This window comes from Schistocerca serialis, chromosome 6 (assembly GCF_023864345.2).
Source record: "Schistocerca serialis cubense isolate TAMUIC-IGC-003099 chromosome 6, iqSchSeri2.2, whole genome shotgun sequence".
In the NCBI taxonomy this organism is placed as follows: Eukaryota; Metazoa; Arthropoda; class Insecta; order Orthoptera; family Acrididae; genus Schistocerca; species Schistocerca serialis.
In genome coordinates, this window is record NC_064643.1 from 32,740,389 (window position 1) to 33,317,104 (window position 576,716).

Consider the following 576,716-nt stretch of genomic DNA (forward strand, 5'->3'; position numbering starts at 1 on the left):
TTTGTATTTAATTCCGATGTGATTTCTGTGTTTCATCGTCAATGTGAAGGTCCAAGAAATACATTGAACCTGCAGTGGTGTATCGGAAACTAATACTGGTCTCACAGGGAATGCTCAAAGCACCGACGGTAAGACGAGTCTCTATTCTTGTACTTAAGGCGGCATTGTTCCTTTTGTATTTAATTCCGATGTAATTTCAGTGTTTCATCGTCAATGTGTATGTCCAAGGAATAGATTGAACCTGCAGTGGTGTATCGGATACTATTACTGGTCTCACAGGGAATGCTCAAAGCACCGACTGTAAGAAGAGTCTCTATTCTTGTACTTAAGGCCGCATTGTGCCTTTTGTATTTGATTCCGATGCGATTTCTGTGTTCCATCGTCAATGTGAAGGTCCAAGGAATACATTGAACCTGCAGTGGTGTATCGGAAACTAATACTGGTCTCACAGGGAATTCTCAAAGCACCGACTGTAAGTAGACTCTGTATTCTTGTACTTAAGGCGGCATTGCTCGTTTTGGATTTAATTCCGATGCGATTTCTGTGTTTCATCGTCAATGTGAAGGTCCAAGGAATACATTGATCCTGCAGTGGTGTATCGGAAACTAATACTGGTCTCACAGGGAATGCTCAAAGCACCGACTGTAAGAAGAGTCTCTATTCTTGTACTTAAGGCGGCATTGTGCCTTTTGTATTTACTTCCGATGCGATTTCTGTGTATCATCGTCAATGTGAAGGTCCAAGGAATACATTGAACCTGCAGTGGTGTATCGGAAACTAATACTGGTCTCACAGGTAATGCTCAAAGCACCGACTGTAAGAAGAGTCTCTATTCTTGTACTTAAGGCGGCATTGTGCCTTTTGTATTTACTTCCGATGCGATTTCTGTGTATCATCGTCAATTTGAAGGTCCAAGGATTACATTGAACCTGCAGTGTCGTATCGGAAACTAATATTGGTCTCACAGGGAATGCTCAAAGCACCGACTGTAAGAAGAGTCTCTATTCTTGTACTTAAGGCGGCATTATTCCTTTTGTATTTAGTTCCGATGCGATTTCAGCGTTTCATCGTCAATGTGAAGGTCCAAGGATAACATTGAACCTGCAGAGGTTTAGCGGAAACTAATACTGGTCTCACAGGAAATGCTCAAAGCACCGACTGTAAGAAGAGTCTCTATTCTTGTACTTAAGGCGGCATTGTGCGTTTTGGATTTAATTCCGTGCGATTTCTGTGTTTCGTCGTCAATGTGAAGGTCCAAGGAATACATTGAACCTGCAGTGGTGTATCGGAAACTAATACTGGTCTCACAGGGAATGCTCAAAGCACCGACTGTTAGAAGAGTATCTATTATTGTACTTATTTCGGCATTGTGCCTTTTGTATTTAATTCCGATGCCATTTCTGTGTTTCATCGTCAATGTGAAGGTCCAAGGAATAAACTGAACCTGCAGAGGTGTAGCGGAAACTAATACTGGTATCACAGTGAATGCTCAAAACACCGACTGTAAGAAGAGTCTCTATTCTTGTACTTAAGGCGGCATTGTGCCTTTTGTATTTGATTCCGATGCGATTTCTGTGTTTCATCGTCAATGTGAAGGACCAAGGAATACATTGAACCTGCAGTGGTGTATCGGAAACTAATACTGGTCTCACAGGGAATGCTCAAAGCACCGACTGTAAGAAGAGTCTCTATTCTTGTACTTAAGGCGGCGTTGTGCCTTTTGTATTTAATTCCGATGCGATTTCTGTGTATCATCGTCAATTTGAAGGTCCAAGGAATACATTGAACCTGCAGTGTCGTATCGGAAACTAATACTGGTCTCACAGGGGATGCTCAAAGCACCGACTGTAAGAAGAGTCTCTATTCTTGTACTTAAGGCGGCATTGTGCCTTTTGTATTTAATTCCGTTGCGATTTCTGCGTTTCATCGTCAATGTGAAGGTCCAAGGATAACATTGAACCTGCAGAGGTTTAGCAGAAACTAATACTGGTCTCACAGGGAATGCTCAAAGCACCGACTGTAAGAAGAGTCTCTATTCTTGTACTTAAGGAGGCATTGTTCCTTTTGTCGTTAATTCCGATGTAATTTCAATGTTTCATCGTCAATGTGTATGTCCAAGGAATAGATTGAACCTGCAGTGGCGTATCGGATACTATTACTGGTCTCACAGGGAATGCTCAAAGCACCGACTGTAAGAAGAGTCTCTATTCTTGTACTTAAGGCGGCATTGTGCCTTTTGTATTTAATTCCGATGCCATTTCCGTGTTTCATCGTCAATGTGAAGGTCCAAGGAATAAACTGAATCTGCAGAAGTGTAGCGGAAACTAATACTGGTCTCACAGTGAATGCTCAAAGCACCGACTGTAAGAAGAGTCTCTATTCTTGTACTTAGGGCGGCATTGTGCCTTTTGTATTTAATCCGATGCGATTTCTGTGTTTCATCGTCAATGTGAAGGTCCAAGGAATACATTGAACCTGCAGTGGTGTATCGGAAACTAATACTGGTCTCATAGGGAATGCTCAAATCACCGACTGTAAGAAGAGTCTCTATTCTTGTACTTTAGGCGGCATTGTGCCTTTTGTATTTACTTCCGATGCGATTTCTGTGTATCATCGTCAATTTGAGGGTCCAGGGATTGTATTGAACCTGCAGTGTCGTATCGGAAACTAATACTGGTCTCACAGGGAATGCTCAAAGCACCGACTGTAAGAAGAGTCTCTATTCTTGTACTTAAGGCGGCATTGTTCCTTTTGTATTTAGTTCCGATGCGATTTCTAAGTTTCATCGTCAATGTGAAGGACCAAGGATAACATTGAACCTGCAGAGGTGTAGCGGAAACTAATACTGGTCTCACAGGAAATGCTCAAAGCACAGACTGTAAGAAGAGTCTCTATTCTTGTACTTAAGGCAGCATTGTGCGTTTTATATTTAATTCCGATGCGATTTCTGTGTTTCATCGTCAATGTGAAGGTCCAAGAAATACATTGAACCTAGAGTGGTGTATCGGAAACTAATACTGGTCTCACAGGAAATGCTCAAAGCACCGACAGTAAGAAGAGTCACCATTCTTGTACTTAAGGCGGCATTGTTCCTTTTGTATTTAATTCCGATGTAATTTCAGAGTTTCATCGTCAATGTGTATGTCCAAGGAATAGATTGTACCTGCAGTGGTGTATCGGATACTATTACTGGTCTCACAGGGAATGCTCAAAGCACCGACTGTAAGAAGAGTCTCTATTCTTGTACTTAAGGCGGCATTGTGCCTTTTGTATTTAATTCCGATGCCATTTCTGTGTTTCATCGTCAATGTGAAGGTCCAAGGAATAAACTGAACCTGCAGAGGTGTAGCGGAAACTAATACTGGTATCACAGTGAATGCTCAAAGCACCGACTGTAAGAAGAGTCTCTATTCTTGTACTTAAGGCGGCATTGTGCCTTTTGTATTTAATTCCGATGCGATTTCTGTGTTTCATCGTCAATGTGAAGGACCAAGGAATACATTGAAACTGCAGTGGTGTATCGGAAACTAATACTGGTGTCACAGGGAATGCTCAAAGCACCGACTGTAAGAAGAGTCTCTATTCTTGTACTTAAGGCGGCGTTGTGCCGTTTGTATTTAATTCCGATGCGATTTCTGCGTTTCATCGTCAATGTGAAGGTCCAAGGATAACATTGAACCTGCAGAGGTTTAGCAGAAACTAATACTGGTCTCACAGGGAATGCTCAAAGCACCGACTGTAAGAAGAGTCTCTATTCTTGTACTTAAGGAGGCATTGTTCCTTTTGTATTTAATTCCGATGTAATTTCAGTGTTTCATCGTCAATGTGTATGTCCAAGGAATAGATTGAACCTGCAGTGGTGTATCGGATACTATTACTGGTCTCACAGGGAATGCTCAAAGCACCGACTGTAAGAAGAGTCTCTATTCTTGTACTTAAGGCGGCATTGTGCCTTTTGTATTTAATTCCGATGCCATTTCTGTGTTTCATCGTCAATGTGAAGGTCCAAGGAATAAACTGAATCTGCAGAGGTGTAGCGGAAACTAATACTGGTCTCACAGTGAATGCTCAAAGCACCGACTGTAAGAAGAGTCTCTATTCTTGTACTTAGGGCGGCATTGTGCCTTTTGTATTTAATCCGATGCGATTTCTGTGTTTCATCGTCAATGTGAAGGTCCAAGGAGTACATTGAACCTGCAGTGGTGTATCGGAAAGTAATACTGGTCTCACAGGGAATGCTCAAAGCACCGACTGAAAGAAGAGTCTCTATTCCTGTACTTAAGGCGGCATTGTGCCTTTTGTACTTACTTCCGATGCGATTTCTGTGTATCATCGTCAATTTGAGGGTCCAAGGATTACATTGAACCTGCAGTGTCGTATCGGAAACTAATACTGGTCTCACAGGGAATGCTCAAAGCACCGACTGTAAGAAGAGTCTCTATTTTTGTACTTAAGGCGGCATTGTTCCTTTTCTATTTAGTTCCGATGCGATTTCTGCGATTCATCGTCAATGTGAAGGACCAAGGATAACATTGAACCTGCAGAGGTGTAGCGGAGACTATTACTGGTCTCACAGGAAATGCTCAAAGCACCGACTGTACGAAGAGTCTCTATTCTTGTACTTAAGGCGGCATTGTGCGTTTTGTATTTAAATCCGATGCGATTTCTGTGTTTCATCGTCAATGTGAAGGTCCAAGAAATACATTGAACCTAGAGTGGTGTATCGGAAACTAATACTGGTCTCACAGGAAATGCTCAAAGCACCGACAGTAAGAAGAGTCTCTATTCTTGTACTTAAGGCGGCATTGTTCCTTTTGTATTTAATTCCGATGTAATTTCAGAGTTTCATCGTCAATGTGTATGTCCAAGGAATAGATTGTACCTGCAGTGGTGTATCGGATACTATTACTGGTCTCACAGGGAATGCTCAAAGCACCGACTGGAAGAAGAGTCTCTATTCTTGTACTTAAAGCGGCATTGTGCCTTTAGTATTTGATTCCGATGCGATTTCTGTGTTTCATCGTCAATGTGAAGGTTCAAGGAATACATTGAACCTGCAGTGGTGTATCGGAAACTAATACTGGTCTCACAGGGAATGCTCAAAGCACCGACTGGAAGTAGAGTCTGTATTCTTGTACTTAAGGCGGCATTGTGCCTTTTGTATTTAATACCGATGCCATTTCTGTGTTTCATCGTCAATGTGAAGGTACAAGGAATAAACTGAACCTGCAGAGGTGTAGCGGAAACTAATACTGGTCTCACAGGGAATGCTCAAAGCACCGACGGTAAGAAGAGTCTCTATTCTTGTACTTAAGGCGGCATTGTGCCTTTTGTATCTGATTCCGATGCGATTTCTGTGTATCATCGTCAAAATGAAGGTCCAAGGAATACATTGAACCTGCAGTGGTGTATTGAAAACTAATACTGGTCTCACAGCGAAGTATCAAAACACAGACTGTAAGAAGAGTCTCTATTCTTGTACTTAAGGCGGTATTGTGCATTTTGTATTTGTTTCCGATGCGATTTCTGTGTATCATCGTCAATTTGAAGGTCCAAGGAATACATTGAACCGGCAGTGGTGTATCTGAAAGTAATACAGGTATCACAGGGAATGCTCAAAGCTTCTACTGTTAGAAGAGTCTCTATTCTGGTACTTAAGGCGGCATTCTGCCTTTTGTATTTAATACCGATGCGATTTCTGTGATTCATCGTCAATGTGAAGGTCCAAGGAATACATTGAACCTGCAGTGGTGTATCGGAAACTAATACTGGTCTCACAGGGAATGCTCAAAGCACCGACTGTAAGAAGAGTCTCTATTCTTGTACTTAAGGCGGCATTGTGCCTTTTGTATTTAATTCCGATGCGATTTCAGCGTTTCATTGTCAATGTGAAGGTCCAAGGAATACATTGAACCTGCAGAGGTGTAGCGGAAACTAATACTGGTCTCACAGGGAATGCTCAAAGCACCGACTGTAAGATGAGTCTCTATTCTTGTACTTAAGGCGACATTGTGCCTTTTGTATTTGTTTCCGATGCGATTTCTGTGTTTCATCGTCAATGTGAAGGTCCAAGGAATACATTGAACCTGCAGTGGTGTATCGGAAACTGATACTGGTCTCACAGGGAATGCTCAAAGCACCGACTGTAAGAAGAGTCTCTTTTCTTGTACTTATGGCGGCATTGTGCCTTTTGTATTTAATTCCGATGTGATTTCTGTGTATCATCGTCAATTTGAAGGACCAAGGAATACATTGAACCTGCAGTGGCGTACCGAAAACTAATACAGGTCGCACAGGAAAGGATCAAAACACAGACTCTAAGAAGTCTCACTCTTCTTGCAGTTATGGCGGCATTGTGCCTTTTGTATTTAATTCCGATGTGATTTCAGTGTTTCATCGTCAATGTGTATGTCCGTGGAATACATTGAACCTGCAGAGGTGTATCGGAAACTAATACTGGTCTCACAGGCAATGCTCAAAGCACCGACTGTAAGAAGAGTCTCTATTCTTGTACTTAAGGCGGCATTGTGCCTTTTGTATTTAATTCCGTGCCATTTCTGTGTTTCATCGTCAATGTGAAGGTCCAAGGAATAAACTGAACCTGCAGAGGTATAGCGGAAACTATGACTGGTCTCACAGTGAATGCTCAAAGCACCGACTGTAAGAAGAGTCTCTATTCTTGTACTTAAGGCAGCATTGTGCCTTTTTTATTTAATTCCGATGCGATTTCTGTGTATCATCGTCAATTTGAAGGTCCAAGGGATACATTGAACCTGCAGTGGCGTATCGGAAACTAATACTGGTCTCACAGGGAATGCTCAAAGCACCGACTGTAAGAAGAGTCTCTATTCTTGTACTTAAGGCAGCATTGTGCCTTTTGTATTTAATTCCGATGCGATTTCTGCGTTTCATCGTCAATGTGAAGGTCCAAGGATAACATTGAACCTGCAGAGGTGTAGCGGAAACTAATACTGGTCTCACAGGGAATGCTCAAAGCACCGACTGTAAGCAGAGTCTCTATTCTTGTACTTAAGGCGGCATTGGGCCTTTTGTATTTAATTCCGATGCCATTTCTGTGTTTCATCGTCAATGTGAAGGTACAAGGAATAAACTGAACCTGCAGAGGTGTATCGGAAACTAATAGTGGTCTCACAGGGAATGCTCAAAGCACCGACTGTAGGAAGAGTCTCTATTCTTGTACTTAAGGCGGCATTGAGCCTTTTGTATTTGATTCCTATGCGATTTCTGTGTATCATCGTCAATGTGAAGGTCCAAGGAATACATTGAACCTGCAGTGGTGTATCGAAAACTAATACTGGTCTCACAGGAAAGGATCAAAACACAGACTGTAAGAAGAGTCTCTATTCTTGTACTTAAGGCGGCATTTTGCCTTTTGTATTTGATTCCGATGCGATTTCTGTATATCATCGTCAATTTGAAGGTCCAAGGAATACATTGAACCTGCAGTGGTGTATCGGAAACTAATACTGGTCTCACAGGGAATGCTCAAAGCACCTACTGTAAGAAGAGTTTCTATTCTGGTACTTAAGGCGGCATTGTGCGTTTTGTATTTAATTCCGATGCGATTTCTGTGTTTCATCGTCAATGTGAAGGTCCAAGGAATACATTGAACCTGCAGTGGTGTATCGAAAACTAATACAGGTCTCGCAGGGTATGCTCAAAGCACCGACTGTAAGAAGAGTCTCTATCCTTGTACTTAAGGCGGCATTGTGCCTTTTGTACTTGATTCCGATGCGATTTCTGTGTATCATCGTCAATGTGAAGGTCCAAGGAATACATTGAACCTGCAGTGGTGTATCGGAAACTAATACTGGTCTCACATGGAATGCTCAAAGCACCGACTGTAAGAAGAGTCTCTATTCTTGTACTTACAGCGGCATTGTGCGTTTTGTATTTAATTCCGATGCGATTTCTGTGTTTCATCGTCAATGTGAAGGTCCAAGGAATACATTGAACTTGCAGTGGTGTATCGGAAACTAATACTGGTCTCACAGGGAATGCTCAAAGCACCGACTGTAAGAAGAGTCTCTATTATTGTACTTAAGGCGTCATTGTGCCTTTTGTATTTAATTCCGATGCGATTTCAGCGTTTCATCGTCAATGTGAAGGTCCAAATAATACATTGAACCTGCAGAGGTGTAGCGGAAACTAATACTGGTCTCACAGGGAATGCTCAAAGCACCGACTGTAAGAAGAGACTCTATTCTTGTACTTACGGCATTGTGCCTTTTGTATTTGATTCCGATGCGATTTCTGTGTTTCATCGTCAATGTGTATGTCCGAGGAATACATTGAACCTGCAGTGGTGTATCGGAAACTAATACTGGTCCCACAGGCAATGCTCAAAGCACCGACTATAAGAAGAGTCTCTATTCTTGTACTTAAGGCGGCATTGTGCCTTTTGTATTTAATTCCGATGCCATTTCTGTGTTTCATCGTCAATGTGAAGGTCCAAGGAATAAACTGAACCTGCAGAAGTGTAACGGAAACTATGACTGGTCTCACAGTGAATGCTCAAAGCACCGACTGTAAGAAGAGTCTCTATTCTTGTACTTAATACGGCATTGTGCCATTTGTATTTAATTCCGATGCGATTTCTGTGTTTCATCGTCAATGTGAAGTTCCACGGAATACATTGAACCTGCAGTGGTGTATCGGAAACTATTACTGGTCTCACAGGGAATGCTCAAAACACCGACTGTAAGAAGAGTCTCTATTCTTGTACTAAAGGCGGCATTGTGCCTTTTGTATTTAATTCCGATGCGATTACTGTGTATCATCGTCAATTTGAAGGTCCAAGGGATACATTGAACCTGCAGTGGCGTATCGGAAACTAATACTGGTCTCACAGGGAATGCTCAAAGCACCGACTGTAAGAAGAGTCTCTATTCTTGTACTTAAGGCGGCATTGTGCCTTTTGTATTTAATCCGATGCGATTTCTGTGTTTCATCGTCAATGTGAAGGTCCAAGGAATACATTGAACCTGCAGTTGTGTATCGGAAACTAATACTGGTCTCACAGGGAATGCTCAAAGCACCGACTGTAAGAAGAGTCTCTTTTCTTGTACTTAAGGCGGCATTGTGCCTTTTGTATTTAATTCCGATGTGATTTCTGTGTATCATCGTCAATTTGAAGGACTAAGGAATACATTGAACCTGCAGTGGCGTATCGAAAACTAATACAGGTCGCACAGGAAAGGATCAAAACACAGACTCTAAGAAGTCTCACTCTCCTTGCAGTTATGGCGGCATTGTGCCTTTTGTATTAAATTCCATTGTGATTTCAGTGTTTCATCGTCAATGTGTATGTCCGTGGAATACATTGAACCTGCAGTGGTGTATCGGAAACTAATACTGGTCTCACAGGCAATGCTCAAAGCACCGACTGTAAGAAGAGTCTCTATTCTTGTACTTAAGGCGGCATTGTGCCTTTTGTATTTAATTCCGTGCCATTTCTGTGTTTCATCGTCAATGTAAAGGTCCAAGGAATAAACTGAACCTGCAGAGGTATAGCGGAAACTATGATTGGTCTCACAGTGAATGCTCAAAGCACCGACAGTAAGAAGAGTCTCAATTCTTGTACTTAAGGCAGCATTGTGCCTTTTTTATTTAATTCCGATGCGATTTCTGTGTATCATCGTCAATTTGAAGGTCCAAGGGATACATTGAACCTGCAGTGGCGTATCGGAAACTAATACTGGTCTCACAGGGAATGCTCAACGCACCGACTGTAAGAAGAGTCTCTATTCTTGTACTTAAGGCAGCATTGTGCCTTTTGTATTTAATTCCGATGCGATTTCTGCGTTTCACCGTCAATGTGAAGGTCCAAGGATAACATTGAACCTGCAGAGGTGTAGCGGAAACTAATACTGGTCTCACAGGGAATGCTCAAAGCACCGACTGTAAGAAGAGTCTCTATTCTTGTACTTAAGGCGGCATTGTGCCTTTTGTATTTGATCCGATGCGATTTCTGTGTATCAAAGTCAATTTGAAGGTCCAAGGAATAAACTGAACCTGCAGAGGTGTAGCGGAAACTAATACTGGTCTCACAGGGAATGCTCAAAGCACCGACTGTAAGCAGAGTCTCTACTCTTGTACTTAAGGCGGCATTGGGCCTTTTGTATTTAATTCCGATGCCATTTCTGTGTTTCATCGTCAATGTGAAGGTACAAGGAATAAACTGAACCTGCAGAGGTGTATCGGAAACTAATACTGGTCTCACAGGGAATGCTCAAAGCACCGACTGTAAGAAGAGTCTCTATTCTTGTACTTAAGGCAGCATTGAGCCTCTTGTATTTGATTCCGATGCGATTTCTGTGTATCATCGTCAATGTGAAGGTCCAAGGAATACATTGAACCTGCAGTGGTGTATCGAAAACTAATACAGGTCTCGCAGGGTATGCTCAAAGCACCGACTGTAAGAAGAGTCTCTATCCTTGTACTTAAGGCGGCATTGTGCCTTTTGTACTTGATTCCGATGCGATTTCTGTGTATCATCGTCAATGTGAAGGTCCAAGGAATACATTGAACCTGCAGTGGTGTATCGGAAACTAATACTGGTCTCACATGGAATGCTCAAAGCACCGACTGTAAGAAGAGTCTCTATTCTTGTACTTACAGCGGCATTGTGCGTTTTGTATTTAATTCCGATGCGATTTCTGTGTTTCATCGTCAATGTGAAGGTCCAAGGAATACATTGAACTTGCAGTGGTGTATCGGAAACTAATACTGGTCTCACAGGGAATGCTCAAAGCACCGACTGTAAGAAGAGTCTCTATTCTTGTACGTAAGGCGTCATTGTGCCTTTTGTATTTAATTCCGATGCGATTTCAGCGTTTCATCGTCAATGTGAAGGTCCAAATAATACATTGAACCTGCAGAGGTGTAGCGGAAACTAATACTGGTCTCACAGGGAATGCTCAAAGCACCGACTGTAAGAAGAGTCTCTATTCTTGTACTTACGGCATTGTGCCTTTTGTATTTGATTCCGATGCGATTTCTGTGTTTCATCGTCAATGTGTATGTCCGAGGAATACATTGAACCTGCAGTGGTGTATCGGAAACTAATACTGGTCCCACAGGCATTGCTCAAAGCACCGACTATAAGAAGAGTCTCTATTCTTGTACTTAAGGCGGCATTGTGCCTTTTGTATTTAATTCCGATGCCATTTCTGTGTTTCATCGTCAATGTGAAGGTCCAAGGAATAAACCGAACCTGCAGAAGTGTAACGGAAACTATGACTGGTCTCACAGTGAATGCTCAAAGCACCGACTGTAAGAAGAGTCTCTATTCTTGTACTTAATACGGCATTGTGCCTTTTGTATTTAATTCCGATGCGATTTCTGTGTTTCATCGTCAATGTGAAGTTCCACGGAATACATTGAACCTGCAGTGGTGTATCGGAAACTATTACTGGTCTCACAGGGAATGCTCAAAACACCGACTGTAAGAAGGGTCTCTATTCTTGTACTAAAGGCGGCATTGTGCCTTTTGTATTTAATTCCGATGCGATTTCTGTGTATCATCGTCAATTTGAAGGTCCAAGGGATACATTGAACCTGCAGTGGCGTATCGGAAACTAATACTGGTCTCACAGGGAATGCTCAAAGCACCGACTGTAAGAAGAGTCTCTATTCTTGTACTTAAGGCGGCATTGTGCCTTTTGTATTTAATCCGATGCGATTTCTGTGTTTCATCGTCAATGTGAAGGTCCAAGGAATACATTGAACCTGCAGTGGTGTATCGGAAACTAATACTGGTCTCACAGGGAATGCTCAAAGCACCGACTGTAAGAAGAGTCTCTTTTCCTGTACTTAAGGCGGCATTGTGCCTTTTGTATTTAATTCCGATGTGATTTCTGTGTATCATCGTCAATTTGAAGGACTAAGGAATACATTGAACCTGCAGTGGCGTATCGAAAACTAATACAGGTCGCACAGGAAAGGATCAAAACACAGACTCTAAGAAGTCTCACTCTCCTTGCAGTTATGGCGGCATTGTGCCTTTTGTATTAAATTCCGTTGTGATTTCAGTGTTTCATCGTCAATGTGTATGTCCGTGGAATACATTGAACCTGCAGTGGTGTATCGGAAACTAATACTGGTCTCACAGGCAATGCTCAAAGCACCGACTGTAAGAAGAGTCTCTATTCTTGTACTTAAGGCGGCATTGTGCCTTTTGTATTTAATTCCGTGCCATTTCTGTGTTTCATCGTCAATGTAAAGGTCCAAGGAATAAACTGAACCTGCAGAGGTATAGCGGAAACTATGATTGGTCTCACAGTGAATGCTCAAAGCACCGACAGTAAGAAGAGTCTCTATTCTTGTACTTAAGGCAGCATTGTGCCTTTTTTATTTAATTCCGATGCGATTTCTGTGTATCATCGTCAATTTGAAGGTCCAAGGGATACATTGAACCTGCAGTGGCGTATCGGAAACTAGTACTGGTCTCACAGGGAATGCTCAAAGCACCGACTGTAAGAAGAGTCTCTATTCTTGTACTTAAGGCAGCATTGTGCCTTTTGTATTTAATTCCGATGCGATTTCTGCGTTTCACCGTCAATGTGAAGGTCCAAGGATAACATTGAACCTGCAGAGGTGTAGCGGAAACTAATACTGGTCTCACAGGGAATGCTCAAAGCACCGACTGTAAGAAGAGTCTCTATTCTTGTACTTAAGGCGGCATTGTGCCTTTTGTATTTGATCCGATGCGATTTCTGTGTATCAAAGTCAATTTGAAGGTCCAAGGAATAAACTGAACCTGCAGAGGTGTAGCGGAAACTAATACTGGTCTCACAGGGAATGCTCAAAGCACCGACTGTAAGCAGAGTCTCTATTCTTGTACTTAAGGCGGCATTGGGCCTTTTGTATTTAATTCCGATGCCATTTCTGTGTTTCATCGTCAATGTGAAGGTACAAGGAATAAACTGAACCTGCAGAGGTGTATCGGAAACTAATACTGGTCTCACAGGGAATGCTCAAAGCACCGACTGTAAGAAGAGTCTCTATTCTTGTACTTAAGGCGGCATTGAGCCTCTTGTATTTGATTCCGATGCGATTTCTGTGTATCATCGTCAATGTGAAGGTCCAAGGAATACATTGAACCTGCAGTGGTGTATCGAAAACTAATACTGGTCTCACAGGAAAGGATCAAATCTCAGACTGTAAGAAGAGTCTCTATTCTTGTACTTACGGCATTGTGCCTTTTGTATTTGATTCCGATGCGATTTCTGTGTTTCATCGTCAATGTGAAGGTCCAAGGAATACTTTGAATCTGCAGTGGTGTATCGGAAACTAATACTGGTCTCACAGGGAATGCTCAAAGCACTGACTGTAAGAAGAGTCTCTTTTCTTGTACTTAAGGCGGCATTGTGCCTTTTGTATTTAATTCCGATGTGATTTCTGTGTATCATCGTCAATTTGAAGGACCAAGGAATACATTGAACCTGCAGTGGCGTATCTAAAACTAATACAGGTCGCACAGGAAAGGCTCAAAACACAGACTCTAAGAAGTCTCACTCTTCTTGCAGTTATGGCGGCATTGTGCCTTTTGTATTTAATTCCGATGTGATTTCAGTGTTTCATCGTCGACGTGTATGTCCGAGGAATACATTGAACCTGCAGTGGTGTATCGGAAACTAATACTGGTCACACAGGCAATGCTCAAAACACCGACTATAAGGAGAGTCTCTATTCTTGTACTTAATACGGCATTGTGCCTTTTGTATTTAATTCCGATGCGATTTCTGTGTATCATCGTCAATGTGAAGTTCCACGGAATACATTGAACCTGCAGTGGTGTATCGGAAACTATTACTGGTCTCACAGGGAATGCTCAAAACACCGACTGTAAGAAGAGTCTCTATTCTTGTACTAAAGCGGCATTGTGCCTTTTGTATTTAATTCCGATGCGATTTCTGTGTATCATCGTCAATTTGAAGGTCCAAGGGTTACATTGAACCTGCAGTGGCGTATCGGAAACTAATACTGGTCTCACAGGGAATGCTCAAAGCACCGATTGTAAGAAGAGTCTCTATTCTTGTACTTAAGGCGGCATTGTGCCTTTTGTATTTAATTCCGATGCCATTTCTGTGTTTCATCGTCAATGTGAAAGTCCAAGGAATAAACCGAACCTGCAGAGGTGTATCTGAAACTAATACTTTTTCTCACAGGGAATGCTCAAATCACCGACTGTAAGAAGAGTCTCTATTATTGTACTTAAGGCGGCATTGTATCTTTTGTATTTGATTCCGATGCGATTTCTGTGTTTCATCGTCAATGTAAAGGTCCAAGGAATACATGGAACCTGCAGTGGTGTATCGGAAACTAATACTGGTCTCACAGGGAATGCTCAATGCACCGACTGTAAGAAGAGTCTCTATTCTTGTACTTAAGGTGGCATTGTGCCTTTTGTATTTAATTCCGATGCCATTTCTGTGTTTCATCGTCAATGTAAAGGTCCAAGGAATAAACTAAAACTGCAGAGGTGTAGCGGAAACTAATACTGGTCTCACAGTTAATGCTCAAAGCACCGACTCTAAGAAGAGTCTCTATTCTTGTACTTAAGGCGGCATTGTGCCTTTTGTATTTAATTCCGATGCCATTTCTGTGTTTCATCGTCAATGTGAAGGTCCAAGGAATAAACTGAACCTGCAGAGGTGTAGCGGAAACTAATACTTATCTCACAGGGAATGCTCAAAGCACCGACTGTAAGAAGAGTCTCAATTCTTGTACTTAAGGCGGCATTGTGCCTTTTGTATTTAATTCCAGAGCCATTTCTGTGTTACATTGTCAATCTGAAGGTCCAAGGAATAAACTGAACCTGAAGAGGTGTAGCGGAAACTAATACTGGTCTCACAGGGAATGCTCAAAGCACCGACTGTAAGCAGAGTCTCTATCCTTGTACTTAAGACAGCATTGTGCCTTTTTGTATTTAATTCCGATGCCATTTCTGTGTTTCATCGTCAATGTGAAGGTCCAAGGAATACATTGAACCTGCAGTGGTGTATCGGAAGCTAATACTGGTCTCACAGGGAATGCTCAAAGCACCGACTGTAAGAAGAGTCCCTATTCTTGTACTTAAGGCGGCATTGTGCCTTTTGTATTTAATTCCGATGCGATTTCTGTGTTTCATCGTCAATGTGAAGATCCAAGGAATACATTGAACCTGCAGTGGTGTATCGGAAACTAATACTGGTCTCACAGGGAATGCTCAAAGCACCGACTCTAAGAAGAGTCTCTATTCTTGTACTTAAGGCGGCATTGTGCCTTTTGTATTTAATTCCGATGCGATTTCTGTGTATCATCGTCAATTTGAAGGTCCAAAGAAATACATTGAACCTGCAGTGGTGTATCGGAAGCTAATGCTGGTCTCACAGGGAATGCTCAAAGCACCGACTGTAAGAAGAGACTCTATTCTGATACTTAAGGCGGCATTGTGCCTTTTGTATTTAATTCCGATGCGATTTCTGTGTTTCATCGTCAATGTGAAGGTCCAAGGAATACATTGAACTTGCAGTGGTGTATCGGAAACTAATACTGGTCTCACCGGGAATGCTCAAAGCACCGACTGTAAGAAGAGTCTCTATTCTTGTACTTAAGGCGGCATTGTACCTTTTGTATTTAATTCCGATGCCATTTCTGTGTTTCATCGTCAATGTGAAGGTACAAGGTATAATCTGCACCTGCAGAGGTGTAGCGGAAACTATTACTGGTCTCACAGGGAATGCTAAAAGCACCGACTGTAAGAAGAGTCTCTATTCTTGTACTTAAGGCGGCATTGTGCCTTTTGTATTTGATTCCTATGCGATTTCTGTGTTTCATCCTCAATGTGAAGGTCCAAGGAATACATTGAACCTGCAGTGGTGTATCGGAAACTAATACTGGTCTCACAGGGAATGCTCAAAGCACCGGCTGTAAGAAGAGTCTCTATTCTTGTACTTAAGGCGGCATTGTGCCTTTTGTATTTAATTCCGATGCGATATCTGCGATTCATCGTCAATGTGAAGGTCCAAGGAATGCATTGAACCTGCAGAGGTGTAGCGGAAACTAATACTGGTCCCACAGGGAATGCTCAAAGCACCGACTGTAAGAAGAGTCTCTATTCTTGTACTTAAGGCGGCATTGTGCCTCTTGTATTTGATTCCGATGCTATTTCTGTGTTTTATCGTCAATGTGAAGGTCCAAGGAATACATTGAACTTGCAGTGGTTACTCGGATACTGATACTGTTCTCACCGGTAATGCTCAATGCACCAACTGTTAGAAGCGCCTCTTTTCTTGTACTTAAGGCGGCATTGTGCCTTTTGTATTTAATTCCGATGCGATTTCTGTGTATCATCGTCAATTTGAAGGTCCAAGTAATACATTGAACCTGCAGTGGCGTATCGAAAACTAATACAGGTCGCCCAGGAAAGGATCAAAACACAGACTCTAAGAAGTCTCAGTCTTCTTGCACTTATGGCGGCATTGTGCCTTTTGTATTTAATTCCGATGTGATTTCAGTGTTCCATCGTCAATGTGTATGTCCGAGGAATACATTGAACCTGCAGTGGTGTATCGGAAATTAATACTGGTCTCACAGTTAATGCTCAAAGCACCGACCGTAAGAAGAGTCTCTATTCTTGTACTTAAGGCGGCATTGTGTCTTTTGTATTTGATTCCGATGCGATTTCTGTGTTTCATCGTCAATGTAAAGGTCCAAGGAATACATTTAACCTGCAGTGGTGTATCGGAAACTAATACTGGTCTCACAGGGAATGCTCAATGCACCGACTGTAAGAAGAGTCTCTATTCTTGTACTTAAGGCGGCGTTGTGCGTTTTGTATTTAATTCCGATGCCATTTCTGTGTTTCATCGTCAATGTAAAGGTCCAAGGAATGAACAAAACCTGCAGAGGTGTAGCAGAAACTAATACTGGTCTCACAGGGAATGCTCAAAGCACCGACTGTAAGAAGAGTCTCTATTCTTGTACTTAAGGCGGCATTGTGCCTTTTGTACTTAATTCCGATGTAATTTCAGTGTTTCTTCGTCAATGTGAATGTCCAAGGAATTCATTGAACCCCCAGTGGTGTATCGGAAACTAATACTGGTCTCACAGGGAATGCTCAAAGCACCGACGGTAAGAAGAGTCTCTATTCTTGTACTTAAGGCGGCATTGTTCCTTTTGTATTTAATTCCGATGTAATTACAGTGTTTCATCGTCAATGTGTATGTCCAAGGAATAGATTGAAACTGCAGTGGTGTATCGGATACTATTACTGGTCTCACAGGGAATGCTCAAAGCACCGACTGTAAGAAGAGTCTCTATTCTTGTACTTAAGGCGGCATTGTGCCTTTTGTATTTAATTCCGATGCCATTTCTGTGTTTCATCGTCAATGTGAAGGTCCAAGGAATAAACTGAACCTGCAGAGGTGTAGCGGAAACTAATACTGGTCTCACAGGGAATGCTCAAAGCACCGACTGTAAGAAGAGTCTCTATTCTTGTACTTAAGGCGGCATTGTGCGTTTTGTATTTAATTCCGATGTAATTTCAGTGTTTTATCGTCAATGTGAATGTCCAAGGAATTCATTGAACCTCCTGTGGTGTATCGGAAATCAATACTGGTCTCACAGGGAATGCTCAAAGCACCGACTGTAAGAAGAGTCTCTATTCTTGTACTTAAGGCGGCATTGTGCCTTTTGCATTTGATTCCGATGCGACTTCTGTGTATCATCGTCAATTTGAAGGTCCAAGGAATACATTGAACCTGCAGTGGTGTATCGGAAACTAATACTGGTCTCACAGAGAATTCTTAAAGCACCGACTGTAAGAAGAGTCTCTATTCTAGTACTTAAGGCGGCAATGTGCGTTTTGTATTTCATTCCGATGCGATTTCTGTGTTTCATCGTCAATGTGAAGGTCCAAGGAATACATTGAACCTGCAGTGGTGTATCGGAAACTAATACTGGTCTCACAGGGAATGCTCAAAGCACCGACTGTAAGAAGAGTCTCTATTCTTGTACATAAGGCGATATTCTACCTTTTGTATTTAATTCCGATGCCATTTCTGTGTTTCATCGTCAATGTGAAGGTACAAGGAATAATCTGAACCTGCAGAGGTGTAGCGGAAACTAATACTGGTCTCACAGGGAATGCTGAAAGCACCGACTGTAAGAAGAGTCTCTATTCTTGTACATAAGGCGGCATTGTGCCTTTTGTATTTGATTCCGATGCGATTTCTGTGTTTCATCGTCAATGTGAAGGTCCAAGGAATACATTGAACCTGCAGTGGTGTATCGAAAACTAATACTGGTCTCACAGGAAAGGATCAAATCACAGACTGTAAGAAGAGTCTCTATTCTTGTACATAAGGCGGCATTGTGCCTTTTGTATTTGATTCCGATGCGATTTCTGTGTATCATCGTCAATTTGAAGGTCCAAGGAATACATTCAACCTGCAGTGGTGTATCGGATACTAATACTGGTCTCAGAGGGAATGCTCAAAGCACCGACTGTAAGAAGAGTCTCTATTCTTTTACTTAAGGCGGCATTGTGCGTTTTGTATTTAATTCCGATGCGATTTCTGTGTTTCATCGTCAATGTGAAGGTCCAAGGAATACATTGAAACTGCAGTGGTGTATCGGAAACTAATACTGGTCTCACAGGGAATGCTCAAAGCACCGACTGTAAGAAGAGTCTCTATTCTTGTACTTAAGGCGGCATTGTGCCTTTTGTATTTGATTCCGATGCGATTTCTGTGTATCATCGTCAATGTGAAGGTCCAAGGAATACATTGAACCTGCAGTGGTGTATCGGAAGCTAATACTGGTCTCACAGGGAATGCTCAAAGCACCGACTGTAAGAAGAGTCTCTATTCTTGTACTTAAGGCGGCATTTTGCGTTTTGTATTTAATTCCGATGCGATTTCTGTGTTTCATCGTCAATGTGAAGGTCCAAGGAATACATTGAACCTGCAGTGGTGTATCGGAAACTAATACTGGTCTCACAGGGAATGCTCAAAGCACCGACTGTAAGAAGTGTCTCTATTCTTGTACTTAAGGCGGCATTGTGCTTTTGTATTTAATTCCGATGCGATTTCTGCGATTCATCGTCAATGTGAAGGTCCAAGGAATACATTGAACCTGCAGAGGTGTAGCGGAAACTAATACTGGTCTCACAGGGAATGCTCAAAGCACCGACTGTAAGAAGAGTCTCTATTCTTGTACCATAGGCGGCATTGTGCCTTTTGTATTTGAATCCGATGCGATTTCTATGTTTCATCGTCAATGTGAAGGTCCAAGGAATACATTGAACCTGCAGTGGTGTATCGGATACTGATACTGGTCTCACAGGGAATGCTCAAAGCACCGACTGTAAGAAAGGTCTCTATTCTTGTACTTCAGGCGGCATTGTGGCTTTTGCATTTATTTCCGATGCCATTTCTGTGTTTCATGGTCAATTTGAAGGTCCAAGGAATACATTGACCCTGCAGAGGTGTAGCGGAAACTAATACTTAACTCACAGGGAATGCTCAAACCACCGACTGTAAGAAGAATCTCTATTCTTGTACTTAAGGCGGCATTGTGCTTTTGTATTTAATTCCGATTCCATTTCTGTGTTACATCGTCAATGTGAAGGTCCAAGGAATAAACTGAACCTGCAGAGGTGTAGCGGAAACTAATACTGGTCTCACAGGGAATGCTCAAAGCACCGACTGTAAGCAGAGTCTCTATTCCTGTACTTAAGGCGCCATTGTGCCTTTTGTATTTAATTCCGATGCCATTTCTGTGTTTCATCGTCAATGTGTATGTCCAAGGAATAGATTGAAACTGCAGTGGTGAATCGGATACTATTACTGGTCTCACAGGGAATGCTCAAAGCACCGACTGTAAGAAGAGTCTCTATTCTTGTACTTAAGGCGGCATTGTGCCTTTTGTATTTAATTCCGATGCCATTTCTGTGTTTCATCGTCAATGTGAAGGTCCAAGGAATAAACTGAACCTGCAGAGGTGTAGCGGAAACTAATACTGGCCTCACAGGGAATGCTCAAAGCACCGACTGTAAGAAGAGTCTCTATTATTGTACTTCAGGCGGCATTGTGCGTTTTGTATTTATTTCCGATGTAATTTCAGTGTTTCATCGTCAATGTGAATGTCCAAGGAATTCATTGAACCTCCTGTGGTGTATCGGAAATTAATGCTGGTCTCACAGGGATTGCTCAAAGCACCGACTGTAAGAAGAGTCTCTATTCTTGTACTTAAGGCGGCATTGTGCCTTTTGCATTTGATTCCGATGCGACTTCTGTGTATCATCGTCAATTTGAAGGTCCAAGGAATACATTGAACCTGCAGTGGTGTATCGGAAACTAATACTGGTCTCACAGAGAATTCTTAGAGCACCGACTGTAAGAAGAGTCTCTATTCTAGTACCTAAGGCGCCATTGTGCGTTTTGTATTTAATTTCGATGCGATTTCTGTGTTTCATCGTCAATGTCAAGGTCCAAGGAATACATTGAACCTGCAGTGGTGTATCGGAAACTAATACTGGTCTCACAGGGAATGCTCAAAGCACCGACTGTAAGAAGAGTCTCTATTCTTGTACTTAAGGCGGCATTGTGCCTTTTGTATTTGATTCCGATGCGGCTTCTGTGTATCATCGTCAATTTGAAGGTCCAAGGAATACATTGAACCTGCAGTGGTGTATCGGAAAATAACACTGGTCTCACAGAGAATGCTCAATGCACCGACTGTAAGAAGAGTCTCTATTCTAGTACTTAAGGCGGCATTGTGCGTTTTGTATTTAATTCCGATGCGATTTCTGTGTTTCATCGTCAATGTGAAGGTCCAAGGAATACATTGAACCAGCAGTGGTGTATCGGAAACTAATACTGGTTCCACAGGGAATGCTCAAAGCACCGACTGTAAGAAGAGTCTCTATTCTTGTACTTAAGGCGATATTGTACCATTTGTATTTAATTCCGATGCCATTTCTGTGTTTCATCGTCAATGTGAAGGTACAAGGAATAATCTGAACCTGCAGAGGTGTAGCGGAAACTAATACTGGTCTCACAGGGAATACTGAAAGCACCGACTGTAAGAAGAGTCTCTATTCTTGTACTTAAGGCGGCATTGTGCCTTTTGTATTTGATTCCGATGCGATTTCTGTGTTTCATCGTCAATGTGAAGGTCCAAGGAATACATTGAACCTGCAGTGGTGTATCGAAAACTAATACTGGCCTCACAGGAAAGGATCAAATCACAGACTGTAAGAAGAGTCTCTATTCTTGTACATAAGGCGGCATTGTGCCTTTTGTATTTGATTCCGATGCGATTTCTGTGTATCATCGTCAATTTGAAGGTCCAAGGAATACATTGAACCTGCAGTGGTGTATCGGAAACTAATACTGGTCTCACAGGGAATGCTCAAAGCACCGACTGTAAGAAGAGTCCCTATTCTTTTACTTAAGGCGGCATTGTGCGTTTTGTATTTAATTCCGATGCGATTTCTGTGTTTCATCGTCAATGTGAAGGTCCAAGGAATACATTGAACCTGCAGTGGTGTATTGGAAACTAATAGTGGTCTCACAGGGAATGCTCAAAGCACCGACTGTAAGAAAGGTCTCTATTCTTGTACTTCAGGCGGCATTGTGGCTTTTGTATTTATTTCCGATGCCATTTCTGTGTTTCATGGTCAATTTGAAGGTTCAAGGAATACATTGAACCTGCAGTGGTGTATCGGAAACTAATACTGGTCTCACAGGGAATGCTCAAAGCACCGACTGTAAGAAGAGTCTCTATTCTTGTACTTATGGCGGCATTGTGCCTTTTGTATTTAATTCCGATGCCATTTCTGTGTTTCATCGTCAATGTGAAGGTCCAAGGAATAAACTGAACCTGCAGAGGTGTAGCGGAAACTAATACTTAACTCACAGGGAATTCTCAAACCACCGACTGTAAGAAGAGTCTCTATTCTTGTACTTAAGGCGGCATTGTGCTTTTGTATTTAATTCCGATTCCATTTCTGTGTTACATCGTCAATGTGAAGGTCCAAGGAATAAACTGAACCTGCAGAGGTGTAGCGGAAACTAATACTGGTCTCACAGGGAATGCTCAAAGCACCGACTGTAAGCAGAGTCTCTATTCTTGTACTTAAGGCGGCATTGTGCCTTTTGTATTTAATTCCGATGCCATTTCTGTGTTTCATCGTCAATGTGAAGGTCCAAGGAATAAACTGAACCTGCAGTAGTGTATCGGAAACTAATACTGGTCTCACAGGGAATGCTCAAAGCACCGACTGTAAGAAGAGTCTCTATTCTTGTACTTAAGGCGGCATTGTGCCTTTTGTATTTAATTCCGATGCGATTTCTGTGTATCATCGTCAATTTGAAGGTCCAAGTAATACATTGAACCTGCAGTGGCGTATCGAAAACTAATACAGGTCGCCCAGGAAAGGATCAAAACACAGACTCTAAGAAGTCTCAGTCTTCTTGCACTTATGGCGGCATTGTGCCTTTTGTATTTAATTCCGATGTGATTTCAGTGTTCCATCGTCAATGTGTATGTCCGAGGAATACATTGAACCTGCAGTGGTGTATCGGAAACTAATACTGGTCTCACAGGGAATGCTAAAAGCACCGACTGTAAGAAAAGTCTCTATTCTTGTACTTCAGGCGGCATTGTGGCATTTGTATTTAATTCCGATGCCATTTCTGTGTTTCATCGTCAATTTGAAGGTCAAAGGAATACATTGAACCTGCAGTGGTGTATCGGAAATTAATACTGGTCTCACAGTTAATGCTCAAAGCACCGACCGTAAGAAGAGTCTCTATTCTTGTACTTAAGGCGGCATTGTGTCTTTTGTATTTGATTCCGATGCGATTTCTGTGTTTCATCGTCAATGTAAAGGTCCAAGGAATACATTTAACCTGCAGTGGTGTATCGGAAACTAATACTGGTCTCACAGGGAATGCTCAATGCACCGACTGTAAGAAGAGTCTCTATTCTTGTACTTAAGGCGGCATTGTGCGTTTTGTATTTAATTCCGATGCCATTTCTGTGTTTCATCGTCAATGTAAAGGTCCAAGGAATAAACAAAACCTGCAGAGGTGTAGCAGAAACTAATACTGGTCTCACAGGGAATGCTCAAAGCACCGACTGTAAGAAGAGTCTCTATTCTTGTACTTAAGGCGGCATTGTGCCTTTTGTATTTAATTCCGATGTAATTTCAGTGTTTCTTCGTCAATGTGAATGTCCAAGGAATTCATTGAACCCCCAGTGGTGTATCGGAAACTAATACTGGTCTCACAGGGAATGCTCAAAGCACCGACGGTAAGAAGAGTCTCTATTCTTGTACTTAAGGCGGCATTGTTCCTTTTGTATTTAATTCCGATGTAATTACAGTGTTTCATCGTCAATGTGTATGTCCAAGGAATAGATTGAAACTGCAGTGGTGTATCGGATACTATTACTGGTCTCACAGGGAATGCTCAAAGCACCGACTGTAAGAAGAGTCTCTATTCTTGTACTTAAGGCGGCATTGTGCCTTTTGTATTTAATTCCGATGCCATTTCTGTGTTTCATCGTCAATGTGAAGGTCCAAGGAATAAACTGAACCTGCAGAGGTGTAGCGGAAACTAATACTGGTCTCACAGGGAATGCTCAAAGCACCGACTGTAAGAAGAGTCTCTATTCTTGTACTTAAGGCGGCATTGTGCGTTTTGTATTTAATTCCGATGTAATTTCAGTGTTTTATCGTCAATGTGAATGTCCAAGGAATTCATTGAACCTCCTGTGGTGTATCGGAAATCAATACTGGTCTCACAGGGAATGCTCAAAGCACCGACTGTAAGAAGAGTCTCTATTCTTGTACTTAAGGCGGCATTGTGCCTTTTGCATTTGATTCCGATGCGACTTCTGTGTATCACCGTCAATTTGAAGGTCCAAGGAATACATTGAACCTGCAGTGGTGTATCGGAAACTAATACTGGTCTCACAGAGAATTCTTAAAGCACCGACTGTAAGAAGAGTCTCTATTCTAGTACTTAAGGCGGCAATGTGCGTTTTGTATTTCATTCCGATGCGATTTCTGTGTTTCATCGTCAATGTGAAGGTCCAAGGAATACATTGAACCTGCAGTGGTGTATCGGAAACTAATACTGGTCTCACAGGGAATGCTCAAAGCACCGACTGTAAGAAGAGTCTCTATTCTTGTACTTAAGGCGATATTCTACCTTTTGTATTTAATTCCGATGCCATTTCTGTGTTTCATCGTCAATGTGAAGGTACAAGGAATAATCTGAACCTGCAGAGGTGTAGCGGAAACTAATACTGGTCTCACAGGGAACGCTGAAAGCACCGACTGTAAGAAGAGTCTCTATTCTTGTACATAAGGCGGCATTGTGCCTTTTGTATTTGATTCCGATCGATTTCTGTGTTTCATCGTCAATGTGAAGGTCCAAGGAATACATTGAACCTGCAGTGGTGTATCGAAAACTAATACTGGTCTCACAGGAAAGGATCAAATCACAGACTGTAAGAAGAGTCTCTATTCTTATACATAAGGCGGCATTGTGCCTTTTGTATTTGATTCCGATGCGATTTCTGTGTATCATCGTCAATTTGAAGGTCCAAGGAATACATTCAACCTGCAGTGGTGTATCGGATACTAATACTGGTCTCAGAGGGAATGCTCAAAGCACCGACTGTAAGAAGAGTCTCTATTCTTTTACTTAAGGCGGCATTGTGCGTTTTGTATTTAATTCCGATGCGATTTCTGTGTTTCATCGTCAATGTGAAGGTCCAAGGAATACATTGAAACTGCAGTGGTGTATCGGAAACTAATACTGGTCTCACAGGGAATGCTCAAAGCACCGACTGTAAGAAGAGTCTCTATTCTTGTACTTAAGGCGGCATTGTGCCTTTTGTATTTGATTCCGATGCGATTTCTGTGTATCATCGTCAATGTGAAGGTCCAAGGAATACATTGAACCTGCAGTGGTGTATCGGAAGCTAATACTGGTCTCACAGGGAATGCTCAAAGCACCGACTGTAAGAAGAGTCTCTATTCTTGTACTTAAGGCGGCATTTTGCGTTTTGTATTTAATTCCGATGCGATTTCTGTGTTTCATCGTCAATGTGAAGGTCCAAGGAATACATTGAACCTGCAGTGGTGTATCGGAAACTAATACTGGTCTCACAGGGAATGCTCAAAGCACCGACTGTAAGAAGAGTCTCTATTCTTGTACTTAAGGCGGCATTGTGCTTTTGTATTTAATTCCGATGCGATTTCTGCGATTCATCGTCAATGTGAAGGTCCAAGGAATACATTGAACCTGCAGAGGTGTAGCGGAAACTAATACTGGTCTCACAGAGAATGCTCAAAGCACCGACTGTAAGAAGAGTCTCTATTCTTGTACCATAGGCGGCATTGTGCCTTTTGTATTTGAATCCGATGCGATTTCTATGTTTCATCGTCAATGTGAAGGTCCAAGGAATACATTGAACCTGCAGTGGTGTATCGGATACTGATACTGGTCTCACAGGGAATGCTGAAAGCACCAACTGTAAGAAGCGTCTCTTTTCTTGTACTTAAGGCGGCATTGTGCCTTTTGTATTTAATTCCGATGCGATTTCTGTGTATCATCGTCAATTTGAAGGTCCAAGTAATACATTGAACTTGCAGTGGCGTATCGAAAACTAATACAGGTCGCACAGGAAAGGATCAAAACACAGACTCTAAGAAGTCTCAGTCTTCTTGCACTTATGGCGGCATTGTGCCTTTTGTATTTAATTCCGATGTGATTTCAGTGTTTCGTCGTCAATGTGTATATCCGAGGAATACATTGAACCTGCAGTGGTGTATCGGAAACTAATACTGGTCTCACAGGGAATGCTCAAAGCACCGACTGTAAGAAAGGTCTCTATTCTTGTACTTCAGGCGGCATTGTGGCTTTTGTATTTATTTCCGATGCCATTTCTGTGTTTCATGGTCAATTTGAAGGTCCAAGGAATACATTGAACCTGCAGAGGTGTAGCGGAAACTAATACTTAACTCACAGGGAATGCTCAAACCACCGACTGTAAGAAGAATCTCTATTCTTGTACTTAAGGCGGCATTGTGCTTTTGTATTTAATTCCGATTCCATTTCAGTGTTACATCGTCAATGTGAAGGTCCAAGGAATAAACTGAACCTGCAGAGGTGTAGCGGAAACTAATACTGGTCTCACAGGGAATGCTCAAAGCACCGACTGTAAGCAGAGTCTCTATTCCTGTACTTAAGGCGCCATTGTGCCTTTTGTATTTAATTCCGATGCCATTTCTGTGTTTCATCGTCAATGTGTATGTCCAAGGAATAGATTGAAACTGCAGTGGTGAATCGGATACTATTACTGGTCTCACAGGGAATGCTCAAAGCACCGACTGTAAGAAGAGTCTCTATTCTTGTACTTAAGGCGGCATTGTGCCTTTTGTATTTAATTCCGATGCCATTTCTGTGTTTCATCGTCAATGTGAAGGTCCAAGGAATAAACTGAACCTGCAGAGGTGTAGCGGAAACTAATACTGGCCTCACAGGGAATGCTCAAAGCACCGACTGTAAGAAGAGTCTCTATTCCTGTACTTCAGGCGGCATTGTGCGTTTTGTATTTATTTCCGATGTAATTTCAGTGTTTCATCGTCAATGTGAATGTCCAAGGAATTCATTGAACCTCCTGTGGTGTATCGGAAATTAATGCTGGTCTCACAGGGAATGCTCAAAGCACCGACTGTAAGAAGAGTCTCTATTCTTGTACTTAAGGCGGCATTGTGCCTTTTGCATTTGATTCCGATGCGACTTCTGTGTATCATCGTCAATTTGAAGGTCCAAGGAATACATTGAACCTGCAGTGGTGTATCGGAAACTAATACTGGTCTCACAGAGAATTCTTAGAGCACCGACTGTAAGAAGAGTCTCTATTCTAGTACCTAAGGCGCCATTGTGCGTTTTGTATTTAATTTCGATGCGATTTCTGTGTTTCATCGTCAATGTCAAGGTCCAAGGAATACATTGAACCTGCAGTGGTGTATCGGAAACTAATACTGGTCTCACAGGGAATGCTCAAAGCACCGACTGTAAGAAGAGTCTCTATTCTTGTACTTATGGCGGCATTGTGCCTTTTGTATTTAATTCCGATGCCATTTCTGTGTTTCATCGTCAATGTGAAGGTCCAAGGAATAAACTGAACCTGCAGAGGTGTAGCGGAAACTAATACTTAACTCACAGGGAATTCTCAAACCACCGACTGTAAGAAGAGTCTCTATTCTTGTACTTAAGGCGGCATTGTGCTTTTGTATTTAATTCCGATTCCATTTCTGTGTTACATCGTCAATGTGAAGGTCCAAGGAATAAACTGAACCTGCAGAGGTGTAGCGGAAACTAATACTGGTCTCACAGGGAATGCTCAAAGCACCGACTGTAAGCAGAGTCTTTATTCTTGTACTTAAGGCGGCATTGTGCCTTTTGTATTTAATTCCGATGCCATTTCTGTGTTTCATCGTCAATGTGAAGGTCCAAGGAATAAACTGAACCTGCAGAGGTGTAGCGGAAACTAATACTGGTCTCACAGGGAATGCTCAAAGCACCGACTGTAAGAAGAGTCTTTATTCTTGTACTTAAGGCGGCATTGTGCCTTTTGTATTTAATTCCGATGCGATTTCTGTGTTTCAACGTCAATGTGAAGGTCCAAGGAATACATTGAACCTGCAGTGGTGTATCGGAAACTAATACTGGTCTCACAGGGAATGCCCAAGCACCGACTGTAAGAAGAGTCTCTATTCTTTTACTTAAGGCGGCATTGTGCCTTTTGTATTTAATTCCGATGCTATTTCTGTGTATCATCGTCAATTTGAAGGTCCAAAGAAATACATTGAACCTGCAGTGGTGTATCGGAAACTAATACTGGTCTCACAGGGAATGCTCAAAGCACCGACTGTAAGAAGAGTCTCTATTCTTGTACTTAAGGCGGCATTGTGCCCTTTGTATTTAATTCCGATGCCATTTCTGTGTTTCATCGTCAATGTGAAGGTCCAAGGAATAAACTGAACCTGCAGTAGTGTATCGGAAACTAATACTGGTCTCACAGGGAATGCTCAAAGCACCGACTGTAAGAAGAGTCTCTATTCTTGTACTTAAGGCGGCATTGTGCCTTTTGTACTTAATTCCGATGCGATTTCTGTGTATCATCGTCAATTTGAAGGTCCAAGTAATACATTGAACCTGCAGTGGCGTATCGAAAACTAATACAGGTCGCCCAGGAAAGGATCAAAACACAGACTCTAAGAAGTCTCAGTCTTCTTGCACATATGGCGGCATTGTGCCTTTTGTATTTAATTCCGATGTGATTTCAGTGTTCCATCGTCAATGTGTATGTCCGAGGAATACATTGAACCTGCAGTGGTGTATCGGAAACTAATACTGGTCTCACAGGGAATGCTAAAAGCACCGACTGTAAGAAAAGTCTCTATTCTTGTACTTCAGGCGGCATTGTGGCATTTGTATTTAATTCCGATGCCATTTCTGTGTTTCATCGTCAATTTGAAGGTCAAAGGAATACATTGAACCTGCAGTGGTGTATCGGAAATTAATACTGGTCTCACAGTTAATGCTCAAAGCACCGACCGTAAGAAGAGTCTCTATTCTTGTACTTAAGGCGGCATTGTGTCTTTTGTATTTGATTCCGATGCGATTTCTGTGTTTCATCGTCAATGTAAAGGTCCAAGGAATACATTTAACCTGCAGTGGTGTATCGGAAACTAATACTGGTCTCACAGGGAATGCTCAATGCGCCGACTGTAAGAAGAGTCTCTATTCTTGTACTTAAGGCGGCATTGTGCGTTTTGTATTTAATTCCGATGCCATTTCTGTGTTTCATCGTCAATGTAAAGGTCCAAGGAATAAACAAAACCTGCAGAGGTGTAGCAGAAACTAATACTGGTCTCACAGGGAATGCTCAAAGCACCGACTGTAAGAAGAGTCTCTATTCTTGTACTTAAGGCGGCATTGTGCCTTTTGTATTTAATTCCGATGTAATTTCAGTGTTTCTTCGTCAATGTGAATGTCCAAGGAATTCATTGAACCCCCAGTGGTGTATCGGAAACTAATACTGGTCTCACAGGGAATGCTCAAAGCACCGACGGTAAGAAGAGTCTCTATTCTTGTACTTAAGGCGGCATTGTTCCTTTTGTATTTAATTCCGATGTAATTACAGTGTTTCATCGTCAATGTGTATGTCCAAGGAATAGATTGAAACTGCAGTGGTGTATCGGATACTATTACTGGTCTCACAGGGAATGCTCAAAGCACCGACTGTAAGAAGAGTCTCTATTCTTGTACTTAAGGCGGCATTGTGCCTGTTGTATTTAATTCCGATGCCATTTCTGTGTTTCATCGTCAATGTGAAGGTCCAAGGAATAAACTGAACCTGCAGAGGTGTAGCGGAAACTAATACTGGTCTCACAGGGAATGCTCAAAGCACCGACTGTAAGAAGAGTCTCTATTCTTGTACTTAAGGCGGCATTGTGCGTTTTGTATTTAATTCCGATGTAATTTCAGTGTTTTATCGTCAATGTGAATGTCCAAGGAATTCATTGAACCTCCTGTGGTGTATCGGAAATCAATACTGGTCTCACAGGGAATGCTCAAAGCACCGACTGTAAGAAGAGTCTCTATTCTTGTACTTAAGGCGGCATTGTGCCTTTTGCATTTGATTCCGATGCGACTTCTGTGTATCATCGTCAATTTGAAGGTCCAAGGAATACATTGAACCTGCAGTGGTGTATCGGAAACTAATACTGGTCTCACAGAGAATTCTTAAAGCACCGACTGTAAGAAGAGTCTCTATTCTAGTACTTAAGGCGGCAATGTGCGTTTTGTATTTCATTCCGATGCGATTTCTGTGTTTCATCGTCAATGTGAAGGTCCAAGGAATACATTGAACCTGCAGTGGTGTATCGGAAACTAATACTGGTCTCACAGGGAATGCTCAAAGCACCGACTGTAAGAAGAGTCTCTATTCTTGTACTTAAGGCGATATTCTACCTTTTGTATTTAATTCCGATGCCATTTCTGTGTTTCATCGTCAATGTGAAGGTACAAGGAATAATCTGAACCTGCAGAGGTGTAGCGGAAACTAATACTGGTCTCACAGGGAATGCTGAAAGCACCGACTGTAAGAAGAGTCTCTATTCTTGTACATAAGGCGGCATTGTGCCTTTTGTATTTGATTCCGATCGATTTCTGTGTTTCATCGTCAATGTGAAGGTCCAAGGAATACATTGAACCTGCAGTGGTGTATCGAAAACTAATACTGGTCTCACAGGAAAGGATCAAATCACAGACTGTAAGAAGAGTCTCTATTCTTGTACATAAGGCGGCATTGTGCCTTTTGTATTTGATTCCGATGCGATTTCTGTGTATCATCGTCAATTTGAAGGTCCAAGGAATACATTCAACCTGCAGTGGTGTATCGGATACTAATACTGGTCTCAGAGGGAATGCTCAAAGCACCGACTGTAAGAAGAGTCTCTATTCTTTTACTTAAGGCGGCATTGTGCGTTTTGTATTTAATTCCGATGCGATTTCTGTGTTTCATCGTCAATGTGAAGGTCCAAGGAATACATTGAAACTGCAGTGGTGTATCGGAAACTAATACTGGTCTCACAGGGAATGCTCAAAGCACCGACTGTAAGAAGAGTCTCTATTCTTGTACTTAAGGCGGCATTGTGCCTTTTGTATTTGATTCCGATGCGATTTCTGTGTATCATCGTCAATGTGAAGGTCCAAGGAATACATTGAACCTGCAGTGGTGTATCGGAAGCTAATACTGGTCTCACAGGGAATGCTCAAAGCACCGACTGTAAGAAGAGTCTCTATTCTTGTACTTAAGGCGGCATTTTGCGTTTTGTATTTAATTCCGATGCGATTTCTGTGTTTCATCGTCAATGTGAAGGTCCAAGGAATACATTGAACCTGCAGTGGTGTATCGGAAACTAATACTGGTCTCACAGGGAATGCTCAAAGCACCGACTGTAAGAAGAGTCTCTATTCTTGTACTTAAGGCGGCATTGTGCTTTTGTATTTAATTCCGATGCGATTTCTGCGATTCATCGTCAATGTGAAGGTCCAAGGAATACATTGAACCTGCAGAGGTGTAGCGGAAACTAATACTGGTCTCACAGGGAATGCTCAAAGCACCGACTGTAAGAAGAGTCTCTATTCTTGTACCATAGGCGGCATTGTGCCTTTTGTATTTGAATCCGATGCGATTTCTATGTTTCATCGTCAATGTGAAGGTCCAAGGAATACATTGAACCTGCAGTGGTGTATCGGATACTGATACTGGTCTCACAGGGAATGCTGAAAGCACCAACTGTAAGAAGCGTCTCTTTTCTTGTACTTAAGGCGGCATTGTGCCTTTTGTATTTAATTCCGATGCGATTTCTGTGTATCATCGTCAATTTGAAGGTCCAAGTAATACATTGAACTTGCAGTGGCGTATCGAAAACTAATACAGGTCGCACAGGAAAGGATCAAAACACAGACTCTAAGAAGTCTCAGTCTTCTTGCACTTATGGCGGCATTGTGCCTTTTGTATTTAATTCCGATGTGATTTCAGTGTTTCGTCGTCAATGTGTATATCCGAGGAATACATTGAACCTGCAGTGGTGTATCGGAAACTAATACTGGTCTCACAGGGAATGCTCAAAGCACCGACTGTAAGAAAGGTCTCTATTCTTGTACTTCAGGCGGCATTGTGGCTTTTGTATTTATTTCCGATGCCATTTCTGTGTTTCATGGTCAATTTGAAGGTCCAAGGAATACATTGAACCTGCAGAGGTGTAGCGGAAACTAATACTTAACTCACAGGGAATGCTCAAACCACCGACTGTAAGAAGAATCTCTATTCTTGTACTTAAGGCGGCATTGTGCTTTTGTATTTAATTCCGATTCCATTTCTGTGTTACATCGTCAATGTGAAGGTCCAAGGAATAAACTGAACCTGCAGAGGTGTAGCGGAAACTAATACTGGTCTCACAGGGAATGCTCAAAGCACCGACTGTAAGCAGAGTCTCTATTCCTGTACTTAAGGCGCCATTGTGCCTTTTGTATTTAATTCCGATGCCATTTCTGTGTTTCATCGTCAATGTGTATGTCCAAGGAATAGATTGAAACTGCAGTGGTGAATCGGATACTATTACTGGTCTCACAGGGAATGCTCAAAGCACCGACTGTAAGAAGAGTCTCTATTCTTGTACTTAAGGCGGCATTGTGCCTTTTGTATTTAATTCCGATGCCATTTCTGTGTTTCATCGTCAATGTGAAGGTCCAAGGAATAAACTGAACCTGCAGAGGTGTAGCGGAAACTAATACTGGCCTCACAGGGAATGCTCAAAGCACCGACTGTAAGAAGAGTCTCTATTCCTGTACTTCAGGCGGCATTGTGCGTTTTGTATTTATTTCCGATGTAATTTCAGTGTTTCATCGTCAATGTGAATGTCCAAGGAATTCATTGAACCTCCTGTGGTGTATCGGAAATTAATGCTGGTCTCACAGGGAATGCTCAAAGCACCGACTGTAAGAAGAGTCTCTATTCTTGTACTTAAGGCGGCATTGTGCCTTTTGCATTTGATTCCGATGCGACTTCTGTGTATCATCGTCAATTTGAAGGTCCAAGGAATACATTGAACCTGCAGTGGTGTATCGGAAACTAATACTGCTCTCACAGAGAATTCTTAGAGCACCGACTGTAAGAAGAGTCTCTATTCTAGTACCTAAGGCGCCATTGTGCGTTTTGTATTTAATTTCGATGCGATTTCTGTGTTTCATCGTCAATGTCAAGGTCCAAGGAATACATTGAACCAGCAGTGGTGTATCGGAAACTAATACTGGTCTCACAGGGAATGCTCAAAGCACCGACTGTAAGAAGAGTCTCTATTCTTGTACTTAAGGCGGCATTGTGCCTTTTGTATTTGATTCCGATGCGGCTTCTGTGTATCATCGTCAATTTGAAGGTCCAAGGAATACATTGAACCTGCAGTGGTGTATCGGAAAATAACACTGGTCTCACAGAGAATGCTCAATGCACCGACTGTAAGAAGAGTCTCTATTCTAGTACTTAAGGCGGCATTGTGCGTTTTGTATTTAATTCCGATGCGATTTCTGTGTTTCATCGTCAATGTGAAGGTCCAAGGAATACATTGAACCAGCAGTGGTGTATCGGAAACTAATACTGGTTCCACAGGGAATGCTCAAAGCACCGACTGTAAGAAGAGTCTCTATTCTTGTACTTAAGGCGATATTGTACCATTTGTATTTAATTCCGATGCCATTTCTGTATTTCATCGTCAATGTGAAGGTACAAGGAATAATCTGAACCTGCAGAGGTGTAGCGGAAACTAATACTGGTCTCACAGGGAATGCTGAAAGCACCGACTGTAAGAAGAGTCTCTATTCTTGTACTTAAGGCGGCATTGTGCCTTTCGTATTTGATTCCGATGCGATTTCTGTGTTTCATCGGCAATGTGAAGGTCCAAGGAATACATTGAACCTGCAGTGGTGTATCGAAAACTAATACTGGCCTCACAGGAAAGGATCAAATCACAGACTGTAAGAAGAGTCTCTATTCTTGTACATAAGGCGGCATTGTGCCTTTTGTATTTGATTCCGATGCGATTTCTGTGTATCATCGTCAATTGGAAGGTCCAAGGAATACATTGAACCTGCAGTGGTGTATCGGAAACTAATACTGGTCTCACAGGGAATGCTCAAAGCACCGACTGTAAGAAGAGTCTCTATTCTTTTACTTAAGGCGGCATTGTGCGTTTTGTATTTAATTCCGATGCGATTTCTGTGTTTCATCGTCAATGTGAAGGTCCAAGGAATACATTGAACCTGCAGTGGTGTATCGGAAACTAATAGTGGTCTCACAGGGAATGCTCAAAGCACCGACTGTAAGAAAGGTCTCTATTCTTGTACTTCAGGCGGCATTGTGGCTTTTGTATTTATTTCCGATGCCATTTCTGTGTTTCATGGTCAATTTGAAGGTTCAAGGAATACATTGAACCTGCAGTGGTGTATCGGAAACTAATACTGGTCTCACAGGGAATGCTCAAAGCACCGACTGTAAGAAGAGTCTCTATTCTTGTACTTATGGCGGCATTGTGCCTTTTGTATTTAATTCAGATGCCATTTCTGTGTTTCATCGTCAATGTGAAGGTCCAAGGAATAAACTGAACCTGCAGAGGTGTAGCGGAAACTAATACTTAACTCACAGGGAATTCTCAAACCACCGACTGTAAGAAGAGTCTCTATTCTTGTACTTAAGGCGGCATTGTGCTTTTGTATTTAATTCCGATTCCATTTCTGTGTTACATCGTCAATGTGAAGGTCCAAGGAATAAACGGAACCTGCAGAGGTGTAGCGGAAACTAATACTGGTCTCACAGGGAATGCTCAAAGCACCGACTGTAAGCAGAGTCTCTATTCTTGTACTTAAGGCGGCATTGTGCCTTTTGTATTTAATTCCGATGCCATTTCTGTGCTTCATCCTCAATGTGAAGGTCCAAGGAATAAACTGAACCTGCAGAGGTGTAGCGGAAACTAATACTGGTCTCACAGGGAATGCTCAAAGCACCGACTGTAAGAAGAGTCTTTATTCTTGTACTTAAGGCGGCATTGTGCCTTTTGTATTTAATTCCGATGCGATTTCTGTGTTTCAACGTCAATGTGAAGGTCCAAGGAATACATTGAACCTGCAGTGGTGTATCGGAAACTAATACTGGTCTCACAGGGAATGCTCAAAGCACCGACTGTAAAAAGAGTCTCTATTCTTGTACTTAAGGCGGCATTGTGCCTTTTGTATTTAATTCCGATGCTATTTCTGTGTATCATCGTCAATTTGAAGGTCCAAAGAAATACATTGAACCTGCAGTGGTGTATCGGAAACTAATACTGGTCTCACAGGGAATGCTCAAAGCACCGACTGTAAGAAGAGTCTCTATTCTTGTACTTAAGGCGGCATTGTGCCCTTTGTATTTAATTCCGATGCCAATTCTGTGTTTCATCGTCAATGTGAAGGTCCAAGGAATAAACTGAACCTGCAGTAGTGTATCGGAAACTAATACTGGTCTCACAGGGAATGCTCAAAGCACCGACTGTAAGAAGAGTCTCTATTCTTGTACTTAAGGCGGCATTGTGCCTTCTGTATTTAATTCCGATGCCATTTCTGTGTTTCATCGTCAATGTGAAGGTCCAAGGAATAAACTGAACCTGCAGAGGTGTAGCCGAAACTAAAACCGGTCTCACAGGGAATGCTCAAAGCACCGACTGTAAGAAGAGTCTCTATTCTTGTACTTATGGGGGCATTGTGCCTTTTGTATTTAATTCCGATGTAATTTCAGTGTTTCTTCGTCAATGTGAATGTCCAAGGAATTCATTGAACCCCCAGTGGTGTATCGGAAACTAATAGTGCTCTCACAGGGAATGCTCAAAGCACCGACGGTAAGAAGTGTCTCTATTCTTGTACTTATGCGGCATTGTTCCTTTTGTATTTAAATCCGATGTAATTTCAGTGTTTCATCGTCAATGTGTATGTCCAAGAAATAGATTGAACCTGCAGTGGTGTATCGGATACTATTACTGGTCTCACAGGATATGCTCAAAGCACCGACTCTAAGAAGAGTCTCTATTCTTGTACTTAATGCGGCATTGTGCCTTTTGTATTTAATTCTGATGCGATTTCTGTGTTTCATTGTCAATGTGAAGGTCCAAGGAATACATTGAACCTGCAGTGGTGTATCGGAAACTAATACTGGTCTCACAGGGAATGCTCAAAGCACCGACTGTAAGTAGAGTCTCTATTCTTGTACTTAAGGCGGCATTGTGCCTTTTGTATTTAATTCCGATGTAATTTCAGTGTTTCATCGTCAATGTGAATGTCCAAGGAATTCATTGAACCTCCTGTGGTGTATCGGAAACTAATACTGGTCTCACAGGGAATGCTCAAAGCACCGACGGTAAGAGGAGTCTCAATTCTTGTACTTAAGGCGGCATTGTTCCTTTTGTATTTAATTCCATTGTAATTTCAGTGTTTCATCGTCAATGTGTATGTCCAAGGAATAGAATGAACCTGCAGTGGTGTATCGGATACTATTACTGGTCTCACAGGGAATGCTCAAAGCACCGACTGTAAGAAAAGTCTCTATTCTTGTAGTTAAGGCGGCATTGTGCATTTTGGATTTGATTCCGATGCGATTTCTGTGTTTCATCGTCAATGTGAAGGCCCAAGGAGAACATTGAACCTGCAGTGGTGTATCGGAAATTATTACTGGTCTCACAGGGAATGCTCAAAGCACCGACTGTAAGTAGAGTCTGTATTCTTGTACGTAAGGCGGCATTGCGCGTTTTGGATTTAATTCCGATGCGATTTCTGTGTTTCTTCGTCAATGTGAAATTCCAAGAAATACATTGAACCTGCAGTGGTGTATCGGAAACTAATAATGGTCTCACAGGGAATGCTCAAAGCACCGACGGTAAGAAGAGTCTCTATTCTTGTACTTAAGGCGGCATTGTTCCTTTTGTATTTAATTCCGATGTAATTTCAGTGTTTCATCGTCAATGTGTATGTCCAAGGAATAGATTGAACCTGCAGTGGTGTATCGGATACTATTACTGGTCTCACAGGGAATGCTCAAAGCACCGACTGTAAGAAGAGTCTCTATTCTTGTACTTAAGGCGGCATTGTGGCTTTTGTATTTAATTCCGATGCCATTTCTGTGTCTCATGGTCAATTTTAAGGTCCATGGAATACATTGAACCTGCAGTGGTGTATCGGAAACTAATACTGGTCTCACAGGGAATGCTCAAAGCACCGACTGTAAGAAGAGAATCTATTCTTGTACTGAAGGCAAAATTGTGCCTTTTGTATTTAATTCCGATGTAATTTCAGTGTTTCATCGTCAATGTGAATGTCCAAGGATTCCATTGAACCTCCAGTGGTGTATCGGAATCTAATACTGGTCTCACAGGGAAAGCTCAAAGCACCGACTGTAAGAACAGTCTCTATTCTTGTACTTAAAGCGGCATTGTGCCTTTTGTATTTTATTCCGATGCGATTTCTGCATTTCATCGTCAATGTGAAGGTCCAAGGAATACATTGTACCTGCAGTGGTGTATAGGAAACTAATACAGGTCTCACAGGCAATGCTCAAAGCACCGACTGTAAGAAGAGTCTCTATTCTTGTACTTAAGGCGGCATTGTGCCTTTTGTATTAAATTGCGATGCGATTTCAGTGTTTCTTCGTCAATGTGAAGGTGCAAGGAACACATTGAACCTACAGTGGTGTATCGGAAACTAATACAGGTCCCACAGGAAAGGATCAAAGCACAGACTCTTAGAAGTCTCACACTACTTGCACATAAGGCGGCATTGTGGCTTTTGTATTTAATTCCGATGTAATTTCAGGGTTTCATCGTCAATGTGTATGTCCACGGAATACATTGAACCTGCAGTGGTGTATCGGAAGCTAATACTGGTCTCACAGGGAATGCTCAAAGCAGCGACTTAAGAATAGTCTCTATTCTTGTACATAAGGCGGCATTGTGCCTTTTGTATTTAATCCCGATGCGATTTCTGTGTTCCATCGTCAATGTGAAATCCAAGGAATACAATGAACCTGCAATGATGTATCAGAAATTAATACTGGTCTCACAGGGAATGCTCAAAGCACCGACTGTAAGAAGAGTCTCTATTCTTGTACTTAAGGCGGCATTGTGCCTTCTGTATTTGATTCCGATGCGATTTCTGTGTATCATCGTCAATGTGAAGGTCCAAGGAATACATTGAACCTGCAGTGGTGTATCGGATACTGATACTGGTCTCACAAGGAATGCTCTAAGCACCAATTGTAAGAAGAGTCTCTTTTCTTGTACTTAAGGCGGCATTGTGCCTTTTGTATTTAATTCCGATGCGATTTCTGTGTATCATCGTCAATTTGAAGGTCCAAGTAATACATTGAACCTGCAGTGGCGTATCGAAAACTAATACTGGTCGCACAGGAAAGGATCAAAACACAGTCTCTAAGAAGTCTCACGCTTCTTGCACTTATGGCAGCATTGTGCCTTTTGTATTTAATTCCGATGTGATTTCAGTGTTTCATCGTCAATGTGTATGTCCGAGGAATACATTGAACCTGCAGTAGTGTATCGGAAACTAATACTGGTCTCACAGGGAATGCTCAAAGCACCGACTGTAAGAAAAGTCTCTAATCTTGTACTTCAGGCGGCATTGTGGCTTTTGTATTTAATTCCGATGCCATTTCTGTCTTTCATAGTCAATTTGAAGGTCCAAAGAATACATTGAACCTGCAGTGGTGTATCGGAAACTAATACTGGTCTCACAGGGAATGCTCAAATCACCGACTGTAAGAAGAGAATCTATTCTTGTACTGAAGGCGGAATTGTGCCTTTTGTATTTAATTCCGATGTAATTTCAGTGTTTCATCGTCAATGTGAATGTCCAAGGATTCCATTGAATCTCCAGTGGTGTATCGGAAACTAATACTGGTCTCTCAGGGAAAGCTCAAAGCACCGACTGTAAGAACACTCTCTATTCTTGTACTTAAGGCGGCATTGTGCCTTTTGTATTTAATTCCGATGTAATTTCAGGGTTTCATCGTCAATGTGTATGTCCAAGGAATACATTGAACCAGCAGTGGTGTATCGGAAGCTAATACTGGTCTCACAGGGAATGCTCAAAGCACCGACTTAAGAAGAGTCTCTATTCTTGTACATAAGGCGGCATTGTGCCTTTTGTATTTAATTCCGATGCGATTTCTGTGTTCCATCGTCAATGTGAAATCCAAGGAATACAATGAACCTGCAATGATGTATCGGAAATTAATACTGGTCTCACAGGGAATGCTCGAAGCACCGACTGTAAGAAGAGTCTCTATTCTTGTACTTAAGGCGGCATTGTTCCTTTTGTATTTCATTCCGATGCGATTTATGTGCTTCATCCTCAATGTGAAGGTCCAAGGAATACACTGAAATTGCAGTGGTGTATCGGAAACTAATACTGGTCTCACAGGGAATACTCAAAGCACCGACTGTAAGAAGGGTCTCTATTCTTGTACTTATGGCGGCATTGTGCCTTTTGTATTTAATTCCGATGCGATTTCTGTGTTTCATCGTCAATGCGAAGGTCCAAGGAATACACTGAACCTGCACTAACGTATTGGAAACTAATACTGGTCTCACAGGGAATGCTTAAAGCACCGACGGTAAGAAGAGTCTCTATTCTTGTACTTAAGGCGGCATTGTTCCTTTTGTATTTAATTCCGATGCCATTTCTGTGTTTCATCGTCAATGTGAAGGTCCAAGGAATAAACTGAACCTGCAGAGGTGTAGCGGAAACTAATACTGGTCTCACAGGGAATGCTCAAAGCACCGACTGTAAGAAGAGTCTCTATTCTTGTACTTAAGGCGGCATTGAGCGTTTTGTATTTATTTCCGATGTAATTTCAGTGTTTCATCGTCAATGTGAATGTCCAAGGAATTCATTGAACCTCCTGTGGTGTATCGGAAATTAATGCTGGTCTCACAGGGAATGCTCAAAGCACCGACTGTAAGAAGAGTCTCTATTCTTGTACGTAAGGCGGCATTGTGCCTTTTGTATTTAATTCCGATGCGATTTCTGTGTTTCATCGTCAATGGGTAAGTCCAAGAAATACATTGAACCTGCAGTGGTGTATCGGAAACTAATACTGGTCTCACAGAGAATTCTTAGGGCACCGACTGTAAGAAGAGTCTCTATTCTAGTACTTAAGGCTTCATTGTGCGTTTTGTATTTAATTCCGATGCGATTTCTGTGTTTCATCGTCAATGTCAAGGTCCAAGGAATACATTGAACCTGCAGTGGTGTATCGGAAACTAATACTGGTCTCACAGGGAATGCTCAAAGCACCGACTGTAAGAAGAGTCTCTATTCTTGTACTTAAGGCGGCATTGTGCCTTTTGTATTTGATTCCGATGCGACTTCTGTGTATCATCGTCAATTTGAAGGTCCAAGGAATACATTGAACCTGCAGTGGTGTATCGGAAAATAACACTGGTCTCACAGAGAATGCTCAATGCACCGACTGTAAGAAGAGTCTCTATTCTAGTACTTAAGGCGGCATTGTGCGTTTTGTATTTAATTCCGATGCGATTTCTGTGTTTCATCGTCAATGTGAAGGTCCAAGGAATACATTGAACCAGCAGTGGTGTATCGGAAACTAATACTGGTCCCACAGGGAATGCTCAAAGCACCGACTGTAAGAAGAGTCTCTATTCTTATACTTAAGGCGATATTGTACCTTTTGTATTTAATTCCGATGCCATTTCTGTGTTTCATCGTCAATGTGAAGGTACAAGGAATAATCTGAACCTGCAGAGGTGTAGCGGAAACTAATACTGGTCTCACAGGGAATGCTGAAAGCACCGACTGTAAGAAGAGTCTCTATTCTTGTACTTATGGCGGCATTGTGCCCTTTGTATTTAATTCCGATGCGATTTCTGTGTTTCATCGTCAATGTGAAGTTCCAAGGAATACATTGAACCTGCAGTGGTGTATCGAAAACTAATACTGGTCTCACAGAAAAGGATCAAATCACAGACTGTAAGAAGAGTCTCTATTCTTGTACATAAGGCGGCATTGTGCCTTTTGTATTTGATTCCGATGCGATTTCTGTGTATCATCGTCAATTTGAAGGTCCAAGGAATACATTGAACCTGCAGTGGTGTATCGGAAACTAATACTGGTCTCACAGGGAATGCTCAAAGCACCGACTGTAAGAAGAGTCTCTATTCTTTTACTTAAGGCGGCATTGTGCGTTTTGTATTTAATTCCGATGCGATTTCTGTGTTTCATCGTCAATGTGAAGGTCCAAGGAATACATTGAAACTGCAGTGGTGTATCGGAAACTAATACTGGTCTCACAGGGAATGCTCAAAGCACAAACTATAAGAAGAGTCTCTATTCTTGTACTTAAGGCGGCATTGTGCCATTTGTATTTGATTCCGATGCGATTTCTGTGTATCATCGTTAATGTGAAGGTCCAAGGAATACATTGAACCTGCAGTGGTGTATCGGAAGCTAATACAGGTCTCACAGGGAATGCTCAAAGCACCGACTGTAAGAAGAGTCTCTATTCTTGTACTTAAGGCGGCATTTTGCGTTTTGTATTTAATTCCGATGCGATTTCTGTGTTTCATCGTCAATGTGAAGGTCCAAGGAATACATTGAACTTGCAGTGGTGTATCGGAAACTAATACTGGTCTCACAGGGAATGCTCAAAGCACCGACTGTAAGAAGCGTCTCTTTTCTTGTACTTAAGGCGGCATTGTGCCTTTTGTATTTAATTCCGATGCGATTTCTGTGTATCATCGTCAATTTGAAGGTCCAAGTAATACATTGAACCTGCAGTGCCGTATCGAAAACTAATACAGGTCGCACAGGAAAGGGTCAAAACACAGACTCTAAGAAGTCTCAGTCTTCTTGCACTTATGGCGGCTTTGTGCCTTTTGTATTTAATTCCGATGTGATTTCAGTGTTTCGTCGTCAATGTGTATATCCGAGGAATACATTGAACCTGCAGTGGTGTATCGGAAACTAATACTGGTCTCACAGGGAATGCTCAAAGCACCGACTGTAAGAAGAGTCTCTATTCTTGTACTTAAGGCGGCATTGTGCCTTTTGTATTTAATTCCGATGCCATTTCTGTGTTTCATCGTCAATGTGAAGGTCCAAGGAATCAACTGAACCTGCAGAGGTGTAGCCGAAACCAAAACCGGTCTCACAGGGCATGCTCAAAGCACCGACTGTAAGAAGAGTCTCTATTCTTGTACTTATGGGGGCATTGTGCCTTTTGTATATAATTCCGATGTAATTTCAGTGTTTCTTCGTCAATGTGAATGTCCAAGGAATTCATTGAACCCCCAGTGGTGTATCGAAAACTAATAGTGGTCTCACAGGGAATGCTCAAAGCACCGACGGTAAGAAGAGTCTCTATTCTTGTACTTAAGGCGGCATTGTTCCTTTTGTATTTAATTCCATTGTAATTTCAGTGTTTCATCGTCAATGTGTATGTCCAAGGAATAGAATGAACCTGCAGTGGTGTATCGGATACTATTACTGGTCTCACAGGGAATGCTCAAAGCACCGACTGTAAGAAAAGTCTCTATTCTTGTAGTTAAGGCGGCATTGTGCATTTTGGATTTGATTCCGATGCGATTTCTGTGTTTCATCGTCAATGTGAAGGCCCAAGGAGAACATTGAACCTGCAGTGGTGTATCGGAAATTATTACTGGTCTCACAGGGAATGCTCAAAGCACCGACTGTAAGTAGAGTCTGTATTCTTGTACGTAAGGCGGCATTGCGCGTTTTGGATTTAATTCCGATGCGATTTCTGTGTTTCATCGTCAATGTGAAGGTCCAAGAAATACATTGAACCTGCAGTGGTGTATCGGAAACTAATAATGGTCTCACAGGGAATGCTCAAAGCACCGACGGTAAGAAGAGTCTCTATTCTTGTACTTAAGGCGGCATAGTTCCTTTTGTATTTAATTCCGATGTAATTTCAGTGTTTCATCGTCAATGTGTATGTCCAAGGAATAGATTGAACCTGCAGTGGTGTATCGGATACTAATACTGGTCTCACAGGGAAAGCTCAAAGCACCGACTGTAAGAACAGTCTCTATTCTTGTACTTAAGGCGGCATTGTGCCTTTTGTATTTTATTCCGATGCGATTTCTGCATTTCATCGTCAATGTGAAGGTCCAAGGAATACACTGTACCTGCAGTGGTGTATAGGAAACTAATACAGGTCTCACAGGCAATGCTCAAAGCACCGACTGTAAGAAGAGTCTCTATTCTTGTACTTAAGGCGGCATTGTGCCTTTTGTATTAAATTGCGATGCGATTTCAGTGTTTCTTCGTCAATGTGAAGGTGCAAGGAACACATTGAACCTACAGTGGTGTATCGGAAACTAATACAGGTCCCACAGGAAAGGATCAAAGCACAGACTCTTAGAAGTCTCACACTACTTGCACTTAAGGCGGCATTGTGCCTTTTGTATTTAATTCCGATGTAATTTCAGGGTTTCACCGTCAATGTGTATGTCCAAGGAATACATTGAACCTGCAGTGGTGTATCGGAAGCTAATACTGGTCTCACAGGGAATGCTCAAAGCAGCGACTTAAGAAGAGTCTCTATTCTTGTACATAAGGCGACATTGTGCCTTTTGTATTTAATTCCGATGCTATTTCTGTGTTCCATCGTCAATGTGAAATCCAAGGAATACAATGAACCTGCAATGATGTATCGGAAATTAATACTGGTCTCACAGGGAATGCTCGAAGCAACGACTGTAAGAAGAGTCTCTATTCTTGTACTTAAGGCGGCATTGTGCCTTTTGTATTTGATTCCGATGCGATTTCTGTGTATCATCGTCAATGTGAAGGTCCAAGGAATACATTGAACCTGCAGTGGTGTATCGGAAGCTAATACTGGTCTCACAGGGAATGTTCAAAGCACCGACTGTAAGAAGAGTCTCTATTCTTGTACTTCAGGCGCATTTTGCGTTTTGTATTTAATTCCGATCCGATTTCTGTGTTTCATCGTCAATGTGAAGGTCCAAGGATTACATTGAACCTGCAGTGGCGTATCGGAAACTAATACTGGTCTCACAGGGTATGCTCAAAGCACCGACTGTAAGAAGAGTCTCTATTCTTGTACTTAAGGCGGCATTGTGCCTTTTGTATTTAATTCCGATGCGATTTCTGCGATTCATCGTCAATGTGAAGGTCCAAGGAATACATTGAACCTGCAGTGGTGTATCGGATACTGATACTGGTCTCACAGGGAATGCTCAAAGCACCAATTGTAAGAAGAGTCTCTTTTCTTGTACTTAAGGCGGCATTGTGCCTTTTGTATTTAATTCCGATGCGATTTCTGTGTATCATCGTCAATTTGAAGGTCCAAGTAATACATTGAACCTGCAGTGGCGTATCGAAAACTAATACAGGTCGCACAGGAAAGGATCAAACACAGTCTCTAAGAAGTCTCACGCTTCTTGCACTTATGGCGGCATTGTGCTTTTGTATTTAATTCCGATGTGATTTCAGTGTTTCATCGTCAATGTGTATGTCCGAGGAATACATTGAACCTGCAGTAGTGTATCGGAAACTAATACTGGTCTCACAGGGAATGCTCAAAGCACCGACTGTAAGAAAAGTCTCTATTCTTGTACTTAAGGCGGCATTGTGCCTTTTGTATTTAATTCCGATGCGATTTCTGCGATTCATCGTCAATGTGAAGGTGCAAGGAACACATTGAACCTACAGTGGTGTATCGGAAACTAATACAGGTCCCACAGGAAAGGATCAAAGCACAGACTCTTAGAAGTCTCAGACTACTTGCACTTAAGGCCGCATTGTGCCTTTTGTATTTAATTCCGATTTAATTTCAGTGTTTCATCGTCAATGTGTATGTCCGAGGAATACATTGAACCTGCAGTGGTGTATCGGAAGCTAATACTGGTCTCACAGGGAATTCTCAAAGCACCGACTTAAGAAGAGTCTCTATTCTTGTACATAAGGCGGCATTGTGCCTTTTGTATTTAATTCCGATGCGATTTCTGTGTTCCATCGTCAATGTGAAATCCAAGGAATACAATGAACCTGCAATGACGTATCGGAAATTAATACTGGTCTCACAGGGAATGCTCGAAGCACCGACTGTAAGAAGAGTCTCTATTCTTGTACTTAAGGCGGCATTGTTCCTTTTGTATTTCATTCCGATGCGATTTATGTGCTTCATCCTCAATGTGAAGGTCCAAGGAATACACTGAAATTGCAGTGGTGTATCGGAAACTAATACTGGTCTCACAGGGAATGCTCAAAGCACCGACTGTAAGAAGGGTCTCTATTCTTGTACTTATGGCGGCATTGTGCCTTTTGTATTTAATTCCGATGCGATTTCTGTGTTTCATCGTCAATGCGAAGGTCCAAGGAATACACTGAACCTGCACTAACGTATTGGAAACTAATACTGGTCTCACAGGGAATGCTAAAAGCACCGACGGTAAGAAGAGTCTCTATTCTTGTACTTAAGGCGGCATTGTTCCTTTTGTATTTACTTCCATTGTAATTTCAGTGTTTCATCGTCAATGTGTATGTCCAAGGAATAGATTGAACCTGCAGTGGTGTATCGGATACTATTACTGGTCTCACAGGGAATGCTCAAAGCACCGACTGTAAGAAGAGTCTCTATTCTTGTACTTAAGGCGGCATTGTGCATTTTGGATTTGATTCCGATGCGATTTCTGTGTGTCATCGTCAATGTGAAGGTCCAAGGAATACATTAAACCTGCAGTGGTGTATCGGAAACTAATACTGGTCTCACAGGGAATGCTCAAAGCACCGACGGTAAGAAGAGTTTCTATTCTTGTACTTAAGGCGGCATTGTTCCTTTTGTATTTAATTCCGATGTAATTTCAGTGTTTCGTCGTCAATGTGTATGTCCAAGGAATAGATTGAACCTGCAGTGGTGTATCGGATACTATTACTGGTCTCACAGGGAATGCTCAAAGCACCGACTGTAAGAAGAGTCTCTATTCTTGTACTTAAGGCGGCATTGAGGCTTTTGTATTTAATTCCGATGCCATTTCTGTGTCTCATGGTCAATTTGAAGGTCCAAGGAATACATTGAACCTGCAGTGGTGTATCGGAAACTAATACTGGTCTCACAGGGAATGCTCAAAGCACCGACTGTAGGAAGAGAATCTATTCTTGTACTGAAGGCGGAATTGTGCCTTTTGTATTTAATTCCGATGAAATTTCAGTGTTTCATCGTCAATGTGAATGTCCAAGGATTCCATTGTACCTCCAGTAGTGTATCGGAAACTAATACTGGTCTCACAGGGAAAGCTCAAAGCACCGACTGTAAGAACAGTCTCTATTCTTGTACGTAAGGCGGCATTGTGCCTTTTGTATTTTATTCCGATGCGATTTCTGCATGTCATCGTCAATGTGAAGGTCCAAGGAATACATTGTACCAGCAGTGGTGTATAGGAAACTAATACAGGTCTCACAGGCAATGCTCAAAGCACCGACTGTAAGAAGTGTCTCTATTCTTGTACTTAAGGCGGCATTGTGCATTTTGTATTTAATTCCGATGCCATTGCTGTGTTTCTTCGTCAATGTGAAGGTGCATGGAACACATTGAACCTACAGTGGTGTATCGGAAACTAATACAGGTCCCACAGGAAAGGATCAAAGCACAGCCTCTTAGAAGTCTCACACTACTTGCACTTAAGGCGGCATTGTGCCTTTTGTATTTAATTCCGATATAATTTCTGTGTTCCATCGTCAATGTGTATGTCCAAGGAATACATTGAACCTGCAGTGGTGTATCGGAAGCTAATACTGGTCTCACAGGGAATGCTCAGAGCACCGACTTAAGAAGAGTCTCTATTCTTGTACATAAGGCGGCATTGTGCCTTTTGTATTTAATTCCGATGCGATTTCTGTGTTCCATCGTCAATGTGAAATCCAAGGAATACAATGAACCTGCAATGATGTATCGGAAATTAATACTGGTCTCACAGGGAATGCTCGAAGCACCGACTGTAAGAAGAGTCTCTATTCTTGTACTTAAGGCGGCATTGTGCCTTTTGTATTTGATTCCGATGCGATTTCTGTGTATCATCGTCAATGTGAAGTTCCAAGGAATACATTGAACCTGCAGTGGTGTATCGGAAGCTAATACTGGTCTCACACTGAATGCTCAAAGCACTGACTGTAAGAAGAGTCTCTATTCTTGTACTTAAGGCGGCATTTTGCGTTTTGTATTTAATTCCGATCCGATTTCTGTGTTTCATCGTCAATGTGAAGGTCCAAGGAATACACTGAACCTGCAGTGGTGTATCGGAAGCTAATACTGGTCTCACAGGGAATGCTCAAAGCACCGACTGTAAGAAGAGTCTCTTGTCTTGTACTTAAGGCGGCATTGTGCCTTTTGTATTTAATTCCGATACGATTTCTGCGATTCATCGTCAATGTGAAGGTCCAAGGAATACATTGAACCTGCAGTGGTGTATCGGATACTGATACTGGTCTCACAGGGAATGCTCAAAGCACCAACTGTAAGAAGAGTCTCTTTTCTTGTACTTAAGGCGGCATTGTGCCTTTTGTATTTAATTCCGATGCGATTTCTGTGTATCATCGTCAATTTGAAGGTCCAAGTAATACATTGAACCTGCAGTGGCGTATCGAAAACTAATACAGGTCGCACAGGAAAGGATCAAAACACAGACTCTAAGAAGTCTCACGCTTCTTGCACTTATGGCGGCACTGTGCCTTTTGTATTTAATTCCGATGTGATTTCAGTGTGTCATCCTCAATGTGTATCTCCGAGGAATACATTGAACCTGCAGTGGTGTATCGGAAACTAATACTGGTCTCACAGGGAATGCTCAAATCACCGACTGTAAGAAGAGAGTCTATTCTTGTACTGAAGGCGGAATTGTGCCTTTTGTATTTAATTCCGATGTAATTTCAGTGTTTCATCGTCAATGTGAATGTCCAAGGATTCCATTGAACCTCCAGTGGTGTATCGGAAACTAATACTGGTCTCACAGGGAAAGCTCAAAGCACCGACTGTAAGAACAGTCTCTATTCTTGTACTTAAGGCGGCATTGTGCCTTTTGTATTTTATTCCGATGCGATTTCTGCATTTCATCGTCAATGTGAAGGTCCAAGGAATACATTGTACCTGCCGTGGTGTATAGGAAACTAATACAGGTCTCACAGGCAATGCTCAAAGCACCGACTGTAAGAACAGTCTCTATTCTTGTACTTAAGGCGGCATTGTGCCTTTTGTATTTAATTCCGATGCGACTTCTGTGTTTCTTCGTCAATGTGAAGGTGCAAGGAACACATTGAACCTACAGTGGTGTATCGGAAACTAATACAGGTCCCACAGGAAAGGATCAAAGCACAGACTCTTAGAAGTCTCACACTACTTGCACTAAAGGTCGCATAGTGCCTTTTGTATTTAATTCCGATGTAATTTCAGTGTTTCATCGTCAATGTGTATGTCCAAGGAATACATTGAACCTGCAGTGGTGTATCGGAAGCTAATACTGGTCTCACAGGAAATGCTCAAAGCACCGACTTAAGAAGAGTCTCTATTCTTGTACATAAGGCGGCATTGTGCCTTTTGTATTTAATTCCGATGCGATTTCTGTGTTCCATCGTCAATGTGAAATCCAAGGAATACAATGAACCTGCAATGATGTATCGGAAATTAATACTGGTCTCACAGGGAATGCTCGAAGCACCGACTGTAAGGGGAGTCTCTATTCTTGTACTTAAGGCGGCATTGTTCCTTTTGTATTTCATTCCGATGCGATTTATGTACTTCATCCTCAATGTGAAGGTCCAAGGAATACACTGAAATTGCAGTGCAGTATCGGAAACTAATACTGGTCTCACAGGGAATGCTCAAATCACCGACTGTAAGAAGGGTCTCTATTCTTGTACTTATGGCGGCATTGTGCCTTTTGTATTTAATTCCGATGCGATTTCTGTGTTTCATCGTCAATGCGAAGGACCAAGGAATACACTGTACCTGCACTAACGTATTGGAAACTAATACTGGTCTCACAGGGAATGCTCAAACACCGACTGTAAGAAGAGTCCATATATTTGTACTTAAGGCGGCATTGTGGTTTTTGTATTTAATTCCGATGCGATTTCTGTGTTTAATCGTCAATGTGAAGGTCCAAGGAATACATTGAACCTGCAGTGGTGTATCGGAATCTAATACTGGTCTCACAGGAAAGGATCAAACCACAGAGTCTAAGAAGTCTCTCACTTCTTGCACTCAAGGCGGCATTGTGCCTTTTGTATTTAATGCTGATGTAATTTGAGTGTTTCATCGTCAATGTGTATGTCCAAGGAATACATTGGACCTGCAGTGGTGTATCGGAAACTAATACTGGTCTCACAGGGTATGCTCAAAGCACCGACTGTAAGAAGAGTCTCTATTCCTATACATAAGGCGGCATTGTGAAATTTGTATTTAATTCCGATGCGTTTTTGGTGTTTCATCGTCAATGTGAAGGTCCAAGGAATACACTGAAACTGCAGTGGTGTATCGGAAACTAATACTGGTCTCACAGGGAATGCTCAAAACACCGACTGTAAGAACAGTCTCTATTCTTGTACTTAAGTCGGCATTGTGCCTTTTGTATTTAATTCCGATTTGATTTCTGTGTTGCATCGTCAATGTGTATGTCTAAGGAATACATTGAACCTGCAGTGGTGTATCGGAAACTAATTCTGGTCTCACAGGAAAGGATCAAAGCACAGACTCTAAGAAGTCTCACTCATCTTGCAGTTAATGCGGCATTGTTCCTTTTGCATTTAATTCCGATGTAATTTCAGTGTTTCATCGTCAATGAGTATGTCCAAGGAATACATTGAACCTGGAGTGGTGTATCGGAAACTAATACCGGTCTCACAGTTAATGCTCAAAGCACCGACTGTAAGAAGAGTCTCTATTCTTGTACGTAAGGCGGCATTGTGCCTTTTGTATTTATTTCCGATGCGATTTCTGTGTATCATCGTCAATGTGTATGTCCAAGTAATACATTGAACCTGCAGTGGTGTATCGGAAACTAATACTAATCTCACAGGAAATGCTCAAATCACCGACTTTAAGAAGAGTCTCTATTCTTGTACTTAAGGCGGCATTGTGCCTTTTGTATTTAATTCCAATGCCATTTTAGTTTTTCATCGTCAATGTGAAGGTCCAAGGAATAAATTGAACCTGCAGTGGTGTATCGGAAGCTAATACTGGTCTCACAGGGAATGCTCAAAGCTCCGACTGTAAGAAGACTCTCTATTCTTGTACTTAAGGCGGCATTGTGCCATTTGTATTTAATTCTGATGCCATTTCTGTGCTTCATCGTCAATGTGAAGGTCCAAGGAATACACTGTACCTGCAGTGGAGTATCGGAATCTAATACTGGTCTCGCAGGGAATGCTCAAAGCACCGACTGTAAGAAGAGTCTCCATTCTTGCACTTATGGCGGCATTGTGCCTTTTGTATTTAATTTCGATGTAATTTCAGTGTTTCATCGTCAATGTGTATATCAATGGAATACATTGATCCTGCAGTGGTGTATCGGAAATTATTACTGGTCTCACAGGGAATGCTCAAAGCACCGACTGTAAGAAAAGTATCTATTCTTGTACGTAAGGCGGCATTGTGCCTTTTGTATTTAATTCGTATGCGATTTCTGTGTTTCATCGTCAATGTGTATGTCCAAGCAATACATTGAACCTGCAGTGGTGTATCGGAAACTAATACTGGTCTCACAGGAAATGCTCAAAGCACCGACTGTAATAAGAGTCTCTATTCTTGTACTGAAGCGGCATTGTGCCTTTTGTATTTAATTCCGATGCGATTTCTGTGTTTCATCGTCAATGTGAAGGTACATGGAATACATTGTACCTGCAGTGGTGTATCGGAAACTAATACTGGTCTCACAGGGAATGCTCAAAGCACCGACTGTAAAAGGAGTCTCTATTCTTGCACTTATGATGGCATTTTGCCTTTTGTATTTAATTCCAGTGTAATTTCAGTGTTTCTTCGTCAATGTGTATGTCTAAGGAATACATTGAACCTGCAGTGGTGTATCGGAAACTAATACTGGTCTCACAGGGAATGCTCAAAGCACCGACTGTAAGAAGAGTCTCTATTCTTGTACTTATTGCGGCATTGTGTCTTTTGTATTTAATTCCGATGCGATTTCTGTGTTTCTTCATCAATGAGAAAGTCCAAGGAATACATTGAACCCGCAGTGGTGTATCGGAAACTAATACTGGTCTCACAGGAGAGGATCAAAGCACAGACTCTAAGAAGTCTCACTCATCTTGCAGTTAAGGCGGCATTGTTCCTTTTGTATTTAATAGCGATGAAATTTCAGTGTGTCATCGTCAATGAGTATGTCCAAGGAATACATTGAACCTGGAGTGGTGTATCGGAAACTAATACTGGTCTCACAGGTAATGCTCAAAGCACCGACTGTAAGAAGAGTCTCTCTTCTTGTACGTAAGGCGGCATTGTGCCTTTTGTATTTAATTCCGATGTGATTTCTGTGGTTCATCGTCAATGTGTATGTTTAAGGAATACATGGGACCTGCAGTGGTGTATCGGAAACTAATACTGGTCTCACAGGGAACGCTCAAAGCACCGACTGTAAGAAGAGTCTCTATTCTTGTACTTATTGCGGCATTGTGTCTTTTGTATTTAATTCCGATGCGATTTCTGTGTTTCTTCATCAATGAGAATGTCCAAGGAATACATTGAACCCGCAGTGGTGTATCGGAAACTAATACTGGTCTCACAGGAGAGGATCAAAGCACAGACTCTAAGAAGTCTCACTCATCTTGCAGTTAAGGCGGCATTGTTCCTTTTGTATTTAATAGCGATGAAAATTCAGTGTGTCATCGTCAATGAGTATGTCCATGGAATACATTGAACCTGGAGTGGTGTATCGGAAACTAATACTGGTCCCAAAGGGAATGCTCAAAGCACCAACTGTAAGAAGAGTCTCTATTCTTGTACTTATTGCGGCTTTGTGCTTTTGTATTTAGTTCCGTTGCGATTTCTGTGTTTCATCGTCAATGCGAAGGTCCAAGGAATATATTGAACCTTCGGTGGTGTATCGGAAACTAATACTGGTCTCTCAGGATAGGATCAAAGCGCAGACTCTAAGAAGTCTCACTCATCTTGCAGTTAAGGCGGCATTGTTCCTTTTGTATTTATTTCCGATGTAATTTCTGTGTTTCATCGTCAATGAGTATGTCCAAGGAATACATTGAACCTGGAGTGGTGTATCGGAAACTAATACTGGTCTCACAGGTAATGCTCAAAGCACCGACTGTAAGAAGAGTCTCTCTTCTTGTACGTAAGGCGGCATTGTGCCTTTTGTATTTAATTCCGATGTGATTTCTGTGGTTCATCGTCAAAGTGTATGTTTAAGGAATACATTGAACCTGCAGTGGTGTATCGGAAACTACTAGTGGTCTCACAGCGAATGCTCAAACACCGACTGTGAGAAGAGTCTCTATTCTTGTACTTAAGTCGGCATTGTGCCTTTTGTATTTACATCCGAATTGATTTCTGTGTTGCATCGTCAATTTGTGTGTCTAAGGAATACATTGTACCTGCAGTGGTGTATCGGAAACTAATTCTGGTCTCACAGGAAAGGATCAAAGCACAGACTCTAAGAAGTCTCACTCATCTTGCAGTTAATGCGGCATTGTTCCCTTTGTATTTAATTCCGATGTAATTTCAGTGTTTCATCGTCAATGTGTATGTCCAAGGAATACATTGAACCTGGAGTGGTGTATCGGAAACTAATACCGGTCTCACAGTTAATGCTCAAAGCACCGACTGTAAGAAGAGTCTCTATTCTTGTACGTAAGGCGGCATTGTGCCTTTTGTATTTAATTCCGATGCGATTTCTGTTTTTCATCGTCAATGTGTATGTCCAAGCAATACATTGAACCTACAGTGGTGTATCGGAAACTAATACTAGTCTCACAGGGAATGCTCAAAGCACCGACTGTAAGAAGAGTCTCTATTCTTGTAGTTATGGCGTCATTGTGCCATTTGTATTAAATTCCGATGCAATTTCTGTGTTTCATCGTCAATGTGTATGTCTAAGGAATACATTGAACCTGCAGTGGTGTATCGGAAACAAATACTGGTCTCATAGGGAATGCTCAAATCACCGACTGTAAAAAGAGTCTCTATTCTTGTACTTAAGGCTGCATTGTGCATTTTGTATTTAATTCCAATGCGATTTCTGTTTTTCATCGTCAATGTGAAGGTCCAAGGAATACATTGAACCTGCAGTGGTGTATCGGAAGCTAATACTGGTCTCACAGGGAATGCTCAAAGCTCCGACTGTAAGATGACTCTCTATTTTTGTACTTAAGGCGGCATTGTGCCATTTGTATTTAATTCCGATGCCATTTCTGTGTTTCATCGTCAATGTGAAGGTCCAAGGAATACACTATACCTGCTGTGGTGTATCGGAATCTAATACTGGTCTCGCAGGGAATCCTCAAAGCACCGACTGTAAGAAGTGTCTCCATTCTTGCACTTATGGCGGCATTGTGCCTTTTGTATTTAATTTCGATGTAATTTCAGTGTTTCATCGTCAATGTGTATGTCTAAGGAATACATTGAACCTGCAGTGGTGTATCGGAAACTAATACTGGTCTCACAGGGAATGCTCAAAACACCGACTGTAAGAAGAATCTCTATTCTTGTACTTATTGCGGCATTGTGCCTTTTGTATTTAGTTACGATGCGATTTTTGTGTTTCTTCGCCAATGCGAATGTCCAAGGAATACGTTGGACCTGCAGTGGTGTATCGGAAACTAATACTGGTCTCACAGGAGAGGATCAAAGCACAGACTCTAAGAAGTCTCACTCATCTTGCAGTTAAGGCGGCATTGTCCCTTTTGTACTTAATAGCAATGTAATTTCAGTGTGTCATCGTCAATGAGTATGTCCAAGGAATACATTGAACCTGCAGTGGTGTATCGGAAACTAATACTGGTCCCAAAGGGAATGCTCAAAGCACGAACTGTAAGAAGAGTCTCTATTCTTGTACTTATTGCCGCATTGGGCTTTGTATTTAGTTCCGATGCGATTTCTGTGTTTCATCGTCAATGTGTATGTCCATTCAATACATTGGACCTGCAGTGGTGTATCGGAAACTAATACTGGTCTCACAGGGATTGCTCAAAGCACCGACTGTAAGAAGAGTCTCTATTCTTGTACATAAGGCAGCATTGTGCCATTTGTATTTAATTCCGATGCGTTTTTGGTGTTTCATCGTCAATGTGAAGGTCCAAGGAATACGCTGAACCTGCAGTGGTGTATCGGAAACTAATACTGGTCTCACAGGGAATTCTCAAAGCACCGACTGTAAGAACAGCCTCTATTCTTGTACTTAAGTCGGCATTGTGCCTATTGTATTTAATTCCGATTTGATTTCTGTGTTGCATCGTCAATGTGTATGTCTAAGGAATACATTGAACCTGCAGTGGTGTATCGGAAACTATTTCTGGTCTCACAGGAAAGGATCATAGCACAACCTCTAAGACGTCTCACTCATCTTGCAGTTAATGCGGCATTGTTCCTTTTGTATTTAATTCCGATGTAATTTCAGTGCTTCATCGTCAATGAGTATGTCCAAGGAATACATTGAACCTGGAGTGGTGTATCGGAAACTAATACCGGCCTCACAGGGAATGCTCAAAGCAAAGACTGTAAGAAGAGTCTCTATTCTTGTACGTAAGGCGGCATTGTGCCTTTTGTATTTAATTCCGATGCGATTTCTGTGTTTCATCGTCAATGTGTATGTCCAAGCAATACATTGAACCTGCAGTGGTGTATCGGAAACTAATACTGGTCTCACAGGGAATGCTCAAAGCACCGACTGTAAGAAGAGTCTCTATTCTTGTAGTTATGGCGTCATTGTGCCATTTGTATTAAATTCCGATGCAATTTCTGTGTTTCATCGTCAATGTGTATCTCTAAGGAATACATTGAACCTGCAGTGGTATATCGGAAACTAATACTGGTCTCACAGGGAATGCTCAAATCACCGACTGTAAAAAGAGTCTCTATTCTTGTACTTAAGGCGGCATTGTGCCTTTTGTATTTAATTCCAATGCGATTTCAGTTTTTCATCGTCAATGTGAAGGTCCAAGGAATACATTGGACCTGCAGTGGTGTATCGGAAGCTAATACTGCTCCCACAGGGAATGCTCAATGCTCCGACTGTAAGAAGACTCTCTATTCTTGTACTTAAGGCGGCATTGTGCCATTTGTATTTAATTCCGATGCCATTTCTGTGTATCATCGTCAATGTGAAGGTCCAAGGAATACACTGTACCTGCAGTGGTGTATCGGAATCTAATACTGGTCTCGCAGGGAATGCTCAAAGCACCGACTGTAAGAAGAGTCTCCATTCTTGCACTTATGGCGGCATTGTGCCTTTTGTATTTAATTTCGATGTAATTTCAGTGTTTCATCGTCAATGTGTATGTCTAAGGAATACATTGAACCTGCAGTGGTGTATCGGAAACTAATACTGGTATCACAGGGAATGCTCAAACCACCGACTGTAAGAAAAGTCTCTATTCTTGTACGTAAGGCGGCAATGTGCCTTTTGTATTTAATTCGGATGCGGTTTCTGTGTGTCATCGTCAATGTGTATGTCCAAGCAATACATTGAACCTGCAGTGGTGTATCGGAAACTAATACTGGTCTCACAGGAAATGCTCAAAGCACCGACTGTAATAAGAGTCTCTATTCTTGTACTGAAGCGGCATTGTGCCTTTTGTATTTAATTCCGATGCGATTTCTGTGTTTCATCGTCAATGTGAAGGTACATGGAATACATTGTACCTGCAGTGGTGTATCGGAAACTAAAACTGGTCTCACAGGGAATGCTCAAAGCACCGACTGTAAGAAGAGTCTCCATTCTTGCACTTATGGCGGCATTGTGCCTTTTGTATTTAATTCCGATGTGATTTCAGTGTTTCATCGTCAATGTGTATGTCCGAGGAATACATTGAACCAGCAGTAGTGTATCGGAAACTAATACTGGTCTCACAGGGAATGCTCAAAGCACCGACTGTAAGAAAAGTCTCTATTCTTGTACTTCAGGCGGCATTGTGGCTTTTGTATTTAATTCCGATGCCATTTCTGTCTTTCATAGTCAATTTGAAGGTCCAAGGAATACATCGAACCTGCAGTGGTGTATCGGAAACTAATACTGGTCTCACAGGGAATGCTCAAATCACCGACTGTAAGAAGAGAATCTATTCTTGTACTGAAGGCGGAATTGTGCCTTTTGTATTTAATTCCGATGTAATTTCAGTGTTTCATCGTCAATGTGAATGTCCAAGGATTCCATTGAACCTCCAGTGGTGTATCGGAAACTAATACTGGTCTCACAGGGAAAGCTCAAAGCACCGACTGTAAGAACAGTCTCTATTCTTGTACTTAAGGCGGCATTGTGCCTTTTGTATTTTATTCCGATGCGATTTCTGCATTTCATCGTCAATGTGAAGGTCCAAGGAATACATTGTACCTGCAGTGGTGTATAGGAAACTAATACAGGTCTCACAGGCAATGCTCAAAGCACCGACTGTAAGAACAGTCTCTATTCTTGTACTTAAGGCGGCATTGTGCCTTTTGTATTTAATTCCGATGCGATTTCTGTGTTTCTTCGTCAATGTGAAGGTGCAAGGAACACATTGAACCTACAGTGGTGTATCGGAAACTAATACAGGTCCCACAGGAAAGGATCAAATCACAGACTCTTAGAAGTCTCACACTACTTGCACTTAAGGCCGCATTTTGCCTTTTGTATTTAATTCCGATTTAATTTCAGTGTTTCATCGTCAATGTGTATGTCCAAGGAATACATTGAAACTGCAGTGGTGTATCGGAAGCTAATACTGGTCTCACAGGGAATGCTCAAAGCACCGACTTAAGAAGAGTCTCTATTCTTGTGCATAAGGCGGCATTGTGCCTTTTGTATTTAATTCCGATGCGATTTCTGTGTTCCATCGTCAATGTGAAATCCAAGGAATACAATGAACCTGCAAAGATGTATCGGAAATTAATACTGGTCTCACAGGGAATGCTCGAAGCACCGACTGTAAGAAGTGTCTCTATTCTTGTACTTAAGGCGGCATTGTTCCTTTTGTATTTCATTCCGATGCGATTTATGTGCTTCATCCTCAATGTGAAGGTCCAAGGAATACACTGAAATGGCAGTGGTGTATCGGAAACTAATACTGGTCTCACAGGGAATGCTCAAAGCACCGACTGTAAGAAGGGTCTCTATTCTTGTACTTATGGCGGCATTGTGCCTTTTGTATTTAATTCCGATGCGATTTCTGTGTTTCATCGTCAATGCGAAGGTCCAAGGAATACACTGAACCTGCACTAACGTATTGGAAACTAATACTGGTCTCACAGGGAATGCTAAAAGCACCGACGGTAAGAAGAGTCTCTATTCTTGTACTTAAGGCGGCATTGTTCCTTTTGTATTTAATTCCATTGTAATTTCAGTGTTTCATCGTCAATGTGTATGTCCAAGGAATAGATTGAACCTGCAGTGGTGTATCGGATACTAATACTGGTCTCACAGGGAATGCTCAAAGCACCGACTGTAAGAAGAGTCTCTATTCTTGTACTTAAGGCGGCATTGTGCATTTTGGATTAGATTCCGATGCGATTTCTGTGTGTCATCGTCAATGTGAAGGTCCAAGGAGAACATTGAACATGCAGTGGTGTATCGGAAATTAATACTGGTCTCATAGGGAATGCTCAAAGCACCGACTGTAAGTAGAGTCTGTATTCTTGTACTTAAAGCGGCATTGCGCGTTTTGGATTTAATTCCGATGCGATTTCTGTGTTTCATCGTCAATGTGAAGGTCCAAGAAATACATTAAACCTGCAGTGGTGTATCGGAAACTAATACTGGTCTCACAGGGAATGCTCAAATCACCGACGGTAAGAAGAGTCTTTATTCTTGTACTTAAGGCGGCATTGTTCCTTTTGTATTTAATTCCGATGTAATTTCAGTGTTTCATCGTCAATGTGTATGTCCAAGGAATAGATTGAACCTGCAGTGGTGTATCGGATACTATTACTGGTCTCACAGGGAATGCTCAAAGCACCGACTGTAAGAAGAGTCTCTATTCTTGTACTTAAGGCGGCATTGAGGTTTTTGTATTTAATTCCGATGCCATTTCTGTGTCTCATGGTCAATTTGAAGGTCCAAGGAATACATTGGACCTGCAGTGGTGTATCGGAAACTAATACTGGTCTCACAGGGAATACTCAAAGCACCGACTGTAAGAAGAGTCTCTAATCTTGTACTTTGGACGGTATTGTGCCTTTTGTATTTAATTCCGATACGATTTCTGTGTTTCATCGTCAATGTGAATGTACAAGGAATACATTGACTCTGCAGTGGTGTATCGGAAACTAATACTGGTCTCACAGAGAATACTCAAAACACTGACTGTAAGACGAGTCTCTATTCCTGTACTTACGCGGCAGTTTGCCTTATGTATTTCATTCCGATGCGATTTCTGTTTTTCATCGGCAATGTGTATGTCCAAGGAATACATTGAACCTGCAGTGGTGTATCGGAAACTAATACTGGTCTCACAGGGAATGCTCAAAGCACCGACTGTAAGAAGAGTCTATATTCTTGTACCTAAGGCGTCATTGTGCCTTTTGTATTTAATTCCGATTCGATTTCTGTATTTCATCGTCAATGTGAAGGACCAAGGAATACGTTGAACTTGCAGTGGTGTATCGGAAACTAATACTGGTCTCACAGGAAAGGGTAAAAACACAGACTCTAAGAAGTCTCACTCTTCTTGTACTTAAGGCGGCATTGAGTCTTTTGTATTTAATTCCGATGTAATTTCAGTGTTTCATCGTCAATGTTTATGTCCAAGGAATACATTGAACCTGCAGTGGTGTATCGTAAACTAATACTGGTCTCACAGGGAATACTCAAAATACCGACTGTAAGAAGAGTCTCTTTTCTTGGATTTAAGGCGGCATTGCGCGTTTTGTATTTAATTCCGATGCGATTTCTGTGTTTCATCGTCAATGTGAAGCTCCCAGGAATACATTGAACCTGCAGTGGTGTACCGGAAACTAATACTGGTCTCACAGGGAATGCTCAAAGCACCGACCGTAAGAAGAGTCTTTATTCTTGTACTTAAGGCGGCATTGTGCCTTTTGTATTTAATTCCGATGTGATTTCTGTGTTTCATCGTCAATGTGAAGGTCCAAGGAATACATTGAACCTGTAGTGCTGTATCGGAAACTAATACTGGTCACACAGGGAATGCTCAAAACACCGACTGTAAGAAAAGTTTCTAATCTTGTACTTGAGGCGGCTTTGTGCCTTTTGTATTTAATTCCGATGCGATTTCTGTGTTTCGTCGTCAATGTGAAGGTCCAAGGAATACATTAAACCTGCAGTGGTGTATCGGAAACTAATACGGGTCTCAATGGGAATGCGCAAGGCACCGACTGTAAGAAGAGTCTGTATTCTTGCACTTAAGGCGGCATTGTGCCTCTTGTAATTAATTCCTATATAATTTCTGTTTATCATCGGCAATGAGTATGTCCAAGGAATACATTGAACCTGCAGTGGTGTATTGGAAACTAAAACTGGTCTCACAGGGAATGCTCAAAGCACCGACTGTAAGAAGAGTCTCTATTCTTGTACGTAAGGCGGCATTGTGCCTTTTGTATTTAATTCCGATGTAAATTCAGTGTTTCATCGTCAATGTGTATGTCCAGTCAATACATTGAACCTGCAGTGGTGTATCGGAAACTAATACTGGTCTCACAGGGAATGCTCAAGGCACCGACTGTACGAAGAGTCACTATTCTTGTACTTGAGGCGACATTGTGCCTTTTGTATTTAATTCCGATGCAATTTCTGTGTTTCATCGTCAATGTGAAGATCCAAGGAATACATTGAACCTGCAGTGGTGTATCGGAAACTAATACTGGTCTCACAGGGAATGCTCAAAGCACCGACTGTAAGAAGAGTCTATATTCTTGTACCTCAGGCGGCATTGTGCTTTTGTATTTAATTCCGATTCGATTTGTGTATTTCATCGTCAATGTGAAGAACCAAGGAATACATTGAACTTGCAGTGGTGTATCGGAAACTAATACTGGTCTCACAGGAAAGGGTAAAAACACAGACTCTAAGTAGTCTCACTCTTCTTGTACTTAAGGCGGCATTGAGTCTTTTGTATTTAATTCAGATGTAATTTCAGTGTTTCATCGTCAATGTGTATGTCCAAGGAATACATTGGACCTGCAGTGGTGTATCGGAAACTAATACTGGTCTCACAGGGAATACTCCAAATACCGACTGTAAGAGGGGTCTATATTCTTGTACTTAAGGTGGCATTGTGCCTTTTGAATTTAATTCCGAAGCGATTTTTCTGTTTCATCGTCAATTTGAAGGTCCAAGGATTACATTGTGCCTGCAGTGGTGTATCGGAAACTAATACAGGTCTCACAGGGAATGCACAAACACCGACTGTAAGAAGAGTCTCTATTCTTGTACTTAAGGCGGCATCGTGCCTTTTGTATTTAATTCCGATGCGATTTCTGTGTTTCATCGTCAATCTGAAGGTCTAAGGAATACATTGACCCTTCAGTGGTGTATCGGAAACTAATACTGTTCTCAAAGGGAATGCTCAAAACACCGACTGCAAGACGAGTCTCTATCCTTGTAGTTACGCGGCAATTTGCTTTTGCATTTAATTCAGATGCGATTTCTGTGTTTCATCGTCAATGTGAAGGTCGAAAGAATACATTGAACCTGCAGTGGTGTATCGGAAACTAATACTGGTCTCACAGGGAATGCTCAAAGCACCGATAGTAAGAAGAGTCTCTATTCTTGTACTCAAGGCGGCATTGAGCATTATGTATTTAATTTCGAAGCGATTTCTGTGTTTCTTCGTCAATGTGAAGGTCATAGGAATACATTGAACCTGCAGTGGTCTATCGGAAACTAATACAGGTTTCACAGGGAATGCTCAAAGTACCGACTGTAAGAAGAGTCTCTATTCTTGCACTTAAGGCGGCATTTTGCCTCTTGTATTTAATTCCGATATAATTTCTTTCGTTCATCGGCAATGTGTATGTCCAAGGAATACACTGAACCTGCAGTGATGTATCGCAAACTATTACTGGTCTCACAGAGAATACTCAAAACACTGACTGTAATACGAGGCTCTATTCCTGTACTTACGCGGCAGTTTGCCTTTTGTATTTCATTCCGATGCGATTTCTGTTTTTCATCGTCAATGTGAATTTCCAAGGATTACATTGAACCTGGAGTGGTGTATCGGAAACTAATTCTAGTCTCACAGGGAATGCTCAAAGCACCGACTGTAAGAACAGTCCCTATTCTTGCACTTATGGTGGCATTGTGCATTTTGTATTTAATTTTTATGCGATTTCTGTGTTTCATCGTCAATGTGAATGTACGAGGAATACACTGAACCCTCACTGGTGTATCGGAAAGTAATTCTGGTCTCACAAGGAATGCTGAAAGCACCGACTGTAAGAAGAGTCTCTATTCTTGTACTGAAAGCGGCATTGAGCATTTTGTATTTAATTCCGATGCGATTTCTGTGTTTCATCGTCAATGTGAAGGTCCAAGGAATACATTGCACCTGCAGTGGTGTATCGGAAACTAATAGTGGTCTCACAGGAAAGGATTAAAGCACAGACTCTAAGAAGTCTCACTCTTCTTGCACTTATGGCGGAATTGTTCGTTTTGTATTTAATTCCGATGTAATTTCAGTGTTTCATCGTCAATGTGTATGTCCAAGGAATACACTAAACCTGCAGTGGTCTATCGGAAACTAATTCTGGTCTCACAGGGAATGCGCAAGGCACCGTCTGTAAGAAGAGTCTGAATTCTTGTACTTAAGGCGGCATTATGCATTTTGTATTTAATTCCGATGCGATTTCTGTGTTTCTTCGTCAATGTGACGGTCCTAGGAATACATTGAACCTGCAGTGGTCTATCGGATACTAATACTGGTCTCACAGGGAACGCTCAAAGCACCGATTGTACGAAGAGTCTCTATTCTTGTACTGAAGGCAGCATTGAGCAATATGTATTTAATTCCGATGCGATTTCTATGTCTCATCGTCAATGTGAAGGTCCAAGGAATACATTGCACCTGCAGTGGTGTATCGGAAACTAATTCTGGTCTCACACGGAATGCTGAAAGCACCAACTGTAAGAAGAGTCTCTATTCTTGTACTGAAGGCGGCATTGAGCATTTTGTATTTAATTCCGATGCGATTTCTGTGTTTCTTCGTCCATGTGAAGGTCATAGGAATACATTGAACCTGCAGTGGTCTATCAGAAACTAATACTGTTCTCACAGGGAATGCTCAAAGCACCGACTGTAAGAAGTGTCTCTATTCTTGTACTTATGGCGGCATTGTGCCTTTTGTATTTAATCCCGATGCGATATCTGTGTTTCATCGTCAATGTGAAGGTCCAAGGAATACATTGAACCTGCAGTGGTGTATCGGAAACTAATACTGGTCTCACAGAGAATACTCAAAACACTGACTGTAAGACGAGTCTCAATTCCTGTACTTACGCGGCAGTTTGCCTTTTGTATTTCATTCCGATGCGATTTCTGTTTTTCATCGTCAATGTGAATTTCCAAGGAATACATTGAACCTGGAGTGGTGTATCGGAAACTAATTCTGGTCTCACAGGGAATGCTCAAAGCACCGACTGTAAGAAGAGTCTCTATTCTTGCACTCAAGGCGGCATTGTGCCTTTTGTATTTAATTCCGATGTAATTTCAGTGTTCCATCGTCAATGTGTATGTCCAAGGAATACATTGAACCTGCAGTGGTGTATCGGAAACTAACACTGGTCTCACAGGGAATGGTCAAAGCACCGACTGTAAGAAGAGTCTCTATTCTTGTACTTAAGGCGGCATTGTGCCTTTTGTATTTAATTCCGATGCGATTTCTGTGTTTCATCGTCAATGTGAAGATCCAAGGAATACATTTAACCTCCAGTGGTGTATCGGAAACTAATACTGGTCTCAGAGGGAATGCTCAAAGCACCGACTGTAAGAAGAGTCTCTATTCTTGTACTTAGGGCGGCATTGTGCCTTCTGTATTTAATTCCGATGCGATTTCTGTGTTTCATTGTCAATGTGAAGGTCCAAGGAATACATTGAACCTGCAGTGGTGTATCGGAACTAATACTGGTCTCACAGAGAATACTCAAAACACTGACTGTAAGACGAGTCTCTATTCCTGTACTTACGCAGCAGTTTGCCTTTTGTATTTCATTCCGATGCGATTTCTGTTTTTCATCGTCAATGTGAATTTCCAAGGAATACATTGAATCTGGAGTGGTGTATCGGAAACAAATTCTGGTCTCACAGGGAATGCTCAAAGCACCGGCTCTAAGAAGAGTCTCTATTCTTGCACTCAAGGTGGCATTGTGCCTTTTGTATTTAATTCCGATGTAATTTCAGTGTTCCATCGTCAATGTGTATGTCCAAAGAATACATGGAACCTGCAGTGGTGTATCGGAACCTAATACTGGTCTCACAGGGAATGCTCAATGCACCGACTGTAAGAAGAGTCTCTATTCTTGTACTTAAGGCGGCATTGTGCCTTTTGTATTTAACTCCGATGCGATTTCTGTGTTTCATCGTCAATGTGAAGGACCAAGGAAGACATTGAACCTGCAGTGGTGTATCGGAAACTAATACTGGTCTCACAGGAAAGGATAAAAACACAGACTCTAAGAAGTCTCACTCTTCTTGTACTTAAGGCGGCATTGAGTCTTTTGTATTTAATTCCGATGTAATTCCAGTGTTTCATCGTCAACGTGTATGTCCAAGGAATACATTGAACCTGCAGTGGTGTATCGGAAACTAACACTGGTCTCACAGGGAATGCTCAAAGCACCGACTGTAAGAAAAGTTTCCAATATTGTACTTAAGGCGGCTTTGTGCCTTTTGTATTTAACTCCGATGCGATTTCTGTGTTTCATCGTCAATGTGAAGGTTCTAGGAATACATTGAACATGCAGTGGTCTATCAGAAACTAATACTGGTCTCACAGGGAATGCTCAAAGCACCGACTGTATGAAGGGTCTATATTCTTGCACTTAAGGCGGCATTGTGCCGTTTGTATTTGATTCCGATATAATTTCTGTTTTTCATCGGCAATTTGTTTGTCCAAGGAATACATTGAACCTGCAGTGGTGTATTGGAAATTAATACTGGATTCACAGGGAATGCTCAAAGCACCGACTGTAAGAAGAGTCTCTATTCTTGTACTTAAGGCGGCATTGTGCCTTTTGTATTTAATTCCGATGTAATTTCAGTGTTTCATCGTAAATGTGTATGTCCAGTCAATTCATTGATCCTGCTGTGATGTATCGGAAACTAATACTGGTCTCACAGGGAATGCTCAAACCACCGACTGTACGAAGAGTCACTATTCTTGTACTTGAAACGGCATTGTGCCTTTTGTATTTAATTCCGAAGCGATTTCTCTTTTTCATCGTCAATTTGAAGATCCAAGGAATACATTCAACGTGCAGTGGTGTATCGGAAACTATTACTGGTCTCACAGTGAATGCTCAAAGCACCGATTGTAAGAAGAGTCTTTATTCTTCTACCTAAGGCGGCATTTGCCTTTTGTATTTAATTCCGATTCGATTTCTGTATTTCATCGTCAATGTTAAGGACAAAGGAATACATTGAACTTGCAGTGGTGAATCGGAAACTAATACTGGTCTCACAGGAAAGGATAAAAACACAGACTCTAAGAAGTCTAACTCCTCTTGTACTTAAGGCGGCATTGAGTCTTTTGTATTTAAATCCGATGTAATTTCAGTGTTTCATCGTCAATGTGTATGTCCAAGGAATACATTGAACCTGCAGTGGTGTATCGGAAACTAATACTAGTCTAACAGGGAATACTCAAAATACCGACTGTAAGAAGTGTCTCTATTCTTGTATTTAAGGCGGCATTGTGCCTTTTGTATTTAATTCCGATGCGATTTCTGTGTATCATCGTCAATGTGAAGCTCCGAGGAATACATTGAATCTGCAGTGGTGTACCGGAAACTAATACTGGTCTCACAGGGAATGCTCAAAGCACCGAACGTAAGAAGAGTCTCTATTCTTGTACTTAAGGCGGCATTGTGCCTTTTGTATTTAATCCCGATGCGATTTCTGTGTTTCATCGTCAATGTGAAGGTCCAAGGAATACATTGAACCTGCAGTGGTGTATCGGAAACTAATATTGGTCTCACAGGGAATGCTCAAAGCACCGACTGTAAGAAGAGTCTCTATTCTAGTACTTAGGGCGGCATTGTGCCTTTTGTATTTAATTCCGATGCGATTTCTGTGTTTCATCGTCAATGTGAAGGTCCAAGGAATACATTGAACCTGCAGTGGTGTATCGGAAACTAATACTGGTCTCACAGAGAATACTCATAACACTGACTGTAAGACGAGTCTCTATTCCTGTACTTACGCGGCAGTTTGCCTTTTGTATTTCATTCCGATGCGATTTCTGTTTTTCATCGTCAATGTGAATTTCCAAGGAATACATTGAACCTGGAGAGGTGTATCGGAAACTAATTCTGGTCTCACAGGGAATGCTCAAAGCACCGACTGTAAGAAGAGTCTCTATTCTTGCACACAAGGCGGCATTGTGCCTTTTGTATTTAATTCCGATGTAATTTCAGTGTTCCATCGTCAATGTGTATGTCCAAGGAATACATTGAACATGCAGTGGTGTACCGGAAACTAATACTGGTCTCACAGGGAATGGTCAAAGCACCGACTGTAAGAAGAGTTTCTATTCTTGTACTTAAGGCGGCATTGTGCATTTTGTATTTAATTCCGATTCGATTTCTGTGTTTCATCGTCAATGTGAACATCCAAGGAATACATTTAACCTCCAGTGGTGTATCGGAAACTAATACTGGTCTCAGAGGGAATGCTCAAAGCACCGACTGTAAAAAGAGTCTATATTCTTGTACCTAAGGGGGCATTGTGCCTTTTGTATTTAATTCCGATTCGATTTCTGTATTTCATCTTCAATGTGAAGGACCAAGGAATACATAGAACTTGCAGTGGTGTATCGGAAACTAATACTGGTCTCACAGGAAAAGATAAAAACACAGACTCTAAGAAGTCTCACTCCTCTTGTACTTAAGGCGGCATTGAGTCTTTTGTATTTAAATCCGATGTAATTTCAGTGTTTCATCGTCAATGTGTATGTCCAAGGAATACATTGAACCTGCAGTGGTGTATCGGAAACTAATACTGGTCTAACAGGGAATACTCAAAATACCGACTGTAAGAAGTGTCTCTATTCTTGTATTTAAGGCGGCATTGTGCCTTTTGTATTTAATTTCGATGCGATTTCTGTGTATCATCGTCAATGTGAAGCTCCGAGGAATACATTGAATCTGCAGTGGGGTACCGGAAACTAATACTGGTCTCACAGGGAATGCTCAAAGCACCGAACGTAAGAAGAGTCTCTATTCCTGTACTTAAGGCGGCATTGTGCCTTTTGTATTTAATCCCGATGCGATTTCTGTGTTTCATCGTCAATGTGAAGGTCCAAGGGATACATTGATCCTGCAGTGGTGTATCGGAAACTAATACTGGTCTCACAGGGAATGCTCAAAGCACCGAACGTAAGAAGAGTCTCTATTCCTGTACTTAAGGCGGCATTGTGCCTTTTGTATTTAATCCCGATGCGATTTCTGTGTTTCATCGACAATGTGAAGGTGCAAGGAATACATTGAACCTGCAGTGGTCTATCGAAAACTAATACTGGTCTCACAGGGAATGCTCAAAGCACCGACTGTAAGAAGAGTCTCTATTCTTGTACTTAAGGCGGAATTGCACCATTAGTATTTAATTCCGATGCGATTTCTGTGTTTCATCGTCAATGTGAAGGTCCAAGGAATACATTGAACCTGCAGTGGTGTACCGGAAACTAATACTGGTCTCACAGGGACTGCTGAAAGCACCGACTATAAGAAGAGTCTCTATTCTCGTACTTACGCTGCAGTTTGCCTTTTGTATTTAATTCCGATGCGATTTCTGTGTTTCATCGTCAATGTGAATGTCTAAGGAATACATTGAACATGGAGTGGTGTATCGGAAACTAATTTTGGTCTCACAGGGAATGCTCAAAGCACCGACTGTAAGAAGAGTCTCTATTCTTGTACTTAAGGCGGCATTGCGCCTTTTGTATTTAATTCCGATGCGATTTCTGTGTTTCATCGTCAATGTGAAGGTCCTAGGAATACATTGAACCTGCTGAGGTGAATCGGAAACTAATACTGGTCTCACAGGGAATGCTGAAAGCACCGACTGTAAGAAGAGTCTCTATTCTTGTACTTACGCGGCAGTTGCCTTTTGTATTTCATTCCGATGCGATTTCTGTGTTTCATCGTCAAAGTGAAGGTCCAAGGAATACATTGAACCTGCAGTTTTGTATCGGAAACTAATACTGGTCTCACAGGGAATGCTCAAAGCACCGACTGTAAGAAGAGTCTCTAATCTTGTACTTAAGGCGACATTGTGCCATTTGTATTTCATTCCGATGCGATATCTGTGTTTCATCGTCAATGTGAAGGTCCTAGGAATACATTGAACCTGCAGAGGTGTATCGGAACTTAATACTGGTATCACAGGGAATGCTGAAAGCACCGACTGTAAGAAGAGTCTCTATTCTTGTACTTACGCGGCAGTTTGCCTTTTGTATTTCATTCCGATGCGATATCTGTGTTTCATCGTCAATGTGAATGTCCAAGGAATACATTGAACCTGTTGAGGTGTATCGGAGAGTAATTCTGGTCTCACAGGGAGTGCTCAAAGCACCGACTGTAAGAAGAGTCTCTATTCTTGTACTTAAGGCGGCATTGCGTCTTTTGTATTTAATTCCGATGCGATTTCTGTGTTTCATCGTCAATGTGAAGGTCCTAGGAATACATTGAACCTGCTGAGGTGTATCGGAAACTAATACTGGTCTCACAGGGAATGCTCAAAGCACCGACTGTAAGAAGAGTCTCTATTCTTGTACTTACGCGGCAGTTTGCCTTTTGTATTTCATTCCGATGCGATTTCCGTGTTTCATCGTCAATGTGAAGATCCAAGGAATACATTGAACCTGCAGTGGTGTATCGGAATCTAATACTGGTCTCACAGGGAATGCTCAAAGCACCGACTGTAAGAAGAGTCTCTATTCTTGTACTTAAGGCGACATTGTGCATTTTGTATTTAATTCCGATGCGATTTCTGTGTTTCATCGTCAATGTGAAGGTCCTAGGAATACATTAAACCTGCTGAGGTGCATCGGAAACTAATACTGGTCTCACAGGGAATGCTGAAAGCACCGACAGTAAGAAGAGTCTCTATTCTAGTACTTACGGGGCATTGTGCCTTTTGTATTTCATTCCGATGCGATTTCTGTGTTTCATCGTCAATGTGAAGGTCCAAGGAATACATTGAACCTGCTGAGGTGTATCGGAAACTAATACTGGTCTCACAGGGAATGCTGAAAGCAATACTGTAGGAAGAGTCTCTATTCTTGTACTTAAGACGGCATTGTGCCTTTTGTATTTAATTCCGATGCGATTTCTGTGTTTCATCGTCAATGTGAAGGTCCTAAGAATACATTGAACCTGCAGTGGTGTATCTGAAACTAATACTGGTCTCAAAGGGAAAGCTCAAAGCACCGACCGTAGGAAGGGTCTCTATTCTTGTACTTAAAGCGGCATTGCGCTTTTTGTATTTAATTCCGATGCGATTTCTGTGTTTCATCGTCAATGTGTAGGTGCAAGGAATACATTGAACCTGCAGTGGTATATCGGAAACTAATACTGGTTTCACAGGGAATGCTCAAAGCACCGACAGTAAGAGAAGTCTCTATTCTTGTACTTAAGGCGGCATTAAACTTTTTGTATTTAATTCCGATGTTATTTCAGTGATTCATCGTCAATGTGTATTTCCAAGGAATAGATTGAACCTGCAGTGGTGTATCGGAAACTAATACTGGTCTCACAGGGAATGCTGAAAGCGATACTGTAGGAAGAGTCTCTATTCTTGTACTTAAGACGGCATTGTGCCTTTTGTAATTAATTCCGATGCGATTTCTATGTTTCATCGTCAATGTGAAGGTCCAAGGAAAACATTGAATCTGCAGTGGTGTATCAGAAACTAATACTGGTCTCAAAGGGAATGCTCAAAGCACCGACTGTAAGAAGAGTCTCTATTCTTGTACTTAAGGCGGCATTGCGCCTTTTGTATTTAATTCCGATGCGATTTCTGTTTTTCATCGTCAATGTGAAGTTGCAAGGAATACATTTAACGTGCAGTGGTGTATCGGAAACTATTACTGGTCTCACAGGGAATGCTCAAAGCACCGATTGTAAGAAGAGTCTTTATTCTTGTACCTAAGGCGGCATTGTGCCTTTTGTATTTAATTCCGATTCGATTTATGTATTTCATCGTCAGTGTGAAGGACCAAGGAATACATTGAACTTGCAGTGATGTATCGGAAACTAATACTGGTCTCACAGGAAAGGATAAAAACACAGACTCTAAGTAGTCTCACTCCTCTTGTACTTAAGGCGGCATTGAGTCTTTTGTATTTAAATCCAATGTAATTTCAATGTTTCATCGTCAATGTGTATGTCCTAGGAATACATTGAACCTGCAGTGGTGTATCGGAAACTAATACTGGTCTAACAGGGAATACTCAAAATACCGACTGTAAGAAGTGTCTCTATTCTTGTATTTAAGGCGGCATTGTGCCTTTTGTATTTAATCCCGATGCGATTTCTGTGTTTCATCGTCAATGTGAATATCCAAGGAATACATTGAACCATGGAGTGGTGTATCGAAAACTTATTCTGGTCTCACAGGGAATGCTCAAAGCACCGACTGTAAGAAGAGTCTCTATTCTTGCACTCCAGGCGGCATTGTGCCTTTTGTATTTACTTCCGATGTAATTTCAGTGTCCCATCGTCAATGTGTATGTCCAAGGAATACATTGAACCTGCAGTGGTTTATCGGAAACTAATACCGGTCTCACAGGGAATGGTCAAAGCACCGACTGTAAGAAGAGTCTCTATTCTTGTTCTTAAGGCGACATTGTGCCTTTTGTATTTCATTCCGATGCGATTTCTGTGTTTCATCGTCAATGTGGAGATCCAAGGAATACATTTAACCTGCAGTGGTGCATCGGAAACTAATACTGGTCTCAGAGGGAATGCTCAAAGCACCGACTGTAAAAAGAGTCTCTATTCTTGTACCTAGAGCGGCATTGTGCCTTTTGTATTTAATTCCGATTCGATTTCTGTATTTCATCGTCAATGTGAAGGACCAAGGAATTCATTGAACTTGCAGTGGTGTATCGGAAACTAATACTGGCCTCACAGGAAAGGATAAAAACACAGACTCTAAGAAGTCTCACTCCTCTTGTACTTAAGGCGGCAATGAGTCCTTTGTATTTAAATCCGATGTAATTTCAGTGTTTCATCGTCAATGTGTATGTCCAAGGAATACATTGAACCTGCAGTGATGTATCGGAAACTAATACTGGTCTTACAGGGAATACTCAAAATACCGACTGTAAGAATGGTCTCTATTCTTGTCTTTAAGGCGGCATTGTGCCTTTTGTATTTAATTCCGATGCGATTTCTGCGTTTCAATGTCAATAAGAAGGTCAAAGGAATACATTGAACCTGCAGTGGTGTATCGGAAACTAATACTGGTCTCACAGGGAATGCCCAAAGCACCAACAGTAAGAAGAGTCTCTATTCTTGTACTTAGGGCGACATTGTGCCTTATGTATTTAATTCCGATGCTATTTCTGTGTTTCATCGTCAATGTGAAGGTCCAAGGAATACATTGAACCTGCAGTGGTGTATCGGAAACTAATACTGGTCTCACAGAGAATACTCAAAACACTGACTGTAATACGAGTCTCTATTCCTGTACTTACGCGGCAGTTTGCCTTTTGTATTTAATTCCGATGCGATTTCTTTGTTTCATCGTCAATGTGAAGGTCCAAGGAATATATTGTACCTGCAGTGGTGCATCGGAAACTAATACTGGTCTCACAGGGAATGCTCAAAGCACCGACCGTAAGAAGAGTCTCTATTCTTGTACATAATGCGGCATTGTGCCGTTTGTACTAAATTCCGATGCGATTTCTGTGTTTCATCCTCAATGTGAAGGTCCAAGGGATACATTTAACCTGCAGTGGTGTATCGGAAACTAATACTGGTCTTACAGGCAATGCTCATAGCACCGACTGCAAGAAGGGTCTCTATTCTTGTACTTAAGGCGGCATTGTGCCTTTTGAATTTAATTCCGATGCGATTTCTGTGTTTAATCGTCAATGTGAAGGTCCAAGGAATACATTGTGCCTGCAGAGGTGTATCGGAAACTAATACTGGTCTCACAGGGAATGCTCAAAGCACCGACTCTAAGAAGAGTCTCTATTCTTGTACTTAAGGCGGCATTGTGCCGTTTGTACTTAATTCCGATGCGATTTCTGTGATTCATCCTCAATGTGAAGGTCCAAGGGATACATTTAACCCGCAGTGGTGTATCGGAAACTAATACTGGTCTCACAGGCAATGCTCATAGCACCGACTGCAAGAAGGGTCTCTATTCTTGTACTTAAGGCGCCATTGTGCCTTTTGAATTTAATTCCGATGCGATTTCTGTGTTTAATCGTCAATGTGAAGGTCCAAGGAATACATTGAACCTGCAGTGGTGTATCGGAAACTAATACTGGTCTCACAGAGAATACTCAAAACACTGACTGTAATACGAGTCTCTATTCCTGTACTTACGCGGCCGTTTGCCTTTTGTCTTTCATTCCGATGCAATTTTTGTGTTTCATCGTCAATGTGAAGGTCCAAGGAAAATATTGTACCTGCAGTGGTGTATCGGAAACTAATACTGGTCTCACAGGGAATGCTCAAAGCACCGACCGTAAAAAGAGTCTCTATTCTTGTACATAAGGCGGCATTGTGCCGTTTGTACTTAATTCCGATGCGATTTCTGTGTTTCATCCTCAATGTGAAGGTCCAAGGGATACATTTAACCTGCAGTGGTGTATCGGAAACTAATACTGGTCTCACAGGCAATGCTAATAGCACCGACTGCAAGAAGGGTCTCTATTCTTGTACTTAAGGCGGCATTGTGCCTTTTGAATTTAATTCCGATGCGATTTCTGTGCTTAATAGTCAATGTGAAGGTCCAAGTAATACATTGTGCCTGCAGAAGTGTATCGGAAACTAATACTGGTCTCACAGGGAATGCTCAAAGCACCGACTCTAAGAAGAGTCTCTATTCTTGTACTTAAGGCGGCATCGCACCTTTAGTATTTAATTCCGATGCGATTTCTGTGTTTCATCGTCAATGTGAAGGTCCAAGGAATACATTGAACCTGCAGTGGTGTATCGGAAACTAATACTGGTCTCACAGGGACTGCTGAAAGCACCGACTATAAGAAGAGTCTCTATTCTCGTACTTACGCTGCAGTTTGCCTTTTGTATTTAATTCCGATGCGATTTCTGTGTCTCATCGTCAATGTGAATGTCTAAGGAATACATAGAAAATGGAGTGGTGTATCGGAAACTAATTTTGGTCTCACAGGGAATGCTCAAAGCACCGACTGTAAGAAGAGTCTCAATTCTCGTACTTAAGGCGGCATTGCGCCTTTTGTATTTAATTCCGATGCGATTTCTGTGTTTCATCGTCAATATGAAGGTCCTAGGAATACATTGAACCTGCTGAGGTGTACCGGAAACTAATACTGGTCTCACAGGGAATGCTGAAAGCACCGACTGTAAGAAGAGTCTCTATTCTTGTACTTACGCGGCAGTTTGCCTTTTGTATTTCATTCCGATGCGATTTCTGTGTTTCATCGTCAATGTGAAGGTCCAAGGAATACATTGAACCTGCAGTGGTGTATCGGAAACTAATACTGGTCTCACAGGGAATGCTCAAAGCACCGACTGTAAGAAGAGTCTCTATTCTTGTACTTAAGGCGACATTGTGCCTTTTGTATTTAATTCCGATGCGATATCTGTGTTTCATCGTCAATGTGAAGGTCCTACGAATACATTGAACCTTCAGAGGTGTATCGCCAGTTAATACTGGTCTCACAGGGAATGCTGAAAGCACCGACTGTAAGAAGAGTCTCTATTCTTGTACTTACGCGGCAGTTTGCCTTTTGTATTTCATTCCGATGCGATATCTGTGTTTCATCGTCAATGTGAATGTCCAAGGAATACATTGAACCTGGAGAGGTGTATCGGAAACTAATTCTGGTCTCACAGGGAGTGCTCAAAGCACCGACTGTAAGAAGAGTCTCTATTCTTGTACTTAAGGCGGCATTGCGCCTTTTGTTTTTAATTCCGTTGCGATTTCTGTGTTTCATCGTCAATGTGAAGGTCCTAGGAATACATTGAACCTGCTGAGGTGTATCGGAAACTAATACTGGTCTCACAGGGAATGCTGAAAGCACCGATTGTAAGAAGAGTCTCTATTCTTGTACTTACGCGGCAGTTTGCCTTTTGTGTTTCATTCCGATGCGATTTCCGTGTTTCATCGTCAATGTGAAGGGCCAAGGAATACATTGAACCTGTAGTGGTGTATCGGAAACTAATTCTGGTCTCACAGGGAATGCTCAAAGCACCGACAGTAAGAAGAGTCTCTATTCTTGTACTTACGGGGCAGTTTGCCTTTTGTATTTCATTCCGATGCGATTTCTGTGTTTCATCGTCAATGTGAAGGTCCAAGGAATACATTGAACCTGCTGAGGTGTATCGGAAACTAATACTGGTCTCACAGGGAATGCTGAAAGCAATACTGTAGGAAGAGTCTCTATTCTTGTACTTAAAGCGACATTGTGCCTTTTGTATTTAATTCCCATGCGATTTCTGTGTTTCATCGTCAATGTGAAGGTCCTAGGATTACATTGAACCTGCAGTCGTGTATCGGAAACTAATAATGGTCTCACAGGGAATGCTGAAAGCACCGACTGTAAGAAGAGTCTCTATTCTTGTACTTAAGGCGGCATTGCACCTTTAGTATTTAATTCCGATGCGATTTCTGTGTTTCATCGTCAATGTGAAGGTCCAAGGAATACATTGAACCTGCAGTGGTGTATCGGAAACTAATACTGGTCTCACAGGGACTGCTGAAACCACCGACTATAAGAAGAGTCTCTATTCTCGTACTTACGCTGCAGTTTGCCTTTTGTATCTAATTCCGATGCGATTTCTGTGTTTCATCGTCAATGTGAATGTCTAAGGAATACATTGAAAATGGAGTGGTGTATCGGAAACTAATTTTGGTCTCACAGGGAATGCTCAAAGCACCGACTGTAAGAGAGTCTCTATTCTTGTACTTAAGGCGGCATTGCGCCTTTTGTATTTAATTCCGATGCGATTTCTGTGTTTCATCGTCAATATGAAGGTCCTAGGAATACATTGAACCTGCTGAGGTGTATCGGAAACTAATACTGGTCTCACAGGGAATGCTGAAAGCACCGACTGTAAGAAGAGTCTCTATTCTTGTACTTACGCGGCAGTTTGCCTTTTGTATTTCATTCCGATGCGATTTCTGTGTTTCATCGTCAATGTGAAGGTCCAAGGAATACATTGAACCTGCAGTGGTGTATCGGAAACTAATACTGGTCTCACAGGGAATGCTCAAAGCACCGACTGTAAGAAGAGTCTCTATTCTTGTACTTAAGGCGACATTGTGCCATTTGTATTTAATTCCGATGCGATATCTGTGTTTCATCGTCAATGTGAAGGTCCTAGGAATACATTGAACCTGCAGAGGTGTATCGCCAGTTAATACTGGTCTCACAGGGAATGCTGAAAGCACCGACTGTAAGAAGAGTCTCTATTCTTGTACTTACGCGGCAGTTTGCCTTTTGTATTTCATTCCGATGCGATATCTGTGTTTCATCGTCAATGTGAATGTCCAAGGAATACATTGAACCTGGAGAGGTGTATCGGAAACTAATTCTGGTCTCACAGGGAGTGCTCAAAGCACCGACTGTAAGAAGAGTCTCTATTCTTGTACTTAAGGCGGCATTGCGCCTTTTGTATTTAATTCCGATGCGATTTCTGTGTTTCATCGTCAATGTGAAGGTCCTAGGAATACATTGAACCTGCTGAGGTGTATCGGAAACTAATACTGGTCTCACAGCGAATGCTGAAAGCACCGACTGTAAGAAGAGTCTCTATTCTTGTACTTACGCGGCAGTTTGCCTTTTGTATTTCATTCCGATGCGATTTCCGTGTTTCATCGTCAATGTGAAGGTCCAAGGAATACATTGAACCTGCAGTGGTGTATCGGAAACTAATACTGGTCTCACAGGGAATGCTCAAAGCACCGACTGTAAGAAGAGTCTCTATTCTTGTACTTAAGGCGACATTGTGCATTTTGTATTTAATTCCGATGCGATTTCTGTGTTTCATCGTCAATGTGAAGGTCCTAGGAATACATTAAACCTGCTGAGGTGCATCGGAAACTAATACTGGTCTCACAGGGAATGCTGAAAGCACCGACTGAAAGAAGAGTCTCTATTCTTGTACTTACGTGGCAGTTTGCCTTTTGTATTTCATTCCGATGCGATTTCTGTGTTTCATTGTCAATGTGAAGGGCCAAGGAATACATTGAACCTGTAGTGGTGTATCGGAAACTAATTCTGGTCTCACAGGGAATGCTCAAAGCACCGACAGTAAGGAGAGTCTCTATTCTTGTACTTACGGGGCAGTTTGCCTTTTGTATTTCATTCCGATGCGATTTCTGTGTTTGATCGTCAATGTGAAGGTCCAAGGAATACATTGAACCTGCTGAGGTGTATCGGAAACTGATACTGGTCTCAAAGGGAATGCTGAAAGCAATACTGTAGGAAGAGTCTCTATTCTTGTACTTAAGGCGACATTGTGCCTTTTGTATTTAATTCCCATGCTTTTCTGTGTTTCATCGTCAATGTGAAGGTACTAGGATTACATTGAACCTGCAGTCGTGTATCGGAAACTAATACTGGTCTCACAGGGAATGCTGAAAGCACCGACTGTAAGAAGAGTCTCTATTCTCGTACTTACGCGGCAGTTTGCCTGTTGTATTTTATTCCGATGCGATTTCTGTGTTTCATCGTCAATGTGGAGGTCCAAGGAATACATTGAAACTGCAGTGGTGTATCGGAAACTAATACTGGTCTCACCGGGAATGGTCAAAGCACCGAGTGTAAGAAGAGTCTCTATTCTTGTACTTAAGGCGACATAGTGCCTTTTGTATTTAATTCCGATGCGATTTCTGTGTTTCATCGTCAATGTGAAGGTGCAAGGAATACATTGAACCTGCAGTGGTATATCGGAAACTAATACTGGTCTCACAGGGAATGCTCAAAGCACCGACTGTAAGAAGAGTCTCTATTCTTGTACTTAAAGCGGCATTGCGCTTTTTGTATTTAATTCCGATGCGATTTCTGTGTTTCATCGTCAATGTGAAGGTGCAAGGAATACATTGAACCTGCAGTGGTATATCGGAAACTAATACTGGTCTCACAGGGAATGCTCAAAGCACCGACAGTAAGAAAAGTCTCTATTCTTGTACTTAAGGCGGCATTGCACTTTTTGTATTTAATTCCGATGCGATTTCTGTGTTTCATCGTCAATGTGAAGGTCCAAGGAATACATTGAACCTGCAGTGGTGTATCGGAGACTAATACTGGTCTCACAGGGAATGCTCAAAGCACCGACTGTAAGAAGAGTCTCTATTCTTGTACTTATGACAGCATTGTGCCTTTTGTATTTAATTCCGATGCGATTTCTATGTTTCATCGTCATTGTGAAGGTCCAAGGAATACATTGAATCTGCAGTGGTGTATCAGAAACTAATATTGGTCTCAAAGGGAATGCTCAAAGCACCGACTGTAAGAAGAGTCTCTATTCTTGTACTTAAGGCGGCATTGCGCCTTTTGTATTTAATTCCGATGCGATTTCTGTGTTTCATCGTCAATGTGAAGGTGCAAGGAATACATTGAACCTGCAGTGGTGTATCGGAAGCTAATACTGGTCGCACAGGGAATGCTCAAAGCACCGACTGTAAGAAGAGTGTCTATTCTTGTACTTAAGGCGACCTTGTGCTGTTTGTATTTAATTCAGATACGATTTCTGTGTTTCATCGTCAATGTGAACGACCTAGGAATACATTGAACCTGCTGAGGTGTATCGGAAACTAATACTGGTCTCACAGGGAATGCTGAAAGCACCGACTGTAAGAAGAGTCTCTATTCTTGTACTTATGCAGCAGTTTGCTTTTTGTAATTCATTCCGATGCGATATCTGTGTTTCATCGTCAGTGTGAATGTCCAAGGAATACATTGAACCTGGAGTGGTGTATCGGAAACTAATACTGGTCTCACAGGGAATGCTCAAAGCACCGACTGTAAGAAGAGTCTCTATTCTTGTACTTTAGGCGACATTGTGCCTTTTGTATTTAATTCCCATGCGATTTCTGTGTTTCATCGTCAATGTGAAGGTGCTAGGATTACATAAAACCTGCAGCCGTGTATCGGAAACTAATACTGGTCTCACAGGGAATGCTGAAAGCACCGACTGTAAGAAGAGTCTCTATTCTCGTACTTACGCGGCAGTTTGCCTGTTGTATTTCATTCCGATGCGATTTCTGTGTTTCATCGTCAATGTGAAGGTCCAAGGAATACATTGAAACTGCAGTGGTGTATCGGAAACTAATACTGGTCTCACCGGGAATGGTCAAAGCACCGAGTGTAAGAAGAGTCTCTATTCTTGTACTTAAGGCGACATTGTGCCTTTTGTATTTAATTCCGATTAGATTTCTGTGTTTCATCGTCAATGTGAAGGTCCCAGGAATACATTGAACCTGCTGAGGCGTATCGGAAACTAATACTGGTCTCACAGGGAATGCTGAAAGCACCGACTACCAAAAGAGTCTCTATTCTTGTACTTACGCGGCAGTTTGCCTTTTGTATTTCATTCCGATGCGATTTCTGTGTTTCATCGTCAATGTGAAGGTCCAAGGAATACATTGAACCTGCTGAGGTGTATCGGAAACATACTGGTCTCACAGGGAATGCTGAAAGCAATACTGTAGGAAGAGTCTCTATTCTTGTACTTAAGGCGACATTGTGCCTTTTGTATTTAATTCCCATGCGATTTCTGTGTTTCATCGTCAATGTGAAGGTCCTAGGATTACATTGAACCTGCAGTCGTGTATCGGAAACTAATAGTGGTCTCACAGGGAATGCTGAAAGCACCGACTGTAAGAAGAGTCTCTATTCTCGTACTTACGCGGCAGTTTGCCTGTTGTATTTCATTCCGATGCGATTTCTGTGTTTCATCGTCAATGTGAAGGTCCAAGGAATACATTGAAACTGCAGTGGTGTATCGGAAACTAATACTTGTCTCACCGGGAATGGTCAAAGCACCGAGTGTAAGAAGAGTCTCTATTCTTGTACTTAAGGCGACATAGTGCCTTTTGTATTTAATTCCGATGCGATTTCTGTGTTTCATCGTCAATGTGAAGGTGCAAGGCATACATTGAACCTGCAGTGGTATATCGGAAACTAATACTGGTCTCACAGGGAATGCTCAAAGCACCGACAGTAGGAAAAGTCTCTATTCTTGTACTTAAGGCGGCATTGCACTTTTTGTATTTAATTCCGATGCGATTTCTGTGTTTCATCGTCAATGTGAAGGTCCAAGGAATACATTGAACCTGCAGTGGTGTATCGGAAACTAATACTGGTCTCACAGGGAATGCTCAAAGCACCGACTGTAAGAAGAGTCTCTATTCTTGTACTTATGACAGCATTGTGCCTTTTCTATTTAATTCCGATGCGCATTCTATGTTTCATCGTCAATGTGAAGGTCCAAGGAATACATTGAATCTGCAGTGGTGTATCAGAAACTAATATTGGTCTCAAAGGGAATGCTCAAAGCACCGACTGTAAGAAGAGTCTCTATTCTTGTACTTAAGGCGGCATTGCGCCTTTTGTATTTAATTCCGATGCGATTTCTGTGTTTCATCGTCAATGTGAAGGTGCAAGGAATACATTGAACCTGCAGTGGTGTATCGGAAGCTAATACTGGTCTCACAGGGAATGCTCAAAGCACCGACTGTAAGAAGAGTGTCTATTCTTGTACTTAAGGCGACCTTGTGCTGTTTGTATTTAATTCAGATACGATTTCTGTGTTTCATCGTCAATGTGAACGACCTAGGAATACATTGAACCTGCTGAGGTGTATCGGAAACTAATACTGGTCTCACAGGGAATGCTGAAAGCACCGACTGTAAGAAGAGTCTCTATTCTTGTACTTATGCAGCAGTTTGCTTTTTGTAATTCATTCCGATGCGATATCTGTGTTTCATCGTCAGTGTGAATGTCCAAGGAATACATTGAACCTGGAGTGGTGTATCGGAAACTAATACTGGTCTCACAGGGAATGCTCAAAGCACCGACTGTAAGAAGAGTCTCTATTCTTGTACTTTAGGCGACATTGTGCCTTTTGTATTTAATTCCCATGCGATTTCTGTGTTTCATCGTCAATGTGAAGGTCCTAGGATTACATAAAACCTGCAGCCGTGTATCGGAAACTAATACTGGTCTCACAGGGAATGCTGAAAGCACCGACTGTAAGAAGAGTCTCTATTCTCGTACTTACGCGGCAGTTTGCCTGTTGTATTTCATTCCGATGCGATTTCTGTGTTTCATCGTCAATGTGAAGGTCCAAGGAATACATTGAAACTGCAGTGGTGTATCGGAAACTAATACTGGTCTCACCGGGAATGGTCAAAGCACCGAGTGTAAGAAGAGCCTCTATTCTTGTACTTAAGGCGACATTGTGCCTTTTGTATTTAATTCCGATTAGATTTCTGTGTTTCATCGTCAATGTGAAGGTCCCAGGAATACATTGAACCTGCTGAGGTGTATCGGAAACTAATACTGGTCTCACAGGGAATACTGAAAGCACCGACTACAAAAAGAGTCTCTATTCTTGTACTTACGCGGCAGTTTGCCTTTTGTATTTCATTCCGATGCGATTTCTGTGTTTCATCGTCAATGTGAAGGTCCAAGGAATACATTGAACCTGCTGAGGTGTATCGGAAACATACTGGTCTCACAGGGAATGCTGAAAGCAATACTGTAGGAAGAGTCTCTATTCTTGTACTTAAGGCGACATTGTGCCTTTTGTATTTAATTCCCATGCGATTTCTGTGTTTCATCGTCAATGTGAAGGTCCTAGGATTACATTGAACCTGCAGTCGTGTATCGGAAACTAATAGTGGTCTCACAGGGAATGCTGAAAGCACCGACTGTAAGAAGAGTCTCTATTCTCGTACTTACGCGGCAGTTTGCCTGTTGTATTTCATTCCGATGCGATTTCTGTGTTTCATCGTCAATGTGAAGGTCCAAGGAATACATTGAAACTGCAGTGGTGTATCGGAAACTAATACTTGTCTCACCGGGAATGGTCAAAGCACCGAGTGTAAGAAGAGTCTCTATTCTTGTACTTAAGGCGACATAGTGCCTTTTGTATTTAATTCCGATGCGATTTCTGTGTTTCATCGTCAATGTGAAGGTGCAAGGCATACATTGAACCTGCAGTGGTATATCGGAAACTAATACTGGTCTCACAGGGAATGCTCAAAGCACCGACAGTAGGAAAAGTCTCTATTCTTGTACTTAAGGCGGCATTGCACTTTTTGTATTTAATTCCGATGCGATTTCTGTGTTTCATCGTCAATGTGAAGGTCCAAGGAATACATTGAACCTGCAGTGGTGTATCGGAAACTAATACTGGTCTCACAGGGAATGCTCAAAGCACCGACTGTAAGAAGAGTCTCTATTCTTGTACTTATGACAGCATTGTGCCTTTTCTATTTAATTCCGATGCGCATTCTATGTTTCATCGTCAATGTGAAGGTCCAAGGAATACATTGAATCTGCAGTGGTGTATCAGAAACTAATACTGGTTTCAAAGGGAATGCTCAAAGCACCGACTGTAAGAAGAGTCTCTATTCTTGTACTTAAGGCGGCATTGCGCCTTTTGTATTTAATTCCGATGCGATTTCTGTGTTTCATCGTCAATGTGAAGGTGCAAGGAATACATTGACCCTGCAGTGGTGTATCGGAAGCTAATACTGGTCTCACAGGGAATGCTCAAAGCACCGACTGTAAGAAGAGTGTCTATTCTTGTACTTAAGGCGACATTGTGCCTTTTGTATTTAATTCCGATGCGATTTCTGTGTTTCATCGTCAATGTGAAGGTCCTAGGAATACATTGAACCTGCTGAGGTGTATCGGAAACTAATACTGGTCTCACAGGGAATGCTCAAAGCACCGACAGTAAGAAAAGTCTCTATTCTTGTACTTAAGGCGGCATTGCACTTTTTGTATTTAATTCCGATGCGATTTCTGTGTTTCATCGTCAATGTGAGGGTCCAAGGAATACATTGAACCTGCAGTGGTGTATCGGAAACTAATACTGGTCTCACAGGGAATGCTCAAAGCACCGACTGTAAGAAGAGTCTCTATTCTTGTACTTATGACAGCATTGTGCCTTTTGTATTTAATTCCGATGCGATTTCTATGTTTCATCGTCAATGTGAAGGTCTAAGAAATACATTGAATCTGCAGTGGTGTATCAGAAACTAATACTGGTCTCAAAGGGAATGCTCAAAGCACCGACTGTAAGAAGAGTCTCTATTCTTGTACTTAAGGCGGCATTGCGCCTTTTGTATTTAATTCCGATGCGATATCTGTGTTTCATCGTCAATGTGAAAGTGCAAGGAATACATTGAACCTGCAGTGGTGTATCGGAAGCTAATACTGGTCTCACAGGGAAAGCTGAAAGCACCGACTGTAAGAAGAGTCTCTATTCTCGTACTTACGCGGCAGTTTGCCTTTTGTATTACATTCCGATGCGATTTCAGTGATTCATCGTCAATGTGAAGGTCCAAGGAATACATTGAACCTGCAGTTGTGTATCGGAAACAAATATTGGTATCACAGGGAATGCTCAAAGCACTGAGTGTAAGAAGAGTCTCTATTCTTGTACTTTAGGCGACATTGTGCCTTTTGTATTAAATTCCGATGTGATTTCTGTGTTTCTACGTCAATGTGAAGGTCCCAGGAATACATTGAACCTGCTGAGGTGTATCGGAAACTAATACTGGTCTCACAGGGAATGCTGACTGCACCGACTGCGAGAAGAGTCACTATTCTTGTACTTACGCGGCAGTTTGCCATTTGTATTTCATTCTGATGCGATTTCTGAGTTTCATCGTCAATGTGAAGGTCCAAGGAATTCATTGAACCTGGAGTGGTGTATCGGAAACTAATACTGGTCCCACAGGGAATGCTCAAAGCACCGACTGTAAGAAGAGTCTCAATTCTTGTACTTAAGGCGACATTGTGCCTTTTGTATTTAATTCCGATGCGATTTCCGTGTTTCATCGTCAATGTGAAGGTCCTAGGAATACATTGAACCTGCTAAGGTGTATCGGAAACTAATACTGGTCTCACAGGGAATGCTGAAAGCACCGACTGTAAGAAGAGTCTCTATTCTTGTACTTACGCGGCATTTTGCCTTTTGTATTTCATTCCGATGCGATTTCTGTGTTTCATCGTCAATGTGAAGGTCCAAGGAATACATTGAACATGGAGTGGTGTATCGGAAACTAATTCTGGTCTCACACGGAATGCTCAAAGCACCGACAGTAAGAAGAGTCTCTATTCTTGTACTTAAGGCGACAATGTGCCTTTTGTATTTGATTCCGATGCGATTTCTGTGTTTTATCGTCCATGTGAGGGTCCTAGGATTACATTGAACCTGCTGAGGTGTATCGGAAACTATTACTAGTCTCACAGGGAATGCTGAAAGCACCGACTGTGAGAAGAGTCTCTATTCTTGTACTTACGCAGCAGTTCGCCGTTTGTATTTATTTCCGATGCGATTTCTGTGTTTCATCGGCAATGTGAATGTCCAAGGATTACATTGAACCTGGAGTGCTGTATCGGAAACTAATACTGGTCTCACAGGGAACGCTCAAAGCACCGACTGTAAGAAGAGTCTCTATTCTTGTACTTAAGGCGTCATTGTGCCTTTTGTGTTTAATTCCGATGCGATTTCTGTGTTTCATCGTCAATGTGAAGGTCCTAGGAAATCATTGAACCTGCTGAGGTGTATCGGAAACTAATACTGGTCTTACAGGGAATGCTGAAAGCACCGACTGTAAGAAGAGTCTCTTTTCTAATACTTACGCGGCAGTTTGCCTTTTGTATTTCATTCCGATGCGATTTCTGTGTTTCATATTCAATGTGAAGGTCCAAGGAATACATTGAACCTGCAGTGGTGTATCGGAAACTAATACTGGTCTCACAGTGAATGCTCAAAACATCGACTGTAAGAAGACTCTCTATTCTTGTACTTAAGGCGACATTGTGCCTTTTGTATTTAATTCCAATGCGATTTCTGTGTTTCATCGTCAATGTGGAGGTCGTAGGAAAACATTGAACCTGTAGTGGTGTATCGGAAACTAATTCTGGTCTCACAGGGAATGCTCAAAGGACCGACTGTAAGAAGAGTCTCTATTCTTGTACTTAAGGCGGCATTGCGATTTTTGTATTTAATTCCGATGCGATTTCTGTGTTTCATCGTCAATGTGAAGGTCCTAGGAATACATTGAATCTGCTGAGGTGTATTGGAAACTAATACTGGTCTCACAGGGAATGCTGAAAGCACCGACTGTAAGAAGAGTCTCTATTCTTGTACTTACGCGGCAGTTTGCCTTTTGTATTACATTCCGATGCGATTTCTGTGTTTCATCGTCAATGTGAAGGTCCAAGGAATACATTGAACATGGAGTGGTGTATCGGAAACTAATTCTGGTCTCACAGGGAATGCTCAAAGCACCGACTGTAAGAAGAGTCTCTATTCTTGTACTTAAGGCGACATTGTGCCTTTTGTATTTAATTCCGATGCGATTTCTGTGTTTTATCGTCAATGTGAAGGTCCTAGGATTACATTGAACCTGCTGAGGTGTATCGGAAACTAATACTAGTCTCACAGGGAATGCTGAAAGCACCGACTGTGAGAAGAGTCTCTATTCTTGTCTTACGCGGCAGTTCCCCTTTTGTATTTAATTCCGATGCGATTTCTGTGTTTCATCGTCAATGTGAATGTCCAAGGATTACATTGAACCTGGACTGCTGTATCGGAAACTAATACTGGTCTCACAGGGAACGCTCAAAGCACCGACTGTAAGAAGAGTCTCTATTCTTGTACTTAAGGCGTCATTGTGCCTTTTGTATTTAATTCCGATGCGATTTCTGTGTTTCATCGTCAATGTGAAGGTCCTAGGAAATCATTGAACCTGCTGAGGTGTATCGGAAACTAATACTGGTCTCACAGGGAATGCTGAAAGCACCGACTGTAAGAAGAGTCTCTATTCTAATACTTACGCGGCAGTTTGCCTTTTGTATTTCATTCCGATGCGATTTCTGTGTTTCATCGTCAATGTGAAGGTCCAAGGAATACATTGAAGCTGCAGTGGTGTATCGGAAACTAATACTAGTCTCACAGGGAATGCTCTAAGCACCGACTGTAAGAAGAGTCTCTATTCTTGTACTTAAGGCGACATTGTGCCTTTTGTAATTAATTCCGATGCGATTTCTGTGTTTCATCGTCAATGTGAATGTCGTAGGAAAACATTGAACCTGTAGTGGTGTATCGGAAACTAATTCTGGTCTCACAGGGAATGCTCAAAGCACCGACTGTAAGAAGAGTCGCTATTCTTGTACTTAAGGCGGCATTGCGATTTTTGTATTTAATTCCGATGCGATTTCTGTGTTTCATCGTCAATGTGAAGGTCCTAGGAATACATTGAACCTGCTGAGGTGTATCGGAAACTAATACTGGTCTCACAGGGAATGCTGAAAGCACCGACTGTAAGAAGAGTCTCTATTCCTGTACTTACGCGGCAGTTTGCCTTTTGTATTTCATTCTGATGCGATTTCTGTGTTTCGTCGACAATGTGAAGGTCCAAGGAATAAATTGAACATGCAGTGGTGTATCGGAAACTAATACTGGTCTCACAGGGAACGCTCAAAGCACCAACTGTAAGAAGAGTTTCTATTATTGTACTTAAGGCGACATCGTGCCTTTTGTATTTAATTCCGATGCGATTTCTGTGTTTCATCGTCAATGTGAAGGTCCTAGGAATACATTGAACCTGCTGAGGTGTATCGGAAACTAATACTGGTCTCACAGGGGAGCTGAATGCACCGACTGTAAGAAGAGTCTCTATTCTTGTTCTTACGCGGCAGTTTGCCTTTTGTATTTCTTTCCGATGCGATTTCTGTGTTTCATCGTCAATGTGAAGGTCCAAGGAATACATTGAACCTGGACTGGTGTATCATAAACTAATTCTGGTCTCACAGGGAATGCTCAAAGCACCGACAGTAAGAAGAGTCTCTATTCTTGAACTTAAGGCGACATTGTGCTTTTTGTATTTAATTCCGATGCGATTTCTGTGTTTTATCGTCAATGTGAAGGTCCTAGGATTACATTGAACCTGCTGAGGTGTATCGGTAACTAATACTAGTCTCACAGGGTATGCTGAAATCACCGACTGTAGAAAGAGTCTCTATTCTTGTACTTACGCGGATGTTCGCATTTTGTATTTCATTCCGATGAGATTTCTGTGTTTCATCGTCAATGTGAATGTCCAAGGATTACATTGAACCTGGAGTGGTGTATCGGAAACTAATACTGGTCTCACAGGGAATGCTCAAAGCACCGACTGTAAGAAGAGTCTCTACTCTTGTACTTAAGGCGTCATTGTGCCTTTTGTATTTAATTCCGATTCGATTTCGGTGTTTCATCGTCAATGTGAAGGACCTAGGATTACATTGATCCTGCTGAGGTGTATCGGAAACTAATACTGGTCTCACAGGGAATGCTGAAAGCACCGACTGTAAGAAGAGTCTCTACTCTTGTACTTACGCGGCAGTTTGCCTTTTGTATTACATTCCGATGAGATTTCTGTGTTTCATCGTCAATGTGAATGTCCAAGGAATACATTGAACTTGGAGTGGTGTATCGGAAACTAATTCTGGTCTCACAGGGAATGCTCAAATCACCGACTCTAAGAAGAGTCTCTATTCTTGTACTTAAGGCGGCATTGCGCCTTTTGTATTTAATTCCGATGCGATTTTTGTGTTTCATCGTCAATGGGAAGGTCCTAGGTATACATTGAACCTGCTGAGGTGTATCGGAAACTAATACTGGTCTCACAGGGAATGCTGATAGCACCGACTGTAAGAAGAGTCTCTATTCTTGTACTTACGCGGCAGTTTGCCTTTTGTAATTCATTCTGATGCGATTTCTGTGTTTCATCGTCAATGTGAAGTTCCAAGGAATACATTAAACCTGCAGTGGTGTATCGGAAACTAATACTGGTCTGACAGGGAATGCTCCAAGCACCGAGTATAAGAAGAGTCTCTATTCTTGTACTTAAGGCGTCATTGCGATTTTTGTATTTAATTCCGATGCGATTTCTGTGTTTCATCGTCAATGTGAAGGTCCTAGGAATACATTGAATCTGCTGAGGTGTATTGGAAACTAATACTGGTCTCACAGGGAATGCTGAAAACACCGACTGTAAGAAGAGTCTCTATTCTTGTACTTACGCGGCAGTTTGCCTTTTGTATTTCATTCCGATGCGATTTCTGTGTTTCATCGTCAATGTGAAGGTCCAAGGAATACATTGAACATGGAGTGGCGTATCGGAAACTAATTCTGGTCTCACAGGGAATGCTCAAAGCACCGACTGTAAGAAGAGTCTCTATTCTTGTACTTAAGGCGACATTGTGCCTTTTGTATTTAATTCCGATGCGATTTCTGTGTTTTATCGTCAATGTGATGGTCCTAGGATTACATTGAACCTGCTGAGGTGTATCGGAAACTAATACTAGTCTCACAGGGAATGCTGAAAGCACCGACTGTGAGAAGAGTCTCTATTCTTGTACTTACGCGGCAGTTCGCCTTTTGTATTTAATTCCGATGCGATTTCTGTGTTTCATCGTCAATGTGAATGTCCAAGGATTACATTGAACCTGGAGTGCTGTATCGGAAACTAATACTGGTCTCACAGGGAACGCTCAAAGCACCGACTGTAAGAAGAGTCTCTATTCTTGTACTTAAGGCGTCATTGTGCCTTTTGTATTTAATTCCGATGCGATTTCTGTGTTTCATCGTCAATGCGAAGGTCCTAGGAAATCATTGAACCTGCTGAGGTGTATCGGAAACTAATACTGGTCTCACAGGGAATGCTGAAAGCACCGACTGTAAGAAGAGTCTCTATTCTAATACTTACGCGGCAGTTTGCCTTTTGTATTTCATTCCGATGCGATTTCTGTGTTTCATCGTCAATGTGAAGGTCCAAGGCATACATTGAACCTGCAGTGGTGTATCGGAAACTAATACTGGTCTCACAAGGAATGCTCAAAGCACCGACTGTAAGAAGAGTCTCTATTCTTGTACTTAAGGCGACACTGTGCCTTTTGTATTTAATTCCGATGCGATTTCTGTGTTTCATCGTCAATGTGAAGGTCGTAGGAAAACATTGAACCTGTAGTGGTGTAACGGAAACTAATTCTGGTCTCACAGGGAATGCTCAAAGCACCGACTGTAAGAAGAGTCTCTATTCTTGTACTTAAGGCGGCATTGCGATTTTTGTATTTAATTCCGATGCGATTTCTGTGTTTCATCGTCAATGTGAAGGTCCTAGGAATACATTGAACCTGCTGAGGTGTATCGGAAACTAATACTGGTCTCACAGGGAAGCTGAAAGCACCGACTGTAAGAAGAGTCTCTATTCTTGTACTTACGTGGCAGTTTGCCTTTTGTATTTCATTCCGATGCGATTTCTGTGTTTCATCGTCAATGTGAAGGTCCAAGGAATACATTGAACCTGGAGTGGTGTATCATAAACTAATTCTGGTCTCACAGGGAATGCTCAAAGCACCGACAGTAAGAAGAGTCTCTATTCTTGAACTTAAGGCGACATTGTGCCTTTTGTATTTAATTCCGATGCGATTTCTGTGTTTTATCGTCAATGTGAAGGTCCTAGGATTATATTGAACCTGCTGAGGTGTATCGGAAACTAAAACTAGTCTCACAGGGTATGCTGAAAGCACCGACTGTAGAAAGAGTCTCTATTCTTGTACTTACGCGGATGTTCGCATTTTGTATTTCATTCCGATGAGATTTCTGTGTTTCATCGTCAATGTGAATGTCCAAGGATTACATTGAACCTGGAGTGGTGTATCGGAAACTAATACTGGTCTCACAGGGAATGCTCAAAGCACCGACAGTAAGAAGAGTCTCTACTCTTGTACTTAAGGCGTCATTGTGCCTTTTGTATTTAATTCCGATGCGATTTCGGTGTTTCATCGTCAATGTTAATAACCTAGGATTACATTGATCCTGCTGAGGTGTATCGGAAACTAATACTGGTCTCACAGGGAATGCTGAAAGCACCGACTGTAAGAAGAGTCTCTATTCTTGTACTTACGCGGCAGTTTGCCTTTTGTATTTCATTCCGATGAGATTTCTGTGTTTCATCGTCAATGTGAATGTCCAAGGAATACATTGAACCTGGAGTGGTGTATCGGAAACTAATTCTGGTCTCACAGGGAATGCTCAAAGCACCGACTGTAAGAAGAGTCTCTATTCTTGTACTTAAGGCGGCATTGCGCCTTTTGTATTTAATTCCGATGCCATTTTTGTGTTTCATCGTCAATGGGAAGGTCCTAGGTATACATTGAACCTGCTGAGGTGTATCGGAAACTAATACTGGTCTCACAGGGAATGCTGAAAGCACCGACTGTAAGAAGAGTCTCTATTCTTGTACTTACGCGGCAGTTTGCCTTTTGTAATTCATTCTGATGCGATATCTGTGTTTCATCGTCAATGTGAAGTTCCAAGGAATACATTAAACCTGCAGTGGTGTATCGGAAACTAATACTGGTCTGACAGGGAATGCTCCAAGCACCGAGTATAAGAAGAGTCTCTATTCTTGTACTTAAGGCGACATTGTGCCTTTTGTATTTAATTCCGATGCGATTTCTGTGTTTCATCGTCAATGTGAAGGTCCTAGGAATACATTTAACCTGCTGAGGTGTATCGGAAACTAATACTGGTCTCACAGGGAATGCTGAAAGCACCGACTGCTAGAAGAGTCTCTATTCTTCTACTTACGCGGCAGTTTGTCTTTTGTATTTCATTCCGATGCGATTTCTGTGTTTCATCTTTAATGTGAAGGTCCAAGGAATACATTGAATCTGCAGTTGTGCATCGGAAACTAATACTGTTCTCACAGGGAATGCTCAAAGCACCGAGTGTAAGAAGAGTCTCTATTCTTGTACTTAAGGCGACATTGTGCCTTTTGTATTTAATTCCGATGCGATTTCTGTGTTTCTTCGTCAATGTGAAGGTCCTAGGAATACATTGAATCTGCTGAGGTGTATCGGAAACTAATACTGGTCTCACAGGGAATGCTGAAAGCACCGACTGTAAGAAGAGTCTCTATTCTGGTACTTACGCGGCAGTTTGCCTTTTGTATTTCGTTCCGATGCGATTTCTGTATACAATCGTCAATGTGAAGGTCCAAGAAATACATTGAACCTGGAGTGGTGTATCGGAAACTAATTCTGGTCTCACAGGCAATGCTCAAACCACCGACTCTAAGAAGAATCTCTATTCTTGTACTTAAAGCGGCTTTCTGCCTTTTGTATTTAATTCCGATGCGATTTCTGTGTTTCATCGTCAATGTGAAGGTCCAAGGAATACATTGTACCTGCAGTGGTGTATCGGAAACTAATACTGGTCTCACAGGGAATGCTCAAAGCATCGACTGTAACAAGAGTCTCTATTCTTGGACTTAAGGCGGAATTGCGCTTTTTGTATTTAATTCCGATGCGATTTCTGTATTTCATCGTCAATGTGAAGGTCCAAGAAATACATTGAACCTGGAGTGGTGTATCGGAAACTAATTCAGGTCTCACAGGGAATGCTCAAAGCACCGACTGTAAGAAGAGTCTCTATTCTTGTACTTAAGGCGGCATTGCGCATTTTATATTTAACTCCGATGCGATTTCTGTGTTTCATCGTCAATGTGAAGGTCCTAGGAATACATTGAACCTCCTGAGGTGTATCGGAAACTAATACTGGTCTCACAGGGAATGCTGAAAGCACCGACTGTAAGAAGAGTCTCTATTCTTGTACTTACGCGGCAGTTTGCCTTTTGTATTTCATTCCGATGCGATTTATGTGTTTCATCGTCAATGTGAAGGTCCAAGGAATACACTGAACCTGCAGTTGTGTATCGGAAACTAATACTGGTCTCACAGGGAATGCTCAAAGCAACGAGTGTAAGAAGAGTCTCTATTCTTGTACTTAAGGCGACATTGTGATTTTTGTATTTAATTCCGATGCGATTTCTGTGTTTCTTCGTCAATGTGAAGGTCCAGGAATACATCGAACCTGCTGAGGTGTGTCTGAAACTAATACTGGTCTCACAGGGAATGCTGAAAGCACCGACTGCGAGAAGAGTCTCTACTCTTGTACTTACGCGGCAGTTTGCCTTTTGTATTTCAATCCGATGCGATTTCTGTGTTTCATCGTCAATGTGAAGGTCCAAGGAATACATTGAACCTGCAGTTTTGAATCGGAAACTAATTCTTGTCTCACAGGGAATGCTCAAAGCACCGACTGTAAGAAGGGTCTCTATTCTTGTACTTAAGGCGACATTGTGCCTTTTGTATTTAATTCATATGCGATTTCTGTGATTCATCGTCAGTGTGAAGGTCCAAGGAATACATTGAACCTGCTGAGGTGTATCGGAAACTAATACTGGTCTCACAGGGAATGCTGAAAGCTCCGACAGTAAGAAGAGTCTCTATTCTTGTAGTTACGCGGCTGTTCGCCTTTTGTATTTCATTCCGATGCGATTTCTGTGTTTCATCGTCAATGTGAATGTCCAAGGAATACATTGAACCTGGAGTGGTGTATCGGAAACTAATACTGGTCTCACAGGGAATGTTCAAAGCACCGACTGTAAGAAGAGTCTCTATTCTTGTACTTAAGGCGACATTGTGCCTTTTGTATTTAGTTCCGATGCGATTTCTGTGTTTCATCGTCAATGTGAAGGTCCTAGGATTACATTGAACCTGCAGTGGTGTACCGGAAACTAATACCGGGCTCACAGGGAATGCTCAAAGCACCGACTGTAAGAAGAGTCTCTATTCTTGTACTTAAGGCGACATTGTGCCTTTTGTATTTAATTCCGATGCGATTTCTGTGTTTCAACGTCTATGTGAAGGTCCTAGGAATACACTGAACCTGCTGAGGTGTATCGGAAACTAATACTGGTCTCAAAGGGAATGCTGAAAGCACCGACTGTAAGAAGAGTCTCTATTCTTGTACTTAAGACGGCATTTTGCCTTTTCTCTTTAATTCCGATGCGATTTCTGTGTTTCATCGTCAATGTGAAGGTCCTAGGAATACATTGAACCTGCTGAGGTGTATCGGAAACTAATACTGGTCTCACAGGGAATGCTGAAAACACCGACTGTAAGAAGAGTCTCTATTCTTGTACTTACGCGGCAGTTTGCCTTTTGTATTTCATTCCGATGCGATTTCTGTGTTTCATCGTCAATGTGAAGGTCCTTGGATTACATTGAACCAGCAGTTGTGTATCGGAAACTAATACCGGTCACACAGGGAATGCTCAGAGCACCGAGTGTAAGAAGAGTCTCTATTCTTGTACTTAAGGCGACATGTGCCTTTTGTATTTAATTCCGATGCGATTTCTGTGTTTCTTCGTCAATGTGTAGGTCCCAGGAATACATTGAACCTGCTGAGGTGTATCGGAAACTAATACTGGTCTCACAGGGAATGCTGAAAGCACCGACTGTAATAAGAGTCTCTATTCCTCTACTTGCTCGGCAGTTTGCCTTTTGTATTTCATTCCGATGCGATTTCTGTGTTTCATCGTCAATGTGAATGACCAAGGAATACATTGAACCTGGAGTGGTGTATCGGAAACTAATACTGGTCTCTCAGGGAATGCTCAAAGCACCGAGTGTAAGAAGAGCCTCTATTCTTGTACTTAAGGCGACATTGTGCTTTTTGTATTTAATCCGATGCGATTTCTGTGTTTCTTCGTCAATGTGAAGGTCCCAGGAATACATTGAACCTTCTGAGGTGTATCGGAAACTAATACTGGTCTCACAGGGAATGCTGAAAACACCGACTGCGAGAAGAGTCTCTATTCTTGTACTTACGTGGCAGTTTGCCTTTTGTATTTCATTCCGATGCAATTTCTGTGTTTCATCGTCAATGTGAAGGTCCAAGGAATACATTGAACCTGGAGTGGTGTATCGGAACCTAATTCTGGTCTCACAGGGAATGCTCAAAGCACCGACTGTAAGAAGAGTCTCTATTCTTGTACTTAAGGCGACATTGTGCCTTTTGTATTTAATTCCTATGCGATTTCTGTGTTTCAGCGTCAATGTGAAGGTCCTAGGATTACATTGAACCTGCTGAGGTGTATCGGATACTAATACTGATCTCACAGGGAATGCTGAAAGCACCGACTGTAAGAAGAGTCTCTATTCTTGTACTTACGCAGCAGTTTGCCTTTTGTATTTCATTCCGATCCGATTTCTGTGATTCATCGTCAATGTGAAGGTCCAAGGAATACATTCAACCTGCAGTGGTGTATCGGAAACTAATTCTGGTCTCACAGGGAATGCCCAAAGCACCGACTGAAAGGAGAGTCTCTATTCTTGTACTTAAGGTGAAATTGTGCCTTTTGTATTTAATTCCGATGCGATTTCTGTGTTTTATCGTCAATGTGAAGGTCCTAGGAATACATTGAACCTGCTGAGGTGTATCGGAAACTAATACTGGTCTCACAGGGAATGCTGAAAACACCGACTGTAAGAAGAGTCTCTATTCTTGTACTTACGCGGCAGTTTGCTTTTTTTATTTCATTCCGATGCGATTTCTGTGTTTCATCGTCAATGTGAATGTCCAAGGAATACATTGAACCTGGAATGGTGTATCGGAAAGTAATTCTGGTCTCACAGGGAATGCTCAAAGCACCGACTGTAAGAAGAGTCTCTATTCTTGTACTTAAGGCGACATTGTGCCTTTTGTTTTTAATTCCGATGCGATTTCTGTGTTTTATCGTCAATGTGAAGGTCCTAGGAATACATTGAACCTGCTGAGGTGTATCGGAAACTAATACTGGTCTCACAGGGAATGCTGAAAGCACCGACTGTAAGAAGAGTCTCTATTCTTGTACTTACGCGGCAGTTTGCCTTCTGTATTTCATTCCGATGCGATTTCTGTGTTTCATCATCAATGTGAATGTCCAAGGAATACACTGAAACTGGAGTGGTGTATCAGAAACTAATACTTGTCTCACAGGGAATGCTCAAAGCACCGACTGTAAGAAGAGTCTCTATTCTTGTACTTAAGGCGACATTGTGCCTTTTGTATTTAATTCCGATGCGATTTCTGTGTTACATCGTCAATGTGAAGGTCCTAGGATTACATTGAAACTGCAGTGGTGTATCGGAAACTATTACTGGTCTCACAGGGAATGCTCAAAGCACCGACTGTAAGAAGAGTCTCTATTCTTGTACTTAGGGCGACATTGCGCCTTTTGTATTTAATTCCGATGCGATTTCTGTGTTTCAACGTCAATGTGAAGGTCCTAGGAATACATTGAACCTGCTGAGGTGTATCGGAAACTAATACTGGTCTCACAGGGAATTCTGAAAGCACCGACTGTAAGAAGAGTCTCTATTCGTGTACTTAAGACGGCATTGTGCCTTTTGTATTTAATTCCGATCCGATTTCTGTGTTTCATCGTCAATGTGAAGGTCCTAGGATTACATTGAACCAGCAGTTATGTATCGGAAACTAATACCGGTCTCACAGGGAATGCTCAGAGCACCGAGTGTAAGAAGAGTCTCTATTGTTGTACTTAAGGCAACATGTGCCTTTTGTATTTAATTCCGATGCGATTTCTGTGTTTCTTCGTCAATGTGTAGGTCCCAGGAATACATTGAACCTGCTGAGGTGTATCGGAAACTAATACTGGTCTCACAGGGAATGCTGAAAGCACCGACTGTAAGAAGAGTCTCTATTCTTGTACTTACGCGGCAGTTTGCCTTCTGTATTTCATTCCGATGCGATTTCTGTGTTTCATCATCAATGTGAATGTCCAAGGAATACACTGAAACTGGAGTGGTGTATCGGAAACTAATACTTGTCTCACAGGGAATGCTCAAAGCACCGACTGTAAGAAGAGTCTCTATTCTTGTACTTAAGGCGACATTGTGCCGTTTGTATTTAATTACGATGCGATTTCTGTGTTTCATCGTCAATGTGAAGGTCCTAGAATTACAATGAACCTGCAGTGGTGTATCGGAATCTAATACTGGTCTCACAGGGAATGCTCAAAGCACCGTGTGTAAGAAGAGTCTCTATTCTTGTACTTAAGGCGACATTGTGCTTTTTGTATTTAATTCCGATGCTATTTCTGTGTTTCTTCGTCAATGTGAAGGTCCCAGGAATATATTGAACCTGCTGAGGTGTATCGGAAACTAATACTGGTCTCACAGGGAATGCTGAAAGCACCGACTGTAAGAAGAGTCTCTATTCTTGTACTTACGCGGCAGTTTGCCTTTTGTATTTCATTCCGATGCGATTTCTGTGTTTCATCGGCAATGTGAAGGTCCAAGGAATACATTGAACCTGCTGTTGTGTATCGGAGACTAATACTGGTCTCACAGGGAATGCTGAAAGCACCGACTGTAAGAAGAGTCTCTATTCTTGTACTTAAGGCGACATTGTGCCTTTTGTATTTAATTCCAATGCGATTTCTGTGCTTCTTCGTCAATGTGAAGGTCCCAGGAATACATTGAACCTGCTGAGGTGTATCGGAAACTAATACTGGTCTCACAGGGAATGCTGAAAACACCGACTGTAAGAAGAGTCTCTATTCTTGTACTTAAGGCGACATTGTGCCTTTTGTATTAAATTCCGATGCGATTTCTGTGTTTTATCGTCAATGTGAAAGTCCTAGGAATACATTGAACCTGCCGAGGTGTATCGGAAACTAATACTGGTCTCACAGGGAATGCTGAAAGCACCGACTGTAAGAAGAGTCTCTATTCTTGTACTTACGCGGCAGTTTGCCTTCTGTATTTCATTCCGATGCGATTTCTGTGTTTCATCGTCAATGTGAATGTCCAAGGAATACATTGAACCTGGAGCGGCGTATCGGAAACTAATATTGGTCTCACAGGGAGTGCTCAAAGCACCGACTGTAAGAAGAGTCTCTATTCTTGTACTTAAGGCGACATTGTGCCTTTTGTATTTAATTCCGATGCGATTTCTGTGTTTCATCGTCAATGTGAAGGTCCTAGGATTACATTGAAACTGCAGTGGTGTATCGGAAACTAATACTGGTCTCACAGGGAATGCTCAAAGCACCGACTGTAAGAAGAGTCCCTATTCTTGTACTTAGTTCGACATTGTGCCTTTTGCATTTAATTCCGATGCGATTTCTCTGTTTCAACGTCAATGTGAAGGTCCTAGGAATACATTGAACCTGCTGAGGTGTATCGGAAACTAATACTGGTCTCACAGGGAATGCTGAAAGCACCGACTGTAAGAAGAGTCTCTATTCATGTACTTACGCGGCAGTATGCCTTTTGTATTTTATTCCGATGCGAATTCTGTGTTTCATCGTCAATGTGAATGTCCAAGGAATACATTGAACCTGGAGTGGTGTATCGGAAACTAATTCTGGTCTCACAGGGAATGCTCAGAGCACCGACTGTAAGAAGAGTCTCTATTCTTTTACTTAAGACGGCATTGTGCCTTTTGTATTTAATTCCGATGCGATTTCTGTGTTTCATCGTCAATGTGAAGGTCCTAGGAATACATTGAAACTGCTGAGGTGTATCGGAAACTAATACTGGTCTCAAAGGGTATGCTGAAAGCACCGACTGTAAGAAGAGTCTCTATTCTTGTACTTAAGGCGACATTGTGCCTTTTGTATTTTATTCCGATGCGATTTCTGTGTTTCATCGTCAATGTGAAGGTCCTAGGAATACATTGAACCTGTTGAGGTGTATCGGAAACTAATACTGGTCTCACAGGGAATGCTGAAAACACCGACTGTAAGAAGTGTCTCTATTCTTGTACATACGCGGCAGTTTGCCTTTTGTATTTCATTCCGTTGCGATTTCTGTGTTTCATCGTCAATGTGAATGTCCAAGGAATACATTGAACCTCTAGTGGTGTATCGGAAACTAATTCTGGTCTCACAGGGAATGCTCAAAGCACCGACTGTAAGAAGAGTCTCTATTCTTGTACTTAAGGTGGCACTGCGCATATTGTATTTAATTCCGATGCGATTTCTGTGTTTCATCGTCAATGTGAAGGTCCTAGGAATACATTGAACCTGCTGATGTATCGGAAACTAATACTGGTCACAAAGGGAATGCTGAAAGCACCGACTGCGAGAAGAGACTCTATTCTTGTACTTACGCGGCAGTTTGCCTTTTGTATTTCATTCCGATGCGATATCTGTGTTTCATCGTCAATGTGAAGGTCCAAGGAATACATTGAACCTGGAGTGGTGTATCGGAAACAAGTTCTGGTCTCACAGGGAATGCTCAAAGCACCGACTGTAAGAAGAGTCTCTATTCTTGTACTTAAGGCGACATTGTGCCTTTTGTATTTAATTCAGATGCGATTTCTGTGTTTCATCGTCCATGTGAAGGTCCTAGGAATACATTGAACCTGCTGAGGTGTATCGGAAACTAATACTGGTCTCACAGGGAATGCTAAAAGCACCGACTGTAAGAAGAGTCTCTATTCTTGTACTTACGCGGCAGTTTGCATTTTGTATTTCACTCCGATGCGATTTCTGTGTTTCATCGTCAATTTGAATGTTTAAGGAATACATTGAACCTGGAGTGGGGTATCGGAAACTAATACTGGTCTCACAGGGAAAGCTCAAAGCACCGACTGTAAGAAGAGTCTCTATTCTTGTACTTAAGGCGACATTGTGCCTTTTGTATTTAATTCCGATGCGATTTCTGTGTTTCATCGTCAATGTGAAGGTCCTAGGATTACATTGAACCTGCAGTGGTGTATCGGAAACTAATACTGATCTCACAGTGAATGCTGAAAGCACCAACTGTAAGAAGAGTCTCTTATCTTGTACTTACGCGGCAGTTTGACTTTTGTATTTCATTCCGATGCGATTTCTGTGTTTCATCGTCAATGTGAAGGTCGAAGGAATACATTGAACCTGCAGTTGTGTATCGGAAACTAATACTGGTATCACAGGGAATGCTCAAAGCACCGAGTGTAAGAAGAGTCTCTATTCTTGTACTTAAGGCGACATTGTGCCTTTTGTATTTAATTCCGATGCGATTTCTTTGTTTCTTCGTCAATGTGAAGGTCCCAGGAATACATTGAAACCTGCTGAGGTGTATCGGAAACTAATACTGGTCTCACAGGGAATGCTGAAATCACCGACTGCGAGAAGAGTCTCTATTCTTGTACTTACGCGGCAGTTTGCATTTTGTATTTCATTCCGATGCGATTTCTGTGTTTCATCGTCAAGGTGAAGGTCCAAGGAATACATTGAACCTGGAGTGGTGTATCGGAAACTAATTCTGGTCTCACAGGGAATGCTCAAAGCACCGACTGTAAGAAGAGTCTCTATTCTTGTACTTAAGGCGACATTGTGCCTTTTGTATTTTATTCCGATGCGATTTCTGTGTTTCATCGTCAATGTGAAGGTCCTAGGAATACATTGAACCTGCTGAGGTGTATCGGAAACTAATACTGGTCTCACAGGGAATGCTGAAAACACCGACTGTAAGAAGAGTCTCTATTCTTGTACTTACGCGGCAGTTCGCCTTTTGTATTTCATTCCGATGCGATTTCTGTGTATCATCGTCAATGTGAATGTCCAAGGATTACATTGAACCTGGAGTGGTGTATCGGAAACTAATACTGGTCTCACAGGGAATGCTCAAAGCACCGACTGTAAGAAGAGTCTCTATTCTTGTACTTAAGGCGTCACTGTGCCTTTTGTATTTAATTCCGATGCGATTTCTATGTTTCATCGTCAATGTGAGGGTCCTAGGAATACATTTAACCGGTAGAGGTGTATCGGAAAGTAATTCTGGTCTCACAGGGAATGCTCAACGCACCGACTCTAAGAAGAGTCTCTATTTTTGTACTTAAGGCGGCATTGCGCTTTTTGTATTTAATTCCGATGCGATTTCTGTGTTTCATCGTCAATGTGAAGGTCCTAGGAATACATTGAACCTGCTGAGGTGTATCGGAAACTAATACTGGTCTCACAGGGAATGCTGAAAGCACCGACTGTAAGAGGAGACTCTATTCTTGTACTTACGCGGCAGTTTGCCGTTTGTATTTCATTCCGATGCGATTTCTGTGTTTCATCGTCAATGTGAATGTCCAAGGAATACATTGAACATGTAGTGGTGTATCGGAAACTAATTCTGGTCTCACAGGGAATGCTCAAAGCACCGACTGTAAGAAGAGTCTCTATTCTTGTACTTAAGGCGGCATTGCGCTTATTGTATTTAATTCCGATGCGATTTCTGTGTTTCATCGTCAATGTTAAGGTCCTAGGAATACATTGAACCTGCGGAGGTGTATCGGAAACTAATACTGGTTTCACAGGGAATGCTGAAAGCACAGACTGTAAGAAGAGTCTCTCTTTTAGTACTTACGCGGAAGTTTGCCTTTTGTATTTCATTCCGATGCGATTTCTGTGTTTCATCGTCAATGTGAAGGTCCGTGAAATACATTGAACCTGCAGTGGTGTATCGGAAACAAATACTGGTCTCACAGGGAATGCTCAAAGCACCAACTGTAAGAAGAGTCTCTATTCTTGTACTTAAGGCGACATTGTGCCTTTTGTATTTAATTCCGATGCGATTTCTGTGTTTCATTGTCAATGTGAAGGTCCCAGGAATACAATGAACCTGCTGAGGTGTATCGGAAACTAATACTGGTCTCACAGGGAATGCTGAAAGCACCGACTGCGAGAATAGACTCTATTCTTGTACTTACGCGGCAGTTTGCCTTTTGTATTTCATTCCGATGCGATTTCTGTGTTTCATCGTCAATGTGAAGGTCCAAGGAATACATTGAACCTGGAGTGGTGTATCGGAAACAAATTCTGATCTCACAGGGAATGCTCAAAGCACCGACTGTAAGAAGAGTCTCTATTCTTGTACTTAAGGCGACATTGTGCCTCTTGTATTTAATTCCGATACGATTTCTGTGTTTCATCGTCAATATGAAGGTCCTAGGAATACATTGAACCTGCTGAGGTGTATCGGAAACTAATACTGGCCTCACAGGGAATGCTGAAAGCACCGACTGTAAGAAGAGTCTCTATTCTGGTACTTACGCGGCAGTTTGCCTTTTGTATTTCATTCCGATACGATTTCTGTGTTTGATCGTCAATGTGAAGGTCCAAGGAATACATTGAACCTGGAGTTGTGTATCGGAAACTAATTCTGGTCTCACAGGGAATGCTCAAAGCACCATCTGTAAGAAGAGTCTCTATTCTTGTACTTAATGCGGCATTGCGCTTTTTGTATTTAATTCCGATGCGATTTCTGTGTTTCATCGTCAATGTGAAGGTCCTAGGAATACATTGAACCTGCTGAGGTGTATCGGAAACTAATACTGGTCACACAGGAAATGCTGAAAGCACCGATTGTAAGAAGAGTCACTATTCTTGTACTTACGCGGCAGTTTGCCTTTTGTATTTCATTCCGATGCGATTTCTGTGTTTCATCGTCAATGTGAAGGTCCAAGGAATACATTGAACCTGCAGTGGTGTATCGGAAACTAATACAGGTCTCACAGGGAATGCTCATAGCACCGACTGTAAGAGGAGTCTCTATTCTTGTACTTAAGACTGCATTGTGCTAATTGTATTTAATTCGGATGTGATTTCTGTGTTTCATCGTCAATGTGAAGGTCCAAGGAATACATTGAACCTACAGTGGTGTATCGGAAACTAATACAGGTCTCACAGGGAATGCTCATAGCAACGACTGTAAGAAGAGTCTCTATACTTGCACTTAAGACTGCATTGTGACAATTGTATTTAATTCGGATGCGATTTATGTGTTTCATCGTCAATGTGAAGGTCCAAGGAATACATTGAACCTACAGTGGTGTATCAGAAGCTAATACTGGCCTCACAGGGAATGCTCAAAGCACCGACTGTAAGAAGAGTCTCTATTCTTGTACTTAAGGCGGCATTGCGCCTTTTGTATTTAATTCCGATGCGATTTCTGGGTTTCATCGCCAATGTGAAGGTCCAAGGCATACATTGAACCTGCAGTGGTGTATCGGAAACTAATACTGGTCCCACAGGGAATGCTCAAAGCACCGACTGTAAGAAGAGTCTCTATTCTTGTACTTAAGGCGGCATTGCGCATTTTATATTTAATTCCGATGCGATTTTGTGTTTCATCGTCAAAGTGAAGGTCCTAGGAATACATTGAACCTGCTGAGGTGTATCGGAAACTAATACTGGTCTCACAGGGAATGCTGAAAGCAACGACTGTAAGAAGAGTCTCTATTCGTGTACTTACGCGGCAGTTTGCCATTTGTATTTCATTCCGATGCGATTTCTGTGTTTCATCGTCAACGTGAAGGTGCAAGGAATACATTGAACCTGCAGTAGTGTATCGGAAACTAATACTGGTCTGACAGGGAATGCTCAAAGCACCGAGTGTAAGAAGAGTCTCTATTCTTGTACTTAAGGCGACATTTTGCCTTTTGTATATAATTCCGATGCGATTTCTGTGTTTCATTGTCAATTTCAAGGTCCAAGGAATACATTGGACCTGCAGTGGTGTATCGGAAACTAATACTGGTCTCACAGGGAATGCTCAAAGCACCGACTGTAAGAAGAGTCTCTATTCTTGTACTTAAGGCGACATTGTGCCTTTTGTATTTAATTCCGATGCGATATCTGTGTTTCATCGTCAATGTGAAGGTCCAAGGAATACATTGAACCTGCTGAGGTGTATCGGAAACTAATACTGATCTCACAGGGAATGCTGAAAGCACCGACTGTAAGAAGAGTCTCTATTCTTGTACTTAAGACGGCATTGTGCCTTTTGTATTTAATTCCAATGCGATTTCTGTGTTTCATCGTCCATGTGAAGGTCCAAGGAATACATTGAACCAGCAGTGGTGTATCGGAATCTAATACTGGTTTCACTGGGAATGCTCATAGCACCGAATGTAAGAAGAGACTGTATTCTTGTACTTAAGACGGCTTTGTTCCTTTTGTATTTAATTCCGATGCGGTTTCTGTGTTTCAACGTCAATGTGAAGGTCCAAGGAATACATTGAACCTGCAGTGGTGTATCGGAAACCAATTCTGGTCTCACAGGGAATGCTCAAAGCACCGACAGTAAGAAGAGTCTCTATTCTTGTACTTAAGGCGGCATTGTGCCTTTTGTATTTAACTCCGACGCGATTTCTGTGTTTCATAGTCAATGTGAAGGTCCAAGCAATACATTGAACCTGCAGTGGTGTATCGGAAACTAATACAGGTCTCACAGGGAATGCTCATAGCACCGACTGTAATAAGAGTCTCTATACTTGTACTTAAGACTGCATTGTGCCAATTGTATTTAATTCGGATGCGATTTCTGTGTTTCATCGTCAATGTGAAGGTCCAAGGAATACATTGAACCTACAGTGGTGTATCAGAAGCTAATACTGGCCTCACAGGGAATGCTCAAAGCACCGACTCTAAGAAGAGTCACTATTCTTGTACTTAAGGCGGCATTGCGCCTTTTGTATTTAATTCCGATGCGATTTCTGTGTTTCAACGTCAATGTGAAGGTCCAAGGAATACTTTGAACCTGCAGTGGTGTATCAGAAAGTAATACTGGTCTTACAGGGAATGCTCAAAGCACCGACTGTAAGAAGAGTCTCTATTCTTGTGCTTAAGGCGCCATTGCGCCCTTTCAATTTAATTCAGATGCGATTTCTGTGTTTCATCGTCAATATGAAGGTCCAAGGAATACATTGAACCTGCAGTGGTGTATCGGAAACTAATACTGGTCCCACAGCGAATGCTCAAAGCACCGACTGTAAGAAGAGTCTCTATTCTTGTACTTAAGGCGGCATTGCGCATTTTGTATTTAATTCCGATGCGATTTCTGTGTTTCATCGTCAATGTGAAGGTCCAAGGAATACATTCAACCTGCAGTGGTGTATCGGAAACTAATACTGGTCTCATAGGGAATGCTCAAGGCACCGACAGTAAGAAGAGTCTCTATTCTTGTACTTAAAGCGGCATTGTGCATTCTATATTTAGCTCCGATGCGATTTCTGTGTTTCATCGTCAATGTAAAGGTCCAAGGAATACATTGAACCTGCAGTGGTGTATCAGAAACTAATACTGGTCTCACAGGGAATGTTCAAAACACCGACTGTAAGAAGAGTCTCTATTCTTGTACTTATGGCGGCATTGTGCCTTTTGTATTTCATTCCGGTATGATTTCTGTGTTTCATCGTCAATGCGAAGGTCCAAGGAATACATTCAACCTGCAGTGGTGTATCAGAAACTAATACTGGTCTCACAGGATGGATCAAAGCATAGACACTAAGAAATCTCATTCACCTTGCAGTTATATCGGCATTGTTACTTTTGTATTTAATTGAGATGTAATTTCAGTGTTTCATCGTCAATGAGTATGTCCAAGGAATACTATGAACCTGGAGTGGTGTATCGGAAACTAATACTGGTCTCACAGGGAGTGCTCAAAGCACCGACTGTAAGAAGAGTCTCTATTCTTGTACTTAAGGCGGCATTGTGCATTCTATATTTAACTCTGATGCGATTTCTGTGTTTCATCGTCAATGTAAAGATCCAAGGAATACATTCAACCTGCAGTGGTGTATCAGAAACTAATACTAGTCTCACGGGAAAGGATCAAAGCACAGACTCTAACAAGTCTCACTCATCTTGCAGTTAAGGCGGCATTGTTCTTTTTGTATTTAATTCCGATGTAATTTCAGTGTTTCATCGCCAAGGAGTATGTCCAAGGAATACATTGAACCTCGAGTGGTGTATCGGAAACTAATACTGGTCTTACAGGGAACGCTCAAAGCACCGACTGTGAGAGGAGTCTCTATTCTTGCACTTATGGCGGTATTGTGCCATTTGTATTTAATTCCGAAGTAATATCAGTGTTTCATCGTCAATGTGTATGTCTAAGGAATACATTGAACCTGCAGTGGTGTATCGGAAACTAATCCTGGTCTCACAGGAAAGGATCAAAGCACAGACACTAAGAAGCCTCATTCACCTTGCAGTTATATCGGCATTGTGACTTTTGTATTTAATTCAGATGTAATTTCAGTGTCTCATCGTCAATGAGTATGTCCAAGGAATACAATGAACCTGGAGTGGTGTATCGGAAACTAATACTGGTCTCACAGTGAATGCTCAAAGCACCGACTGTAAGAAGAGTCTCTATTCTTGTACGTAAGGCGGCATTGTGCCCTTTGTATTTAATTCCGATGCGATTTCTGTGTTTCATCGTCAATGTGAAGGTCCAAGGAATACATTGAACCTGCAGTGGTGTATCGGAAACTAATACTGGTCTCACAGGAAAGGATCAAAGCACAGACACTAAGAAGTCTCATTCACCTTGCAGTTATATCGGCATTGTTACTTTTGTATTTAATTCAGATGTAATTTCAGTGTCTCATCGTCAATGAGTATGTCCAAGGAATACAATGAACCTGGAGTGGTGTATCGGAAACTAATACTGGTCTCACAGTGAATGCTCAAAGCACCGACTGTAAGAAGAGTCTCTATTCTTGTACTTAAGGCGGCATTGCGCATTTTGTATTTAATTCCGATGCGATTTCTGTGTTTCATCGTCAATGTGAAGGTCCAAGGAATACATTCAACCTGCAGTGGTGTATCGGAAACTAATACTGGTCTCATAGGGAATGCTCAAGGCACCGACAGTAAGAAGAGTCTCTATTCTTGTACTTAAGGCGGCATTGTGCCTTCTATATTTAACTCCGATGCGATTTCTGTGTTTCATCGTCAATGTTAAGGTCCAAGGAATACATTGAGCCGGCAGTGGTGTATCAGAAACTAATACTGGTCTCACAGGGAATGTTCAAAGCACCGACTGTAAGAAGAGTCTCTATTCTTGTACTTAAGGCGGCATTGCGCCTTTTGTAATTAATTCCAATGCGATTTCTGCGTTTCATCGTTAATGTGAAGGTCCAAGGAATACATTGAACCTGCAGTGGTGTATCGGAAACTAATACTGGTCTCAAAGGGAATGCTCAAACACCGACTGTAAGAAGAGTCTCTATTCTTGTACTTAAGGCGGCATTGTGGCTTTTGTATTTCATTCCGATATGATTTCTGTGTTTCATCGTCAATGCGAAGGTCCAAGGAATACATTGAACCTGCAGTGGTGTATCAGAAACTAATACTGGTCTCACAGGAAAGGATCAAAGCACAGTCACTAAGAAGTCTCATTCACCTTGCAGTTATATCGGCATTGTTACTTTTGTATTTAATTCAGATGTAATTTCAGTGTTTCATCGTCAATGAGTATGTCCAAGGAATACAATGAACCTGGAGTGGTGTATCGGAAACTAATACTGGTCTCACAGGAAATGCTAAAAGCACCGACTGTAAGAAGAGTCTCTATTCTTGTACTTATTGCGGCATTGTGCCTTTTGTATTTAGTTCCGATTCGATTTCTGTGTTTCATCGTCAATGCGAAGATCCAAGGAATACATTGAACCTGCAGTGGTGTATCGGAAACTAATACTGGTCTCACAGGGAATGCTGAAAGCACCGACTGTAAGAAGAGTCTCTAATCCTGTACTTACGCGGCAGTTTGCCTTTTGTATTTCATTCCGATGCGATTTCTCTGTTTCATCGTCAACGTGAAGGTCCAAGGAATACATTGAACCTGCAGTGGTGTATCGGAAACTAATACTGGTCTGACAGGGAATGCACAAAGCACCGACTGTAAGAAGAGTCTCTATTCTTGTACTTAAAGCGGCATTGTGCCTTTTGTATTTAATTCCGATGCGATATCTGTGTTTCATCGTCAATGTGAAGGTCCAAGGAATACATTGAACCTGCTGAGGTGTATCGGAAACTAATACTGGTCTCACAGGGAATGCTGAAAGCACCGATTGTAAGAAGAGTCTCTATTCTTGTACTTAAGACGGCATTGTGCCTTTTGTATTTCATTCCGATGCGATTTCTGTGTTTCATCGTCAATGTGAAGGTTCAAGGAATACATTGAACCTGCAGTGGTGTATCGGAATCTAATACTGGTCTCACAGGGAATGCTCAAACCAACGACTGTAAGAAGCGTCTCTATTCTTGAAATAAAGGCAGCATTGCGCCTTTTGTATTTAATTCCGATGCGATTTCTGTGTTTCATCGTCAATGTGAAGGTCCAAGGAATACATTGAACCTGAAGTGGTGTATCGGAAACTAATACTGGTCTCACAGGGAATGCTCATAGCATCGACTGTAAGAAGAGTCTTGATACTTGTACTTAAGACTGCATTGTGCCAATTGTATTTAATTCGGATGCGATTTCTGTGTTTCATCGTCAATGTGAAGGTCCAAGGAATACATTGAAATTACAGTGGTGTATCAGAAGCTAATACTAGCCTCACAGGGAATGCTCAAAGCACCGACTGTAAGAAGAGTCTCTATTCTTGTACTTAAGGCGTCACTGTGCCTTTTGTACTTAATTCCGATGCGATTTCTGTGTTTCATCGTCAATGTGAAGGTCCAAGGAATACATTGAACCTGGAGTGGTGTATCGGAAACTAATACTGGTCTCACAGGGAATGCTCAACGCACCGACTGTAAGAAGAGTCTCTATTCTTGTACTTAAGGCGACATTGTCCCTTTTGTATTTAATTCCGATGCGATTACTGTGTTTTATCGTCAATGTGAAGGTCCTAGGATTCCATTGAACCTGCTGAGGTGTGTCGGAAACTAATACTAGTCTCACAGGGAATGCTGAATGCACCGACTGTAAGAAGAGTCTCTATTCTTGTACTTACGCGGCAGTTCGCCTTTTGTATTTCATTCCGATGCGATTTCTGTGTTTCATCGTCAATGTGAATGTCCAAGGATTACATTGAACCTGGAGTGGTGTATCGGAAACTAATACTGGTCTCACAGGGAATGCTCAAAGCACCGACTGCAAGAAGAGTCTCAATTCTCGTACTTAAGGCGGCATTGCGCTTATTGTATTTAATTCCGATGCGATTTCTGTGTTTCATCGTCAATGTGAAGGTCCTAGGAAGACATTGAACCTGCTGAGGTGTATCGGAAACTAATACTGGCCTCACAGGGAATGCTGAAAGCACCGACTGCGAGAATAGACTCTATTCTCGTACTTACGCGGCAGTTTGCCTTTTGTATTTCATTCCGATGCGATTTCTGTGTTTCATCGTCAATGTGAAGGTCCTAGGAATACATTGAACCTGCGGAGGTGTATCGGAAACTAATACTGGTTTCACAGGGAATGCTGAAAGCACCGACTGTAAGAAGAGTCTCTCTTTTAGTACTTACGCGGAAGTTTGCCTTTTGTATTTCATTCCGATGCGATTTCTGTGTTTCATCGTCAATGTGAAGGTCCGTGAAATACATTGAACCTGCAGTGGTGTATCGGAAACTAATACTGGTCTCACAGGGAATGCTCAAAGCACCGACTGTAAGAAGAGTCTCTATTCTTGTACGTAAGGCGACATTGTGCTTTTGTATTTAATTCCGATGCGATTTCTGTGTTTCATTGTCAATTTGAAGGTCCCAGGAATACAATGAACCTGCTGAGGTGTATCGGAAACTAATACTGGTCTCACAGGGAATGCTGAAAGCACCGACTGCGAGAATAGACTCTATTCTCGTACTTACGCATCAGTTTGCCTTTTGTATTTCATTCCGATGCGATTTCTGTGTTTCATCGTCAATGTGAAGGTCCAAGGAATACATTGAACCTGGAGTGGTGTATCGGAAACAAATTCTGGTCTCACAGGGAATGCTCAAAGCACCGACTGTAAGAAGAGTCTCTATTCTTGTACTTAAGGCGACATTGTGCCTTTTGTATTTAATTCCGATGAGATTTCTGTGTTTCATCGTCAATATGAAGGTCCTAGGAATACATTGACCCTGCTGAGGTGTATCGGAAACTAATACTGGCCTCACAGGGAATGCTGAAAGCACCGACTGTAAGAAGAGTCTCTATTCTAGTACCTACGCGGCAGTTTGCCTTTTGTATTTCATTCCGATGCGATTTCTGTGTTTCATCGTCAATGTGAAGGTCCAAGGAATTCATTGAACCTGGAGTGGTGTATCGGAAACTAATTCCGGTCTCACAGGGATTGCTCAAAGCACCGACAGTAAGAAGAGTCTCTATTCTTGTACTTAAGGCGACATTGTGCCTTTTGTATTTAATTCCGATACGATTTCTGTGTTTCATCGTCAATATGAAGGTCCTAGGAATACATTGAACCTGCTGAGGTGTATCGGAAACTAATACTGGTCACACAGGAAATGCTGAAAGCACCGATTGTAAGAAGAGTCTCTATTCTTGTACTTACGCGGCAGTTTGCCTTTTGTATTTCATTCCGATGCGATTTCTGTGTTTCATCGTCAATGTGAAGGTCCAAGGAATATATTGAACCTGCAGTGGTGTATCGGAAACTAATACAGGTCTCACAGGGAATGCTCATAGCACCGACTGTAAGAGGAGTCTCTATTCTTGTACTTAAGACTGCATTGTGCCAATTGTATTTAATTCGGATGTGATTTCTGTGTTTCATCGTCAATGTGAAGGTCCAAGGAATACATTGAACCTACAGTGGTGTATCGGAAACTAATACAGGTCTCACAGGGAATGCTCATAGCACCGACTGTAAGAAGAGTCTCTATACTTGCACTTAAGACTGCATTGTGACAATTGTATTTAATTCGGATGCGATTTCTGTGTTTCATCGTCAATGTGAAGGTCCAAGGAATACATTGAACCTACAGTGGTGTATCAGAAGCTAATACTGGCCTCACAGGGAATGCTCAAAGCACCGACTGTAAGAAGAGTCTCTATTCTTGTACTTAAGGCGGCATTGCGCCTTTTGTATTTAATTCCGATGCGATTTCTGGGTTTCATCGTCAATGTGAAGGTCCAAGGCATACATTGAACCTGCAGTGGTGTATCGGAAACTAATACTGGTCCCACAGGGAATGCTCAAAGCACCGACTGTAAGAAGAGTCTCTATTCTTGTACTTAAGGCGGCATTGCGCATTTTATATTTAATTCCGATGCGATTTTGTGTTTCATCGTCAAAGTGAAGGTCCTAGGAATACATTGAACCTGCTGAGGTGTATCGGAAACTAATACTGGTCTCACAGGGAATGCTGAAAGCACCGACTGTAAGAAGAGTCTCTATTCTTGTACTTACGCGGCAGTTTGCCATTTGTATTTCATTCCGATGCGATTTCTGTGTTTCATCGTCAACGTGAAGGTGCAAGGAATACATTGAACCTGCAGTAGTGTATCGGAAACTAATACTGGTCTGACAGGGAACGCTCAAAGCACCGAGTGTAAGAAGAGTCTCTATTCTTGTACTTAAGGCGACATTTTGCCTTTTGTATTTAATTCCGATGCGATTTCTGTGTTTCATCGTCAATGTGAAGGTCCATGGAATACATTGAACCTGGAGTGGTGTATCGGAAACTAATTCTGGTCTCACAGGGAATGCTCAAAGCACCGACTGAAAAAAGAGTCTCTATTCTTGTACTTAAGGCGGCATTGTGCCTTTTGTATATAATTCCGATGCGATTTCTGTGTTTCATTGTCAATGTCAAGGTCCAAGGAATACATTGAACCTGCAGTGGTGTATCGGAAACTAATACTGGTCTCACAGGGAATGCTCAAAGCACCGACTGTAAGAAGAGTCTCTATTCTTGTACTTAAGGCGACATTGTGCCTTTTGTATTTAATTCCGATGCGATATCTGTGTTTCATCGTCAATGTGAAGGTCCAAGGAATACATTGAACCTGCTGAGGTGTATCGGAAACTAATACTGGTCTCACAGGGAATGCTGAAAGCACCGACTGTAAGAAGAGTCTCTATTCTTGTACTTAAGACGGCATTGTGCCTTTTGTATTTAATTCCGATGCGGTTTCTGTGTTTCAACGTCAATGTGAAGGTCCAAGGAATACATTGAACCTGCAGTGGTGTATCGGAAACCAATTCTGGTCTCACAGGGAATGCTCAAAGCACCGACAGTAAGAAGAGTCTCTATTCTTGTACTTAAGGCGGCATTGTGCCTTTTGTATTTAACTCCGACGCGATTTCTGTGTTTCATAGTCAATGTGAAGGTCCAAGCAATACATTGAACCTGCAGTGGTGTATCGGAAACTAATACAGGTCTCACAGGGAATGCTCATATCACCGACTGTAGTAAGAGTCTCTATACTTGTACTTATGACTGCATTGTGCCAATTGTATTTAATTCGGATGCGATTTCTGAGTTTCATCGTCAATGTGAAGGTCCAAGGAATACATTGAACCTACAGTGGTGTATCGGAAAGTAATACAGGTCTCACAGGGAATGCTCATAGCACCGACAGTAATAAGAGTCTCTATACTTGTACTTAAGACTGCATTGTGCCAATTGTATTTAATTCGGATGCGATTTCTGTGTTTCATCGTCAATGTGAAGGTCCAAGGAATACATTGAACCTACAGTGGTGTATCAGAAGCTAATACTGGCCTCACAGGGAATGCTCAAAGCACCGACTCTAAGAAGAGTCTCTATTCTTGTACTTAAGGCGGCATTGCGCCTTTTGTATTTAATTCCGATGCGATTTCTGTGTTTCAACGTCAATGTGAAGGTCCAAGGAATACTTTGAACCTGCAGTGGTGTATCAGAAAGTAATACTGGTCTCACAGGGAATGCTCAAAGCACCGACTGTAAGAAGAGTCTCAATTCTTGTGCTTAAGGCGCCATTGCGCCTTTTCAATTTAATTCAGATGCGATTTCTGTGTTTCATCGTCAATATGAAGGTCCAAGGATTACATTGAACCTGCAGTGGTGTATCGGAAACTAATACTGGTCCCACAGGGAATGCTCAAAGCACCGACTGTAAGAAGAGTCTCTATTCTTGTACTTAAGGCGGCATTGTGCATTTTGTATTTAATTCCGATGCGATTTCTGTGTTTCATCGTCAATGTGAAGGTCCAAGGAATACATTCAACCTGCAGTGGTGTATCGGAAACTAATACTGGTCTCATAGGGAATGCTCAAGGCACCGCCTGTAAGAAGAGTCTCTATTCTTGTACTTAAGGCGGCATTGCGCCTTTTGTAATTAATTCCAATGCGATTTCTGCGCGTCATCGTCAATGTGAAGGTCCAAGGAATACATTGAACCTGCAGTGGTGTATCGGAAACTAATACTGGTCTCACAGGGAATACTCAAACACCGACTGTAAGAAGAGTCTCTATTCTTGTACTTAAGGCGGCATTGTGCCTTTTGTATTTCATTCCGGTATGATTTCTGTGTTTCATCGTCAATACGAAGGTCCAAGGAATACATTCAACCTGCAGTGGTGTATCAGAAACTAATACTGGTCTCACAGGATGGATCAAAGCTTGGACACTAAGAAATCTCATTCACCTTGCAGTTATATCGGCATTGTTACTTTTGTATTTAATTCAGATGTAATATCAGTGTTTCATCGTCAATGAGTATGTCCAAGGAATACTATGAACCTGGAGTGGTGTATCGGAAACTAATACTGGTCTCACAGGGAGTGCTCAAAGCACCGACTGTAAGAAGAGTCTCTATTCTTGTACTTAAGGCGGCATTGTGCATTCTATATTTAACTCTGATGCGATTTCTGTGTTTCATCGTCAATGTAAAGATCCAAGGAATACATTCAACCTGCAGTGGTGTATCAGAAACTAATACTAGTCTCACGGGAAAGGATCAAAGCACAGGCTCTAACAAGTCTCACTCATCTTGCAGTTGAGGCGGCATTGTTCCTTTTGTATTTAATTCCGATGTAATTTCAGTGTCTCATCGTCAATGAGTATGTCCAAGGAATACAATGAACCTGCAGTGGTGTATCGGAAACTAATACTGGTCTCACAGGAAAGGATCAAAGCACAGACACTAAGAAGTCTCATTCACCTTGCAGTTATATCGGCATTGTTACTTTTGTATTTAATTCAGATGTAATTTCAGTGTCTCATCGTCAATGAGTATGTCCAAGGAATACAATGAACCTGGAGTGGTGTATCGGAAACTAATACTGGTCTCACAGTGAATGCTCAAAGCACCGACTGTAAGAAGAGTCTCTATTCTTGTACGTAAGGCGGCATTGTGCCTTTTGTATTTAATTCCGATGCGATTTCTGTGTTTCATCGTCAATGTGAAGGTCCAAGGAATACATTCAACCTGCAGTGGTGTATCGGAAACTAATACTGGTCTCATAGGGAATGCTCAAGGCACCGACGGTAAGAAGAGTCTCTATTCTTGTACTTAAGGCGGCATTGTGCCTTCTATATTTAACTCCGATGCGATTTCTGTGTTTCATCGTCAATGTAAAGGTCCAAGGAATACATTGAGCCGGCAGTGGTGTATCAGAAACTAATACTGGTCTCACAGGGAATGTTCAAAGCACCGACTGTAAGAAGAGTCTCTATTCTTGTACTTAAGGCGGCATTGCGCCTTTTGTAATTAGTTCCAATGCGATTTCTGCGTTTCATCGTTAATGGGAAGGTCCAAGGAATACATTGAACCTGCAGTGGTGTATCGGAAACTAATACTGGTCTCAAAGGGAATGCTCAAACACCGACTGTAAGAAGAGTCTCTATTCGTGTACTTAAGGCGGCATTGTGGGTTGGGGGTTGGGTTGTTTGGTTGAAGAGACCAAACAGCGAGGTCATCGGTCTCATCGGATTAGGGAAGGACGGGGAAGGAAGTCGGCCGTGCCCTTTCAAAGGAACCATCCCGGCATTTGCCTGGAGCGATTTAGGGAAATCACGGAAAACCTAAATCAGGATGGCCGGTAGCGGGATTGAACCGTCGTCCTCCCGAATGCGAGTCCAGTGTGCTAACCACTGCGCCACCTCGCTCGGTCGGCATTGTGCCTTTTGTATTTCATTCCGATATGATTTCTGTGTTTCATCGTCAATGCGAAGGTCCAAGGAATACATTGAACCTGCAGTGGTGTATCAGAAACTAATACTGGTCTCACAGGAAAGGATCAAAGCACAGACACTAAGAAGTCTCATTCACCTTGCAGTTATATCGGAATTGTTACTTTTGTATTTAATTCAGATGTAATTTCAGTGTTTCATCGTCAATGAGTATGTCCAAGGAATACAATGAACCTGGAGTGGTGTATCGGAAACTAATACTGGTCTCACAGGAAATGCTAAAAGCACCGACTGTAAGAAGAGTCTCTATTCTTGTACTTATTGCGGCATTGTGCCTTTTGTATTTAGTTCCGATTCGATTTCTGTGTTTCATCGTCAATGCGAAGATCCAAGGAATACATTGAACCTGCAGTGGTGTATCGGAAACTAATACTGGTCTCACAGGGAATGCTGAAAGCACCGACTGTAAGAAGAGTCTCTAATCCTGTACTTACGCGGCAGTTTGATTTTTGTATTTCATTCCGATGCGATTTCTCTGTTTCATCGTCAACGTGAAGGTCCAAGGAATACATTGTACCTGCAGTGGTGTATCGGAAACTAATACTGGTCTGACAGGGAATGCACAAACCACCGACTGTAAGAAGAGTCTCTATTCTTGTACTTAAAGCGGCATTGTGCCTTTTGTATTTAATTCCGATGCGATATCTGTGTTTCATCGTCAATGTGAAGGTCCAAGGAATACATTGAACCTGCTCAGGTGTATCGGAAACTAATACTGGTCTCACAGGGAATGCTGAAAGCACCGACTGTAAGAAGAGTCTCTATTCTTGTACTTAAGACGGCATTGTGCCTTTTGTATTTCATTCCGATGCGATTTCTGTGTTTCATCGTCAATGTGAAGGTTCAAGGAATACATTGAACCTGCAGTGGTGTATCGGAATCTAATACTGGTCTCACAGGGAATGCTCAAAGCAACGACTGTAAGAAGCGTCTCTATTCTTGTACTTAAGGCAGCATTGCGCCTTTTGTATTTAATTCCGATGCGATTTCTGTGTTTCATCGTCAATGTGAAGGTCCAAGGAATACATTGAACCTGAAGTGGTGTATCGGAAACTAATACTGGTCTCACAGGGAATGCTCATAGCACCGACTGTAAGAAGAGTCTTGATACTTGTACTTAAGACTGCATTGTGCCAATTGTATTTAATTCGGATGCGATTTCTGTGTTTCATCGTCAATGTGAAGGTCCAAGGAATACATTGAACCTACAGTGGTGTATCAGAAGCTAATACTGGCCTCACAGGAAATGCTCAAAGCACCGACTGTAAGAAGAGTCTTTATTCTTGTACTTAAGGCGGCATTGCGCCTTTTGTATTTAATTCAGATGTAATTTCAGTGTTTCAACGTCAATGCGTATGTCTAAGGAATTCATTGAACCTGCAGTGGAGTATCGGAAACTAATACATGTCTCACAGGGAATGCTCATAGCACCGACTGTAAGAAGATCCTCTATACTTGTACTTAAGACTGCATTGTGCGAATTGTATTTAATTCGGATGCGATTTCTGTGTTTCATCGTCAATGTGAAAGTCCAAGGAATACATTGAACCTACAGTGGTGTATCAGAAGCTAATACTGGCCTCACAGGGAATGCTCAAAGCACCGACTGTAAGAAGAGTCTCTATTCTTGTACTTAAGGCGGCATTGCACTTTTTGTATTTAATTCCGATGCGATTTCTGTGTTTCATCGTCATTGTGAAGGTCCAAGGCATACATTGAACCTGCAGCGGTGTATCGGAAATTAATACTGGTCTCACAGGGAATGCTCACGGCACCGACTGTAAGAAGGGTCTCTATTCTTGTACTTAAGGCGGCATTGTGCAATTTGTTTTTAATTCCGATGCGATTTCTGTGTTTCATCGTCAATGTGAAGGTCCAAGGAATACATTGAACCTGCAGTGATGTATCGGAAACTAATACTGGTCTCACAGGGAATGCTCAAAGCACCGACTGTAAGAAGAGTCTCTATTCTTGTACTGATGACGGCATTGTGCCTTTTGTACTTAAATCCGATTCGATATCTGTGTTTCATCGTTAATGTGAAGGTCCAAGGAATACATTGAACCTGCAGAGGTGTATCAGAAAGTAATACTGGTCTCACAGGGAATGCTCAAAGCACCGACTGTAAGAAGAGTCTCTATTCTTGTGCTTAAGGCGGCATTCGCCTTTTCAATTTAATTCCGGTGCGATTTCTGTGTTTCATCGCGAAAGTGAAGGTCCCTGGAATACATTGAACCTGCTGAGGTGTATCGGAATCTAATACTGGTCTCACAGGGAATGCTGAAAGCACCGACTGTAAGAAGAGCCTCTATTCTTGTACTTACGCAGCAGTTTGCCTTTTGTATTTCATTCCGATGCGATTTCTGTGTTTCATCGTCAATGTGAAGGTCCAAGGAATGCATTGAACCTGCAGTGGTGTATCGGAATCTAATACTGGTCTCACAGGGAATGTTCAAAGCACCGACTCTAAGAAGAGTCTCTATTCTTGTACTTAAGGCGGCATTACGCCTTTTGTATTTAATTCAGAAGCGATTTCTGTGTTTCATCGTCAATGTGAATGTCCAAGGAATAAATTGAACACGCAGTGGTGTATCGGAAAATAATACTATTCTCACTGGGAATGCTCAAAGCACCGACTGTAAGAAGAGTCTCTATTCTTGTACTTAAGACGGAATTGCACCTTTTGTATGAAATTCCGATGCGATTTCTGTGTTTCATCGTCAATGTGATGGTCCAAGGAATACATTGAATCTGCAGTGGTGTATCAGAAACTAATACTGGTCTCACAGGTAATGCTCAAAGCACCGACTGTAAGAAGAGTCTCTATTCTTGTACTTATGACAGCATTGTGCCTTTTGTAATTAATTCCGATTCGATTTCTATGTTTCATCGTTAATGTGAAGGTCCAAGGAATACATTGAACCTACAGTTTTGTATCAGAAACTAATACTGGTCTCACAGGGAATGCTCAAAGCACCGACTGTGAGGAGAGTCTCTATTCTTGTACTTAAGGCGGCATTGTGCCTTTTGCATCTAACTCCGAGGCGATTTCTGTGTTTCATAGTCAATGTGAAGGTCCAAGCTATATATTGAACCTGCAGTGGTGTATCAGAAACTATTACTGGTCTCACAGGTAATGCTCAAATCACCGACTGTAAGAAGAGTCTCTATTCTTGTACTTAAGGCGGCATTACGCCTTCTGTATTTAATTCAGATGCGATTTCTGTGTTTCATCGTCAATGTGAATGTCCAAGGAATAAATTGAACACGCAGTGGTGTATCGGAAACTAATACTGGTCTCACAGGTAATGCTCAAAGCACCGACTGTAAGAAGAGTCTCTATTCTTGTGTTTATGACGGCATTGTGCCTTTTGTAATTAATTCCGATTCGATTTCTGTGTTTCATCGTTAATGTGAAGGTCCAAGGAATACATTAAACCTACAGTTTTGTATCAGAAACTAATACTGGTCTCACAGGGAATGCTCAAAGCACCGACTGTAAGGAGAGTCTCTATTCTTGTACTTAAGGCGGCATTGCGCCTTTTGTATTAAATTCCGATGCGATTTCTGTGTTTCATAGTCAATGTGAAGGTCCAAGCAATACATTGAACCTGCAGTGGTGTATCAGAAGCTATTACTGGTCTCACAGGGAATGCTCAAATCACCGACTGTAAGAAGAGTCTCTATACTTGTACTTAAGTCAGCATTGCGCCTTTTGTATTTAATTCCGATGCGATATCTGTGTTTCATCGTCAATGTGAAGGTCCAAGGAATACATTGAACATGCAGTGGTGTATTGGAAACTAATACAGGTCTCACAGGGAATGCTCATAGCACCGACTGTAAGAAGAGTCTCTATTCTTGTACTTAAGACTGCATTGTGCCAATTGTATTTAATTCGGATGTGATTTCTGTGTTTCATCGTCAATCTGAAGCCCCAAGGAATACATTGAACCTACAGTGGTGTATCGGAAAGTAATACAGGTCTCACAGGGAATGCTCATAGCACCGACTGTAAGAAGAGTCTCTATACTTGTACTTAAGACTGCATTGTGCCAATTGTATTTAATTCGGATGCGATTTCTGTGTTTCATCGTCAATGTGAAGGTCCAAGGAATACATTGAACCTACAGTGGTGTATCAGAAGCTAATACTGGCCTCACAGGGAATGCTAAAAGCACCGACTGTAAGAAGAGTCGATATTCTTGCACTTATGGCGGCATTGTGCCTTTTGAAATTAATTCCGATTCGATTTCTGTGTTTCATCGTTAATGTGAAGGTCCAAGGAATACATTGAACCTACAGTTTTGTATCAGAAACTAATACTGGTCTCACAGGGAATGCTCAAAGCACCGACTGTAAGGAGAGTCTCCATTCTTGTACTGATGACGGCATTGTGCCTTTTGTACTTAATTTCGATGCGATTTCTGTGCTTCATCGTCAATGTGAAGGTCCATGGAATACAATGAACCTGCAGTGGTGTATCAGAAACTAATACTGGTCTCACAGGAAAGGATCAAAGCATAGACACTAAGAAGTCTCATTCACCTTGCAGTTATATCGGCATTGTTACTTTTGTATTTAATTCAGATGTAATTTCAGTGTTTCATCGTCAATGAGTATGTCCGAGGAATACAATGAACCTGGAGTGGTGTATCGGAAACTAATACTGGTCTCACAGTGAATGCTCAAAGCACCGACTGTAAGAAGAGTCTCTATTCTTGTACGAAAGGCGGCATTGTGCCTTTTGTATTTAATTCCGATGCGATTTCTGTGTTTCATCGTCAATGTGTATGTTTAAGGAATGCATTGAACCTGCGGTGGTGTATCGGAAACTAATACTGGTCTCACAGGGAGTGCTCAAAGCACCGACTGTAAGAAGAGTCTCTATTCTTGCACTTATGGCGGCATTGTGACTTTTGTATTTAATTCCGATGTAATTTCAGTGTTTCTTCGGCAATGTGTATGTCTAAGGAATACATTGAACTTGCAGTGGTGTATCGGAAACTAATACTGTTCTCACAGGGAAAGCTCAAAGCACCGACTGTAAGAAGAGCCTCTATTCTTTCACTTATGGCGGCATTGTGCCTTTTGTATTTAATTCCGATGTAATTTCAGTGTTTCATCGTCAATGTGTATGTCTAAGGAATTCATTGAACCTGCAGTGGTGTATCGGAAACTAATTCTGGTCTCACAGGGAATGCTCAAAGGACCGACTGTAAGAAGAGTCTCTATTCTTGTACTTATTGTTGCATTGTGCATTTTGTATTGAGTTCTGATGCGATTTCTGTGTTTCATCGTCAATGCGAAGGTCCAAGGAATACATTGAACCTGCAGTGGTGTATCGGAAACTAATACTAGTCTCACAGGAAAGGATCAAAGCACAGACACTAAGAAGTCTCATTCACCTTGCAGTTATATCGGCATTGTTACTTTTGTATTTAATTCAGATGTAATTTCAGTGTTTCATCGTCAATGAGTATGTCCAAGGAATACAATGAACCTGGAGTGGTGTATCGGAAACTAATACTGGTCTCACAGGGAGTGCTCAAAGCACCGACTATAAGAAGAGTCTCTATTCTTGCACTTATGGCGGCCTTGTGACTTTTGTATTTAATTCCGATGTAATTTCAGTGTTTCTTCGGCAATGTGTATGTCTAAGGAATACATTGAACCTGCAGTGGTGTATCGGAAACTGATACTGTTCTCACAGGGAAAGCTCAAAGCACCGACTGTAAGAAGAGTCTCTATTCTTGCACTTATTGCGGCATTGTGCATTTTGTATTGATTTCTGATGCGATATCTGCGTTTCATCGTCAATGCGAAGGTCCAAGGAATACATTGAACCTGCAGTGGTGTATCGGAAACTAATACTAGTCTCACAGGAAAGGATCAAAGCACAGACTCTAACAAGTCTCACTCATCTTGCAGTTAAGGCGGCATTGTTCCTTTTGTATTTAATTCCGATGTAATTTCAGTGTTTCATCGTCAAGGAGTATGTCCAAGGAATACATTGAACCTGGAGAAGTGTATCGGAGACTAACACTGGTCTTACAGGGAATGCTCAAAGCACCGACTGTAAGAGGAGTCTCCATTCTTGCACTTATGGCGGCATTGTGCCATTTGTATTTAATTCCGATGTAATATCAGTGTTTCATCGTCAATGTGTATGTCTAAGGAATACATTGAACCTGCAGTGGTGTATCGGAAACTAATACTGGTCTCACAGGAAATGCTAAAAGCACCGACTGTAAGAAGAGTCTCTATTCTTGTACTTATTGCGGCATTGTGCTTTTGTATTTAGTTCCGATTCGATTTCTGTGTTTCATCGTCAATGCGAAGATCCAAGGAATACATTGAGCCTGCAGTGGTGTATCGGAAACTAATACTGGTCTCACAGGAAAGGATCAAAGGACAGACTCTAAGAAGTCTTACTCATCTTGCCGTTAAGGCGGCATTGTGCCTTTTGTATTAAATTCCGATGTAATTTCAGTGTTTCATCGTCATTGAGTATGTCCAAGGAATACATTGAACCTGGAGTGGTGTATCGGAAACTAATACTGGTCTCACAGGGAATGCTCAAAGCACCGACTGTAAGAAGAGTCTCCATTCTCGTACATAAGGCGGCATTGTGCCTTTTGTATTTAATTCCGATGCGATTTCTGTGTTTCATCGTCAATGCGTGTGTCCAAGGAATACATTGAACCTGCAGTGGTGTATCAGAAACTAATACTGGTCTCACAGGGAAAGCTCAAAGCACCGACTGTAAGAAGAGTCTCTATTCTTGTACTTAAGGCGGCATTGTGACTTTTGTATTTAATTCCGATGCGATTTCTGTGTTTCATCGTAAATGTGAAGGTACGAGGAATACATTGTACCTGCAGTGGTGTATCCGAAACTAATACTGGTCTCACAGGGAATGCTCAAAGCACCGACTGTAAGAGGAGTCTCTACTCTTGCACTTATGGCGGCGTTGTGCCATTTGTATTTAATTCCGATGTAATTTCAGTGTTTCATCGTCAATGTGTATGTCTAAGGAATACATTGAACCGGCAGTGGTGTATCGGAAACTAATACTGGCCTCACAGGGAATGCTCAAAGCACCGACTGTAAGAAGAGTCTCTATTCTTGTACTTATTGCGGCATTGTGCCTTTTGTATTTAGTTCCGATTCGATCTCTGTGTTTCATCGTCAATGCGAAGGTCCAAGGAATACATTGAACCTGCAGTGGTGTATCGGAAACTAATACTGGTCTCACAGGTAAGGATCAAAGCACAGACTCTAAGAAGTCTCACTCATCTTGCCGTTAAGGCGGCATTGTTCCTTTTGTATTTAATTCCGATGTAATTTCAGTGTTTCATCGTCAATGAGTATGTCCAAGGAATACATTGAAACTGGAGTGGTGTATCGGAAACTAATACTGGTCTCACAGGGAATGCTCAAAGCACCGACTGTAAGAAGAGTCTCTATTCCTGTACGTAAGGCGGCATTGTGCCTTTTGTATTTAATTCCGATGCGATTTCTGTGTTTCATCTTCAATGTGTATGTCCAAGCAATACATTGAACCTGCAGTGGTGTATCGGAAACTAATACGGGTCTCACAGGAAATGCTCAAATCACCGACTGTAAGAAGAGTCTCTATTCTTGTACTGACGGCGGCACTATGCCTTTAGTATTTAATTCCGATACGAATTCTGTGTTTCATCGTCAATGTGACGGTCCAAAGAATACATTGAACCTGCAGTGGTGTATCGGAAACTAATACTGGTCTCACAGGGAAAGCTCAAAGCACCGACTGTAAGAAGAGTCTCTATTCTTGTACTTAACGTGGCATTGTGCCTTTTGTATTTAATTCCAATACGATTTCTGTGTTTCATCGTCAATTCCAAGGAATACATTGCACCTGCAGTGGTGTATCGGAAACTAATACTGATCTCACAGGAAAGGATCAAAGCACAGACTCTAAGAAGTCTCATTCTTCTTGCACTTAAGGCGGCATTGTGCCTTTTGTATTTAATTGCAATGTAATTTCAGTGTTTCATCGTCAATGTGTATGTCCTAGGAATACATGGAATCTGCTGTGGTGTATCGGAAGCTGATACTGGTCTCACAGGGAATGCTCAAAGCACCGACTGTAAGAAGAGTCTCTATTCTTGTACTTAAGGCGGCATTGTGCCTTTTGTATTTAATTCCGATGCGATTTCTGTGTTTCATCGTCAATGTGAAGGTCCAAGGAATACATAGGCCCTGCAGTGGTGTATGGGAAACCAATACTGGTCTCACAGGAAATGCTCAAAGTACCGACTGTAAGAAGACTATCTATTCTCGTACTTAAGGCGGCATTGTGCCATTTGTATTTAATTCCGATGCCATTTCTGTGTTCCATCGTCAATGTGAAGGTCCAAGGAATACACTGTACCATCAGTGGTGTATCGGAAACTAATACTGGTCTCACAGGGAATGCTCAAAGCACCGACTGTAAGAAGAGTCTCTATTCTTGTACTTAAGGCGACATTGTGCCTTTTGCATTTAATTCCGAAACGATTTTTGTGTTTCATCGTCAATGTGAAGGTACAAGGAACACATTGTACCTGCAGTGGTGTATCCGAAACTAATACTGGTCTCACAGGGAATGCTCAAAGCACCGACTGTAAGAGGAGTCTCAATTCTTGCACTTATGGTGGCATTGTGCATTTTGTATTTAATTCCAATGTAATTTCAGGGTTTCATCGTCAATGTGTATGTCTAAGGAATACATTGAACCGGCAGTGGTGTATCGGAAACTAATACTGGGCACACAGGAAAGGGTCAAAGCACAGACTCTAAGAACTCTCACTCATCTTGCAGTTAAGGCGGCATTGTTCCATTTGTATTTAATACCGATGTAATTTCAGTGTTTCATCGTCAATGAATTTTTCCTAGGAATACATTGAACCTGGAGAGGTGTATCGGAAACTAATGCTGGTCTCACAGCGAATGCTCAAAGCACCGACTGTAAGAAGAGTCTCTATTCTTGTACGTAAGGCAGCATTGTGCCTTTTGTATTAATTCCGAGGCGACTTTTGTGTTTCTTCGTCAATGCGTATGTCCAAGGAATACATTGTACCTGCTGTGGTGTATCGGAAACTATTACTGGTCTCACAGGGAATGCTCAAAGCGCCGACTGTATAAAGGGTCTCTATTCTGGCACTTTTGGCGGCATTGTGCCATTTTTGTTTAATTCCGATGCGATTTCTGTGTTTCATTGTCAATGTGTATGTCCAAGGAATACATTGAAACTGCAGTGGTGTATCGGAATACAATACTGGTCTCAAAGAGAATGCTCAAAGCAACGACTGTAAGAAGAGTCTCTATTCTTGTACTTAAGTCGGCATTGTGCATTTTGTATTTAATTCCGATGCGATTTCTGTGTTTCATCGTCAATTTGAAGGTCCAAGGAATACATTGAACCTGCAGTGGTGTATCGGAAACTAATACTGGCCTCACAGGGAATGCTTAAAGCACCGACTGGAAGAAGAGTCTCTATTCATGCACTTACGGCGGCATCGTTCCTTTTGTATTTAATTCCGATCTAATTTCAGTGTTTCATCGTCAATGTGTATGTCTAAGGAATACATTGAACTTGCAGTGGTGTATCGGAAACTAATACTGGTCTCACAGGGAATGCTCAAACCACCGTCTGTAAGAAGAGTCTCTATTCTTGTACGAAAGGCGGCATTGTGCGTTTTGTATTTAATTCCGATGCGATTTCTGTGTTTCATTGTCAATGCGTATGTCCAAGGAATATATTGAACCTGCAATGGTATATCGGAAACTAATACAGGTCTCATAGGGAATGCTCAAAGCACCGACTGTAAAAAGAGTCTCTATTCTTTTACTTAAGGCGGCAATTTGCATTTTGTATTTAGTTACGATGCGATTTCTGTGTTTCATCGTCAATGCGAAGGTCCAAGGAATACATTAAAGCTGCAGTGGTGTATCGGAAACTAATACTGGTCTCACAGGGAATGCTCAAACCACCGTCTGTAAGAAGAGTCTCTATTCTTGTACGAAAGGCGGCATTGTGCCTTTTGTATTTAGTTCCGATTCGATTTCTGTGTTTCAACGTCAATGCGAAGGTCCAAGGAATACATTGAACCTGCAGTGGTGTATCGGAAACTAATACTGGTCTCACAGGAAAGGATCAAAGCACAGACTCTAAGAAGTCTCACTCATCTTGCCGTTAAGGCGGCATTGTTCCTTTTGTATTTAATTCCGATGTAATTTCAGTGTTTCATCGTCAATGAGTATGTCCAAGGAATACATTGAACCTGGATTGGTGTATCGGAAACTAATGCTGGTCTCACAGGGAATGCTTAAAGCACCGACTGTAAGAAGGGTCTCTATTCTTGTACGTAAGGCGGCTTTGTGCCTTTTGTATTTAATTCCGATACGATTTCTGTGTTACATCGTCAATGTGTATGTCCAAGCAATACATTGAACCTGCAGTGGTGTATCGGAAACTAATACTGGTCTCACAGGAAATGCTCAAAGCACCGACTGTAAGAAGAGTCTCTATTCTTGTACTGAAGGCGGCATTAGTCCTTTAGTATTTAATTCCGATGCGAATTCTGTGTTTCATCGTCAATGCGAAGGTCCAAGGAATACATTGCACCTGCAGTGGTGTTTCGGAAACTAATACTGGTCTCACAGGAAAGGATAAAGGCACAGACTATAAGAAGTCTCATTCTTCTTGCACTTAAGGCGGCATTGTGCCTTTTGTATTTAATTCCGATGTAATTTCAGTGTTTCATCGTCAATGTGAAGGTCCAAGGAATACATAGACCCTGCAGTGGTGTATGGGAAACTAATACTGGCCTCACAGGGAATGCTCAAAGTACCGACTGTAAGACGACTCTCTATTCTTGTACTTAAGGCGGCATTGTGACATTTGTATTTAATTCCGATGCCATTTCTGTGTTCCATCGTCATTGTGAAGGTCCAAGGAATACATTGTACCTGCAGTGGTGTATCGGAAACTAGTACTGGTCTCGCAGGGAATGCTCAAAGCACCAACAGTAAGAAGAGTCTATGTTCTTGCACTTAAGGTGGCATTGTGACTTTTGTATTGAATTCCGATGTAATATCAGTGTTTCATTGTCAATGTGTATGTCTAAGGAATACATTGAACCTGCAGTGGTGTATCAGAAACTAATACTGGTCTCACAGGGAATGCTCAAAGCACCGACTGTAAGAAGAGTCTCTATTCTTGTACGTAAGGCGGCATTGTGCCTTTTGTATTTAATTCCGATGCGATTTCTGTGTTTCATCGTCAATGTGTATGTCCAAGGAATACGCTGAACCTGCACTGGTGTATCGGAAACTAATACTGGTCTCACAGGGAATGCTCGAAGCACCGACTGTAAGAAGAGTCTCTATCCTTGTACTTAAGGCGGCATTGTGCCTTTTGTATTTTATTCCGATGTGATTTCTGTGTTTCATCGTCAATGTGAAGGTCCAAGGAATACATTGAACCTGCTGTGGTGTATCGGAATCTAATACTGGTCTCACAGGAAATGATCAAAGCACAGGCTCTAAGAAGTCTCACTCATCTTGCCGTTAAGGCGGCATTGTGCCTTTTGTATTTAATTCCGATGCGATTTCTGTGTTTCATCGTCATTGTGTATGTCCATGGAATACACTGAACCTGCAGTGGTGTATCGGAAACTAATACTGGTCTCACAGGGAATGCTGGAAGCACCGACTGTAAGAAGAGTCTCTATACTTGTACTTAAGGCGGCATTGTGCCTTTTGGATTTAATTCCGATGCGATTTCTGTGTTTCATCGTCAATGGGAAGTTCCATGGAATACACTGTACCTGCTGTGGTGTATCGGAAACTAATACTGGTCTCAAAGGGAATGCTCAAAGCACCGACAGTAAGAAGGGTCTCTATTCTCTCACTTATGGCGGCATTGTGCCTTTTGTGTTTAATTCCGATGCGATTTCTGTGTTTCATTGTCAATGTGTATGTCCAAGGAATACATTGAACCTGCAGTGGTGTAACGGAAACCAATACTGGTCTCAAAGGGAATCCCCAAAGCACCGACTGTAAGAAGAGTCTGTATTCTTGTACTTAAGGCGGCATTGTGCATTTTGTATTTAATTCCGATGCGATTTCTGTGTTTCATCGTCAATTTGAAGGTCCAAGGAATACATTGTGCCTGCAGTGGTGTATCGGAAACTAATACTGGCCACACAGGGAATGCTCAATGCACCGACTGTAAGAAGAGTCTCTTTTCATGCACTTTTGGCGGCATTGTGCCTTTTGTATTTAATTCCGATGTAATTTCAGTGTTTCATCGTCAATGTGTATGTCTAAATAATACATTGAACCTGCAGTGGTGTATCGGAAACTAATACTGGTCTCACAGGGAATGCTCAAACACCGACTGTAAGAAGAGTCTCTATTCTTGTACTTAAGGCGGCATTGTGCCTTTTGTATTTCATTCCGATGCGATTTCTGTGTTTCATCGTCAATGTGAAGGTCCAAGGAATACACTGAAACTGCTATGGTGTATCGGAAGCTAATACTGGTCTCAAAGGGAATGCTCAAAGAAGTGACTGTAAGAAGAGCCTCTATTCTTATTCTTAAGGCGGCATCGTGCCTTTTGTATTTAATTACGATGCGGTTTCTGTGTTTCATCGTCAGTGTTAAGGTCCAAGGAATACATTGAACCTGCAGTGGTGTATCGGAAACTAATACTGGTCTCTCAGGGAATGCTCAAAGCACCGACTGTAAGAAGAGTCTCTATTCATGTACTTAAGGCGGCATTGTGCCATTTGTATTTAATTCCGATGCGATTTCTGTGTTTCATCGTAAATGTGAAGGTCCAAGGAATACATTGAACCTGCAGTGCCGTATCGGATACTAATACTGGTCTCACAGCAAAGGATAAAAGCACAGACTCTAAGAAGTCTCACTCTTCTTGCACTTAAGGCGGCATTGTACCTTATGTATTTAATTACGATTTAATTTCAGTGTTTCATCGTCAATGTGTATGTCCAAGGAATACATTGAACCTGCAGTGGTGTATCGCAAACTAATACTGGTCTCACAGTTAATGCTCAAAGCACAGACTGTAAGAAGAGTCTCTATACTTGTACGTAAGGCGGCATTGTGCCTTTTGTATTTAGTTCCGATGCGATTTCTTTGTTTCACCGTCAATGGGTATGTCCAAGGAATACATTGAACCTGCAGTGGTGTATCGGAAACTTATACTGGTCTCACAGGGAAAGCTCAAAGCACCGACTGTAAGAAGAGTCTCTATTCTTGTACGTAAGGCGGCATTGTGCCTTTTGTATTTAATTCCGATGCGATTTCTGTGTTTCATCGTCAATGTGTATGTCCAAGGAATACATTGAACCTGCAGTGGTGTATCTCGAACTAATACTGGTCTCATAGGGAATGCTCAAAACACCGACTGTAAGAAGAGTCTCTATTCTTGTACTTAAGGTGGCATATTGCCTTTTGTATTTAATTCCAATGCGATTTCTGTGTATCATCGTCAATTTGAAGGTCCGAGGAACACATTGAACCTGCAGTAATGTATCGGAAACTAATACTGGTCTCACAGGAAAGGATCAAAGCACGGACTCTAAGAAGTCTCACACATCTTACACTTAAGGCGGCATTGTCCCTTTTGTATTTAATTCCGATGTAATTTCAGTGTTTCATCGTCAATGTGTATGTCCAAGGAATACACTGAACCTGGAGTGGTGTGTCGGAAACTAATACTGGTCTCACAGGGAATGCTCAACGCACCGACTGTAAGAAGAGTCTCTATTCTTGTACGTAAGGCGGCATCGTGCCTTTTGTATTTAATTCCGATGCGATTTCTGTGTTTCGCGTCAATGTGAAGGTCCAAGGAATATATTGAACCAGCAGTGGTCTATCGGGAACTTATACTGGTCTCACAGGGAATGCCCAAATCACCGACTGTAAGAAGAGTCTCTAATCTTGTACTTGAGGCCGCATTGTGCCTTTTGTATTTAATTCCGATGCGATTTCTGTATTTCATCTTCAATGTGAAGGTCCAAGGAATATATTGAACCTGGAGTTGTCTATCAGAAACTAACACTGGTCTCACAGGGAATGCTCAAAGCACCGACTGTAAGATGAGACATTATTCTTGCACTGAAGGCGGAATTGTGCCTTTGGTATTTAATTCAGATGCGTTTCTGTGTTTCATCTTCAATGTGAAGGTCCAAGGAATACATCGAACCTGCTGTGGTGTTACGGAAACTAATACTGGTCTCACAGGGAATGCTCAAACACCGACTGTAAGAAGAGTCTCTATTCTTGTACTTAAGGCGGCATTGTGCCTTTTGTATTTCATTCCGATGCGATTTCTGTGTTTCATCGTCAATGTGAAGGTCCAAGGAATACACTGAAACTGCTATGGTGTATCGGAAGCTAATACTGGTCTCAAAGGGAATGCTCAAAGAACTGACTGTAAGAAGAGTCTCCATTCTTATACTTAAGGCGGCATTGTGCCTTTTGTATTTAATTACGATGCGGTTTCTGTGTTTCATCGTCAGTGTTAAGGTCCAAGGAATACATTGAACCTGCAGTGGTGTATCGGAAACTAATACTGGTCTCTCAGGGAATGCTCAAAGCACCGACTGTAAGAAGAGTCTCTATTCATGTACGTAAGGCGGCATTGTGCCATTTGTATTTAATTCCGATGCGATTTCTGTGTTTCATCGTAAATGTGAAGGTCCAAGGAATACATTGAACCTGCAGTAGCGTATCGGATACTAATACTGGTCTCACAGCAAAGGATAAAAGCACAGACTCTAAGAAGTCTCACTCTTCTTGCACTTAAGGCGGCATTGTACCTTTTGTATTTAATTACGATGTAATTTCAGTGTTTCATCGTCAATGTGTATGTCCAAGGAATACATTGAACCTGCAGTGGTGTATCGCAAACTAATACTGGTCTCACAGGGAATGCTCAAAGCACAGACTGTAAGAAGAGTTTTTATTCTTGTACGTAAGGCGGCATTGTGCCTTTTGTATTTAGTTCCGATGTGATTTCTGTGTTTCACCGTCAATGGGTATGTCCAAGGAATACATTGAACCTGCAGTGGTGTATCGGAAACTAATACTGGTCTCACAGGGAAAGCTCAAAGCACCGACTGTAAGTAGAGTCTCTATTCTTGTACGTAAGGCGGCATTGTGCCTTTTGTATTTAATTCCGATGCGATTTCTGTGTTTCATCGTCAATGTGAAGGTCCGAGGAACACATTGAACCTGCAGTGATGTATCGGAAACTAATACTGGTCTCACAGGAAAGGATCAAAGCACGGACTCTAAGAAGTCTCACACATCTTACACTTAAGGCGGCATTGTCCCTTTTGTATTTAATTCCGATGTAATTTCAGTGTTTCATCGTCAATGTGTATGTCCAAGGAATACACTGAACCTGGAGTGGTGTGTCGGAAACTAATACTGGTCTCACAGGGAATGCTCAACGCACCGACTGTAAGAAGAGTCTCCATACTTGTACTAAGTTCATGGTCTTACAGGGAATCCTCAAAACACCGACTGTAAGACTGTAAGAAGAGTCTGTATTCTTGTACTTAAGGCGGCATTGTGCCTTTTGTATTTCATTCCGACGCGATTTCTGTGTTTCATCGTCAATGTGTATGTCTAAGGAATACATTGAACCTGCAGTGGTGTATCGGAAACTAATACTGGTCTCACAGGGAATGCTCAAAGCACCGACTGTAAGAGGAATCTCTATTCTTGTACATAAGGCGGCATTGTGCCTTTTGTATTTAATTCCGATGCGATTTCTGTGTTTCATCGTCAATGGGTATGTCCAAGGAATACATTGAACCTGTAGTGGTGTATCGCAAACTAATACTGGTCTCACAGGGAATGCTCAAAGCACTGACTGTAAGAAGAGTCTCTATTCTTGTACGTAAGGGGGCATTGTGAATTTTGTATTTAATTCCGATGCCATTTCGGTGTTTCATCGTCAATGTGTATGTCAAAGGAATACATTGAAACAGCAGTGGAATGCTCAAAGCACCGACTGTAAGAAGAGTCTCTATTCTTGCACTTAAGGCGGCATTGTGCCATTTGTATTTAACTCCGATGCCATTTCTGTGTTCCATCGTCGATGTGAAGGTCCAAGGAATACATTGAACCTGCAGTGGTGTATCGGAAACTAATACTGGTCTCACTGGGAATGCTCAAAGCACCGACAGTAAGAAGTGCCTCTACTCTTGCACTTAAGGCGGCTTTGTGCCTTTTGTATTTAATTCTGATGTAATTTCAATGTTTCATCGTCAACGTGTACGTCCAAGGAATACATTGAACCTGCAGTGGTGTATCAGGAACTAATACTGGTCTCACAGGGAATTGCCAAAACACCGACTGTAAGAAGAGTCTATATTCTTGTACTTAAGGCGGCATTGTGCCTCTTGTATTTAAATCCAATGCTATTTCTGTTTATCATCGTCAATGTGAAGGTCCGAGGAACACATTGAACCTGCAGTGATGTATCGGAAACTAATACTGGTCTCACAGGAAACGATCAAAGCACGGACTCTAAGAAGTCTCACACATCTTACACTTAAGGCGGCATTGTCCCTTTTGTATTTACTTCCGATGTAATTTCAGTGTTTCATCGTCAATGTGTATGTCCAAGGAATACATTGAACCTGCAGTGGTGTATCGCAAACTATTACTGGTCTCACAGGGAATGCTCAAAGCACAGACTGTAAGAAGAGTCTCTATTCTTGTACGTAAGGCGGCATTGTGCCTTTAGTATTTAGTTCCGATGCGATTTCTGTGTTTCACCGTCAATGGGTATGTCCAAGGAATACATTGAACCTGCAGTGGTGTATCGGAAACTAATACTGGTCTCACAGGGAAAGCTCAAAGCACCGACTGTAAGAAGAGTCTCTATTCTTGTACGTAAGGCGGCATTGTGCCTTTTGTATTTAATTCCGATGCGATTTCTGTGTTTCATCGTCAATGTGTATGTCCAAGGAATACATTGAACCTGCAGTGGTGTATCTCGAACTAATACTGGTCTTACAGGCAATGCTCAAAACACCGACTGTAAGAAGAGTCTGTATTCTTGTACTTAAGGCGGCATATTGCCTTTTGTATTTAATTCCAATGCGATTTCTGTGTATCATCGTCAATGTGAAGGTCCGAGGAACACATTGAACCTGCAGTGATGTATCGGAAACTAATACTGGTCTCACAGGAAAGGATCAAAGCACGGACTCTAAGAAGTCTCACACATCTTACACTTAAGGCGGCATTGTCCCTTTTGTATTTAATTCCGATGTAATTTCAGTGTTTCATCGTCAATGTGTATGTCCAAGGAATACACTGAACCTGGAGTGGTGTGTCGGAAACTAATACTGGTCTCACAGGGATTGCTCAACGCACCGACTGTAAGAAGAGTCTCCATACTTGTACTAAGTTCATGGTCTTACAGGGAATGCTCAAAACACCGACTGTAAGACTGTAAGAAGAGTCTGTATTCTTGTACTTAAGGCGGCATTGTGCCTTTTGTATTTCATTCCGATGCGATTTCTGTGTTTCATCGTCAATGTGTATGTCCAAGGAATACATTGAACCCGCAGTGGAATGCTCAAAGCACCGACTGTAACAAGAGTCGCTATTCATGCACTTATGGCGGCATTGTGCCTTTTGTATTTAATTCCGATATAATTTCAATGTTTCATCGTCAATGTGTGTGTCTAAGGAATACATTGAAGCTGCAGTGGTGTATCGGGAACTAATACTGGTCTCACAGGGAATGCTCAAAGCACCGACTGTAAGAAGCGTCTCTATTCTTGTACATTAAGCGGCATTGTGCCTTTTGTATTTCATTCCGATGCGATTTCTGTGTTTCATCGTCAATGGGTATGTCCAAGGAATACATTGAACCCGCAGTGGTGTATCGCAAACTAATACTGGTCTCACAGGGAATGCTCAAAGCACCGACTGTAAGAATAGTCTCTATTCTTGTACGTAAGGGGGCATTGTGCCTTTTGTATTTAATTCCGATGCGATTTCTGTGTTTCATCGTCAATATGTATGTCAAAGGAATACATTGAACCTGCAGTGGAATGCTCAAAGCACCGACTGTAAGAAGAGTCTCTATTCTTGCACTTAAGGCGGCATTGTGCCATTTGTATTTAATTCCGATGCCATTTCTTTGTTCCATCGTCAATGTGAATGTCCAAGGAATACATTGTACCTGCAGTGGTATACCGGAAACTAGTACTGGTCTCGCAGCGAATGCTCAAAGCACCGACTGCAAGAAGAGTCTATGTTCTTGCACTTATGGCGGCATTGTGACTTTTGTATTTAATTCCGATGTAATTTCAGTGTTACATTGTCAATGTGTATGTCTAAGGAATACATTGAACCTGCAGTGGTGTATCAGAAACTAATACTGGTCTCACAGGGAATGCTCAAAGCACCGACTGTAAGAAGAGTCTCTATTCTTGTACGTAAGGCGGCATTGTGCCTTTTGTATTTAATTCCGAAGCGATTTCTGTGCTTCATCGACAATGTGTATGTCCAAGGAATACACTGAACCTGCAGTGGTGTATCGGAAACTAATACTGGTCTCACAGGGAATGCTCGAAGCACCGACTGTAAGAAGGGTCACTATCCTTGTACTTAAGGCGGCATAGTGCCTTTTGTATTTAATTCCGATGCGATTTCTGTGTTTCAACGCGAATGGGAAGTTCCAAGGAATACATTGTACCGGCTGTGGTGTATCGGAAACTAATACTGGTTTCAAAGCGAATGCTCAAAGCACCGACAGTAAGAAAGGTCTCTATTCTCTCACTTATGGCGGCATTGTGCCTTTTGTGTTTAATTCCGATGTGATTTCTGTGTTTTATTGTCAATATGTATGTCCAAGGAATACATTAAACCTGCAGTGGTGCATCGGAAACCAATACCGGTCTCAAAGGGAATGCACAAAGCAACGACTGTAAGAAGAGTCTCTATTCTTGTACTTAAGGCGGCATTGTGCATTTTGTATTTAATTCCGATGCGATTTCTGTGTTTCATCGTCAATTTGAAGGTCCAAGGAATACATTGTACCTGCAGTGGTGTATCGGAAACTAATACTGGCCTCACAGGGAATGCTCAAAGCACCGACTGCAAGAAGAGTCTCTATTCATGCATTTTTGGCGGCATTGTGCCTTTTGTATTTAATTCCGATGTAATTTCAGTGTTTCATCGTCAATGTGTATGTCTAAATAATACATTGAACCTGCAGTGGTGCATCGGAAACTAGTACTGGTCTCACATGGAATGCTCAAAGCACCGACTGTAAGAAGAGTCTCTGTTCTTGTACTTAAGGCGTCATTGTGCCTTTTGTATTTAATTCCGATGCGATTTCTGTGTTTGATCGTAATGTTAAGGTCCAAGGAATACCTTGAACCTGCAGTGGTGTATCGGAAACTAATACTGGTCTCACAGGGAATGCTCAAAGCACTGACTGTAAGAAGAGTCTCTATTCATGTACTTAAGGCGGCATTGTGCCATTTGTATTTAATTCCGATGCGATTTCTGTGTTTCATCGTAAATGTGAAGGTCCAAGGAATACATTGAACCTGCAGTGGCGTATCGGATACTAATACTGGTCGCACAGCAAAGGATAAAAGCACAGACTCTAAGAAGTCTCACTCTTCTTGCCCTTAAGGCGGCATTGTACCTTTTGTATTTAATTACGATGTAATTTCAGTGTTTCATCGTCAATGTGTATGTCCAAGGAATACATTGAACTTGCAGTGGTGTATCAGAAACTAATACTGGTCTCGCAGGGAATGCTCAAAGCACCGACAGTAAGAAGAGCCTCTACTTTTGCACTTAAGGCGGCATTGTGCCTTTTGTATTTAATTCTGATGTATTTTCAATGATTCATCGTCAACGTGTATGTCCAAGGAATACATTGAACCTGCAGTGGTGTATCAGGAACTAATACTGGTCTCACAGGGAATTGCCAAAACACCGACTGTAAGAAGAGTCTATATTCTTGTACTTAAGGCGGCATTGTGCCTTCTGTATTTAATTCCAATGCTATTTCTGTGTATCATCGTCAATGTGAAGGTCCGAGGAACACATTGAACCTGCAGTGATGTATCGGAAACTAATAGTGGTCTCACAGGAAAGGATCAAAGCACGGACTCTAAGAAGTCTCACACATCTTACACTTAAGGCGGCATTGTCCCTTTTGTATTTACTTCCGATGTAATTTCAGTGTTTCATCGTCAATGTGTATGTCCAAGGAATACATTGAACCTGCAGTGGTGTATCACAAACTAATACTGGTCTCACAGGGAATGCTCAAAGCACAGACTGTAAGAAGAGTCTCTATTCTTGTACGTAAGGCGGCATTGTGCCTTTTGTATTTAGTTGCGATGCGATTTCTGTGTTTCATCATCAATGGGTATGTCCAAGGAATACATTGAACCAGCAGTGGTGTATCGGAAACTAATACTGGACTCACAGGGAAAGCTCAAAGCACCGACTGTAGGAAGAGTCTCTATTCTTGTACGTAAGGCGGCATTGTGCCTTTTGTATTTAATTCCGATGCGATTTCTGTGTTTCATCGTCAATGTGTATGTCCAAGGAATACATTGAACCTGCAGTGGTGTATCACGAACTAATAATGGTGTCACAGGGAATGCTCAAAACACCGACTGTAAGAAGAGTCTCTATTCTTGTACTTAAGGTGGCATTGAGCCTTTTGTATTTCATTACGATGCGATTTCTGTGTTTCATCGTCAATGTGTATGTCCAAGGAATACATTGAACCTGCAGTGGAATGCTCAAAGCACCGACTGTAACAAGAGTCGCTATTCTTGCACTTATGGCGGCATTGTGCCTTTTGTATTTAATTCCGATATAATTTCAGTGTTTCATCGTCAATGTGTATGTCTAAGGAATACATTGAACCTGCAGTGGTGTATCGGAAACTAATACTGGTCTCACAGCGAATGCTCAAAGCACCGACTGTAAGAAGAGTCTCTATTCTTGTACATAAGGCGGCATTGTGCCTTTTGTATTTCATTCCGATGCGATTTCTGTGTTTCATCGTCAATGGGTATGTCCAAGGAATACAATGAACCTGCAGTGGTGTATCGCAAACTAATACTGGTCTCACAGGGAATGCTCAAAGCACCGACTGTAAGAAGAGTCTCTATTCTTGTACATAAGGGGGCAATGTGCCTTTTGTATTCAATTCCGATGCGATTTCTGTGTTTCATCGTCAATGTGTATGTCAAAGGAATACATTGAACCTGCAGTGGATTGCTCAAAGCACCGACTGTAAGAAGAGTCTCTATTCTTGCACTTAAGGCGGCATTGTGCCTTTTGTATTTCATTCCGATGCGATTTCTGTGTTTCATCGTCAATGTGAAGGTCCAAGGAATACACTGAAACTACTATGGTGTATCGGAAGCTAATACTGGTCTCAAAGGGAATGCTCAAAGAACCGACTGTAAGAAGAGTCTCTATTCTTATACTTAAGGCGGCATTGTGCCTTTTGTATTTAATTCCGATGCGATTGCTGTGTTTCATCGACAATGCTAAGGTCCAAGGAATACATTGAACCTGCAGTGGTGTATCGGAAACTAATACTGGTCTCACAGGGAATGCTCAAAGCACCGACTGTAAGAAGAGTCTCTATTCTTGTACTTAAGGCGGCATTGTGCCATTTGTATTTAATTCCGATGCGATTTCTGTGTTTCATCGACAACGTGTATGTCCAAGGAATACACTGAACCTGCAGTGGTGTTTCGGAAACTAATACTGGTCTCACAGGGAATGCTCGAAGCACCGACTGTAAGAAGGAACTCTATCCTTGTACTTAAGGCGGCATAGTGCCTTTTGTATTTAATTCGGATGCGATTTCTGTGTTTCATCGTCAATGGGAAATTCCAAGGAATACATTGTACCGGCTGTGGTGTATCGGAAACTAATACTGGTTTCAAAGGGAATGCTTAAAGCACCGACAGTAAGAAGGGTCTCTATTCTCTCACTTATGGCGGCATTGTGCCTTCTGTGTTTCATTCCGATGCGATTTCTGTGTTTCATTGTCAATATGTATGTCCAAGGAATACATTGAACCTGCAGTGGTGTATCGGAAACCAATCCTGGTCTCAAAGGGAATGCTCAAAGCAACGACTGTAAGAAGAGTCTCTATTCTTGTACTTAAGGCGGCATTGTGCATTTTGTATTTAATTCCGATGCGATTTCTGTGTTTCATCGTCAATTTGAAGGTCCAAGGAATACATTGTACCTGCAGTGGTGTATCGGAAACTAATACTGGCCTCACAGTTAATGCTCAAAGCACCGACTGGAAAAAGAGTCTCTATTCATGCATTTATGGCGGCATTGTGCCTTTTGTATTTAATTCCGATGTAATTTCAGTGTTTCATCGTCAATGTGTATGTCTAAATAATACATTGAACCTGCAGTGGTGTATCGGAAACAAGTACTGGTCTCACATGGAATGCTCAAAGCACCGACTGTAAGAAGAGGCTCTATTCTTGTACGTAAGGCGGCATCGTGCCTTTTGTATTTAATTCCGATGCGTTTACTGTGTTTCATCGTCAATGCGTAAGTCCAAGGAATACATTGAACCTGCAGTGGTATATCGGAAACTAATACTGGTCTCACAGGGAATGCTCAAAGCACCGACTGTAAGAAGAGTCTCTGTTCTTGTACTTAGGGCGGCATTGTGCCTTTTGTATTTAATTCCGATGTGATTTCTGTGTTTCATCGTCAATGTGAAGGTCCAAGGAATACATTGAACCTGCAGTGGTGTATCGGAAACTAATACTAGTCTCACAGGAAAGGATCAAAGCACAGACTCTAAGAAGTCTCACTCTTCTTGCACTTATGGCGGCATTGTGTCTTTTGTATTTAATTCCGATGTAATTTCGGTGTTTCGTCTTCAATGTGTATGTCGAAGGAATACATTGAACCTGCAGTGGTGTATCGGAAACTAATACTGGCCTCACAGGGAATGCTCAAAGCACCGACTGCAAGAAGAGTCTCTATTCATGCAGTTATGGCGGCATTGTGCCTTTTGTATTTAATTCCGATGTAATTTCAGTGTTTCATCGTCAATGTGTATGTCTAAATAATACATTGAACCTGCAGTGGTGTATCGGAAACAAGTACTGGTCTCACATGGAATGCTCAAAGCACCGACTGTAAGAAGAGTCTCTAATCTTGTACTTAAGGCGGCATTGTGCCTTTTGTATTTAATTCCGATGCGATTTCTGTGTTTATAGTCAATGTGAAGGTCGAAGGAATACATTGAACCTGCAGTGGTGAATCGGAACCTAATACTGGTCTCACAGGAAAGGATCTAAGCACAGACTCAAAGAAGTCTCACTTTTCTTGTACTTAAGGCGGCATTGTGCCTTTTGCATTTCATTCCGATGTAATTTCAGCTTTTCATCGTCAATTTGAAGGTCCAAGGAATACATTGTACCTGCAGTGGTGTATCGGAAACTAATACTGGCCTCACAGGGAATGCTCAAAACACCGACTGTAAGAAGAGTATCTATTCATGCACTTATGGCGGCATTGTGCCTTTTGTATTTAATTCCGACGCTATTTCTGTGTTTGATAAACTAACACTGGTCTCACAGGGAATGCTCAAAGCACCGACTGTAAGAAGAGTCTCTATTCTTGTACTTAAGGCGGCACTGTGCCTTTTGTATTTAATTCCGATGTGATTTCTGTGTTCATCGTCAATGTGAAGGTCCAAGGAATACATTGAACCTGCAGTGGTGTATCGGAAACTAATACTGGTCTCACAGGAAAGGATGAAAGCACAGACTCTAAGAAGTCTGATTCTTCTTGCACTTAAGGCGGGATTGTGCCTTTTGTATTTAATTCCGATGCGATTCTGTGTTTGATAGTCAATGTGAAGGTCGCAGGAATACATTGAACCTGCAGTGGTGAATCGGAAACTAATACTGGTCTCACAGGGAATGCTCAAAGCACCGACTGTAAGGAGAGTCTCAATTCTTGTACTTAAGGCGGCATTGTGCCTTTTGTATTTAATTCCGATGCGATTTCTGTATTTCATCTTCAATGTGAAGGTCCAAGGAATATATTGAACCTGCAGTTTTCTATCGGAAAATAATACTGGTCTCACAGGGAATGCTCAAATCACCGACTGTAAGAAGAGTCTCTAATCTTGTACTTAAGGCGGCATTGCGCCTTTTGTGTTTAATTCCGATGCGATTCTGTGTTTGATAGTCAATGTGAAGGTCGAAGGAATACATTGTACCTGCAGTGGTGAATCGGAAACTAATACTGGTCTCACAGGAAAGGATCAAAGCACAGACTCAAGGAAGTCTCACTTTTCTTGTACTTATGGTGGCATTGTGCCTTTTTATTTCATTCCGATGTAATTTCAGCTTTTCATCGTCAATTTGAAGGTCCAAGGTATACATTGAACCTGCAGTGATGTATCGGAAACTAATAGTGGTCTCACAGGAAAGGATCAAAGCACGGACTCTAAGAAGTCTCACACTTCTTACACTTAAGGCGGCTTTGTGCCTTTTGTATTTAATTCCCATGTAATGTCACTGTTTCATCGTCAATGTGCATGTCCAAGGAATGCATTGAACCTGCAGTGGTGTATCGCAAACTAATACTGGTCTCACAGGGAATGCTCATAGCACAGACTGTAAGAAGAGTCTCTATTCTTGTACGTAAGGCGGCATTGTGCCTTTTGAATTTAGTTGCGATGCGATTTCTGTGTTTCATCGTCAATGGGTATGTCCAAGGAATACATTGAACCTGCAGTGGTGTATCGGAAACTAATACTGGTCTCACAGGGAAAGCTCAAAGCACCGACTGTAAGAAGAGTCTCTATACTTGTACGTAAGGCGGCATTGTGCCTTTTGTATTTAATTCCGATGCGATTTCTGTGTTTCATCGTCAATGTGTATGTCCAAGGAATACATTGAACCTGCAGTGGTGTATCACTAACTAATACTGGTCTCACAGGGAATGCTCAAAACACCGACTGTAAGAAGAGTCTCTATTCTTGTACTTAAGGCGGCATTGTGCCTTTTGTATTTAATTCCAATGCGATTTCTGTGTATCATCGTCAATGTGGAGGTCCGAGGAACACATTGAACCTGCAGTGATGTATCGGAAACTAATACTGGTCTCACAGGAAAGGAACAAAGCACGGACTCTAAGAAGTCACACACATCTTACACTTAAGGCGGCATTGTCCCTTTTGTATTTAATTCCGATGTAATTTCAGTGTCTCATCGTCAATGTGTATGTCCAAGGAATACATTGAACCTGGAGTGGTGTGTCGGAAACTAATACTGGTCTCACAGGCAATGCCCAAAGCACTGACTGTAAGAAGAGTCTCCATACTTGTACTAATTTCATGGTCACACAGGGAATGCTCAAAACACCGACTGTAAGACTGTAAGAAGAGTCTCTATTCTTGTACTTAAGGCGGCATTGTGCCTTTTGTATTTCATTCCGATGCGATTTCTCTGTTTCATCGTCAATGTGTATGTTCAAGGAATACATTGAACCAGCGGTGGTGTATCGGAAACTAATACTGGTCTCACAGGGAATGCTCAAAGCACCGACTGTAAGAAGAGTCTCTATTCTTGTACATAAGGCGGCATTGTGCCTTTTGTATTTCATTCCGACGCGATTTCTATGTTTCATCGTCAATGGGTATGTCCAAGGAATACATTGAACCTGCAGTGGTGTATCGCAAACTAATACTGGTCTCACAGGGAATGCTCAAAGCACCCACTGTAAGAAGAGTCTCTATTCTTGTACGTAAGGGGGCATTGTGCCTTTTGTATTTAATTCCGATGCGATTTCTGTGTTTCATCGTCAATGTGTATGTCAAAGGAATACATTGAACCTGCAGTGGAATGCTCAACGCACCGACTGTAAGAAGAGTCTCTATTCTTGCACTTAAGGTGGCATTTTGCCATTTGTATTTAATTCCGATGCCATTTCTGTGTTCCATCGTCAATGTGAAGGTCCAAGGAATACATTGTACCTGCAGTGGTGTATCGGAAACTAGTACTGGTCTCGCAGCGAGTGCTCAAAGCACCGACTGTAAGAAGAGTCTATGTTCTTGCACTTATGGCGGCATTGTGACTTTTGTATTTAATTCCGATATAATTTCAGTGTTTCATTGTCAATGTGTATGTCTAACGAATACATTGAACCTGCAGTGGTGTATCAGAAACTAATACTGGTCTCACAGGGAATGCTCAAAGCACCGACTGTAGGAAGAGTCTCTATTCTTGTACGTAAGGCGGTATTGTGCCTTTTGTATTTAATTCCGATGCTATTTCAGTGTTTCATCGACAATGTGTATGTCCAAGGAATACACTGAACCTGCAGTGGTGTATCGGAAACTAATACTGGTCTCACAGGGGATGCTCGAAGGCACCGACTGTAAGAAGGGTCTCTATCCTTGTACTTAATGCGGCATAGTGCCTTTTGTATTTAATTCCGATGCGATTTCTGTGTTTCATCGTCAATGGGAAGTTCCAAGGAATACATTGTACCTGCTGTGGTGTATCGGAAACTAATACTGGTTTCAATGGGAATGCTCAAAGCACCGACAGTAAGAAGGGTCTCTATTCTCTCACTTATGGCGGCATTGTGCCTTTTGTGTTCAATTCCGATGCGATTTCTATGTTTCATTGTCAATGTGTATGTCCAAGGAATACATTGACCCTGCAGTGGACTGCTCAAAGCACCGACTGTAAGAAGAGTCGCTATTCTTGCACTTATGGCGGCATTGTGCCTTTTGCATTTAATTCCGATATAATTTCAGTGTTTCATCGTCAATGTGTATGTCTAAGGAATACATTGAACCTGCAGTGGTGTATCGGAAACTAATACTGGTCTCACAGGGAATGCTCAAAGCGCCGACTGTAAGAAGAGTCTCTATTCTTGTACGTAAGGCGGCATTGTGCCTTTTGTATTTAATTCCGATGCGATTTCTGTGTTTCATCGTCAATGGGTATGTCCAAGGAATACATTGAACCTGCAGTGGTGTATCGCAAACTAATACTGGTCTCACAGGGAATGCTCAAAGCACCGACTGTAAGAAGAGTCTCTATTCTTGTACGTAAGGCAGCATTGTGCCTTTTGTATTTAATTCCGATGCGATTTCTGTGTTTCGTCGTCAATGTGTATGTCCAAGGAATAAATTGAATCTGCAGTGGAATACTCCAAGCACCAACTGTATGGAGAGGCTCTATTCCGGCACTTATGGCGGCATTGTGCCTATTGTATTTAATTCCGATGCGATTTCTGTGTTTCATCGTCAATGTGTATGTCCAAGGAATTCATTGAACCTGCAGTGGTGTATCGCAAACTAATACTGGTCTCACAGGGAATGCTCAAAGCACAGACTGTAAGAAGAGTCTCTATTCTTGTACGTAAGGCGGCATTGTGCCTTTTGTATTTAATTCCGATGCGATTTCTGTGTTTCATCGTCAATGTGTATGTCGAAGGAATACATTGTACCTGCAGTGGTGTATCGCAAAGTAATACTGGTCTCACAGGGAATGCTCAAAGCACAGACTGTAAGAAGAGTCTCTATTCTTGTACGTAGGGCGGCATTGTGCATTTTGTATTTAATTCCGATGGGATTTCTGTGTTTCATCGTCAATGGGTATGTCCAAGGAATACATTGAACCTGCAGTGGTGTATCGCAATTTAATACTGGTCTCACAGGGATTGCCCAAAGCACCGACTGTAAGAAGAGTCTCTATTCTTGTACGTAAGGCGGCATTGTGCCTTTTGTATTTAATTCCGATGCGATATCTGTGTTTCATCGTCAATGTGTATGTCCAAGGAATACATTGGACCTGCAGTGGTGTATCGCAAACTAATGCTGGTCTCACAGGGAATGCTCAAAGCACAGACTGTAAGAAGAGTCTCTATTCTTGTACGTAAGGCGGCATTGTGCCTTTTGTATTTAATTCCGATGCGATATCTGTGTTTCATCGTCAATGGGTATGTCCAAGGAATACATTGAACCTGCAGTGGTGTATCGCAAACTAATACTGGTCTCACAGGGAATGCTCAAAGCACAGACTGTAAGAAGAGTCTCTATTCTTGTACATAAGGCGGCATTGTGCTTTTTGTATTTAATTCCGATTCGATTTCTGTGTTTCATCGTCAATGTGTATGTCCAAGGAATACATTGAACCTGCAGTGGTGTATCGCAAACTAATACTGGTCTCACAGGGAATGCTTAATGCACAGACTGTAAGAAGAGTCTCTATTCATGTACGTAAGGCGGCGTTTTGAATTTTGTATTTAATTCCGATGCGATTTCTGTGTTTCATCGTCAATGTGTATGTCTAAGGAATACATTGAACCTGCAGTGGTGTATCGCAAACTAATACTGGTCTCACAGGGAACGCTCAAAGCACAGACTGTAAGAAGAGTCTCTATTCTTGTACGTAAGGCGGCATTGTGCCTTTTGTGTTTAATTCCGATGCGATTACTGTGTTTCATCGTCAATGCGTATGTCTAAGGAATACATTGAACCTGCAGTGGTGTATCGCAAACTAATACTGGTCTCACAGGGAATGCTCAAAGCACGGACTGTAAGAAGAGTCTCTATTCATGTACGTAAGGCGGCATTGTGCCTTTTGTATTTAATTCCGATGCGATTTCTGTGTTTCATCATCAATGTGTATGTCTAAGGAATACGTTGAACCTGCAGTGGTGTATCGCAAACTAATACTGGCCTCACAGGGAATGCTCAAAGCACAGACTGTAAGAAGAGTCTCTACTCTTGTACGTAAGGCGTCATTGTGCCTTTTGTATTTAATTCCGATGCGATTTCTGTGTTTCATCGTCAATGTGTATGTCCAAGGAATACATTGAATATGCAGTGGTGTATCGCAAGCCGGCCGAAGTGGCCGTGCGGTTAAAGGCGCTGCAGTCTGGAACCGCAAGACCGCTACGGTCGCAGGTTCGAATCCTGCCTCGGGCATGGATGTTTGTGATGTCCTTAGGTTAGTTAGGTTTAACTAGTTCTAAGTTCTAGGGGACTAATAACCTCAGCAGTTGAGTCCCATAGTGCTCAGAGCCATTTGAACCATTTTTTGTATCGCAAACTAATACTGGTCTCACAGGGAATGCTCAAAGCACAGACTGTAAGAGGGTCTCTATTCTTGTACGTAAAGCGGCATTGTGCCTTTTGTATTTAATTCCGATGCGTTTTCTGTGATTCATCGTCAATGTGTATGTCTAAGGAATACATTGAACCCGCAGTGGTGTATCGCAAACTAATACTGGTCTCACAGGGATTGCTCAAAGCACAGACTGTAAGAAGAGTCTCTATTCTTGTACGTAAGGCGGCATTGTGCCTTTTGTATTTAAGTCCGATGCGATTTCTGTGTTTCATCGTCAATGGTATGTCCAAGGAATACATTGAACCTGCAGTGGTGTATCGCAAACTAATACTGGTCTCAAAGGGAATGCTTAAAGCACAGACTGTAAGAAGAGTCTCTATTCTTGTATGTAAGGCTGCATTGTGCCTTTTGTATTTAATTCCGATGCGATTTCTGTGTTTCATCGTCAATAGGTATGTCCAAGGAATACATTGAACCTGCAGTGGTGTATCGCAAACTAATACTGGTCTCATAGGGAATGCTCAAAGCACAGACTGTGAGAAGAGTCTCCATTCTTGTACGTAAGGCGGAATTGTGCTATTTGTATTTAATTCCGATGCGATTTCTGTGTCTCATCGTCAATGTGTAAGTCCAAGGAATACATTGAACCTGCAGTAATGTATCGCAAACTAATACTGGTCTCACAGGGAATGCTCAAAGCACAGACTGTAAGAAGAGTCTCTATTCTTGTACGTAAGGCGGCATTGTGCCATTTGTATTAAATTCTGATGCGATTTCTGTGTTTCATCGTCAATGTGTATGTCCAAGGAATACATTGAACCTGCAGTGGTGTATCGCAAACTAATACTGGTCTCACAGGGAATGCTCAAAGCACAGACTGTAAGAAGAGTCTCTATTCTTGCACTTATGGCGGCATTGTGCCTTTTTTATTTAATGCCGATGTAATTTCAGTGTTTCATCGTCAATGTGTATGTCTATGGTATACATTGAACCTGCAGTGGTGTATCGGAAACTAATACTGGTCTCACAGGGAATGCTCAAATCACCGACTGTAAGAAGAGTCTCTATTCTTGTACGTAGGGCGGCATTGTGCATTTTGTATTTAATTCCGATGCGATTTCTCTGTTTCATCGTCAATGTGTATGTCCAAGGAATACATTGACCCTGCAGTGGAATGCCCAAAGCACCGACTGTCAGAAGAGTCTCTATTCTTGCACTTATGGCGGCATTGTGCCTCTTGTATTTAATTCCGATGTAATTTCAGTGTTTCATCGTCAATGTGTATGTCTAAAGAATACATTGAACCTGCAGTGGTGTATCGCAAACTAATACTGGTCTCACAGGGAATGCTCAAAGCACAGACTGCAAGAAGAGTCTCTATTCTTGTACGTAAGGCGGCATTGTGCCTTTTGTATTTAATTCCGATGCGATTTCTGTGTTTCATCGTCAATGGGTATGTCCAAGGAATACATTGAACCTGCAGTGGTGTATCGCAAACTAATACTGGTCTCACAGGGAATGCTCAAAGCACCGACTGTAAGAAGAGTCTCTATTCTTGTACGTAAGGCAGCATTGTGCCTTTTGTATTTAATTCCGATGCGATTTCTGTGTTTCGTCGTCAATGTGTATGTCCAAGGAATAAATTGAATCTGCAGTGGAATACTCCAAGCACCAACTGTAAGGAGAGGCTCTATTCCGGCACTTATGGCGGCATTGTGCCTTTTGTATTTAATTCCGATGCGATTTCTGTGTTTCATCGTCAATGTGTATGTCCAAGGAATTCATTGAACCTGCAGTGGTGTATCGCAAACTAATACTGGTCTCACAGGGAATGCTCAAAGCACAGACTGTAAGAAGAGTCTCTATTCTTGTACGTAAGGCGGCATTGTGCCTTTTGTATTTAATTCCGATGCGATTTCTGTGTTTCATCGTCAATGTGTATGTCGAAGGAATACATTGTACCTGCAGTGGCGTATCGCAAAGTAATACTGGTCTCACAGGGAATGCTCAAAGCACAGACTGTAAGAAGAGTCTCTATTCTTGTACGTAGGGCGGCATTGTGCATTTTGTATTTAATTCCGATGCGATTTCTGTGTTTCATCGTCAATGGGTATGTCCAAGGAATACATTGAACCTGCAGTGGTGTATCGCAAACTAATACTGGTCTCACAGGGAATGCTCAAAGCACAGACTGTAAGAAGAGTCTTTATTCTTGTACATAAGGCGGCATTGTGCTTTTTGTATTTAATTCCGATTCGATTTCTGTGTTTCATCGTCAATGTGTATGTCCAAGGAATACATTGAACCTGCAGTGGTGTATCGCAAACTAATACTGGTCTCACAGGGAATGCCTAATGCACAGACTGTATGAAGAATCTCTATTCATGTACGTAAGGCGGCGTTTTGAATTTTGTATTTAATTCCGATGCGATTTCTGTGTTTCATCGTCAATGTGTATGTCTAAGGAATACATTGAACCTGCAGTGGTGTATCGCAAACTAATACTGGTCTCACAGGGAGTGCTCAAAGCACAGACTGTAAGAAGAGTCTCTATTCTTGTACGTAAGGCGGCATTGTGCCTTTTGTGTTTAATTCCGATGCGATTACTGTGTTTCATCGTCAATGCGTATGTCTAAGGAATACATTGAACCTGCAGTGGTGTATCGCAAACTAATACTGGTCTCACAGGGAATGCTCAAAGCACGGACTGTAAGAAGAGTCTCTATTCTTGTACGTAAGGCGGCATTGTGCCTTTTGTATTTAATTCCGATGCGATTTCTGTGTTTCATCATCAATGTGTATGTCTAAGGAATACATTGAACCCGCAGTGGTGTATCGCAAACTAATACTGGTCTCACAGGGAATGCTCAAAGCACAGACTGTAAGAAGAGTCTCTACTCTTGTACGTAAGGCGTCATTGTGCCTTTTGTATTTAATTCCGATGCGATTTCTGTGTTTCATCGTCAATGTGTATGTCCAAGGAATACATTGAACCTGCAGTGGTGTATCGCAAACTAATACTGGTCTCACAGGGATTGCTCAAAGCACAGACTGTAAGAAGAGTCTCTATTCTTGTACGTAAGGCGGCATTGTGCCTTTTGTATTTAATTCTGATGCGATTTCTGTGATTCATCGTCAATGTGTATGTCTAAGGAATACATTGAACCCGCAGTGGTGTATCGCAAACTAATACTGGTCTCAAAGGGAATGCTTAAAGCACAGACTGTAAGAAGAGTCTCTATTCTTGTATGTAAGGCGGCATTGTGCCTTTTGTATTTAATTCCGATGCGATTTCTGTGTTTCATCGTCAATAGGTATGTCCAAGGAATACATTGAACCTCCAGTGGTGTATCGCAAACTAATACTGGTCTCATAGGGAATGCTCAAAGCACAGACTGTGAGAAGAGTCTCCATTCTTGTACGTAAGGCGCAATTGTGCTTTTTGTATTTAACTCCGATGCGATTTCTGTGTCTCATCGTCAATGTGTATGTCCAAGGAATACATTGAACCTGCAGTGGTGTATCGCAAACTAATACTGGTCTCACAGGGAATGCTCAAAGCACAGACTGTAAGAAGAGTCTCTATTCTTGTACGTAAGGCGGCATTGTGCCATTTGTATTTAATTCTGATGCGATTTCTGTGTTTCATCGTCAATGTGTATGTCTAAGGTATACATTGAACCTGCAGTGGTGTATCGCAAAGTAATACTGGTCTCACAGGGAATGCTGAAAGCACAGAGTGTAAGAAGAGTCTCTATTCTTGCACTTATGGCGGCATTGTGCCTTTTGTATTTAATGCCGATGTAATTTCAGTGTTTCATCGTCAATGTGTATGTCTAAGGTATACATTGAACCTGCAGTGGTGTATCGCAAAGTAATACTGGTCTCACAGGGAATGCTCAAATCACCGACTGTAAGAAGAGTCTCTATTCTTGCACGTAGGGCGGCATTGTGCATTTTGTATTTAATTCCGATGCGATTTCTGTGTTTCATCGTCAATGGGTAAGTCTAAGGAATACATTGAACCTGCAGTGGTGTATCGCAAACTAATACTGGTCTCACAGGGAATGCTCAAAGCACCGACTGTAAGAAGAGTTTCTATTCTTGTACGTAAGGCGGCATTGTGCCTTTTGTATTTCATTCCGATGCGATTTCTGTGTTTCATCGTCAATGTGTATGTCCAAGGAATACATTGACCCTGCAGTGGAATGCTCAAAGCACCGACTGTCAGAAGAGTCTCTATTCTTGCACTTATGGCGGCATTGTGCCTCTTGTATTTAATTCCGATGTAATTTCAGTGGTTCATCGTCAATGTGTATGTCTAAAGAATACATTGAACCTGCAGGGGTGTATCGCAAACTAATACTGGTCTCACAGGGAATGCTCAAAGCACAGACTGTAAGAAGAGTCTCTATTCTTGTACGTAAGGCGGCATTGTGCCTTTTGTATTTAATTCCGATGCGATTTCTGTGTTTCATCATCAATGTGTATGTCTAAGGAATAAATTGAACCTGCAGTGGTGTATCGCAAACTAATACTGGTCTCACAGGGAATGCGCAAAGCACAGACTGTAAGAAGTGTCTCTATTCTTGTACGTAAGGCGTCATTGTGCCTTTTGTATTTAATTCCAATGCGATTTCTGTGTTTCATCGTCAATGTGTATGTCCAAGGAATACATTGAACCTGCAGTGGTGTATCGCAAACTAATACTGGTCTCACAGGGAATGCTCAAAGCACGGACTGTAAGAAGAGTCTCTATTCATGTACGTAAGGCGGCATTGTGCCTTTTGTATTTAATTCCGATGCGATTTCTGTGTTTCATCATCAATGTGTATGTCTAAGGAATACGTTGAACCTGCAGTGGTGTATCGCAAACTAATACTGGCCTCACAGGGAATGCTCAAAGCACAGACTGTAAGAAGAGTCTCTACTCTTGTACGTAAGGCGTCATTGTGCCTTTTGTATTTAATTCCGATGCGATTTCTGTGTTTCATCGTCAATGTGTATGTGTAAGGAATACATTGAATATGCAGTGGTGTATCGCAAGCCGGCCGAAGTGGCCGTGCGGTTAAAGGCGCTGCAGTCTGGAACGGCAAGACCGCTACGGTCGCAGGTTCGAATCCTGCCTCAGGCATGGATGTTTGTGATGTCATTAGGTTAGTTAGGTATGACTAGTTCTAAGTTCTAGGGGACTAATAACCTCAGCAGTTGAGTCCCATAGTGCTCAGAGCCATTTGAACCATTTTTTGTATCGCAAACTAATACTGGTCTCACAGGGAATGCTCAAAGCACAGACTGTAAGAAGAGTCTCTATTCTTGTACGTAAAGCGGCATTGTGCCTTTTGTATTTAATTCCGATGCGTATTCTGTGATTCATCGTCAATGTGTATGTCTAAGGAATACATTGAACCCGCAGTGGTGTATCGCAAACTAATACTGGTCTCACAGGGATTGCTCAAAGCACAGACTGTAAGAAGAGTCTCTATTCTTGTACGTAAGGCGGCATTGTGCCTTTTGTATTTAAGTCCGATGCGATTTCTGTGTTTCATCGTCAATGGTATGTCCAAGGAATACATTGAACCTGCAGTGGTGTATCGCAAACTAATACTGGTCTCAAAGGGAATGCTTAAAGCACAGACTGTAAGAAGAGTCTCTATTCTTGTATGTAAGGCTGCATTGTGCCTTTTGTATTTAATTCCGATGCGATTTCTGTGTTTCATCGTCAATAGGTATGACCAAGGAATACATTGAACCTGCAGTGGTGTATCGCAAACTAATACTGGTCTCATAGGGAATGCTCAAAGCACAGACTGTGAGAAGAGTCTCCATTCTTGTACGTAAGGCGGAATTGTGCATTTTGTATTTAATTCCGATGCGATTTCTGTGTCTCATCGTCAATGTGTATGTCCAAGGAATACATTGAACCTGCAGTGGTGTATCGCAAACTAATACTGGTCTCACAGGGAATGCTCAAAGCACAGACTGTAAGAAGAGTCTCTATTCTTGTACGTAAGGCGGCATTGTGCCATTTGTATTTAATTCTGATGCGATTTCTGTGTTTCATCGTCAATGTGTATGTCCAAGGAATACATTGAACCCCTCAGTGGTGTATCGCAAACTAATACTGGTCTCACAGGGAATGCTCAAAGCACAGACTGTAAGAAGAGTCTCTATTCTTGCACTTATGGCGGCATTGTGCCTTTTGTGTTTAATGCCGATGTAATTTCAGTGTTTCATCGTCAATGTGTATGTCTAAGGTATACATTGAACCTGCAGTGGTGTATCGGAAACTAATACTGGTCTCACAGGGAATGCTCAAATCACCGACTGTAAGAAGAGTCTCTATTCTTGTACGTAGGGCGGCATTGTGCATTTTGTATTTAATTCCGATGCGATTTCTGTGTTTCATCGTCAATGGGTATGTCTAAGAAATACATTGAACCTGCAGTGGTGTATCGCAAACTAATACTGGTCTCACAGGGAATGCTCAAAGCACCGACTGTAAGAAGAGTTTCTATTCTTGTACGTAAGGCGGCATTGTGCCTTTTGTATTTAATTCCGATGCGATTTCTGTGTTTCATCGTCAATGTGTATGTCCAAGGAATACATTGACCCTGCAGTGGAATGCTCAAAGCACCGACTGTCAGAAGAGTCTCTATTCTTGCACTTATGGCGGCATTGTGCCTCTTGTATTTAATTCCGATGTAATTTCAGTGTTTCATCGTCAATGTGTATGTCTAAAGAATACATTGAACCTGCAGTGGTGTATCGCAAACTAATACTGGTCTCACAGGGAATGCTCAAAGCACAGACTGTAAGAAGAGTCTCTATTCTTGTACGTAAGGCGGCATTGTGCCTTTTGTATTTAATTCCGATGCGATTTCTGTGTTTCATCGTCAATGGGTATGTCCAAGGAATACATTGAACCGGCAGTGGTGTATCGCAAACTAATACTGGTCTCACAGGGAATGCTCAAAGCACCGACTGTAAGAAGAGTCTCTATTCTTGTACGTAAGGCAGCATTGTGCCTTTTGTATTTAATTCCGATGCGATTTCTGTGTTTCGTCGTCAATGTGTATGTCCAAGGAATAAATTGAATCTGCAGTGGAATACTCCAAGCACCAACTGTAAGGAGAGGCTCTATTCCGGCACTTATGGCGGCATTGTGCCTTTTGTATTTAATTCCGATGCGATTTCTGTGTTTCATCGTCAATGTGTATGTCCAAGGAATTCATTGAACCTGCAGTGGTGTATCGCAAACTAATACTGGTCTCACAGGGAATGCTCAAAGCACAGACTGTAAGAAGAGTCTCTATTCTTGAACGTAAGGCGGCATTGTGCCTTTTGTATTTAATTCCGATGCGATTTCTGTGTTTCATCGTCAATGTGTATGTCGAAGGAATACATTGTACCTGCAGTGGCGTATCGCAAAGTAATACTGGTCTCACAGGGAATGCTCAAAGCACAGACTGTAAGAAGAGTCTCTATTCTTGTACGTAGGGCGGCATTGTGCATTTTGTATTTAATTCCGATGCGATTTCTGTGTTTCATCGTCAATGGGTATGTCCAAGGAATACATTGAACCTGCAGTGGTGTATCGCAAACTAATACTGGTCTCACAGGGAATGCTCAAAGCACAGACTGTAAGAAGAGTCTTTATTCTTGTACATAAGGCGGCATTGTGCTTTTTGTATTTAATTCCGATTCGATTTCTGTGTTTCATCGTCAATGTGTATGTCCAAGGAATACATTGAACCTGCAGTGGTGTATCGCAAACTAATACTGGTCTCACAGGGAATGCCTAATGCACAGACTGTAAGAAGAGTCTCTATTCATGTACGTAAGGCGGCGTTTTGAATTTTGTATTTAATTCCGATGCGATTTCTGTGTTTCATCGTCAATGTGTATGTCTAAGGAATACATTGAACCTGCAGTGGTGTATCGCAAACTAATACTGGTGTCACAGGGAATGCTCAAAGCACAGACTGTAAGAAGAGTCTCTACTCTTGTACGTAAGGCGTCATTGTGCCTTTTGTATTTAATTCCCATGCGATTTCTGTGTTTCATCGTCAATGTGTATGTCCAAGGAATACATTGAACCTGCAGTGGTGTATCGCAAACTAATACTGGTCTCACAGGGAATGCTCAAAGCACAGACTGTAAGAAGAGTCTCTATTCTTGTACGTAAGGCGGCATTGTGCCTTTTGTATTTAATTCTGATGCGATTTCTGTGATTCATCGTCAATGTGTATGTCTAAGGAATACATTGAACCCGCAGTGGTGTATCGCAAACTAATACTGGTCTCACAGGGATTGCCCAAAGCACAGACTGTAAGAAGAGTCTCTATTCTTGTATGTAAGGCGGCATTGTGCCTTTTGTATTTAAGTCCGATGCGATTTCTGTGTTTCATCGTCAATGGTATGTCCAAGGAATACATTGAACCTGCAGTGGTGTATCGCAAACTAATACTGGTCTCAAAGGGAATGCTTAAAGCACAGACTGTAAGAAGAGTCTCTATTCTTGTATGTAAGGCGGCATTGTGCCTTTTGTGTTTAATTCCGATGCGATTTCTGTGTTTCATCGTCAATAGGTATGTCCAAGGAATACATTGAACCTGCAGTGGTGTATCGCAAACTAATACTGGTCTCATAGGGAATGCTCAAAGCACAGACTGTGAGAAGAGTCTCCATTCTTGTACGTAAGGCGGAATTGTGCTTTTTGTATTTAATTCCGATGCGATTTCTGTGTCTCATCGTCAATGTGTATGTCCAAGGAATACATTGAACCTGCAGTGGTGTATCGCAAACTAATACTGGTCTCACAGGGAATGCTCAAAGCACAGACTGTAAGAAGAGTCTCTATTCTTGTACGTAAGGCGGCATTGTGCCATTTGTATTTAATTCTGATGCGATTTCTGTGTTTCATCGTCAATGTGTATGTCCAAGGAATACATTGAACCTGCAGTGGTGTATCGCAAACTAATACTGGTCTCACAGGGAATGCTGAAAGCACAGAGTGTAAAAAGAGTCTCTATTCTTGCACTTATGGCGGCATTGTGCCTTTTGTATTTAATGCCGATGTAATTTCAGTGTTTCATCGTCAATGTGTATGTCTAAGGTATACATTGAACCTGCAGTGGTGTATCGGAAACTAATACTGGTCTCACAGGGAATGCTCAAATCACCGACTGTAAGAAGAGTCTCTATTCTTGTACGTAGGGCGGCATTGTGCATTTTGTATTTAATTCCGATGCGATTTCTGTGTTTCATCGTCAATGGGTATGTCTAAGGAATACATTGAACCTGCAGTGGTGTATCGCAAACTAATACTGGTCTCACAGGGAATGCTCAAAGCACAGACTGTAAGAAGAGTTTCTATTCTTGTACGTAAGGCGGCATTGTGCCTTTTGTACTTAATTCCGATGCGATTTCTGTGTTTCATCGTCAATGTGTATGTCCAAGGAATACATTGACCCTGCAGTGGAATGCTCAAAGCACCGACTGTCAGAAGAGTCTCTATTCTTGCACTTATGGCGGCATTGTGCCTCTTGTATTTAATTCCGATGTAATTTCAGTGTTTCATCGTCAATGTGTATGTCTAAAGAATACATTGAACCTGCAGGGGTGTATCGCAAACTAATACTGGTCTCACAGGGAATGCTCAAAGCACAGACTGTAAGAAGAGTCTCTATTCTTGTACGTAAGGCGGCATTGTGCCTTTTGTATTTAATTCCGATGCGATTTCTGTGTTTCATCATCAATGTGTATGTCTAAGGAATAAATTGAACCTGCAGTGGTGTATCGCAAACTAATACTGGTCTCACAGGGAATGCGCAAAGCACAGACTGTAAGAAGTGTCTCTATTCTTGTACGTAAGGCGTCATTGTGCCTTTTGTATTTAATTCCAATGCGATTTCTGTGTTTCATCGTCAATGTGTATGTCCAAGGAATACATTGAACCTGCAGTGGTGTATCGCAAACTAATACTGGTCTCACAGGGAATGCTCAAAGCACAGATTGTAAATGAGGCTCTATTCTTGTACGTAAGGCGGCATTGTGCCTTTTGTATTTAATTCCGATGCGATTTCTGTGTTTCATCGTCAATGTGTATGTCTAAGGAATACAATGAACCTGCAGTGGTTAATCGCAAACTAATACAGGTCTCACAGGGATTGCTCAAAGCACAGACTGTAAGATGAGTTTCTATTCTTGTACGTAAGGCGGCATTGTGCCTTTTGTATTTAATTCCGATGCGATTTCTGTGTTTCATCGCCAATGGGTATGTCCAAGGAATACATTGAACCTGCAGTGGTGTATCGCAAACTAATACTGGTCTCACAGGGAATGCTCAAAGCACAGACTGTAAGAAGAGTCTCTATTCGTGTACGTAAGGCGGCATTGTGCCTTTTGTATTTAATTCCGATGCGATTTCTGTGTTTCATCGTCAATGGTATGTCAAAGGAATACATTGAACCTGCAGTGGTGTATCGCAAACTAATACTGGTCTCACAGGAAATGCTTAAAGCACAGACTGTAAGAAGAGTCTCTATTCTTGTACGAAAGGCGGCATTGTGCCTTTTGTATTTAATTCCGATGCGATTTCTGTGTTTCATCGCCAATGAGTATGTCCAAGGAATACATTGAACCTGCAGTGGTGTATCGCAAACTAATACTGGTCTCACAGGTAATGCTCAAAGCACAGACTGTAAGAAGAGTCTCTATTCGTGTACGTAAGGCGGCATTGTGCCTTTTGTATTTAATTCCGATTCGATTTCTGTGTTTCATCGTCAATGGGTATGTCCAAGGAATACATTGAACCTGCAGTGGTGTATCGCAAACTAACACTGGTCTCACAGGGAATGCTCAAAGCAAAGACTGTAAGAAGAGTCTCTATTCTTGTACGTAAGGCGGCAATGTGCCTTTTGTATTTAATTCCGATGCGATTTCTGTGTTTCATCGCCAATGGGTATGTCCAAGGAATATATTGAACCAGCAGTGGTGTATCGCAAACTAATACTGGTCTCACAGGGAATGCTCAAAGCACAGACTGTAAGAAGAGTCTCTATTCGTGTACGTAAGGCGGCATTGTGCCTTTTGTATTTAATTCCGATGCGATTTCTGTGTTTCATCGTCAATGGTATGTCAAAGGAATACATTGAACCTGCAGTGGTGTATCGCAAACTAATACTGGTCTCACAGGGAATGCTTAAAGCACAGACTGTAAGAAGAGTCTCTATTCTTGTACGAAAGGCGGCATTGTGCCTTTTGTATTTAATTCCGATGCGATTTCTGTGTTTCATCGCCAATGGGTATGTCCAAGTAATACATTGAACCTGCAGTGGTGTATCGCAAACTAATACTGGTCTCACAGGGAATGCTCAAAGCACAGACTGTAAGAAGAGTCTCTATTCGTGTACGTAAGGCGGCATTGTGCCTTTTGTATTTAATTCCGATGCGATTTGTGTGTTTCATCGTCAATGGGTATGTCCAAGGAATACATTGAACCTGCAGTGGTGTATCGCAAACTAATACTGGTCTCACAGGGAATGCTCAAAGCACCGACTGTAAGAAGAGTCTCTATTCTTGTACGTAAGGCGGGAATGTGCATTTTGTATTTAATTCCGATGCGATTTCTGTGTTTCATCGTCAATGTGTATGTCTAAGGAATACATTGAACCTGCAGTGGTGTATCGCAAACTAATACTGGTCTCACAGGGATTGCTCAAAGCACAGACTGTAAGAAGAGTCTCTATTCTTGTACGTAAGGCGGCATTGTGCCTTTTGTATTTAATTCCGATGCGATTTCTGTGTTTCATCGTCAATGGTATGTCCAAGGAATACATTGAACCTGCAGTGGTGTATCGCAAACTAATACTGGTCTCACATGGAATGCTTAAAGCACAGACTGTAAGAAGAGTCTCTATTCTTGTACGAAAGGCGTCATTGTGCCTTTTGTATTTAATTCCGATGCGATTTCTGTGTTTCATCGTCAATGGGTATGTCGAAGGAATACATTGAACCTGCAGTGGTGTATCGCAAACTAATACTGGACTCATAGGGAATGCTCAAAGCACAGACTGTAAGAAAAGTCTCTATTCTTGTACGTAGGGCGGCATTGTGCTTTTTGTATTTAATTCCGATGCGATTTCTGTGTTTCATCGTCAATGGTATGTCCAAGGAATACATTGAACCTGCAGTGGTGTATCGCAAACTAATACTGGTCTCACAGGGAATGCTTGAAGCATAGACTGTAAGAAGAGTCTCTATTCTTGTACGTAAGGCGGCATTGTGCCTTTTGTATTTAATTCCGATGCGATTTCTGTGTTTCTTCGTCAATGTGTATGGCTAAGGAATACATTGAACCTGCAGTGGTGTATCGCAAACTAATACTGGTCTCACAGGGAATGCTCAAAGCACAGACTGTAAGAAGAGTCCCTATTGTTGTACGTAAGGCGGCATTGTGCCTTTTGTATTTAATTCCGATGCGATTTCTGTGTATCATCGTCAATGTGTATGTCTAAGGAATACATTGAACCTGCAGTGGCGTATCGCAAACTAATACTGGTCTCACAGGGAATGCTCAAGGCACAGACTGTAAGAAGAGTCTCTATTCTTGTACGTAAGGCGGCATTGTGCCTTTTCTATTTAATTCCGATGCGATTTCTGTGTTTCATCGCCAATGGGTATGTCCATGGAATACATTGAACCTGCAGTGGTGTATCGCAAACTAATACTGGTCTCACAGGGAATGCTCAAAGCACAATCAGTAAGAACAGTCTCTATTCTTGTACGTAAGGCGGCATTGTGCCTTTTGTATTTAATTCCGATGCGATTTCTGTGTTTCATCGTCAATGGGTAAGTCTAAGAAATACATTTAACCTGCAGTGGTGTATCGCAAACTAATACTGGTCTCACAGGGAATGCTCAAAGCACCGACTGTAAGAAGAGTCTCTATTCTTGTACGTAAGGCGGCATTGTGCCTTTTGTATTTAATTCCGATGCGATTTCTGTGTTTCATCGCCAATGGGTATGTCCAAGGAATACATTGAACCTGCAGTGGTGTATCGCAAACTAATACTGGTCTCACAGGGAATGCTCAAAGCACAGACTGTAAGAAGAGTCTCTATTCGTGTACGTAAGGCGGCATTGTGCCTTTTGTATTTAATTCCGATTCGATTTCTGTGTTTCATCGTCAATGGGTATGTCCAAGGAATACATTGAACCTGCAGTGGTGTATCGCAAACTAATACTGGTCTCACAGGGAATGCTCAAAGCACCGACTGTAAGAAGAGTCTCTATTCTTGTACGTAAGGCGGCATTGTGCCTTTTGTATTTAATTCCGATGCGATTTCTGTGTTTCATCGTCAATGTGTATGTCTAAGGAATACATTGAACCTGCAGTGGTGTATCGCAAACTAATACTGGTCTCACAGGGATTGCTCAAAGCACAGACTGTAAGAAGAGTCTCTATTCTTGTACGTAAGGCGGCATTGTGCCTTTTGTATTTAATTCCGATGCGATTTCTGTGTTTCATCGTCAATGGTATGTCCAAGGAATACATTGAACCTGCAGTGGTGTATCGCAAACTAATACTGGTCTCACAGGGAATGCTTAAAGCACAGACTGTAAGAAGAGTCTCTATTCTTGTACGAAAGGCGGCATTGTGCCTTTTGTATTTAATTCCGATGCGATTTCTGTGTTTCATCGCCAATGGGTATGTCCAAGGAATACATTGAACCTGCAGTGGTGTATCGCAAACTAATACTGGTCTCACAGGGAATGCTCAAAGCACCGACTGTAAGAAGAGTCTCTATTCTTGTACGTAAGGCGGCATTGTGCCTTTTGTATTTAATTCCGATGCGATTTCTGTGTTTCATCGCCTATGGGTATGTCCAAGGAATATATTGAACCTGCAGTGGTGTATCGCAAACTAATACTGGTCTCACAGGGAATGCTCAATGCACAGACTGTAAGAAGAGTCTCTATTCGTGTACGTAAGGCGGCATTGTGCCTTTTGTATTTAATTCCGATGCGATTTCTGTTTTTCATCGTCAATGGGTATGTCCTAGGAATACATTGAACCTGCAGTGGTGTATCGCAAACTAATACTGGTCTCACAGGGAATGCTCAAAGCAGCGACTGTAAGAAGAGTCTCTATTCTTGTACGTAAGGCGGCATTGTGCCTTTTGTATTTAATTCCGATGCGATTTCTGTGTTTCATCGTCAATGTGTATGTCTAAGGAATACATTGAACCTGCAGTGGTGTATCGCAAACTAATACTGGTCTCACAGGGATTGCTCAAAGCACAGACTGCAAGAAGAGTCTCCGTTCTTGTACGTAAGGCGGCAATGTGCCTTTTGTATTTAATTCCGATGCGATTTCTGTGTTTCATCGTCAATGGTATGTCCAGGGAATACATTGAACCTGCAGTGGTGTATCGCAAACTAATACTGGTCTCACAGGGAATGCTTAAAGCACAGACTGTAAGAAGAGTCTCTATTCTTGTACGAAAGGGCGGCATTGTGCCTTTTGTATTTAATTCCGATGCGATTTCTGTGTTTCATCGCCAATGGGTATGTCCAAGGAATACATTGAACCTGCAGTGGTTTATCGCAAACTAATACTGGTCTCACAGGGAATGCTCAAAGCACAGACTGTAAGAAGAGTCTCTATTCGTGTACGTAAGGCTGCATTGTGCCTTTTGTATTTAATACCGATGCGATTTCTGTGTTTCATCGTCAATGGGTATGTCCAAGGAATACATTGAACCTGCAGTGGTGTATCGCAAACTAATACTGGTCTCACAGGGAATGCTCAAAGCACCGATTGTAAGAAGAGTCTCTACTCTTGTACGTAAGGCGGCATTGCGCCTTTTTTATTTAATTCCGATGCGATTTCTGTGTTTCATCGGCAATGTGTATGTCTAAGGAATACATTGAACCTGCAGTGGTGTATCGCAAACTAATACTGGTCTCACAGGGATTGCTCAAAGCACAGACTGTAAGAAGAGTCTCTATTCTTGTACGTAAGGCGGCATTGTGCCTTTTGTATTTAATTCCGATGCGATTTCTGTGTTTCATCGTCAATGGGTATGTCGAAGGAATACATTGAACCTGCAGTAGTGTATCGCAAACTAATACTGGACTCATAGGGAATGCTCAAAGCACAGACTGTAAGAAAAGTCTCTATTCTTGTACGTAAGGCGGCATTGTGCTTTTTGTATTCAATTCCGATGCGATTTCTGTGTTTCATCGTCAATGTGTATGTCCAAGGAATACATTGAACGTGCAGTGGTGTATCGCAAAGTAATACTGGTCTCACAGGGAATGCTTAAGGCATAGACTGTAAGCAGAGTCTCTATTCTTGTACGTAAGGCGGTATTGTGCCTTTTGTATTTAATTCCGATGCGATTTCTGTGTTACATCGTCAATGTGTATGGCTAAGGAATACATTGAACCTGCAGTGGTGTATCGCAAACTAATACTGGTCTCACTGGGAATGCTCAAGGCACAGACTGTAAGAAGAGTCTCTATTCTTGTACGTAAGGCGGCATTGTGCCTTTTGTATTTAATTCCGACGCGATTTCTGTGTTTCATCATCAATGTGTATGTCTAAGGAATACATTGAACCTGCAGTGGTGTATCGCAAACTAATACTGGTCTCACAGGGAATGCTCAAAGCACAGAGTGTACGAAGAGTCTCTATTCTTGTACGTAAGGCGTCATTGTGCCTTTTGTATTTCATTCCGATGCGATTTCTGTGTTTCATCGTCAATGTGTATGTCCAAGGAATACATTGAACCTGCAGTGGTGTATCGCAAACTAATACTGGTCTCACAGGGAATGCTCAAAGCACAGACTGTAAGAAGAGTCTCTATTCTTGTACGTAAGGCGGCATTGTGCCGTTTGTATTTAATTCCGATGCGATTTCTGTGTTTCATCGTCAATGTGTATTTCTAAGGAATACATTGAACCTGCAGTGGAGTATCGCAAACTAATACTGGTCTCACAGGGAATGCTCAAAGCACAGACTGTAAGAAGAGTCTCTATTCTTGTACGTAAGGCGGCATTGTGCCTTTTGTATTTAATTCCGATGCGATTTCTGTGTTTCATCGTCAATGGGTGTGTCCAAGGAATACATTGAACCTGCTGTGGTGTATCGCAAACTAATACTGGTCTCACAGGGAATGCTCAAAGCACAGACTGTAAGAAGAGTCTCTATTCTTGTACGTAAGGCGGCATTGTGCCTTTTGTATTTAATTCCGATGCGATTTCTGTGTTTCATCGTCAATGTGTATGTCTAATTAATACATTGAACCTGCAGTGATGTATCAGAAACTAATACTGGTCTCACAGGGAATGCTCAAAGCACCGACTGTAAGAAGAGTCTCTATTCTTGTACTTAAGTCGGCATTGTGCCTTTTGTATTTAATTCCGATGCGATTTCTGTGTTTCATCGTCAATGGGTATGTCCAAGGAATACATTGAACCTGCAGTGGTGTATCGCAATGTCATACTGGTCTCACAGGGAATGCTCAAAGCACAGACTGTAGGAAGAGTCTCTATTCTTGTACGTAAGGCGGCATTGTGCCTTATGTATTTAATCTCGATGCGATTCCTGTGATTCATCGTCAATGAGTATGTCCAAGGAATATATTGAACCTGCAGTGGTGTATAGCAAACTAATACTGGTCTCACAGGGAATGCTCAAACCATAGACTGTAAGAAGAGTCTCTATTCTTGTACGTAAGGCGGCATTGTGCATTTTGTATTTAATTCCGATGCGATTTCTGTGTTTCATCGTCAATGTGTATGTCCAAGGAATAAATTGAACCTGCAGTGGAATGTTCAAAGCACCGACTGTAAGAAGAGTCTCTATTCTTGCACTTATAGCGGCATTGTGCCTGTTGTATTTAATTCCGATGTAATTTCAATGTTTCATCGTCAATGTGTATGTCTAAGGAATACATTGAACCTGCAGTGGTGTATCGGAAACTAATACTGGTCTCACAGGGAATGCTGAAAGCACCGACTGTAAAATGAGTCTCTATTCTTGTACGTAAGGAGACATTGTGCCTTTTGTATTTAATTCCGATGCGATTTCTGCGTTTCATCGACAATGGGTATGTCCAAGGAATACATTGAACCTGCAGTGGTGTATCGCAAACTAATACAGGTCTCATAGGGAATGCTCAAAGCACCGACTGTAAGATGAGTCTCTATTCTTGTACGTAAGGCGGCATTGTGCCTTTTGTATTTAATTCCGATGCGATTTCTGTGTTTCATCGTCAATGTATATGTCCAAGGAATACACTGAACTTGCAGTGGAATGCTCAAAGCACCGACTGTAAGAAGAGTCTCTATTCTTGCATTTATTGCGGCATTGTGCCTTTTGTATTTAATTCCGATGTAATTTCAGTGTTTCATCGTCAATGTGTATGTCTAAGGAATACATTGAACCTGCAGTGGTGTATCGGAAGCTAATACTGGCCTCACAGGGAATGCTGAAAGCACCGACTGTAAGAAGAGTCTTTATTCTTGTACGTAAGGCGGCATTGTGCCTTTTGTATTTAATTCCGATGCGATTTCTGTGTTTCATCGTCAATGGGTATGTCCAAGGAATACATTGAACCTGCAGTGGTGTATCGCAAACTAATACTGGTCTCACAGGGAATGCTCAAAGCACCGACTGTAAGAAGAGTTTCTAATCTTGTATGTAAGGCGGCATTGTGCCTTTTGTATTTAATTCCGATGCGATTTCTATGTTTCATCGTCAATGGGTATGCCCAAGGAATACATTGAACCTGCAGTGGTGTATCGGAAACTAATACTGGTCTCACAGGGAATGCTCAAAGCACCGACTTTAAGAAGAGTCTCTATTCTTGTACGTAAGGCGGCATTGTGCCTTTTTATTTAATTCCGATGTAATTTCTGTGTTTCATCGTCAATGTGTATGTCTGAGGACTACATTGAACCGGCAGTTTTGTATCGGGAACTAATACTGGTCTCAAAGGGAATGCAGAAAGCACCGACTGTAAGAAGAGTCTCTATTCTTGTACGTAAGGCGGCATTGTGCCTTTTGTATTTAATTCCGATGCGTTTTCTGTGTTTCATCGTCAATGGATATGTCCAAGGAATACATTGAACCTGCAGTGGTGTATCGCATACTAATACTGGTCTCACAGGGAATGCTCAAAGCACCGATTGTAAGAAGGGTCTTTATTCTTGTACGTAAGGCGGCATTGTGCCTTTTGTATTTAATTCCGATGCGATTTCTGTGTGTCATCGTCAATGTGGATGTCCAAGGAATACATTGAAACTGCAGTGGAATGCTCAAAGCATCGACTGTAAGAAGAATCTCTATTCTTGCACTTCTGGCGGCATTGTGCCTTTTGTATTTAATTCCGATGTAATTTCAGTGTTTCATCGTCAATGTGTATGTCTAAGGAATACATTGAACCTGCAGTGGTGTATCGGAAACTAATACTGATCTCACAGTGAATGCTGAAAGCATCGACTGTAAGAAGAGTCTCTATTCTTGTACGTGAGGCGGCATTGTGCCTTTTGTATTTAATTCCGATGCGATTTCTATGTTTCATTGTCAATGGGTATGTCCAAGGAATACATTGAACCTACAGTGGTGTATCGCAAACTAATACTGGTCTCACAGGGAATGCTCAAAGCACCGACTGTAAGAGGAGGCTCTATTCTTGTACGTAAGGCGGCATTGTGCCTTTTGTATTTAATTCCGATGCGATTTCTGTGTTTCATCGTCAATGGGTATGTCCAAGGAATACATTGAACCTGCAGTGGGGTATCGGAAACTAATACTGGTCTCACAGGGAATGCTCAAAGCACCGACTGTAAGAAGAGTCTCTATTCTTGTACGTAAGGCGGCATTGTGCCTTTTGTATTTAATTCCGATGCGATTTCTGTGTTTCATCGTCAATGGGTATGTCCAAGGAATACATTGAAATTGCAGTGGTGTATCGCAAACTAATACTGGTCTCACAGGGGATGCTCATAGCACCGACTGTAAGAAGAATCTCTACTCTTGTACGTAAGGCAGCATTGTGCATTTTGTATTTAATTCCGATGTAATTTCTGTGTTTCATCGTCAATGTGTATGTCTAAGGAATACATTAAACCTGCAGTGGTGTATCGGAAACTAATACTGGTCTCACAGGGAATGCTCAAAGCACCGACTGTATTAAGAGTCTCTATTCTTGTACGTAAGGCGGCATTGTGCCTTTTGTATTTAATTCTGATGCGATTTCTGTGTTTCATCGTCAATGTGTATGTCCAAGGAATACATTGAACCTGCAGTGGAATGCTCAAAGCACCGACTGTAAGAAGAGTCTCTATTCCTGCACTTATGGCGGCATTGTGACTTTTGTATTTAATTCCGATGTAATTTCAGTGTTTCATCGTCAATGTGTATGTCTAAGGAATACATTGAACCTGCAGTGGTGTATCGGAAACTAATTCTGGTCTCACAGGGAATGCTGAAAGCACCGACTCTAAGCAGAGTCTCTATTCTTGTACTTAAGGCGGCATTGTGCCTTTTGTATTTAATTCCGATGCGATTTCTGTGTTTCATCGTCAATGGGTATGTCCAAGGAATACAATGAACATGCAGTGGTGTATCGCAAACTAATACTGGTCTCACAGGGAATGCTCAAAACACCGACTGTAAGAAGAGTCTCTATTCTTGTACGTAAGGCGGCATTGTGCCTTTTGTTGTTAATTCCGATGCGATTACTGTGTTTCATCGTCAATGGGTATGTCCAAGGAATACATTGAACCTGCAGTGGTGTACCGCAAACTAATAGTTGTCTCACAGGGAATGCTCAAAGCACAGACTGTAAGAAGAGTATCTATTCTTGTACGTAAGGTGGCATTGTGCCTTTTGTATTTAATTCCGATGCGATTTCTGTGTTTCATCGTCAATGTGTATGTCCAAGGAATACATTGAAGCTGCAGTGGTGTATCGCAAACTAATACTGGTCTCACAGGGAATGCTCAAAGCACAGACTGTAAGAAGAGTCTCAATTCTTGTTCGTAAGGCGGCTTTGTGCCTTTCGTATTTAATTCCGATGCGATTTCTGTGTTTCATCGTCAATGTGTATTTCCAAGGAATACATTGAGCCTGCAGTGGTGTATCGCAAACTAATACTGGTCTCACAGGGAATGCTCAAAGCACCGACTGTAAGAAGAGTTTCTAATCTTGTATGTAAGGCGGCATTGTGCCTTTTGTATTTAATTCCGATGCGATTTCTATGTTTCATCGTCAATGGGTATGCCCAAGGAATACATTGAACCTGCAGTGGTGTATCGGAAACTAATACTGGTCTCACAGGGAATGCTCAAAGCACCGACTTTAAGAAGAGTCTCTATTCTTGTACGTAAGGCGGCATTGTGCTTTTTTATTTAATTCCGATGTAATCTCTGTGTTTCATTGTCAATGTGTATGTCTAAAGACTACATTGAAACGGCAGTTTTGTATCGGGAACTAATACTGGTCTCAAAGGGAATGCAGAAAACACCGACTGTAAGAAGAGTCTCTATTCTTGTACGTAAGGCGGCATTGTGCCTTTTGTATTTAATTCCGATGCGTTTTCTGTGTTTCATCGTCAATGGATATGTCCAAGGAATACATTGAACCTGCAGTGGTGTATCGCATACTAATACTGGTCTCACAGGGAATGCTCAAAGCACCGATTGTAAGAAGGGTCTTTATTCTTGTACGAAAGGCGGCATTGTGCCTTTTGTATTTAATTCCGATGCGATTTCTGTGTGTCATCGTCAATGTGGATGTCCAAGGAATACATTGAAACTGCAGTGGAATGCTCAAAGCATCGACTGTAAGAAGAATCTCTATTCTTGCACTTCTGGCGGCATTGTGCCTTTTGTATTTAATTCCGATGTAATTTCAGTGTTTCATCGTCAATGTGTATGTCTAAGGAATACATTGAACCTGCAGTGGTGTATCGGAAACTAATACTGATCTCACAGTGAATGCTGAAAGCATCGACTGTAAGAAGAGTCTCTATTCTTGTACGTGAGGCGGCATTGTGCCTTTTGTATTTAATTCCGATGCGATTTCTATGTTTCATTGTCAATGGGTATGTCCAAGGAATACATTGAACCTACAGTGGTGTATCGCAAACTAATACTGGTCTCACAGGGAATGCTCAAAGCACCGACTGTAAGAGGAGGCTCTATTCTTGTACGTAAGGCGGCATTGTGCCTTTTGTATTTAATTCCGATGCGATTTCTGTGTTTCATCGTCAATGGGTATGTCCAAGGAATACATTGAACCTGCAGTGGGGTATCGGAAACTAATACTGGTCTCACAGGGAATGCTCAAAGCACCGACTGTAAGAAGAGTCTCTATTCTTGTACGTAAGGCGGCATTGTGCCTTTTGTATTTAATTCCGATGCGATTTCTGTGTTTCATCGTCAATGGGTATGTCCAAGGAATACATTGAAATTGCAGTGGTGTATCGCAAACTAATACTGGTCTCACAGGGGATGCTCATAGCACCGACTGTAAGAAGAATCTCTACTCTTGTACGTAAGGCAGCATTGTGCCTTTTGTATTTAATTTCGATGTAATTTCTGTGTTTCATCGTCAATGTGTATGTCTAAGGAATACATTAAACCTGCAGTGGTGTATCGGAAACTAATACTGGTCTCACAGGGAATGCTCAAAGCACCGACTGTGTTAAGAGTCTCTATTCTTGTACGTAAGGCGGCATTGTGCCTTTTGTATTTAATTCTGATGCGATTTCTGTGTTTCATCGTCAATGTGTATGTCCAAGGAATACATTGAACCTGCAGTGGAATGCTCAAAGCACCGACTGTAACAAGAGTCTCTATTCCTGCACTTATGGCGGCATTGTGACTTTTGTATTTAATTCCGATGTAATTTCAGTGTTTCATCGTCAATGTGTATGTCTAAGGAATACATTGAACCTGCAGTGGTGTATCGGAAACTAATTCTGGTCTCACAGGGAATGCTGAAAGCACCGACTCTAAGCAGAGTCTCTATTCTTGTACTTAAGGCGGCATTGTGCCTTTTGTATTTAATTCCGATGCGATTTCTGTGTTTCATCGTCAATGGGTATGTCCAAGGAATACAATGAACATGCAGTGGTGTATCGCAAACTAATACTGGTCTCACAGGGAATGCTCAAAACACCGACTGTAAGAAGAGTCTCTATTCTTGTACGTAAGGCGGCATTGTGCCTTTTGTTGTTAATTCCGATGCGATTACTGTGTTTCATCGTCAATGGGTATGTCCAAGGAATACATTGAACCTGCAGTGGTGTACCGCAAACTAATAGTTGTCTCACAGGGAATGCTCAAAGCACAGACTGTAAGAAGAGTCTCTATTCTTGTACGTAAGGTGGCATTGTGCCTTTTGTATTTAATTCCGATGCGATTTCTGTGTTTCATCGTCAATGTGTATGTCCAAGGAATACATTGAAGCTGCAGTGGTGTATCGCAAACTAATACTGGTCTCACAGGGAATGCTCAAAGCACAGACTGTAAGAAGAGTCTCAATTCTTGTTCGTAAGGCGGCTTTGTGCCTTTCGTATTTAATTCCGATGCGATTTCTGTGTTTCATCGTCAATGTGTATTTCCAAGGAATACATTGAGCCTGCAGTGGTGTATCGCAAACTAATACTGGTCTCACAGGGAATGCTCAAAGCACCGACTGTAAGAAGAGTTTCTAATCTTGTATGTAAGGCGGCATTGTGCCTTTTGTATTTAATTCCGATGCGATTTCTATGTTTCATCGTCAATGGGTATGCCCAAGGAATACATTGAACCTGCAGTGGTGTATCGGAAACTAATACTGGTCTCACAGGGAATGCTCAAAGCACCGACTTTAAGAAGAGTCTCTATTCTTGTACGTAAGGCGGCATTGTGCTTTTTTATTTAATTCCGATGTAATCTCTGTGTTTCATTGTCAATGTGTATGTCTAAAGACTACATTGAAACGGCAGTTTTGTATCGGGAACTAATACTGGTCTCAAAGGGAATGCAGAAAACACCGACTGTAAGAAGAGTCTCTATTCTTGTACGTAAGGCGGCATTGTGCCTTTTGTATTTAATTCCGATGCGTTTTCTGTGTTTCATCGTCAATGGATATGTCCAAGGAATACATTGAACCTGCAGTGGTGTATCGCATACTAATACTGGTCTCACAGGGAATGCTCAAAGCACCGATTGTAAGAAGGGTCTTTATTCTTGTACGAAAGGCGGCATTGTGCCTTTTGTATTTAATTCCGATGCGATTTCTGTGTGTCATCGTCAATGTGGATGTCCAAGGAATACATTGAAACTGCAGTGGAATGCTCAAAGCATCGACTGTAAGAAGAATCTCTATTCTTGCACTTCTGGCGGCATTGTGCCTTTTGTATTTAATTCCGATGTAATTTCAGTGTTTCATCGTCAATGTGTATGTCTAAGGAATACATTGAACCTGCAGTGGTGTATCGGAAACTAATACTGATCTCACAGTGAATGCTGAAAGCATCGACTGTAAGAAGAGTCTCTATTCTTGTACGTGAGGCGGCATTGTGCCTTTTGTATTTAATTCCGATGCGATTTCTATGTTTCATTGTCAATGGGTATGTCCAAGGAATACATTGAACCTACAGTGGTGTATCGCAAACTAATACTGGTCTCACAGGGAATGCTCAAAGCACCGACTGTAAGAGGAGGCTCTATTCTTGTACGTAAGGCGGCATTGTGCCTTTTGTATTTAATTCCGATGCGATTTCTGTGTTTCATCGTCAATGGGTATGTCCAAGGAATACATTGAACCTGCAGTGGGGTATCGGAAACTAATACTGGTCTCACAGGGAATGCTCAAAGCACCGACTGTAAGAAGAGTCTCTATTCTTGTACGTAAGGCGGCATTGTGCCTTTTGTATTTAATTCCGATGCGATTTCTGTGTTTCATCGTCAATGGGTATGTCCAAGGAATACATTGAAATTGCAGTGGTGTATCGCAAACTAATACTGGTCTCACAGGGGATGCTCATAGCACCGACTGTAAGAAGAATCTCTACTCTTGTACGTAAGGCAGCATTGTGCCTTTTGTATTTAATTTCGATGTAATTTCTGTGTTTCATCGTCAATGTGTATGTCTAAGGAATACATTAAACCTGCAGTGGTGTATCGGAAACTAATACTGGTCTCACAGGGAATGCTCAAAGCACCGACTGTATTAAGAGTCTCTATTCTTGTACGTAAGGCGGCATTGTGCCTTTTGTATTTAATTCTGATGCGATTTCTGTGTTTCATCGTCAATGTGTATGTCCAAGGAATACATTGAACCTGCAGTGGAATGCTCAAAGCACCGACTGTAAGAAGAGTCTCTATTCCTGCACTTATGGCGGCATTGTGACTTTTGTATTTAATTCCGATGTAATTTCAGTGTTTCATCGTCAATGTGTATGTCTAAGGAATACATTGAACCTGCAGTGGTGTATCGGAAACTAATTCTGGTCTCACAGGGAATGCTGAAAGCACCGACTCTAAGCAGAGTCTCTATTCTTGTACTTAAGGCGGCATTGTGCCTTTTGTATTTAATTCCGATGCGATTTCTGTGTTTCATCGTCAATGGGTATGTCCAAGGAATACAATGAACATGCAGTGGTGTATCGCAAACTAATACTGGTCTCACAGGGAATGCTCAAAACACCGACTGTAAGAAGAGTCTCTATTCTTGTACGTAAGGCGGCATTGTGCCTTTTGTTGTTAATTCCGATGCGATTACTGTATTTCATCGTCAATGGGTATGTCCAAGGAATACATTGAACCTGCAGTGGTGTACCGCAAACTAATAGTTGTCTCACAGGGAATGCTCAAAGCACAGACTGTAAGAAGAGTCTCTATTCTTGTACGTAAGGTGGCATTGTGCCTTTTGTATTTAATTCCGATGCGATTTCTGTGTTTCATCGTCAATGTGTATGTCCAAGGAATACATTGAAGCTGCAGTGGTGTATCGCAAACTAATACTGGTCTCACAGGGAATGCTCAAAGCACAGACTGTAAGAAGAGTCTCAATTCTTGGTCGTAAGGCGGCTTTGTGCCTTTCGTATTTAATTCCGATGCGATTTCTGTGTTTCATCGTCAATGTGTATTTCCAAGGAATACATTGAGCCTGCAGTGGTGTATCGCAAACTAATACTGGTCTCACAGGGAATGCTCAAAGCACAGACTGTAAGAAGAGTCTCTATTCTTGTACGTATGGCGGCATTGTGCCTTTTGTATTTAATTCCGATGCGATTTCTGTGTTTCATCGTCAATGGGTATGTCCAAGGAATACATTGAACCTGCAGTGGTGTATCGCAAACTAATACTGGTCTCACAGGGAATTCTCAAAGCACAGGCTGTAAGAAGAGTCTCTATTCTTGTACGTAAGGCGGCATTGTGGCTATTGTATTTAATTCCGATGCGATTTCTGTGTTTCATCGTCAATGGTTATGTCCAAGGAATTCATTGAACCTGCAGTGGTGTATCGCAAACTAATACTGGTCTCACAGGGAATGCTCAAAGCACAGACTGTAAGAAGAGTCTCTATTCTTGTACGTAAGGCGGCTTTGTGCCTTTTGTATATATTTCCGATGCGATTTCTGCGTTTCATCGTCAATGTGTATGTCCAAGGAATACATTGAAACAGCAGTGGTGTATCGCAAACTAATACTGGTCTCACAGGGAATGCTCAAAGCACAGACTGTAAGAAGAGTCTCTATTCTTGTACGTAAGGCGGCATTGTGCCTTTTGTATTTAATTCCAATGTGATTTCTGTGTTTCATCGTCAATGTGTATGTCTAAGGAATACATTGAACCTGCAGTGGTGTATCAGAAACTAATACTGGTCTCACAGGGAATGCTCAAAGCACCGACTGTAAGAAGAGTCTCTATTCTTGTACGTAAGGCGGCATTGTGCCTTTTGTATTTAATTCCGATGCGATTTCTGTGTTTCATCGTCAATGTGTATGTCCAAGGAATAAATTGAACCTGCAGTGGAATTCTCAAAGCACCGACTGTAAGAAGGGTCGCTATTCTTGCACTTATGGCGGCATTGTGCCTGTTGTATTTAATTCCGATGTAATTTCAGTGTTTCATCGTCAATGTGTATGTCTAAGGAATTCATTGAACCTGCAGTGGTGTATCGGAAACTAATACTGGTATCACAGGGAATGCTGAAATTACCGACTGTAAGATGAGTCTCTATTCTTGTACGTAAGGAGGCATTGTGCCTTTTGTATTTAATTCCGATGCGATTTCTGTGTTTCATCGACAATGGGTATGTCCAAGGAATACATTGAACCTGCAGTGGTGTATCGCAAACTAATACAGGTCTCACAGGGAATGCTCAAAGCACCGACTGTAAGAAGAGTCTCTATTCTTGTACGTAAGGCGGCGTTGTGTCTTTGTATTTAATTCCGATGCGATTTCTGTGTTTCAACGTCAAAGTATATGTCCAAGGAATACATTGAACCTGCAGTGGAATTCTCAAAGCACCGACTGTAAGAAGAGTCTATATTCTTGCATTTATGGCGGCATTGTGCCTTTTGTATTTAATTCCGATGTAATTTCAGTGTTTCATCGTCAATGTGTATGTCTAAGGAATACATTGAACCTGCAGTGGTGTATCGGAAGCTAATACTGGTCTCACAGGGAATGCTGAAAGCACCGACTGTAAGAAGAGTCTTTATTCTTGTACGTAAGGCGGCATTGTGCCTTTTGTATTTAATTCCGATGCGATTTCTGTCTTTCATCGTCAATGGGTATGTCCAAGGAATACATTGAACCTGCAGTGGTGTATCGCAAACTAATACTGGTCTCACAGGGAATGCTCAAAGCACCGACTGTAAGAAGAGTTTCTAATCTTGTACGTAAGGCGGCATTGTGCCTTTTGTATTTAATTCCGATGCGATTTCTGTCTTTCATCGTCAATGGGTATGTCCAAGGAATACATTGAACCTGCAGTGGTGTATCGCAAACTAATACTGGTCTCACAGGGAATGCTCAAAGCACCGACTTTAAGAAGAGTCTCTATTCTTGTACGTAAGGCGGCATTGTGCCTTTTGTATTTAATTCCGATGTAATTTTTGTGTTTCATCGTCAATGTGTATGTCTAAAGACTACATTGAACGAACAGTTTTGTATCGGGAACTAATACTGGTCTCAAAGGGAATGCTGAAAGCACCGACTGTAAGAAGAGTCTCTATTCTTGTACGTAAGGCGGCATTGTGCCTTTTGTATTTAATTCCGATGCGATTTCTGTGTTTCATCGTCAATGGATATGTCCAAGGAATACATTGAACCTGCAGTGGTGTATCGCATACTAATACTGGTCTCACGGGGAATGCTCAAAGCACCGACTGTAAGAAGAGTTTCTAATCTTGTACGTAAGGCGGCATTGTGCCTTTTGTATTTAATTCCGATGCGATTTCTGTGTTTCATCGTCAATGGGTATGTCCAAGGAATACATTGATCCTGCAGTGGTGTATCGCAAACTAATACTGGTCTCACAGGGAATGCTCAAAGCACCGACTTTTAGAAGAGTCTCTATTCTTGTACGTAAGGCGGCATTGTGCCTTTTGTATTTAATTCCGATGTAATTTCTGTGTTTCATCGTCAATGTGTATGTCTAAAGACTACATTGAACCGGCAGTTTTGTATCGGGAACTAATACTGGTCTCAAAGGGAATGCTCAAAGCACCGACTTTAAGAAGAGTCTCTATTCTTGTACGTAAGTCAGCATTGTGCCTTTTGTATTTAATTCCGATGCGATTTCTGTGTTTCATCGTCAATGGGTATGTCTAAGGAATACATTAAACCTGCAGTGGTGTGTCGGAAACTAACACTGGTCTCACAGGGAATGCTCAAAACACCGACTGAATTAAGAGTCTCTATTCTTGTACGTAAGGCGGCATTGTGCCTCTTGTATTTAATTCTGTTGCGATATCTGTGTTTCATCGTCAATGTGTATCTCCAAGGAATACATTGAACCTGCAGTGGAATGCTCAAAGCACCGACTGTAAGAAGAGTCTCTATTCTTGCACTTATAGCGGCATTGTGACTTTTGTATTTAATTCCGATGTAATTTCGGTGTTTCATCGTCAATGTGTATGTCTAAGGAATACATTAAACCTGCAGTGGTGTGTCGGAAACTAACACTGGTCTCACAGGGAATGCTCAAAACACCGACTGAATTAAGAGTCTCTATTCTTGTACGTAAGGCGGCATTGTGCCTCTTGTATTTAATTCTGTTGCGATATCTGTGTTTCATCGTCAATGTGTATCTCCAAGGAATACATTGAACCTGCAGTGGAATGCTCAAAGCACCGACTGTAAGAAGAGTCTCTATTCTTGCACTTATAGCGGCATTGTGACTTTTGTATTTAATTCCGATGTAATTTCAGTGTTTCATCGTCAATGTGTATGTCTAAGGAATACATTGAACCTGCAGTGGTGTATCGGAACCTAATTCTGGTCTCACAGGGAATGCTTAAAGCACCGACGGTAAGCAGAGTCTCTATTCTTGTACTTAAGGCGGCATTGTGCCTTTTGTATTTAATTCCGATGCGATTTCTGTGTTTCGTCGTCAATGGGTATGTCCAAGGAATACAATGAACATGCAGTGGTGTATCGCAAACTAATACTGGTCTCACAGGGGATGCTCAAAGCACCGACTGTAAGAAGAGTCTCTATTCTTGTACGTAAGGCGGCATTGTGCATTTTTGTATTTAATTATGATGCGATTTCTGTGTTTCATCGTCAATGGGTATGTCCAAGGAATACATTGAACCTGCAGTGGTGTATCGCAAACTAATACGGGTCTGACAGGGAATGCTCAAAGCACCGACTGTAAGTGAAGTCTCTATTCTTATACTTAAGGCGGAATTGTGCCTTTTGTATTTAATTCCGATGCGATTTCTGTGTTTCATCGTCAATGTGTATGTCCAAGGAATACATTGAACCTGCAGTGGAATGCTCAAAGTACAGAGTGTAAGAAGAGGCTCTATTCTTGCACTTATGGCGGCATTGTGCCTTTGGAATTTAATTCCGATGTAATTTCAGTGTTTCATCGTCAATGTGTATGTCTAAGGAATACATTGAACCTGCAGTGGTGTATCGGAAACTAATACTGGTCTCACAGGGAATGCCCAAAGCACGGACTGTAAGAAGAGTCTCTATTTTTGTACGTATGGCGCTATTGTGCCTTTTGTATTTAATTCCGATGCGATCTCTGTGTTTCATCGTCAATGTGTATGTCTAAGGAAATCATTGAACCTGCAGTGGTGTATCGGAAACTAATACTGGTCTCACAGGGAATGCTCAAAGCACCGTCTGTAAGAAGAGTCTCTGTTCTTGTACGTATGGCGGCATTGTGCCTTTTGTATTTAACTCCGATGCGATTTCTGTGTTTCATCGTCAATGTGTATGTCCAAGGAATACATTGAACCTGCAGTGGAATGCTCAAAGCACCGACTGTAAGAAGAGTCTCTATTCTTGCACTTGTGGCGGCATAGTGCCTTTTGTATTTTATTCCGATGTAATTTCAGTGTTTCATCGTCAATGTGTATGTCTACGGAATACATTGAACCTGCAGTGGTGTATCGGAAACTAATACTGGTCTCACAGGAAAGTATCAAAGCACAGACTCTAAGAAGTCTCATTCTTCTTGCACTTAAGGCGGCATTGTGCCTTTTGTATATAATTCCGATGTAATTTCGGTGTTTCATCGTCAATGTGTATGTCGAAGGAATACATTGAACCTGCAGTGGTATATCGGAAACTAATAAAGGTCTCACAGGGAATGCTCAAAACACCGACTGTAAGAAGAGCCTCTATTCTTGTACTTAAGGGGGCATTGTGCCTTTTGTATTTAATTCCAATGTAATTTCAGTGTTTCATCGTCAATGTGTGTGTCCAAGTAATACATTGAACCTGCAGTGGTGTATCGGAAACTAATACTGGTATCACAGGAAAGGATCAAAGCACAGACTCTAAGAAGTCTCACTCCTCCTGCACGTAAGGCGGCATTTTGCCTTTTGTATTTAATTCCGATGTAATTTCAGTGTTTCATCGTCAATGTGAATGTGTAAGGAATACATTGAACCTGCAGTGGTGTATCGGAAACAAATACTGGTCTCACAGGGAATGCTCAAAGCACCGACTGTAAGAAGAGTCTCTATTCTTGTACTTAAGGCGGCAGTGTGCCTTTTGTCTTTAATTGCGATGCAATTTCTGTGTTTCATCGTCAATGTGAAGGTCCGAGTTATGCATTAAAAATTCAGTGGTGCATCGGATTCTAGTACTGGTCTCACAGAGAACGGTCAAAGTATAGACTCATAGAAGAGTCTCTCTTCTTGTACATAAGGCTGCATTGTGGCTTTTGAATTTAATTCCGATGCAATTTCTGTGTTTCATCGTCAATGTGAAGGTCCAATTAATACATTGAACCTGCAGTGGATATCGGAAACTAATACTGGTCTCACACGGAATGCTCATTGCACAGACTGTAAGAAGAGTCACTATTTGTGTACTCACGGCGGCATTTTGCCTTTTGCATTTAAATCCAATGCAATCTCTGTGTTTCATCGTCAATGTGTGGGTCCAAGTATTACATTAATCCTGCATTGGTGCATCGGTATCTAAAACTGGTCTCACAGGGAGTGCTCAAATCACAGACTGTAAGAAGAGTCACTATTCTTGTACTTAAGGCGGTTTTGTGCTTTTGTATTTAATTCCGATGAAATTTCTGTGTTTCATCGTCAATGTGTAGGTCCAAGGAATACATTAAGCCAGCAGTGGTGTATCGGAAACTAAAACTGGTCTCACAGAGAGTGTTCAAGGCACAGACTGTTGAAGAGTCTCTGATCTTCAACTTTACGCGGCATTGTGCTTCATGTATTTAATTCCGATGTGATTTCTGTGTTTCATCGTCAATGTGAAGGTCCAAGGAATTCATTGAACCTGCAGTGGTGTATCGGAAACTAATACTGGTCTCACTGGGAAAGCTCAAAGCACCGACTGTAAGAAGTGCACTATTTTTGTACTTACGGCAGCATTGTGCCATTTGTATTTAATTCCAAAGCAATTTCTGTGTTTCATCGTCAATGTGTATGTCCAAGGAATACATTGAACCTGCAGTCGTGAATCGGAAACTAATACTGGTCTCACAGGAAAGGATCAAAGCACAGACTCTAAGAAGGCTCACTCTTCTTGCACTTAAGGCGGCATTGTGCCTTTTGTATTTAATTCCGATGTATTTTCAGTGTTTCATCGTCAATGTGTATGTCCAAGGAATACATTGAACCTGCAGTGGGAAATCGGAAACTAATACTGGTCTCACAGGAAAGGATCAAAGCACAGACTCTAAGAAGTCTCACTCTTCTTGCACTTAAGGCGGCATTGTGCCTTTTGTATTTACTCGTAATTTCGATGTAATTTCAGTGTTTCATCGTCAATGTGTATGTCCAAGGAATACATTGAACCTGCATTGGTGCATCGGAAACTAATAATGCTCTCAGAGGGAATGCTCAAAGCACCGACTGTAAGAAGTGTCTCTAGTCTTGTACTAAAGACGGCATTGTGCCTTTTGTATTTAATTCCGATGTGATTTCTGTGTTTCATAGTCATTGTGAAGGTCCAAGGAATACTTTGAACCTGCAGTGGTGTATCGGAAACTAATACTGCTCTCGGAGGGAATGCTCAGAGCACCGCTTGTAAGAAGTGTCTCTATTCTTGTACTTATGGCGGCATTGTGTCTTTTGTATTTAATTCCGATGCGATTTCTGTGTTTCATAGTCAATGTGAATGTGCAGGGAGTACTTTGAACCTGCAGTGGTGTATCGGAAACTAATACTGGTCTCACAGGGAATGCTCAAAGCACCAACTGTAAGAAGAGTCTCTATTCTTGTACTTGAGGCGGCCTTGTGCCTTTCGTATTTAATTCCGATGCGATTTCTGTGTTTCATCGTCAATGTGTATGTCCAAGGAATACATTGGACCCACAGTGGGAAATCGGAAACTAATACTGGTCTCACAGGAAAGGATCAAAGCACAGACTCTAAGAATTCTCACCCTTCTTGCACTTAAGGCGGCATTGTGCCTTTTGTATTTAATTTCGATGTAATTTCAGTGTTTCATCGTCAATGTGTATGTCCAATTAATACATTGAACCTGCTGTGGTTTATCGGAAACTAATACTGGTCTAACAGGGAATGCTCAAAGCACCGACTGTAAGAAGAGTCTCTGTTCTTGTACTTACGGCGGCATTGTGAATTTTGTATTTAATTCCGATGCGATTTCTGTGTTTCATCGTCAATGTGTATGTCCAAGGAATACATTGAACAGACAGTGGGGAATCGGAAACTAATACTGTTCTCACGGGAAAGGATCAAAGCACAGACTCTAAGAAGTCTCACTCTTCTTGCACTTAAGGCGGCATTGTGCCTTTTGTATTTAATTTCGATGTAATTTCAGTGTTTCATCGTCAATGTGTATGTCCAAGGAATACATTGAACCTGCAGTGGTGCATCGGAAACTAATACTGCTCTCAGAGGGAATGCTCAAAGCACCGACTGTAAGAAGTGTCTCTATTCTTGTACTTAAGACAGCATTGTGCCTTTTGTATTTAATTCCGATGTGATTTCTGTGTTTTATAGTCATTGTGAAGGTCCAAGGAAGACTTTGAACCTGCAGTGGTGTATCGGAAACTAATACTGCTCTCGGAGGGAATGCTCAAAGCACCGCTTGTAAGAAGTGTCTCTCTTCTTGTTCTTATGGCGGCATTGTGTCTTTTGTATTTAATTCCAATGCGATTTCTGTGTTTCATAGTCAATGTGAAGGTGCAGGGAATACTTTGAACCTGCAGTGGTGTATCGGAAACTAATACTGGTCTCACAAGGAAAGCTCAAAGCACCGACTATAAGAAGAGTCTCAATTCCTGTACTTAAGGCGGCATTGTGCTTTTGTATTTAATTCCGATGCGATTTCTGTGTTTCATAGTCAATGTGAAGGTCCAAGGAATATTTTGAACCTGCAGTGGTGTATCGGAAACTAATACTGGTCTCACAGGAAAGGATCAAAGAACGGACTCTAAGAAGTCTCACTCTTCTTGCATTAAGGCGGCATTGTGTCTTTTGTATTTAATTCCGATGTAATTTCAGTGTTTCATCGTCACTGTGTATGTCCAAGGAATACATTGAACCTGCAGTGGTGTATCGGAAACTAATACTGGTCTCACAGGGAGTGTTCAAGGCACAGACCGTAGAAGAGTGTCTGATGTTGTACTTTACGCGGCATTGTGCTTCTTGTATTTAATTCCGAGGCGATTTCTGTGCTTCATCGTCAATGTGAAAGTCCAAGGAATACATTGAACCTGTAGTGGTGTATCGGAAAGTAATACTGGTCTCACATGGAATGCTCAAAGCACTAACTGTAAGAAGAGTCTCTATTCTTGTAATTAAGAAGGCATTGTGCCTTTTGTATTTAATTCCGATGCGATTTCTGTGTTTCATAGTCAATGTGAAGGTCCAAGGAATACTTTGAACCTGCAGTGTTGTATCGAAAACTAATACTGGACTCACAGGGAATGCTCAAACTACCAACTGTAAGAAGTGTCTCTATTCTTGTACTTAAGACGGCATTGTGCCTTTTGTATTTAATTCCGATGTGATTTCTGTGTTTCATAGTCATTGTGAAGGTCCAAGGAATACTTTGAACCTGCAGTGGTGTATCGGAAACTAATACTGCTCTCGGAGGGAATGCTCAGAGCAACGCTTGTAAGAAGTGTCTCTTTTCTTGTACTTATGGCGGCATTGTGTCTTTTGTATTTAATTCCGATGCGATTTCTGTGTTTCATAGTCAATGTGAATGTGCAGGGAATACTTTGAACCTCCAGTGGTGTATCGGAAACTAATACTGGTCTCACAGGGAATGCTCAATGCACCAACTGTAAGAAGAGTCTCTATTCTTGTACTTAAGGCGGCATTGTGCCTTTTGTATTTAATTCCGATGCGATTTCTGTGTTTCATAGTCAATGTGAAGGTCCAAGGAATACTTTGAACCTTCAGTGTTGTATCGAAAACTAATACTAGACTCACAGGGAATGCTCAAACTACCAACTGTAAGAAGTGTCTCTATTCCTGTACTTAAGACGGCATTGTGCCTTTTGTATTTAATTCCGATGTGATTTCTGTGTTTCATAGTCATTGTGAAGATCCAAGGAAGACTTTGAACCTGCAGTGGTGTATCGGAAGCTAATACTGCTCTCGGAGGGAATGCTCAAAGCACCGCTTGTAAGAAGTGTCTCTCTTCTTGTCCTTATGGCGGCTTTGTGTCTTTTGTATTTAATTCCGATGCGATTTCTGTGTTTCACAGTCAATGTGAAGGTGCAGGGAATACTTTGAACCTGCAGTGGTGTATCGGAAACTAATACTGGTCTCACAAGGAAAGCTCAAAGCACCGACTATAAGAAGAGTCTCTATTCTTGTACTTAAGGCGGCCTTGTGCCTTTTGTATTTAATTCCGATGTGATTTCTGTGTGTCATAGTCAATGTGAAGGTCCAAGGAATACCTTGAACCTGCAGTGGTGTATCGGAAACTAATACTGGTCGCACAGGGAATGCTCAATGCACCAACTGTAAGAAGAGTCTCTACTCCAGTACTTAAGGCGGTCTTATGCCTTTTGTACTTAATTCCGATGCGATTTTTGTGTTTCATCGTCAATGTGTATGTCCAAGGAATACATTGAACCCACAGTGGGGAATCGGAAACTAATACTGGTCTCACAGGAAAGGATCAAAGCACAGACTCTAAGAAGTCTCACTCTTCTTGCACTTAAGGCGGCATTGTGCCTTTTGTATTTAATTTCGATGTAATTTCAGTGTTTCATCGTCAATGTGTATGTCCAAGGAATACATTGAACCTGCAGTGGTGTATTGGAAACTAATACTGGTCTCACAGGGAGTGTTCAAGGCACAGACTGTAGAAGAGTCTCTGATCTTGTACTTTACGCGGCATTGTGCTTCTTGTATTTAATTCTGATGCGATTTCTGTGCTTCATCGTCAGTGTGAAAGTCTAAGGAATACATTGAACCTGCAGTGGTGTATCGGAAAGTAATGCTGGTCTCACAGGGAATGCTCAAAGCACTAACTGTATGAAGAGTCTCTATTCTTGTACTTAATCCGGCATTGTGCCTTTTGTATTTAATTCCGATGCGATTTCTGTGTTTCATAGTCAATGTGAAGGTCCAAGGAATACTTTGAACCTGCAGTGTTGTATCGAAAACTAATACTGGACTCACAGGGAATGCTCAATGTACCAACTGTAAGAAGAGTCTCTATTCTTTTACTTAAGGCGGCCTTGTGCCTTTCGTATTTAATTCCGATGCGATTTCTGTGTTTCATAGTCAATGTGAAAGTCAAAGGAGACATTGACTCTGCAGCGGTGTATCGGAAACTAATACTGCTCTCGGGGGGAATGCTCAAAGCACCGACTGTAAGAAGTGTTTCTATTCCTGTACTTAAGGCGGCATTGTGCCTTTTGTATTTAATTCCGATGCGATTTCTGTGTTTCATCGTCAATGTGAATGTCCAAGGAATACATTGAACCTGCAGTGAGGTATCGGAAACTAATACTGGTCTCACAGGGAATGCTCATAGCACCAACTGTAAGAAGAGCCTCTATTCTTGGACTTAAGTCGGCATTGTGCCTTTTGTATTTAATTCCGATGCTATTTCTGTGTATCATAGTCAATGTGAAGGTCCAAGGAATACTTTGAACCTGCAGTGGTGTATTGGAAACCAATACTGGTCTCACAGGGAATGCTCAATGCACCGACTGTAAGAAGAGTCTCTATTCTTGTACCTAAGGCGGCCTTGGGCTTTTTGTATTTAATTCCGATGCGATTTTTGTGTCTCATAGTCAATGTCAAGGTCCAAGGAATACCTTGAACCTGCAGTGGTGTACTGAAACTAATACTGCTCTCAGAGGCAATGCTCAAAGCACCGACTGTAAGAAGTGTCTCTATTCTTGTACTTAAGGCGGCATTGTGCCTTTTGTAATTAATTCCGATGCGATTTCCATGTTTCATCATCAATGTGAAGGTCCAAGAAATACTTTGAACCTGCAGTTGTGTATCGGAAACTAATACTGGTCTCACAGGGAATGCTCAAAGCACCAACTGTAAGAAGAGTCTCTATTCTTGTACTTAAGGCGGCCTTTTGCCTTTTGTACTTAATTCCGATGCGATTTCTGTGTTTCATCGTCAATGTGTATGTCCAAGGAATACATTGAACCCACAGTGGGGAATCGGAAACTAATACTGGTCTCACAGGAAAGGATCAAAGCACAGACTCTAAGAAGTCTCACTCTTCTTGCACTTAAGGCGGCATTGTGCCTTTTGTATTTAATTTCGATGTAATTTCAGTGTTTCATCGTCAATGTGTATGTCCAATTAATACATTGAACCTTCAGTGGTTTATCGGAAACTAATACTGGTCTAACAGGGACTGCTCAATGCACCGACTGTAAGAAGAGTCTCTATTCTCTTACTTGCGGCCGCATTGTGACTTTTGTATTCAATTCCGATGCAATTTCTGTGTTTCATCGTCAATGTGTATGTCCAAGGAATACATTGAACCCACAGTGGGGAATCGGAAACTAATACTGGTCTCACAGGAAAGGATCAAAGCACAGACTCTAAGAAGTCTCACTCTTCTTGCACTTAAGGCGGCATTGTGCCTTTTGTATTTAATTTCGATGTAATTTCAGTGTTTCATCGTCAATGTGAAGGTCCAAGGAATAACTTGAACCTGCAGTGGTGTATCGGAAACTAATACTGGTCTCACAGGGAGTGTTCAAGGCACAGACTGTAGATGAGTCTTTGATCTTGTACTTTAAGCGGCATTGTGCTTCATGTATTTAATTCCGATGTGATTTCTGTGTTTCATCGTCAATGTGAAGGTCCAAGGAATACATTGAACCTGCAGTGGATATCGGAAACTAATACTGGTCTCACACGGAATGCTCATTGCACAGAATGTAAAAAGAGTCACTATTTGTGTACTCACGGCTTCATTTTGCCTTTTGCATTTAAATCCAATGCAATCTCTGTGTTTCATCGTCAATGTGTGGGTCCAAGTAATACATTAATCCTGCATTGGTGCATCGGTATCTAAAACTGGTCTCACAGGGAGTGCTCAAATCACAGACTGTAAGAAGAGTCACTATTCTTGTACTTAAGGCGGTTTTGTGCTTTTGTATTTAATTCCGATGAAATTTCTGTGTTTCATCGTCAATGTGTAGGTCCAAGGAATACATTAAGCCTGCAGTGGTGTATCGGAAACTAAAACTGGTCTCACAGAGAGTGTTCAAGGCACAGACTGTTGAAGAGTCTCTGATCTTCTACTTTACGCGGCATTGTGCTTCATGTATTTAATTCCGATGTGATTTCTGTGTTTCATCGTCAATGTGAAGGTCCAAGGAATTCATTGAACCTGCAGTGGTGTATCGGAAACTAATACTGGTCTCACTGGGAAAGCTCAAAGCAAAGACTGGAAGAAGTGCACTATTTTTGTACTTACGGCAGCATTGTGCCATTTGTATTTAATTCCAAAGCAATTTCTGTGTTTCATCGTCAATGTGTATGTCCAAGGAATACATTGAACCTGCAGACGTGAATCGGAAACTAATACTGGTCTCACAGGAAAGGATCAAAGCACAGGCTCTAAGAGGGCTCACTCTTCTTGCACTTAAGGCGGCATTGTGCCTTTTGTATTTAATTCCGATGTATTTTCAGTGTTTCATCGTCAATGTGTATGTCCAAGGAATACATTGAACCTGCAGTGGGAAATCGGAAACTAATACTGGTCTCACAGGAAAGGATCAAAGGACAGACTCTAAGAAGTCTCACTCTTCTTGCACTTAAGGCGGCATTGTGCCTTTTGTATTTACTCGTAATTTCGATGTAATTTCAGTGTTTCATCGTCAATGTGTATGTCCAAGGAATACATTGAACCTGCATTGGTGCATCGGAAACTAATACTGCTCTCAGAGGGAATGCTCAAAGCACCGACTGTAAGAAGTGTCTCTATTCTTGTACTAAAGACGGCATTGTGCCTTTTGTATTTAATTCCGATGTGATTTCTGTGTTTCATAGTCATTGTGAAGGTCCAAGGAATACTTTGAACCTGCAGTGGTGTATCGGAAACTAATACTGCTCTCGGAGGGAATGCTCAGAGCACCGCTTGTAAGAAGTGTCTCTATTCTTGTACTTATGGCGGCATTGTGTCTTTTGTATTTAATTCCGATGCGATTTCTGTGTTTCATAGTCAATGTGAATGTGCAGGGAATACTTTGAACCTGCAGTGGTGCATCGGAAACTAATACTGGTCTCACAGGGAATGCTCAAAGCACCAACTGTAAGAAGAGTCTCTATTCTTGTACTTGAGGCGGCCTTGTGCCTTTCGTATTTAATTCCGATGCGATTTCTGTGTTTCATCGTCAATGTGTATGTCCAAGGAATACATTGGACCCACAGTGGGGAATCGGAAACTAATACTGGTCTCACAGGAAAGGATCAAAGCACAGACTCTAAGAATTCTCACTCTTCTTGCACTTAAGGAGGCATTGTGCCTTTTGTATTTAATTTCGATGTAATTTCAGTGTTTCATCGTCAATGTGTATGTCCAATTAATACATTGAAGCTGCTGTGGTTTATCGGAAACTAATACTGGTCTAACAGGGAATGCTCAAAGCACCGACTGTAAGAAGAGTCTCTATTCTTGTACTTACGGCGGCATTGTGAATTTTGTATTTAATTCCGATGCGATTTCTGTGTTTCATCGTCAATGTGTATGTCCAAGGAATACATTGAACAGACAGTGGGGAATCGGAAACTTATACTGTTCTCACGGGAAAGGATCAAAGCACAGACTCTAAGAAGTCTCACTCTTCTTGCACTTAAGGCGGCATTGTGCCTTTTGTATTTAATTTCGATGTAATTTCAGTGTTTCATCGTCAATGTGTATGTCCAAGGAATACATTGAACCTGCAGTGGTGCATCGGAAACTAATACTGCTCTCAGAGGGAATGCTAAAAGCACCGACTGTAAGAACTGTCTCTATTCTTGTACTTAAGACGGCATTGTGCCTTTTGTATTTAATTCCGATGTGATTTCTGTGTTTCATAGTCATTGTGAAGGTCCAAGGAAGACTTTGAACCTGCAGTGGTGTATCGGAAACTAATACTGCTCTCGGAGGGGATGCTCAAAGCACCGCTTGTAAGAAGTGTCTCTCTTCTTGTTCTTATGGCGGCATTGTGTCTTTTGTATTTAATTCCAATGCGATTTCTGTGTTTCATAGTCAATGTGAAGGTGCAGGGAATACTTTGAACCTGCAGTGGTGTATCGGAAACTAATACTGGTCTCACAAGGAAAGCTCAAAGCACCGACTATAAGAAGAGTCTCTATTCCTGTACTTAAGGCGGCATTGTGCTTTTGTATTTAATTCCGATGCCATTTCTGTGTTTCATAGTCAATGTGAAGGTCCAAGGAATATTTTGAACCTGCAGTGGTGTATCGGAAACTAATACTGGTCTCACAGGAAAGGATCAAAGAATGGACTCTAAGAAGTCTCACTCTTCTTGCATTAAGGCGGCATTGTGTCTTTTGTATTTAATTCCGATGTAATTTCAGTGTTTCATCGTCATTGTGTATGTCCAAGGAATACATTGAACCTGCAGTGGTGTATCGGAAACTAATACTGGTCTCACAGGGAGTGTTCAAGGCACAGACCGTAGAAGAGTGTCTGATCTTGTACTTTACGCGGCATTGTGCTTCTTGTATTTAATTCCGAGGCGATTTCTGTGTTTCATAGTCAATGTGAAGGTCCAAGGAATACTTTGAACCTGCAGTGTTGTATCGAAAACTAATACTAGACTCACAGGGAATGCTCAAACTACCAACTGTAAGAAGTGTCTCTATTCTTGTACTTAAGACGGCATTGTGCCTTTTGTATTTAATTCCGATGTGATTTCTGTGTTTCATAGTCATTGTGAAGGTCCAAGGAAGACTTTGAACCTGCAGTGGTGTATCGGAAGCTAATACTGCTCTCGGAGGGAATTCTCAAAGCACCGCTTGTAAGAAGTGTCTCTCTTCTTGTCCTAATAACGGCTTTGTGTCTTTTGTATTTAATTCCGATGCGATTTCTGTGTTTCACAGTCAATGTGAAGGTGCAGGGAATACTTTGAACCTGCAGTGGTGTATCGGAAACTAATACTGGTCTCACAAGGAAAGCTCAAAGCACCGACTATAAGAAGAGTCTCTATTCCTGTACTTAAGGCGGCATTGTGCTTTTGTATTTAATTCCGATGCGATTTCTGTGTTTCATAGTCAATGTGAAGGTCCAAGGAATACTTTGAACCTGCAGTGGTGTATCGGAAACTAATACTGGTCTCACAGGAAAGGATCAAAGAATGGACTCTAAGAAGTCTCACTCTTCTTGCATTAAGGCGGCATTGTGTCTTTTGTATTTAATTCCGATGTAATTTCAGTGTTTCATCGTCATTGTGTATGTCCAAGGAATACATTGAACCTGCAGTGGTGTATCGGAAACTAATACTGGTCTCACAGGGAGTGTTCAAGGCACAGACCGTAGAAGAGTGTCTGATCTTGTACTTTACGCGGCATTGTGCTTCTTGTATTTAATTCCGAGGCGATTTCTGTGCTTCATCGTCAATGTGAAAGTACAAGGAATACATTGAACCTGTAGTGGTGTATCGGAAAGTAATACTGGTCTCACATGGAATGCTCAAAGCACTAACTGTAAGAAGAGTCTCTATTCTTGTAATTAAGAAGGCATTGTGCCTTTTGTATTTAATTCCGATGCGATTTCTGTGTTTCATAGTCAATGTGAAGGTCCAAGGAATACTTTGAACCTGCAGTGTTGTATCGAAAACTAATACTGGACTCACAGGGAATGCTCAAACTACCAACTGTAAGAAGAGGCTCTATTCTTGTACTTAAGGCGGCCTTGTGCCTTTTGTATTTAATTCCGATGTGATTTCTGTGTGTCATAGTCAATGTGAAGGTCCAAGGAATACCTTGAACCTGCAGTGGTGTATCGGAAACTAATACTGGTCTCACAGGGAATGCTCAAAGCACCAACTGTAAGAAGAGTCTCTATTCCAGTACTTAAGGCGGTCTTATGCCTTTTGTACTTAATTCCGATGCGATTTTTGTGTTTCATCGTCAATGTGCATGTCCAAGGAATACATTGAACCCACAGTGGGGAATCGGAAACTAATACTGGTCTCACAGGAAAGGATCAAAGCACAGACTCTAAGAAGTCTCACTCTTCTTGCACTTAAGGCGGCATTGTGCCTTTTGTATTTAATTTCGATGTAATTTCAGTGTTTCATCGTCAATGTGTATGTCCAAGGAATACATTGAACCTGCAGTGGTGTATCGGAAACTAATACTGGTCTCACAGGGAGTGTTCAAGGCACAGACTGTAGAAGAGTCTCTGATCTTGTACTTTACGCGGCATTGTGCTTCTTGTATTTAATTCTGATGCGATTTCTGTGCTTCATCGTCAATGTGAAAGTCTAAGGAATACATTGAACCTGCAGTGGTGTATCGGAAAGTAATGCTGGTCTCACAGGGAATGCTCAAAGCACTAACTGTATGAAGAGTCTCTATTCTTGTACTTAAGCCGGCATTGTGCCTTTTGTATTTAATTCCGATGCGATTTCTGTGTTTCATAGTCAATGTGAAGGTCCAAGGAATACTTTGAACCTGCAGTGTTGTATCGAAAACTAATACTGGACTCACAGGGAATGCTCAAAGTACCAACTGTAAGAAGAGTCTCTATTCTTTTACTTAAGGCGGCCTTGTGCCTTTTGTATTTAATTCCGATGCGATTTCTGTGTTTCATAGTCAATGTGAAAGTCAAAGGAGACATTGAACCTGCAGCGGTGTATCGGAAGCTAATACTGCTCTCAGAGGGAATGCTCAAAGCACCGACTGTAAGAAGTGTTTCTATTCCTGTACTTAAGGCGGCATTGTGCCTTTTGTATTTAATTCCGATGCGATTTCTGTGTTTCATCGTCAATGTGAATGTCCAAGGAATACATTGAACCTGCAGTGATGTATCGGAAACTAATACTGGTCTCACAGGGAAAGCTCAATGCACCGACTGTAAGAAGAGTCTCTGTTCCTGTACTTAAGGCGGCCTTTTGCCTTTTGTATTTAATTCCGATGCGATTTCCGTATTTCATAGTCAATGTGAAAGTCCATGGAATACCTTGAACCTGCAGTGGTGTATCGGAAACTAATACTGGTCTCACAGGGAATGCTCAAAGCAGCGACTGTAAGAAGAATCTCTATTCTTGTACTTAAGGCAGCTTTGTGCTTTTTGTATTTAATTCCGATGCGATTTCTGTGTTTCATAGTCAATGTGAAGGTCCAAGGAATACATTGAACCTGCAGTGGTGTATCGGAAACTAATACTGATCTCACAGGAGAGGATCAAAGCAGAGACTCTAAGAAGTCTCACTCTTCTTGCACTTAAGGCGGCATTGTGCCTTTTGTATTTAATTTCGATGTTATTTCAGTGTTTCATCGTCAATGTGTATGTCCAAGGAATACATTGAACCTGCAGTTGTGTATCGGAAATTAATACTGGTCTCGCAGGGAGTGTTCAAGGCACAGACTGTAGAAGAGTCTCTGATCTTGTACTTTACGCGGCATTGTGCTTCTTGTATTTAACTCTGATGCGATTTCTGTGCTTCATCCTCAATGTGAAAGTCTAAGGAATACTTTAAACCTGCAGTGGTGTATCGGAAAGTAATGCTGGTCTCACAGGGAATGCTCAAAGCACTAACTGTATGAAGAGTCTCTATTCTTGTACTTAAACCGGCATTGTGCCTTTGGTATTTAATTCCGATGCGATTTCTGTGTTTCATAGTCAATGTGAAGGTCCAAGGAATACTTTGAACCTGCAGTGTTGTATCGGAAACTAATACTGGTCTCACAGGGAATGCTCAAAGCACCGACTGTAAGAAGAGTCTCTATTCTTGTAATTAAGGCGGCATTGTGCCTTTTATATTTAATTCCGATGCGATTTCTGGGTTTCATCGTCAATGTGGAGGTCCAAGGAATACATTGAATCTGCAGTGGTGTATCGGAAACTAATACTGGTCTCACTGGAAAGGATCAAAGAATGGACTCTAAGAAGTCTCACTCTTCTTGCATTAAGGCATCATTGTGTCTTTTGTATTTAATTCCGATGTAATTTCAGTGTTTCATCGTCATTGTGTATGTACAAGGAATACATTGAACCTGCAGCGGTGTATCGGAAACTAATACTGGTCTCACAGGGAATGCTCAAAGCACCCACTGGAAGAAGAGTCTCTATTCTTGTACTTAAGGCGGCATTGTGCCTTTTGTATTTAATTCCGATGCGATTTCTGTGTTTCACAGTCAATGTGAAGGTCCAAGGAATACTTAGAAACTGCAGTGGTGTATCGGAAACTAATACTGCTCTCAGAGGGAATGCTCAAAGCACCGACTGTAAGAAGTTTCTCTTTTCTTGTACTTAAGGCGGCATTGTGCCTTTTGTATTTAATTCCGATGCGATTTCTGTGTTTCATTGTCAATGTGAAAGTCAAAGGAGACATTGAACCTGCAGCGGTGTATCGGAAACTAATACTGGTCTCACAGGGAATGCTCAAAGCACGAACTGTAAGAGGAGTCTCTATGTTTGTACTTAAGCCGGCATTGTGCCTTTTGTATGTAATTCCGATGCGATTTCTGTGTTTCATAGTCAATGTGAAGGTCCAAGGAATACTTTGAACCTGCAGTGGTATATCGGAAACTAATACTGCTCTCAGAGGGAATGCTCAAAGCACCGACTGTAAGAAGTGTTTCTATTCTTGTACTTAAGGCGGCATTGTGCCCTTTGTATTTAATTGCGATGTAATTTCAGTGTTTCATCGTCATTGTGTATGTCCAAGGAATACATTGAACCTGCAGTGGTGTATCGGAAACTAATACTGGTCTCACAGGGATTGCTCAAAGCACCGACTATAAGAGGAGTCTCTATTCCTGTACTTAAGGCGGCATTGTGCCTTTTGTATTTAATTCCGATGCGATTTCTGTGTTTCATCGTCAATGTGAATGTCCAGGGAATACATTGAACCTGCAGTGATGTATCGGAAACTAATACTGGTCCCACAGGGAATGCTCATAGCACCAACTGTAAGAAGAGCCTCTATTCTTGGACTTAAGTCGGCATTGTTCCTTTTGTATTTAATTCCGATGCTATTTCTGTGTTTCATAGTCAATGTGAAGGTCCAACGAATACTTTGAACATGCAGTGGTGTATTGGAAACTAATACTGGTCTCACAGGGAATGCTCAAAGCACCGACTGTAAGAAGAGTCTCTATTCTTGTACTTAAGGCGGCCTTGGGCTTTTGTATTTAATTGCGATGCGATTTTTGTGTTTCATAGTCAATGTGAAGGTCCAAGGAATACCTTGAACCTGCAGTGGTGTATCGGAAACTAATACTGCTCTCAGAGGCAATGCTCAAAGCACCGACTGTAAGAAGAGTCTCTATTCTTGTAATTAAGGCGGCATTGTGCCTTTTATATTTAATTCCGATGCGATTTCTGGGTTTCATCGTCAATGTGGAGGTCCAAGGAATACATTGAATCTGCAGTGGTGTATCGGAAACTAATACTGGTCTCACTGGAAAGGATCAAAGAATGGACTCTAAGAAGTCTCACTCTTCTTGCATTAAGGCATCATTGTGTCTTTTGTATTTAATTCCGATGTAATTTCAGTGTTTCATCGTCATTGTGTATGTACAAGGAATACATTGAACCTGCAGCGGTGTATCGGAAACTAATACTGGTCTCACAGGGAATGCTCAAAGCACCCACTGTAAGAAGAGTCTCTATTCTTGTACTTAAGGCGGCATTGTGCCTTTTGTATTTAATTCCGATGCGATTTCTGTGTTTCATAGTCAATGTGAAGGTTCAAGGAATACTTAGAAACTGCAGTGGTGTATCGGAAACTAATACTGCTCTCAGAGGGAATGCTCAAAGCACCGACTGTAAGAAGTTTCTCTTTTCTTGTACTTAAGGCGGCATTGTGCCCTTTGTATTTAATTCCGATGCGATTTCTGTGTTTCATCGTCAATGTGAAAGTCAAAGGAGACATTGAACCTGCAGCGGTGTATCGGAAACTAATACTGGTCTCACAGGGAATGCTCAAAGCACGAACTGTAAGAGGAGTCTCTATTTTTGTACTTAAGCCGGCATTGTGCCTTTTGTATGTAATTCCGATGCGATTTCTGTGTTTCATAGTCAATGTGAATGTCCAAGGAATACATTGAACCTGCAGTGATGTTTCGGAAACTAATACTGGTCTCACAGGGAAAGCTCAAAGCACCGACTGTAAGAAGAGTCTCTGTTCTTGTACTTAAGGCGGCCTTGTGCCTTTTGTATTTAATTCCGATGCGATTTCTGTGTTTCATAGTCAATGTGAAAGTCCAAGGTTTACCTTGAACGTGCAGTGGTGTATCGGAAACTAATACTGGTCTCACAGGGAATGCTCAAAGCAGCGACTGAAAGAAGAGTCTCTATTCTTGTACTGATGGTGGCATTGAGCCATTTGTATTTAATTCCGATGCGATTTCTGTGTTTCATCTTCAATGTGAAGGTCCAAGGAATACATTGAAACTGCTGTGGTGTATCGGAAACTAATACTGGTCTCACAGGAAAGGATCAAAGAATGGACTCAAAGAAGTCTCACTCTTCTTGCACTTAAGGCGGCATTGTGCCTTTTGTATTTAATTTCGATGTAATTTCAGTGTTTCATCGTCAATGTGTATGTCCAAGGAATACATTGAACCTGCAGTGGTGTATCGGAAACTAATACTGGTCTCACAGGGAGTGTTCAAGGCACAGACTGTAGAAGAGTCTCTGATCTTGTACTTTACGCGGCATTGTGCTTCTTGTATTTAATTCTGATGCGATTTCTGTGCTTCATCGTCAATGTGAGAGTCTAAGGAATACATTGAACCTGCAGTGGTGTATCGGAAAGTAATGCTGGTCTCACAGGGAATGCTCAAAGCACTAACTGTATGAAGAGTCTCTATTCTTGTACTTAAGCCGGCATTGTGCCTTTTGTATTTAATTCCGATGCGATTTCTGTGTTTCATAGTCAATGTGAAGGTCCAAGGAATACTTTGAACCTGCAGTGTTGTATCGAAAACTAATTCTGGACTCACAGGGAATGCTCAAAGTACCAACTGTAAGAAGAGTCTCTATTCTTTTACTTAAGGCGGCCTTGTGCCTTTTGTATTTAATTCCGATGCGATTTCTGTGTTTCATAGTCAATGTGAAAGTCAAAGGAGACATTGAACCTGCAGCGGTGTATCGGAAACTAATACTGCTCTCAGAGGGAATGCTCAAAGCACCGACTGTAAGAAGTGTTTCTATTCCTGTACTTAAGGCGGCATTGTGCCTTTTGTATTTAATTCCGATGCGATTTCCATGTTTCATCGTCAATGTGAAGGTCCAAGAAATACTTTGAACCTGCAGTGGTGTATCGGAAACTAACACTGGTCTCACAGGGAATGCTCAAAGCACCAACTGTAAGAAGAGTCTCTATTCTTGTACTTAAGGCGGCCTTTTGCCTTTTGTACTTAATTCCGATGCGATTTCTGTGTTTCATCGTCAATGTGAAGGTCCAAGGAATACTTTGAACCTGCAGTGGTGTATTGGAAACTAATACTGGTCTCACAGGGAATGCTCAATGCACCGACTGTAAGAAGAGTCTCTATTCTTGTACCTAAGGCGGCCTTGGGCCTTTTGTATTTAATTCCGATGCGATTTTTGTGTCTCATAGTCAATGTCAAGGTCCAAGGAATACCTTGAACCTGCAGTGGTGTACTGAAACTAATACTGCTCTCAGAGGCAATGCTCAAAGCACCGACTGTAAGAAGTGTCTCTATTCTTGTACTTAAGGCGGCATTGTGCCTTTTGTAATTAATTCCGATGCGATTTCCATGTTTCATCATCAATGTGAAGGTCCAAGAAATACTTGGAACCTGCAGTTGTGTATCGGAAACAAATACTGGTCTCACAGGGAATGCTCAAAGCACCAACTGTAAGAAGAGTCTCTATTCTTGTACTTAAGGCGGCCTTTTGCCTTTTGTACTTAATTCCGATGCGATTTCTGTGTTTCATCGTCAATGTGTATGTCCAAGGAATACATTGAACCCACAGTGGGGAATCGGAAACTAATACTGGTCTCACAGGAAAGGATCAAAGCGCAGACTCTAAGAAGTCTCACTCTTCTTGCACTTAAGGCGGCATTGTGCCTTTTGTATTTAATTTCGATGTAATTTCAGTGTTTCATCGTCAATGTGTATGTCCAATTAATACATTGAACCTTCAGTGGTTTATCGGAAACTAATACTGGTCTAACAGGGACTGCTCAATGCACCGACTGTAAGAAGAGTCTCTATTCTCTTACTTGCGGCGGCATTGTGCCTTTTGTATTCAATTCCGATGCGATTTCTGTGTTTCATAGTCAATGTGAAGGTCCAGGGAATACATTGAACCTGCAGTGGTGTATCGCAAACTAATACTGGCCTCACAAGGAATGCTCAAAGCACTAACTGTAAGAAGAGTCTCTATTCTTGTACTTAAGGCGGCATTGTGCCTTTTGTATTTAATTCCGATGCGATTTCTGTGTTTCATCGTCAATGTGAATGTCCAAGGAATACATTGAACCTGCAGTGATGTATCGGTAACTAATACTGGTCTCACAGGGAATGCTGAAAGCACCGACTATAAGAAGAGTCTCTATTCCTGTACTTAAGGCGGCATTGTGCCTTTTGTATTTAATTCCGATGCGATTTCTGTGTTTCATCGTCAATGTGAATGTCCAAGGAATACATTGAACCTGCAGTGATGTATCGGAAACTAATACTGGTCTCACAGGGAAAGCTCAATGCACCGACTGTAAGAAGAGTCTCTGTTCTTGTACTTAAGGCGGCCTTTTGCCTTTTGTATTTAATTCCGATGCGATTTCCGTGTTTCATAGTCAATGTGAAAGTCCATGGAATACCTTGAACCTGCAGTGGTGTATCGGAAACTAATACTGGTCTCACAGGGAATGCTCAAACCAGCGACTGTAAGAAGAATCTCTATTCTTGTACTTAAGGCAGCTTTGTGCTTTTTGTATTTAATTCCGATGCGATTTCTGTCTTTCATAGTCAATGTGAAGGTCCAGGGAATACATTGAACCTGCAGTGGTGTATCGGAAACTAATACTGATCTCACAGGAGAGGATCAAAGCACAGACTCTAAGAAGTCTCACTCTTCTTGCACTTAAGGCGGCATTGTGCCTTTTGTATTTAATTTCGATGTAATTTCAGTGTTTCATCGTCAATGTGTATGTCCAAGGAATACATTGAACCTGCAGTTGTGTATCGGAAACTAATACTGGTCTCGCAGGGAGTGTTCAAGGCACAGACTTTAGAAGAGTCTCTGATCTTGTACTTTACGCGGCATTGTGCTTCTTGTATTTAATTCTGGTGCGATTTCTGTGCTTCATCCTCAATGTGAAAGTCTAAGGAATACTTTAAACCAGCAGTGGTGTATCGGAAAGTAATGCTGGTCTCACAGGGAATGCTCAAAGCACTAACTGTATGAAGAGTCTCTATTCTTGTACTTAAACCGGCATTGTGCCTTTGGTATTTAATTCCGATGCGATTTCTGTGTTTCATAGTCAATGTGAAGGTCCAAGGAATACATTGAATCTGCAGTGGTGTATCGGAAACTAATACTGGTCTCACTGGAAAGGATCAAAGAATGGACTCTAAGAAGTCTCATTCTTCTTGCATTAAGGCATCATTGTTTCTTTTGTATTTAATTCCGATGTAATTTCAGTGTTTCATCGTCATTGTGTATGTACAAGGAATACATTGAACCTGCAGCGGTGTATCGGAAACTAATACTGGTCTCACAGGGAATGCTCAAAGCACCGACTATAAGAGGAGTCTCTATTCCTGTACTTAAGGCGGCATTGTGCCTTTTGTATTTAATTCCGATGCGATTTCTGTGTTTCATCGTCAATGTGAATGTCCAGGGAATACATTGAACCTGCAGTGATGTATCGGAAACTAATACTGGTCCCACAGGGAATGCTCATAGCACCAACTGTAAGAAGAGCCTCTATTCTTGGACTTAAGTCGGCATTGTGCCTTTTGTATTTAATTCCGATGCTATTTCTGTGTTTCATAGTCAATGTGAAGGTCCAAGGAATACTTTGAACATGCAGTGGTGTATTGGAAACTAATACTGGTCTCACAGGGAATGCTCAAAGCACCGACTGTAAGAAGAGTCTCTATTCTTGTACTTAAGGCGGCCTTGGGCCTTTTGTATTTAATTCCGATGCGATTTTTGTGTTTCATAGTCAATGTGAAGGTCAAAGGAATACCTTGAACCTGCAGTGGTCTATCGGAAACTAATACTGCTCTCAGAGGCAATGCTCAAAGCACCGACTGTAAGAAGTGTCTCTATTCTTGTACTTAAGGCGGCATTGTGCCTTTTGTATTTAATTCCGATTCGATTTCCATGTTTCATCGTCAATGTGAAGGTCCAAGGAATACACTGAAAATGCAGTGGTGTATCGGAAACTAATACTGGTCTCACAGGGAATGCTCAAAACACCGACTGTAAGAAGAGTCTCTATTCTTGTACTTATGGCGGCATTGTGCCTTTTGCATTTAATTCCTATGCGATTTCTGTGTTTCATAGTCGATGTGAATGTCCAAGAAATACTTTGAACCTGCAGTGGTGTATCGGAAACTAATACTGGCCTCACAGGGAAAGCTCAAAGCACCGACTGTAAGAACAGTGTCTGTTCTTGTACTTAAGGCGGCCTTGTGCCCTTTGTATTTAATTCCGATGCGATTTCTCTGTTTCATAGTCAATGTGAAGTTGCAAGGAATACTTTGAACCTGCAGTGGTATATCGGAAACTAATACTGCTCTCAGAGGGAATGCTCAAAGCACCGACTGTAAGAAGTGTCTCTATTCTTGTACTTAAACCGGCATTGTGCCTTTGGTATTTAATTCCGATGCGATTTCTGTGCTTCATCGTCAATGTGAAAGTCCAAGGAATACATTGAATCTGCAGTGGTGTATCGGAAACTAATACTTGTCTCACTGGAAAGGATCAAAGAATGGACTCTAAGAATTCTCACTCTTCTTGCATTAAGGCATCATTGTGTCTTTTGTATTTAATTCCGATGCGATTTCTGTGTTTCATAGTCAATGTGAAGGTCCAAGGAATACTTTGAACCTGCAGTGGTGTATCGGAAACTAATACTGCTCTCAGAGGGAATGCTCAAAGCACCGACTGTAAGAAGTGTCTCTATTCTTGTACTTAAGGCGGCATTGTGCCCTTTGTATTTAATTCCGATGCGATTTCTGCGTTTCATCGTCAATGTGAAAGTCAAAGGGGACATTAAACCTGCAGCGGTGTATCGGAAACTAATACTGGTCTCTCAGGGAATGCTCAAAGCACGAACTGTAAGAAAAGTCTCTATTCTTGTACTTAAGCCGGCATTGTGCATTTTGTATTTGATTCCGATGCGATTTCTGTGTTTCATCTTCAATGTGAAGGTCCAAGGAATACATTGAACCTGCAGTGGTGTATCGGAAACTAATACTGGTCTCACAGGAATGGATCAAAGAATGGACTCTAAGAAGCCTTACTCTTCTTGCATTAAGGCGGCATTCTGTCTTTTGTATTTAATACCGATGTAATGTCAGTGTTTCATCGACATTGTGTATGTCCAAGGAATACATTGAACCTGCAGCGGTGTATCGGAAACTAATACTGGTCTCACAGGGAATGCTCAAAGCACCGACTGTAAGAAGAGACTCTATTCTTGTACTTAAGGCGGCATTGTGCCCTTTGTATTTAATTCCGATGCGATTTCTGTGTTTCATAGTCACAGTGAAGGTCCAAGGAATACTTTGATCCTGCAGTGGTGTTTCGGGATCTAATACTGGTCTCACAGGGAATGCTCAAAGCAACGAATGTAAGAAGAGTCTCTATTCTTGTACTTAAGGCGGCCTTGTGCCTTTTGTATTTAATTCCGATGCGATTTCTGTGTTTCATAGTCAATGTGAAGGTCCAAGGAATACCTTGAACCTGCAGTGGAGTATCGGCAACTAATACTGCTCTCAGAGGCAATGCTTAAAGAACCGACTGTAAGAGGGGTCTCCATTCTTGTACTTAAGGCGGCATTGTGCCTTTTGCATTTAATTCCGCGTCGATTTCTGTGTTTCATAGTCAATGCGAAGATCCAAGGAATGCTTTGAACCTGCAGTGGTGTATCGGAAACTAATACTGGTCTCACAGGGAATGCTTAAAGCACCGACTGTAAGAAGAGTCTCTATTCTTGTACTTAAGGCGGCCTTGTGCCCTTTGTATTTAATTCCGATGCGATTTCTGTGTTTCATCGTCAACTTGATGTTCCAAGGAATACATTGAACCTGCAGTGGTGTATCGGAAATTAATACTGGTCTCACAGGAGAGGATCAATGAATGGACTCTAAGAAGTCTTACTCTGCTTGCATTAAGGAGGCATTCTGTCTTTTGTATTTAATTCCGATGTAATTTCAGTGTTTCATCGTCATTGTGTACGTCCAAGGAATACATTAAACCTGCAGTGGTGTATCGGAAACTAATACTGGTCTCACATGGAATGCTCAAAGCACTGACTGTAAGAAGAGTCTGTATTCTTGTACTAAAGAAGGCATTGTGCCTTTTGTATTTAATTCCGATGCGATTTCTGTGTTTCATCGTCAATTTGAAGCTCCATGCAATACATTGAACCTGCAGTGGTGTATCGGAAACTAATACAGGTCTCACAGGGAACGCTCATAGCACCGACAGTAAGAAGAGTCTCTATTCATGTACTTAAGTCGGCATTGTGCATTTTGTATTTTATTCCGATGCGATTTCTGTGTTTCATCGTCAATGTGAAGGTCCAAGGAATACATTGAACCTGCAGTGGTGTATCGGAAACAAATACTGGTCTCAGGGGGAATGCTCTAAGCACCGACTGTAACAAGAATCTCTATTCTTGTACTTAAGGCGGCATTGTGTTTTTGTATTTAATTCCGATGCGATTTCTGTGTTTCAATGTGAATATGAAGGTGCAAGGAATACACTGAACCTGCAGTTGTGTATCGGATACTAATTCTGGTCTCACAGGGAATGCTCAAAACACCGACTGTAAGAAGAGTCTCTATTCTTGCACTTAAGGCGGCATTGAGCCTTTTGTATTTAATTCCGATGTAATTTCAGTGTTTCATCGTCAATGTGTATGACAAGGAATACATTGAAGCGGCAGTGGTTTATCGGAAATTAATACTGGTCTCACAGGGAATATTCAAAGCACCGACTGTAAGAAGGGTCTCTACTGCTGGACTTAAGGCGGCATTGTGCCTTTTGTATTTAATTCCGATGCGATTTCTGTGTTTCATCGTCAATGTGAAGATCCAAGAAATTCATTGAACCTGCAGTGGTGTATCGGAAACTAATACTGGTCTCACAGGGAACGTTCTAAGCACCGGCTGTAAGAAGAGTCTCTATTCTTTTACTTAAGACGGCATTGTGCCTTTTGTATTTAATTCCGATGCGATTTCTGTGTTTCATCGTCAATGTGAAGGTCCTAGGATTACATTGAGCCAGCAGTTGTGTATCGGAAACTAATACCGGTCTCACAGGGAATGCTCAGAGCACCGAGTGTAAGAAGAGTCTCTATTCTTGTACTTAAGGCAACATGTGCCTTTTGTATTTAATTCCGATGCGATTTCTGTGTTTCTTCGCCAATGTGTAGGTCCCAGGAGTACATTGAACCTGCTGAGGTGTATCGGAAACTAATACTGGTCTCACAGGGAATGCTGAAAGCACCGACTGTAAGAAGAGTCTCTATTCCTGTACTTGCTCGGCAGTTTGCCTTTTGTATTTCATTCCGATGCGATTTCTGTGTTTCATCGTCAATGTGAATGACCAAGAAATACATTGAACCTGGAGTGGTGTATCGGAAACTAATACTGGTCTCACAGTGAATGCTCAAAGCACCGACTGTAAGAAGAGTCTCTATTTTTGTACTTACGCGGCAGTTTGCCTTTTGTATTTCATTCCGATGCGATTTCTGTGTTTCATCGTCAATGTAAAGGTCCAAGGAATACATTGAACCTGCAGCTGAATATCGGAAACTAATACTGGTCTCACAGGGAATGCTCAAAGCACCGAGTGTAAGAAGAGTCTCTATTCTTGTACTTAAGGCGACATTGTGCTTTTTGTATTTAATTCCGATGCTATTTCCGTGTTTCTTCGTCAATGTGAAGGTTCCAGGAATATATTGAACCTGCTGAGGTGTATCGGAAACTAATACTGGTCTCACAGGGAATGCTGAAAACACCGGCTGCGAGAGGAGTCTCTATTCTTGTACTTACGCGGCAGTTTGCCTTTTGTATTTCATTCCGATGCAATTTCTGTGTTTCATCGTCAATGTGAAGGTCCAAGGAATACATTGAACCTGGAGTGGTGTATCGGAACCTAATTCTGGTCTCATAGGGTATGCTCAAAGCACCGTCTGTAAGAAGAGTCTCTATTCTTGTACTTAAGGCGACATTGTGCCTTTTGTATTTAATTCCGATGCGATTTCTGTGTTTCAGCGTCAATGTGAAGGTCCTAGGAATACATTGAACCTGCTGAGGTGTATCGGAAACTAATACTGGTCTCACAGGGAATGCTGAAAGCACCGACTGTAAGAAGAGTCTCTATTCTTGTACTTACGCGGCAGTTTGCCTTTTGTATTTCATTCCGATGCGATTTCTGTGTTTCATCGGCAATGAGAAGGTCCAAGGAATACATTGAACCTGCAGTTGTGTATCGGAGACTAATACTGGTCTCGCAGGGAATGCTGAAAGCACCGACTGTAAGAAGAGTCTCTATTCTTGTACTTAAGGCGATATTGTGCCTTTTGTATTTAATTCCAATGCGATTTCTGTGCTTCTTCGTCAATGTGAAGGTCCCAGGAATACATTGAACCTGCTGAGGTGTATCGGAAACTAATACTGGTCTCACAGGGAATGCTGAAAACACCGACTGTAAGAAGAGTCTCTATTCTTGTACGTACGCGGCAGTTTGCTTTTTTTATTTCATTCCGATGCGATTTCTGTGTTTCATCGTCAATGTGAAGGTCCAAGGAATACATTGAACCTAGAATGGTGTATCGGAAACTAATTCAGGTCTCACAGGGAATGCTCAAAGCACCGACTGTAAGAAGAGTCTCTATTCTTGTACTTAAGGCGACATTGTGCCTTTTGTATTAAATTCCGATGCGATTTCTGTGTTTTATCGTCAATGTGAAAGTCCTAGGAATACATTGAACCTGCCGAGGTGTATCGGAATATAATACTGGTCTCACAGGGAATGCTGAAAGCACCGACTGTAAGAAGAGTCTTTATTCTTGCACTTACGCGGCAGGTTGCCTTCTGTATTTCATTCCGATGCGATTTCTGTGTTTCATCGTCAATGTGAATGTCCAAGGAATACATTGAACCTGGAGTGGCGTATCGGAAACTAATACTGGTCTCACAGGGAATGCTCAAAGCACCGACTGTAAGAAGAGTCTCTATTCTTGTACTTACGCGGCAGTTTGCCTTTTGTATTTCATTCCGTTGCGATTTCTGTGTTTCATCGTCAATGTGAATGTCCAAGGAATACATTGAACCTCTAGTGGTGTATCGGAAACTAATTCTGGTCTCACAGGGAATGCTCAAAGCACCGACTGTAAGAAGAGTCTCTATTCTTGTACTTAAGGTGGCACTGCGCATATTGTATTTAATTCCGATGCGATTTCTGTGTTTCATCGTCAATGTGAAGGTCTTAGGAATACATTGAACCTGCTGATGTATCGGAAACTAATACTGGTCACAAAGGGAATGCTGAAAGCACCGACTGTAAGAAGAGTCTCTATTTTTGTACTTACGCGGAAGTTTGCCTTTTGTATTTCATTCCGATGCGATTTCTGTGTTTCATCTTCAATTTGAAGGTCCAAGAAATACATTGAACCTGCAGTGGTGTATCTGAAACTAATACTGGTCTCACAGGGAATGCTCAAAGCACCGACTGTAAGAAGAGTCTCTATTCTTGTACTTACGCGGCAGTTTGCCTTTTGTATTTCATTCCGTTGCGATTTCTGTGTTTCATCGTCAATGTGAATGTCCAAGGAATACATTGAACCTCTAGTGGTGTATCGGAAACTAATTCTGGTCTCACAGGGAATGCTCAAAGCACCGACTGTAAGAAGAGTCTCTATTCTTGTACTTAAGGTGGCACTGCGCATATTGTATTTAATTCCGATGCGATTTCTGTGTTTCATCGTCAATGTGAAGGTCTTAGGAATACATTGAACCTGCTGATGTATCGGAAACTAATACTGGTCACAAAGGGAATGCTGAAAGCACCGACTGTAAGAAGAGTCTCTATTTTTGAACTTACGCGGAAGTTTGCCTTTTGTATTTCATTCCGATGCGATTTCTGTGTTTCATCTTTAATTTGAAGGTCCAAGAAATACATTGAACCTGCAGTGGTGTATCTGAAACTAATACTGGTCTCACAGGGAATGCTCAAAGCACCGACTGTAAGAAGAGTCTCTATTCTTGTACTTAAGGCGACATTGTGCCTTTTGTATTTAATTCCGATGCGATTTCTGTTTTTCATCGTCAATGTGAAGGTCCCAGGAATACATTGAACCTGCTGAGGTGTATCGGAAACAAGTTCTGGTCTCACAGGGAATGCTCAAAGCACCGACTGTAAGAAGAGTCTCTATTCTTGTACTTAAGGCGACATTGTGCCTTTTGTATTTAATTCAGATGCGATTTCTGTGTTTCATCGTCCATGTGAAGGTCCTAGGAATACATTGAACCTGCTGAGGTGTATCGGAAACTAATACTGGTCTCACAGGGAATGCTAAAAGCACCGACTGTAAGAAGAGTCTCTATTCTTGTACTTACGCGGGAGTTTGCATTTTGTATTTCACTCCGATGCGATTTCTGTGTTTCATCGTCATTTTGAATGTTTAAGGAATACATTGAACCTGGAGTGGGGTATCGGAAACTAATTCTGGTCTCAGAGGGAAAGCTCAAAGCACCGACTGTAAGAAGAGTCTCTATTCTTGTACTTAAGGCGACATTGTGCCTTTTGTATTTAATTCCGATGCGATTTCTGTGTTTCATCGTCAATGTGAAAGTCCTAGGATTACATTGAACCTGCAGTGGTGTATCGGAAACTAATACTGATCTCACAGGGAATGCCGAAAGCACCAACTGTAAGAAGAGTCTCTATTCTTGTACTTACGCGGCAGTTTGACTTTTGTATTTCATTCCGATGCGATTTCTGTGTTTCATCGTCAATGTGAAGGACGAAGGAATACATTGAACCTGCAGTTGTGTATCGGAAACTAATACTGGTATCACAGGGAATGCTCAAAGCACCGAGTGTAAGAAGAGTCTCTATTCTTGTACTTAAGGCGACATTGTGCCTTTTGTATTTAATTCCGATGCAATTTCTGTGTTTCTTCGTCAATGTGAAGGTCCCAGGAATACATTGAAACCTGCTGAGGTGTATCGGAAACTAATACTAGTCTCACAGGGAATGCTGAAATCACCGACTGCGAGAAGAGTCTCTATTCTTGTACTTACGCGGCAGTTTGAATTTTGTATTTCATTCCGATGCGATTTCTGTGTTTCATCGTCAATGTGAAGGTCCAAGGAATACATTGAATCTGAAGTGGTGTATCGGAAACTAATTCTGTTCACACAGGGAATGCTCAAAGCACCGACTGTAAGAAGAGTCTCTATTCTTGTACTTAAGGCGACATTGTGCCTTTTGTATTTTATTCCGATGCGATTTCTGTGTTTCATCGTCAATGTGAAGGTCCTAGGAATACATTGAACCTGCTGAGGTGTATCGGAAGCTAATACTGGTCTCACAGGGAATGCTGAAAACACCGACTGTAAGAAGAGTCTCTATTCTTGTACTTACGCGGCAGTTTGCCTTTTGTATTTCATTCCGATGCGATTTCTGTGTTTCATCGTCAATTTGAAGGTCCCAGGAATACATTGAACCTGCTGAGGTGTATCGGAAACTAATACTGGTCTCACAGGGAATGCTGAAAGCACCGACTGCGAGAAGAGTCCCTATTCTTGTACTTACGCGGCAGTTTGCCTTTTGTATTTCATTCCGATGCGATTTCTGTGTTTCATCGTCAATGTGAAGGTCCAAGGAATACATTGAACCTGGAGTGGTGTATCGGAAACTAATACTGGTCTCACAGGGAATGCTCAACGCACCGACTGTAAGAAGAGTCTCTATTCTTGTACTTAAGGCGACATTGTGCCTTTTGTATTTAATTCCGATGCGATTTCTGTGTTTTATCGTCAATGTGAAGGTCCTAGGATTACATTGAACCTGCTGAGGTGTGTCGGAAACTAATACTAGTCTCACAGGGAATGCTGAATGCACCGACTGTAAGAAGAGTCTCTATTCTTGTACTTACGCGGCAGTTCGCCTTTTGTATTTCATTCCGATGCGATTTCTGTGTTTCATCGTCAATGTGAATGTCCAAGGATTACATTGTACCTGTAGTGGTGTATCGGAAACTAATACTGGTCTCACAGGGAATGCTCAAAGCACCGACTGTAAGAAGAGTCTCTATTCTTGTACTTAAGGCGTCACTGTGCCTTTTGTACTTAATTCCGATGCGATTTCTGTGTTTCATCGTCAATGTGAAGGTCCTAGGAATACATTGAAACTGCTGAGGTGTATCGGAAACTAATACTGGTCTCAAAGGGTATGCTGAAAGCACCGACTGTAAGAAGAGTCTCTATTCTTGTACTTAAGACGGCATTGTGCCTTTTGTATTTAATTCCGATGCGATTTCTGTGTTTCATCGTCAATGTGAAAGTCCTAGGAATACATTGAACCTGCTGAGGTGTATCGGAAACTAATACTGGTCTCACAGGGAATGCTGAAAGCACCGACTGTAAGAAGAGTCTCTATTCTTGTACTTACGCGGCAGTTTGCCTTTCGTATTTCATTCCGTTGCGATTTCTGTGTTTCATCGTCAATGTGAATGTCCAAGGAATACATTGAACCTCTAGTGGTGTATCGGAAACTAATTCTGGTCTCACAGGGAATGCTCAAAGCACCGACTCTAAGAAGAGTCTCTATTCTTGTACTTAAGGTGGCACTGCGCATATTGTATTTAATTCCGATGCGATTTCTGTGTTTCATCGTCAATGTGAAGGTCCTAGGAATACATTGAACCTGCTGATGTATCGGAAACTAATACTGGTCACAAAGGGAATGCTGAAAGCACCGACTGTAAGAAGAGTCTCTATTTTTGTACTTACGCGGAAGTTTGGCTTTTGTATTTCATTCCGATGCGATTTCTGTGTTTCATCTTCAATTTGAAGGTCCAAGAAATACATTGAACCTGCAGTGGTGTATCTGAAACTAATACTGGTCTCACAGGGAATGCTCAAAGCACCGACTGTAAGAAGAGACTCTATTCTTGTACTTAAGGCGACATTGTGCCTTTTGTATTTAATTCCGATGCGATTTCTGTTTTTCATCGTCAATGTGAAGGTCCCAGGAATACATTGAACCTGCTGAGGTGTATCGGAAACTAATACTGGTCTCACAGGGAATGCTGAAAGCACCGACTGCGAGAAGAGACTCTATTCTTGTACTTAAGCGGCAGTTTGCCTTTTGTATTTCATTCCGATGCGATATCTGTGTTTCATCGTCAATGTGAAGGTCCAAGGAATACATTGAACCTGGAGTGGTGTATCGGAAACAAGTTCTGGTCTCACAGGGAATGCTCAAAGCACCGACTGTAAGAAGAGTCTCTATTCTTGTACTTAAGGCGAGATTGTGCCTTTTGTATTTAATTCAGATGCGATTTCTGTGTTTCATCGTCCATGTGAAGGTCCTAGGAATACATTGAACCTGCTGAGGTGTATCGGAAACTAATACTGGTCTCACAGGGAATGCTAAAAGCACCGACTGTAAGAAGAGTCTCTATTCTTGTACTTACGCGGCAGTTTGCATTTTGTATTTCACTCCGATGCGATTTCTCTGTTTCATCGTCAATTTGAATGTTTAAGGAATACATTGAACCTGGAGTGGGGTATCGGAAACTAATACTGATCTCACAGGGAAAGCTCAAAGCACCGACTGTAAGAAGAGTCTCTATTCTTGTACTTAAGGCGACATTGTGCCTTTTGTATTTAATTCCGATGCGATTTCTGTGTTTCATCGTCAATGTGAAGGTCCTAGGATTACATTGAACCTGCAGTGGTGTATCGGAAACTAATACTGATCTCACAGGGAATGCTGAAAGCACCAACTGTAAGAAGAGTCTCTGTTCTTGTACTTACGCGGCAGTTTGACTTTTGTATTTCATTCCGATGCGATTTCTGTGTTTCATCGTCAATGTGAAGGACGAAGGAATACATTGAACCTGCAGTTGTGTATCGGAAACTAATACTGGTATCACAGGGAATGCTCAAAGCACCGAGTGTAAGAAGAGTCTCTATTCTTGTACTTAAGGCGACATTGTGCCTTTTGTATTTAATTCCGATGCGATTTCTGTGTTTCTTCGTCAATGTGAAGGTCCCAGGAGTACATTGAAACCTGCTGAGGTGTATCGGAAACTAATACTGGTCTCACAGGGAATGCTGATATCACCGACTGCGAGAAGAGTCTCTATTCTTGTACTTACGCGGCAGTTTGCATTTTGTATTTCATTCCGATGCGATTTCTGTGTTTCATCGTCAATGTGAAGGTCCAAGGAATACATTGAACCTGGAGTGGTGTATCGGAAACTAATTCTGGTCTCACAGGGAATGCTCAAAGCACCGACTGTAAGAAGAGTCTCTATTCTTGTACTTAAGGCGACATTGTGCCTTTTGTATTTTATTCCGATGCGATTTCTGTGTTTCATCGTCAATGTGAAGGTCCTAGGAATACATTGAACCTGCTGAGGTGTATCGGAAGCTACTACTGGTTCACAGGGAATGCTGAAAACACCGACTGTAAGAAGAGTCTCTATTCTTGTACTTACGCGGCAGTTTGCCTTTTGTATTTCATTCCGATGCGATTTCTGTGTTTCATCGTCAATTTGAAGGTCCAAGGAATACATTGACCCTGCAGTTGTGTATCGGAAACTAATACTGGTCCCACAGGGAATGCTCAAAGCACCGAGTGTAAGAAGAGTCCCTATTCTTGTACTTAAGGCGACATTGTGCCTTTTGTATTTAATTCCGATGGGATTTCTGTGTTTCTTCGTCAATGTGAAGGTCCCAGAAATACATTGAACCCGCTGAGGTGTATCGGAAACAAATACTGGTCTCACAGGGAATGCTGAAAGCACCGACTGCGAGAAGAGTCTCTATTCTTGTACTTACGCGGCAGTTTGCCTTTTGTATTTCATTCCGATGCGATTTCTGTGTTTCATCGTCAATGTGAAGGTCCAAGGAATACATTGAACCTGGAGTGGTGTATCGGAAACTAATACTGGTCTCACAGGGAATGCTCAACGCACCGACTGTAAGAAGAGTCTCTATTCTTGTACTTAAGGCGACATTGTGCCTTTTGTATTTAATTCCGATGCGATTTCTGTGTTTTATCGTCAATGTGAAGGTCCTAGGATTACATTGAACCTGCTGAGGTGTGTCGGAAACTAATACTAGTCTCACAGGGAATGCTGAATGCACCGACTGTAAGAAGAGTCTCTATTCTTGTACTTACGCGGCAGTTCGCCTTTTGTATTTCATTCCGATGCGATTTCTGTGTTTCATCGTCAATGTGAATGTCCAAGGATTACATTGAACCTGGAGTGGTGTATCGGAAACTAATACTGGTCTCACAGGGAATGCTCAAAGCACCGACTGTAAGAAGAGTCTCTATTCTTGTACTTAAGGCGTCACTGTGCCTTTTGTACTTAATTCCGATGCGATTTCTGTGTTTCATCGTCAATGTGAAGGTCCAAGGAATACATTGAACCTGGAGTGGTGTATCGGAAACTAATACTGGTCTCACAGGGAATGCTCAACGCACCGACTGTAAGAAGAGTCTCTATTCTTGTACTTAAGGCGACATTGTCCCTTTTGTATTTAATTCCGATGCGATTTCTGTGTTTTATCGTCAATGTGAAGGTCCTAGGATTACATTGAACCTGCTGAGGTATGTCGGAAACTAATACTAGTCTCACAGGGAATACTGAATGCACCGACTGTAAGAAGAGTCTCTATTCTTGTACTTACGCGGCAGTTCGCCTTTTGTATTTCATTCCGATGCGATTTCGTTGTTTCATCGTCAATGTGAATGTCCAAGGATTACATTGAACCTGGAGTGGTGTATCGGAAACTAATACTGGTCTCACAGGGAATGCTCAAAGCACCGACTGTAAGAAGAGTCTCTATTCTTGTACTTAAGGCGTCACTGTGCCCTTTGTATTTAATTCCGATGCGATTTCTATGTTTCATCGTCAATGTGAGGGTCCTAGGAATACATTGAACCGGTAGAGGTGTATCGGAAAGTAATTCTGGTCTCACAGGGAATGCTCAACGCACCGACTGTAAGAAGAGTCTCTATTTTTGTACTTAAGGCGGCATTGCGCTTTTTGTATTTAATTCCGATGCGATTTCTGTGTTTCATCGTCAATGTGAAGGGCCTAGGAATACATTGAACCTGCTGAGGTGTATCGGAAACTAATACTGGTCTCACAGGGAATGCTGAAAGCACCGACTGTAAGAGGAGTCTCTATTCTTGTACTTACGCGGCAGTTTGCCTTTTGTATTTCATTCCGATGCGATTTCTGTGTTTCATCGTCAATGTGAATGTCCAAGGAATACATTGAACATGTAGTGGTGTATCGGAAACTAATTCTGGTCTCACAGGGAATGCTCAAACCACCGACTGTAAGAAGAGTCTCTATTCTTGTACTTAAGGCGGCATTGCGCTTATTGTATTTAATTCCGATGCGATTTCTGTGTTTCATCGTCAATGTGAAGGTCCTAGGAATACATTGAACCTGCGGAGGTGTATCGGAAACTAATACTGGTTTCACAGGGAATGCCGAAAGCACCGACTGTAAGAAAAGTCTCTCTTTTAGTACTTACGCGGAAGTTTGCCTTTTGTATTTCATTCCGATGCGATTTCTGTGTTTCATCGTCAATGTGAAGGTCCGTGAAATACATTGAACCTGCAGTGGTGTATCGGAAACTAATACTGGTCTCACAGGGAATGCTCAAAGCACCGACTGTAAGAAGAGTCTCTATTCTTGTACTTAAGGCGACGTTGTGCCTTTTGTATTTAATTCCGATGCGATTTCTGTGTTTCATTGTCAATGTGAAGGTCCCAGGAATACAATGAACCTGCTGAGGTGTATCGGAAACTAATACTGGTCTCACAGGGAATGCTGAAAGCACCGACTGCGAGAATAGACTCTATTCTTGTACTTACGCGGCAGCTTGCCTTTTGTATTTCTTTCCGATGCGATTTCTGTGTTTCATCGTCAATGTGAAGGTCCAAGGAATACATTGAACCTGGAGTGGTGTATCGGAAACAAATTCTTGTCTCACAGGGAATGCTCAAAGCACCGACTGTAAGAAGAGTCTCTATTCTTGTACTTAAGGCGACATTGTGCCTTTTGTATTTAATTCCGAAGAGATTTCTGTGTTTCATCGTCAATATGAAGGTCCTAGGAATACATTGACCCTGCTGAGGTGTATCGGAAACTAATACTGGCCTCACAGGGAATGCTGAAAGCACCGACTGTAAGAAGAGTCTCTATTCTAGTACTTACGCGGCAGTTTGCCTTTTGTATTTCATTCCGATGCGATTTCTGTGTTTCATCGTCAATGTGAAGGTCCAAGGAATACATTGAACCTGGAGTGGTGTATCGGAAACTAATTCTGGTCTCACAGGGAATGCTCAAAGCACCGACAGTAAGAAGAGTCTCTATTCTTGTACTTAAGGCGACATTGTGCCTTTTGTATTTAATTCCGATACGATTTCTGTGTTTCATCGTCAATATGAAGGTCCTAGGAATACATTGAACCTGCTGAGGTGTATCGGAAACTAATACTGGCCTCACAGGGAATGCTGAAAGCACCGACTGTAAGAAGAGTCTCTATTCTAGTACTTACGCGGCAGTTTGCCTTTTGTATTTCATTCCGATGCGATTTCTGTGTTTCATCGTCAATGTGAAGGTCCAAGGAATACATTGAACCTGGAGTTGTGTATCGGAAACTAATTCTGGTCTCACAGGGAATGCTCAAAGCACCATCTGTAAGAAGAGTCTCTATTCTTGTACTTAATGCGGCATTTCGCTTTTTGTATTTAATTCCGATGCGATTTCTGTGTTTCATCGTCAATGTGAAGGTCCTAGTAATACATTGAACCTGCTGAGGTGTATCGGAAACTAATACTGGTCACACAGGAAATGCTGAAAGCACCGATTGTAAGAAGAGTCACTATTCTTGTACTTACGCGGCAGTTTGCCTTTTGTATTTCATTCCGATGCGATTTCTGTGTTTCATCGTCAATGTGAAGGTCCAAGGAATACATTGAACCTGCAGTGGTGTATCGGTAACTATTACAGGTCTCACAGGGAATGCTCATAGCACCGACTGTAAGAGGAGTCTCTATTCTTGTACTTAAGACTGCATTGTGCCAATTGTATTTAATTCGGATGTGATTTCTGTGTTTCATCGTCAATGTGAAGGTCCAAGGAATCATTGAACCTACAGTGGTGTATCGGAAACTAATACAGGTCTCACAGGGAATGCTCATAGCACGGACTGTAAGAAGAGTCTCTATACTTTCACTTAAGACTGCATTGTGACAATTGTATTTAATTCGGATGCGATTTATGTGTTTCATCGTCAATGTGAAGGTCCAAGGAATACATTGAACCTACAGTGGTGTATCAGAAGCTAATACTGGCCTCACAGGGAATGCTCAAAGCACCGACTGTAAGAAGAGTCTTTATTCTTGTACTTAAGGCGGCATTGCGCCTTTTGTATTTAATTCCGATGCGATTTCTGGGTTTCATCGTCAATTTTAAGGTCCAAGGCATACATTGAACCTGCAGTGGTGTATCGGAAACTAATACTGGTCCCACAGGGAATGCTCAAAGCACCGACTGTAAGAAGAGTCTCTATTCTTGTACTTAAGGCGGCATTGCGCATTTTATATTTAATTCCGATGCGATTTTGTGTTTCATCGTCAAAGTGAAGGTCCTAGGAATACATTGAACCTGCTGAGGTGTATCGGAAACTAATACTGGTCTCACAGGGAATGCTGAAAGCAACGACTGTAAGAAGAGTCTTTATTCTTGTACTTACGCGGCAGTTTGCCATTTGTATTTCATTCCGATGCGATTTCTGTGTTTCATCGTCAACGTGAAGGTGCAAGGAATACATTGAACCTGCAGTAGTGTATCGGAAACTACTACTGGTCTGACAGGGAATGCTCAAAGCACCGAGTGTAAGAAGAGTCTCTATTCTTGTACTTAAGGCGACATTTTGCCTTTTGTATTTAATTCCGATGCGATTTCTGTGTTTCATCGTCAATGTGAAGGTCCATGGAATACATTGAACTTGGAGTGGTGTATCGGAAACTAATTCAGGTCTCACAGCGAATGCTCAAAGCACCGACTGTAAGAAGAGTCTCTATTCTTGTACTTAAGGCGGCATTGTGCCTTTTGTATATAATCCGATGCGATTTCTGTGATTCATTGTCAATGTCAAGGTCCAAGGAATACATTGGACCTGCAGTGGTGTATCAGAAACTAATACTGGTCTCACAGGGAATGCTCAAAGCACCGACTGTAAGAAGAGTCTCTATTCTTGTACTTAAGGCGACATTGTGCCTTTTGTATTTAATTCCGATGCGATATCTGTGTTTCATCGTCAATGTGAAGGTCCAAGGAATACATTGAACCTGCTGAGGTGTATCGGAAACTAATACTGGTCTCACAGGGAATGCTGAAAGCACCGACTGTAAGAAGAGTCTCTATACTTGTACTTTAGACGGCATTGTGCCTTTTGTATTTAATTCCAATGCGATTTCTGTGTTTCATCGTCAATGTGAAGGTCCAAGGAATACATTGAACCTGCTGAGGTGTATCGGAAACTAATACTGGTCGCACAGGGAATGGTGAAAGCACCGACTGTAAGAAGAGTCTCTATACTTGTACTTTAGACGGCATTGTGCCTTTTGTATTTAATTCCGATGCGGTTTCTGTGTTTCAACGTCAATGTGAAGGTCCAAGGAATACATTGAACATGCAGTGGTGTATCGGAAACCAATTCTGGTCTCACAGGGAATGCTCAAAGCACCGACAGTAAGAAGAGTCTCTATTCTTGTACTTAAGGCGGCATTGTGTCTTTTGTATTTAACTCCGACGCGATTTCTGTGTTTCATAGTCAATGTGAAGGTCCAAGCAATACATTGAACCTGCAGTGGTGTATCGGAAACTAATACAGGTCTCACAGGGAATGCTCATAGCACCGACTGTAGTAAGAGTCTCTATACTTGTACTTAAGACTGCATTGTGCCAATTGTATTTAATTCGGATGCGATTTCTGTGTTTCATCGTCAATGTGAAGGTCCAAGGAATACATTGAACCTACAGTGGTGTATCGGAAAGTAATACAGGTCTCACAGGGAATGCTCATAGCACCGACTGTAATAAGAGTCTCTATACTTGTACTTAAGACTGCATTGTGCCAATTGTATTTAATTTTGATGCGATTTCTGTGTTTCATCGTCAATGTGAAGGCCCAAGGAATACATTGAACCTACAGTGGTGTATCAGAAGCTAATACTGGCCTCACAGGGAATGCTCAAAGCACCGACTCTAAGAAGAGTCTCTATTCTTGTACTTAAGGCGGCATTGCGCCTTTTGTATTTAATTCCGATGCGATTTCTGTGTTTCAACGTCAATGTGAAGGTCCAAGGAATACTTTGAACCTGCAGTGGTGTATCAGAAAGTAATACTGGTCTCACAGGGAATGCTCAAAGCACCGACTGTAAGAAGAGTCTCTATTCTTGTGCTTAAGGCGCCATTGCGCCTTTTCAATTTAATTCCGATGCGATTTCTGTGTTTCATCGTCAATGTGAAGGTTAAAGGAATACATTCAACCTGGAGTGGTGTATCGGACACTAATACTGGTCTCATAGGGAATGCTCAAGGCACCGACAGTAAGAAGAGTCTCTATTCTTGTACTTAAAGCGGCATTGTGCATTCTATATTTAGCTCCGATGCGATTTCTGTGTTTCATCGTCAATGTAAAGGTCCAAGGAATACATTGAACCTGCAGTGGTGTATCTGAAACTAATACTGGTCTCACAGGGAATGTTCAAAGCACCGACTGTAAGAAGAGTCTCTATTCTTGTACTTAAGGCGGCATTGCGCCTTTTGTAATTAATTCCAATGCGATTTCTGCGCGTCATCGTCAATGTGAAGGTCCAAGGAATACATTGAACCTGCAGTGGTGTATCGGAAACTAATACTGGTCTCACAGGGAATACTCAAACACCGACTGTAAGAAGAGTCTCTATTCTTGTACTTAAGGCGGCATTGTGCCTTTTGTATTTCATTCCGGTATGATTTCTGTGTTTCATCGTCAATGCGAAGGTCCAAGGAATACATTCATCCTGCAGTGGTGTATCAGAAACCAATACTGGTCTCACAGGATGGATCTAAGCATAGACACTAAGAAATCTCATTCACCTTGCAGTTATATCGGCATTGTTACTTTTGTATTTAATTCAGATGTAATTTCAGTGTTTCACCGTCAATGAGTATGTCCAAGGAATACTATGAACCTGGAGTGGTGTATCGGAAACTAATACTGGTCTCACAGGGAGTGCTCAAAGCACCGACTGTAAGAAGAGTCTCTATTCTTGTACTTAAGGCGGTATTGTGCCATTTGTATTTAATTCCGAAGTAATATCAGTGTTTCATCGTCAATGTGTATGTCTAAGGAATACATTGAACCTGCAGTGGTGTATCGGAAACTAATACTGGTCTCACAGGAAAGGATCAAAGCACAGACACTAAGAAGTCTCATTCACCTTGCAGTTATATCGGCATTGTTACTTTTGTATTTAATTCAGATGTAATTTCAGTGTCTCATCGTCAATGAGTATGTCCAAGGAATACAATGAACCTGGAGTGGTGTATCGGAAACTAATACTGGTCTCACAGTGAATGCTCAAAGCACCGACTGTAAGAAGAGTCTCTATTCTTGTACGTAAGGCGGCATTGTGCCTTTTGTATTTAATTCCGATGCGATTTCTGTGTTTCATCGTCAATGTGAAGGTCCAAGGAATACATTCAACCTGCAGTGGTGTATCGGAAACTAATACTGGTCTCATAGGGAATGCTCAAGGCACCGACAGTAAGAAGAGTCTCTATTCTTGTACTTAAGGCGGCATTGTGCCTTCTATATTTAACTCCGATGCGATTTCTGTGTTTCATCGTCAATGTAAAGGTCCAAGGAATACATTGAGCCGGCAGTGGTGTATCAGAAACTAATACTGGTCTCACAGGAAAGGATCAAAGCACAGACACTAAGAAGTCTCATTCACCTTGCAGTTATATCGGAATTGTTACTTTTGTATTTAATTCAGATGTAATTTCAGTGTTTCATCGTCAATGAGTATGTCCAAGGAATACAATGAACCTGGAGTGGTGTATCGGAAACTAATACTGGTATCACAGGGAATGCTCAAAGCACCGAGTGTAAGAAGAGTCTCTATTCTTGTACTTAAGGTGACATTGTGCCTTTTGTATTTAATTCCGATGCGAGTTCTGTGTTTCTTCGTCAATGTGAAGGTCCCAGGAATACATTGAAACCTGCTGAGGTGTATCGGAAACTAATACTGGTCTCACAGGGAATGCTGAAATCACCGACTGCGAGAAGAGTCTCTATTCTTGTACTTACGCGGCAGTTTGCATTTTGTATTTCATTCCGATGCGATTTCTGTGTTTCATCGTCAATGTGAAGGTCCAAGGAATACATTGAACCTGGAGTGGTGTATCGGAAACTAATTCTGGTCTCACAGGGAATGCTCAAAGCTCCGACTGTAAGAAGAGTCTCTATTCTTGTACTTAAGGCGACATTGTGCCTTTTGTATTTTATTCCGATGCGATTTCTGTGTTTCATCGTCAATGTGAAGGTCCTAGGAATACATTGAACCTGCTGAGGTGTATCGGAAGCTAATACTGGTTCACAGGGAATGCTGAAAACACCGACTGTAAGAAGAGTCTCTATTCTTGTACTTACGCGGCAGTTTGCCTTTTGTATTTCATTCCGATGCGATTTCTGTGTTTCATCGTCAATTTGAAGGTCCAAGGAATACATTGACCCTGCAGTTGTGTATCGGAAACTAATACTGGTCCCACAGGGAATGCTCAAAGCACCGAGTGTAAGAAGAGTCCCTATTCTTGTACTTAAGGCGACATTGTGCCTTTTGTATTTAATTCCGATGGGATTTCTGTGTTTCTTCGTCAATGTGAAGGTCCCAGGAATACATTGAACCCGCTGAGGTGTGTCGGAAACTAATACTAGTCTCACAGGGAATGCTGAATGCACCGACTGTAAGAAGAGTCTCTATTCTTGTACTTACGGAATATCGGACCAGGTTTGTGATTGGATTCAGGATTTCCTAGAAGAAAGAACACAACATGTCATTCTTAACGGTTCAAAATCTGCAGATGTAGAGGTAATTTCGGGAGTACCGCAGGGAAGCGTGATAGGACCTTTATTGTTTACAATATACATAAATGACTTAGTTGACAACATCGGTAGCTCCGTGAGGCTATTTGCAGATGACACGGTTGTCTACAAGAAAGTAGCAACATCAGAAGACTCGTACGTACTTCAGGAGGACCTGCAGAGGATTAATGCATGGTGCGACAGCTGGCAGCTTTCCCTAAACGTAGATAAATGTAATATAATGCGCATACATAGGGGCAGAAATCCATTCCAGTACGATTATGCCATAGGTGGTAAATCATTGGAAGCGGTAACGACCGTAAAATACCTAGGAGTTACTATCCGGAGCGATCTGAAGTGGAATGATCACATAAAACAAATAGTGGGAAAAGCAGGCGCCAGGTTGAGATTCATAGGAAGAATTCTAAGAAAATGTGACTCATCGACGAAAGAAGTAGCTTACAAAACGCTTGTTCGTCCGATTCTTGAGTATTGCTCATCAGTATGGGACCCTTACCAGGTTGGATTAATAGAAGAGATAGACATGATCCAGCGAAAAGCAGCGCGATTCGTCATGGGGACATTTAGTCAGCGCGAGAGCGTTACGGAGATGCTGAACAAGCTCCAGTGGCGGACACTTCAAGAAAGGCGTTACGCAATACGGAGAGGTTTATTATCGAAATTACGAGAGAGCACATTCCGGGAAGAGATGGGCAACATATTACTACCGCCCACATATATCTCGCGTAATGATCACAACGAAAAGATCCGAGAAATTAGAGCAAATACGGAGACTTACAAGCAGTCGTTCTTTCCACGCACAATTCGTGAATGGAACAGGGAAGGGGGGGATCAGATAGTGGTACAATAAGTACCCTCCGCCACACACCGTAAGGTGGCTCGCGGAGTATAGATGTAGATGTAGATGTAGATGAGGTGTATCGGAAACTAATACTGGTCTCACAGGGAATGCTGAAAGCACCGACTGCGAGAAGAGTCTCTATTCTTGTACTTACGCGGCAGTTTGACTTTTGTATTTCATTCCGATGCGATTTCTGTGTTTCATCGTCAATGTGAAGGTCCAAGGAATACATTGAACCTGGAGTGGTGTATCGGAAACTAATACTGGTCTCACAGGGAATGCTCAACGCACCGACTCTAAGAAGAGTCTCTATTCTTGTACTTAAGGCGACATTGTGCCTTTTGTATTTAATTCCGATGCGATTTCTGTGTTTTATCGTCAATGTGAAGGTCCTAGGATTACATTGAACCTGCTGAGGTGTGTCGGAAACTAATACTAGTCTCACAGGGAATGCTGAATGCACCGACTGTAAGAAGAGTCTCTATTCTTGTACTTACGCGGCAGTTCGCCTTTTGTATTTCATTCCGATGCGATTTCTGTGTTTCATCGTCAATGTGAATGTCCAAGGAATACATTGAACATGTAGTGGTGTATCGGAAACTAATTCTGGTCTCACAGGGAATGCTCAAAGCACCGACTGTAAGAAGAGTCTCTATTCTTGTACTTAAGGCGGCATTGCGCTTATTGTATTTAATTCCGATGCGATTTCTGTGTTTCATCGTCAATGTGAAGGTCCTAGGAATACATTGAACCTGCGGAGGTGTATCGGAAACTAATACTGGTTTCACAGGGAATGCTGAAAGCACCGACTGTAAGAAGAGTCTCTCTTTTAGTACTTACGCGGAAGTTTGCCCTTTGTATTTCATTCCGATGCGATTTCTGTGTTTCATCGTCAATGTGATGGTCCGTGAAATACATTGAACCTGCAGTGGTGTATCGGAAACTAATACTGGTCTCACAGGGAATGCTCAAAGCACCGACTGTAAGAAGAGTCTCTATTCTTGTACTTAAGGCGACGTTGTGCCTTTTGTATTTAATTCCGATGCGATATCTGTGTTTCATTGTCAATGTGAAGGTCCCAGGAATACAATGAACCTGCTGAGGTGTATCGGAAACTAATACTGGTCTCACAGGGAATGCTGAAAGCACCGACTGCGAGAATAGACTCTATTCTTGTACTTACGCGGCAGCTTGCCTTTTGTATTTCTTTCCGATGCGATTTCTGTGTTTCATCGTCAATGTGAAGGTCCAAGGAATACATTGAACCTGGAGTGGTGTATCGGAAACAAATTCTGGTCTCACAGGGAATGCTCAAAGCACCGACTGTAAGAAGAGTCTCTATTCTTGTACTTAAGGCGACATTGTGCCTTTTGTATTTAATTCCGAAGAGATTTCTGTGTTTCATCGTCAATATGAAGGTCCTAGGAATACATTGACCCTGCCGAGGTGTATCGGAAACTAATACTGGCCTCACAGGGAATGCTGAAAGCACCGACTGTAAGAAGAGTCTCTATTCTAGTACTTACGCGGCAGTTTGCCTTTTGTATTTCATTCCGATGCGATTTCTGTGTTTCATCGTCAATGTGAAGGTCCAAGGAATACATTGAACCTGGAGTGGTGTATCGGAAACTAATTCTGGTCTCACAGGGAATGCTCAAAGCACCGACAGTAAGAAGAGTCTCTATTCTTGTACTTAAGGCGACATTGGGCCTTTTGTATTTAATTCCGATACGATTTCTGTGTTTCATCGTCAATATGAAGGTCCTATTAATACATTGAACCTGCTGAGGTATATCGGAAACTAATACTGGCCTCACAGGGAATGCTGAAAGCACCGACTGTAAGAAGAGTCTCTATTCTAGTACTTACGCGGCAGTTTGCCTTTTGTATTTCATTCCGATGCGATTTCTGTGTTTCATCGTCAATGTGAAGGTCCAAGGAATACATTGAACCTGGAGTTGTGTATCGGAAACTAATTCTGGTCTCACAGGGAATGCTCAAAGCTCCATCTGTAAGAAGAGTCTCTATTCTTGTACTTAATGCGGCATTGCGATTTTTGTATTTAATTCCGATGCGATTTCTGTGTTTCATCGTCAATGTGAAGGTCCTAGGAATACATTGAACCTGCTGAGGTGTATCGGAAACTAATACTGGTCACACAGGAAATGCTGAAAGCACCGATTGTAAGAAGAGTCACTATTCTTCTACTTACGCGGCAGTTTGCCTTTTGTATTTCATTCCGATGCGATTTCTGTGTTTCATCGTCAATGTGAAGGTCCAAGGAATACATTGAACCTGCAGTGGTGTATCGGAAACTAATACAGGTCTCACAGGGAATGCTCATAGCATCGACTGTAAGAGGAGTCTCTATTCTTGTACTTAAGACTGCATTGTGCCAATTGTATTTAATTCGGATGTGATTTCTGTGTTTCATCGTCAATGTGAAGGTCCAAGGAATACATTGAACCTACAGTGGTGTATCGGAAACTAATACAGGTCTCACAGGGAATGCTGATAGCACCGACTGTAAGAAGAGTCTCTATACTTGCACTTAAGACTGCATTGTGACAATTGTATTTAATTCGGATGCGATTTATGTGTTTCATCGTCAATGTGAAGGTCCAAGGAATACATTGAACCTACAGTGGTGTATCAGAAGCTAATACTGGCCTCACAGGGAATGCTCAAAGCACCGACTGTAAGAAGAGTCTCAATTCTTGTACTTAAGGCGGCATTGCGCCTTTTGTATTTAATTCCGATGCGATTTCTGGGTTTCATCGTCAATTTGAAGGTCCAAGGCATACATTGAACCTGCAGTGGTGTATCGGAAACTAATACTGGTCCCACAGGGAATGCTCAAAGCACCGACTGTAAGAAGAGTCTCTATTCTTGTACTTAAGGCGGCATTGCGCATTTTATATTTAATTCCGATGCGATTTTGTGTTTCATCGTCAAAGTGAAGGTCCTAGGAATACATTGAACCTGCTGAGGTGTATCGGAAACTAATACTGGTCTCACAGGGAATGCTGAAAGCAACGACTGTAAGAAGAGTCTCTATTCTTGTACTTACGCGGCAGTTTGCCATTTGTATTTCATTCCGATGCGATTTCTGTGTTTCATCGTCAACGTGAAGGTGCAAGGAATACATTGAACCTGCAGTAGTGTATCGGAAACTAATACTGGTCTGACAGGGAATGCTCAAAGCACCGAGTGTAAGAAGAGTCTCTATTCTTGTACTTAAGGCGACATTTTGCCTTTTGTATTTAATTCCGATGCGATTTCTGTGTTTCATCGTCAATGTGAAGGTCCATGGAATACATTGAACCTGGAGTGGTGTATCGGAAACTAATTCTGGTCTCACAGGGAATGCTCAAAGCACCGACTGTAAGAAGAGTCTCTATTCTTGTACTTAAGGCGGCATTGTGCCTTTTGTATATACTTCCGATGCGATTTCTGTGTTTCATTGTCAATGTCAAGGTCCAAGGAATACATTGGACCTGCAGTGGTGTATCGAAAACTAATACTGGTCTCACAGGGAATGCTCAAAGCACCGACTGTAAGAAGAGTCTCTATTCTTGTACTTAAGGCGACATTGTGCCTTTTGTATTTAATTCCGATGCGATATCTGTGTTTCATCGTCAATGTGAAGGGCCAAGGAATACATTGAACCTGCTGAGGTGTATCGGAAACTAATACTGGTCTCACAGGGAATGCTGAAAGCACCGACTGTAAGAAGAGTCTCTATTCTTGTACTTTAGACGGCATTGTGCCTTTTGTATTTAATTCCAATGCGATTTCTGTGTTTCATCGTCCATGTGAAGGTCCAAGGAATACATTGAACCTGCAGTGGTGTATCGGAATCTAATACTGGTTTCACAGGGAATGCTCAAAGCACCGACTGTAAGAAGAGACTCTATTCTTGTACTTAAGACGGCATTGTGCCTTTTGTATTTAATTCCGATGCGGTTTCTGTGTTTCAACGTCAATGTGAAGGTCCAAGGAATACATTGAACCTGCAGTGGTGTATCGGAAACCAATTCTGGTCTCACAGGGAATGCTCAAAGCACCGACAGTAAGAAGAGTCTCTATTCTTGTACTTAAGGCGGCATTGTGCCTTTTGTATTTAACTCCGACGCGATTTCTGTGTTTCATAGTCAATGTGAAGGTCCAAGCGATACATTGAACCTGCAGTGGTGTATCGGAAACTAATACAGGTCTCACAGGGAATGCTCATAGCACCGACTGTAGTAAGAGTCTCTGTACTTGTACTTAAGACTGCATTGTGCCAATTGTATTTAATTCGGATGCGATTTCTGTGTTTCATCGTCAATGTGAAGGTCCAAGGAATACATTGAACCTACAGTGGTGTATCGGAAAGTAATACAGGTCCCACAGGGAATGCTCATAGCACCGACTGTAATAAGAGTCTCTATACTTGTACTTAAGACTGCATTGTGCCAATTGTATTTAATTCGGATGCGATTTCTGTGTTTCATCGTCAATGTGAAGGTCCAAGGAATACATTGAACCTACAGTGGTGTATCAGAAGCTAATACTGGCCTCACAGGGAATGCTCAAAGCACCGACTCTAAGAAGAGTCTCTATTCTTGTACTTAAGGCGGCATTGCGCCTTTTGTATTTAATTCCGATGCGATTTCTGTGTTTCAACGTCAATGTGAAGGTCCAAGGAATACTTTGAACCTGCAGTGGTGTATCAGAAAGTAATACTGGTCTCACAGGGAATGCTCAAAGCACCGACTGTAAGAAGAGTCTCTATTCTTGTACTTAAAGCGGCATTGTGCATTCTATATTTAGCTCCGATGCGATTTCTGTGTTTCATCGTCAATGTAAAGATCCAAGGAATACATTCAACCTGCAGTGGTGTATCAGAAACTAATACTAGTCTCACGGGAAGGGATCAAAGCACAGACTCTAACAAGTCTCACTCATCTTGCAGTTAAGGCGGCATTGTTCCTTTTGTATTTAATTCCGATGTAATTTCAGTGTTTCATCGTCAAGGAGTATGTCCAAGGAATACATTGAACCTGGAGTGGTGTATCGGAAACTAATACTGGTCTTACAGGGAATGCTCAAAGCACCGACTGTGAGAGGAGTCTCTATTCTTGCACTTATGGCGGTATTGTGCCATTTGTATTTAATTCCGAAGTAATATCAGTGTTTCATCGTCAATGTGTATGTCTAAGGAATACATTGAACCTGCAGTGGTGTATCGGAAACTAATACTGGTCTCACAGGAAAGGATCAAAGCACAGACACTAAGAAGTCTCATTCACCTTGCAGTTATATCGGCATTGTTACTTTTGTATTTAATTCAGATGTAATTTCAGTGTCTCATCGTTAATGAGTATGTCCAAGGAATACAATGAACCTGGAGTGGTGTATCGGAAACTAATACTGGTCTCACAGTGAATGCTCAAAGCACCGACTGTAAGAAGAGTCTCTATTCATGTACGTAAGGCGGCATTGTGCCTCTTGTATTTAATTCCGATGCGATTTCTGTGTTTCATCGTCAATGTGAAGGTCCAAGGAATACATTCAACATGCAGTGGTGTATCGGAAACTAATACTGGTCTCATAGGGAATGCTCAAGGCACCGACAGTAAGAAGAGTCTCTATTCTTGTACTTAAGGCGGCATTGTGCCTTCTATATTTAACTCCGATGCGATTTCTGTGTTTCATCGTCAATGTAAAGGTCCAAGGAATACATTGAGCCGGCAGTGGTGTATCAGAAACTAATACTGGTCTCACAGGGAATGTTCAAAGCACCGACTGTAAGAAGAGTCTCTATTCTTGTACTTAAGGCGGCATTGCGCCTTTTGTAATTAATTCCAATGCGATTTCTGCGTTTCATCGTTAATGTGAAGGTCCAAGGAATACATTGAACCTGCAGTGGTGTATCGGAAACTAATACTGGTCTCACAGGGAATGCTCAAAGCACCGACTGTAAGAAGAGTCTCTATTCTTGTACTTAAGGCGGCATTGTGCCTTTTGTATATAATTCCGATGCGATTTCTGTGTTTCATTGTCAATGTCAAGGTCCAAGGAATACATTGGACCTGCAGTGGTGTATCGGAAACTAATACTGGTCTCACAGGGAATGCTCAAAGCACCGACTGTAAGAAGAGTCTCTATTCTTGTACTTAAGACGAAATTGTGCCTTTTGTATTTAATTCCGATGCGATATCTGTGTTTCATCGTCAATGTGAAGGTCCAAGGAATACATTGAACCTGCTGAGGTGTATCGGAAACTAATACTGGTCTCACAGGGAATGCTGAAAGCACCGACTGTAAGAAGTGTCTCTATTCTTGTACTTTAGACGGCATTGTGCCTTTTGTATTTAATTCCAATGCGATTTCTGTGTTTCATCGTCCATGTGAAGGTCCAAGGAATACATTGAACCTGCAGTGGTGTATCGGAATCTAATACTGGTTTCACAGGGAATGCTCAAAGCACCGACTGTAAGAAGAGACTCTATTCTTGTACTTAAGACGGCATTGTGCCTTTTGTATTTAATTCCGATGCGGTTTCTGTGTTTCAACGTCAATGTGAAGGTCCAAGGAATACATTGAACCTGCAGTGTTGTATCGGAAACCAATTCTGGTCTCACAGGGAATGCTCAAAGCACCGACAGTAAGAAGAGTCTCTATTCTTGTACTTAAGGCGGCATTGTGCCTTTTGTATTTAACTCCGACGCGATTTCTGTGTTTCATAGTCAATGTGAAGGTCCAAGCAATACATTGAACCTGCAGTGGTGTATCGGAAACTAATACAGGTCTCACAGGGAATGCTCATAGCACCGACTGTAGTAAGAATCTCTTTACTTGTACTTAAGACTGCATTGTGCCAATTGTATTTAATTCGGATGCGATTTCTGTGTTTCATCGTCAATGTGAAGGTCCAAGGAATACATTGAACCTACAGTGGTGTATCGGAAAGTAATACAGGTCCCACAGGGAATGCTCATAGCACCGACTGTAATAAGAGTCTCTATACTTGTACTTAAGACTGCATTGTGCCAATTGTATTTAATTCGGATGCGATTTCTGTGTTTCATCGTCAATGTGAAGGTCCAAGGAATACATTGAACCTACAGTGGTGTATCAGAAGGTAACACTGGCCTCACAGGGAATGCTCAAAGCACCGACTCTGAGAAGAGTCTCTATTCTAGTACTTAAGGCGGCATTGCGCCTTTTGTATTTAATTCCGATGCGATTTCTGTGTTTCAACGTCAATGTGAAGGTCCAAGGAATACTTTGAACCTGCAGTGGTGTATCAGAAAGTAATACTGGTCTCACAGGGAATGCTCAAAGCACCGACTGTAAGAAGAGTCTCTATTCGTGTGCTTAAGGCGCCATTGCGCCTTTTCAATTTAATTCAGATGCGATTTCTGTGTTTCATCGTCAATATGAAGGTCCAAGGAATACATTGAACCTGCAGTGGTGTATCGGAAACTAATACTGGTCCCACAGGGAATGCTCAAAGCACCGACTGTAAGAAGAGTCTCTATTCTTGTACTTAAAGCGGCATTGTGCATTCTATATTTAGCTCCGATGCGATTTCTGTGTTTCATCGTCAATGTAAAGATCCAAGGAATACATTCAACCTGCAGTGGTGTATCAGAAACTAATACTAGTCTCACGGGAATGGATCAAAGCACAGACTCTAACAAGTCTCACTCATCTTGCAGTTAAGGCGGCATTGTTCCTTTTGTGTTTAATTCCGATGTAATTTCAGTGTTTCATCGTCAAGGAGTATGTCCAAGGAATACATTGAACCTGGAGTGGTGTATCGGAAACTAATACTGGTCTTACAGGGAATGCTCAAAGCACCGACTGTGAGAGGAGTCTCTATTCTTGCACTTATGGCGGCATTGTGCCTTTTGTATTTCATTCCGATATGATTTCTGTGTTTCATCGTCAATGCGAAGGTCCAAGGAATACATTGAACCTGCAGTGGTGTATCAGAAACTAATACTGGTCTCACAGGAAAGGATCAAAGCACAGACACTAAGAAGTCTCATTCACCTTGCAGTTATATCGGAATTGTTACTTTTGTATTTAATTCAGATGTAATTTCAGTGTTTCATCGTCAATGAGTATGTCCAAGGAATACAATGAACCTGGAGTGGTGTATCGGAAACTAATACTGGTCTCACAGGAAATGCTAAAAGCACCGACTGTAAGAAGAGTCTCTATTCTTGTACTTATTGCGGCATTGTGCCTTTTGTATTTAGTTCCGATTCGATTTCTGTGTTTCATCGTCAATGCGAAGATCCAAGGAATACATTGAACCTGCAGTGGTGTATCGGAAACTAATACTGGTCTCACAGGGAATGCTGAAAGCACCGACTGTAAGAAGAGTCTCTAATCCTGTACTTACGCGGCAGTTTGCCTTTTGTATTTCATTCCGATGCGATTTCTCTGTTTCATCGTCAACGTGAAGGTCCAAGGAATACATTGAACCTGCAGTGGTGTATCGGAAACTAATACTGGTCTGACAGGGAATGCACAAAGCACCGACTGTAAGAAGAGTCTCTATTCTTGTACTTAAAGCGGCATTGTGCCTTTTGTATTTAATTCCGATGCGATATCTGTGTTTCATCGTCAATGTGAAGGTCCAAGGAATACATTGAACCAGCTGAGGTGTATCGGAAACTAATACTGGTCTCACAGGGAATGCTGAAAGCACCGACTGTAAGAAGAGTCTCTATTCTTGTACTTAAGACGGCATTGTGCCTTTTGTATTTCATTCCGATGCGATTTCTGTGTTTCATCGTCAATGTGAAGGTTCAAGGAATACATTGAACCTGCAGTGGTGTATCGGAATCTAATACTGGTCTCACAGGGAATGCTCAAAGCAACGACTGTAAGAAGCGTCTCTATTCTTGTACTTAAGGCAGCATTGCGCCTTTTGTATTTAATTCCGATGCGATTTCTGTGTTTCATCGTCAATGTGAAGGTCCAAGGAATACATTGAACCTGAAGTGGTGTATCGGAAACTAATACTGGTCTCACAGGGAATGCTCATAGCACCGACTGTAAGAAGAGTCTTGATACTTGTACGTAAGACTGCATTGTGCCAATTGTATTTAATTCGGATGCGATTTCTGTGTTTCATCGTCAATGTGAAGGTCCAAGGAATACATTGAACCTACAGTGGTGTATCAGAAGCTAATACTGGCCTCACAGGGAATGCTCAAAGCACCGACTGTAAGAAGAGTCTCTAGTCTTGTACTTAAGGCGTCACTGTGCCTTTTGTACTTAATTCCGATGCGATTTCTGTGTTTCATCGTCAATGTGAAGGTCCAAGGAATACATTGAACCTGGAGTGGTGTATCGGAAACTAATACTGGTCTCACAGGGAATGCTCAACGCACCGACTGTAAGAAGAGTCTCTATTCTTGTACTTAAGGCGACATTGTCCCTTTTGTATTTAATTCCGATGCGATTTCTGTGTTTTATCGAAAATGTGAAGGTCCTAGGATTACATTGAACCTGCTGAGGTGTGTCGGAAACTAATACTAGTCTCACAGGGAATGCTGAATGCATCGATTGTAAGAAGAGTCTCTATTCTTGTACTTACGCGGCAGTTCGCCTTTTGTATTTCATTCCGATGCGATTTCTGTGTTTCATCGTCAATGTGATGTCCAAGGATTACTTTGAACATGTAGTGGTGTATCGGAAACTAATTCTGGTCTCACAGGGAATGCTCAAAGCACCGACTGTAAGAAGAGTCTCTATTCTTGTACTTAAGGCGGCATTGCGCTTATTGTATTTAATTCCGATGCGATTTCTTTGTTTCATCGTCAATGTGAAGGTCCTAGGAATACATTGAACCTGCGAAGGTGTATCGGAAACTAATACTGGTTTCACAGGGAATGCTGAAAGCACCGACTGTAAGAAGAGTCTCTCTTTTAGTACTTACGCGGAAGTTTGCATTTTGTATTTCATTCCGATGCGATTTCTGTGTTTCATCGTCAATGTGAAGGTCCGTGAAATACATTGAACCTGCAGTGGTGTATCGGAAACTAATACTGGTCTCACAGGGAATGCTCAAAGCACCGACTGTAAGAAGAGTCTCTATTCTTGTACTTAAGGCGACATTGTGCCTTTTGTATTTAATTCCGATGCGATTTCTGTGTTTCATTGTCAATGTGAAGGTCCCAGGAATACAATGAACCTGCTGAGGTGTATCGGAAACTAATACTGGTCTCACAGGGAATGCTGAAAGCACCGACTGCGAGAATAGACACTATTCTCGTACTTACGCGGCAGTTTGCCTTTTGTATTTCATTCCGATGCGATTTCTGTGTTTCATCGTCAATGTGAAGGTCCAAGGAATACATTGAACCTGGAGTGGTGTATCGGAAACAAATTCTGGTCTCACAGGGAATGCTCAAAGCACCGACTGTAAGAAGAGTCTCTATTCTTGTACTTAAGGCGACATTGTGCCTTTTGTATTTAATTCCGATGAGATTTCTGTGTTTCATCGTCAATATGAAGGTCCTAGGAATAGATTGACCCTGCTGAGGTGTATTGGAAACTAATACTGGCCTCACAGGGAATGCTGAAAGCACCGAATGTAAGAAGAGTCTCTATTCTAGTACTTACGCGGCAGTTTCCCTTTTGTATTTCATTCCGATGCGATTTCTGTGTTTCATCGTCAATGTGAAGGTCCAAGGAATACATTGAACCTGGAGTGGTGTATCGGAAACTAATTCTGGTCTCACAGGGAATGCTCAAAGCACCGACAGTAAGAAGAGTCTCTATTCTTGTACTTAAGGCGACATTGTGCCTTTTGTATTTAATTCCGATACGATTTCTGTGTTTCATCGTCAATATGAAGGTCCTAGGAATACATTGAACCTGCTGAGGTGTATCGGAAACTAATACTGGCCTCACAGGGAATGCTGAAAGCACCGACTGTAAGAAGAGTCTCTATTCTAGTACTTACGCGGCAGTTTGCCTTTTGTATTTCATTCCGATGCGATTTCTGTGTTTCATCGTCAATGTGAAGGTCCAAGGAATACATTGAACCTGGGGTTGTGTATCGGAAACTAATTCTGGTCTCAGAGGGAATGCTCAAAGCACCATCTGTAAGAAGAGTCTCTATTCTTGTACTTAATGCGGCATTGCGCTTTTTGTATTTAATTCCGATGCGATTTCTGTGTTTCATCGTCAATGTGAAGGTCCTAGGAATACATTGAACCTGCTGAGGTGTATCGGAAACTAATACTGGTCACACAGGAAATGCTGAAAGCACCGATTGTAAGAAGAGTCTCTATTCTTGTACTTACGCGGCAGTTTGCCTTTTGTATTTCATTCCGATGCGATTTCTGTGTTTCATCGTCAATGTGAAGGTCCAAGGAATACATTGAACCTGCAGTGGTGTATCGGAAACTAATACAGGTCTCACAGGGAATGCTCATAGCACCGACTGTAAGAGGAGTCTCTATTCTTGTACTTAAGACTGCATTGTGCCAATTGTATTTAATTCGGATGTGATTTCTGTGTTTCATTGTCAATGTGAAGGTCCAAGGAATACATTGAACCTACAGTGGTGTATCGGAAACTAATACAGGTCTCACAGGGAATGCTCATAGCACCGACTGTAAGAAGAGTCTCTATACTTGCACTTAAGACTGCATTGTGACAATTGTATTTAATTCGGATGCGATTTCTGTGTTTCATCGTCAATGTGAAGGTCCAAGGAATACATTGAACCTACAGTGGTGTATCAGAAGCTAATACTGGCCTCACAGGGAATGCTCAAAGCACCGACTGTAAGAAGAGTCTCTATTCTTGTACTTAAGGCGGCATTGCGCCTTTTGTATTTAATTCCGATGCGATTTCTGGGTTTCATCGTCAATGTGAAGGTCCAAGGCATACATTGAACCTGCAGTGGTGTATCGGAAACTAATGCTGGTCCCACAGGAAATGCTCAAAGCACCGACTGTAAGAAGAGTCCCTATTCTTGTACTTAAGGCGGCATTGCGCATTTTATATTTAATTCCGATGCGATTTTGTGTTTCATCGTAAAGTGAAGGTCCTAGGAATACATTGAACCTGCTGAGGTGTATCGGAAACTAATACTGGTCTCACAGGGAATGCTGAAAGCAACGACTGTAAGAAGAGTCTCTATTCTTGTACTTACGCGGCAGTTTGCCATTTGTATTTCATTCCGATGCGATTTCTGTGTTTCATCGTCAACGTGAAGGTGCAAGGAATACATTGAACCTGCAGTAGTGTATCGGAAACTAATACTGGTCTGACAGGGAATGCTCAAAGCACCGAGTGTAAGAAGAGTTTCTATTCTTGTACTTAAGGCGACATTTTGCATTTTGTATGTAATTCCGATGCGATTTCTGTGTTTCATCGTCAATGTGAAGGTCCATGGAATACATTGAACCTGGAGTGGTGTATCGGAAACTAATTCTGGTCTCACAGGGAATGCTCAAAGCACCGACTGTAAGAAGAGTCTCTATTCTTGTACTTAAGGCGGTAATGTGCCTTTTGTATATAATTCCGATGCGATTTCTGTGTTTCATTGTCAATGTCAAGGTCCAAGGAATACATTGGACCTGCAGTGGTGTATCGGAAACTAATACTGGTCTCACAGGGAATGCTCAAAGCACCGACTGTAAGAAGAGTCTCTATTCTTGTACTTAAGGCGACATTGTGCCTTTTGTATTTAATTCCGATGCGATATCTGTGTTTCATCGTCAATGTGAAGGTCCAAGGAATACATTGAACCTGCTGAGGTGTATCGGAAACCAATTCTGGTCTCACAGGGAATGCTCAAAGCACCGACAGTAAGAAGAGTCTCTATTCTTGTACTTAAGGCGGCATTGTGCCTTTTGTATTTAACTCCGACGCGATTTCTGTGTTTCATAGTCAATGTGAAGGTCCAAGCAATACATTGAACCTGCAGTGGTGTATCGGAAACTAATACAGGTCTCACAGGGAATGCTCATAGCACCGACTGTAGTAAGAGTCTCTATACTTGTACTTAAGACTGCATTGTGCCAATTGCATTTAATTCGGATGCGATTTCTGTGTTTCATCGTCAATGTGAAGGTCCAAGGAATACATTGAACCTACAGTGGTGTATCGGGAAGTAATACAGGTCTCACAGGGAATGCTCATAGCACCGACTGTAATAAGAGTCTCTATACTTGTACTTAAGACTGCATTGTGCCAATTGTATTTAATTCGGATGCGATTTCTGTGTTTCATCGTCAATGTGAAGGTCCAAGGAATACATTGAACCTACAGTGGTGTATCAGAAGCTAATACTGGCCTCACAGGGAATGCTCAAAGCACCGACTGTAAGAAGAGTCTCTATTCTTGTGCTTAAGGCGCCATTGCGCCTTTTCAATTTAATTCAGATGCGATTTCTGTGTTTCATCGTCAATATGAAGGTCCAAGGAATACATTGAACCTGCAGTGGTGTATCGGAAACTAATACTGGTCCCACAGGGAATGCTCAAAGCACCGACTGTAAGAAGAGTCTCTATTCTTGTACTTATGGCGGCATTGCGCATTTTGTATTTAATTCCGATGCGATTTCTGTGTTTCATCGTCAATGTGAAGGTCCAAGGAATACATTCAACCTGCAGTTTTGTATCGGAAACTAATACTGGTCTCATAGGGAATGCTCAAGGCACCGACTGTAAGAAGAGTCTCTATTCTTGTACTTAAGGCGGCATTGTGCCTTTTGTATTTCATTCCGGTATGATTTCTGTGTTTCATCGTCAATGCGAAGGTCCAAGGAATACATTCAACCTGCAGTGGTGTATCAGAAACTAATACTGGTCTCACAGGATGGATCAAAGCATGGACACTAAGAAATCTCATTCACCTTGCAGTTATATCGGCATTGTTACTTTTGTATTTAATTCCGATGTAATTTCAGTGTTTCATCGTCAATGTGTATGTCTAAATAATACATTGAACTTGCAGTGGTGTATCGGAAACTAATACTGGTCTCACAGGGAATGCTCAAAGCACCGACTGTAAGAAGAGTCTCTATTCTTGTACGTAAGGCGGCATCGTGCCTTATGTATTTCATTCCGATGCGATTTCTGTGTTTCGCGTCAATGTGAAGGTCCAAGGAATATATTGAACCTGCAGTGGTCTATCGGAAACTTATACTGGTCTCACAGGGAATGCCCAAATCATCGACTGTAAGAAGAGTCTCTAATCTTGTACTTGAGGCCGCATTGTGCCTTTTGTATTTGATTCCGATGCGATTTCTGTATTTCATCTTCAATGTGAAGGTCCAAGGAATATATTGAACCTGCAGTTGTCTATCAGAAACTAATACTGGTCTCACAGGGAATGCTCAAACACCGACTGTAAGAAGAGTCTCTATTCTTGTACTTAAGGCGGCATTGTGCCTTTTGTATTTCATTCCGATGCGATTTCTGTGTTTCATCGTCAATGTGAAGGTCCAAGGAATACACTGAAACTGCTATGGTGTATCGGAAGCTAATACTGGTCTCAAAGGGAATGCTCAAAGAAGTGACTGTAAGAAGAGTCTCTATTCTTATTCTTAAGGCGGCATTGTGCCTTTTGTATTTAATTACGATGCGGTTTCTGTGTTTCATCGTCAGTGTTAAGGTCCAAGGAATACATTGAACCTGCAGTGGTGTATCTGAAACTAATACTGGTCTCTCAGGGAATGCTCAAAGCACCGACTGTAAGAAGAGTCTCTATTCATGTACTTAAGGCGGCATTGTGCCATTTGTATTTAATTCCGATGCGATTTCTGTGTTTCATCGTAAATGTGAAGGTCCAAGGAATACATTGAACCTGCAGTGCCGTATCGGATACTAATACTGGTCTCACAGCAAAGGATAAAAGCACAGACTCTAAGAAGTCTCACTCTTCTTGCACTTAAGGCGGCATTGTACCTTTTGTATTTAATTACGATGTAATTTCAGTGTTTCATCGTCAATGTGTATGTCCAAGGAATACATTGAACCTGCAGTGGTGTATCGGAAACTAATACTGGTCTCACAGGGAAAGCTCAAAGCACCGACTGTAAGAAGAGTCTCTATTCTTGTACGTAAGGCGGCATTGTGCCTTTTGTATTTAATTCCGAAGCGATTTCTGTGTTTCATCGTCAATGTGTACGTCCAAGGAATACATTGAACCTGCAGTGGTGTATCTCGAACTAATACTGGTCTCACAGGGAATGCTCAAAACACCGACCGTAAGAAGAGTCCCTATTCTTGTACTTAAGGCGGCATATTGCCTTTTGTATTTAATTCCAATGCGATTTCTGTGTATCATCGTCAATGTGAAGGTCCGAGGAACACATTGAACCTGCAGTAATGTATCGGAAACTAATACTGGTCTCACAGGAAAGGATCAAAGCACGGACTCTAAGAAGTCTCACACATCTTACACTTAAGGCGGCATTGTCCCTTTTGTATTTAATTCCGATGTAAATTCAGTGTTTCATCGTCAATGTGCATGTCCAAGGAATACACTGAACCTGGAGTGGTGTGTCGGAAACTAATACTGGTCTCACAGGGAATGCTCAACGCACCGACTGTAAGGAGAGTCTCTATTCTTGTACGTAAGGCGGCATCGTGCCTTTTGTATTTAATTCCGATGCGATATCTGTGTTTCGCGTCAATGTGAAGGTCCAAGGAATATATTGAACCTGCAGTGGTCTATCGGAAACTTATACTGGTCTCACAGGGAATGCCCAAATCACCGACTGTAAGAAGAGTCTCTAATCTTGTACTTGAGGCCGCATTGTGCCTTTTGTATTTAATTCCGATGCGATTTCTGTATTTCATCTTCAATGTGAAGGTCCAAGGAATATATTGAACCTGGAGTTGTCTATCAGAAACAAATACTGGTCTCACAGGGAATGCTGAAATCACCGAGTGTAAGAAGAGTCTCTAATCTTGTACTTAAGGCGGCATTGTGCCTTTTGTATTTAATTCCGATGCGATTTCTGTGTTTGACAGTCAATGTGAAGGTCGAAGGAATACATTGAACCTGCAGTGGTGAATCGGAAACTAATACTGGTCTCATAGGAAAGGATCAAAGCAAAGCCTCTAAGAAGACTCACTTTTCTTGTACTTAAGGTGGCATTGTGCCTTCTGTATTTCATTCCGATGTAATTTCAGCGTTTCATCGTCAATGTGTATGTCTAAGGAATACATTGAACCTGCAGTGGTGCAACGGAAACTAATACTGGTCTCACAGGGAATGCTCAAAGCACCGACTGTAAGAGGAGACATTATTCTTCACTGAAGGCGGAATTGTGCCTTTTGTATTTAATTCAGATGCGTTTCTGTGTTTCATCTTCAATGTGAAGGTCCAAGGAATACATCGAACCTGCTGTGGTGTTACGGAAACTAATACTGGTCTCACAGGGAATGCCCAAACACCGACTGGAAGAAGAGTCTCTATTCTTGTACTTAAGGCGGCATTGTGCCTTTTGTATGTCATTCCGATGCGACTTCTGTGTTTCATCGTCAATGTGAAGGTCCAAGGAATACACTGAAACTGCTATGGTGTATCGGAAGCTAATACTGGTCTCAAAGGGAATGCTCAAAGAACTGACTGTAAGAAGAGTCTCTATTCTTATACTTAAGGCGGCATTGTGCCTTTTGTATTTAATTACGATGCGGTTTCTGTGTTTCATCGTCAGTGTTAAGGTCCAAGGAATACATTGAACCTGCAGTGGTGTATCGGAAACTAATACTGGTCTCACAGGGAATGCTCAAAACACCGACTGTAAGACTGTAAGAAGTGTCTCTATTCTTGTACTTAAGGCGGCATTGTGCCTTTTGTATTTCATTCCGATGCGATTTCTGTGTTTCATCGTCAATGTGTATGTCCAAGGAATACATTGAACCTGCAGTGGAATGCTCAAAGCACCGACTGTAACAAGAGTCGCTATTCATGCACTTATGGCGGCATTGTGCCTTTTGTATTTAATTCCGATATAATTTCAATGTTTCATCGTCAATGTGTATGTCTAAGGAATACATTGAACCTGCAGTGGTGTATCGGGAACTAATACTGGTCTCACAGGGAATGCTCAAAGCACCGACTGTAAGAAGAGTCTCTATTCTTGTACGTAAGGCGGCATTGTGCCTTTTGTATTTAATTCCGATGCGATTTCTGTGCTTCATCGACAATGTGTATGTCCAAGGAATACACTGAACCTGCAGTGGTGTATCGGAAACTAATACTGGTCTCACAGGGAATGCTCGAAGCACCGACTGTAAGAAGGGTCTCTATCCTTGTACTTAAGGCGGCATAGTGCCTTTTGTATTTAATTCCGATGCGATTTCTGTGTTTCATCGTGAATGGGAAGTTCCAATTAATACATTGTACCGGCTGTGGTGTATCGGAAACTAATACTGGTTTCAAAGGGAATGCTCAAAGCACCGACAGTAAGAAGGGTCTCTATTCTCTCACTTATGGCGGCATTGTGCCTTTTGTGTTTAATTCCGATGCGATTTCTGTGTTTTATTGTCAATATGTATGTCCAAGGAATACATTAAACCTGCAGTGGTGTATCGGAAACCAATACTGGTCTTAAAGATAATGCACAAAGCAACGACTGTAAGAAGAGTCTCTATTCTTATACTTAAGGCGGCATTGTGCATTTTGTATTTAATTCCGATGCGATTTCTGTGTTTCATCGTCAATTTGAAGGTCCAAGGAATACATTGTACCTGCAGTGGTGTATCGGAAACTAATACTGGCCTCACAGGGAATGCTCAAAGCACCGACTGCAAGAAGAGTCTCTATTCATGCATTTTTGGCGGCATTGTGCCTTTTGTATTTAATTCCGATGTAATTTCAGTGTTTCATCGTCAATGTGTATGTCTAAATAATACATTGAACCTGCAGTGGTGCATCGGAAACTAGTACTGGTCTCACATGGAATGCTCAAAGCACCGACTGTAAGAAGAGTCTCTGTTCTTGTACTTAAGGCGTCATTGTGCCATTTGTATTTAATTCCGATGCGATTTCTGTGTTTGATCGTAATGTTAAGGTCCAAGGAATACATTGAACCTGCAGTGGTGTATCGGAAACTAATACTGGTCTCACAGGGAATGCTCAAAGCACCGACTGTAAGAAGAGTCTCTATTCATGTACTTAAGGCGGCATTGTGCCATTTGTATTTAATTCCGATGCGATTTCTGTGTTTCATCGTAAATGTGAAGGTCCAAGGAATACATTGAACCTGCAGTGGCGTATCGGATACTAATGCTGGTCGCACAGCAAAGGATAAAATCACAGACTCTAAGAAGTCTCACTCTTCTTGCCCTTAAGGCGGCATTGTACCTTTTGTATTTAATTACGATGTAATTTCAGTGTTTCATCGTCAATGTGTATGTCCAAGGAATACATTGAACCTGCAGTGGTGTATCGCAAACTAATACTGGTATCACAGGGAATGCTCTGAGCACAGACTGTAAGAAGAGTCTCTATTCTTGTACGTAAGGCGGCATTGTGCCTTTTGTATTTAGTTGCGATGCGATTTCTGTGTTTCATCATCAATGGGTATGTCCAAGGAATACATTGAACCTGCAGTGGTGTATCGGAAACTAATACTGGACTCACAGGGAAAGCTCAAAGCACCGACTGTAGGAAGAGTCTCTATTCTTGTACTTAAGGCGGCATTGTGCCTTTTGTATTTAATTCCGATGCGATTTCTGTGTTTCATCTTAAATGTGTATGTCCAAGGAATACATTGAACCTGCAGTGGTGTATCACGAACTAATACTTGTGTCACAGGGAATGCTCAAAACACCGACTGTAAGAAGAGTCTCTATTCTTGTACTTAAGGCGGCATTGTGCCTTTTGTATTTAATTCCAATGCGATTTCTGTGTATCATCGTCAATGTGAAGGTCCGAGGAACACATTGAACCTGCAGTGATGTGTCGGAAACTAATACTGGTCTCACAGGAAAGGATCAAAGCACGGACTCTAAGAAGTCTCACACACCTTACACTTAAGGCGGCATTGTCCCTTTTGTATTTAATTCCGATGTAATTTCAGTGTCTCATCGTCAATGTGTATGTCCAAGGAATACATTGAACCTGGAGTGGTGTGTCGGAAAGTAATACTGGTGTCACAGGGAATGCTCAAAGCACCGACTGTAAGGAGAGTCTCCATACTTGTACTAATTTCATGGTCTCACAGGGAATGCTCAAAACACTTACTGTAAGACTGTAAGAAGAGTCTCTATTCTTGTACTTAAGGCGGCATTGTGCCTTTTGTATTTCATTACGATGCGATTTCTGTGTTTCATCGTCAATGTGTATGTCCAAGGAATACATTGAACCTGCAGTGGAATGCTCAAAGCACCGACTGTAACAAGAGACGCTATTCTTGCACTTATGGCGGCATTGTGCCTTTTGTATTTAATTCCGATATAATTTCAGTGTTTTATCGTCAATGTGTATGTCTAAGGAATACATTGAACCTGCAGTGGTGTATCGGAAACTAATACTGGTCTCACAGCGAATGCTAAAAGCACCGACTGTAAGAAGAGTCTCTATTCTTGTACATAAGGCGGCATTGTGCCTTTTGTATTTCATTCCGATGCGATTTCTGTGTTTCATCGTCAATGGGTATGTCCAAGGAATACAATGAACCTGCAGTGGTGTATCGCAAACTAATACTGGTCTCACAGGGAATGCTCAAAGCACCGACTGTAAGAAGAGTCTCTATTCTTGTACGTAAGGGGGCAATGTGCCTTTTGTATTCAATTCCGATGCGATTTCTGTGTTTCATCGTCAATGTGTATGTCAAAGGAATACATTGAACCTGCAGTGGATTGCTCAAAGCACCGACTGTAAGAAGAGTCTCTATTCTTGCACTTAAGGCGGCATTGTGCCTTTTGTATTTCATTCCGATGCGATTTCTGTGTTTCATCGTCAATGTGAAGGTCCAAGGAATACACTGAAACTACTATGGTGTATCGGAAGCTAATACTGGTCTCAAAGGGAATGCTCAAAGAACCGACTGTGAGAAGAGTCTCTATTCTTATACTTAAGGCGGCATTGTGCCTTTTGTATTTAATTCCGATGCGATTTCTGTGTTTCATCGACAATGCTAAGGTCCAAGGAATACATTGAACCTGCAGTTTTGTATCGGAAACTAATACTGGTCTCACAAGGAATGCTCAAAGCACCGACTGTAAGAAGAGTCTCTATTCTTGTACTTAAGGCGGCATTGTGCCATTTGTATTTAATTCCGAAGCGATTTCTGTGTTTCATCGACAATGTGTATGTCCAAGGAATACACTGAACCTGCAGTGGTGTTTCGGAAACTAATACTGGTCTCACAGGGAATGCTCGAAGCACCGACTGTAAGAAGGGTCTCTATCCTTGTACTTAAGGCGGCATAGTGCCTTTTGTATTTAATTCCGATGCGATTTCTGTGTTTCATCGTCAATGGGAAATTCCAAGGAATACATTGTACCGGCTGTGGTGTATCGGAAACTAATACTGGTTTCAAAGGGAATGCTCAAAGCACCGACAGTAAGAAGGGTCTCTATTCTCTCACTTATGGCGGCATTGTGCCTTCTGTGTTTCATTCCGATGCGATTTCTGTGTTTCATAGTCAATATGTATGTCCAAGGAATACATTGAACCTGCAGTGGTGTATCGGAAACCAATACTGGTCTCAAAGGGAATGCTCAAAGCAACGACTGTATGAAGAGTCTCTATTCTTGTACTTAAGGCGGCATTGTGCATTTTGTATTTAATTCCGATGCGATTTCTGTGTTTAATCGTCAATTTGAAGGTCCAAGGAGTACATTGTACCTGCAGTGGTGTATCGGAAACTAATACTGGCCTCACAGGGAATGCTCAAAGCACCGACTGCAAGAAGAGTCTCTATTCATGCATTTATGGCGGCATTGTGCCTTTTGTATTTAATTCCGATGTAATTTCAGTGTTTCATCGTCAATGTGTATGTCTAAATAATACATTGAACCTGCAGTGGTGTATCGGAAACAAGTACTGGTCTCACATGGAATGCTCAAAGCACCGACTGTAAGAAGAGGCTCTATTCTTGTACGTAAGGCGGCATCGTGCCTTTTGTATTTAATTCCGATGCGTTTACTGTGTTTCATCGTCAATGCGTAAGTCCAAGGAATACATTGAACCTGCAGTGGTATATCGGAAACTAATACTGGTCTCACAGGGAATGCTCAAAGCACCGACTGTAAGAAGAGTCTCTGTTCTTGTACTTAGGGCGGCATTGTGCCTTTTGTATTTAATTCCGATGTGATTTCTGTGTTTCATCGTCAATGTGAAGGTCCAAGGAATACATTGAACCTGCACTGGTGTATCGGAAACTAATACTAGTCTCACAGGAAAGGATCAAAGCACAGACTCTAAGAAGTCTCACTCTTCTTGCACTTATGGCGGCATTGTGCCTTTTGTATTTAATTCCGATGTAATTTCGGTGTTTCGTCTTCAATGTGTATGTCGAAGGAATACATTGAACCTGCAGTGGTGTATCGGAAACTAATACTGGCCTCACAGGGAATGCTCAAAGCACCGACTGCAAGAAGAGTCTCTATTCATGCATTTATGGCGGCTTGTGCCTTTTGTATTTAATTCCGATGTAATTTCAGTGTTTCATCGTCAATGTGTATGTCTAAATAATACATTGAACCTGCAGTGGTGTATCGGAAACAAGTACTGGTCTCACATGGAATGCTCAAAGCACCGACTGTAAGAAGAGTCTCTAATCTTGTACTTAAGGCGGCATTGTGCCTTTTGTATTTAATTCCGATGCGATTTCTGTGTTTATAGTCAATGTGAAGGTCGAAGGAATACATTGAACCTGCAGTGGTGAATCGGAAACTAATACTGGTCTCACAGGAAAGGATCAAAGCACAGACTCAAAGAAGTCTCACTTTTCTTGTACTTAAGGCGGCATTGTACCTTTTATATTTCATTCCGATGTAATTTCAGCTTTTCATCGTCAATTTGAAGGTCCAAGGAATACATTGTACCTGCAGTGGTGTATCGGAAACTAATACTGGCCTCACAGGGAATGCTCAAAACACCGACTGTAAGAAGAGTCTCTATTCATGAACTTATGGCGGCATTGGGCCTTTTGTATTTAATTCCGATGCTATTTCTGTGTTTGATAGTCAATTTGAAGGTCCAAGGAATACATTGAACCTGCAGTGGTATATCGGAAACTAACACTGGTCTCACAGGGAATGCTCAAAGCACCGACTGTAAGAAGAGTCTCTATTCTTGTACTTAAGGCAGCATTGTGCCTTTTGTATTTAATTCCGATGTGATTTCTGTGTTTCATCGTCAATGTGAAGGTCCAAGGAATACATTGAACCTGCAGTGGTGTATTGGAAACTAATACTGGTCTCACAGGAAAGGATGAAAACACAGACTCTAAGAAGTCTCACTCTTCTTACACTTAAGGCTGCATTGAGCCTTTTGTATTTAATTTCGATGCGATTCTCTGTTTGATAGTCAATGTGAAGGTCGAAGGAATACATTGAACCTGCAGTGGTGTATCGGAAACTAATACTGATCTCACAGGGAATGCTCAAAGCACCGACTGTAAGGAGAGTCTCAATTCTTGTACTTAAGGCGGCATTGTGCCTTTTGTATTTACTTCCGATGCGATTTCTGTATTTCATCTTCAATGTGAAGGTCCAAGGAATATATCAAACCTCCAGTTGTCTATCGGAAACTAATACTGGTCACACTGGGAATGCTCAAATCACCGACTGTAAGAAGAGTCTCTAATCCTGTACTTAAGGCGGCATTGTGCCTTTTGTATTTAATTCCGATGCGATTCTGTGTTTAATAGTCAATGTGAAGGTCGAAGGAATACATTGAACCTGGAGTGGTGAATCGGAAACTAATACTGGTCTCACGGGAAAGGATCAAAGCACAGACTCAAAGAAGTCTCACTTTTCTTGTACTTAAGGCGGCATTGTGCCTTTTGTATTTCATTCCGATGTAATTTCAGCTTTTCAACGTCAATTTGAAGGTCGAAGGAATACATTGAACCTGCAGTGGTGAATCGGAAACTAATACTAGTCTCACAAGGAATGCTCAAAGCACCGACTGTAAGGAGAGTCTCAATTCTTGTACTTAAGGCGGCATTGTGCCTTTTGTATTTAATTCCGATGCGATTTCTGTATTTCATCTTCAATGTGAAGGTCCAAGGAATATATTGAGCCTGCAGTTGTCTATCGGAAACTAATACTGGTCTCACAGGGAATGCTCAAATCACCGACTGTAAGAAGAGTCTCTAGTCTTGTACTTAAGGCGGCATTGTGCCTTTTGTATTTAATTCCGATGCGATTCTGTGTTTGATAGTCAATGTGAAGGTCGAAGGAATACATTGAACCTGCAGTGGTGAATCGGAAACTAATACTGGTCTCACAGGAAAGGATCAAAGCAAAGACTCTAAGAAGACTCACTTTTCTTGTACTTAAGGCGGCATTGTGCCTTCTGTATTTCATTCCGATGTAATTTCAGCGTTTCATCGTCAATGTGTATGTCTAAGGAATACATTGAACCTGCAGTGGTGCAACGGAAACTAATACTGGTCTCACAGGGAATGCTCAAAGCACCGACTGTAAGAAGAAACATTATTCTTGCACTGAAGGCGGAATTGTGCCTTTTGTATTTAATTCAGATGCGTTTCTGTGTTTCATCTTCAATGTGAAGGTCCAAGGAATACATCGAACCTGCTGTGGTGTTACGCAATCTAATACTGGTCTCACAGGGAATGCTCAAACACCGACTGGAAGAAGAGTCTCTATTCTTGTACTTAAGGCGGCATTATGCCTTTTGTATTTCATTCCGATGCGATTTCTGTTTTTCATTGTCAATGTGAAGGTCCAAGGAATACACTGAAACTACTATGGTGTATCGGAAGCTAATACTGGTCTCAAAGGGAATGCTCAAAGAACCGACTGTAAGAAGAGTCTCTATTCTTATACTTAAGGCGGCATTGTGCCTTTTGTATTTAATTCCGATGTAATTTCAGTGTTTCATCGTCAATGTGTATGTCCAAGGAATACATTGAACCTGCAGTGGTGTATCACAAACTAATACTGGTCTCACAGGGAATGCTCAAAGCACAGACTGTATGAAGAGTCTCTATTCTTGTACGTAAGGCGGCATTGTGCCTTTCGTATTTAGTTAGATGCGATTTCTGTGTCTCATCGTCAGTGGGTATGTCCGAGGAATACATTGAACCTGCAGTGGTGTATCGGAAACTAATACTGGTCTCACAGGGAAAGCTCAAAGCAGCGACTGTAAGAAGAGTCTCTATTCTTGTACGTAAGGCGGCATTGTGCCTTTTGTATTTAATTGCGTTGCAATTTCTGTGTTTCATCGTCAATGTGTATGTCCAAGGAATACATTGAACCTGCAGTGGTGTATCGCGAACTACTACTGGTCTCACAGGGAATGCTCAAAACACCGACTGTAAGAAGAGTCTCCATACTTGTACTAATTTCATGGTCTTACAGGGAATGCTCAAAACACCGACTGTAAGACTGTAAGAAGAGTCTCTATTCTTGTACTTAAGGCGACATTGTGCCTTTTGTATTTCATTCCGATGCGATTTCTGTGTTTCATCGTCAATGTGTATGTCCAAGGAATACATTGAACCTGCAGTGGAATGCTCAAAGCACCGACTGTAAGAAGAGTCTCAATTCTTGCACGTCAGGCGGCATTGTGCCTTTTGTATTTAATTCCAATGCTATTTCTGTGTAGCATCGACAATGTGAAGGTCCGAGGAACACATTGAACCTGCAGTGATGTATCGGATACTAATACTGGTCGCACAGCAAATGATAAAAGCACAGACTCTAAGAAGTCACACTTCTTGCACTTAAGGCGGCATTGTACCTTTTGTTTTTAATTACGATGTAATTTCAGTGTTTCATCGTCAATGTGTATGTCCAAGGAATACATTGAACTTGCAGTGGTGTATCGGAAACTAATACTGGTCCGCAGGGAATGCTCAAAGCACCGACAGTAAGAAGAGCCTCTACTCTTGCACTTAAGGCGGCATTGTACCTTTTGTTTTTAATTCCCATGCTATTTCTGTGTATCATCGACAATGTGAAGGTCCGAGGAACACATTGAACCTGTAGTGATGTATCGGAAACTAATAGTGGTCTCACAGGAAAGGATCAAAGCACGGACTCTAAGAAGTCTCACACTTCTTACACTTAAGGCGCCATTGTCCCTTTTGTATTTAATTCCCATGTAATTTCAGTGTTTCATCGTCAATGTGCATGTCCAAGGAATACATTGAACCTGCAGTGGTGTATCGCAAACTAATACTGGTCTCACAGGGAATGCTCATAGCACAGACTGTAAGAAGAGTCTCTATTCTTGTACGTAAGGCGGCATTGTGCCTTTTGTATTTAGTTGCGATGCGATTTCTGTGTTTCATCGTCAATGGGTATGTCCAAGGAATACATTGAACCTGCAGTGGTGTATCGGAAACTAATACTGGTCTCACAGGGAAAGCTCAAAGCACCGACTGTAAGAAGAGTCTCTATACTTGTACGTAAGGCGGCATTGTGCCTTTTGTATTTAATTCCGATGCGATTTCTGTGTTTCATCGTCAATGTGTATGTCCAAGGAATACATTGAACCTGCAGTGGTGTATCACTAACTAATACTGGTCTCACAGGGAATGCTCAAAACACCGACTGTAAGATGAGTCTCTATTCTTGTACTTAAGGCGGCATTGTGCCTTTTGTATTTAATTCCAATGCGATTTCTGTGTATCACCGTCAATGTGGAGGTCCGAGGAACACATTGAACCTGCAGTGATGTTCTGGAAACTAATACTGGTCTCACAGGAAAGGATCAAAGCACGGACTCTAAGAAGTCACACACATCTTACACTTAAGGCGGCATTGTCCCTTTTTTATTTAATTCCGATGTAATTTCAGTGTTTCATCGTCAATGTGTATGTCCAAGGAATACATTGAACCTGGAGTGGTGTGTCGGAAACTAATACCGGTCTCACAGGGAATGCCCAAAGCACCGACTGTAAGAAGAGTCTCCATACTTGTACTAATTTCATGGTCACACAGGGAATGCTCAAAACACCGACTGTAAGACTGTAAGAAGAGTCTCTATTCTTGTACTTAAGGCGGCATTGTGCCTTTTGTATTTCATTCCGACGCGATTTCTATGTTTCATCGTCAATGGGTATGTCCAAGGAATACATTGAACCTGCAGTGGTGTATCGCAAACTAATACTGGTCTCACAGGGAATGCTCAAAGCACCGACTGTAAGAAGAGTCTCTATTCTTGTACGTAAGGGGGCATTGTGCCTTTTGTATTTAATTCCGATGCGATTTCTGTGTTTCATCGTCAATGTGTATGTCAAAGGAATACATTGAACGTGCAGTGGAATGCTCAACGCACCGACTGTAAGAAGAGTCTCTATTCTTGCACTTAAGGTGGCATTTTGCCATTTGTATTTAATTCCGATGCCATTTCTGTGTTCCATCGTCAATGTGAAGGTCCAAGGAATACATTGAACCTGCAGTGGTGTATCGGGAACTAGTACTGGTCTCGCAGCGAGTGCTCAAAGCACCGACTGTAAGAAGAGTCTATGTTCTTGCACTTATGGCGGCATTGTGACTTTTGTATTTAATTCCGATGTAATTTCAGTGTTTCATTGTCAATGTGTATGTCTAAGGAATACATTGAACCTGCAGTGGTGTATCAGAAACTAATACTGGTCCCACAGGGAATGCTCAAAGCACCGACTGTAAGAAGAGTCTCTATTCTTGTACGTAAGGCGGCATTGTGCCTTTTGTATTTAATTCCGATGCAATTTCAGTGTTTCATCGACAATGTGTATGTCCAAGGAATACACTGAACCTGCAGTGGTGTATCGGAAACTAATACTGGTCTCACAGGGGATGCTCGAAGGCACCGACTGTAAGAAGGGTCTCTATTCTTGTACGTAAGGCAGCATTGTGCCTTTTGTATTTAATTCCGATGCGATTTCTGTGTTTCGTCGTCAATGTGTATGTCCAAGGAATCAATTGAATCTGCAGTGGAATACTCCAAGCACCAACTGTAAGGAGAGGCTCTATTCCGGCACTTATGGCGGCATTGTGCCTATTGTATTTAATTCCGATGCGATTTCTGTGTTTCATCGTCAATGTGTATGTCCAAGGAATTCATTGAACCTGCAGTGGTGTATCGCAAACTAATACTGGTCTCACAGGGAATGCTCAAAGCACCGACTGATAGAAGAGTCTCTATTCTTGTACGTAAGGCGGCATTGTGCCTTTTGTATTTAATTCCGATGCGATTTCTGTGTTTCATCGTCAATGTGAAGGTCCAAGGAATACATTGAACCTGCAGTGGCGTATCGGATACTAATACTGGTCGCACAGCAAAGGATAAAAGCACAGATTCTAAGAAGTCTCACTCTTCTTGCACTTAAGGCGGCATTGTGCCTTTTGTATTTAATTCCAATATTATTTCTGTGTATCATCGTCAATGCCAAGGTCCGAGGAACACATTGAACATGCAGTGATGTATCGGAAACTAATACTGGTCTCACAGGGAAGGATCAAAGCACGTACTCTAAGAAGTCTCACACATCTTACACTTAAGGCGGCATTGTCCCTTTTGTATTTAATTCCGATGTAATTTCAGTGTTTCATCGTCAATGTGTATGTCCAAGGAATACATTGAACCTGCAGTGGTGTATCACAAACTAATACTGGTCTCACAGGGAATGCTCAAAGCACAGACTGTATGAAGAGTCTCTATTCTTGTACGTAAGGCGGCATTGTGCCTTTTGTATTTAGTTCCGATGCGATTTCTGTGTCTCATCGTCAGTGGGTATGTCCGAGGAATACATTGAACCTGCAGTGGTGTATCGGAAACTAATACTGGTCCCACAGGGAAAGCTCAAAGCAGCGACTGTAAGAAGAGTCTCTATTCTTGTACGTAAAGCGGCATTGTGCCTTTTGTATTTAATTGCGATGCAATTTCTGTGTTTCATCGTCAATGTGTATGTCCAAGGAATACATTGAACCTGCAGTGGTGTATCGCGAACTACTACTGGTCTCACAGGGAATGCTCAAAACACCGACTGTAAGAAGAGTCTCCATACTTGTACTAATTTCATGGTCTTACAGGGAATGCTCAAAACACCGACTGTAAGACTGTAAGAAGAGTCTCTATTCTTGTACTTAAGGCGACATTGTGCCTTTTGTATTTCGTTCCGATGCGATTTCTGTGTTTCATCGTCAATGTGTATGTCCAAGGAATACATTGAACCTGCAGTGGAATGCTCAAAGCACCGACTGTAAGAAGAGTCTCTATTCTTGCACGTCAGGCGGCATTGTGCCTTTTGTTTTTAATTCCAATGCTATTTCTGTGTATCATCGACAATGTGAAGCTCCGAGGAACACATTGAACCTGCAGTGATGTATCGGATACCAATACTGGTCGCACAGCAAATGATAAAAGCACAGACTCTTAGAAGTCACACTTCTTGCACTTAAGGCGGCATTGTACCTTTTGTTTTTAATTACGATGTAATTTCAGTGTTTCATCGTCAATGTGTATGTCCAAGGAATACATTGAACTTGCAGTGGTGTATCGGAAACTAATACTGGTCCGCAGGGAATGCTCAAAGCACCGACAGTAAGAAGAGACTCTACTCTTGCACTTAAGGCGGCATTGTGCCTTTTGTATTTAATTCTGATGTAATTTCAGTGTTTCATCGTCAACGTGTATGACCGAGGAATACATTGAACATGCAGTGGTGTATCAGGAACTAATACTGGTCTCACAGGGAATTGTCAAAGCACCGACTGTAAGAAGAGCCTCTATTCTTGTACTTAAGGCGGCATTGTGCGTTTTGTATTTAATTCCAATGCTATTTCTGTGTATCATCGACAATGTGAAGGTCCGAGGAACACATTGAACCTGTAGTGATGTATCGGCAACTAATAGTGGTCTCACAGGAAAGGATCAAAGCACGGACTCCAAGAAGTATCACACTTCTTACACTTAAGGCGGCATTGTCCCTTTTGTATTTAATTCCCATGAAATTTCAGTGTTTCATCGTCAATGTGCATGTCCAAGGAATACATTGAACCTGCAGTGGTGTATCGCAAACTAATACTGGTCTCACAGGGAATGCTCACAGCACAGACTGTAAGAAGAGTCTCTATTCTTGTACGTAAGGCGGCATTGTGCCTTTTGTATTTAGTTGCGATGCGATATCTGTGATTCATCGTCAATGTGTATGTCCAAGGAATACATTGAACCTGCAGTGGTGTATCACTAACTAATACTGGTCTCACAGGGAATGCTCAAAACACCGACTGTAAGATGAGTCTCTATTCTTGTACTTAAGGCGGCATTGTGCCTTTTGTATTTAATTCCAATGCGATTTCTGTGTATCACCGTCAATGTGGAGGTCCGAGGAACACATTGAACCTGCAGTGATGTTCTGGAAACTAATACTGGTCTCACAGGAAAGGATCAAAGCACGGACTCTAAGAAGTCACACACATCTTACACTTAAGGCGGCATTGTCCCTTTTGTATTTAATTCCGATGTAATTTCAGTGTTTCATCGTCAATGTGTATGTCCAAGGAATACATTGAACCTGGAGTGGTGTGTCGGAAACTAATACTGGTCTCACAGGGAATGCCCAAAGCACCGACTGTAAGAAGAGTCTCCATACTTGTACTAATTTCATGGTCACACAGGGAATGCTCAAAACACCGACTGTAAGACTGTAAGAAGAGTCTCTATTCTTGTACTTAAGGCGGCATTGTGCCTTTTGTATTTCATTCCGATGCGATTTCTCTGTTTCATCGTCAATGTGTATGTCCAAGGAATACATTGAACCTGCGGTGGTGTATCGGAAACTAATACTGGTCTCACAGGGAATGCTCAAAGCACCGACTGTAAGAAGAGTCTCTATTCTTGTACATAGGGCGGCATTGTGCCTTTTGTATTTCATTCCGACGCGATTTCTATGTTTCATCGTCAATGGGTATGTCCAAGGAATACATTGAACCTGCAGTGGTGTATCGCAAACTAATACTGGTCTCACAGGGAATGCTCAAAGCACCGACTGTAAGAAGAGTCTCTATTCTTGTACGTAAGGGGGCATTGTGCCTTTTGTATTTAATTCCGATGCGATTTCTGTGTTTCATCGTCAATGTGTATGTCAAAGGAATACATTGAACCTGCAGTGGAATGCTCAACGCACCGACTGTAAGAAGAGTCTCTATTCTTGTACATAGGGCGGCATTGTGCCTTTTGTATTTCATTCCGACGCGATTTCTATGTTTCATCGTCAATGGGTATGTCCAAGGAATACATTGAACCTGCAGTGGTGTATCGCAAACTAATACTGGTCTCACAGGGAATGCTCAAAGCACCGACTGTAAGAAGAGTCTCTATTCTTGTACGTAAGGGGGCATTGTGCCTTTTGTATTTAATTCCGATGCGATTTCTGTGTTTCATCGTCAATGTGTATGTCAAAGGAATACATTGAACCTGCAGTGGAATGCTCAACGCACCGACTGTAAGAAGAGTCTCTATTCTTGCACTTAAGGTGGCATTTTGCCATTTGTATTTAATTCCGATGCCATTTCTGTGTTCCATCGTCAATGTGAAGGTCCAAGGAATACATTGAACCTGCAGTGGTGTATCGGGAACTAGTACTGGTCTCGCAGCGAGTGCTCAACGCACCGACTGTAAGAAGAGTCTATGTTCTTGCACTTATGGCGGCATTGTGACTTTTGTATTTAATTCCGATGTAATTTCAGTGTTTCATTGTCAAAGTGTATGTCTAAGGAATACATTGAACCTGCAGTGGTGTATCAGAAACTAATACTGGTCCCACAGGGAATGCTCAAAGCACCGACTGTAAGAAGAGTCTCTATTCTTGTACGTAAGGCGGCATTGTGCCTTTTGTATTTAATTCCGATGCAATTTCAGTGTTTCATCGACAATGTGTATGTCCAAGGAATACACTGAACCTGCAGTGGTGTATCGGAAACTAATACTGGTCTCACAGGGGATGCTCGAAGGCACCGACTGTAAGAAGGGTCTCTATTCTTGTACGTAAGGCAGCATTGTGCCTTTTGTATTTAATTCCGATGCGATTTCTGTGTTTCGTCGTCAATGTGTATGTCCAAGGAATCAATTGAATCTGCAGTGGAATACTCCAAGCACCAACTGTAAGGAGAGGCTCTATTCCGGCACTTATGGCGGCATTGTGCCTATTGTATTTAATTCCGATGCGATTTCTGTGTTTCATCGTCAATGTGTATGTCCAAGGAATTCATTGAACCTGCAGTGGTGTATCGCAAACTAATACTGGTCTCACAGGGAATGCTCAAAGCACAGACTGTAAGAAGAGGATCTATTCTTGTACGTAAGGCGGCATTGTGCCTTTTGTATTTAATTCCGATGCGATTTCTCTGTTTCATCGTCAATGTGTATGTCCAAGGAATACATTGAACCTGCGGTGGTGTATCGGAAACTAATACTGGTCTCACAGGGAATGCTCAAAGCACCGACTGTAAGAAGAGTCTCTATTCTTGTACATAGGGCGGCATTGTGCCTTTTGTATTTCATTCCGATGCGATTTCTATGTTTCATCGTCAATGGGTATGTCCAAGGAATACATTGAACCTGCAGTGGTGTATCGCAAACTAATACTGGTCTCACAGGGAATGCTCAAAGCACCGACTGTAAGAAGAGTCTCTATTCTTGTACTTAAGGCGGCATTGTGCCTTTTGTATTTCATTCCGATGCGATTTCTCTGTTTCATCGTCAATGTGTATGTCCAAGGAATACATTGAACCTGCGGTGGTGTATCGGAAACTAATACTGGTCTCACAGGGAATGCTCAAAGCACCGACTGTAAGAAGAGTCTCTATTCTTGTACATAGGGCGGCATTGTGCCTTTTGTATTTCATTCCGACGCGATTTCTATGTTTCATCGTCAATGGGTATGTCCAAGGAATACATTGAACCTGCAGTGGTGTATCGCAAACTAATACTGGTCTCACAGGGAATGCTCAAAGCACCGACTGTAAGAAGAGTCTCTATTCTTGTACTTAAGGCGGCATTGTGCCTTTTGTATTTAATTCCGATGCGATTTCTGTGTTTCATCGTCAATGTGTATGTCAAAGGAATACATTGAACCTGCAGTGGAATGCTCAACGCACCGACTGTAAGAAGAGTCTCTATTCTTGCACTTAAGGTGGCATTTTGCCATTTGTATTTAATTGCGATGCCATTTCTGTGTTCCATCGTCAATGTGAAGGTCCAAGGAATACATTGAACCTGCAGTGGTGTATCGGGAACTAGTACTGGTCTCGCAGAGAGTGCTCAAAGCACCGACTGTAAGAAGAGTCTATGTTCTTGCACTTATGGCGGCATTGTGACTTTTGTATTTAATTCCGATGTAATTTCAGTGTTTCATTGTCAATGTGTATGTCTAAGGAATACATTGAACCTGCAGTGGTGTATCAGAAACTAATACTGGTCCCACAGGGAATGCTCAAAGCACCAACTGTAAGAAGAGTTTTTATTCTTGTACGTAAGGCGGCATTGTGCCTTTTGTATTTAATTCCGATGCAATTTCAGTGTTTCATCGACAATGTGTATGTCCAAGGAATACACTGAACCTGCAGTGGTGTATCGGAAACTAATACTGGTCTCACAGGGGATGCTCGAAGGCACCGACTGTAAGAAGGGTCTCTATTCTTGTACGTAAGGCAGCATTGTGCCTTTTGTATTTAATTCCGATGCGATTTCTGTGTTTCGTCGTCAATGTGTATGTCCAAGGAATCAATTGAATCTGCAGTGGAATACTCCAAGCACCAACTGTAAGGAGAGGCTCTATTCCGGCACTTATGGCGGCATTGTGCCTATTGTATTTAATTCCGATGCGATTTCTGTGTTTCATCGTCAATGTGTATGTCCAAGGAATTCATTGAACCTGCAGTGGTGTATCGCAAACTAATACTGGTCTCACAGGGAATGCTCAAAGCACAGACTGTAAGAAGAGTCTCTATTCTTGTACGTAAGGCGGCATTGTGCCTTTTGTATTTAATTCCGATGCGATTTCTGTGTTTCATCGTCAATGTGTATGTCGAAGGAATACATTGTACCTGCAGTGGTGTATCGCAAAGTAATACTGGTCTCACAGGGAATGCTCAAAGCACAGACTGTAAGAAGAGTCTCTATTCTTGCACTTATGGCGGCATTGTGCCTTTTGTATTTAATTCCGATGTAATTTCAGTGTTTCATCGTCAATGTGATGTCTAAGGTATACATTGAACCTGCAGTGGTGTATCGGAAACTAATACTGGTCTCACAGGGAATGCTCAAATCACCGACTGTAAGAAGAGTCTCTATTCTTGTACGTAGGGCGGCATTGTGCATTTTGTATTTAATTCCGATGCGATTTCTGTGTTTCATCGTCAATGGGTATGTCTACAACTGTAAGAAGAGCCTCTATTCTTGGACTTAAGTCGGCATTGTGCCTTTTGTATTTAATTCCGATGCTATTTCTGTGTATCATAGTCAATGTGAAGGTCCAAGGAATACTTTGAACCTGCAGTGGTGTATTGGAAACTAATACTGGTCTCACAGGGAATGCTCAATGCACCGACTGTAAGAAGAGTCTCAATTCTTGTACCTAAGGCGGCCTTGGGCCTTTTGTATTTAATTCCGATGCGATTTTTGTGTCTCATAGTCAATGTGAAGGTCCAAGGAATACCTTGAACCTGCAGTGGTGTACTGAAACTAATACTGCTCTCAGAGGCAATGCTCAAAGCACCGACTGTAAGAAGTGTCTCTGTTCTTGTACTTAAGGCGGCATTGTGCCTTTTGTAATTAATTCCGATGCGATTTCCATGTTTCATCGTCAATGTGAAGGTCCAAGAAATACTTTGAACCTCCAGTGGTGTATCGGAAACTAATACTGGTCTCACAGGGAATGCTCAAAGCACCAACTGTAAGAAGAGTCTCTATTCTTGTACTTAAGGCGGCCTTTTGCCTTTTGTACTTAATTCCGATGCGATTTCTGTGTTTCATCGTCAATGTGTATGTCCAAGGAATACATTGAACCCACAGTGGGGAATCGGAAACTAATACTGGTCTCACAGGAAAGGATCAAAGCACAGACTCTAAGAAGTCTCACTCTTCTTGCACTTAAGGCGGCATTGTGCCTTTTTTATTTAATTTCGATGTAATTTCAGTGTTTCATCGTCGATGTGTATGTCCAATTAATACATTGAACCTTCAGTGGTTTATCGGAAACTAGTACTGGTCTAACAGGGACTGCTCAATGCACCGACTGTAAGAAGAGTCTCTATTCTCTTACTTGCGGCGGCATTGTGCGTTTTGTATTCAATTCCGATGCGATTTCTGTGTTTCATCGTCAATGTGTATGTCCAAGGAATACATTGAACCCACAGTGGTGTATCGGAAACTAATACTGTTCTCACAGGAAAGGATCAAAGCACAGACTCTAAGAAGTCTCACTCTTCTTGCACTTAAGGCGGCATTGAGCCTTTTGTATTTAATTTCGATGTAATTTCAGTGTTTCATCGTCAATGTGAAGGTCCAAGGAATAACTTGAACCTGCAGTGGTGTATCGGAAACTAATAATGGTCTCACAGGGAGTGTTCAAGGCACAGACTGTAGATGAGTCTTTGATCTTGTACTTTAAGCGGCATTGTGCATCTTGTATTTAATTCCGATGCGATTTCTGTGTTTCATCGTCAATGTGAAGGTCCAAGGTATACATTGAACCTGCAGTGGTGTATCGCAAACTAATACTGGCCTCACAAGGAATGCTCAAAGCACTAACTGTAAGAAGAGTCTCTATTCTTGTACTTAAGGCGGCATTGTGCCTTTTGTATTTAATTCCGATGCGATTTCTGTGTTTCATCGTCAATGTGAATGTCCAAGGAATACATTGAACCTGCAGTGATGTATCGGTAACTAATACTGGTCTCACAGGGAATGCTCAAAGCACCGACTATAAGAAGAGTCTCTATTCCTGTACTTAAGGCGGCATTGTGCCTTTTGTATTTAATTCCGATGCGATTTCTGTGTTTCATCGTCTATGTGAATGTCCAAGGAATACATTGAACCTGCAGTGATGTATCGGAAACTAATACTGGTCTCACAGGGAAAGCACAATGCACCGACTGTAAGAAGAGTCTCTGTTCTTGTACTTAAGGCGGCCTTTTGCCTTTTGTATTTAATTCCGATACGATTTCCGTGATTCATAGTCAATGTGAAAGTCCATGGAATACCTTGAACCTGCAGTGGTGTATCGGAAACTAATACTGGTCTCACAGGGAATGCTCAAAGCAGCGACTGTAAGAAGAATCTCTATTCTTGTACTTAAGGCAGCTTTGTGCTTTTTGTATTTAATTCCGATGCGATTTCTGTGTTTCATAGTCAACGTGAAGGTCCAAGGAATACATTGAACCTGCAGTGGTGTATCGGAAACTAATACTGATCTCACAGGAGAGGATCAAAGCACAGACTCTAAGAAGTCTCACTCTTCTTGCACTTAAGGCGGCATTGTGCCTTTTGTATTTAATTTCGATGTAATTTCAGTGTTTCATCGTCAATGTGTATGTCCAAGGAATACATTGAACCTGCAGTTGTGTATCGGAAACTAATACTGGTCTCGCAGGGAGTATTCAAGGCACAGACTGTAGAAGAGTCTCTGATCTTGTACTTTACGCGGCATTGTGCTTCTTGTATTTCATTCTGATGCGATTTCTGTGCTTCATCCTCAATGTGAAAGTCTAAGGAATACTTTAAACCTGCAGTGGTGTATCGGAAAGTAATGCTGGTCTCACAGGGAATGCTCAAAGCACTAACTGTATGAAGAGTCTCTATTCTTGTACTTAAACCGGCATTGTGCCTTTGGTATTTAATTCCGATGCGATTTCTGTGTTTCATAGTCAATGTGAAGGTCCAAGGAGTACTTTGCACCTGCAGTGTTGTATCGGAAACTAATACTGGTCTCACAGGGAATGCTCAAAGCACCGACTGTAAGAAGAGTCTCCATTCTTGTAATTAAGGCGGCATTGTGCCTTTTATATTTAATTCCGATGCGATTTCTGGGTTTCATCGTCAATGTGGAGATCCAAGGAATACATTGAATCTGCAGTGGTGTATCGGAAACTAATACTGGTCTCACTGGAAAGGATCAAAGAATGGACTCTAAGAAGTCTCACTCTTCTTGCATTAAGGCATCATTGTGTCTCTTGTATTTAATTCCGATGTAATTTCAGTGTTTCATCATCATTGTGTATGTACAAGGAATACATTGAACCTGCAGCGGTGTATCGGAGACTAATACTAGTCTCACAGGGAATGCTCAAAGCACCCACTGTAAGAAGAGTCCCTATTCTTGTACTTAAGGTGGCATTGTGCCTTTTGTATTTAATTCCGATGCGATTTCTGTGTTTCATAGTCAATGTGAAGGTCCAAGGAATACTTAGAAACTGCAGTGGTGTATCGGAAACTAATACTGCTCTCAGAGGGAATGCTCAAAGCACCGACTGTAAGAAGTTTCTCTTTTCTTGTACTTAAGGCGGCATTGTGCCCTTTGTATTTAATTCCGATGCGATTTCTGTGTTTCATCGTCAATGTGAAAGTCAAAGGAGACATTGAACCTGCAGCGGTGTATCGGAAACTAATACTGGTCTCACAGGGAATGCTCAAAGCACGAACTGTAAGAGGAGTCTCTATTTTTGTACTTAAGCCGGCATTGTGCCTTTTGTATGTAATTCCGATGCGATTTCTGTGTTTCATAGTCAATGTGAAGGTCCAAGGAATACTTGGAACCTGCAGTGGTGTATCGGAAACTAATACTGGCCTCACAAGCATTGCTCAAAGCACTAACTGTAAGAAGAGTCTCTATTCTTGTACTTAAGGCGGCATTGTGCCTTTTGTATTTAATTCCGATGCGATTTCTGTGTTTCATCGTCAATGTGAATGTCCAAGAAATACTTTGAACCTGCAGTGGTGTATCGGAAACTAATACTGGCCTCACAGGGAAAGCTCAAAGCACCGACTGTAAGAACAGTGTCTGTTCTTGTACTTAAGGCGGCCTTGTGCCTTTTGTATTTAATTCCGATGCGATTTCTGTGTTTCATAGTCAATGCGAAGGTCCAAGGAATACCTTGAACCTGCAGTGGTGTATCGGAAACTAATACTGGTCTCACAGGGAATGCTCAAAGCAGCGACTGTAAGAAGAGTCTCTATTCTTGTAATTGAGGCGTCATTTTGGCCTTTTGTATTTAATTCCGATGCGATTTCTGTGTTTCATAGTCAATGCGAAGTTCCAAGGAATACATTGAACCTACAGTGGTGTATCGGAAACTAATACTGGTCTCACAGGGAATGCTCAAAACACCGACTGTAAGAAGATTCTCTATTGATGTACTTAAGGCGGCATTGTGCTTTTTGTATTTAATTCCGATGCGATTTCTGTGTTTCATTGTCAATGTGAAGGTCCAAGGAATACATTGAACCTGCAGTGGTGTATCGGAAACTAATACTGGCCTCACAGGAGAGGATCAAAGCACAGACTCTAAGAAGTCTCACTCTTCTTGCACTTAAGGCCGCATTGTGCCTTTTGTATTTAATTTCGATGTAATTTCAGTGTTTCATCGTCAATGTGTATATCCAAGGAATTCATGGAACCTGCAGTGGTGTATCGGAAACTAATACTGGTCTCACAGGGAGTGTTCAAGGCACAGACTGTAGAAGAGTCTCCGATTTTGTACTTTACGCGGCATTGTGCTTCTTGTATTTAATTCCGATGCGATTTCTGTGCTTCATCGTCAATGTGAAAGTCAAAGGAATACATTGAACCTGCAGTGGTGTATCGGAAAGTAATACTGGTCTCACAGGGAATGCTCAAAGCACTAACTGTAAGAAGAGTCTCTATTCTTGTACTTAAGCCGGCATTGTGCCTTTTGTATTTAATTCCGATGCGATTTCTGTGTTTCATAGTCAATGTGAAGGTCCAAGGAATACTTTGAACCTGCAGTGTTGAATCGAACACTAATACTGGACTCACAGGGAATGCTCAAAGTACCAACTGTAAGAAGAGTCTCTATTCTTTTACTTAAGGCGGCCTTGTGCCTTTTGTATTTAATTCCGATGCGATTTCTGTGCTTCATCGTCAATGTGAAAGTCCAAGGAATACATTGAATCTGCAGTGGTGTATCGGAAACTAATACTTGTCTCACTGGAAAGGATCAAAGAATGGACTCTAAGAATTCTCACTCTTCTTGCATTAAGGCATCATTGTGTCTTTTGTATTTAATTCCGATGTAATTTCAGTGTTTCATCGTCATTGTGTATGTCCAAGGAATACATTGAACCTGCAACGGTGTATCGGAAACTAATACTGCTCTCAGAGGGAATGCTCAAAGCACCGACCGTAAGAAGTGTCTCTATTCTTGTACTTAAGGCGGCATTGTGCCTTTTGTATATAATTCCGATGCGATTTCTGTGTTTCATAGTCAATGTGAAAGTCCAAGGAATACTTTGAACCTGCAGTGGTGTATCGGAAACTAATACTGCTCTCAGAGCGAATGCTCAAAGCACCGACTGTAGGAAGTGTCTCTATTCTTGTACTTAAGGCGGCATTGTGCCCTTTGTATTTAATTCCGATGCGATTTCTGTGTTTCATCGTCAATGTGAAAGTCAAAGGGGACATTAAACCTGCAGCGGTGTATCGGAAACTAATACTGGTCTCACAGGAAAGGATCAAAGAATGGACTCTAAGAAGTCTTACTCTTCTTGCATTAAGGCGGCATTCTGTCTTTTGTATTTAATACCGATGTAATTTCAGTGTTTCATCGTCATTGTGTATGTCCAAGGAATACATTGAACCTGCAGCGGTGTATCGGAAACTAATACTGGTCTCACAGGGAATGCTCAAAGCACCGACTGTAAGAAGAGACTCTATTCTTGTACTTAAGGCGGCATTGTGCCTTTTGTATTTAATTCCGATGCGATTTCTCTGTTTCATAGTCACAGTGAAGGTCCAAGGAATACTTTGAACCTGCAGTGGTGTTTCGGGATCTAATACTGGTCTCACAGGGAATGCTCAAGGCAACGAATGTAAGAAGAGTCTCTATTCTTGTACTTAAGGCGGCCCTCTGCCTTTTGCATTTAATTCCGCGTCGATTTCTGTGTTTCATAGTCAATGCGAAGATCCAAGGAATGCTTTGAACCTGCAGTGGTGTATCGGAAACTAATACTGGTCTCACAGGGAATGCTTAAAGCACCGACTGTAAGAAGAGTCTCTATTCTTGTACTTAAGGCGGCCTTGTGCCCTTTGTATTTAATTCCGATGCGAATTCTGTGTTTCATCGTCAACTTGATGTTCCAAGGAATACATTGAACCTGCAGTGGTGTATCGGAAATTAATACTGGTCTCACAGGAGAGGATCAAAGAATGGACTCTAAGAAGTCTTACTCTGCTTGCATTAAGGAGGCATTCTGTCTTTTGTATTTAATTCCGATGTAATTTCAGTGTTTCATCGTCATTGTGTACGTCCAAGGAATACATTAAACCTGCAGTGGTGTATCGGAAACTAATACTGGTCTCACAGGGAATGCTCAAAGCACTGACTGTAAGAAGAGTCTGTATTCTTGTACTAAAGAAGGCATTGTGCCTTTTGTATTTAATTCCGATGCGATTTCTGTGTTTCATCGTCAATTTGAAGCTCCATGCAATACATTGAACCTGCAGTGGTGTATCGGAAACTAATACAGGTCTCACAGGGAACGCTCAAAGCACCGACAGTAAGAAGAGTCTCTATTCATGTACTTAAGTCGGCATTGTGCATTTTGTATTTTATTCCGATGCGATTTCTGTGCTTCATCGTCAATGTGATGGTCCAAGGAATACATTGAACCTGCAGTGGTGTATCGGAAACAAATACTGGTCTCAGGGGAAATGCTCTAAGCACCGACTGTAACAAGAATCTCTATTCTTGTACTTAAGGCGGCATTGTGTTTTTGTATTTAATTCCGATGCGATTTCTGTGTTTCATTGTGAATATGAAGGTGCAAGGAATACACTGAACCTGCAGTTGTGTATCGGAAACTAATTCTGGTCTCACAGGGAATGCTCAAAACACCGACTGTAAGAAGAGTCTCTATTCTTGCACTTAAGGCGGCATTGAGCCTTTTGTATTTAATTCCGATGTAATTTCAGTGTTTCATCGTCAATGTGTATGACAAGGAATACATTGAAGCTGCAGTGGTTTATCGGAAATTAATACTGGTCTCACAGGGAATATTCAAAGCACCGACTGTAAGAAGGGTCTCTACTCCTGGACTTAAGGCGGCATTGTGAATTTTGTATTTAATTCCAATGCGATTTCTGTGTTTCATCGTCAATGTGAAGATCCAAGAAATTCATTGAACCTGCAGTGGTGTATCGGAAACTAATACTGGTCTCACAGGGAACGTTCTAAGCACCGACTGTAAGAAGAGTCTCTATTCACGTACTTAAGTAGGCATTGGGCCTTTTGTATTTCATTGCGATGCGATATCTGTGTTTCATCGTCAATGTGAGGGTCCAAGAAATACATTGAACCTGCAGTGGTGTATCGGAAACTAATACTGGTCGCACAGGAAAGCATCAAGGCACAGACTCTAAGAAGTCTCACTCTTCTTGCACTTAAGGCGGCATTGTGCCTTTTGTATTTAATTCCGATGTAATTTCAGTCTTTCATCGTCAATGTGTATGTCCAAGGAATACATTGAGACTGCAGTGGTGTAACGCGAAACTAATACTAGTCTCACAGGGAATGCTCAAAGCACCGACTGTGAGAAGAATCTCTATTCTTGTACTTAAGGCTGCATTCTGCCTTTTGTATTTAATTCCGCTGCGATTTCTGTGATTCATCGTCAATGTGAAGGTCCAAGAAATACATTGAAACCGCAGTGGTGTATCGGAAACTAATACTGGTCTCACAGGGAGTGTTCAAAGCACCGACTGTAAGAAGAGTCTCTATTCTTGTACTTAAGCCGGAATTGTGCCTTTTGTATTTAAATCCGATGCGATTTCTGTGTCTCATAGTCAATGTGAAAGTCCAAGGAATACCTTGAACCTGCAGTGGTGTATCGGAAACTAATACTGCTCTCAGAGGCAATGCTCAAAGCACCGACTGTATGAAGTGTCCCTATTCTTGTACTTAAGGCGGCATTTTGCTTTTTCTATTTAATTCCGATGCGATTTCTGTGTTTCATCGTCACTGTGAAGGTCCAAGAAATACATTGAATCTGCAGTGGTGTATCGGAAACTATTACTGGTCTCACAGGGAATGCTCAAAGCACCGACTGTAAGAAGTGTCCCTATTCTTGTACTTAAGACGGCATTTTGCCTTTTCTATTTAATTCCGATGCGATTTCTGTGTTTCATCGTTACTGTGAAGGACCAAGAAATACATTAAATCTGCAGTGGTGTATCGGAAACTATTACTGGTCTCACAGGGAATGCTCAAAGCACCGACTGTAAGAAGTATCCCTATTCTTGTACTTAAGGCTACATTCTGCCTTTTGTATTTAATTCCGATGTAATTTTAGTGAATCATCGTCATTGTGTATGTCCAGGGAATACATTGAACCTGCAGTGGTGTATCGGAAACTAATACTGGTCTCACAGGGAATGTTCAAAGCACCGACTGTAAGAAGAGTCTCTATTCCTTTACTTAAGGCGGCATTGTGCCTTTTGTATTTAATTCCGATGCGATTTCTGTGTTTCATTGTCAATATGAAGGTCCAAGGACTACTTTGAACCTGCAGTGGTGTATCGGAAACTAATACTGCTCTCAGAGGGAATGCTCAAAGCTCCGACTGTAAGAAGTGTCTCTATTCTTGTACTTAAGGCGGCATTGTGCCTTTTGTATTTAATTCCGATGCGATTTCTGTGTTTCATAGTCAATGTGAAGGTCCAAGGAATACTTTGAACCTGCGGTGGTGTATCGGAAACTAATACAGGTCTCAGAGGCAATGCTTAAAGCACCGACTGAGAGAAGTGTCTCTATTCTTGTACTTAAGGCGGCAATATGCCTTTTGTATTTAATTCCGATTCGATTTCTGTGTTTCATCGTCAATGTGAAGGACCAAGGAATACATTGAACCTGCAGTGGTGTATCGGAAACTATTACTGGTCTCACAGGGAATGCTCAAGCACCGACTGTAAGAAGAGTCTCTATTCTTGTAATTAAGGCTGCATTGTGCCTTTTGTATTTAGTTCCGATGCGATTTCTGTGTTTCGTCGTCAATGTGAAGGTCCAAGGAATAGATTGAACCTGCAGTGGTGTATCGGAAACTAATAGTGGTCTCACAGGAAAGGATCAAATAACAGACACTAAGAAGTCTCACTCCTCTAGCACTTAAGGCGGCATTGTGCCTTTTGTATTTAATTTTGATATAATTTCAGTATTTCATCGTCAATGTGTATGTCCAAGGAATACATTGAACCTGCAGTGGTGTATCGGAAACTAATACTGGTCTCACAGGGAGTGCTCAAAGCACTTATAAAATAAATAAAATAAAATAAAATAAAATAAAATATTAATTATTTTTATCTGTCTGATTGGCTCTCCTATGAGTCGTCAGGTTTTGATTATTCGGTATCAGACGCTTGACAATGGCTTTTTCGTAAAGGCAATGTTACTCGTAGTTGACCGTGAAATAAAACTGAAATAATCGGACTTCGTAATTAAATCGTTTCCAAAGACTGCTGCGGTAGGTGCGGACTCATAATCTAAATCTCAATATTACAATAATTTGCCAGCCATGCCAAAACGTCGTACAGAGGTGATTGTCTACTAAACAAAAAATTACACAGTTAGTTAAATCAGATATATTCAATGAATAAGCCTACAGTTCATAATCCTACTTACTTTTATAAATATAAATTCTTTACAGAATCGAGTGCCTAGTATGGTTGCAACTCGCAGTAATTTACTATATCATGAAATATGGCGGTGTGCCAGACAATAAACTAAAATACGTGCTTCTCGCACCACTTCAACGAGAGCTCTCCTTTTTTTTTTAATCAAACATACGACTAACGAAAATGTACTTTTGTTTTATCAGCGACACAGCGCTGCAGTTGTGTGCCATAGGCTTTATTTATTTGTCACTGATTATTTATTTAATTAATATCTCGCGTTTCCGAGGAAACTCACGCTCGGCATGCAAATGTGCCTTTATATTGCCCCCTGAATTGCGAGGCGAAAGGACACACCTGCAAACGAGCAATTCACCTAAAGGCACAAGAAAATCTAAGTTATCTACAACTATTTACATGACTTACATTATACTGTATATTATACACAAAATTTGAATGACGCGCGTGCGCCGAAAAAGTTCTTATGTTGGCAAAACAGAGTGCGCGCATGCGCAGAAGCGTCTGTGTAACTACGGCACTGCCGTTATTTCGTAAATTTAGATCACGCGGCACAGTATTGCAGTTCATATTGTTCGTGTGCGCGCGCATTTCTTAGTCGTTGCACAAAGAAAATATTCCACCAAGATTACATATGAAGACTACATTCTATGACAGGTAACTTAGTTTTAAAATTACAATATTTGTTATAATACAATACAACTTTAGATTGTTGAATGTTCTTAGTTACATAGCATTGCAATGAAATGCTTCAAAGAAAAATGTCCGTATTTTTCAGGTGCGTTGACCTATACACATGGTGTCGTTATCACAGTTCATATTCATCTGCTGCACAATAATTTTTTTACAGGTTAGTATCGTCGTGGTAAAGTTTTTTTGATCACAGTAACATCGTTGTATAACAACGTGATTGATACATAAGCATGTCCATTTCCTATTTCCATTATAGTCGTTGTGATGCAGTTCGTTGTGACAAAAAGCATTGTTTATTACAGATCAGACGTGACCCGTCGAGTAATTAGTCCATATGCAGTTCGTTTTCGATATTCCGTGGAAGCTTGGTTGCAGAACCTCGGACGGCACATAGCTGGCGTCGATCCTTGGACAGTCCAGGCAAGCGTGTCCGTCACATTTCGAGAACATTTCATTCCCTGAAGTTCCAACCAAAATTCTTCCACCTGTCGTGTTGTTTTCTGGACAGGCACTTTGTGTCCATTTAATCCAGTTAACATCTTGAAGTTGGGTACTGTAGTAATGTCGCTAGACGATGCACGAATTATGCACTTCACATATTCAGTTTTTTTTTTTTTTAAATATAGCTCACCTAAATGTTCGTGGTTACTCATCGAAGAAATCGTTCATCGCGTTAACAAAGGTACGATGCATCATGAATGTCATTAACAGTTTCTTTCACATAGGTTTCTGCGTAGTTGCAGACTTAGTAATGTACGTTAATGTCCGTGAATAGTGGTTCACTACGCAATTTTTTTTTTTTTTTTTTTTTTTTAAAGTTTTTCACATTTTGGCACTCGTTATCGTTCAAATTTTCACACAGTAACAGTTACATTATACATCAGTTTAAAAAAAACATAAGTAATAATACATACACACGTCACATATTTTCTTAGCATAAACATAATACAGTTGCACATAAACATGTTTACATCATCATTACATAGCTATAGGTTATTACATTGTGTCATATTTGATTACATGAATTGCAGATATTTACATCCTCTTTAGTGGTTTTGCTGGGATATTATCGATGTTTTTTGTGATGTCATCTGAAATTAAGATAGGTTAGACACAACATTCATTACATCAGTAGGCAAGACCAGGCGTTTTCGCTACTCAATAAATATTCAAAATAGTAAGAGAGAGAAAATGTTCGATTCCTCGCGTTTTGTGCGTGTGTGTAGAGTGTCTGTGTGGCCTTGACTACTGATAGATGCTTTTCGTGTTGAGAGATGTGCGTCTAATCTATTTCTCAAAGTAAAAGATCGCTTCACAGATGACGTCTGTCGGTTCGTCAGGTGTCATAGCAAGTCAGTGGTACCTACAGTCACAAATGTTCCGTGAAAAATTTATATATCATTCACTGCTACGTAATCATAAATTTTACTTTAATATTCAGTCTTCTCGGTGGAACCGCGGCGTTGAAAGAAAAGTTCTTCTGTCTTCAACTGCGTCACTGGAACCGCTGAAATGAAAATTTCTATACTACTTATAATCTATGTTGTAATTTGTTTTAGTTCTTGCCACACAGCAGGTCGTTGAGATAACGGTACGTTATATGTCTTATGGTAGAAGATCTTGTGAGGCTTAACTTCAATCTTGTACACATACGTGTTGATAACACCTAATCGTTTGGTAAAAACTTGTAAATATTTGGATAACACTTCCTGTAGTTTTATACGTTCATGTACACTGAGAGCTGTAGCTTCACTTATCTTATGATCAAGCAATGTTTTCAAGTCCATTAGCTCTCTGTCAGATGAGTGTGTTTGCATGTCTTGAATGTCTTTGTCAAGTACTAACTGTACCTTGTACCCTGTACAGTGTTTGTCATGCTTTAGAGTTCTCCTGTCCAAATCAATAATAATTACACTGCCTTTATCATTTAAAATACATTTACCTTTGGAGAAGTCTATAATGCAGTCCTTCTCGCTCATAATATCTATTCCTAATATGCAATTTGTCACAAGGTTTTGTACAACCAGGAATGGCCATTGTACGGTTCCATTACCTATTTTAACGTTTACAAAAACTTGCTTCGTAACCCTACATGACTTATTACCTAGTGCAGTAGTTATTTGACAGTTTTGGGCAGGAAACTCAGGCACAGGTTCCAATTCACACATCTTTTTATAGAAATTAAAAGACAAAACGCTCACAGCTGCACCTGTATCTAGGATAATAGTAGTTGGAATCCCACCTACTACACCAGTAGTAGATGCTAAAACAATTTCATTTGTGTTTAAACGACATTGTGTACTGTCTTGTAAAAGTTCATCTGATATATTGTTATTGTGGTTGTATCTTATAAAAAAAACAGGTAGTTTTTGTTTAGAATTACTCGGCATATCATTATTCTGTTGTTCAAGTGTGGTGTCAAATAACTGATTAACATTGAAGTCGCCCCCCAAGGATTCTTCAGCCACGACCTGGGGCAAAGTAGTGACTGTTTCTAGTTTGTTGGATTATCATTTGTACTAGGTACTGACACAGATTGAGGTTGTGCATCAGGTGTCATTTCTATTATATTCACATTCGGATATTGCCTATTATGATCTCCAAACTTTTGCGGTTGTTGTTGCTGTTGCGCATTATAACTTACCTGTCGGTCGTAAGGTATGCTCCAATTTTGACCTGGTGGCTGCTGTGGTAAAGCAGAGTTTGAATGAAAGTACTGATCGTTACGAGTCCAACCTTGATGCTGTCTTGGCTCGTAGTTATTATTATTTCTATTTCTGTTTGTGTTTTTGTTATTACCTTTGTATCCGTTGTTACCGTTGCAGTTATTACCGCGGTGCCTTTTGTATGGATTGCCGCATGAAATGTTATTACTGTTGTAACTATTGTTCGTATTGGAATACGCGTGTTGATTTTGATTTCCGTACTGAGACGGCATGTGAGTTTGCTGTTTTTGTTGTACCGCGTATCCAACTGTGGGCGCGCCAGAATTGTGTTGGCAAGCCTGCATGTTTTGCATACCACTAGTGTAAACATTGTGGCTGCTGTTTTGCCGCGCGAAGCGCTGATCTTCAAGTAACATGTCAACCGAATCTAAAGCTGTTTAAAAATAATCTGAATCGTCATCCGGGATATGTAGAAGTTTTTCCTTAATGTTGAAAGGCAATTTGGCCTTCAACGCTCGGAGTATATCACGTGTTGCGACTGGTTCGTCTAAAAAATGTCCCATGTTCAAGTATTTTTCAAAATATCTGCGTAAGTTACCATTTTTACTGTTAAAAGTTTCAGGTTCTAAAATTTGTCTCCTGAGTCGCTCCTGGACGGATTGCGACCAGAATTTGTTCAGAAAGGCACGCTCAAACTCACTGTACGTGGTACATACGTCAGCTTGACTGTATGTCCAGACAGCTGCATCGCCTTGGATGTAACCGACAATATATGAAATCTTTTTCCGGTCACTCCAAGTGCGTGGAAATGCGTTACTAAAAGATTTAAGAAAAATCACCGGATGAATGGTTCGTTTCTCTGGGATAAAAGCCTGAAATTGCCTGTGTTTTATTAAGCTTTCTTCTTCCTTTGCATTATGATATGGATTTGTTCCACTGTAATTACTGCAATGCTCAGCTGGCGAGTAATTACGATAATGTTGCTGTGGTTTACCATGATAATAGCTTGTGTTTGTGGTTGCACGTCGTGGTATGTGTTGTAGTCGTGGTGTGTTTTGTTCTTGTGTGTTTGTGGTGTGCGGTATGTGTGCGTCATACTCGAATGTATATTGGTTTCTGAACTGTACATTTTGACTGATATTTTCGTTACATTCAGACTGTGGTTGATCGGTGAATTGTCTCATGGGTGCAGTGACGGATTGTACTGCGTCACTAATCAGCTGTTTGTTATTAGTGATGTATTCCGCTACGGAGTCGTGCACAATTGTTGGTAAATTTTCACGTATGCATCTATCAAAATGTTTGTCTTTGTTCTCTACCCAATCATGAAATTCTTTATTAATATTTTGAAAATGAGCTGCGGCATCAGATTGTAAGATGTCAGTCAGGTGTTGTTCAACATTGTCAAATTTAATCTGTACGTCAGTAATTCGTTTTTCAAGGTTGTCGTGTACTGAAGGATATGTTTGAATTTGTTCAGTAAGAGCTTCACACGTGACATTAAGGTTTTTTAATTGTGTCTGTAAAAGTGCTACGTCATTTGTAGTCTTTTCTTGTCTCGTATTAAGCTTGGAAAATTTCGTACTGAGTTCAGTCATCTGTTCGGTCAGTGTGGCGTCTATAAGTTCCACACGTTTACACAAAGTGTCATTACATGCCTTGATTGCTATGAGATCAGATTTATTTCGTCATTTTGTGTCTTTAACTGTTCATTTTGTGTCTTTAAGGTTGCCATGTTTTCCGCGTTCTGCATCCTTAAGGTTGCCATATTTTCTGCGTTTTGTTTCATTAGCATTTGTAACATGTTGGCAATGTTTACTGTTTGCAAGGTCTCTGCCCCCGCCGCGTCATTAGACGTGACGTCATGTATTAACATGGGCTCTGACTGAGACTTTGAAATTTTTGTGGTGGACGGCCTATTGTCAAAATTTCCGTTGACACTTGCGTCAATATTTGATGTATCGTCACTACCGGTTGCTGTCGTAAAGTCATTTTCTAACATTTGTCTCTCGTCCGAGTCGGATTGCGTCTGAATAGTACGTCTTTGCTGTTCCATTTTTGCGTATTGTTTTCTAGTTATTACCATGCCACACGTGCTATATATTTCAAGAAATTAATGTTTGACACTGGTTTTAAAATAAAATGCAGTTGAGCATGAATCGGTCGTAGCAACAATGGCTGTCTGTTAATTTAAAAATATAAACTGAATTTGAGATTATTGGTAATGGCTGCTGGCCATGTTACATGATATCGTACAGAAGTCGGCCATATTGTACACTCGTGTATTGGTATTGTTGCATACGTTATTGTTTAAGGAAAAATACTGAGAATGGAATTTATCACTGAAACTGTTATGCGGAAAAGAAACACTACAGAATTTTACTGAAAAGCTAATACACTGAATTATACGTCTGGTCAAGCCTGCTAATGCAAAGATGCTGCGTCTTACCTTATTTTGCTGGAAGCTACTTTGCGTCTTCCCGCAAAATTTTATAATTGGCAAATATCTTCTGATTTTTTTTTTTTATTTCTCATATAGTCAAGTCCAGGACCAGAAGGTTGATTTTTCACATGAAACAAAGAGAACAATGTAACAAATGACAAAATAACAAGTCCGACACGCAGTCGCCAATATAAAATAAATAAAATAAAATAAAATAAAATAAAATATTAATTATTTTTATCTGTCTGATTGGCTCTCCTATGAGTCGTCAGGTTTTGATTATTCGGTATCAGACGCTTGACAATGGCTTTTTCGTAAAGGCAATGTTACTCGTAGTTGACCGTGAAATAAAACTGAAATAATCGGACTTCGTAATTAAATCGTTTCCAAAGACTGCTGCGGTAGGTGCGGACTCATAATCTAAATCTCAATATTACAATAATTTGCCAGCCATGCCAAAACGTCGTACAGAGGTGATTGTCTACTAAACAAAAAATTACACAGTTAGTTAAATCAGATATATTCAATGAATAAGCCTACAGTTCATAATCCTACTTACTCTTATAAATATAAATTCTTTACAGAATCGAGTGCCTAGTATGGTTGCAACTCGCAGTAATTTTCTATATCATGAAATATGGCGGTGTGCCAGACAATAAACTAAAATACGTGCTTCTCGCACCACTTCAACGAGAGCTCTCCATTTTTTTTTAATCAAACATACGACTAACGAAAATGTACTTTTGTTTTATCAGCGACACAGCGCTGCAGTTGTGTGCCATAGGCTTTATTTATTTGTCACTGATTATTTATTTAATTAATATCTCGCGTTTCCGAGGAAACTCACGCTCGGCATGCAAATGTGCCTTTATACACTGACTGTTAGAAGAGTCTCTATTCTTGTACTTAAGGCGGCATTGTGCCTTTTGTATTTAATTCCGATGCGCTATTTGTGATTCATCGTCAATGTGAAGGTCCAAGGAATACACTGAACCTGCAGTGGTGTATCGGAAAGTAATACTGGTCTCACAGGGAAAGCTCAAAATACCGGTTGTAAGAAGAGTCTCTATTCTTGTACTTAAGGCGTCATTGTGCCTTTTGTATTTAATTCCGATGCGATTTCTGTGTTTCATAGTCAATGTGAAGGTCCAAGGAATACCTTGAACCTGCAGTGGTGTATCGGAAACTAATACTGCTCTCAGAGGGAATGCTCAAAGCACCGACTGTAAGAAGAGTCTCCATTCTTGTACTTCCTGCGGCATTGTGCCTTTTGTATTTAATTCCGATGCGATTTCTCTGTTTAATCGTCAATGTGAAGGTCCAAGGAATACTTTGAACCTGCAGTGGTGTATCGGAAACTAATACTGGTCTAACAGGGAATGCTCAAAGCACCGACTGTAAGAAGAGTCTGTATTCTTGTACTTAAGCCGGCATTGTGCCTTTTGTATTTAATTCCGATGCGATTTCTGTGTTTCATCGTCAACTTGATGTTCCAAGGAATACATTGAACCTGCAGTGGTGTATCGGAAACTAATACTGGTCTCACAGGAAAGGATCAAAGAATGGACTCTAAGAAGTCTTACTCATCTTGCATTAAGGCGGCATTCTGTCTTTTGTATTTAATTCCGATGTAATTTCAGTGTTTCATCGTCATTGTGTATGTCCAGGGAATACATTGAACCTGCAGTGGTGTATCGGAAACTAATACTGGTCTCACAGGGAATGCTCAAAGCACCGACTGTAAGAAGAGTCTGTATTCTTGTACTTAAGCCGGCATTGTGCCTTTTGTATTTAATTCCGATGCGATTTCTGTGTTTCATCGTCAACTTGATGTTCCAAGGAATACATTGAACCTGCAGTGGTGTATCGGAAACTAATACTGGTCTCAAAGGGAATGCTCAAAGCACCAACTGTAAGATAAATCCCTATTCTTGTACTTAAGGCAGCATTGTGCCTTTTGTATTTAATTCCGATGCGATTTCTGTGTTTCATCGTCAATGTGAAGGTCCAAGGAATACACTGAACCTTCAGTTGTGTATCGGAAACTAATACTGGTCTCACAGGGAATGCTCAAAGCACCGACTGTAAGAAGAGTCTGTATTCTTGTACTTAAGCCGGCATTGTGCCTTTTGTATTTAATTCCGATCCGATTTCTGTGTTTCATCGTCAACTTGATGTTCCAAGGAATACATTGAACCTGCAGTGGTGTATCGGAAACTAATTTTGGTCTCACAGGGAGTGCTCAAAGCACCGACTGTAAGAACAGTCTCTATTCTTGTACTTAAGGCGGTATTGTGCCTTTTGTATTTAAATCCGCTGCGATTTCTGTGTTTCATAGTCAATGTGAAGGTCCAAGGAATACCTGGAGCCTGCAGTGGTGTATCGGAGACTAATACTGTTTTCAGAGGCAATGCTCAAAGCACCGACTGTAAGAAGTGTCTCTATTCTTGTACTTAAGGCGGCATTTTGCCTTTTCTATTTAATTCCGATGCGATTTCTGTGTTTCATCGTCACTGTGAAGGTCCAAAGAATACATTGAATCTGCAGTGGTGTATCGGAAACTATTACTGGTCTCACAGGGAATGCTCAAAGAACCGACTGTAAGAAGAGTCTCTATTCTTGTAATTAAGGCGGCATTGTGCCTTTTGTACTAATTTCCGATGCGATTTCTGTGTTTCTTCGTCAATGTGAAGGTCCAAGTAATATATTGAACATGCAGTGGTGTATCGGAAACTAATACTGCTCTCACAGGAAAGGTTCAAAGAATGGACTCTAAGAAGTCTCACTCTTCTTGCATTAAGGCGGCATTGTGTCTTTTGTATTTAATTCCGATGTAATTTCAGTGTTTCATCGTCATTGTGTATGTCCAGGGAATACATTGAACCTGCAGTGGTGTATCGGAAACTAATACTGGTCCCACACGAAATGCTCAAACACCGACTGTAAGAAGAGTTTCTATTCTTGTACTTAAGTCGGCTTTGTGCCTTTTGTCTTTAGTTCCGATGCGATTTCTGTGTTTCATAGTCAATGTGAAGGTCCAAGGAATACCTGGAGCCTGCAGTGGTGTATCGGAGACTAATACTGTTTTCAGAGGCAATGCTCAAAGCACCGACTGTAAGAAGTGTCTCTATTCTTGTACTTAAAGCGGCATTGTTCCTTTTGTATTTAATTCCTATGCGATTTCTGTGTTTCATCGTCAATGTGAAGGACCAAGGAATACATTGAACCTGCAGTTGAGTATCGGAAACTGTTACTGGTCTCACAGGGAATGCTCAAGCTTCGACTGTAAGAAGAGTCTCTATTCTTGTAATTAAGGCGGCATTGTGCCTTTTGTACTAATTTCCGATGCGATTTCTGTGTTTCTTCGTCAATGTGAAGGTCCAAGTAATATATTGAACATGCAGTGGTGTATCGGAAACTAATACTGGTCTCACAGGTAAGGATCAAGGAACAGACACTAAGAAGTCTCACTCCTCTAGCACTTAAGGCGGCATTGTGCCTTTTGTATTTAATTCCGATATAATATCAGTATTTCATCGTCAATGTGTATGTCCAAGGAATACATTGAACCTGCAGTGGTGTATCGGAAACTAATACTGGTCTCACAGGGAGTGCTCAAAGCACCGACTGTTAGAAGAGTCTCTATTCTTGTACTTAAGGCGGCATTGTGCCTTTTGTATTTAATTCCGATGAGATTTCTGTGATTCATCGTCAACGTGAAGGTCCAAGGAATACACTGAACCTGCAGTGGTGTATCGGAAACTAATACTGGTCTCACAGGGAAAGCTCAAAACACCGGCTGTAAGAAGAGTCTCTATTCTTGTACTTAAGGCGGCATTGTGCCTTTTGTATTTAATTCCGCTGCGATTTCTGTGTTTCATAGTCAATGTGAAGGTCCAAGGAATACCATGAACGTGCAGTGGTGTATCGGAATCTAATACTGCTCTCAGAGGGAATGCTCAAAGCACCGACTGTAAGAAGAGTCTCTATTCTTGTACTTCAGGCGGCATTGTGCATTTTGTATTTAATTCCGATGCGATTTCTCTGTTTCATCGTCAATGTGAAGGTCCAAGGAATACTTTGAACCTGCAGTGGTGTATCGGAAACTATAACTGGCCTCACAGGGAATGCTCAAAGCACCGACTGTAAGAAGAGTCTCTATTCTTCTAATTAAGGCGGCATTGTGCCTTTTGTATTTAGTTCCGATGCGATTTCTGTGATTCATCGGCAATGTGAAGGTCCAAGGAACACATTGAACCTGCAGTGGTGTTTCGGAAACTAATACTGGTCTCACAGGGAATGCTCAAAGATCCGACTGTAAGAGGAGTCTCTATTCTTGTAATTAAAGCGGCATTGTGCCTTTTGTATTAAATTCCGATGCGATTTCTGTGTTTCATGATCAATGTGAAGGTCCAAGGAATACATTGAACCTGCAGTGGTGTATCGAAACTAATACTGGTCTCACAGGAAAGGATCAAAGAATGGACTCTAAGAAGTCTTACTCATCTTGCATTAAGGCGGCATTCTGTCTTTTGTATTTAATTCCGATGTAATTTCAGTGTTTCATCGTCATTGTGTATGTCCAGGGAATACATTGAACCTGCAGTGGTGTATCGGAAACTAATACTGGTCTCACAGGGAATGCTCAAAGCACCGACTGTAAGAAGAGTCTTTATTCTTGTACTTAAGCCGGCATTGTGACTTTTGTATTTAATTCCGATGCGATTTCTGTGTTTCATCGTCAACCTGATGTTCCAAGGAATACATTGAACCTGCAGTGGTGTATCGGAAACTAATACTGGTCTCAAAGGGAATGCTCAAAGCACCAACTGTAAGAAGAATCCCTATTCTTGTACTTAATTCAGCATTGTCCTTTTTGTATTTAATTCGGATGCGATTTCTGTGTTTCATCGTCAATGTGAAGGTCCAAGGAATACACTGAACCTTCAGTTGTGAATCGGAAACTAATACTGGTCTCACAGGGAATGCTCAAAGCACCGACTGTAAGAAGAGTCTGTATTCTTGTACTTAAGCCGGCATTGTGCCTTTTGTATTTAATTCCGATGCGATTTCTGTGTTTCATCGTCAACTTGATGTTCCAAGGAATACATTGAACCTGCAGTGGTGTATCGGAAACTAATTTTGGTCTCACAGGGAGTGCTCAAAGCACCGACTGTAAGAACGGTCTCTATTCTTGTAATTAAGGCGGCATTGTGCCTTTTGTATTTAATTCCGATGCGATTTCTGTGTTTCTTCGTCAATGTGAAGGTCCAAGGAATAAATTGAACATGCAGTGGTGTATCGGAAACTAATACTGGTCTCACAGGAAAGGTTCAAAGAATGGACTCTAAGAAGTCTCACTCTTCTTGCATTAAGGCGGCATTGTGTCTTTTGTATTTAATTCCGATGTAATTTCAGTGTTTAATCGTCATTGTGTATGTCCAGGGAATACATTGACCCTGCAGTGGTGTATCGGAAACTAATGCTGGTCTCACACGAAATGCTCAAAACACCGACTGTAAGAAGAGTCTCTATTCTTGTACTTAAGTCGGCTTTGTGCCTTTTGTATTTAATTCCGATGCGTTTTCTGTGTTTCATAGTCAATGTGAAGGTACAAGGAAGAATTTGAACCTGCAGTGGTGTATCGGAGACTAATACTGGTCTCACAGGAAAGGATCAAGGAACAGACACTAAGAAGTCTCACTCCTCTAGCACTTAAGGCGGCATTGTGCCTTTTGTATTTAATTCCGATATAATTTCAGTATTTCATCGTCAATGTGTATGTCCAAGGAATACATTGAACCTGCAGTGGTGTATCGGAAACTAATACTGGTCTCACAGGGAGTGCTCTGTGCACCGACTGTTAGAAGAGTCTCTATTCTTGTACTTAAGGCGGCATTGTGCCTTTTGTATTTAATTCCGATGCGATTTCTGTGTTGCATAGTCAATGTGAAGGTCCAAGGAATACATTGAACCTGCAGTGGTGTATCGGAAACTAATACTGCTCTCAGAGGGAATGCTCAAAGCACCGACTGTAAGAAGAGTCTCTATTCTTGTACTTCAGGCGGCATTGTGCCTTTTGTATTTAATACCGATGCGATTTCTCTGTTTCATCGTCAATGTGAAGGTCCAAGGAATACTTTGAACCTGCAGTGGTGTATCGGAAACTATTACTGGCCTCACAGGGAATGCTCAAAGCACCGACTGTAAGAAGAGTCTCTATTCTTGTAATTAAGGAGGCATTGTGCCTTTTGTATTTAATTCCGATGCGATTTCTGTGTTTCATCATCAATGTGAAGGTCCAAGGAATACGTTGAACCTGCAGTGGTGTATCGGAAACTAATACTGGTGTCACAGGAAAGGATCAAAGAATGGACTCTAAGAAGTCTTACTCATCTTGCATTAAGGCGGCATTCTGTCTTTTGTATTTAATTCCGATGTAATTTCAGTGTTTCATCGTCATTGTGTATGTCCAGGGAATACATTGAACCTGCAGTGGTGTATCGGAAACTAATACTGGTCTCACAGGGAATGCCCAAAGCACCGACTGTGAGAAGAGTCTGTATTCTTGTACTTAAGCCGGCATTGTGCCTTTTGTATTTAACTCCGATGCGATTTCTGTAATTCATCGTCAACTTGATGTTCCAAGGAATACATTGAACCTGCAGTGGTGTATCGGAAACTAATTTTGGTCTCACAGGGAGTGCTCAAAGCACCGACTGTAAGAACAGTCTCTATTCTTGTACTTAAGGCGGCATTGTGCCTTTTGTATTTAAATCCGATGCGATTTCTGTGTTTTATAGTCAATGTGAAGGTCCAAGGAATACCTTGAGCCTGCAGTGGTGTATCGGAGACTAATACTGCTTTCAGAGGCAATGCTCAAAGCCCCGACTGTAAGAAGTGTCTCTATTCTTGTACTTAAGGCGGCATTTTGCCTTTTCCATTTAATTCCGATGCGATTTCTGTGTTTCATCGTCACTGTGAAGGTCCAAGGAATACATTGAATCTGCAGTGGTGTATCGGAAACTATTACTGGTCTCACAGGGAATGCTCAAAGCACCGACTGTAAGAAGAGTCTCTATTCGTGTAATTAAGGCGGCATTGTGCCTTTTGTATTTAATTCCGATGCGATTTCTGTGTTCCTTCGTCAATGTGAAGGTCCAAGGAATATATTGAACATGCAGTGGTGTGTCGGAAACTAATACTGGTCTCACAGGAAAGGTTCAAAGAATGGACTCTAAGAAGTCTCACTCTTCTTGCATTAAGGCGGCATTGTGTCTTTTGTATTTAATTCCGATGCAATTTCAGTGTTTCATCGTCATTGTTTATGTCCAGGGAATACATTGAACCTGCAGTGGTGTATCGGAAACTAATACTGGTCTCACACGAAATGCTCATAACACCGACGGTAAGAAGAGTCTCTATTCTTGTACTTAAGTCGGCTTTGTGCCTTTTGCATTTAATTCCGATACGTTTTCTGCGTTTCATAGTCAATGTGAAGGTCCAAGGAATAATTTGAACTTGCAGTGGTGTATCGGAAAGTAATACTGGTCTCACAGGGAAAGCTCAAAGCACCGGCTGTAAGAAGAGTCTCTATTCTTGTACTTAAGGCGGCATTGTGCCTTTCGTATTTAATTCCGATGCGATTTCTGTGTTTAATAGTCAATGTCAAGGTACAAGGAATACCTTGAACCTGCAGTGGTGTATCAGAAACTAATACTGCTCTCAGAGGGAATGCTCAAAGCACCGACTGTAAGAAGCGTCTCTATTCTTGTACTTAAGGCGGCATTGTGCCTTTTGTATTTAGTTCCGATGCGATTTCTGTGTTTCATCGTCAATGTGAAGGTCCAAGGAATACATTGAACCTGCAGTGGTGTATCGGAAACTATTACTGGCCTCACAGGGAATGCTCAAAACACCGACTGTAAGAAGAGACTCTATCTTTGTAATTAAGGCGGCATTGTGCCTTTTGTATTTAGTTCCGATGCGATTTCTGTGTTTCATCGTCAATGTGAAGGTCCAAGGAATACATTGAACCTGCAGTGGTGTATCGGAAACTAATACTGGTCTCACAGGAAAGGATCAAGGCACAGACTCTAAGAAGTCTCACTCTTCTAGCACATAAGGCGGCATTGTGCATTTTGTATTTAATTCCGATGCATTTTCAGTATTTCATCGTCAATGTGTATGTCCAAGGAATACATTGAACCTACAGTGGTGTATCGGAAACTAATACTGGTCTCACAGGGAATGCTCAAAGCACCGACTGTAAGAAGAGTCTCTATTCTTGTACTTAAGGCGGCATTTAACGTTTTCTATTTAATTCCGATGCGATTTCTGTGTTTCATCGTCACTGTGAAGGTCCAAGAAATACATTGAATCTGCAGTGGTGTATCGGAAACTATTACTGGTCTCACAGGGAATGCTCAAAGCACCGACTGTAAGAAGAGTCTCTATTCTTGTAATTAAGGCGGCATTGTGACTTTTGTAATTACTTTCGATGCGATTTCTGTGTTTCATCGTCAATGTGAAGGTCCAAGGAATATATTGAACATGCAGTGGTGCATCGGAAACTAATACTGGTCTCACAGTAATGGTTCAAAGAATGGACTCTAAGAAGTCTCACTCTTCTTGCATTATGGGCGGCATTGTGTCTTTTGTATTTAATTCCGATGTAATTTCAGTGATTCATCGTCATTTTGTATGTCCAGGGAATACATTGAACCTGCAGTGGTGTATCGGAAACTAATACTGGTCTCACAGGGAATGTTCAAAGCACCGACTGTATGAAGAGTCTCTATTCTTTTACTTAAGGCGGCATTGTGCCTTTTGTATTTCATTCCGATGCGATTTCTGTGGTTCATAGTCAATGTGAAGGTCCAAGGAATACTTTGAACCTGCAGTGGTGTATCAGAAACTAATACTGCTCTCAGAGGGAATGCTCAAAGCTCCGACTGTAAGAAGTGTCTCTATTCTAGTACTTACGGCGGCATTGTGCCTTTTGTATTTAATTCCGATGCGATTTCTGTGTTTCATAGTCAATGTGAAGGTCCAAGGAATACTTTGAACCTGCAGTGGTGTATCGGAAACTAATACTGGTCTCAGAGGCAATGCTCAAAGCACCGACTGAGAGAAGTGCCTCTATTCTTGTACTTAAAGCGGCATTGTCCCTTTTGTATTTAATTCCGATGCGATTTCTGTGTTTCATCGTCAATGTGAAGGACCAAGGAATACATTGAACCTGCAGTGGTGTATCGGAAACTATTACTGGTCTCACAGGGAATGCTCAAGCACCGACTGTAAGAAGAGTTTCTATTTTTGTAATTAAGGCTGCATTGTGCCTTTTGTATTTAGTTCCGATGCGATTTCTGTGTTTCATCGTCAATGTGAAGGTCCAAGGAATAGATTGAACCTGCAGTGGTGTATCGGAAACTAATACTGGTCTCACAGGAAAGGATCAAGGGGCAGATACTAAGAAGTCTCACTCCTCTAGCACTTCAGGCGGCATTGTGCCTTTTGTATTTAATTCCGATATAATTTCAGTAATTCATCGTCAATGTGTATGTCCAAGGAATACATTGAACCCGCAGTGGTGTATCGGAAACTAATACTGGTCTCACAGGGAGTGCTCAAAGCACCGACTGTTAGAAGAGTCTCTATTCTTGTACTTAAGGCGGCATTGTGCCTTTTGTATTTAATTCTGATGCGATTTCTGTGATTCATCGCCAATGTGAAGGTCCAAGGAATACACTGAACCTGCAGCGGTGTATCGGAAACTAATACTGGTCTCATAGGGAAAGCTCAAAGCACCGGCTGTAAGAAGAGTCTCTATTCTTGTACTTAAGGCGGCATTGTGCCTTTTGTATTTAATTCCGATGCGATTTCTGTGTTTCATTGTCAATGTGAAGGTCGAAGAAATACCTTGAACCTGCAGTGGTGAATCGGAAACTAATACTGGTCTCAGAGGGAATGCTCAAAGCACCGGCTGTAAGAAGAGTCTCTATTCTTGTACTTAAGGCGGCATTGTGCCTTTTGTATTTAATTCCGATGCGATTTCTCTATTACATCGTCAATGTGAAGGTCCAAGGAATACTTTGAACCTGCAGTGGTGTATCGGAAACTATTACTGGCCTCACAGGGAATGCTCAAAGCACCGACTGTAAGAAGAGTCTCTATTCTTCTAATTAAGGCGGCATTGTGCCTTTTGTATTTAGTTCCGATGCGATTTCTGTGATTCATCGTCAATGTGAAGGTCCAAGGAACACATTGAACCTGCAGTGGTGTATCGGAAACTAATACTGGTCTCACAGGGAATGCTCAAAGCACCGACTGTAAGAGGAGTCTCTATTCTTGTAATTAAGGCGGCATTGTGCCTTTTGTATTTAATTCCGATGCGATTTCTGTGTTTCATCATCAATGTGAAGGTCCAAGGAATACATTGAACCTGCAGTGGTGTATCGGAAACTAATACTGGTCTCACAGGAAAGGATGAAAGAATGGACTCTAAGAAGTCTTACTCATCTTGCATTAAGGCGGCATTCTGTCTTTTGTATTTAATTCCGATGTAATTTCAGTGTTTCATCGTCATTGTGTATGTATGGGGAATACATTGAACCTGCATTGGTGTATCGGAAACTAATACTGGTCTCACGGGGAATGCTCAAAGCACCGACTGTAAGAAGATTCTGTATTCTTGTACTTAAGCCGGCATTGTGACTTTTGTATTTAATTCCGATGCGATTTCTGTGTTTCATCTTCAACTTGATGTTCCAAGGAATACATTGAACCTGCAGTGGTGTATCGGAATCTAATACTGGTCTGAAAGGGAATGCTCAAAGCACCAACTGTAAGAAGAATTCCTATTCTTGTACTTAAGGCAGCATTGTGCCTTTTGTATTTAATTCCGATGCGATTTCTGTGTTTCATCGTCAATGTGAAGGTCCAAGGAATACACTGAACCTTCAGTTGTGTATCGGAAACTAATACTGGTCTCACAAGGAATGCTCAAAGCACCGACTGTAAGAAGAGTCTGTATTCTTGTACTTAAGCCGGCATTGTGCATTTTGTATTTAATTCCGATGCGATTTCTGTGTTTCATCGTCAACTTGATGTTCCAAGGAATACATTGAACCTGCAGTGGTGTATCGGAAACTAATTTTGGTCTCACAGGGAGTGCTCAAAGCACCGACTGTAAGAACAGTCTCAATTCTTGTACTTAAGGCGGCATTGTGCCTTTTTTATTTAAATCCGATGTGATTTCTGTGTTTCATAGTCAATGTGAAGGTCCAAGGAATACCTTGAGCCTGCAGTGGTGTATCGGAGACTAATTCTGCTTTCAGAGGCAATGCTCAAAGCACCGACTGTAAGAAGTGTCTCTATTCTTGTACGTAAGGCGGCATTTTGCCTTTTCTATTTAATTCCGATGCGATTTCTGTGTTTCATCGTCACTGTGAAGGTCCAAGGAATACATTGAATCTGCAGTGGTGTATCGGAAACTATTACTGGTCTCACAGGGAATGCTCAAAGCACCGACTGTAAGAAGAGTCTCTATTCTTGTAATTAAACGGCATTGTGCCCTTTGTATTTAATTCCGATGCGATTTCTGTGTTTCTTCGTCAATGTGAAGGTCCAAGGAATATATTGAACATGCAGTGGTGTATCGGAAACTAATACTGGTCTCACAGGAAAGGTTCCAAGAATGGACTCTAAGAAGTCTCACTCTTCTTGCATTAAGGCGGCATTGTGTCTTTTGTATTTAATTCCGATGTAATTTCAGTGTTTCATCGTCATTGCGTATGTCCAGGGAATACATTGAATCTGCAGTGGTGTATCGGAACCTAATACTGGTCTCACACGAAATCCTCAAAACTCCGACTGTAAGAAGAGTCTCTATTCTTGTACTTAAGTCGGCTTTGATCCTTTTGTATTTAATTCCGATGCGTTTTCTGTGTTTCATAGTCAATGTGAAGGTCCAAGGAATAATTTGAACCTGCAGTGGTGTATCAGAAACTAATACTGGTCTCACAGGGAATGCTCATAGCTCCGACTGTAAGAAGTGTCTCTATTCTTGTACTTACGGCGGCATTGTGCCTTTTGTATTTAATTCCAATCCGATTTCTGTGTTTCATAGTCAATGTGAAGGTCCAAGGAATACTTTGAACCTGCAGTGGTGTATCAGAAACTAATACTGCTCTGAGAGGGAATGCTCAAAGCTCCGACTGTAAGAAGTGTCTCTATTCTTGTACTTACGGCGGCATTGTGCCTTTTGTATTTAATTCCGATGCGATTTCTGTGTTTCATAGTCAATGTGAAGGTCCAAGGAATACTTTGAACCTGCAGTGGTGTATCGGAAACTAATACTGGTCTCAGAGGCAATGCTCAAAGCACCGACTGAGAGAAGTGCCTCTATTCTTGTACTTAAAGCGGCATTGTGCCTTTTGTATTTAATTCCGATGTAATTTCAGTGTTTCATCGTCATTGCGTATGTCCAGGGAATACATTGAACCTGCAGTGGTGTATCGGAAACTAATACTGGTCTCACACGAAATCCTCAAAACTCCGACTGTAAGAAGAGTCTCTATTCTTGTACTTAAGTCGGCTTTGATCCTTTTGTATTTAATTCCGATGCGTTTTCTGTGTTTCATAGTCAATGTGAAGGTCCAAGGAATAATTTGAACCTGCAGTGGTGTATCAGAAACTAATACTGGTCTCACAGGGAATGCTCATAGCTCCGACTGTAAGAAGTGTCTCTATTCTTGTACTTACGGCGGCATTGTGCCTTTTGTATTTAATTCCGATGCGATTTCTGTGTTTCATCGTCACTGTGAAGGTCCAAGGAATACATTGAATCTGCAGTGGTGTATCGGAAACTATTACTGGTCTCACAGGGAATGCTCAAAGCACCGACTGTAAGAAGAGTCTCTATTCGTGTAATTAAGGCGGCATTGTGCCTTTTGTATTTAATTCCGATGCGATTTCTGTGTTCCTTCGTCAATGTGAAGGTCCAAGGAATATATTGAACATGCAGTGGTGTGTCGGAAACTAATACTGGTCTCACAGGAAAGGTTCAAAGAATGGACTCTAAGAAGTCTCACTCTTCTTGCATTAAGGCGGCATTGTGTCTTTTGTATTTAATTCCGATGCAATTTCAGTGTTTCATCGTCATTGTTTATGTCCAGGGAATACATTGAACCTGCAGTGGTGTATCGGAAACTAATACTGGTCTCACACGAAATGCTCAAAACTCCGACGGTAAGAAGAGTCTCTATTCTTGTACTTAAGTCGGCTTTGTGCCTTTTGCATTTAATTCCGATACGTTTTCTGCGTTTCATAGTCAATGTGAAGGTCCAAGGAATAATTTGAACTTGCAGTGGTGTATCGGAAAGTAATACTGGTCTCACAGGGAAAGCCCAAAGCACCGGCTGTAAGAAGAGTCTCTATTCTTGTACTTAAGGCGGCATTGTGCCTTTCGTATTTAATTCCGATGCGATTTCTGTGTTTAATAGTCAATGTCAAGGAACAAGGAATACCTTGAACCTGCAGTGGTGTATCAGAAACTAATACTGCTCTCAGAGGGAATGCTCAAAGCACCGACTGTAAGAAGCGTCTCTATTCTTGTACTTAAGGCGGCATTGTGCCTTTTGTATTTAGTTCCGATGCGATTTCTGTGTTTCATCGTCAATGTGAAGGTCCAAGGAATACATTGAACCTGCAGTGGTGTATCGGAAACTATTACTGGCCTCACAGGGAATGCTCAAAACACCGACTGTAAGAAGAGACTCTATTCTTGTAATTAAGGCGGCATTGTGCCTTTTGTATTTAGTTCCGATGCGATTTCTGTGTTTCATCGTCAATGTGAAGGTCCAAGGAATACATTGAACCTGCAGTGGTGTATCGGAAACTAATACTGGTCTCACAGGAAAGGATCAAGGCACAGACTCTAAGAAGTCTCACTCTTCTAGCACATAAGGCGGCATTGTGCATTTTGTATTTAATTCCGATGCAATTTCAGTATTTCATCGTCAATGTGTATGTCCAAGGAATACATTGAACCTACAGTGGTGTATCGGAAACTAATACTGGTCTCACAGGGAATGCTCAAAGCACCGACTGTAAGAAGAGTCTCTATTCTTGTACTTAAGGCGGCATTTAACGTTTTCTATTTAATTCCGATGCGATTTCTGTGTTTCATCGTCACTGTGAAGGTCCAAGAAATACATTGAATCTGCAGTGGTGTATCGGAAACTATTACTGGTCTCACAGGGAATGCTCAAAGCACCGACTGTAAGAAGAGTCTCTATTCTTGTAATTAAGGCGGCATTGTGACTTTTGTAATTACTTCCGATGCGATTTCTGTGTTTCATCGTCAATGTGAAGGTCCAAGGAATATATTGAACATGCAGTGGTGCATCGGAAACTAATACTGGTCTCACAGGAATGGTTCAAAGAATGGACTCTAAGAAGTCTCACTCTTCTTGCATTATGGGCGGCATTGTGTCTTTTGTATTTAATTCCGATGTAATTTCAGTGATTCATCGTCATTTTGTATGTCCAGGGAATACATTGAACCTGCAGTGGTGTATCGGAAACTAATACTGGTCTCACAGGGAATGTTCAAAGCACCGACTGTATGAAGAGTCTCTATTCTTTTACTTAAGGCGGCATTGTGCCTTTTGTATTTCATTCCGATGCGATTTCTGTGGTTCATAGTCAATGTGAAGGTCCAAGGAATACTTTGAACCTGCAGTGGTGTATCAGAAACTAATACTGCTCTCAGAGGGAATGCTCAAAGCTCCGACTGTAAGAAGTGTCTCTATTCTAGTACTTACGGCGGCATTGTGCCTTTTGTATTTAATTCCGATGCGATTTCTGTGTTTCATAGTCAATGTGAAGGTCCAAGGAATACTTTGAACCTGCAGTGGTGTATCGGAAACTAATACTGGTCTCCGAGGCAATGCTCAAAGCACCGACTGAGAGAAGTGCCTCTATTCTTGTACTTAAAGCGGCATTGTGCCTTTTGTATTTAATTCCGATGCGATTTCTGTGTTTCATCGTCAATGTGAAGGACCAAGGAATACATTGAACCTGCAGTGGTGTATCGGAAACTATTACTGGTCTCACAGGGAATGCTCAAGCACCGACTGTAAGAAGAGTTTCTATTTTTGTAATTAAGGCTGCATTGTGCCTTTTGTATTTAGTTCCGATGCGATTTCTGTGTTTCATCGTCAATGTGAAGGTCCAAGGAATAGATTGAACCTGCAGTGGTGTATCGGAAACTAATACTGGTCTCACAGGAAAGGATCAAGGAGCAGATACTAAGAAGTCTCACTCCTCTAGCACTTAAGGCGGCATTGTGCCTTTTGTATTTAATTCCGATATAATTTCAGTAATTCATCGTCAATGTGTATGTCCAAGGAATACATTGAACCCGCAGTGGTGTATCGGAAACTAATACTGGTCTCACAGGGAGTGCTCAAAGCACCGACTGTTAGAAGAGTCTCTATTCTTGTACTTAAGGCGGCATTGTGCCTTTTGTATTTAATTCTGATGCGATTTCTGTGATTCATCGTCAATGTGAAGGTCCAAGGAATACACTGAACCTGCAGCGGTGTATCGGAAACTAATACTGGTCTCATAGGGAAAGCTCAAAGCACCGGCTGTAAGAAGAGTCTCTATTCTTGTACTTAAGGCGGCATTGTGCCTTTTGTATTTAATTCCGATGCGATTTCTGTGTTTCATTGTCAATGTGAAGGTCGAAGAAATACCTTGAACCTGCAGTGGTGAATCGGAAACTAATACTGGTCTCAGAGGGAATGCTCAAAGCACCGGCTGTAAGAAGAGTCTCTATTCTTGTACTTAAGGCGGCATTGTGCCTTTTGTATTTAATTCCGATGCGATTTCTCTGTTACATCGTCAATGTGAAGGTCCAAGGAATACTTTGAACCTGCAGTGGTGTATCGGAAACTATTACTGGCCTCACAGGGAATGCTCAAAGCACCGACTGTAAGAAGAGTCTCTATTCTTCTAATTAAGGCGGCATTGTGCCTTTTGTATTTAGTTCCGATGCGATTTCTGTGATTCATCGTCAATGTGAAGGTCCAAGGAACACATTGAACCTGCAGTGGTGTATCGGAAACTAATACTGGTCTCACAGGGAATGCTCAAAGCACCGACTGTAAGAGGAGTCTCTATTCTTGTAATTAAGGCGGCATTGTGCCTTTTGTATTTAATTCCGATGCGATTTCTGTGTTTCATCATCAATGTGAAGGTCCAAGGAATGCATTGAACCTGCAGTGGTGTATCGGAAACTAATACTGGTCTCACAGGAAAGGACGAAAGAATGGACTCTAAGAAGTCTTACTCATCTTGCATTAAGGCGGCATTCTGTCTTTTGTATTTAATTCCGATGTAATTTCAGTGTTTCATCGTCATTGTGTATGTATGGGGAATACATTGAACCTGCATTGGTGTATCGGAAACTAATACTGGTCTCACGGGGAATGCTCAAAGCACCGACTGTAAGAAGATTCTGTATTCTTGTACTTAAGCCGGCATTGTGACTTTTGTATTTAATTCCGATGCGATTTCTGTGTTTCATCTTCAACTTGATGTTCCAAGGAATACATTGAACCTGCAGTGGTGTATCGGAATCTAATACTGGTCTGAAAGGGAATGCTCAAAGCACCAACTGTAAGAAGAATTCCTATTCTTGTACTTAAGGCAGCATTGTGCCTTTTGTATTTAATTCCGATGCGATTTCTGTGTTTCATCGTCAATGTGAAGGTCCAAGGAATACACTGAACCTTCAGTTGTGCATCGGAAACTAATACTGGTCTCACAAGGAATGCTCAAAGCACCGACTGTAAGAAGAGTCTGTATTCTTGTACTTAAGCCGGCATTGTGCATTTTGTATTTAATTCCGATGCGATTTCTGTGTTTCATCGTCAACTTGATGTTCCAAGGAATACATTGAACCTGCAGTGGTGTATCGGAAACTAATTTTGGTCTCACAGGGAGTGCTCAAAGCACCGACTGTAAGAACAGTCTCAATTCTTGTACTTAAGGCGGCATTGTGCCTTTTTTATTTAAATCCGATGTGATTTCTGTGTTTCATAGTCAATGTGAAGGTCCAAGGAATACCTTGAGCCTGCAGTGGTGTATCGGAGACTAATTCTGCTTTCAGAGGCAATGCTCAAAGCACCGACTGTAAGAAGTGTCTCTATTCTTGTACGTAAGGCGGCATTTTGCCTTTTCTATTTAATTCCGATGCGATTTCTGTGTTTCATCGTCACTATGAAGGTCCAAGGAATACATTGAATCTGCAGTGGTGTATCGGAAACTATTACTGGTCTCACAGGGAATGCTCAAAGCACCGACTGTAAGAAGAGTCTCTATTCTTGTAATTAAACGGCATTGTGCCCTTTGTATTTAATTCCGATGCGATTTCTGTGTTTCTTCGTCAATGTGAAGGTCCAAGGAATATATTGAACATGCAGTGGTGTATCGGAAACTAATACTGGTCTCACAGGAAAGGTTCCAAGAATGGACTCTAAGAAGTCTCACTCTTCTTGCATTAAGGCGGCATTGTGTCTTTTGTATTTAATTCCGATGTAATTTCAGTGTTTCATCGTCATTGCGTATGTCCAGGGAATACATTGAACCTGCAGTTGTGTATCGGAACCTAATACTGGTCTCACACGAAATCCTCAAAACTCCGACTGTAAGAAGAGTCTCTATTCTTGTACTTAAGTCGGCTTTGATCCTTTTGTATTTAATTCCGATGCGTTTTCTGTGTTTCATAGTCAATGTGAAGGTCCAAGGAATAATTTGAACCTGCAGTGGTGTATCAGAAACTAATACTGGTCTCACAGGGAATGCTCATAGCTCCGACTGTAAGAAGTGTCTCTATTCTTGTACTTACGGCGGCATTGTGCCTTTTGTATTTAATTCCGATGCGATTTCTGTGTTTCATAGTCAATGTGAAGGTCCAAGGAATACTTTGAACCTGCAGTGGTGTATCAGAAACTAATACTGCTCTGAGAGGGAATGCTCAAAGCTCCGACTGTAAGAAGTGTCTCTATTCTTGTACTTACGGCGGCATTGTGCCTTTTGTATTTAATTCCGATGCGATTTCTGTGTTTCATAGTCAATGTGAAGGTCCAAGGAATACTTTGAACCTGCAGTGGTGTATCGGAAACTAATACTGGTCTCAGAGGCAATGCTCAAAGCACCGACTGAGAGAAGTGCCTCTATTCTTGTACTTAAAGCGGCATTGTGCCTTTTGTATTTAATTCCGATGTAATTTCAGTGTTTCATCGTCATTGCGTATGTCCAGGGAATACATTGAACCTGCAGTGGTGTATCGGAAACTAATACTGGTCTCACACGAAATCCTCAAAACTCCGACTGTAAGAAGAGTCTCTATTCTTGTACTTAAGTCGGCTTTGATCCTTTTGTATTTAATTCCGATGCGTTTTCTGTGTTTCATAGTCAATGTGAAGGTCCAAGGAATAATTTGAACCTGCAGTGGTGTATCAGAAACTAATACTGGTCTCACAGGGAATGCTCATAGCTCCGACTGTAAGAAGTGTCTCTATTCTTGTACTTACGGCGGCATTGTGCCTTTTGTATTTAATTCCGATGCGATTTCTGTGTTTCATAGTCAATGTGAAGGTCCAAGGAATACTTTGAACCTGCAGTGGTGTATCAGAAACTAATACTGCTCTGAGAGGGAATGCTCAAAGCTCCGACTGTAAGAAGTGTCTCTATTCTTGTACTTACAGCGGCATTGTGCCTTTTGTATTTAATTCCGATGCGATTTCTGTGTTTCATAGTCAATGTGAAGGTCCAAGGAATACATTGAACCTGCATTGGTGTATCGGAAACTAATACTGGTCTCACGGGGAATGCTCAAAGCACCGACTGTAAGAAGATTCTGTATTCTTGTACTTAAGCCGGCATTGTGACTTTTGTATTTAATTCCGATGCGATTTCTGTGTTTCATCGTCAACTTGATGTTCCAAGGAATACATTGAACCTGCAGTGGTGTATCGGAATCTAATACTGGTCTGAAAGGGAATGCTCAAAGCACCAACTGTAAGAAGAATTCCTATTCTTGTACTTAAGGCAGCATTGTGCCTTTTGTATTTAATTCCGATGCGATTTCTGTGTTTCATCGTCAATGTGAAGGTCCGAAGAATACACTGAACCTTCAGTTGTGTATCGGAAACTAATACTGGTCTCACAAGGAATGCTCAAAGCACCGACTGTAAGAAGAGTCTGTATTCTTGTACTTAAGCCGGCATTGTGCATTTTGTATTTAATTCCGATGCGATTTCTGTGTTTCATCGTCAACTTGATGTTCCAAGGAATACATTCAACCTGCAGTGGTGTATCGGAAACTAATTTTGGTCTCACAGGGAGTGCTCAAAGCACCGACTGTAAGAACAGTCTCAATTCTTGTACTTAAGGCGGCATTGTGCCTTTTTTATATAAATCCGATGTGATTTCTGTGTTTCATAGTCAATGTGAAGGTCCAAGGAATACCTTGAGCCTGCAGTGGTGTATCGGAGACTAATTCTGCTTTCAGAGGCAATGCTCAAAGCACCGACTGTAAGAAGTGTCTCTATTCTTGTACTTAAGGCGGCATTTTGCCTTTTCTATTTAATTCCGATGCGATTTCTGTGTTTCATCGTCACTGTGAAGGTCCAAGGAATACATTGAATCTGCAGTGGTGTATCGGAAACTATTACTGGTCTCACAGGGAATGCTCAAAGCACCGACTGTAAGAAGAGTCTCTATTCTTGTAATTAAATGGCATTGTGCCCTTTGTATTTATTTCCGATGCGATTTCTGTGTTTCTTCGTCAATGTGAAGGTCCAAGGAATGTATTGAACATGCAGTGGTGTATCGGAAACTAATACTGGTCTCACAGGAAAGGTTCCAAGAATGGACTCTAAGAAGTCTCACTCTTCTTGCATTAAGGCGGCATTGTGCCTTTTGTATTTAATTCCGATGTAATTTCAGTGTTTCATCGTCATTGCGTATGTCCAGGGAATACATTGAACCTGCAGTGGTGTATCGGAAACTAATACTGGTCTCACACGAAATCCTCAAAACTCCGACTGTAAGAAGAGTCTCTATTCTTGTACTTAAGTCGGCTTTGATCCTTTTGTATTTAATTCCGATGCGTTTTCTGTGTTTCATAGTCAATGTGAAGGTCCAACGAATAATTTGAACCTGCAGAGGTGTATCAGAAACTAATAACGGTCTCACAGGGAATGCTCATAGCTCCGACTGTAAGAAGTGTCTCTATTCTTGTACTTACGGCGGCATTGTGCCTTTTGTATTTAATTCCGATGCGATTTCTGTGTTTCATAGTCAATGTGAAGGTCCAAGGAATACTTTGAACCTGCAGTGGTGTATCAGAAACTAATACTGCTCTGAGAGGGAATGCTCAAAGCTCCGACTGTAAGAAGTGTCTCTATTCTTGTACTTACGGCGGCATTGTGCCTTTTGTATTTAATTCCGATGCGATTTCTGTGTTTCATAGTCAATGTGAAGGTCCAAGGAATACTTTGAACCTGCAGTGGTGTATCGGAAACTAATACTGGTCTCAGAGGCAATGCTCAAAGCACCGACTGAGAGAAGTGCCTCTATTCTTGTACTTAAAGCGGCATTGTGCCTTTTGTATTTAATTCCGATGCGATTTCTGTGTTTCATCGTCAATGTGAAGGACCAAGGAATACATTGAACCTGCAGTGGTGTATCGGAAACTATTACTGGTCTCACAGGGAATGCTCAAGCACCGACTGTAAGAAGAGTTTCTATTCTTGTAATTAAGGCTGCATTGTGCCTTTTGTATTTAGTTCCGATGCGATTTCTGTGTTTCATCGTCAATGTGAAGGTCCAAGGAATAGATTGAACCTGCAGTGGTGTATCGGAAACTAATACTGGTCTTACAGGAAAGGATCAAGGAACAGACACTAAGACGTCTCACTCCTCTAGCACTTAAGGCGGCATTGTGCCTTTTGTATTTAATTCCGATATAATTTCAGTAATTCATCGTCAATGTGTATGTCCAAGGAATACATTGAACCTGCAGTGGTGTATCGGAAACTAATACTGGTCTCACAGGGAGTGCTCAAAGCACCGACTGTTAGAAGAGTCTCTATTCTTGTACTTAAGGCGGCATTGTGCCTTTTGTATTTAATTCTGATGCGATTTCTGTGATTCATCGTCAATGTGAAGGTCCAAGGAATACACTGAACCTGCAGCGGTGTATCGGAAACTAATACTGGTCTCATAGGGAAAGCTCAAAGCACCGGCTGTAAGAAGAGTCTCTATTCTTGTACTTAAGGCGGCATTGTGCCATTTGTATTTAATTCCGATGCGATTTCTGTGTTTCATTGTCAATGTGAAGGTCGAAGAAATACCTTGAACCTGCAGTGGTGGATCGGAAACTAATATTGCTCTCAGAGGGAATGCTCAAAGCACCGACTGTAAGAAGAGTCTCTATTCTTGTACTTAAGGCGGCATTGTGCCTTTTGTATTTAATTCCGATGCGATTTCTCTGTTACATCGTCAATGTGAAGGTCCAAGGAATACTTTGAACCTGCAGTGGTGTATCGGAAACTATTACTGGCCTCACAGGGAATGCTCAAAGCACCGACTGTAAGAAGAGTCTCTATTCTTCTAATTAAGGCGGCATTGTGCCTTTTGTATTTAGTTCCGATGCGATTTCTGTGATTCATCGTCAATGTGAAGGTCCAAGGAACACATTGAACCTGCAGTGGTGTATCGGAAACTAATACTGGTCTCACAGGGAATGCTCAAAGCACCGACTGTAAGAGGAGTCTCTAATCTTGTAATTAAGGCGGCATTGTGCCTTTTGTATTTAATTCCGATGCGATTTCTGTGTTTCATCATCAATGTGAAGGTCCAAGGAATACATTGAACCTGCAGTGGTGTATCGGAAACTAATACTGGTCTCACAAGGAATGCTCAAAGCACCGACTGTAAGAAGAGTCTGTATTCTTGTACTTAAGCCGGCATTGTGCATTTTGTATTTAATTCCGATGCGATTTCTGTGTTTCATCGTCAACTTGATGTTCCAAGGAATACATTGAACCTGCAGTGGTGTATCGGAAACTAATTTTGGTCTCACAGGGAGTGCTCAAAGCACCGACTGTAAGAACAGTCTCAATTCTTGTACTTAAGGCGGCATTGTGCCTTTTTTATTTAAATCCGATGTGATTTCTGTATTTCATAGTCAATGTGAAGGTCCAAGGAATACCTTGAGCCTGCAGTGGTGTATCGGAGACTAATTCTGCTTTCAGAGGCAATGCTCAAAGCACCGACTGTAAGAAGTGTCTCTATTCTTGTACTTAAGGCGGCATTTTGCCTTTTCTATTTAATTCCGATGCGATTTCTGTGTTTCATCGTCACTGTGAAGGTCCAAGGAATACATTGAATCTGCAGTGGTGTATCGGAAACTATTACTGGTCTCACAGGGAATGCTCAAAGTACCGACTGTAAGAAGAGTCTCTATTCTTGTAATTAAACGGCATTGTGCCCTTTGTATTTAATTCCGATGCGATTTCTGTGTTTCTTCGTCAATGTGAAGGTCCAAGGAATATATTGAACATGCAGTGGTGTATCGGAAACTAATACTGGTCTCACAGGAAAGGTTCCAAGAATGGACTCTAAGAAGTCTCACTCTTCTTGCATTAAGGCGGCATTGTGTCTTTTGTATTTAATTCCGATGTAATTTCAGTGTTTCATCGTCATTGCGTATGTCCAGGGAATACATTGAACCTGCAGTGGTGTATCGGAAACTAATACTGGTCTCACACGAAATCCTCAAAACTCCGACTGTAAGAAGAGTCTCTATTCTTGTACTTAAGTCGGCTTTGATCCTTTTGTATTTAATTCCGATGCGTTTTCTGTGTTTCATAGTCAATGTGAAGGTCCAAGGAATAATTTGAACCTGCAGTGGTGTATCAGAAACTAATACTGGTCTCACAGGGAATGCTCATAGCTCCGACTGTAAGAAGTGTCTCTATTCTTGTACTTACGGCGGCATTGTGCCTTTTGTATTTAATTCCGATGCGATATCTGTGTTTCATAGTCAATGTGAAGGTCCAAGGAATACTTTGAACCTGCAGTGGTGTATCAGAAACTAATACTGCTCTGAGAGGGAATGCTCAAAGCTCCGACTGTAAGAAGTGTCTCTATTCTTGTACTTACGGCGGCATTGTGCCTTTTGTATTTAATTCCGATGCGATTTCTGTGTTTCATAGTCAATGTGAAGGTCCAAGGAATACTTTGAACCTGCAGTGGTGTATCGGAAACTAATACTGGTCTCAGAGGCAATGCTCAAAGCACCGACTGAGAGAAGTGCCTCTATTCTTGTACTTAAAGCGGCATTGTGCCTTTTGTATTTAATTCCGATGTAATTTCAGTGTTTCATCGTCATTGCGTATGTCCAGGGAATACATTGAACCTGCAGTGGTGTATCGGAAACTAATACTGGTCTCACACGAAATCCTCAAAACTCCGACTGTAAGAAGAGTCTCTATTCTTGTACTTAAGTCGGCTTTGATCCTTTTGTATTTAATTCCGATGTGTTTTCTGTGTTTCATAGTCAATGTGAAGGTCCAAGGAATAATTTGAACCTGCAGTGGTGTATCAGAAACTAATACTGGTCTCACAGGGAATGCTCATAGCTCCGACTGTAAGAAGTGTCTCTATTCTTGTACTTACGGCGGCATTGTGCCTTTTGTATTTAATTCCGATGCGATTTCTGTGTTTCATAGTCAATGTGAAGGTCCAAGGAATACTTTGAACCTGCAGTGGTGTATCAGAAACTAATACTGCTCTGAGAGGGAATGCTCAAAGCTCCGACTGTAAGAAGTGTCTCTATTCTTGTACTTACGGCGGCATTGTGCCTTTTGTATTTAATTCCGATGCGATTTCTGTGTTTCATAGTCAATGTGAAGGTCCAAGGAATACATTGAACCTGCATTGGTGTATCGGAAACTAATACTGGTCTCACGGGGAATGCTCAAAGCACCGACTGTAAGAAGATTCTGTATTCTTGTACTTAAGCCGGCATTGTGACTTTTGTATTTAATTCCGATGCGATTTCTGTGTTTCATCGTCAACTTGATGTTCCAAGGAATACATTGAACCTGCAGTGGTGTATCGGAATCTAATACTGGTCTGAAAGGGAATGCTCAAAGCACCAACTGTAAGAAGAATTCCTATTCTTGTACTTAAGGCAGCATTGTGCCTTTTGTATTTAATTCCGATGCGATTTCAGTGTTTCATCGTCAATGTGAAGGTCCAAGGAATACACTGAACCTTCAGTTGTGTATCGGAAACTAATACTGGTCTCACAAGGAATGCTCAAAGCACCGACTGTAAGAAGAGTCTGTATTCTTGTACTTAAGCCGGCATTGTGCATTTTGTATTTAATTCCGATGCGATTTCTGTGTTTCATCGTCAACTTGATGTTCCAAGGAATACATTGAACCTGCAGTGGTGTATCGGAAACTAATTTTGGTCTCACAGGGAGTGCTCAAAGCACCGACTGTAAGAACAGTCTCAATTCTTGTACTTAAGGCGGCATTGTGCCTTTTTTATTTAAATCCGATGTGATTTCTGTGTTTCATAGTCAATGTGAAGGTCCAAGGAATACCTTGAGCCTGCAGTGGTGTATCGGAGACTAATTCTGCTTTCAGAGGCAATGCTCAAAGCACCGACTGTAAGAAGTGTCTCTATTCTTGTACTTAAGGCGGCATTTTGCCTTTTCTATTTAATTCCGATGCGATTTCTGTGTTTCATCGTCACTGTGAAGGTCCAAGGAATACATTGAATCTGCAGTGGTGTATCGGAAACTATTACTGGTCTCACAGGGAATGCTCAAAGCACCGACTGTAAGAAGAGTCTCTATTCTTGTAATTAAACGGCATTGTGCCCTTTGTATTTAATTCCGATGCGATTTCTGTGTTTCTTCGTCAATGTGAAGGTCCAAGGAATATATTGAACATGCAGTGGTGTATCGGAAACTAATACTGGTCTCACAGGAAAGGTTCCAAGAATGGACTCTAAGAAGTCTCACTCTTCTTGCATTAAGGCGGCATTGTGTCTTTTGTATTTAATTCCGATGTAATTTCAGTGTTTCATCGTCATTGCGTATGTCCAGGGAATACATTGAACCTGCAGTGGTGTATAGGAAACTAATACTGGTCTCACACGAAATCCTCAAAACTCCGACTGTAAGAAGAGTCTCTATTCTTGTACTTAAGTCGGCTTTGATCCTTTTGTATTTAATTCCGATGCGTTTTCTGTGTTTCATAGTCAATGTGAAGGTCCAAGGAATAATTTGAACGTGCAGTGGTGTATCAGAAACTAATAACGGTCTCACAGGGAATGCTCATAGCTCCGACTGTAAGAAGTGTCTCTATTCTTGTACTTACGGCGGCGTTGTGCCTTTTGTATTTAATTCCGATGCGATTTCTGTGTTTCATAGTCAATGTGAAGGTCCAAGGATTACTTTGAACCTGCAGTGGTGTATCAGAAACTAATACTGCTCTGAGAGGGAATGCTCAAAGCTCCGACTGTAAGAAGTGTCTCTATTCTTGTACTTACGGCGGCATTGTGCCTTTTGTATTTAATTCCGATGCGATTTCTGTGTTTCATAGTCAATGTGAAGGTCCAAGGAATACTTTGAACCTGCAGTGGTGTATCGGAAACTAATACTGGTCTCAGAGGCAATGCTCAAAGCACCGACTGAGAGAAGTGCCTCTATTCTTGTACTTAAAGCGGCATTGTGCCTTTTGTATTTAATTCCGATGCGATTTCTGTGTTTCATCGTCAATGTGAAGGACCAAGGAATACATTGAACCTGCAGTGGTGTATCGGAAACTATTACTGGTCTCACAGGGAATGCTCAAGCACCGACTGTAAGAAGAGTTTCTATTCTTGTAATTAAGGCTGCATTGTGCCTTTTGTATTTAGTTCCGATGCGATTTCTGTGTTTCATCGTCAATGTGAAGGTCCAAGGAATAGATTGAACCTGCAGTGGTGTATCGGAAACTAATACTGGTCTTACAGGAAAGGATCAAGGAACAGACACTAAGAAGTCTCACTCCTCTAGCACTTAAGGCGGCATTGTGCCTTTTGTATTTAATTCCGATATAATTTCAGTAATTCATCGTCAATGTGTATGTCCAAGGAATACATTGAACCTGCAGTGGTGTATCGGAAACTAATACTGGTCTCACAGGGAGTGCTCAAAGCACCGACTGTTAGAAGAGTCTCTATTCTTGTACTAAAGCCGGCATTGTGCCTTTTGTATTTAATTCTGATGCGATTTCTGTGATTCATCGTCAATGTGAAGGTCCAAGGAATACACTGAACCTGCAGCGGTGTATCGGAAACTAATACTGGTCTCATAGGGAAAGCTCAAAGCACCGGCTGTAAGAAGAGTCTCTATTCTTGTACTTAAGGCGGCATTGTGCCATTTGTATTTAATTCCGATGCGATTTCTGTGTTTCATTGTCAATGTGAAGGTCGAAGAAATACCTTGAACCTGCAGTGGTGAATCGGAAACTAATATTGCTCTCAGAGGGAATGCTCAAAGCACCGACTGTAAGAAGAGTCTCTATTCTTGTACTTAAGGCGGCATTGTGCCTTTTGTATTTAATTCCGATGCGATTTCTCTGTTACATCGTCAATGTGAAGGTCCAAGGAATACTTTGAACCTGCAGTGGTGTATCGGAAACTATTACTGGCCTCACAGGGAATGCTCAAAGCACCGACTGTAAGAAGAGTCTCTATTCTTCTAATTAAGGCGGCATTGTGCCTTTTGTATTTAGTTCCGATGCGATTTCTGTGATTCATCGTCAATGTGAAGGTCCAAGGAACACATTGAACCTGCAGTGGTGTATCGGAAACTAATACTGGTCTCACAGGGAATGATCAAAGCACCGACTGTAAGAGGAGTCTCTAATCTTGTAATCAAGGCGGCATTGTGCCTTTTGTATTTAATTCCGATGCGATTTCTGTGTTTCATCATCAATGTGAAGGTCCAAGGAATACATTGAACCTGCAGTGGTGTATCGGAAACTAATACTGGTCTCACAGGAAAGGATCAAAGAATGGACTCTAAGAAGTCTTACTCATCTTGCATTAACGCGGCATTCTGTCTTTTGTATTTGATTCCGATGTAATTTCAGTGTTTCATCGTCATTGTGTATGTATGGGGAATACATTGAACCTGCATTGGTGTATCGGAAACTAATACTGGTCTCACAGGGAATGCTCAAAGCACCGACTGTAAGAAGATTCTGTATTCTTGTACATATGCCGGCATTGTGACTTTTGTATTTAATTCCGATGCGATTTCTGTGTTTCATCGTCAACTTGATGTTCCAAGGAATACATTGAACCTGCAGTGGTGTATCGGAAACTAATACTGGTCTGTAAGGGAATGCTCAAAGCACCAACTGTAAGAAGAATTCCTATTCTTGTACTTAAGGCAGCATTGTGCCTTTTGTATTTAATTCCGTTGCGATTTCTGTGTTTCATCGTCAATGTGAAGGTCCAAGGAATACACTGAACCTTCAGTTGTGTATCGGAAACTAATACTGGTCTCACAAGGAATGCTCAAAGCACAGACTGTAAGAAGAGTCTGTATTCTTGTACTTAAGCCGGCATTGTGCCTTTTGTATTTAATTCCGATGCGATTTCTGTGTTTCATGGTCAACTTGATGTTCCAAGGAATACATTGAACCTGCAGTGGTGTATCGGAAACTAATTTTGGTCTCACAGGGAGTGCTCAAAGCACCGACTGTAAGAACAGTCTCAATTCTTGTACTTAAGGCGGCATTGTGCCTTTTTTATTTAAATCCGATGCGATTTCTGTGTTTCATAGTCAATGTGAAGGTCCAAGGAATACCTTGAGCCTGCAGTGGTGTATCGGAGACTAATTCTGCTTTCAGAGGCAATGCTCAAAGCACCGACTGTAAGAAGTGTCGCTATTCTTGTACTTAAGGCGGCATTTTGTCTTTTCTATTTAATTCTGATGTGATTTCTGTGTTTCATCGTCACTGTGAAGGTCCAAGGAATACATTGAATCTGCAGTGGTGTATCGGAAACTATTACTGGTCTCACAGGGAATGCTCAAAGCACCGACTGTAAGAAGAGTATCCATTCTTGTAATTAAACGGCATCGTGCCTTTTGTATTTAATTCCGATGCGATTTCTGTGTTTCTCCGTCAATGTGAAAGTCCAAGGAATATATTGAACATGCAGTGGTGTATCGGAAACCAATACTGGTCTCACAGGAAAGGTTCAAAGAATGGACTCTAAGAAGTCTCACTCTTCTTGCATTAAGGCGGCATTGTGTCTTTTGTACTTAATTCCGATGTAATTTCAGTGTTTCATCGTCATTGCGTATGTCCAGGGAATACATTGAACCTGCAGTGGTGTATCGGAAACTAATACTGGTCTCACACAAAATCCTCAAAACTCCGACTGTAAGAAGAGTCTCTATTCTTGTAGTTAAGTCGGCTTTGTGCTTTTTGTATTTAATTCCGATGCGTTTTCTGTGTTTCATAGTCAATGTGAAGGTCCAAGGAATAATTTGAACCTGCAGTGGTGTATCGGAAACTAATACTGGTCTCACAGGGAAAGCTCAAAGCACCGTCTGTAAGAAGAGTCTCTATTCTTGTACTTAGGGCGGCATTGTGCCATTCGTATTTATTTCCGATGCGATTTCTGTGTTTAATAGTCAATGTCAAGGTCCAAGGAATACCTTGAACCTGCAGTGGTGTATCAGATACTAATACTGCTCTCAGAGGGAATGCTCAAAGCACCGACTGTAATAAGCGTCTCTATTCTTGTACTTAAGGCGGCATTGTGCCTTTTGTATTTAATTCCGATGCGATTTCTGTGTTTCATCGTCAATGTGAAGGTCCAAGGAATACATTGAACCTGCAGTGGTGTATCGGAAACTATTACTGGCCTCACAGGGAGTGCTCAAAGCACCGACTGTAAGAAGAGACTCTATTCTTGTAATTAAGGCGGCATTGTTCCTTTTGTATTTAGTTCCGATGCGATTTCTGTGTTTCATCGTCAATGTGAGGGTCCAAGGAATACATTGAACCTGCAGTTGTGTATCGGGAACTAATACTAGTCTCACAGGATAGGATCAAGGCACAGACTCTAAGAAGTCTCACTCTTCTAGCACATAAGGCGGCATTGTGCCTTTTGTATTTAATTCCGATGCAATTTCAGTATTTCATCGTCAATGTGTATGTCCAAGGAATACATTGAACCTACAGTGGTGTATCGGAAACTAATACTGGTCTCACTGGGAATGCTCAAAGCACCGTCTGTAAGAAGAGTTTCTATTCTTGTACTTAAGGCGGCATTGTGCCTTTTTTATTTAATTACGATGTAATTTCAGTGTGTCTACGTTAATGTGTACGACAAGTAATGCATTGAACCTGCAGTGGTGTATCGGAAATTAATACTGGCCTCACAGGGAATGCTCAAAGCACTAACTGTAAGAAGAGTCTCTATTCTTGTACTTAAGCCGGCATTGTGCCCTTTGTATTTAATTCCGATTCGATGTCTGTGTTTCATAGTCAATGTGAAGGTTCAAGGAATACTTTGAACCTGCAGTCGTGTATCGGAAACTAATACTGGTCTCACATTATAGGATCAAAGCACAGATTCTAAGAAGTCTCACTCATCTTGCACTAAAGGCGGCATTGTTTCTTTTGTATTTAATTCCGATGGAATTTCAGTGTTTCATCATCAATGTTTAGGTCCAAGGAATACATTGAGCCTGCAGTGGTGCATCGGAAACTAATACTGGTCACACGAGGAATGTTCAAGGCACAGACTGTAGAAGAGTCTCTGATCATGTACTTTACGCGGCATTGTGCTTCTTGTATTTAATTCCGATGCGATTTCTGTGTGTCATTGTCAATGTGAAGGTCCAAGAAATACATTGAACCGGCAGTGGTGTATCGGAAACTAATACTGGTCTCACAGAAATCGATCAAAGCACAGACACTAAGAAGTCTCACACTTCTGGCACCTAAGGCGGCATTGTGCCTACTCTATGTAATTCCGATGTAATTTGAGTGTTTCATCGTCAATGTGTATGTCCAAGGAATACATTGAACCTGCAGTGGTGTATCGGAAACTAATACTGGTCTCACAGGGAGTGTTCAAGGCACAGACTGTAGAAGAGTCTCTGATCTTGTACTTTACGCGGCATTGTGCTTCTTGTATTTAATTCCGATGCGATTTCTGTGTTTCATAGTCAATGTGAAGGTGCACGGAATACTTTGAACCTGCAGTGGTGTATCGGAAACTAAAACAGGTCTCACAGGGAATGCTCAAAACACTGACTGTAAGAAGTCTCACTCTTCTTGCACTTAAGGCGGCATTGTGCCTTTTGTATTTAATTCCGATGTAATTTCAGTGTTTCATCGTCAATGTGTATGTCCAAGGAATACATTGAACCTACAGTGGTGTATCGGAAACTAATACTGGTATCACAGGGTATGTTCAAAGCACCGACTGTAAGAAGAGTCTCTATTCTTGCAATTAAGGCGGCATTGTGCCTTTTATATTTAATTCCGATGCGATTTCTGTGTTTCATCGTCAATGTAATGGTCCAAGGAATAAAATGAACCTGCAGTGGTGTATCGGAAACTAATACTGGTCTCACAGGGAATGCTCAAAGCACCGACTGTAAGAAGAGACTCTATTCTTGTACTTAAGGCGGCATTGTGACTTTTGAATTTAACTCCGATGCGATTTCTGTGTTTCATAGTCAATGTGATGGTCCAAGGAATACTTTGAACCTGCAGTGGTGTATCGGAAACTAATACTGGTCTCACAGGGAATGCTCAAAGCACTGACTGTAAGAAGAGTCTCTATTCTTGTACTTAAGGCACACCTGTGCCTTATGAATTTCATTCGGATGCGATTTCTATGTTTCATAGTCAATGTGAAGGTCCAAGGAATACCTTGAACCTGCAGTGGTGTATCGGAAACACATACTGCTCTCAGAAGGATTGCTCAAAGCACCGACTGTAAGAACAGTATCTATTCTTGTAATTAAGGCGGCATTGTGCCTTTTGTATTTAATTCCGATGCGATTTCTGTGTTTCAATGTCAATGTAATGGTCCAAGGAATTCAATGAACCTGCAGTGGTGTATCGGAAACTAATACTGGTCTCACAGGAAAGGCTCAAAGAATGGACTCTAAGAAGTCTCACTCTTCATGCGTTAAGGCGGCATTGTGTCTTTTGTATTTAATCCCGATGTAATTTCAGTGTTTCATCGTCATTGTGTATGTCCAGGGAATACATTGAACCTGCAGTGGTGTATCGAAAACTAATACAGGTGTCACAGGGAAAGCACAAATCACCGACTGTAAGAAGAGTCTGTAATCTTGTACTTGAGGCGGCATTGTGCCTTTTGTATTTAATTCCGATGCGATATCTGTGTTTCATCGTCAATGTGAAGGTCCAAGGAATACATTGAACCTGCAGTGGTGTATCTGAATCTAATACTGGTCTCACAGGGAATGCTCAAAACACCGACTGTAAGAAGAGTCTCTATTCTTGTAATTTTGGCGGCATTGTGCATTTTGTATTTAATTCCGATGCGATTACTGTGTTTCTTCGTCAATGTGAAGGTCCAAGGAATACATTGAACCTCCAGTGTTGTATCGGAAACTAATACTGGTCACACAGGGAATGCTCAAAGCACCGACTGTAAGAAGAGTCTCTATACTTGTACTTAAGGCGGCATTGTGCCTTTTGTATTTAATTCCGATGCGATTTCTGTGTTTCATTGTCAATGTGTAGGTCCAAGGAATACTTTGAACCTGCAGTGGTGTATCGGATACTAATACCGGTCTCACAGGGAATGCTCAAAGCACCGACTGTAAGAAGAGTCTCCATTCTTGTAATTAAGGCGGCATTGTGCCTTTTGCATTTAATTCCGATGCGATTTCTTTGTTTCATCGTCAATTTGAAGGTCCAAGGAATACGGTGAACATGCAGTGGTGTATCAGAAACTAATACTGGTCTCACAGGAAAGGATCAAAGAATGGACTCTAAGAAGTCTCACTCTTCTTGCATTAAGGCGGCATTGTGTCTTTTTTATTTAATTCCGATGTAATATCAGAGTTTCATCGTCATTGTGTATGTCCAGGGAATACATTGATCCTGCAGTGGTGTATCGGAAGCTAATACAGGTCTCACAGGGAATGCTCAAATCACCGACTGTAAGAAGAATCTCTATTCTTGTACGTAAGGCGGCATTGTGCCTTTTGTATTTAATTCCGATGCGATTTCTCTGTTTCATCGTCAATGTGAAGGTCCAATTAATACATTGAACCTGCAGTGGTGTATCGGAAACTAATACTGCTCTCAGAGGGAATGCTCAAAGCACCGACTGTAAGAGGTGTCTCTATTCTTGTACTTAAGGCGGCATTGTGCCTTTTGTATTTAATTCCGGTGTGATTTCTGTGTTTCATAGTCAATGTGAAGGTCCAAGGAATACTTTGAACCTGCAGTGGTGTATCGGAAACTAATACTGGTCTCACAGGGAATGCTCAAAGCACCGACTGTAAGAAAAGTCTCTATTCTTGTACGTAAGGCTTCCTTGTGCCTTTTGTATTTAATTCCGATGCGATTTCTGTGTTTCATAGTCAATGTGAAGGTCCAAGGAATCCCTTGAACCTGCAGTGGTGTATCGGAAACTAATACTGCCCTCAGAGGCAATGCTCAAGGCACCGACTGTAAGAAATGTATCTATTCCTGTACTTAAGGCGGCATTGTGCCTTTTGTATTTAATTCCGATGCGATTTCTATGTTTCATCGTGAATGTGAACGTCCAAAGAATACATTGAACCTGCAGTGGTGTATCGGAAATTATTACTGGTCTCACAGGGAATGCTCCAAGCACCGACTGTAAGAAGAGTCTCTATTCTTGTAATTAAGGCGGCATTGTGCCTTTCGTATTTAATTCCGATGCGATTTCTGTGTTTCATTGTCAATGTGACGGTCCAAGGAATACATTGAACCTGCAGTGGTGTATGGGAAACTAATACTGGCCTCACAGGAAAGGATCAAGGCACAGACTCTAAGAAGTCTCACTCTTCTTGGAATTAAGGCGGCATTGTGCCTTTTGTATTTAATTCCGATGCGATATCTGTGTTTCATCGTCAATGTGAAGGTCCAAGGAATACATTGAACCTGCAGTGGTGTATCGGAAACTAATACTGGTCTCACAGGGAATGCTCAAAGCACCGACTGTAAGAAGAGTCTCTATTCTTGTAATTATGATGGCATTGTGCCTTTTGTATTTAATTCCAATGCGATTTCTGTGTTTCTTCGTCAATGTGAAGGTCCAAGGAATACATTGAACCTGCAGTGGAGTATCGGAAACTAATACTGGTCTCATAGGGAATGCTCAAAGCACCGACTGTAAGAAGAGTCACTATTCTTGTACTTAAGGCGGCATTGTGCCTTTTGTATTTAATTCCGATGCGATTTCTGTGTTTCCTAGTCAATGTGAAGGTCCAAGGAATACTTTGAACCTGCAGTGGTGTATCGGAAACTAATACTGGTCTCACAGGGGATGCTCAAAGCACTGACTGTAAGAAGAGTCTCTATTCTTGTACTTAAGACGGCCTTGTGACTTTTGTATTTAATTCCGATGCGATTTCTGTGTTTCATAGTCAATGTGAAGGTCCAAGGAATACCTCGAACCTGCAGTGGTGTATCGGAAACTAATACTGCTCTCAGAGGGAATGCTCAAATCACCGACTGTAAGAAGTGTCTCTATTCTTGTACTTAAGGCGGCATTGTGCCTTTTGTATTTAATTCCGATGCGATTTCTGTGTTTCATCGTCAATGTGAAGGTCTAAGGAATACATTGCACCTGCGGTGGTGTATCGGAAACTAATACTGGTCTCACAGGTAATGCTCAAAGCACCGACTGTAAGAAGAGTCTCTATTCTTGTAATTAAGGCGGCATTGTGCCTTTTGTATTTAATTCCGATGCGATTTATTTGTTTCATCGTCAATTTGAAGGTCCAAGGAATACATTGAACATGCAGTGGTGTATCGGAAACTAATACTGGTCTCACAGGAAAGGATCAAAGAATGGACTCTAAGAAGTCTCACTCTTCTTGCATTAAGGCGGCATTGTGTCTTTTGTATTTAATTCCGATGTAATTTCAGTGTTTCATCGTCATTGTGTATGTCCAGGGAATACATTGTACCTGCAGTGGTGTATCGGAAACTAATACTGGTCTCACAGGGAATGCTCAAATCAGTGACTGTAAGAAGGGTCTCTATTCTTGTACATAACGCGGCATTGTGCCTTTTCTATTTAATTCCGATGTGATTTCTGTGTTTCATCGTCAATGTGAAGGTCCAAGGAATACATTGAACCTGCAGTGGTGTATCGGAAACTAATACTGGTCTCACAGGGAATGCTCAAAGCACCGACTGTAAGAAGAGTCTCTATTCTTGTACTTAAGGCGGCATTGTGCCTTTTGTATTTAATTCCGATGCGATTTCTGTGTTTCACAGTCAATGTGAAGGTCCAAGGAATACTTTGAACCTGCAGTGGTGTATCGGAAACTAATACGGCTCTCAGAGGGAAAGCTCAAATCTCCGACTGTAAGAAGTGTCTCTATTCTTGTTCTTAGGGCAGCATTATGCCTTTTGTATTTAATTCCGATGCGATTTCTGTGTTTCATAGTCAATGTGAAGGTCCAAGGAAAACTTTGAACCTGCTGTGGTGTATCGGAAAGTAATACTGGTCTCACAGGGAATGCTCAAAGCACCGACTCTAAGAAGAGTCTCTATTCTTGTACTTAAGGCAGCCTTCTGCATTTTGTATTTAATTTCGATGCGACTTCTGTGTTTCATAGTCAATGTGAAGGTCCAAGGAATACCTTGAATCTGCAGTGGTGTATCGGAAACTAATACTGCTCTCAGATTCAATGCTCAAAGCACCGACTGAAAGAAGTGTCTCTATTTTTGTACTTAAGGCGGCATTGTGCCTTTTGTATTTAATCCCGATGCGATTCTGTGTTTCATGGTGATTGTGAAGGTCCAAGGAATACATTGAACCTGCAGTGGTGTATCGGAAACTATTACTGGTCTCACAGGGAATGCTCAAAGCACCGACTGTAAGAAGAGTCTCTACTCCTGTAATTAAGGCGGCATTGTGCCTTTTGTATTTCATTCCGATGCAATTTATGTGTTTCATTATCAATGTGAAGGTCCGAGGAATACATTGAACCTGCAGTGGTGTATCGTAAACTAATACTGGTCTCACAGGAAAGGATCAAGGCACAGACTCTAATAAGTCTCACTCTTCTAGCACTTAAGGCGGCATTGTGCCTTTTGTATTTAATTCCGATGTAATTTCAGAATTTCATCGTCAATGTGTATGTCCAAGAAATACATTTCACCTGCAGTGGTGTATCAGAAAGTAATACTGGTCTAACAGGGAATGCTCAAGGCACCGACTGTAAGAAGAGTCCCTATTCTTGTACTTAAGGCGGCATTGTGCCTTTTGTATTTCATTCCGATGTATTTTCAGAATTTCATCGTCAATGTGTATGTCCAAGAAATACATTGAACCTGCAGTGGTGTATCGGAAACTAATACAGGTCTCACAGGGAAAGCTCATCGCACCGACTATAAGAAGAGTCTCTATTCTTGTACTTAAGGCGGCATTGTGAATTTTGTATTTAATTCCGATGCGATTTCTGTGTTTCTTCGCAAATGTGAAGGTCCAAGGAATACATTGAACCTGCAGTGGTGTATCGGAAACTAATACTGGTCTCACAGGAAGGTATCAAAGCACTGACTCTAAGAAGTCTTACTCTTCTTGCAATAAAGCGGCATTGTGCCCTTTGTATTTAATTCCAATGTAATTTCAGTGTTTGATCCTCAATGTGAATGTCCAAGGAATAAATTGAACCTGCAGTTGTGTATCGGAAACTAATACTGGTCTCACAGGGAATGCTTAAGGCTACGACTGTAAGAAGAGTCTCCACTATCTCACTTAAGGCGGTTTTGTGCCTTTTGTATTTAATTCCGATGCGATTTCTGTGTTTCATCGTCAATGTGAAGCTCCAAGGAATACATTGAATATGCAGTGGTGTATCGGAAACTAATACTGGTCTCACAGGGAAAGCTCATCGCACCGACTATAAGAAGAGTCTCTATTCTTGTACTTAAGGCGGCATTGTGAATTTTGTATTTAATTCCGTTGCGATTTCTGTGTTTCTTCGCAAATGTGAAGGTCCATGGAATACATTGAACCTGCAGTGGTGTATCGGAAACTAATACTGGTCTCACAGGGAATGCTCAAAACACAGACTGTAAGAAGAGTCTGTGTTCTTGCACTTAAGGCGGCATTGTGCCTTTTGTATTTAATTCCGATGCGATTTCTGTTTTTCATCGTCATTGTGAAGGTCCAAGGAATACACTGAACCTGCAGTGGTGTATCGGAAACTAATACTGGTCTCACAGGAAGGTATCAAAGCACTGACTCTAAGAAGTCTCACTCTTCTTGCAATAAAGCGGCATTGTGCCTTTTGTATTTAATTCCAATGTAATTTCAGTGTTTGATCGTCAATGTGAATGTCCAGGGAATAAATTGAACCTGCAGTTGTGTATCGGAAACTAATACTGGTCTCACAGGGAATGCTTAAGGCTACGACTGTGAGAAGAGCCTCCACTCCCTCAGTTAAGGCGGCATTGTGAATTTTGTATTTAATTCCGTTGCGATTTCTGTGTTTCTTCGCAAATGTGAAGGTCCATGGAATACATTGTACCTGCAGTGGTGTATCGGAAACTAATACTGGTCTCACAGGGAATGCTCCAAGCACCGACTGTAAGAAGAGTCTCTATTCTTGTACTTAAGGCGCCATTGTGCCTTTTGTATTTAATTCCGATGCGATTTCTGTGATTCATCGTCTATGTGAAGGTCCAAGGAATATATTGAACCTGCAGTGGTGTATCAGAAACTAATACTGGTCTCACAGGAAAGGATCAAAGCACAGACTCTAAGAAGTCTTACTCTTCTTGCACTTAAGGCGGTATTTTCCCTTTTGTATTTAATTCCGATGCGATTGCAGTGTTTCATCGTCAATGTGAAGGTCCAAGGAATACATTGCACCTGCAGTGGTGTATCGGAAACTAATACTGGTCTCACAGGGAATACTCATAGCACCGACTGTAAGAAGAGTCTCTATTCTCATACTTAAGGCGGCATTGTGCCTTTCGTATTTAATTCCGATGCGATTTCTGTGTTTCATCGTCAATGTGAAGGTCCAAGGAATACATTGAACCTGCAGTGGTGTATCGGAAACTAATACATGTCTCACAGGGAATGCTCAAAGCACCGACTGTAAGAAGAGTCTGTATTTTTGTACTTAAGGCGGCTTAGTGCCTTTTGAGTTTAATTCCGATACGATTTCTGTCTTTCATATTCAATGTGATGGTCCAAGGAATACATTGAACGTGCAGTGGTGTATCGGAAACTAATACTGGTCTCACAGGAACGGATCAAAGCACAGACTCAAAGAAGTGTCACTCTTCTTGCAATTAAGGCGGCATTGTGCCTTTTGTATTTAATTCCAATGTAATTTCAGTGTTTGATCGTCAATGTGAATGTCCAAGGGATACATTGAACCTGCAGCTGTGTATCGGAAACTAATACTGGTCTCACAGGAAAGGATCAAAGCACAGACTCTAAGAAGTCTCACTCTTCTTGCACTTAAGGCGGCATTGTCCCGTTTGTATTTAATTCCGATGCGATTTCTGTGTTTCATCGTCAATGTGAAGGTCAAAGGAATACATTGAACCTGCAGTGGTGTTTCGGAAACTAATACTGGTCTCACAGGAAATGCTCATAGCACCGACTGTAAGGAGAGTCTCTATTCTTGTACGTAAGGCGGCATTGTGCTTTTGTATTTAATTCCGATGCGATTTCTGTGTTTCATCGTCAATTTGAAGGTCCAAGGAATACATTGAACCTGCAGTGGTGTATCGCAAACTAATACTGGTTTAACAGGGAATGCTCAAAGCACCGACAGTAAGAAGAGTCTCTATTCTTGTACTTAAGGCGGCATTGTGCCTTTTGTATTTAATTCCGATGCGATTTCAGTGTTTCATCGTCAATGTGAAGGTCCAAGGAATACATTGAACCTGCAGTGGTGTATCGGAAGCTAATACTGGTCTCACAGGGAATGCTCAGAGCACAGACTGTAAGAAGAGTCTTTGTTCTTGTACTTAAGGCGGCATTGTGCTTTTGTATTTTATTCCGATGCGATTTCTTAGTTTCATAGTCAATGTGAAGGTCCAAGGAATACATTGAACCTGCAGTGGTGTATCAGAATCTAATACTGGTCTCACAGGAAAGGATCAAAGCACAGACTCTAAGAGGTCTCACTCCTCTTGCACTTAAGACGGCATTGTGCCTTTTGTATTTAATTCCGATGTAATTTCAGTATTTCATCGTGAATGTGTATGTTAAAGGAATACATTGAGCCTACAGTGGTGTATCGGAATCTAATACTGGTCTCACAGGAAATGTTCAAAGCAGCGACTGTAAGAAGAGTCTCTATTCTTGTACTTAAGGCGGCATTGTGCCTTTTGCATTTAATTTCGATGCGATTTCTGTGTTTCTAGTCAATGTGGAGCTCCAAGCAATACTTTGAACCTGCAGTGGTGTATCGGAAACTAATACTGGTCTCACAAGGATTGCTGAAAGCACCGACTGTAAGAAGAGACTCTATTCTTGTACTTAAGGCTGCCTTGTGCCTATTGTATTTAATTCCGATGCGATTTCTGTGTCTCATAGTCAATGTGAAGGTCCAAGGAAAACCTTGAACCTGCAGTGGTGTATCGGAAACTAATACTGCTCTCAGAGGGAATGCTCAAAGCACCGACAGTAAGAAGAGTCTCTATTCTTGTACTTAAGGCGGCATTGTGCCTTTTGTATTTAATTCCGATGCGATTTCTGTGTTTCATCGTCAATGGGTATGTCCAAGGAATACATTAACCGGCAGTGGTGTATCGCAAACTAATACTGGTCTCACAGGGAATGCTAAAAGCACCGATTGTAAGAAGAGTCTCTATTCTTGTACTTAAGGCGGCATAGTGCCTTTTGTATTTAATTCCGATGTAATTTCAGTGTTTCATCGTCAATGTGTATGTCCAAGGAGTACATTGAACCTGCAGTGGTGTATAGGAAACTAATACTGGTCTCACAGGAAAGGATCAAAGCACAGACTCTATGAAGTCTCACTCTTCTTGCACTTAAGGCGGCATTGTCCCGTTTGTATTTAATTCCGATGCGATTTCTGTGTTTCATCGTCAATGTGAAGGTAAAAGGAATACATTGAACCTGCAGTGGTGTTTCGGAAACTGATACTGGTCTCACAGGAAATGCTCATAGCACCGACTGTAAGGAGAGTCTCTATTCTTGTACGTAAGGCGGCATTGTGCTTTTGTATTTAATTCCGATGCGATTTCTGTGTTTCATCGTCAATGTGAAGGTCCAAGGAATACATTGAACCTGCAGTGGTGTATCGGAAGCTAATACTGGTCTCACAGGGAATGCTCAGAGCACAGACAGTAAGAAGAGTCTTTGTTCTTGTACTTAAGGCGGCATTGTGCTTTTGTATTTTATTCCGATGCGATTTCTTAGTTTCATAGTCAATGTGAAGGTCCAAGGAATACATTGAACCTGCAGTGGTGTATCGGAAACTAATACTGGTCTCATAGGAAAGGATCAAAGCACAGACTCTAAGAAGTCTCACTCTTCTTGCAATTAAGGCGGCATTGTGCCATTTGTATTTAATTCCAATCTAATTGCAGTGTTTCATCGTCAATGTGAATGTCCAAGGAATACATTGAATCTGCAGTGGTGTATGGGAAACTAATACTGGTCTCACAGGGAATGCTCAAGGCAACGACAGTAAGAAGAGTCTCTACTCCCTCACTTAAGGCTGCATTGTGCATTTTCTATTTAATTCCGACGCGATTTCTGTGTTTCATCGTCAATGTGGAGCTCCAAGGAATACATTGAATATGCAGTGGTGTATCGGAAACTAATACTGGTCTCACATGGAATGCTCAAAGCACCGACTGTAAGAAGAGTCTCTATTCTTGTACTTAAGGCGGCATTGAGCCTTTTGTATTTAATTCCGATGCGATTTCTGTGATTCATCGTCAATGTGAAGGTCCAAGGAATACATTGAACTTACAGTGGTGTATCGTAAACTAATACTGGTCTCACAGGGAATGCTCAAAGCACCGACTGTAAGAAGAGTCTCTATGCTTGTACTTAAGGCGGCATTGTGCCTTTTGTATTTAATTCCGATGCGATTTCTGTGTTTCATCGTCAATGTGAAGGTCCAAGGAATACATTGAACCTGCAGTGGTGTATCGGAAACTAATACTGGTCACCCAGGGAATGCACAAAACACCGACTGTAATATGAGTCAGTACTCTTGTACTTATGTCGGCATTGGGCCTTTTGTATTTAATTCCGATGCGATTTCTGTGTATCATCGTCAATGTGAGGGTCCAAGGAATACATTGAACCTGCAGTGGTGTATCGGAAACTAATACTGGTCTCACAGGGAATGCTAAAAGCACCGAATGTAAGAAGAGTGTCTATTCTTGTACTTAAGCCGGCATTGTGCCTTTTGTATTTAATTCCGATGCGATTTATGTGTTTCATCATCAATTTGAAGGTCCAAGGAATACATTGAACCTGCAGTGGTGTATCGGAAACTAATACTGGTCTCACAGGAAAGGATCAAAGCACAGACTCTAGTAAGTCTCACTCTTCTTGTACTTAAGGCGTCATTGTGCCCTTTGTATATAATTCCGATGTAATTTCAGTATTTCATAGGCAATGTATATGTCCAAGGAATTCATTGAACCTGCGGTGGTGTATCGGAAACCAATACTAGTGTCACAGGGAATACTCGAAGCACCGACTATGAGAAGAGTGCCTATTCTTGTACTTAAGGCGGCATTCTGCCTTTTGTATCTAATTCCGATGCGATTTCTGTGTTTCATGGTCAATGTGAATGTCCAAGGAATACATTGAGCCTGGAGTGGTATATCGGATTACTAATACTGGTCTCTCAGGCGATGCTCAAAGCACCGACTGTAAGAAGAGTCTCTATTCTTGTACTTAAGGCGTCATTGTGCCCTTTGTATTGATTTGCGATGTAATTTCAGGGTTTCATGTCAATGTGTATGTCTAACAAATACATTGAACCTGCGGTGGTGTTTCGGAAACTAATATTGGTCTCACAGGGAATGCTCAAAGCACCGACTGTAAGAAGAGTCTCTATTCTTGTACTTAAGCCGGCATTGTGCCTTTTGTATTTAATTCCGTCGTAATTTCAGTGTTCCATCGTCAATGTGAATGTCCAAGGAATACACTGAACATCCAGTGGTGTATCGGAAACTAATACTGGTCTCACAGGGAATGCTGAATGCACCGACTGTGAGAAGAGTCTCTATTCTCGTACTTAAGGCGGCATTGTGCCTTTTGTATTTAATTCCGATGCGAATTCTGTGTTTCTTCGTCAATGTGAAGGTGCAAGGTATACATTGAACCTGCAGTGGTGTATCTGAAACTAATACTGGTCTCACAGGAAAGGATCAAAGCACAGCCTGTAAGAAGCCGCACTCTTCTTGCACTTAAGGTGGCATTTTGGCTTTTATATATAATTCCGATGTAACTTCAGTCTTTCATCGTCCATGTGTATGTCTAAGGAATACATTGAACCTGCAGTGGTGTATCGGAAACTAATACTTTTCTCACAGGGAATGCTCAAATCACCGACGGTAAGAAGCCTCTATTCTTGTACTTAAGGCTTCATTGTTCCTTCTGTAGTTAAGTCCGATGTAATTTCAGTGTTTCATCGTCATTAGGTATGTCCAAGGAATACATTGAACCTGCAGTGGTGTATCGGAAACTAATACTGGTCTCACAGGCAATGCTCAAAGCACCGACTGTAAGTAGTGTCTGTATTCTTGTACTTAAGGCGGCATTGTGCCTTTTGTATTTAATTCCGGTGCGATTTCTGTGTTTCATCGTCACTTTGAAGGTCCAAGGAATACATTCAACCTGCAGTGGTGTATCGGAAACTAATACTGGTCCCACAGGGAATGCTCGAATCATCGACTGTAAGAAGAGTGTCTATTCTTGTACTTAAATCGGCATTGTGCCTTCTGTATTTAATTCCGATGCCATTTCTGTGATTCATCGTCAATGTGAAGATCCAAGGAATACACTGAACCTGCAGTGGTGTATCGAAAACTAATACTGGTCTCACAGGGAATGCTCTAAGCACTGACTGCAAGAAGAGTCTCTATTCATGTACTTAAGGCGGCATTGTGCCTTTTGTATTTAATTCCGATTGGATTTCCGTGTTTCATCGTCAATGTGAAGGTCCAAGGAATACATCGAGCCTGCAGTGGTGAATCGGAAACTAATACTGGTCTCACAGTGGATACTCAAAACACCGACTATATGAAGAGTCTCTATTCTTGTACTTAATAGCAGCATTGTGCCTTTTGTATTTAATTCCGATGCGATTTCTGTGTAGCATCGCCAATATGAAGGTCCAAGGAATACATTGAACCTTCAGTGGTGTATCGGAAACTAATACTGGTCTCACAGGAAAGGATCGAAACACAGACCCTAAGAAGTCTCACTCTTCTTGTACTTAAGGCGTCATCGTGCTCTTTGTAATCAATTCCGATGTAATTTCAGTATTTCATCGTCAATGAGTATGTCCAAGGAATACATTGAACCTGAAGTGGTGTATCGGAAACTAATACAGGTCTCACAGAGAATGCTCAAAAACTGACTGTAAGAAGAGTCTGTATTCTTGTACTTAAGGCGGCATTGTGCCTTTTATATTTAATTCCAGTGCGATTTCTGTGTTTCATCGTCAATGTGACGGTCCTAGAAATACATTGAACGTGCAGTGGTGTATCGGAAACTAATACTGGGCTCCCAGGAAAGGATCAAAGGACAGACTATAAGAAGTCTCACTCTTCCTGCAATTAAGGCGGCATAGTGCCTTTTGTATTTAATTCCGATGTAATTTCAGTGTCTCATCGTCAATGTGTATGTCCAAGGAATACATTGAACCTGCAGTGGTGTATCGGAATCTAATACTGGTCTCACAGGGAATGCTCAAAGCACCGACAGTAAGAAGAGTCTCTATTCTTGTACTTAAGGCGGCATTGTACCTTTTGTATTTTAATCCGATGCGATTTCTGTGTTTCATCGTCAATGTGAAGGTCCAAAGAATACATTGAACCTGCAGTGGTGTATCGGAAGCTGATACTGGTCTCAGAGGGAATGCTCAAAACACCGACTGTAAGAAGAGTCTCCATTCTTGTACTTAAGGCGGCATTGTGCCTTTAGTATTTAATTCCGGTGCGATTTCTGTGTTTCATCGTCAATGTGAAGGTCCAAGGAATACATTGAAACTGGAGTGGTGTATCGGAAACTAACACTGGTCTCACAGGGAATGCACAAAGCATCGACTGTATGAAGAGTCAGTATTCTTGTAATTAAGGCGGCATTGTGCCTTTGGTATTTAGTTCCGATGCAATTTCTGTGTTTCATCGTCAATGTGAATGTCCAAGGAATACATTGAAACTGCAGTGGTGTATCGGAACTAATACTGTTCTCACAGGAAAGGATCAAGGCACAGACTCTAAGAAGTCTCACTCTTCTAGCACTTAAGGCGGCATTGTGCCTTTTGTATTTAATTCCGATGTAATTTCAGTATTTCATCGTGAATGTGTATGTTAAAGGAATACATTGAGCCTACAGTGGTGTATCGGAATCTAATACTGGTCTCACAGGAAATGTTCAAAGCAGCGACTGTAAGAAGAGTCTCTATTCTTGTACTTAAGGCGGCATTGTGCCTTTTGCATTTAATTTCGATGCGATTTCTGTGTTTCATAGTCTATGTGAAGCTCCAAGCAATACTTTGAACCTGCAGTGGTGTATCGGAAACTAATACTGGTCTCACAGGGATTGCTGAAAGCACCGACTGTAAGAAGTGTCTCTATTCTTGTACTTAAGGCGGCCTTGTGCCTATTGTATTTAATTCCGATGCGATTTCTGTGTCTCATAGTCAATGTGAAGGTCCAAGGAAAACCTTGAACCTGCAGTGGTGTATCGGAAACTAATACTGCTCTCAGAGGGAATGCTCAAAGCACCGACAGTAAGAAGAGTATCTATTCTTGTACTTAAGGCGGCATTGTGCCTTTTGTATTTAATTCCGATGCGATTTCTGTGTTTCATCGTCAATGTGAATGTCCAAGGAATACATTGAATCTGCAGTGGTGTATGGGAAACTAATACTGGTCTCAAAGGGAATGCTCAAGGCAACGACAGTAAGAAGAGTCTCTACTCCCTCACTTAAGGCTGCATTGTGCATTTTCTATTTAATTCCGACGCGATTTCTGTGTTTCATCGTCAATGTGAAGCTCCAAGGAATACATTGAAACTGCAGTGGTGTATCGGAAACTAATACTGGTCTCACAGGGAATGCTCAAAGCACCGACTGTAAGAAGGGTCTCTATTCTTGTACTTAAGGCGGCATTGAGCCTTTTGTATTTAATTCCGATGCGATTTCTGTGTTTCATCGTCAATGTGAAGGTCCAAGGAATACATTGAACCTACAGTGGTGTATCGTAAACTAATACTGGTCTCACAGGGAATGCTCAAAGCACCGACTGTAAGATGAGTCTCTATTCTTGTACTTAAGGCGGCATTGTGCCTTTTGTATTTAATTCCGATGCGATTTCTGTGTTTCATCGGCAGTGTGAAGGTCCAAGGAATACATTGAACCTGCAGTGGTGTATCGGAAACTAATACTGGTCTCCCAAAAAATGCACAAAACACCGACTGTAATAAGAGTCAGTATTCTTGTACTTATGGCGGCATTGGGCCTTTTGTATTTTATTCCGATGCGATTTCTGTGTTTCATCGTCAATGTGAGGGTCCAAGGAATACATTGAACCTGCAGTGGTGTATCGGAAACTAATACTGGTCTCACAGGGAATGCTAAAAGCACCGAATGTAAGAAGAGTGTCTATTCTTGTACTTAAGGCGGCATTGTGCCTTTTGTATTTAATTCCGATGCGATTTATGTGTTTCATTATCAATTTGAAGGTCCAAGGAATATATTGAACCTGCAGTGGTGTATCGGAAACTAATACTGGTCTCACAGGAAAGGATCAAAGCACAGACTCTAAGAAGTCTCACTCTTCTTGTACTTAAGGCGTCATTGTGCCCTTTGTATATAATTCCGATGTAATTTCAGTATTTCATAGGCAATGTATATGTCCAAGGAATTCATTGAACCTCCAGTGGTGTATCGGAAACTAATACTAGTGTCACAGGGAATACTCGAAGCACCGACAGGGAGAAGTGTGTCTATTCTTGTACTTAAGGAGGCATTCTGTCTTTTGTATTTAATTCCGATGCGATTTCTGTGTTTCATCGTCAATGTGAAGGTCCAAGGAATACATTGAACCTGGAGTGGTATATCGGATTACTAATACTGGTCTCTCAGGCGATGCTCAAACCACCGACTGTAAGAAGAGTCTCAATTCTTGTACTTAAGGCGTCATTGTGCCCTTTGTATTGATTTGCGATGTAATTTCAGGGTTTCATGTCAATGTGTATGTCTAAGAAATACATTGAACCTGCGGTGGTGTTTCGGAAACTAATATTGGTCTCACAGGGAATGCTCAAAGCACCGACTGTAAGAAGTGTCTCTATTCTTGTTCTTAAGCCGGCATTGTGCCTTTTGTATTTAATTCCGATGTAATTTCAGTGTTCCATCGTCAATGTGAATGTCCAAGGAATACATTGAACATCCAGTGGTGTATCCGAAACTAATACTGGTCTCACAGGGCATGATGAATGCACCGACTGTGAGAAGAGTCTCTATTCTCGTACTTAAGGCGGCATTGTGCCTATTGTATTTAATTCCGATGCGAATTCTGCGTTTCATCGTCAATGTGAAGGTCCACGGAATACCCTGAACCTGCAGTGGTGTGTCGGAAACTAATACTGGTCTCACAGGCAATGCTCAAAACATCGACAGTAAGAACAGTCTCTATTCTCGTACTTAAGGCGGCATTGTGCCTTTTGTATTTAATTCCAATGCGATTTCTGTGTTTCTTCGTCAATGTGAAGGTGCAAGGTATACATTGAACCTGCAGTGGTGTATCTGAAACTAATACTGGTCTCACAGGAAAGGATCAAAGCACAGCCTGTAAGAAGCCACCTTCTTCTTGCACTTAAGGTGGCATTTTGGCTTTTATATTTAATTCCGATGTAACTTCAGTGTTTCATCGTCCATGTGCATGTCTAAGGAATACATTGAACCTGCAGTGGTGTATCGGAAACTAATACTTTTCTCACAGGGAATGCTCAAATCACCAACAGTAAGAAGCCTCTATTCTTGTACTTAAGGCTTCATTGTTCCTTTTGTATTTAAGTCCAATGTAATTTCAGTGTTTCATCGTCATTAGGTATGTCCAAGGAATACATTGAACCTGCAGTGGTGTATCGGATACTAATACTGGTCTCACAGGGAATGCTCAAAGCACCGACAGTAAGAAGAGACTCTATACTTGTACTTAAGGCGGCATTGTGCTTTTGTATTTAATTCCGATGCGATTTCTGCATTTCATCGTCAATGTGAAGGTCCAAGGAATACATTGAACCTGCAGTGCTGTATCGGAAACTTATACTGGTCTCACAGGCAATGCTCAAAGCACCGACTGTAAGTAGTGTCTGTATTCTTGTACTTAAGGCGGCATTGTGCCCTTTGTATTTAATTCCGGTGCGATTTCTGTGTTTCATCGTCACTTTGAAGGTCCAAGGAATACATTCAACCTTTAGTGGTGTATCGGAAACTAATACTGGTCCCACAGGGAATGCTCGAATCATCGACTGTAAGAAGAGTGTCTATTCTTATACTTAAGTCGGCATTGTGCCTTCTGTATTTAATTCCGATGCCATTTCTGTGATTCATCGTCAATGTGAAGGTCCAAGGAATACACTGAACCTGCAGTGGTGTATCGAAAACTAATACTGGTGTCACAGGGAATGCTCAAAGCACTGACTGCAAGAGGAGTCAATATTCATGTACTTAAGGCGGCATTGTGCCTTTTGTATTTATTTCCGATGGGATTTCTGTGTTTCATCGTCAATGTGAAGGTCCAAGGAATACATCGAGCTTGCAGTGGTGAATCGGAAACTAATACTGGTCTCACAGGGGATGCTCAAAACACCGACTATAAGAAGAGTCTCTATTCTTGTACTTAAGACGGCATTGTGCCTTTTTTATTTAATTCCGATGGGATTTGAGTGTTTCATCGTCAATATGAAGTTCCAAGGAATACATTGAATATGCAGTGGTGTATCAGAAACTAATACTGGTCTCACAGGAAAGGATCAAAGCACAGACCCTAAGAAGTCTCACTCTTCTTGTACTTAAGGCGTCTTTGTGCCCTTTGTATTTAATTCCGATGTACTTTCAGTGTCTCATCGTCAATGTATATGTCCAAGGAATACATTGAACCTGCAGTGGTGTATGGGAAATAATACTGGTTTCACAGGGAATGCTCAAAGCACCAACTGTAAGTAGAGTCTGTATTCTTGTACTTAAGGCGGCATTGTGCCTTTTGTCTTTAATTCCGATGCCATTTCTGTGTTTCATCGTCAATGTGAAGGCCCAAGGGATACATTGAACCTGCAGTGGTGTATCGGAAACTTATACTGGTCTCACAGGGAATGCTCAAAGCACCGACTGTAAGATGAGTCTCAATTCTTGTACGTAAGGCGGCAGTTTGCATTTTGTATTTAATTCCGATGCGATTTCTGTGTTTCATCGTCAATGTGAGGGTCCGAGGAATACATTGAACCTGCAATGGATTATCGGAAACTAATACTGGTCTCAGAGGGAATGCTCAAAACACCGACAGTAAGAAGAGTCTCTATTCTTGTACTTAAGGCGACATTGTTCCTTTTGTATTTATTTCCGATGCCATTTCTGTGTTTCATCGTCGATGTGTACGTCCAAGGAATACATTGAACCTGCAGTGGTGTATCGGATACTAATACTGGTCCCACAGGGAATGCTCAAAGCACCGACTGTAAGAAGAGTCTCTATTCTTGTACTTAAGGCGGCATTGTCCCTTTTTGTATTTAATTCCGATTCGATTTCTGTGTTTCATCGTCAATGTGAAGGTCCAAGGAATACATTGAACCTGCAGTGGTGTATCGGAAACTAATACTGGTCTCACAGGGAATGCTGAAGGCAACGACAGTAAGAAAAGTCTCTACTCCCTCACTTAAGGCTGCATTGTGCATTTTGCATTTAATTCCGACGCGATTTCTGTGTTTCATCGTCAATGTGAAGCTCCAAGGAATACATTGAATATGCAGTGGTGTATCGGAAACTAATACTGGTCTCACAGGGAATTCTCAAAGCACCGACTGTAAGAAGAGTCTCTATTCTTGTACTTATGGCGGCATTGAGCCTTTTGTATTTAATTCCGATGCGATATCTGTGATTCATCGTCAATGTGATGGTCCAAGGAATACATTGAAGCTACAGTGGTGTATCGGAAACTAATACTGGTCTCACAGGGAATGCTCAAAGCACCGACTGTAAGAATAGTCTCTATTCTTGTACTTAAGGCGGCATTGTGCCTTTTGTATTTAATACCGATGCGATTTCCGTGTTTCATCGTCAATGTGAAGGTCCAAGGAATACATTGACCCTGCTGTGGTGTATCGGAAACTAATACTGGTCTCACAGGAAAGGATCAAAGCACAGATTCTAAGAAGTCTCACGCTTCTTGTACTTAAGGCGTCATTGTGCCCTTTGTATATAATTCCGATGTAATTTTAGTATTTCATAGGCAATGTATATGTCCAAGGAATTCAATGAACCTGCAGTGGTGTATCGGAAACTAATACTAGTCTCACAGGGAATACTCGAAGCACCGACTGGGAGAAGAGTGTCTATTCTTGTACTTAAGGCGGCATTGTGCCTTTTGTATTTAATTCCGATGCGTATTCTGCGTTTCATCGTCAATGTGGAGGTCCACGGAATACCCAGAACCTGCAGTGGTGTTTCGGAAACTAATACTGGTCTCACAGGCAAAGCTCAAAACACCGACAGTAAGAACAGTCTCTATTCTTGTACATAAGGCGGCATTGTGCCTTTTGTATTTAATACCATTGCGATTTCTGTGTTTCTTCGTCAATGTGTAGGTGCAAGGTATACATTGAACCTGCAGTGGTGTATCTGAAACTAATACTGGTCTCACGGGAAAGGATCAAAGCACAGCCTGTAAGAAGCCACACTCCTCTTGCACTTAAGGTGGCATTGTGGCTTTTATATTTAATTCCGATGTAACTTCAGTGTTTCATCGTCCATGTGTATGTCTAAGGAATACATTGAACCTGCGGTGGTGTTTCGGAAACTAATATTGGTCTCACAGGGAATGCTCAAAGCACCGACTGTAAGTAGAGTCTGTATTCTTGTACTTAAGGCGGCATTGTTCCTTTTGTATTTAATTACGATGTGATATCTGTGTTTCAACGTCAAAGTCAAGGTCCAAGGAATACATTGAACATGCAGTGGTGTATCGGAAACTAATACTGGTCTCACAGGGAATGCTCAAAGCACCGACTGTAAGAAGATTGTCTAGTCCTGTACTTAAAGCGGCATTGTGCCCTTTGTATTTAATTCCGATGCCATTTCTGTGTTTCATCGTCGATGTGAAAGTCCAAGGAATACACTGAACCTGCAGTGGTGTATCGGAAACTAATACTGGTCTCACAGGGAATGCTCAAAGCACCGACTGTAAGAAGAGTCTTTATTCTTGTATTTAAGGCGGCATTGTGCCTTTTGTATTTAATTCCGATGCGATTTCTGTGTATAATAGTCAATGTGAAGGTCCAAGGTATACATTGAAACTGCAGTGGTGTATCGGAAACTAATACTGATCTCACAGGGAATGCTGTAAGCACAGACTATAAGAAGAGTCTCTATTCTTGTACTTCAGGCGGCATTGTGCCTTTTGTATTTAATTCCAATGCGATTTCTGTGTTTCATCGTCAATGTGAAGGTCCAAGGAATACATTGAACCTGCAGTGGTGTATCGGAAACTAATACAGGTCCCACAGAGAATGCTCAAAGCACCGACAGTAAGAAGAGTCTCTATTCTTGTACTTAAGGCGGCATTGTTCCTTTTGTATTTAATTCCGATGTAATTTCAGTGTTTCATCGTCAATGTGTGTGTTCAAGGAATACATTGAATCTGCAGTGGTGTATCGGAAACTAATACTGGTCTCACAGGGAGTGCTCAAAGCACAGACTGTAAGAAGAGTCTCTATTCTTGTACTTAAGGCGGAATTTTGCCTTTTGTATTTAATTCCGATGCGTTTTCTGTGTGTAATCGTCAATGTGAAGGTCCAAGGAATACATTGAACCTGCAGTGGCGTATCGGAAACTAATACGGGTCGCACAGGAAAGGATCAAAACACAGACTCTAAGAAGTCTCACTCTGCTTGAACTTGAGGAGTCATTGTGCCTTTGTATTTCATTCCGATGTAATTTCAGTGTTTCATCGTCAATGCGTATATCCAAGGAATACATTGAACCTGCAGTGGTGTATCGGAAACTAATACTGGTCTCACAGGGAATGCTCACAGCACCGACTGTCAGTAGAGTCTGTATTCTTGTACTTAAGGCGGCATTGTACCTTTTGTAATTAATTCCGATGCGATTTCTGTGTTTCATCGTCAATGTGAAGGTCCAAGGAATACATTGAACCTGCAGTGGTGTATCGGAAACTAATACTGGTCTCACAGGGAATGCTCAAAGCACCGACTGTAAGAAGCGTGTCTATTCTTGTAGTTAAGGCGGCATTGTGCACTTTGTATTTAATTCCGATGCCATTTCTGTGTTTCATCGTCGATGTGTATGTCCAAGGAATTCATTGAACCTTAAGTGGTGTACCGGATACTAATACTGGTCTCACAGGGAATGCTCAAAGCACTGACTGTAAATAGAGTCAGTATTCGTGTACTTAAGGCGGCATGGTGCCTTTTGTATTTAATTCCGATGCGATTTATGTGTATCATCGTCAATGTGAAGGTCCAAGGAATACATTGAATCTGCAGTGGTGTATCGGAAACTAATACTGGCCTCACAGGGAATGCTCAAAGCACCGACTGTAAGAAGAGTGTCTATTCTTGTACTTAAGGCGGCATTGTGCCTTTGGTCTATAATTCCGATGCGATTTCTGTTCTTCATCGTCAATGTGAATGTCTAAGGAATACATTGAACCTGCAGTGGTGTATCGGAAATTAATACTGGTCTCACAGGGAATGCTCAAAGCACCGACTGTAAGAAGAGTCTGTATTGTAGTACTTAGGGCGGCATTGTGCCATTTGTATTTAATTCCGTTGCGATTTCTGTGTGTAATCTTCATTGTGAAGGTCCAAGGAACACATTGGACTTGCAGTGGTGTATCGGAAACTAATACTGGTCTCTGAGGGAATGCTCAAAACACCGACAGCAAGAAGAGTCTCTATTCTTGTACTTAAGGCGACATTGTTCCTTTTGTATTTAATTCCGATGCCATTTCTGTGTTTCATCGTCGATGTGTATGTCCAAGGAATACATTGAACCTGCAGTGGTGTATCGGATACTAATACTGGTCCCACAGGGAATGCTCAAAACACCGACTGTAAGAAGAGTCTCTATTCTTGTACTTAAGGCGGCATTGTGCCTTTTTGTTTTTAATTCCGATGCGATTTATGTGTTTCGTCGTCAATGTGAAGGTCCAAGGAATACATTGAACCTGCAGTGGTGTATCAGAAACTAATACTGGTCTCACCGGGAATGCTCAAAGCACCGACTGTAAGTAGAGTCTGTATACTTGTACCTAAGGCAGCATTGTGCCTTTTATATTTAATTCCGAAGCGATTTCTGTGTTTCATCGTCAAAGTGAAGGTCCAAGGAATACATTGAACCTGCATTGGTGTATCGGAAACTAATACTGGTCTCACAGGGAATGCACAAAGCACCGACTGTAAGAAGAATTTCTATTCTTCTACTTAAGGCGGCATTGTGCCTTTTGCATTTAATTCCGATGTGATTTCTGTGTGTAATCGTCAATGTGAAGGTCCAAGGAATACATTGAACCTGCAGTGGCGTATCGGAAACTAATACGGGTCGCAATGGAAAGGATCAAAACACAGACTCTAAGAAGTCTCACTCTGCTTGTGCTTAAGGCGCCATTGTGCCCTTTGTATTTAATTCCGATGTAATTTCAGTGTTTCATCGTCAATGCGTGTTTCCAAGGAATACATTGAACCTGCAGTGGTGTATCAGAAACTAATACTGGTCCCACAGAGAATGCTCAAAGCACCGACAGTAAGAAGAGTCTCTATTCTTGTACTTAAGGCGGCATTGTTTCTTTTGTATTTAATTCCGGTGTAATATCAGTGTTTCATCGTCAATGTGTATGTCCAAGGAATACATTGAATCTGCAGTGGTGTATCGGATACTAATACTGGTCTCACAGGTAATGCTCAAAGCACAGTCTGTAAGAAGAGTCTCTATTCTTGTACTTAAGGCGGCATTGTCCCTTTTGTATTTAATTCCGATGCCATTTTTGTGTTTCATCGTCAATGTGAAAGTCCAAGGATTGCATTGGACCTGCAGTGGTGTATCGGAAACTAATACTGGTCTCAGAATGAATGCTCAAAACACCGACAGTTAGAAGAGTCACTATTCTTGTACTTAAGGCGACATTGTTCCTTTTGTATTTGAATCCGATGTAATTTCAGTGTTTCATCGTCAATGTGTATGTCCAAGGAATACATTGAACCTGCAGTGGTGTATCGGATACTAATACTGGTCTCACAGGGAATGCTCAAAGCACCGACTGTAAGAAGAGTCTCTATTCTTGTACTTAAGGCGGCATTGTGCCATTTTGTATTTAATTCCGATGCGATTTCTGTGTATCATCGTCAATGTAAAGGTCCAAGGAATACATTGAATTTGCAGTGGTGTATCGGAAACTAATACTGGTCACACAGGGAATGCACAAAGCACCGACTGTAAGTAGAGTCAGTATTCTTGTACTTACGGCGGCATTGTCCCTTCTGTATTTAATTCCGATGCGATTTATGTGTTTCATCGTCAATGTGAAGGTCCAAGGAATACATTGAACCTGCAGTGGTGTATCGGAATCTAATACTGGTCTCACAGGGAATGCTCAAAGCACCGACTGTAAGAAGAGTGTCTATTCTTGTACTTAAGGCGGCATTGTGCCCTTTGTATTTAATTCCGATGACATTTCTGTGTTTCATCGTCGATGTGAAAGTCCAAGGAACACACTGAACCTTCAGTGGTGTATCGGAAACTAATACTGGTCTCACAGGGAATGCTCAAAGCACAGACTGTAAGGAGAGTGTCTATTCTTGTACTTAAGGCGGCACTGTGCACTTTGTATTTAATTCCGATGCCATTCCTGTGTTTCATTGTCGATGTGTATGTCCAAGGAATACATTGAACCTGAAGTGGTGTACCGGATACTAATACTGGTCTCACAGGGAATGCTCAAAGCACCGACTGTAAGAAGAGTGTCTATTCTTGTACTTAAGGCGGCATTGTCCCTTTTGTACTTAATTCCGATGCCATTTCTGTGTTTCATCGTCAATGTGAAGGTCCAAGGATTACATTGGACCTGCAGTGGTGTATCGGAAACTAAAACTGGTCTCAGAATGAATGCTCAAAACACCGACAGTTAGAAGAGTCACTATTCTTGTACTTAAGGCGACATTGTTCATTTTGTATTTGAATCCGAAATAATTTCAGTGTTTCATCGTCAATGTGTATGTCCAAGGAATACATTGAACCTGCAGTGGTGTATCGGATACTAATACTGGTCTCACAGGGAATGCTCAAAGCACCGACTGTAAGAAGAGTCTCTATTCTTGTACTTAAGGCGGCATTGTGCCATTTTGTATTTAATTCCGATGCGATTTCTGTGTTTCATCGTCAATGTGAAGGTCCAAGGAATACATTGAACCTGCAGTGGTGTATCGGAAACTAATACTGGTCACACAGGGAATGCTCAAAGCACCGACTGTAAGTAGAGTCAGTATTCTTGTACTTAAGGCGGCATTGTGCCTTTTGTATTAGTTCCGATACGATTTCTGTGTTTCATCGTCAATGTGAAGGTCCAAGGAATACATTGAACCTTCAGTGGTGTATCGGAAACTAATACTGGTCTCAGTGGGAATGCTCAAAACACCGACAGTAAGAAGAGTCTCATTTCTTGTACTTAAGGCGACATTGTTCCTTTTGTATTTAAATCCGACGTAATTTCAGTGTTTCATCGTCAATGTGTATGTCCAAGGAATACATTGAACCTGCAGTGGTGTATCGGATACTAATACTGGTCTCACAGGGAATGCTCAAAGATACCGAATGTAAGAAGAGTCTCTATTCTTGTACTTAAGGCGGCATTGTGCCATTTTGTATTTAATTCCGATGCGATTTCTGTGTTTCATCGTCAATGTGAAGGTCCAAGGAATGCATTGAACCTGCAGTGGTGTACCGGATACTAAAACTGGTCTCACAGGGAATGCTCAAAGCACTGACTGTAAGTAGAGTCTGTATTCTTGTACTTACGGCGGCATTGTCCCTTCTGTATTTAATTCCGATGCGATTTATGTGTTTCATCGTCAATGTGAAGGTCCAAGGAATACATTGAACCTGCAGTGGTGTATCGGAATCTAATACTGGTCTCACAGGGAATGCTCAAAGCACCGACTGTAAGAAGTCTCACTCTGCTTGAACTTAAGGAGTCATTGTGCCTTTGTATTTAATTCCGATGCGATTTCTGTGTTTCATCGTCAATGTGAAGGTCCAACGAATACATTGAACCTGCAGTGGTGTATCGGAAACTAATACTGGTCTCACAGGGAATGCTCAAAGCACCGACTGTAAGAAGAGTCTCTATTCTTGTACTTAAGGCGGCATTGTGCCATTTCGTATTTAATTCCGATGCGATTTCTGTGTTTCATCGTCAATGTGAAGGTCCAAGGAATACATTGAACCTGCAGTGGTGTATCGGATACTAATACTGGTCTCACAGGGAATGCTCAAAGCACCGACTGTAAGATGAGTCTCTATTCTTGTACTTAAGGCGGAATTTTGCCTTTTGTATTTAATTCCGATGCGTTTTGTGTGTGTATTCGTAAATGTGAAGGTCCAAGGAATACATTGAACCTGCAGTGGCGTATCGGAAACTAATACGGGTCGCACAGGAAAGGATCAAAACACAGACTCTAAGAAGTCTCACTCTGCTTGAACTTAAGGAGTCATTGTGCCTTTGTATTTAATTCCGATGCGATTTCTGTGTTTCATCGTCAATGTGAAGGTCCAAGGAATACATTGAACCTGCAGTGGTGTATCGGAAACTAATACTGGTCTCACAGGGAATGCTCAAAGCACTGACTGTAAATAGAGTCTGTATTCATGTACTTAAGGCGGCATTGTGCCTTTTGTATTTAATTCCGATGCGATTTATGTGTTTCATCGTCAATGTGAAGGTCCAAGGAATACATTGAACCTGCAGTGGTGTATCGGAAACTAATACTGGTCTCACAGGGAATACTCGACGCACCGGCTGTGAGAAGAGTCTCTATTCTTGTACTTAAGGCGGCATTGTGCCTTTGGTCTATAATTCCGATGCGATTTCTGTTCTTCATCGTCAATGTGAATGTCTAAGGAATACATTGAACCTGCAGTGGTGTATCGGAAATTAATACTGGTCTCACAGGGAATGCTCAAAGCACCGACTGTAAGTAGAGTCCGTATTCTTGTACTTAAGGCGGCATTGTGCGTTTTGTAATTAATTCCGAATCGATTTCTGTGATTCATCGTCAAAGTGAAGGTCCAAGGAATACATTGAACCTGCATTGGTGTATCGGAAACTAATACTGGTCTCACAGGGAATGCACAAAGCACCGACTGTAAGAAGAATTTCTATTCTTCTACTTAAGGCGGCATTGTGCCTTTTGTATTTAATTCCGATGCGATTTCTGTGTGTAATCGTCAATGTGAAGGTCCAAGGAATACATTGAACCTGCAGTGGCGTATCGGAAACTAATACAGGTCGCACTGGAAAGGTTCAAAACACAGAATCTAAGAAGTCTCACTCTGCTTGTACTTAAGGCGCCATTGTGCCCTTTGTATTTAATTCCGATGTAATTTCAGTGTTTCATCGTCAATGCGTGTTTCCAAGGAATACATTGAACCTGCAGTGGTGTATCAGAAACTAATACTGGTCCCACAGAGAATGCTCAAAGCACCGACAGTAAGAAGAGTCTCTATTCTTGTACTTAAGGCAGCATTGTTTCTTTTGTATTTAATTCCGGTGTAATTTCAGTGTTTCATCGTCAATGTGTATGTCCAAGGAATACATTGAATCTGCAGTGGTGTATCGGATACTAATACTGGTCTCACAGGTAATGCTCAAAACACAGTCTGTAAGAAGAGTCTCTATTCTTGTACTTAAGGCGGCATTGTCCCTTTTGTATTTAATTCCGATGCCATTTCTGTGTTTCATCGTCAATGTGAAAGTCCAAGGATTACATTGGACCTGCAGTGGTGTATCGGAAACTAATACTGGTCTCAGAATGAATGCTCAAAACACCGACAGTTAGAAGAGTTACTATTCTTGTACTTAAGGCGACATTGTTCCTTTTGTATTTGAATCCGATGTAATTTCAGTGTTTCATCGTCAATGTGTATGTCCAAGGAATACATTGAACCTGCAGTGGTGTATCGGATACTAATACTGGTCTCACAGAGAATGCTCAAAGCACCGACTGTAAGAAGAGTCTCTATTCTTGTACTTAAGGCGGCATTGTGCCATTTTGTATTTAATTCCGATGCGATTTCTGTGTTTCATCGTCAATGTGAAGGTCCAAGGAATACATTGAATTTGCAGTGGTGTATCGGAAACTAGTACTGGTCACACAGGGAATGCACAAAGCACCGACTGTAAGTAGAGTCAGTATTCTTGTACTTAAGGCGGCATTGTGCCTTTTGTATTAGTTCCGATACGATTTCTGTGTTTCATCGTCAATGTGAAGGTCCAAGGAATACATTGAACCTTCAGTGGTGTATCGGAAACTAATACTGGTCTCACTGGGAATGATCAAAGCACAGACTGTAAGGAGAGTGTCTATTCTTGTACTTAAGGCGGCATTGTGCACTTTGTATTTAATTCCGATGCCATTCCTGTGTTTCATTGTCGATGTGTATGTCCAAGGAATACATTGAACCTGATGTGGTGTACCGGATACTAATACTGGTCTCAAAGGGAATGCTCAAAGCACCGACTGTAAGAAGAGTCTCTTTTCTTGTACTTGAGGCGGCATAGTGCCTTTTGTATTTATAACGATGCGATTTCTGTGTTTCATCGTCAATGTGAAGGTCCAAGGATTACATAGGACCTGCAGTGGTATATCGGAAACTAATACTGGTCTCAGTGGGAATGCTCAAAACACCGACAGTAAGAAGAGTCTCATTTCTTGTACTTAAGGCGACATTGTTCCTTTTGTATTTAAATCCGACGTAATTTCAGTGTTTCATCGTCAATGTGTATGTCCAAGGAATACATTGACCCTGCAGTGGTGTATCGGATACTAATACTGGTCTCACAGGGAATGCTCAAAGAACCGAATGTAAGAAGAGTCTCTATTCTTGTACTTAAGGCGGCATTGTGCCATTTTGTATTTAATTCCGATGCGATTTCTGTGTTTCATCGTCAATGTGAAGGTCCAAGGAATGCATTGAACCTGCAGTGGTGTATCGGAAGCTAATACTGGTCTCACAGGGAATGCTCAAAGCACCGACTGTCAGTAGAGTCTGTATTCTTGTACTTAAGGCGCCACTGTGCCTTTTGTATTTAATTCCGATGCGATTTCTGTGCTTCATCGTCAATGTGAAGGTCCAAGGAATACATTGCACCTGCAGTGGTGTATCGGAAACTAATACTGGTCTCACAGGGAATGCTCAAAACACCGACAGTAAGAAGAGTCTCATTTCTTGTACTTAAGGCGACATTGTTCCTTTTGTATTTAAATCCGACGTAATTTCAGTGTTTCATCGTCAATGTGTATGTCCAAGGAATACATTGAACCTGCAGTGGTGTATCGGATACTAATACTGGTCTCACAGGGAATGCTCAAAGAACCGATTGTAAGAAGAGTCTCTATTCTTGTACTTAAGGCGGCATTGTGCCATTTTGTATTTAATTCCGATGCGATTTCTGTGTTTCATCGTCAATGTGAAGGTCCAAGGAATGCATTGAACCTGCAGTGGTGTACCGGATACTAATACTGGTCTCACAGGGAATGCTCAAAGCACTGAATGTAAGTAGAGTTTGTATTCTTGTACTTACGGCGGCATTGTCTCTTCTGTATTTAATTCCGATGCGATTTATGTGTTTCATCGTCAATGTGAAGGTCCAAGGAATAAGTTGAACCTGCAGTGGTGTATCGGAATCTAATACTGGTCTCACAGGGAATGCTCAAAGCACCGACTGTAAGAAGAGTGTCTATTCTTGTACTTAAGGCGGCATTGTGCCCTTTCTATTTAATTCCGATGCCATTTCTGTGTTTCATCGTCGATGTGAAAGTCCAAGGAATACACTGAACCTGCAGTGGTGTATCGGAAACTAATACTGGTCTCACAGGGAATGCTCTAAGCACCGACTGTAAGATGAGTCTCTATTCTTGTACTTAAGGCGGAATTTTGCCTTTTGTATTTAATTCCGATGCGTTTTCTGTGTGTATTCGTCAATGTGAAGGTCCAAGGAATACATTGAACCTGCAGTGGCGTATCGGAAACTAATACGGGTCGCACAGGAAAGGATCAAAACACAGACTCTAAGAAGTCTCACTCTGCTTGAACTTAAGGAGTCATTGTGCCTTTGTATTTAATTCCGATGCGATTTCTGTGTTTCATCGTCAATGTGAAGGTCCAAGGAATACATTGAACCTGCAGTGGTGTATCGGAAACTAATACTGGTCTCACAGGGAATGCTCAAAGCACCGACTGTAAGAAGAGTGTCTATTCTTGTAGTTAAGACGGCATTGTGCACTTTGTATTTAATTCCGATGCCATTTCTGTGTTTCATCGTCGATGTGTATGTCCAAGGAATTCATTGAACCTTAAGTGGTGTACCGGATACTAATACTGGTCTCACAGGGAATGCTCAAAGCACTGACTGTATATAGAGTCTGTATTCATGTACTTAAGGCGGCATTGTGCCTTTTGTATTTAATTCCGATGCGATTTATGTGTTTCATCGTCAATGTGAAGGTCCAAGGAATACATTGAACCTGCAGTGGTGTATCGGAAACTAATACTGGCCTCACAGGGAATGCTCAAAGCACCGACTGTAAGAAGAGTGTGTATTCTTGTACTTAAGGCGGCATTGTGCACATTGTATTTAATTCCGATGCCATTTCTGTGTTTCATCGACGATGTGAAAGTCCAAGGAATACACTGACCCTGCAGTGGTGTATCGGAAACTAATACTGGTCTCACAGGGAATACTCGACGCACCGGCTGTGAGAAGAGTCTCTATTCTGGTACTTAAGGCGGCGTTGTGCCTTTGGTCTATAATTCCGAAGCGATTTCTGTTCTTCATCGTCAATGTGAATGTCTAAGGAATACATTGAACCTGCAGTGGTGTATCGGAAATTAATACTGGTCTCACAGGGAATGCTCAAAGCACCGACTGTAAGAAGAGTCTGTATTGTTGTACTTAGGGCGGCATTGTGCCATTTGTATTTAATTCCGTTGCGATTTCTGTGTGTAATCTTCATTGTGAAGGTCCAAGGAACACATTGGACCTGCAGTGGTGTATCGGAAACTAATACTGGTCTCTGAGGGAATGCTCAAAACACCGACAGTAAGAAGAGTCTCTATTCTTGTACTTAAGGCGACATTGTTCCTTTTGTATTTAATTCCGATGCCATTTCTGTGTTTCATCGTCGATGTGTATGTCCAAGGAATACATTGAACCTGCAGTGGTGTATCGGATACTAATACTGGTCCCACAGGGAATGCTCAAAACACCGACTGTAAGAAGAGTCTCTATTCTTGTACTTAAGGCGGCATTGTGCCTTTTTGTTTTTAATTCCGATGCGATTTATGTGTTTCATCGTCAATGTGAAGGTCCAAGCAATACATTGAACCTGCAGTGGTGTATCGGAAACTAATACTGGTCTCACCGGGAATGCTCAAAGCACCGACTGTAAGTAGAGTCTGTATACTTGTACTTAAGGCGGCATTGTGCCTTTTATATTTAATTCCGATGCGATTTCTGTGTTTCATCGTCAATGACAATGTCCAAGGAATACATTGAACCTGCAGTGGTGTACCGGAAACTAATACTGGTCTCACAGGGAATGCTCAAAGCACCGACTGTAAGTAGAGTCTGTATTCTTGTACTTAAGGCGGCATTGTACGTTTTGTATTTAATTCCGAAGCGATTTCTGTGATTCATCGTCAAAGTGAAGGTCCAAGGAATACATTGAACCTGCATTGGTGTATCGGAAACTAATACTGGTCTCACAGGGAATGCACAAAGCACCGACTGTAAGAAGAATTTCTATTCTTCTACTTAAGGCGGCATTGTGCCTTTTGTATTTAATTCGGATGCGATTTCTGTGTATCATCGTGAATGTGAAGGTCCAAGGAATACATTGAAACTGCAGTGTTGTATCGGAAACTGATACTGGTGTCACAGGATAGGATCAAAGCACAGACTCTAAGAAGTCTCACTCTTCTTGCACTTAATGCGTTATTGTGCCCTTTGTAATTAATTCCGATGTAATTTCAGTGTTTCATCGTCAATGTGTATGTTCAGGGAATACACTGAACCTGCAGTGGTGTATCGGAAACTACTACTGGTTTCACAGGGAATGCTCAAAGCACCGACTGTAAGAAGTGTCTCTATTCTTGTACTTAAGGCGGCATTGTGCATTTTGTATTTAATTCCGATGCCATTTCTGTGTATAATCGTCAATGTGAAGGTCCAAGGTATACATTGAACCTGCAGTGGTGTTTCGGATATTAATACTGGTCTCTCAGGGAATGCTCAAAGCACCGACTGTAAGAAGAGTTTCTATTGTTGTACTTAGGGGCTCATTGTGCCTTTGGTATTTAATTCCGAAGCTATTTCTGTGTTTCATCGTCAATGTGAAGGTCCAAGGAATACATTGGACCTGCAGTGGTGTATCGGAAACTAATACTGGTCTCAGAGGGAATGCTCAAAACACCGACAGTAAGAAGAGTCTCTATTCTTGTACTTAAGGGGGCATTGTGCCTTTTTGTATTTAATTCCGATGCGATTTCTGTGTTTCATCGTCAATGTGAAGGTCCAAGGAACACATTGAACCTGCAGTGGTGTATCGGAAACCAATACTGGTCTCACAGGGAATGCTCATAGCACCGACTGTAAGAAGAGTGTCTATTCTTGTACTTAAGGCGGAATTGTGCCCTTTGTATTTAGTTCCGATGTAATTTCAGTGTTTCATCGTCAATGCGTATTTCCAAGGAATACATTGAACCTGCAGTGGTGTATCGGAAACTAATACTGGTCTCACAGGGAATGCTCAAAGCACCGACTGTAAGAAGAGTCTCTATTCTTGTACTTAAGGCGTCATTGTTCCTTTAGTATTTAATTCCGATGTAATTTCTGTGTTTCATGGTCAATGTGAATGTCTAATTAATACATTGAACCTGCAGTGGTGTATCGGATATTAATACTGGTCTCTCAGGGAATGCTCAAAGGACCGACTGTAAGATGAGTCTCTATTGTTGTACTTAGGGCTTCATTGTGCCTTTTGTATTTAATTCCGATGCTATTTCTGTGTTTCATCGTCAATGTGAAGGTCCAAGGAATACATTGGACATTCAGTGGTGTATCGGAAACTAATACTGGTCTCAGAGGGAATGCTCAAAGCACCGACAGTAAGAAGAGTCTCTATTTTTGTACTTAAGGCGGCATTGTGCCTTTTGTATTTAATAACGATGCGATTTCTGTGTTTCATCGTCAATGTGAAGGTCCAAGGATTACATTGGACCTGCAGTGGTGTATCGGAAACTAATACTGGTCTCAGAGGGAGTGCTCAAAACACCGACAGTAAGAAGAGTCTCATTTCTTGTACTTAAGGCGACATTGTTCCTTTTGTATTTACATCCGATGTAATTTCAGTGTTTCATCGTCAATGTGTATGTCAACGGAATACATTGAACTTGCAGTGGTGTATCGGATACTAATACTGGTCTCACAGGGAATGCTCAAAGAACCGACTGTAAAAAGAGTCTCTATTCTTGTACTTAAGGCGGCATTGTGCCATTTTGTATTTAATTCCGTTGCGATTTCTGTGTGTAATCTTCATTGAGAAGGTCCAAGGAACACATTGGACCTGCTGTGGTGTATCGGAAACTAATACTGGTCTCTGAGGGAATGCTCAAAACACCGACAGTAAGAAGAGTCTCTATTCTTGTACTTAAGGCGACATTGTTCCTTTTGTATTTAATTCCGATGCCATTTCTGTGTTTCATCGTCGATGTGTATGTCCAAGGAATACATTGAACCTGCAGTGGTGTATCGGATACTAATACTGGTCCCACAGGGAATGCTCAAAATACCGACTGTAAGAAGATTCTCTATTCTTGTACTTAAGGCGGCATTGTGCCTTTTTGTTTTTAATTCCGATGCGATTTATGTGTTTCATCGTCAATGTGAAGGTCCAAGGAATACATTGAACCTGCAGTGGTGTATCGGAAACTAATACTGGTCTCACCGGGAATGCTCAAAGCACCGACTGTAAGTAGAGTCTGTATACTTGTACTTAAGGCGGCATTGTGCCTTTTATATTTAATTCCGATGCGATTTCTGTGTTTCATCGTCAATGTCAAGGTCCAAGGAATACATTGAACCTGCAGTGGTGTATCGGAAACTAATACTGGTCTCACAGGGAATGCTCAAAGCACCGACTGTAAGTAGAGTCTGTATTCTTGTACTTAAGGCGGCATTGTGCGTTTTGTATTTAATTCCGAAGCGATTTCTGTGATTCATCGTCAAAGTGAAGGTCCAAGGAATACATTGAACCTGCATTGGTGTATCGGAAACTAATACTGGTCTCACAGGGAATGCACAAAGCACCGACTGTAAGAAGAATTTCTATTCTTCTACTTAAGGCGGCATTGTGCCTTTTGTATTTAATTCCGATGCGATTTCTGTGTTTCATCGTGAATGTGAAGGTCCAAGGAATACATTGAAACTGCAGTGTTGTATCGGAAACTGATACTGGTGTCACAGGATAGGATCAAAGCACAGACTCTAAGAAGTCTCACTCTTCTTGCACTTAATGCGTTATTGTGCCCTTTGTAATTAATTCCGATGTAATTTCAGTGTTTCATCGTCAAAGTGTATGTTCAGGGAATACACTGAACCTGCAGTGGTGTATCGGAAACTACTACTGGTTTCACAGGGAATGCTCAAAGCACCGACTGTAAGAAGTGTCTCTATTCTTGTACTTAAGGCGACATTGTGCATTTTGTATTTAATTCCGATGCCATTTCTGTGTATAATCGTTAATGTGAAGGTCCATGGTATACATTGAACCTGCAGTGGTGTTTCGGATATTAATACTGGTCTCTCAGGGAATGCTCAAAGCACCGACTGTAAGAAGAGTTTCTATTGTTGTACTTAGGGGCTCATTGTGCCTTTTGTATTTAATTCCGAAGCTATTTCTGTGTTTCATCGTCAATGTGAAGGTCCAAGGAATACATTGGACCTGCAGTGGTGTATCGGAAACTAATACTGGTCTCAGAGGGAATGCTCAAAACACCGACAGTAAGAAGAGTCTCTATTCTTGTACTTAAGGGGGCATTGTGCCTTTTTGTATTTAATTCCGATGCGATTTCTGTGTTTCATCGTCAATGTGAAGGTCCAAGGAACACATTGAACCTGCAGTGGTGTATCGGAAACCAATACTGGTCTCACAGGGAATGCTCATAGCACCGACTGTAAGAAGAGTGTCTATACTTGTACTTAAGGCGGAATTGTGCCCTTTGTATTTAGTTCCGATGTAATTTCAGTGTTTCATCGTCAATGCGTATTTCCAAGGAATACATTGAACCTCCAGTGGTGTATCGGAAACTAATACTGGTCTCACAGGGAATGCTCAAAGCACCGACAGTAAGAAGAGTCTCTATTCTTGTACTTAAGGCGTCATTGTTCCTTTAGTATTTAATTCCGATGTAATTTCTGTGTTTCATGGTCAATGTGAATGTCTAATTAATACATTGAACCTGCAGTGGTGTATCGGATATTAATACTGGTCTCTCAGGGAATGCTCAAAGGACCGACTGTAAGAAGAGTCTCTATTGTTGTACTTAGGGCTTCATTGTGCCTTTTGTATTTAATTCCGATGCTATTTCTGTGTTTCATCGTCAATGTGAAGGTCCAAGGAATACATTGGACATTCAGTGGTGTATCGGAAACTAATACTGGTCTCAGAGGGAATGCTCAAAGCACCGACAGTAAGAAGAGTCTCTATTTTTGTACTTAAGGCGGCATTGTGCCTTTTGTATTTAATAACGATGCGATTTCTGTGTTTCATCGTCAATGTGAAGGTCCAAGGATTACATTGGACCTGCAGTGGTGTATCGGAAACTAATACTGGTCTCAGAGGGAATGCTCAAAACACCGACAGTAAGAAGAGTCTCATTTCTTGTACTTAAGGCGACATTGTTCCTTTTGTATTTACATCCGATGTAATTTCAGTGTTTCATCGTCAATGTGTATGTCAACGGAATACATTGAACTTGCAGTGGTGTATCGGATACTAATACTGGTCTCACAGGGAATGCTCAAAGAACCGACTGTAAAAAGAGTCTCTATTCTTGTACTTAAGGCGGCATTGTGCCATTTTGTATTTAATTCCGATGCGATAGCTGTGCTTCATCGTCAATGTGAAGGTCCAAGGAATGCATTGAACCTGCAGTGGTGTATCTGAAGCTAATACTGGTCTCACAGGGAATGCTCAAAGCACCGACTGTAAGTAGAGTCTGTATTCTTGTACTTAAGGCGGCATTGTGCCTTTTGTATTTAATTCCGATGCGATTTCTGTGTTTCATCGTCAATGTGAAGGTGCAAGGAATACATTGAACCTGCAGTGGTGTATCGGAAACTAATACTGGTCTCACAGGGAATGCTCAAAGCACCGACTGTAAGAAGAGTGTTTATTCTTGTACTTAAGGCGGCACTGTGCACTTTGTATTTAATTCCGATGCCATTTCTGCGTTTCATCGTCGATGTGTATGTCCAAGGAATACATTGAACCTGAAGTGGTGTACCGGATACTAATACTGGTCTCACAGGGAATGCTCAAAGCACAGACTGTAAGTAGAGACTGTATTCTTGTACTTAAGGCGGCATTGTGCCTTCTGTATTTAATTCCGATGCGATTTATGTGTTTCATCGTCAATGTGAAGGTCCAAGGAATACATTGAACCTGCAGTGGTGTATCGGAATCTAATACTGGTCTCACAGGGAATGCTCAAAGCACCGACTGTAAGAAGAGTGTCTATTCTTGTACTGAAGGCGGCATTGTGCCCTTTGTACTTAATTCCGATGCCATTTCTGTGTTTCATCGTCGATGTGAAAATCCAAAAAATACACTGAACCTGCAGTGGTGTATCGGAAACTAATACTGGTCTCACAGGGAATGCCCAAAGCACCGACTGTAAGATGAGTCTCTATTCTTGTACTTAAGGCGGAATTTTGCCTTTTGTATTTAATTCCGATGCGATTTCTGTGTGTAATCGCCAATGTGAAGGTCCAAGGAATACATTGAACCTGCAGTGGCGTATCGGAAACTAATACGGGTCGCACAGGAAAGGATCAAAACACAGACTCAAAGAAGTCTCACTCTGCTTGAACTTAAGGAGTCATTGTGCCCTTTGTATTTAATTCCGATGTAATTTCAGTGTTTCATCGTCAATGCGTATATCCAAGGAATACATTATACCTGCAGTGGTGTATCGGAAACTATTACTGGTCTCACAGGGAATGCTCAAAGCACCGACAGTGAGAAGAGTCTCTATACTTGTACTTAAGGCGGCATTGTTCCTTTTGTATTTAATTCCGATGTAATTTCAGTGTTTCATGGTCAATGTGTATGTCTAAAAAATACATTGTATCTGCAGTGGTGTATCGGATACTAATACTGGTCTCACAGGGAATGCTCAAAGCACCGACTGTAAGATGAGTCTCTATTCTTGTACTTAAGGCGGAATTTTGCCTTTTGTTTTTCATTCCGATGCGATTTATGTGTGTAATCGTCAATGTGAAGGTCCAAGGAACACATTGAACATGCAGTGGTGTATCGGAAACCAATACTGGTCTCACAGGGAATGCTCATAGCACCGACTGTAAGAAGAGTGTCTATTCTTGTACTTAAGGCGGAATTGTGCCCTTTGTATTTAATTCCGATGTAATTTCAGTATTTCATTGTCAATGCGTATTTCCAAGGAATACATTGAATCTGCAGTGGTGTATCGGAAACTAATACTGGTCTCACAGGGAATGCTCAAAGCACCGACAGTAAGAAGAGTCTCTATTCTTGTACTTAAGGCGGCATTGTTCCTTTTGTATTTAATTCCGATGTAATTTCTGTGTTTCATCGTCAATGAGAATGTCTAATTAATACATTGAACCTGCAGTGGTGTATCGGATATTAATACTGGTCTCTCAGGGAATGCTCAAAGCACCGACTGTAAGAAGAGTCTCTATTGTTGTACTTAGGGCTTCATTGTGCCTTTTGTATTATATCCGATGCTATTTCTGTGTTTCATCGTCAATGTGAAGGTCCAAGGAATACATTGGACATGCAGTGGTGTATCGGAAACTAATACTGGTCTCAGAGAGAATGCTCAAAACACCGACAGTAAGAAGAGTCTCTATTCTTGTACTTAAGGCTACATTGTTCATTTTGTATTTAATTCCGATGTAATTTCAGTGTTTCATCGTCAATGTGTATGTCCAAGGAATACATTGAACCTGCAGTGGTGTATCGGATACGAATACTGGTCTCACAGGGAATGCTCAAAGCACCGACTGTAAGAAGAGTCTCTATTCTTGTACTTAAGGCGGCATTGTGCCTTTTTGTATATAATTCCGATGCGATTTCTGTGTTTCATCGTCAATGTGAAGGTCCAAGGAATACATTGAACCTGCAGTGGTGTATCGGAAACTAATACTGGTCTCACAGGGAATGCCCAAAGCACCGACTGTAAGTAGAGTCCGTATTCTTATACTTAAGGCGGCATTGTGCCTTTTGTATGTAATTCCGATGCGATTTCTGTTTTTCATCGTCAATGTGAAGGTCCAAGGAATACATTGAACCTGCAGTGGTGTATCGGAAACCAATACTGGTCTCACAGGGAATGCTCATAGCACCGACTGTAAGAAGAGTGTCTATTCTTGTACTTAAGGCGGCATTGTGCCCTTTGTATTTAATTCCGATGTAATTTCAGTGTTTCATCGTCAATGCGTATTTCCAAGGAATACATTAAACCTGCAGTGGTGTATCGGAAACCAATACTGGTCTCACAGGGAATGCTAATAGCACCGACTGTAAGAAGAGTGTCTATTCTTGTACTTAAGGCGGCATTGTGCCCTTTGTATTTAATTCCGATGTAATTTCAGTGTTTCATCGTCAATGCGTATTTCCAAGGAATACATTGAACCTACAGTGGTGTATCGGAAACTAATACTGGTCTCACAGGGAATGCTCAAAGCACCGACAGTAAGAAGAGTCTCTATTCTTGTACTTAAGGCGGCATTGTTCCTTTTGTATTTATTTCCGATGTAATTTCAGTGTTTCATCGTCAATGTGAAGGTCCAAGGAATACATTGAACCTGCAGTGGTGTATCGGAAACTAATACTGGTCTGACAGGGAACGCTCAAAGTACCGACTGTAAGAAGAGTCTCTATTCTTGTACTTAAGGTGGCATTGTGAATTTTGTATATAATTCCGATGCTATTTCTGTGTATAATCGTCAATGTGAAGGTCCAAGGAATACATTGAACCTGCAGTGGTGTATCGGAAACAAATACTGGTCTCACAGGGAATGCTCAAAGCACCAACTGTAAGAAGAGTCTCTATTCTTGTACTTAAGGCGGCATTGGGCCTTTTGTATTTAATTCCGATGCGATTTCTGTGTATAATCGTCAATGTGAAGGTTCAAGGTATACATTGAACCTGCAGTGGTTAATCGGAAACTAATACTGGTCTCACAGGGAATACTCGACGCACCGGCTGTGAGAATAGTCTCTATTCTTGTACTTAAGGCGGCATTGTGCCTTTGGTATTTAATTCCGATTCGATTTCTGTGTTTCATCGTCAATGTGAATGTCTAATTAATACATTGAATCTGCAGTGGTGTATCGGATATTAATACTGGTCTCTCAGGGAATGCTCAAAGCACCGACTGTAAGAAGAGTGTCTATTGTTGTACTTAGGGCTTCATTGTGCCTTTTGTATTTAATTCCGATGCGATTTCTGTGTTTCATCGTCAATGTGAAGGTCCAAGGAATACATTGAACCTGCAGTGGTGTATCGGAAACTAATACTGGTCTCACAGGGAATGCTCAAAGCACCGACTGTAAGAAGAGTGTCTATTCTTGTACTTAAGGTGGCATTGTGCCCTTTGTATTAAATTCCGATGCCATTTCTGTGTTTCATCGTCTATGTGTATGTCCAAGGAATACATTAAACCTGATGTGGTGTACCGGATACTAATACTGGTCTCACAGGGAATGCTCAAAGCACCGACTGTAAGAAGTGTCTCTATTCTTGTGCTTAAGGCGGCATTGTGCCTTTTTGTATTTAATTCCGATACGATTTTTGTGTTTCATCGTCAATGTGAAGGTCCAAGGAACACATTGAAATTGCATTGGTGTATCGGAAACTAATACTGTATCACAGGGAATGCTCAAAGCACCGACTGTAAGAAGAGTCTCTATTCTTGTACTTAAGGCGGCATTTTGCCTTTTGCATTTAATTCCGATGCGATTTCTGTGTATAATCGTCAATGTGAAGGTCCAAGGAATACACTGAACATGCAGTAGTGTATCGGAAACTAATACTGGTCTCACAGGGAATGCTCAAAGCACCGACTGTAAGAAGAGTCTCTATTCTTGTACTTAAGGCAGCATTGGGCCTTTTGTATTTAATTCCGATGCGATTTCTGTGTATAATGGTCAATGTGAAGGTCCAAGGTATACATTGAACCTGCAGTGCTAAATCGGAAACTGATACTGGTATCACAGGGAATGCTCAAAGCACCGATTGAAAGAAGAGTCTCTATTCTTGTACTTAAGGCGGCATTGTGCCTTTTGTATTTAATTCCGATGCGATTTCTGTGTTTCATCGTCAATGTGAAGGTCCAAGGAATACATTGGACCTGCAGTGGTGTATCGGAAACTAATACAGGTCTCAGAGGTAATGCTCAAAACACCGACAGAAAGAAGAGTCTCTATTCTTGTACTTAAGGCGACATTGATCCTTTTGTATTTAATTCCGATGTGATTACAGTGTTTCATCGTCAATGTGTATATCCAAGGAATACATTGAACCCTCTGTGGTGTATCGGATACTAATACTGGTCCCACAGGGAATGCTTAAAGCACCGACTGTAAGAAGATTCTCATTTCTTGTAGTTAAGGCGGCATTGTGCCTTTTGTATTTAATTCCGATGCAATTTCTGTGTTTCATCGTCAATGGGAAGGTCCAAGGAGTACATTGAACCAGCAGTGGTGTATCGGAAACTAATACAGGTCTCACAGGGACTGATCAAAGCACCGACTGTAAGAAGAGTGTCTATTCTTGTACTTAAGGCGGCATTGTGCCCTTTGTATTTAATTCCGATGTAATTTCAGTGTTTCATCGTCAATGCGTATTTCCAAGGAATACGTTGAACCTGCAGTGGTGTATCGGAAACCAATACTGGTCTCACAGGGAATGCTCATAGCACCGACTGTAAGAAGAGTGTCTATTCTTGTACTTAAGGCGGCATTGTGCCCTTTGTATTTAATTCCGATGTAATTTCAGTGTTTCATCGTCAATGCGTATTTCCAAGGAATACATTGAACTTACAGTGGTGTATCGGAAACTAATACTGGTCTCACAGGGAATGCTCAAAGCACCGACAGTAAGAAGTGTCTCTATTCTTGTACTTAAGGCGGCATTGTTCCTTTTGTATTTAATTCCGATGTAATTTCAGTGTTTCATCGTCAATGTGAAGGTCCAAGGAATACATTGAACCTGCAGTGGTGTATCGGAAACTAATACTGGTCTCACAGGGAACGCTCAAAGCACCGACTGTAAGAAGAGTCTCTATTCTTGTACTTAAGGTGGCATTGTGAATTTTGTATTTAATTCTGATGCTATTTCTGTGTATAATCGTCAATGTGAAGGTCCAAGGAATACATTGAACCTGCAGTGGTGTATCGGAAACAAATACTGGTCTCACAGGGAATGCTCAAAGCACCAACTGTAAGAAGAGTCTCTATTCTTGTACTTAAGGCGGCATTGGGCCTTTTGTATTTAATTCCGATGCGATTTCTGTGTATAATCGTCAATGTGAAGGTCCAAGGTATACATTGAACCTGCAGTGGTTAATCGGAAACTAATACTGGTCTCACAGGGAATGCTCAAATCACCGACTGTAAGAAGAGTCTCTATTCTTGTAGTTAAGGCGGCATTGTGCCTTTTGTATATAATTCCGATGCGACTTCTGTGTTTCATCGTCAATAGGAAGGTCCAAGGAGTACATTGAACCAGCAGTGGTGTATCGGAAACTAATACAGGTCTCACAGGGACTGCCCAAACCACCGACTGTAAGAAGAGTCTCTATTCTTGTACTTATGGCGGCATTCCGCCCTTTGTATTTAATTCCGATGCGATTTCTGTGTTTCATCGTGAATGTGAAGGCCCAAGGAATACATTGAAACTGCAGTGTTGTATCGGCAACTAATACTGGTGTCACAGGATAGGATCAAAGTACTGACTCTAAGAAGTCTCACTCTTCTTGCACTTAAGGCGTTACTGTGCCTTTTGTATTTAATTCCGATGTAGTTTCAGTGTTTCATCTACAATGTGTATGTTCAAGGAATACATTGAACCTGCAGTGGTGTATCGGAAACTAATACTGGTCTCACAGGGAATACTCGACGCACCGGCTGTGAGAATAGTCTCTATTCTTGTACTTAAGGCGGCATTGTGCCTTTGGTATTTAATTCCGATGCGATTTCTGTGCTTCATCGTCAATTTGAATGTCTAATTAATACATTGAATCTGCAGTGGTGTATCGGATATTAATACTGGTCTCTCAGGGAATGCTCAAAGCACCGACTGTAAGAAGAGTGTCTATTGTTGAACTTAGGGCTTCATTGTGCCTTTTGTATTTAATTCCGATGCGATTTCTGTGTTTCATCGTCAATGTGAAGGTCCAAGGAATACATTGAACCTGCAGTGGTGTATCGGAAACTAATACTGGTCTCACAGGGAATGCTCAAAGCACCGACTGTAAGAAGAGTGTCTATTCTTGTACTTAAGGTGGCATTGTGCCCTTTGTATTAAATTCCGATGCCATTTCTGTGTTTCATCGTCTATGTGTATGTCCAAGGAATACATTAAACCTGATGTGGTGTACCGGATACTAATACTGGTCTCACAGGGAATGCTCAAAGCACCGACTGTAAGAAGTGTCTCTATTCTTGTGCTTAAGGCGGCATTGTGCCTTTTTGTATTTAATTCCGATACGATTTCTGTGTTTCATCGTCAATATGAAGGTCCAAGGAATACATTGGACCTGCAGTGGTGTATCGGAAACTAATACAGGTCTCAGAGGTAATGCTCAAAACACCGACAGAAAGAAGAGTCTCTATTCTTGTACTTAAGGCGACATTGTTCCTTTTGTATTTAATTCCGATGTGATTACAGTGTTTCATCGTCATTGTGTATATCCAAGGAATACATTGAACCCTCTGTGGTGTATCGGATACTAATACTGGTCCCACAGGGAATGCTTAAAGCACCGACTGTAAGAAGAGTCTCATTTCTTGTAGTTAAGGCGGCATTGTGCCTTTTGTATTTAATTCCGATGCAATTTCTGTGTTTCATCGTCAATGTGAAGGACGAAGGAGTACATTGAACCAGCAGTGGTGTATCGGAAACTAATACAGGTCTCACAGGGACTGCTCAAAGCACCGACTGTAAGAAGAGTCTCTATTCTTGTACTTATCGCGGCATTCTGCCCTTTGTATATAATTCCGATGCGATTTCTGTGTTTCATCGTCAATGTAAAGGTCCAAGGAATACATTGAAACTGCAGTGTTGTATCGGAAACTAATAGTGGTGTCACAAAATAGGATCAAAGCACAGACTCTAAGAAGTCTCACTCTTCTTGCACTTAAGGCGTCATTGTGCCCTTTGTATTTAATTCCGATGTAATTTGAGTGTTTCATCGTCAATGTGTATGTTCAAGGAATACACTGAACCTGCAGTGGTGTATCGGAAACTAATACTGGTCTCACAGGGAATGCTCAAAGCACCGACTGTAAGAAGTGTCTCTATTCTTGTACTTAAGGCGGCATAGTGCCTTTTGTATTTAATCCCGATGCGATTTCTGTGTTTCATCGTCAATGTGAAGGTCCAAGGTATACATTGATCCTGCAGTGGTGTATCGGATATTAATACTGGTCTCTCAGGGAATGCTCAAAGCACCGACTAGAAGAAGAGTCTCTATTGTTGTACTTAGGGGTTCATTGTTACTTTTGTATTTAATTCCAATGCTATTTCTGTGTTTCATCGTCAATGTGAAGGTCCAAGGAATACATTGGACCGGCAGTGGTGTATCGGAAACTAATACTGGTCTCAGAGGGAATGCTCAAAACACCGACAGTAAGAAGAGTCTCTATTCTTGTACTTAAGGCGACATTGTTCATTTTGTATTTAATTCCGATGTAATTTCAGTGTTTCATCGTCAATGTGTATGTCCAAGGAATACATTGAACCTGCAGTGGTGTATCGGATACGAATACTGGTCTCACAGGGAATGCTCAAAGCACCGACTGTAAGCAGAGTCCCTATTCTTGTACTTAGGGCGGCATTGTGCCTTTTTGTATTTAATTCCGATGCGATTTCTGTGTTTCATCGTCAATGTGAAGGTCCAAGGAATACTTTGAACCTGCAGTGGTGTATCGGAAACTAATACTGGTCTCACAGGGAATGCTCAAAGCACCGACTGTAAGTAGAGTCTGTATTCTTGTACTTAAGGCGGCATAGTGCCTTTTGTATTTAATTCCGATTCGATTTCTGTGTTTCATCGTCAATGTGAAGGTCCAAGGAATACATTGATCCTGTAGTGGTGTATCGGAAACTAATACTGGTCTCACAGGGAATGCTCAAAGCACCGACTGTAAGAAGTGTCTCTATTCTTGTACTTAAGGCGGCATTGTGCCTTTTTGTATTTAATTCCGATGCGATTTCTGTGTTTCATCGTCAATGTGAAGCTCCAAGGAACACATTGAACCTGCAGTGGTGTATCGGAAACTAATACTGGTCTCACAGGGAATGCTGAAAGCACCGACTGTAAGTAGAGTCCGTATTCTTGTACTTATGGCGGCATTGTGCCTTTTGTATTTAATTCCGATGCGATTTCTGTTTTCAATCGTCAATGTGAAGGTCCAATGAATACATTGAACCTGCAGTGGTGTATCGGAAACCAATACTGGTCTCACAGGGAATGCTCGTAGCACCGACTGTAAGAAGAGTGTGTATTCTTGTACTTAAGGCGGCATTGTGCCCTTTGTATTTAATTCCGATGTAATTTCAGTGTTTCATCGTCAATGCGTATTTCCAAGGAATACATTGAACCTACAGTGGTGTATCGGAAACTAATACTGGTCTCACAGGGAATGCTCAAATCACCGACAGTAAGAAGAGTCTCTATTCTTGTACTTAAGGCGGCATTGTTCCTTTTGTATTTAATTCCGATGTAATTTCAGTGTTTCATCGTCAATGTGTATGTCCAAGGAATACAATGAATCTGCAGTGGTGAATCGGAAACTAATACTGGTCTCACAGGGAATGCTCAAAGCACCGACAGTAAGAAGAGTCTCTATTCTTGTACTTAAGGCGGCATTGTTCCTTTTGTATTTAATTCCGATGTAGTTTAAGTGTTTCATCGTCAATGTGAAGGTCCAAGGAATACATTGAACCTGCAGTGGTGTATCGGAAACTAATACTGGTCTCACAGGTAATGCTCAAAGCACCGACTGTAAGAAGAGTCTCTATTCTTGTACTTAAGGCGGCATTGTGAATTTTGTATTTAATTCCGATGCTATTTCTGTGTATAATCGTCAATGTGAAGGTCCAAGGAATACATTGAACCTGCAGTGGTGTATCGGAAACAAATACTGGTCTCACAGGGAATGCTCAAAGCAACGACTGTAAGAAGAGTCTCTATTCTTGTACTTAAGGCGGCATTGGGCCTTTTGTATTTAATTCCGATGCGATTTCTATGTATAATCGTCAATGTGAAGGTCCAAGGTATACATTGAACCTGCAGTGGTGAATCGGAAACTAATACTGGTCTCACAGGGAAAGCTCAAAGCACCGACTGTAAGAAGAGTCTCTATTCTTGTAGTTAAGGCGGCATTGTGCCTTTTGTATTTAATTCCGATGCGACTTCTGTGTTTCATCGTCAATGTGAAGGTCCAAGGAGTACATTGAACCAGCAGTGGTGTATCGGAAACTAATACAGGTCTCACAGGGGCTGCTCAAACCACCGACTATTAGAAGAGTCTCTATTCTTGTACTTATGGCGGCATTCTGCCCTTTGTATTTAACTCCGATGCGATTGATGTGTTTTATCGTCAATGTGAAGGCCCAAGGAATACATTGAAACTGCAGTGTTGTATCGGAAACTAATACTGGTGTCACAGGATAGGATCAAAGCACAGACTCTAAGAAGTCTCACTCTTCTTGCTCTTAAGGCGTTATTGTGCCCTTTGTATTTAATTCCGATGTAATTTCTGTGTTTCATCGTCAATGTGAAGGTCCAAGGAATACATTGGACCGGCAGTGGTGTATCGGAAACTAATACTGGTCTCAGAGGGAATGCTGAAAACACCGACAGTAAGAAGAGTCTCTATTCTTGTACTTAAGGCGACATTGTTCATTTTGTATTTAATTCCGATGTAATTTCAGTGTTTCATCGTCAATGTGTATGTCGAAGGAATACATTGAACCTGCAGTGGTGTATCGGTTACGAATACTGGTCTCACAGGGAATGCTCAAAGCACCGACTGTAAGAAGAGTCTCTATTCTTGTACTTAAAGCGGCATTGTGCCTTTTTGTATTTAATTCCGATGCGATTTTTGTGTTTCATCGTCAATGTGAAGGTCCAAGGAATACATTGAACCTGCAGTGGTGTATCGGAAACTAATACTGGTCTCACAGGGAATGCTCAAAGCACCGACTGTAAGAAGAGTGTCTATTATTGTACTTAAGGCGGCATTGTGCCCTTTGTAAAAAAATTCCGAGGCCATTTCTGTGTTTCATCGTCTATGTGTATGTCCAAGGAATACATTAAACCTGATGTGGTGTACCGGATACTAATACTGGTCCCACAGGGAATGCTCATAGCACCGACTGTAAGAAGAGTGTCTATTCTTGTACTTAAGGCGGCATTGTGCCCTTTGTATTTAATTCCGATGTAATTTCAGTGTTTCATCGTCAATGCGTATTTCCAAGGAATACATTGAGCCTGCAGTGGTGTATCGGAAACTAATACTGGGCTCACAGGGAATGCTCAAAGCACCGACAGTAAGAAGAGTCTCTATTCTTGTACTTAAGGCGGCATTGTTCCTTTTGTATTTAATTCCGATGTACTTTCAGTGTTTCATCGTCAATGTGTATGTCCAAGGAATACATTGAGTCTGCAGTGGTGAATCGGAAACTAATACTGGTCTCACAGGGAATGCTCAATGCACCGACAGTAAGAAGAGTCTCTATTCTTGTACTTGAGGCGGCATTGTTCCTTTTGTATTTAATTCCGATGTAATTTCAGTGTTTCATCGTCAATGTGAAAGTCCAAGGAATACATTGAACCTGCAGTGGTGTATCGGAAACTAATACTGGTCTCACAGGGAATGCTCAAAGCACCGACTGTAAGAAGAGTCTCTACTCTTGTACTTAAGGCGGCATTGGGCCTTTTGTATTTAATTCCGATGCGATTTCTGTGTTTCATAGTCAATGTGAAGGTCCAAGGAATACATTAGACCTGCTGTGGTGTATCGGAAACTAATACAGGTCTCAGTGGTAATGCTCAAAACACCGACAGTAAGAAGAGTCTCTATTCTTGTACTTAAATCGACATTGTTCCTTTTGTATTTAATCCGATGTAATTACAGTGTTTCATCGTCAATGTGTATATCCAAGGAATACATTGAACCCTCAGTGGTGTATCGTATACTAATACTGGTCTCACAGGGAATGCTTAAAGCACCGACTGTAAGAAGAGTCTCAATTCTTGTAGTTAAGGCGGCATTGTGCCTTTTGTATTTAATTCCGATGCAATTTCTGTGTTTCATCGTCAATGTGAAGGTCCAAGGAGTACATTGAACCAGCAGTGGTGTATCGGATATTAATACTGGTCTCTCAGGGAATGCTCAAAGCACCGACTGTAAGAAGAGTCTCTATTGTTGTACTTAGGGGTTCATTGTGCCTTTTGTATTTAACTCCGATGCTATTTCTGTGTTTCATCGTCAATGTGAAGGTCCAAGGAATACATTGAACCGGCAGTGGTGTATCGGAAACTAATACTGGTCTCAGAGGGAATGCTCAAAACACCGACAGTAAGAAGAGTCTCTATTCTTGTACTTAAGGCGACATTGTTCATTTTGTATTTAATTGCGATGTAATTTCAGTGTTTCATCGTCAATGTGTATGTCCAAGGAATACATTGAACCTGCATTGGTGTATCGGATACGAATACTGGTCTCACAGGGAATGCTCAAAGCACCGACTGTAAGAAGAGTCTCTATTCTTGTACTTAGGGCGGCCTTGTGCCTTTTTGTATTTAATTCCGATGCGATTTCCGTGTTTCATCGTCAATGTGAAGGTCCAAGGAATACATTGATCCTGCAGTGGTGTATCGGAAACTAATACTGGTCTCACAGGGAATGCTCAAAGCACCGACTGTAAGAAGAGTGTCTATTCTTGTACTTAAGGCGGCATTGTGCCCTTTGTATTAAATTCCGATGCCATTTCTGTGTTTCATCGTCTATGTGTATGTCCAAGGAATACATTAAACCTGATGTGGTGTACCGGATACTAATACTGGTCTCACAGGGAATGCTCAAAGCACCGACTGTAAGAAGTGTCTCTATTCTTGTACTTAAGGCAGCATTGTGGCTTTTTGTATTTAATTCCGATGCGATTTCTGTGTTTCATCGTCAATGTGAAGGTCCAAGGAACACATTGAATCTGCAGTGGTGTATCGGAAACTAATACTGGTCTCACAGGGAATGCTCAAAGCACCGACTGTAAGTAGAGTCCGTATTCTTGTACTTAAGGCGGCATTGTGCCTTTTGTATTTAATTCCGATGCGATTTCTGTTTTTCATCGTCAATGTGAAGGTCCAAGGAATACATTGAACCTTCAGTGGTGTATCGGAAACCAATACTGGTCTCACAGGGAATGCTCATAGCACCGACTGTAAGAAGAGTGTCTATTCTTGTACTTAAGGCGGAATTGTGCCCTTTGTATTTAATTCCGATGTAATTTCAGTGTTTCATCGTCAATGCGTATTTCCAAGGAATACATTGAACCTGCAGTGGTGTGTCGGAAACTAATACTGGTCTCACAGGGAATGCTCAAAGCACCGACTGTAAGAAGAGTCTCTAATCTTGTACTTAAGGCGCCATTGTGCCTTTTGCATTTAATTCCGATGCGATGTCTGTGTTTCATCGTCAATGTGAAGGTCCAAGGTATACAATGGACATGCAGTGGTGTATCGGAAACTAATACTGGTCTCAGAGGGAATGCTCAAAACACCGACAGTAAGAAGAGTCTCTATTCTTGTACTTAAGGCGACATTGTTCATTTTGCATTTAATTCCGATGTAATTTCAGTGTTTCATCGTCAATTTGAAGGTCCAAGGAATACATTGATCCTGCAGTGGTGTATCGGAAACTAATACTGGTCTCACAGGGAATGCTCAAAGCACAGACTGTATGAAGAGTGTCTATTCTTATACTTAAGGCAGCATTGTGCCCTTTGTATTAAATTCCGATGCCATTTCTGTGTTTCATCGTCTATGTGTACGTCCAAGGAATACATTAAACCTGATGTGGTGTACAGGATACTAATACTGGTCTCACAGGGAATGCTCAAAGCACCGACAGTAAGAAGAGTCTCTATTCTTGTACTTAAGGCGGCATTGTTCCTTTTGTATTTAATTCCGATGTAATTTCTGTGTTTCATCGTCAATGTGAATGTCTAATTAATAAATTGAATCTGCAGTGGTGTATCGGATATTAATACTGGTCTCTCAGGGAATGCTCAAAGCATCGACTGTAAGAAGAGTCTCTATTGTTGTACTTAGGGCTTCATTGTGCCTTTTGTATTTAATTCTGATGCTATTTCTGTGTTTCATCGTCAATGTGAAGGTCCAAGGAATACATTGGACATGCAGTGGTGTATCGGAAACTACTACTGGTCTCAGAGAGAATGCTCAAAACACCGACAGTGAGAAGAGTCTCTACTCTTGTACTTAAGGCGACATTGTTCATTTTGTATTTAATTCCGATGTAATTTCAGTGTTTCATCGTCAATGTGAAGGTCCAAGGAATACATTGAACCTGCAGTGGTGTATCGGATACGAATACTGGTCTCACAGGGAATGCTCAAAACACCGACTGTAAGAAGAGTCTCTATTCTTGTACTTAAGGCGGCATTGTGCCTTTTGTATTTAATTCCGATGCGATTTCTGTGTTTCATCGTCAATGTGAAGGTCCAAGGAATACATTGAACCTGCAGTGGTGTATCGGAAACTACTACTGGTCTCACAGGGAATGCTCAAAGCACCGACTGTAAGAAGAGTGTCTATTATTGTACTTAAGGCGGCATTGTGCCCTTTGTATTAAATTCCGATGCCATTTCTGTGTTTCATCGTCTATGTGTATGTCCAAGGAATACATTAAACCTGATGTGGTGTATCGGAAACCAATACTGGTCTCACAGGGAATGCTCATAGCACCGACTGTAAGAAGAATGTTTATTCTTGTACTTAAGGCGGCATTGTGCCCTTTGTATTTAATTCCGATGTAATTTCGGTGTTTCATCGTCAATGCGTATTTCCAAGGAATACATTGAACCTGCAGTGGTGTATCGGAAACTAATACTGGTCTCACAGGGAATGCTCAAAGCACCGACTGTAAGAAGAGTCTCTATTCTTGTACTTATGGCGGCATTCAGCCCTTTGTATTTAATTCCGATGCGATTTCTGTGTTTCATCGTCAATGTGAAGGCGCAAGGAATACATTGAAACTGCAGTGTTGTATCGTAAACTAATACTGGTGTCACAGGATAGGATCAAAGCACAGACTGTAAGAAGTCTCACCCTTCGTGCACTTAAGGCGTTATTGTGCCCTTTGTATTTAATTCCGATGTAATTTCAGTGTTTCATCGTCAATGTGTATGTTCAAGGAATACATTGAATCTGCAGTGGTGTATCGGAAACTAATACTGGTCTCACAGGGAATACTCGGCGCACCGGCTGTGAGAATAGTCTCTATTCTTGTACTTAAGGCGGCATTGTGCCTTTGGTATTTAATTACGAGGCGATTTCTGTGTTTCATCGTCAATGTGAAGGTCCAAGGAATACATTAGACCTGCTGTGGTGTATCGGAAACTAATACAGGTCTCACAGGGAATGCTCAAAGCACCGACTGTAAGTAGAGTCCGTATTCTTGTACTTAAGGCGGCATTGTGCCTTTTGTATTTAATTCCGATGCGATTTCTGTTTTTCATCGTCAATGTGATGGTCCAAGGAATACATTGAACCTGCAGTGGTGTATCGGAAACCAATACTGGTCTCACAGGGAATGCTCATATCACCGACTGTAAGAAGAGTGTCTATTCTTGTACTTAAGGCGGAATTGTGCCCTTTGTATTTAATTCCGATGTAATTTCAGTGTTTCATCGTCAATGCGTATTTCCAAGGAATACATTGAACCTGCAGTGGTGTGTCGGAAACTAATACTGGTCTCACAGGGAATGCTCAAAGCACCGACTGTAAGAAGAGTCTCTATTCTTGTACTTAAGGCGGCATTGGGCCTTTTGTATTTAATTCCGATGCGATTTCTGTGTATAATCGTCAATGTGAAGGTCAACGGTATACATTGAACCTCAGTGGTAAATCGGAACCTAATACTGGTCTCACAGGGAATGCTCAAAGCACCGACTGTAAGAAGAGTCTCTAATCTTGTACTTAAGGCGCCATTGTGCCTTTTGTAATTATTTCCGATGCGATGTCTGTGTTTCATCGTCAATGTGAAGGTCAAAGGAATACATTGGACATGCAGTGGTGTATCGGAAACTAATACTGGTCTCAGAGGGAATGCTCAAAACACCGACAGTAAGAAGAGTCTCTATTCGTGTACTTAAGGCGACATTGTTCATTTTGTATTTAATTCCGATGTAATTTCAGTGTTTCATCGTCAATTTGAAGGTCCAAGGAATACATTGATCCTGCAGTGGTATATCGGAAACTAATACTGGTCTCACAGGGAATGCTCAAAGCACAGACTGTATGAAGAGTGTCTATTCTTATACTTAAGGCGGCATTGTGCCCTTTGTATTAAATTCCGATGCCATTTCTGTGTTTCATCGTCTATGTGTACGTCCAAGGAATACATTAAACCTGATGTGGTGTACCGGATACTAATACTGGTCTCACAGGGAATGCTCAAAGCACCGACAGTAAGAAGAGTCTCTATTCTTGTACTTAAGGCGGCATTGTTCCTTTTGTATTTAATTCCGATGTAATTTCTTTGTTTCATCGTCAATGTGAATGTCTAATTAATAAATTGAATCTGCAGTGGTGTATCGGATATTAATACTGGTCTCTCAGGGAATGCTCAAAGCATCGACTGTAAGAAGAGTCTCTATTGTTGTACTTAGGGCTTCATTGTGCCTTTTGTATTTAATTCCGATGCTATTTCTGTGTTTCATCGTCAATGTGAAGGTCCAAGGAATACATTGGACATGCAGTGGTGTATCGGAAACTACTACTGGTCTCAGAGAGAATGCTCAAAACACCGACAGTGAGAAGAGTCTCTACTCTTGTACTTAAGGCTACATTGTTCATTTTGTATTTAATTCCGATGTAATTTCAGTGTTTCATCGTCAATGTGAAGGTCCAAGGAATACATTGAACCTGCAGTGGTGTATCGGATACGAATACTGGTCTCACAGGGAATGCTCAAAACACCGACTGTAAGAAGAGTCTCTATTCTTGTACTTAAGGCGGCATTGTGCCTTTTGTATTTAATTCCGATGCGGATTTTGTGTTTCATCGTCAATGTGAAGGTCCAAGGAATACATTGAACCTGCAGTGGTGTATCGGAAACTACTACTGGTCTTACAGGGAATGCTCAAAGCACCGACTGTAAGAAGAGTGTCTATTATTGTACTTAAGGCGGCATTGTGCCCTTTGTATTAAATTCCGATGCCATTTCTGTGTTTCATCGTCTATGTGTATGTCCAAGGAATACATTAAACCTGATGTGGTGTATCGGAAACCAATACTGGTCTCACAGGGAATGCTCATAGCACCGACTGTAAGAAGAATGTTTATTCTTGTACTTAAGGCGGCATTGTGCCCTTTGTATTTAATTCCGATGTAATTTCAGTGTTTCATCGTCAATGCGTATTTCCAAGGAATACATTGAACCTGCAGTGGTGTATCGGAAACTAATACTGGTCTCACAGGGAATGCTCAAAGCACCAACTGTAAGAAGAGTCTCTATTCTTGTACTTATGGCGGCATTCTGCCCTTTGTATTTAATTCCGATGCGATTTCTGTGTTTCATCGTCAATGTGAAGGCGCAAGGAATACATTGAAACTGCAGTGTTGTATCGTAAACTAATACTGCTGTCACAGGATAGGATCAAAGCACAGACTGTAAGAAGTCTCACTCTTCGTGCACTTAAGGCGTTATTGTGCCCTTTGTATTTAATTCCGATGTAAATTCAGTGTTTCATCGTCAATGTGTATGTTCAAGGAATACATTGAATCTGCAGTGGTGTATCGGAAACTAATACTGGTCTCACAGGGAATACTCGGCGCACCGGCTGTGAGAATAGTCTCTATTCTTGTACTTAAGGCGGCATTGTGCCTTTGGTATTTAATTACGAGGCGATTTCTGTGTTTCATCGTCAATGTGAATGTCTAATTAATACATTGAATCTGTAGTGGTGTATTGGATATTAATACTGGTCTCTCAGGGAATGCTCAAAGCACCGACTGTAAGAAGAGTCTCTATTGTTGTACTTAGGGATTCACTGTGCCTTTTGTATTTAATTCCGATGCTATTTCTGTGTTCCATCGTCAATGTGAAGGTCCAAAGAATACATTGGACCGGCAGTGGTGTATCGGAAACTAATACTGGTCTCAGAGGGAATGCTCAAAAGACCGGCAGTAAGAAGAGTCTCTATTCCTGTACTTAAGGCGACATTGTTCATTTTGTATTTAATTCCGAAGTAATTTCAGGGTTTCATCGTCAATGTGTATCTCCAAGGAATACATTGAACCTGCAGTGGTGTATCGGAAACTAATACTGGTCTCACAGGGAATGCTCAAAGCACCGACTGTAAGTAGAGTCTGTATTCTTGTACTAAAGGCGGCATAGTGCCATTTGTATTTATTTCCGATGCGATTTCCGTGTTTCATCGCCAATGTGAAGGTCCAAGGAATACATTGATCCTGCAGTGGTGTATCGGAAACTAATACTGGTCTCACAGGGAATGCTCAAAGCACCGACTGTAAGAAGAGTGTCTATTCTTGTACTTAAGGCGGCATTGTGCCCTTTGTATTAAATTCCGATGCCATTTCTGTGTTTCATCGTCTATGTGTATGTCCAAGGAATACATTAAACCTGATGTGGTGTACCGCATACTAATACTGGTCTCACAGGGAATGCTCAAAGCACCGACTGTAAGAAGTGTCTCTATTCTTGTACTTAAGGCGGCATTGTGCCTTTTTGTATTTAATTCCGATGCGATTTCTGTGTTTCATCGTCAATGTGAAGGTCCAAGGAACACATTGAACCTGCAGTTGTGTATCGGAAACTAATACTGGTATCACAGGGAATGCTCAAAGCACCGACTGTAAGTAGAGTCCGTATTCTTGTACTTAAGGCGGCATTGTGCCTTTTGTATTTAATTCCGATGCGATTTCTGTTTTTCATCGTCAATGTGAAGGTCCAAGGAATACATTGAACCTGCAGTGGTGTATCGGAAACCAATACTGGTCTCACAGGGAATGCTCATAGCACCGACTGTAAGAAGAGTGTCTATTCTTGTACTTAAGGCGGAATTGTGCCCTTTGTATTTAATTCCGATGTAATTTCAGTGTTTCGTCGTCAATGCGCATTTCCAAGGAATACATTGAACCTGCAGTGGTGTATCGGAAACTAATACTGGTCTCACAGGGAATGCTCAAAGCACCGACTGTAAGAAGAGTCTCTATTCTTGTACTTAAGGCGGCATTGGGCCTTTTGTATTTAATTCCGATGCGATTTCTGTGTATAATCGTCAATGTGAAGGTCCACGGTATTCATTGAACCTCAGTGGTAAATCGGAAACTAATACTGGTCTCACAGGGAATGCTCAAAGCACCGACTGTAAGAAGAGTCTCTATTCTTGTACTTAAGGCGCCATTGTGCCTTTTGTATTTAATTCCGATGCGATGTCTGTGTTTCATCGTCAATGTGAAGGTCCAAGGAATACATTGGACATGCAGTGGTGTATCGGAAACTAATACTGGTCTCAGAGGGAATGCTCAAAACACCGACAGTAAGAAGAGTCTCTATTCTTGTACTTAAGGCGCCATTGTGCCTTTTGTATTTAATTCCGATGCGATGTCTGTGTTTCATCGTCAATGTGAAGGTCCAAGGAATACATTGGACATGCAGTGGTGTATCGGAAACTAATACTGGTCTCAGAGGGAATGCTCAAAACACCGACAGTAAGAAGAGTCTCTATTCTTGTACTTAAGGCGACATTGTTCATTTTGTATTTAATTCCGATGTAATTTCAGTGTTTCATCGTCAATGTGAAGGTCCAAGGAATACATTGATCCTGCAGTGGTGTATCGGAAACTAATACTGGTCTCACAGGGAATGCTCAAAGCACCGACTGTAAGAAGAGTGTCTATTCTTATACTTAAGGCGGCATTGAGCCCTTTGTATTAAATTCCGATGGCATTTCTGTGTTTCATTGTCTATGTGTACGTCCAAGGAATACATTAAACCTGATGTGGTGTACCGGATAGTAATACTGGTCTCACAGGGAATGCTCAAAGCACCGACTGTAAGAAGTGTCTCTATTCTTGTACTTAAGGCGGCATTGTGCCTTTTGTATTTAATTCCGATGCGATTTCTGTGTTTCATCGTCAATGTGAAGGTCCAATGAACACTTTGAACTTGCAGTGGTGTATCGGAAACTAATACTGGTCTCACAGGGAATGCTCAAAGCACCGACTGTAAGTAGAGTCCGTATTCTTGTACTTAAGGCGGCATTGTGCCTTTTTGTATTTAATTCCGATGCGATTTCTGTGTTTCATCGTCAATGTGAAGGTCCAAGGAACACATTGAACCTGCAGTGGTGTATCGGAAACCAATACTGGTCTCACAGTAAATGCTCATAGCACCGACTGTAAGAAGAGTGTCTATTCTTGTACTTAAGGCGGAATTGTTCCCTTTGTATTTAATTCCGATGTAATTTCAGTGTTTCATCGTCAATGCGTAATTCCAAGGAATACATTGGACATGCAGTGGTGTATCGGAAACTAATACTGGTCTCAGAGGGAATGCTCAAAACACCGACAGTAAGAAGAGTCTCTATTCTTGTACTTAAGGCGACATTGTTCATTTTGTATTTAATTCCGATGTAATTTCTGTGTTTCATCGTCAATGTGAATGTCTAATTAATACATTGAACCTGCAGATGTGTATCGGATATTAATACTGGTCTCTCAGGGAATGCTCAAAGCATCGACAGTAAGAAGAGTCTCTATTGATGTACTTAGGGCTTTATTGTGCCTTTTGTATTTAATTCCGATGCTATTTCTGTGTTTCATCGTCAATGTGAAGGTCCAAGGAATACATTGGACATGCAGTGGTGTATCGGAAACTACTACTGGTCTCAGAGAGAATGCTCAAATCCCCGACTGTGGGAAGAGTCTCTATTCATGTACTTAAGGCGACATTGTTCATTTTGTATTTAATTCCGATGTAATTTCAGTGTTTCATCGTCAATGTGAAGGTCCAAGGAATACATTGAACCTGCAGTGGTGTATCGGATACGAATACTGGTCTCACAGGGAACGCTCAAAACACCGACTGTAAGAAGAGTCTCTATTCTTGTACTTAAGGCGGCATTGTGCCTTTTGTATTTAATTCCGATGCGATTTCTGTGTTTCATCGTCAATGTGAAGGTCCAAGGAATACATTGAAACTGCAGTGGTGTATCGGAAACTAATACTGGTCTCACAGGGAATGCTCAAAGCACCGACTGTAAGAAGAGTGTCTATTATTGTACTTAAGGCGGCATTGTGCCCTTTGTATTAAATTCCGATGCCATTTCTGTGTTTCATCGTCTATGTGTATGTCCAAGGAATACATTAAACCCGATGTGGTGTATCGGAAACCAATACTGGTCTCACAGGGAATGCTCATAGCACCGACTGTAAGAAGAATGTCTATTCTTGTACTTAAGGCGGCATTGTGCCCTTTGTATTTAATTCCGATGTAATTTCAGTGTTTCATCGTCAATGCGTATTTCCAAGGAATACATTGAACCTGCAGTGGTGTATCGGAAACTAATACTGGTCTCACAGGGAATGCTCAAAGCACCGACAGTAAGAAGAGTCTCTATTCTTGTACTTAAGGCGGCATTGTGCCTTTGGTATTTAATTCAGATGCGATATCTGTGTTTCATCGTCAATGTGAATGTCTAATTAATACATTGAATCTCCAGTGGTGAATCGGAAACCAATACTGGTCTCACAGGGAATGCTCAAAGCACCGACAGTATGAAGAGTCTCTATTCTTGTACTTAAGGCGGCATTGTTCCTTTTCTATTTAATTCCGATGTAATTTCAGTGTTTCATCGTCAATGTGTATGTCCAAGGAATACATTGAATCTGCAGTGGTGTATCGGATACTAATACTGGTCTCACAGGGAATGCTCAAAGCACAGACTGTAAGAAGAGTCACTATTCTTGTACTTAAGGCGGCATTGGGCCTTTTGTATTTAATTCCGATGCGATTTCTGTGTATAATCGTCAATGTGAAGGTCCAAGGTATGCATTGAAACTGCAGTGCTAAATCGGAAACTAATACTGGTCTCACAGGGAATGCTCAAAGCACCGACTGTACGGAGAGTCTCTACTCTTGTACTTAAGGCGGCATTGTGCCTTTTGTATTTAATTCCGATGCGATTTCTGTGTTTCATCGTCAATGTGAAGGTGCAAGGAATACATTGGACCTGCAGTGGTGTATCGGAAACTAATACAGGTCTCAGAGGTAATGCTCAAAACACCGACAGAAAGAAGAGTCTCTATTCTTGTACTTAAGGCGACATTGTTCCTTTTGTATTTAATTCCGATGTAATTACAGTGTTTCATCGTCAATGTGTATATCCAACTAATACATTGAACCCTCAGTGGTGTATCGGATACTAATACTGGTCTCACAGGGAATGCTTAAAGCACCGACTGTAAGAAGAGTCTCAATTCTTGTAGTTAAGGCGGCATTGTGCCTTTTGTATTTAATTCCGATGCAATTTCTGTGTTTCATCGTCAATGTGAAGGTCCAAGGAGTACATTGAACCAGCAGTGGTGTATCGGAAAGTAATACAGGTCTCACAGGGACTGCTCAAAGCACCGACTGTAAGAAGAGTCTCTATTCTTGCACATATCGCGGCATTCTGCCCTTTGTATTTAATTCCGATGCGATTTCTGTGTTTCATCGTCAATGTGAAGGTCCAAAGAATACACTGAAACTGCAGTGTTGTATCGGAAACTAATAGTGGTGTCACAGGATAGGATCAAAGCACAGACTCTAAGAAGTCTCACTCTTCTTGCACTTAAGGCGTCATTGTGCCCTTTGTGTTTAATTCCGATGTAATTTCAGTGTTTCATCGTCAATGTGTATGTTCAAGGAAAACATTGACCTGCAGTGGTGTATCGGACACGAATACTGGTCTGACAGGGAATGCTCAAAGCACCGACTGTAAGAAGAGAATCTATTCTTGTACTTATGGCGGCATTGTGCCTTTTTGTATTTAATTCCGATGCGATTTCTGTGTTTCATCGTCAATGTGAAGGTCCAAGGAATACATTGATCCTGCAGTGGTGTATCGGAAACTAATACTGGTCTCACAGGGAATGCTCAAAGCACCGACTGTAGGTAGAGTCCGTATTCTTGTACTTAAGGCGGCATTGTGCCTTTTGTATTTAATTCCGATGCGATATCTGTTTTTCATCGTCAATGTGAAGGTCCAAGGAATACATTGAACCTGCAGTGGTGTATCGGAAACCAATACTGGTCTCACAGGGAATGCTCATAGCACCGACTGTAAGAAGAGTGTCTATTCTTGTACTTAAGGCGGCATTGCTCCTTTTGTATTTAATTCCGATGTAATTTCAGTGTTTCATCGTCAATGTGTATGTCCAAGGAATACATTGAATCTGCAGTGGTGTATCGGATACTAATACTGGTCTCACAGGGAATGCTCAAAGCACAGACTGTAAGATGAGTCTCTATTCTTGTACTTAAGGCTGCATTGTGTCTTTTGTATTTAATTCCGATGCAATTTCTGTGTTTCATCGTCAATGTGAAGGTCCAAGGAATACATTGAACCTGCAGTGGTGTATCGGAAACTAATACTGGTATCACAGGGAATGCTCGAAGCACCGACTGTAAGAAGAGTCTCTATTCTTGTACTTATGGCGGCATTGTGCCTTTTGTATTTAATTCCGATTCGATTTCTGTTATTTCATCGTCAATGTGAAGGTCCAAGGAACACATTGAAATTGCAGTGGTGTATCGGAAACTAATACTGGTCTCACAGGGAATGCTCAAAGCACCGACTGTAAGTAGAGTCAGTATACTTGTACTTAAGGCGGCATTGTGCCTTTTGTATTTAATTCCGATGCGATATCTGTTTTTCATCGTCAATGTCAAGGTCCAAGGAATACAATGAACCTGCAGTGGTGTATCGGAAACTAATACTGGTCTCACAGGGAATGCTCAAAGCACCGACTGTAAGAAGAATGTCTATTCTTGTACTTTAGGCAGCATTGTGCCCTTTGTATTAAATTCCGATGCCATTTCTGTGTTTCATCGTCAATCTGTACGTCCAAGGAATACATTAAATCTGATGTGGTGTACCGGATACTAATACTGGTCTCACAGGGAATGCTCAAAGCACCGACTGTAAGAAGTGTCTCTATTCTTGTACTTAAGGCGACATTGTGCCTTTTTGTATTTAATTCCGATGCGATTTCTGTGTTTCATCGTCAATGTGAAGGTCCAAGCAACACATTGAAATTGCAGTGGTGTATCGGAAACTAATACTGGTCTCACAGGGAATGCTCAAAGCACCGACTGTAAGTAGAGTCCGTATTCTTGTACTTAAGGCGGCATTGTGCCTTTTGTATTTAATTCCGATGCGATATCTGTTTTTCATCGTCAATGTCAAGGTCCAAGGAATACATTGAACCTGCAGTGGTGTATCGGAAACCAATACTGGTCTCACAGGGAGTGCTCATAGCACCGACTGTAAGAAGAGTGTCTATTCTTGTACTTAAGGCGGCATTGTGCCCTTTGTATTTAATTCCGATGTAATTTCAGTGTTTCATCGTCAATGCGTATTTCCAAGGAATACATTGAACCTGCAGTGGTGTATCGGAAACTAATACTGGTCTCACAGGGAATGCTCAAATCACCGACAGTAAGAAGAGTCTCTATTCTTGTACTTAAGGCAGCATTGTGCCTTTTGTATTTAATTCCGATGTAATTTCAGTGTTTCATCGTCAATGTGTATGTCCAAGGAATACATTGAATCTGCAGTGGTGTATCGGATACTAATACTGGTCTCACAGGGAATGCGCAAAGCACCGACTGTAAGAAGAGTCTCTATTCTTGCACTTAAGGCGGCATTGGGCCTTTTGTATTTAATTCCGATGCGATTTCTGTGTTTCATCGTCAATGTGAAGGTGCAAGGAATACATCGGACCTGCAGTGGTGTATCGGAAACTAATACATGTCTCAGAGGTAATGCTCTAAACACCGACTGAAAGAAGAGTCTCTATTCTTGTACTTAAGGTGACATAGTTCCTTTTGTATTTAATTCCGATGTAATTACAGTGTTTCATCGTCAATGTGTATATCCAACTAATACATTGAACCCTCAGTGGTGTATCGGATACTAATACTGGTCTCACAGGGAATGCTTAAAGCACCGACTGTAAGAAGAGTCTCTATTCTTGTAGTTAAGGCGGCATTGTGCCTTTTGTATTTAATTCCGATGCAATTTCTGTGTTTCATCGTCAATGTGAAGGTCCAAGGAGTACATTGAACCAGCAGTGGTGTATCGGAAACTAATACAGGTCTCACAGGGACTACTCAAAGCACCGACTGTAAGAAGAGTCTCTATTCTTGTACTTATCGCGGCATTCTGCCCTTTGTATTTAATTCCGATGTAATTTCAGTGTTTCATCGTCAATGTGTATTTCAAGGAATACATTGAAGCTGCAGTGGTGTATGGGACACGAATACTGGTCTCACAGGGAATGCTCAAAGCACCGACAGTAAGAAGAGTCTCTGTTCTTGTACTTAAGGCGGCATTGTTCCTTTTGTATTTAATTCCGATGTAATTTCAGTGTTTCATCGTCAATGTGTATGTCCAAGGAATACATTGAATCTGCAGTGGTGTATCGGATACTAATACTGGTCTCACAGGGAATGCTCAATGCACAGACTGTAAGAAGAGTCTCTATTCTTGTACTTAAGGCTGCATTGAGTCTTTTGTATTTAATTCCGATGCAATTTCTGTGTTTCATCGTCAATGTGAAGGTCCAAGGAATACATTGAACCTGCAGTGGTGTATCGGAAACTAATACTGGTCTCACAGGGAATGCTCAAAGCACCGACTGTAAGAAGAGTCTCTATTCTTGTACTTAAGGCTGCGTTGGGCCTTTTGTATTTAATTCCGATTCGATTTCTGTGTATAATCGTCAATGTGAAGGTCCAAGGTATACATTGAAACTGCAGTGCTAAATCGGAAACTAATACTGGTCTCACAGGGAATGCTCAAAGCACCGACTGTAAGAAGAGTCTCTATTCTTGTACTTAAGGCGGCATTGTGACTTTTGTATTTAATTCCGATGCGATTTCTGTGTTTCATCGTCAATGTGAAGGTGCAAGGAATACATTGGACCTGCAGTGGAGTATCGGAAACTAATACAGGTCTCAGAGGTAATGCTCAAAACACCGACAGAAAGAAGAGTCTCTATTCTTGTACTTAAGGCGACTTTGTTCCTTTGGTATTTAATTCTGATGTAATTACAGTGTTTCATCGTCAATGTGTATATCCGACTAATACATTGAACCCTCAGTGGTGTATCGGATACTAATGCTGGTCTCACAGGGAATGCTTAAAGCACCGACTGTAAGAAGAGTCTCAATTCTTGTAGTTAAGGCGGCATTGTGCCTTTTGTGTTTAATTCCGATGCAATTTCTGTGTTTCATCGTCAATGTGAAGGTCCAAGGAGTACATTGACCCAGCAGTGGTGTATCGGAAACTAATACAGGTCTCACAGGGACTGCTCAAAGCACCGACTGTAAGAAGAGTCTCTACTCTTGTACTTATCGCGGCATTCTGCCCTTTGTATTTAATTCCGATGCGATTTCTGTGTTTCATCGTCAATGTGAAGGTCCAAAGAATACATTGAAACTGCAGTGTTGTATCGGAATCTAATAGTGGTGTCACAGGATAGGATCAAAGCACAGACTCTAAGAAGTCTCTCTCTTCTTGCACTTAAGGCGTCATTGTGCCCTTTGTATTTAATTCCGATGTAATTTCAGTGTTTCATCGTCAATGTGTATGTTCAAGGAATACATTGAACCTGCAGTGGTGTATCGAACACGAATACTGGTCTCACAGGGAATGCTTAAAGCACCGACTGTAAGAAGTGTCTCTATTCTTGTACTTAAGACGGCATTGTGTCTTTTTGTATTTAATTCCGATGCGATTTCTGTGTATAATCGTCAATGTGAAGGTCCACGGTATACATTGAACCTCAGTGGTAAATCGGAAACTAATACTGGTCTCACAGGGAATGCTCAAAGCACCGACTGTGAGAAGAGTCTCTATTCTTGTACTTAAGGCGCCATTGTGCCTTTTGTATTTAATTCCGATGCGATTTCTGTGTTTCATCGTCAATGTGAAGGTCCAAGGAATACATTGGACATGCAGTGGTGTATCGGAAACTAATACTGGTCTCAGAGGGAATGCTCAAAACACCGACGGTAAGAAGAGTCTCTATTCTTGTACTTAAGGCGGCATTGTGCCTTTTTGTATTTAATTCCGATGCGATTTCTGTGTTTCATCGTCAATGTGAAGGTCCAAGGAACACATTGAACCTGCAGTGGTGTATCGGAAACTAATACTGGTCTCACAGGGAATGCTCAAATCACCGACAGTAAGAAGAGTCTCTATTCTTGTACTTAAGGCGGCATTGTGCCTTTTTGTATTTAATTCCGATGCGATTTCTGTGTTTCATCGTCAATGTGAAGGTCCAAGGAACACATTGAACCTGCAGTGGTGTATCGGAAACTAATACTGGTCTCATAGGGAATGCTCAAAGCAGCGACTGTAAGTAGAGTCTTTATTCTTGTACATAAGGCGGCATTGTGCCTTTTGTATTTAATTCCGATGTAATTTCTGTGTTTCATCGTCAATGTGTATGTCCAACGAATACATTGAATCTGCAGTGGTGTATCGGATACTAATACTGGTATCACAGGGAATGCTCAAAGCACAAACTGTAAGAAGAGTCTCTATTCTTGTACTTAAGGCGGCATTGTGACTTTGTATTTAATTCCAATGCGATTTCTGTGTTTCATCGTCAATGTGAAGGTCCAAGGAATACATTGAACCTGCAGTGGTGTATCGGAAACTAATACTGGCCTCACAGGGAACGCTCAAAGCACCGACTGTAAGTAGAATCTGTATTCTTGTACTTAAGGCTGCATTGTGTCTTTTGTATTTTATTCCGATGCAATTTCTGTGTTTCATCGTCAATGTGAAAGTCCAAGGAATACACTGAACCTGCAGTGGTGATCGGAAACTAATACTGGTCTCACAGGGAATGCTCAAAGCACCGACTGTAAGAAGATTCTCTAATCTTGTACTTAAGGCGGCATTGGGCCTTTTGTATTTAATTCCGATGCGATTTCTGTGTATAATCGTCAATGTGGAGGTCCACGGTATACATTGAACCTCAGTGGAAAATCGGAAACTAATACTGGACTCACAGGGATTGCTCAAAGCACCGACTGTAAGAAGAGTCTCTGTTCTTGTACTTAAGGCGCCATGGTGCCTTTTGTATTTAATTCCGATGCGATTTCTGTGATTCATCGTCAATGTGAAGGTCCAAGGAATACATTGAAACTGCAGTGTTGTATCGGAAACTAATACTGGTGTCACAGGATAGGATCAAAGCACAGACTCTAAGAAGTCTCACTCTTCTTGCACTTAAGGCGTCATTGTGCCCTTTGTATATAATTCCGATGTAATTTCAGTGTTTCATCGTCAATGTGTATGTTCAAGGAATACTAATACTGGTCTCACAGGGAATGCTCAAAGCACCGACTGTAAGAAGAGTCTCTATTCTTGTACTTAAGGCGCCATTGTGCTTTTGTATTTAATTCCGATGCGATTTCTGTGATTCATCGTCAATGTGAAGGTCCAAGGAATACATTGGACCTGCAGTGGTGTATCGGAAACTGAAACAGGTCTCACAGGGAATGCTCAAAACACCGACAGTAAGAAGAGTCTCTATTCTTGTACATAAGGCGACATTGTTCTTTTGTATTTAATTACGATGTAATTTCAGTGTTTCATCGTCAATGTGTATATCCAAGGAATACATTGAACCCTCAGTGGTGTATCGGAATCTAATGCTGGTCTCACAGGGAATGCTGCAAGCACCGACTGTAAGAAGAGTCTCAATTCTTGTAGTTAAGGCGGCGTTGTGCCTTTTGTATTTCATTCCGATGCAATTTTTGTGTTTCATCGTCAATGTGAAGGTCCAAGGAGTACATTGAACCAGCAGTGGTGTATCGGAAACTAATACAGATCTCACAGGGACTGCTCAAAGCACCGACTGTAAGAAGAGTCTCTATTCTTGTACTTATCGCGGCAATCTGCCCTTTGTATTTAATTCCGATGCGATTTCTGTGTTTCATCGTCAATGTGAAGGTCCAAGGAATACATTGAAACTGCAATGTTGTATCGGAAACTAATACTGGTGTCACAGAATAGGATCAAAGCACAGACTCTAAGAAGTCTCACTCTTCTTGTGCTCTTTGTATTTAATTCCGATGTAATTTCAGTGTTTCATCGTCAATGTTTATGTTCAAGGAATACATTGAACCTGCAGTGGTGTATCGGAAACTAATACTGGTCTCACAGGGAATACTCGACGCACCGGCTGTGAGAATAGTTTCTATTCTTGTACTTAAGGCGGAATTGGGCCTTTGGTAATTAATTCCGGGCCATCTCTGTGTTTCATCGTCAATGTAAATGTCTAAGGAATACATTGAACCTGCAGTGGTGTATCGGATATTAATACTGGTCTTTCAGGTAACGCTCAAAGCACCGACTGTAAGAAGAGTCTCTATTGTTGTACTTAGGGCGGCATTGTGCCTTTTGTATTTAATTCCGATGCGATTTATGTGTTTCATCGTCAATGTGTAGGTCCAAGGAATACATTGGACCTGCAGTGGTGTATCGGAAACTAATACTGGTCTCAGAGGGAATGCTCAAAACACCGACAGTAAGAAGAGTCTCTATTCTTGTACTTAAGGCGACATTGTTCCTTTTGTATTTAATTCCGATGTTATTTCAGTGTTTCATCGTCAATGAGTATGTCCAAGGAATACATTGAACTTGCAGTGGTGTATCGGATACTAATACTGGTCTCACAGGGAATGCTCAAAGCACCGACTGTAAGAAGAGTCTCTATTCTTGTACTTAAGGCGGCATTGTTCCTTTTGTATTTAGTTCCGATGTAATTACAGTGTTTCATCGTCAATGTGTATATCCAACTAATACATTGAACCCTCAGTGGTGTATCGGATACTAATACTGGTATCACAGGGAATGCTCAAAGCACAAACTGTAAGAAGAGTCTCTATTCTTGTACGTAAGGCGGCATTGTGCCTTTGTATTTAATTCCAATGCGATTTCTGTGTTTCATCGTCAATGTGAAGGTCCAAGGAATACATTGAACCTGCAGTGGTGTATCGGAAACTAATACTGGCCTCACAGGGAATGCTCAAAGCACCGACTGTAAGTAGAATCTGTATTCTTGTAGTTAAGGCTGCATTGTGTCTTTTGTATTTAATTCCGATGCAATTTCTGTGTTTCATCGTCAATGTGAAAGTCCAAGGAATACACTGAACCTGCAGTGGTGATCGGAAACTAATACTGGTCTCACAGGGAATGCTCAAATCACCGACTGTAAGAAGAGTCTCTATTCTTGTACTTAAGGCGGCATTTTGCCTTTTGTATTTAATTCCGATGCGATTTCTGTGTATAATCGTCAATGTGAAGGTCCACGGTATACATTGAACCTCAGTGGTAAATCGGAAACTAATACTGGTCTCACAGGGAATGCTCAAAGCACCGACTGTAAGAAGAGTCTCTATTCTTGTTTTTAAGGCGCCATTGTGCCTTTAGTATTTAATTCCGATGCGATTTCTGTGTTTCATCGTCAATGTGAAGGTCCAAGGAATACATTGGAGCTGCAGTGGTGTATCGGAAACTAAAAGAGGTCTCAGAGGTAATGCTCAAAACACCGACAGAAACAAGAGTCTCTATTCTTGTACTTAAGGCGACATTGTTCCTCTTGTATTTAATTCCGATGTAATTACAGTGTTTCATCGTCAATGTGTATATCCAACTAATACATTGAACCCTCAGTGTGTAGTGGGACGAAATTAAACGTCACCCATCCACCAAGTCAGCCCAGTTTGCAGGTGACCATAAGTTTAATTTAGTTTTTGTTTATGTGTTTTCTTATTATTTGTAATAAATGTGAACTATCTAAAAGTTTTTTTTTTTATGTGTTTCATGTACGGAGAGATCGGCGCAACGAACGGGGACAGCATCTTCGTTGCCGCGACCAGAGAGGAAATTGCTGGCCGCTATACGTCGCGGGTCGACAGCCAAGGAGCAACAGAAGATCCTGGAACCGAGTTGTTGCGTCGTCTTTCTAAAAATTAAAAATGAATTTTTTATACTCATTTTGTACAACAATGACGTCATAATGAGCTTAGTCTTATTGAAATGTTAGTCACTGTCTGTCAACGCTCAAGTTCACATCTGTATGTGTAGGAAGCTAATAAAATAGTGTATGCTACTAAAGTTGAAACACGTGTCTTGAAGATTTATTTATGAAGAGTTATGTGAACGGATTAATAATATATTTGACAAGATTATTGATTCAGACAGCGTTGGCCAACACTTTGAATCTAAAAAGTTTATTTAATGTGTGATTCTGATATCGATTAGATCAAGATAACGTGTGTCGATATAATTTTCTGAGGAAAAACAAACGAAATTTAAATTGGGAAAAAGTTACGAAAACCACTTGGCCCAAGTGATGTAATTCTTTGCATACGACTCAACGGATGTTTTACAGTTTCGTTCAAGAACCATTCAATGAAAATTTAAAAAGAATGTAAATAATTTTTTGAAGTGAGTGTAACTGACGTGGGTGACGAAGTCTGCACATGGTCATACATATATCAAACGAAAACCTAAATACGTCGTTACACCGCACCGTGGCGACCTTAGAAACAGGACTTGTGTGCAACTAAGGCACACAGGTACGAAACAAAACATCAAGAGTCCTTCGGAAGTCAACGCGAGTTTTCGTGGAGCCTTCACCAGCCAGCGGCGACTTCGTGGGTGTGGGCATCTGACGGAGCCGCAGCCAAGCAGTACGGTCACGCAGTTGTTCCACGAGAAGGCGCATCTGTTGGGCAGCAGCTGAACGCTGCAAACCCCGACAACCTTTTTTCTCCCTAAACTAATAGGCCCAGTACGTCAGCTGCGGGGCGTTCCTCCGGCTGGTATTAGAGGTGTTGCTGAGGGCTTCGCCTGTCTACGGCGGTGCCGGGCGTGGTTGTAGCCAGCGACGTTTCCGGTGTTCGACTCAGCGTCCGGCCGGTTGCGGAAGCGGGGTCGCAGCATCTCAGCGGCTGCATCGACGGCTGTTACATCTGCAGCCCATAGCAGCACACTAATCATCGAGAACTACAAATTACAATATTAAGTGTCCGGTGAGTTTGTTTCAAGTTGGAAGTGGAGTGTTGTACATAGGAAGTGTGCTTTTACAGGATTGTTGATTACAAGTCTGCGTGTGTAAGTAGTTAATATCTTACAATAATGTCGGGAAGTGAAATGTCAGACGAAGAGCAATCTATGTCCGATAGGAGCATGAGATCCCTTTTTAGGGCGATAGCTAAATTAAAACAATCTAACGGGGATTTCCTAGCTGAATTAAAACAGTCTAACGAAGAATCTACTGCTAGATTAAAAGAGGAATTAAAACAGTCTAACGAAGAATCTATGGCTAGATTAAAACAGTCTAATGAGGAATCTACTGCTAGATTGAAACAGGAACTAAAACAGGAATTAAAACAGTCTAACGAGGAATCTACTGCTAGACTTAAAGGGGAGCTAACAAAATCAACAGACAGGTTGCAGGAATATCTTAATGAAACTAGTCGAGAATTAAGTGATAAAATAGAGTCTTCTAAAGTTGAAATGCAGGAAAAATTAGTAGGACTTAGTAATAAGATTGCTGATAATTGTAAAAGGTTAGAAGAACATATCCAGGAATCGCGCGAGGAAAAAGCTCGCATGCGACACGATATTACTGACTTATCCGAGAGACTAGATAGTGTCAATATCTTAGTTGTAAATGAAATACAGAAAAATAATAACATGTTACGAGATGAACCTTCTATGCAAACGGAAACTGTTCGTAGAGAATTATTGGAATCTATTAAAGAGGTCTCTACCAAACCTGTAGAGATTTCTTCAATAGATAATGTAGAATTAGAGACATTAACTCATCAAGTAGAAAAGGACCATACTGAAATCGAAAACATGAAATCTTTAATTACTGAAATATGCAGTAACCTTGAGACTGCCAAAGATAATAATATTGACGAAGGTACAGAGCGTTCACATCGTGAACACAGTGAAGAATCGATATTAGCTAGTCGAGTATCCAATACAGAAATGCGGATACAGGAAATTACTAAACGGTTATCGGAATTAGATAATAACGAGAACATTTCAGGTAGCAGAGGTAATAACATAATCAGAGACAACAGTCGCATCGAATTTGCTAGCTCGGACGACAACAATATGAATAAAGCAATCACGGCAAGCCAATCCGATGCAACTCCGTCTCTGCCAGCTAAACAAAATCCGACTATTTCTCTCGCAGAATGTCTGGATGACATAACAACAAATTCAAATGTAGCAAGTCGATATCCTGTACTCAAACCAGGAGGCGAACTTCATTCTTTAATCTTTATAAAAGCTTTTGAAACATCATTATCTTCTAAATGGAGTAGTGAAAAACGCATTCAATTTGTAATAGGACATTTAGAAGCAGAAGCTGCGGAGTGGGCAGTACTGCATAGAAATGAATTCAGGGATTGGGATGATATTGTTAAGCAGTTTAAACAAAATTATTGGTCAAGACGAAAACAACAACACTTAACTTTAGAGTTGTTAGACCCTCCTCCATATTCTAAACGGTGGAGAGGTTATAGGAATTATTTTGAATGGAATTTAAACCGTGCTAAATTAATTGAAAGTCATCTAATACGAGTCCTAAGTTGTAGGTTACCGTATTACATAAAGGAAAGAAAAATGTTACTCTACGAATTATATAAAACCTTAATAATGGGGACGAAACAGTTAACACCCGGGGTGTGTGGTTATATTTTAACGACTTGTTGTATTGGAAAGCACAGAGGGAACACCAGAGATGGAAAATCTGCATTCCGAAAACTGTTGTGGACGAGTTAATTACTTATATTCATGAAGGTTACGGGCATTTTGGAATTCATAAATGTATTAAACATCTAATGAAGAATTATTATTTCAAAAATATGTCACGTATTGTGAGAAGTATTATTAGGGCTTGTGAAACCTGTCAAAAGGTTAAAGTTAATAACAAATCCAAGTGTTATAAATTATATGCTGTAATTCCTCGAGGTTTGTGGGATCTACTATCATTAGATTTTTTCGGCCCTCTGCCTCGGAGATCAGGAGGATTAACATATGTGTTTGTTGTAATGGAATGTTGGTCCAAACATGTGAAGCTATATACTTTGAAACGAGCGAATACAGCAAGCGTTATACGCTGCCTCACCCGAAATTACTTTGTTAACTGGGGAATTCCTAAACGACTTATGTCTGACAACGGTAGTGCCTTTATTAGTCAAAGATTTCAAGATATGATAATACAATATGGAATCAAACATATCTTAATTTCGAAATATCACCCTCAAAGTAATTTAGTAGAAAGAGTCATGAAAGAATTAGGACGATTATGTAGAACTTATTGTGCACATAAACATACTCGGTGGGCCAAACTAATGCCTGAATTCGAAAAGATATTAAATGAATTGCCTCACCTAACGACGGGATTATCACCTATAGAAATTTTAGGCAAACGAATTATAGGTGAGCCTTTACTAGCTGCTTTACCTTGGCCACCAGTAAATGAGATACAACAAGATATTCCAGACGAAAAAGTTTGCGAACAGATTGTAAAAGATGCCGAACGGAGAATTAAAAGTTATAATCAACAGGCTGTAGAACCCTCATTTCAGGTAGGAGATCTTGTGCTGGTACGATCTCATCCTAAAAGTTCTAAGATCGATAAGGAATGTAGAAAATTCTTCTTTATCTTTGAAGGTCCATATGTTGTACATAAGATTGTACATCCCAAAGCATTACTTCTTATGGAACCTTCATCAGGTGTAGTTAAAGGATTATATAGTGTTGATCAAATGAAACCCTTCATTCCTAAATAAGTTAATATTTAGTATTTGTTATACACGGAAGAGCGTTCATAGTTTATTCATGTGAAGTTTTTCGTGATAGTTACGTGTTATTTTAAATAAATGACAGAAAGCTTAAACATGTGTTCTACAATAATCTACTGGTACTTCAAAAAGAGAAAGATAACCCAAAGGGGGATTTATATGGAAGAAACTTTGCTCTTAGGTCAAAAGGAATTTTGCATATTTTAAATTTACTCGGATAGTAGGAACCAAAGGGGATGGTTAATAGTTTTAGGGACCATGGGCGTCCAGAGCTATATGGCTCACGAGAACATAGCAGAGTGCCTTTAATAGAGGTTTGCAATAGTGTTAATATAGAACACACCAAACGGGGCTCTCTCGCTTGTTTCTCATAAATAAATGGCCATTACCCAACAAGGTGTCCGAAGGTAAAGAAAGCCGTGCCGAGATTCTAAAGAGAGTTTTGCTTGATTTCTTCTTGACCTCAGGCATAAATAAGGCATTAGGGAAGAGAATGACGTAAAGTAAATAGTACTATTAGTTATTGTGAGAAACTTATTAGTAATATACATTCTTGAAAAGAATAACTCCAGTAAATAAATGAAACTGAAACTAATCTATCACAATTTGAACGCTCTGTCCTAATGTACAACGTTAAAGAACGTACTAAATTAGTATTTATTAGCAACTATTAACTGAAGAGGAGCAATCTCCCTATATTCGGTTACGAATTACCATAAGAGCACAATTAAGAGTAAATGACAAATAGTCACAACGATATCGTATTAAAAGGATTAAATCTCTCTAATAGCAAGGACTCTAGGTTACGTAAAATGTGAGGAAAATGTATTAACAGTTAAATATTGTATATTGAACAGTTTTAATTTCGGTTAAAACCTGACAAACTGAGCTTGTGGGTGGGGTATGTAGTGGGACGAAATTAAACGTCACCCATCCACCAAGTCAGCCCAGTTTGCAGGTGACTATAAGTTTAATTTAGTTTTTGTTTATGTGTTTTCTTATTATTTGTAATAAATGTGAATTATCTAAAAGTTTTGTATTTTTTTTATGTGTTTCATGTACGGAGAGATCGGCGCAACGAACGGGGATAGCATCTTCGTTGCCGCGACCAGAGAGGAAATTGCTGGCCGCTATACGTCGCGGGTCGACAGCCAAGGAGCACAGAAGATCCTGGAACCGAGTTGTTGCGTCGTGTTTCTAAAAATTAAAAATGAATTTTTTATACTCTTTTTGTACAACAATGACGTCATAATGAGCTTAGTCTTATTGAAATGTTAGTCACTGTCTGTCAACGCTCAAGTTCACATCTGTATGTGTAGGAAGCTAATAAAATAGTGTATGCTACTAAAGTTGAAACACGTGTCTTGAAGATTTATTTATGAAGAGTTATGTGAACGGATTAATAATATATTTGACAAGATTATTGATTCAGACAGCGTTGGCCAACACTTTGAATCTAAAAAGTTTATTTAATGTGTGATTCTGATATCGATTAGATCAAGATAACGTGTGTCGATATAATTTTCTGAGGAAAAACAAACGAAATTTAAATTGGGAAAAAGTTACGAAAACCACTTGGCCCAAGTGATGTAATTCTTTGCATACGACTCAACGGATGTTTTACAGTTTCGTTCAAGAACCATTCTATGACAATTTAAAAAGAATATGAATCATTTTTGAAGTGGGTTGTAACTGACGCAGGTGACGAAGTCTGCACATGGTCATATATCAAACGAAAACCTAATACGTCGTTACACCGCAAGTGGTGTATCGGATACTAATACTGGTCTCACAGGGAATGCTTAAAGCACCGACTGTAATAAGAGTCTCAATTCTTGTAGTTAAGGCGGCATTGTGCCTTTTGTATTTAATTCCGATGCAATTTCTGTGTTTCATCGTCAATGTGAAGGTCCAAGGAGTACATTGAACCAGCAGTGGTGTATCGGAAACTAATACAAGTCTCAAAGGGTCTGCTCAAAGCACCGACTGTAAGAAGAGTCTCTATTCTTGTACTTATCGCGGCATTCTGCCCTTTGTATTTAATTCCGATGCGATTTCTGTGTTTCATCGTCAATGTGAAGGTACAAGGAATACATTGAAACTGCAGTGTTGTATCGGAAACTAATAGTGGTGTAACAGGATAGGATCAAAGCACAGACTCTAAGAAGTCTAACTCTTCTTGCACTTAAGGCGTCATTGTGCCCTTTGTATATAATTCCGATGTAATTTCAGTGTTTCATCGTCAATGTGTATGTTCAAGGAATACATTGAACCTGCAGTGGTGTATCGGATACTAATACTGGTCTCACAGGGAATGCTCAAAGCACAGACTATAAGAAGAGTCTTTATCCTTGTACTTAAGGCGGCATTGTGCCTTTTTGTATTTAATTCCGATGCGATTTCTGTGTTTCATCGTCAATGTGAAGGTCCATGGAATACATTGGACCTGCAGTGGTGTATCGGAAACTAATACTGGTCTCATAGGGAATGCTCAAAGCAGCGACAGTAAGTAGAGTCTTTATTCTTGTACTTAAGGCGGCATTGTGCCTTTTGTATTTAATTCCGATGTAATTTCTGTGTTTCATCGTCAATGTGTATGTGCAACGAATACATTGAATCTGCAGTGGTGTATCGGATACTAATACTGGTATCACAGGGAATGCTCAAAGCACAGACTGTAAGAAGAGTCTCTATTCTTGTACTTAAGGCGGCATTGTGCCTTTTGTATTTAATTCCAATGCGATTTCTGTGTTTCATCGTCAATGTGAAGGTCCAAGGAATACATTGAACCTGCAGTGGTGTATCGGAAACTAATACTGGTCTCACAGGGAATGCTCAAAGCACCGACTGTAAGTAGAATCTGTACTCTTGTACTTAAGGCTGCATTGTGTCTTTTGTATTTAATTCCGATGTAATTTCTGTGTTTCATCGTCAATGTGAAGGTCCAAGGAATACACTGAACCTGCAGTGGTGATCGGAAACTAATACTGGTCTCACAGGGAATGCTCAAATCACCGACTGTAAGAAGAGTCTCTACTCTTGTACTTAAGTCGGAATTTTGCCTTTTGTATTTAATTCCGACGCGATTTCTGTGTATAATCGTCAATGTGAGGGTCCAAGGAATACATTGAACCTGCAGTGGTGTATCGGAAACTAATACTGGTCTCACAGGGAATGCTCAAAGCACCGACTGTAAGAAGAGTCTCTATTCTTATACTTAAGGCGGCATTGGGCCTTTTGTATTTAATTCCGATGCGATTTCTGTGTATAATCGTCAATGTGAAAGTCCACGGAATACATTCAACCTGCAGTGGTAAATCGGAAACTAATACTGGTCTCACATGGAATGCTCGACGCACCGACTGTAAGAAGAGTCTCTATTCTTGTACTTAAGGCGCCACTGTGCTTTTTATATTTAATTCCGATGCGATTTCTGTGATTCATCGTCAATGTGAACGTCCAAGGAATACATTGGACCTGCAGTGGTGTATCGGAAACTGAAACAGGTCTCACAGGGAATGCTCAAAACACCGACAGTAAGAAGAGTCTCTATTCTTGTACATAAGACGACATTGTTCTTTTGTATTTAATTACGATGTAATTTCAGTGTTTCATCGTCAATGTGTATATCCAAGGAATACATTGAACCCTCAGTGGTGTATCGGATACTAATACTGGTCTCACAGGGAATGCTGCAAGCACCGACTGTAAGAAGAGTCTCAATTATTGTAGATAAGGCGGCATTGTGCCTTTTGTATTTCATTCCGATGCAATTTCTGTGTTTCATCGTCAATGTGAAGGTCCAAGGAGTACATTGAACCAGCAGTGGTGTATCGGAAACTAATACAGGTTTCACAGGGCCTGCTCAAAGCACCGACTGTAAGAAGAGTCTCTATTCTTGTACTTATCGCGGCATTCTGCCCTTTGTATTTCATTCCGATGCGATTTCTGTGTTTCATCGTCAATGTGAAGGTCCAAGGAATACATTGAAACTGCAGTGTTGTATCGGAAACTAATACTGGTGTCACAGAATAGGATCAAAGCACAGACTCTAAGAAGTCTCACTCTTCTTGCACTTAAGGCGTCATTGTGCTCTTTGTATTTAATTCCGATGTAATTTCAGTGTATCATCGTCAATGTTTATGTTCAAGGAATACATTGAACCTGCAGTGGTGTATCGGAAACTAATACATGTCTCACAGGGAATACTCGACGCACCGGCTGTGAGAATAGTTTCCATTCTTGTACTTAAGGCGGCATTGGGCCTTTGGTATTTAATTCCGATGCGAGTTCTGTGTTTCATCGTCAATGTAAATGTCTAAGGAATACATTGAACCTGCAGTGGTGTATCGGAAACTAATACTGGTCTCACAGGGAATGCTTAAAGCACCGACTGCAAGAAGAGTGTCTATTGTTGTACTTAAGGCGGCATTGTGCCCTTTGTATTTAATTCCGATGCCATTTCTGTGTTTCATCGTCGACGTGTATGTCCAAGGAATACATTGAACCTGAAGTGGTGTACCGGATACTAATACTGGTCTCACAGGGAATGCTCAAAGCACCGACTGTAAGAAGAGTCTCTAGTCTTGTACTTAAGGCGGCATTGTGCCTTTTTGTATTTAATTCCGACGCAATTTCTGTGTTTCATCGTCAATGTGAATGTCCAAGGAATACATTGAACCTGCAGTGGTGTATCGGAAACTAATACTGGTCTCACAGGGAATGCTCAAAGCACCGACTGTAAGTAGAGTCCGTATTCTTGCACTTAAGGCGGCATTGTGCCTTTTGTATTTAATTCCGATGCGATTTCAGTTTTTCATCGTCAATGTGAAGGTCCAAGGAATACATTGAACCTGCAGTGGTGTATCAGAAAATTAATACTGGTCTCACAGGGAATGCTCAAAGCACCGACTGTAAGAAGAGTGTCTATTCTTTTACTTAAGGCGGCATTGTGCCCTTTGGATTTAATTCCGATGTAATTTCAGTGTTTCACCGTCAATGTGTATGTCCAAGGAATACATTGAATCAGCAGTAGTGTATCGGATACCAATACTGGACTCACAGGGAATGCCCAAAGCACAGACTGTAAGAAGAGTCTCTATTCTTGTACTTAAGGCGGCATTGTACTTTTTGTATTTCATTCCAATGCGATTTCTGTTTTTCATCGTCAATGTGAAGGTCCAAGGAATACTTTCAACCTGCAGTGGTGTATCGGAAACTAATACTGGTCTCACAGGGAATGCTCAAAGTACCGACTGTAAGTAGAGTCTCTATTCTTGTACTTAAGGCTGCATTGTGTCTTTTGTATTTAATTCCGATGCTATTTCTGTGTATAATCGTCAATGTGAAGGTCCAAGGTATACATTGAACCGGCAGTGCTAAATCGGAAACTAATACTGGTCTCACAGGGAATGCTCAAAGCACCGACTGTAAGAGCAGTCTCTATTCTTGTACTTAAGGCGGCATTGTGCCTTTTATATTTAATTCCGATGCGATTTCTGTGTTTCATCGTCAATGTGAAGGTCCAAGGAATACATTGGACCTGCAGTGGTGTATCGGAAACTAATACAGGTCTCAGAGGTAATGCTCTAAACACCGACAGAAAGAAGAGTCTCTATTCTTGTACTTAAGGCGACATTGTTCCTTTTGTATTTAATTCCGATGTAATTACAGTGTTTCATCGTCAATGTGTATATCCAACTAATACATTGAACCCTCAGTGGTGTATCGGATACTAATACTCGTCTCACAGGGAATGCTTAAAGCACCGACTGTAAGAAGAGTCTCAATTCTTGTAGTTATTGCGGCATTGTGAATTTTGTATTTAATTCCGATGCAATTTCTGTGTTTCATCGTCAATGTGTATGTTCAAGGAATACATTGAACCTGCAGTGGTGTATCGGATACTAATACTGGTCTCACAGGGAAAGCTCAAACACCGACTATATGAAGAGGCTCTATTCTTGTACTTAAGGCGGCATTGTGCCTTTTTGTATTTAATTCCAATGCGATTTCTGTGTTTCATCGTCAATGTGAAGGTCCAAGGAATACATTGAACCTGCAGTGGTGTATCGGAAACTAATACTGGTCTCATAGGGAATGCTCAAAGCAGCGACCGTAAGTAGAGTCTTTATTCTTGTACTTAAGGCGGCATTGTGCCTTTTGTATTTAATTCCGATATTATTTCTGTGTTTCATCGTCAATGTGTATGTCCAACGAATACATTAAATCTGCAGTGGTGTATCGGATACTAATACTGGTATCACAGGGAATGCTCAAAGCACAGACTGCAAGAAGAGTCTCTATTCTTGTAGTTAAGGCGGCATTTTTCCTTTTGTATTTAATTCCGATGCGATTGCTGTGTATAATCGTCAATGTGAGGGTCCGAGGAATACATTGAACCTGCAGTGGTGTATCGGAAACTAATACTGGTCTCAGAGGGAATGCTCAAAGCACCGACTGTAAGAAAAGTCTCTATTCTTGTACTTAACGCGCCATTGGGCTTTTTGTATTTAATTTCGATGCGATTTCTGTGTTTCATCGTCAATGTGAAGGTCCAAGGAATACATTGGATCTGCAGTGGTGTATCGGAAACTAAAACAGGTCTCACAGGGAATGCTCAAAACACCAACAGTAAGAAGAGTCTCTATTCTTGTACATAAGGCGACATTGTTCCTTTTGTATTTAATTGCGATGTAATTTCAGTGTTTCGTCGTCAATGTGTATATCCAAGGAATACATTCAACCAGCAGTGGTGTATCGGAAACTAATACAGGTCTCACAGGGACTGCTCAAAGCACCGACTGTAAGAAGAGTCTCTATTCTTGTACTTATCGCGGCATTCTGCCCTTTGTATTTAATTCCGATGCGATTTCTGTGTTTCATCGTCAATGTGAAGGTAGAAGGAATACATTGAAACTGCAGTGTTGAATCGGAAACTAATACTGGTGTCACAGAATAGGATCAAAGCACAGACCCTAAGAAGTCTCACCCTTCTTTCACTTAAGGCGTCATTGTGCTCTTTGTATTTAATTCCGATGTAATTTCAGTGTTTCATCGTGAATGTTTATGTTCAAGGAATACATTGAACCTGCAGTGGTGTATCGGAAACTAATACTGGTCTCACAGGGAATGCTCAAAGCACCGACTGTAAGAAGAGTCTCTATTCTTGTACTTAAGGCGCCACTGTGCTTTTTATATTTAATTCCGATGCGATTTCTGTGATTCATCGTCAATGTGAACGTCCAAGGAATACATTGGACCTGCAGTGGTGTATCGGAAACTGAAACAGGTCTCACAGGGAATGCTCAAAACACCGACAGTAAGAAGAGTCTCTATTCTTGTACATAAGACGACATTGTTCTTTTGTATTTAATTACGATGTAATTTCAGTGTTTCATCGTCAATGTGTATATCCAAGGAATACATTGAACCTTCAGTGGTGTATCGGATACTAATACTGGTCTCTCAGGGAATGCTGCAAGCACCGACTGTAAGAAGAGTCTCAATTATTGTAGTTAAGGCGGCATTGTGCCTTATGTATTTCATTCCGATGCAATTTCTGTGTTTCATCGTCAATGTGAAGGTCCAAGGAGTACATTGAACCAGCAGTGGTGTATCGGAAACTAATACAGGTTTCACAGGGACTGCTCAAAGCACCGACTGTAAGAAGAGTCTCTATTCTTGTACTTATCGCGGCATTCTGCCCTTTGTATTTCATTCCGATGCGATTTCTGTGTTTCATCGTCAATGTGAAGGTCCAAGGAATACATTGAAACTGCAGTGTTGTATCGGAAACTAATACTGGTGTCACAGAATAGGATCAAAGCACAGACTCTAAGAAGTCTCACTCTTCTTGCACTTAAGGCGTCATTGTGCTCTTTGTATTTAATTCCGATGTAATTTCAGTGTATCATCGTCAATGTTTATGTTCAAGGAATACATTGAACCTGCAGTGGTGTATCGGAAACTAATACATGTCTCACAGGGAATACTCGACGCACCGGCTGTGAGAATAGTTTCTATTCTTGTACTTAAGGCGGCATTGGGCCTTTGGTAATTAATTCCGATGCGATTTCTGTGTTTCATCGTCAATGTAAATGTCTAAGGAATACATTGAACCTGCAGTGGTGTATCGGAAACTAATACTGGTCTCACAGGGAATGCTTAAAGCACCGACTGTAAGAAGAGTGTCTATTTTTGTACTTAAGGCGGCATTGTGCCCTTTGTATTTAATTCCGATGTAATTTCAGTGTTTCATCGTCAATGCGTATTTCCAAGGAATACATTGAACCTGCAGTGATGTATCGGAAACTAATACTGGTTTCACAGGGAATGCTCAAAGCACCGACAGTAAGAAGAGTCTCTATTCTTGTACTTAAGGCGGCATTGCTCCTTTTGTATTTAGTTCCGATGTAATTTCAGTGTTTCATCGTCAATGTTTATGTCCAAGGAATACATTGAATGAGCAGTAGTGTATCGGATACCAATACTGGACTCACAGGGAATGCCCAAAGCATAGACTGTAAGAAGAGTCTATATTCTTGTACTTAAGCCGGCATTGTACTTTTTGTATTTCATTCCAATGCGATTTCTGTTTTTCATCGTCAATGTGAAGGTCCAAGGAATACTTTCAACCTGCAGTGGTGTATCGGAAATTAATACTGGTCTCACAGGGAATGCTCAAAGTACCGACTGTAAGTAGAGTCTCTATTCTTGTACTTAAGGCTGCATTGTGTCTTTTGTATTTAATTCCGATGCTATTTCTGTGTTACATCGTCAATGTGTAGGTCCAAGGATTACATTGAACCTGCAGTGGTGTATCGGAAACTAATACTGGTCTCACAGGAAATGCTCAAAGTACCGACTGTTAGTAGAGTCTCTATTCTTGTACTTAAGGCTGCATTGTGTCTTTTGTATTTAATTCCGATGCTATTTCTGTGTATAATCGTCAATGTGAAGGTCCAAGGTATACATCGAACCGGCAGTGCTAAATCGGAAACTAATACCGGTCTCACAGGGAATGCTCAAAGCACCGACTGTAAGAGCAGTCTCTATTCTTGTACTTAAGGCGGCATTGTGCCTTTTATATTTAATTCCGATGCGATTTCTGTGTTTCATCGTCAATGTGAAGGTCCAAGGAGTACATTGGACCTGCAGTGGTGTATCGGAAACTAATACAGGTCTCAGAGGTAATGCTCTAAACACCGACAGAAAGAAGAGTCTCTATTCTTGTACTTAAGGCGACATTGTTCCTTTTATATTTAATTCCGATGTAATTACAGTGTTTCATCGTCAATGTGTATATCCAACTAATAAATTGAACCCTCAGTGGTGTATCGGATACTAATACTCGTCTCACAGGGAATGCTTAAAGCACCGACTGTAAGAAGAGTCTCAATTGTAGTTAATGCGGCATTGTGCCTTTTGTATTTAATTCCGATGCAATTTCTGTGTTTCATCGTCCATGTGTATGTTCAAGGAATACATTGAACCTGCAGTGGTGTATCGGATACTAATACAGGTCTCACAGGGAAAGCTCAAAGCACCGACTATATGAAGAGGCTCTATTCTTGTACTTAAGGCGGCATTGTGCCTTTTTGTATTTAATTCCAATGCGATTTCTGTGTTTCATCGTCAATGTGAAGGTCCAAGGAATACATTAAATCTGCAGTGGTGTATCGGATACTAATACTGGTATCACAGGGAATGCTCAAAGCACAGACTGCAAGAAGAGTCTCTATTCTTGTAGTTAAGGCGGCATTTTGCCTTTTGTATTTATTTCCGATGCGATTGCTGTGTATAATCGTCAATGTGAGGGTCCGAGGAATACATTGAACCTGCAGTGGTGTATCGGAAACTAATACTGGTCTCAGAGGGAATGCTCAAAGCACCGACTGTAAGAAAAGTCTCTATTCTTGTACTTAACGCGCCATTGCGCTTTTTGTATTTAATTTCGATGCGATTGCTGTGTATAATCGTCAATGTGAGGGTCCAAGGAATACATTGAAACTGCAGTGTTGAATCGGAAACTAATACTGGTGTCACAGAATAGGATCAAAGCACAGACCCTAAGAAGTCTCACCCTTCTTTCACTTAAGGCGTCATTGTGCTCTTTGTATTTAATTCCGATGTAATTTCAGTGTTTCATCGTCAGTGTTTATGTTCAAGGAATACATTGAACCTGCAGTGGTGTATCGGAAACTAATACTGGTCTCACAGGGAATACTCGACGCACCGGCTGTGAGAATAGTTTCTATTCTTGTACTTGCGGCGGCATTGGGCCTTTGGTATTTAATTCCGATGCGATTTCTGTGTTCCATCGTCAATGTAAATGTCTAAGGAATACATTGAACCTGCAGTGGTGTATGGGATATTAATACTGGTCTCTCAGGGAATGCTCAAAGCACCGACTGTAAGAAGAGTCTCTATTCTTGTACTTAGGGCGGCATTGTGCCCTTTGTATTTAATTCCGATGCCATTTCTGTGTTTCATCGTCGACTTGTATGTCCAAGGAATACATTGAACCTGATGTGGTGTACCGGATACTAATACTGGTCTCACAGGGAATGCTCAAAGCACCGACTGTAAGAAGAGTCTCTATTCTTGTAGTTAAGGCGGAATTTTGCCTTTTGTATTTAATTCCGATGCGATTTCTGTGTATAATCGTCAATGTGAGGGTCCAAGGAATACATTGAACCTGCAGTGGTGTATCGGAAACTAATACTGGTCACACAGGGAATGCTCAAAGCACCGACTGTAAGAAGTGTCTCTATTCTTGTACTTAAGGCGGCATTTTGCCTTTTGTATTTAATTCCGATGCGATTTCTGTGTATAATCGTCAATGTGAAGGTCCACGGTATACATTGAACCTGCAGTGGTAAATCGGAAACTAATACTGGTCTCACATGGAATGCTCAAAGCACCGACTGTAAGAAGAGTCTCTATTCTTGTACTTAAGGCGCCATTGCGCTTTTTGTATTCAATTCCGATGCGATTTCTGTGTTTCATCGTCAATGTGAAGGTCCAAGGAATACATTGGACCTGCAGTGGTGTATCGGAAACTAATACTGGTCTCAGAGGGAATGCTCACAACACCGACTGTAAGAAGAGTCTCAATTCTTGCAGTTAAGGCGGCATTGTGCCTTTTGTATTTCATTCCGATGCAATTTCTGTATTTCATCGTTAATGTGAAGGTCCAAGGTATACATTGAACCTGCAGTGGTGAATCGGAAACTAATACTGCTCTCACAGGGACTGCTCAAAGCACCGACTGTAAGAAGAGTCTCTATTCTTGTACTTATCGCGGCATTCTGCCTTAGTATTTAATTCCGATGCGATTTCTGTGTTTCATCGTCAATGTGAAGGTCCAAGGAATACATTGAAACTGCAGTGTTGTATCGGAAACTAATACAGGTGTCACAGGATAGGATCAAAGCACAGACTCTAAGAAGTCTCACTCTTCTTGCACTTAAGGCGTCATTGTGCTCTTTGTATTTAATTCCGATGTAATTTCAGTGTTTCATCGTCAATGTGTATGTTCAAGGAATACATTGAACCTGCAGTGGTGTATCGGAAACTAATACTGGTCTCACAGGGAATACTCGAAGCACCGGCTGTGAGAATAGTTTCTATTCCTGTACTTAAGGCGGCATTGGGCCTTTGGTATTTAATTCCGATGCGATTTCTGTGTTTCATCGTCAATGTAAATGTCTAAGGAATACATTGAACCTGCAGTTGTGTATCGGAAACTAATACTAGTCTCACAGGGAATGCTCAAAGCACCGACTGTAAGAAGAGTGTCTATTGTTGTACTTAAGGCGGCATTGTGCCCTTTGTATTTAATTCCGATGCCATTTCTGTGTTTCATCGTCGACGTGTATTTCCAAGGAATACATTGAACCTGAAGTGGTGTACCGGATACTAATACTGGTCTCACAGGTAATGCTCAAAGCACCGACTGTAAGTAGAGTCCGTATTCTTGCACTTAAGCGGGATTGTGCCTTTTGTATTTAATTCCGATGCGTTATCTGTTTTTCATCGTCAATGTCAAGGTCCAAGGAATACATTGAACCTGCAGTGGTGTATCGGAAACTAATACTGGTCTCACAGGGAAAGCTCAAAGCACCGACTGTAAGAAGGGTGTCTATTCTTTTACATGGCGGCATTGTGGCCTTTGTATTTAATTCCGATGTAATTTCAGTGTTTCATCGTCAATACGTATTTCAAAGGAATACATTGAACCAGCAGTGTTGTATCGGAAAATAATACTGGACTCACAGGGAATGACCAAAGCACAGACTGTAAGAAGAGTCTCTATTCTTGTACTTAAGGCGGCATTGTGCTTTTTGTATTTAATTCCAATGCGATTTCTGTGTTTCATCGTCAATGTGAAGGTCATAGAAATACTTTGAACCTGCAGTGATGTATCGGAAACTAATACTGGTCTCACAGGTAATGCTCAAAGCACCGACTGTAAGTAGAGTCCGTATTCTTGCACTTAAGGCCGCATTGTGCCTTTTGTATTTAATTCCGATGCGATATCTGTTTTTCATCGTCAATGTCAAGGTCCAAGGAATACATTGAACCTGCAGTGGTGTATCGGAAACTAATACTGGTCTCACAGGGAATGCCCAAACCACAGACTGTAAGAAGAGTCTCTATTCTTGTACTTAAGGCGGCTTTGTGCCTTTTGTATTTAATTCCGATGCGATTTATGTGTATAATCGTCAATGTGAAGGTCCAAGGTATACATTGAACCATCTGTGATGAATCGGATACTAATACTGGTCTCACAGGGAATGCTCAAAGCACCGACTGTAAGAAGAGTCTCTTTCTTGTACTTAAGGCGGCATTCTGCCTTTTGTATTTAATTCCGATGCGAAATCTGTGTATAATCGTCAATGTGAAGGTCCAAGGACACATTGAACCTGCAGTGGTGAATCGGAAACTAATACTGGTCTCACAGGGAATGCTCAAAGCACCGACTATAAGAAGAGTCTCCATTCTTGTACTTAAGGCGGCATTGTGCTTTTTGTATTTAATTCCGATGCGATTTCTGTGTTTCATCGTCAATGTGAAGGTCCAAGGAATACATTGGACCTGCAGTGGTGTATCGGAAACTAATACTGGTCTCAGAGGGAATGCTCACAACACCGACTGTAAGAAGAGTCTCAATTCTTGTAGTTAAGGCGGCATTGTGCCTTTTGTATTTCATTCCGATGCAATTTCTGTGTTTCATCGTCAATGTAAAGGTCCAAGGTATACATTGAACCTGCAGTGGTGAATCGGAAACTAATACTGGTCTCACAGAGACTGCTCAAAGCACCGACTGTAAGAAGAGTCTCTATTCTTGTACTTATCGCGGCATTCTGCCCTTTGTATTTAATTCCGATGCGATTTCTGTGTTTCATCGTCAATGTGAAGGTCCAAGGAATACATTGAAACTGCAGTGTTGTATCGGAAACTAATACTGGTGTCACAGGATAGGATCAAAGCACAGACTCTAAGAAGCTCACTCTTCTTGCACTTAAGGCGTCATTGTGCTCTTTGTATTTAATTCCGATGTAATTTCAGTGTTTCATCGTCAATGTGTATGTTCAAGGAATACATTGAACCGGCAGTGGTGTATCGGAAACTAATACTGGTCTCACAGGGAATACTCGACGCACCGGCTGTGAGAATAGTTTCTATTCCTGTACTTAAGGCGGCATTGGGCCTTTCTTATTTAATTCCGATGCGATTTCTGTGTTTCATCGTCAATGTAAATGTCTAAGGAATACATTGAACCTGCAGTGGTGTATCGGATATTAGTACTGGTCTCTCAGGGAATGCTCAAGCACCGACTGTAAGAAGAGTCTCTATTGTTGTACTTAGGGCGGCATTGTGCCTTTTGTATTTAATTCCGATGCGATTTCTGTGTTTCATCGTCAATGTTAAGGTCCAAGGAATACATTGGACCTGCAGTGGTGTATCGTAAACTAAAACAGGTCTCAGAGGTAATGCTCAAAACACCGACAGTATGAAGAGTCTCTATTCTTGTACTTAAGGCGACATTGTTCCTTTTGTATTTAATTACGATGTAATTTCAGTGTTTCATCGTCAATGTGTATATCCAAGGAATACATTGAACCCTCAGTGGTGTATCGGAAACTAATACTGGTCTCACAGGGAATACTCGACGCACCGGCTGTGAGAATAGTTTCTATTCCTGTACTTAAGGCGGAATTTTGCCTTTTGTATTTAATTCCGATGCGATTTCTGTGTATAATCGGCAATGTGAGGGTCCAAGGAATACATTGAACCTGCAGTGGTGTATCGGAAACTAATACTGGTCAAACAGGAAATGCTGAAAGCACCGACTGTAAGAAGAGTGTCTATTCTTGTACTTAAGGCAGCATTTTGCCCTTTGTATTTAATTCCGATGCCATTTCTGTGTTTCATCGTCGATGTGATAGTCCAAGGAATACACTGAACCTGTAGTGGTGTATCGGAAACTAATAATGATCTCACAGGGAATGCTCAAAGCTCCGACTGTAAGAAGAGTCTCTATTCTTGTTCTTAAGGCGGCTTTGTGCCTTTTGTATTCAATTCCGATGCGATTTCTGTGTATATTCGTCAATGTGAAGGTCCAAGGTATACATTGAACCTGCAGTGGTGAATCAGAAACTAATACTGGACTCACAGGGAATGCTCAAAGCACCGACTGTAAGAAGAGTCTCTTTCCTGTACTTAAGGCGGCATTGTGCCTTTTGTATTTAATTCCGAAGCGATTTCTGTGTATAATCGTCAATGTGAAGGTCCAAGGTATACATTGAATCTGCAGTGGTGTATCGGATACTAATACTGGTCTCACAGGGAATGCTCAAAGCACTGACTGTAAGAAGAGTCTCTATTCTTGTACTTAAGGCGGCATTGGGCCTTTTGTATTTAATTCCGATGCGATTTCTGTGTATAATCGTCAATGTGAAGGTCCAAGGTATACATTGAACCTGCAGTGCTAAATCGGAAACTAATACTGGTCTCACAGGGAATGCTCAAAGCACCGACTGTAAGAAGAGTCTCTATTCTTGTACTTAAGGCGGCATTGTTCCTTTTGTATTTAATTCCGATGTAATTTCAGTGTTTCATCGTCAATGTGTATGTCCAAGGAATACATTGAATCTGCAGTGGTGTATCGGCTACTAATACTGGTCTCACAGGGATTGCTGCAAACACTGACAGTAAGAAGAGTCTCAATTCTGGTAGTTAAGGCGGCATTGTGCCTTTTGTATTTAATTCCGATGCGATTTCTGTGTTTCATCGTCAATGTGAAGGTCCAAGGAATACATTGGACCTGCAGTGGTGTATCGGAAATTAATACAGGTCTCAGAGGTAATGCTCAAAACACCGACAGTAAGAAGAGTCTCTATACTTGTACTTAAGGTGACATTGTACCTTTTGTATTTAATTCCGATGTACTTACAGTGTTTATCGTCAATGTGTATATCCAAGGAATACATTGAACCCTCAGTGGTGAATCGGATACTAATACTGGTCTCACAGGGAATGCTTAAAGCACCGACTGTAAGAAGAGTCTCAATTCTTGTAGTTAAGGCGGCATTGTGCCTTTTGTATTTAATTCCGATGCAATTTCTGTGTTTCATCGTCATTGTGAAGGTCCAAGGAGTACATTGAACCAGCAGTGGTGTATCGGAAACTAATACAGGTCTCACTGGGACTGCTCAAATTACCGACTGTAAGAAGAGTCTCTATTCTTGTACTTATCGCGGCATTCTGCCCTTTGTATTTAATTCCGATGCGATTTCTATGTTTCATCGTCAATGTGAAGGTCCAAGGAATACATTGAAACTGCAGATTTGTATCGGAAAGTAATAGTGGTGTCACAGGATACGATCAAAGCACAGACTCTAAGAAGTCTCACTCTTCTTGCACTTAAGGCGTCATTGTGCCCTCTGTATTTAATTCCGATGTAATTTCAGTGTTTCATCGTCAATGTGTATGTTCAAGCAATACATTGAATCTGCAGTGGTGTATCGGATACTAATACTGGTCTCACAGGGAATGCTCAAAGCACCGACTATAAGAAGAGTCTCCATTCTTGTACTTAAGGCGGCATTGTGACTTTTTGTATTTAATTCCGATGCGATTTCTGTGTTTCATCGTCAATGTGAAGGTCCAAGGAATACATTGAACCTGCAGTGGTGTATCGGTAACTAATACTGGTCTCATAGGGAATGTTCAAAGCAGCGACTGTAAGTAGAGTCTTTATTCTTGTACTTAAGGCGGCATTGAGCCTTTTGTATTTAATTCCGATGTAATTTCTGTGTTTCATCGTCAATGTGTATGTGCAACGAATACATTGAATCTGCAGTGGTGTATCGGATACTAATACTGGTATCACAGGGAATGCTCAAATCACCGACTGTAAGAAGAGTCTCTATTCTTGTACTTAAGGCGGAATTTTGCCTTTTGTATTTAATTCCGATGCGATTTCTGTGTATAATCGTCAATGTGAGGGTCCAAGGAATACATTGAACCTGCAGTGGTGTATCGGAAACTAATACTGGTCACACAGGGAATGCTCAAAGCACCGACTGTAAGAAGTGTCTCTATTCTTGTACTTAAGGCGGCATTGGGCCTTTTGTATTTAATTCCGATGCGATTTCTGTGTATAATCGTCAATGTGAAGGTCCACGGTATACATTGAACCTGCAGTGGTAAATCGGAAACTAATACTGGTCTCACATGGAATGCTCAAAGCACCGACTGTAAGAAGAGTCTCCATTCTTGTACTTAAGGCGCCATTGTGCTTTTTGTATTCAATTCCGATGCGATTTCTGTGTTTCATCGTCAATGTGAAGGTCCAAGGAATACATTGAACCTGCAGTGGTGTATCGGAAACTAATACTGGTCTCAGAGGGAATGCTCACAACACCGACTGTAAGAAGAGTCTCAATTCTTGTAGTTAAGGCGGCATTGTGCCTTTTGTATTTCATTCCGATGCAATTTCTGTATTTCATCGTCAATGTGAAGGTCCAAGGTATACATTGAACCTGCAGTGGTGAATCGGAAACTAATACTGCTCTCACAGGGACTGCTCAAAGCACCGACTGTAAGAAGAGTCTCTATTCTTGTACTTAACGCGGCATTCTGCCCTTAGTATTTAATTCCGATGCGATTTCTGTGTTTCATCGTCAATGTGAAGGTCCAAGGAATACATTGAAACTGCAGTGTTGTATCGGAAACTAATACAGGTGTCACAGGATAGGATCAAATCACAGACTCTAAGAAGTCTCACTCTTCTTGCACTTAAGGCGTCATTGTGCTCTTTGTATTTAATTCCGATGTAATTTCAGTGTTTCATCGTCAATGTGTATGTTCAAGGAATACATTGAACCTGCAGTGGTGTATCGGAAACTAATACTGGTCTCACAGGGAATACTCGAAGCACCGGCTGTGAGAATAGTTTCTATTCCTGTACTTAAGGCGGCATTGGGCCTTTGGTATTTAATTCCGATGCGATTTCTGTGTTTCATCGTCAATGTAAATGTCTAAGGAATACATTGAACCTGCAGTGGTGTATCGGATATTAATACTGGTCTCTCAGGGAATGCTCAAGCACCGACTGTAAGAAGAGTCTCTATTGTTGTACTTAGGGCGGCATTGTGCCTTTTGTATTTAATTCCGATGCGATTTCTGTGTTTCATCGTCAATGTTAAGGTCCAAGGAATACATTGAACCTGCAGTTGTGTATCGGAAACTAATACTAGTCTCACAGGGAATGCTCTAAGCACCGACTGTAAGAAGAGTGTCTATTGTTGTACTTAAGGCGGCATTGTGCCCTTTGTATCTAATTCCGATGCCATTTCTGTGTTTCATCGTCGACGTGTATTTCCAAGGAATACATTGAACCTGAAGTGGTGTACCGGATACTAATACTGGGCTCCAGGTAATGCTCAAAGCACCGACTGTAAGCAGAGTCCGTATTCTTGCACTTAAGCGGGATTGTGCCTTTTGTATTTAATTCCGATGCGATATCTGTGTTTCATCGTCAATGTGAAGGTCCAAGGAATACATTGGACCTGCAGTGGTGTATCGGAAACTAATACTGGACTCACAGGGAATGCTCAAAGCACCGACTGTAAGAAGAGTGTCTATTGTTGTACTTAAGGCGGCATTGTGCCCTTTGTATTTAATTCCGATGCCATTTCAGTGTTTCATCGTCAATACGTATTTCAAAGGAATACATTGAACCTGCAGTGTTGTATCGGAAACTAATACTGGTTTCACAGGTAATGCTCAAAACACCGACAGTAAGAAGAGTCTCTATTCTTGTACTTAAGGCGGCATTGTTCCTTTTGTATTTAGTTCCGATGTAATTTCAGTGTTTCATCGTCAATGTGTATGTCCAAGGAATACATTGAATCTGCAGTGGTGTATCGGATACCAATACTGGTCTCACAGGGAATGCCCAAACCACAGACTGTAAGAAGAGTCTCTATTCTTGTACTTAAGGCGGCTTTGTGCCTTTTGTATTTAATTCCGATGCGATTTCTGTGTATAATCGTCAATGTGAAGGTCCAAGGTATACATTGAACCTGCTGTGATGAATCGGAAACTAATACTGGTCTCACAGGGAATGCTCAAAGCACCGACTGTAAGAAGAGTCTCTTTCTTGTACTTAAGGCGGCATTCTGCCTTTTGTATTTAATTCCGATGCGATATCTGTGTATAATCGTCAATGTGAAGGTCCAAGGACACATTGAACCTGCAGTGGTGAATCGGAAACTAATACTGGTCTCACAGGGAATGCTCAAAGCACCGACTATAAGAAGAGTCTCTATTCTTGTACTTAAGGCGGCATTGTGCTTTTTGTATTTAATTCCGATGCGATTTCTGTGTTTCATCGTCAATGTGAAGGTCCAAGGAATACATTGGACCCGCAGTGGTGTATCGGAAACTAATACTGGTCTCAGAGGGAATGCTCACAACACCGACTGTAAGAAGAGTCTCAATTCTTGTAGTTAAGGCGGCATTGTGCCTTTTGTATTTCATTCCGATGCAATTTCTGTGTTTCATCGTCAATGTGAAGGTCCAAGGTATACATTGAACCTGCAGTGGTGAATCGGAAACTAATACTGGTCTCACAGGGACTGCTCAAAGCACCGACTGTAAGAAGAGTCTCTATTCTTGTACTTATCGCGGCATTCTGCACTTTGTATTTAATTCCGATGCGATTTCTGTGTTTCATCGTCAATGTGAAGGTCCAAGGAATACATTGAAACTGCAGTGATGTATCGGAAACTAATACTGGTGTCACAGGATAGGATCAAAGCACAGACTCTAAGAAGTCTCACTCTTCTTGCACTTAAGGCGTCATTGTGCTCTTTGTATTTAATTCCGATGCAATTTCAGTGTTTCATCGTCAATGTGTATGTTCAAGGAATACATTGAACCTGCAGTGGTGTATCGGAAACTAATACTGGTCTCACAGGGAATACTCGACGCACCGGCTGTGAGAATAGTTTCTATTCCTGTACTTAAGGCGGCATTGGGCCTTTGGTATTTAATTCCGATGCGATTTCTGTGTTTCATCGTCAATGTAAATGTCTAAGGAATACGTTGAACCTGCAGTGGTGTATCGGATATTAATACTGGTCTCTCAGGGAATGCTCAAGCACCGACTGTAAGAAGAGTCTCTATTGTTGTACTTAGGGCGGCATTGTGCCTTTTGTATTTAATTCCGATGCGATTTCTGTGTTTCATCGTCAATGTTAAGGTCCAAGGAATACATTGGACCTGCAGTGGTGTATCGTAAACTAAAACAGGTCTCAGAGGTAATGCTCAAAACACCGACAGTATGAAGAGTCTCTATTCTTGTACTTAAGGCGACATTGTTCCTTTTGTATTTAATTACGATGTAATTTCAGTGTTTCATCGTCAATGTGTATATCCAAGGAATACATTGAACCCTCAGTGGTGTATCGGAAACTAATACTGGTCTCACAGGGAATACTCGACGCACCGGCTGTGAGAATAGTTTCTATTCCTGTACTTAAGGCGGAATTTTGCCTTTTGTATTTAATTCCGATGCGATTTCTGTGTATAATCGGCAATGTGAGGGTCCAAGGAATACATTGAACCTGCAGTGGTGTATCGGAAACTAATACTGGTCACACAGGGAATGCTCTAAGCACCGACTGTAAGAAGAGTCTCTAGTCTTGTACTTAAGGCGGCATTGTGCTTTTTGTATTTAATTCCGATGCGATTTCTGTGTTTCATCGTCAATGTGAAGGTCCAAGGAATACATTGGACCTGCAGTGGTGTATCGGAAACTAGTACTGGTCTCAGAGGGAATGCTCACAACACCGACTGTAAGAAGAGTCTCAATTCTTGTAGTTAAGGCGGCATTGTGCCTTTTGTATTTCATTCCGATGCAATTTCTGTGTTTCATCGTCAATGTGAAGGTCCAAGGTATACATTGAACCTGCAGTGGTGAATCGGAAACTAATACTGGGCTCACAGGGACTGCTCAAAGCACCGACTGTAAGAAGAGTCTCTATTCTTGTACTTATCGCGGCATTCTGCCCTTTGTATTTAATTCCGATGCGATTTCTGTGTTTCATCGTCAATGTGAAGGTCCAAGGAATACATTGAAACTGCAGTGTTGTATCGGAAACTAATACTGGTGTCACAGGATAGGATCAAAGCACAGACTCTCAGAAGTCTCACTCTTCTTGCACTTAAGGCGTCATTGTGCTCTTTGTATTTAATTCCGATGAAATTTCAGTGTTTCATCGTCAATGTGTATGTTCAAGGAATACATTGAACCTGCAGTGGTGTATCGGAAACTAATACTGGTCTCACAGGGAATACTCGACGCACCGGCTGTGAGAATAGTTTCTATTCCTGTACTTAAGGCGGAATTTTGCCTTTTGTATTTAATTCCGATGCGATTTCTGTGTATAATCGTCAATGTGAGGGTCCAAGGAATACATTGAACCTGCAGTAGTGTATCGGAAACTAATACTGGTCACACAGGGAATGCTCAAAGCACCGACTGTAAGAAGAGTCTCTATTCTTGTACTTAAGGCGGCATTGGGCCTTTGGTATTTAATTCCGATGCGATTTCTGTGTTTCATCGTCAATGTAAATGTCTAAGGAATACATTGAACCTGCAGTGGTGTATCGGATTTTAATACTGGTGTCTCAGGGAATGCTCAAGCACCGACTGTAAGAAGAGTCTCTATTGTTGTACTTAGGGCGGCATTGTGCCTTTTGTATTTAATTCCGATGCGATTTCTGTGTTTCATCGTCAATGTGAAGTTCCAAGGAATACATTGAACCTGCAGTGGTGTATCGGAAACTAATACTGGTCTCACAGGGAATGCTCAAAGCACCGACTGTAAGAAGAGTGTCTATTGTTGTACTTAAGGCGGCTTTGTGCCCTTTGTATTTAATTCCGATGCCATTTCTGTGTTTCATCGTCGACGTGTATTTCCAAGGAATACATTGAACCTGAAGTGGTGTACCGGATACTAATTCTGGTCTCACAGGGAATGCTCAAAGCACCGACTGTAAGAAGAGTCTCTATTCTTGTACTTAAGGCGGCAATGTGCCTTTTTGTATTTAATTCCGACGCAATTTCTGTGATTCACCGTCAATGTGAAAGTCCAGGGAATACATTGAACCTGCAGTGGTGTATCGGAAACTAATACTGGTCTCACAGGGAATGCTCGAAGCACCGACTGTAAGTATAGTCCGTATTCTTGCACTTAAGGCGGCATTGTGCCTTTTGTATGTAATTCCGATGCGATTTCTGTTTTTCATCGTCAATGTGAAGGTCCAAGGAATACATTGAACCTGCAGTGGTGTATCGGAAACTAATACTGGTCTCACAGGGAATGCTCAAAGCACCGACTGTAAGAAGAGTGTCTATTCTTTTACTTAAGGCGGCATTGTGCCCTTTGTATTTAATTCCGATGTAATTTCAGTGTTTCATCGACAATACGTATTTCAAAGGAATACATTGAACCTGCAGTGATGTATCGGAAACTAATACTGGTTTCACTGGGAATGCTCAAAGCACCGACAGTAAGAAGAGTCTCAATTTTTGTACTTAAGGCGGCATTGTTCCTTTTGTATTTAGTTCCGATGTAATTTCAGTGTTTCATCGTCAATGTGTATGTCCAAGGAATACATTGAACCTGCAGTGGTGTATCGGAAACTAATAGTGGTCTCACAGGGAATGCTCAAAACTCCGACTGTAAGAAGAGTCCCTCTTCTGGTACTTAAGGCGGCTTTGTGCCTTTTGTATTTAATTCCGATGCGATTTCTGTGTATAATCGTCAATGTGAAGGTCCAAGGTATACATTGAACCTGCAGTGATGAATCGGAAACTAATACTGGTCTCACAGGGAATGCTCAAAGCACCGACTGTAAGAAGAGTCTCTTTCTTGTACTTAAGGCGGCATTGTGCCTTTTGTATTTAATTCCGACGCGATATCTGTGTATAATCGTCAATGTGAAGGTCCAAGGTATACATTGAACCTGCAGTGGTGAATCGGAAACTAATACTGGTCTCACAGGGAATGCTCAAAGCACCGACTATAAGAAGAGACTCTATTCTTGTACTTAAGGCGGCATTGTGCCTTTTGTATTTAATTCCGATGCGATTTCTGTGTTTCATCGTCAATGTGAAGGTCCAAGGAATACATTGGACCTGCAGTGGTGTATCGGATACTAATACTGGTCTCACAGGGAATGCTCAAAGCACCGACTGTAAGAAGAGTCTCTATTCTTGTACTTGAGGCGGCATTGTGCCATTTTGTATTTAATTCCGATGCGATTTCTGTGTTTCATCGTCAATGTGAACGTCCAAGGAATACATTGAACCAGCAGTGGTGTATCGGAAACTAATACAGGTCTCACAGGGAATGCTCAAAGCACCGACTGTAAGTAGAGTCTTTATTCTTGTACTTAAGGCGGCATTGTGCCTTTTGTATTTAATTCCGATGCGATTTCTGTTTTTCATCGTCAATGTGAAGGTCCAAGGAATACATTGAACCTGCAGTGGTGTATCGGAAACTAATACTGGTCTCACAGGGATTGCTCAAAGCACCGACTGTAAGAAGAATGTCTATTGTTGTATTTAAGGCGGCATTGTGCCCTATGTATTTAATTCCGATGCCATTTCTGTGTTTCATCGTCGACGTGTATGTCCAAGGAATACATTGAACCTGAAGTGGTGTACCGGATACTAATACTGGTCCCACAGGGAATGCTCAAAGCACCGACTGTATGAAGAGTCTCTATTCTTGTACTTAAGGCGGCAATGTGCCTTTTTGTATTTAATTCCGACGCAATTTCTGTGTTTCATCGTCAATGTCAAGGTCCAACGAATACATTGAACCTGCAGTGGTGTATCGGAAAATAATACTGGTCTCACAGGGAATGCTCAAAGCACCGACTGTAAGTAGAGTCCGTATTCTTGCACTTAAGGCGGCATTGTGCCTTTTGTATTTAATTCCGATGCGGATCTGTTTTTCATCGTCAATGTGAAGGTCCAAGGAATACATTGGACCTGCAGTGGTGTATCGAAAACTAATACTGGTCTCACAGGGAATGCTCAAAGCACCGACTGTAAGAAGAGTATCTTTTCTTTTACTTAAGGCGGCATTGTGCCCTTTGTATTTAATTCCGATGTAATTTCAGTGTTTCACCGTCAATACGTATTTCAAAGGAATACATTGAACCTGCAGTGATGTATCGGAAACTAATACTGGTTTCACAGGGAATGCTCAAAGCACCGACAGTAAGAAGAGTCTCTATTCTTGTACTTAAGGCGGCATTGTTCCTTTTGTATTTAGTTCCGATGTAATTTCAGTGATTCATCGTCAATGTGTATGTCCAAGGAATACATTGAATCTGCAGTGGTGTATCGGATACGAATACTGGACTCACAGGGAATGCCCAATGCACACTCTGTAAGAAGAGTCTCTATTCTTGTACTTACGGCGGCATTGTGCTTTTTGTATTTAATTCCAATGCGATTTCTGTGTTTCATCGTCATTGTGAAGGTCCAAGGTATACTTTGAACCTGCAGTGGTGTATCGGAAACTAAACTGGTCTCACAGGGAATGCTCAAAGTACCGACTGTAAGTAGAGTCTGTTCTCTTGTACTTAAGGCGGCAATGTGCCTTTTTGTATTTAATTCCGATGCCATTTCTGTGTTTCATCGTCGATGTGAAAGTCCAAGGAATACACTGAACCTGTAGTGGTGTATCGGAAACTAATACTGGTCTCACAGGGAATGCTCAAAGCTCCGACTGTAAGAAGAGTCTCTATTCTTGTACTTAAGGCGGCTTTGTGCCTTTTGTTTTTAACTCCGATGCGATTTCTGTGTATAATCGTCAATGTGAAGGTCCAAGGTATACATTGAACCTGCAGTGATGAATCGGAAACTAATACTGGTCTCACAGGGAATACTCGACGCACCGGCTGTGAGAATAGTTTCTATTCCTGTACTTAAGGCGGCATTGGGCCTTTGGTATTTAATTCCGATGCGATTTCTGTGTTTCATCGTCAATGTAAATGTCTAAGGAATACATTGAACCTGCAGTGGTGTATCGGATATTAATACTGGTGTCTCAGGGAATGCTCAAGCACCGACTGTAAGAAGAGTCTCTATTGTTGTACTTAGGGCGGCATTGTGCCTTTTGTATTTAATTCCGATGCGATTTCTGTGTTTCATCGTCAATGTGAAGGTCCAAGGAATACATTGAACCTGCAGTGGTGTATCGGAAACTAATACTGGTCTCACAGGGAATGCTCAAAGCACCGACTGTAAGAAGAGTGTCTATTGTTGTACTTAAGGCGGCATTGTGCCCTTTGTATTTAATTCCGATGCCATTTCTGTGTTTCATCGTTGACGTGTATTTCCAAGGAATACATTGAACCTGAAGTGGTGTACCGGATACTAATTCTGGTCTCACAGGGAATGCTCAAAGCACCGACTGTAAGAAGAGTCTCTATTCTTGTACTTAAGGCGGCAATGTGCCTTTTTGTATTTAATTCCGACGCAATTTCTGTGATTCACCGTCAATGTGAAAGTCCAGGGAATACATTGAACCTGCAGTGGTGTATCGGAAACTAATACTGGTCTCACAGGGAATGCTCAAAGCACAGACTGTAAGTAGAGTCCGTATTCTTGCACTTAAGGCGGCATTGTGCCTTTTGTATTTAATTCCGATGCGATTTCTGTTTTTCATCGTCAATGTGAAGGTCCAAGGAATACATTGAACCTGCAGTGGTGTATCGGAAACTAATACTGGTCTCACAGGGAATGCTCAAAGCACCGACTGTAAGAAGAGTGTCTATTCCTTTACTTAAGGCGGCATTGTGCCCTTTGTATTTAATTCCGATGTAATTTCAGTGTTTCATCGACAATACGTATTTCAAAGGAATACATTGAACCTGCAGTTATGTATCGGAAACTAATACTGGTTTCACTGGGAATGCTCAAAGCACCGACAGTAAGAAGAGTCTCAATTTTTGTACTTAAGGCGGCATTGTTCCTTTTGTATTTAGTTCCGATGTAATTTCAGTGTTTCATCGTCAATGTGTATGTCCAAGGAATACATTGAACCTGCAGTGGTGTATCGGAAACTAATAGTGGTCTCACAGGGAATGCTCAAAACTCCGACTGTAAGAAGAGTCCCTCTTCTGGTACTTAAGGCGGCTTTGTGCCTTTTGTATTTAATTCCGATGCGATTTCTGTGTATAATCGTCAATGTGAAGGTCCAAGGTATACATTGAACCTGCAGTGATGAATCGGAAACTAATACTGGTCTCACAGGGAATGCTCAAAGCACCGACTGTAAGAAGAGTCTCTTTCTTGTACTTAAGGCGGCATTGTGCCTTTTGTATTTAATTCCGACGCGATATCTGTGTATAATCGTCAATGTGAAGGTCCAAGGTATACATTGAACCTGCAGTGGTGAATCGGAAAGTAATACTGGTCTCACAGGGAATGCTCAAAGCACCGACTATAAGAAGAGACTCTATTCTTGTACTTAAGGCGGCATTGTGCTTTTTGTATTTAATTCCGATGCGATTTCTGTGTTTCATCGTCAATGTGAAGGTCCAAGGAATACATTGGACCTGCAGTGGTGTATCGGATACTAATACTGGTCTCACAGGGAATGCTCAAAGCACCGACTGTAAGAAGAGTCTCTATTCTTGTACTTGAGGCGGCATTGTGCCATTTTGTATTTAATTCCGATGCGATTTCTGTGTTTCATCGTCAATGTGAACATCCAAGGAATACATTGAACCAGCAGTGGTGTATCGGAAACTAATACTGGTCTCACAGGGAATGCTCAAAGCACCGACTGTAAGTAGAGTCTTTATTCTTGTACTTAAGGCGGCATTGTGCCTTTTGTATTTAATTCCGATGCGATTTCTGTTTTTCATCGTCAATGTGAAGGTCCAAGGAATACATTGAACCTGCAGTGGTGTATCGGAAACTAATACTGGTCTCACAGGGATTGCTCAAAGCACCGACTGTAAGAAGAATGTCTATTGTTGTATTTAAGGCGGCATTGTGCCCTATGTATTTAATTCCGATGCCATTTCTGTGTTTCATCGTCGACGTGTATGTCCAAGGAATACATTGAACCTGAAGTGGTGTACCGGATACTAATACTGGTCCCACAGGGAATGCTCAAAGCACCGACTGTAAGAAGAGTCTCTATTCTTGTACTTAAAGCGGCAATGTGCCTTTTTGTATTTAATTCCGACGCAATTTCTGTGTTTCATCGTCAATGTCAAGGTCCAACGAATACATTGAACCTGCAGTGGTGTATCGGAAAATAATACTGGTCTCACAGGGAATGCTCAAAGCACCGACTGTAAGTAGAGTCCGTATTCTTGCACTTAAGGCGGCATTGTGCCTTTTGTATTTAATTCCGATGCGGATCTGTTTTTCATCGTCAATGTGAAGGTCCAAGGAATACATTGGACCTGCAGTGGTGTATCGAAAACTAATACTGGTCTCACAGGGAATGCTCAAAGCACCGACTGTAAGAAGAGTATCTTTTCTTTTACTTAAGGCGGCATTGTGCCCTTTGTATTTAATTCCGATGTAATTTCAGTGTTTCACCGTCAATACGTATTTCAAAGGAATACATTGAACCTGCAGTGATGTATCGGAAACTAATACTGGTTTCACAGGGAATGCTCAAAGCACCGACAGTAAGAAGAGTCTCTATTCTTGTACTTAAGGCGGCATTGTTCCTTTTGTATTTAGTTCCGATGTAATTTCAGTGATTCATCGTCAATGTGTATGTCCAAGGAATACATTGAATCTGCAGTGGTGTATCGGATACGAATACTGGACTCACAGGGAATGCCCAATGCACACTCTGTAAGAAGAGTCTCTATTCTTGTACTTACGGCGGCATTGTGCTTTTTGTATTTAATTCCAATGCGATTTCTGTGTTTCATCGTCATTGTGAAGGTCCAAGCTATACTTTGAACCTGCAGTGGTGTATCGGAAACTAAACTGGTCTCACAGGGAATGCTCAAAGTACCGACTGTAAGTAGAGTCTGTACTCTTGTACTTAAGGCGGCAATGTGCCTTTTTGTATTTAATTCCGATGCCATTTCTGTGTTTCATCGTCGATGTGAAAGTCCAAGGAATACACTGAACCTGTAGTGGTGTATCGGAAACTAATACTGGTCTCACAGGGAATGCTCAAAGCTCCGACTGTAAGAAGAGTCTCTATTCTTGTACTTAAGGCGGCTTTGTGCCTTTTGTTTTTAACTCCGATGCGATTTCTGTGTATAATCGTCAATGTGAAGGTCCAAGGTATACATTGAACCTGCAGTGATGAATCGGAAACTAATACTGGTCTCACAGGGAATGCTCAAAGCACCGACTGTAAGAAGAGTCTCTTTCTTGTACTTAAGGCGGCATTGTGCCTTTTGTATTTAATTCCGATGCGATTTCTGTGTATAATCGTCAATGTGAAGGTCCAATGTATACATTGAACCTGCAGTGGTGAATCGGAAACTAATACTGGTCTCACAGGGAATGCTCAAAGCACCGACTGTAAGAAGAGTCTCTATTCTTGTACTTGAGGCGGCATTGTGCCTTTTTGTATTTAATTCCGTTGCGATTTCTGTGTTTCATCGTCAATGTGAACGTCCAAGGAATACATTGAACCAGCAGTGGTGTATCGGAAACTAATACTGGTCTCACAGGGAATGCTCAAAGCACCGACTGTAAGTAGAGTCTTTATTCTTGTACTTAAGGCGGCATTGTGCCTTTTGTATTTAATTCCGATGCGATTTCTGTTTTTCGTCGTCAATGTGAAGGTCCAAGGAATACATTGAACCTGCAGTGGTGTATCGGAAACTAATACTGGTCTCACAGGGAATGCTCAAAGCACCGACTGTAAGAAGAATGTCTATTGTTGTATTTAAGGCGGCATTGTGCCCTATGTATTTAATTCCGATGCCATTTCTGTGTTTCATCGTCGACGTGTATGTCCAAGGAATACATTGAACCTGAAGTGGTGTACCGGATACTAATACTGGTCCCACAGGGAATGCTCAAAGCACCGACTGTAAGAAGTGTCTCTATTCTTGTACTTAAGGCGGCAATGTGCCTTTTTGTATTTAATTCCGACGCAATTTCTGTGTTTCATCGTCAATGTGAAGGTCCAAGGAATACATTGAACCTGCAGTGGTGTATCGGAAAATAATACTGGTCTCACAGGGAATGCTCAAAGCACCGACTGTAAGTAGAGTCCGTATTCTTGCACTTAAGGCGGCATTGTGCCTTTTGTATTTAATTCCGATGCGGATCTGTTTTTCATCGTCAATGTGAAGGTCCAAGGAATACATTGGACCTGCAGTGGTGTATCGGAAACTAATACTGGTCTCACAGGGAATGCTCAAAGCACCGACTGTAAGGAGAGTATCTTTTCTCTTACTTAAGGCGGCATTGTGCCCTTTGTATTTAATTCCGATGTAATTTCAGTGTTTCACCGTCAATACGTATTTCAAAGGAATACATTGAACCTGCAGTGATGTATCGGAAAATAATACTGGTTTCACAGGGAATGCTCAAAGCACCGACAGTAAGAAGAGTCTCTATTCTTGTACTTAAGGCGGCATTGTTCCTTTTGTATTTAGTCCCGATGTAATTTCAGTGATTCATCGTCAATGTGTATGTCCAAGGAATACATTGAATCTGCAGTGGTGTATCGGATACGAATACTGGACTCACAGGGAATGCCCAAAGCACACTCTGTAAGAAGAGTCTCTATTCTTGTACTTACGGCGGCATTGTGCTTTTTGTATTTAATTCCAATGCGATTTCTGTGTTTCATCGTCATTGTGAAGGTCCAAGGTATACTTTGAACCTGCAGTGGTGTATCGGAAACTAAACTGGTCTCACAGGGAATGCTCAAAGTACCGACTGTAAGTAGAGTCTGTACTCTTGTACTTAAGGCGGCAATGTGCCTTTTTGTATTTAATTCCGATGCCATTTCTGTGTTTCATCGTCGATGTGAAAGTCCAAGGAATACACTGAACCTGTAGTGGTGTATCGGAAACTAATACTGGTCTCACAGGGAATGCTCAAAGCTCCGACTGTAAGAAGAGTCTCTATTCTTGTACTTAAGGCGGCTTTGTGCCTTTTGTTTTTAACTCCGATGCGATTTCTGTGTATAATCGTCAATGTGAAGGTCCAAGGTATACATTGAACCTGCAGTGATGAATCGGAAACTAATACTGGTCTCACAGGGAATGCTCAAAGCACCGACTGTAAGAAGAGTCTCTTTCTTGTACTTAAGGCGGCATTGTGCCTTTTGTATTTAATTCCGATGCGATTTCTGTGTATAATCGTCAATGTGAAGGTCCAATGTATACATTGAACCGGCAGTGGTGAATCGGAAACTAATACTGGTCTCACAGGGAATGCTCAATGCACCGACAGTAAGAAAAGTCTCTATTCTTGTACTTAAGGCGGCATTGTTCCTTTTGTATTTAATTCCGATGTAATTTCAGTGTTTCATAGTCAATGTGTATGTCCAAGGAATACATTGAATCTGCCGTGGTGTATCGGAAACTAATACTGGTCTCACAGGGAATGCTCTAAGCACCGACTGTAAGTAGAGTTTGTATTCTTGTACTTAAAGCTGCATTGTGCCTTTTGTATTTAATTCCGATGCCATTTCTGTGTTTCATCGTCGATGTGAAAGTCCAAGGAATACACTGAACCTGTAGTGGTGTATCGGAAACTAATACTGGTCTCACAGGGAATGCTCAAAGCTCCGACTGTAAGAAGAGTCTCTATTCTTGTACTTACGGCGGCATTCTGCCCTTTGTATTTAATTCCGATGCGATTTCTCTGTTTCATCGTCAATATAAGGTCCAAGGAATACATTGAAACTGCAGTGTTGTATCGGAAACTAATAGTGGTGTCACAGGATAGGATCAAAGCACAGACTCTATGAAGTCTCACTCTTCTTGCATTTAAGGCGTCATTGTGCCCTTTCTATTTAATTCCGATGTAATTTCAGTGTTTCATCGTCAATGTGTATGTTCAAGGAATACATTGAACCTGCAGTGGTGTATCGGATACTAATACTGGTCTCACAGGGAATGCTCAAAGCACCGACTATAAGAAGAGTCGCTATTCTTGTACTTAAGGCGGCATTGTGCCTTTTTGTATTTAATTCCGATGCCATTTCTGTGTTTCATCGTCGACGTGTATGTCCAAGGAATACATTGAACCTGAAGTGGTGTACCGGATACTAATACTGGTCTCACAGGGAATGCTCAAAGCACCGACTGTAAGAAGAGTCTCTATTCTTGTACTTAGGGCGGCAATGTGCCTTTTTGTATTTAATTCCGACGCAATTTCTGTGTTTCATCGTCAATGTGAAGGTCCAAGGAATACATTGAAACTGCAGTGGTGTATCGGAAACTAATACTGGTCTCACAGGGAATGCTCAAAGCACCGACTGTAAGAAGAGTGTCTATTCTTTTACTTAAGGCGGCATTGTGCCCTTTGTATTGAATTCCGATGTAATTTCAGTGTTTCATCGTCAATACGTATTTCAAAGGAATACATTGAAGCTGCAGTGATGTATCGGAAACTAATACTGGTTTCACAGGGAATGCTCAAAGCACCGACAGTAAGAAGAGTCTCTATTCTTGTACTTAAGGCGGCATTGTTCCTTTTGTATTTAGTTCCGATGTAATTTCAGTGATTCATCGTCAATGTGTATGTCCAAGGAATACATTGAATCTGCAGTGGTGCATCGGATACCAATACTGGACTCACAGGGAATGCCCAAAGCACAGACTGTAAGAAGGGTCTCTATTCTTGTACTTAAGGCGGCATTGTGCTCTTTGTATTTAATTCCAATGCGATTTCTGTGTTTCATCGTCATTGTGAAGGTCCAAGGAATACTTTGAACCTGCAGTGGTGTATCGGAAACTAATACTGGACTCACGGGGAATGCTCAAAGTACCGACTGAAAGTAGAGTCTGTATTCTTGTACTTAAGGCGGCAATGTGCCTTTTTGTATTTAATTCCGATGCCATTTCTGTGTTTCATCGTCGATGTGAAAGTCCAAGGAATACACTGAACCTGTAGTGGTGTATCGGAAACTAATACTGGTCTCACAGGGAATGCTCAGAGCTGCGACTGTAAGAAGAGTCTCTATTCTTGTACTTAAGGCGGCTTTGTGCCCTTTGTATTTAATTCCGATGCGATTTCTGTGTATAATCGTCAATGTGAAGGTCCAAGGTATACATTGAACCTGCAGTGATGAATCGGAAACTAATACTGGTCTCACAGGGAATGCTCAAAGCACCGACTGTAAGAAGAGTCTCTTTCTTGTACTTAAGGCGGCATTGTGCCTTTTGTATTTAATTCCGATGCGATTTCTGTGTATAATCGTCAATGTGAAGGTCCAAGGTATACATTGAACCTACAGTGGTGAATCGGAAACTAATACTGGTCTCACAGGGAATGCTCAAAGCACCGACTATAAGAAGAGTCTCTATTCTTGTACTTAAGGCGGCATTGTGCTTTTTGTATTTAATTCCTATGCGATTTCTGTGTTTTATCGTCAATGTGAAGGTCCAAGGAATACATTGAAACTGCAGTGGTGTATCGGAAACTAATACTGGTCTCACAGGGAATGCTCAAAGCACCGACTGTAAGAAGAGTGTCTATTCTTTTACTTAGGGCGGCATTGTGCCCTTTGTATTGAATTCCGATGTAATTTCAGTGTTTCATCGTCAATACGTATTTCAAAGGAATACATTGAACCTGCAGTGATGTAACGGAAACTAATACTGGTTTCACAGGGAATGCTCAAAGCACCGACAGTAAGAAGAGTCTCTATTCTTGTACTCAAGGCGGCATTGTTCCTTTTGTATTTAGTTCCGATGTAATTTCAGTGATTCATCGTCAATGTGTATGTCTAAGGAATACATTGAATCTGCAGTGGTGCATCGGATACCAATACTGGACTCACAGGGAATGCCCAAAGCACAGACTGTAAGAAGAGTCTCTATTCTTGTACTTAAGGCGGCATTGTGCTCTTTGTATTTAATTCCAATGCGATTTCTGTGTTTCATCGTCATTGTGAAGGTCCAAGGAATACTTTGAACATGCAGTGGTGTATCGGAAACTAATACTGGTCTCACAGGGAATGCTCAAAGTACCGACTGTAAGTAGAGTCTGTATTCTTGTAAATAAGGCGGCAATGTGCCTTTTTGTATTTAATTCCGATGCCATTTCTGTGTTTCATCGTCGATGTGAAAGTCCAAGGAATACACTGAACCTGTAGTGGTGTATCGGAAACTAATACTGGTCTCACAGGGAATGCTCAGAGCTCCGACTGTAAGAAGAGTCTCTATTTTTGTACTTAAGGCGGCTTTGTGCCTTTTGTATTTAATTCCGATTCGATTTCCGTGTATAATCGTCAATGTGAAGGTCCAAGGTATACATTGAACCTACAGTGGTGAATCGGAAACTAATACTGGTCTCACAGGGAATGCTCAAAGCACCGACTATAAGAAGAGTCTCTATTCTTGTACTTAAGGCGGCATTGTGCTTTTTGTATTTAATTCCTATGCGATTTCTGTGTTTCATCGTCAATGTGATGGTCCAAGGAATACATTGGACCTGCAGAGGTGTATCGGAAACTAATACTGGTCTCAGAGGGAATGCTCACAACACCGACTGTAAGAAGAGTCTCTATTCTTGTACTTAAAGCGGCATTGTGCCATTTTGTATTTAATTCCGATGCGATTTCTGTGTTTCATCGTCAATGTGTATGTCCAAGGAATACATTGAATCTGCAGTGGTGTATCGGAAACTAATACTGGTCTCACAGGGAATGCTCTAAGCACCGACTGTAAGTTGAGTCTGTATTCTTGTACTTAAAGCTGCATTGTGCCTTTTGTAATTCCGATGCAATTTCTGTGTTTCATCGTCAATGTGAAGGTCGAATGAAACATTGAACCTGCAGTGGTGTATCGGAAACTAATACTGGTCTCACAGGGAATGCTCAAAGCACCGACTGTAAGAAGAGTCTCTATTCTTGTACTTAAGGCGGCATTTTACCATTTGTATTTAATTCCGATGCGATTTCTGTGTATAATCGTCAGTGTGAAGGTCCAAGGAATACATTGAAAATGCAGTGGTGTATCGGAAACTAATACTGGTCTCACAGGGAATGCTCAAAGCACCGACTGCAAGAAGAGTCCCTATTCTTGTACTTATCGCGGCATTCTGCCCTTTGTATTTAATTCCGATGCGATTTCTGTGTTTCGTCGTCAATATAAGGTCCAAGGAATACATTGAAACTGCAGTGTTGTATCGGAAACTAATAGTGGTGTCACAGGATAGGATCAAAGCACAGACTCTAAGAAGTCTCACTCTTCTTGCACTTAAGGCGTCATTGTGCCCTTAGTATTTAATTCCGATGTAATTTCAGTGTTTCATCGTCAATGTGTATGTTCAAGGAATACATTGAACCTGCAGTGGTGTATCGGATACTAATACTGGTGTCACAGGGAATGCTCAAAGCACCGACTGTAAGAAGAGTTTCTATTCTTGTACTTAAGCCGCCATTGTGCTTTTTGTATTTAATTCCGATGGGATTTCTGTGTTTCATCGTCAATGTGAAGGTCTAAGGAATACATTGGACCTGCAGTGGTGTATCGGAAACTAAAACAGGTCTCAGAGGTAATGCTCAATACACCGACAGTAAGAAGAGTCTCTATTCTTGTACTTAAGGTGACATTGTTCCTTTTGTATTTAATTACGATGTAATTTCAGTATTTCATCGTCAATGTATATATCCAAGGAATACATTGAACCCTCAGTGGTGTATCGGATACTAATACTGGTCTCACAGGGAATGCTGCAAGCACCGACTGTAAGAAGAGTCTCAATTCTTGTAGTTAAGGCGGCATCGTGCCTTTTTTATTTCATTCCGATGCAATTTCTGTGTTTCATCGTCATTGTGAAGGTCCAAGGTATACATTGAACCTGCAGTGGTGTATCGGAAACTAATACTGGTCTCACAGGGAATACTCGACGCACTGGCTGTGAGAATAGTTTCTATTCCTGTACTTAAGGCGGCATTGTGCCTTTTTGTATTTAATTCCGATGCGATTTCTGTGTTACATCGTCAATGTGAAGGTCCAAGGAATACATTGAACCAGCAGTGGTGTATCGGAAACTAATACTGGTCTCACGGGGAATGCTCAAAGCACCGACTGTAAGTAGAGTCTTTATTCTTGTACTTAAGGCGGCATTGTGCCTTTTGTATTTAATTCCGATGCGATTTCTGTGTTTCATTGTCAATGTGAATGTCCAAGGAATACATTGAACCTGCAGTGGTGTATCGGAAACTAATACTGGTCTCACAGGGAGTGCTCAAAGCACCGACTGTAAGAAGAGTGTCTATAGTTGTACTTAAGGCGGCATTGTGCCCTTTGTATTTAATTCCGATGCCATTTCTGTGTTTCATCGTCGACGTGTATGTCTAAGGAATACATTGAACCTGAAGTGGTGTACCGGATATTAATACTGGTCTCACAGGGAATGCTCAAAGCACCGACTGTAAGAAGAGTCTCTATTCTTGTACTAAAGGCGGCAATGTGCCTTTTTGTATTTAATTCCGACGCAATTTCTGTGTTTCATCGTCAATGTGAAGGTCCAAGGAATACATTGAACCTGCAGTGGTGTATCGGAAACTAATACTGGTCTCACAGGGAATGCTCAAAGCACCGACTGTAAGTAGAGTCCGTATTCTTGCACTTAAGTAGGCATTGTGCCTTTTGTATTTAATTCCGATGCGATTTCTGTTTTTCATCGTCAATGTGAAGGTCCAAGGAATACATTGAACCTGCAGTGGTGTATCGGAAACTAATACTGGTCTCACAGGGAATGCTCAAAGGACCGACTGTAAGAAGAGTGTCTATTCTTTTACTTAAGGCGGCATTGTGCCCTTTGTATTTAATTCCGATGTAATTTCAGTGTTTCGTCGCAATACGTATTTCAAAGGAATACATTGAACCTGCAGGGATGTATCGGAAACTAATACTGGTATCACAGGGAATGCTCAAAGCACCGACAGTAAGAAGAGTCTCTATTCTTGTACTTAAGGCGGCATTGTTTCTTTTGTATTTAGTTCCGATGTAATTTCAGTGTTTCATCGTCAATGTGTATGTTCAAGGAATACATTTAATCTGCAGTGGTGTATCGGATACCAATACTGGACTCACAGGGAATGCCCAAAGCACAGACTGTAAGAAGAGTCTCTATTCTTGTAGTTAAGGCGGCATTGTGCTTTTTGTATTTAGTTCCAATGCGATTTCTGTGTTTCATCGTCAATGTGAAGGTCCAAGGAATACTTTGAACCTGCAGAGGTGTATCGGAAACTAATACTGGTCTCACAGGGAATGCTCAAAGTACCGACTGTAAGTAGAGTCTGTATTCTTGTACTTAAGGCGGCAATGTGCCTTTTTGTATCTAATTCCGATGCCATTTCTGTGTTTCATCGTCGATGTTAAAGTCCAAGGAATACACTGAAACTGTAGTGGTGTATCGGAAACTAATACTGGTCTCACAGGGAATGCTCAAAGCTCCGACTGTAAGAAGAGTCTCTATTCTTGTACTTAAGGCGGCATTCTGCCTTTTGTATTTAATTCCGATGCGATTTCTGTGTATAATCGTCAATGTGAAGGGCCAAGGTATACATTGAACCTGCAGTGATGAATCGGAAACTAATACTGGTCTCACAGGGAATGCTCAAAGCACCGACTGTAAGAAGAGTCTCTCTTCTGGTACTTTAGGCGGCTTTTTGCCTTTTGTATTTAATTCCGATGCGATTTCTGTGTATAATCGTCAATGTGAAGGTCCAAGGTATACATTGAACCTGCAGTGATGAATCGGAAACTAATACTGGTCTCACAGGGAATGCTCAAAGCACCGACTGTAAGAAGAGTCTCTTTCTTGTACTTAAGGCGGCATTGTGCCTTTTGTATTTAAGTCCGATGCGATATCTGTGTATAATCGTCAATGTGAAGGTCCAAGGAATACATTGAACCTGCAGTGGTGTATCGGAAATAATACTGGTCTCACAGGGAGTGCTCAAAGCACCGACTATAAGAAGAGACTCTATTCTTGTACTTAAGGCGGCATTGTGCTTTTTGTATTTAATTCCGATGCGATTTCTGTGTTTCATCGTCAATGTGAAGGTCCAAGGAATACATTGGACCTGCAGTGGTGTATCGGATACTAATACTGGTCTCACAGGGAATGCTCAAAGCACCAACTGTAAGAAGAGTCTCTATTCTTGTACTTGAGGCGGCATTGTGCCTTTTTGTATTTAATTCCGATGCGATTTCTGTGTTTCATCGTCAATGTGAACGTCCAAGGAATACATTGAACCAGCAGTGGTGTATCGGAAACTAATACTGGTCTCACAGGGAATGCTCAAAGCACCGACTGTAAGTAGAGTCTTTATTCTTGTACTTAAGGCGGCATTGTGCCTTTTGTATTTAATTCCGATGCGATTTCTGTTTTTCATCGTCAATGTGAAGGTCCAAGGAATACATTGAACCTGCAGTGGTGTATCGGAAACTAATACTGGTCTCACAGGGAATGCTCAAAGCACCGACTGTAAGAAGAATGTCTATTGTTGTATTTAAGGCGGCATTGTGCCCTATGTATTTAATTCCGATGCCATTTCTGTGTTTCATCGTCGACGTGTATGTCCAAGGAATACATTGAACCTGAAGTGGTGTACCGGATACTAATACTGGTCCCACAGGGAATGCTCAAAGCACCGACTGTAAGAAGAGTCTCTATTCTTGTACTTAAGGCGGCAATGTGCCTTTTTGTATTTAATTCCGACGCAATTTCTGTGTTTCATCGTCAATGTGAAGGTCCAAGGAACACATTGAACCTGCAGTGGTGTATCGGAAATTAATACTGGTCTCACAGGGAATGCTCAATGCACCGACTGTAAGAAGAGTCCGTATTCTTGCACTTAAGGCGGCATTGTGCCTTTTGTATTTAATTCCGATGCGGATCTGTTTTTCATCGTCAATGTGAAGGTCTAAGGAATACATTGGACCTGCAGTGGTGTATCGGAAACTAATACTGGTCTCACAGGGAATGCTCAAAGCACCGACTGTAAGAAGAGTATCTTTTCTTTTCCTTAAGGCGGCATTGTGCCCTTTGTATTTAATTCCGATGTAATTTCAGTGTTTCACCGTCAATACGTATTTCAACGGAATACATTGAACCTACAGTGATGTATCGGAAACTAATACTGGTTTCACAGGGAATGCTCAAAGCACCGACAGTAAGAAGAGTCTCTATTCTTGTACTTAAGGCGGCATTGTTCCTTTTGTATTTAGTTCCGATGTAATTTCAGTGATTCATCGTCAATGTGTATGTCCAAGGAATACATTGAATCTGCAGTGGTGTATCAGATACGAATACTGGACTCACAGGGAATGCCCAAAGCACACTCTGTAAGAAGAGTCTCTATTCTTGTACTTACGGCGGCATTGTGCTTTTTGTATTTAATTCCAATGCGATTTCTGTGTTTCATCGTCATTGTGAAGGTCCAAGGTATACTTTGAACCTGCAGTGGTGTATCGGTAACTAAACTGGTCTCACAGGGAATGCTCAAAGTACCGACTGTAAGTAGAGTCTGTACTCTTGTACTTAAGGCGGCAATGTGCCTTTTTGTATTTAATTCCGATGCCATTTCTGTGTTTCATCGTCGATGTGAAAGTCCAAGGAATACACTGAACCTGTAGTGGTGTATTGGAAACTAATACTGGTCTCACAGGGAATGCTCAAAGCTCCGACTGTAAGAAGAGTCTCTATTCTTGTACTTAAGGCGGCATTGTGCCTTTTGTTTTTAACTCCGATGCGATTTCTGTGTATAATCGTCAATGTGAAGGTCCAAGGTATACGCTGAACCTGCAGTGATGAATCGGAAACTAATACTGGTCTCACAGGGAATGCTCAAAGCACCGACTGTAAGAAGAGTCTCTTTTTTGTACTTAAGGCGGCATTGTGCCTTTTGTATTTAATTCCGATGCGATTTCTGTGTATAATCGTCAATGTGAAGGTCCAATGTATACATTGAACCTGCAGTGGTGAATCGGAAACTAATACTGGTCTCACAGGGAATACTCAAAGCACCGACTATAAGAAGAGTCTCTATTCTTGTACTTAAGGCGGCATTGTACTTTTTGTATTTAATTCCGATGCGATTTCTGTGTTTCATCGTCAATGTGAAGGTCCAAGGAATACATTGGACCTGCAGTGGTGTATCGGAAACTAATACTGGTCTCAGAGGGAATGCTCACAACACCGACTGTAAGAAGAGTCTCTATTCTTGTACTTAAAGCGGCATTGTGCCATTTTGTATTTAATTCCGATGCGAAATCTGTGTTTCATCGTCAATGTGAATGTCCAAGGAATACATTGGACCTGCAGTGGTGTATCGGAAACTAATACTGGTCTCACAGGGAATGCTCAAAACACCGACAGTAAGAAGAGTCTGTATTCTTGTACTTAAGGCGGCATTGTTCCTTTTGTATTTAATTCCGATGTAATTTCAGTGTTTCATGGTCAATGTGTATGTCCAAGGAATACATTGAATCTGCCGTGGTGTATCGGAAACTAATACTGGTCTCACAGGGAATGCTCTAAGCACCGACTGTAAGTAGAGTCTGTATTCTTGTACTTAAAGCTGCATTGTGCCTTTTGTATTTAATTCCGATGCAATTTCTGTGTTTCATCGTCAATGTGAAGGTCCAAAGAAACATTGAACCTGCAGTGGTGTATCGGAAACTAATACTGGTCTCACAGGGAATGCTCAAAGCACCGACTGTAAGAAGAGTCTCTATTCTTGTACTTAAGGCGGCATTTTACCGTTTGTATGTAATTACGATGCGATTTCTGTGTATAATCGTCAATGTGAAGGTCCGAGGAATACATTGAACCTGCAGTGGTGTATCGGAAACTAATACTGGTCTCAAAGGGAATGCTCAAAGCACCGACTGCATGAAGAGTCTCTATTCTTGTACTTATCGCGGCATTCGGCCCTTTGTATTTAATTCCGATGCGATTTCTCTGTTTCATCGTCAATATAAGGTCCAAGGAATACATTGAAACTGCAGTGTTGTATCGGAAACTAATAGTGGTGTCACAGAATAGGATCAAAGCACAGACTCTATGAAGTCTCACTCTTCTTGCACTTAAGACGTCATTGTGCCTTTGTATTTAATTCCGATGTAATTTCAGTGTTTCATCGTCAATGTGTATGTTCAAGGAATACATTGAACCTGCAGTGGTGTATCGGATACTAATACTGGTCTCACAGGGAATGCTCAAGGCACCGACTATAAGAAGAGTCTCTATTCTTGTACTTAAGGCGGCATTGTGCCTTTTTGTATTTAATTCCGATGCCATTTCTGTGTTTCATCGTCGACGTGTATGTCCAAGGAATACATTGAACCTGAAGTGGTGTACCGGATACTAATACTGGTCTCACAGGGAATGCTCAAAGCACCGACTGTAAGAAGAGTCTCTATTCTTGTACTTAAGGCGGCAATGTGCCTTTTTGCATTTAATTCCGACGCAATTTCTGTGTTTCATCGTCAATGTGAAGGTCCAAGGAAACATTGAACCTGCAGTGGTGTATCGGAAACTAATACTGGTCTCACAGGGAATGCTCAAAGCACCGACTGTAAGAAGAGTGTCTATTCTTTTACTTAAGGCGGCATTGTGCCCTTTGTATTGAATTCCGATGTAATTTCAGTGTTTCATCGTCAATACGTATTTCAAAGGAATACATTGAACCTGCAGTGATGTATCGGAAACTAATACTGGTTTCACAGGGAATGCTCAAAACACCGACAGTAAGAAGGGTCTCTATTCTTGTACTTAAGGCGGCATTGTTCCTTTTGTATTTAGTTCCGATGTAATTTCAGTGATTCATCGTCAATGTGTATGTCCAAGGAATACATTGAATCTGCAGTGGTGCATCGGATACCAATACTGGACTCACAGGGAATCCCCAAAGCACAGACTGTAAGAAGAGTCTCTATTCTTGTACTTAAGGCGGCATTGTGCTCTTTGTATTTAATTCCAATGCGATTTCTGTGTTTCATCGTCATTGTGAAGGTCCAAGGAATACTTTGAACCTGCAGTGGTGTATCGGAAACTAATACTGGACTCACAGGGAATGCTCAAAGTACCGACTGAAAGTAGAGTCTGTATTCCTGTACTTAAGGCGGCAATGTGCCTTTTTGTATTTAATTCCGATGCCATTTCTGTGTTTCATCGTCGATGTGAAAGTCCAAGGAATACACTGAACCTGTAGTGGTGTATCGGAAACTAATACTGGTCTCACAGGGAATGCTCAGAGCTCCGACTGTAAGAAGAGTCTCTATTCTTGTACTTAAGGCGGCTTTGTGCCCTTTGTATTTAATTCCGATGCGATTTCTGTGTATAATCGTCAATGTGAAGGTCCAAGGTATACATTGAACCTGCAGTGATGAATCGGAAACTAATACTGGTCTCACAGGGAATGCTCAAAGCACCGACTGTAAGAAGAGTCTCTTTCTTGTACTTAAGGCGGCATTGTGCCTTTTGTATTTAATTCCGATGCGATTTCTGTGTATAATCGTCAATGTGAAGGTTTAAGGTATACATTGAACCTACAGTGGTGAATCGGAAACTAATACTGGTCTCACAGGGTATGCTCAAAGCACCGACTATAAGAAGAGTCTCTATTCTTGTACTTAAGGCGGCATTGTGCTTTTTGTATTTAATTCCTGTGCGATTTCTGTGTTTTATCGTCAATGTGAAGATGAAAGGAATACATTGAACCTGCAGTGGTGTATCGGAAACTAATACTGGTCTCACAGGGAATGCTCAAAGCACCGACTGTAAGAAGAGTGTCTATTCTTTTACTTAAGGCGGCATTGTGCCCTTTGTATTGAATTCCGATGTAATTTCAGTGTTTCATCGTCAATACGTATTTCAAAGGAATACATTGAACCTGTATTGATGTAACGGAAACTAATACTGGTTTCACAGGAAATGCTCAAAGCACCGACAGTAAGAAGAGTCTCTATTCTTGTACTCAAGGCGGCATTGTTCCTTTTGTATTTAGTTCCGATGTAATTTCAGTGATTCATCGTCAATGTGTATGTCCAAGGAATACATTGAATCTGCAGTGGTGCATCGGATACCAATACTGGACTCACAGGGAATGCCCAAAGCACAGACTGTAAGAAGAGTCTCTATTCTTGTACTTAAGGCGGCATTGTGCTCTTTGTATTTAATTCCAATGCGATTTCTGTGTTTCATCGTCATTGTGAAGGTCCAAGGAATACTTTGAACCTGCAGTGGTGTATCGGAAACTAATACTGGTCTCACAGGGAATGCTCAAAGTACCGACTGTAAGTAGAGTCTGTATTCTTGTACATAAGACGGCAATGTGCCTTTTTGTATTTAATTCCGATGCCATTTCTGTGTTTCATCGTCGATGTGAAAGTCCAAGGAATACACTGAACCTGTAGTGGTGTATCGGAAACTAATACTGGTCTCACAGGGAATGCTCAGAGCCCCGACTGTAAGAAGAGTCTCTATTCTTGTACTTAAGGCGGCTTTGTGCCTTTTGTATTTAATTCCGATGCGATTTCTGTGTATAATCGTCAATGTGAAGGTCCAAGGTATACATTGAACCTACAGTGGTGAATCGGAAACTAATACTGGTCTCACAGGGAATGCTCAAAGCACCGACTATAAGAAGAGTCTCTATTCTTGTACTTAAGGCGGCATTGTGCTTTTTGTATTTAATTCCTACGCGATTTCTGTGTTTCATCGTCAATGTGAAGGTCCAAGGAATACATTGGACCTGCAGAGGTGTATCGGAAACTAATACTGGTCTCAGAGGGAATGCTCACAACACCGACTGTAAGAAGAGTCTCTATTCTTGTACTTAAAGCGGCATTGTGCCATTTTGTATTTAATTCCGATGCGATTTCTGTGTTTCATCGTCAATGTGTATGTCCAAGGAATACATTGAATCTGCAGTGGTGTATCGGAAACTAATACTGGTCTCACAGGGAATGCTCTAAGCACCGACTGTATGTAGAGTCTGTATTTTTGTACTTAAAGCTGCATTGTGCCTTTTGTAATTCCGATGCAATTTCTGTGTTTCATCGTCAATGTGAAGGTCGAATGAAACATTGAACCTGCAGTGGTGTATCGGAAACTAATACTGGTCTCACAGGGAATGCTCAAAGCACCGACTGTAAGAAGAGTCTCTATTCTTGTACTTAAGGCGGCATTTTACCATTTGTATTTAATTCCGATGCGATTTCTGTGTATAATCGTCAGTGTGAAGGTCCAAGGAATACATTGAACCTGCAGTGGTGTATCGGAAACTAATACTGGTCTCACAGGGAATGCTCAAAGCACCGACTGCAAGAAGAGTCCCTATTCTTGTACTTATCGCGGCATTCTGCCCTTTGTATTTAATTCCGATGCGATTTCTGTGTCTCATCGTCAATATAAGGTCGAAGGAATACATTGAAACTGCAGTGTTGTATCGGAAACTAATAGTGGTGTCACAGGATAGGATCAAAGCACAGACTCTAAGAAGTCTCACTCTTCTTGCACTTAAGGCGTCATTGTGCCCTTAGTATTTAATTCCGATGTAATTTCAGTGTTTCATCGTCAATGTGTATGTTCAAGGAATACATTGAACCTGCAGTGGTGTATCGGATACTAATACTGGTCTCACAGGGAATGCTCAAAGCACCGACTATAAGAAGAGTCTCTATTCTTGTACTTAAGGCGGCATTGTGCCTTTTTGTATTTAATTCCGATGCGATTTCTGTGTTTCATCGTCAATGTGAAGGTCCAAGGAATACATTGAACCTGCAGTGGTGTATCGGAAACTAATACTGGTCTCATAGGGAATGCCCAAAGCAGCGACTGTAAGTAGAGTCTTAATTCTTGTACTTAAGGCGGCATTGAGCCTTTTGTATTTAATTCCGATGTAATTTCTGTGTTTCATCGTCAATGTGTATGTGCAACGAATACATTGAATCTGCAGTGGTGTATCGGATACTAATACTGGTATCACAGGAATGCTCAAAGCACAGACTGTAAGAAGAGTCTCTATTCTTGTACTTAAGGCGGCATTGTGCCTTTTTGTATTTAATTCCGATGCGATTTCTGTGTATAATCGTCAATGTGAAGGTCCAAGGAATACATTGAACCTGCAGTGGTGTATCGGAAACTAATACTGGTGTCACAGGGAATGCTCAAATAACCGACTGTAAGTAGAATCTGTACTCTTGTACTTAAGGCTGCAATGTGTCTTTTGTATTTAATTCCGAGGCAATTTCTGTGTTTCATCGTCAATGTGAAGGTCCAAGGAATACACTGAACCTGCAGTGGTGATCGGAAACTAATACTGGTCTCACAGGGAATGCTCAAATCACCGACTGTAAGAAGAGTCTCTATTCTTGTACTTAAGGCGGAATTTTGCCTTTTGTATTTAATTCCGATGCGATTTCTGTGTATAATCGTCAATGTGAGGGTCCAAGGAATACATTGAACCTGCAGTGGTGTATCGGAAACTAATACTGGTCACACAGGGAATGCTCAAAGCACCGACTGTAAGAAGAGTCTCTATTCTTGTACTTCAGGCGGCATTGGGCCTTTTGTATTTGATTCCGATGCGATTTCTGTGTATAATCGTCAATGTGAAGGTCCACGGTATACATTGAACCTGCAGTGGTAAATCGGAAACTAATACTGGTCTCACATGGAATGCTCAAAGCACCGACTGTAAGAAGAGTTTCTATTCTTGTACTTAAGCCGCCATTGTGCTTTTTGTATTTAATTCCGATGCGATTTCTGTGTTTCATCGTCAATGTGAAGGTCCAAGGAATACATTGGACCTGCAGTGGTGTATCGGAAACTAAAACAGGTCTCAGAGGTAATGCTCAATACACCGACAGTAAGAAGAGTCACTATTCTTGTACTTAAGGTGACATTGTTCCTTTTGTATTTAATTACGATGTAATTTCAGTGTTTCATCGTCAATGTATATATCCAAGGAATACATTGAACCCTCAGTGGTGTATCGGATACTAATACTGGTCTCACAGGGAATGCTGCAAGCACCGACTGTAAGAAGAGTCTCAATTCTTGTAGTTAAGGCGGCATTGTGCCTTTTTTATTTCATTCCGATGCAATTTCTGTGTTTCATCGTCAATGTGAAGGTCCAAGGTATACATTGAACCTGCAGTGGTGTATCGGAAACTAATACTGGTCTCACAGGGAATACTCGACGCACCGGCTGTGAGAATAGTTTCTATTCCTGTACTTAAGGCGGCATTGGGCCTTTGGTATTTAATTCCGATGCGATTTCTGTGTTTCATCGTCAATGTAAATGTCTAAGGAATACATTGAACCGGCAGTGGTGTATCGGATATTAATACTGGTCTCTCAGGGAATGCTCAAGCACCGACTGTAACGAGAGTCTCTATTGTCGTACTTAGGGCGGCATTGTGCCTTTTGTATTTAATTCCGATGCGATTTCTGTGTTTCATCATCAATGTTAAGGTCTAAGGAATACATTGGACCTGCAGTGGTGTATCGGAAACTAATACTGGTCTCAGAGGGAATGCTCAAAACACCGACAGTAAGAAGAGTCTCTATTCTTGTACTTAAGGCGGCATTGTTCCTTTTGTATTTAATTCCGATGTTATTACAATGTTTCATCGTCAATGTGTATGTCCAAGGAATACATTGAACTTGCAGTGGTGTATCGGATACTAATACTGATCTCACAGGGAATGCTCAAAGCACCGACTGTAAGAAGAGTCTCTATTCTTGTACTTAAGGCGGCATTGTGCCTTTTTGTATTTAATTCCGATGCGATTTCTGTGTTTCATCGTCAATGTGAAGGTCCAAGGAATACATTGAACCAGCAGTGGTGTATCGGAAACTAATACTGGTCTCACAGGGAATGCTCAAAGCACCGACTGTAAGTAGAGTCTTTATTCTTGTACTTAAGGCGGCATTGTGCCTTTTGTATTTAATTCCGATGCGATTTCTGTGTTTCATTGTCAATGTGAATGTCCAAGGAATACATTGAACCTGCAGTGGTGTATCGGAAACTAATACTGGTCTCACAGGGAGTGCTCAAAGCACCGACTGTAAGAAGAGTGTCTATTGTTGTACTTAAGGCGGCATTGTGCCCTTTGTATTTAATTCCGATGCCATTTCTGTGTTTCATCGTCGACGTGTATGTCCATGGAATACATTGAACCTGAAGTGGTGTACCGGATATTAATATTGGTCTCACAGGGAATGCTCAAAGCACCGACTGTAAGAAGAGTCTCTATTCTTCTACTAAAGGCGGCAATGTGCCTTTTTGTATTTAATTCCGACGCAATTTCTGTGTTTCATCGTCAATGTGAAGGTCCAAGGAATACATTGAACCTGCAGTGGTGTATCGGAAACTAATACTGGTCTCACAGGGAATGCTCAAAGCACCGACTGTAAGTAGAGTCCGTATTCTTGCACTTAAGTAGGCATTGTGCCTTTTGTATTTAATTCCGATGCGATTTCTGTTTTTCATCGTCAATGTGAAGGTCCAAGGAATACACTGAACCTGCAGTGGTGTATCGGAAACTAATACTGGTCTCACAGGGAATGCTCAAAGGACCGACTGTAAGAAGAGTGTCTATTCTTTTACTTAAGGCGGCATTGTGCCCTTTGTATTTAATTCCGATGTAATTTCAGTGTTTCGTCGTCAATACGTATTTCAAAGGAATACATTGAACCTGCAGGGATGTATCGGAAACTAATACTGGTTTCACAGGGAATGCTCAAAGCACCGACAGTAAGAAGAGTCTCTATTCTTGTACTTAAGGCGGCATTGTTTCTTTTCTATTTAGTTCCGATGTAATTTCAGTGTTTCATCGTCAATGTGTATGTTCAAGGTATACATTTAATCTGCAGTGTGTATCGGATACCAATACTGGACACACAGGGAATGCCCAAAGCACAGACTGTAAGAAGAGTCTCTATTCTTGTAGTTAAGGCGGCATTGTGCTTTTTGTATTTAGTTCCAATGCGATTTCTGTGTTTCATCGTCAATGTGAAGGTCCAAGGAATACTTTGAACCTGCAGAGGTGTATCGGAAACTAATACTGGTCTCACAGGGAATGCTCAAAGCTCCGACTGTAAGAAGAGTCTCTATTCTTGTACTTAAGGCGGCTTTGTGCCTTTTGTATTTAATTCCGATGCGATTTCTGTGTATAATCGTCAATGTGAAGGTCCAAGATATACATTGAACCTGCAGTGATGAATCGTAAACTAATACTGGTCTCACAGGGAATGCTCAAAGCACCGACTGTAAGAAGAGTCTCTTTCTTGTACTTATGGCGGCATTGTGCCTTTTGTATTTAATTCCGATGCGATTTCTGTGTATAATCGTCAATGTGAAGGTCCAAGGTATACACTGAACCTGCAGTGGTGAATCGAAAACTAATACTGGTCTCACAGGGATTGCTCTAAGCACCGACTATAAGAAGAGTCTCTATTCTTGTACTTAAGGCGGCATTGTGCTTTTTGTATTTAATTCCGATGCGATTTCTGTGTTTCATCGTCAATGTGAAGGTCCAAGGAATACATTGGACCTGCAGTGGTGTATCGGAAACTAATACTGGTCTCAGAGGGAATGCTCACAACACCGACTGTAAGAAGAGTCTCTATTCTTGTACTTAAAGCGGCATTGTGCCTTTTGTATTTATTTCCGATGCGATTTCTGTGTTTCATCGTCAATGTGAATGTCCAAGGAATACATTGGACCGGCAGTGGTGTATCGGAAACTAATACTGGTCTCACAGGGAATGCTCAAAGCTCCGACAGTAAGAAGAGTCTCTATTCTTGTACTTAAGGCGGCATTGTTCCTTTTGTATTTAATTCCGATGTAATTTCAGTGTTTCATAGTCAATGTGTATGTCCAAAGAATACATTGAATCTGCTGTGGTGTATCGGAAACTAATACTGGACTCACAGGGAATGCTCTAAGCACCGACTGTAAGTAGAGTCTGTATTCTTGTACTTAAAGCTGCATTATGCCTTTTGTATTTAATTCCGATGCAATTTCTGTGTTTCATCGTCAATGTGAAGGTCCAAAGAAACATTGAACCTGCAGTGGTGTATCGGAAACTAATACTGGTCTCACAGGGAATGCTCAAAGCACCGACTGTAAGAAGTGTCTCTATTCTTGTACTTAAGGCGGCTTTGTGCCTTTTGTTTTTAACTCCGATGCGATTTCTGTGTATAATCGTCAATGTGAAGGTCCAAGGTATACATTGAACCTGCAGTGATGAATCGGAAACTAATACTGGTCTCACAGGGAATGCTCAAAGCACCGACTGTAACAAGAGTCTCTTTCTTGTACTTAAGGCGGCATTGTGCCTTTTGTATTTAATTCCGATGCAATTTCTGTGTTTCATCGTCAATGTGAAGGTCCAAAGAAACACTGAACCTGTAGTGGTGTATCGGAAACTAATACTGGTCTCACAGGGAATGCTCAAAGCTCCGACTGTAAGAAGAGTCTCTATTCTTGTACTTAAGGCGGCTTTGTGCCTTTTGTTTTTAACTCCGGTGCGATTTCTGTGTATAATCGTCAATGTGAAGGTCCAAGGTATACATTGAACCTGCAGTGATGAATCGGAAACTAATACTGGTCTCACAGGGAATGCTCAAAGCACCGACTGTAAGAAGAGTCTCTTTCTTGTACTTAAGGCGGCATTGTGCCTTTTGTATTTAATTCCGATGCGATTTCTGTGTATAATCGTCAATGTGAAGGTCCAATGTATACATCGAACCTGCAGTGGTGAATCGGAAACTAATACTGGTCTCACAGGGAATGCTCAAAGCACCGACTATAAGAAGAGTCTCTATTCTTGTACTTAAGGCGGCATTGTGCTTTTTGTATTTAATTCCGATGCGATTTCTGTGTTTCATCGTCAATGTGAAGGTCCAAGGAATACATTGGACCTGCAGTGGTGTATCGGAAACTAATACTGGTCTCAGAGGGAATGCTCACAACACCGACTGTAAGAAGAGTCTCTATTCTTGTACTTAAAGCGGCATTGTGCCATTTTGTATTTAATTCCGATGCGAAATCTGTGTTTCATCGTCAATGTGAATGTCCAAGGAATACATTGGACCTGCAGTGGTGTATCGGAAACTAATACTGGTCTCACAGGGAATGCTCAAAGCACCGACAGTAAGAAGAGTCTGTATTCTTGTACTTAAGGCGGCATTGTTCCTTTTGTATTTAATTCCGATGTAATTTCAGTGTTTCATAGTCAATGTGTATGTCCAAGGAATACATTGAATCTGCCGTGGTGTATCGGAAACTAATACTGGTTTCACAGGGAATGCTCTAAGCACCGACTGTAAGTAGAGTCTGTATTCTTGTACTTAAAGCTGCATTGTGCCTTTTGTATTTAATTCCGATGCAATTTCTGTGTTTCATCGTCAATGTGAAGGTCCAAAGAAACATTGAACCTGCAGTGGTGTATCGGAAACTAATACTGGTCTCACAGGGAATGCTCAAAGCACCGACTGTAAGAAGAGTCTCTATTCTTGTACTTAAGGCGGCATTTTACCATTTGTATGTAATTCCGATGCGATTTCTGTGTATAATCGTCAATGTGAAGGTCCAAGGAATACATTGAACCTGCAGTGGTGTATCGGAAACTAATACTGGTCTCAAAGGGAATGCTCAAAGCACCGACTGCATGAAGAGTCTCTATTCTTGTACTTATCGCGGCATTCTGCCCTTTGTATTTAATTCCGATGCGATTTCTCTGTTTCATCGTCAATATAAGGTAAAAGGAATACATTGAAACTGCAGTGTTGTATCGGAAACTAATAGTGGTGTCACAGGATAGGATCAAAGCACAGACTCTATGAAGTCTCACTCTTCTTGCACTTAAGGCGTCATTGTGCCTTTGTATTTAATTCCGATGTAATTTCAGTGTTTCATCGTCAATGTGTATGTTCAAGGAATACATTGAACCTGCAGTGGTGTATCGGATACTAATACTGGTCTCACAGGGAATGCTCAAAGCACCGACTGTAAGAAGAGTGTCTATTCTTTTACTTAAGGCGGCATTGTGCCCTTTGTATTGAATTCCGATGTAATTTCAGTGTTTCATCGTCAATACGTATTTCAAAGGAATACATTGAACCTGCAGTGATGTATCGGAAACTAATACTGGTTTCACAGGGAATGCTCAAAACACCGACAGTAAGAAGAGTCTCTATTCTTGTACTTAAGGCGGCATTGTTCCTTTTGTATTTAGTTCCGATGTAATTTCAGTGATTCATCGTCAATGTGTATGTCCAAGGAATACATTGAATCTGCAGTGGTGCATCGGATACCAATACTGGACTCACAGGGAATCCCCAAAGCACAGACTGTAAGAAGAGTCTCTATTCTTGTACTTAAGGCGGCATTGTGCTCTTTGTATTTAATTCCAATGCGATTTCTGTGTTTCATCGTCATTGTGAAAGTCCAAGGAATACTTTGAACCTGCAGTGGTGTATCGGAAACTAATACTGGACTCACAGGGAATGCTCAAAGTACCGACTGAAAGTAGAGTCTGTATTCTTGTACTTAAGGCGGCAATGTGCCTTTTTGTATTTAATTCCGATGCCATTTCTGTGTTTCATCGTCGATGTGAAAGTCCAAGGAATACACTGAACCTGTAGTGGTGTATCGGAAACTAATACTGGTCTCACAGGGAATGCTCAGAGCTCCGACTGTAAGAAGAGTCTCTATTCTTGTACTTAAGGCGGCTTTGTGCCCTTTGTATTTAATTCCGATGCGATTTCTGTGTATAATCGTCAATGTGAAGGTCCAAGGTATACATTGAACCTGCAGTGATGAATCGGAAACTAATACTGGTCTCACAGGGAATGCTCAAAGCACCGACTGTAAGAAGAGTCTCTTTCTTGTACTTAAGGCGGCATTGTGCCTTTTGTATTTAATTCCGATGCGATTTCTGTGTATAATCGTCAATGTGAAGGTCCAAGGTATACATTGAACCTACAGTGGTGAATCGGAAACTAATACTGGTCTCACAGGGAATGCTCAAAGCACCGACTATAAGAAGAGTCTCTATTCTTGTACTTAAGGCGGCATTGTGCTTTTTGTATTTAATTCCTATGCGATTTCTGTGTTTTATCGTCAATATGAAGGTCCAAGGAATACATTGAACCTGCAGTGGTGTATCGGAATCTAATACTGGTCTCACAGGGAATGCTCAAAGCACCGACTGTAAGAAGAGTGTCTATTCTTTTACTTAAGGCGGCATTGTGCCCTTTGTATTGAATTCCGATGTAATTTCAGTGTTTCATCGTCAATACGTATTTCAAAGGAATACATTGAACCTGCATTGATGTAACGGAAACTAATACTGGTTTCACAGGAAATGCTCAAAGCACCGACAGTAAGAAGAGTCTCTATTCTTGTACTCAAGGCGGCATTGTTCCTTTTGTATTTAGTTCCGATGTAATTTCAGTGATTCATCGTCAATGTGTATGTCCAAGGAATACATTGAATCTGCAGTGGTGCATCGGATACCAATACTAGACTCACAGGGAATGCCCAAAGCACAGACTGTAAGAAGAGTCTCTATTCTTGTACTTAAGGCGGCATTGTGCTCTTTGTATTTAATTCCAATGCGATTTCTGTGTTTCATCGTCATTGTGAAGGTCCAAGGAATACTATGAACCTGCAGTGGTGTATCGGAAACTAATACTGGTCTCACAGGGAATGCTCAAAGTACCGACTGTAAGTAGAGTCTGTATTCTTGTACATAAGGCGGCAATGTGCCTTTTTGTATTTAATTCCGATGCCATTTCTGTGTTTCATCGTCGATGTGAAAGTCCAAGGAATACACTGCACCTGTAGTGGTGTATCGGAAACTAATACTGGTCTCACAGGGAATGCTCAGAGCTCCGACTGTAAGAAGAGTCTCTATTCTTGTACTTAAGGCGGCTTTGTGCCTTTTGTATTTAATTCCGATGCGATTTCTGTGTATAATCGTCAATGTGAAGGTCCAAGGTATACATTGAACCTACAGTGGTGAATCGGAAACTAATACTGGTCTCACAGGGAATGCTCAAAGCACCGACTATAAGAAGAGTCTCTATTCTTGTACTTAAGGCGGCATTGTGCTTTTTGTATTTAATTCCTACGCGATTTCTGTGTTTCATCGTCAATGTGAAGGTCCAAGGAATACATTGGACCTGCAGAGGTGTATCGGAAACTAATACTGGTCTCAGAGGGAATGCTCACAACACCGACTGTAAGAAGAGTCTCTATTCTTGTACTTAAAGCGGCATTGTGCCATTTTGTATTTAATTCCGATGCGATTTCTGTGTTTCATCGTCAATGTGTATGTCCAAGGAATACATTGAATCTGCAGAGGTGTATCGGAAAGTAATACTGGTCTCACAGGGAATGCACTAAGCACCGACTGTAAGTAGAGTCTGTATTCTTGTACTTAAAGCTGCATTGTGCCTTTTGTAATTCCGATGCAATTTCTGTGTTTCATCGTCAATGTGAAGGTCGAATGAAACATTGAACCTGCAGTGGTGTATCGGAAACTAATACTGGTCTCACAGGGAATGCTCAAAGCACCGACTGTAAGAAGAGTCTCTATTCTTGTACTTAAGGCGGCATTTTACCATTTGTATTTAATTCCGATGCGATTTCTGTGTATAATCGTCAGTGTGAAGGTCCAAGGAATACATTGAACCTGCAGTGGTGTATCGGAAACTAACACTGGTCTCACAGGGAATGCTCAAAGCACCGACTGCAAGAAGAGTCCCTATTCTTGTACTTATCGCGGCATTCTGCCCTTTGTATTTAATTCCGATGCGATTTCTGTGTTTCATCGTCAATATAAGGTCCAAGGAATACATTGAAACTGCAGTGTTGTATCGGAAACTAATAGTGGTGTCACAGGATAGGATCAAAGCACAGACTCTAAGAAGTCACACTCTTCTTGCACTTAAGGCGTCATTGTGCCTTTTTGTATTTAATTCCGATGCGATTTCTGTGTTTCATCGTCAATGTGTATGTTCAAGGAATACATTGAACCTGCAGTGGTGTATCGGATACTAATACTGGTCTCACAGGGAATGCTCAAAGCACCGACTATAAGAAGAGTCTCTATTCTTGTACTTAAGGCGGCATTGTGCCTATTTGTATTTAATTCCGATGCGATTTCTGTGTTTCATCGTCAATGTGAAGGTCCAAGGAATACATTGAACCTGCAGTGGTGTATCGGAAACTAATACTGGTCTCATAGGGAATGCCCAAAGCAGCGACTGTAAGTAGAGTCTTAATTCTTGTACTTAAGGCGGCATTGAGCCTTTTGTATTTAATTCCGATGTAATTTCTGTGTTTCATCGTCAATGTGTATGTGCAACGAATACATTGAATCTGCAGTGGTGTATCGGATACTAATACTGGTATCACAGGAATGCTCAAAGCACAGACTGTAAGAAGAGTCTCTATTCTTGTACTTAAGGCGGCATTGTGCCTTTTTGTATTTAATTCCGATGCGATTTCTGTGTATAATCGTTAATGTGAAGGTCCAAGGAATACATTGGACCTGCAGTGGCTTATCGGAAACTGAAACAGGTGACAGAGGTAATGCTCAATACACCGACAGTAAGAAGAGTCTCTATTCTTGTACTTAAGGTGACATTGTTCCTTTTGTATTTAATTACGATGTAATTTCAGCGTTTCATCGTCAATGTATATATCCAAGGAATACATTGAACCCTCAGTGGTGTATCGGATACTAATACTGGTCTCACAGGGAATGCTGCAAGCACCGACTGTAAGAAGAGTCTCAATTCTTGTAGTTAAGGCGGCATTGTGCCTTTTTTATTTCATTCCGATGCAATTTCTGTGTTTCATCGTCAATGTAAATGTCTAAGGAATACATTGAACCTGCAGTGGTGTATCGGATATTAATACTGGTCTCTCAGGGAATGCTCAAGCACCGACTGTAACAAGAGTCTCTATTGTCGTACTTAGGGCGGCATTGTGCCTTTTGTATTTAATTCCGATGCGATTTCTGTGTTTCATCGTCAATGTTAAGGTCTAAGGAATACATTGGACCTGCAGTGGTGTATCGGAAACTAATACTGGTCTCAGAGGGAATGCTCAAAACACCGACAGTAAGAAGAGTCTCTATTCTTGTACTTAAGGCGACATTGTTTCTTTTGTATTTAATTCCGATGTTATTTCAATGTTTCATCGTCAATGTGTATGTCCAAGGAATACATTGAACTTGCAGTGGTGTATCGGATACTAATACTGGTCTCACAGGGAATGCTCAAAGCACCGACTGTAAGAAGAGTCTCTATTCTTGTACTTAAGGCGGCATTGTGCCTTTTTGTATTTAATTCCGATGCGATTTCTGTGTTTCATCGTCAATGTGAAGGTCCAAGGAATACATTGAACCAGCAGTGGTGTATCGGAAACTAATACTGGTCTCACAGGGAATGCTCAAAGCACCGACTGTAAGTAGAGTCTTTATTCTTGTACTTAAGGCGGCATTGTGCCTTTTGTATTTAATTCCGATGCGATTTCTGTGTTTCATTGTCAATGTGAATGTCCAAGGAATACATTGAACCTGCAGTGGTGTATCGGAAACTAATACTGGTCTCACAGGGAGTGCTCAAAGCACCGACTGTAAGAAGAGTGTCTATTGTTGTACTTAAGGCGGCATTGTGCCCTTTGTATTTAATTCCGATGCCATTTCTGTGTTTCATCGTCGACGTGTATGTCCAAGGAATACATTGAACCTGAAGTGGTGTACCGGATATTAATACTGGTCTCACAGGGAATGCTCGAAGCACCGACTGTAAGAAGAGTCTCTATTCTTGTACTAAAGGCGGCAATGTGCCTTTTTGTATTTAATTCCGACGCAATTTTTGTGTTTCATCGTCAATGTGAAGGTCCAAGGAATACATTGAACCTGCAGTGGTGTATCGGAAACTAATACTGGTCTCACAGGGAATGCTCAAAGCACCGACTGTAAGTAGAGTCCGTATTCTTGCACTTAAGTAGGCATTGTGCCTTTTGTATTTAATTCCGATGCGATTTCTGTTTTTCATCGTCAATGTGAAGGTCCAAGGAATACATTGAACCTGCAGTGGTGTATCGGAAACTAATACTGGTCTCACAGGGAATGCTCAAAGGACCGACTGTAAGAAGAGAGTCTATTCTTTTACTTAAGGCGGCATTGTGCCCTTTGTATTTAATTCCGATGTAATTTCAGTGTTTCGTCGACCATACGTATTTCAAAGGAATACATTGAACCTGCAGGGATGTATCGGAAACTAATACTGGTTTCACAGGGAATGCTCAAAGCACCGACAGTAAGAAGAGTCTCTATTCTTGTACTTAAGGCGGCATTGTTTCTTTTGTATTTAGTTCCGATGTAATTTCAGTGTTTCATCGTCAATGTGTATGTTCAAGGAATACATTTAATCTGCAGTGGTGTATCGGATACCAATACTGGACACACAGGGAATGCCCAAAGCACAGACTGTAAGAAGAGTCTCTATTCTTGTAGTTAAGGCGGCATTGTGCTTTTTGTATTTAGTTCCAATGCGATTTCTGTATTTCATCGTCAATGTGAAGGTCCAAGGAATACTTTGAACCTGCAGAGGTGTATCGGAAACTAATACTGGTCTCACAGGGAATGCTCAAAGTACCGACTGTAAGTAGAGTCTGTATTCTTGTACTTAAGGCGGCAATGTGCCTTTTTGTATCTAATTCCGATGCCATTTCTGTGTTTCATCGTCGATGTGAAAGTCCAAGGAATACACTGAAACTGTAGTGGTGTATCGGAAACTAATACTGGTCTCACAGGGAATGCTCAAAGCTCCGACTGTAAGAAGAGTCTCTATTCTTGAACTTAAGGCGGCTTTGTGCCTTTTGTATTTAATTCCGATGCGATTTCTGTGTATAATCGTCAATGTGAAGGTCCAAGGTATACATTGAACCTGCAGTGATGAATCGGAAACTAATACTGGTCTCACAGGGAATGCTCAAAGCACCGACTGTAAGAAGAGTCTCTTTCTTGTACTTATGGCGGCATTGTGCCTTTTGTATTTAATTCCGATGCGATTTCTGTGTATAATCGTCAATGTGAAGGTCCAAGGTATACACTGAACCTGCAGTGGTGAATCGGAAACTAATACTGGTCTCACAGGGATTGCTCAAAGTACCGACTATAAGAAGAGTCTCTATTCTTGTACTTAAGGCGGCATTGTGCTTTTTGTTTTTAATTCCGATGCGATTTCTGTGTTTCATCGTCAATGTGAAGGTCCAAGGAATACATTGGACCTGCAGTGGTGTATCGGAAACTAATACTGGTGTCAGAGGGAATGCTCACAACACCGACTGTAAGAAGAGTCTCTATTCTTGTACATAAAGCGGCATTGTGCCTTTTGTATTTATTTCCGATGCGATTTCTGTGTTTCATCGTCAATGTGAATGTCCAAGGAATACATTGGACCGGCAGTGGTGCATCGGAAACTAATACTGGTCTCACAGGGAATGCTCAAAGCTCCGACAGTAAGAAGAGTCTCTATTCTTGAACTTGAGGCGGCATTGTTCCTTTTGTATTTAATTCCGATGTAATTTCAGTGTTTCATAGTCAATGTGTATGTCCAAAGAATACATTGAATCTGCTGTGGTGTATCGGAAACTAATACTGGACTCACAGGGAATGCTCTAAGCACCGACTGTAAGTAGAGTCTGTATTCTTGTACTTAAAGCTGCATTATGCCTTTTGTATTTAATTCCGATGCAATTTCTGTGTTTCATCGTCAATGTGAAGGTCCAAAGAAACATTGAACCTGCAGTGGTGTATCGGAAACTAATACTGGTCTCACAGGGAATGCTCAAAGCACCGACTGTAAGAAGTGTCTCTATTCTTGTACATAAGGCGGCATTTTGCCATTTGTATTTAATTCCGATGCGATTTCTGTGTATAATCGTCAATGTGAAGGTCCAAGGAGTACATTGAACCTGCAGTGGTGTATCGGAAACTAATACTGGTCTCACAGGGAATGCTCAAAGCACCGACTGCAAGAAGAGTCTCTATTCTTGTCCTTAAGGCGGCATTGGGCCTTTTGTATTTAATTCCATTGCGATTTCTGTCTGTCAGCGTCAATGTGAAGGCCCAAGGCATTCATTGAACCTGCAGTGGCGTATCGGAAACTAATACTGGTCTCACAGGGAATGCTCAAAGCACCGACTGTAAGAAGAGTCTCTATTCTTGTACTCAAGGCGGCATTGTGCCTTTTGTATTTAATTCCGATGCGATTTCTGTGTATAATCGTCAATGTGAAGGTCCAAGGTATACATTGAACCTGCAGTGATGAATCGGAAACTAATACTGGTCTCACAGGGAATGCTCAAAGCACGGACTGTAAGAAGAGTCTCTTTCTTGTACTTAAGGCGGCATTGTGCATTTTGTATTTAATTCCGATGCGATTTCTGTGTATAATCGTCAATGTGAAGGTCCAAGGTATTAATTGAACCTGCAGTGGTGAATCGGAAACTAATATTGGTCTCACAGGGAATGCTCAAAGCACCGACTATAAGAAGAGTCTCTATTCTCGTACTTAAGGCGGCATTGTGCTTTTTGTATTTAATTCCGATGCGATTTCTGTGTTTCATCGTCAATGTGAAGGTCCAAGGAATACATTGGACCTGCAGTGGTGTATCGGAAACTAATACTGGTCTCAGAGGGAATGCTCACAACACCGACTGTAAGAAGAGTCCCTATTCTTATACTTAAAGCGGCATTGTGCCATTTTGTATTTAATTCCGATGCGATTTCTGTCTTTCATCGTCAATGTGAATGTCCAAGGAATACATTGGACCTGCAGTGGTGTATCGGAAAGTAATACTGGTCTCACAGGGAATGCTCAAAGCACCGACAGTACGAAGAGTTTCTATTCTTGTACTTAAGGCGGCATTGTTCCTTTTGTATTTAATTCCGATGTAATTTCAGTGTTTCATAGTCAATGTGTATGTCCAAGGAATACATTGAATCTGCAGTGGTGTATCGGAAACTAATACTGGTCTCACAGGGAATGCTCTAAGCACTGACTGTAAGTAGAGTCTGTATTCTTGTACTTAAAGCTGCATTGTGCCTTTTGTATTTAATTCCGATGCAATTTCTGTGTTTCATCGTTAATGTGAAGGTCCAAAGAAACATTGAACCTGCAGTGGTGTATCGGAAACTAATACTGGTCTCACAGGGAATGCTCAAAGCACCGACTGTAAGAAGAGTCTCTATTCTTGTACTTAAGGCGGCATTTTGCCATTTGTATTTAATTCCGATGCGATTTCTGTGTATAATCGTCAATGTGAAGGTCCAAGGAATACATTGAACCTGCAGTGGTGTATCGGAAACTAATACTGGTCTCAAAGGGAATGCTCAAAGCACTGACTGCAAGAAGAGTCTCTATTCTTGTCCTTAAGGCGGCATTGGGCCTTTTGTATTTAATTCCGATGCGATTTCTGTCTGTCAGCGTCAATGTGACGGCCCAAGGCATACATTGAACCTGCAGTGGTGTATCGGAAACTAATACTGGTCTCACAGGGAATGCTCAAAGCACCGACTGTAAGAAGAGTCTCTATTCTTGTACTTAAGGCGTCATTGTGCCTTTTGTATTTAATTCCGATGCGATTTCTGTGTTTCATCGTCAATGTGAAGGTCCAAGGAATACATTGGACCTGCAGTGGTGTATCGGAAACTAATACTGGTCTCAGAGGGAATGCTCAAAACACCGACAGTAAGAAGAGTCTCTATTCTTGTACTTAAGGCGACATTGTTCCTTTTGTATTTAATTCCGATGCGATTTCTGTGTTTCATCGTCAATATAAGGTCCAAGGAATACATTGAAACTGCAGTGTTGTATCGGAAACTAATAGTGGTGTCACAGGATAGGATCAAAGCACAGACTCTAAGAAGTCTCACTCTTCTTGCACTTAAGGCGTCATTGTGCCCTTAGTATTTAATTCCGATGTAATTTCAGTGTTTCATCGTCAATGTGTATGTTGAAGGAATACATTGAACCTGCAGTGGTGTATTGGATACTAATACTGGTCTCACAGGGAATGCTCAAAGTACCGACTATAAGAAGAGTCTCTATTCTTGTACTTAAGGCGGCATTGTGCCTTTTTGTATTTAATTCCGATGCGATTTCTGTGTTTCATCGTCAATGTGAAGGTCCAAGGAATACATTGAACCTGCAGTGGTGTATCGGAAACTAATACTGGTCTCATAGGGAATGCCCAAAGCAGCGACTGTAAGTAGAGTCTTAATTCTTGTACTTAAGGCGGCATTGAGCCTTTTGTATTTAATTCCGTTGTAATTTCTGTGTTTCATCGTCAATGTGTATGTGCAACGAATACATTGAATCTGCAGTGGTGTATCGGATACTAATACTGGTATCACAGGAATGCTCAAAGCACAGACTGTAAGAAGAGTCTCTATTCTTGTACTTAAGGCTGCATTGTGCCTTTTTGTATTTAATTCCGATGCGATTTCTGTGTATAATCGTCAATGTGAAGGTCCAAGGAATACATTGAACCTGCAGTGGTGTATCGGAAACTAATACTGGTGTCACAGGGAATGCTCAAATCTCCGACTGTAAGTAGAATCTGTACTCTTGTACTTAAGGCTGCATTGTGTCTTTTGTATTTAATTCCGATGCAATTTCTGTGTTTCATCGTCAATGTGAAGGTCCAAGGAATACACTGAACCTGCAGTGGTGATCGGAAACTAATACTGGTCTCACAGGGAATGCTCAAATCACCGACTGTAAGAAGAGTCTCTATTCTTGTACTTAATGCGGAATTTTGCCTTTTGTATTTAATTCCGATGCGATTTCTTTGTATAATCGTCAATGGGAGGGTCCAAGGAATACATTGAACCTGCAGTGGTGTATCGGAAACTAATACTGGTCACACAGGGAATGCTCAAAGCACCGACTGTAAGAAGAGTCTCTATTCTTGTACTTAAGGCGGCATTGGGCCTTTTGTATTTAATTCCGATGCGATTTCTGTGTATAATCGTCAAAGTGAAGGTCCACGGTATACATTGAACCTGCAGTGGTAAATCGGAAACTAATACCGGTCTCACATGGAATGCTCAAAGCACCGACTGTAAGAAGAGTTTCTATTCTTGTACTTAAGCCGCCATTGTGCTTTTTGTATTTAATTCCGATGCGATTTCTGTGTTTCATCGTCAATGTAAAGGTCCAAGGAATACATTGGACCTGCAGTGGTGTATCGGAAACTAAAACAGGTCTCAGAGGTAATGCTCAATACACCGACAGTACGAAGAGTCTCTATTCTTGTACTTAAGGTGACATTGTTCCTTTTGTATTTAATTACGATGTAATTTCAGTGTTTCATCGTCAATGTATATATCCAAGGAATACATTGAACCCTCAGTGGTGTATCGGATACTAATACTGGTCTCACAGGGAATGCTGCAAGCACCGACTGTAAGAAGAGTCTCAATTCTTGTAGTTAAGGCGGCATTGTGCCTTTTTTATTTCATTCCGATGCAATTTCTGTGTTTCATCGTCAATGTGAAGGTCCAAGGTATACATTGAACCTGCAGTGGTGTATCGGAAACTAATACTGGTCTCACAGGGAATACTCGACGCACCGGCTGTGAGAATAGTTTCTATTCCTGTACTTAAGGCGGCATTGGGCCTTTTGTATTTAATTCCGATGCGATTTCTGTGTTTCATTGTCAATGTGAATGTCCAAGTAATACATTGAACCTGCAGTGGTGTATCGGAAACTAATACTGGTCTCACAGGGAGTGCTCAAAGTACGGACTGTAAGAAGAGTGTCTATTGTTGTACTTAAGGCGGCATTGTGCCCTTTGTATTTAATTCCGATGCCATTTCTGTGTTTCATCGTCGACGTGTATGTCCAAGGAATACATTGAACCTGAAGTGGTGTACCGGATATTAATACTGGTCTCACAGGGAATGCTCGAAGCACCGACTGTAAGAAGAGTCTCTATTCTTGTACTAAAGGCGGCAATGTGCCTTTTTGTATTTAATTCCGACGCAATTTCTGTGTTTCATCGTCAATGTGAAGGTCCAAGGAATACATTGAACCTGCAGTGGTGTATCGGAAACTAATACTGGTCTCACAGGGAATGCTCAAAGCACCGACTGTAAGTGGAGTCCGTATTCTTGCACTTAAGTAGGCATTGTGCCTTTTGTATTTAATTCCGATGCGATTTCTGTTTTTCATCGTCAATGTGAAGGTCCAAGGAATACATTGAACCTGCAGTGGTGTATCGGAAACTAATACTGGTCTCACAGGGAATGCTCAAAGGACCGACTGTAAGAAGAGTGTCTATTCTTTTACTTAAGGCGGCATTGTGCCCTTTGTATTTAATTCCGATGTAATTTCAGTGTTTCGTCGTCAATACGTATTTCAAAGGAATACATTGAACCTGCAGGGATGTATCGGAAACTAATACTGGTTTCACAGGGAATGCTCAAAGCACCGACAGTAAGAAGAGTCTCTATTCTTGTACTTAAGGCGGCATTGTTTCTTTTGTATTTAGTTCCGATGTAATTTCAGTGTTTCATCGTCAATGTGTATGTTCAAGTAATACATTGAACCCTCAGTGGTGTATCGGATACTAATACTGGTCTCACAGGGAATGCTGCATGCACCGACTGTAAGAAGAGTCTCAATTCTTGTAGTTAAGGCGGCATTGTGCCTTTTTTATTTCATTCCGATGCAATTTCTGTGTTTCATCGTCAATGTGAAGGTCCAAGGTATACATTGAACCTGCAGTGGTGTATCGGAAACTAATACTGGACTCACAGGGAATACTCGACGCACCGGCTGTGAGAATAGTTTCTATTCCTGTACTTAAGGCGGCATTGGGCCTTTGGTATTTAATTCCGATGCGATTTCTGTGTTTCATCGTCAATGTAAATGTCTAAGGAATACATTGAACCTGCAGTGGTGTATCGGATATTAATACTGGTCTCTCAGGGAATGCTCAAGCACCGACTGTAACAAGAGTCTCTATTGTCGTAGTTAGGGCGGCATTGTGCCTTTTGTATTTAATTCCGATGCGATTTCTGTGTTTCATCGTCAATGTTAAGGTCTAAGGAATACATTGGACCTGCAGTGGTGTATCGGAAACTAATACTGGTCTCAGAGGGAATGCTCAAAACACCGACAGTAAGAAGAGTCTCTATTCTTGTACTTAAGGCGACATTGTTCCTTTTGTATTTAATTCCGATGTTATTTCAATGTTTCATCGTCAATGTGTATGTCCAAGGAATACATTGAACTTGCAGTAGTGTATCGGATACTAATACTGGTGTCACAGGGAATGCTCAAAGCACCGACTGTAAGAAGAGTCTCTATTCTTGTACTTAAGGCGGCATTGTGCCTTTTTGTATTTAATTCCGATGCGATTTCTGTGTTTCATCGTCAATGTGAAGGTCCAAGGAATACATTGAACCAGCAGTGGTGTATCGGAAACTAATACTGGTCTCACAGGGAATGCTCAAAGCACCGACTGTAAGTAGAGTCTTTATTCTTGTACTTAAGGCGGCATTGTGCCTTTTGTATTTAATTCCGGTGCGATTTCTGTGTTTCATTGTCAATGTGAATGTCCAAGGAATACATTGAACCTGCAGTGGTGTATCGGAAACTAATACTGGTCTCACAGGGAGTGCTCAAAGCACCGACTGTAAGAAGAGTGTCTATTGTTGTACTTAAGGCGGCATTGTGCCCTTTGTATTTAATTCCGATGCCATTTCTGTGTTTCATCGTCGACGTGTATGTCCAAGGAATACATTGAACCTGAAGTGGTGTACCGGATATTAATACTGGTCTCACAGGGAATGCTCAAAGCACCGACTGTAAGAAGAGTCTCTATTCTTGTACTAAAGGCGGCAATGTGCCTCTTTGTATTTAATTCCGACGCAATTTCTGTGTTTCATCGTCAATGTGAAGGTCCAAGGAATACATTGAACCTGCAGTGGTGTATCGGAAACTAATACTGGTCTCACAGGGAATGCTCAAAGCACCGACTGTAAGTAGAGTCCGTATTCTTGCACTTAAGTAGGCATTGTGCCTTTTGTATTTATTCCGATGCGATTTCTGTTTTTCATCGTCAATGTGAAGGTCCAAGGAATACATTGAACCTGCAGTGGTGTATCGGAAACTAATACTGGTCTCACAGGGAATGCTCAAAGGACCGACTGTAAGAAGAGTGTCTATTCTTTTACTTAAGGCGGCATTGTGCCCTTTGTATTTAATTCCGATGTAATTTCAGTGTTTCGTCGTCAATACGTATTTCAAAGGAATACATTGAACCTGCAGGGATGTATCGGAAACTAATACTGGTTTCACAGGCAATGCTCAAAGCACCGACAGTAAGAAGAGTCTCTATTCTTGTACTTAAGGCGGCATTGTTTCTTTTGTATTTAGTTCCGATGTAATTTCAGTGTTTCATCGTCAATGTGTATGTTCAAGGAATACATTTAATCTGCAGTGGTGTATCGGATACCAATACTGGACTCACAGGGAATGCCCAAAGCACAGACTGTAAGAAGAGTCTCTATTCTTGTAGTTAAGGCGGCATTGTGCTTTTTGTATTTAATTCCAATGCGATTTCTGTGTTTCATCGTCAATGTGAAGGTCCAAGGAATACTTTGAACCTACAGAGGTGTATCGGAAACTAATACTGGTCGCACAGGGAATGCTCAAAGTACCGACTGTAAGTAGAGTCTGTATTCTTGTACTTAAGGCGGCAATGTGCCTTTTTGTATCTAATTCCGATGCCGTTTCTGTGTTTCATCGTCGATGTGAAAGTCCAAGGAATACACTGAAACTGTAGTGGTGTATCGGAAACTAATACTGGTCTCACAGGGAATGCTCAAAGCTCCGACTGTAAGAAGAGTCTCTATTCTTGTACTTATGGCGGCTTTGTGCCTTTTGTATTTAATTCCGATGCGATTTCTGTGTATCATCGTCAATGTGAAGGTCCAAGATATACATTGAACCCGCAGTGATGAATCGGAAACTAATACTGGTCTCACAGGGAATGCTCAAAGCACCGACTGTAAAAAGAGTCTCTTTCTTGTACTTATGGCGGCATTGTGCCTTTTGTATTTAATTCCGATGCGATTTCTGTGTATAATCGTCAATGTGAAGGTCCAAGGTATACACTGAACCTGCAGTGGTGAATCGGAAACTAATACTGGTCTCACAGGGATTGCTCAAAGCACCGACTATAAGAAGAGTCTCTATTCTTGTACTTAAGGCGGCATTGTGCTTTTTGTATTTAATTCCGATGCGATTTCTGTGTTTCATCGTCTATGTGAAGGTCCAAGGAATACATTGGACCTGCAGTGGTGTATCGGAAACTAATACTGGTCTCAGAGGGAATGCTCACAACTCCGACTGTAAGAAGAGTCTCTATTCTTGTACTTAAAGCGGCATTGTGCCTTTTGTATTTATTTCCGATGCGATTTCTGTGTTTCATCGTCAATGTGAATGTCCAAGGAATACATTGGACCGGCAGTGGTGTATCGGAAACTAATACTGGTCTTACAGGGAATGCTCAAAGCACCGACAGTAAGAAGAGTCTCTATTCTTGTACTTAAGGCGGCATTGTTCCTTTTGTATTTAATTCCGATATAATTTAAGTGTTTCATAGTCAATGTGTATGTCCAAGGAATACATTGAATCTGCTGTGGTGTATCGGAAACTAATACTGGACTCACAGGGAATGCTCTAAGCACCGACTGTAAGTAGAGTCTGTATTCTTGTACTTAAAGCTGCATTATGCCTTTTGTATTTAATTCCGATGCAATTTCTGTGTTTCATCGTCAATGTGAAGGTCCAAAGAAACATTGAACCTGCAGTGGTGTATCGGAAACTAATACTAGTCTCACAGGGAATGCTCAAAGCACCGACTGTAAGAAGAGTCTCTATTCTTGTACTTAAGGCGGCATTTTGCCATTTGTATTTAATTCCGATGCGATTTCTGTGTATAATCGTCAATGTGAAGGTCCAAGGAGTACATTGAACCTGCAGTGGTGTATCGGAAACTAATACTGGTCTCACAGGGAATGCTCAAAGCACCGACTGCAAGAAGAGTCTCTATTCTTGTCCTTAAGGCGGCATTGGGCCTTTTGAATTTAATTCCATTGCGATATCTGTCTGTCAGCGTCAATGTGAAGGCCCAAGGCATTCATTGAACCTGCAGTGGTGTATCGGAAACTAATACTGGTCTCACAGGGAATGCTCAAAGCACCGACTGTAAGAAGAGTCTCTATTCTTGTACTCAAGGCGGCATTGTGCCTTTTGTATTTAATTCCGATGCGATTTCTGTGTATAATCGTCAATGTGAAGGTCCAAGGTATACATTGAACCTGCAGTGATGAATCGGAAACTAATACTGGTCTCACAGGGAATGCTCAAAGCACCGACTGTAAGAAGAGTCTCTTTCTTGTACTTAAGGCGTCATTGTGCATTTTGTATTTAATTCCGATGCGATTTCTGTGTTTCATCGTCAATGTGAAGGTCCAAGGAATACATTGGACCTGCAGTGGTGTATCGGAAACTAATACTGGTCTCAGAGGGAATGCTCACAACACAGACTGTAAGAAGAGTCCCTATTCTTATACTTAAAGCGGCATTGTGCCATTTTGTATTTAATTCCGATGCGATTTCTGTCTTTCATCGTCAATGTGAATGTCCAAGGAATACATTGGACCTGCAGTGGTGTATCGGAAACTAATACTGGTCTCACAGGGAATGCTCAAAGCACCGACAGTACGAAGAGGCTCTATTCTTGTACTTAAGGCGGCATTGTTCCTTTTGTATTTAATTCCGATGTAATTTCAGTGTTTCATAGTCAATGTGTATGTCCAAGGAATACATTGAATCTGCTGTGGTGTATCGGAAACTAATACTGGACTCATAGGGAATGCTCTAAGCACCGACTGTAAGTAGAGTCTGTATTCTTGTACTTAAAGCTGCATTATGTCTTTTGTATTTAATTCCGATGCAATTTCTGTGTTTCATCGTCAATGTGAAGGTAGAAAGAAACATTGAACCTGCAGTGGTGTATCGGAAACTAATACTGGTCTCACAGGGAATGCTCAAAGCACCGACTGTAAGAAGAGTCTCTATTCTTGTACTTAAGGCGGCATTTTGCCATTTGTATTTAATTCCGATGCGATTTCTGTGTATAATCGTCAATGTGAAGGTCCAAGGAATGCATTGAACCTGCAGTGGTGTATCGGAAACTAATACTGGTCTCAAAGGGAATTCTCAAAGCACTGACTGCAAGAAGAGTCTCTATTCTTGTCCTTAAGGCGGCATTGGGCCTTTTGTATTTAATTCCGATGCGATTTCTGTCTGTCAGCGTCAATGTGACGGCCCAAGGCATACATTGAACCTGCAGTGGTGTATCGGAAACTAATACTGGTCTCACAGGGAATGCTCAAAGCACCGACTGTAAGAAGAGTCTCTATTCTTGTACTTAAGGCGTCATTGTGCCTTTTGTATTTAATTCCGATGCGATTTCTGTGTTTCATCGTCAATGTGAAGGTCCAAGGAATACGTTGGACCTGCAGTGGTGTATCGGAAACTAATACTGGTCTCAGAGGGAATTCTCAAAACACCGACAGTAAGAAGAGTCTCTATTCTTGTACTTAAGGCGACATTGTTCCTTTTGTATTTAATTCTGATGTAATTTCAGTGTTTCATCGTCAATGTGTATGTCCAAGGAATACATTGAACACTCAGTGCTGTATCGGATACTAATACTGGTCTCACAGGGAATGCTCGAAGCACCGACTGTAAGAAGAGTCTCTATTCTTGTACTTAAGGCGGCATTGTGCCCTTTGTATTTATTTCCGATGCCATTTCTGTGTTTCATCGTCGATGTGTATGTCCAAGGAATACCTTTAACCTGCAGTGGTGTACCGGATACTAATACTGGTCTCACAGGGAATGCTCAAAGCACCGACTGTAAGGAGAGTCTCTACTCTTGTACTTAAGGCGGCATTGTGCCTTTTTGTATTTAATTTCGATGCGATTTCTGTGTTTCATCGTCAATGTGAAGGTCCAAGGAATACATTGTACCAGCAGTGGTGTATCGGAAACTAATACTGGTCTCAAAGGGAATGCTCAAAACCCCGACTGTAGGTAGCGTCTGTATTCTTGTACTTAAGGCGGCATTGTGCCTCTTGTATTTAATTCCGATGCGATTTCTGTGTTTCATCGTCAATGTGAAAGTCCAAGGAATACATTGAACCTGCAGTGATGCATCGGAAACTAATGCTGGTCTCACAGGGAATGCTCAAAGCACCGACTGTAAGAAGAGTGTCTATTCTTGTACTTAAGACGGCATTGTGCACTTTGTACGTAATTCCGATGCCATTTCTGTGTTTCATCGTCAATGTGAAGGTCCAAGGAATACACTGACCCTGCAGTGGTGTATCGGAAACTAATACTGGTCTCACAGGGAATGCTCAAAGCACCGACTGTAAGAAGAGTCTCTATTCTTGTACTTAAGGCGGCATTGTGCCGTTTGTATGTAATTCCGATGCGATTTCTGTGTGTAATCGTCAATGTGAAGGTCCAAGGAATACATTGAACCTGCAGTGGCGTATCGGAAAATAATATGGGTCGCACAGGAAACGATCAAAACACAGACTCTAAGAAGTCTCACTCTGCTTGTACTTAAGGCGTCAATCTGCCCTTTGTATTTAATTCCGATGTAATTTTTAGTGTTTCATCGCCAATGCGTATTTCCTAGGAATACATTGAACCAGCAGTGGTGTATCGGAAACTAATATTGGTCTCACAGGGAATGCTCAAAGCACCAACAGTAAGAAGAGTCTCTATTCTTGTACTTAAGGCGCATTGTTCCTTTTGTATTTAATTCCGATGTCATTTCTGTGTTTCATCGTCAATTAGTATGTCCAAGGAATTCATTGAACCTGCAGTGGTGTATCGGATACTAATACTGGTCTCACAGGGAGTGCTCAAAGCACAGACTGTAAGTAGAGTCTGTATTCTTATACTTAAGGCGGCATTGTGCCTTTTGTATTTAATTCCGATGCGATTTCTGTGTTTCATCGTCAATGTGAGGGTCCAAGGAATACATTGAACCTGCAGTGGAGTTTCGGAAACTAATACTAGTCTCACAGGGAATGCTCAAAGCACCGACTGTATGAAGAGTCTCTATTCTTGTACTTAAGGCGGCATTGTGCCTTTTGTATTTAATTCCGATGAGATTTCTGTGTATAATCGTCAAGTTGAAGGTCCAAGGAATACATTGAACCTGCAGTGGTGTATCGGAAACTAATACTGGTCTCACAGGGAATGCTCAAAGCACCGACTGTATGAAGAGTGTCTATTCTTGTACTTAAGGCGGCGTTGGGCCGTTTGTATTTAATTCCGATGCGATTTCTGTCTTTCATCGTCAATGTGAAGGTCCAAGGAATACATTGAACATGCAGTGGTGTATCGGAAACTAATATTGGTCTCACAGGGAATGCTCAAAGCACCGACTGTAAGAAGAGTGTCTATTCTTGTACTTAAGGCGGCGTTGTGCTCTTTGTATTTAATTCCGATGCCATTTCTGAGTTTCATCGTCGATGTGAAAGTCCAAGGAATACACTGAACCTGCAGTGGTGTATCGAAAACGAATACTGGTCACACCGGGAATGCTCAAAGCACCGACGGTGAGAAGAGTCTCTATTCTTGTACTTAAGGCGGCATTGTGGCTTTTGTATTTAATTCCGATGCGATTTCTGTGTGTAATCGTCAATGTGAAGGTCCAAGGAATACATTGAACCTGCAGTGGCGTATCGGAAACTAATACTGGTCTCACAGGGATTGCTCAAAGCAACGACTGTAAGAAGAGTGTCTATTCTTGTACTTAAGGCGGCATTGTGTATTTTGTATTTAATTCCGATGCTATTTCTGTGTTTCATCGTCGATGTGAAAGTCCAAGGAATACACTGAACCTGCAGTGGTGTATCGGAAACTAATACTGGCCTCACAGAGAATGCTCAAAGCACCGACTGTAAGAAGAATCTCTATTCTTGTATTTAAGGCGGCATTGTGCCTTTCGTATTTAATTCCGATGCGATTTCTGACTTTCATCGTCAATGTGTATTTCCAAGGAATACATTGAACCTGCAGTGGTGTATCGGAAACTAATACTGGTCTCACAGGGAATGCTCAAAGCAACGACTGTAAGAAGAGTCTCTATTCTTGTACTTAAGGCGGCACTGGGCATTTTGTATTTTATTCCGATGCGATTTCTGTCTTTTATCGTCAATGTGTAGATCCAAGGAAGACATTGAACCTGCAGTGGTGTATCGGAAACTAATACTGGCCTCACAGAGAATGCTCAAAGCACCGACTGTAAGAAGAATCTCTATTCTTGTATTTAAGGCGGCATTGTGCCTTTCGTATTTAATTCCGATGCTATTTCTGTGAATAATCGACAATGTGAAGGTCCAAGGAATACATTGAACCTGCAGTGGTGTATCGCAAACTAATACTGGTCTCACAGGGAATGCTCAAAGCACCGACTGTAAGAAGAGTCTCTATTCTTGTACTTATGGCGGCATTGGGGCTATTGTATCTAATTCCGATGCGATTTCTGTGTTTCATCGTCAATGTGAAGGTCCGAGGAATACATTGAACCTGCAGTGGTGTATCGGAAATTAATACTGGTCTCACAGGGAATGTTAAAAGCACCGAATGTCAGTAGAGTCTGTATTCTTGTACTTAAGGCGGCATTGTGCCTTTTGTATTTAATTCCGATGCGATTTGTGTGTTTCATCGTCAATGTGAAGCTCCAAGGAAAACATTCAAGCTGCAGTGGTGTATCGGAAACAAATACTGGTCACACAAGGAATGCCCAAGGCACCGACTGTAAGAAGAGTCTCCATTTTTGAACGTAACCCGGCATTGTGCCTGTTGTATTTAATTCCAATGCAATTTCTGTGTTTCATCGTCAATGTGAAGGTCCAAGGAATATATTGAACCTAAAGTGGTGTATCGGAAACTAATACTGGTCTCACAGGGAATGCTCAAAGCACCGACTGTAAGAAGAGTTTCTATTCTTGTAGTTATGGAGGCATTCTGGCTTTTGTATTAAATTCCGATGTAATTTCAGTGTTTCATCGTCAATGTGTATGTCCAAGGAATACTTTGAACCTGCAGTGTGTATCAGAAACTAATACTGGTCTCGCATAGAATGCTCAAAGCACCGACAGTAAGAAGAGTCTTTATTCTTGTACTTAAGGCGGCATTGATCCTTTTGTATTTAATTCCGATGTAATTTCAGTGTTTCATCGTCAATGTGTATTTCCAAGGAATACATTGAATCAGCAGTGGTGTATCGGATACTAAAACTGGTCTCACAGGGAATGCTCAAAGCAACGACTGTAAAAAGAGCCTCTACTCTTGTACTTAAGGCGGCACTGGGCCTTTTGTAATTAATTCCGATGCGATTTCTGTCTTTCACCGTCAATGTGAAGGCCCAAGGAACACATTGAACCTGCAGTGGTGTATCGGAAACTAATACTGGTCTCACAGGGAATGCTCAAAGCACCGACTGTATGAAGAGTGTCTATTCTTGTACTTAAGGCGGCATTGTGCCCTTTGTATTTAATTCCGATGCCATTACTGTGTTTCATCGTCAATGTGAAAGTCCAAGGAATACACTGAACCTGCAGTGGTGCATCAGCAACTAATACTGGTCTCACAGGGAATACTCAAAGCACCGACTGTAAGAAGAGTCTCTTTCTTGTACTTAGGGCGGCATTGTGCCTTTTGTATTTAATTCCGATGCGATTTCTGTGTATAATCGTCAATGTGTAGGTCCAAGGTTTACATTGAACCTGCAGTGGTGAATTGGAAACTAATACTGGTCTCACAGGGAATGCTCAAAGCACCTACAGTAATAAGAGTCCCTATTCTTGTACTTAAGGCGGCATTGTGCCTTTTGTATTTAATTCCGATGCGATTTCTGTGTATAATCGTCAATGTGAAGGTCCAAGGTATACATTGAACCTGCAGTGGTGAATCGGAAAATAATACTGGTCTCACAGGGAAAGCTCAAAGCACCGACTGTAAGAAGAGTCTCTATTCTTGTACTTAAGGCGTCATTGTGCCTTTTGTATTCGATTCCGATGCGATTTCTGTGTTTCATCGTCAATGTGAAGGTCCAAGGAACACATTGGACCTGCAGTGGTGTATCGGAAACTAATACTGGTCTCACAGGGAATGCTCAAAACACCGACTGTAGGTAGAATCTGTATTCTTGTACTTAAGGCGGCATTGTGCCTTTTGTATTTAATTCCGATGCGATTTCTGTGTTTCATCGTCAATGTGAAAGTCCAAGGAATACATTGAACCTGCAGTGGTGCATCGGAAACTAATATTGGTCTCACAGGGAATGCTCAAAGCACCGACTGTAAGAAGAGAGTCTATTCTTGTACTTAAGGCGGCATTGTGCACTTTGTATTTAATTCCGATGCCATTTCTGTGTTTCATCGCCGATGTGAAAGTCCAAGGAATACACTGACACTGCAGTGGTGTATCGGAAACGAATACTGGTCTCACAGGGAATGCTCAAAGCACCGACTGTAAGAAGAGTCTCTATTCTTGTACTTAAGGCGGCATTGTGCCTATTGTATTTAATTCCGATCCGATTTCTGTGTGTAATCGTCAATGTGAAGGTCCAAGGAATACATTAAACCTGCAGTGGCGTATCGGAAACTAATACTGGTCTCACAGGGAATGCTCAAAGCACCGACAGTAAGAAGAGTCTCTATTCTTGTACTTAAGGCGGCATTGTTCCTTTTGTATTTAATTCCGATGTCATTTCAGTGTTTCATCGTCAATGTGTATGTACAAGGAATTCATTGAATCTGCAGAGGTGTATCGGATACTAATACTGGTCTCACAGGGAATGCTCAAAGCACAGACTGTAAGTAGAGTCTGTATTCTTGTACTTAAGGCGGCATTGTGCCTTTTGTATTTAATTCCGATGCGATTTCTGTGTTTCATCGTCAATGTGAAGGTCCAAGGTATACATTGAACCTGCAGTGGTGTATCGGAAACTAATACTGGTGTCACAGGGAATGCTCAAAGCACCGACTGTATGAAGAGTGTCTATTCTTGTATTTAAGGCGGCGTTGGGCCGTTTGTATTTAATTCCGATGCGATTTCTGTCTTTCATCGTCAATGTGAAGGTCCAAGGAATACATTGAACATGCAGTGGTGTATCGGAAACTAATATTGGTCTCACAGGGAATGCTCAAAGCACCGACTGTAAGAAGAGTGTCTATTCTTGTACTTAAGGCGGCGTTGTGCTCTTTGTATTTAATTCCGATACCATTTCTGAGTTTCATCGTCGATGTGAAAGTCCAAGGAATACACTGAACCTGCAGTGGTGTATCGGAAACTAATACTGGTCTCACCGGGAATGCTCAAAGCACCGACTGTAAGAAGAGTCTCTATTCTTGTACTTAAGGCGGCATTGTGCCTTTTGTATTTAATTCCGATGCGATTTCTGTATATAATCGTCAATGTGAAGGTCCAAGGAATACATTGAACCAGCAGTGGTGCATCGGAAACTTATACTGGTCTCACAGGGAATGCTCAAAGCAACGACTGTAAGAAGAGTCTCTACTCTTGTACTTAAGGCGGCACTGGGCCTTTTGTAATTAATTCCGATGCGATTTCTGTCTTTCATCGTCAATGTGAAGGTCCAAGGAAAACATTGAGCCTGCAGTGGTGTATCTAAAACTAATACTGGTCTCACAGGGAATGCTCAAAGCACCGACTGTATGAAGAGTGTCTATTCTTGTACTTAAGGCGGCATTGTGCCCTTTGTATTTAATTCCGATGCCATTACTGTGTTTCATCGTCAATGTGAAAGTCCAAGGAATACACTGAACCTGCAGTGGTGCATCAGCAACTAATACTGGTCTCACAGGGAATGCTCAAAGCACCGACTGTAAGAAGAGTCTCTTTCTTGTACTTAGGGCGGCATTGTGCCTTTTGTATTTAATTCCGATGCGATTTCTGTGTATAATCGGCAATGTGAAGGTCCAAGGTATACATTGAACCAGCAGTGGTGAATCGGAAACTAACACTGGTCTCACAGGGAATGCACAAAGCACCGATATAAGAAGAGTCTCTATTCTTGTACTTAAGGCGGCATTGTGCCTTTTGTATTTAATTCCGATGCGATTTCTGTGTTTCATCGTCAATGTGAAGGTCCAAGGAATACACTGGACATGCAGTGGTGTATCGGAAACTAATACAGGTCTCAGAGGGAATGCTCAAAACACCGACTGTAAGAAGAGTCTCTATTCTTGTACTTAAGGCGGAATTGTGCCTTTTTGTATTTAATTCCGACGCGATTTCTGTGTTTCATCGTCAATGTGAAGGTCCAAGGCATACATTGGACCTGCAGTGGTGTATCGGAAACTAATACTGGTCTCACAGGGAATGCTCAAAGCACCGACAGTAAGAAGAGTCTCTATTCTTGTACTTAAGGCGGCATTGTTCCTTTTGTATTTAATTCCGATGTAATTTCAGTGTTTCATAGTCAATGTGTATGTCCAAGGAATACATTGAATCTGCAGTGGTGTATCGGAAACTAATACTGGTCTCACAGGGAATGCTCTAAGCACCGACTGTAAGTAGAGTCTGTATTCTTGTACTTAAAGCTGCATTGTGCCTTTTGTATTTAATTCCGATGCGATTTCTGTGTTTCATCGTCAATGTGAAGGTCCAAGGAATACATTGGACCTGCAGTGGTGTATCAGAAACTAATACTGGTCTCAGAGGGAATGCTCAAAACACTGACTGTAAGAAGAGTCTCTATTCTTGTACTTAAGGCGGAATTGTGCCTTTTTGTATTTAATTCCGATGCGATTTCTGTCTGTCATCGTCAATGTGAAGGTCCAAGGCATACATTGAACCTGCAGTGGTGTATCGGAAACTAATACTGGTCTCACAGGGAATGCTCAAAGCACCGACTGTAATAAGAGTCTCTATTCTTGTACTTAAGGCGGCATTGTGCCTTTTGTATTTAATTCCGATGCGATTTCTGTGTATAATCGTCAATGTGAAGGTCCAAGGTATACATTGAACCTGCAGTGGTGAATCGGAAAATAATACTGGTCTCACAGGGAATGCTCAAAGCACCGACTGTAAGAAGAGTCTCTATTCTTGTACTTAAGGCGTCATTGTGCCTTTTGTATTTAATTCCGATGCGATTTCTGTGTTTCATCGTCAATGTGAAGGTCCAAGGAACACATTGGACCTGCAGTGGTGTATCGGATACTAATACTGGTCTCACAGGGAATGCTCAAAACACCGACTGTAGGTAGAGTCTGTATTCTTGTACTTAAGGCGGCATTGTGCCTTTTGGATTTAATTCCGATGCGATTTCTGTGTTTCATCGTCAATGTGAAAGTCCAAGGAATACATTGAACCTGCAGTGGTGCATCGGAAACTAATATTGGTCTCACAGGGAATGCTCAAAGCACCGACTGTAAGAAGAGTGTCTATTCTTGTACTTAAGGCGGCATTGTGCACTTTGTATTTAATTCCGATGCCATTTCTGTGTTTTATCGTCGATGTGAAAGTCCAAGGAATACACTGACACTGCAGTGGTGTATCGGAAACGAATACTGGTCTCACAGGGAATGCTCAAAGCACCGACTGTAAGAAGAGTCTCTATTCTTGTCCTTATGGCGGCATTGGGCCTTTTGTATTTAATTCCGATGCGATTTCTGTGTGTAATCGTCAATGTGAAGGTCCAAGGAATACATTGAACCTGCAGTGGCGTATCGGAAACTAATATGGGTCGCACAGAAAAGGATCAAAGCACAGACTCTAAGAAGTCTCACTCTGCTTGTACTTAAGGCGTCATTGTGCCCTTTGTATTTAATTCCGATGTAATTTCAGTGTTTAATCGTCAATGCGTATTTCCAAGGAATACATTGAACCAGCAGTGGTGTATCGGAAACTAATACTGGTCTCACAGGGAATGCTTAAAGCACCGACAGTAAGAAGAGTCTCTATACTTGTACTTAAGGTGGCATTGTTCCTTTTGTATTTAATTCCGATGACATTTCAGTGTTTCATCGTCAATGTGTATGTACAAGGAATTCATTGAATCTGCAGTGGTGTATCGGATACTAATACTGGTCTCACAGGGAATGCTCAAAGCACTGACTGCAAGAAGAGTCTCTATTCTTGTCCTTATGGCGGCATTGGGCCTTTTGTATTTAATTCCGATGCGATTTCTGTCTGTCAGCGTCAATGTGACGGCCCAAGGCATACATTGAACCTGCAGTGGTGTATCGGAAACTAATACTGGTCTCACAGGGAATGCTCAAAGCACCGACTGTAAGAAGAGTGTCTATACTTGTACTTAAGACGGCATTGTGCACTTTGTACGTAATTCCGATGCCATTTCTGTGTTTCATCGTCAATGTGAAGGTCCAAGGAATACACTGACCCTGCAGTGGTGTATCGGAAACTAATACTGGTCTCACAGGGAATGCTCAAAGCACCGACTGTAAGAAGAGTCTCTATTCTTGTACTTAAGGCGGCATTGTGCCTTTTGTATTTAATTCCGATGCGATATCTGTGTCTAATCGTCAATGTGAAGGTCCAAGGAATACATTGAACCTGCAGTGGCGTATCGGAAAATAATATAGGTCGCACAGGAAAAGATCAAAACACAGACTCTAAGAAGTCTCACTCTGCTTGTACTGAAGGCGGCATTGTTCCTTTTGTATTTAATTCCGATGTGATTTCAGTGTTTCATCGTCAATGTGTATGTCCAAGGAATACATTGAATCTGCAATGGTGTATCGGATGCTAATACTGGTCTCACAGGGAATGGACAAAGCACAGACTGTAGGAAGAGTTCCTATTCTTGTACTTAAGGCGGCATTTTGCCTTTTGTATTTAATTCCGATTCGATTTCTGTGTATAATCGTCAATGTGAAGGTCCAAGGAATACATTGAACCTGCAGTGGTGTATCGGAAAATAATACTGGTTTCACCGGGAATGCTCAAAGCACCGACTGTAAGAAGAGTCTCTATTCTTGTACTTAAGGTGGCATTGGGCCTTTTGTATTTAATTCCGATGCGATTTCTGACTTTCATCGTCAATGTGTATTTACAAGGAATACATTGAACCTGCAGTGGTGTATCGGAAACTAATACTGGTCTCACAGGGAATGCTCAAAGCAACGGCTGTAAGAAGAGTCTCTATTCTTGTACTTAAGGCGGCATTGTGCCTTTCGTATTTAATTCCGGTGCTATTTCTGTGTATAATCGACAATGTGAAGGTCCAAGGAATACATTGAACCTGCAGTGGTGCATCAGCAACTAATACTGGTCTCACAGGGAATGCTCAAAGCACCGACTGTAAGAAGAGTCTCTTTCTTGTACTTAAGGCGGCATTGTGCCTTTTGTATTTAATTCCGATGCGATTTCTGTGTATAATCGGCAATGTGAAGGTCCAAGGTTTACATTGAACCTGCAGTGGTGAATCGGAAACTAATACTGCTCTCACAGGGAATGCTCAAAGCACCGACTATAACAAGAGTCTCTATTCTTGTACTTAAGGCGGCATTGTGCCTTTTGTATTTAATTCCGATGCGATTTCTGTGTTTCATCGTCAGTGTGAAGGTCCAAGGAATACATTGGACATGCAGTGGTGTATCGGAAACTAATACAGGTCTCAGAAGGAATGCTCAAAACACCGACTGTAAGAAGAGTCTCTATTCTTGTACTTAAGGCGGAATTGTGCCTTTTTGTATTTAATTCCGATGCGATTTCTGTGTTTCATCGTCAATGTGAAGGTACAAGGCATACATTGGACCTGCAGTGGTGTATCGGAAACTAATACTGGCCTCACAGGGAATGCTCAAAGCACCGACAGTAAGAAGAGTCTCTATTCTTGTACTTAAGGCGGCATTGTTCCTTTTGTATTTAATTCCGATGTAATTTCAGTGTTTCATAGTCAATGTGTATGTCCAAGGAATACATTTAATCTGCAGTGGTGTATCGGAAACTAATACTGGTCTCACAGGGAATGCTCTAAGCACCGAATGTAAGTAGAGTCTGTATTCTTGTACTTAAAGCTGCATTGTGCCTTTTGTATTTAATTCCGATGCGATTTCTGTGTTTCATCGTCAATGTGAAGGTCCAAGGAATACATTGGACCTGCAGTGGTGTATCAGAAACTAATACTGGCCTCAGAGGGAATGCTCAAAACACTGACTGTAAGAAGAGTCTCTATTCTTGTACTTAAGGCGGAATTGTACCTTTTTGTATTTAATTCCGATGCGATTTCTTTCTGTCATCGTCAATGTGAAGGTCCAAGGCATACATTGAAACTGCAGTGGTGTATCGGAAACTAATACTGGTCTCACAGGGAATGCCCAAAGCATCGACTGTAATAAGAGTCTCTATTCTTGTACTTAAGGCGGCATTGTGCCTTTTGTATTTAATTCCGATGCGATTTCTGTGTATAATCGTCAATGTGAAGGTACAAGGCATACATTGGACCTGCAGTGGTGAATCGGAAAATAATACTGGTCTCACAGGGAATGCTCAAAGCACCGACTGTAAGAAGAGTCTCTATTCTTGTACTTAAGGCGTCATTGTGGCTTTTGTATTTAATTCCGATGCGATTTCTGTGTTTCATCGTCAATGTGAAGGTCCAAGGAACACATTGGACCTGCAGTGGTGTATCGGAAACTAATACTGGTCTCACAGGGAATACTCAAAACACCGACTGTAGGTAGAGTCTGTATTCTTGTACTTAAGGCGGCATTGTGCCTTTTGTATTTAATTCCGATGCGATTTCTGTGTTTCATCGTCAATGTAAAAGTCCAAGGAATACATTGAACCTGCAGTGGTGCATCGGAAACTAATATTGGTCTCACAGGGAATGCTCAAAGCACCGACTGTAAGAAGAGTGTCTATTCTTGTACTTAAGGCGGCATTGTGCACTTTGTATTTAATTCCGATGCCATTTCTGTGTTTCATCGTCGATGTGAAAGTCGAATTAATACACTGACACTGCAGTGGTGTATCAGCAACGAATACTGGCCTCACAGGGAATGCTCAAAGCACCGACTGTAAGAAGAGTCTCTATTCTTGTACTTAAGGCGGCATTGTGCCTATTGTATTTAATTCCGATGCGATTTCTGTGTGTAATCGTCAATGTGAAGGTCCAAGGAATACATTGAACCTGCAGTGGCGTATCGGAAACTAATATGGGTCGCACAGAAAAGGATCAAAGCACAGACTCTAAGAAGTCTCACTCTGCTTGTACTTAAGGCGTCATTGTGCCCTTTGTATTTAATTCCGATGTAATTTCAGTGTTTAATCGTCAATACGTATTTCCAAGGAATACATTGAACCAGCAGTGGTGTATCGGAAACTAATACTGGTCTCACAGGGAATGCTCAAAGCACCGACAATATGAAGAGTCTCTATTCTTGTACTTAAGGCGGCATTGTTCCTTTTGTATTTAATTCCGATGTCATTTCAGTGTTTCATCGTCAATGTGTATGTACAAGGAATTCATTGAATCTGCAGTGGTGTATCGGATACTAATACTGGCCTCACAGGGAATGCTCAAAGCACAGACTGTAAGTAGAGTCTGTATTCTTGTACTTAAGGCGGCATTGTGGCTTTTGTATTTAATTCCGATGCGATTTCTGTGTGTAATCGTCAATGTGAAGGTCCAAGGAATACATTGAACCTGCAGTGGCGTATCGGAAACTAGTACGGGTCACACAGGAAAGGATCAAATCACAGACTCTAAGAAGTCTCACTCTGCTTGTACTTAAGGCGTCATTGCGCCCTTTGTATTTAATTACGATGTTATTTCAGTGACTCATCGTCAATGTGTATTTCCAAGGAATAGATTGAACCTGCAGTGGTGTATCGGAAACTAATACTGGTCTCACAGGGAATGCTCAAAGCACCGACAGTAAGAAGAGTCTCTATTCTTGTACTTAAGGCGGCATTGTTCCTTTTGTATTTAATTCCGATGTAATTTCAGTGTTCCATCGTCAATGTGTATGTCCAAGGAATACATTGAACCTGCAGTGGTGTATCGGAAAATAATACTGGTCTCACCGGGAATGCTCAAAGCACCGACTGTAAGAAGAGTCTCTATTCTTGTACTTAAGGTGGCATTGGGCCTTTTGTATTTAATTCCGATGCGATTTCTGTCTTTCATCGTCAATGTGTATTTCCAATTAATACATTGAACCTGCAGTGGTGTATCGGAAACTAATACTGGTCTCACAGGGAATGCTCAAAGCACCGACTGTATGAAGAGTGTCTATTCTTGTACTTAAGGCGGAGTTGGGCCGTTTGTATTTAATTCCGATGCGATTTCTGTCTTTTATCGTCAATGTTATGACCTGTAGATTAAAACTGAAGAAACTGCAAAAAGGTGGGAATTTAAGGAGATGGGACCTGGATAAACTGAAAGAACCAGAGGTTGTACAGAGATTCAGGGAGAGCATAAGGGAGCAATTGACAGGAATGGGGGAAATAAATACAGTAGAAGAAGAATGGGTAGCTCTGAGGGATGAAGTAGTGAAGGCAGCAGAGGATCAAGTAGGTAAAAAGACCAGGGCTAGTAGAAATCCTTGGGTAACAGAAGAAATATTGAATTTAATTGATGAAAGGACAAAATATAAAAATGCAGTAAGTGAAACAGGCGAAAAGGAATACAAACGTCTCAAAAATGAGATCGCCAGGAAGTGCAAAATGGCTAAGCAGGGATGGCTAGAGGACAAATGTAAGGATGTAGAGGCCTATCTCACTAGGGGTAAGATAGATACCGCCTACAGGAAAATTAAAGAGACCTTTGGAGATCAGAGAACGACTTGTATGAATATCAAGAGCTCAGATGGAAACCCAGTTCTAAGCAAAGAAGGGAAAGCAGAAAGGTGGAAGGAATATATAGAGGGTCTATACAAGGGCGATGTACTTGAGGACAATATTATGGAAATGGAAGAGGATGTAGATGAAGATGAAATGGGAGATACGATACTGCGTGAAGAGTTTGACAGAGCACTGAAAGACCTGAGTCGAAACAAGGCCCCCGGAGTAGACAATTTTCCATTGGAACTACTGACGGCCGTGGGAGAGCCAGTCCTGACAAAACTCTACCATCTGGTGAGCAAGATGTATGAAACAGGCGAAATACCCTCAGACTTCAAGAAGAATATAATAATTCCAATCCCGAAGAAAGCAGGTGTTGACAGATGTGAAAATTACCGAACTATCAGCTTAATAAGTCACAGCTGCAAAATACTAACACGAATTCTTTACAGACGAATGGAAAAACTAGTAGAAGCCAACCTCGGGGAAGATCAGTTTGGATTCCGTAGAAACACTGGAACACGTGAGGCAATACTGACCTTACGACTTATCTTAGAAGAAAGATTAAGGAAAGGCAAACCTACGTTTCTAGCATTTGTAGACTTAGAGAAAGCTTTTGACAATGTTGACTGGAATACTCTCTTTCAAATTCTAAAGGTGGCAGGGGTAAAATACAGGGAGCGAAAGGCTATTTACAATTTGTACAGAAACCAGATGGCAGTTATAAGAGTCGAGGGACATGAAAGGGAAGCAGTGGTTGGGAAGGGAGTAAGACAGGGTTGTAGCCTCTCCCCGATGTTGTTCAATCTGTATATTGAGCAAGCAGTAAAGGAAACAAAAGAAAAATTCGGGGTAGGTATTAAAATTCATGGAGAAGAAATAAAAACTTTGAGGTTCGCCGATGACATTGTAATTCTGTCAGAGACAGCAAAGAACTTGGAAGAGCAGTTGAATGGAATGGACAGTGTCTTGAAAGGAGGATATAAGATGAACATCAAAAAAAGCAAATCAAGGATAATGGAATGTAGTCTAATTAAGTCGGGTGATGCTGAGGGAATTAGATTAGGAAATGAGGCACTTAAAGTAGTAAAGGAGTTTTGCTATTTGGGGAGCAAAATAACTGATGATGGTCGAAGTAGAGAGGATATAAAATGTAGGCTGGCAATGGCAAGGAAAGCGTTTCTGAAGAAGAGAAATTTGTTAACATCCAGTATTGATTTAAGTGTCAGGAAGTCATTTCTGAAAGTATTCGTATGGAGTGTAGCCATGTATGGAAGTGAAACATGGACGATAAATAGTTTGGACAAGAAGAGAATAGAAGCTCTCGAAATGTGGTGCTACAGAAGAATGCTGAAGATTAGATGGGTAGATCACATAACTAATGAGGAAGTATTGAATAGGATTGGGGAGAAGAGAAGTTTGTGGCACAACTTGACCAGAAGAAGGGATCGGTTGGTAGGACATGTTCTGAGGCATCAAGGGATCACCAATTTAGTATTGGAGGGCAGCGTGGAGGGTAAAAATCGTAGAGGGAGACCAAGAGACGAATACACTAAGCAGATTCAGAAGGATGTAGGTTGCAGTAGGCACTGGGAGATGAAAAAGCTTCCACAGGATAGAGTAGCATGGAGAGCTGCATCAAACCAGTCTCAGGACTGAAGACCACAACAACAACAACATCGTCAATGTGTAGATCCAAGGAATACATTGAACCTGCTGTGGTGTATGGGAAACTAATACTGGTCTCACAGGGATTGCTCAAAGCAACGACTGTAAGAAGAGTGTCTATTCTTGTACTTAAGGCGGCATTGTGTATTTTGTATTTAATTCCGATGCCATTTCTGTGTTTCATCGTCGATGTGAAAGTCCAAGGAATACACTGAACCTGCAGTGGTGTATCGGAAACTAATACTGGCCTCACAGAGAATGCTAAAAGCACCGACTGTAAGAAGAATCTCTATTCTTGTACTTTAGGCGGCATTGTGCCTTTCGTATTTAATTCCGATGCTATTTCTGTGTATAATCGACAATGTGAAGGTCCAAGGAATACATTGAACCTGCAGTGGTGTATCGGAAACTAATACTGGTCTCACAGGGAATGCTCAAAGCACCGACTGTAAGAGGAGTCTCTATTCTTGTACTTATGGCGGCATTGGGCCTATTGTATTTAATTCCGATGCGATTTCTGTGTTTCATCGTCAATGTGAAGGTCCGATTAATACATTGAACCTGCAGTGGTGTATCGGAAATTAATACTGGTCTCACAGGGAATGTTAAAAGCACCGAATGTCAGTAGAGTCTGTATTCTTGTACTTAAGGCGGCATTGTGCCTTTTGTATTTAATTCCGATGCGATTTGTGTGTTTCATCGTCAATGTGAAGCTCCAAGGAATACATTCAAGCTGCAGTGGTGTATCGGAAACTAATACTGGTCACACAAGGAATGCTCAAAGCACCGACTGTAAGAAGAGTCTCCATTTTTGTACGTAACCCGGCATTGTGCCTGTTGTATTTAATTCCAATGCAATTTCTGTGTTTCATCGTCAATGTGAAGGACCAAGGAATATATTGAACCTAAAGTGGTGTATCGGAAACTAATACTGGTCTCACAGGGAATGCTCAAAGCACCGACTGTAAGAAGAGTTTCAATTCTTGTAGTTATGGAGGCATTCTGGCTTTTGTATTTAATTCCGATGTAATTTCAGTGTTTCATCGTCAATGTGTATGTCCAAGGAATACTTTGAACCTGCAGTGTGTATCGGAAACTAATACTGGTCTCGCAGGGAATGCTCAAAGCACCGACAGTAAGAAGAGTCTTTATTCTTGTACTTAAGGCGGCATTGATCCTTTTGTATTTAATTCCGATGTAATTTCAGTGTTTCATCGTCAATGTGTATTTCCAAGGAATACATTGAATCAGCAGTGGTGTATCGGATACTAAAACTGGTCTCATAGGGAATGGACAAAGCACAGACTGTAAGAAGAGTCTCTATTCTTTTACATAAGGCAGCATTGTGCCTTTTGTATTTAATTCCAATGCGATATCTGTGTTTCATCGTCAATGTGATGTTCCAAAGAATACATTGGACCTGCAGTGGTGTATCGGATACTAATACTGGTCTCACAGGGAATGCTCAAAGCACCGAATGTAAGAAGAGTCTCTATTCTTGTACTTAAGGCGGCATTGTGCCTTTTGTATTTAATTCCGATGCGATTTTTGTATATAATCGTCAATGTGAAGGTCCAAGGAATACATTTAACCAGCAGTGGTGTATCGGAAACTTATACTGGTCTCACAGGGAATGCTCAAAGCAACGACTGTAAGAAGAGTCTCTACTCTTGTACTTAAGGCGGCACTGGGCCTTTTGTAATTAATTCCGATGCGATTTCTGTCTTTCATCGTCAATGTGAAGGTCCAAGGAACACATTGAACCTGCAGTGGTGTATCGGAAACTAATACTGGTCTCACAGGGAATGCTCAAAGCACCGACTGTATGGAGAGTGTCTATTCTTGTACTTAAGGCGGCATTGTGCCCTTTGTATTTAATTCCGATGCCATTACTGTGTTTCATCGTCAATGTGAAAGTCCAAGGAATACACTGAACCTGCAGTGGTGCATCAGCAACTAATACTGGTCTCACAGGGAATGCTCAAAGCACCGACTGTAAGAAGAGTCTCTTTCTTGTACTTAGGGCGGCATTGTGCCTTTTGTATTTAATTCCGTTGCGATTTCTGTGTATAATCGGCAATGTGAAGGTCCAAGGTATACATTGAACCTGCAGTGGTGATTCGGAAACTAATACTGGTCTCACAGCGAATGCTCAAAGCACCGACTATAAGAATAGTCTCTATTCTTGTACTTAAGGCGGCATTGTGCCTTTTGTATTTAATTCCGATGCGATTTCTGTGTTTCATCGTCAATGTGAAGGTCCAAGGAATACATTGGACATGCAGTGGTGTATTGGAAACTAATACAGGTCTCAGAGGGAATGCTCAAAACACCGACTGTAAGAAGAGGCTCTATTCTTGTACTTAAGGCGGCATTGTCCCTTTTGTATTTAATTCCGATGTAATTTCAGTGTTTCATAGTCAATGTGTATGTCCAAGGAATACATTGAATCTGCAGTGGTGTATCGGAAACTAATACTGGTCTCACAGGGAATGCTCTAAGCACCGACTGTAAGTAGAGTCTGTATTCTTTTACTTAAAGCTGCATTGTGCCTTTTGTATTTAATTCCGATGCGATTTCTGTGTTTCATCGTCAATGTGAAGGTCCAAGGAATACATTGGACCTGCAGTGGTGTATCAGAAATTAATAGTGGTCTCAGAGGGAATGCTCAAAACACTGACTGTAAGAAGAGTCTCTATTCTTGTACTTAAGGCGGAATTGTGCATTTTTGTATTTAATTCCGATGCGATTTCTGTCTGTCATCGTCAATGTGAAGGTCAAAGGCATACATTGAACCTGCAGTGGTGTATCGGAAACTAATACTGGTCTCACAGGGAATGCTCAAAGCACCGACGGTAAGAAGAGTATCTATTCTTGTACTTAAGGCGGTATTGTGGCTTTTGTATTTAATTCCGATTCGATTTCTGTGTATAATCGTCAATGTGAAGGTCCAAGGAATACATTGAACCTGCAGTGGTGTATCGGAAACTAATACTGGTCTCACAGGGAATGCTCAAAGCACCGACTGTAAGAAGAGTCTCTATTCTTGTACTTATGGCGGCATTGGGTCTATTGTATTTAATTCCGATGCGATTTCTGTGTTTCATCGTCAATGTGAAGTTCCGAGGAATACATTGAACCTGCAGTGGTGTATCGGAAATTAATACTGGTCCCACAGGGAATGTTCAACGCACCGACTGTAAGTAGAGTCTGTATTCTTGTACTTAAGGCGGCATTGTGCCTTTTGTATTTAATTCCGATGCGATTTGTGTTTTTCATCGTCAATGTGAAGGTCCAAGGAATACAGTGAACCAGCAGTGGTGTATCGGAAACTAATACTGGTCTCACAGGGAATGCTCAAAGCACCGACTGTAAGAAGAGTTTCTACTCTTGTAGTTATGGAGGCATTGAGGCTTTTGTATTTAATTCCGATGTAATTTCAGTGTTTCATCGTCACTGTGTATGTCCAAGGAATACATTGAATCAGCAGTGGTGTATCGGATACTAGAACTGGTATCACAGGGAATAAACGAAGCACAGACTGTAAGAAGAGTCTCTATTCTTGTACTTAAGGCAGGATTGTGCCTTTTGTATTTAATTCCAATGCGATATCTGTGTTTCATCGTCAATGCGATGGTCCAAAGAATATATTGAACCTGCAGTGGTGTATCGGAAACTAATACTGGTCTCACAGGGAATGCTCAAAGCACCGACTGTAAGTAGAGTCTGTATTCTTGTACTTAAGGCGGCATTGTGCCTTTTGTATTTATTCCGATGCGATTTCTGTGTCTCATCGTCAATGTGAAGTTCCAAGGAATACATTGGACCTGCAGTGGTGTATCGGAAACTAATACTGGTCTCACAGGGAATGCTCAAAGCACCGACTGTAAGAAGAGTCTCTATTCTTGTACTTAAGGCGGCATTGTGACTTTTGTATTAATTCCGATGCGATTTCAGTGTTTCATCGTAAATGTGAATGCCTAAGGAATCCATTGAACCTGCAGTGGTGTATCGGAGATTAATACTGGTCTCTCAGGGAATGCTCAAAACACCGTCTGTAAGAAGAGTCCCTATGGTTCTACTTAGGGCGGCATTGTGACCTTTGTATTTAATTCCGATGCGATTTCTGTGATTCATCGTCAATGTGTAGGTCCAAGGAATATATTCCACCAGCAGTGGTGTATCGGAAACTAATACTGGTCTCACAAGGAATGCTCAATACACTCACAGTAAGAAGAGTCTCTATTCTTGTACTTAAGTCGACATTGTGACTTTTGTATTTAATTCCGATGCGATTTCTGTGTTTCATCGTCAATGTGAAGTTCCAAGGAATACATCGAACCTGCAGTGGGTTATCGGAAACTAATTCTGGTCCCACAGGGAATGCTCAAAGCACCGACTGGAAGAAGAGTGTCTATTCTTGTACTTAAGGCGGCATTGTGCCCTTTGTATTTAATTCCGATGCCATTTCTGTGTTTCATCGTCGATGAGTATGTCCTAGGAATACATTGAACATGAAGTGGTGTACCTGATACTAATACTGGTCTCACAGGGAATGCTCAAAGCACCGAATGCAAGATGAATCTCTATTCTTATACTTAAGGCGACATTGTGCTTGTTGTATTTAATTAAGATGCGATTTCTGTATGTAATCGTCAATGTGAAGGTCCAAGGAATACATCTAACCTGCATTGGCGTATCGGAAACTAATATGGTTCGCACAGGATAGGATCAAAACACAGACTCTAAGAAGTCTCACTCTTCTTGCGCTTATGGGGGCATTGTGCCTTTTGTATTTAATTCCGTTGTAATTTCAGTTTTTCATCGTCAATGTGTATGTCCATGGAATACATTACATCTGCAGTGGTGTATCGGATACTAATACTGGTCTAACAGGGAATGCTGAAAGCACAGACTGTAAGAAGAGTCTCTATTCTTATACTTATGGCGGCATTGTGCCTTTTGTGTTTAATTCCAACGCGATTTCTGTGTTTCATCGTCAATGTGAAGTTTCAAGGAATACATTGAACCTGCAGTGGTGTATCGGAAACTAATACTTGTCTCACAGGGAATGCTCAAATCACCGACTGTAAGTAGAGTCTGTATTATTGTACTTAAGACGGCATTGTGCCTTTTGTATTTAATTCCGATGCGATTTCTGTGCTTCATTGTCACTGTAAAGGTCCGAGGATTACATTGAACCAGCAGTGGTGTATCGGAAACTAAAACTGGTCTCACAGGGAATGTTCAAAGCACCGACTGTAAGAAGAGTGTCTATTCTTGTACTTAAGTCGGCATTGTGCCCTTTGTATTTAATTCCGATGCCATTTCTGTGTTTTATCGTCGATGTGAAAGTCCAAGGAATACACTGAACCTGCAGTGGTGTATCGGAAACTAAGACTGGTCTCACAGGGAATGCTCAAAGCACCGACTGTAAGAAGAGTCTCTATTCTTGTTCTTAAGGTGGCATTGTCCCTTTTGTATTTAATTCCGATGCGATTTCTGTGTATAATCGTCAAAGTGAAAGTCCAAAGAATACATTGAACCTGCAGTGGTGTATCGGAAACTAATACTGGTCTCACAGGGAATGCTCAAAGCACGGACTGTAAGAAGAGTCTCTATTCTTGAACTTAAGCCGGCATTGTGCCTTTGGTATTTAATTCCGATGCGATTTCTGTGTTTCATCGTCAATGTGAAGGTCCAAGGAATACATTGGACCTGCAGTGGTGTATCGGAAACTAATACTGGTCTCACAGGGAATGCTCAAAGCACCGACTGTAAGAAGAGTCTCTATTCTTGTACTTAAGGCGGCATTGTGCCTTTTGTATTTAATTCCGATGCGATTTCTGTGTATAATCGTCAATGTGAATGTCCAAGGAATACATTGAACCTGCAGTGGTGTATCGGAAACTAATACTGGTATCACAGGGAATGCTCAAAGCAAAGACTGTAAGAAGAGTCTCTATTCTTGTACTTAAGGCGGCACTGGGCCTTTTGTATTCAATTCCGATGCGATTTCTGTTTATAATCGTCAATGTGAAGGTCCAAGGAATACATTAAACCTGCAGTGGTATATCGGAAACTAATACTGGTCTCACAGGGAATGCTCAAAGCACCGACTGTATGAAGAGTGTCTATTCTTGTACTTAAGGCGGCATTGTGCCCTTTGTATTTAATTCCGATGCCATTTCTGTGTTTCATCGTCAATGTGAAAGTCCACGGAATCCACTGAACCTGCAGTGGTGTATCGGCAACTAATACTGGTCTCACAGAGAATGTTCAAAGCACCGGCTGTAAGAAGATACCCTATTCTTGTACTTAAGGCGTCATTGTGCTTTTGTATTTAATTCCGATGCTATTTCTGTGTATAATCGTCAATGTGAAGGTCCAAGGAATACATTGACCATGCAGTGTTGTATAGGAAACTAATACTGTTCTCACAGGGAATGCTCAAAGCACCGACTGTAAGAAGAGTCTCTATTCTTGTACTTAAGGCGGCATTGGGCCCTTTTGTATTTAATTCCGATGCGATTTTTGTGTTTCATCGTCAATGTGAAGGTCCGAGGAATACATTGAACCTGCAGTGGTGTATCGGAAACTAATACTGGGCTCACAAGGAATGCTCAAAGCACCGACTGTAAGAAGAGTCTCCATTCATGTACGTAAGGCGGCATTGTGCCTGTTGTATTTAATTCCGATGCAATTTCTGTGTTTCATCGTCAATGTGAAGGTCCAAGGAATACATTGAACCCAAAGTTCTGTAGGAAACTAATACTGGTCTCACAGGGAATGCTCATAGCACCGACCGTAAGAAGAGTTTCTATTCTTGTAGTTGAGGGGGCATTGTTTCTTTTGTATTTAATTCCGATGTAATTTTAGTGTTTCATCGTCAATGTGTATGTCCAAGGAATACATTGAACCTGCAGTGGTGAATCGGAATCTAATACTGGTCTCACAGGGAATGCTCAAAGCACCGACTGTAAGAAGAGTCTCTATTCTTGTACTTAAAGCGGCATTGTGCCTTTTGTATTTAATTCCGATGCGATTTCTGTGTTTCAACGTCAATGTGAAGGTCCAAGGAGTACATTGAACCAGCAGTGGTGTATCGGAAACTAACACAAGTCTCCCAGGGACTGCTCAAAGCACCGACTGTAAGAAGAGTCTCTGTTCTTGTACTTAAGGCGGCATTCTGCCCTTTGTATTTAATTCCGATGCGATTTCTGTGTTTCATCGACAATGTGAGGGTCCAAGGAATTCATTGAACCAGCAGTGTTGTATCGGAAACTAATACTGGGCTCACAGGGAATGCTCAAAGCACCGACTGTAAGTAGAGTCTGTATTCTTGTACTTAAGGCGGCATTGTGCCATTTGTATTTAATTCCGATGCGATTTCTGTGTTTCATCGTCAATGTGAAGGTCCAAGGAATACATTGAACCTGCAGTGGTGTATCGGAAACTAATACTGGTCTCACAGGGAATGCTCAAAGCACCGACTGTAAGAAGAGTGTCTATTCTTGTACTTAAGGCGGCATTGTGCCCTTTGTATTTAATTCCGATGCCATTTCTGTGTTTCATCGTCGATGTGTATGTCCTAGGAATACATTGAACCTGAGGTGGTGTACCGGATACTAATACTGGTCTCACAGGGAATGCTCAAAGCACCGAATGCAAGAAGTGTCTCTATTCTTGTACTTAAGGCGACATTGTGCCTTTTTGTATTTAATTCCGCTGCGATTTCTGTGTGTAATCGTCAATGTGAAGGTCCAAGGAATACATCGAACCTGCAGTGGCGTATCGGAAACTAATACGGGTCGCACAGGAAAGGATCAAAACACAGACTGTACGAAGTCTCACTCTTCTTGCGCTTATGGCGGCATTGGGCCTTTTGTATTTAATTCCGATGTAATTTCAGTTTTTCATCGTCCATGTGTATGTCCATGGAATACATTGAATCTGCAGTGGTGTATCGGATACTAATACTGGTCTCACAGGGAATGCTGAAAGCACAGCCTGTAAGAAGAGTCTCTATTCTTGTACTTAAGGCGTCATTGTGCCTTTTGTATTTAATTCCGATGTAATTTCAGTGTTTCATCGTCAATGTGTATGTCCAAGGAAGACATTGAACCTGCAGTGGTGTATCGGAAACTAATACTGGTCTCACAGGGAATGCTCAAAGCACCGACTGTAAGAAGAGTCTCTATTCTTGTACTTAAGGCGGCATTGTGCCTTTTGTATTTAATTCCGATGCGATTTCTGTGATTCATCGTCAATGTGAATTTGTAAGGAATACATCGGACCTGCAGTGGTGTATCGGAAACTAATTCTGGTCTCACAGGGAATGCTCAAAGCACCGACTGTAAGAAGAGTGTCTATTCTTGTACTTAAGGCGGCATTGTGCCCTTTGTATTTAATTCCGATGCCATTTCTGTGTTTCATCGTCGAAGTGTATGTCCTAGGAATACATTGAACATGAAGTGGTGTACCTGATACTAGTACTGGTCTCACAGGGAATGCTCAAAGCACCGAATGCAAGATGAATCTCTATTCTTATACTTAAGGCGACATTGTGCTTGTTGTATTTAAATAAGATGCGATTTCTGTATGTAATCGTCAATGTGAAGGTCCAAGGAATACATCGAACCTACAGTGGCGTATCGGAAACTAATACTGGTCTCACAGGGAATGCTCAAAGCACCGACTGTAAGAAGAGTCTCTATTCTTGTACTTATGGCGGCATTGGGCCTATTGTATTTAATTCCGATGCGATTTCTGTGTTTCATCGTCAATGTGAAGTTCCGAGGAATACATTGAACCTGCAGTGGTGTATCAGAAATTAATACTGGTCCCACAGGGAATGTTCAACGCACCGACTGTAAGTAGAGTCTGTATTCTTGTACTTAAGGCGGCATTGTGCCTTTTGTATTTAATTCCGATGCGATTTGTGTGTTTCATCGTCAATATGAAAGTCCAAGGAATACAGTGAACCAGCAGTGGTGTATCGGAAACTAATACTGGTCTCACAGGGAATGCTCAAAGCACCGACTGTAAGAAGAGTTTCTATTCATGTAGTTATGGAGGCACTGTGGCTATTGTATTTTATTCCGATGTAATTTCAGTGTTTCATCGTCACTGTGTATGTCCAAGGAATACATTGAATCAGCAGTGGTGTATCGGATACTAGAACTGGTATCACAGGGAATGGACAAAGCACAGACTGTAAGAAGAGTCTCTATTCTTGTCCTTAAGGCAGCATTGTGCCTTTTGTATTTAATTCCAATGCGATTTCTGTATTTCATCGTCAATGCGATGGTCCAAAGAATATATTGAACCTGCAGTGGTGTATCGGAAACTAATACTGGACTCACAGGGAATGCCTAAAGCACCGACTATAAGTAGAGTCTGTATTCTTGTACTTAAGGCGGCATTGTGCCTTTTGTATTTATTCCGATGCGATTTCTGTGTTTCATCGTCAATGTGAAGTTCCAAGGAATACATTGGACCTGCAGTGGTGTATCGGAAACTAATACTGGTCTCACAGGGAATGCTCAAAGCACCGACTGTAAGAAGAGTCTCTATTCTTGTACTTAAGGCGGCATTGTGACTTTTGTATTTAATTCCGATGCGATTTCAGTGTTTCATCGTAAATGTGAATGTCTTAGGAATCCATTGAACCTGCAGTGGTGTATCGGAAATTAATACTGGTCTCTCAGGGAATGCTCAAAACACCGTCTGTAAGAAGAGTCTCTATTGTTCTACTTAGGGCGGCATTGTGACCTTTGTATTTAATTCCGATGCGATTTCTGTGATTCATCGTCAATGTGTAGGTCCAAGGAATATATTCCACCAGCAGTGGTGTATCGGAAACTAATACTGGTCTCTCAGGGAATGCTCAAAGCACCGACTGTAAGAAGAGTGTCTATTCTTGTACTTAAGGCGGCATTGTGCCCTTTGTATTTAATTCCGATGCCATTTCTGTGTTTCATCGTCGATGTGTATGTCCTAGGAATACATTGAACATGAAGTGGTGTACCTGATACTAATACTGGTCTCACAGGGAATGCTCAAAGCACCGAATGCAAGATGAATCTCTATTCTTATACTTAAGGCGACATTGTGCTTGTTGTATTTAATTAAGATGCGATTTCTGTATGTAATCGTCAATGTGAAGGTCCAAGGAATACATCGAACCTGCATTGGCGTATCGGATACTAATATGGGTCGCACAGGATAGGATCAAAATACAGACTCTAAGAAGTCTCACTCTTCTTGCGCTTATGGGGGCATTGTGCCTTTTGTATTTAATTCCGTTGTAATTTCAGTTTTTCATCGTCAATGTGTATGTCCATGGAATACATTAAATCTGCAGTGGTGTATCGGATACTAATACTGGTCTAACAGGGAATGCTGAAAGCACAGACTGTAAGAAGAGTCTCTATTCTTATACTTATGGCGGCATTGTGCCTTTTGTGTTTAATTAAAACGCGATTTCTGTGTTTCATCGTCAATGTGAAGTATCAAGGAATACATTGAACCTGCAGTGGTGTATCGGAAACTAATTCTTGTCTCACAGGGAATGCTCAAATCACCGACTGTAAGTAGAGTCTGTATTCTTGTACTTAAGACGGTATTGTGCCTTTTGTATTTAATTCCGATGCGATTTCTGTGCTTCATTGTCACTGTAAAGGTCCAAGGATTACATTGAACCAGCAGTGGTGTATCGGAAACTAAAACTGGTCTCACAGGGTATGTTCAAAGCACCGACTGTAAGAAGAGTGTCTATTCTTGTACTTAAGTAGGCATTGTGCCCTTTGTATTTAATTCCGATGCCATTTCTGTGTTTTATCGTCGATGTGAAAGTCCAAGGAATACACTGAACCTGCAGTGGTGTATCGGAAACTAATACTGGTCTCACAGGGAATGCTCAAAGCACCGACTGTAAGAAGAGTCTCTATTCTTGTACTTAAGGCGGCATTGTGCCTTTTGTATTTAATTCCGATGCGATTTCTGTGTATAATCGTCAATGTGAATGTCCAAGGAATACATTGAACCTGCAGTGGTGTATCGGAAACTAATACTGGTATCACAGGGAATGCTCAAAGCACCGACTGTATGAAGAGTGTCTATTCTTGTACTTAAGGCGGCATTGTGCCCTTTGTATTTAATTCCAATGCCATTTCTGTGTTTCATCGTCAATGTGAAAGTCCACGGAATACACTGAACCTGCAGTGGTGTATCGGCAACTAATACTGGTCTCACAGAGAATGTTCAAAGCAGCGGCTGTAAGAAGAAACCCTATTCTTGTACTTAAGGCGTCATTGTGCTTTTGTATTTAATTCCGATGCTATTTCTGTGTATAATCGTCAATGTGAAGGTCCAAGGAATACATTGACCATGCAGTGTTGTATAGGAAACTAATACTGGTCTCACAGGGAATGCTCAAAGCACCGACTGTAAGAAGAGTCTCTATTCTTGTACTTAAGGCGGCATTGGGCCCTTTTGTATTTAATTCCGATGCGATTTTTGTGTTTCATCGTCAATGTGAAGGTCCGAGGAATACATTGAACCTGCAGTGGTGTATCGGAAACTAATACTGGGCTCACAAGGAATGCTCAAAGCACCGACTGTAAGAAGAGTCTCCATTCATGTACGTAAGGCGGCATTGTGCCTGTTGTATTTAATTCCGATGCAATTTCTGTGTTTCATCGTCAATGTGAAGGTCCAAGGAATACATTGAACCCAAAGTTCTGTAGGAAACTAATACTGGTCGCACAGGGAATGCTCATAGCACCGACTGTAAGAAGAGTTTCTATTCTTGTAGTTGAGGAATCATTGTTACTTTTGTATTTAATTCCGATGTAATTTTAGTGTTTCATCGTCAATGTGTATGTCCAAGGAATACATTGAACCTGCAGTGGTGAATCGGAATCTAATACTGGTCTCACAGGGAATGCTCAAAGCACCGACTGTAAGAAGAGTCTCTATTCTTGTACTTAAAGCGGCATTGTGCCTTTTGTATTTAATTCCGATGCGATTTCTGTGTTTCAACGTCAATGTGAAGGTCCAAGGAGTACATTGAACCAGCAGTGGTGTATCGGAAACTAACACAGGTCTCCCAGGGACTGCTCAAAGCACCGACTGTAAGAAGAGTCTCTGTTCTTGTACTTAAGGCGGCATTCTGCCCTTTGTATTTAATTCCGATGCGATTTCTGTGTTTCATCGACAATGTGAGGGTCCAAGGAATACATTGAACCAGCAGTGTTGTATCGGAAACTAATACTGGGCTCACAGGGAATGCTCAAAGCACCGACTGTAAGTAGAGTCTGTATTCTTGTACTTAAGGCGGCATTGTGCCATTTGTATTTAATTCCGATGCGATTTCTGTGTTTCATCGTCAATGTGAAGGTCCATGGAATACATTGAACCTGCAGTGGTGTATCGGAAACTAATACTGGTCTCACAGGGAATGCTCAAAGCACCGACTGTAAGAAGAGTGTCTATTCTTGTACTTAAGGCGGCATTGTGCCCTTTGTATTTAATTCCGATGCCATTTCTGTGTTTCATCGTCGATGTGTATGTCCTAGGAATACATTGAACCTGAGGTGGTGTACCGGATACTAATACTGGTCTCACAGGGAATGCTCAAAGCACCGAATGCAAGAAGTGTCTCTATTCTTGTACTTAAGGAGACATTGAGCCTTTTTGTATTTAATTCCGCTGCGATTTCTGTGTGTAATCGTCAATGTGAAGGTTTAAGGAATACATCGAACCTGCAGTGGCGTATCGGAAACTAATACGGGTCGCACAGGAAAGGATCAAAACACAGACTCTACGAAGTCTCACTCCTCTTGCGCCTATGGCGGCATTGGGCCTTTTGTATTTAATTCCGATGTAATTTCAGTTTTTCATCGTCCATGTGTATGTCCATGGAATACATTGAATCTGCAGTGGTGTATCGGATACTAATACTGGTCTCACAGGGAATGCTGAAAGCACAGCCTGTAAGAAGAGTCTCTATTCTTGTACTTAAGGCGTCATTGTGCCTTTTGTGTTTAATTCCAATGCGATTTCTGTGTTTCATCGTCAATGTGAAGTTCTAAGGAATACATTGAACCCGCAGTGGTGTATCGGAAACTAATACTGGTCTCACAGGGAATGCTCAATTCACCGACTGTAAGAAGATTCGGTACTCTTGTACTTAAGGAGGCATTGTGCCTTTTGTATTTAATTCCGATGCGATTTCTGTGCTTCATTGTCAATGTGAAGGTCCAAGGAATACATTGAACCAGCAGTGGTGTATTCGAAACTAATACTGGTCTCACAGGGAATGCTCAAAGCACTGACTGTAAGAAGAGTGTCTATTCTTGTACTTAAGGTGGCATTCTGCCCTTAGTATTTAATTCCGATGCCATTTCTGTGTTTTATCGTCGATGTGAAAGTCCAAGGAATACACTGAACCTGCAGTGGTGTATCGGAAACTAATACTGGTCTCATAGGGAATGCTCAAAGCACCGACTGTAAGAAGAGTCTCTTTTCTTGTACTTAAGGCGGCATGGTGCCTTTTGTATTTAATTCCGATGCGATTTCTGTGTATAATCGTCAATGTGAAAGTCGAAAGAATACATTGAACCTGCAGTGGTGTATCGGAAACTTATACTGGTCTCACAGGGAATGCTCAAAGCACCGACTGTAAGAAGAGTCTCTATTCTTCAACTAAAGGCGGCATTGTGCATTTGGTATTTAATTCCGATGCGATTTATGTGTTTCTTCGTCAATGTGAAGGTCCAAGGAATACATTGAACCTGCAGTGGTTTATCGGCAACCAATACTAGTCTCACAGGAAAGGATCAAAGCACAGACTCTAAGAAGGATCACTCTGCTTGTACTTAAGGCGTCATTGTGCCCTTTGTATTTATTTCCGATGTAATTTCAGTTTTTCTTCGTCTATGTGTATGGCCAAGGAATACAGTGAAACTGCAGTATTGTATCGGAAAATAATACTGGTCTCACAGGGAATGTTCAAAACACCGACAGTAAGAAGGGTCTCTATTCTTGTACTTAAGGCGATATTGTTTCTTTTGTATTTAATTCCGATGTAATTTCAATGTTTCATCGTCAATGTGTATGTCCAAGGAATACATTGAACCTGCAGTGGTGTATCGGATACTAATATTGGTCTCACAGGGAATGCTCAAACACCGTCTGTAAGAAGAGTGTCTATTCCTGTACTTAAGGCGGCATTGTGCCTTTTGTATTTAATTCCGTTGCCATTTCTGTGTATCATCGTCAATGTGAAGGTCCAAGGAATGTACTGAACCTGCAGTGGTGTATCGGAAACTAATACTGGTCTCACAGGAAATGCTCAAAGCACCGACTGTAAGAAGAGTCTCTATTCTTGTACTTAAGGCGGCATTGTTCTTTTTGTATTTAATTCCGATGTGATTTCTGTGTTTAATCGTCAATGTGAAGGTCCAAGAAATACATTGAACCTGCAGTGGTGTATCGGAAACTAATACTGGTCTCACAGGGAATGCTCAAGGCACCGACTGAAAGAAAAGTCTCTGTTCTTGTACTTAAGGCGGCATTGTGCCTTTTCTATTTAATTCCGATGCGATTTCTGTGTTTCATCGTCAATTTGAAGGTCCAAGGAATACATTTAACCTGCAGTGGCGTATCGAAAACTAATACGGGTCGCACAGGAAAGGATCAAAACACAGACTCTAAGAAGTCTCACTGTTCTTGCACTTATGGCGGCATTGTGCCTTTTTTATTTAATTCCGATGTAATTTCAGTGTTTCGTCGTCAATGTGTATGTCCAAGGAATACATTGAACCTGCAGTGATGTATCGGATACTAATACTGGTCTCACAGGGAATGCTCAAAGCACCGACTGTAAGAGAGGTCTCTATTCTTGTACTTAAGGCGGCATTGTGCCTTTGGTATTTAATTCCGATGCGATTTCAGTGTTTCATCGTCAATGTGTATGTCCAAGGAATACATTGAACCTACAGTTGTGTGTCGGAAACTAATACTGGTCTCACAGGGAATGCTCAAAGCACCGACTGTAAATAGAGTCTGTATTCTTGTACTTCAGTCGGCATTGTCCCTTTTGTATTTAAGTCCGATGCGATTTCTGTGTTTCATCGTCAATGTGAAGGTCCAAGGAATACATTGGACCTGCAGTGGTGTATCGGAAACTAATACTGGTCTCACAGGGAGTGCTCAAAACACCGACAGTAAGAAGAGTCTCTATTCTTGTACTTAAGGCGACATTGTTCCTTTTTGTATTTAATTCCGATGTAATTTCAGTGTTTCATCGTCGATGTGTATGTCCAAGGAATTCATTGAACCTGCAGTGGTGTATCGGAAACTAATACTGGTCTCACAGGGAATGCTGAAAGCAAAGACTGTAGGAAGAGTCTCTATTCTTGTACTTAAGGCGGCATTGTGCCTTTTGTGTTTAATTCCAATGCGATTTCTGTGTTTCATCGTCAATGTGAAGTTCCAAGGCATACATTAAACCTGCTGTGGTGTATCGGAAACTAATACTGGTCTCACAGGGAATGCTCAAATACCGTCTGTAAGAAGAGTCTCTATTGTTGTACTTATGGCGGCATTGTGCCTTTTGTATTTAATTCCGATGCGATTTCTGTGTTTCATCGTCAATGTGAAGGTCCAAGGAATACATTGGACCTGAAGTGGTGTAACGGAAACTAATACTGGTCTCACAGGGAATGTTCAAAACACCGACAGTAAGAAGAGTCTCTATTCTTGTACTAAAGGCGACATTGTTCCTTTTGTATTTAATTCCGATGTAATTTCAGTGTTTCATCGTCAATGTGTATGTCCAAGGAATACATTGAACCTGCAGTGGTGTGTCGGAAACTAATACTGGTCTCACAGGGAATGCTCAAAGCACCGACTGTAAGTAGAGTCTGTATTCTTGTACTTCAGGCGGCATTGTCCCTTTTGTATTTAATTCCGAAGCGATTTCTGTGTTTCATCGTCAATGTGAAGGTCCAAGGAATACATTGAACCTGCAGTGGTGTATCTGAAACTAATACTGGTCTCATAGGAAATGCTGAAAGCAAAGGCTGTAAGAAGAGTCTCTATTCTTGTACTTAAGGCGGCATTGTGCCTTTTGTGTTTAATTCCAATGCGATTTCTGTGTTTCATCGTCAATGTGAAGTTCCAAGGAATACATTGAACCTGCAGTGGTGTATCGGAAACTAATACTGGTCTCACAGGGAATGCTCAAAGCATCGTCTGTAAGTAGAGTCTCTATTGTTGTACTTATGGCGGCATTGTGCCTTTTGTATTTAATTCCGATGCGATTTCTGTGTTTCATCGCCAATGTGAAGGTCCAAGGAATACATTGGACCTGCAGTGGTGTATCGGAAACTAATACTGGTCTCACAGGGAATGCTCACAACACCGACAGTAAGAAGAGTCTCTATTCTTGTACTTAAAGCGACATTGTTCCTTTTGTTTTTAATTCCGATGTAATTTCAGTGTTTCATCGTCAATGTGTATGTCCAAGGAATACATTGAAGCTGCAGTGGTGTGTCGGAAACTAATACTGGTCTCACAGGGAATGCTGAAAGCAAAGACAATAGGAAGAGTTTCTATTCTTGTACTTAAGGCGGCATTGTGCCTTTTGTGTTTATTTCCAGTGCGATTTCTGTGTTTCATCGTCAATGTGAAGTTCCAAGGAAAACATTGAACCTGCAGTGGTGTATCGGAAACTAATACTGGTCTCACAGGGAATGCTCAAAATACCGTCTGTAAGAAGAGTCTCTATTGGTGTACTTATGGCGGCATTGTGCCATTTGTATTTAATTCCGATGCAATTTCTGTGTTTCATCGTCAATGTGAAGGTCCAAGGAATACATTGGACCTGCAGTGGTGTATCGGAAACTAATACTGGTCTCACAGGGAATGCTCAAAACACCGACAGTAAGAAGAGTCTCTATTCTTGTACTTAAAGCGAAATTGTTCCTTTTGTATTTAATTCCGATGGCATTTCAGAGTTTCATCGTCAATGTGTATGTCCAAGGATTACATTCAACCTGCAGTGGTGGGTCGAATAATAATACTGGTCTCACAGGGAATGCTCAAAGGACCGACTGTAAGTAGAGTCTGTATTCTTGTACTTCAGGCGGCATTGTCCCTTTTGTATTTAATTCTGAAGCGATTTCTGTGTTTCATCGTCAATGTGAAGGTTCAAGGAATACATTGAACCTGCAATGGTGTATCGGAAACTAATACTGGTCTCACACGGAATACTCAAAGCACCGACTGTAAGAGGAGTGTCTATTCTTGTACTTAGGGCGGCATTGTGCCCTTTGTATTTAATTCCGATGCCATTTCTGTGTTTCATCGTCGATGTGTATGTCCTAAGAATACATTGAACCTGAAGTGGTGTACCGGATACTAATACTGGTCTCTCAGGGAATGCTCAAAACACCGCCTATAAGAAAAGTCTCTATTGTTGTACTTAGGGCGGCATTGTGCCTTTTGTATTTAATTCCGATGTAATTTCAGTGTTTCATCGTCAATTTGAAGGTCCAAGGAATGTACTGTACCTGCAGTGGTGTATCGGAAACTAATACTGGTCTCACAGGGAATGCTCAAAGCACCGACTGTAAGAAGAGTCTCTATTCTTGTACTTAAGGCGACATTGTTCCTTTTGTATTTAATTCCGATGTAATTTCAGTGTTTAATCGTCAATGTGTATGTCCAAGGAATACATTGAACCTGCAGTGGTGTATCGGATACCAATACTGGTATCACAGGGAATGCTCAAAGCACCGACGGTAAGAAAGATCTCTATTCTTGTACTTAAGGCGGCATTGTGCCTTTGGTATTTCATTTCCATGCGATTTCAGTGTTTCGTCGTCAATGTGAATGTCTAAGGAATACATTGAACCTGCAGTGGCGTATCGAAAATAATACTGGTTTCTCAGGGAATGCTCAAAACACAGTCTGTAAGAAGAGTCTCTATTGTTGTACTTAGGGCGGCATTGTGCCTTTTCTATTTAATGCCGATGCGATTTCTGTGCTTCATCGTCAATGTGAATGTCCAAGGAATACATTGGACCGGCAGTGGTGTATCGGAAACTAATAGTGGTCTCACAGGGAATGCTCAAAGCACCGTCTGTAAGAAGAGTCTCTATTGTTGTACTTATGGCGGCATTGTGCCTTTTGTATTTAATTCCGATGCGATTTCTGTGTTTCATCGCCAATGTGAAGGTCCAAGGAATACATTGGACCTGCAGTGGTGTATCGGAAACTAATACTGGTCTCACAGGGAATGCTCACAACACCGACAGTAAGAAGAGTCTCTATTCTTGTACTTAAGGCGACATTGTTCCTTTTGTATTTAATTCCGATGTAATTTCAGTGTTTCATCGTCAATGTGTATGTCCAAGGAATACATTGAACCTGCAGTGGTGTGTCGGAAACTAATACTGGTCTCACAGCGAATGCTGAAAGCAAAGACTATAAGAAGAGTCTCTATTCTTGTACTTAAGGCGGCATTGTGCCGTTTGTGTTTAATTCGAGTGCGATTTCTATGTTTCATCGTCAATGTGAAGTTCCAAGGAATACATTGAACCTGCAGTGGTGTATCGCAAACTAATACTGGTCTCACAGGGAACCCTCAAATCACGGACAGTAAGAAGAGTCCCTATTCTTGTACTTAAGGCGACATTGTTCCTTTTGTATTTAATTCCGATGTAATTTCAGTGTTTCATCGTCAATGTGTATGTCCAAGGAATACATTGAACCTGCAATGGTGTATCGGATACTAATACTGGTCTCACAGGGAATGCTCAAAGCACCGACTGTAAGTAAGGTCTCTGTACTTGTACTTAAGGCGGCATTGTGCATTTGGTATTTAATTCCGATGTGATTTCAGTGTTTCATCGTCAATGTGAATGTCTAAGGAATACATTGAACCTGCAGTGGTGTATCGAAAATTAATACTGGTCCCTCAGGGAATGCTCAAAGCACCGTCTGTAAGAAGAGTCTCTATTGTTGTACTTAGGGCGGCATTGTGCCTTTTGTATTTAATTGCGATGCGATTTCTGTGTTTCATCGTCAATGTGAAGGTCCAAGGAATACATTGGTCCTGCAGTGGTGTATCGGAAACTAATACTGGTCTCACAGGGAATGCTCGAAACACCGACAGTAAGAAGAGTCTCTATTCTTGTACCTAAGGCGACATTGTTCCTTTTGTATTTAATTCCGATGTAATTTCAGTGTTTCATCGTCAATGTGTATGTCCAAGGAATACATTGAACCTGCAGTTGTGTGTCGGAAACTAATACTGGTCTCACAGGGAATGCTCAAAGCACCGACTGTAAGTAGAGTCTGTATTCTTCTACTTCAGGCGGCATTGTCCCTTTTATATTTAATTCCGATGCGATTTCTGTGTTTCATCGTCAATGTGAAGGTCCAAGGAATACATTGAACCTGCAGTGGTGAATCGGAAACTAATACTGGTCTCACAGGGAATGCTCAAAGCACCGACTGTAAGAAGAGTGTCTATTCTTGTACTTAAGGCGGCATTGTTCCTTTTGTATTTAATTCCGATGCCATTTCTGTGTTTCATCGACGATGTGAAAGTCCAAGGAATACACTGAACCTGCAGTGGTGTATCGGAAACTAATACTGGTCTCACAGGGAATGCTCAAAGCACCGACTGTAAGAAGAGTCTGTATTCTTGTACTTAAGGCGGCTTTGTTCTTTTGTATTTAATTCTGGTGTGATTTCTGTGTTTCAACGTCAATGTGAAGGTCCAAGGAATACACTGAACCTGCAGTGGTGTAACGGATACTAATACTGGTCTCACAGGGAATGCTCAAAGCACCGACTGTAAGAAGAGTCTCTATTCTTGTACTTAAGGCGGCATTGTGCCTTTGGTATTTAATTCCGATGCGATTTCAGTGTTTCATCGTCAATGTGAATGTCTAAAGAATACATTGAACCTGCAGTGGTGTATCGAAAATTAATAGTGGTCTCTCAGGGAATGCTCAAAACACCGTCTGTAAGAAGAGTCTCTATTGTTGTACTTAGGGCGGCATTGTGCCTTTTATATTTAATTCCGATGCGATTTCTGTGTTTCATGGTCAATGTGAAGGTCCAAGGAATACATTGGACCTGCAGTGGTGTATCGGAAACTAATACTGGTCACACAGGGAATGCTCAAAGCACCGACAGTAAGAAGAGTCTCTATTCTTGTACTTAAGGCGACATTGTTCCTTTTGTATTTATTCCGATGTAATTTCAGTGTTTCATCGTCAATGTGTATGTCCAAGGAATACATTGAACCTGCAGTGGTGTATCGAAAACTAATACTGGTCTCACAGGGAATGCTCAAAGCACCGACTGTAAGTAGAGTCTGTATTCTTGTACTTCAGGCGGCATTGTCCCTTTTGTATTTAATTCCGAAGCCATTTCTGTCTTTCATCGTCGATGTGTATGTCCTAGGAATACATTGAACCTGAAGTGGTGAACCGGATACTAATACTGGTCTCACAGGGAATGCTCAAAGCACCGAATGCAAAAAGAGTCTCTATTCTTGTACTTAAGGCGACATTGTGCCTTTTTGTATTTAATTCCGATGCGATTTCTGTGTGTAATCGTCAATGTGAAGGTCCAAGGAATACATCGAGCCTGCAGTGGCGTATCGGAAACTAATACGGGTCGCACAGGAAAGGATCAAAACCCAGACTCTAAGAAGTCTCACTCTTCTTGCGCTTATGGCGGTATTGGGCCTTTTGTATTTAATTCCGATGTAATTTCATTTTTTCATCGTCAATGTGCATGTCCAAGCAATACATCGAATCTGCAGTGGTGTATCGGATACTAATATTGGTTTCACAGGGAATGCTGAAAGCACAGACTGTAAGAAGAGTCTCTCTTCTTGTACTTAAGGCGGCATTGTGCCTTTTGTGCTTAATTCCAATGCGATATCTGTGTTTCTTCGTCAATGTGAAGTTCCAAGGAATACATTGAATCTGCAGTGGTGTATCGGAAACTAATAATGGTCTCACAGGGAATGCTCAAATCACCGACTTAAGTAGAGTCTGTATTCTTGTACTTAAGGCGGCATTGTGCATTTTGCATTTAATTCCGATGCGATTTCTGTGTATAATTGTCAATGTGAACGTCCAAAGAATTCATTGAACCTGCAGTGGTGTATCGGAAACTAATACTGGTCTCACAGGGAATGCTCAAAGCACCGACTGTAAGAAGAGTCTGTTATTCTAGAACTTACGGCAGCATTGTGCCTTTGGTATTTAATTCCGATGCGATTTATGTGTTTCTTCGTCAATGTGAAGGTCCAAGGAATACATTGAACCTGCAATGGCGTATCGGAAACAAATACTGGTCTCACAAGAAAGGATCAAAGCACAGACTCTAAAAAGTCTCACTCTGGTTGTACTTAAGGCGTCATTGTGCCCTTTGTATTTAATTCCGATGTAATTTCAGTTTTTCATCGTCAATGTGTATGTCCAAGGAATACATTGAACCTGCAGTATTGTATCGGAAAATAATACTGGTCTCATAGGGAATGCTCAAAACACCGACAGTAAGAAGGGTCTCTATTCTTGTACATAAGGCGATATTGTTCCTTTTGTATTTAATTCCGATGTAATTTCAGTGTTTCGTGGTCAATGTGTATGTCCAAGGAATACATTGAATCTGCAGTGGTGGATCGGATACTAATACTGGTCTCACAGGGAATGCTCAATGCACCGACTGTAAGTAGAGTCTATATTCTTGTACTTAGGGCGGCATTGTCCCTTTTGTATTTAATTCCGATGCGATTTCTGTGTGTAATCGTCAATGCGAAGGCCAATGAATTCATCGAACCTGTAGTGGCGTATCGGAATCTAATACGGGTCGCACAGGAAACGATCAAAACACAGACTCTAAGAAGTCTCACTCTTCTTGCGCTTTTGGCGGCATTGGGCCCTTTTGTATTTAATTCCGATGTAATTTCAGTTTTTCATCGTCAATGTGTATGTCCAAGGAATACATTGAATTTGCAGTATTGTATCGGATACCATTACTGGTCTCACAGGGAATGCTGAAAACACAGACTGTAAGGAGAGTCTCTATTCTTGAACTTATGGCGGCATTGTGGCTTTTGTGTTTAATTCCAATGCGATTTCTGTGTTTCATCGTCAATGTGAAGGTCCAAGGCATACATTGAACCTGCAGTGGCGTATCGGAAACAGATACGGGTCGCACAGGTAAGGATCAAAACACAGACTTTAAGAAGTCTCACTCTTCTTGCACTTATGGCGGCATTGTGCCTTTTGTATTTAATTCCGATGTAATTTCAGTGTTTCATCGTCAATGTGTATGTCCAAGGAATACATTGAACCTGCAGTGGTGTATCGGAAACTAATACTTGTCTCACAGGGTATGCTCAAAGCACCGACTGTAAGAAGAGTGTCTATTCTTGTACTTAAGGCGGCATTGTGCCCTTTGTATTTAATTCCGATGCCATTTCTGTGTTTCATCTTCGATGTGTATGTCCTAGGAATACATTGAACCTGAATTGGTGTACCGGATACTAATACTGGTCTCACGGGGAATGCTCAAAGCACCGACTGTAAGAAGAGGGTCTATTCTTGTACTTAAGGCGGCATTGTGCCCTTTGTATTTAATTCCGATGCCATTTCTGTGTTTCATAGTCGATGTGTATGTCCTAGGAATACATTGAACCTGAAGTGGTGTACCGGATACTAATACTAGTCTCACAGGGAATGCTCAAAGCACCGAATGCAAGAAGAGTCTCTATTCTTGTACTTAAGGCGACATTGTGCCTTTTTGTATTTAATTCCGATGCGATATCTGTGTGTAATCGTCAATGTGAAGGTCCAATGTATTCATCGAACCTGTAGTGGCGTATCGGAATCTAATACGGGTCGCACAGGAAAGGATCAAAACACAGACCCTAAGAAGTCTCATTCTTCTTGCGCTTTTGGCGGCATTGGGCCTTTTGTATTTAATTCCGATGTAATTTCAGTTTTTCATCGTCAATGTGTATGTCCAAGGAATACACTGAATTTGCAGTATTGTATCGGATACTAATACTGGTCTCACAGGGAATGCTGAAAGCACAGACTGTAAGAAGAGTCTCTATTCTTGTACTTATAGCGGCATTGTGCCTTTTGTGTTTAATTCCAATGCGATTTCTGTGTTTCATAGTCAATGTGAAGTTCCAAGGAATACATTGAACCTGCAGTAGTATATCGGAAACCAATACTGGTCTCACAGGGAATGCTCAAAGCGCCGACAGTAAGAGGAGTCTCTATTCTTGTACTTAAGGCGGCATTGTTCATTTTTTATTTAATTCCGATGTAATTGCAGTGTTTCATCGTCAATGTGTATGTCCAAGGAATACATTGAATCTGCAGTGGTGCATCGGAAACTAATACTGGTCTCACAGGGAATGCTCAAAGCAGCGAACGCAAGAAGAGTCTCTATTCTTGTACTTAAGGCGACATTGTGCCTTTTTGTATTTAATTCCGATGCGATTTCTGTGTGTAATCGTCAATGTGAAGGCCAATGAATTCATCGAACCTGTAGTGGAGTATCGGAATCTAATACGGGTCGCACAGGAAAGGATCAAAACACAGACTCTATGAAGTCTCACTCTTCTTGCGCTTTTGGCGGCATTGGGCCTTTTGTATTTAATTCCGATGTAATTTCAGTTTTTCATCGTCAATGTGTATGTCCAAGGAATACATTGAATTTGCAGTATTGTATCGGATACCAATACTGGTCTCACAGGGAATGCTGAAAACACAGACTGTAAGAAGAGTCTCTATTCTTGAACTTAAGGCGGCATTGTGCCTTTTGTGTTTAATTCCAATGCGATTTCTGTGTTTCATCGTCAATGTGAAGTTCCAAGGAATACATTGAATCTGCAGTGGTGTATCGGAAACTAATACTGGTCTGACAGGGAATGCTCAAAGCACCGACAGTAAGAGGAGTCTCTATTCTTGTACTTAAGGCGGCATTGTTCATTTTTTATTTAATACCGATGTAATTGCAGTGTTTCATCGTCAATGTGTATGTCCAAGGAATACATTGAATCTGCAGTGGTGGATCGGAAACTAATACTGGTCTCACAGGAAATGCTCAAACACCGACTGTAAGAAGACTCCCTATTCTTGTACTTAAGGTGGCATTGTTATTTTTGTATTTAATTCCGATGTGATTTCTGTGTTTCATCGTCAATGTGAAGTTCCAAGGAATACATTGAACCTGCAGTGGTGTATCGGAAACTAATACTGGTCTCACAGGGAATGCTCAAATCACCGACTGTAAGTAGAGTCTGTATTCTTGTACTTAAGGCGGCATTGTGCCTTTTGTGTTTAATTCCAATGCGATTTCTGTGTTTCATCGTCAATGTGAAGGTCCAAGGAATACATTGAACCTGCAGTGGCGTATCGGAAACAGATACGGGTCGCACAGGTAAGGATCAAAACACAGACTTTAAGAAGTCTCACAATTCTTGCACTTATGGCGGCATTGTGCCTTTTGTATTTAATTCCGATGTAATTTCAGTGTTTCATCGTCAATGTGTATGTCCAAGGAATACATTGAACCTGCAGTGGTGTATCGGAAACAAATACTGGTCTCACAGGGAATGCTCAAAGCACCGACTGTAAGTAGAGTCTGTATTCTTGTACTTAAGGCGGCATTGTCCCTTTTGTATTTAATTCCGATGCGATTTCTGTGTTTCATCGTCAATGTGAAGGTCCAAGGAATACATTGAACCTGCAGTGGTGTATCGGAAACTAATACTGGTCCCACAGGGAATGCTCAAAGCACCGACTGTAAGAAGAGTGTCTATTCTTGTACTTAAGGCGGCATTGTGCCCTTTGTATTTAATTCCGATGCCACTTCTGTGTTTCATAGTCGATGTGTATGTCCTAGGAATACATTGAACCTGAAGTGGTGTACCGGATACTAATACTGGTCTCACAGGGAATGCTCAAAGCAGCGAATGCAAGAAGAGTCTCTATTCTTGTACTTAAGGCGACATTGTGCCCTTTTTGTATTTAATTCCGATGCGATTTCTGTGTGTAATCGTCAATGTGAAGGTCCAATGTATTCATCGAACCTGTAGTGGCGTATCGGAATCTAATACGGGTCACACAGGAAAGGATCAATACACAGACCCTAAGAAGTCTCACTCTTCTTGCGCTTTTGGCGGCATTGGGCCTTTTGTATTTAATTCCGATGTAATTTCAGTTTTTCATCGTCAATGTGTATGTCCAAGGAATACACTGAATTTGCAGTATTGTATCGGATACTAATACTGGTCTCACAGGGAATGCTGAAAGCACAGACTGTAAGAAGAGTCTCTATTCTTGTACTTATAGCGGCATTGTGCCTTTTGTGTTTAATTCCAATGCGATTTCTGTGTTTCATCGTCAATGTGAAGGTCCAAGGAATGCACTGAACCTGCAGCGGTGTATCGGAAACTAATACTGGTCTCACAGGGAATGCTCAAACACCGACTGTAAGAAGAGTCTCTATTCTTGTACTTAAGGCGGCATTGTTCTTTTTGTATTTAATTCCGATTTGTTTTCTGTGTTTCATCGTCAATGTGATGGTCCAAGGAATACATTGAACCTGCAGTGGTGTAACGGAAACTAATACTGGTCTCATAGGGAATGCTCAAAACGCCGACTGAAAGAAGAGTCTCTGTTCTTGTACTTAAGGCGGCATTGTGCCTTTTGTATTTAATTCCGATGCGATTGCAGTGTTTCATCGTCAATTTGAAGGTCCAAGGAATACATTTAACCTGCAGTGCCGTATCGAAAACTAATACGGGTCGCACAGGAAAGGATCAGACACAGACTCTAAGAAGTCTCACTGTTCTTGCACTTATGGCGGCATTGTGCCTTTTATATTTAATCCCGATGTAATTTCAGTGTTTCATCGTCAATGTGTATGTCCACGGAATACATTGAACCTGCAGTGGTGTATCAGAAACTAATACTGGTCTCACAGGGAATGCTCAAAGCACCGACTGTAAGAAGATTCTCTATTCTTGTAGTTAAAGCGACATTGTTCCATTTGTATTTAATTCCGATGTAATTTCAGTGTTTCATCGTCAATGTGTATGACCAAGGAAAACATTGAACCTGCATTGGTGTATCGGATACTAATACTTGTCTCACAGGGAATTCTCAAAGCACCGACTGTAAGTAGAGTCTGTATGCTTGTACATAAGGCGGCATTGTGCCTTTTGTATTTAATTCCGATGCGATTTCTGTGTTTCATGGTCAATGTGAAGGTCCAAGGAATACATTGGTCCTGCAGTGGTGTATCGGAAACTAATACTGGTTTCACAGGGAATGCTCAAAACACCGACTGTAAGAAGAGTCTCTATTCTTGTACTTAAGGCGACATTGTTCCTTTTGTATTTAATTCCGATGTAATTTCAGTGTTTCATCGTCAATGAGTATGTCCAAGGAATACATTGAACCTGCAGTGGTGTATTGGAAACTAATACTGGTCCCACAGGGAATGCTCAAAGCACCGACTGTAAGTAGAGTCTGTATTCTTGTACTTAAGGCGGCATTGTCCCTTTTGTATTTAATTCCGATGCGATTTCTGTGTTTCATCGTCAAAGTGAAGGTCCAAGGAATTCATTGAACCTGCAGTGGTGTATCGGAAACTAATACTGGTCTCACAGGGAATGCTCAAAGCACCGACTGTAAGAAGAGTGTGTATTATTGTACTTAAGGCGGCATTGTGCCCTTTGTATTTAATTCCGATGCCATTTCTGTGTTTCATAGTCGATGTGTATGTCCTAGGAATACATTGAACCTGAAGTGGCGTACCGGATACTAATACTGGTCTCACAGGGAATGCTCAAAGCACCGAATGCAAGAAGAGTCTCTATTCTTGTACTTAAGGAGACATTGTGCCTTTTTGTATTTAATTCCGAAGCGAATTCTGTGTGTAATCGTCAATGTGAAGGTCCAATGAATTCATCGAACCTGTAGTGGCGTATCGGAATCTAATACGGGTCGCACAGGAAACGATCAAAACACAGACTCTCAGAAGTCTCACTCTTCTTGCGCTTTTGGCGGCATTGGGCGTTTTGTATTTAATTCCGATGTAATTTCAGTTTTTCATTGTCAATGTGTATGTCCAAGGAATACATTGAATTTGCAGTATTGTATCGGATACTAATACTGGTCTCACAGGATATGCTGAAAGCACAGACTGTAAGAAGAGTCTCCATTCTTGTACTTATGGCGGCATTGTGCCTTTTGTGTTTAATTCCAATGCGATTTCTGTGTTTCATCGTCAATGTGAAGTTCCAAGGAATACATTGGACCTGCAGTGGTGTATCGGAAACTAATACTGGCCTCACAGGGAATGCTCAAATCACCGACTGTAAGTAGAGCCTGTATTCTTGTACTTAAGGTGGCATTGTGCCTTTTGTATTTAATTCCGATGCGATTTCTGTGCTTCATTGTCAATGTGAAGGTCCTAGGAATACATTGAACCAGCAGTGGTGTATCGGAAATTAATACTGGTCTCACAGGGAATGCTCTAAGCACCGACTGTAAGAAGAGTGTCTATTCTTGTACTTAAGGCGGCATTGTGCCCTTTGTACTTAATTCCGATGCCATTTCTGTGTTTCATCGTCGATGTGAAAGTCCAAGGAATACACTGAACCTGCAGTGGTGTATCGGAAACTAATACAGGTCTCACAGGGAATGCTCAAAGCACCGACTGTAAGAAGAGTCTCTATTCTTGTACTTAAGGCGGCATTGTGCCTTTTGTATTTAATTCCGATGCGATTTCTGTCTATATTCGTCAATGTGAAAGTCCAAAGAAGACATTGAACCTGCAGTGGTGTATCGAAAACTAATACTGGTCTCACAGGGAATGCTCAAAGCACCGACTGTAAGAAGAGTCTCTATTCTTGAACTTAAGTCGGCATTGTGCCTTTGCTATTTAATTCCGATGCGATTTATGTGTTTCTTCGTCAATGTGGAGGTCCAAGGAATACATTGAACCTGCAGTGGTATATCGAAAACCAATACTGGTCTCACAGGAAAGGATCAAAGCACAGACTCTAAGAAGTTTCACTCTGCTTGTACTCAAGGCGTCATTGTGCCCTTTGTATTTAATTCCGATGTAATTTCAGTGTTTCATCGCCAATGTGTATGTCCAAGGTATACATTGAACCTGCAGTGGTGTATCGGATACTAATATTGGTCTCACAGGGATTGCTCAAAGCACCGACTCTAAGAAGAGTCTATATTCCTGTACTTAAGGCGGCATTGTGCCTTTTGTATTTAATTCCGATGCGATTTCTGTGTTTCATCGTCAATGTGAAGGTCCAAGGAATACATTGAACCTGCAGTGGCGTATCGGAAACTAATACGGGTCGCACAGGTAAGGATCAAAACACAGACTTTAAGAAGTCTCACTCTTCTTGCAGTTATGGCGGCATTGTGCCTTTTGTATTTAATTCCGATGTAATTTCAGTGTTTCATCGTCAATGTGTATGTCCAAGGAATACATTGAACCTGCAGTGGTGTATCGGATACTAATACTGGTCTCACAGGGAATGCTCAAAGCACAGACTGTAAGAAGAGTCTCTATTCTTGTACTTAAGGCGGCATTGTGCGTTTTGTATTTAATTCCAATTCGATTTCTGTGTTTCATCGTCAATGTGATAGTCCAAGGAATACGTTGAACATGCAGTGGTGTATCGGAAACTAATACTGGTCTCACAGGGAATGCTCAAATCACCGACAGTAAGAGGAGTCTCTATTCTTGTACTTATGGTGGCATTGTTCATTTTGTATTTAATTCCGATGTAATTGCAGTGTTTCATCGTCAATGTGTATGTCCAAGGTATATATTGAATCTGCAGTGGTGTATCGGATACTAATACTGGTCTCACACGGAACGTTCAAAGCACAGACTGTAAGAATAGTCTCTATTCTTGTACTTAAAGCGGCATTGTGCATTTTGTATTTAATTCCAATGCGATTTCTGTGTTTCATCGTCAATTTGAAGGTCCAAGGAATACATTTAACGTGCATTGGCGTATCAAAAACTAATACGGGTCGCACAGGAAAGGATCAAAATACAGACTCTAAGAAGTCTCACTGTTTTTGCACTTATGGCGGCATTGTGCCTTTTGTATTTACTTCCGATGTAATTTCAGTGTTTCATCGTCAATGTGTATGTCCAAGGAATACATTGAACCTGCAGTGGCGTATCGGAAACTAATACGAGGCGCACAGGTAAGGATCAAAACACAGACATTAGGAAGTCTCACTCTTCTTGCACTTATGGCGGCATTGTGCCTTTTGTATTTAATTCCGATGTAATTTCAGTGTTTCATCGTCAATGTGAAGGTCCAAGGAATACATTGAACCTGCAGTGGCGTATCGGAAACTAATACGGGTCGCACAGGTAAGGATCAAAACACAGACTTTAAGAAGTCTCACTCTTCTTGCACTTATGGCGGCATTGTGCCTTTTGTATTTAATTCGGATGAGATTTCTGTGTTTCATCGTCAATGTGTATGTCCAAGGAATACATTGAACCTGCATCGGTGTATCGGAAAATATTACTGGTCTCACAGGAAAGGTTCAAAGCATAGACTCTAAGAAGTCTCACTCTGCTTATACTTAAGGCGTCATTGTGCCATTTGTATTTAATTCCGATGTAATTTCAGTGTTTCATCGTCAATGTGTATGTCCAAAGAATACATAGAACCTGCAGTATTGTATCAGAAAATAATACTGGTCTCACAGGGAATGCTCAAAACACCGACAGTAAGAAGACTCTCTATTCTTGTACTTGAGGCGATATTGTTCCTTTTGTATTTAATTCCGATGTAATTTCAGTGTTTCATCGTCAATGTGTATGTCCAAGGAATACATTGAACCTGCAGTGGTGTATCGAATACTAATATTTGTCTCACAGGAAATGCTCAAAGCACCGACTCTAAGAAGAGTCTCTATTCTTGTACTTAAGGCGGCATTGTGGCTTTTGTATTTAATTCCAATGCGATTGCTGTGTTTCATCGTCAATGTGAAGGTCCAAGGAATACATTGAAATTGCAGTGGCGTATCGGAAACTAATACGGGTCGTACAGGAAAGGATCAAAACACGGACTTTAAGAAGCCTCACTCTTCTTGCACTTATGGCGGCATTGTGCCTTTTGTATTTAATTCCGATGTAATTTCAGTGTTTCATCGTCATTGCGTATGTCCAAGGAATACATTGAATCTGCAGTGGTGAATCGGATACTAATACTGGTCTCACTGGGAATGCTCAAAGCACAGACTGTAAGAAGAGTCTCTATTCTCGTACTTAAGGCGGCATTGCGCCTTTTGTATTTAATTCCAATGCGATTTCTGTGTTTCATCGTCAATGTGAAAGTCCAAGGAATACATTGAACATGCAGTGTTGTATCGTAAACTAAAACTGGTCTCACAGGGAATGCTCAAAGCACCGACAGTAAGAGGAGTCTCTATTCTTGTACTTAAGGCGGCATTGTTCCTTATGTATTTAATTCCGATGTAATTTCAGTGTTTCATCGTCAATGTGAAGGTCCAAGGAATACATTGAACCTGCAGTGGCGTATCGAAAACTAATACGGGTCGCACAGGTAAGGATCAAAACACAGACTTTAAGAAATCTCACTCTTCTTGCATTTATGGCGGCATTGTGCCTTTTGTATTTAATTCGGATGAGATTTCTGTGTTTCATCGTCAATGTGTATGTCCAAGGAATACATTGAACCTGCATCGGTGTATCGGAAAATATTACTGGTCTCACAGGAAAGGATCAAAGCACAGACTCTAAGAAGTGTCACTCTGCTTATACTTAAGGCGTCATTGTGCCATTTGTATTTAATTCCGATGTAATTTCAGTGTTTCATCGTCAATGTGTATGTCCAAGGAATACATAGAACCTGCAGTATTGTATCGGAAAATAATACTGGTCTCACAGGGAATGCTCAAAACACCGACAGTAAGAAGACTCTCTATTCTTGTACTTGAGGCGATATTGTTCCTTTTGTATTTAATTCCGATGTAATTTCAGTGTTTCATCGTCAATGTGTATGTCCAAGGAATACATTGAATCTGCAGTGGTGTATCGGATACTAATACTGGTCTCAAAGGGAACGCTCTAAGCACAGACTGTAAGAATAGTCTCTATTCTTGTACTTAAAGCGGCATTGTGCCTTATGTATTTAATTCCAATGCGATTTCTGTGTTTCATCGTCAATGTGAAATTCCAAGGAATACTTTGAACCTGCAGTGGTGTATCGGAAACTAATACTGGTCTCACAGGGAATGCTCAAAGCACCGATTGTAAGTAGAGTCTGTATTCTTGTACTTAAGGCGGTATTGTGCCTTTTGTATTTAATTCCGATGCGATTTCAGTGTTTCATCGTCAATGTGAAGGTCCAAGGCATACATTGAACCAGCAGTGGTGTATCGGAAACTAATACTAGTCTCACAGGGAATGCTCAAACACCGTCTGTAAGGAGAGTGTCTATTCTTGTACTTAAGGCGGCATTGTGCCTTTTGTATTTAATTCCGTTGCCATTTCTGTGTTTCATCGTCAACGTGAAGGTCCAAGGAATGCACTCTACCTGCAGTGGTGTATCGGAAAGTAATACTGGTCTCACAGGGAATGCTCAAAGCAGCGACTGTAAGAAGAGTCTCTATTCTTGTACGTAAGGCGGCATTGTTCTTTTTGTATTTAATTCCGATGTGATTTCTGTGTTTAATCGTCAATATGAAGGTCCGAGGAATACATTGAACCTGCAGTGGTGTATGGGAAACTAATACTGGTCTCACATGGAATGCTCAAAGCACCGACTGAAAGAAGAGTCTCTGTTCTTGTACTTAAGGCGGCATTGTGCCTTTTGTATTCAATTGCGATGTGATTTCTGTGTTTAATCGTCAATGTGGAGTTACAAGGAATACATTGATCCTGCAGTGGCGTATCGGAAACTAGTACGGGTCGCACAGGAAAATATCAAAACACAGTCTCTATGAAGTCTCACTCTTCTTGCACTTATGGCTGCATTGTGCCTTTTGTATTTAATTCCGATGTAATTTCAGTGTTTCATCGTCAATGTGTATGTCCAAGGAATACGTTGAACCTGCAGTGGTGTATCGGAAACTGATACTGGTCTCACAGGGAATGCTCAAACACCGTCTGTAAGGAGAGTGTCTATTCTTGTACTTAAGGCGGCATTGTTCTTTTTGTATTTAATTCCGATGCGATTTCTGTGTTTCATCGTCAATTTGCAGGTCCAAGGAATACATTGAAGCTGCAGTGGCGTATCGAAAACTAATACGGGACGCACAGGAAAGGATCAAAACACAGACTCAAAGAAATATCATTCTTCTTGCACTTATGGCGGCATTGTGCCTTTTGTATGTAATTCCGATGTAATTTTAGTGTTTCATAGTCAGGCTGTATGTCTATGGAATACATTGAACCTGCAGTGGTGTATCGGAAACTAATACTGGTCTAACAGGGAATACTCGAAACCACGACCGTAAGAAGAGTCTCTATTCTTGTACTTAAGGCTGCATTGTGCCTTTTGTATTTAATTCCGATGCGATTTCTGTGTTTAATCGTCAATGTGGAGGTACAAGGAATACATTGATCCTGCAGTGGCGTATCGGAAACTAGTACGGGTCGCACAGGAAAATATCAAAACACAGTCTATATGAAGTCTCACTCTTCTTGCACTTATGGCGGCATTGTGCCCTTTGTATTTAATTCCGATGTAATTTCAGTGTTTCATCGTCAATGTGTATGTGTAAAGAATACGTTGAACCTGCAGTGGTGTATCGGAAACTGATACTGGTCTCACAGGGAATGCTCAAACACCGTCTGTAAGGAGAGTGTCTATTCTTGTACTTAAGGCGGCATTGTGCCTTTTGTATTTAATTCCGATGCGATTTCTGTGTTTCATCGTTAATTTGAAAGGCCAAGGAATACATTTAACCTGCAGTGGCGTATCGAAAACGAATACGGGCCGCACACGAAAGGATCAAAACACAGACTCTAAGAAGTCTCACTCTTCTTGCACTTATGGCGGCATTTTGCCTTTTGAATTTAATTCCGATGTTGTTTCAGTGTTTCATCGTCAATGTGTATGTCCAAGGAATACATTGAACCTGCAGTGGTGTATCGGAAACTAATACTGGTCTCACAGGGAATGCTCAAAGCACCGACTGTAAGAAGAGTCTCTATTGTTGTACTGAAGGCGGCATTGTGGCTTATGTATATAATTACGATGCAATTTCTGTGTGTCATCGTCAATATGAAGGTCCAAGGAATACATTGAACCTCCAGTGGTGTATCGGAAACTAATACTGGTCTCACAGGGAATGCTCAAAGCACCGACTGTAAGAAGAGGCTCTATTCTTGTACTTAAGGCGGCATTGTTCCTTTTGTATTTAATTCCGATGCGATTTCTGTGTTTAATCGTCAATGTGAAGGTCCAAGGAATACATTGAACCAGCAGTGGTGTATCGGAAACTAATACTAGTATCACAGGGAATGCTCAAACACCGTCTGTAAGGAGAGTGTCTATTCTTGTACTTAAGGCGGCATTGTGCTTTTTGTATTTAATTCCGTTGCCATTTCTGTGTTTCATCGTCAACGTGAAGGTCCAAGGAATGCACTCTACCTGCAGTGGTGTATCGGAAAGTAATACTGGTCTCACAGGGAATGCTCAAAGCAGCGACTGTAAGAAGAGTCTCTATTCTTGTACGTAAGGCGCCATTGTTCTTTTTGTATTTAATTCCGATGTGATTTCTGTGTTTAATCGTCAATATGAAGGTCCGAGGAATACATTGAACCTGCAGTGGTGTATCGGAAACTAATACTGGTGGTCACATGGAATGCTCAAAGCACCGACTGAAAGAAGAGTCTCTGTTCACGTACTTAAGGCGGCATTGTGCCTTTTGTATTCAATTGCGATGTGATTTCTGTGTTTAATCGTCAATGTGGAGGTACAAGGAATACATTGATCCTGCAGTGGCGTATCGGAAACTAGTACGGGTCGCACAGGAAAATATCAAAACACAGTCTCTATGAAGTCTCACTCTTCTTGCACTTATGGCTGCATTGTGCCTTTTGTATTTAATTCCGATGTAATTTCAGTGTTTCATCGTCAATGTGTATGTCCAAGGAATACGTTGAACCTGCAGTGGTGTATCGGAAAATGATACTGGTCTCACAGGGAATGCTCAAACACCGTCTGTAACGAGAGTGTCTATTTATGTACTTAAGGCGGCATTGTTCTTTTTGTATTTAATTCCGATGCGATTTCTGTGTTTCATCGTCAATTTGAAGGTCCAAGGAATACATTGAAGCTGCAGTGGCGTATCGAAAACTAATACGGGACGCACAGGAAAGGATCAAAACACAGACTCTAAGATATCTCACTCTTCTTGCACTTATGGCGGCATTGTGCCTTTTGTATGTAATTCCGATTTAATTTTAGTGTTTCATAGTCAGGCTGTATGTCTATGGAATACATTGAACCTGCAGTGGTGTATCGGAAACTAATACTGGTCTAACAGGGAATACTCGAAACCACGACCGTAAGAAGTGTCTCTATTCTTGTACTTAAGGCGGCATTGTGCCTTTTGTATTTAATTCCGATGCGATTTCTGTGTTTAATCGTCAATGTGGAGGTACAAGGAATACATTGATCCTGCAGTGGCGTATCGGAAACTAGTACGGGTCGCACAGGAAAATATCAAAACACAGTCTCTATGAAGTCTCACTCTTCTTGCACATATGGCGGCATTGTGCCTTTTGTATTTAATTCCGATGTAATTTCAGTGTTTCATCGTCAATGTGTATGTCCAAGGAATACGTTGAACCTGCAGTGGTGTATCGGAAACTGATACTGGTCTCACAGGGAATGCTCAAACACCGTCTGTAAGGAGAGTGTCTATTCTTGTACTTAAGGCGGCATTGTGCCTTTTGTATTTAATTCCGATGCGATTTCTGTGTTTCATCGTTAATTTGAAAGTCCAAGGAATACATTTAACCTGCAGTGGCGTATCGAAAACTAATACGGGCCGCACACGAAAGGATCAAAGCACAGACTCTAAGAAATCTCACTGTTCCTGCACTTATGGCGGCATTGTGCCTTTTGTATTTAATTCCGATGTAATTTCAGTGTTTCATCGTCAATGTGTATGTCCAAGGAATACATTGAACCTGCAGTGGTGTATCGGAAACTAATACTGGTCTCACAGGGAATGCTCAAAGCACCGACTGTAAGAAGAGTCTCCATTGTTGTACTGAAGGCGGCATTGTGGCTTATGTATATAATTACGATGCAATTTCTGTGTGTCATCGTCAATATGAAGGTCCAAGGAATACATTGAGCCTCCAGTGGTGTATCGGAAACTAATACTGGTCTCACAGGGAATGCTCAAAGCACCGACTGTAAGAAGAGCCTCTATTCTTGTACTTAAGGCCGCATTGTTCCTTTTGTATTTAATTCCGATGCGATTTCTGTGTTTAATCGTCAATGTGAAGGTCCAAGGAATACATTGAACCTGCAGTGGTGTATCGGAAACTAATACTGGTCTCACAGGGAATGCTCAAAGCACCGACTGTAAGTAGAGTCTGTATTCTTGTACTTAAGGCGGCATTGTGCCTTTTGTGTTTAATTCCGATGCGATTTCTGTCATTCATCGTCAATGTGAACATCCAAGGAATACATTGAACTTGCAGTGTGTATCGGAAACTAATACTGGTCTCACAGGGAATGCTCAAAGCACCGACGGTAAGGAGAGCCTCTATTCTTGTACATAAGGCGGCATTGTGCCGTTGGTATTTAATTCCGATGCGATTTCTGTGTTTCACCGTAAATGTGAAGGTCCAAGGAATACATTGAACCAGCAGTGGTGTATCGGAAAATAATACTGGTCTCTCAGGGAATGCTCGAAGCACCGATTGTAAGATGAGTCTCCATTCTTGTACTTAGGGCGGCATTGTGCCTTTTGTATTTAATTCCGATGTAATTGCAGTGTTTCATCGTCAATGTGTATGTCCAAGGAATACATGGAATCTGCAGTGGTGTATCGGATACTAATATTGGTCTCACAGGGTACGCTCAAAGCACAGACTGTAAGAATAGTCATTATTCTTGTACTTAAAGCGGCATTGTGCCTTATGTATTTAATTCCAATGCGATTTCTGTGTTTCATCATCAATTTGAAGGTCCAAGGAATACATTGGACCTGCAGTGGTGAATCGGAAACTAATACTGGTCTCACAGGGAAGGCTCAAATCACCGATTGTGAGAAGAGTCACTATTCTTGTACTTAAGGCGGCATTGTGCCTTTTGTATTTAATTCCGATGCGACTTCTGTGTTTAATCGTCAATGTGAAGGTCCAAGGAATACATTAAACCTGCAGTGGTGTATCGGAAACTAATACTGGTCTCACAGGGAATGCTCAAATCACCGACTGTAAGTAGAGTCTGTATTATTTTTTTAAGGCGGCAATGTGCATTTTGTGTTTAATTCCGATGCGATTTCTGTCTTTCTTCGTCAATGTGAACGTCCAAGGAATACATTGAACTTGCAGTGGTGTATCGGAAACTAATACTGGTCTCCCAGGGAATGCTCAAAGCACCGACTGTATGAAGAGTCTCTATTCTTGTACTTAAGGCGGCATTGTGCCTTTTGTATTTAATTCCGATGTGATTTCTGTGTTTAATCGTCAATGTGAAGGTCCAAGGAATACATTGAACCTGCAGTGGTGTATCGGAAACCAATACTGCTCTCACAGGGAACGCTCAAAGCACCGACTGTAGGAAGGGCCTCTATTCTAGTACTTAAGGCGGTACTGTGCCTTTTGTATTTAATTCCGATGCGATTTCGGTGTTTCATCGTCAATTTGAAGGTCCAAGGAATACATTGAAGCTGCAGTGGCGTATCGAAAACTAATACGGGTCGCACAGGAAAGGATCAAAACACAGACTCTAAGAAGTCTCACCCTTCTTGCACTTATGGCGGCATTTTGCCTTTTGTATTTAATTCCGATGTAGTTTCATCGTCAATGTGTATGTCCAAGGAACACATTGAACCTGCAGTGGTGTATCGGAAAGTAATAATGGTCACACAGGGAATGCTCAAAGCACCGATTCTCTATTCTTGTACTTAAGGCGGCATTGTGCTTTTTGTATTTAATTCCGATGTGATTTCTGTGTTTAATCGTCAACGTGAAGGTCCAAGGAATACATTGAACCTGCAGTGGTGTATCGGAAAATAATACTGCTCTCACAGGGAATGCTCAAATCACCGACTGTAAGAAGAGTCTCTATTCTTGTACTTAAGGCGGCATTGTGCCTTTTGTATTTAATTCCGATGTGATTTCTGTGTTTAATCGTCAATGTGAAGGTCCAAAAAATACATTGAACCTGCAGTGGTGTATCGGAAACCAATACTGCTCTCACAGGGAATGCTCAAAGAACCGACTGTAGGAAGAGCCTCTATTCTTGTACTTAAGGCGTATTGTGCCTTTTGTATTTAATTCCGATGAGATTTCTGTGTTTCATCGTCAATTTGAAGGTCCAAGGAATACACTGAAGCTGCATTGGCGTATCGAAAACTAATACGGGTCGCACAGGAAAGGATCAAAACACAGACTCTAAGAAGTCTCACTCTTCTTGCACTTATGGCGGCATTGTGCCTTTTGTATTCAATTCCGATGTAATATCAGTGTTTCATCGTCAATGTGTATGTCCAAGGAATACATTGAACCTACAGTGGTGTATCGGAAACTAATACTGGCCTCACAGGGCATGCTCCAAGTACCGACGGTAAGAAGAGCCTCTATGCTTGTACATAAGACGGCATTGTGCCTTTGGTATTTAATTCCGATGCGATTTCTGTGTTTCATCGTCAATGTGAAGGACCATGGAAAACATTTAACCTGCAGTCGTATATCGGAAACAAATACTGGCCTCACAGGAAAGGATCAAAGCACAGACTCTAAGAAATCTCACTCTTCTTGCACTTATGGCGGCATTGTGCCTTTTGTATTTAATTCCGATGTAATTTTAGTGTTTCATAGTCAATGTGTATGTCCAAGGAATACATTGAACCTCCACTGGCGTATCGGAAACTAATAGTGGTCTCACAGGGAATGCTCAAAGCACCGACTGTAAGAAGAGACTCTGTTCTTGAACTTAAGGCGGCATTGTGCCTCTTGTATTTAATTCCGATGTGATTTCTGTGTTTAATCGTCAATGTGAAGGTCCAAGGAATACATTGAACCTGCAGTGGTGTATCGGAAACTAATACTGCTCTCACAGGGAATGCTCAAAGCACCGACTGTACGAAGAGCCTCTATTCTTGTACTTAAGGCGGTATTGTGCCTTTTGTATTTAATTCCTATTCGATTTCTGTGTTTCATCGTCATTTTGAAGGTCCAAGGAATACATTGAATCTGCAGTTTCGTATCGAAAACTAATATGGGTCGCACAGGAAAGGATCAAAACACAGACTCTAAGAAGTCTCACTCTTCTTGCAATTATGGCGGCATTTTGCCTTTTGTATTTAATTCCGATGTAGTTTCAGTGTTTCATCGTCAATGTGTATGTCCAAGGAATACAGTGAACCTGCAGTGGTGTGGGAAACTAATACTGGTCTCACAGGGAATGCTCAAAGCACCGACAGTAAAAAGAGTCTCTGTTCTTGTACTTAAGGCGGCATTGTGGCTTTAGTATTTCATTCCGATGCAATTTCTGTGTTTCATCGTCAATGTGAAGGTTCAAGAAATACATTGAACCTGCTGTGGTGTATCGGAAACTAATACTGCTCTCACAGGGAATGTTCAAAGCACCGACTGTACGAAGAGCCTCTATTCTTGTACTTAAGGCGGTATTGTGCCTTTTGTATTTAATTCCTATTCGATTTCTGTGTTTCATCGCCATTTTGAAGGTCCAAGGAATACATTGAAGCTGCAGTGGCGTATCGAAAACTAATATGGGTCGCACAGGAAAGGATCAAAACACAGACTCTAAGAAGTCTCACTCTTCTTGCAATTATGGCGGCATTTTGCCTTTTGTATTTCATTCCGATGTAGTTTCAGTGTTTCATCGTCAATGTGTATGTCCAAGGAATACATTGAACCTCCACTGGCGTATCGGAAACTAATAGTGGTCTCACAGGGAATGCTCAAAGCACCGACTGTTAGAGGAGTCTCTATTCTTGTACTTAAGGCATCATTGAGCCTTTTGTATTTAATTCCGATGTAACTTCAGTGTTTCATCGTCAATGTGAATGTCCAAGGAATACATTGAACCTCCAGTGGTGTATCGGAACCTAATACTGGTCTCACAGGGAATGCTCAAAGCACCGACTGTAAGAAGAGTCTCTCTTCTTGTACTTAAGGCGGTATTGTGCCTTTTGTATTTAATTCCGATGCGATTTCTGTGTTTAATCGTCAATGTGAAGGTCCCAGGAATACATTGAACCTGCAGTGGCGTATCGGAAACTAATACGGGTCGCACAGGAAAGGATCAAATCACAGACTCTAAGAAATCTCACTCTTCTTGCACTTATGGCGGCATTGTGCCTTTTGTTTTGTATTCTGATGTAATTTTAGTGTTTCATAGTCAGGGTGTATATCTATGGAATACATTGAACCTGCAGTGGTGTATCGGAAACTAATACTAGTCTAACAGGGAATACTCGAAACACCGACCGTAAGAAGAGTCTCTATTCTTGTACTTAAGGCGGCATTGTGCCTTTTGTATTTAATTCCGATGCGATTTCTGTGTTTAATCGTCAATGTGAAGGGCCAAGGAATACATTGAACCTGCAGTGGTGTATCGGAAACTAATACTGGTCACACAGGGAATGCTCAAAGCACCGAGTCTCTATTCTTGTACTTAAGGCTGCATTGTGCCTTTTGTATTTAATTCCGATGTGATTTCTGTGTTTAATCGTCAATGTGAAGGTCCAAGGAATACATTGAACCTGCAGTGGTGTATCGGAAACTAATACTGCTCTCACAGGGAATGCTCAAAGCACCGACTGTAAGAAGAGTCTCTATTCTTGTACTTAAGGCGGCATTGTGCCTTTTGTATTTAATTCCGATGTGATTTCTGTGTTTAATCGTCAATGTGAAGGTCCAAAAAATACATTGAACCTTTAGTGGTGTATCGGAAACCAATACTGCTCTCACAGGGAATGCTCAAAGAACCGACTGTAGGAAGAACCTCTATTCTTGTACTTAAGGCGGTATTGTGCCTTTTGTATTTAATTCCGATGCGATTTCTGTGTTACATCGTCAATTTGAAGGTCCAAGGAATACATTGAAGCTGCAGTGGCGTATCGAAAACTAATACGGGTCGCACAGGAAAGGATCAAAACACAGACCCTAAGAAGTCTCACTCTTCTTGCACTTATGGCGGCATTGTGCCTTTTGTATTTAATTCCGATGTAATATCAGTGTTTTTCGTCAATGTGTATGTCCAAGGAATACATTGAACCTGCAGTGGTGTATCGGAAACTAATACTGGTCTCACAGGGAATGCTCAAAGCACCGACGGTAAGAAGAGCCTCTATTCTTGTACATAAGGCGGCATTGTGCCTTTGGTATTTAATTCCGATGCGATTTCTGTGTTTCATCGTCAATGTGAAGGTCCAAGGAATACATTGAACCTGCAGTGGTGTCTCGGAAATTAAAACTGGTCTCTCAGGGAATGCTCGAAGCACCGATTGTAGGATGAGTCTCCATTCTTGTACTTAGGGCGGCATTGTGCCTTTTGTATGTAATTCCGATACGATTTCTGTGTTTCATCGTCAATGTGAAGGTCCAAGGAATACATAGAAGCTGCAGTGGCGTATCGATAACTAATACGGGTCGCACGGGAATGGATCAAAACACAGTCTCTAAGAAGTCTCACTCTTCTTGCACTTACGGCGGCATTCTGCCGTTTGTATTTAATTACGATGTAGTTTCAGTGTTTCATTGTCAATGTGTATGTCCAAGGAATACAGTGAACCTGCAGTGGTGTATCGGAAACTAATACTGGTCTCACAGGGAATGCTCAAAGCACTGACAGTAAGAAGAGTCTCTATTCTTGTACTTAAGGCGGCATTGTGGCTTTTGTATTTAATTCCGATGCAATTTCTGTGTTTCATCGTCAATGTGAAGGTCCAAGAAATACATTGAACCTGCTGTGGTGTATCGTAAACTAATACTGCTCTTACTGGGAATGCTCAAAGCACCGACTGTTAGAAGAGTCTCTATTCTTGTACTTAAGGCATCATTGTGCCTTTTGTATTTAATTCCGATGTAACTTCAGTGTTTCATCGTCAATGTGAATGTCCAAGGAATACATTGAACCTCCAGTGGTGTATCGGAAACTTATACTGGTCTCACAGGGAATGCTCAAAGCACCGACTGTAAGAAGAGTCTCTCTTCTTGTACTTAAGGCGGCATTGAGCCTTTTGTATTTAATTCCGATGCGATTTCTGTGTTTCATCGTCAATGTGAAGGTACAAGGAATACATTGATCCTGCAGTGGCGTATCGGAAACTAGTACGGGTCGCACAGGAAAATATCAAAACACAGCCTCTAAGAAGTCTCACTGTTCTTGCACTTATGGCGGCAATGTGCCTTTTGTATTTAATTCCGATGTAATTTCAGTGTTTCATCGTCAATGTGTATGTCCAAGGAATACATTGATCCTGCAGTGGTGTATCGGAAACTAATACTGGTCACACAGGGAATGCTCAAAGCACCGAGTCTCTATTCTTGTACTTAAGGCGGCATTGTGCCGTTTGTATTTAATTCCGATGTAATTTTAGTGTTTCATAGTCAGGGTGTATGTCTATGGAATACATTGAACCTGCAGTGGTGTATCGGAAACTAATACTGGTCTAACAGGGAATACTCGAAACACCGACCGTAAGAAGAGTCTCTATTCTTGTACTTAAGGCGGCATTGTGCCTTTTGTATTTAATTCCGATGCGATTTCTGTGTTTAATCGTCAATGTGAAGGTACAAGAAATACATTGATCCTGCAGTGGCGTATCGGAAACTAGTACGGGTCGCACAGGAAAATATCAAAACACAGCCTCTAAGATGTCTCACTGTTCTTGCACTTATGGCGGCAATGTGCCTTTTGTATTTAATGTCGATGTAATTTCAGTGTTTCATCGTCAATGTGTATGTCTAAGGAATACATTGATCCTGCAGTGGTGTATCGGAAACTAATACTGGTCACACAGGGAATGCTCAAAGCACCGAGTCTCTATTCTTGTACTTAAGGCGGCATTGTGCCTTTTGTATTTAATTCCGATGCGATTTCTGTGTTTCATCGTCAATTTAAAGGTCCAAGGAATACATTGAAGCTGCAGTGGCGTATCGAAAACTAATACGGGTCGCACAGGAAAGGATCGAAACACAGACTCTAAGAAGTCTCACCCTTCTTGCACTTATGGCGGCATTGTGACTTTTGTATTTAATTTCGATGTAATATCAGTGTTTCATCGTCAATGTGTATGTCGAAGGAATACATTGAACCTGCAGTGGTGTATCGGAAACTAATACTGGTCACACAGGGAATGCTCAAAGCACCGAGTCTCTATTCTTGTACTTAAGGCGGCATTGTGCCGTTTGTATTTAATTCCGATGTAATTTTAGTGTTTCATAGTCAATGTGTATGTCCAAGGAATACATTGAACCTGCAGTGGCGTATCGCAAATTAATACTGGTCTCACAAGGAATACTCGAAACACCGACTGTGAGAAGAGGCTATATTCTTGTACTTAGGGCGGCATTGTGTCTTTTGTACTTAATTCCGATGCGATTTCTGTGTTTCATCGTCAATGGGAAGGTCCAAGGAATGCATTAACATGCAGTTGCGTATCGGAAACTAATACGGGTCGCACAGGAGAGGTTCAAAACACAGACTCTAAGAAGTCTCACTCTTCTTGCACTTATGGCGGCATTGTGCCTTTTGTATTTAATTCCGATGTAATTTCAGTGTTTCATCGTCAATGTGTATGTACAAGGAATACATGGAACCTGCAGTGGTGTATCGGAACCTATTACTGGTCACACGGGGAATGCTCAAAGCACCGAGTGTTTATTCTTGTACTTAAGGCGGCATTGTGCCCTTTGTATTTAATTCCGATGCTATTTCTGTGTTTCATCGTCAATGTGAAAGCCAAGGAATACACTGAACCTGCAGTGGCGAATCGGAAACTAATACTGGTCCCACAGTGAATGCTCAAAGCACCGACAGTAAGAAGAGTCTCTATTCTTATACTTAAGGCGGCATTGTGCCCTTTGTATTTTATTCCGATGCGATTTCTGTGTTTAATCGTCAATGTGTAGGTCCAAGGAATACATTGAACCTGCAGTGGTGTATCGGAAATACTGGTCTCACAGGGAATGCTCAAAGCACCGATGGTAAGATGAGCCTCTATTCTTGTACATAAGACGGCATTGTGCCTTTGGTATTTAATTCCGATGCGATTTCTGTGTTTCATCGTCAATGTGAAGGGCCAAGGAATACATTGACCCTGTAGTGGTGTATCGGAAATTAAAACTGGTCTCTCAGGGAATGCTCGAAACACCGATTGTAAGATGAGTCTCCATTCTTGTACTTAGGGCGGCATTGTGCCTTTTGTATGCAATTCCGATGCGATTTCTATGTTTCATCGTCAATATGAAGGACCATGGAAAACATTTAACCTGCAGTCGTATATCGGAAACTAATACTGGTCTCACAGGAAAGGATCAAAGCACAGACTCTAAGAAGTCTCATTCTTCTTGTAGTTAAGCCGTCATTGTGCCTTTTGTATTTAATTCCGATGTAATTTCAGTGTTTCATCGTCAATGTGTATGTCCAAAGAATACATTGAACCTGCAGTGTCGTATCGGAAACTAATACGGGTCGCACAGGAAAGGATCAAATCACAGACTCTAAGAAATCTCACTCTTCTTGCACTTATGGCGGCATTGTGCCTTTTGTATTTAATTCCGATGTAATTTTAGTGTTTCATTGTCAATGTGTATGTCCAAGGAATACATTGACCTCCAGTGGCGTATCGGAAACTAATACTGGTCTCACAGGGAATGCTCAAAGCACCGACTGTAAGAAGAGACTCTATTCTTGTACTTAAGGCGGCATTGTGCCTTTTGTATTTAATTCCGATGTGATTTCTTTGTTTAATCGTCAATGTGAAGGTCCAGGAATACATTGAACCTGCAGTGGTGTATCGGAAACTGATACTGCTCTCACAGGAAATGCTCAAAGCACCGACTGTAGGAAGAGCCTCTATTCTTGTACTTAAGGCGGTATTGTGCCTTTTGTATTTAATTCCTATGCGATTTCTGTGTTTCATCGTCAATATCAAGGTCCAAGGAATACATTGAAGCTGCAGTGGCGTATCGAAAACTAATACGGGTCGAACAGGAAAGGATCAAACACAGACTCTAAGAAGTCTCACTCTTCTTGCACTTATGGCGGCATTTTGCCTTTTGTATTTAATTCCGATGTAGTTTCAGTGTTTCATCGTCAATGTGTATGTCCAAGGAATACATTGAACCAGCAGTGGTGTATCGGAAACCAATACTGGTCTCACAGGGAATGCTCAAAGCACCGACAGTATGAAGAGTCTCTATTCTTGTACTTAAGGCGGCATTGTGGCTTTTGTATTTAATTCCGATGCAATTTCTGTGTTTAATCGTCAATGTGAAGGTCCAAGGTATACATTGAACCTGCAGTGGCGTATCGGAAACTAATACGGGTCGCACAGGAAAGGATCAAATCACAGACTCTAAGAAATCTCACTCTTCTTGCACTTATGGCGGCATTGTGCCATTTGTATGTAATTCCGATGTAATTTTAGTGTTTCATAGTCAATGTGTATCGCAAGGAATACATTGAACCTGCAGTGGTGTATCGGAAACTAATACTGGTCTCACAGGGAATACTGGAAACACCGACTGTGAGAAGAGACTATATTCTTGTACTTAGGGTGGCATTGTGCCTTTTGTATTTAATTCCGATGCGATTTCTGTGTTTCATCGTCAATGTGAAGGACCAAGGAATGCATTGAACCTGCAGTGGCGTATCGGAAACTTATCCGGGTCGCACAGGAGAGGATCAAAACACAGACTCGAAGAAGTCCCACTCTTCTTGCACTTATGGCGGCATTGTGCCTTTTGTATTTAATTCCGTTGTAATTTCAGTGTTTCATCGTCAATGTGAATGTCCAAGGAATACATTGACCTGCAGTGGCGTATCGGAAACTAATACGGGTCGCACAGGAAAGATCAAATCACAGACTCTATGAAATCTCACTCGTCTTGCACTTATGGCGGCATTGTGCCTTTTGTATTTAATTCCGATGTAATTTTAGTGTTTCATTGTCAGTGTGTATGTCCAAGGAATACATTGAACCTGCAGTGGTGTATCGGAAACTAACACTGGTCACACAGGGAATGCTCAAAACACCGAATGTTTATTCTTGTAAATAAGGCGGCATTGTGCCCTTGCATTTAATTCCGATGCCATTTATGTGTTTCATCATCACTGTGAAAGTCCAAGGAATACACTGAAACTGCAGTGGTGTATCGGAAACTAATACTGGTCCCACAGGGAATGCTCACAGCACCGACAGTAAGATGAGTCTCTATTCTTCTACTTAAGGCGTCATTGTGCCTTTTGTATTTAATTCCGATGCGATTTCTGTGTTTAATCGTCAATGTGAAGGTCCAAGGAAGACATTGAACCTGCAGAGGTGTATCGGGAACTACTACTGATCTCACAGGGAAAGCTCAAAGCACCGACTGTAAGAAGAGTCTCTATTCTTGTACTTAAGGCGGCATTGTGCCTTTGGTATTTAATTCCGATGCGATTTCTATGTTTCATCGTCAATGTGAAGGTCCAAGGAATACATTGAACCTGCAGTGGGTATCGGAAATTAATACTTGTCTCTCAGGGAATGCTCGAATCACCGATTATAAGATGAGTCTCCATTCTTGTGCTTAGGGCGGCATTGTGCCTTTTGTATGTAATTCCGATGCGATTTCTGCGTTTCATCGTCAATGTGAAGGACCATGGAATACATTTCACCTGCAGTGGTATATCGGAAACTAATACTGGTCTCACAGGAAAGGATCAAAACACCGACTCTAAGAAGTCTCATTCTTCTTGTAGTTAAGGCGTCATTGTGCCCTTTGTATTTATTCCGATGTAATTTCAGTGTTTCATCGTCAATGTGTATGTCCAAGGAATAGATTGCACCTGCAGTGGTGTATCGGAAACTAATACTGGTCTCACAGGGAATGCTCAATGCACCGACTGTAAGAAGAGTGTCTATTCTTGTACTTAAGGCTTCATTGTGCCTTTTGTATCTAATTCCAATGCCATTTCTGTGTGTCATCGTCAATGTGAAGGTCCAAGGAATAAACTGAACCTGCAGAGGTGTAGCGGAAACTAATACTGGTCTCACAGGGAATGCTCAAATCACCGACTGTAAGAAGAGTCTCTATTCTTGTTTTAAGGCGGCATTGTGCTTTTTGTATTTAATTCCGATGCGATTTCTGTGTTTAATCGTCAATGTGAAGGTCCAAGGAATACATTGAACCTGCAGTGGTGTATCGGAAACTAATACTGGTCTCACAAGGAATGCTCAAAGCACCAACTGTAAGTAGAGACTGTATTCTTGTACTTAAGGCGGCATTGTGTCCTTTGTGTTTAATTCAGATGCTATTTCTGTCTTTCATCGTCAATGTGAACGTCCAAGGAATACATTGAACTTGCAGTGGTGTATCGGAAACTGATACTGGTCTCACAGGGAATGCTCAAAGCACCAACTGTAAGAAGAGTGTCTATTCCTGTACTTAATGCGGCATTGTGCCTTTTGTATTTCATTCTGATGCCATTTCTGTGTTTCATCGTCAATGTGAAGGTCCAAGGGATACACTGAACCTGCAGTGGTGTATCGCAAACTAATAGCGGTCTCACAGGGAGTGCTCAAAACACCGACTCTAAGAAGAGTCTCTATTCTTGTACTTAAGGCGTCATTGTGCCTTTTTTATTTAATTCCTATGTGATTTCTGTGTTTAATCGTCAATGTGAAGGTCCAAGGAATACATTGAACCTGCAGTGGTGTATCGGAAACTAATACTGCTCCCACAGGGAATGCTCAAAGCACCGACTGTAGGAAGAGCCTCTATTCCTGTACTTAAGGCAGTATTGTGCCTTTTGTATCTAATTCCGATGCGATTTCTGTGTTTAATCGTCAATCTGAAGGTCCAAGGAATACATTGAACCTGCAATGGCGTATCGGAAACTAGTACGGGTCGCACAGGAAAATATGAAAACACAGTCTCTAAGATGTCTCACTCTTCTTGCACTTATGACGGCATTGTGCCTTTTGTATTTAATTCCGATGTAATTTCAGTGATTCATCGTCAATGTGTATGTCCAAGGAGTACATTGAACCTGCAGTGGTGTATCGGAAACTAATACTGGTCACACAGGGATGCTCAAAGCACCGAGTGTTTATTCTTGTACTTAAGGCGGCATTGTGCCCTTTGTATTTAATTCCGATGACATATCTGTGTTTCATCGTCAATGTGAAAGTCCAAGGAATACACTGAACCTGCAGTGGTGTATCGGAAACCAATACTGGTCCCACAGGGAATGCTCAAAGCACCGACAGTAAGAAAAGACTCTATTCTTCTACTTAAGGCGGCATGTGCCTTTTGTATTTAGTTCCGATGCGATTTCTGTGTTTAATCGTCAATGTGAAGGTCCAAGGAATACATTGAACCTGCAGAGGTGTATCGGAATCTAATACTGGTCTCACAGGGAAAGCTCAAAGCACCGACTGTAAGAAGAGCCACTATTCTTGTACTTAAGGCGGCATTGTGCCTTTTGTATTTAATTCCGTTGCGAATTCTGTGTATCATCGTCAATTTGAAGGTCCAAGGAATACATTGAACCTGCAGTGGTGTATCGGAAACTAATGCTGGTCTCACAGGGAATGCTCAAAGCACCGACGGTAAGAAGAGCCTCTATTCTTGTACATAAGGCGGCATTGTGCCTTTGGTATTTAATTCCGATGCGATTTCTGTGTTTCATCGTCAATGTGAAGGTCCAAGGAATACATTGAACCTGCAGTGGTGTATAGGACACTAATACTGGTCTTACAGGGAATGCTCAAAGCACCAACTGTAAGAAGAGTCTCTATTCTTGTACTTATGGCGGCATAGTGCTTTTTGTATTTAATTAAGATGCGATTTCTGTGTATCATCGTCAATTTGAAGGTCCAAGGATTATATTGAACCTGCAGTGGCGAATCAAAAACTAATACAGGTCGCACAGGAAAGGATCAAAGCACATACTCTAAGAAGTCTCAGTCTTCATGCACTTATGGCGGCATTGTGCCTTTTGTATTTAATTCCGATGTGATTTCAGTGTTTTATCGACAATGTGTATGTCCAAGGAATACATTTAACCTGCAGCGGCGTATGAAAACTAATACGGGTCGCACAGGAAAGGATCAAAACACAGACTCTAAGAAGTCTCACTGTTCTTGCACTTATGGCGGCATTGTGCCTTTTGTATTTAATTCCGATGCGATTTCTGTGTTTAATCGTCAATGTGAATATCCAAGGAATACATTGAACCTGCAGTGGTGTATCGGAAACTAATACTGGTCTCACAAGGCATGATCAAAGCACCGACTGTAAGTAGAGTCTGTATTCTTGTACTTAAGGCGACATTGTGTCCTTTGTGTTTAATTCAGATGCGATTTCTGTCTTTCATCGTCAATGTGAACGTCCAAGGAATACATTGAACGTGCAGTGGTGTATCGGAAACTGATACTGGTCTCACAGGGAATGCTCAAAGCACCAACTGTAAGAAGAGTGTCTATTCCTGTACTTAATGCGGCATTGTGCCTTTTGTATTTATTTCTGATGCCATTTCTGTGTTTCATCGTCAATGTGAAGGTCCAAGGAATACACTGAACCTGCAGTGGTGTATCGGAAACTAATAGCGGTCTCACAGGGAGTGCTCAAAACACCGACTCTAAGAAGAGTCTCTATTCTTGTACTTAAGGCGGCATTGTGCCTTTTTTATTTAATTCCGATGTGATTTCTGTGTTTAATCGTCAATGTGAAGGTCCAAGGAATACATTGAAGCTGCAGTGGTGTAGCGGAAACTAATACTGCTCCCACAGGGAATGCTCAAACACCGACTGTAGGAAGAGCCTCTATTCTTGTACTTAGGGCGGTATTGTGCCTTTTGTATCTAATTCCGATGCGATTTCTGTGTTTAATCGTCAATCTGAAGGTCCAAGAAATACATTGAACCTGCAATGGCGTATCGGAAACTAATACGGGTCGCACTGGAAAGGATCAAATCACAAACTCTAAGAAATCTCACTCTTCTTGCACTTATGGAGGCATAGTGCTTTTTGTATTTAATTCCGATGTAATTTTAGTGTTTCATAGTCAATGTGTATGTCCAAGGAATACATTGAAACTGCAGTGGTGTATCGGAAACTAATAATGGTCTCACAGGAAATACTCGAAACACCGACTGTGAAAAGAGACTATATTCTTGTACTTAGGGCGGCATTGTGCTTTTTGTATTTAATTCCGATGCAATTTCTGTGTTTCATCGTCAATGTGAAGGTCCAAGGAATACATTGATCCTGCAGTGGCGTATCGGAAACTAGTACGGGTCGCACAGGAAAATATCATAACACAGTCTCTAAGAAGTCTCACTTTTCTTGCACTTATGACGGCATTGTGCCTTTTGTATTTAATTCCGATGTAATTTCAGTGATTCATCGTCAATGTGTATGTCCAAGGAGTACATTGAACCTGCAGTGGTGTATCGGAAACTAATACTGGTCCCACAGGGAATGCTCAAAGCACCGACAGTAAGAAAAGACTCTATTCTTCTACTTAAGGCGGCATTGTGCCTTTTGTATTTAATTCTGATGCGATTTCTGTGTTTAATCGTCAATGTGAAGGTCCAAGGAATACATTGAACCTGCCGAGGTGTATCGGAATCTAATACTGGTCTCACAGGGAAAGCTCAAGGCACCGACTGTAAGAAGAGCCACTATTCTTGTACTTAAGGCGGCATTGTGCCTTTTGTATTTAATTCCGTTGCGAATTCTGTGCATCATCGTCAATTTGAAGGTCCAAGGAATACATTGAACCTGCAGTGGTGTATCGGATACTAATACTGGCCACACAGGGAACGCTCAATGCACAGACTGTAAGAATAGTCTCTAATCTTGTACTTGAAGCGGAAGTGTGCCTTATGTATGTAATTCCAATGCAATTGCTGTGTTTCATCGTCAATTTGAAGGTCCAAGGAATACATTGAACCTGCAGTGGTGTATCGGAAACTAATACTGGTCTCAAAGGGAATGATCAAAGCACCGACTGTAAGAAGAGTCTCTGTTCTTGTCCTTAAGGCGGCATTGTGGCTTTTGTATATAATTACGATGCAATTTCTGTGTGTCATCGTCAATGTGAAGGTCCAAGGAATTCATTGAACTTCCAATAGTGTATCGGAAACTAATACTGGTCTCACAGGGAATGCTCAAACACCGACTGTAAGAAGAGTCTCTATTCTTGTACTTAAGGCGGCATTGTGCCTTTTGTATTTAATTCCGATGCGATTTCTGTGGTTAATCGTCAATGTGAAGGTCCAAGGAATACATTGAACCTGCAGTGGTGTATCGGAAACTAATACTGATCTCACAGGGAATGCTCAAAGCACCGACTGTAAGAAGAGTCTCTATTCTTGTACTTAAGGCGGCATTGTGCCTTTTGTATTTAATTCCGATGTGATTTGTGTGTTTAATCGTCAATGTGAAGGTCCAAGGAATACATTGAACCTGCAGTGGTGTATCGGAAACTAATACTGGTCTCACAGGGAATGCTCAAAACACCGACTGTAGGAAGAGCCTCTATTCATGTACTTAAGGCGGTATTGTGCCTTTTGTATTTAATTCCGATGCGATTTGTGTGTTTCATCGTCAATTTGAAGGTCCAAGGAATACATTGACGCTGCAGTGTCGTATAGACAACTAATACGGGTCGCACAGGAAAGGATCAAAACACAGACTCTAAGAAGTCCCACTCATCTTGCACTTATGGCGGCATTTTGCCTTTTGAATTTAATTCCGATGTTGTTTCAGTGTTTCATCGTCAATGTGTATGTCCAAGGAATACATTGAACCTGCAGTGGTGTATCGGAAACTACTACTGGTCTCACAGGGAATGCTCAAAGCACCGACAGTAAGAAGAGTCTCTATTCTTGTAATTAAGGCGGCGTTGTTGCTTTTGTATTTAATTCCGATGCAATTTCTGTGTTTCATCGTCAATGTGAAGGTCCAAGGAATACATTGAACCGCTGTAGTGTATCGGAAACTAATACTGGTCTCATATGGAATACTCGAAACACCGACTGTGACAAGAGACAATATTCTTGTACTTAGGGCGGCATTGTGCCTTTTGTATTTAATTCCGATACGATTTCTGTGTTTCATCGTCAATGTGAAGGTCCAAGGAATGCATTGAACCTGCAGTGGCGTATTGGAAACTTATACGGGTCGCACAGGAGAGGATCAAAACACAGACTCTAAGAAGTCTCACTCTTCTTGCACTTATGGCGGCATTGTGCTTTTTGTATTTAATTCCGATGTAATTTCAGTGTTTCATCGTCAATGTGAATGTCCAAGGAATACATTGAACCTCCAGTGGCGTATCGGAAACTAATACTGGTCTCACAGTGAATGCTCAAAGCACCGACGGTAAGAAGAGTCTCTATTCTTGTACTTAAGGCGGCATTGTGCCATATGTATTTAATTCCGATGCCATTTCTGTGTATCATCGTCAATTTGAAGGTCCAAGGAATACATTGAACCTGCAGTGGCGTATCGAAAACTAATACAGGTCGCACAGGAAGGGATCAAAACACAGACTCTACGAAGTCTCACTCTTCTTGCACTTATGGCGGCATTGTGCCTTTTCTTTTTAATTCCGATGTGATTTCAGTGTTTCATCGTCAATGTGTATGTCCGAGGAATACATTGAACCTGCTGTGGTGTATCGGAAACTAATACTGGTCTCACAGGGAATGTTCAAAGTACCGACGGTAAGAAGAGTCTCTATTCTTGTACTTAAGGCGGCATTGTTCCTTTTGTATTTAATTCCGATGTAATTTCAGTGTTTCATCGTGAATGTGAAGGTCCAAGGAATACATTGATCCTGCAGTGGCGTATCGGAAACTAGTACGGGTCGCACAGGAAAATATCAAAACACAGTCTCTAAGAAGTCACACTATTCTTGCACTTATGGCGTCATTGTGCCTTTTGTATTTAATTCCGATGTAATGTCAGTGTTTCATCGTCAATGTGTATGTCCAAGGAATAAATTGAACCTGCAGTGGTGTATCGGAAACTAATACTGGTCACACAGGGAATGCTCACAGCACCGACTGTTTATTCTTGTACTTAAGGCGGCATTGTCCCTTTGTATTTAATTCTGATGCCATTTCTGTGTTTCATCGTCAATGTGAAAGTCTAAGGAATACACTGAACCTGCAGTGGTGTATCGGAAACTAAAACTGGTCCCACAGGGAATGCACAATCCACCGACAGTAAGAAGAGTCTCTATTCTTCTACTTATGGCGGCATTGTGCCTTTTGAATTTAATTCCGATGCGATTTCTGTGTTTAATCGTCAATGTGAAGTTCCAAGGAATACATTGAACCTGCAGAGGTGTATCGGAAACTAATACTGGTCTTACAGGGAAAGCTCAAAGACCCGGCTGTAGGAAGAGTCTCTATTCGTGTACTTAGGGCGGCATAGTGCCTTTTGTATATAATTCCGTTGCGAATTCTGTGTATCATCGTCAATTTGAAGGTCCAAGGAATACATTGAACCTGCAGTGGCGTATCGAAAACTAATACGGGTCGCACAGGAAAGGGTCAAAACACAGACTCTAAGAAGCCTCACTCTTCTTGCACTTATCGCGGCATTGTGCCTTTTGTATATAATTCCGATGTAATTTCAGTGTTTCATCGTCAATGTGTATGTCCAAGGAATAGATTGAACCTGCAGTGGTGTATCGGATACTATTACTGGTCTTACAGGGAATGCTCAAAGCACCGACGGTAAGATGAGACTCTATTCTTGTACTTAAGGCGGCATTGTTCCTTTTGTATTTAATTCCGATGTAATTTCAGTGTTTCATCGTCAATGTGTATGTCCAAGGAATAGATTGAACCTGCAGTGGTGTATCGGATACTATTACTGGTCTTACAGGGAATGCTCAAAGCACCGACTGTAAGAAGAGTCTCTATTCTTGTACTTAAGGTGGTATTGTGCCTTTTGTATTTGATTCCGATGCGATTTCTGTGTTTCATCGTCAATGTGAAGGTCCAAGGAATACATTGAACCTGCAGTGGTGTATCGGAAACTAAAACTGGTCTCACAGGGAATGCTCAAAGCACCGACTGTAAGTAGGTCTGTATTCTTGTACCTAAGGCGGCATTGTGCGTTTTGGATTTAATTCCGATGCGATTTCTGTGTTTCATCGTCAATGTGAAGGTCCAAGGAATACATTGAACCTGCAGTGGTGTATCGGAAACTAATACTGGTCTCACAGGGAATGCTCAAAGCACCGACTGTAAGAAGAGTGTCAATTCTTGTACTTAAGGTGGCATTGTGCCTTTTGTATTTAATTCCGATGCCATTTCTGTGTTTCATCGTCAATGTGAAGGTCCAAGGAATAAACTGAACCTGCAGAGGTGTAGCGGAAACTAATACTGGCCTGACAGGGAATGCTCAAAGCACCGACTGTAAGAAGAGTCTCTATTCTTGTACTTAAGGCGGCATTGTGCCTTTTGTATTTAATTCCGATGCGATTTCTGTGTATCATCGTCAATTTGAAGGTCCAAGGAATACATTGAACCTGCAGTGGCGTATCGAAAACTACGAGGGCAGTTCAATAAGTAATGCAACACTTTTTTTTTCTCGGCCAATTTTGGTTGAAAAAACCGGAAATTTCTTGTGGAATATTTTCAAAGATTCCCGCTTCGTCTCGTATAGTTTCATTGATTTCCGAAAGGTGGCAGTGCTGTACGGAGCTGTTGAAATGGCGTCTGTAACGGATGTGCGTTGCTAACAACGGGCAGTGATCGAGTTTCTTTTGGCGGAAAACCAGGGCATCTCAGATATTCATAGGCGCTTGCAGAATGTCTACGGTGATCTGGCAGTGGATAAAATCGCGGTTAGTCGTTGGGCAAAGCGTGTGTCATCATCGCCGCAAGGTCAAGCAAGACTGTCTGATCTCCCGCGTGCGGGCCGGCCGTGCACAGCTGTGACTCCTGCAATGGCGGAGCGTGCGAACACACTCGTTCGAGATGATCGACGGATCACCATCAAACAACTCTGTGCTCAAATTGACATCTCTGTTGGTAGTGCTGTCACAATTGTTCACCAGTTGGGATATTCAAAAGTTTGTTCCCGCTGGGTCCCTCGTTGTCTAACCGAACACCACAAAGAGCAAAGGAGAACCATCTGTGCGGAATTGCTTGCTCGTGATGTGGCTGAGGGTGACAATTTCTTGTCAAAGATTGTTACAGGCGATGAAACATGGGTTCATCATTTCGAACCTGAAACAAAACGGCAATCAATGGAGTGGCGCCACACCCACTCCCCTACCAAGAAAAAGTTTAAAGCCATACCCTCAGCCGGTAAAGTCATGGTTACAGTCTTCTGGGACGCTGAAGGGGTTATTCTGTTCGATATCCTTCCCCATGGTCAAACGATCAACTCTGAAGTGTATTGTGCTACTCTTCAGAAACTGAAGAAACGACTTCAGCGTGTTCGTGGGCACAAAAATCTGAACGAACTTCTCCTTCTTCATGACAACGCAAGACCTCACACAAGTCTTCGCACCCGAGAGGAGCTCACAAAACTTCAGTGGACTGTTCTTCCTCATGCACCCTACAGCCCCGATCTCGCACCGTCGGATTTCCATATGTTTGGCCCAATGAAGGACGCAAACCGTGGGAGGCATTACGCGGATGATGAAGAAATTATTGATGCAGTACGACGTTGGCTCCGACATCGACCAGTGGAATGGCGCCGTGCAGGCATACAGGCCCTCATTTCAAGGTGGTGTAAGGCCGTAGCATTGAATGGAGATTACGTTGAAAAATAGTGTTGTGTAGCTAAAAGATTGGGGAATAACCTGGAGTATTTCAATGCTGAATAAAACAACCCCTGTTTCAGAAAAAAAATGTGTTGCATTACTTATTCAACTGCCCTCGTAATACGGGTCGCACAGGAAAGGATCAAAACACAGACTCTAAGAAGTCTCACTCTTCTTGCACATATGGCGGCATTGTGCCTTTTGTATAGAATTCCGATGTAATTTCAGTGTTTCATCGTCAATGTGTATGTCCAAGGAATACATTGAACCTGCAGTGGTGTATCGGAAACTAATACTGGTCTCACAGGGAATGCTCAAAACACCGACGGTAACAAGAGCCTCTATTCTTGTACATAAGGCGGCATTGTGTCTTTGGTATTTAATTCTGATGCGATTTCTGTGTTTCATCGTCAATGTGAAGGTCCATGGAATACATTGAACCAGCAGTGGTGTATCGGAAACTAATACTGGTCTCTCAGGGAATGCTCGAAGCACCGATTGTAAGATGAGTCTCCAATCTTGTACTTAGGGCGGCATTGTGCTTTTTGTATGTAATTCCGATACCATTTCTGTGTTTCATCGTCAATGTGAAGGACCATGGAATACATGTAACCTGCAGTGGTATATCGGAAACTAATACTGGTCTCACAGGAAAGGATCAAAGCACAGACTCTAAGAAGTATCATTCTTCTTGTAGTTAAGGCGTCATTGTGCTCTTTGTATTTAATTCCGATGTAATTTCAGTGTTTCATCGTCAATGTGTATGTCCACGGAATAGAATGAACCTGCAGTGGTGTATCGGATACTATTACTGGTCTCACATGGAATGCTCAAAGCACCGACTGTAAGAAGAGTCTCTATTCTTGTACTTAAGGCGGCATTGTGCCTTTTGTATTTGATTCCGATGCGATTTCTGTGTTTCATCGTCAATGTGAAGGTCCAAGGAATACATTGAACCAGCAGTGGTGTATCGGAAACTAATACTGGTCTCACAGGGAATGCTCAAAGCACCGACTGTAAGTAGGTCTGTATTCTTGTACTCAAGGCGGCATTGTGCGTTTTGGATTTAATTCCGATGCGATTTCTGTGTTTCATCGTCAATGTGAAGGTCCAAGGAATACATTGAACCTGCAGTGGTGTATCGGAAACTAATACTGGTCTCACAGGGAATGCTCAAAGCACCGACTGTAAGTAGGTCTGTATTCTTGTACTTAAGGCGGCATTGTGCCTTTTGTATTTAATTCCGATGCCATTTCTGTGTTTCATCGTCAATGTGAAGGTCCAAGGAATAAACTGAACCTGCAGAGGTGTAGCGGAAACTAATACTTGTCTCACAGGGAATGCTCAAAGCACCGACTGTAAGAAGAGTCTTTATCCTTGTTCTTAAGGCGGCATTGTGCCTTTTGTATTTAATTCCGATGCGATTTCTGTGTTTAATCGTCAATGTGAAGGTCCATGGAATACATTGAACCTGCAGTGGTGTATCGGAAACTAATACTGGTCTCACAGGGAATGCTCAAAGCACCGACTGTAAGAAGGGTCTCTATTCTTGTACTTAAGGCGGCATTGTGCCTTTTATTTTTAATTCCGATGCGATTTCTGTGTATCATCGTCAATTTGAAGGTCCAAGGAATACATTGAACCTGCAGTGGCGTATCGGAAACTAGTACGGGTCGCACAGGAAAATATCAAAACACAGTCTCTAAGAAGTCACACTATTCTTGCACTTATGGCGTCATTGTGCCTTTTGTATTTAATTCCGATGTAATATCAGTGTTTCATCGTCAATGTGTATGTCCAAGGAATAAATTGAACCTGCAGTGGTGTATCGGAAACTAATACTGGTCACACAGGGAATGCTCACAGCACCGACTGTTTATTCTTGTACTTAAGGCGGCATTGTCCCTTTGTATTTAATTCTGATGCCATTTCTGTGTTTCATCGTCAATGTGAAAGTCTAAGGAATACACTGAACCTGCAGTGGTGTATCGGAAACTAAAACTGGTCCCACAGGGAATGCACAATCCACCGACAGTAAGAATAGTCTCTATTCTTCTACTTATGGCGGCATTGTGCCTTTTGTATTTAATTCCGATGCGATTTCTGTGTTTAATCGTCAATGTGAAGTTCCAAGGAATACATTGAACCTGCAGAGGTGTATCGGAAACTAATACTGGTCTTACAGGGAAAGCTCAAAGACCCGGCTGTAGGAAGAGTCTCTATTCGTGTACTTAGGGCGGCATAGTGCCTTTTGTATATAATTCCGTTGCGAATTCTGTGTATCATCGTCAATTTGAAGGTCCAAGGAATACATTGAACCTGCAGTGGCGTATCGAAAACTAATACGGGTCGCACAGGAAAGGGTCAAAACACAGACTCTAAGAAGCCCCACTCTTCTTGCACTTATCGCGGCATTGTGCCTTTTGTATATAAATCCGATGTAATTTCAGTGTTTCATCGTCAATGTGTATGTCCAAGGAATAGATTGAAGCTGCAGTGGTGTATCGGATACTATTACTGGTCTTACAGGGAATGCTCAAAGCACCGACGGTAAGAAGAGACTCTATTCTTGTACTTAAGGCGGCATTGTTCCTTTTGTATTTAATTCCGATGTAATTTCAGTGTTTCATCGTCAATGTGTATGTCCAAGGAATAGATTGAACCTGCAGTGGTGTATCGGATACTATTACTGGTCTTACAGGGAATGCTCAAAGCACCGACTGTAAGAAGAGTCTCTATTCTTGTACTTAAGGTGGTATTGTGCCTTTTGTATTTGATTCCGATGCGATTTCTGTGTTTCATCGTCAATGTGAAGGTCCAAGGAATACATTGAACCTGCAGTGGTGTATCGGAAACTAAAACTGGTCTCACAGGGAATGCTCAAAGCACCGACTGTAAGTAGGTCTGTATTCTTGTACCTAAGGCGGCATTGTGCGTTTTGGATTTAATTCCGATGCGATTTCTGTGTTTCATCGTCAATGTGAAGGTCCAAGGAATACATTGAACCTGCAGTGGTGTATCGGAAACTAATACTGGTCTCACAGGGAATGCTCAAAGCACCGACTGTAAGAAGAGTGTCAATTCTTGTACTTAAGGTGGCATTGTGCCTTTTGTATTTAATTCCGATGCCATCTCTGTGTTTCATCGTCAATGTGAAGGTCCAAGGAATAAACTGAACCTGCAGAGGTGTAGCGGAAACTAATACTGGCCTGACAGGGAATGCTCAAAGCACCGACTGTAAGAAGAGTCTCTATTCTTGTACTTAAGGCGGCATTGTGCCTTTTGTATTTAATTCCGATGCGATTTCTGTGTATCATCGTCAATTTGAAGGTCCAAGGAATACATTGAACCTGCAGTGGCGTATCGAAAACTACGAGGGCAGTTCAATAAGTAATGCAACACTTTTTTTTTCTCGGCCAATTTTGGTTGAAAAAACCGGAAATTTCTTGTGGAATATTTTCAAAGATTCCCGCTTCGTCTCGTATAGTTTCATTGATTTCCGAAAGGTGGCAGTGCTGTACGGAGCTGTTGAAATGGCGTCTGTAACGGATGTGCGTTGCTAACAACGGGCAGTGATCGAGTTTCTTTTGGCGGAAAACCAGGGCATCTCAGATATTCATAGGCGCTTGCAGAATGTCTACGGTGATCTGGCAGTGGATAAAATCGCGGTGAGTCGTTGGGCAAAGCGTGTGTCATCGTCGCCGCAAGGTCAAGCAAGACTGTCTGATCTCCCGCGTGCGGGCCGGCCGTGCACAGCTGTGACTCCTGCAATGGCGGAGCGTGCGAACACACTCGTTCGAGATGATCGACGGATCACCATCAAACAACTCTGTGCTCAAATTGACATCTCTGTTGGTAGTGCTGTCACAATTGTTCACCAGTTGGGATATTCAAAGGTTTGTTCCCGCTGGGTCCCTCGTTGTCTAACCGAACACCACAAAGAGCAAAGGAGAACCATCTGTGCGGAATTGCTTGCTCGTGATGTGGCTGAGGGTGACAATTTCTTGTCAAAGATTGTTACAGGCGATGAAACATGGGTTCATCATTTCGAACCTGAAACAAAACGGCAATCAATGGAGTGGCGCCACACCCACTCCCCTACCAAGAAAAAGTTTAAAGCCATACCCTCAGCCGGTAAAGTCATGGTTACAGTCTTCTGGGACACTGAAGGGGTTATTCTGTTCGATATCCTTCCCCATGGTCAAACGATCAACTCTGAAGTGTATTGTGCTACTCTTCAGAAACTGAAGAAACGACTTCAGCGTGTTCGTGGGCACAAAAATCTGAACGAACTTCTCCTTCTTCATGACAACGCAAGACCTCACACAAGTCTTCGCACCCGAGAGGAGCTCACAAAACTTCAGTGGACTGTTCTTCCTCATGCACCCTACAGCCCCGATCTCGCACCGTCGGATTTCCATATGTTTGGCCCAATGAAGGACGCAATCCGTGGGAGGCATTACGCGGATGATGAAGAAATTATTGATGCAGTACGACGTTGGCTCCGACATCGACCAGTGGAATGGCGCCGTGCAGGCATACAGGCCCTCATTTGAAGGTGGTGTAAGGCCGTAGCATTGAATGGAGATTACGTTGAAAAATAGTGTTGTGTAGCTAAAAGATTGGGGAATAACCTGGAGTATTTCAATGCTGAATAAAACAACCCCTGTTTCAGAAAAAAAAATGTGTTGCATTACTTATTCAACTGCCCTCGTAATACGGGTCGCACAGGAAAGGATCAAAACACAGACTCTAAGAAGTCTCACTCTTCTTGCACATATGGCGGCATTGTGCCTTTTGTATAGAATTCCGATGTAATTTCAGTGTTTCATCGTCAATGTGTATGTCCAAGGAATACATTGAACCTGCAGTGGTGTATCGGAAACTAATACTGGTCTCACAGGGAATGCTCAAAACACCGACGGTAAGAAGAGCCTCTATTCTTGTACATAAGGCGGCATTGTGCCTTTGGTATTTAATTCTGATGCGATTTCTGTGTTTCATCGTCAATGTGAAGGTCCAAGGAATACATTGAACCAGCAGTGGTGTATCGGAAACTAATACTGGTCTCTCAGGGAATGCTCGAAGCACCGATTGTAAGATGAGTCTCCAATCTTGTACTTAGGGCGGCATTGTGCCTTTTGTATGTAATTCCGATACCATTTCTGTGTTTCATCGTCAATGTGAAGGACCATGGAATACATGTAACCTGCAGTGGTATATCGGAAACTAATACTGGTCTCACAGGAAAGGATCAAAGCACAGACTCTAAGAAGTATCATTCTTCTTGTAGTTAAGGCGTCATTGTGCTCTTTGTATTTAATTCCGATGTAATTTCAGTGTTTCATCGTCAATGTGTATGTCCAAGGAATAGAATGAACCTGCAGTGGTGTATCGGATACTATTACTGGTCTCACAGGGAATGCTCAAAGCACCGACTGTAAGAAGAGTCTCTATTCTTGTACTTAAGGCGGCATTGTGCCTTTTGTATTTGATTCCGATGCGATTTCTGTGTTTCATCGTCAATGTGAAGGTCCAAGGAATACATTGAACCAGCAGTGGTGTATCGGAAACTAATACTGGTCTCACAGGGAATGCTCAAAGCACCGACTGTAAGTAGGTCTGTATTCTTGTACTCAAGGCGGCATTGTGCGTTTTGGATTTAATTCCGATGCGATTTCTGTGTTTCATCGTCAATCTGAAGGTCCAAGGAATACATTGAACCTGCAGTGGTGTATCGGAAACTAATACTGGTCTCACAGGGAATGCTCAAAGCACCGACTGTAAGTAATTCTGTATTCTTGTACTTAAGGCGGCATTGTGCCTTTTGTATTTAATTCCGATGCCATTTCTGTGTTTCATCGTCAATGTGAAGGTCCAAGGAATAAACTGAACCTGCAGAGGTGTAGCGGAAACTAATACTTGTCTCACAGGGAATGCTCAAAGCACCGACTGTAAGAAGAGTCTTTATCCTTGTTCTTAAGGCGGCATTGTGCCTTTTGTATTTAATTCCGATGCGATTTCTGTGTTTAATCGTCAATGTGAAGGTCCATGGAATACATTGAACCTGCAGTGGTGTATCGGAAACTAATACTGGTCTCACAGGGAATGCTCAAAGCACCGACTGTAAGAAGGGTCTCTATTCTTGTACTTAAGGCGGCATTGTGCCTTTTATTTTTAATTCCGATGCGATTTCTGTGTATCATCGTCAATTTGAAGGTCCAAGGAATACATTGAACCTGCAGTGGCGTATCGAAAACTAATACAGGTCGCAAAGGAAAGGATCAAAACACAGACTCTAAGAAGTCTCACTCTTCTTGCACTTATGGCGGCATTGTGCCTTTTGTATTTAATTCCGATGTAATATCAGTGTTTCATCGTCAATGTGTATGTCCAAGGAATAAATTGAACCTGCAGTGGTGTATCGGAAACTAATACTGGTCACACAGGGAATGCTCACAGCACCGACTGTTTATTCTTGTACTTAAGGCGGCATTGTCCCTTTGTATTTAATTCTGATGCCATTTCTGTGTTTCATGGTCAATGTGAAAGTCTAAGGAATACACTGAACCTGCAGTGGTGTATCGGAAACTAAAACTGGTCCCACAGGGAATGCACAATCCACCGACAGTAAGAATAGTCTCTATTCTTCTACTTATGGCGGCATTGTGCCTTTTGTATTTAATTCCGATGCGATTTCTGTGTTTAATCGTCAATGTGAAGTTCCAAGGAATACATTGAACCTGCAGAGGTGCATCGGAAACTAATACTGGTCTTACAGGGAAAGCTCAAAGACCCGGCTGTAGGAAGAGTCTCTATTCGTGTACTTAGGGCGGCATAGTGCCTTTTGTATATAATTCCGTTGCGAATTCTGTGTATCATCGTCAATTTGAAGGTCCAAGGAATACATTGAACCTGCAGTGGCGTATCGAAAACTAATACGGGTCGCACAGGAAAGGGTCAAAACACAGACTCTAAGAAGCCTCACTCTTCTTGCACTTATCGCGGCATTGTGCCTTTTGTATTTAATTCCGATGTAATTTCAGTGTTTCATCGTCAATGTGTATGTCCAAGGAATAGATTGAACCTGCAGTGGTGTATCGGATACTATTACTGGTCTTACAGGGAATGCTCAAAGCACCGACGGTAAGAAGAGACTCTATTCTTGTACTTAAGGCGGCATTGTTCCTTTTGTATTTAATTCCGATGTAATTTCAGTGTTTCATCGTCAATGTGTATGTCCAAGGAATAGATTGAACCTGCAGTGGTGTATCGGATACTATTACTGGTCTTACAGGGAATGCTCAAAGCACCGACTGTAAGAAGAGTCTCTATTCTTGTACTTAAGGTGGTATTGTGCCTTTTGTATTTGATTCCGATGCGATTTCTGTGTTTCATCGTCAATGTGAAGGTCCAAGGAATACATTGAACCTGCAGTGGTGTATCGGAAACTAAAACTGGTCTCACAGGGAATGCTCAAAGCACCGACTGTAAGTAGGTCTGTATTCTTGTACCTAAGGCGGCATTGTGCGTTTTGGATTTAATTCCGATGCGATTTCTGTGTTTCATCGTCAATGTGAAGGTCCAAGGAATACATTGAACCTGCAGTGGTGTATCGGAAACTAATACTGGTCTCACAGGGAATGCTCAAAGCACCGACTGTAAGAAGAGTGTCAATTCTTGTACTTAAGGTGGCATTGTGCCTTTTGTATTTAATTCCGATGCCATCTCTGTGTTTCATCGTCAATGTGAAGGTCCAAGGAATAAACTGAACCTGCAGAGGTGTAGCGGAAACTAATACTGGCCTGACAGGGAATGCTCAAAGCACCGACTGTAAGAAGAGTCTCTATTCTTGTACTTAAGGCGGCATTGTGCCTTTTGTATTTAATTCCGATGCGATTTCTGTGTATCATCGTCAATTTGAAGGTCCAAGGAATACATTGAACCTGCAGTGGCGTATCGAAAACTACGAGGGCAGTTCAATAAGTAATGCAACACTTTTTTTTTCTCGGCCAATTTTGGTTGAAAAAACCGGAAATTTCTTGTGGAATATTTTCAAAGATTCCCGCTTCGTCTCGTATAGTTTCATTGATTTCCGAAAGGTGGCAGTGCTGTACGGAGCTGTTGAAATGGCGTCTGTAACGGATGTGCGTTGCTAACAACGGGCAGTGATCGAGTTTCTTTTGGCGGAAAACCAGGGCATCTCAGATATTCATAGGCGCTTGCAGAATGTCTACGGTGATCTGGCAGTGGATAAAATCGCGGTGAGTCGTTGGGCAAAGCGTGTGTCATCATCGCCGCAAGGTCAAGCAAGACTGTCTGATCTCCCGCGTGCGGGCCGGCCGTGCACAGCTGTGACTCCTGCAATGGCGGAGCGTGCGAACACACTCGTTCGAGATGATCGACGGATCACCATCAAACAACTCTGTGCTCAAATTGACATCTCTGTTGGTAGTGCTGTCACAATTGTTCACCAGTTGGGATATTCAAAGGTTTGTTCCCGCTGGGTCCCTCGTTGTCTAACCGAACACCACAAAGAGCAAAGGAGAACCATCTGTGCGGAATTGCTTGCTCGTGATGTGGCTGAGGGTGACAATTTCTTGTCAAAGATTGTTACAGGCGATGAAACATGGGTTCATCATTTCGAACCTGAAACAAAACGGCAATCAATGGAGTGGCGCCACACCCACTCCCCTACCAAGAAAAAGTTTAAAGCCATACCCTCAGCCGGTAAAGTCATGGTTACAGTCTTCTGGGACGCTGAAGGGGTTATTCTGTTCGATATCCTTCCCCATGGTCAAACGATCAACTCTGAAGTGTATTGTGCTACTCTTCAGAAACTGAAGAAACGACTTCAGCGTGTTCGTGGGCACAAAAATCTGAACGAACTTCTCCTTCTTCATGACAACGCAAGACCTCACACAAGTCTTCGCACCCGAGAGGAGCTCACAAAACTTCAGTGGACTGTTCTTCCTCATGCACCCTACAGCCCCGATCTCGCACCGTCGGATTTCCATATGTTTGGCCCAATGAAGGACGCAATCCGTGGGAGGCATTACGCGGATGATGAAGAAATTATTGATGCAGTACGACGTTGGCTCCGACATCGACCAGTGGAATGGCGCCGTGCAGGCATACAGGCCCTCATTTCAAGGTGGTGTAAGGCCGTAGCATTGAATGGAGATTACGTTGAAAAATAGTGTTGTGTAGCTAAAAGATTGGGGAATAACCTGGAGTATTTCAATGCTGAATAAAACAACCCCTGTTTCAGAAAAAAAATGTGTTGCATTACTTATTCAACTGCCCTCGTAATACGGGTCGCACAGGAAAGGATCAAAACACAGACTCTAAGAAGTCTCACTCTTCTTGCACATATGGCGGCATTGTGCCTTTTGTATAGAATTCCGATGTAATTTCAGTGTTTCATCGTCAATGTGTATGTCCAAGGAATACATTGAACCTGCAGTGGTGTATCGGAAACTAATACTGGTCTCACAGGGAATGCTCAAAACACCGACGGTAAGAAGAGCCTCTATTCTTGTACATAAGGCGGCATTGTGCCTTTGGTATTTAATTCTGATGCGATTTCTGTGTTTCATCGTCAATGTGAAGGTCCAAGGAATACATTGAACCAGCAGTGGTGTATCGGAAACTAATACTGGTCTCTCAGGGAATGCTCGAAGCACCGATTGTAAGATGAGTCTCCAATCTTGTACTTAGGGCGGCATTGTGCCTTTTGTATGTAATTCCGATACCATTTCTGTGTTTCATCGTCAATGTGAAGGACCATGGAATACATGTAACCTGCAGTGGTATATCGGAAACTAATACTGGTCTCACAGGAAAGGATCAAAGCACAGACTCTAAGAAGTATCATTCTTCTTGTAGTTAAGGCGTCATTGTGCTCTTTGTATTTAATTCCGATGTAATTTCAGTGTTTCATCGTCAATGTGTATGTCCAAGGAATAGAATGAACCTGCAGTGGTGTATCGGATACTATTACTGGTCTCACAGGGAATGCTCAAAGCACCGACTGTAAGAAGAGTCTCTATTCTTGTACTTAAGGCGGCATTGTGCCTTTTGTATTTGTTTCCGATGCGATTTCTGTGTTTCATCGTCAATGTGAAGGTCCAAGGAATACATTGAACCAGCAGTGGTGTATCGGAAACTAATACTGGTCACACAGGGAATGCTCAATGCACCGACTGTAAGTAGGTCTGTATTCTTGTACTCAAGGCGGCATTGTGCGTTTTGGATTTAATTCCGATGCGATTTCTGTGTTTCATCGTCAATGTGAAGGTCCAAGGAATACATTGAACCTGCAGTGGTGTATCGGAAACTAATACTGGTCTCACAGGGAATGCTCAAAGCACCGACTGTAAGTAGGTCTGTATTCTTGTACTTAAGGCGGCATTGTGCCTTTTGTTTTAATTCCGATGCCATTTCTGTGTTTCATCGTCAATGTGAAGGTCCAAGGAATAAACTGAACCTGCAGAGGTGTAGCGGAAACTAATACTTGTCTCACAGGGAATGCTCAAAGCACCGACTGTAAGAAGAGTCTTTATCCTTGTTCTTAAGGCGGCATTGTGCCTTTTGTATTTAATTCCGATGCGATTTCTGTGTTTAATCGTCAATGTGAAGGTCCATGGAATACATTGAACCTGCAGTGGTGTATCGGAAACTAATACTGGTCTCACAGGGAATGCTCAAAGCACCGACTGTAAGAAGGGTCTCTATTCTTGTACTTAAGGCGGCATTGTGCCTTTTATTTTTAATTCCGATGCGATTTCTGTGTATCATCGTCAATTTGTCGGTCCAAGGAATACATTGAACCTGCAGTGGCGTATCGAAAACTAATACAGGTCGCAAAGGAAAGGATGAAAACACAGACTCTAAGAAGTCTCACTCTTCTTGCACTTATGGCGGCATTGTGCCTTTTGTATTTATCTCTGATGTGATTTCAGTGTTTCATCGTCAATGTGTATGTCCGAGGAATACATTGAACCTGCTGTGGTATATCGGAAACTAATACTGGTCTCACAGGGAATGCTCAAAGCACCGACGGTAAGAAGAGTCTCTATTCTTGTACTTAAGGCGGCATTGTTCCTTTTGTATTTAATTCCGATGTAATTTCAGTGTTTCATCGTGAATGTGAAGGTCCAAGGAATACATTGATCCTGCAGTGGAGTATCGGAAACTAGTACGGGTCGCACAGGAAAATATCAAAACACAGTCTCTAAGAAGTCACACTCTTCTTGCACTTATGGCGGCATTGTGCCTTCTGTATTTAATTCCGATGTAATATCAGTGTTTCATCGTTAATGTGTATGTCCAAGGAATAAATTGAATCTGCAGTGGTGTATCGGAAACTAATACTGGTCACACAGGGAATGCTCAAAGCACCGAGTGTTTATTCTTGTACTTAAGGCGGCATTGTCCCTTTGTATTTAATTCTGATGCCATTTCTGTGTTTCATCGTCAATGTGAAAGTCCAAGGAATCCACTGAACCTGCAGTGGTGTATCGGAAACTAATACTGGTCCCACAGGGAATGCACAAACCACCGACAGTACGAAGAGTCTCTATTCTTCTACTTAAGGCGGCATTGTGCCTTTTGTATTTAATTCCGATGCGATTTCTGTGTTTAATCGTCAATGTGAAGGTCCAAGGAATACATTGAACCTGCAGAGGTGTATCGGAAACTAATACTGGTCTCACAGGGAAAGCTGAAAGACCCGACTGTAAGAAGAGTCTATATTTGTGTACTTAAGGTGGCATAGTGCCTTTTGTATTTAATTCCGTTGCGAATTCTGTGTATCATCGTCAATTTGAAGGTCCAAGGAATACATTGAACCTGCAGTGGCGTATCGAAAACTAATACGGGTCGCACAGGAAAGGATCAAAACACAGACTCTAAGAAGTCTCACTCTTCTTGCACTTATCGCGGCATTGTTCCTTTTGTATATAATTCCGATGTAATTTCAGTGTTTCATCGTCAATGTGTATGTCCACGGAATACATTGAACCAGCAGTGGTGTATCGGAAACTATTACTGGTCTCACAGGGAATGCTCAAAACACCGACGGTACGAAGAGCCTCTATTCTTGTACATAAGGCGGCATTGTGCCTTTGGTATTTAATTCCGATGCGATTTCCGTGTTTCATCGTCAATGTGAAGGTCCAAGGAATACATTGAACCTGCAGTGGTGTATCGGAAATTAATACTGGTCTCTCAGGGAATGCTCGAAGCACCGATTGTAAGATGAGTCTCCATTCTTGTACTTAGGGCGGCATTGTGCCTTTTGTATGTAATTCCGATGCGATTTCGGTGTTTCATCGTCAATGTGAAGGACCATGGAATTCATGTAACCTGCAGTGTTATATCGGAGACTAATAATGGTCTCAGAGGAAAGGATCAAAGCACAGACTCTAAGAAGTCTCATTCTTCTTGTAGTTAAGGCGTCATTGTGCCCTTTGTATTTAATTCCGATGTAATTTCAGTGTTTCATCGTCAATGTGTACGTCCAAGGAATACATTGAACCTTCAGTGGTGTATCGGAAACTAATACTGGTCTCACAGGGAATGCTCAAAGCACCGACGATATGAAGAGTCTCTATTCTTGTACTTAAGGCGGCATTGTGCCTTTTGTATTTCATTCCGATGCGATTTCTGTGTTTCATCGTCAATGTGAAGGACCAAGGAATACATTGAACCTGCAGTGGTGTATCGGAAACTAAATCTGGTCTCACAGGGAATGCTCAAAGCACCGACTGTAAGTAGGTCTGTATTCTTGTACTTAGGGCGGCATTGTGCGTTTTGGATTTAATTCCGATGCGATTTCTGTGTTTCATCGTCAATGTGAAGGTCCAAGGAATACATTGAACCAGCAGTGGTGTATCGGAAACTAATACTGGTCTCACAGAGAATGCTCAAAGCACCGACTGTAAGAAGAGTGTCTATTCTTGTACTTAAGGCGGCATTGTGCCTTTGGTATTTAATTCCGATGCCATTTCTGTGTTTCATCGTCAATGTGACGGTCCAAGGAATAAACTGAACCTGCAGAGGTGTAGCGGAAACTAATACTGGTCTCACAGGGAATGCTCAAAGCACCGATTGTAAGAAGAGTCTCTATTCTTGTACTTAAGGCGGCATTGTGCCTTTTGTATATAATTCCGATGTAATTTCAGTGTTTCATCGTCAATGTATATATCCAAGAAATACATTGAACCTGCAGTGGTGTATCGGAAACTAATACTGGTCTCACAGGGAATGCTCAAAATACCGACGGTAAGAAGAGCCTCTATTCTTGTACATAAGGCGGCATTGTGCCTTTGGTATTTAATTCTGATGCGATTTCTGTGATTCACCGTCAATGTGATGGTCCAAGGAATACATTGAACCTGTAGTGGTGTGTCGGAAATTAATACTGGTCTCTCAGGGAATGCTCGAAGCACCGATTGTAAAATGAGTCTCCAATCTTGTACTTAGGTCGGCATTGTGCCTTTTGCATGGAATTCCGATGCCAATTCTGTGTTTCATCATCAATGTGAAGGACCATGGAATACATGTAACCCTCAGTGGTATATCGGAAACTAATACTGGTCTCACAGGAAAGGATCAAAGCACAGACTCGAAGAAGTCTCATTCCTCTTGTAGTTAAGGCGTCATTGTGCCCTTTGTATTTAATTCCGATGTAATTTCAGTGTTTCATCGTCAATGTGTACGTCCAAGGAATACATTGAACCTGCAGTGGTGTATCGGAAACTAATACTGGTTTCACAGGAAATGCTCAAAGCACCGACGGTAAGAAGAGTCTCTATTCTTGTACTTAAGGCGGCATTGTTCGTTTTGTATTTAATTCCGATGTAATTTCAGTGTTTCATCGTCAATGTGTATGTCCAAGGAATAGAATGAACCTGCAGTGGTGTATCGGATACTATTACTGGTCTCACAGGGAATGCTCAAAGCACCGACTGTAAGAAGAGTCTCTATTCTTGTACTTAAGGCGGCATTGTGGCTTTTGTATTTGATTCCGATGCGATTTCTGTGTTTCATCGTCAATGTGAAGGTCCAAGGAATACATTGAACCAGCAGTGGTGTATCGGAAACTAATACTGGTCTCACAGGGAATGCTCAAAGCACCGACCGTAAGTAGGTCTGTATTCTTGTACTCAAGGCGGCATTGTGCGTTTTTGATTTAATTCCGATGCGATTTCTGTGTTTCATCGTCAATGTGAAGGTCCAAGGAATACATTGAACCTGCAGTGGTGTATCGGAAACTAATACTGGTCTCACAGGGAATGCTCAAAGCACCGACTGTAAGTAGGTCTGTATTCTTGTACTTAAGGCGGCATTGTGCCTTTTGTACTTAATTCCGATGCCATTTCTGTGTTTCATCGTCAATGTGAAGGTCCAAGGAATATACTGAACCTGCAGAGGTGTAGCGGAAACTAATACTTGTCCCACAGGGAGTGCTCAAAGCACCGACTGTAAGAAGAGTCTTTATCCTTGTTCTTAAGGCGGCATTGTGCCTTTTGTATTTAATTCCGATGCGATTTCTGTGTTTAATCGTCAATGTGAAGGTCCATGGAATACATTGAACCTGCAGTGGTGTATCGGAAACTAATACTGGTCTCACAGGGAATGCTCAAAGCACCGACTGTAAGAAGGGTCACTATTCTTGTACTTAAGGCGGCATTGTGCCTTTTGTTTTTAATTCCGATGCGATTTCTGTGTATCATCGTCAATTTGAAGGTCCAAGGAATACATTGAACCTGCAGTGGCGTATCGAAAACTAATACAGGTCGCAAAGGAAAGGATCAAAACACAGACTCTAAGAAGTCTCACTCTTCTTGCACTTATGGCGGCATTGTGCCTTTTGTATTTATCTCCGATGTGATTTCAGTGTTTCATCGTCAATGTGTATGTCCGAGGAATACATTGAACCTGCTGTGGTATATCGGAAACTAATACTGGTCTCACAGGGAATGCTCAAAGCACCGACGGTAAGAAGAGTCTCTATTCTTGTACTTAAGGCGGCATTGTTCCTTTTGTATTTAATTCCGATGTAATTTCAGTGTTTCATCGTGAATGTGAAGGTCCAAGGAATACATTGATCCTGCAGTGGAGTATCGGAAACTAGTACGGGTCGCACAGGAAAATATCAAAACACAGTCTCTAAGAAGTCACACTCTTCTTGCACTTATGGCGGCATTGTGCCTTCTGTATTTAATTCCGATGTAATATCAGTGTTTCATCGTCAATGTGTATGTCCAAGGAATAAATTGAACCTGCAGTGGTGTATCGGAAACTAATACTGGTCACACAGGGAATGCTCAAAGCACCGAGTTTTTATTCTTGTACTTAAGGCGGAATTGTCCCTTTGTATTTAATTCTGATGCCATTTCTGTGTTTCATCGTCAATGTGAAAGTCCAAGGAATCCACTGAACCTGCAGTGGTGTATCGGAAACTAATACTGGTCCCACAGGGAATGCACAAACCACCGACAGTACGAAGAGTCTCTATTCTTCTACTTAAGGCGGCATTGTGACTTTTGTATTTAATTCCGATGCGATTTCTGTGTTTAATCGTCAATGTGAAGGTCCAAGGAATACATTGAACCTGCAGAGGTGTATCGGAAACTAATACTGGTCTCACAGGGAAAGCTGAAAGACCCGACTGTAAGAAGAGCCTCTATTCGTGTACTTAAGGTGGCATAGTGCCTTTTGTATTTAATTCCGTTGCGAATTCTGTGTATCATCGTCAATTTGAAGGTCCAAGGAATACATTGAACCTGCAGTGGCGTATCGAAAACTAATACGGGTCGCACAGGGAATGCTCAAAACACCGACGGTACGAAGAGCCTCTATTCTTGTACATAAGGCGGAATTGTGCCTTTGGTATTTAATTCCGATGCCATTTCTGTGTTTCATCGTCGATGTGTATGTCCAAGGAAACATTGAACCTGAAGTGGTGTTCCGGATACTACTACTATTCTCACAGGGAATGCTCAAAGCACCGACAGTAAGTAGAGTCTGTATTCTTGTACTTAAGGCGGCATTGAGCCTTTTGTATTTAATTCCGATGCGATTTATGAGTTTCATAGTCTATGTAAAGGTCCAAGGAATACATTGAACCTGCAGTGGTGTATCGGAAACTAATACAGGTCTCACAGGGAATGCTCAAAGCACCGACTGTAAGAAGATTGTCTATTCTTGTACTTAAGGTGGCATTGTGCCCTTTGTATTTAATTCCGATGCCATTTCTGTGTCTCATCGTCGATGTGAAAGTCCAAGGAATACACTGAACCTGCAGTGGTGTATCGGAAACTAATACTGGTCTTACAGGGAATTCTCAAAGCACCGAGTGTAAGAAGAGTCTCTATTCTTGTACTTAAGGCGGCATTGAGCCTTTTGTATTTAATTCCGATGCGATTTCTGTGTATAATCGTCAATGTGAAGGTCAAAGGTATACATTGAACCTGCAGTGGTGAATCGGAAACTAATACTGGTCTCACAGGGAATGCTCAAAACACCGACTGTAAGAAGAGTCTCTATTCTTGTAGTTAGGGCGGCATTGTGCCTTTTGTATTTATTCCGATGCGATATCTGTGTTTCATCGTCAATGTGAAGGTCCAAGGAGTACATTGAACCAGCAGTGGTGTATCGGAAACTAAAACTTGTCTCACAGGGAATGCTCAAAGCACCGACTGTAAGAAGAGTCTCTACTCTTGTACTTAAGTCGGCATTGTGCACTTTGTATTTAATTCCGATGCCATTTCTGTGTTTCATCGTCGATGTGTATGTCCAAGGAAACATTGAACCTGAAGTGGTGTACCGGATACTAATACTGGTCTCACAGGGAATGCTCAAAGCACCGACAGTAAGTAGAGTGTGTATTCTTTTACTTAAGGCGGCATTGTGCCTTTTAAATTTAATTCCGATGCGATTTATGTGTTTCATCGTCAATGTGAAGGTCCAAGGAATACATTGAACCTGCAGTGGTGTATCGGAAACTAATACTGGTCTCACAGGGAAGCTCAAAGCACCGACTGTAAGAAGAGTGTCTATTCTTGTACTTAAGGCGGCATTGTGCCCTTTGTATTTAATTCCGATGCCATTTCTGTGTTTCATCGTCGATGTGAAAGTCCAAGGAATACACTGAACCTGCAGTGGTGTATCGGAAACTAATACTGCTCTCACAGGGAATGCTCAAAGCACCGACTGTAAGAAGAGTCTCTATTCTTGTACTTAAGGCGGAATTGTGCCTTTTGTATTTAATTCCGATGCGATTTCTGTGTATAATCGTCAATGTGAAGGTCAAAGGTATACATTGAACCTGCAGTGGTGAATCGGAAACTAATACTGGTCTCACAGGGAATGCTCAAAACACCGACTGTAAGAAGAGTCTCTATTCTTGTAGTTAGGGCGGCATTGTGCCTTTTGTATTTAATTCCGATGCGATATCTGTGTTTCATCGTCAATGTGAAGGTCCAAGGAGTACATTGAACCAGCAGTGGTGTATCGGAAACTAATACAGGTCTCACAGGGACTGCTCAAACCACCGACTGTAAGAAGAGTCTCTATTCTTGTACTTATGGCGGCATTCTGCCCTTTGTATTTAATTCCGATGCGATTTCTGTGTTTCATCGTCAATGTGAAGGTCCAAGGAATACATTGAAACTGAAGTGTTGTATCGGAAACTAATACTGGTGTCACAGGATAGGATAAAAGAACAGACTCTAAGGAGTCTCACTCTTCTTGCACTTAAGGCGTCATTTTGCCTTTTGTATTTAATTCCGATGTAATTTCAGTGTTTCAACGTCAATGTGTATGTTCAAGGAATACATTGAACCTGCTGTGGTGTATCGGAAACTAATACTGGTCTCACAGGGAATACTCGAAGCACCGGCTGTGAGAATAGTCTCTATTCTTGTACTTAAGGCGGCATTGTGCCTTTGGTATTTAATTCCGATGCGATATCTGTGTTTCATCGTCAATGTGAATGTCTAAGGAATACATTGAACCTGCAGTGGTGTATCGGATATTAATACTGGTCTCTCAGGGAATGCTCGAGACACCGACTGTAAGAAGAGTCTCTATTGTGGTACTTAGGGCTTCATTGTGCCTTTTGTATTTAATTCCGATGCGATTTCTGTGATTCATCGTCAATGTGAAGGTCCAAGGAATACATTGAACCTGCAGTGGTGTATCGGAAACTAATACTGGTCTCAGAGGGAATGCTCAAAACACCGACAGTAAGAAGAGTCTGTATTCTTGTACTTAAGGCGGCATTGTGCCTTTTGTATTTAATTCTGATGCGATTTCCGTGTTTCATCGTCAATGTGAAGGTCCAGGGAATACATTGAACCTGCAGTGGCGTATCGGAAACTAATACGGGTCACACTGGAAAGGATCAAATTACAGACTCTAAGAAGTCTCACTCTGCTTCTACTTAAGGCGTCATTGTGCCCTTTGTATTTAATTCCGATGTAATTTCAGTGTTTCATCGTCAATGCGTATTTCCAAGGAATACATTGAACCTGCAGTGGTGTATCGGAAACTAATACTGGTCCCACAGAGAATGCTCAAAGCACCGACAGTAAGAAGAGTCTCTATTCTTCTACTTAAGGCGACATTCTTCCTTTTGTATTTAAATCCGATGTAATTTCAGTGTTTCATCGTCAATGTGTATGTCCAAGGAATACATTGAACCCGCAGTGGTGTATCGGATACTAATACTGGTCTCACAGGGAATGCTCAAAGCACCGACTAAAAGAAGAGTCTCTATTCTTGTACTTAAGGCGGCATTGTGCCATTTTGTATTTAATTCCGATGCCATTTCTGTGTTTCATCGTCAATGTGTAGGTCTGCGGAATACATTGAACCTGCAGTGGTGTATCAGAAACTAATACTGGTCTCACAGGGAATGCTCTAAGCACCGACTGTAAGTAGAGTCTGTATTCTTGTATTTAAGGCGGCATTGTGCCATTTGTATTTAATTCCGATGCGATTTCTGTGTTTCATCGTCAATGTGAAGGTCCAAGGAATACATTGAACCTGCAGTGGTGTATCGGAAACTAATACTTGTCTCACAGGGAATGCTCAAAGCACCGACTGTAAGAAGAGTCTCTACTCTTGTACTTAAGGCGGCATTGTGCACTTTGTATTTAATTCCGATGCCATTTCTGTGTTTCATCGTCGATGTGTATGTCCAAGGAAACATTGAACCTGAAGTGGTGTACCGGATACTAATACTGGTCTCACAGGGAATGCTCAAAGCACCGACAGTAAGTAGAGTCTGTATTCTTTTACTTAAGGCGGCATTGTGCCTTTTATATTTAATTCCGATGCGATTTATGTGTTTCATCGTCAATGTGAAGGTCCAAGGAATACATTGAACCTGCAGTGGTGTATCGGAAACTAATACTGGTCTCACAGGGAATGCTCAAAGCACCGACTGTAAGAAGAGTGTCTATTCTTGTACTTAAGGCGGCATTGTGCCCTTTGTATTTAATTCCGATGCCATTTCTGTGTTTCATCGTCGATGTGAAAGGCCAAGGAATACACTGAACCTGCAGTGGTGTAGCGGAAACTAATACTGCTCTCACAGGGAATGCTCAAAGCAAGGACTGTAAGAAGAGTCTCTATTCTTGTACTTAAGGCGGAATTGTGCCTTTTGTATTTAATTCCGATGCGATTTCTGTGTGTAATCGTCAATGTGAAGGTCCAAGGAATACATTGAACCTGCAGTGGCGTATCGGAGACTAATAGGGGTTGCACAGGAAAGGATCAAAACACAGACTCTAAGAAGTCTCACTCTGCTTGTACTTAAGGAGTCATTGTGCCCTTTGTATTTAATTCCGATGTAATTTCAGTGTTTCATAGTCAATGCGTATTTCCAAGGAATACATTGATCCTGCAGTGGTTTATCGGAAACTACTACTGGTTTCACAGGGAATGCTCAAAGCACCAACAGTAAGAAGAGTCTCTATTCTTGTACTTAAGGCGGCATTGTTCCTTTTGTATTTAATTCCGATCTAATTTCAGTGTTTCATCGTCAATGTGTATGTCCAAGGAATACATTGAACCTGCAGTGGTGTATCGGATACTAATACTGGTCTCACAGGGAATGCTCAAAACACCGACTGTAAGAAGAGTCTCTATTCTTGTACTTAAGGCGGCAGTGTGCCTTCTTGTATTTAATTCCGATGCCATTTCTGTGTTTCATCGTCGATGTGAAAGTCCAAGGAATACACTGAACCTGCAGTGGTGTATCGGAAACTAATACTGGTCTCACAGGGAATGCTCAAAGCACCGAGTGTAAGAAGAGTCTCTATTCTTGTACTTAAGGCGGCATTGTGCCTTTTGTATTTAATTCCGATGCGATTTCTGTGTATAATCGTCAATGTGAAGGTCCAAGGTATACATTGAACCTGCAGTGGTGAATCGGAAACTAATACTGGTCTCACAGGGAATGCTCAAAGCACCGACTGTAAGAAGAGTCTCTAATCTAGTAGTTAAGGCGGCATTGTGCCTTTTGTATTTAATTCCGATGCGATTTCTGTGTTTCATCGTCAATGTGAAGGTCCAAGGAGTACATTGAACCAGCAGTGGTGTATCGGAAACAAATACAGGTCTCACAGGGACTGTTCAAACCACCGACTGTACGCAGAGTCTCTATTCTTGTACTTATGGCGTCATTCTTGCCCTTTGTATTTAATTCCGATGCGATTTCTGTGTTTCATCGTCAATGCGAAGGTCCAAGGAGTACATTGAACCAGCAGTGGTGTATCGGAAACTAATACAGGTCTCACAGGGACTGCTCAAAACACCGACTGTAAGAAGAGTCTCTATTCTTGTACATAAGGCGGCATTCTGACCCTTGTATTTAATTCCGATGCGATTTCTGTGTTTCATCGTCAATGTGAAAGTCCAAGGAATACATTGAAACTGCAGCGGTGTATCGGAAACTAATACTGGTCTCACAGGGAATACTCGACGCAAAGGCTGTGAGAAGAGTCTCTATTCTTGTACTTAAGGCGGCATTGTGCCTTTGGTATTTAATTCCGATGCGATTTCTGTGTTTCATCGTCGATGTGAATGTCTAAGGAATACATTGAACCTGCACTGGCGTATCGGAAATTAATACTGGTCTCTCAGGGAATGCTCCAAGCACCGACTATAAGAAGAGTCTCTGTTATTGTTCTTAGGGCGGCATTGTGCATTTTGTATTTATTTCCGATGCGATTTCTGTGTTTCATCGTCAATGTGATGGTCCAAGGAAAACATTGGACCTGCAGTGGTTTATCGGAAACTAATACTGGTCTCACAGGGAATGCTCAAAGCACCGACAGAAAGAAGAGTCTCTATTCTAGTACTTAAGGCGGCATTGTTCCTTTTGTATTTAATTCCGATGTAATTTCAGTGTTTCATCGTCAATGTGTATGTCCAAGGAATACTATGAACCTGCAGTGGTGTATCGGATACTAATACTGGTCTCACAGGGCATGCTCAAAGCACCGACTGTAAGAAGAGTCTCTATTCTTGTACTTCAGGCGGCATTGTGCCTTTTGTTTTTTATTCCGATGCGATTTCTGTGTTTCATCGTCAATGTGAAGCTCCAAGGATTACAATCAACCTGCAGTGGTGTATCGGAAACTAATACCGGTTTCACAATGAATGCTCAAAGCACCGACTGTAAGAAGAGTCTCTATTCTTGTACTTAAGGCGGCATTGTGCCTTTTGTATTTAATTCCAATGCGATTTCTGTGTTTCATCGCCAATGTGAAGGTCCAAGGAATTCATTGAAACTGCAGTGTCGTATCGGAAACTAATACTGGTGTCACAGGATAGGATCAAAGCACAGACTCTAAGAAGCCTCACTCTTCTTGCACTTAGGGCGGCATTGTGCCTTTTGTATTTAATTCCGATGCGATTTCTGTGTTTCATCGTCAATGTGAAGGTCCAAGGAATATATTGAACCTGAAGTGGTGTATCGGAAACTAATACTGGTCTCACGGGGAATGCTCAAAGCACCGACTGTAAGAAGAGTGTCTATTCTTGTACTTAAGGCGGCATTGTGCCCTTTGTATTTAATTCCGATGGGATATCTGTGTGAAATCGTCAATGTTAAGGTCCAAGGAATACATTAACCTGCAGTGGCGTATCGGAAACTAATACGGGTCACACTGGAAAGGATCAAAACACAGACTCTAAGAAGTCTCACTCTTCTTGCACTTAAGGTGTCATTGTGCCCTTTGTATTTAATTCCGATGTAATTTCAGTGTTTCATCGTCAATGCGTATTTCGAAGGAATACATTGAACCTGCAGTGGTGTATCGGAATCTAATACTGGTCCCACAGAGAATGCTCAAAGCACCGACTGTAAGAAGAGTCCCTATTCTTGTTCTTAAGGCGACATTGTTCCTTTTGTATTTAAATCCGATGTAATTTCAGTGTCGCATCGTCAATGTGTATGTCCAAGGATTACATTGAACCTGCAATGGTGTATCGGATACTAATACTGGTCTCACAGGGAATGCTCAAAGCACCGACTGTAAGAAGAGTCTCTATTCTTGTACTTTAGGCGGCATTGTGCCATTTTGTATTTAATTCCGATGCCATTTCTGTGTTTCATCGTCAATGTGTAGGTCCAAGGAATACATTGAACCTGCAGTGGTGTATCGGAAACTAATACTGGTCTCACAGGGAATGCTCAAAGCACCGACCGTAAGTAGAGTCTGTATTCTTGCACTTAAGGCGGCATTGTGCCTTTTGTATTTAATTCCGATGCGATTTCTGTGTTTCATCGTCAATGTGAAGATCCAAGGAATACATTGAACCTGCAGTGGTGTATTGGAAACTAATATTGATCTCACAGGGAATGCTCAATGCACCGACTGTAAGAAGAGTGTCTATTCTTGTACTTAAGGCGGCATTGTGCACTTTGTAATTAATTCCGATGCCATTTCTGTGTTTCATCGTCGATGTGTATGTCCAAGGAAACATTGAACCTGAAGTGGTGTACCGGATACTAATACTATTCTCACAGGGAATGCTCAAAGCACCGACAGTAAGTAGAGTCTGTATTCTTGTACTTAAGGCGGCATTGTGCCTTTTGTATTTAATTCCGATGCGATTTATGAGTTTCATAGTCAATGTGAATGTCCAAGGAATACATTGAACCTGCAGTGGTGTATCGGAAACTAATACTGGTCTCACAGGGCATGCTCAAAGCACCGACTGTGAGAAGAGTGTCTATTCTTGTACTTAAGGCGGCATTGTGCCCCTTGTATTTAATTCCGATGCCATTTCTGTGTTTCATCGTCGATGTGAAAGTCCAAGGAATACACTGAACCTGCAGTGGTGTATCGGAAACTAATACTGGTCTTACAGGGAATGCTCAAAGCACCGAGTGTAAGAAGAGTCTCTATTCTTGTGCTTAAGGCGGCATTGAACCTTTGGAATTTAAATCCGATGCGATTTCTGTGTATAATCGTCAATGTGAAGGTCAAAGGTATACATTGAACCAGCAGTGGTGTATCGGAAACTAATACAGGTCTCACAGGGACTGCTCAAACCACCGACTGTAAGAAGAGTCTCTATTCTTGTACTTATGGCGGCATTCTGCCCTTTGTATTTAATTCCGATGCGATTTCTGTGTTTCATCGTCAATGTGAAGGTCCAAGGAATACATTGAATCTGAAGTGTTGTATCGGAAACTAATACTGGTGTCACAGGATAGGATAAAAGCACAGACTCTAAGAAGTCTCACTCTTCTTGCACTTAAGGCGTCATTGTGCCTTTTGTATTTAATTCCGATGTAATTTCAGTGTTTCATCGTCAATTTGTATGTTCAAGGAATACATTGAACCTGCAGTGGTGTATCGGAAACTAATACTGGTCTCACAGGGAATACTTGAAGCACCGGCTGTGAGAATAGTCTCTATTCTTGTACTTAAGTCGGCATTGTGCCTTTGGTATTTAGGTCCGATGCGATATCTGTGTTTCATCGTCAATGTGAATGTCTATGGAATACATTGAACCTGCAGTGGTGTATCGGATATTAATACTGGTCTCTCAGGGAATGCTCGAGACACCGACTGTAAGAAGAGTCTCTATTGTTGTACTTAGGGCTTCATTGTGCCTTTTGTATTTAATTCCGATGCGATTTCTGTGATTCATCGTCAATGTGAAGGTCCAAGGAATACATTGAACCTGCAGTGGTGTATCGGAAACTAATACTGGTCTCAGAGGGAATGCTCAAAACACCGACAGTAAGAAGAGTCTGTATTCTTGTACTTAAGGCGGCATTGTGCCTTTTGTTTTTAAATCCGATGTAATTTCAGTGTTTCATCGTCAATGCGCATTTCCAAGGAATACATTGAACCTGCAGTGGTGTATCGGAAACAAATACTGGTCCCACAGAGAATGCTCAAAGCACCGACAGTAATAAGAGTCTCTATTCTTCTACTGAAAGGGACATTGTTCCTTTTTGTATTTAAATCCGATGTAATGTCAGTGTTTCATCGTCAATGTGTATGTCCAAGGAATACATTGAACCTGCAGTGGTGTATCGGATACTAATACTGGTCTCACAGGGAATGCTCAAAACACCGACTAAAAGAAGAGTCTCTATTCTTGTACTTATGGCGGCATTGTGCCATATTGTATTTAATTCCGATGCCATTTCTGTGTTTCATCGTCAATGTGTAGGTCCACGGAATACATTGAACCTGCAGTGGTGTATCAGAAACTAATAATGGTCTCACAGGGAATGCTCTAAGCACCGACTGTAAGTATAGTCTGTTATCTTGTATTTAAGGCGGCATTGTGCCTTTTGTATTTAATTCCGATGCGATTTCTGTGTTTCATCGTCAATGTGAAGGTCCAAGGAATACATTGAACTTGCAGTGGTGTATCGGAAACTAATACTGGTCTCACAGGGAATGCTCAAAGCACCGACTGTAAGAAGAGTCTCTACTCTTGTACTTAAGGCGGCATTGTGCACTTTGTATTTAATTCCGATGCCATTTCTGTGTTTCATCGTCGATGTGTATGTCCAAGGAAACATTGAACCTGAAGTGGTGTACCGGATACTAATACTGGTCTCACAGGGAATGCTCAAAGCACCGACAGTAAGTAGAGTCTGTATTCTTTTACTTAAGGCGGCATTGTGCCTTTTGTATTTAATTCCGATGCGATTTATGTGTTTCATCGTCAATGTGAAGGTCCAAGGAATACATTGAACCTGCAGTGGTGTATCGGAAACTAATACTGGTCTCACAGGGAATGCTCAAAGCACCGACTGTAAGAAGAGTGTCTATTCTTGTACTTAAGGCGGCATTCTGCCCTTTGTATTTAATTCCGATGCCATTTCTGTGTTTCATCGTCGATGTGAAAGTCCAAGGAATACACTGAACCTGCAGTGGTGTATCGGAAACTAATACTGCTCTCACAGGGAATGCTCAAAGCACCGACTGTTAGAAGAGTGTCTATTCTTGTACTTAAGGCGGCATTGTGCCCTTTATATGTAATTCCGATGCTATTTCTGTGTTTCACCGTCTATGTGTATGTCCAAGGAATACATTGAATCTGCAGTGGTGTATCGGATACTAATACTGGTCTCACAGGGAATGCTCAAAGCACATACTGTAAGAAGAGTCTCTATTCTTGTACTTAAGGCAGCATTGTGCCATTTGTATTTAATTCCAATGCGATTTCTGTGTTTCATCGTCGATGTGTATGTCCAAGGAAACATTGAACCTGAAGTGGTGTACCGGATACTAATACTATTCTCACAGGGAATGCTCAAAGCACCGACAGTAAGTAGAGTCTGTATTCTTGTACTTAAGGCGGCATTGTGCCTTTTGTATTTAATTCCGATGCGATTTATGAGTTTCATAGTCAATGTGAAGGTCCAAGGAATACATTGAACCTGCAGTGGTGTATCGGAAACTAATACTGGTCTCACAGGGAATGCTCAAAGCACCGACTGTAAGAAGAGTGTCTATTCTTGTACTTAAGGCGGCCTTGTGCCCCTTGTATTTAATTCCGATGCCATTTCTGTGTTTCATCGTCGATGTGAAAGTCCAAGGGATACACTGAACCTGCAGTGGTGTATCGGAAACTAATACTGCTCTCACAGGGAATGCTCAAAGCACCGACTGTTAGAAGAGTGTCTATTCTTGTACTTAAGGCGGCATTGTGCCCTTTATATGTAATTCCGATGCTATTTCTGTGTTTCACCGTCTATGTGTATGTCCAAGGAATACATTGAATCTGCAGTGGTGTATCGGATACTAATACTGGTCTCACAGGGAATGCTCAATGCACCGACTGTAAGAAGAGTGTCTATTCTTGTACTTAAGGCGGCATTGTGCACTTTGTATTTAATTCCGATGCCATTTCTGTGTTTCATCGTCGATGTGTATGTCCAAGGAAACATTGAACCTGAAGTGGTGTACCGGATACTAATACTATTCTCACATGGAACGCTCAAAGCACCGACAGTAAGTAGAGTCTGTATTCTTGTACTTAAGGCGGCATTGTGCCTTTTGTATTTAATTCCGATGCGATTTATGAGTTTCATAGTCAATGTGAAGGTCCAAGGAATACATTGAACCTGCAGTGGTGTATCGGAAACTAATACTGGTCTCACAGGGAATGCTCAAAGCACCGACTGTAAGAAGAGTGTCTATTCTTGTACTTAAGGCGGCATTGTGCCCTTTGTATTTAATTCCGATGCCATTTCTGTGTTTCATCGTCGATGTGAAAGTCCAAGGAATACACTGAACCTGCAGTGGTGTATCGGAAACTAATACTGGTCTTACAGGGAATGCTCAAAGCACCGAGTGTAAGAAGAGTCTCTATTCTTGTACTTAAGGCGGCATTGAGCCTTTTGTATTTAATTCCGATGCGATTTCTGTGTATAATCGTCAATGTGAAGGTCAAAGGTATACATTGAACCTGCAGTGGTGAATCGGAAACTAATACTGGTCTCACAGGGAATGCTCAAAACACCGACTGTAAGAAGAGTCTCTATTCTTGTAGCTAAGGCGGCATTGTGCCTTTTGTATTTAATTCCGATGCGATATCTGTGTTTCATCGTCAATGTGAAGGTCCAAGGAGTACATTGAACCAGCAGTGGTGTATCGGAAACTAATACAGGTCTCACAGGGACTGCTCAAACCACCGACTGTAAGAAGAGTCTCTATTCTTGTACTTATGGCGGCATTCTGCCCTTTGTATTTAATTCCGATGCGATTTCTGTGTTTCATCGTCAATGTGAAGGTCCAAGGAATACATTGAATCTGAAGTGTTGTATCGGAAACTAATACTGGTGTCACAGGATAGGATAAAAGCACAGACTCTAAGAAGTCTCACTCTTCTTGCACTTAAGGCGTCATTGTGCCTTTTGTATTTAATTCCGATCTAATTTCAGTGTTTCATCGTCAATGTGTATGTCCAAGGAATACATTGAACCTGCAGTGGTGTATCGCAAACTAATACTGGTCCCACAGGAAGTGCTCAAAGCACCGACTGTAAGAAGAGTCTCTATTCTTGTACTTAAGGCGGCATTGTGCCATTTTGTATTTAATTCCGATGCCATTTCTGTGTTTCATCGTCAATGTGTAGGTCCACGGAATACATTGAACCTGCAGTGGTGTATCAGAAACTAATACTGGTCTCACAGGGAATGCTCTAAGCACCGACTGTAAGTAGAGTCTGTATTCTTGAATTTAAGGCGGCATTGTGCCTTTTGTATTTAATTCCGGTGCGATTTCTGTGTTTCATCGTCAATGTGAAGGTCCAAGGAATACATTGAACCTGCAGTGGTGTATCGGAAACTAATACTGGTCTCACAGGGAATGCTCAAAGCACCGACTGTAAGAAGAGTCTCTACTCTTGTACTTAAGGCGGCATTGTGCACTTTGTATTTAATTCCGATGCCATTTCTGTGTTTCATCGTCGATGTGTATGTCCAAGGAAACATTGAACCTGAAGTGGTGTACCGGATACTAATACTGGTCTCACAGGGAATGCTCAAAGCACCGACTGTAAGTAGAGTCTGTATTCTTTTACTTAAGGCGGCATTGTGCCTTTTGTAGTTAATTCCGATGCGATTTATGTGTTTCATCGTCAATGTGAAGGTCCATGGAATACATTGAACCTGCAGTGGTGTATCGGAAACTAATACTGGTCTCACAGGGAATGCTCAAAGCACCGACTGTAAGAAGAGTGTCTATTCTTGTACTTAAGGCGGCATTGTGCCCTTTGTATTTAATTCCGATGCCATTTCTGTGTTTCATCGTCGATGTGAAAGTCCAAGGAATACACTGAACCTGCAGTGGTGTATCGGAAACTAATACTGCTCTCACAGGGAATGCTCAAAGCACCGACTGTAAGAAGAGTCTCTATTCTTGTACTTAAGGCGGAATTGTGCCTTTTGTATTTAATTCCGATGCGATTTCTGTCTGTAATCGTCAATGTAAAGGTCCAAGGAATACATTGAACCTGCAGTGGCGTATCGGAAACTAATACGGGTTGCACAGGAAAGGATCAAAACACAGACTCTAAGAAGTCTCACTCTGCTTGTACTTAAGGAGTCATTGTGCCCTTTGTATTTAATTCCGATGTAATTTCAGTGTTTCATCGTCAATGCGTATTTCCAAGGAATACATTGATCCTGCAGTGGTGTATCGGAAACTACTACTGGTTTCACAGGGAATGCTCAAAGCACCGACAGTAAGAAGAGTCTCTATTCTTGTACTTAAGGCGGCATTGTTCCTTTTGTATTTAATTCCGATGTAATTTCAGTGCTTCATCGTCAATGTGTATGTCCAAGGAATACATTGAACCGGCAGTGGCGTATCGGAAACTAATACGGGTCTCACAGGGAATTCTCAAAGCACCGACTGTAAGAAGAGTGTCTATTCTTGTACTTAAGGCGGCATTGTGCACTTTGTATTTAATTCCGATGCCATTTCTGTGTTTCATCGTCGATGTGAAAGTCCAAGGAATACACTGAACCTGCAGTGGTGTATCGGAAACTAATACTGGTCTCACAGGGAATGCTCAAAGCACCGACAGTAAGAAGAGTGTCTATTCTTGTACTTAAGGCGGCATTGTGCCCTTTGTATTTAATTCCGATGTAATTTCAGTGTTTCATCGTCAATGCGTATGTCCAAGGAATACATTGAACCTGCAGTGGTGTATCGGAAACTAATACGGGTCTCACAGTGAATGCTCAAAGCACCGACTGTACGAAGAGTGACTATTCTTGTACTTAAGGCGGCATTGTGCCCTTTGTATTTAATTCCGATGCCATTTCTGTGTTTCATCGTCGATGTGAAAGTCCAAGGAATACACTGAACCTCCAGTGGTGTATCGGAAACTAATACTGGTCTCACAGGGAATGCTCAAAGCACCGAGTGTAAGAAGAGTCTCTATTCTTGTACTTAAGGCGGCATTGTGCCTTTTGTATTTAATTCCGATGCGATTTCTGTGTATAATCGTCAATGTGAAGGTCCAAGGTATACATTGAACCTGCAGTGGTGTATCGGAAACTAATACAGGTCTCACAGGGACTGCTCAAACCACCGACTGTAAGAAGAGTCTCTATTCTTGTACTTATGGCGTCATTCTGCCCTTTGTATTTAATTCCGATGCGATTTCTGTGTTTCATCGTCAATGTGAAGGTCCAAGGAATACATTGAAACTGCAGTGTTGTATCGGAAACTAATACTGGTGTCACAGGGAATGCTCAAAGCACCGACTGTTAGAAGAGTGTCTATTCCTGTACTTAAGGCGGCATTGTGCCCTTTGTATGTAATTCCGATGTCATTTCTGTGTTTCATCGTCTATGTTTATGTCCAAGGAATACATTGAACCTGAAGTGGTGTACCGGATACTAATACTGGTCTCACAGTGAATGCTCAAAGCACCGACTGTAAGAAGAGTCTCTATTCTTGTACTTAAGGCGGCATTGTGCCTTTTTGTATTTAATACCGATTCGATTTCTGTGTGTCATCGTCAATGTGAAGGTCCAAGGAATACATGGAACCTGCAGTGGTGTATCGGAAACTAATACTGGTCTCACAGGGAATGCTCAAAGCACCGACTGTAAGAAGAGTGTCTATTCTTCTACTTAAGGCGGCATTGTGCCCTTTGTATTTAATTCCGATGTAATTTCAGTGTTTCATCGTCAATGCGTACTTCCAAGGGATACATTGAACCTGCAGTGGTGTATCGGAAACTAATACTGGTCTCACAGGGAATGCTCAAAGCACCGACAGTAAGAAGAGTCTCTATTCTTGTACTTAAGGCCTCATTGTTCCTTTTGTATTTAATTCCGATGTAATTTCAGTGTTTCATCGTCAATGTGTATGTTCAAGGAATACATTGAATCTGCAGTGATGTATCGGATACTAATACTGGTCTCACAGGGAATGCTCAAAACACAGACTGTAAGAAGAGTCTCTATTCTTGTACTTAAGGCGGCATTGTGCCTTTTGTATTAAAATTCCAATGCGATTTCTATGTTTCATCGTCAATGTGAATGTCCAAGGAATGCTTGAACCAGCAGTGGTGTATCGGAAGCTAATACTGGTCTCACAGGGAATGCTCAAGGCACCGACTGTAAGTAGTGATGTATTCTTGTACTTAAGGCTGCATTGTGACTTTTGTATTTAATTCCGATGCAATTTCTGTGTTTCATCGTCAATGTGAAGGTCCAAGGAATACATTGAACCTGCAGTGGTGTATCGGAAACTAATACTGGCCTCACACGGAATGCTCAAAGCACCGACTGTAAGAAGAGTCTCTATTCTTGTACTTAAGGCGGCATTTTGCCTTTTGTATTTAATTCCGATGCGATTTCTGTGTATAATCGTCAATGTTAAGGTCCAAGGAATACATTGAAACTGCAGTGGTGTATCGGAAACTAATACTGGTCTCAGAGGGAATGCTCAAAACAGCGACAGCAAGAAGAGTCTCTATTCTTGTACTTAAGGCGGCATTTTGCCATTTATATTTAATTCCGATGCCGTATCTGTGTTTCATCGTCGATGTGTATGTCCAAGGAATACATTGAACCTGCAGTGGTTTACCGGATACTAACACTGGTCTCACAGGGAGTGCTCAAATTACCGACTGTAAGAAGAGTCTCTATTCTTGTACTTAAGGCGGCATTGTGCGTTTTTGTATTTAATTCCGATGCGATTTCTGTGTTTCATCGTCAATGTGAAGGTCCAAGGAATACATTGAACCTGCACTGGTGTATCGGAAACTAATACTGGTCTCACAGCGAATGCTCAAAGCACCGACTGTAAGAAGAGTGTCTATTCTTGTACTTTACCCGGCATTGTGCCCTTTGTATTTAATTCTGATGCCATTTCTGTGTTTCATCGTCGATGTGTATGTCCAAGGAATACATTGAACCTGAAGTGGTGTACCGGATACTAATACTGGTCTCACAAGTAATGCTCAAAGCACCGACTGTAAGAAGAATCTCTATTCTTGTACTTAAGGCGGCATTCTGCCTTTTGTATTTATTTCCGATGCGATTTCTGTGTTTCATCGTCAATGTGAAGGTCCAAGGAATACATTGAACCTGCAGTGGCGTATCGGAAACTAATACGGTTCGCACAGGAAAGGATCAAAACACAGATTCTAAGAAGTCTCACTCTGCTTGTACTTAAGGCGTCATTGTGCCCTTTGCATTTAATTCCATATGTAATTTCAGTGTTTCATCGTCAATGCTTATTTCCAAGGAATACATTGAACCAGCAGCGGTGTATCGGAAACTAATACTGGTCTCACAGGGAATGCTCAAAGCACCGACTGTAAGTAGAGTCTGTATTCTTGTACTTAAGCGGCATCGTGCTTTTTGTATTTAATTCCGATGCGATTTCTGTGTTTCATCGTCAATGTGAAGGTCCAAGGAATACATTGATCCTTGCAGTGGTGTATCGGAAACTAATACTGGTCTCACAGGGAATGCTCAAAGCACCGACTGTATGAAGAGTCTCTATTCTTGTACTTAAGCCGGCATTGTGCCTTTTGTTTTTAATTCCGATGCATTTCTGTGTATAATCGTCAATGTGAAGGTCCAAGGAATACATTGAACCGGCAGTGGTGTATCGGAAACTAATACTGGTCTCACAGGGAATGCTCAAAGCACCGGCTGTAAGAAGAGTGTCTGTTCTTGTACTTAAGGCGGCATTGTGCCCTTTGTATTTTATTCCGATGCCATTTCTGTGTTTCATCGTCGATGTGAAAGTCCAAGGAATACACTGAACCTGCAGTGGTGTATCGGAAACTAATACTGGTCTCACAGGGAATGCTCAAAGCACCGACTGTAAGAAGAGTCTCTATTCTTGTACTTAAGGCGGCATTGTGCCTTTTGTATTTAATTCCGATGCGATTTCTGTGTAATATCGTCAATGTGAAGGTCCAAAGTATACATTGAACCTGCAGTGGTGAATCAGAAACTAATACTGGTCTCACAGGGAATGCTCAAAGCACCGACTGTAAGAAGAGTCCCAATTCATGTACTTAAGGCGGCATTGTGCCTTTTGTATTTAATTCCGTTGCGATTTCTGTGTTTCATCGTCAATGTGAAGGTCCAAGGAATACATTGGACCTGCAGTGGTGTATCGGAAACTAATACTGGTCTCAGAGAGAGTGCTCAAACCACCGACAGTAAGAAGAGTCTCTATTCTTGTACTTAAGGCGACATTGTTCCTTTTGTATTTAATTCCGATTCCATTTCTGTGTTTCATTGTCAATGTGAAGGTCCAAGAAATACATTGAACCTGCAGTGGTGTATCAGATACTAATACTGGTCTCACAGGGAATGCTCAAACCACCGACTGTAAGAAGAGTCTCTATTCTTGTACTTAAGGCGGCATCGTGCCTTCTGTATTTAATTCCGATGCGATTTCTGTGTGTAATCGTCAATGTGAAGGTCCAAGGAATACATTGAACCTGCAGTGGTGTATCGGAAACTAATACTGATCTCACAGGGAATGCTCAAAGCACCGACTGTAAGAAGAGTCTCTATTCTTGTACTTAAGGCGGCATTGAGCCGTTTGTATTTAATTCCGATGCGATTTCTGTCTTTCATCGTCAACGTGAAGGTCCAAGGAATACGTTGAACCTGCAGTGGTGTATCGGAAACTAATACTGGTCTCACAGGGAATGCTCAAAGCACCGACTGTAAGAAGAGTGTCTATTCTTGTACTTAAGGCGGCATTGTGCCCTTTGTATTTAATTCCGATGCAATTTCTGTGTTTCATCGTCGATGTGAAAGTCCAAGGAATACACTGAACCTGCAGTGGTGTATCGGAAACTAATAGCGGTCTCACAGGGAATGCTCAATGCACCGACTGTAAGAAGAGTCTCTATTCTTGTACTTAAGGCGGCATTGTGCCTTTTGTATTTAATTCCGATGCGATTTCTGTGTTTCATCGTCAATGTGAAGGTCCCAGGATTACATTGAATCTGCAGTGGTGTATCGGAAACTAATACTGGTCTCACAGGGAATGCTCAAAGCACCGCCTGTAAGTAGAGTCTGTATTCTTGTACTTAAGGCGGCATTGTGCCTTTTGTATTTAATTCCGATGCCATTTCTGTGTTTCATTGTCAATGTGAAGGTCCAAGGAATACATTGAACCTGCAGTGGTGTATCGGAAACTAATACTGGTTTCACAGGGAATGCTCAAAGCACCGACTGTAAGAAGAGTGTCTATTCTTGTACTTAAGGCGGCATTGTGCCTTTTGTATTTAATTCCAATGTGATTTCTGTGTTTCATCTTAAACGTGAAGGTCCAAGGAATACATTGAACCAGCAGTGGTGTATCGGAAACTAATACTGGTCTACAAGGGAATGCTCAAAGCACCGATTGTAAGTAGAGTCTGTATTCTTGTACTTAAGGCGGCATCGTGCTTTTTGTATTTAATTCCGGTGCGATTCCTATGTTTCATCGTCAATGTGAAGGTCCAAGGAATGCATTGAACCTGCAGTGGTGTATCGGAAACTAATACTGGTCTCACAGGGAATGTTCGAAGCACCGACTGTATGAAGAGTCTCTATTATTGTACTTAAGGTGTCATTGTGCCCTTTGTATTTAATTCCGATGTAATTTCAGTGTTTCATCGTCAATGTGTATTTCCAAGGAATACATTGAACCTGCAGTGGCGTATCTGAAACTAATACTGGTCTCACAGGGAATGTTCGAAGCACCGACTGTATGATGAGTCTCTATTATTGTACTTAAGGCGGCATTGTGCCTTTTGTATTTAATTCCGATGTAATTTCAGTGTTTCATCGTCAATGTGTATGTCCAAGGAATACATTAAATCTGCAGTGGTGTATCGATTACTAATACTGGTCTCACAGGGAATGGACAAAGCACAGACTGTAAGAAGAGTCTCTATTCTTGTACTTAAGGCGGCATTGTGCTTTTTGTATTTAATTCCAATGCGATTTCTGTGTTTCATCGACAATGCGATGGTATAAGGAACACATTGAACCTGCAGTGGTGTATCGGAAACTAATACTGGTCTCAGAGGGAATCCTCAAAACACCGACAGCAACAAGATTCTCTATTCTTGTACTTAAGGCGACATTGTTCCTTTTGTATTTAATTCCGATGTAATCTCAGTGTTTCATCGTCAATGTGTATGTCCAAGGAATACATTGAACACTCAGTGGTGTATCGGATACTGATACTGGTCTCACCGGAAATGCTCAAAGCACCGACTGTAAGAAGAGTCTCTATTCTTGTACTTAAGGCGGCATTGTGCCCTTTATATTTAATTCCGATGCCGTATCTGTGTTTCATCGACGATGTGTATGTCCAAGGAAAACATTGAACCTGCAGTGGTGTACCGGATACTAATACTGGTCTCACAGGGAATGCTCAAAGCACCGACTGTAAGAAGAGTCTCTATTCTTGTACTTAAGGCGGAATTGTGCCTTTTTGTATTTAATTCCGATGCGATTTCTGTGTTTCATCGTCAATGTGGAGGTCCAAGGAATACATTGAACCTGCAGTGATGTATCGGAAACTAATACTAGTCTCACAGGGAATGCTCAAAGCACCGACTGTAAGTAGAGTCTGTATTCTTGTACTTAAGCGGCATCGTGCTTTTTATATTTAATTCCGATGCGATTTCTGTGTTTCATCGTCAATGTGAAGGTCCAAGGAATACATTGAACCTGCAGTGGTGTATCGCAAACTAATACTGGTCTCACAGGGAATGCTCAAAGCACCGACTGTAAGAAGAGTCTCTATTCTTGTACTTAAGGCGGCATTCTGCCTTTCGTATTTATTTCCGATGCGATTTCTGTGTCTCATCGTCAATGTGAAGGTCCAAGGAATACATTGAACCTGCAGTGGCGTATCGGAAACTAATACGGGTCGCACAGGAAAGGATCAAAACACAGACTCTAAGAAGTCTCACTCTGCTTGTACTTAAGGCGTCATTGTGCCCTTTGTATTTAATTCCGATGTAATTTCAGTGTTTCATCGTCAATGCTTATTTCCAAGGAATACATTGAACAAGCAGCGGTGTATCGGAAACTAATACTGGTCTCACAGGGAATGCTCAAAGCACCGACTGTAAGTAGAGTCTGTATTCTTGTACTTAAGCGGCATCGTGCTTTTTATATTTAATTCCGATGCGATTTCTGTGTTTCATCGTCAATGTGAAGGTCCAAGGAATACATTGAACCTGCAGTGGTGTATCGCAAACTAATACTGGTCTCACAGGGAATGCTCAAAGCACCGACTGTAAGAAGAGTGTCTATTCTTGTACTTAAGGCGGCATTTTGCCTTTTGTATTTAATTCCAATGCGATTTCTGTGTTTCATCTTCAATGTGAAGGTCCAAGGAATACATTGAACCTGCAGTGGTGTATCGGAAACTAATACTCGTCTCACAGGGAATGCTCAAAGCACCGACTGTAAGTAGAGTCTGTATTCTTGTACTTAAGGCGGCATTGTGCCTTTTGTATTTAATTCCGATGCGATTTCTGTGTAATATCGTCAATATGAAGGTCCAAGGAATACATTGAACCTGCAGTGGTGTATCGGAAACTATTACTGGTCTCACAGGGAATGCTCAAAGCACCGACTGTAAGAAGAGTGTCTATTCTTGTACTTAAGGCGGCATTTTGCCTTTTGTATTTAATTCCAATGCGATTTCTGTGTTTCATCTTCAATGTGAAGGTCCAAGGAATACATTGAACCTGCAGTGGTGTATCGGAAACTAATACTCGTCTCACAGGGAATGCTCAAAGCACCGACTGTAAGTAGAGTCTGTATTCTTGTACTTAAGGCGGCATCGTGCTTTTTGAATTTAATTCCGATGCGATTTCTATGTTTCATCGTCAATGTGAAGGTCCAAGGAATACATTGAACCTGCAGTGGTGTATCGGAAACTAATACTGGTCTCACAGGGAATGTTCGAAGCACCGACTGTATGAAGAGTCTCTATTATTGTACTTAAGGCGGCATTGTGCCTTTTGTATTTAATTCCGATGCGATTTCTGTGTATAATCGTCAATGTGATGGTCCAAGGTATACATTGAACCTGCAGTAGTGAATCGGAAACTAATACTGGTCTCACAGGGAATGCTCAAAACACAGACAGAAAGAAGAGTCTCTATTCTTGTACTTAAGGCGACATTGTTCCTTTTGTATTTAATTCCGATGTAATTTCAGTGTTTCATCGTTAATGTGTATGTCCAAGGAATACAATGAACCTGCAGTGGTGTATCGAAAAATAATACTGGTCTCACAGGGAATGCTCGAAGCACGGACTGTAAGTAGAGTGTCTATTCTTGTACTTAAGGCGGCATTGTGCCCTTTGTATTTAATACCGATGCCATTTCTTTGTTTCATCGTCGATGTGTATGTCCAAGGAATACATTGAACCTGATGTGGTGTACCGGATACTAATAGTGGTCTCACAAGGAATGCTCAAAGCACCGACTGTAAGAAGAGTGTCTATCCTTGTACTTAAGGCGGCATTGTGCCCTTTGTATTTATTTCCGATGCCATTTCTGTGTTTCATCGTCGATGTGAAAGTCCAAGGAATACACTGCACCTCCAGTGGTGTATCGGAAACTAATACTGGTCTCTCAGGAAATGCTCAAAGCACCGACTGTAAGAAGAGCCTCTATTCTTGTACTTAAGGCAGCATTGTGCCATTTGTATTTAATTCCGATGCGATTTCTGTGTGTAATCGTCAATGTGAAGGTCCAAGGAATACATTGAACCTGCAGTGGCGTATCGGAAACTAATACGGGTCACACAGGAAGGGATCAAAACACAGACTCTAAGAAGTCTCACTCTGCTTGTACTTAAGGCGTCATTGTGCCCGTTGTATTTAATTCCGATGTAATTTCAGTGTTTCATCGTCAATGTGTATGTCCAAGGAATACATTGAATCTGCAGTGGAGTATCGGTTACTAATACTGGTCTCACAGGGAATGGACAAAGCACAGACTGTAAGAAGAGTCTCTATTCTTGTACTTAAGGCGGCATTGTGTTTTTGTATTTATTTCCAATGTGATTTCTGTGTTTCATCGTCAATGCGATGGTCCAAGGAATACATTGAACCTGCAGTGGTGTATTGGAAACTAATACTGGTCTCAGAGGGAATGCTCAAAACACCGACAGCAAGAAGAGTCTCTATTCTTGTACTTAAGGCGACATTGTTCCTTTTGTATTTAATTCCGTGTAATTTCAGTGTTTCATTGTCAATGTGTATGTCCAAGGAATACATTGAACACTCAGTGGTGTATTGGAAACTAATACTGCTCTCACAGGGAATGCTCAAAGCACCGACTGTAAGTAGAGTCTTTATTCTTGTACTTAAGGCGGCATTGTGATTTTTGTATTTAATTCCGATGCGATTTCTGTGTTTCATCGTCAATGTGAAGGTCCAAGGAATACATTGAACCTGCTGTGGTGTATCGGAAACTAATATTGGTCTCACAGGGAATGCTCAAAGCACCAACTGTAAGAAGAGTGTCTATTCTTGTACTTAAGGCGGCATTGTGCCCTTTGAATTTAATTCTGATGCCATTTTTGTGTTCCATCGTCGATGTGTATGTCCAAGGAATACATTGAACCTGAAGTGGTGTACCAGATACTAATACTGGTCTCACAAGTAATGCTCAAAGCACCGACTGTATGAAGACTCTCTATTCTTGTACTTAAGGCGGCATTCTGCCTTTTGTATTTATTTCCGATGCGATTTCTGTGTCTCATCGTCAATGTGAAGGTCCAAGGAATACATTGAACCTGCAGTGGCGTATCGGAAACTAATACGGGTCGCACAGGAAAGGATCAAAACACAGACTCTAAGAAGTCTCACTCTGCTTGTACTTAAGGCGTCATTGTGCCCTTTGTATTTAATTCCGATGTAATTTCAGTGTTTCATCGTCAATGCTTATTTCCAAGGAATACATTGAACAAGCAGCGGTGTATCGGAAACTAATACTGGTCTCACAGGGAATGCTCAAAGCACCGACTGTAAGTAGAGTCTGTATTCTTGTACTTAAGCGGCATCGTGCTTTTTATATTTAATTCCGATGCGATTTCTGTGTTTCATCGTCAATGTGAAGGTCCAAGGAATACATTGAACCTGCAGTGGTGTATCGCAAACTAATACTGGTCTCACAGGGAATGCTCAAAGCACCGACTGTAAGAAGAGTGTCTATTCTTGTACTTAAGGCGGCATTTTGCCTTTTGTATTTAATTCCAATGCGATTTCTGTGTTTCATCTTCAATGTGAAGGTCCAAGGAATACATTGAACCTGCAGTGGTGTATCGGAAACTAATACTCGTCTCACAGGGAATGCTCAAAGCACCGACTGTAAGTAGAGTCTGTATTCTTGTACTTAAGGCGGCATTGTGCCTTTTGTATTTAATTCCGATGCGATTTCTGTGTAATATCGTCAATATGAAGGTCCAAGGAATACATTGAACCTGCAGTGGTGTATCGGAAACTATTACTGGTCTCACAGGGAATGCTCAAAGCACCGACTGTAAGAAGAGTGTCTATTCTTGTACTTAAGGCGGCATTTTGCCTTTTGTATTTAATTCCAATGCGATTTCTGTGTTTCATCTTCAATGTGAAGGTCCAAGGAATACATTGAACCTGCAGTGGTGTATCGGAAACTAATACTCGTCTCACAGGGAATGCTCAAAGCACCGACTGTAAGTAGAGTCTGTATTCTTGTACTTAAGGCGGCATCGTGCTTTTTGAATTTAATTCCGATGCGATTTCTATGTTTCATCGTCAATGTGAAGGTCCAAGGAATACATTGAACCTGCAGTGGTGTATCGGAAACTAATACTGGTCTCACAGGGAATGTTCGAAGCACCGACTGTATGAAGAGTCTCTATTATTGTACTTAAGGCGGCATTGTGCCTTTTGTATTTAATTCCGATGCGATTTCTGTGTATAATCGTCAATGTGATGGTCCAAGGTATACATTGAACCTGCAGTAGTGAATCGGAAACTAATACTGGTCTCACAGGGAATGCTCAAAACACAGACAGAAAGAAGAGTCTCTATTCTTGTACTTAAGGCGACATTGTTCCTTTTGTATTTAATTCCGATGTAATTTCAGTGTTTCATCGTTAATGTGTATGTCCAAGGAATACAATGAACCTGCAGTGGTGTATCGAAAAATAATACTGGTCTCACAGGGAATGCTCGAAGCACGGACTGTAAGTAGAGTGTCTATTCTTGTACTTAAGGCGGCATTGTGCCCTTTGTATTTAATACCGATGCCATTTCTTTGTTTCATCGTCGATGTGTATGTCCAAGGAATACATTGAACCTGATGTGGTGTACCGGATACTAATAGTGGTCTCACAAGGAATGCTCAAAGCACCGACTGTAAGAAGAGTGTCTATCCTTGTACTTAAGGCGGCATTGTGCCCTTTGTATTTATTTCCGATGCCATTTCTGTGTTTCATCGTCGATGTGAAAGTCCAAGGAATACACTGCACCTCCAGTGGTGTATCGGAAACTAATACTGGTCTCTCAGGAAATGCTCAAAGCACCGACTGTAAGAAGAGCCTCTATTCTTGTACTTAAGGCAGCATTGTGCCATTTGTATTTAATTCCGATGCGATTTCTGTGTGTAATCGTCAATGTGAAGGTCCAAGGAATACATTGAACCTGCAGTGGCGTATCGGAAACTAATACGGGTCACACAGGAAGGGATCAAAACACAGACTCTAAGAAGTCTCACTCTGCTTGTACTTAAGGCGTCATTGTGCCCGTTGTATTTAATTCCGATGTAATTTCAGTGTTTCATCGTCAATGTGTATGTCCAAGGAATACATTGAATCTGCAGTGGAGTATCGGTTACTAATACTGGTCTCACAGGGAATGGACAAAGCACAGACTGTAAGAAGAGTCTCTATTCTTGTACTTAAGGCGGCATTGTGTTTTTGTATTTATTTCCAATGTGATTTCTGTGTTTCATCGTCAATGCGATGGTCCAAGGAATACATTGAACCTGCAGTGGTGTATTGGAAACTAATACTGGTCTCAGAGGGAATGCTCAAAACACCGACAGCAAGAAGAGTCTCTATTCTTGTACTTAAGGCGACATTGTTCCTTTTGTATTTAATTCCGTGTAATTTCAGTGTTTCATTGTCAATGTGTATGTCCAAGGAATACATTGAACACTCAGTGGTGTATTGGAAACTAATACTGCTCTCACAGGGAATGCTCAAAGCACCGACTGTAAGTAGAGTCTTTATTCTTGTACTTAAGGCGGCATTGTGATTTTTGTATTTAATTCCGATGCGATTTCTGTGTTTCATCGTCAATGTGAAGGTCCAAGGAATACATTGAACCTGCTGTGGTGTATCGGAAACTAATATTGGTCTCACAGGGAATGCTCAAAGCACCAACTGTAAGAAGAGTGTCTATTCTTGTACTTAAGGCGGCATTGTGCCCTTTGAATTTAATTCTGATGCCATTTTTGTGTTCCATCGTCGATGTGTATGTCCAAGGAATACATTGAACCTGAAGTGGTGTACCAGATACTAATACTGGTCTCACAAGTAATGCTCAAAGCACCGACTGTATGAAGACTCTCTATTCTTGTACTTAAGGCGGCATTCTGCCTTTTGTATTTATTTCCGATGCGATTTCTGTGTCTCATCGTCAATGTGAAGGTCCAAGGAATACATTGAACCTGCAGTGGCGTATCGGAAACTAATACGGGACGCACAGGAAAGGATCAAAACACAGACTCTAAGAAGTCTCACTCTGCTTGTACTTAAGGCGTCATTGTGCACTTTGTATTTAATTCCGATGTAGTTTCAGTGTTTCATCGTCTATACTTATTTCCAAGGAATACATTGAACAAGCAGCGGTGTATCGGAAACTAATACTGGTCTCACAGGGAATGCTCAAGGCACCGACTGTAAGTAGAGTCTGTATTCTTGTACTTAAGCGGCATCGTGCTTTTTATATTTAATTCAGATGCGATTTCTGTGTTTCATCGTCAATGTGAAGGTCGAAGGAAAACATTGAACCTTGCAGTGGTGTATCGGAAACTAATACTGGTCTCACAGGGAATGCTCAAAACACCGACTGTATGAAGGGTCTCTATTCTTGTACTTAAGCCGGCATTGTGCCTTTTGTATTTAATTCCGATGCGATTTCTGTGTATAATAGTCAATGTGAAGGTCCGAGGAATACATTGAACCTGCAGTGGTGTATCGGAAACTAATACTGGTCTCACAGGGAATGCTCTAAGCACCGACTGTAAGGAGAGTCTCTATTCTTGTACTTAAGGAGGCATTGAGCCGTTTGTATTTAATTCCGATGCGATTTCTGTCTTTCATCGTCAATGTGAAGGTCCAAGGAATACATTGAACCTGCAGTGGTGTATCGGAAACTAATACCGGTCTCACAGGGAATGCACAAAGCACCGACTGTGAGAAGAGTGTATATTCTTGTACTTAAGGCGGCATTATGCCCTTTGTATTTAATTCCGATGCCATTTCTGTGTTTCATCGCTGATGTGAAAATCCAAGGAATACACTGAACCTGCAGTGGTGTATCGGAAACTAATACTGGTCTCACAGGGAATGCTCAAAGCACCGACTGTAAGAAGAGTCTCTATTCTTGTACTTAAGGCGGCATTGTGCCTTTTGTATTCAATTCCGATGCGATTACTGTGTAATATCGTCAATGTGAAGGTCCAAGGTATACATTGAACCTGCAGTGGTGAATCGGAAACTAATACTGGTCTCACAGGGAATGCTCAAAGCACCGACTGTAAGAAGAGTCCCTATTCATGTACTTAAGGCGGCATTGTGCCTTTTGTATTTAATTCCGTTGCAATTTCTGTGTTTCATCGTCAATGTGAAGGTCCAAGGAATACATTGGACCTGCAGTGGTGTATCGGAAACTAGTACTGGTCTCAGAGGGAGTGCTCAAATCACGACAGTAAGAAGAGTCTCTATTCTTGTACTTAAGGAGACAATGTTCCTTTTGTATTTAATTCCGATGTAATTTCAGTGTTTCATTGTCAATGTGTATGTCCAAGAAATACATTGAACCGGCAGTGGTGTATCGGATTCTAATACTGGTCTCACAGGGAATGCTCAAATCACCGACTGTAAGAAGAGTCTCTATTCTTGTACTTAAGGCGGCATCGTGGCTTTTGTATTTAATTCCGATGCGATTTCTGTGAATAATCGTCAATGTGAAGGTCCAAGGAATACATTGAACCTGCAGTGATGTATCAGAAAGTAATACTGGTCTCACAGGGATTGCTCAAAACACCTACTGTAAGAAGAGTCTCTATTCTTGTACTTAAGGCGGCATTGAGCCGTTTGTATTTAATTCCGATTCGATTTCTGTCTTTCATCGTCAATGTGAAGGTCCAAGGAATACATTGAACCTGCAGTGGTGTATCGGAAACTAATACTGGTCTCACAGGGAATGCTCAAAGCACCGACTGTAAGAAGAGTGTCTATTCTTGCACTTAAGGCGGCATTGTGCCCTTTGTATTTAATTCCGATGCAATTTCTGTGTTTCATCGTCGATGTGAAAGTCCAAGGAATACCCTGAACCTGCAGTGGTGTATCGGAAACTAATACCGGACTCACAGGGAATGCTCAAAGCACCGACTGTAAGAAGAGTCTCTATTCTTGTACTTAAGGCGGCATTGTGCCTTTTGTATTTAATTCCGATGCGATTTCTGTGTTTCATCGTCAATGTGAAGGTCCCAGGATTACATTGAATCTGCAGTGGTGTATCGGAAACTAATACTGGTCTCACAGGGAATGCTCAAAGCACCGACTGTAAGTAGAGTCTGTATTCTTGTACTTAAGGCGGCATTGTGCATTTTGTATTTAATTCCGATGCCATTTCTGTGTTTCATTGTCAATGTGAAGGTCCAAGGAATACATTGAACCTGCATTGGTGTATCGGAAACTAATACTGGTCTCACAGGGAATGCTCAAAGCACCGACTGTAAGAAGAGTGTCTATTCTTGCACTTAAGGCGGCATTGTGCCTTTTGTATTTAATTCCAATGCGATTTCTGTGTTTCATCTTCAATGTGAAGGTCCAAGGAATACATTGAACCCGCAGTGGTGTATCGGAAACTAATACTGGTCTCACAGGGAATGCTCAAGGCACCGACTGTAAGTAGAGTCTATATTCTTGTACTTAAGGCTTCATCGTGCTTTTTGTATTAAATTCCGATGCGATTTCTATGTTTCATCGTCAATGTGAAGGTCCAAGGAATACATTGAGCCTGCAGTGGTGTATCGGAAACTAATACCGGTGTCACAGGGAATACTCAAAGCACCGACTGTATGAAGAGTCTCTATTATTGTACTTAAGGCGGCATTGTGCCTTTTGTATTTAATTCCGATGCGATTTCTGTGTATAATCGTCAATGAGAAGGTCCAAGGAATACATTGAACCTGCAGTGGTGTATCGGAAACTAATACTGGTCTCACAGGGAATGCTCAAAGCACCGACTGTAAGAAGAGTCTCTATTCTTGTACTTAAGGCGGCATTGGGCCGTTTGTATTAAATTCCGATGCGACTTCTGTCTTTCAACGTCAATGTGAATTCCAAGGAATACATTGAACCTGCAGTGGTGTATCGGAAACTAATACTGGTCTCACAGGGAATGCTCAAAGCACCGACTGTAAGAAGAGTGTCTATTCTTGTACTTAAGGCGGCATTGTGCCCTTTGTATTTAATTCCGATGCCATTTCTGTGTTTCATCGTCGATGTGGATGTCCAAGGAATACACTGAACCTGCAGTGGTGTATCGGAAACTAATACTGGTCTCACAGGGAATGCTCAAAGCACCGACTGTAAGAAGAGTCGCTATTCTTAAACTTAATGCGGCATTGTGCCTTTTGTATTTAATTCCGATGCGATTTCTGTGTATAATCGTCAATGTGAAGGTCCAAGGTATACATTGAACCTGCAGTGGTGAATCGGAAACTAATACTGGTCTCACAGGGAATGCTCAAAGCACCGACTGTAAGGAGAGTCTCTATTCTTGTACTTAAGGCGGCATTGGGCCTTTTGTATTTAATTCCGATGCGATTTCTGTGTTTCATAGACAATGTGAAGGTCCAAGGTATACATTGAACCTGCAGTGGTGAATCGGAAACTAATACTGGTCTCACAGGGAATGCTCAAAGCACCGACTGTAAGGAGAGTCTCTATTCTTGTACTTAAGGCGGCATTGGGCCTTTTGTATTTAATTCCGATGCGATTTCTGTGTTTCATAGACAATGTGTATGTCAAAGGAATACATTGAACCTGCAGTGGTGTATCGGATACTAATACTGGTCTCACAGGGAATGCTCAAAGCACCGACTGTAAGAAGAGTCTCTATTTTTGTACTTAAGGCGTAATTGTGGCTTTTTGTATTTAATTCCGATGCGATTTCTGTGTTTCATCGTCAATGTTAAGGTCCATGAAATACAATGAACCTGCAGTGGTGTATCGAAAACTAATACTGGTCTCACAGGGAATGCTCAAAGCACCGACTGTAAGTAGAGTATGTATTCTTGTACTTAAGGCTGCATTGTGCCTTCAGTATTTAATTCCAATGCGATTTCTGTGTTTCATCGTCAATGTGAAGGTCCAAGGAATACATTGAACCTGCAGTGGTGTACCGGAAACTAATAGTGGGCTCACAGGGAATGTTCAACGCACCGACTGTAAGAAGAGTGTCTATTCTTGTACTTAAGGCGGCATTGTGCCCTTTGTATTTATTTCCGATGCCTTTTCTGTGTTTCATCGTCGATGTGAAAGTCCAAGGTATACACTGCAACTGCAGTGGTGTATCGGAAACTAATACTGGTCTCTCAGGGAATGCTCGAAGCACCGACTGTAAGAAGAGTCTCTATTCTTGTACTTAAGGCAGCATTGTGCCATTTGTATTTAATTCCGATGTAATTTCAGTGTTTCATCGTCAATGTGTATTTACAAGGAATACATTGAACCTGCAGTGGCGTATCTGAAACTAATACTGGTCTCACAGGGAATGCTCAAAACACCGACAGTAAGAAGAGTCTCTATTCTTGTACTTAAGGCGGCATTGTTCCTTTTGTATTTAATTCCGATGTAATTTCAGTGTTTCATCGTCAATGTGTATGTCCAAGGAATACATTGAATCTGCAATGGTGTATCGGATACTAATACTGGTCTAACAGGGAATGGACAAAGCACAGGCTGTAAGAAGAGTCTCTATTCTTGTACTTAAGGCGGCATTGTGCTTTTTGTACTTAATTCCAATACGATTTCTGTGTTTCATCGTCAATGCGATGGTCCAAGGAATACATTGAACCTGCAGTGGTGTATCGGAAACTAATACTGGTCTCACAGGGAATGCTCAAAGCACCGACTGTAAGTAGAGTCTGTATTCTTGTACTTGAGGTGGCATTGTACCTTTTGTATTTACTCCGATGCGATTTCTGTGGTTCATCGTCAATGTGAAGGTCCAAGGAATACATTGGACCTGCAGTGGTGTATCGGAAACTAATACTGGTCTCACAGGGAATGCTCAAAGCACTGACTGTAAGAAGAGTCTCTATTCTTGTACTTAAGGAGTCATTGTGCATCTTGTATTTAATTCCGATGTGATTTCTGTATATAATCGTCAATGTGAAGGGCTAAGGAACAGATTGAACCTGCAGTGGTGTATCGGAAACTAATACTGGACTCACAGGGAATGCTCAAAGCACCGACAGTAAGAAGAGTCTCTATTCTTGTACTTAAGGCGATATTGTTCCTTTTGTATTTAATTCCGATGTAATTTCAGTGTTTCATCGTCAATGTGTATGTCCAAGGAATACATTGAACCTGCAAAGTTGTATCAGATACTAATATTAGTCTCACAGGGAATGCTCAAAACACCGACTCTAAGAAGAGTCTCTGTTCTTGTACTTAAGTCGGCATTGTGCCTTTTGTATTTAATTCCGATGCAATTTCTGTGTTTCATCGTCAATGTGAAGGTCCAAGGAATACATTGAACCTGCTGTGGTGTATCGGCAACTAATACTGGTCTCACAGGGAATGCTCAAATCACCGACTGTATTAAGAGTCTCTATTCTTGTACTTATGGCAGCATTGGGCCTTTTGTATTTAATTCCGATGCGATTTCTGTGTTTCTTCGTCTATGTGAAGGTCCGAGGAATACATTGAACCTGCAGTGGTGTATCAGAAACTAATACTGGTCTCACAGGGAATGCTCAAAGCACCGACTGTAAGAATAGTGTCTATTCTTGTACTTAAGGCGGCATTGTGCAATTTGTATTTAATTCCGATGCCATTTCTGTGTTTCATCGTCGATGTGAATGTCCAAGGAATACACTGAACCTGCAGTGGTGTATCGGAAACTAATACTGGTCTCACAGGGAATGCTCAAAGCACCGACTGTAAGAAGAGTGTCTATTCTTGTACTTAAGGCGGCATTGTGCCCTTTGTATTTAATTCCGATGCCATTTCTGTGTTTCTTCGTCGATGTGAATGTCCAAGGAATACACTGAACCTGTAGTGGTGTATCGGAAACTAATACTGGTCTCACAGGGAATGCTCAAAGCACCGACTGTAAGAAGAATCTCTATTCTTGTACTTAAGGCGGTATTGTGCCTTTTGTATTTAATTCCGATGCTATTTCTGTGTATAATCGTCAATGTGAAGGTCCAAGGAATACATTGAACCTGCAGTGGTGTATCGGAAACTAATACTGGTCTCACAGGGAATGCTCAAAGCACCGACTGTAAGAAGAGTCTCTATTCTTGTACTTAAGGCGGCATTGGGCCTTTTGTATTTAATTCCGATGCGATTTCTGTGTTTCATCGTCAGTGTGAAGGTCCGAGGAATGTATTCAACCTGCAATGGTGTATCGGAAACTAATACTGGTCTCACAGGGAATGCTTAAAGCACCGACTCTAAGAAGAGTCTCTATTCTTGTACTTCAGGCGACATTGTTCCTTTTGTATTTAATTCCGATGTAATTTCAGTGTTTCATCGTCAATGTGTATGTCCAAGGAATACATTGAACCTGCAGTGGTGTATCGGAAACTAATACTGGTCTCAATGGGAATGCTCAAACGACCGACTGTAAGTAGAGTCTGTATTCTTGTACTTAATGCTACATTGTGCCTTTTGTATTTAATTCCGATGCGATTTCTGTGTTTCATCGTCAATGTGAAGTTCCAAGGAATACATTGAACCTGCAGTGGTGTATCGGAAACTAATACTGGTCTCACAGGGAATACCCACAGCACCGACTGCAAGAAGAGTGTCTATTCTTCTACTTAAGGTGGCATTGTGCAGTTTGTATTTAATTCCGATGCCATTTCTGTGTATCATCGTCGATGTGTATGTCCAAGGAATACATTGAATCTGCAGTGGTGTATCGGATACTAATACTGGTCTTACAGGGAACGCTCCAAGCACAGACTGTAAGAATAGTCTCTATTCTTGTACTTAAAGCGGCATTGTGCCTTTTGTATTTAATTCCGATGCGATTCCTGTGTTTCATCGTCAATGTGAAGGTCCAAGGAATACATTGAACCTGCAGTGGCGTATCGGAAACTAATACAGGTCGCGCAGGTAAGGATCAAAACACAGACTTTAAGAAGTCTCACTCTTCTTGCACTTCTGGCGGCATTGTGGCTTTTGTATTTAATTCCGATGTAATTACAGTGTTTCATCGTCAATGTGTATGTCCAAGGTATACATTGAATCTGCAGTGGTGTATCGGATACTAATACTGGTCTCACAGGGAATGCTCAAAGCACAGACTGTAAGAAGAGTCTCTATTCTTGTACTTAAGGCGGCATTGTGCCTTTTGTATTTAATTCCGATGTGATTTCTGTGTTTCATCGTCAATGTGAAGGTCCAAGGAATACATTGAACCAGCAGTGGTGTATCGGAAACTAATACTAGTCTCACAATGAATGCTCAAACACCGTCTGTAAGAAGAGTGTCTATTCTTGTAGTTATGGCGGCATTGTGCCTTTTGTATTTAATTCCGTTGCCATATCTGTGTTTCATCGTCAATGTGAAGGTCCAAGGAATGCACTGAACCTGCAGTGGTGTATCGCAAACTAATACTGGTCTCACAGGGAATGCTCAAAGCACCGACTGTAAGTAGAGTCTGTATTATTGCACTTACGGCGGCATTGTGCCTTTTGTGTTTAATTCGAATGCGATTTCTGTGTTTCATCGTCAATGTGAAAGTCCAAGGAATACATTGAACTTGCTGTGGTGTATGGGAAACTAATACTGGTCTCACAGGGAATGCTCAAAGCACTGACTGTAAGAAGAGTGACTATTCCTGTACTTAATGCTGCATTGTGCCTTTTGTATTTAATTCCGATGCCATTTCTTTGTATCATCGTCAATGTGAAGGTCTAAGGAGTACACTGAACCTTCAGGGGTGTATCGGAATCTAATACTGGTCTCACAGGGAATGCTCAAAGCACCGACTGTAAGAAGAGTCTCTGTTCTTGTACTTAAGGCGGCATTGTGCCTTTTGTATTTAATTCCGATGCGATTTCTGTGTTTCATCGTCAATTTGAAGGTCCAAGGAATACATTTAACCTGCAGTGGCGTATCGAAAACTGATACAGGTCGCACAGGAAAGGATCAAAACACAGACTCTAAGAAGTCTCACTGTTCTTGCACTTATGGCGGCATTGTGCCTTTTGTATTTAATTCCGATGTAATTTTAGTGTTTCATCGTCAATGTGTATGTCGAAGGAATACATTGAACCTGCAGTGGTGTATCGGAAACTAATACTGGTCTCACAGGGAATGCTCATAGCACCGACAGTAAGAAGAGTCCCTATTCTTGTACTTAAAGCGGCATTGTGGCTTTTGCATTCAATTCCAATGCAATTTCTGTGTTTCATTGTCAATGTGAAGGTCCAAGGAATACATTGAACCTGCTGTGGTGTATCGGAAACTAATGCTGGTCTTGCAGGGAATGCTCAAAACACCGACAGTAAGAAGAATCTCTATTCTTGTACTTAAGGCTATATTGTTCCTTTTGTATTTAATTCCGATGTAATTTCAGTGTTTCATCGTCAATGTGTATGTCCAAGGAATACATTGAATCTCCAGTGGTGAATCGGATACTAATACTGGTCTCACAGGAATGCTCAAAGCACAGACTGTAAGAAGCGTCTCTATTCTTGTACTTAAGGCGTCATTGAGCCTTTTGTATTTAATTCCAATGCGATTTCTGTGTTTCATCGTCAATGTGAAAGTCCAAATAATACATTGAACATGCAGTGGTGTATCGGAAACTAATACTGGTCTCACAGGGAATGCTCAAAGCACCGACAGTAAGAGGAGTCTCTATTCTTGTAATTAAGGTGGCATTGTTCCTTTTGTATTTAATTCCGATGTAATTGCAGTGTTTCATCGTCAATGTGTATGTCCAAGGTATACATTGAATCTGCAGTGATGTATCGGAAACTAATACTGGTCTCACAGGGAATGATCAAAGCACCGACTGTAAGAAGAATCTCTATTCTTGTACTTAAGGCGGTATTGTGCCATTTGTATTTAATTCCGATGCTATTTCTGTGTATAATCGTCAATGTGAAGGTCCAAGGAATGCAATGAACCTGCAGTGGTGTATCGGAAACTAATACTGGTCTCACATAGAATACTCGACGCACCGGCTGTGAGAAGAGTCTCTATTCTTGTACTTAAGGCGGCATTGAGCCTTGTGTATTTAATTCCGATGCGATTTCTGTGTGTAATCGTCAATGTGAAGGTCCAAGGAATACATTGAACCTGCATTGGCGTATCGGAAACTAATACGGGTCGCACAGGAAAGGATCAAAACATAGTCTCTAAGAAGTCTCAGTCTTCTTGCACTTATGGCGGCATTGGGCCTTTTGTATTTAAATCCGATGTAATTTCAGTTTTTCATAGTCAATGTGTATGTCCAAGGAATACATCGGAAACTAATACTGCTCGCACAGGGAATACTCGAAGCACCGACGTTAAGAAGAGTCTCTATTCTTGTACTTAAGGACGCAATGTGCCTTTGGTATTTAATTCCGATGCGATTTCTGTGTTTCATCATCAATGTGAAGGTCCAAGGAATACATTGAACCTGCAGTGGTATATCGGAAACTAAAACAGGTCTCACAGGAAAGGATCAAAGCACAGACTCTAAGAAATCTCACTCTGCTTGTACTTAAGGCGTCATTGTGCCCTTTGTATTTAATTCCGATGTAATTTCAGTGTTTCATCGTCAATGTGCATTTCCAAGGAATACATTGAATCTGCAGTGGTGAATTGGATACTAATACTGGTCTCACAGGGAATGCTGAAAGCACAGACTGTAAGAAGAGTCTCTATTCTTGTACTTAAGGCGGCATTGTGCCTTTTGTGTTTAATTCCAATGCGATTTTTGTTTCATCGTCAATGTGAAGTTCCAAGGAATACATTGAACCTGCAGTGGTGTATCGGAAACTAATACTGGTCTCACAGGGAATGCTCAAATCACTGACTGTGAGTAGAGTCTGTATTCTTGTACTTAAGGCGGCATTGTGCCTTTTGTATTTAATTCTGATGCGATTTCTGTGCTTCATTGTCAATGTGAAGGTCCAAGGAATACATTGCACCAGCAGTGGTGTATCGGAAACTTATACTGGTCTCACAGGGAATGCTCAAAGGACCGACTGTAAAAAGGGTGTCTATTCTTGTACTTAAGGCGGCATTGTGCACTTTGTATTTAATTCCGATTCCACTTCTGTGTTTCATCGTCGATGTGAAAGTCCATGCAATACACTGAACCTGCAGTGGTGTATCGGAAACTAATACTGGTCTCACAGGGAATTGTCAAAGCACCGACTGTAAGAAGAGTCTCTATTCTTGTACTTAAGGCGGCATTGTGCATTTTGTATTTAATTCCGATGCGATTTATGTGTATAATCGCCAATGTGAAGGTCCAAAGAATACATTGAACCTGCAGTGGTGTATCGGAAACTAATACTGGTCTCACAGGGAATGCTCAAAGCACCGACTGTAAGAAGAGTCTCTATTCTTGAACTTAAGGCGGCATTGTGCCATTGGTATTTAATTCCGATGCGATTTATGTGTTTCTTCGTCAATGTGAAGGTCCAAGGAATACATTGAACCTGCAGTGGTATATCGGAAACCATTACTGGTCTCACAGGAAAGGATCAAATCACAGACTCTAAGAAGTCTCACTGTTCTTGCACTTATGGCGGCATTGTGTCTTTGTATTTAATTCCGATGTAATTTCAGTGTTTCATCGTCAATCTGTATGTCCAAGCAATACATTGAACCTGCAGTGGTGTATAGGAAACTAATACTGGTCTCACAGGGAATGCTCAAAGCACCGACTGTAAGAAGAGTCTCTATTCTTGTACTTAAGGCGGCATTGTGCCTTTTGTATATATTTACGATGCAATTTCTGTGTGTCATCGTCAATGTGAAAGGCCAAGGAATTCATTGAACCTCCAGTGGTGTATCGGAAACTAATACTGGTCTCACAGGGATTGCTCAAAGCACCGACTGTAAGAAGCGTCTCTACTCTTGTAGTTAAGGCGGCATTGTGCCTTTTGTATTTAATTCCCATGCGATTTCTGAGTTTAATCGTCGATGTGAAGGTCCAAGAAATACATTGAACCTGCAGTGGTGTTTCGGAAACTAATACTGGTCTCACAGGGAATGCTCAAAGCACCGACTGTAAGTAGAGTATGTATTCTTGTACTTAAGGCGGCATTGCGCCTTTTGTGTTTAATTCCGATGCGATTTCTGTGTTTCATCGTCAATGTGAAAGTCCAAGGAATACATTGAACTTGCAGTGATGTATCGGAAACTAATACTGGTCTCACAGGGAATGCTCAAAGCACTGACTGTAAGAAGAGTGTCTATTCCTGTACTTAATGCGGCATTGTGCCATATGTATTTAATTCCGATGCCATTTCTGTGTTTCATCGTCAATGTGAAGGTCCAAGGAATACACTGAACCTGCAGTGGTGTATCGGAAACAAATACTGGTCTCACAGGGAATGCTCAAAGCACCGACTGTAAGAAGAGTCTCTATTCTTGTACTTAAGGCGGCATTATTCTTTTTGTATTTATTTCCGATGCGATTTCTGTGATTAATCGTCAATGTGAAGGTCCAAGGAATACATTGAACCTGCAGAGGTGTATCGGAAACTAATACTGGTCTCACAGGGAATGCTCAAAGCACCGACTGAAAGAAGAGTCTCTGATCTTGTACTTAAGGCAGCATTGTGCCTTTTGTATTTAATTCCGATGCGATTTCTGTGTTTCATCGTCAATTTGAAGGTCCAGTGAATACATTTAACCTGCAGTGGCGTATCGAAAAATAATACGGGTCGCACAGGAAAGGATCAAATCACAGACTCTAAGAAGTCTCACTGTTCTTGCAGTTAAGGCGGCATTGTGGCTTTTGTATTTAATTCCGATGCAATTTCTGTGTTTCATCGTCAATGTGAAGGTGGAAGGAATACATTGAACCTGCTGTGGTGTATCTGAAACTAATACTGGCCTTACAGGGAATGCTCAAAGCAACGACTGTTAGAAGAGTCTCTATTCTTGTACTTAAGGCATCATTGTGCCTTTTGTATTTAATTCCGATGGAATTTCAGTGTTTCATCGTCAATGTGAATGTCCAAGGAATACATTGAATCTCCAGTGGTGTTTCGGAAACTAATACTTGTCTCACAGGGAAAGCTCAAAGCACCGACCGTAAGATGAGTCTCTTTTCCTCCACTTAAGGCGGGATTGTGCCTTTTGTATTTGATTCCGATGCGATTTCTGTTCATCATCGTCAATGTGAAGGTCCTAGGAATACATTGAACGAGCAGTGGTGTATCGGAAACTAATACTGGTCTCACAGGGAATGCTCAAAGCACCGACTGTAAGAAGAGTCTCTATTCTTGTACTTAAGGTGGCATTGTGCCTTTTGTATTTAATTCCGATGCGATTTCTGTGTATAATCGTCAATGTGAAGGTCCAAAGAATACATTGAACCTGCAGTGGTGTATCGGAAACTAATACTGGTCTCACAGGCAATGCTCGAAGCACCGACTGTAAGAAGTGTCTCTATTCTTGAACTTAAGGCGTTATTGTGCCATTGGTATTTAATTCCGATGCGATTTATGTGTTTCTTTGTCAATGTGAAGGTCCAAGGAATACATTGAACCTGTAGTGGTATATCGGAAACCAATACTGGTCTCACAGGAAAGGATCAAAACACAGACTCTAAGAAGTCTCACTCTGCTTGTACTTAAGGCGTCATTGTGCCCTTTGTATTTAATTCCGATGCAATTTCAGTGTTTCATCGTCAATGTGTATGTCCACGGAATACATTGAACCTGCAGTATTGTATCGGAAAATAATACTGGTCTCACAGGGAACGCCCAAAGCACAGACTGTAAGAATAGTCTCTATTCTTGTACTTGAAGCGGCATTGTGCCTTATGTATTTAATTCCAATGCGATTTCTGTGTTTCATCGTCAATTTGAAGGTCCCAGGAATACATTGAACCTGCAGTGGTGTATCGGAAACTAATACTGGTCTCACAGGGAATGCTCAAAGCACCGACTGTAAGAAGAGTCTCTATTCTTGTACTTAAGGCGGCATTGTGGCTTTTGTATATAATTACGATGAATTTCTGTGTGTCATCGTCAATGTGAAGGTCCAAGGAATACATTGAACCTGCAGTGGTGTATCGGAAACTAATACTGGTCTCACAGGGAATGCTCAAAGCACCGACTGTAAGTAGAGTCTGTATTCTTGTACTTAAGGCGGCATTGTGCCTTTTGTGTTTAATTCCGATGCGATTTCTGTGTTTCTTCGTCAATGTGAACGTCCAAGGAATACACTGAAGTTGCAGTGGTGTATGGGAAACTAATACTGGTCTCACAGGGAATGCTCAAAGCACTGACTGTAAGAAGAGTGTTAATTCCTGTACTTAATGTGGCATTGTGCCTTTTGTATTTACTTCCGATGCCATTTCTGTGTTTCATCGTCAATGTGAAGGTCCAAGAAATACACTGAACCTGCAGAGGTGTATCGGAAACTAATACTGGTCTCACAGGGAATGCTCAAAGCACCGACTGTAAGAAGAGTCTCTATTCTTGTACTTAAGGCGGCATTGTGCACTTTGTATTTAATTCCGATTCCACTTCTGTGTTTCATCGTCGATGTGAAAGTCCATGCAATACACTGAACCTGCAGTGGTGTATCGGAAATTAATACTGGTCTCACAGGGAATTGTCAAAGCACCGACTGTAAGAAGAGTCTCTATTCTTGTACTTAAGGCGGCATTGTGCATTTTGTATTTAATTCCGATGCGATTTATGTGTATAATCGTCAATGTATAGGTCCAAAGAATACATTGAACCTGCAGTGGTGTATCGGAAACTAATACTGGTCTCACAGGGAATGCTCAAAGCACCGACTGTAAGAAGAGTCTCTATTCTTGAACTTAAGGCGGCATTGTGCCATTGGTATTTAATTCCGATGCGATTTATGTGTTTCTTCGTCAATGTGAAGGTCCAAGGAATACATTGAACCTGCAGTGGTATATCGGAAACCATTACTGGTCTCACAGGAAAGGATCAAATCACAGACTCTAAGAAGTCTCACTGTTCTTGCACTTATGGCGGCATTGTGTCTTTGTATTTAATTCCGATGTAATTTCAGTGTTTCATCGTCAATCTGTATGTCCAAGCAATACATTGAACCTGCAGTGGTGTATCGGAAACTAATACTGGTCTCACAGGGAATGCTCAAAGCACCGACTGTAAGAAGAGTCTCTATTCTTGTACTTAAGGCGGCATTGTGCCTTTTGTATATATTTACGATGCAATTTCTGTGTGTCATCGTCAATGTGAAAGTCCAAGGAATACATTGAACCTCCAGTGGTGTATCGGAAACTAATACTGGTCTCACAGGGATTGCTCAAAGCACCGACTGTAAGAAGCGTCTCTACTCTTGTACTTAAGGCGGCATTGTGCCTTTTGTATTTAATTCCGATGCGATTTCTGAGTTTAATCGTCGATGTGAAGGTCCAAGAAATACATTGAACCTGCAGTGGTGTTTCGGAAACTAATACTGGTCTCACAGGGAATGCTCAAAGCACCGACTGTAAGTAGAGTATGTATTCTTGTACTTAAGGCGGCATTGCGCCTTTTGTGTTTAATTCCGATGCGATTTCTGTGTTTCATCGTCAATGTGAAAGTCCAAGGAATACATTGAACTTGCAGTGATGTATCGGAAACTAATACTGGTCTCACAGGGAATGCTCAAAGCACTGACTGTAAGAAGAGTGTCTATTCCTGTACTTAATGCGGCATTGTGCCTTATGTATTTAATTCCGATGCCATTTCTGTGTTTCATCGTCAATGTGAAGGTCCGAGGAATACACTGAACCTGCAGTGGTGTATCGGAAACAAATACTGGTCTCACAGGGAATGCTCAAAGCACCGACTGTAAGAAGAGTCTCTATTTTTGTACTTAAGGCGGCATTATTCTTTTTGTATTTAATTCCGATGCGATTTCTGTGATTAATCGTCAATGTGAAGGTCCAAGGAATACATTGAACCTGCAGAGGTGTATCGGAAACTAATACTGGTCTCACAGGGAATGCTCAAAGCACCGACTGAAAGAAGAGTCTCTGATCTTGTACTTAAGGCAGCATTGTGCCTTTTGTATTTAATTCCGATGCAATTTCAGTGTTTCATCGTCAATGTGTATGTCCACGGAATACATTGAACCTGCAGTATTGTATCGGAAAATAATACTGGTCTCACAGGGAACGCCCAAAGCACAGACTGTAAGAATAGTCTCTATTCTTGTACTTGAAGCGGCATTGTGCCTTATGTATTTAATTCCAATGCGATTTCTGTGTTTCATCGTCAATTTGAAGGTCCCAGGAATACATTGAACCTGCAGTGGTGTATCGGAAACTAATACTGGTCTCACAGGGAATGCTCAAAGCACCGACTGTAAGAAGAGTCTCTATTCTTGTACTTAAGGCGGCATTGTGGCTTTTGTATATAATTACGATGCAATTTCTGTGTGTCATCGTCAATGTGAAGGTCCAAGGAATACATTGAACCTGCAGTGGTGTATCGGAAACTAATACTGGTCTCACAGGGAATGCTCAAAGCACCGACTGTAAGTAGAGTCTGTATTCTTGTACTTAAGGCGGCATTGTGCCTTTTGTGTTTAATTCCGATGCGATTTCTGTGTTTCTTCGTCAATGTGAACGTCCAAGGAATACATTGAAGTTGCAGTGGTGTATCGGAAACTAATACTGGTCTCACAGGGAATGCTCAAAGCACTGACTGTAAGAAGAGTGTTAATTCCTGTACTTAATGTGGCATTGTGCCTTTTGTATTTACTTCCGATGCCATTTCTGTGTTTCATCGTCAATGTGAAGGTCCAAGAAATACACTGAACCTGCAGAGGTGTATCGGAAACTAATACTGGTCTCACAGGGAATGCTCAAAGCACCGACTGTAAGAAGAGTCTCTATTCTTGTACTTAAGGCGGCATTGTGCCTTTTGTATTTATTTCCGATGTGATTTCTGTGTTTAATCGTCAATGTGAAGGTCCAAGGAAGACATTGAACCTGCAGTGGTGTATCGGAAACTAATACGGGTCGCACAGGAAAGGATCAAATCACAGACTCTAAGAAATCTCACTCTTCATGCACTTATGGCGGCATTGTGCCTTTTGTATTTAATTTCAATGTAATTTTAGTGTTTCATAGTGAATGTGTATGTCCAAGGAATACATTGAACCTGCAGTGGTGTATCGGAAACTAATACTGGTCTCACAGGAAATACTCGAAACACCGACTGTGTGAAGAGACTATATTCTTGTACTTAGGGCGGCATTGAGCCTTTTGTATCTAATTCCGATGCGATTTCTGTGTTTCATCGTCAATGTGAGGATCCAAGGAATGCATTGAACCTGCAGTGTCGTATCGGAAACTAATACGGGTCGCACAGGGAGAATCAAAACACAGACTCTAAGAAGTCGCACTCTTCTTGCACTTATGGCGGCATTGGGCCTTTTGTATTTAATTCCGATGTAATTTCAGTGTTTCGTCGTCAATGTGTATGTCCAAGGAATACATTGAACCTGCAGTGGTGTATCGGAAACTAATACTGGTCACACAGGGAATGCTCAAAGCACCGAGTGTTTATTCTTGTACTTAAGGCGGCATTGTGCCCTTTGTATTTAATTCCGATGCCATTTCTGTGTTTCATCGTCAATGTGAAGATCCAAGGAATACATTGAACCTCCAGTGGCGTATCGGAAACTAATACTGGTCTCACAGGGAATGCTCAAAGCACCGACCGTAAGAAGAGTCTCTATTCTTGTACTTAAGGCGGCATTGTGCCTTTTGTATTTAATTCCGATGCGATTTCTGTGTTTAATCGACAATGTGAAGGTCCAAGGAATACATTGATCCTGCAGTGGCGTATCGGAAACTAGTACGGGTCGCACAGGAAAATATCAAAACACAGTCTCTAAGAAGTCTCACTCTTCTTGCACTAATGGCGGCATTGGGCCTTTTGTATTTAATTCCGATGTAATTTCAGTGTTTCGTCGTCAATGTGTATGTCAAACGAATACATTGAACCTGCAGTGGTGTATCGGAAACTAATACTGGTCACACAGGGAATGCTCAAAGCACCGAGTGTTTATTCTTGTACTTATGGCGGCATTGTGCCCTTTGTATTTAATTCCGATGCCATTTCTGTGTTTCATCGTCAATGTGAAAGTCCAAGGAATACACTGAACCTACAGTGGTGTATCGGAAACTAATACTGGTCCCATAGGGAATGCTCAAAGCACCGACAGTAAGAAGAGTCTCTATTCTTCTACTTAAGGCGGCATTGTGCCTTTTGTATTTAATTCCGTTGCGATTTCTGTGTTTAATCGTCAATGTGAACGGTCCAAGGAATACATTGAACCTGCAGAGGTGTATCGGAAACTAATACTGGTCTCACAGGGAATGCTCAAAGCACCGACAGTAAGAGGAGTCTCTATTCTTGTACTTAAGGTGGCATGGTTCCTTTTGTATTTAATTTTGATGTAATTGCAGTGTTTCATCGTCAATGTGTATGTCTAAGGAATACATTGAATCTGCAGTGGTGTATCGGATACTAATACTGGTCTCACAGGGTGCGCTCAAAGCACAGACTGTAAGAATAGTCTCTATTCTTGTACTAAAAGCGGCATTGTGCCTTATGTATTTAATTCCAATGCGATTTCTGTGTTTCATCGTCAATGTGAAGGTCCAAGGAATACTTTGGACCTGCAGTGGTGTATCGGAACCTAATACTGGTCTCACAGGGAATACTCGACGCACCGGCTGTGGAAGAGTCTCTATTCTTGTACTTAAGGCGGCATTGAGCCTTTTGTATTTATTTCAGATGCCATTTCTGTGTTTCATCGACGATGTGTATTTCCTAGGAATACATTGAACCTGAAGTGGTGTACCGGATACTAATACTGGTCTCACAGGGAATGCTCAAAGCACCGAATGCAAGAAGAGTCTCTATTCTTGTACTTAAGGCGACATTGTGCCTTTTTGTATTTAATTCCGATGCGATTTCTGTGTGTAATCGTCAATGTGAAGGTCCAAGGAATACATTGAACCTGCATTGGCGTATCGGAAACTAATACGGGTCGCACAGGAAAGGATCAAAACATAGACTCTAAGAAGTCTCACTCTTCTTGCACTTATGGCGGCATTGGGTCTTTTGTATTTAATTCCGATGTAATTTCAGTTTTTCATCGTCAATGTGTATGTCCAAGGAATACATTGAAACTGCAGTGGTGTATCGGAAACTAATACTGCTCTCCTAGGAAAGGATCAAATCGCAGACTCTAAGAAATCTCACTCTGCTTGTACTTAAGGCGTCATTGTGCCCTTTGTATTTAATTACGATGTAATTTTTGTGTTTCATCGTCAATGTGTATTTCCAAGGAATACATTGAACTTGCAGTGGTGTATCGGAAATTAATACTGGTCTCACAGGGAATGCTCAAAACGCCGACAGTAAGAAGAGTCTCTATTCTTGTACTTAAGGCGGCATTGTTCCTTTTGTATTTAATTCCGATGTAATTTCAGTGTTTCATCGTCAATGTGTATGTCCAAGGAATACATTGAATCTGCAGTGGTGTATCGGATACTAATACTGGTCTCACAGGGAATGCTGAAAGCACAGACTGTAAGAAGAGTCTCTATTCTTGTACATAAGGCGGCATTGTGCCTTTTGTGTTTAATTCCAAGGCGATTTCTGTGTTTCATCGTCAATGTGAAGTTCCAAGGAATACATTGAACCTGCAGTGGTGTATCGGAAACTAATACTGGTCTCACAGGGAATGCTCAAATCACCGACTGTGAGTAGAGTCTGTATTCTTGTACTAAAGGCGGCATTGTGCCTTTTGTATTTAATTCCGATGCGGTTTCTGTGCTTCATTGTCAATGTGAAGGTCCAAGGAATACATTGAACCAGCAGTGGTGTATCGGAAACTAATACTGGTCTCACAGGGAATGCTCAAAGCACCGACTGTAAAAAGAGTGTCTATTCTTGTACTTAAGGCGGCATTGTTCCCTTTGTATTTAATTCCGATTCCATTTCTGTGTTTCATCGTCGATGTGAAAGTCCAGGGAATACACTGAACCTGCAGTGGTTTATCGGAAACTAATACTGGTCTCACAGGGAATGCTCAAACCACCGACTGTAAGAAGAGTCTCTATGCTTATACTTAAGGCGGCATTGTGCCTTTTGTATTTAATTCCGGTGCGATTTCTGTGTATAATCGTCAATGTGAAGGTCCAAAGAATACATTGAACCTGCAGTGGTGTATCGGAAACTAACACTGGTCTCACAGGGAATGCTCAAAGCACCGACTGTGAGAAGAGTCACTATTCTTGAACTTAAGGCGGCATTGTGCCTTTGGTATTTAATTCCGATGCGATTTATGTGTTTCTTCGTCAATGTGAAGGTCCAAGGAATTCATTGAACCTCCAGTGGTGTATCGGAAACTAATACTGGTCTCAAAGGGAATGCTCAAAGCACCGACTGAAAGAAGAGTCTCTGTTCTTGTACCTAAGGCAGCATTGTGCCTTTTGTATTTAATTCCGATGCGATTTCTGCGTTTCATCGTCAATTTGATGGTCCAGTGAATACATTTAACGTGCAGTGGCGTATCGAAAAATAATACGGGTCGCCCAGGAAAGGATCAAATCACAGACTCTAAGAAGTCACACTGTTCTTGCACTTATGGCGGCATTGTGCCTTTTGTATTTCATTCCGATGTAATTTTAGTGTTTCATCGTCAATGTGTATGTCGAAGGAATACATTGAACATGCAGTGGCGTATCGGAAACTAATACTGGTCTCCCAGGGAATGCTCAAAGCACCGACTGTTAGAAGAGTCTCTATTCTTGTACTTAAGGCATCATTGTGCCTTTTCTATTTAATTCCGATGTAATTTCAGTGTTTCATCGTCAATGTGAATGTCCAAGGAATACATTGAACCTCCAGTGGTGTTTCGGAAACTAATACTGGTCTCACAGGCAATATTCAAAAGCACCGACTGTAAGAAGAGTGTCTATTCTTGTGCTTAAGGCGGCATTGTGCCCTTTGTATTTAATTCCGATGCCATGTCTGTGATTCATCGTCGATGTGAAAGTCCAAGGAATACACTGAACCTGCAGTGGCGAATCGGAAACTAATACTGGTCTCACAGGGAATGCTCAAAGCACCGACTGTAAGAAGAGTCCCTATTCTTGTACTTAAGATGGCATTGTGCCTTTTGTATTTAATTCCGATGCGATTTCTGTGTATAATCGTCAATGTGAAGGTCCAAAGAATACATTGAACCTGCAGTGGTGTATCGGAAACTAATACTGGTCTCACAGGGAATGCTCGAAGCACCGACTGTAAGAAGAGTCTCTATTCTTGACCTTAAGGCGGCATTGTGCCATTGGTACTTAATTCCGATGCGATTTATGCGTTTCTTTGCCAATGTGAAGGTCCAAGGAATACATTGAACCTGTAGTGGTGTATCGGAAACTAATACCGGTCTCACAGGGAATGCTCAAAGCACCGACTGTAAGAAGAGTCTCTATTCTTGTTCTTAAGGCGGCATTGTGCCTTTTGTATTTAATTCCGATGCGATTTATGTGTTTCTTCGTCAATGTGAATGTCCAAGGAAAACATTGAACCTGCAGTGGTGTAACGGAAACTAATACTGGTCTCACAGGGAATGCTCAAAGCACCGACTGTAAGTAGAGTCTGTATTCTTGTACTTAAGGCGGCATTGTGCCTTTTGTGTTTAATTCCGATGCGATTTCTGTGTTTCATCGACAATGTGAAAGTCCAAGGAATACATTGAACTTGCAGTGGTGTATCGGAAACTAATACTGGTCTCACAGGGAATGCTCAAAGCACTGACTGTAAGAAGAGTGTCTATTCCTGTACTTAATGCGGCATTGTGCCTTATGTATTTAATTCCGATGCCATTTCTGTGTTTCATCGTCAATGTGAAGGTCCAAGGAATACACTGAACCTGCAGTGGTGTATCGGAAACTAATACTGGTCTGACAGGGAATGCTCAAAGCACCGACTGTAAGAAGAGTCTCTATTCTTGTACTTTAGGCGGCGTTGTTCTTTTTGTATTTAATTCCGATGCGATTTCTGTGTTTAATCGTCAATGTGAAGGTCCAAGGAATACATTGAACCAGCAGGGTTTTATCGGAAACTAATACTGGTCTCATAGGGAATGCTCAAAGCACCGACTGAAAGAAGAGTCTCTGTTCTTGTACCTAAGGCAGCATTGTGCCTTTTGTATTTAATTCCGATGCGATTTCTGTGCTTCATCGTCAATTTGATGGTCCAGTGAATACATTTAACCAGCAGTGGCGTATCGAAAAATAGTACGGGTCGCACAGAAAAGGATCAAATCACAGACTCTAAGAAGTCACACTGTTCTTGCACTTATGGCGGCATTGTGCCTTTTGTATTTAATTCCGATGTAATTTTAGTGTTTCATCGTCAATGTGTATGTCGAAGGAATACATTGAACCTGCAGTGGCGTATCGGAAACTAATACTGGTCCCACATGGAATGCTCAAAGCACCGACAGTAAGAAGAGTCTCTATTCTTTTACTTAAGGCAGCATTGTGGCCTATGTATTTAATTCCGATGCAATTTTTGTGTTTCATCGTCAGTGTGAAGGTCCAAGGTATACATTGAACCTCCAGTGGTGTATCGGAAACTAATACTGGTCTTACAGGGAATGCTCAAAGCACCGACTGTTAGAAGAGTCTCTGTTCCTGTACTTAAGGCATCATTGTGCCTCTTCTATTTAATTCCGATGTAATTTCAGTGTTTCATCGTCAATGTGAATGTCCAAGGAATACATTGAACCTCCAGTGATGTTTCGTAAACTAATACTGGTCTCACAGGGAATATTCAAAAGCACCGACTGTAAGAAGAGTGTCTATTCTTGTGCTTAAGGCGGCATTGTGCCCTTTGTATTTAATTCCGATGCCATGTCTGTGATTCATCGTCGATGTGAAAGTCCAAGGAATACACTGAACCTGCAGTGGCGAATCGGAAACTAATACTGGTCTCACAGGGAATGCTCAAACCACCGACTGTAAGAAGAGTCTCTATGCTTATACTTAAGGCGGCATTGTGCCTTTTGTATTTAATTCCGGTGCGATTTCTGTGTATAATCGTCAATGTGAAGGTCCAAAGAATACATTGAACCTGCAGTGGTGTATCGGAAACTAACACTGGTCTCACAGGGAATGCTCAAAGCACCGACTGTAAGAAGAGTCTCTATTCTTGAACTTAAGGCGGCATTGTGCCTTTGGTATTTAATTCCGATGCGATTTATGTGTTTCTTCGTCAATGTGAAGGTCCAAGGAATTCATTGAACCTCCAGTGGTGTATCGGAAACTAATACTGGTCTCAAAGGGAATGCTCAAAGCACCGACTGAAAGAAGAGTCTCTGTTCTTGTACCTAAGGCAGCATTGTGCCTTTTGTATTTAATTCCGATGCGATTTCTGCGTTTCATCGTCAATTTGATGGTCCAGTGAATACATTTAACCTGCAGTGGCGTATCGAAAAATAATACGGGTCGCCCAGGAAAGGATCAAATCACAGACTCTAAGAAGTCACACTGTTCTTGCACTTATGGCGGCATTGTGCCTTTTGTATTTAATTCCGATGTAATTTCAGTGTTTCATCGTCAATGTGAATGTCCAAGGAATACATTGAACCTCCAGTGATGTTTCGTAAACTAATACTGGTCTCACAGGGAATATTCAAAAGCACCGACTGTAAGAAGAGTGTCTATTCTTGTGCTTAAGGCGGCATTGTGCCCTTTGTATTTAATTCCGATGCCATGTCTGTGATTCATCGTCGATGTGAAAGTCCAAGGAATACACTGAACCTGCAGTGGCGAATCGGAAACTAATACTGGTCTCACAGGGAATGCTCAAACCACCGACTGTAAGAAGAGTCTCTATGCTTATACTTAAGGCGGCATTGTGCCTTTTGTATTTAATTCCGGTGCGATTTCTGTGTATAATCGTCAATGTGAAGGTCCAAAGAATACATTGAACCTGCAGTGGTGTATCGGAAACTAACACTGGTCTCACAGGGAATGCTCAAAGCACCGACTGTAAGAAGAGTCTCTATTCTTGAACTTAAGGCGGCATTGTGCCTTTGGTATTTAATTCCGATGCGATTTATGTGTTTCTTCGTCAATGTGAAGGTCCAAGGAATTCATTGAACCTCCAGTGGTGTATCGGAAACTAATACTGGTCTCAAAGGGAATGCTCAAAGCACCGACTGAAAGAAGAGTCTCTGTTCTTGTACCTAAGGCAGCATTGTGCCTTTTGTATTTAATTCCGATGCGATTTCTGCGTTTCATCGTCAATTTGATGGTCCAGTGAATACATTTAACCTGCAGTGGCGTATCGAAAAATAATACGGGTCGCCCAGGAAAGGATCAAATCACAGACTCTAAGAAGTCACACTGTTCTTGCACTTATGGCGGCATTGTGCCTTTTGTATTTAATTCCGATGTAATTTTAGTGTTTCATCGTCAATGTGTATGTCGAAGGAATACATTGAACCTGCAGTGGCGTATCGGAAACTAATACTGGTCTCCCAGGGAATGCTCAAAGCACCGACTGTTAGAAGAGTCTCTATTCTTGTACTTAAGGCATCATTGTGCCTTTTCTATTTAATTCCGATGTAATTTCAGTGTTTCATCGTCAATGTGAATGTCCAAGGAATACATTGAACCTCCAGTGGTGTTTCGGAAACTAATACTGGTCTCACAGGCAATATTCAAAAGCACCGACTGTAAGAAGAGTGTCTATTCTTGTGCTTAAGGCGGCATTGTGCCCTTTGTATTTAATTCCGATGCCATGTCTGTGATTCATCGTCGATGTGAAAGTCCAAGGAATACACTGAACCTGCAGTGGCGAATCGGAAACTAATACTGGTCTCACAGGGAATGCTCAAAGCACCGACTGTAAGAAGAGTCCCTATTCTTGTACTTAAGATGGCATTGTGCCTTTTGTATTTAATTCCGATGCGATTTCTGTGTATAATCATCAATGTGAAGGTCCAAAGAATACATTGAACCTGCAGTGGTGTATCGGAAACTAATACTGGTCTCACAGGGAATGCTCGAAGCACCGACTGTAAGAAGAGTCTCTATTCTTGACCTTAAGGCGGCATTGTGCCATTGGTACTTAATTCCGATGCGATTTATGCGTTTCTTTGTCAATGTGAAGGTCCAAGGAATACATTGAACCTGTAGTGGTGTATCGGAAACTAATACTGGTCTCACAGGGAATGCTCAAAGCACCGACTGTAAGAAGAGTCTCTATCCTTGTTCTTAAGGCGGCATTGTGCCTTTTGTATTTAATTCCGATGCGATTTATGTGTTTCTTCGTCAATGTGAATGTCCAAGGAAAACATTGAACCTGCAGTGGTGTAACGGAAACTAATACTGGTCTCACAGGGAATGCTCAAAGCACCGACTGTAAGTAGAGTCTGTATTCTTGTACTTAAGGCGGCATTGTGCCTTTTGTGTTTAATTCCGATGCGATTTCTGTGTTTCATCGACAATGTGAAAGTCCAAGGAATACATTGAACTTGCAGTGGTGTATCGGAAACTAATACTGGTCTCACAGGGAATGCTCAAAGCACTGACTGTAAGAAGAGTGTCTATTCCTGTACTTCATGCGGCATTGTGCCTTATGTATTTAATTCCGATGCAATTTCTGTGTTTCATCGTCAATGTGAAGGTCCAAGGAATACACTGAACCTGCAGTGGTGTATCGGAAACTAATACTGGTCTGACAGGGAATGCTCAAAGCACCGACTGTAAGAGGAGTCTCTATTCTTGTACTTAAGGCGGCGTTGTTCTTTCTGTATTTAATTCCGATGCGATTTCTGTGTTTAATCGTCAATGTGAAGGTCCAAGGAATACATTGAACCAGCAGGGTTGTATCGGAAACTAATACTGGACTCATAGGGAACGCTCAAAGAACCGACTGAAAGAAGAGTCTCTGTTCTTGTACCTAAGGCAGCATTGTGCCTTTTGTATTTAATTCCGATGCGATTTCTGTGCTTCATCGTCAATTTGATGTTCCAGTGAATACATTTAACCTGCAGTGGCGTATCGAAAAATAATACGGGTCGCACAGAAAAGGATCAAATCACAGACTCTAAGAAGTCACACTGTTCTTGCACTTACGGCGGCATTGTGCCTTTTGTATTTAATTCCGATGTAATTTTAGTGTTTCATCGTCAATGTGTATGTCGAAGGAATACATTGAACCTGCAGTGGCGTATCGGAAACTAATACTGGTCCCACATGGAATGCTCAAAGCACCGACAGTAAGAAGAGTCTCTATTCTTTTACTTAAGGCAGCATTGTGGCCTATGTATTTAATTCCGATGCAATTTTTGTGTTTCATCGTCAATGTGAAGGTCCAAGGAATACATTGAACCTCCAGTGGTGTATCGGAAACTAATACTGGTCTTACAGGGAATGCTCAAAGCACCGACTGTTAGAAGAGTCTCTGTTCCTGTACTTAAGGCATCATTGTGCCTCTTCTATTTAATTCCGATGTAATTTCAGTGTTTCATCGTCAATGTGAATGTCCAAGGAATACATTGAACCTCCAGTGATGTTTCGTAAACTAATACTGGTCTCACAGGGAATATTCAAAAGCACCGACTGTAAGAAGAGCGTCTATTCTTGTGCTTAAGGCGGCATTGTGCCCTTTGTATTTAATTCCGATGCCATGTCTGTGATTCATCGTCGATGTGAAAGTCCAAGGAATACACTGAACCTGCAGTGGCGAATCGGAAACTGATACTGGTCTCACAGGGAATGCTCAAAGCACTGACTGTAAGAAGAGTCACTATTCTTGTACTTAAGATGGCATTGTGCCTTTTGTATTACATTCCGATGCGATTTCTGTGTATAATCGTCAATGTGAAGGTCCAAAGAATACATTGAACCTGCAGTGGTGTATCGGAAACTAATACTGGTCTCACAGGGAATGCTCGAAGCACCGACTGTAAGAAGAGTCTCTATTCTTGACCTTAAGGCGGCATTGTGCCATTGGTACTTAATTCCGATGCGATTTATGTGTTTCTTTGTCAATGTGAAGGTCCAAGGAGTACATTGAACCTGTAGTGGTGTATCGGAAAGTAATACTGGTCTCACAGGGAATGCTCAAAGCACCGACTGTAAGAAGAGTCTCTATTCTTGTTCTTATGGCGGCATTGTGCCTTTTGTATTTAATTCCGAAGTGATTTCTGTGTTTAATCATCAATGTGAAGGTCCAAGGAATACATTGAACCTGCAGTGGTGTATCGGAAACTAATACTGCTCTCACAGGGAATGCTCAAAGCACCGACTGTAGGAAGAGCCTCTATTCTTGTACTTAAGGCGGTATTGTGCCTTTTGTATTTAATTCCGATGCGATTTCTGTGTATCATCGTCAATTTGAAGGTCCAAGGAATACATTGAACCTGCTGTGGTGTATCGGAAACTAATTCTCGTCTCACAGGGAATGCTCAAACACCGACAGTAAGAAGAGTCTCTATTCTTGTACTTAAAGCGGCATTGTGGCTTTTGTATTTAATTCCGATGCGATTTCTGTGTTTCATCGTCAATGCGAAGGTCCAAGGAATACATTGAACCTGCTGTGGTGTATCGGAAACTAATGCTGGTCTTACAGGGAATGCTCAAAACACCGACAGTAAGAAGAGTCTCTATTCTTGTACTTAAGGCGATATTGTTCCTTTTGTATTTAATTCCGATGTAATTTCAGTGTTTCATCGTCAATGTGTATGTACAAGGAATACATTGAACCTGCAGTGGTGTATCAGATACTAATATTGGTCTCACAGGGAATGCTCAATTACCGACTGTAAGAAGATTCTCTATTCTTGTACTTAAGGCGGCATTGTGAATTTGTATTTAATTCAGATGCGATTTCTGTGTTTCATCGTCAATGTGAAGGTCCAAGGAATACATTGAACCTGCAGTGGCGTATCGGAAACTAATACGGGTCGCACAGGAAAGGATCAAAACACAGACTTTAAGAAGTCTCACTCTTCTTGCACTTATGGCGGCAATGTGCCTTTTGTATTTAATTCCGATGTAATTTCAGTGTTTCATCGTCAATGTGTATGTCCAAGGAATACATTGAATCTGCAGTAGTGAATCGGATACTAATACTGGTCTCACAGGAATGCTCAAAACACAGACAATAAGAAGAGTCTCTATTCTTGGACTTAAGGCAGCATTGAGCCTTTTGTATTTAATTCCAATGCGATTTCTGTGTTTCATCGTCAATGTGAAAGTCCAAGGAATACATTGAACATGCAGTGGTGTAACGGAAACTAATACTGGTCTCTCAGGGCATGCTCAAAGCACCGACAGTAAGAGGAGCCCCTATTCTTGTACTTAAGGTGGCATTATTCCTTTTGTATTTAATTCCGATGTAATTGCAGTGTTTCATCGACAATGTGTTGTCCAAGGAATACATTGAATCTGCAGTGGTGTATCGGATACTAATACTGGTCTCACAGGGAACGCTCAAAGCACAGACTGTAAGAATAGTCTCTATTCTTGTACATAAAGCGGCATTGTGCCTTATGTATTTAATTCCAATGCGATTTCTGTGTTTCATCGTCAATGTGAAGTTCCAAGGAATACTTTGGACCTGCAGTGGTGTATCGGAACCTAATACTGGTCTCACAGGGAATACTCGACGCACCGGCTGTGAGAAGGGTCTCTATTCTTGTACTTAAGGCGGCATTGTTCCTTTTGTATTTAATTCCGATGTAATTTCAGTGTTTCATCGTCAATTTGTATGTCCAAGGAATACATTGAATCTGCAGTGGTGTATCGGAAACTAATACTGGTCTCACAGGGAATGCTCAAAGCACCGACTGTAAGAAGAGTTTCTATTCTTGTACTTAAGGCGGCATTGTGCTTTTTGTATTTAATTCCGATGCGATTTCTGTGTATTATCGTCAATGTGAAGGTCCAAAGAATACATTGAACCTGCAGTGGTGTATCGGAAACTAATACTGGTCTCACAGGGAATGCTCAAAGCACCGACTGTAAGAAGAGTCTCTATTCTTGAACTTAAGGCGGCATTGTGCCATTGGTATTTAATTCCGATGCGATTTATGTGTTTCTTTGTCAATGTGAAGGTCCAAGGAATACATTTAACCTGTAGTGGTATATCGGAAACCAATACTGGTGTCACAGGAAAGGATCAAAACACAGTCTCTAAGAAGTCTCACTCTGCTTGTACTTAAGGCGTCATTGTGCCCTTTGTATTTAATTCCGATGTAATTTCATTGTTTCATCGTCAATATGTATGTCCACGGAATACATTGAACCTGCAGTATTGTATCGGAAAATAATACTGGTCTCACAGGGAATGCTCAAAACACCGACAGTAAGAAGAGTCTTTATTCTTGTACTTAAGGCGATATTGAGCCTTTTGTATTTAATTCCGATGTGATTTCTGTGTTTCATCGTCAATGTGAAGGTCCAAGGAATACATTGGACATGCAGTGGTGTATCGGAAACTAATACTGGTCTCACAGGGAATGCTCAAAGCACCGACAGTAAGAGGAGACTCTATTCTTGTACTTAAGGTGGCATTGTTCCTTTTGTATTTAATTCCGATTTAATTGCAGTGTTTCATCGTCTATGTGTATGTCCTAGGAATACATTGAATCTGCAGTGGTGTATCGGATACTAATACTGATCTCACAGGGAATACTCAAAGCACCGACTGAAAGAAGAGTCTCTGTTCTTGTACTTAAGGCGGCATTGTGCATTTTGTATTTAATTCCGATGCGATTACTGTGTTTCATCGTCAATTTGAAAGTCCAAGGATCACATTTAACTTGCAGTGGAGTATCGAAAACTAATACGGGTCGCACAGGAAAGGATAAAAACACAGACTCTAAGAAGTCTCACTGTTCTTGCACTTATGGCGGCATTGTGCCTCTTGTATTTAATTCCGATGTAATATCAGTGTTTCATCGTCAATGTGTATGTCCAAGGAATACATTGAACCTGCAGTGGTGTATCGGAAACTAATACTGGTCTCACAGGGAATGCTCAAAACACCGACTGTAAGAAGAGTCTCTATTCTTGTACTTAAGGCGGCATTGTGGCTTTTGTATATAATTACGATGCAATTTCTGTGTGTCATCGTCAATGTGAAGGTCCAAGGAATACATTGAACCTGCAGTGGTGTATCGGAAACTAATACTGGTCTCATAGGGAATGCTCAAAGCACCGACTGTAAGTAGAGTATGTATTCTTGTACTTAAGGCGGCATTGTGCCTTTTGTGCTTAATTCCGATGCGATTTCTGTGTTTCATCGTCAATGTGAACGTCCATGGAATACATTGAACTTGCAGTGGTGTATCGGAAACTAATACTGGTCTCACAGGGAATGCCCAAAGCACTGACTGTAAGAAGAGTGTCTTTTCCTGTACTTAATGCCTCATTGTGCTTTTTGTATTTAATTCCTATGCCATTTCTGTGTTTCATCGTCAATGTGAAGGTCCAAGGAATACACTGAACCTGCAGAGGTGTATCGGAAACTAATACTGGTCTCACAGGGAATGCTCAAAGCACCGACTGCAAGAAGAGTCTCTATTCTTGTACTTAAGGCGGCATTGTGCCGTTTGTAATTAATTCCGATGTGATTTCTGTGTTTAATCGTCAATGTGAAGGTCCAAGGAATACAATGAACCTGCAGTGGTGTATCGGAAACTAATACTGGTCTCACAGGGAATGCTCAAAGCACCGACTGTAAGAAGAGTCTCTATTCTTGAACTTAAGGCGGCATTATGCCATTGGTATTTAATTCCGATGCGATTTATGTGTTTCTTTGTCAATGTGAAGGTCCAAGGAGTACATTTAACCTGTAGTGGTATATCGGAAACCAATACTGGTCTCACAGGAAAGGATCAAAACACAGACTGTAAGAAGTCTCACTCTGCTTGTACTTAAGGCGTCATTGTGCCCTTTGTATTTAATTCCGATGTAATTTCAGTGTTTCATCGTCAATGTGTATGTCCACGGAATGCATTGAACCTGCAGTACTGCATCGGAAAATAATACTGGTCTCACAGGGAATGCTCAAAACACCGACAGTAAGAAGAGTCTTTATTCTTGTACTTAAGGCGATATTGAGCCTTTTGTATTTAATTCCAATGCGATTTCTGTGTGTCATCGTCAATGTGAAAGTCCAAGGAATACATTGGACATGCAGTGGTGTATCGGAAACTAATACTGGTCACACAGGGAATGCTCAAAGCACCGACAGTAAGATGAGTCTCTATTCTTGTACTTAAGGTGGCATTGTTCCTTTTGTATTTAATTCCGATTTAATTGTAGTGTTTCATCGTCAAAGTGTATGTCCTAGGAATACATTAAATCTGCAGTGGTGTATCGGATACTAATACTGATCTCACAGGGAACGCTCAAAGCACAGACTGTAAGAATAGTCTCTATTCTTGTACTTGAAGCGGCATTGTGCCTTATGTATTTAATTCCAATGCGATTTCTGTGTTACATCGTCAATTTGAAGGTCCAAGGAATACATTGAACCTGCAGTGGTGTATCTTAAACTAATACTGGTCTCACGGGGAATGCTAAAAACACCGACTGTAAGTAGAGTCTGTATTCTTGTACTTAAGGCGGCATTGTGCCTTTTGTATTTAATTCCGTTGCCATTTCTGTGTTTCATCTTCATTGTGAAGGTCCAAGGAATGCACTGAAGCTGCAGTGGTGTATCGGAAACTAATACTGGTCTCACAGGGAAAGCTCAAATCACCGACTGTAAGAAGAGTCTCTATTCTTGTACTTAAGGCATCATCGTTCTTTTTGTTTTTAATTCCGATGTGATTTCTGTGTTTCATCGTCAATGTGAGGTCCAAGCAATACATTGAACCTGCAGTGGTGTATCGGAAACTAATACTGGTCTCACAGGGAATGCTCAAAGCACCGACTGTAAGAAGAGTCAATATTCTTGTACTTAAGGCGGCATTGAGGCTTTTGTATATAATTACGATGCAATTTCTGTGTGTCATCGTCAATGTGAAGGTCCAGGGAATACATTGAACCTGCAGTGGTGTATCGGAAACTAATACTGGTCTCACAGGGAATGCTCAAAGCACCGACTGTAAGTATTGTTTGTATTCTTGTACTTAAGGCGACATTGTGCCTTTGGTGTTTAATTCCGATGCGATTTCTGTGTTTCATCGTCAATGTGAACGTCCAAGGAATACATTGAACTTGCAGTGGTGTATCGGAAACTAATACTGGTCTCACAGGGAATCCTCAAAGCACTGACTGCAAGAAGAGTGTCTTTTCCTGTACTTAATGCCTCATGGTGCCTTTTGTATTTAATTCCGATGCCATTTCAGTGTTTCATCGTCAATGTGAAGGTCCAAGGAATACACTGAACCTGCAGTGGTGTATCGGAAACTAATACTGGTCTCACAAGGAATGCTCAAAGCACCGACTGTAAGAAGAGTCTCTATTCTTGTACTTAAGGCGGCATTGTGCCTTTTGTAATTAATTCCGATGTGATTTCTGTGTTTAATCGTCAATGTGAAGGTCCAAGGAATACATTGAATCTGCAGTGGTGTATCGGAAACTAATACTGGTCTCACAGGGAATGCTCAAAGCACCGACTGTAGGAAGAGCCTCTATTCTTGTACTTAAGGCGGTATTGTGACTTTTGTATTTAATTCCGATGCGATTTCTGTGTTTCATCGCCAATTTGAAGGTCCAAGGAATACATTGAAGCTGCAGTGGCGTATCGAAAACTAATACGGGTCGCACAGGAAAGGATCAAAACACAGACTCTAAGAAGTCTCACCCTTCTTGCACTTATGCCGGCATTTTGCCGTTTGTATTTAATTCCGATGTAGTTTCAGTGTTTCATCGTCAGTGTTTATGTCCTAGGAATACATTGAACCTGCAGTGGTGTATCGGAAACTAATACTGGTCTCACAGGGAATGCCCAAAACACCGACAGTAGGAAAAGTCTCTATTCTTGTACTTAAGGCGGCATTGTGGCTTTTGTATTTAATTCCGATGCAATTTCTGTGTTTCATCGTCAATGTGAAGGTCCAAGGAATACACTGAACCTGCAGTGGTGTATCGGAAACTAATACTGGTCTCACAGGGAATGCTCAAAGCACCGACTGTTAGAAGAGTCTCTATTCTTGTACTTAAGGCATCATTGTGCCTTTTGTATTTAATTCCGATGTAATTTCAGTGTTTCATCGTCAATGTGAATGTCCAAGGAATACGTTGAACCTCCAATGGTGTTTCGGAAACTAATACTTGTCTCACAGGGAAAGCTCAAAGCACCGACCGTAAGAAGAGTCTCTTTTCTTGTACTTAAGGCGGCATTGTGCCTTTTGTATTTGATTCCGATGCGATTTCTGTGCATCATCGTCAATGTGAAGGTCCTAGGAATACATTGAACCAATAGTGGTGTATCGGAAACTAATACTGGTCTCACAGGGAATGCTCAAAGCACCGACTGTAAGAAAAGTGTCTATTCTTGTGCTTAAGGTGGCATTGTGCCCTTTGTATTTAATTCCGATGCCTTGTCTGTGTTTCATCGTCGATGTGAAAGTCCAAGGAATACACTGAACCTGCAGTGGCGAATCGGAAACTAATACTAGTCTCACATTGAATGCTCAAAGCACCGACTGTAAGAAGAGTCTCTATTCTTGAACTTAAGGCGGCATTATGCCATTGGTATTTAATTCCGATGCGATTTATGTGTTTCTTTGTCAATGTGAAGGTCCAAGGAGTACATTTAACCTGTAGTGGTATATCGGAAACCAATACTGGTCTCACAGGAAAGGATCAAAACACAGACTCTAAGAAGTCTCACTCTGCTTGTACTTAAGGCGTCATTGTGCCCTTCGTATTTAATTCCGATGTAATTTCAGTGATTCATCGTCGATGTGTATGTCCACGGAATGCATTGAACCTGCAGTATTGTATCGGAAAACAATACAGGTCTCACAGGGAATGCTCAATACACCGACAGTAAGAAGAGTCTTTATTCTTGTACTTAAGGCGATATTGAGCCTTTTGTATTTAATTCCAATGCGATTTCTGTGTGTCATCGTCAATGTCAAAGTCCAAGGAATACATTGGACAAGCAGTGGTGTTTCGGAAACTAATACTGGTCTCACAGGGAATGCTCAAAGCACCGACAGTAAGAGGAGTCTCTATTCTTGTACTTAAAGCGGCATTGTTCCTTTTGTATTTAATTCCGATTTAATTGCAGTGTTTCATCGTCAACGTGTATGTCCTAGGAATACATTGAATCTGCAGTGGTGTATCGGATACTAATACTGATCTCACAGGGAACGCTCAAAGCACAGACTGTAAGAATAGTCTCTATTCTTGTACTTGAAGCGGCATTGTGCCTTATGTATTTAATTCCAATGCGATTTCTGTGTTACATCGTCAATTTGAAGGTCCAAGGAATACATTGAACCTGCAGTGGTGTATCTAAAACTAATACTGGTCTCACGGGGAATGCTAAAAACACCGACTGTAAGTAGAGTCTGTATTCTTGTACTTAAGGCGGCATTGTGCCTTTTGTATTTAATTCCGTTGCCATTTCTGTGTTTCATCTTCAATGTGAAGGTCGAAGGAATGCACTGAAGCTGCAGTGGTGTATCGGAAACTAATACTGGTCTCACAGGGAAAGCTCAAAGCACCGACTGTAAGAAGAGTCTCTATTCTTGTACTTAAGGCATCATCGTTCTTTTTGTATTTAATTCCGATGTGATTTCTGTGTTTAATCGTCAATGTGAGGTCCAAGGAATACATTGAACCTGCAGTGGTGTATCGGAAACTAATACTGGTCTCACAGGGAATCCTCAAAGCACTGACTGCAAGAAGAGTGTCTTTTCCTGTACTTAATGCCTCATTGTGCCTTTTGTATTTAATTCCGATGCCATTTCTGTGTTTCATCGTCAATGTGAAGGTCCAAGGAATACACTGAACCTGCAGTGGTGTATCGGAAACTAATACTGGTCTCACAGGGAATGCTCAAAGCACCGACTGTAAGAAGAGTCTCTATTCTTGTACTTAAGGCGGCATTGTGAATTTTGTAATTAATTCCGATGTGATTTCTGTGTTTAATCGTCAATGTGAAGGTCCAAGGAATACATTGAACTTGCAGTGGTGTATCGGAAACTAATACTGGTCTCACAGGGAATGCTCAAAACACCGACTGTAAGAAGAGTCAATATTCTTGTACTTAAGGCGGCATTGTGGCTTTTGTATATAATTACGATGCAATTTCTGTGTGTCATCGTCAATGTGAAGGTCCAAGGAATACATTGAACCTGCAGTGGTGTATCGGAAACTAATACTGGTCTCACAGGGAATCCTCAAAGCACTGACTGCAAGAAGAATGTCTTTTCCTGTACTTAATGCCTCATTGTGCCTTTTGTATTTAATTCCGATGCCATTTCTGTGTTTCATCGTCAATGTGAAGGTCCAAGGAATACACTGAACCTGCAGTGGTGTATCGGAAACAAATACTGGTCTCACAGGGAATCCTCAAAGCACTGACTGCAAGAAGAATGTCTTTTCCTGTACTTAATGCCTCATTGTGCCTTTTGTATTTAATTCCGATGCCATTTCTGTGTTTCATCGTCAATGTGAAGGTACAAGGAATACACTGAACCTGCAGTGGTGTATCGGAAACTAATACTGGTCTTACAGGGAATGCTCAAAGCACCGACTGTAAGAAGAGTCTCTATTCTTGTACTTAAGGCGGCATTGTGTCTTTTGTAACTAATTCCGATGTGATTTCTGTGTTTAATCGTCAATGTGAAGGTCCAAGGTATACATTGAACCTGCAGTGGTGTATCGGAAACTAATACTGGTCTCACAGGGAATGCTCAAAGCACCGACTGTAGGAAGAGCCTCCATTCTTGTACTTAAGGCGGTATTGTGACTTTTGTATTTAATTCTAATGCGATTTCTGTGTTTCATCGCCAATTTGAAGGTCCAAGGAATACATTGAAGCTGCAGGGGCGTATCGAAAACTAATACGAGTCGCACAGGAAAGGATCAAAACACAGACTCTAAGAAGTCTCACTCTTCTTGCACTTATGGCGGCATTTTGCCTTTTGTATTTAATTCCGATGTAGTTTCAGTGTTTCATCGTCAATGTTTATGTCCAAGGAATACATTGAACCTGCAGTGGTGTATCGGAAACTAATACTGGTCTCACAGGGAATGCTCAAAGCACCGACAGTAAGAAGAGTCTCTATTCTTGTACTTAAGGTGGCATTGTGGCTTTTGTATTTAATTCCGATGCAATTTCTGTGTTTCATCGTCAATGTGAAGGTCCAAGGAATACATTGAACCTGCTGTGGTGTATCGGAAACTAATACTGGTCTTACTGGGAATGCTCAAAGCACCGACTGTTAGAAGAGTCTCTATTCTTATACTTAAGGCATCATTGTGCCTTTTGTATTTAATTCCAATGTAATTTCAGTGTTTCATCATCAATGTGAATGTCCAAGGAATACATTGAACCTCCAGTGGTGTATCGGAAACTAATACTGGTCTCACAGGGAATGCTCAAAGCACCGACTGTAAGAAGAGTCTCTATTCTTGTACTTAAGGCGGCATTGTGCCTTTTGTATTTAATTCCGATTTAATTTTAGTGTTTCATAGTGAATGTGAAGGTCCAAGGAATACATTGAACCTGCAGTGGTGTATCGGAAACTAATACTGGTCTCACAGGGAATGCTCAAAGCACCGACTGTAAGTATAGTCTGTATTCTTGTACTTAGGGCGGCTTGTGCCTTTTGTGTTTAATTCCGATGCGCTTTCTGTGTTTCATCGTCAATGTGAACGTCCAAGGAATACATTGAACTTGCAGTGGTGTATCGGAAACTAATACTGGTCTCACAGGGAATCCTCAAAGCACTGACTGTAAGAAGAGTGTCTATTCCTGTACATAATGCGGCATTGAGCCTTTTGTATTTAATTCCGATGCCATTTCAGTGTTTCATCGTCAATGTGAAGGTCCAAGAAATACACTGAACCTGCAGTGGTGTATCGGAAACTAATACTGGTCTCACAGGGAAAGCTCAAAGCACCGACTGTAAGAAGAGTCTCTATTTTTGTACTTAAGGCGGCATTGTGCCTTTTGTATTTAGTTCCGATGTGCTTTCTGTGTTTAATCGCCAATGTGAATGTCCAAGGAATACATTGAACCTGCAGTGGTGTATCGGAAACTAATACTGGTCTCACAGGGAATCCTCAAAGCACTGACTGTAAGAAGAGTGTCTATTCCTCTACATAATGCGGCATTTTGCCTTTTGTATTTAATTCCGATGTAGTTTCAATGTTTCATCGTCTATGTTTATGTCCAAGGAATACATTGAACGTGCAGTGGTGTATCGGAAACTAATACTGGTCTCACAGGGAATGCTCAAAGCACCGACAGTAAGAAGAGTCTCTATTCTTGTACATAAGGCGGCATTGTGGCTTTTGTATTTAATTCCGATGGAATTTCTGTGATTCGTCGTCAATGTGAAGGTCGAAGGAATACATTGAACCTCCTGTGGTGTATTGGAAAGTAACACTGGTCTTACAGGGAATGCTCAAAGCACCGACTGCAAGAAGAGTGTCTATTCTTGTGCTTAAGCGGCATTGTGCCCTTTGCATTTAATTCCGATGCCATTTCTGTGATACATCGTCAATGTGAAAGTCCAAGGAATACACTGAACCTACAGTGGTGTATCGGAAACTAATACTGGTCCCACAGGGAATGCTCAAAGTACCGACAGTAAGAAAAGTCTCTATTCTTCTACTTAAGGCGGCATTGTGCCTTTTGTATTTAATTCCGATGCGATTTCTGTGTTTAACCGTCAATGTGAAGGTCCAAGGAATACATTGAAACTGCAGAGGTGTATCGGAAACTAATACTGGTCTCACAGGGAATGCTCAATGCACCGACTGTAAGAAGAGTCTCTAATCTTGTACTTATGGCGGCATTGTGCCTTTTGTATTTAATTCCGTTGCGAATTCTGTGTATCATCGTCAAATTGAAGGTCCAAGGAATACATTGAACCTGCAGTGGCGTATCGAAAAGTAATACGGGTCGCACAGGAAAGGATCAAAACACAGATTCTAATAAGTCTCACTCTTCTTGCACTTATGGCGGCATTGTGCCTTTTGTATCTAATGCCGATGTAATTTCAGTGTTTCATCGTCAGTGTGAATGTCCAAGGAATACATTGAACCTCCAGTGGTGTATCGGAAACTAATACTGGTCTCACAGGGAATGCTCAAAGCACCGACCGTAAGAAGAGTCTCTATTCTTGTACTTAAGGCGGCATTGTGCCTTTTGTACTTTTATTCCGATGCGATTTCTGTGCTTCATCGTCAATGTGAAGGTCCAAGGAATACATTGAACCAGCAGTGGTGTATCGGAAACTAATACTGGTCTCACAGGGAATGCTCAAAGCACCGACTGCAAGAAGAGTGTCTATTCTTGTGCTTAAGCGGCATTGTGCCCTTTGCATTTAATTCCGATGCCATTTCTGTGATACATCGTCGATGTGAAAGTCCAAGGAATACACTGAACCTGCAGTGGCGTATCGGAAACTAAAACTGGTCTCACAGGGAATGCTCAAACACCGTCTGTAAGAAGAGTCTCTATTCTTGCACATAAGGCGGCATTGTGCCTGTTGTATTTAATTCCGATGCGATTTCTGTGTATAATCGTCAATGTGAAGGTCCAAGGAATACATTGAACCTGCAGTGGTATATCGGAAACCGATACTGGTCTCACAGGAAAGGATCAAACATAGACTCTAAGAAGTCTCACTCTGCTTGTACTTAAGGCGTCATTGTGCCCTTTGTATTTAATTCCGATGTAATTTCAGTGTTTCATCGTCAATGTGTATGTCCAGGGAATACATTGAACCTGCAGTATTGTATCGGAAAATAATACTGGTCACACACGCAATGCTGAGAACACAGACAGTAAGAAGAGTCCCTATTCTTGTACTAAAGGCGATAGGTTCCTTTTGTATTTAATTCCGATGTAATTTCAGTGTTTCATCGTCAATGTGTATGTCCAAGGAATACATTAAAACCTGCAGTTGTGTATCGGATACTAATATTGGTCTCACAGTGAATGCTCAAAGCTCCGACTCTAAGAAAGTCTCTATTCTTGTACTTTCGGCGGCATTGTGCCTTTTGTATTTAATTCCGATGCGATTTCTGTGTTTCATCGTCAATGTGAAAGTCCAAGGAATACATTGAACCTGCAGTGGCGTATCGGAAACTAATGCGGGTCGCACAGGAAAGGATCAAAACACAGACTTTAAAAGGTCTCACTCTTCTTGCACTTATGGCGGCATTGTGCCTTTTGTATTTAATTCCGATGTAATTTCAGTGTTTCATCGTCAATGTGTATGTCCAAGGAATACATTGAATCTGCAGTGATGAATCGGATACTAATACTGGTCTCACAGGGAAAGCTCAAAGCACAGACTGTAAGAAGAGTCTCTATTCTTGTACTTAAGGCG